The 557,071-nt window shown below is 34.3% G+C and overlaps 80 protein-coding genes, 2 long non-coding RNA genes and 4 pseudogenes across 121 annotated transcripts; 51 read left to right on the top strand and 35 right to left on the bottom strand.

The window, feature by feature from the left end:
- Window positions 1-6,880: 6,880 nt before the first annotated feature.
- Window positions 6,881-16,887, bottom strand: LOC105949319 (ferredoxin-dependent glutamate synthase, chloroplastic). Its single transcript, XM_012972608.2, has 33 exons — window positions 16,131-16,887; window positions 15,343-15,655; window positions 14,501-14,943; window positions 14,291-14,422; window positions 14,097-14,195; window positions 13,898-13,968; window positions 13,706-13,802; window positions 13,513-13,605; window positions 13,182-13,327; window positions 12,938-13,097; window positions 12,692-12,802; window positions 12,386-12,601; window positions 12,116-12,273; window positions 11,901-12,030; window positions 11,716-11,774; window positions 11,501-11,606; window positions 11,289-11,385; window positions 11,075-11,190; window positions 10,743-10,940; window positions 10,521-10,631; window positions 10,207-10,446; window positions 10,005-10,103; window positions 9,757-9,852; window positions 9,452-9,649; window positions 9,270-9,344; window positions 9,059-9,187; window positions 8,862-8,960; window positions 8,635-8,777; window positions 8,351-8,444; window positions 7,834-8,072; window positions 7,648-7,726; window positions 7,455-7,538; window positions 6,881-7,366 (listed from the first exon to the last, which is right to left on the bottom strand). The coding sequence occupies exons 1-33, from the start codon at window positions 16,431-16,433 to the stop codon at window positions 7,205-7,207; spliced, it is 4,896 nt and encodes a 1,631-aa protein (XP_012828062.1). The 5' UTR covers window positions 16,434-16,887; the 3' UTR covers window positions 6,881-7,204.
- A 5,468-nt stretch (window positions 16,888-22,355) lies between these two features.
- LOC105949350 (nonsense-mediated mRNA decay factor SMG7) lies at window positions 22,356-28,609 on the top strand. Of its 4 annotated transcripts, none has more exons than XM_012972648.2 (8): window positions 22,356-22,632; window positions 23,491-23,645; window positions 23,916-24,527; window positions 24,657-24,779; window positions 25,289-25,521; window positions 25,611-27,461; window positions 27,590-27,725; window positions 28,060-28,609. In XM_012972648.2, the coding sequence occupies exons 2-6, from the start codon at window positions 23,574-23,576 to the stop codon at window positions 27,436-27,438; spliced, it is 2,868 nt and encodes a 955-aa protein (XP_012828102.2). In that variant the 5' UTR covers window positions 22,356-22,632; window positions 23,491-23,573; the 3' UTR covers window positions 27,439-27,461; window positions 27,590-27,725; window positions 28,060-28,609. The 4 variants fall into 4 exon arrangements, with proteins under 4 accessions (XP_012828102.2, XP_012828101.2, XP_012828103.2 ...); XM_012972647.2 differs by having other exon boundaries at window positions 22,372-22,632; window positions 23,494-23,645; XM_012972649.2 differs by having other exon boundaries at window positions 22,384-22,626; window positions 23,494-23,645.
- Window positions 28,610-28,753: 144 nt separating this feature from the next.
- On the bottom strand, window positions 28,754-32,640 carry LOC105949349 (phosphatidylinositol 4-phosphate 5-kinase 6). The gene is made up of 8 exons (XM_088824314.1): window positions 30,975-32,640; window positions 30,643-30,810; window positions 30,355-30,520; window positions 30,148-30,255; window positions 29,857-30,050; window positions 29,633-29,760; window positions 29,476-29,551; window positions 28,754-29,381 (listed from the first exon to the last, which is right to left on the bottom strand). Exons 1-8 carry the CDS (start codon window positions 32,201-32,203, stop codon window positions 29,090-29,092), a joined length of 2,361 nt encoding a protein of 786 aa, XP_088680440.1. The 5' UTR covers window positions 32,204-32,640; the 3' UTR covers window positions 28,754-29,089.
- Window positions 32,641-34,689: 2,049 nt separating this feature from the next.
- On the top strand, window positions 34,690-38,721 carry LOC105949430 (Pentatricopeptide repeat (PPR) superfamily protein). The gene is made up of 5 exons (XM_012972740.2): window positions 34,690-36,783; window positions 36,908-36,972; window positions 37,093-37,600; window positions 38,023-38,066; window positions 38,487-38,721. The coding sequence occupies exon 1, from the start codon at window positions 34,839-34,841 to the stop codon at window positions 36,714-36,716; it is 1,878 nt and encodes a 625-aa protein (XP_012828194.2). The 5' UTR covers window positions 34,690-34,838; the 3' UTR covers window positions 36,717-36,783; window positions 36,908-36,972; window positions 37,093-37,600; window positions 38,023-38,066; window positions 38,487-38,721.
- A 1,639-nt stretch (window positions 38,722-40,360) lies between these two features.
- LOC105949448 (nudix hydrolase 16, mitochondrial) lies at window positions 40,361-44,230 on the top strand. The gene is made up of 4 exons (XM_012972761.2): window positions 40,361-40,751; window positions 41,776-41,890; window positions 42,696-42,779; window positions 43,701-44,230. The coding sequence occupies exons 1-4, from the start codon at window positions 40,681-40,683 to the stop codon at window positions 43,971-43,973; spliced, it is 543 nt and encodes a 180-aa protein (XP_012828215.1). The 5' UTR covers window positions 40,361-40,680; the 3' UTR covers window positions 43,974-44,230.
- A 3,040-nt stretch (window positions 44,231-47,270) lies between these two features.
- On the bottom strand, window positions 47,271-48,324 carry LOC148767756 (uncharacterized). Its single transcript, XM_088824312.1, has one exon. It carries the CDS (start codon window positions 48,149-48,151, stop codon window positions 47,651-47,653), a length of 501 nt encoding a protein of 166 aa, XP_088680438.1. The 5' UTR covers window positions 48,152-48,324; the 3' UTR covers window positions 47,271-47,650.
- Window positions 48,325-52,619: 4,295 nt separating this feature from the next.
- LOC105949450 (transcription factor-like protein DPB) lies at window positions 52,620-56,746 on the bottom strand. The gene is made up of 9 exons (XM_012972763.2): window positions 55,858-56,746; window positions 55,361-55,434; window positions 54,302-54,345; window positions 54,005-54,067; window positions 53,772-53,918; window positions 53,591-53,659; window positions 53,367-53,465; window positions 53,193-53,263; window positions 52,620-53,028 (listed from the first exon to the last, which is right to left on the bottom strand). Exons 1-9 carry the CDS (start codon window positions 56,142-56,144, stop codon window positions 52,794-52,796), a joined length of 1,089 nt encoding a protein of 362 aa, XP_012828217.1. The 5' UTR covers window positions 56,145-56,746; the 3' UTR covers window positions 52,620-52,793.
- A 3,004-nt stretch (window positions 56,747-59,750) lies between these two features.
- On the top strand, window positions 59,751-60,369 carry LOC148767755 (uncharacterized). Its single transcript, XM_088824778.1, has 2 exons — window positions 59,751-59,847; window positions 60,043-60,369. Exons 1-2 carry the CDS (start codon window positions 59,751-59,753, stop codon window positions 60,351-60,353), a joined length of 408 nt encoding a protein of 135 aa, XP_088680904.1. The 3' UTR covers window positions 60,354-60,369.
- Window positions 60,370-65,917: 5,548 nt separating this feature from the next.
- Window positions 65,918-70,702, top strand: HRS1 (Histidyl-tRNA synthetase 1). The gene is made up of 11 exons (XM_012972688.2): window positions 65,918-66,270; window positions 66,393-66,488; window positions 67,095-67,183; window positions 67,347-67,476; window positions 67,926-68,018; window positions 68,443-68,517; window positions 68,894-69,011; window positions 69,648-69,790; window positions 69,869-69,997; window positions 70,090-70,253; window positions 70,341-70,702. Exons 1-11 carry the CDS (start codon window positions 65,962-65,964, stop codon window positions 70,477-70,479), a joined length of 1,485 nt encoding a protein of 494 aa, XP_012828142.1. The 5' UTR covers window positions 65,918-65,961; the 3' UTR covers window positions 70,480-70,702.
- A 2,315-nt stretch (window positions 70,703-73,017) lies between these two features.
- Window positions 73,018-77,502, top strand: LOC105949431 (transcription factor TGA2.3). The gene is made up of 10 exons (XM_012972741.2): window positions 73,018-73,604; window positions 74,035-74,141; window positions 74,257-74,327; window positions 74,431-74,610; window positions 74,685-74,738; window positions 74,809-74,868; window positions 74,943-75,072; window positions 75,686-75,957; window positions 76,199-76,450; window positions 77,238-77,502. The coding sequence occupies exons 1-10, from the start codon at window positions 73,504-73,506 to the stop codon at window positions 77,382-77,384; spliced, it is 1,374 nt and encodes a 457-aa protein (XP_012828195.2). The 5' UTR covers window positions 73,018-73,503; the 3' UTR covers window positions 77,385-77,502.
- Window positions 77,503-78,645: 1,143 nt separating this feature from the next.
- Window positions 78,646-80,264, top strand: LOC105949295 (uncharacterized). The gene is made up of 3 exons (XM_012972582.2): window positions 78,646-78,731; window positions 79,242-79,392; window positions 79,849-80,264. Exons 2-3 carry the CDS (start codon window positions 79,270-79,272, stop codon window positions 79,906-79,908), a joined length of 183 nt encoding a protein of 60 aa, XP_012828036.1. The 5' UTR covers window positions 78,646-78,731; window positions 79,242-79,269; the 3' UTR covers window positions 79,909-80,264.
- Window positions 80,265-82,979: 2,715 nt separating this feature from the next.
- Window positions 82,980-88,239, top strand: LOC105949268 (microtubule-associated protein 70-1). The gene is made up of 11 exons (XM_088824285.1): window positions 82,980-83,617; window positions 84,619-84,704; window positions 84,978-85,043; window positions 85,231-85,401; window positions 85,520-85,690; window positions 85,793-85,948; window positions 86,044-86,190; window positions 86,421-86,492; window positions 86,571-87,068; window positions 87,165-87,352; window positions 87,925-88,239. The coding sequence occupies exons 1-11, from the start codon at window positions 83,431-83,433 to the stop codon at window positions 87,941-87,943; spliced, it is 1,761 nt and encodes a 586-aa protein (XP_088680411.1). The 5' UTR covers window positions 82,980-83,430; the 3' UTR covers window positions 87,944-88,239.
- Window positions 88,240-89,660: 1,421 nt separating this feature from the next.
- Window positions 89,661-96,713, top strand: LOC105949360 (DNA gyrase subunit B, chloroplastic/mitochondrial). The gene is made up of 21 exons (XM_012972659.2): window positions 89,661-90,081; window positions 90,919-91,063; window positions 91,160-91,240; window positions 91,330-91,443; window positions 91,859-91,915; window positions 92,456-92,557; window positions 92,780-92,930; window positions 93,059-93,135; window positions 93,218-93,328; window positions 93,467-93,537; window positions 93,932-94,073; window positions 94,165-94,263; window positions 94,346-94,474; window positions 94,575-94,689; window positions 95,079-95,146; window positions 95,239-95,352; window positions 95,437-95,553; window positions 95,697-95,750; window positions 95,850-95,955; window positions 96,052-96,182; window positions 96,317-96,713. The coding sequence occupies exons 1-21, from the start codon at window positions 89,915-89,917 to the stop codon at window positions 96,383-96,385; spliced, it is 2,220 nt and encodes a 739-aa protein (XP_012828113.2). The 5' UTR covers window positions 89,661-89,914; the 3' UTR covers window positions 96,386-96,713.
- Window positions 96,714-97,169: 456 nt separating this feature from the next.
- Window positions 97,170-98,979, bottom strand: LOC105949358 (Ribosomal L18p/L5e family protein). 4 transcript variants are annotated; one of them, XM_012972657.2, is made up of 2 exons: window positions 98,828-98,979; window positions 97,170-97,679 (listed from the first exon to the last, which is right to left on the bottom strand). In XM_012972657.2, the coding sequence occupies exon 2, from the start codon at window positions 97,669-97,671 to the stop codon at window positions 97,318-97,320; it is 354 nt and encodes a 117-aa protein (XP_012828111.1). In that variant the 5' UTR covers window positions 97,672-97,679; window positions 98,828-98,979; the 3' UTR covers window positions 97,170-97,317. The 4 variants fall into 4 exon arrangements, with proteins under 4 accessions (XP_012828111.1, XP_012828112.1, XP_088680436.1 ...); XM_012972658.2 differs by having other exon boundaries at window positions 97,170-97,674; window positions 98,828-98,975; XM_088824310.1 differs by having other exon boundaries at window positions 98,840-98,944.
- A 1,053-nt stretch (window positions 98,980-100,032) lies between these two features.
- On the top strand, window positions 100,033-103,959 carry LOC148767754 (uncharacterized). Its single transcript, XR_016033933.1, has 2 exons — window positions 100,033-100,161; window positions 102,247-103,959. It is a non-coding gene; the product is annotated as an uncharacterized LOC148767754 (long non-coding RNA).
- LOC105949400 (uncharacterized) lies at window positions 100,306-103,842 on the bottom strand. The gene is made up of 8 exons (XM_012972702.2): window positions 102,902-103,842; window positions 102,537-102,669; window positions 102,230-102,445; window positions 101,954-102,109; window positions 101,612-101,864; window positions 101,097-101,497; window positions 100,894-101,010; window positions 100,306-100,791 (listed from the first exon to the last, which is right to left on the bottom strand). The coding sequence occupies exons 1-8, from the start codon at window positions 103,840-103,842 to the stop codon at window positions 100,456-100,458; spliced, it is 2,553 nt and encodes an 850-aa protein (XP_012828156.2). The 3' UTR covers window positions 100,306-100,455.
- Window positions 103,960-105,495: 1,536 nt separating the features above from the next.
- On the bottom strand, window positions 105,496-109,148 carry LOC105949384 (pentatricopeptide repeat-containing protein At1g80270, mitochondrial). Its single transcript, XM_012972684.2, has 3 exons — window positions 108,825-109,148; window positions 107,779-108,355; window positions 105,496-106,962 (listed from the first exon to the last, which is right to left on the bottom strand). Exons 1-3 carry the CDS (start codon window positions 108,857-108,859, stop codon window positions 105,715-105,717), a joined length of 1,860 nt encoding a protein of 619 aa, XP_012828138.2. The 5' UTR covers window positions 108,860-109,148; the 3' UTR covers window positions 105,496-105,714.
- Window positions 109,149-109,247: 99 nt separating this feature from the next.
- LOC105949402 (pre-mRNA-splicing factor) lies at window positions 109,248-112,624 on the top strand. 4 transcript variants are annotated; one of them, XM_012972703.2, is made up of 7 exons: window positions 109,248-109,437; window positions 109,640-109,769; window positions 110,299-111,006; window positions 111,086-111,163; window positions 111,507-111,598; window positions 111,943-112,011; window positions 112,145-112,624. In XM_012972703.2, the coding sequence occupies exons 2-7, from the start codon at window positions 109,646-109,648 to the stop codon at window positions 112,559-112,561; spliced, it is 1,488 nt and encodes a 495-aa protein (XP_012828157.2). In that variant the 5' UTR covers window positions 109,248-109,437; window positions 109,640-109,645; the 3' UTR covers window positions 112,562-112,624. The 4 variants fall into 4 exon arrangements, with proteins under 4 accessions (XP_012828157.2, XP_012828160.2, XP_012828158.2 ...); XM_012972706.2 differs by having other exon boundaries at window positions 112,182-112,489; XM_012972704.2 differs by having other exon boundaries at window positions 109,322-109,437; window positions 109,644-109,769.
- A 1,830-nt stretch (window positions 112,625-114,454) lies between these two features.
- On the top strand, window positions 114,455-117,090 carry LOC105949443 (F-box protein At2g32560). Of its 2 annotated transcripts, none has more exons than XM_012972755.2 (5): window positions 114,455-115,421; window positions 115,516-115,595; window positions 116,005-116,177; window positions 116,411-116,485; window positions 116,865-117,090. In XM_012972755.2, exons 1-5 carry the CDS (start codon window positions 114,786-114,788, stop codon window positions 117,050-117,052), a joined length of 1,152 nt encoding a protein of 383 aa, XP_012828209.2. In that variant the 5' UTR covers window positions 114,455-114,785; the 3' UTR covers window positions 117,053-117,090. The 2 variants fall into 2 exon arrangements, with proteins under 2 accessions (XP_012828209.2, XP_012828208.2); XM_012972754.2 differs by having other exon boundaries at window positions 115,510-115,595.
- Window positions 117,091-123,222: 6,132 nt separating this feature from the next.
- On the top strand, window positions 123,223-128,626 carry LOC105949365 (Ubiquitin-associated (UBA) protein). The gene is made up of 8 exons (XM_088824283.1): window positions 123,223-123,571; window positions 123,670-123,770; window positions 124,808-124,948; window positions 126,016-126,082; window positions 126,784-126,935; window positions 127,084-127,185; window positions 127,732-127,857; window positions 128,060-128,626. Exons 1-8 carry the CDS (start codon window positions 123,547-123,549, stop codon window positions 128,225-128,227), a joined length of 882 nt encoding a protein of 293 aa, XP_088680409.1. The 5' UTR covers window positions 123,223-123,546; the 3' UTR covers window positions 128,228-128,626.
- Window positions 128,627-128,711: 85 nt separating this feature from the next.
- On the bottom strand, window positions 128,712-132,027 carry LOC105949364 (uncharacterized). Of its 2 annotated transcripts, none has more exons than XM_012972664.2 (7): window positions 131,887-132,027; window positions 130,946-131,396; window positions 130,267-130,319; window positions 130,003-130,067; window positions 129,839-129,917; window positions 129,393-129,695; window positions 128,712-129,094 (listed from the first exon to the last, which is right to left on the bottom strand). In XM_012972664.2, exons 1-7 carry the CDS (start codon window positions 131,981-131,983, stop codon window positions 128,940-128,942), a joined length of 1,203 nt encoding a protein of 400 aa, XP_012828118.2. In that variant the 5' UTR covers window positions 131,984-132,027; the 3' UTR covers window positions 128,712-128,939. The 2 variants fall into 2 exon arrangements, with proteins under 2 accessions (XP_012828118.2, XP_088680407.1); XM_088824281.1 differs by having other exon boundaries at window positions 130,946-131,389; window positions 131,887-132,011.
- Window positions 132,028-132,904: 877 nt separating this feature from the next.
- Window positions 132,905-136,715, bottom strand: LOC105949435 (plant/protein). Its single transcript, XM_012972746.2, has 6 exons — window positions 136,313-136,715; window positions 134,929-135,021; window positions 134,447-134,680; window positions 134,024-134,126; window positions 133,493-133,722; window positions 132,905-133,402 (listed from the first exon to the last, which is right to left on the bottom strand). Exons 1-6 carry the CDS (start codon window positions 136,612-136,614, stop codon window positions 133,177-133,179), a joined length of 1,188 nt encoding a protein of 395 aa, XP_012828200.1. The 5' UTR covers window positions 136,615-136,715; the 3' UTR covers window positions 132,905-133,176.
- Window positions 136,716-138,464: 1,749 nt separating this feature from the next.
- Window positions 138,465-143,122, top strand: AMY2 (alpha-amylase-like 2). The gene is made up of 13 exons (XM_088824278.1): window positions 138,465-138,789; window positions 139,552-139,623; window positions 139,791-139,824; window positions 140,237-140,274; window positions 140,638-140,764; window positions 140,849-141,075; window positions 141,198-141,343; window positions 141,495-141,607; window positions 141,841-141,929; window positions 142,116-142,238; window positions 142,398-142,433; window positions 142,600-142,698; window positions 142,793-143,122. Exons 2-13 carry the CDS (start codon window positions 139,606-139,608, stop codon window positions 142,982-142,984), a joined length of 1,242 nt encoding a protein of 413 aa, XP_088680404.1. The 5' UTR covers window positions 138,465-138,789; window positions 139,552-139,605; the 3' UTR covers window positions 142,985-143,122.
- Window positions 143,123-147,610: 4,488 nt separating this feature from the next.
- LOC105949306 (transcription factor bHLH106) lies at window positions 147,611-149,245 on the bottom strand. Its single transcript, XM_012972594.2, has 2 exons — window positions 148,996-149,245; window positions 147,611-148,274 (listed from the first exon to the last, which is right to left on the bottom strand). The coding sequence occupies exons 1-2, from the start codon at window positions 149,188-149,190 to the stop codon at window positions 147,828-147,830; spliced, it is 642 nt and encodes a 213-aa protein (XP_012828048.2). The 5' UTR covers window positions 149,191-149,245; the 3' UTR covers window positions 147,611-147,827.
- Window positions 149,246-151,394: 2,149 nt separating this feature from the next.
- LOC148767753 (putative protein phosphatase 2C 55) lies at window positions 151,395-151,874 on the top strand. Its single transcript, XM_088824777.1, has one exon. The coding sequence runs from the start codon at window positions 151,395-151,397 to the stop codon at window positions 151,872-151,874; it is 480 nt and encodes a 159-aa protein (XP_088680903.1).
- Window positions 151,875-154,926: 3,052 nt separating this feature from the next.
- LOC105949390 (putative auxin efflux carrier component 1b) lies at window positions 154,927-157,967 on the bottom strand. The gene is made up of 6 exons (XM_012972691.2): window positions 156,505-157,967; window positions 155,915-156,146; window positions 155,741-155,826; window positions 155,494-155,651; window positions 155,335-155,411; window positions 154,927-155,247 (listed from the first exon to the last, which is right to left on the bottom strand). The coding sequence occupies exons 1-6, from the start codon at window positions 157,637-157,639 to the stop codon at window positions 155,181-155,183; spliced, it is 1,755 nt and encodes a 584-aa protein (XP_012828145.2). The 5' UTR covers window positions 157,640-157,967; the 3' UTR covers window positions 154,927-155,180.
- A 9,339-nt stretch (window positions 157,968-167,306) lies between these two features.
- LOC105949427 (uncharacterized) lies at window positions 167,307-169,883 on the top strand. The gene is made up of 3 exons (XM_012972738.2): window positions 167,307-167,882; window positions 168,452-168,681; window positions 169,461-169,883. Exons 1-3 carry the CDS (start codon window positions 167,516-167,518, stop codon window positions 169,737-169,739), a joined length of 876 nt encoding a protein of 291 aa, XP_012828192.1. The 5' UTR covers window positions 167,307-167,515; the 3' UTR covers window positions 169,740-169,883.
- A 590-nt stretch (window positions 169,884-170,473) lies between these two features.
- Window positions 170,474-268,437, top strand: LOC105949440 (uncharacterized). Of its 4 annotated transcripts, none has more exons than XR_016033928.1 (11): window positions 170,594-170,730; window positions 170,822-170,978; window positions 171,253-171,406; window positions 171,656-171,835; window positions 172,114-172,194; window positions 172,291-172,454; window positions 172,782-172,918; window positions 172,991-173,106; window positions 173,220-173,518; window positions 173,996-174,329; window positions 268,345-268,437. XR_016033928.1 is itself a non-coding variant. In XM_088824271.1 (9 exons), exons 2-9 carry the CDS (start codon window positions 170,830-170,832, stop codon window positions 173,466-173,468), a joined length of 1,230 nt encoding a protein of 409 aa, XP_088680397.1. In that variant the 5' UTR covers window positions 170,474-170,726; window positions 170,822-170,829; the 3' UTR covers window positions 173,469-173,753. The 4 variants fall into 4 exon arrangements, 2 of the variants coding, with proteins under 2 accessions (XP_088680397.1, XP_088680396.1); XR_016033929.1 differs by having other exon boundaries at window positions 170,612-170,726; XM_088824271.1 differs by lacking the exons at window positions 173,996-174,329; window positions 268,345-268,437 and having other exon boundaries at window positions 170,474-170,726; window positions 173,220-173,753.
- On the top strand, window positions 180,728-182,488 carry LOC105949367 (10 kDa chaperonin, mitochondrial). The gene is made up of 3 exons (XM_012972667.2): window positions 180,728-180,947; window positions 181,508-181,647; window positions 182,219-182,488. Exons 1-3 carry the CDS (start codon window positions 180,843-180,845, stop codon window positions 182,265-182,267), a joined length of 294 nt encoding a protein of 97 aa, XP_012828121.1. The 5' UTR covers window positions 180,728-180,842; the 3' UTR covers window positions 182,268-182,488.
- Window positions 182,535-185,513, bottom strand: LOC105949366 (serine carboxypeptidase-like 45). Its single transcript, XM_012972666.2, has 10 exons — window positions 185,162-185,513; window positions 184,979-185,080; window positions 184,783-184,878; window positions 184,154-184,246; window positions 183,987-184,057; window positions 183,600-183,881; window positions 183,369-183,493; window positions 183,128-183,220; window positions 182,909-183,026; window positions 182,535-182,818 (listed from the first exon to the last, which is right to left on the bottom strand). Exons 1-10 carry the CDS (start codon window positions 185,409-185,411, stop codon window positions 182,630-182,632), a joined length of 1,419 nt encoding a protein of 472 aa, XP_012828120.2. The 5' UTR covers window positions 185,412-185,513; the 3' UTR covers window positions 182,535-182,629.
- LOC148767752 (mitotic-spindle organizing protein 1A-like) lies at window positions 187,807-188,255 on the top strand. Its single transcript, XM_088823986.1, has one exon. It carries the CDS (start codon window positions 187,913-187,915, stop codon window positions 188,132-188,134), a length of 222 nt encoding a protein of 73 aa, XP_088680112.1. The 5' UTR covers window positions 187,807-187,912; the 3' UTR covers window positions 188,135-188,255.
- LOC105949411 (putative mediator of RNA polymerase II transcription subunit 26b) lies at window positions 191,426-195,252 on the top strand. The gene is made up of 9 exons (XM_012972716.2): window positions 191,426-192,858; window positions 192,999-193,067; window positions 193,162-193,244; window positions 193,503-193,555; window positions 193,656-193,774; window positions 193,885-193,912; window positions 194,057-194,352; window positions 194,435-194,525; window positions 194,845-195,252. Exons 1-9 carry the CDS (start codon window positions 192,355-192,357, stop codon window positions 194,967-194,969), a joined length of 1,368 nt encoding a protein of 455 aa, XP_012828170.2. The 5' UTR covers window positions 191,426-192,354; the 3' UTR covers window positions 194,970-195,252.
- LOC105949355 (SsrA-binding protein) lies at window positions 200,721-202,278 on the bottom strand. The gene is made up of 2 exons (XM_012972654.2): window positions 202,097-202,278; window positions 200,721-201,138 (listed from the first exon to the last, which is right to left on the bottom strand). Exons 1-2 carry the CDS (start codon window positions 202,191-202,193, stop codon window positions 201,017-201,019), a joined length of 219 nt encoding a protein of 72 aa, XP_012828108.1. The 5' UTR covers window positions 202,194-202,278; the 3' UTR covers window positions 200,721-201,016.
- Window positions 205,418-208,511, bottom strand: LOC105949354 (tubulin beta-1 chain). Its single transcript, XM_012972653.2, has 4 exons — window positions 208,257-208,511; window positions 207,288-207,686; window positions 206,899-207,168; window positions 205,418-206,367 (listed from the first exon to the last, which is right to left on the bottom strand). The coding sequence occupies exons 2-4, from the start codon at window positions 207,679-207,681 to the stop codon at window positions 205,688-205,690; spliced, it is 1,344 nt and encodes a 447-aa protein (XP_012828107.1). The 5' UTR covers window positions 207,682-207,686; window positions 208,257-208,511; the 3' UTR covers window positions 205,418-205,687.
- LOC105949386 (stomatal closure-related actin-binding protein 2) lies at window positions 216,428-220,340 on the top strand. The gene is made up of 13 exons (XM_012972687.2): window positions 216,428-216,789; window positions 217,310-217,608; window positions 217,786-217,914; window positions 218,016-218,108; window positions 218,217-218,357; window positions 218,470-218,538; window positions 218,662-218,745; window positions 218,843-219,023; window positions 219,140-219,256; window positions 219,382-219,440; window positions 219,540-219,674; window positions 219,791-219,940; window positions 220,054-220,340. Exons 2-13 carry the CDS (start codon window positions 217,339-217,341, stop codon window positions 220,090-220,092), a joined length of 1,467 nt encoding a protein of 488 aa, XP_012828141.2. The 5' UTR covers window positions 216,428-216,789; window positions 217,310-217,338; the 3' UTR covers window positions 220,093-220,340.
- On the top strand, window positions 221,943-224,291 carry LOC105949352 (G2/mitotic-specific cyclin S13-7). Its single transcript, XM_012972651.2, has 6 exons — window positions 221,943-222,105; window positions 222,385-222,532; window positions 222,654-222,711; window positions 222,826-223,047; window positions 223,137-223,855; window positions 223,953-224,291. Exons 1-6 carry the CDS (start codon window positions 222,069-222,071, stop codon window positions 224,119-224,121), a joined length of 1,353 nt encoding a protein of 450 aa, XP_012828105.2. The 5' UTR covers window positions 221,943-222,068; the 3' UTR covers window positions 224,122-224,291.
- Window positions 225,027-231,562, top strand: CIP111 (Cam interacting protein 111). The gene is made up of 11 exons (XM_012972650.2): window positions 225,027-225,418; window positions 225,886-226,041; window positions 226,274-227,115; window positions 227,579-227,783; window positions 228,484-228,691; window positions 228,857-229,293; window positions 229,535-229,961; window positions 230,046-230,126; window positions 230,214-230,404; window positions 230,628-230,818; window positions 231,030-231,562. The coding sequence occupies exons 1-11, from the start codon at window positions 225,104-225,106 to the stop codon at window positions 231,100-231,102; spliced, it is 3,126 nt and encodes a 1,041-aa protein (XP_012828104.2). The 5' UTR covers window positions 225,027-225,103; the 3' UTR covers window positions 231,103-231,562.
- On the top strand, window positions 234,862-237,038 carry LOC105949426 (transcription factor MYBC1). Its single transcript, XM_012972736.2, has one exon. The coding sequence runs from the start codon at window positions 235,459-235,461 to the stop codon at window positions 236,362-236,364; it is 906 nt and encodes a 301-aa protein (XP_012828190.2). The 5' UTR covers window positions 234,862-235,458; the 3' UTR covers window positions 236,365-237,038.
- Window positions 239,189-242,189, bottom strand: LOC105949394 (uncharacterized). Its single transcript, XM_012972696.2, has 4 exons — window positions 241,806-242,189; window positions 240,656-241,217; window positions 240,086-240,368; window positions 239,189-239,410 (listed from the first exon to the last, which is right to left on the bottom strand). Exons 1-4 carry the CDS (start codon window positions 241,960-241,962, stop codon window positions 239,357-239,359), a joined length of 1,056 nt encoding a protein of 351 aa, XP_012828150.2. The 5' UTR covers window positions 241,963-242,189; the 3' UTR covers window positions 239,189-239,356.
- On the top strand, window positions 245,554-248,775 carry LOC105949393 (bZIP transcription factor 17). Its single transcript, XM_012972694.2, has 2 exons — window positions 245,554-247,603; window positions 248,110-248,775. The coding sequence occupies exons 1-2, from the start codon at window positions 245,686-245,688 to the stop codon at window positions 248,556-248,558; spliced, it is 2,367 nt and encodes a 788-aa protein (XP_012828148.2). The 5' UTR covers window positions 245,554-245,685; the 3' UTR covers window positions 248,559-248,775.
- LOC105949315 (protein NRT1/ PTR FAMILY 3.1) lies at window positions 249,554-252,750 on the top strand. Its single transcript, XM_088824258.1, has 4 exons — window positions 249,554-249,747; window positions 250,202-250,419; window positions 251,035-251,594; window positions 251,732-252,750. The coding sequence occupies exons 1-4, from the start codon at window positions 249,639-249,641 to the stop codon at window positions 252,594-252,596; spliced, it is 1,752 nt and encodes a 583-aa protein (XP_088680384.1). The 5' UTR covers window positions 249,554-249,638; the 3' UTR covers window positions 252,597-252,750.
- Window positions 253,321-255,170, bottom strand: CYP94D2 (cytochrome P450, family 94, subfamily D, polypeptide 2). Its single transcript, XM_088824259.1, has one exon. It carries the CDS (start codon window positions 255,002-255,004, stop codon window positions 253,478-253,480), a length of 1,527 nt encoding a protein of 508 aa, XP_088680385.1. The 5' UTR covers window positions 255,005-255,170; the 3' UTR covers window positions 253,321-253,477.
- Window positions 262,512-264,660, top strand: LOC105949417 (WAT1-related protein At5g07050). Its single transcript, XM_012972725.2, has 7 exons — window positions 262,512-262,823; window positions 262,916-262,978; window positions 263,078-263,194; window positions 263,279-263,540; window positions 263,630-263,788; window positions 263,855-264,006; window positions 264,131-264,660. The coding sequence occupies exons 1-7, from the start codon at window positions 262,621-262,623 to the stop codon at window positions 264,426-264,428; spliced, it is 1,254 nt and encodes a 417-aa protein (XP_012828179.2). The 5' UTR covers window positions 262,512-262,620; the 3' UTR covers window positions 264,429-264,660.
- Window positions 268,438-272,188: 3,751 nt separating the features above from the next.
- LOC148767751 (uncharacterized) lies at window positions 272,189-275,149 on the top strand. 7 transcript variants are annotated; one of them, XR_016033926.1, is made up of 4 exons: window positions 272,189-273,957; window positions 274,087-274,136; window positions 274,558-274,708; window positions 274,851-275,149. It is a non-coding gene; the product is annotated as an uncharacterized LOC148767751 (long non-coding RNA). The 7 variants fall into 7 exon arrangements; XR_016033927.1 differs by having other exon boundaries at window positions 274,528-274,708; XR_016033923.1 differs by having other exon boundaries at window positions 272,189-273,978.
- A 2,269-nt stretch (window positions 275,150-277,418) lies between these two features.
- LOC105949334 (cytochrome P450 98A2) lies at window positions 277,419-280,607 on the top strand. Its single transcript, XM_012972625.2, has 3 exons — window positions 277,419-278,074; window positions 278,933-279,330; window positions 279,796-280,607. Exons 1-3 carry the CDS (start codon window positions 277,588-277,590, stop codon window positions 280,441-280,443), a joined length of 1,533 nt encoding a protein of 510 aa, XP_012828079.2. The 5' UTR covers window positions 277,419-277,587; the 3' UTR covers window positions 280,444-280,607.
- A 3,336-nt stretch (window positions 280,608-283,943) lies between these two features.
- Window positions 283,944-285,165, bottom strand: LOC105964897 (uncharacterized). Its single transcript, XM_012989405.2, has 2 exons — window positions 284,291-285,165; window positions 283,944-284,054 (listed from the first exon to the last, which is right to left on the bottom strand). The coding sequence occupies exons 1-2, from the start codon at window positions 285,150-285,152 to the stop codon at window positions 284,017-284,019; spliced, it is 900 nt and encodes a 299-aa protein (XP_012844859.2). The 5' UTR covers window positions 285,153-285,165; the 3' UTR covers window positions 283,944-284,016.
- A 3,232-nt stretch (window positions 285,166-288,397) lies between these two features.
- Window positions 288,398-292,567, top strand: LOC105949335 (cytochrome P450 98A3). The gene is made up of 3 exons (XM_012972626.2): window positions 288,398-289,079; window positions 290,742-291,139; window positions 291,733-292,567. Exons 1-3 carry the CDS (start codon window positions 288,593-288,595, stop codon window positions 292,378-292,380), a joined length of 1,533 nt encoding a protein of 510 aa, XP_012828080.2. The 5' UTR covers window positions 288,398-288,592; the 3' UTR covers window positions 292,381-292,567.
- Window positions 292,568-293,762: 1,195 nt separating this feature from the next.
- On the top strand, window positions 293,763-300,837 carry LOC105949399 (protein kinase family protein / protein phosphatase 2C (PP2C) family protein). The gene is made up of 12 exons (XM_012972701.2): window positions 293,763-294,179; window positions 294,312-294,429; window positions 294,673-294,839; window positions 295,357-295,424; window positions 295,527-295,750; window positions 296,047-296,098; window positions 296,274-296,763; window positions 297,103-297,172; window positions 297,294-297,513; window positions 297,679-297,783; window positions 298,145-298,240; window positions 300,239-300,837. The coding sequence occupies exons 1-12, from the start codon at window positions 294,065-294,067 to the stop codon at window positions 300,431-300,433; spliced, it is 1,920 nt and encodes a 639-aa protein (XP_012828155.2). The 5' UTR covers window positions 293,763-294,064; the 3' UTR covers window positions 300,434-300,837.
- Window positions 300,838-310,381: 9,544 nt separating this feature from the next.
- Window positions 310,382-314,843, top strand: LOC105949317 (uncharacterized). 2 transcript variants are annotated; one of them, XM_088824253.1, is made up of 10 exons: window positions 310,382-310,703; window positions 311,130-311,220; window positions 311,331-311,382; window positions 311,556-311,776; window positions 311,923-312,109; window positions 312,489-312,556; window positions 312,691-313,695; window positions 313,786-314,085; window positions 314,200-314,429; window positions 314,531-314,843. In XM_088824253.1, exons 1-10 carry the CDS (start codon window positions 310,624-310,626, stop codon window positions 314,733-314,735), a joined length of 2,439 nt encoding a protein of 812 aa, XP_088680379.1. In that variant the 5' UTR covers window positions 310,382-310,623; the 3' UTR covers window positions 314,736-314,843. The 2 variants fall into 2 exon arrangements, with proteins under 2 accessions (XP_088680379.1, XP_088680378.1); XM_088824252.1 differs by having other exon boundaries at window positions 312,486-312,556.
- On the bottom strand, window positions 314,758-318,141 carry LOC105949261 (SNF1-related protein kinase catalytic subunit alpha KIN10-like). 2 transcript variants are annotated; one of them, XM_088824255.1, is made up of 11 exons: window positions 318,037-318,141; window positions 317,033-317,212; window positions 316,723-316,910; window positions 316,443-316,625; window positions 316,231-316,362; window positions 315,946-316,134; window positions 315,702-315,791; window positions 315,523-315,603; window positions 315,344-315,424; window positions 315,122-315,268; window positions 314,758-315,037 (listed from the first exon to the last, which is right to left on the bottom strand). In XM_088824255.1, exons 2-11 carry the CDS (start codon window positions 317,202-317,204, stop codon window positions 314,930-314,932), a joined length of 1,371 nt encoding a protein of 456 aa, XP_088680381.1. In that variant the 5' UTR covers window positions 317,205-317,212; window positions 318,037-318,141; the 3' UTR covers window positions 314,758-314,929. The 2 variants fall into 2 exon arrangements, with proteins under 2 accessions (XP_088680381.1, XP_088680380.1); XM_088824254.1 differs by having other exon boundaries at window positions 317,033-317,218; window positions 318,037-318,128.
- Window positions 318,142-320,923: 2,782 nt separating this feature from the next.
- On the top strand, window positions 320,924-323,188 carry LOC105949424 (Tetratricopeptide repeat (TPR)-like superfamily protein). The gene has a single exon (XM_012972734.2). The coding sequence runs from the start codon at window positions 320,987-320,989 to the stop codon at window positions 323,072-323,074; it is 2,088 nt and encodes a 695-aa protein (XP_012828188.2). The 5' UTR covers window positions 320,924-320,986; the 3' UTR covers window positions 323,075-323,188.
- Window positions 323,189-323,421: 233 nt separating this feature from the next.
- On the bottom strand, window positions 323,422-324,060 carry LOC105949316 (3'-5' exonuclease). Its single transcript, XM_012972604.2, has one exon. It carries the CDS (start codon window positions 324,058-324,060, stop codon window positions 323,422-323,424), a length of 639 nt encoding a protein of 212 aa, XP_012828058.2.
- A 604-nt stretch (window positions 324,061-324,664) lies between these two features.
- LOC105949298 (uncharacterized) lies at window positions 324,665-326,016 on the bottom strand. Its single transcript, XM_012972586.2, has one exon. It carries the CDS (start codon window positions 325,364-325,366, stop codon window positions 324,734-324,736), a length of 633 nt encoding a protein of 210 aa, XP_012828040.2. The 5' UTR covers window positions 325,367-326,016; the 3' UTR covers window positions 324,665-324,733.
- Window positions 326,017-326,091: 75 nt separating this feature from the next.
- On the bottom strand, window positions 326,092-329,481 carry LOC105949441 (phosphatidylinositol 4-kinase gamma 8). The gene is made up of 4 exons (XM_012972751.2): window positions 329,330-329,481; window positions 328,583-328,632; window positions 328,428-328,493; window positions 326,092-328,348 (listed from the first exon to the last, which is right to left on the bottom strand). The coding sequence occupies exon 4, from the start codon at window positions 328,207-328,209 to the stop codon at window positions 326,482-326,484; it is 1,728 nt and encodes a 575-aa protein (XP_012828205.2). The 5' UTR covers window positions 328,210-328,348; window positions 328,428-328,493; window positions 328,583-328,632; window positions 329,330-329,481; the 3' UTR covers window positions 326,092-326,481.
- Window positions 329,482-332,223: 2,742 nt separating this feature from the next.
- LOC105949309 (MATH domain and coiled-coil domain-containing protein At3g58410-like) lies at window positions 332,224-334,371 on the top strand. The gene is made up of 6 exons (XM_088824423.1): window positions 332,224-332,537; window positions 332,635-332,761; window positions 333,149-333,318; window positions 333,394-333,667; window positions 333,748-333,920; window positions 334,194-334,371. Exons 1-6 carry the CDS (start codon window positions 332,270-332,272, stop codon window positions 334,328-334,330), a joined length of 1,149 nt encoding a protein of 382 aa, XP_088680549.1. The 5' UTR covers window positions 332,224-332,269; the 3' UTR covers window positions 334,331-334,371.
- Window positions 334,372-335,429: 1,058 nt separating this feature from the next.
- LOC105949258 (uncharacterized) lies at window positions 335,430-337,427 on the top strand. The gene is made up of 6 exons (XM_088824515.1): window positions 335,430-335,728; window positions 335,810-335,942; window positions 336,056-336,225; window positions 336,317-336,590; window positions 336,676-336,857; window positions 337,111-337,427. The coding sequence occupies exons 1-6, from the start codon at window positions 335,575-335,577 to the stop codon at window positions 337,254-337,256; spliced, it is 1,059 nt and encodes a 352-aa protein (XP_088680641.1). The 5' UTR covers window positions 335,430-335,574; the 3' UTR covers window positions 337,257-337,427.
- Window positions 337,428-339,619: 2,192 nt separating this feature from the next.
- LOC105949344 (Ubiquitin carboxyl-terminal hydrolase family protein) lies at window positions 339,620-340,983 on the top strand. Its single transcript, XM_012972641.2, has one exon. The coding sequence runs from the start codon at window positions 339,670-339,672 to the stop codon at window positions 340,915-340,917; it is 1,248 nt and encodes a 415-aa protein (XP_012828095.1). The 5' UTR covers window positions 339,620-339,669; the 3' UTR covers window positions 340,918-340,983.
- A 147-nt stretch (window positions 340,984-341,130) lies between these two features.
- Window positions 341,131-346,011, bottom strand: LOC105949342 (splicing factor). Of its 5 annotated transcripts, none has more exons than XM_012972636.2 (4): window positions 345,788-345,881; window positions 345,611-345,651; window positions 345,397-345,511; window positions 341,131-345,246 (listed from the first exon to the last, which is right to left on the bottom strand). In XM_012972636.2, the coding sequence occupies exon 4, from the start codon at window positions 345,151-345,153 to the stop codon at window positions 341,338-341,340; it is 3,816 nt and encodes a 1,271-aa protein (XP_012828090.1). In that variant the 5' UTR covers window positions 345,154-345,246; window positions 345,397-345,511; window positions 345,611-345,651; window positions 345,788-345,881; the 3' UTR covers window positions 341,131-341,337. The 5 variants fall into 5 exon arrangements, with proteins under 5 accessions (XP_012828090.1, XP_088680373.1, XP_088680372.1 ...); XM_088824247.1 differs by having other exon boundaries at window positions 345,585-345,651; window positions 345,788-345,854; XM_088824246.1 differs by lacking the exon at window positions 345,611-345,651 and having other exon boundaries at window positions 345,788-346,011.
- A 5,305-nt stretch (window positions 346,012-351,316) lies between these two features.
- On the bottom strand, window positions 351,317-352,889 carry LOC105949297 (calmodulin-binding protein 25). The gene has a single exon (XM_012972585.2). The coding sequence runs from the start codon at window positions 352,289-352,291 to the stop codon at window positions 351,617-351,619; it is 675 nt and encodes a 224-aa protein (XP_012828039.2). The 5' UTR covers window positions 352,292-352,889; the 3' UTR covers window positions 351,317-351,616.
- A 14,243-nt stretch (window positions 352,890-367,132) lies between these two features.
- LOC105959960 (transcription elongation factor SPT6 homolog) lies at window positions 367,133-374,475 on the top strand. Of its 2 annotated transcripts, none has more exons than XM_088824236.1 (17): window positions 367,133-367,407; window positions 367,504-367,602; window positions 368,030-368,144; window positions 368,270-368,354; window positions 368,470-368,620; window positions 368,713-368,845; window positions 368,931-369,177; window positions 369,251-369,448; window positions 369,541-369,660; window positions 370,007-370,393; window positions 370,468-370,578; window positions 370,675-371,454; window positions 371,561-371,702; window positions 371,873-373,056; window positions 373,229-373,438; window positions 373,545-373,969; window positions 374,094-374,475. In XM_088824236.1, the coding sequence occupies exons 1-16, from the start codon at window positions 367,371-367,373 to the stop codon at window positions 373,947-373,949; spliced, it is 4,404 nt and encodes a 1,467-aa protein (XP_088680362.1). In that variant the 5' UTR covers window positions 367,133-367,370; the 3' UTR covers window positions 373,950-373,969; window positions 374,094-374,475. The 2 variants fall into 2 exon arrangements, with proteins under 2 accessions (XP_088680362.1, XP_088680363.1); XM_088824237.1 differs by having other exon boundaries at window positions 367,144-367,407; window positions 369,260-369,448.
- A 666-nt stretch (window positions 374,476-375,141) lies between these two features.
- LOC105959959 (S-adenosyl-L-methionine-dependent methyltransferases superfamily protein) lies at window positions 375,142-378,406 on the top strand. 2 transcript variants are annotated; one of them, XR_016033909.1, is made up of 11 exons: window positions 375,142-375,332; window positions 375,434-375,517; window positions 375,970-376,048; window positions 376,391-376,532; window positions 376,648-376,717; window positions 376,803-376,867; window positions 376,972-377,050; window positions 377,438-377,525; window positions 377,662-377,730; window positions 377,879-377,968; window positions 378,104-378,406. XR_016033909.1 is itself a non-coding variant. In XM_012984125.2 (11 exons), exons 1-11 carry the CDS (start codon window positions 375,204-375,206, stop codon window positions 378,206-378,208), a joined length of 996 nt encoding a protein of 331 aa, XP_012839579.2. In that variant the 5' UTR covers window positions 375,142-375,203; the 3' UTR covers window positions 378,209-378,406. The 2 variants fall into 2 exon arrangements, 1 of the variants encoding a protein (XP_012839579.2); XM_012984125.2 differs by having other exon boundaries at window positions 377,666-377,730.
- A 32-nt stretch (window positions 378,407-378,438) lies between these two features.
- Window positions 378,439-381,623, bottom strand: LOC148767750 (putative serine/threonine-protein kinase PBL7). Its single transcript, XM_088824235.1, has 9 exons — window positions 381,434-381,623; window positions 380,926-381,038; window positions 380,725-380,819; window positions 380,468-380,601; window positions 379,596-379,970; window positions 379,358-379,500; window positions 379,058-379,279; window positions 378,822-378,971; window positions 378,439-378,684 (listed from the first exon to the last, which is right to left on the bottom strand). The coding sequence occupies exons 1-9, from the start codon at window positions 381,621-381,623 to the stop codon at window positions 378,610-378,612; spliced, it is 1,497 nt and encodes a 498-aa protein (XP_088680361.1). The 3' UTR covers window positions 378,439-378,609.
- A 1,543-nt stretch (window positions 381,624-383,166) lies between these two features.
- On the top strand, window positions 383,167-394,755 carry LOC105959914 (putative E3 ubiquitin-protein ligase RHC1A). Of its 6 annotated transcripts, none has more exons than XM_088824231.1 (3): window positions 383,167-383,369; window positions 383,709-384,666; window positions 394,705-394,755. In XM_088824231.1, coding segments are annotated over exons 2-3 (843 nt in total). In that variant the 5' UTR covers window positions 383,167-383,369; window positions 383,709-383,824; the 3' UTR covers window positions 394,706-394,755. The 6 variants fall into 6 exon arrangements, with proteins under 6 accessions (XP_088680357.1, XP_088680356.1, XP_012839529.2 ...); XM_088824230.1 differs by lacking the exon at window positions 394,705-394,755 and adding an exon at window positions 385,167-385,184; XM_012984075.2 differs by lacking the exon at window positions 394,705-394,755 and adding an exon at window positions 384,757-384,963.
- LOC105959958 (nascent polypeptide-associated complex subunit alpha-like protein 1) lies at window positions 384,913-386,926 on the bottom strand. Of its 2 annotated transcripts, XM_088824227.1 has the most exons (4): window positions 386,808-386,926; window positions 386,229-386,298; window positions 385,572-385,777; window positions 384,913-385,463 (listed from the first exon to the last, which is right to left on the bottom strand). In XM_088824227.1, the coding sequence occupies exons 1-4, from the start codon at window positions 386,850-386,852 to the stop codon at window positions 385,032-385,034; spliced, it is 753 nt and encodes a 250-aa protein (XP_088680353.1). In that variant the 5' UTR covers window positions 386,853-386,926; the 3' UTR covers window positions 384,913-385,031. The 2 variants fall into 2 exon arrangements, with proteins under 2 accessions (XP_088680353.1, XP_012839577.2); XM_012984123.2 differs by having other exon boundaries at window positions 384,913-385,777.
- Window positions 388,502-390,494, bottom strand: LOC105959957 (nascent polypeptide-associated complex subunit alpha-like protein 1). Its single transcript, XM_088824233.1, has 4 exons — window positions 390,353-390,494; window positions 389,833-389,902; window positions 389,190-389,398; window positions 388,502-389,059 (listed from the first exon to the last, which is right to left on the bottom strand). Exons 1-4 carry the CDS (start codon window positions 390,398-390,400, stop codon window positions 388,607-388,609), a joined length of 780 nt encoding a protein of 259 aa, XP_088680359.1. The 5' UTR covers window positions 390,401-390,494; the 3' UTR covers window positions 388,502-388,606.
- Window positions 392,743-394,644, top strand: LOC148767749 (uncharacterized; annotated as a pseudogene).
- A 106-nt stretch (window positions 394,756-394,861) lies between the features above and the next one.
- On the bottom strand, window positions 394,862-396,318 carry LOC105959913 (nascent polypeptide-associated complex subunit alpha-like protein 5). Its single transcript, XM_012984073.2, has 3 exons — window positions 396,225-396,318; window positions 395,527-395,735; window positions 394,862-395,405 (listed from the first exon to the last, which is right to left on the bottom strand). The coding sequence occupies exons 1-3, from the start codon at window positions 396,316-396,318 to the stop codon at window positions 394,968-394,970; spliced, it is 741 nt and encodes a 246-aa protein (XP_012839527.2). The 3' UTR covers window positions 394,862-394,967.
- Window positions 396,319-399,962: 3,644 nt separating this feature from the next.
- On the bottom strand, window positions 399,963-408,666 carry LOC105959912 (transcription elongation factor SPT6-like). Of its 2 annotated transcripts, none has more exons than XM_012984072.2 (17): window positions 408,380-408,666; window positions 408,195-408,287; window positions 407,401-407,521; window positions 407,190-407,274; window positions 406,925-407,075; window positions 406,700-406,832; window positions 406,368-406,614; window positions 406,086-406,283; window positions 405,884-405,994; window positions 404,973-405,359; window positions 404,782-404,892; window positions 403,906-404,685; window positions 403,648-403,789; window positions 402,351-403,525; window positions 401,809-402,018; window positions 400,934-401,372; window positions 399,963-400,727 (listed from the first exon to the last, which is right to left on the bottom strand). In XM_012984072.2, exons 1-17 carry the CDS (start codon window positions 408,411-408,413, stop codon window positions 400,159-400,161), a joined length of 4,986 nt encoding a protein of 1,661 aa, XP_012839526.2. In that variant the 5' UTR covers window positions 408,414-408,666; the 3' UTR covers window positions 399,963-400,158. The 2 variants fall into 2 exon arrangements, with proteins under 2 accessions (XP_012839526.2, XP_088680350.1); XM_088824224.1 differs by having other exon boundaries at window positions 406,086-406,274.
- Window positions 408,667-411,387: 2,721 nt separating this feature from the next.
- LOC105976776 (uncharacterized) lies at window positions 411,388-414,895 on the top strand (annotated as a pseudogene). Its single transcript, XR_001174498.2, has 4 exons — window positions 411,388-411,441; window positions 411,619-413,832; window positions 413,913-413,977; window positions 414,055-414,895. The product of XR_001174498.2 is annotated as an uncharacterized LOC105976776 (transcript).
- A 3,022-nt stretch (window positions 414,896-417,917) lies between these two features.
- LOC148767748 (glycosyltransferase-like KOBITO 1) lies at window positions 417,918-420,084 on the top strand. The gene is made up of 6 exons (XM_088824415.1): window positions 417,918-417,975; window positions 418,055-418,242; window positions 418,346-418,487; window positions 419,475-419,524; window positions 419,631-419,718; window positions 419,923-420,084. The coding sequence occupies exons 2-6, from the start codon at window positions 418,061-418,063 to the stop codon at window positions 419,953-419,955; spliced, it is 495 nt and encodes a 164-aa protein (XP_088680541.1). The 5' UTR covers window positions 417,918-417,975; window positions 418,055-418,060; the 3' UTR covers window positions 419,956-420,084.
- An 894-nt stretch (window positions 420,085-420,978) lies between these two features.
- Window positions 420,979-429,629, bottom strand: LOC105959923 (uncharacterized). The gene is made up of 12 exons (XM_088824776.1): window positions 429,332-429,629; window positions 429,108-429,234; window positions 427,954-428,123; window positions 427,605-427,878; window positions 427,352-427,524; window positions 426,953-427,084; window positions 422,581-422,793; window positions 422,377-422,509; window positions 422,093-422,262; window positions 421,728-422,001; window positions 421,465-421,643; window positions 420,979-421,231 (listed from the first exon to the last, which is right to left on the bottom strand). The coding sequence occupies exons 1-12, from the start codon at window positions 429,576-429,578 to the stop codon at window positions 421,086-421,088; spliced, it is 2,238 nt and encodes a 745-aa protein (XP_088680902.1). The 5' UTR covers window positions 429,579-429,629; the 3' UTR covers window positions 420,979-421,085.
- A 6,080-nt stretch (window positions 429,630-435,709) lies between these two features.
- Window positions 435,710-438,857, bottom strand: LOC105959909 (uncharacterized). Its single transcript, XM_012984070.2, has 7 exons — window positions 438,218-438,857; window positions 437,736-437,846; window positions 436,758-436,910; window positions 436,442-436,511; window positions 436,270-436,325; window positions 436,110-436,155; window positions 435,710-435,996 (listed from the first exon to the last, which is right to left on the bottom strand). Exons 1-7 carry the CDS (start codon window positions 438,734-438,736, stop codon window positions 435,920-435,922), a joined length of 1,032 nt encoding a protein of 343 aa, XP_012839524.1. The 5' UTR covers window positions 438,737-438,857; the 3' UTR covers window positions 435,710-435,919.
- Window positions 438,858-443,655: 4,798 nt separating this feature from the next.
- Window positions 443,656-445,667, bottom strand: LOC105959925 (MATH domain and coiled-coil domain-containing protein At3g58410-like). The gene is made up of 6 exons (XM_088824431.1): window positions 445,475-445,667; window positions 445,244-445,373; window positions 444,767-444,936; window positions 444,409-444,691; window positions 444,157-444,329; window positions 443,656-443,893 (listed from the first exon to the last, which is right to left on the bottom strand). The coding sequence occupies exons 1-6, from the start codon at window positions 445,629-445,631 to the stop codon at window positions 443,757-443,759; spliced, it is 1,050 nt and encodes a 349-aa protein (XP_088680557.1). The 5' UTR covers window positions 445,632-445,667; the 3' UTR covers window positions 443,656-443,756.
- Window positions 445,668-446,426: 759 nt separating this feature from the next.
- On the bottom strand, window positions 446,427-448,642 carry LOC105959908 (MATH domain and coiled-coil domain-containing protein At3g58410-like). Its single transcript, XM_088824775.1, has 6 exons — window positions 448,323-448,642; window positions 448,107-448,224; window positions 447,444-447,613; window positions 447,084-447,363; window positions 446,831-447,003; window positions 446,427-446,650 (listed from the first exon to the last, which is right to left on the bottom strand). The coding sequence occupies exons 1-6, from the start codon at window positions 448,528-448,530 to the stop codon at window positions 446,514-446,516; spliced, it is 1,086 nt and encodes a 361-aa protein (XP_088680901.1). The 5' UTR covers window positions 448,531-448,642; the 3' UTR covers window positions 446,427-446,513.
- Window positions 448,643-451,108: 2,466 nt separating this feature from the next.
- PSRP5 (plastid-specific 50S ribosomal protein 5) lies at window positions 451,109-452,658 on the top strand. The gene is made up of 2 exons (XM_012984121.2): window positions 451,109-451,391; window positions 452,043-452,658. The coding sequence occupies exons 1-2, from the start codon at window positions 451,313-451,315 to the stop codon at window positions 452,402-452,404; spliced, it is 441 nt and encodes a 146-aa protein (XP_012839575.1). The 5' UTR covers window positions 451,109-451,312; the 3' UTR covers window positions 452,405-452,658.
- A 1,791-nt stretch (window positions 452,659-454,449) lies between these two features.
- Window positions 454,450-457,293, bottom strand: LOC105959955 (E3 ubiquitin protein ligase RIE1). Its single transcript, XM_012984120.2, has 4 exons — window positions 456,578-457,293; window positions 455,429-455,548; window positions 455,041-455,341; window positions 454,450-454,917 (listed from the first exon to the last, which is right to left on the bottom strand). Exons 1-4 carry the CDS (start codon window positions 457,060-457,062, stop codon window positions 454,753-454,755), a joined length of 1,071 nt encoding a protein of 356 aa, XP_012839574.2. The 5' UTR covers window positions 457,063-457,293; the 3' UTR covers window positions 454,450-454,752.
- A 2,236-nt stretch (window positions 457,294-459,529) lies between these two features.
- LOC105959954 (alpha-L-arabinofuranosidase 1) lies at window positions 459,530-465,047 on the bottom strand. The gene is made up of 18 exons (XM_012984119.2): window positions 464,648-465,047; window positions 463,483-463,695; window positions 463,152-463,206; window positions 462,683-462,894; window positions 462,484-462,602; window positions 462,260-462,407; window positions 462,072-462,141; window positions 461,779-461,924; window positions 461,619-461,664; window positions 461,459-461,511; window positions 461,210-461,354; window positions 461,007-461,125; window positions 460,836-460,907; window positions 460,654-460,757; window positions 460,503-460,559; window positions 460,205-460,400; window positions 459,977-460,123; window positions 459,530-459,895 (listed from the first exon to the last, which is right to left on the bottom strand). The coding sequence occupies exons 1-18, from the start codon at window positions 464,819-464,821 to the stop codon at window positions 459,722-459,724; spliced, it is 2,250 nt and encodes a 749-aa protein (XP_012839573.2). The 5' UTR covers window positions 464,822-465,047; the 3' UTR covers window positions 459,530-459,721.
- Window positions 465,048-468,075: 3,028 nt separating this feature from the next.
- On the top strand, window positions 468,076-470,640 carry LOC105959953 (histone-lysine N-methyltransferase, H3 lysine-9 specific SUVH1). 2 transcript variants are annotated; one of them, XM_088824217.1, is made up of 3 exons: window positions 468,076-468,160; window positions 468,384-470,337; window positions 470,425-470,640. In XM_088824217.1, exon 2 carries the CDS (start codon window positions 468,440-468,442, stop codon window positions 470,300-470,302), a length of 1,863 nt encoding a protein of 620 aa, XP_088680343.1. In that variant the 5' UTR covers window positions 468,076-468,160; window positions 468,384-468,439; the 3' UTR covers window positions 470,303-470,337; window positions 470,425-470,640. The 2 variants fall into 2 exon arrangements, with proteins under 2 accessions (XP_088680343.1, XP_088680342.1); XM_088824216.1 differs by having other exon boundaries at window positions 468,384-470,640.
- Window positions 470,641-479,086: 8,446 nt separating this feature from the next.
- LOC148767747 (histone-lysine N-methyltransferase, H3 lysine-9 specific SUVH1-like) lies at window positions 479,087-483,666 on the top strand (annotated as a pseudogene).
- A 1,756-nt stretch (window positions 483,667-485,422) lies between these two features.
- Window positions 485,423-487,868, top strand: LOC148767746 (uncharacterized; annotated as a pseudogene).
- A 14,337-nt stretch (window positions 487,869-502,205) lies between these two features.
- LOC105959907 (putative protein S-acyltransferase 1) lies at window positions 502,206-505,946 on the top strand. Its single transcript, XM_088824202.1, has 6 exons — window positions 502,206-502,652; window positions 502,763-502,942; window positions 503,525-503,830; window positions 504,648-504,869; window positions 505,125-505,591; window positions 505,666-505,946. Exons 1-5 carry the CDS (start codon window positions 502,554-502,556, stop codon window positions 505,584-505,586), a joined length of 1,269 nt encoding a protein of 422 aa, XP_088680328.1. The 5' UTR covers window positions 502,206-502,553; the 3' UTR covers window positions 505,587-505,591; window positions 505,666-505,946.
- Window positions 505,947-511,892: 5,946 nt separating this feature from the next.
- LOC105959921 (putative protein S-acyltransferase 4) lies at window positions 511,893-515,309 on the top strand. Its single transcript, XM_088824201.1, has 6 exons — window positions 511,893-512,333; window positions 512,870-513,070; window positions 513,344-513,652; window positions 513,741-513,962; window positions 514,480-514,910; window positions 514,999-515,309. The coding sequence occupies exons 1-5, from the start codon at window positions 512,274-512,276 to the stop codon at window positions 514,900-514,902; spliced, it is 1,215 nt and encodes a 404-aa protein (XP_088680327.1). The 5' UTR covers window positions 511,893-512,273; the 3' UTR covers window positions 514,903-514,910; window positions 514,999-515,309.
- A 650-nt stretch (window positions 515,310-515,959) lies between these two features.
- Window positions 515,960-517,915, bottom strand: LOC105959919 (putative aquaporin SIP2-1). The gene is made up of 3 exons (XM_012984081.2): window positions 517,397-517,915; window positions 516,476-516,736; window positions 515,960-516,380 (listed from the first exon to the last, which is right to left on the bottom strand). The coding sequence occupies exons 1-3, from the start codon at window positions 517,694-517,696 to the stop codon at window positions 516,189-516,191; spliced, it is 753 nt and encodes a 250-aa protein (XP_012839535.2). The 5' UTR covers window positions 517,697-517,915; the 3' UTR covers window positions 515,960-516,188.
- A 6,493-nt stretch (window positions 517,916-524,408) lies between these two features.
- LOC105959952 (putative cytochrome c oxidase subunit 5C-1) lies at window positions 524,409-526,732 on the top strand. Of its 2 annotated transcripts, XM_012984115.2 has the most exons (3): window positions 524,409-524,484; window positions 524,589-524,638; window positions 526,296-526,732. In XM_012984115.2, the coding sequence occupies exon 3, from the start codon at window positions 526,310-526,312 to the stop codon at window positions 526,502-526,504; it is 195 nt and encodes a 64-aa protein (XP_012839569.2). In that variant the 5' UTR covers window positions 524,409-524,484; window positions 524,589-524,638; window positions 526,296-526,309; the 3' UTR covers window positions 526,505-526,732. The 2 variants fall into 2 exon arrangements, with proteins under 2 accessions (XP_012839569.2, XP_012839568.2); XM_012984114.2 differs by lacking the exon at window positions 524,409-524,484 and having other exon boundaries at window positions 524,500-524,638.
- Window positions 526,733-529,211: 2,479 nt separating this feature from the next.
- Window positions 529,212-533,975, top strand: LOC105959950 (proteasome subunit alpha type-3). Its single transcript, XM_012984113.2, has 9 exons — window positions 529,212-529,588; window positions 529,678-529,761; window positions 531,143-531,216; window positions 531,346-531,432; window positions 531,518-531,602; window positions 531,808-531,854; window positions 532,263-532,328; window positions 532,868-532,958; window positions 533,693-533,975. Exons 1-9 carry the CDS (start codon window positions 529,445-529,447, stop codon window positions 533,762-533,764), a joined length of 750 nt encoding a protein of 249 aa, XP_012839567.1. The 5' UTR covers window positions 529,212-529,444; the 3' UTR covers window positions 533,765-533,975.
- Window positions 533,976-537,707: 3,732 nt separating this feature from the next.
- Window positions 537,708-541,035, top strand: LOC105959949 (ubiquitin-conjugating enzyme E2 22). Of its 2 annotated transcripts, none has more exons than XM_088824197.1 (7): window positions 537,708-537,975; window positions 539,224-539,311; window positions 539,501-539,645; window positions 539,738-539,815; window positions 540,095-540,207; window positions 540,293-540,396; window positions 540,529-541,035. In XM_088824197.1, exons 2-7 carry the CDS (start codon window positions 539,309-539,311, stop codon window positions 540,887-540,889), a joined length of 804 nt encoding a protein of 267 aa, XP_088680323.1. In that variant the 5' UTR covers window positions 537,708-537,975; window positions 539,224-539,308; the 3' UTR covers window positions 540,890-541,035. The 2 variants fall into 2 exon arrangements, with proteins under 2 accessions (XP_088680323.1, XP_088680324.1); XM_088824198.1 differs by having other exon boundaries at window positions 537,975-539,009.
- Window positions 541,036-557,071: the final 16,036 nt, after the last annotated feature.

The following is a 557,071-nucleotide window of genomic DNA, read 5'->3' as shown; positions in this document are numbered from 1 at the left end:
TATTTATTTCAATTTTCATTTGAGGGGGGGCTAGTACCCCTTGAATTAAGAACTAAATTGATTATCTCATCTCCTACATCATCATAAGATGCTGACACGTGGCGTCGACGATTCATACATTTGGCTTTTGCACAACTAATGTACGTGAGAAAGATAATACAAGGGGTTTTATGCTGTGGGCTACAGATTCATCTGTACTTGGACCACTTTTCCGGCGGTGGTTTGCTGACGGCGGTTTTGCCAACAGCGGCGCGTTGATACTACTCCATATATACACACTTGAAATTAATATTTAAAAAAAAAAAAAATTTAATATAATTATTATAATTATTATTATTAGGAGTAGTAAATCTAAGGGGGTTGGAAGTCGTAAAATAATGTTGACCAACACGTACTTATACATAGATCCCACCTGTACGGCTGCATGGGCCCTTGGATTCCTAGCAATACTGCATGTGCACGACTCTCTAGGTTTCTTTTTTTAATTATTTTTTATTAAATAAATGTGGTAGCCCTTTTTTTTTTCTTTTTCTTTTAATTTCTTTTTATTAGAATTATCAATATTTAAATTAGATTTTAATAAATGTAATAAAACAAAATAAGCCCTAATGTAAAGTCAAATTATGAAAAATATCCATTCTTGTTTGGGTAATTATAGTCACCTTCCTCAACTTTGAATTTTCTTATCCGTCGGTGTTAAATTTTGTAGAAACTTCTAAATTATGTGGAACATTCTCCAGTTTGCACCCGTTTTATCCCATTCGAGCTCCATATTTTGAAACAAGATGATCATAAGATGTGTCTCTTGACTTGTAAATATCAGATTATGGTCATCACAAACAATATTTTTGCACAAAATGATTACAAATAGAATTGAACATCCCACAGAATCTAGAAGATTATGTTGAATTTAACATCGGACGTGTAGGAAGATTCATAGTTGATGGGTAAATTGTAATTACTCAAACAAAAATGAGACTTTTGTAATTTGACTTTATCTCAAGGAGTTGACCGTAATTACCCAATAACATACTCCCTCCGTTCCTAAATAATTATCACTTTTCACTTTCCACAAAGATTAAGAAACTCATTAATATATCTTGAATTTAGAAAAATCATATAAAATAACTAAAATAACGTTGATTATTTAATAATGTGATAAGAGATAGTTAATACTTATATTTGAATTAATAAGATTAAAACAGAAAAATGTATTTAATACAATATTGAAAATCTAAAGTGACAGATAATGTGAAACAAAAATATTTTTAAATGAAGGCTATTATAGAACAAGAGTATTAGTTATATATTAGTTATTACTTATTAGTTACATTCAAATCCAGAGCGCAATTTTACACACCAAATAAATTTCAGAAATTCCAAATATACAAGGATACCGTTTAACTGCATATACAATTATATATTAACTAGTATTTCACCCGTGCGTTGCACGGATGTCAGTTTTGAATTGAGACAATAATAATAATACGAAAACAACTATCTCTTTATAAAACACGAATGCAAGTAAAACAAAATGGAAGGAAATAAAAAAAACATAAACTTTATCCCTTAATTTTGAGTTGTAACATGTGAAATTTAATTAAATATTACAAAGAAGAAAACGCGGAGCGCGCAAAACACGATATGAAGATTAAGTGAAATTATTTTAAACAGATGGTATAAATCTATTTCGTGGAATGCAATCTACTACACCATGTCAATCTTCTACAAAATAACTAACTTAACAACAAACACGGTAGCAGAGAAGTAACACAATAGATATTCAAATTAAATAACCTGCAAGTTTATTACAAATGACGTTAAATTAGTGATGCACATTACTCAAACAACAATACAACTTATAAATATTACAAAAGAGATACGATGTATACGTCATTATTGATACCAATGCTGATACCAATACGGATACCAATACTGATACCAATATTGATACTAATATCGATACTAATACTGATACTAATTAATATCGATACTAATACTAATACTAATACAAATAGTAATACTAATACTAATACTAATATACTGATACCAATACTATTACTAATCGTAATCCTACAAATACTAATACGAATACCAATACTAATGATACCAATATTAATATTAATATTAATACTAATGCTAATGTTAATACTAATACTAATACTAATACTAATACTAATACTAATACTAATACTAATATTAATATTAATATTAATACTGATATTGATACTGATATTCGTACTGATACTCGTACTAATACTCATACTTATATTGATACTGATATTAATATTAATAGTAATTCTAATACTAATACTGACACTAAGACTAATATAATACCAATACTCATACCCATACTGATACTACTGCTAATACTAACAATAAGACTAATATTAATATTAATACTAATAATATTTCTAATACTAATACTAATACAAATACTAATACTAATATCAATACTAATGTTAATAATGATACATACTAATATCAATGCTAATGCTAATACTAATACTAATATTGATATTGATACCGATATTCGTACTGATACTCGTACTAATACTCATACTCATACTGTGATATTATACTAATACTAATACTAATACTTATACCCATACTAATACTAATACTAATACTAATACTAATACTAATACTAATACTAATATTAATACTAATATACTAATACTAATACTAATACTAATACTAATACTAATACTAATACTAATACTAATACTAATACTAATACTAATACTAATACTAATACTAATACTAATACTAATACTAATACTATTACTAATACTAATAGTAATACCAATACTAATACTAATACTAATACTAATACTAATACTAATACTAATACTAATACTAATACTAATACTAATACTAATACTAATACTAATATTAATACTAATACCAATACCAATACCAATAATAATACTAATACCAATACCAATAATACTACTAATAATAGTACTAATAATAATACTAATAATAATATTGATACTGATACTGATACTGATACTGATACTGATACTGATATTGATATTAATACTAATACTAATACTAATACTAATACTAATACTAATACTAATACTAATACTAATACTAATACGCATACTAATACTGATACTCCTATTAATATTAATGCTATTACCAATACTATGTTAATATGCTAATCCTAATATTATGATGTATACTAATGCTAATGCTAATATGAATATGATAATCCTAATGCTGATGTTAATCATTATTGTAATCCTAATATTATCCAAATTTTTATCTTATTCATAATCTTATTCCTAACACTAATCATAATTATATCCTTATCCTAATCTTAATTATAATCATAATCTTAATCCTAATACTAATCATAATCCTAATACTAATACTAATAGTAGTACTAATCATAATATTAATACAATCCTATACTAATATTAATCATAATCATAATCTTAATCCTAATACTAATACTAATTCTAATTTTATATTAATCATAATTATAATTTGAATCGGAGTCCTAATATTAATACTAATACAAAAACATATATTCAATATATTAGAAATTAATATTTAATTATGTTATCAAATTGACATTAATATTTTTTTTTCAATATTATCAGTGTATAAGCAAATATTAACACATAGAAAGAACAATAATCTTGGATAAATTGCAAAAATCACCCTAAACTTAGGATAAATTACGAAAAGCCCCCACATGTCGGTAATTACAGAGATCACCCTAATGTTTGTTTATGTCTTACATGATCTCCTTATGGTGTGATTTTTATGGAATCTTTTTTATTCCATGTAATATCCTAGAAAATGTGGATTCTACCCCTGCAACGTGACATTTCTTTTATCCTATTGTTTAAATAAAAAAATTACCCACATGTAGGGGTGAGCAAGTCGAACCCATCAACCCGCTACACCCGTCAAACCCGTGAAAAACCGCCCCGTTGGGACCGGACGGATAGATTCATCCAAAGGATTGGGTCCTAAAATGGTGAAGAACTGTGGGTTTTGGTCTTAGATGGGTTCAATTTTTTTTAATACCCGTGAAACCCGTCCCGCCCCGCCATACAAAACGACGTCGTTTTGCTTACATTTTATAGTATAATAAATTAATAGTATTAATGAATAAATAAAGTATCTCTAGTGTATCAAATACATAAATCAACTAAACTATAATTGTGGAAGTAATAGCTTTAAAGATTAGGCTTTTGAGATCCTACACCGAGTGAAATACACCGGGTAGATCTCTACCATTCATATACACACAAACACACACACACAAACCCACATTGGTATGTGTAGATCAACGGTAAAAAATCACCTGGTGTAACCTTCACCGGGTGTAGGATAGATAAAACCTAAAAATTATGAAAATCCCTAAGAAAATGTTGGAAAAACGATGTATACAACGGTCAACACACGGCAGAAAAAAAAAGGAAGAAAATGGTGTTGAATGGAGCTGAATAGCGTTGGTTATGCTTGAAAAGGCTGTATTTATTTTATTAAATTTTATCTTTTAAGTTATGAATTAGTTACTTTTAGTTTTATAGTATTTTTTTATTTTCTCTTGACATTTACATTATTTATGTTTGGTTTGAATTTAAGATTTTAGGTTATTCATTTTAGTTTCTAATTATTCTCTCAAAAAACTTATAAATTATATATATAAAAAAAAATAGTTTAGACGATAACGGGTTTCGACCCCTGAAGGTTGGGTCCTACTACAAACCCACCATGGACCCGTCTATCGTAAACCCGTTAAAAACCCACAAGTTTGGTTCTTCAAAATTAAGAACCGTTGTTTGACGGGACGAGGGCGGGTTTTGATAGAACCCGCGGGTTTATGTCCCGCGCACACCCCTACCCACATGGGAGGTAATGGTAATACTAAAAAATTGTGAATGTGTTATTTAAGAAGAATAAATATTTCGTGTAAAGTCCCCGAAAAGATAAATATCAAAATTAAATATTAAATATCAAATAAATATTTGCAAACTCATTTTGATACTTTTGGGGATGAAATTGCTCTAAATATGTACCTAATAATATATATCGGTGTTATAGTGGAATATAGTATATAGTACATACGATCATTATATATCTTAAACATACCAATTGATATTTTTAATCTTTGGTATTAAATAAAGCGAATAAACTAATTTAATACCAAAAATTTAGAATAACATTGTTATGTTTTGAAATATATAAAATAGGTTTGTTTATTTGTTATCAGTTGATTAAACTTAACTTTTATTATTCAATTTATTAGTATTATGAGAAGTTTTTTTTTAATTAGTATATAATTAGAAGTGTCAAAACAGTTATAAATTATTACTTTTATTATTCAATTTATTAGTATTGTGAGAAGTTTTTTTTTAATTAGTATATAATTAGAAGTGTCAAATCAGTTATAAAAGTTTTTGTCGGTGCATCAATGAATAGAATAGAAAAATTAAAACATTAACATGAAATTCATTTTCAATATGGTAAAAAAATTGGTAGTTTATTGTACACACCGCGGGAGAAAAAGACAGTGTGGATTACCGTAATATAGTAAATTCAAACATGTATTTTTTTTATATACATATAATACTAATATATAATAAATTAGGAAAAAAGAAAAGACATATTCTTTCATCATGGTCATATATATAAAATATATAAAACCAAATTATTTAACCTACAATATTTTTTAAAATCCATATCCAACTTTATGAATTAACATACAAAATGTCTGTTACAACGCAGTCATGCAATTATAATGACTGCCATTTAAAATTTTAAAATAAATAGACAACGACCATATAAGAAATGTGAATTTAAATTTCACGAATCACAACAGTAATAATGGACACAAATCATGTCATGCAATTCACATAACATTGTTTATATTAATTGTAGATAATTAAATAAGTGTTATATATATATATATATATATATATATATATATATATATATATATATATATATATATATATATATATATATATATATATATATATATATATATATATATATATATAAGTAAACATAAATTTAAGGATTACACTTATATATTCAAATGACGAAAATGACATATTAAAACATCGTTCACTAAAATAAAGTGAAATAAAATAATTCAAAATTAACACAGAATGTTACTATTTATAAATACAAAAGGATACACAAAAATTAAAAACATGTTATGAATCAAATGTGAATGAATGTAAAAACTGAAATTGGAAAAAAATAAGTAAAACAAATTACGATAATCATTAAAAAAAAATTCAAGCAATAGAACAATGAAACGATATAGGTAAGAAAAAGAAAAGAAGCACTCACTCATACATTTATTTTGAATAAAATAGAATAATGTGATGATTGATGGTATTGTACAGTTTATTTATATAGTCCTGTTTGCACGATGAAAAAAGAAACTACAAATTGAATATGGTAATGCTATCAATAACATTAAAAGAAATATATATGGACACATTTTTTAATTTGAAATTATTGGAAAATAATTAAAAATCCGGTGAAAAAAAAAGAGAGGAATAAAATGGAACAAAAAATCCGGAAAATAATATGGTAAATAAAAGTCAATAAAGTCTATTATGAGAAATGGACATATGACTTCCTTATTGGTAAGATTTGATGATCATTTTTATAATTAATGAGAGATGGATTAATGGTAATACTACCTAATTATGTAAATGACGTGGAATGTAAATAATAGAAATTGATGACATGTTTTTTGATATTTATTTCCACCAATCAAATTGACACATAGGATGAAATTGGGGACATGTCACATAATGAAATTGACAAATGTCAATCAATTAGGCATGCAATTCAACTTTTATATATTATATAGATGAATATATAAAAATATAAATTTATAGCAACAAGCCCCCCAACATAAATTGGAGAACCCCCTTTATTTTTCTTGGGGGTCAATTTGAAATTCTTGATATTTCACATCTCCATCAATTCTTGCACTTAAAAATGAAAATCCTGAAAAAAAATAAAATACACCACTCTCATTCTGAGAAACCCTATCACAGCATCTAACAGAATTCTTGCAAACACAATATACAACTTTCGAGACAACCTCGGACTTTTTTAATCCAACGCCGAGGATGAAATTCGTCTCGTCTCTCGGAAACAATTTCGTCCGTCTTCTTTTTCCGTCTTCGTATACCGGATTATTTTTTTTTTTCTATGCAGACTGCAGAGTGACCTGTCCAGAAGTCGTCTCCTCGTAATCGGCACAAGCCTCCGGCGTGTCTTCTTCGCTCGGCGGTACGAGTTGCCAAAAGAGCGGCAAATATGTGTCCCACTCTTTCAGAATTTCTGCTCCTTTGGAGCTACCGGTTTTTTCCTAGACATTGTAACAAAAAAAATCACGGTTAATAAAATTATTTCGTCAGTTAAAATCGTGATTAATTAAAATAATTTCGTTTACTTACAACGTGGGCTTCGATTAGGTTTTTGAGCTGCATTTGTCCGACTGGAGCAACGACTCTCTGGATCTTGACAATTTCCTTGTTCACCTATTGACACCAAATGTTACATACAATGTTAAGAATTTAATATAGTACATTGGTCTTGAATTTATTACATCAAATAAAAAATTAAAAAAAAAAAAAGAAAAAAAAAAACCTTAGGGATAAGCGTATTATCCTCGTCGAGAATATAAGCCAAGCCTCCGGTCATACCAGCTGCCACATTTCGGCCCACCCTATCGACAAAAGAAGCAAAGACAGTCAAAATAGACGGATACAAAAAAAACTTCTAGAAAGTTCTAGAAGCCATTTTCACGAAAAAAAAATTAATGAAAAAACTCACTTCCCGAGGACTACAACGCAACCACCGGTCATGTACTCGCACGAGTGATCTCCGGCGCCTTCCACCACCGCTTCCGCTAGTGAGTTTCTGACGGCAAAACGCTCGCCGGCTTTCCCCCTGACGAAGAGTTGACCGCCAGTTGCTCCGTACAAGCACGTGTTTCCCACTATTGTGGCGTCCTCGGGGGCAAATCCGGGATTTTCCTCCGGAGTCACCACCACTTCTCCTCCCGCCATACCCTTTATTAACCATGGTTAGTTAAAAATCGGGTTTTTTTTTCAAGTATAAATCAAGGGTTTATTGCATTCAGCACCCCCGTATTTTCTCTAATTGCTAAAAACTCCTACGACTGTTTAGGGGGGTGTGTGCTAAAAATATGCAGTACAACGGGATCTTTTAGCAATTAGATATAACACAGTGTAGTAAATACAATAAACTCTAGAAAGTGTAATCCAAAATGGGGATTTTTTTTAGTGAAATCGGAGAAAATAAACGAAAGAAACATTGTTAGATTTACCTTCCCAACATAGTCATTGGCTTCTCCTACTAACCGAATGTTCATGCCAGGTGTCAAGAAACAAGCAAACGATTGGCCAGCGCTTCCCGTGAATCTGCAAATTACAGAAAACACAACACATGATACTTAGTACTATAATAAGGCCATGCTGCGAAAAATACTTGATAATCTATATATATATATATAAATATATATATATATATATATATATATATATATATATATATATATATATATATATATATATATATATTGGATACGAAAATACAATTAGTTATGCATACGTTAGGTTCACTTGTCCAGCAAATCCAGTGTCTCCGTATTTCTTTGCAATTGTGCCAGCAATACGCCCGCAAACTGCCCTGTCCACATTATATATTTTCACCGATTTATTCACAACCGTCTCGTTGTCAATAGCATTCGCCACCTGTACAGAAAAAAAAAATTATTTATTTCATTTCAAATTCTTTCTTCTGAATTTAAAAAAAAAAAATAGCACACTAAATATTACCTCTGGGTCCGAAAGCAATGTATCGTCCAAAACCGGACCGTTACTGTGAACTTCTTGATTTCTTATCACAGTACTGCTCCATTTTGGTAATCCAACATTCTACAACATAAAAAAAACGTAAATTATTTATTACAAGCACAATTATCGCTAAATTATAAGAAATTTTCGGATCGAAAATATAAATCACATATACTTACAGAAAGAATGTAACTAAGATCAAGATGCTGAGTCTTCATCAAAGAAACATCTCTTGGCTTCAATAATTCGGTGTGGCCAATCACATCGTCGAGTTTCTCGTATCCCAATTGAGCCAGCATTCCTCTTACCTAAAAAAAAAGGTTGTCATAAAATCATCGGTGAATTAAAATGTAAATAATAAAAATAAAATCTTGAAAATTTTAATATTACCTCTTCAGCAACATATAAAAAGTAGTTCACAAGGTCACCGGGTACACCAGGAAAACGAGCTCTCAGCTCTTCTCTCTGCAAACAAAAAACAAAAAAGAATTGTCGAAAATGCCCCCAAAAAAGAAAAAAAGTTTGTCTGAAAAAAGACAACATTAAAAGAAAAAAAGATTTTTTTTTGTCACCTGACTAGCAACACCAACAGGGCAATTATTAGTGTGGCAAATACGAGCCATGACACAGCCAGTGGCAATCATTGCAACTGAGCCGAATCCGTATTCGTCGGCACCCATAGCCGCAGCCATTAGAACATCGAATCCACTTTTGAATCCTCCGTCCACTCTGAGAATGACCCTTTCTCTAAGCCCGTTCGAAATGAGTGTCTAAATAAATTAAATCAAAATCAGAATAAACGAATATAAATTAATCAACTCAGTATAAAGAATCATATGGAAAAATAAATAAAAAATCAAGATTCTGTAAAATAAACCTGATGTGATTCTGTAAGGCCGAGTTCCCATGGACCACCAGCATGCTTGATAGAACTTACGGGGCTAGCTCCGGTTCCACCATCATGGCCCGATATCTACAATTTTTGGAAATATTTTCAGATTGGATCGGGAAACGGAATCTCATATGTATTCAGATTTCGTTCCAAAAAATAATCGGAAAAAAAGATCGGAACTTTCGAAATTCGGAATCTCCGTTCCAATTTCGACCCTTATCACTGATGCATACCTGTATAATATCAGCATTACCCTTAGCAACTCCAGAAGCCACTGTACCAATGCCAGCTTCCGCAACTAACTTCACCGATACTTTAGCCCTCGGATTCACCTGTTCATCCAATATACATTTACAAACCCGTATTTACGTAATCACATTTTTTATTTTATTTTTTACTAGAATAAACAAAATATACATATTCCAAAAATCTCACCTGATGAAGGTCGTAAATCAACTGAGCAAGATCCTCAATCGAATAAATATCATGATGTGGCGGCGGAGAAATAAGCGGTACGCCAGGCTTCGAATTCCTCAATCTCGCAATATAAGCACTAACTTTCTTCCCTGGTAATTGGCCGCCTTCCCCTGGTTTAGCACCTTGAGCAATCTTGATTTCTAATTGGTCGGCATTAGCCAAAAATGTCGGCGTGACACCAAATCTCCCCGAAGCTACCTGAAAAGGATCAAAATTAAATATTTTATTACATGACATTAATAATAATAAAAAAAATTGCATGTAATTTAAACCTGCTTTATGGCACTTGTAGCGGTATCACCGTTTTGAAGACCTTTGAGATGTGGCAGTGTCGGAGAGTAACCATCAACGACATCTGTAAGTGGGCTCCATCGAATTGGATCCTGGATTTAAGGTCACGCATTAATATTAATTATAAATTGTTACCAGCAAATTCGACAGTACGTAATCAAGAAAAAGAAGAAAAAAGAAAAAAATAAAAATAAAAGAGTTACCTCACCACCTTCGCCTGAATTGGATTTACCGCCTAATCGATTCATAGCTATGGCAATTGCTTCGTGGGTTTCTCTCGAAATAGCACCGAGCGACATGCCACCTGTACAGAATCGCTTAACGATAGACAAAGCGGGCTCCACTCTTCCAACTGGGATTGGAGCACGATCACTCGTGAACTCGATAAGATCCCTCAGAACCTGCAGAGTAAAAAAATCGGTAAAATTGCAATTTTTTTTAGGATTTTAAAGCCTCGATTTTTAAGTTCTTGAAAGCTAATTAGATGATTTTTTTTTTGTTTTGCATGTTTTGGGATTGCAGAAAAGAAACTCACATTTACGGGTCGATTAGCCAAATGCTGCTGGTAAACCAAATATGCGGTTTCGCTCTTTTGTCGAACGGCTTTGTGGAGCAATTTAGACATCTCGGGATTGTTTCCATGGTACTCACCTTTCATAAGAGTAAAACGAAAAGAGGGTTTAGTACTATTAAATTAAGCAAATGTAAAAATGGTGAAACTGAAACATGATTCATGTAATAAAATCTACCTCCAGGCCTAAATTGTATGAACCCGAAATTCTCGAGTCTTTTAGCAGTGTCTTCGGAGAATGCCTTAACCCAAAACGATAAAGTCTCCCTTGCCAACTGCAAAAAGATCAAAAAAATTAAATGTTAAGGAAACACGCAGTTTATACATCGTAAACACTAAAATCCAGGATGATACGAAAAACGCTTCATTGTAAATTGGATTTTTTATTACCTCGTCCAAGGTTAATCCACCAATGCTCGACACACTCCCACAAAAAGCAAGGTCAACTATATCTTTCCCCAGTCCATAAATTTCGAATATCTGTGCTCCGCAATAACTGAAAGCAAGTATATGCCAGTAAGACTTTCACCAAGAATTAATATGCAACAGAAACGAAAAATCTATTAACTACAAGTTAAAAAGTGACTAGAAAATGGAAAACATACCTGGATAGCAACGAGATTCCCATCTTCGAAAGAATTTTCATAAGGCCGGATCTAACTGACTGGAAAATAAAATTTTAAAAAGATTAAAAAAAAATAAGCACTTCAATGTTCACCATTTTCGACCAAAACATTTTTTTCAAATTAAAAAAAATATTAAAGAGACGCATAGAAATAGTATACAAAACCTTGCAGAAATTCTTCTGAGCTTGTTCAATAGTAACAGTGGGCATTTTTCCGTTTCTCATCAAGTTCACGGTTTTAGTGCTCAACCGCCATTGACGACACGTTTCCAATGCCAAGTATGGACATATAGCGCTGAAAAGTTATGAAAAAAATACTGAATATTTGAAGCACGTAATAAATGCACAAAAAGCAAAACGGAATACAAAAGAAGAGATACCTTGCACCATATCCAATCAAACAAGCAAATTGATGAGTACTGAAGCACTGTGCTGTATCAGCAACAATGGAAGTTTGCATTCTCAGTCCATTCTGAATTAGATGCTGATGAACAGCACCCACAGCTAGAAGTATCGGAATTGCCGGCTTGGTCGCATCCTGATAAAAACAAACATAAATAAATAAATAAATAAATAAATAAATAAATAAATAAATAAATAAATGAGAGAGAGAGAGAGAGAGAGAGAGAGAGAGAGAGAGAGAGACTTACCAGCTCGTCGGACCTATCAGAGAGAACAAGAAGCTGGGCGCCATTTCTAACAGCTTCATCAGCAGCTTCACAAAGCTTGTAAAGCCTTTTCTCAAGTGAGCCTTCGATTCCTTTCCTTATGCTAAAGAAAGTAGGTAAAATTTGGGCTTTCAAGAACGGATCTTTCAGTAACGACTCGAGCTCCCCTTCATTCAGAACAGGGTTCGACAAAATCACCTAGATAAATGAATAATAAGACTTACTATTTCTCAATTGTTCAGAAACTTTGAAGTAATATTCGATTATTAAGGTAATGCAAAAGCGCACCTGCGAGACGTTTTCAGGACCAACTTCTAGAATGTTCCCTCGCTTCCCGAGGTTGACTTCAAGAGACATGACTAATCCTTCTCTAAGAGGGTCGATAGCAGGATTTGTAACCTGGTTCATACACATACAGAAAGACCCGTTGTCTGATTGATATCAGCTCGAAAAAATTCAAGAAATGTATAGTCGTATACTCTATATCGGACTCGTATAAGTCCTGCTCCGGGATTTAATGAAAATAGTACAAACCTGAGCGAATCGTTGCTTGAAATAATCGTACAGCATATGCGGCCTTCTCGATAATACTGCCAATGGAATATCATCCCCCATGCAAAAAGTAGGCTCCTTTCCTTGAGAAGCCATTGATTCGATTACCATTTGAACGTCTTCACTAGAATACCCGTATGCCCTATCAACAAAATAAACGAGATATTGTTTCATTTAAAGAATCTCAATCTCATAATTTAAAATTAAAAAAATTACAGAGACTTACTGTTGACGCTTTAATATTGTTTCGTTGTCCATGACGGTTGATGACAGAAAGTTGACAGCTTTTAACGAGCGGAGATTTTCGCTCACCCATTTTCCGTATGGATTCAACTGTGCAACTCGCTTTTTAACCTCCGTATTTTCAAAAACCTACATAGAAAAAGGAGAGGTACAAAAGGATGTAAGATCGAAAGGTGTGTTTCTTAACAAAAAACGGAGTCTCGAAACGGTACTAACTTTCAGCCATCAGAATAAAAATGAATGTTACATATCGACAGATGCATGAAATGCCTCCGAGAAATCAGTGAAATACGAAGATTACATAGTAAAAATACCTGGCCACTAGATAGGTCGACTGTTATCATCATTCCTGGACCTAAACGCCCTTTCATTACAACTTTCGAGTCTTCGATTGGTAGAACCCCCACCTTTGGAAATTTGAAAAAAAATATTAAATTATAAATAAAAGGTACGTTCTCCAAGAAATACTGGTGCACGACTCATGGAACAAACTTAAAGAAAGCAAACCTCAGATGCAACATAGACAACATTGTCTACTGTACGCCAATATCTAGCTGGACGAAGTCCATTACGGTCAAGACAAGCTCCAACTGTTTTCCCATCACTGACATAATAATTACGTCCCAACAAAAATAAGAATATGAAAATTATTTTGAAAAAGTTAAAATAAAATAAAAAACCTACATTTAGAAATGTCACCTGAATAAGAGTAAAGCAGGTCCATCCCATGGCTCCATTTGACCCTTGTAGTAATCGTAAAAATCAACAACCTGAAATGAAATGTCGGTTTTAGATTGTAATATTTTGAAAATCAAGAATAGGCAATACAATAAAATTCAATTAACCGGGGAAATAAATTTCGGTTCGACAATAAAATATTAGAGAAATAATATTAGACCTCGGGATATTTGATCATTAGTGTTGGGTGATTCTTGTATGCCTCTGGAACAAGAAGCATGAGGGCTTCCTCGGGATTTCGACCACTTCTAATTAACAACTGTATCCAAGAAAAGAGTAAAAACATTAATTTAAACTGTATATATAAAAAAATAATAAATTAATAATAATAATAAAAGGCTTTAAGGCTAATACTTCTGCAGCACTATCAAGATTTGCAGAATCGGAAGCTTTCGAGTTTCCAAAAGGCCGAATTTCATTTTCACGGCCACGCCAAACAGGGGACTTCAATGAAGTCTCTCTCGATTGCATCCAGTTCAAATTCCCCTGAATAAAATTTTCAACTTCAGTATACCCGAAAACATTCCAATTAAACGTGATAAAAAAAAAAAACGAGTATATAACCTGTATGGTATTAATCTCTCCATTGTGACCGAGGAACCTCATTGGTTGAGCAAGAGGCCACCTAGGACTAGTGTTCGTACTGTATCTACGATGATATATAGCAAACGGGGTTTTGTAAACATCGTTTTGCAGATCGAAATAAAACCGACCAAGAATCTCCGACCGAAGCATTCCCTTGTAAACAATAGTTTGGTTCGATAACGAACAAAAGTAGACATCGTTTCCCCATGCCGCTGAGGTGGCAGCTCTTTCGATCAGCTTTCGACAGATGTACAGTTCTCTTTCAATGTCGTCTATGTTTTCTTCTTTGGATATTTGGACAAAGACCTGTTGTATATTCGGCATTGTTTCCTTTGCGTAGAAACCAACCACGGATGCGTCTACTGGCACCGGTCTCCAGCCGAGTACTTCGAGACCCTCTTGTTTAAATATATCCAAAATAGCTGCATGATAAAATAATCGAACTCAGATAATTGATTATAATATACAACATAAATTTAGGATTTTTAGAAAAAAATTGAGATCAATATGCATGTTGATTATACATTTCGGCGTCGTTTAGTTTATAAGATAAGATTAAACAATCTAACGGAAACCCAATTGTATTATTGTACCATGGGAGGTCCAATAAATAACTATGATAAAAAGAAAAATCCAGGTCGACCCGGAAAATTGTTGGGTTTACCAAACATCAAACGAAGTCCAATTATTAAGTTCATGGCTAATCTCCCCAACCAAACGAGGCCTTAGAACATTGTTCATTATGCTCTTGAAATAAACATTCTACTGATTAAAATCAAGAAAAACCGACAAGTTGTTTAATAGCAGAAATACTAACTGACCTTGTTTGGCTTGTTTCATCAAGTCGTCGTCTTTCGGAAGAAAGACCATTCCAACTCCAGTGTGCAACTGGTCGAAGGAGCTCATGCCCTGTTCGTGGGCCCACTTGTTGAAAAGATCCCACGGGATCGAAGTCATTATTCCGGAACCATCTCCCGAATCGTTATCTGCTCCACAACCTCCACGGTGTTCCATGCAGCCGAGTGCTTTAAGGGCATCCTTAACGATTCCATAGGATGCTTTGTTGTCCAAATTAGCTATGAACCCAACCCCGCATTCGCCTTTTTCCGCTAGTATATCCGCCAAGTTTGCAGCCTGAGAAAAAAAAAAGTAGATATTGCATAAATAATCGAACAATCTGTGGAGTCCAAAGTTTAAAATAAGAAATTGCTCGATTTTGATATGCCGACCAACACCAGAAATGCCAATGCATGAGCTTATTGGAATCACTTGGAGTGAGAGAATTCACACAGTTCTTCGAGTATTATCGCGATGAACACATAATAATAATTAGACCGAGTAACGAAAAATCATCGTATCCAAAAGAACAAGAAAACTTTATTAGTTACAAACACATCCCCATATTCCCATTTCAAGAATTTCAAGAAACATCAACAACCATATTTCCCAGAATTCAAACAAGAACACACACACACACACATTCCCATTTCAAGAAACACCAAAAATGAGCTCTCCACTAATTCAAATAAGAACAAAACACACACGCACACACTGACACACACACACACACACAGAGAAAGAAGAGAGAGAAAGAGAGAGTCAACCCCACCTTTGGTTTGAGATCAGAAGACTGTTTGGTTGAGGCATTGGTAACACGTTCAAGATCAAGAACAGACTGAATGGAGGAAGCCCAGTTCTTGTTCGAAGCCGCCAAACCAAGAAAATGATTCCTCCTACTATTTACACTCCCAACCCTCCGGCGGCCGCCGCCGCTGCTCTTCTTGGATTTCTTACCGGCGCAGAGCCCAACGAAATCGACGAAAACCAAGTCCTTCTTACAACTATCGTTAATCGGGTTCCCGGCGAACAGCTTCACAGACTGCACCACGTGGCTCGCTGAGTGTAGAGACATCTTTTCATCAACCTTTCAGACTACGCCGTACGCACGCACAGTTTGTTGTATATACATACGGGTTTCACAGTGTGTGTTCTCTGTGTTCTCTCTGCAGAGAGAGAGAGAGAGAGAGAGAGAGAGAGAGAGAGAGAGAGATAGGGAGAGAGAGGTATTGTGTGTCTGTGGATTGTGGGAGAAGTGTGTGTGGCAATGAGTTGAAATGGGGGAAAATAAATTGGGAAAAAAAATTGGATTTTTTTTGGAGATAAAAGAATCGAACGTTAATAGCCACCCGCCTCCAATTTCAATTCTTGGCGTTTGCTTTTTTTCGATTATGCTGATGATGTTTTTGTTTTCGCCTTTTGTTCTGTGTTTGGGCTCCAATGTGTTGTTATTATGGTGCTCTCTCTCTCTCTCTAACTTTCTCTCTCCTCTCTCTTCTCTCTCTCTCTTAGTTTTGACCTTATGTAGTGACCAAAGGTCATTTTTTATTATATTTTATATGGAAAAAATTGTAGTTTTAATCCCTCAGGTTTGCATTGTTTCCACATTTGGTCCTCCATGTTCACGAAAAAACTCATTTAGTCCATTTAGAAAATTCAACATTGTTAGTCCATTTCGTCAATTCGTGTGCTCATCACTGCCTTAACTGACGGACGAACGATAAACAGACGAAAATGACCAAAACTGTTAAATTATTGAAACATGAGGGACCAAAAGTACTTTTTTGTAAATATTGGGGGACCAAATGCATAATCAGTGCAAAATTGAGGGATGAAAACTGTAATATTTCCTATTTTATATTGTTTTGTTTCATTTTTCATAAATAAAAATCCTTTGGTCTCAAATAAAAAATATTTATTTCTATTGTAACTATGAAAATTCATGCAAGAATTTAAGAGGTTTTAATTATTTTATATTTCATTTTTTTTTTGTTTAATAGTTGTTATATATGTTTGTAGTATTGAAAATAAATGAAGTATTTGAGTGTAATTTGGAATCATATTTGCGAAATACAGTTGAACCTTAATAAATTAATAACTTCACTTAAATAATACATTATTTTTGTCCAAACTTCATAAAAACTTACTAAAATATTAGTTTTATAATTTAATATTTTACTTAATTAGTAGAATTTTATTAATTTCGACTATACTAATTAATAGAAGTTTAACTGTATCATATGTTCTGGTTTGAATATATAGTAATGTAACCTAGTTTTGGAATCTTTGTAGTAGTAAAATATTAAGGTCAAATCTACAAAAAATAGTTAGATGTAACTTACATTTAAATGTATACTATATTATGAACTAGTGTGGATCGTGATATGATATTAGTAATTAAATAATAATAAAATAATAATCAAATAACAACAATAGAAACTTTGTGTTAGGTGGTCGGGCTCGATGGTTTATCCGTATTTATTTAATAATACATGTCTAATGTTAATAGATAAAACAATAATAAATAAATAGTAAATCAATGTTTATATATATTTAATATGGCGGCGGATATATGCAAGCCCATTTTTTTATTAGTTCAAGACCTCCAACATAAAAATACTAATTTATCCTTAATGAAATTCAAAACCAAATAAAAAACAAAAATCATAAATAAAAAAAAAATCGGCGTTACAACGCCGATTTTGACTTGTGAAGTCGGCGTTGTGTCGCCGATTTTGTTAACAAAAATCGGTATTGTGACGCCGATTTTCGTGTACAAAATCGGTCTGGATAAACCGATTTGGGAAAACAATGAAAACACACAAAAAAATCAATTTCAATCTCAATTTTTTTTCCAAAATCGGCTAAAACATTGCAACCCAACAAGAAGTAAGCATAGATTAATGTTCATCCACGTATATTTATCAAGAATCGATGCTCGATTAATATTTTTGAATTGACAAACAAAAGTTTAGTAAAAAAGACTTGTTGATGGTGGTGGGGTGATGGTGATGGTGCGGTGGAGATGGTTTGGTGGTGGTGGCTTGCTGATCGTCGACGGCGGTCTAGTGGTGGTCGTGCGGCAGTCTTGTGCGGTGGTCGTGCAGCGGTCTTCTGCGGTGGTCGTGCGCCTGTCGTATTCTTTTTCCGTATTCTTTTTTCGTATTCTCTTTTTTATTTCTTTTGAGTTTTTTTATTTTTTGGTCTTGTACAAATAAAAAATAGGGTTTATTTGTAGAGTAAAAAGCAGTTTACCCCCTAAATTAATGCCCGTTTTGCACATTGCCCCCCAAACAATTTTTTTTTGCACGTTATTACCTAAACTTGTTTTTTTGTTGCAAGTTGCCAAAAAGTGGTATTTTCAGGCGAAATCCACCAGAAGTGTAAACATGCTGGGGCAAAATTGTCTTTTCCCCTTTATTTATTTATTATTGGGTTTAGTTTAATTTTCCCTTCTCTCTCCCCCATTTTAGTTAATTTTAACACCATTTGCCTTCTTTCCCACTCTCTAGTTCCATCTTCCCCAAATCTTCTTTGGTTTCATTATTGGTGCTATCACAGAGATATGGATTTGCCAAAATCAAAAAATAAATAGCAGGAAGGCGTTGATTCGATAAATTGATTAGGGCACAAACAGAGTCACCTTAAAAATACAAGGAATGAAATTGGAATTAGAACCAATCAAATCATCGTAAGAGAAGAGGGGGGCCAAGAGAAACAAAAAACACGAAATCTTTGACGATGCCTTTGTAGACGAGGACGGGGACGGCGATTCCGAAGATTCCGGCGAGGGCAAGGTTGCGGCGGGTCCACCGGAAATGGTGCTCGAGATTCTCTCTCTTCGTTGCCCATTCCTCGATCCAGTGGTTCTTGCGCATTCTTCGTTGCCCATTCCTCGATCCAATGGTTATAGCTATCTCTAGTTCGAGCTGCCCCAAATCGACGATTGGCAGATCACATTCCTCCACCGATGGAAGCTCCGGCAGGTTCATCTTCTGCGGCGGCGCAATGGCGATCAAGTTGTTGAAGAGATTTTTTTATGTTTTCTCGAACGGTGGGTGAACTTGCCCAAATTAACAGTTAGAACAAGAAAATAAAAACAGAGGTCTGAATGTTAATTTCTCACAAAAATCACCATTGAATTCGAAATTAAAAATCATGTAGAACAAGAAGAGGAGCAAGACAAATCACCACCACAAGAACCACCGTCACAGTCCCATTGATTTTGTTTGCCAGAGAACAGATATAAAAAGAAAATAACGAGAGGGGAAAAATCGAAGAGAAGATGAAAGCTAAATTGGAAGAAGAGGAGCAACACGAAAAATTGATGAGAATTTTTTACTGGGATATGGGATGGCTTTGGGAGGGTGGTGGCCTGGTCTGACGGGATGACAAGTCCTTCCTTTTCTTTTTCTTTTTTCTTTCTTCTTTTCTTTTTTTCTTTTTTTTTTTTTTTTTTTTTATTTTTATTTTTTAATGATTAAAATATAGAATGTAAGTGAAGGGACAAATTTGCCCCTTAAAATCTCATGTGCAACACACGTGTTGTAATATTCCGGTCAAAATTGCCGGAATATTCCTTTTAGGAGGCACCGTGCAATGAATTAACGAGTTCAGGTAAAAACGTGCAAAAAATTTTTGTTTGGGGGGCAAAGTGCAAAACGAGCTATAGTTTAGGGGGCAAACTGCTTTTTACTCTTATTTGTATTTAGGTATTATTTGTGGATAAGGGTATATTCGTCCTCTTTGGTCTTGATGTAATAAAAATAAACTAGTTTAGGGGTTTGAACTAATAAATCTTTTTATGTGGGTTTGAACTAATAAAAAAATGGGCTTGCATATAACGGCCGCCATTTAATATATTTTAATAGAAAGTGGCTATTTATAAAATAAATTGAATAAGTTAATTATATATAAAAAAGAACCAAAGTAAATTAATATTTTTATAAATGTTTTTTTAATGAAATGTCGACTAAACTTTCTAGTCATCATACATAAAAGTATACTCCAAACCCACCAATTTGCAAAATAATTCAATTAATTAGGTGTAATTAATCAAGAAATAATATAAATAATTAGCAACTTGGGGATTTTGTTTTTTTGAAATTAATTAAGTATATAAAATTATAGTTGGCCTGCATCACTTGATGCGTATGCTTATCTAACATTGATGGCAACACATAAGATTCAATCAATTTATTTAATTGTTTAATCAATTATTTAATTATTTAATCAATTATTTAAGATACTCCCAAAAGTTGATTTAGCTTTTATGTCATCAAACTATCAAACAATTGACCTAAAATTAAACTATTTCGATACTAATTAATTTCTGGTTGATTAGAGTTATGACTTTTTGATAGTCATTAATTAGTAATCTCAAAAGGGGAATTTTGATTAGGTAAATGATTTACTTCATTTATTAAAAAAAATTAAAAAGTTGGTCTATTTAATTTCATGATATACTGACATTGATATGATTGGTCAATTGGAAATTTGGAATATTCGGTAGCTGTATGAAAAATCTGTATCTTGTAGTAATTATGATTAGTTGCAAGACTAGTAACTTGTAAATATTAGGGTGAAATAAAAAACACCAATGTACTATGGACTTTGTACAATATACCCCCTGTACTTCACATAAATATAAAACCCATTCTGGTGTTATATTTTTTTCAAAATTTGACGAAAATACCCCTGCTGGCTCCTATAAATATAAGGTTTTGTTTGAGACATTTTACACTATATTTTTTAACATTTTCGGTCAATTTTAATTGGGAATTTTTGATATTTTTATTTTTTCTCCAAAACATTTAATTACTTCGATTTTTTTTTTCTGAATAAAACCTTTTATTTTTGTCATTTTGAATTTCTTCATTTTTTTCTTAAATGACTTCCGGTAGCTTAAATTTGCAACAATCATAGGATTGTAAAGATGTTTGCAATCTTAGGATGTTTGCAATCTTAGGATGTTTGCAATCTTAGGATGTTTGAATTACCGGAGACATTTAAGATGAAAAAAAATGAAGAAACTCAAAATGACAAAAATAAAAGGTTTTATTCAAAAAAATTAAAAAATCTAAGCAATTAGATGTTTTGGAGAAAAAAATATATATACCAAAATTTCCCATGTAAAATTGACTAAAATTGGTAAAATATATAGTGAAAAATGGCTCAAACATATTATATATATGCTTGAGTAGGGGTATTTTCGTCATATTTTGGAAAAAATGTAATATGAGGGGGGTTTTTGTATTTATGTGTAGTACAGGGGGCTATATGATACAAAGTTCATAGTATAGGGGTGTTTTTGTATTTAACCCTAAATATTATGTGTATAATAACTTATAGGCTGAAATATTTATAATAATTTAAATAAGTATTTGGCCCAAGTTCAAACTGCTGGTAAATTGGGCCTTATTCAATTGAGACTGGTTAATTAAAACGAAGAATTTGGCCCAAATTCATACGCGAGCTCGATGGACCGACTCGAAAAAAGCTCGAGTTTTTTTTAGTAGTTTGTGAATTTACGAGTCGGCTCACGAGCATTCATTAAATAAAATATAATTACAGTTCATTATTTATTTTGAATATTTTTTTGATATAATATAAATAATTTTTAATAATAAACAATTAATTAAAAAATATAAAATGAGATTGGGCTCGAAAAAATAAAAAATTCGATGAGCTCGAACTTGGGCTTGGCTCGCTCACACCCATTTGGATATCGGAATGAAAATACGGTTCCATAAACAGAATCCGTCGAACTAAAATCGATGGATTTCGAAAATTCAGTTCCTATTTTCTTCGAATTAAAATTGACCGTACCTTTAAAGGAGGTTTTTTTCTTCTTCTTCTAGTGAATATTTATTGATAATAAATACCTGATTAATTAAACAAACTCAATGAATAAGTAGTTAATAAATTTACGATTGCATGAATTAATTAATAAATACTGAAATAAATATCTGGCCCATAGTTATAGCCGCCTAATATCAATATTTTATATTATTATATATACCAAAAAAGAAAAGAAAAATAAAAGGAAAACCAAAGTCGTCTCTCTCTCTCTCTCTCTCTCTATCTAAAAAATTCACCTCTTTTCCTTTTATTCTTGAATACTAATTGCTCCCAAAAACCCTAACAATTTATCAAAAATCATTGGAGCCTCTCATCGCAATTAAGCCTTTCGTCATCGGCGTGTTCGTGAATTATACAGAAACTTGCTCAATTTGGGGAATTTTGGCCGATCTGGTGGTGAATTTGGGGTGAGGGTAAGTTTCTTTTTGCGAATTCACGCCTTTTTTGTTTTGTTTTGATTATTGTTTATTTTTTACGGACATGGGTGTAATTTAACTCAATTTCGGAATTGGGTTTTCTTTAGGGTTTATAGCTGATTTTAGGGTTTATAACTGATTTTCCGGGATTCATCAATTTAGTTGAGTTTCTGTGTTTTTTTTTCTTCTATTAGTTGGAAGCTATTTGAATGGGTTCTTTCTTATGTTAGGTTTTTGAAGATACATTAATAGGTGACCTTGATTGGTTTTTAGGGATTTGAAATGCTTAAATTTTGGGAAGTTTCTCTCTTTATCCAAGTTCGGTATGATAAGAAGTAAAACCCTCGCATCAATTGTTTTCTTTTGATAAAATCCCATATTTAGAACTGGCGAATTTGTACTATTGGTTTTTTTCAAGGTATAACTGTTTGTTAGTAGACAGTTGTAGTAGTACTCTCTTTATTATGGCCTTTTGCATGACTAACATGTTTCTAAATCAATTTATGGTGTTTACAAATCTATACAAGAGCTCATTAAACCAATCTGCCATATGGCAGAGGTTTAGATTTTCTTCTGTTGTTATGTTATGCTTGTAGTATGTGTGCATTATATCATGCGCTCTGAAGTGAAACTTGAGCTATAAGAATTGCTAGATTGCCGGTATTGAACATTCGGAATTTTTTGATTGGATTATTGATAAGAGCTTTGGCTTCATTCTTTTGACATTTAATTAGCATTTAACAATATTCATTTGTGAGATGGGCCAGATTTGAAGTGTGTTTGTGGCTGGTGTCAAGGGTCGATCTTTGAGAGTTGTAGCCTCAGTTAATAATTTGTAATTACACTTATATGCAGCAGGCAATTGTGGATTTTATGGTGTCTCTCTCTACTGAAGTTGCATATCTCGAACTTACTGTTGGCAATCATTTATTTAATGGATGATGGCCATTCCTATGGAGAATAACAAAGAAAACTCTTCAAAAGAGCTTGCTCAGCGTCTATTCAGTAAGGTATGCATGTGTTGTTGTACCTTTGCCCAAGTTCAGTTTCTGTTGATTGTGTATCTGAATCTTTCTATTACGTAATTTCTATGAAAGACCACTTCTCTGGAACACAACAACACACAATTTATAGGAAATATCTCACTGTAGCTGAATATCTTTTAAAGAACTGCAATTATCTTGTTTAATGTAGTTGCTCATTTTTTAAACGATTAATTTGGCATCTTCTTCAAAATACATGTGTTATGGGTATGACTAACTTCTTGATTTTCACTGCAGAATGTTGAGTTGGAGAACAAGCGAAGGAAAGCTGCACAGGCCAGAATCCCTTCTGATCCTAGTACATGGCAACAGATGCGTGAAAACTATGAAGCAATTGTCCTTGAAGACCACGCCTTCTCTGAGCAACACGAAATAGAATATGCTTTGTGGCAACTGCATTATAGGAGAATTGAGGAGCTTAGGGCTCTCTTCAATGCCTCTTTGGCTTCAGCAAAATCAGCTGCAGCCCAGAATGGGAAAGGTCCAGTTCGTTCTGGACCTGATCGAATCGCAAAGATCCGTTCGCAGCTGAAGACTTTTCTTTCTGAGTCAACTGGATTTTATCACGATTTAATGTTGAAGATAAAAGCTAAGTATGGTTTGCCATTAGGGTATTCTTCTGATGATGCAGATAATCAGATAACCATGTCAAAAGATGGAAGTAAACTCTCTGAGGTGAAAAAATGCTTGATATCCTGTCACCGTTGTTTGATTTATTTGGGGGATCTTGCTCGTTATAAAGGCTTGTATGGGGAAGGAGACTCAAAAGCTCTGGATTTTGCGGCTGCATCTAGTTACTATATGCAAGCTTCTTCATTCTGTTCCTCAAACGGCAATCCACACCATCAGGTGAACTAATATCAATTTTTCGTTTTGGTTTACTCTTTTTCTTAAGTTTTGAGTCCCATATGCCTCCTTTCTGAAGTAATTTATCGCTAATTTCTTATCTAATTTGAAGTTATCATTTGTAACTTTCAGCTTGCTATACTGGCTGGATATTCGAGTGATGAACTGGTGTCTATATATCGCTATTTTCGAAGTCTAGCAATTGATAACCCTTTCGTTACTGCAAGAGACAATTTGGTCCTTGCATTTGAGAAGGTAAGTTGAGTTGCATATAGGTTATTCTTGTATCCTAGAGTATATTATTTTAGCATTTGCGACATAGTTTAACTACCCTGGTTGGTCATAATCACTAGAACCACTTTTGGGTGGTGGTTAGATCCACAAAATTATAGATATAGTATAAATTCAGCAAGTGAAATTTCAAGCTGGTTTTCACAATCTGAAAATAGATTTCATCCTGTCAACTGCAAGTACTCTTTTCATATACGTGTAAACTGCAATAAATACTACTTATTTAAGCAACATTTCCTTCCATTCATACCATTTTGCCGTTTCTTGCTGCAATATATCAATTTTTCAAATACATTCGAATTTTTTAATTCCTAGCAGCCTGCAGCTTGATTTGTTTAAGAAAATAAGCTATAGTATTTGGGAACATAATGTGCAAGGAAGTAGATTCAAAAGCATGGCACCTCTCAATTTGCAATATCTACGTTATCGACAAATTCAGGATTTTTTTCACCGGATTTTTCTTCTATTTGCAGAATCGTGAGAAGTATATCGAACTAGTTGGTGATGGTAGATCTACCGTAGCGAAGACGATATCTCAAAAGGCGCCTGGGAAAGGCAGAGGCAAAGGTGGAGCAAGGACTCCTTCCAAAGATGTTGGACTGGAAAATGTTGCAGTTAAGGAGAGAACTTCAGATCACTCTGAGCTCTTCAAAGCTTTCATAACGCGATTTGTTAGGCTGAATGGCATTCTCTTTACTCGCACAAGGTTTGTTCTGAACTCTCAAGAGTATGCAGTGTAATGTGACTTCAAAAATAATTGTTTAGCTAATACTTGTTTCTTTGCTGTGATCCCAGCCTGGAAACTCTCCCCGACGTGTTTTCAACGGTTAAAAATGATTTATTAGGACTGCTTTCTTCTGGGCAAGACGAGGACTTGAACTTTGGTTCAGATACTTCTGAGTGTAGACTTGCAATTATTAGGATGATTGCGATTCTAATATTTACGGTGCATGATGCGAACGAGAATGGAAACCAATCATATGCTGAAATTGTACAGCGTTCAGTGGTGCTTCAAAATGCTCTTACTAGCACCTTTGAGTTTATGGGCTGCATCCTTGAACGGTGTAACCAGTTAAAAGATCCCTCGTCGAGCTATTTGTTGCCTGGGATTATGGTTTTTGTTGAGTGGTTGGCTTGTCGCCCTGATGTTGCAGTTAACCGTGAACTGGAGGAGAAACAGCAAAATGCAAGATCTTTTTTCTGGAACAAATGTATCTTGTTACTTAATAAGCTCTTATCAAACAGATATATTTTTGTTAATCAGCGTGAAGAGGAGGCATTTTCCTCTAATACGAGCAAGTATGACCAGAGTGAGACCGCTAACCGTCTTGCATTGTCTGAGGACTTCGAATTGAGAGGATTTCTTCCTCTTCTTCCTGCCCAGCTTATCCTTGACTTTTCACGGAAGCATACTTTTGGTGGTGATGGGATTGGAGGCAACAAAGAGAAAATTGCTCGCATGCGGAGAATTATTGCAGCTGGAAAGGCTCTTGCCAATGGCGTCCGACTAGGGCAGGAGGGAGTCTATTTTGACTCGAAGTTGAATAAATTTGTCATCGGCATTGAGCCTCAAATTTCTGATGATTATCTGCTCACCAGTCCTTTGGAGCCCAACTCAAATAGTAGCTCAGTGGGCATTTCAGTTGGGTGTGGTCATGCTATAAAGCAAGAGGTGGGTGTGGGAGCTGATGAAGAGGATGAGGACGAGGTGATTGTTTTTAGGCCGTCGATGAACGAGAGGCATGTGGATGAATTCTCTTCAAATTTGACTTCCGCAGAGGTTCTTCCTACTGTTCGTGTGTCTGGCAAGATTGACAATGTGAAGGGAAATGTGTCCTCTGTTGGGAATGATAGTTTACTCTTTCAGAGCAAAGTAAACGCTAGACCATCGGCAACTGTTGCTAGTGCTACTTCTCAGTATCTGCTTCCAGTCGAACCCAATATGTCAAAGTGGCCAGTAGAACAAGCTCCAAATTTGAATGGTTTGGCTCACTTGAATTTGATGGAAAACGGTTCTTCGCTGAAATCTGAGCTGCAGGACCAGTTTGAAGTTTCTCAGCCTGCTGCTCTTTCTCTGCCATACCCAAAGTTTGTCAACACTTTTTCTGGCTATAATAATTTCTCCAATCATATTTCAGAAGCTTCCGTGTCGTCAAAGTTTGACTCCATTATGTCCTCGAGAGCATCTTCTGATGGCCTGCATGTGAACCCGTCTTCCATCATGCCACCAGGCTTCAAGAAGAATCCAGTGAGCCGACCAGTCAGATACCTGGGCCCACCACCTGGCTTTGGTTCTATTCCTTTAAAGGGTGTGGACGAGTCATCGAAGATGGCCTTTACTCCAGTTCCACAAATGGATAACTACAGCTGGTTAGATGGATATCAGTTGTCATCTTTGAACCAAAGTGTTGGGTTCCGTGATTCCATTAATCAAGTGGGGCCTACATTTTATGATGTGAACAGTAGTAACGGGTCAGTGGGGATAGCAAACTTCCCTTTCCCTGGGAAGCAAATCTCATCGTTGCAAGTCCAAGGTGAAAACCAGAAAGGAAATCAACAACCTGTCGGGCTTCCACTGCAGTATCATGTACAGTCTCCTGGGGAAGGTCGTTTCTTTGTGTGAGATGATTGATGGATTCATAGATGGTGGTAAAACTAGCTTCTCCCTGTTCTTCGTTTTCTTATTGCTCAATTTTAATGTGAGTTGATGATGTCATCTGAATATCTGATCAATCTATTAACCTATTGTTCTTTTTACTTTTTTCGTGGATTAGGTCGTGACCGATTCACCGGTGCAAATTTCTATGGCCGGGAGCTATTATTTCATCCATCAACTTTGCAGAATGGGCAACTTAATGAAGTTCTTTTTTGGACATGGTGAGAGTGTAGCAGGCACATGCTGTTCAACAGGTCTCTCTCTCTCTCTCTCTCTCTCTCTCTCTCTCTCTCTCTATGTATATATATATATATATATACACACACACATGTGGTCTTTGCTATACCAACGACCATAAAACTGCACAATTTATATTTGTTTCAACGATCTAATATGGTCTAAGCTCCAATATCCGACCACAACCATAGCTTATTTTCTGAGGGACACGAATTATTTGTAAAAGTAAATTGAATTTTGATTCCTGCATTGTTTATATACATGTCTGAACAAAGTACCGATATCTGTTTATATAATTTTGGGTTTTAGGTTTCCATCTATTAATTTCTTGTTATGTCTTCCATGGAGCAGCTTGTGTCGAGCTTTCTGGATCGATTAAAAGGAGCTTATTGTATCAATAGGTGAATTACTTGAATATTTTGTCTGGTTGAATCAGTTTGGTGAAGACTTCATGGATACTGGATTTATGGTGGCTGTTGTTTTTGGATGTCTCGGTGGAATTAAAAGAACCTCAAGAAATTCCAGTGGCTGGTGGTGGTATATTTTATCCGATGACGATAAGTTTGAAAGGTCAATGTATTTCGTTTCAGTTTGAAAACGTGAAATGTGTTATGGTGGTGGTTATTTTAATAAGTAGGCGTCTGTGAACGCTTTGTATTTCGACTTTCATGGTTTTGTTTTAGTTTTTCTTTTTCTCCAAAATCGAGACGTTAAATTCGGAGGTTGAATGTTTGGGTCTGTAGTACGTTGGATTTTGTTTGTTATTTGGATTTGCAATTGTGATGATGCTTTGCTTACTCTCTTTCCTTGGTTAAATGTTTGAACTGTATTTCCGCAATTGATGAAGCGGGCTCTTGTTGAATTCGTTTTACGGGAAATAAATATATATAGTTTTAGTCAATTTAGAGCATTCTGGCTGGGAATATCAGATGATTGGTGATCGATTCAATCGTTTAATTCTATTTGCATATCGAATACGGCTTCTTTTACTGCATCATATGTTTCTTTTTAAGTGTCTACCGTAAACGAATCTCGAGAAGAATGATTTCGATTGGGAATAAGATCCGACATTAACAGAGAAACGAAAAAACCGTTGCAAGCTGTGGTATTCGAATGTTTGCAGTTTATTCATCTAGACTGCAAGTTTTTACAAACAGAAAAAAAAAGTGTTGAAAGAAAAATTACAACCCTGAAATCGTGCCCTGTGGCAAAATCTGTAAAACGAAGAAAAAAAGAACGAACAATATATGCATAAAGAACGAAAAGAATTACACACGAGGAAGAGGAAGACCGAATCCTGCCTTAACCTCTGCCAATCAAATCCTCATAATTAAAAAAGAAGCTGTCCAAAAGTATATATATATATATGTATATATATTTTTCATGTATCTTCTGCAAAAGCTTTCAATACATAGTCACGAAAGCGCCTCGAATACTGCTTCGGATCAACGGCCGATATGGAGTTAGGGTCGTATTGTATGGACTTGTACGCATGTTCGAGTTTCTTGGTAATATCGTAATCTTGAAGAATGTCTATTATCCCAAAGAACAATATTACGTCATAGTATTCGCCCGTCGGCTCTCCTACTAACTGAAACTCCGCAGCATCGTTGTTTCTCTCTGTTCTTTCAACTCTCGCCGGCATGTTGATTCCCAATCTTATGCTTGCCCACCTTCATATCAAAAAAAAAAAAATTAAAATATTAGATTTTCGAGAAACGTTGGGGGGCCGTGCCCCCCCCCCCCCCCCCTAACCACTATTCTTACCCTGCAGGGTCTAGAAGCAACTGGTCTACATCGGCTCTGGATAAACGAGGAACTGCTTCGTCTGAGCCACCGTTGTCTGAAAAAAGATGCAACTGTTTTTAAGTTCTTTTTCTTGAAATTTATCGAAATTTTTAATGTTTATTAAGAAATTAATTACCGATAGGCGTTACAGAACCGGACGGGGTAATATCGTCGTTCGATGCTTCCATGAAATGAAGGCCAACCAAAAGGCTGTAGTCCATAATTCTCTCTTGTTCAAGAAACTCACAGTCCCTATCAACTTGTCTGTAATGAAATTAAATAAAAAATAAAAAAAAACATGTGATTATTGTCTGAAAAATGAAATGTAATAACTAGAAAATGTGGAATTATTACAATTACCTTCGAAATTCTTGAAACCATGTCTTTTGAAGTCGGAAAATGAAGTTGAGATCGAGATCTTTGAGTGTTGTATTTGCGTCGATTTCGGATTCTGGTTTGTCGGTTAATCTACCGAAAGTTGATCCTTTCAAATCATATCTTCTGTGGATCATATATTCTGAGCAGAATAGGTTTCCCATGATTATGAACCTCACCTAAAATAAACCCAAAATTAAATTACTTAAATCATTTTGAAAATAATTAATTAAGACACAAAATCCTATGTAAAATTTGATCCATATATATATTTACCTTCTGTCCATTCAACTTAACACAATGAAGTCCATAGTATTTAGTCACTAGAGTGTTCTCGAATGCTCGAACGTGATTGTAGTACGCGTTTAGCATCCTCAGAAGCACCTGAAAACGGGACGAAAAAATGATTTTTTTTTAATTTTTTATTATGACATAGTTAATTTTATGTATCGGCAAAAAAAAATGAAAAAATCGAAATCTCACTTTTACTTCGGCTTTTTTCATGGTCTTGATCATGTAACGGTCATCGTTAGTCAAGTAAAAGAAGCTTCCGCTTTTACCGGGAGACGAAAGTTCTCTTAAAGCATCATTGCCACATATGGACAGCATGTAATCTGCTGCATCAACCTTGAACAACATCCTAAGTGTCCTGCATCGACATTTATTTTTTTCGATTTTCTTTTTCTTTCGAAATTCAAGAAATACGCAATAAAAAAAAAACGAAATCATCGTTAATTTATCGTTGCACGAGAGAGAAAAAAAGGGTCTAACCGGAACACTTTGGGACAGTAGTCCTTCCATTTAAATTCACACGATTGATGAGGTGGAGTGATTTTCGAACCCTCGGGCGGAAATTTCGTCCAAAATTTCTCCTTTGGATCGAAAGCCGACGGCTTTAGATCGAGCGACGGAGGCGGCCCTGGTCTTCCTACCGAATGCCTGTCCGTCCCATGCAGACAACAAAACGAAGATTTCAAGTTTCGATAACAATAAGGCTCCGTTTGGATCGAGCAAAACGCTAAATATATATATATACATATATATATATATATATATATATATATATATATATATATATATATATATATATATAATTAATATACCTAATCCCCAATTGTAAATTGAGCATGAGATCATAATTCCTATGGCCTTTAGAGATAGTCTCCCCTTGCCTCTTAACCATCTTAGGTATCCTCAATGGTGTCCCCCTAAGATTCATCATACCCTCACACTGCAACCCGACGAAAACATCGTCCCCCTCGTTCCCACCGTGCCCCGCCCTGTCGACGGCGCTGACGTTCCAGGGCGAAGGGGCGGCACCGTCAGACAACCGCATGCCGCCCAGATCCTTATCCACACCCGCGTCGATCCTACCATCGACCGACATCCTCCTCGGTCTGACGCTGGGATCCGACCCTTTAGACGACCTCCAGACAGCCAGTTTCTTCTGCGACGGCCAGATCGGAACCTTCTCCGTCGCGCACACTTTGCATTCCTTCAGATCTTTACTGAAAACCTCCTGCGGGTCCCACTCGAGGTTCCCGCCCTCGAGCAGCGACCCCGACGGGTAGTACGTCCCGTTCTGCTCGCCGGGGTCGCTGCTCCAGTGCCCGACGTAGAAGCTACCGTCGGGCCACTTGAAAGTACCGTTCCCCTTCGGGAGGCCGTCCTCCCAGTTACCCTCGTAAACGTTGCCGGTCGTCCAATGCATCGTCCCGTGGCCGGATATCTTACCGTTTTTCCATTCGCCGACGTAATGGTTGCCGTTCTTCCATTGGTACTTGCCTTGCCCCTCCTGGGAGCCGCGGCTCCAGTCGCCCTCGTACGAGTCGCCGTTGACGTACTCCTTCACGCCGTGGCCGTGCTTGAGGTTCATAACCCACGCGCCGCGGTAGGTGCCGCCGATGGCGCCGGTGTAGGTGCCTTCTCCGTCCATGAAGCCGCTCTTGAAATTGCCCTCGTACATTGCGCCGGAAGGCCAGCTGAAGATCCCCCTCCCCATGCTCTTGCCGCGGAACCATTCTCCGACGTACATGCAGCCGTCGGTCCACCAGTATTTACCCTGGCCGTGGGGGAAGTTGTCCGCCCAGTAGCCGGTGTAATAATCTCCGTTCGGGAGAAACCTCTCCGCGTGGTAGACCTCGCCGCTCGCGTGGAACTCGTCTTCCTCGTGGTTCGGGTGGTGGTCGGACTCGTTCTCCTCATCTCCTTCGCCGGCGCCGGCGCCGGCGACTATGTTTGGATCGACGGCGTAGGACGTGCCGAAGATCGTGTTGGCTCGTTTCTTCGCCGCCGCCTGTGTTTTCCGGACCGTCGCCTCCCAAGCCTTCATAATGGGTGGTTGTTGATGATTGGTTGTCGGTTAATAACTACCTTTTGTCGTTTTCTTGCCGTTGACTTTTCTTCTTCTTTGATCTGTATTTGCATAGCTCAGCCATGCAAATTTGTTTTTTTTTTTTTTTGAGGATTCAGAAATGGAAAATGGAGTTAGTGTTACCGATCTTTTTTTTTCTCTCTCTTCTCTTTATTTCTCTCTCTCTCCTCTCCAAATAGAAAACAACCTAAGCCGAACAAAAATAATTTCTTTTTTGGGCATAGTTGTTCCCCGTTTCTCCTACATTTTCTTGGATTAGAAAAACCGAAAAAGACAACAAATGATGAATTTTTTTATTTATTAGGACACGTGGCAAGTAGTGGTCGAAATGGGGAAAGAGAAAATCTGACTGGGATTGTATTCGGACAATGATTGGTTTCTGACAGCAAGAACACAGAGGCTAGTTACCATGCACATGCACGTAATAACCAAAACAAAAATGTGAGGGGCCAAAATGTAATTAGATGAAAGACCTGTTCGTTCGTCTACCGCTTAAACCGCATAATTCATGAGCCATTTTTTTGACATTTGGATAACTATGCGGACTTATGCTCTATACATAGAAAATATACGGTAAATTACGGTGAACTCCTAAAGTAAGGTCAAATTGCGAAACCCCCTCTTATTTATGTAATTACAATCGTCCCTTCAACTTTGAATCTTCTTATGCGTACATCTTATGGTGTCAAATTTAACAAAATTTTCTAAATTTCGTGGAATGTTCTTTAAATTCTACTCGTTTTGTGCAAAAATGCAGTTTCTTATGTGCCACAATCTGATATTTACAAGTCAAGAGACACATCTGATGATCATCTTGTTTCAAAATGTGGAGTTCGAATGAGGTAAAACGAGTACGAATTGGAGAATATTCTACAAAATCTAGAAGATTCCACTAAATTTAACACCGCAAGAATGGACGTGTAATAAAATTAATTGTTGAAGGGGCTGATTGTAATTAACCAAACATTAGAGATTTTTTCATTATAAAAAAAAAGTAAAATTGAAAAAGTCAAAGTCAACATATTGAAAGAAATTGCACTCTCTCTCTCTCTCCAATGGACGTCTTGTTTGGACGGCTTAGTAATTAACATATATGTGGATTCTGAAGACTAGTGTTAGAATTTAATTATGAATTAATATTAGATTAGGATTATAGTTCTAGTAAATAGAATACAATTACGAATTAAATATTAGATTAGGATTCTAATTTTACTAGGTCAACTAATTAATTCTAATTTGGAGTCTTTTTTCATCTCTATATATAAAGACAATTAGATTCTTCAATATTATAACTATATATATATATATATATATATGTATCTAATTGCCGAGCAACTATTGATCTAGGGTTTTGCTATTACAATTTAGAGTTTTCCCCGTTATTTTTCCGTTAATTTTCCGTTACTTGTCTATCGACAATGACATACATTATGTTAATGGCTCTGTGGTTTTATATTTGTCTATCGGTACCATGGCTTTTGGTATTATCGTCGATGTTCTTCCCTAATATGACTATCGGCATCGATCGCAATGATCATCTGACGTTCGAATACGAAGACCGTCGTCCCAATGTACCGTTTGTCGGTGGAGTGCGACTTGTTTGTTTGTTTGTTGCTGGAATGCTGTCCGTCGTCTGTTCGCCGTTGATCTACATGTCTTGTTCCAGCTTGAGGGGGAGTGTTTGAATATTATAAATACGTATATTCGTCTTAGATTAGGTTATCTATTACATTATGTGTATCTTAGGAGATTTTTGTCACGTCTTTGCTAGTTAGGAGTCTTTTCGTATCTCTATATAAAGAGAATGGGTTGGTTACGTTATTCAATAATGTATCTTTTATATATTCATATAATAAAATTGTTTGGCTTTTAGCTAATTGAAACTTAGTTTTTCTTCTATTCTTCTATGGGAAACGGCTAAAACTAATACCGTTTTTTTTCTTAATTCAAAACCACCAATATAAGAAATAGAAAATAAATATATAATGATATTGATACTCTTAATAAAATCAATACCACACAAATTTTGTGTGTGGTGTTGATTTTCATTAAGGTTAATAAAATCATTACCTATTTAAAATGTATTTATTTTTTATTTTTTATGTTGGTGGTATTGAAGTGAGAAAAAAATCGGTATTTGTTTTAGCGGCTCCCTTCTTCTATTATAACAATTACAATAGGGTATAAATTACAATCACCTCCCCCACGAAAGTGAAATTATGAAAAAAAAAAAAAAAAAAAAACACCCCTTAGTTTTGAGAAATTACGCATCCAGTTCACCTACAAAAGTCAGTTAATGTAAGAAACCAACAAACTGTATAGGATGGATGTAATTATGGAAAAATAAGGAGAGGTATTTTCGTAATTTGAGCATACTTCAAGGGGTTGGCCGTAATTTAACCCAAGTGTGTGAATATGGGCTCAGAGTGTGTAGCATTTTAAATGGGCTTAATGAACAGGCCCAATTATCCTCTCTCTCTCTCTCTCTCTCTCTCCCGCTTCTCTCTCTAATCTCTCTCCTCGCCGTACTCGGCGGATAATACCAATTTCTCCGGCGAGTCGCAAAAACAATTTTGCTTTTGCGAACAGAAATATGTTCTCGTCACTAAAACCACGCAAAATCCGTATCTGTTTCCCCCGCAAATTCTCTTCTTCCTCTTCCAAATTGACCCCACTTCTCAATCTCAAATCCTGCACCGCATTACTCCAATCATACGCCAGAAACCAAGAACTTTCACCGGGAAGAAAGCTCCACTCGTTCATGATCGTCACTGGTTATCTCTCTTCCCCTGTTTCCGCTACCAGCCTCATCAACATGTACTCCAAATGCAACTCCGTCGCCGATGCTGTATCCGTTTTCAACTCGTCGACCGATGTACACAATGTGTTTGTTTATAATTCCATTATAGCCGGATTAACTGCTAATGACCTGCCGGCTCAAGCTTTCGAGTTTTACTGTAGAATGCGGTCGTTTGGTGTAGCCCCTGATAAGTTTACTCTTCCTTGTGTGATTAAGGCGTGTTCGAATGTTGCGGATTTGAAAAATATTCATGGGTTGTTGTTTAAGCTTGAGCTGGGTTTGGATTTGTTTATAGGGAGTGCATTGATCCATTCTTACCTAAAATTTGAGCTGATGAACGATGCACTACAAGTGTTTGAGAAATTGCCTATAAGAGATGATATTGTTCTTTGGAATGCTATGATTAATGGTTATGTCCAAATTGGAGATTTTGATAAGGCGTTGTTGATCTATATAAGGATGGCTGAAACTGGGCTCGTTCCGAACAGGTTCACTATTACTGGTGTATTATCAGCTTTAGCATTGGCTGGGGAGCTTTGCAATGGAAAATCGGTTCATGCGTTTACAGTCAAAACAGGATTTGAATCAGGGTTAGCGGTTCTTAATGCACTGATCGATATGTATGGTAAATGCAGGCAACTTAGTGATGCATCAATGGTGTTCGAGAATATGATTGAGAAGGACATGTATTCATGGAACTCAATTATTAGTGTTCACGAACAATGTGGGGACCACGACGGGACTTTGAGGCTTTTGAAGCAGATGTTTATTTCAGGGTTTCAGCCTGATATAGTAACTGTTACTGCCGCACTTCCTGCTTGTTCACATTTAGCTGCATTGATGCACGGTAGAGAAGTCCATGGCTATATGATCACTAGTGGATTAGACAAGGTGGGTAATACTTACACAGTTAACGCAATTATGGACATGTATGCAAAATGTGGGAGTATGAGGGAAGCCCGGTTGGTATTTGATAGGATGAGAAATAAAGATGCAGCTTCGTGGAATATTATGGTAATGGGATATGGTCTGCATGGGCATGGAAACGAGGCGTTGGAACTTTTTTCTCGTATGTGCCAGAGTGGATTGAAGCCTGACGAAATCTCGTTCGTCGGAGCATTAGTAGCGTGTAGCCACGCGGGATTTGTAATAAAAGGCAAAGAACTTCTAGAAGAAATGGAACCGAAATACGGTGTTGCTCCAGCTATCGAACACTACGCATGTGTCATCGACATGCTTGGCAGAGCAGGGCAGCTCGTGGAAGCCTTTGAGTTGATATCGAATATGTCGATCGAGCCTAATCAAGTTGTGTGGAGGGCGTTTTTGTCTTCTTGTCGAATTCACGGGAATGCTGACCTTGCTGAGGTGGCAGCGCGGCGGGTGCTCGAGGTGGGGTCGGATCATTGTGGGAATTATGTTTTGATGTCTAATATTTACGGAGCTGCTGGGAGATATGAAGAGGTGGCTGAGTTGAGACATACGATGAGGCAACAAGATGTGAAGAAATCGCCTGGTTGCAGCTGGATTGAACTTAGTGATGGTATGCATGTTTTTCTTAATGCGGATCGAGGTCATCCTGAAGAAAACGGTGTTTATGATTGGTTAGATTCGCTAACCGCTTGCTTGCGTGGGCGTGGGCATGTCGTAGATGTATTAGAGAGCTGTTTCTAGAAATTGATGGTCATTGATCTTAAGCTTTCACCCTTCTGTGCAAGAAGTTCTTTTTGCTGGTATGGAGGTGAGCAATCAGTATTTTGAATCGGTTTTATTTGAATGTTTCTTAAGTTTCTTTAGTATTGTATTGTGTTCTTTTGGGGGCTTACTGATTAATTGAAGTAAGTGTTCTTTGTTCTCTTCTATAGATGATGTCACGTGCCTCTCAACATCAACACTCATCGCGTAATATAAATAAAGGATTACAGATCTGGTGCGTATTGTCTACTCATGTAAACTTGGTTGGACATTGTCTTCTCCAAGAACCCGTTTCTCGTTTTTTTTCTTCTTTTTCTTGTGCCATAATTTTTACTGTCAATATTTTTGTTTATAGGGATTTTGCTGAGTTCTTGATCAAGATACTCTTTGTGCCGCTGCCTAGAACAGCTCCAAGAAATTACCGCGTGTTTTAGCATGTTGCTGCATAAAAAAAAAAAAGGTGTTGGGAATTAACCTTATCTAAAATTGTCACGAAAAGTTATTTCCATCGATACAAGGCTCAGATTTCCTTTGTTTGGGGTGTAGAATTCCGATTTTAATTTATATATTTTGGATCACCATGACGTTATTCTGTATGCACCTTTTGGTACATTATGATTTTCGTAACGTTATTTTGACTTCGATATGAATAAAATGGAGTTGATAGTGCTTAGAAAAGAAGGAAAGGTGTTCCTTCATCTTGAACAAACCACTCACGGAATGACGGGAATATTGGATTTTTCTTGAGCCATGTTTGGTTGGGGAATGTGTCATGATTAGTGAAATAATGGTTCGGAATTGCATTAACCAAAATCACCCTCTGCTTCGCCATTCACTTCCAACCAGTGGCCTCATAGTTACTCGTAAGTACCGTTTTTTATATAACTTAAATTAACTGCGTGTTCTTTTTTGCATTAAAATTCCTTTAAAGGCATAGTAAGAGTATCCCTTGTCACGTATAGAAGTGTAAACTAATCGAGCTGAGCCGAATGCATGTCCTCGAGTTTTATTTGCAATTTTTCCCCCCCCCCCCCAATTTTAGGTATTGTGTTTGACCTTGGTTTGATAAGCAATCAAATCAAACCGAGCTCGAACAGTCTTTAACCGAGTCGAATGCGAATCGAGCTTGATTTTAACATTTTTATCAGTCGAAGATCCCTCAACCAAACAGTTGGTGAAACAATAAGAGCTGTCACGGTACCGAAGAAGTGAACCGAATTGAGCTTAAAAGGCTGCAGATAAATCACTCAATCTACAAACTGTTCACGATTTTTCTCTTTTGCAGGTCTTGCGATGGCTTTGACTGGTTCCCTTCTAAGTATACTTGTGGTAAGCATATATAGATTTATGTATAATTACTAATTAGTAATCCACTAATTTCTTAATGCGTTTTCGATGAGTGTACATGCAATATCGGATGAATAGACCGATCAACCAATCAGATCGAAAGAAAATCGTTTGTTGGTATCTATTAAGACATCAGAACAGATTTTTCAGACAGAGAAACCACAAAAAGGAATCTAAATCTTGAAATATATATTTTTTTTAAAAGCAAGATTACAATGTTTGGTCCTCTTAGGTAATGATGTTAACCATTAGTGGAAAAACCCTCTTGTCGCGAAAGGTTTCTCCGTTCGATACTTATTTCTCGTTTGACCCTTTTGTCTGTCTGTATTTGCTTCGAAAAAAGAAGTATACACATCGAAATATTGTACGTAAATAATGCGCGTTTATTGCTCTTTGTTTCAGGCAGTTATGGTGCCTGCTTTATGTTTCTTGAAGATTTGGGGGAAGAAAGCAACGAGAACACAGGTAAAAACGACTGTCCCGTTTATTTACATTAGGGATGTAATTCGCACAAACGAGCTAAACCAGCTCATGAGGGGTCCAACAAAAGCTCGAGCACGAGCACACTTCGTGAATATAAGAACGAAAACATTTATCGTAAAACGATTTACGGAAGAAAATAATTTTTATTTATTTATAATGATGTGGAAAAAAATGTATGCGCTTCTCGTGGGGACAAATGTTGCTGTCTTATCATACATTTTCCGAAACAGTTTGTCGAACACTGACTATTACACAATTCAACAAATGAATTTATTAATTAAAATGAAAACGGATTACGATTTTCGGGAATTTATCTGATTCTTCTCTCTTAAATCGATTTTAGGGCTTACAAACATTTTCTTTTTAATCGAATAAATATAAACACCTTGAATTCAAATACGTTATGAATTTGAGGTGGAGGCTTGAGACTTGAGCTAATTAGCTAACCCATAAAAAAAAGATTGAAGTACTTATTTTTGGATTAATCATTTAACACTTTTATAAAATCCAAATATATCATGAACTTTGATTTGAAAACCAAATTAATAATCGGTTTATTTGGCTATTAAATTAGTAATTTTGTCTCAAAATTTCAGTGTCAGCACCTTTCCAGTAATTTATATTAAAAAAAAAAAGTTGTTTTATTTAAATAATTTTGAGGTTTTTTTGTTCGTTTGCAAAATAAATACGTATAAATATTAAATAATGATTTATGGGCAAATTTGATATGTTGGAAGCTCTTTCACTCTATTAGCATGATTTTCCCTAATGTTTGGAACAGTTCAATTCAAAATCTAGAAACAATATTCAAATTCAAGTCCAAATTGTCTACATGCACATATATAATTTAAATAATATCAAGTGGTCTGAGAAAAAAAAAACCATTGAAATTTCATCTCATATATATATATATATATATATATATATATATATATATATAAATCTGCTACTGAAATCAAAGTTGCCATTAAGAACTACTACTGTATTAAATTAGTAGCACATCTCCATCTACAATTAGTTTAATAGGAGTTGATTAAACAAGTAAAAAAACTATTTTATCCTTTAAACTATGTGTTAATCTTATTAAATAAAAAAATTTATAAAAAAATCACGTATAATACCAAAGTTTAACAAATTTAATACAAGATCTAATCACATGAACCGAACATCTTATTAATTAAATTGATCGAGTGACATGTCAATACAAGTCATACAACAACAATCAATCATTTAAATACAATTTTATTTAAGGTCGTTCGTTAAGAGCAATTGTTGGAGTTCGGCTTGTTAATTTAACGAACAAACTTTGAACTCATACCTTTGTTCGATAAACTATGAAGCACGGTTGTTCGAGCTTGATTAATAAAACGATAAAATATGTGTAAATATCAAATTCGATTTGTGTTCGATTCGACCTCGACTTGATTGTTTATCATATTAAATTCAATCACAATTTTAAAAATTGCGTTCGACTTGACTCTATTCGTTTGTATCCATCCAATCATACGTGAGGAAAAATTTCAAATTGGATAAATTATAGAATAAAATTAAAATCTTAAACATAAAAAAGTAATCCAAGTAGGAATGACGTGGCCCCATAAATTTCAAAATAAATGAACCTACTTTCTAAATATGTGGGCGACAAACTCCATGCACGCCACGTCACCATACGAACTTAAATCACGAATGTACCCTTCCTCCAACCCACACTCCTCCACAATTTTGGAAGGGCAAAAACGTCATTAAACAATTAGCAATTTGTATATATATTATATTTTTGATACTCTGTTTTTGTAATTAAGAGGCACCAAAATTGACTGCAGACTCCCCAAAAAAAAAAAAAGAAAAAAAACAAAAATATTATTTCCCCAAAAACATGCTCCGATTCTGTTGCTTTTCTCCCATCGGTTAATTTTCTTTTTACCGATTGCGTGAAAATAATGCGAAGAAATATTTTGCCCATTTTCGGAGTTGTTGTTCTAAGATGGATTATTGCTTCGTTTTCATGAATCGAAAGGGTTTCCGCCTCTGATTCGTGTGTATATATATACACATACACGAAGAGTGAAAAATATTTTCGGAATTTCGTTTAAATTTTGTTTTTTTGGAATAAATGTCTGAATTGGTGGCTCGTACTGGCCGGCATCAGCAGCGCTACGAGGATGGTTACCGCCTCATTGCTGGGTATTTTGTGTATTTATTTATTTCGTTTTTCTCTCTCTGTATAGTTATGCTTACATGCATACGATGCCTGTTGGTTTGCGTTTGGTTGCATGAGGGATTTGTTCCTGATTTTTCTAATGAGGAGAATGTGGGCAAATTAGGAGTTGCTTTTTGGTGATTTTATTGGAATTGTTTGGGGGGGGCTGGATTGCAATTTTTCTCGGTGTTTTCGGTTACAGGGTTTTGTCTAATTAGGAGGAAAATCAGAGGTGTTTTTGGTGAAATTGATTCAATTTGGTGCAAGTTTTTGCTCAAGTTTTTATTCGAGAAAAGGGAAGAAAATGGGTTCCCTTTATTTTCCCATTTTCTGTTTATATTTCTGCTGTTTCTGAAATAATGTTTTGTAGAAGTATTGTCTTTCGGCTAATGATATTGATTCTTTGAAGAACAGATGCTTGGATTTGAATTTATTTGCGTTTCTCACTTGTAGTGTTCCGTTTCGCTCATAGGGAAAATAACGAGAAGATCATAAAAAAGGGTTCTATGTTTTGTTTTTACGTTGTCAACTGGGATACCAGCCCGATAAATCTGAAGAATTATCTCGTTCTTTTATGATTTGTTTAATTGTCCTTTCTCAACCTTAGCAATATATAAGAGTCCTTTCATATGTAAGGCTAATGTGCTTTTTGGCTGTGTCTACAACATAATTCGACGAACTTAAGAGTAAAATTGTGCAAATTATCAGGTTTTACTTGGATCAATTCTGTGTTAGCTGAATCTTTAAGATGCACATGCTTGTTTTTTCAGTTTCTTTCATATCAATAGGCTTTTGTATGTGCTGATTTGGTTGCTTCATGGATGAGTATAAATCTTACCAATGTCTATCGGTTCCTTGAACTGGTACTATACTTGTACTTTGAAGTTTGACTAGGTACAAGAGAAATTTGTCCTGACATTATCCACCTTTGATCCATCGATTATGAGAATCTAATTTATATTAGGATGGATCTTAATTTTAATTCTGACCAGTAGCTTCATATCCCAGGTGTATTCCCTTCAAATATACGTATGTGGAAGATGATGAATGTGGGACATCGGAGAAGATCGTTGAAGTACTAATGATCAATTCAACTAGTGGACCTGGTCTTCTATTTCCTAAGGTAAGACTTGTGACTAGTGATTCTTTTTACATGGTTACAATGCTTTTTTTGTCGATGAAAATATTACATAATATCCGTTCTTACCTTATGGATGAAATTATTCTTGCAAGCACCTCCCAACTTGAATATTGAATCTCACTGTACTGCTCTTAATTTTTGAATCTGCAAACTGAGGGATGAAAAAACATATAAGTAGATTCTTTCCTTAGCCTCATCCTCGGCTGTATCCATGCATTATTCTTATATAATAGTTGGCTGTGTAATGTCTCTCGGATTGATATTTTAGGTTAATGTGTTGTTGAGCTCAGTTGGCCTGAGACTTAAGGGAATGATTGTTGCAGTCATTCTTATGCACTTCAATTGGTTTTCAGGACTGTGTGAAGAATTGTGTCATTGGATTTAGCAGTAGATTGTAAAATATGGATTAGAACGACACACGCTTTTTTTAGATTAATGCATGGCATGTTCAACTTTTTTTTTTTTTTAATTTTATTTTAAAGTAGGATAGTTACTGGTTCCCCAATTACCCTTCTGGTGTCTCGAACTGTATAACATTGATAGGTTTTCGGATGAATTGTGATGTTGCCTTCATTTAAGGGCATGTTTTATTCCCTTTAAAGTTGATTTATACTATTCTATACCCTTCAACTAGGAGGGGTGGGGGGAGGTTCTCAAAGAAGGATAAAGTTGCCGATAAAATTATAGTTTCTTAGTCGAACTGTTGTCAAAGGTTGACTGATGAGGTGGAATATGTGATAAATTTGAAGATTGACTGTGTTCATGCTCTGTTTGTTGATCTATGTAGGGTGGATGGGAGAACGATGAGACAGCTGATGAGGCAGCAGAAAGGGAAGCCATGGAAGAGGCTGGAGTTCGAGGAGATTTGGTGGTAAACCCAATACTGACCTCTTTTTTTTTCTTGCTTTCTCTATTGCTCGGTTTTACGGTCCCTCTGCAAACGTGACTGATTGTTAGTACTTGCCCGCATAAAGAGATTGTACTGAGTTATTGATGTTGTTTGTATTTTGTAATGTAAACTGTGCTATATATTTTTGGAATAACACTGTTAAATGAATTCAAAAAACGCTGTACATCGAGTATATGGCACAACTTTCACAAGTCACAACTAATGTTCTTGATTATTCATAGTTACAATCAAGAATGTGCACATTTCCCTTCATTGTTACACCAGCATGATTAGGATTTTAGACTACCTCTATATTTTAGACTACAGGATTTTTATACTTTTTATTTTTTCCAAAATTTGAGCTGCGTAGACTTTCACATAAGTATGTCTTATCTACGATTTTTACTCTACCTTTCTGGCTTGAAATTTTAAAAATAAAGAGCAAAATCAAATTGGTTCACAAGAAGTTTGCATGGTACGGAATAGTGGTCAAGTAGGATCTCACTGGTATTAGTTGATATACTTCCCGTTTCCTATAGAGAGGTAATTTTATCTTTTATGATGGGGAAGAAAGCACGCTATTGTATAGCTAAGCTAGTTTGGACATCTGTTTTAACGGTTATATCGTACATCTTTTAAATATGATTATGCATTACCATGTATTTAGTGTCATATTACAAACAACATAATTGCGGAAGGGAGTTGTTTTTCGTACTATTCGATTGTCATGGAAGTTTCTGAAAGGTCAAATGACTACTTACGAAAAGCTTTATTATAATGGTTCTTGTGAATGTTTGTAGTTGTACACAATAAGATCCTACTAATTTTTTCGACACGACCATCGAAACCAACCTTGCAACCATTATTGTTATTATATATTTGTTTTTTGTTTTTCCGTTTCAGCATTTCTTGGGATGCTATTCTTTCAAGAGCAAGACACTGCAGGATGAGTACAGCCCAGAAGGTTTATGTAGAGCTGCCATGTATGCTTTGCACGTGAATGAAGAACTCGAGTCGTGGCCTGAAAAAAGCCACAGAGAAAGAAGTTGGCTGAAAATCCCGGAAGCTATTGAATGCTGCCGACACGTCTGGATGAGAGAGGCTCTTGAGAAAGGATTCTCCAATTGGTATAACGATGGTATGGTCACTACTTTGCCCAAAAAGAGGTCCCCTTAATTAGTTCGTCGTATAATTCAGTACTGAGATTTTTTAGAAATTCATCTGGTAATGGTACCGTTTTCTTCGGACATATTTTGGTGCCGTTTCTCTCGGTTTTTTTTTTTTTAGTTGATTAGGAATTGGAAGTAAGATGGAAATCCTTGTGTTGTTTTGGGTGGTTGAAAGTCTTTGGTGGACAAAGACCTACTTTTTAATTGTGAACTTCTCTGTTTTGAAAGAATCACAAGGATGCATATTGCCTGTAGTTTTCTTTACAGCTTATGCTATATATGTAAAGTATATGTATGGGTTGTAAATTGGAAAGATCGGATTGGAATTAGCCCTTTTGGAAAAATTCCGATTTTTTTCGGAAGTGAAAAACTAGTTCCGATTCCGTTCCAAAAAACTCGGAAATCAAAATTTCAGAAATTGCAACGAAAAAAACTTGTTCCAAAAATTGAACATTTTCAAATTGGAATCGGCAGAATTCGGAATATATAACACATTACGATATTTTTCTGAAAAAAAAAACTATAATTGATGAAGTCGACATCTGCGAGAAAATCTATTATATCATAAAATTTAAGATGTATATACAATTAGACGTCACAGATACGAAGATAAATCGATTTTGGGGAAGGCCGGGGGTTGCAAGTTTCCTGAGGTCACCAGATTGCGATCCAAGAAGCCGAGGTCGCGATCCGGGCACATATTCCGAGGCAAGATATTTTAGTTTCAAAGCTTCTTAGGAAGCTTTGGGAACTACTACACAAAATATAAGGGACCTATTCATTTTAGCCTTCTTCTTCGACTTTTCGTCGGGTTTCGACACTAGTTCGGGCCTATTCATTTGAGCGGTCTTCTTCGGCTTTTCGACACATTTTCATCATTATTTGTAATTTAATTGCACTATTATAAAATAATTTCACCAAAATGAGAAACAAGAATTAAATATCACGTGAGTAAAGCTGTATGACAAGCTGCAGGTTGGTTGTACGTATCTAGTATACTGTATGTAACTACATAGTCATATTGTATGGTCCTCGTTTATCTTCTTTTTTTTGTTTTTCTATCTTAATAAATATATATATGACAAATAGCTTTAAATGATATTTGCAGCACGCCCCCCCTAGAGAGAGAAACAAGAGTGAGTCATCGTGTAATTTAATTTCGCCACATAATTTAGGTCTTCAATTATTTTTTTGTCTTTTTTTTTAGGGTTAAATACAAAAACACCCATATACTTCATGTACTACACATAAATACAAAAACTTTCCTACTCTTACATTTTTTTCCCTTCTAAAGCCTAAAAATATAAGGGATTGTTTGAGTCATTTTCCATTATATTTTTTTTAACATTTTCGGTCAATTTTACTTGGGAAATTTTGGTATTTTTATTTTTTTTCCAAAACATCTAATTGCTTAGATTTTTTCTAATTTCTGAATAAAAACTTTTATTTTTATCATTTTAAATTTCTTCATTTTTTTTCTTAAATGTCTTCCGGTAGTTCAAAATTTCAACAATCATAGGATTGTAAAGATGTTTGTAATCTTAGGATATATGTTTGAACTAACCGGAAGACATTAAAGAAAAAAAAAATGAAGAAACTAAAAATGACAAAATTAAAAGGTTTATTCAGCAAATTAAAAAAAAAAATCTAAGCAATTAGATGTTTTGAAGAAAAAAAATATAAATATCAAAATTTCTCCAGTAAAATTGACCGAAAATGGTAAAATATATAGTGGAAACTGACTCAAACAAATCCTTTCATATATATATATATATATGCTATCCCCATCCATACCGGAAGTCAAGAAATCCTAATTTGTGCCAAGAAACTTTCTGGGCATAAAAGGATCGGAGGCCTTCAGTGCATGAAAAAAGACAGGCTCCCATAGACACATATCGAGCGCTCAATTAAGCTCAAGTCTCGAGGCTCCGCTGCGAATTCATAACATATTTGAATTCAAAATGCTTGTAGTTATTAGATTTAAGAAAAAGATTCTAAACCCTTAAATTTAATTAGGAGAAAAGAATCAGGGGAATTACCGAAGATTGTAATCCACATTTCGTTTTGGTTAATTAAATTTATATGTTCTCTATTTTTCTTGTCTCGTATAATATATTTTGCATACATTAGAAATAGAAATATGTGGTTCACATTAATAATATAATGTATGTCCTTTTCTCCTGTTTTGCAATATTTGAAATTATTATAACATATATATTTCAAGAAGATTTACAAACTGATATGGTTGCCAATTCTATCTATATATTTACACAAGACTGAGGTGTGTACAAGTGTGTGTATATATTTATAATTTATATATAGATAGCTAAATTTCCTACATATTTATATATAAATAACTAAATGGGCTTATACTATGCTACACCGGGTGAAATACACCGGGTAGATCTTTACCATTCATATACACACAAACACACACACTCACATTGGTGTGTGTAGATCAACGGTAAAAAATCACCCGGTGTAACCTTCACCGGGTGTAGCATATAAATAACTAAATGGACAAACTGCATGTCGCTCTCTAGAAATTTTCAATTTTTTTAACCTTCTCCCCTTACAAATTTGAAAAACTAGAGATATGTTGCTCTCTTTCAAAATTCTGTTCCGGTCGCATTTTGCCCTAAATTACTATCTCCGGCGTATTTTTCCCCGGAATTGCCATGAATCTGTCCAACTTAATGGCGTTTGCGTCGTTTTAGGGATGTAGCACCGTAATAGCTGCTAACTGAAGATTCTCACAATTTTAAATCGGCACAATTCATTTTGGGAGGAAAAAAACCCTAATATTTTTAAAAATTAGTTAAAAATGGGTTGTATTTTCGTAACGATATTAGAATGTGGACGAATAATGAAACCGACTCAAATGCCCTTGAAGTGGACAGATAAATGGCAATTCCGACGAAAAATACGCCAAGAATTATAAGTTCGGAAAAAGTGCAACTGAAACAAAATTTTAAAGTGCAACCGGATTAGTACTTATTTACCGATTATCGGTTTTAAAATATGATTGAAAAGTGGATCGGTTGACCGACAGATAAAACCAAGAGCTACTCAATTAACCCTTTATATTGAGCATTCTCTCTCTCTCTCTCTCTCTCTCTCTCTCTCTCTCTCTCTCTCTCTATATATATATATATATATATATATATATATATATATATATATATATATATATATATATATATATATATATATATATATATATATATATATCACCTTCAATTTTATATACCAAATTGCATTCTGAAAATATCTGCAAGACCAGGGCTAAACTGCAGATCAGTACTCATATCTGAACCATGAAATACTTAAGCTTGTTAATTAGAACTAATACAACAAAATGCTTAAGATTATTTTAAAAAAAAAAAATTATTATAATAAAATAAAAAAAACTGACCTAATTAGTACTTATATAAAATTTCACCAAATTAATTAACATAATACGTACCTAATTTAATTTTCACATTAATCCATAAAAAAATGAGCATCTTCACGCCACTGCGACGGGTTTCAGTAGATCCTACATCTGGTAAAATACACTGTGCAGTTTTACATCGTCGGTCTAACACATAATAACACATCCATGTGTATGAGTGTTTAGTGGGTAGTTATTTATCTAGATCTACGGTATAAAACTAAACGATGTATTTCACCAGATGCAGGATCTCATAAGCCCCATTGCAGGTAGGAAGACGCCATCAGAGTCGGGTAATTTTCAATCATCTTCACCGTGCAAAATGCGTCGTCCACGTCATCGAGATACGACCCGAACGTCGAAAGTGGATCCGAGCCCGGCCCGTTCCGTTCCACATCATCCGAATTCGTTTGCCCTAATTTCTCCACTCCCTCCACTACTGCATGAGCACTCTCCTCCTTCACCGCCGCCACTTTTGCGGCGGCGGCGGGGGCCACGGCCTCCACTTTGTCCGCCGCCCCCGCCGCCGCGAACCTGGCGGTTTCCGAGAAGTCGGCGTCCTGGCCGGTGAGCTCTTGCACAAGGGCCCGGAATTCCGAGGCGGTGGCGTTGATCTTGATAGGGTTTGTTATGTAGACCACTTTGAGCGGCTGCGGCTGCGGCGGCGGCGGCTGCTGCTTTTTCTTCGTCTTGGTCTGAAATATTTGCTTGTTTGCCCTACTTTTCTGGTTCACAGTGAGCAATTTTTCCATGTTTTTTTTTTCTTAAAATTATTATTTATTTAAAAAAAAAAAAAAAAAAAAAAGGTTTTTTTTAATTTTCCAGGAAAGGAAGCAGACAGAAACTGCGAAGAGATTGAAACTAAGAATAGTTTCTTGATAAAGGTAAGAAAAAAACAATAAATTGAAGGCTACACAAACAATTGGGAAGCGCGTACAGATACGTACATATTCATATATATATATATATATATATATATATATATATATATATATATATATAATATCTGTGTGTGTGTGTGTGTGTGTGTGTGTGAAGAATAGAGGATGCTTTAAATTTGTATGACAGCAACAGATGAGTATTATATTACATGTTGTACGTTTGTTTGTTGGAAAAGTTAAAACATTAATTTTTTTAACTAATTTTTTTCTTTTTTTACTTATATAGCACAGATTTTAGGTTTTTTCTCTACAGTTCCTATATATATATGACCGGTAGACATTCTATTCTATTAGAGTATATTATATTATAATAACTCTCCTAATATTAGGATTCTATTATGATTCAGTTATCTAGATTAGTTAGGATTTAGTTACCTAGTCAAACTCTATTACCTTGGAATATTTCTCTATATATATTCCATGTAATCAACCCATAACACAATGGGGGTTTCTATTACGTATTATTATTTCTCTCTTCTCCTTTTCTATTCTTCCTATATGGTATCAGAGCACCAGGTTTAGGTTTTTTTTTTTTTAACCTAGCCGCCATGGAACTTCTCTTCTCCATGTCGGTGAAAACCTAGCCGCCTTTCTTCTCTATGGCGGCGACCACCCATATTTCTCCCTCCCCGGTGGTGGTACTCTTAATATCTTTTTTCTTCTATCTTTTCCATGAAGACCACCCGAATTTTCTCCCTCCCCCGGTGGTGCATCTTCTATATATTTTTTCTTCTTTTTTTTCTTCCTCTTCTCTTAGCCGCCTTTCTTCTCCATGGCGGTGACCACCCATATTTCTCCCTCCCCCCGGTGGTTCTCTATCTTCTTCCTCTTTTCTTCTCCATGGTCTAAAACCTAGCCGCCACCTCTTCTCTTCCCCGGTGGTGCATCTTCTCTATCTCTTTCTTCTTCTTCTTCCTCTTTTCTTCTCCATGGTCTACAACCTAGCCGCCGCCTCTTCTCTTCTCCATGGCCGGCGAATACCACCCAATCTTCTTCTCCCCTCTCTCATCTTTTCTCTCTATCTCGATCAAAAAAAAAAAAAAAAAAGTTTTCTTATTTTTCTCTCACCCGCCGTTATTATTATTATTATTATTATTATTATTATTATTATTATTATTATTATTATTATTATTATTATTATTATTATTATTATTATTATTATTATTATTATTATTATTATTATTATTATTATTATTATTTTTTTATCAATTGGACAGATATTTCCACAGAGGAATTCTCTAGCAATGTGTTTCGCGGTTTCTGTCCAGTCTTCACGTTTGAAGTTTATTCGTTTTGAAGTTTATTCGTTCCGACTGCGGGAGCGTGTTAGCAAGGGATTGTCCAATCTTCACGTTCGTCACGTTTCGACTGCGGGGGCGTATTAGAGTATATTATATTATAATAACTCTCCTAATATTAGGATTCTATTATGATTCAGTTACCTAGATTAGTTAGGATTTAGTTACCTAGTCAAACTCTATTACCTTGGACTATTTCTCTATATATATATATTCCATGTAATCAACCCATAACACAATGGGGGTTTCTATTACGTATTATTATTTATCTTCAATTCTATTCTTCCTATATATTCTTTAAATAGTAATTGAAAATATCTAGGAAATATTCGGAACATGTTTTAGGAATTTGGTTTTTAAATTAACCAAGAAATTAATTAATGAGAAGAAATGTTCGGTTCTCATTTTTTTTCTCGTTAATGAATTTCAAAATTTATATCTCATCCGACATGATTTGAACTGCTACGGTAAAATATATTTTCACTAAAAAAAATAATTAGTAAAATTGTACAGAAATTGGGGTTAATTTCAGTTTAAATACTAATATATATATATATATAATAAAATAAAACTGAATACCACGCCGAAATAACGGTTCGGTAATCGGCATGTACAAATTTTCATTCGGTTCAATTCGATCGGTTTACCGGCCGAATGAACACCCCAAGCCACTAGATCAATTTGACATCGTAACGATGGACGTGTAAGATAATATATAGTTGAGATAATATATAGTTGAGGGGTGGTTGTAATTATACAAACAAGAGGGATTTTTTTCGTAATTATACCTTACCTCAATGGGTGACTGTAATTTAACCTTACTTCTAAACAAAAATCAATAATGAAATAATTCATGTTCTGAACCCGAACCACGCATAGAGTGGCGCGTGAACTGTATAACTTGATGGGCCCGACGTCATTGACGCGCGTTAAGTGAGTGACGTCATTAGCCTAACGATAGTATCCCGTCACCATGTTACTGGACGGTCGACACGTGTTAACAGTATTAATTTCATTTGTGGCTATTTATTCTAATAAAATAGGATTAAATTACGAATATATCCCCCAACTTAGGCTAAATTACAAACAATACCTCACCTAATCGTAATTATCAAAACCCCGATGACTTTTTTTTTTCCTTTTACACTGACCCCTTTATGGTGTAATTTTTCACAGAATCTTTTTTATTTCAAGTAATATTTCCTGAAAAATGTCAGTTCTACCCCTGCAAACGTGCCATTTTTTTAGGCTACTTTTTAAAGATAAAAATTACCCTCAGAGGGGTAATATAATGGTAATTCTAAAAAGTTGTGAATGTGTTATTAAAGAAGAATAAAAATTCCGTGTAAAGTCCCCTGAGAATAATTTTAATTTAAAAAGTAGGATAAAGAAATGTCACGTCTGTAGAGATATAATCGTCATTTTTCGTGAAATATTCCCTGGAATAATCGTAAACAATTACATAAGGCGTCAGTGTAAGATGGAAACAAACATTAGGGATTTTGGTAATTATGGATAGATGGGGGTATTTTTATAATTTAGTCGAAGTTTGAGGTGGGTTTAGGGTATTTTTCGTAAAACTTAAGAGTATTTTTTTATTTCTAAAAATTCGGGTGTTGGAATGTCCTAAAAAATCAACTTTAAGCAATCAATGTATATTTATAGAACAACTTTTTAATTTAATTTAAGAGAAATAAAGCAAACATATATTAAATTAATTTATTTTCAAGGTAAACCTAAATCAGGTTTATAAGAACATGTCTAATTTGGTATATAAATTGCAAGTACAGTATCATGTTAGTGTTGGTTATTTGGAATCCATCCTAAATGCAAACATGAATTTAATCATTACGAATTAATATATTAATATGGAGAGGAGGGTACACTGATTTGAATTACGTACTTTATTTATTTTTATTTTTCAATTTTAATTATTTACCTGAAACTTGAAAGTTTACCAATATTTATCTGGAATTGTAGAACGTACACTTAGTAAAATACAACATGTGGTTAATTCAATCTCATATAATTTAAATTAATTCGAATGTCCAACGTGGCATTTTCTGGTACAATTCTTGGTAGTTGGCTGGTTTCTTAATTTTTACATGAAAAAAAGAAAAAAGAAGAAAGTTTTTGGGTCCACGTTTTAATTTCATCATAAATTGGTGGTAGGAAAACAATTAATGTGAAAATGCTCTGGTAAGAAAAATATCTTACACTATTATAATAAAATTTATTTGTGATATTTAAAATACAGTAATAATATCAACATTCATACAAATCTGATAATACAAACTCACTCCGCAAAAGATAATATAAACTTAATTGTCAGAAATGAAATGGATCGTTAATGAAATAAAGTGAAATTTAGAGTTTACGATTTAAAATTTTCTTTGACGAAAAACGTAGCCATGATTACTTACAAGGCTAAAATGGTATTTTAATCAAAAAACATAAATAAATAAATAATTATAATAATAAATAAATAAATAAAGTGAATTGGAGATTTAGGTGTGTAGATTTTGAATTGTAATAAAATACAATGTCAGTAAGTTAGTTGTATTAAGGTAGCAGGTCTTAATATCGTAGGCCAACACTGACAAATGCAACATAGTAAAGTCCTTTTCAAGAAATTGTCGTCGACTATTCAACATAAATTCTTCATTTCTTAATTAATTCTCAATAATAATAATAATAATAATAATAATAATTTCTTACATTGATAAGTATAATTTCTTACATCCACAACCCTATAAATGGTGTTAATGTAAGAAATCTACAAATTACTGAGGATGGATGTAATTACTAAAAATGAGAGGGGTTTTGTTAATAGACTTTACCTTAGGGGCGGTTGTAATTTACCCTACAGTTTAACCTATTTATGGATATAAAAATAACGGTTAATAGACACCCGATATAATTCAAAAGGTGAGGTAGTATGAATATGAAATAAGATTAAAAAACCAAAAAAAAAAAAAAACATAAGGAAAATAATATATTATTAAATGCCCGAATATTACCAAATCGATAAACGAAATATTTCCTAAGATAAAAATAGAAGGCTTACAAACAAGCCCGTCTAGTAAATTTTACACAATATACAAATGTAGTTTTACTGAAGAAATTGAAGCCTTTTTTTTTCTATGTAAGAGAAACTAATGTTCGTGCTTAACACGAGCTTTTATAATTCCGGGTAGGGGGGGCGAGGGGGGTGGCCTACCTGAGATATTTGACCTAGAACGATGCGGGTGGTACAATGTGGCCATGCTGGAGCTTGCACCACCACTATCTGCCGGAATATTCCTTCCTGCACCACCACCGACATGTGTTCTCTCACAAAATTTCATTGCCTTGAGAACGTAATTATCGTCGTGTAGCTCGAAAGGAGTGCTGCAAATCAAATCAAAATAATAATAAGCACACAAAAGAATGAATGCATGTAATAATAAAAATTGCTCTGTATATTGATTTTCATTTTTTTTTTTAATAAATCAGATAATAGATACCTTGCAGAAAAACTATTTATATAAAGCTCGTAATATAATTTTCCGTACCTATTGAAATCGAAATGCACCAGCTGCATATCTTCTGATATTTCCACTTCTACGGTTGCGTGAGGACGAGTCTACAGTTTAACACGCATTATTAATTAAATAAAAAAAACACGAAAAAATAAATTTCCAAAAAAAAAATATTAGTATTTTTCAAAATACCGAATTAAATCTTACCTGCACCAAAATAAAAGGCAAAGCCACTCCACCACTTGGAGCATTTCCCGAGCCATATAGTTGCTTGTTTCGCTGTACGAGGGTTTGAAGACCAATGTACTGCAGCAAAACAGCAATGAACAGGGGGGTAAAAACGTCATTTTATCGAGATATAACATGCACATCAAAATTAAGATTTTTTTTTTTTTTGGGATAAATGTAATAATCTCAAGAAGATCTCGTACTTGCTCCTCGAGCTCGTCAAGATAAGCTGCTTTCTTTTCGATTCTACTTCTAAGTCCAATACGCTCAGTCTACAGTTAAATTTTAAATGGCAATAAAAAGTTAATTAGCTGATATAAATCGACAATATTTGGCATATAAAAAAATAAATAAAGGGGATAATATAAGGGAAGCAATTTAAACCTTCAACTCCTCAACGTCGTTCAAGCTTGTATGAGGTAGACCCTTCCACTGTATTTCTTTTTTATCTTTCGAAATAATATCCATCGCCATTAGCACGTTTAAAGCATCATATACCCTTCTACGTATATTTTTTTCATCATATTGTTGCTGCAATATATATATATACACACAATTAAATATAGCTTTACGTATTAGAACAAAAAGTACGCAGAAAAATAAAATGTTTAAAAAACCTGGTCTGGAGATGCAAGATTATTGTTGGGATCTGCAAATTCAGTAACAAGTTCATCCGCCACCTGGACAAACGAAAACTATGTCGAGTTTAGATAGTTAATGCATGAGTTAAATGATCCTAAATATATATATATATATATATATATATATATATATATATATATATATATATATATATATATATATATATATATATATATATATATATATATATATATATATATATATATATATATATATATATATGTGTGTGTGTGTGTGTGTGTATTGTATAAATTCATATAGGAAATTCTGACCTCGTTATATGTAGTTCTCCCTTTGCTTTCGACTTTTTCGCACACTGTCCACAAGAAGACGGAAAGATTAATCATTACGTAATTCATATTAATCATTATGCATTAGTACCTAAAAAAAAGAATGGCATGTGGGGTCCCTCGTTTTTAACCATAATCGACATACATCAATCATCTCAGAAAACGTAAATGTGTACCATATGTTACACAAACACAGCCTAATAAAGGTATAAAACCAACAAACGAAGAATCATTCCAATTAATTTGAAAGATTTTGGAGTGACCACAAGCAGATAAACATCATACAAAACTCAAATCACTCTTTCACGTAAAATTTAGAGGTCTCAAATTTTGAAATTTAATAAATTGCAATGAAACGCCATGTCGTGTCCGGCGGCGTCACATGATGCCTAATTAGGAGAGAGAAAAAGAAACATTAACTATTACTTCGAACTCCGTAAAACGTGTGTCGTGTATCTTACAAGCATTTGGCTGTTTTAGAAGATATTAAATTGCAACACCAAATCCTTCGTAATTAATCCTACTACTACCCACTATCAAACCAATCATACAAAAACCGGGAAAAGATACATTTACATGTAATAGTCACAGCTAATGTAATAGTACGAAATGTGGTTGATATATGGCATGTATGGTGATATAGAGAAAGATACATGAACGAGTTCACCAGTTCAACTCGTTTATGACATGTATTCTGACTACATCTTGTAACTCGGCCATAGAATTAAATAAGGGGTTTTAAACTTCAAAAAGATTCCGGTTCTTATTCTTATTCTGAGTTAAGGTTTCATCTTTAATTCTCTTCATCTAATATCATTTAATGGAGAATTTAACTAATGTTCTCCAAATGTAACTGCGTTAAAGGCATCTCGAGAGAGAGGATAACTTTACAACAATGTGGTCCAATTGCTATTTACTACGATCAACTATCTAGAGAAAATACACCTTAATGAATATTTTCTAACCACAAGAAATTCAATATTTCTAAATCAGAAAAATCGGAATTAAAGAACGAGAAAATGAGAGAGATTAGCAAAAAACCTTTCATACTAAACTGACGAAGCCCTCGGCCATTCTTATCGCCTCCGACTGCACGTTGGCCTCTCTTCTTCTTCCTGTTGCTCGTAAAATTATTATAAATTAGAAACAATACTTTTCGTAGATGATTAATCAAGCTACAACTAGAATCACTACATTCACTCAAAGTACATACGTGCAGTGCGCGATGTATCGATGTCTCTTTTACACCATTCCGACATCTAATTAGAAAGATGTTCTACACATTTAATAAAAAACGGGCATAATCGAATAACCCTTTTTTTTTTCCCGGAATTTACCACACATTCGCATAACATTTAGCAAGTTGTATTCATTCACTCACATACATTAAACTAACAAGGTCAAAGTATTAAACCGACGCAATTCAAAGTATCGTATACCGTCTAGATTGTAGTTTTCCGTATAAGGAACTTAGATTAATCAACAATTACATTTAAGAAAAATTAATAATGAATAAATTAAAAAACACAAAGGCTCACCCAGCAGGCCCTAGAGATCCAGCATCATCCCCTTGGATATCGAGATTGTTTAATCGGATAAATGTGCTGTCGCTCGCCGGAGTCGCTACCGGAGCTTCGCTCCGGCTGGATGGGGAACCCACGCTGCCGCTAGTCGACATAGATTGGCCGGAAACTGTGGTGCCCCATGACCTGGTGGCTCCTCCCCCACCCCCACCACCACCACCGCCGCCGCCTCTGGAGATGGTTGATGGGTTTTTATTCCCTTTCCCCTCTTCTTGATTACTATAGTTATCATCATTCACCATTTTTGGAAAAAAAAATCAAAAATGAAAAACTAAGCGGCAATTCACAAAATTCTGGGAATTTAAAAAAAATATATATAATTGTGAATTGGAAATGCTGGGGGGATTTCAAGATAAACCCAGATGAGATTAATTGGGCATCTTCAAATCCTGGGGTTTTTACAAATGAACCGCCAAACAAAAAATTACCCACCCAAATGAAACCCGAACAAATAATAAATAAATCAAAAATACCCAGGCAAAATTCTTCTCGTGAGAAATCAGATTTCCCCACGGATAAAAAAAAAAAAAAAAAATAAAAAATAAAAAATAAAATCAACGAAGATTACAGTTTCGAAAGAATTCGACTTCGCAATTTAATTTCAGAAAACGACATTTGTAAACACTGCAGCACAAAATGGCTACACACAAAAGGGCACGTCGGTTTGTGAAATTTAGTGCAAAGTTTTTTTTGTCCTTTTTCCCCTCTTTAATTTCCGGTTCTGGTCCCAACGAATATTTTTTTCTGGTTCTAAATGGCGAAGATGATGAAGAAATGGTGAGGGTTTTCGGGCCGGGCCGGGTTTCTTTGATCTGGCTAAAGGGGGAAAAAACAGAGTGTTAGTGAGAAATCAGATTTCGGAGAGGAGGGAAAATAAATAAATCTCGTGTTTTCGAGGGTTTTGATTTCTTTTATTAAATATTTATTTATGGGTAATAATAATTAATTGCAATTGCAGTATAAACTATATATTTTATAATTGTATTTAAGTAATAATGTAAAGGTGAATTTAGAATATAATTTATTAATTTTTGTGTAATATTATTAAAGTGGAAATCTAGTAATTTATTGTGTGGTGAATTACTATAATTAATTTCATGCTTATCTATTATTTTATTTTGTCACCGTTGGATATACCAAATATAAATATTGACTTGAAATTAGTCCATTTTGTGAATTTAAAAATTACATTTTATTTTTTTACTTTTTATGTCATACAATTAAAGTGAAAAAAATCTAGTAATTAATTACATTCTTCTTTGCCGTTGTTATGGGCTATCTCTGGGTTGGATTGTACCCAGCAATCGATCTAATACCGACCATAATTTTACGTGGATAATAAATTTTCAACTGACTCATTGGATTGGGTCGAAAGACCAACCCATTTATAATGGATCAGTTGATAATTTTTAATATTATCAAAATTTGGTTGACCGATAATTTATATTAGTAAAATTATATTATAAAATATAAAATAAATGGTGTAATTTTTTTTTTTAATAAAGTGGGTATGGAATTATCAAAATAGTTAGGGCATCTTCCACCCATCTCCATATCCCATTTTTTTCACCTAATTTAGGTGTTTTTAATCTCCCAACTTAAATCACTAAATCGGCATTACACCTAAAATTATGATGATTTGGGTTTAGTCTCCCATTGTGGTCAAACCACATATCACCATATTACCAAATCCTATATTTTCACCAAATTTTTTGATGAAGAAATTTGCAACTCCCACCCTACCACCATTTTACCATTTCTTTCACCAAATCCTATTTTTTCTATCAAATATAGAAATTAAAATATGATTTGGTGTGAATAACACCATTTTATAATTAGCATATAAAATTAATATATTAACTAATTTCATATAATCACTAATTTATAAACATATTTATAGAAAATATATTAGTGTTAATTAATGAATTAGTATTCAAAAGATAAATACATTTATTATTATTAGTAAATATAAATATGTTAGGCCAAACAAGGTTCTAATGAGACCCCTTTGACCTTCAAAATTAATAATGCAATAATTTGTTTTGACCAAAAAAAATATTGTAATGTTTTTTTAATCGTGTTGTAATATTTATATGCATTTAGTTATGAAATTATTGTTTATGTGTGTTTTATTATATGTATAATAATTTACGTTGATTTTCATTCATGTTTCAGTAGTTTTTTAAAATTTAATATAATTTTAAGATTATATAATCAATAAAATTACTACTTATAATCGAATCTATAATCAATATTTTTAAAATTAGAATAGACTAAAATTATGGTTAACATTAAATTTATAATTTTGTGATATATTTTGTGGAATACCATGGGAGACCAAACCAAATGCTATTCTCTATAAATAGGAAAATTGTGAAATATTATTATTTTATTGTTTAGTTGAAAATTTGTGGAATTGGTGGGATATTAAATACACTATTTCTTCACCAAAAGTAGTGAAATTATAGAATAGTGTGCTAAGGGTGGGAGATAAACCCATTTTTTCACCACAAAAAATAGGATTTGGTGAAAAAATAGTGATTAGGTTGGAAGATGCTCTTAGGATTTTAAATTAAACAAAAAAATCAACAAGGAACAAAAGTTAAATCTTTTAAGAGAAATTGTACGTGCATGTTTGGAATTAGTTTGAATTTCATAATTATATTTTTTATCGAATTGCTATTAACTATTTTGAACTCATGATAAATGATCACGATGAGTGGCACTAGGCAGGATGTGCATATTTTTACTCCAATTTTTTATTTTTTTTAAAGTAAATTAGGTGGCGGATATACTAATCAACCAACTCATTTCTAAACCAAATATTCGGTTGCCAACCATGAACCGACCCACAAAGGTTGGATGGACAATTGTTTTCAAATTTGAGCAAAATTGATTTATCGGTTAAGTCGATTTTTAGGCCGGTAATCGACTGACCTAACCCAGTCCCAACCCTAACTGTTGGATACCTAACACGAATATTGACTCGAAATTAGCCCATTTTGTAAAATACATATAGTTAATATTTATCCATGTTTTCTAATAAAAAGGACCTGATCACTTAAAAATATTCAATTTTAAAAAGAAAATTTATTTTGATTAATTGACTTATATTATAACATGGATGTATTTAATTCCCAATCAATCATGTAATCTTACACCACACATCTACACATATATATACAAAATAATTGAATATATAGTGAGATATGGTGTATTTCATTAGGTGTAACTATTGATAACTTAAATCTATGTCGAACGTGAGTCTTTAAGACTCCTAAAATCAGGTGTGTACTCGTATTTTATGCACACACGACACGACATGACATAGACGACGTTTAGTGTCAAAATCGTTACGACTTTCACTATATACATAAAGTTTATCATCGAATAGTCGAAAAGTCTACGAATAAAACATCATCAATTTGTTAAAAATAGACAAATGTTGAGTACTTGCAAAATGAAAAATCTTCAATAAGCAATCTTAAATCACTATATTGACAAAGTCAAACGTCTTAGAAGATCTGACTCCAATAAGTCAACCACACATTCATCACCATCCCTAGTATATCATAAAACCAGCTGAGGCAGGTTTCACAAATGAATGTTTCAAACTTCAAACATATACATATATATATATACATATATATATATACATGCACATATATGCATGTGTGTGTGTCCAAATTAAACCAATTAATTAATTAATTAAAACCCTCAACCACAAACCACACTTGCATTAACTGCAATATTATCTATACTATAAATTGAGTTGAGGTAAAGTAGTATGAATCCCACATCGAAATTTGAAATATTATCTAGGGTTACTGTTTTATAAGAAATTAAAAATGAAGCCTGCAGTTTTTGTTTTGCTTGGTGCCTTTTTGGCTTTTCTTTTAATCTCCTTTGTCGCAGCTAATGATCCAACTTCAAATCAGATCAAAGGTTTGTAATAACTTTATTAATTAATTTAATGTTTACTAATTAATTAGGGTAATTAATGTTTTATTATTATTACAATTAATTATATTGGCTCGTGTTCTTGTACTGCATGCATGCATGCATGCATGGTTTCGTACGTACGAACACCGTAGAAAATTAATTGTTGATTTAATTTATATGTGTATATATTGGGTGCAGATGATGGAGCAAATGATCGAGTGGTTGATGATCAGAAGCAGCAATATGGTGGTGGTGGTGGAGGAGGATGGGGTGGCTCCGGCGGTGGCGGATGGGGTGGTCGCGGTGGTGGATGGGGTGGAGGAGGTGGTCCCGGTGGTGGATGGGGCGGTCCTGGTGGTGGATGGGGCGGAGGTGGTGGAGGATGGGGAGGAGGTGGCGGTGGATGGGGCGGAGGGCACTGCCGTTGGGGGAGGTGCTGCGGCGGCAACTACTATGGAGGGTGTAGGTGCTGCTATAGTGCTCAAGAAGCACTAGCCAACATGAACTGAAGCCACTAAGCATATATATATATACATGTTTTTTTTTTTGGCGTGATAAATAAAGTGCATGGATATTAGGCACAGTAGTAAAAGTACACTTGTCATAAATATGCTTTTATGAATTTCTTTTTATTTTATTTATTTTCGGTTTTAACTACTTTGTATGTGAGTGATACAAGTATATAGCAATAAATATCACTTTGTTTTTCACTATTTGATTTTTGAGCTTTTAATTTGCACAATTTCATGCAACTCTTTCATATTTATTTTAAATGGAATTTTCAAAATTGTGATGAATTCAACAAATTTTATGGATATTATAATTTCAATTAAACTAGTACTTCACCCGTGCGTTGCACGGATATGAGTTTCAAAATGAGAAAAATAATAATATTTAAACGATTATCTTTTTATAACAACACCAATTGAAGTAAAACAAAATGGAAGGAAATAAAAAAATATCTCTTAATTCAGAGTTGTAACATATAAAATTCAATTAAATATTACAAAGAAAAATACGCGAATGGCGCAAATCACGATATGAAGATTAAGTGAAATAATTTAAAACATATGGTATAACTCTATTTCATGGAATGCAATCTACTACACTATGTGAATCCTCTGCAAAATAACTAACTTAACAACAAACACAGTAGCATAGATGTAGCACAATAGATACTCAAATAACCTGCAAGTTTATCACTAACAACATTCAATTAGTGATGCACATTACTCAAACAACAACACAACTTATAAATATTGCAAAAGAGATAAGATGTATACGCCAATACCAATAATAATACCAATACTGATATCCATATTGATACTAATCTTGATACTAATACTAATACTAATACTAATACTAATACTAATACTAATACTAATACTAATACTAATACTAATACTAATACTAATACTAATACTAATACTAATATTAATACTAATAACAATACTAATAATAATACTAATATTGATAGTAATAATAATAGTACTATTGATATTAATATTGATACTAATACTAATACCGATACTCGTACTAATACGGGTACTCATACTGATACTAATTCTAATCCTAATATCAATACTAATACTAATACTAATACTAATACTAATACTAATACTAATACTAATACTAATACTAATACTAATACTAATGCTAATACTAATACTAATACTAATACTAAGACTAATACTAATACTAATACTAATATTAATACTAATACTACCAATACTAATACTAATACTTACTGATATTGATACTGATACTGATACTGATACTGATAGTGATATTGATACTGACACTGATACTGATACCGATACTGATGTTAATACTGATACTGATGTTGATAGTCATATTGATACTCATGGTAATATTAATATTAATTATAATACTATTACTAATACTGATATTCATACTAATACTGATACTAATATTGTTACTCATACTGATACTGATGCTGATAAAAATACTAATACTAATACTAATACTAATATTATACTAATAATAATGATACTAATATTAATATTGATATTGATACTGAAATTGATATTCATATTGATTTTGATACTGAAACTGATACCGATACTGATATTGATACTGATACTGTATTTTTTTATGATACTGGTACTGATATCGATACTAATACTTATACATATATTTATACTGATATTAATACTAATATTAGTACTAATACTAATACTATTACTAATAGTAATATTAATACTAATATTGATACTAATACTATTACTAATACTAATATAAATGTTAAAACTAATTTTAATGCTAATGATACGTATACATATATTGATACTGATACCGATACTGACTGATACTGATATTGTTATTGTTATTGTTACTGATACTGATACTGATATTAATACTGATACTGATACTGATACTGATATTGATACCGATACTGATACTGATACTGATACTGATACTGATACTGATACTGATATCGATACTAATAATGTACTGATACTGGTACTGACATTGGTACTGATACATGTTGTGGTACTAATACTGATACTTATACTGATACCGAACATAATATTGATACGAATACTTACGCTTATGTTAATACTAATATTTGTACTAATACTAATACTAATACAAATACTAATACTAATACTAATACTAATATTAATACTAATACTAATACTAATACTAATACTAATACTAATACTAATACTAATACTAATACTAATACTAATACCAATACTAATAGTAATACTAATACCAATACTACTACTAATACTAATATTAATACTTTTTTTTTTTGAGTAAAATACTAATATTAATACTAATACTATTATTAATACTATTACTAATACTAATATGTTAATATTGTTCATGTTAATGCTAATACTAATTTTGATGCTAATGCTAATCTAGATATGCTAATTACTATGCTAATGCTAATTATGATTGTAATTCTAACATTATCCAAATCCTTATCGTATTCGTAATTCTATTCATAACACTAATAATAGTTCTAATCGTAATCCTAACCATAATCTTATTCCTAACACTAATCATAAGCCTAATAATTTTAATACTAATAATGTTAATGCTAATCCTAATGTTAATTCTAATTCTAATTTTAATTATAATTCTAATCCCAATCCTAATACTAATGCATGTCACTACTTATCGTACTAAGCATAATCATAATCTTAATTATAATCTAATACTAATATTAATCATAATTCTAATATTATATTAATCCTAATTACAATCTGAAACCTATTTCTAGTATTAATACTAATACTAATTCAAATAATCTTAATTATAATTTATAATACTAATATTAATCACAAATTCTGATTTTGCAACAATTTTTTTTTGCAATGATATATTATTTAGTATAAAAAAAATTATATTCAATCTTGAACCTTTATATCAAATTTCTTAGGTGTGGCAGTTGAACCATAAAAAACACATATGAATATGTTAGAAATTAATATTTAATTATATTATCAAACTGACATTAAAATTATTTAAAATATTATAAGGGTATAAGTAAGCGTTAAGACGTAAAAGAACAATAATCATTGTTAATAAGATAAATTATGAAAATTCTCTTGAACTTAGGTGAAATTACAGAAAACACCCCCACTTATCGGTGATTATACCAAACCCCCCTGATGTTTGTTTCTGTCTTACACGACCCCCTTATGGTGTGATTTTTTTACGGAATCTTTTTTATTCCATGTAATGTCCCAAAAAATATGGAGTCCACCATTGCAGACGTGACATTTCTTTTATAGTACTTTTTAAACTAAAAAGTTACCCTCAGGGTTGTCATGGTAATAATAAAAAATTGTGAAAGTGTTATTTAAGAAGAATAAAGATTTCGTGTAAAGTTCACCTGAGGGTAATTTTTGTCTTTAAAAATTACCATAAAGAAATGTCGTGTGTGCAGGGTATAATAAGCATTATTGGAATATTCCACGTAATAATCCTTGAAAATCATACCATAAGGGGGTCGATGTAAGACGGAAACAAACATTAGGGGAATTATTAATATAAACTATTTACGGCAAGAGCATTCGAGTGGGATTATTAAATAAGCTATCAAAACATTTAACCACTATTTTTATACTCTAAGATAGTAATTTTTAATTCTAATAGAGTTATGAATTGAGGTATTTTGACATTTCATCTTTCAAAATGTAAAAAATACATTATGCAATCATGCAGAATAAAATATCAAACATGAGTTATGAATTTAACCACCTCAGTGTCCATTTAGAAAATAACACTTCGCAATTAGATATATTTAATTAACAACTATTTAATACCTATGGTTGAAGAAAATACATTTAGATAAATATCAAAACAAAATATTAAATAGCACATAAATATTTGCGAACTCATTTTGATACTTTTGGGTTGGACTTGGTGTAGATATTTACTTCATTATATTTATTAGAATTATAATAAAATGCTTATTAGTGGAATACAATATATAATATATACAATCATTATACATTTTAAACAAAACAATTGATATTCTTAATGTTAGCCATTAAATAAAGTGGATAAACAAATTTAATTCCAAAGATTTAGAATTATTATATTTTGAAATATATAAAATCAATTCGTTTTTTTATGAATTGATTAAACTTAACTTAGGTTATTCAATTTATTAGTATAATCATAATAAAATTTGTATTTTAATTAGTATATAATTAAAAAGGTTAAATCAATCGTAAAGTTTATTGTCACTGGAATCAGTGAAGAAAAAATAATTATTTAAATAATAACATGAAATTTATGTATTATAATTTTCAATATGGTAAATAATTGGGAGTACATTACTCTACACATGGAATAACAAATAGTGTCAATTTTCGCAAGATAGTAAATTCAAACATGTATCTTTCTTTTTTACAGATAATATTAATATATAATATTAAATTAGTAAAAAAATACATATTCTCTGGTCATGTTCATGTAAAATGTATAATATCAAATAATTTATTCTGCAATATATTTTTTTAATATAAATCCAATTTTATGAATTAAAATTTAAAAAAATTCGTAACACCGCCAATCATGCAATTATAATAAGGGAAGATTTTAAATCGAATTTAACTAAATTCAAATTAAATTAATTATAAAATTAAATTCAAAAATAAATTTATTTAGGGTTTCCAAGAAAGTTGATATATTTAGAGCATTTTATAAATGGTAGGATATAAATAGATAAATAAAATAATTAAATATATTTAATTACCTTTAATTTTGGAAAATGATGACATGTTTTTTGATGATTTATTTCCACCAATCAATTCGCCACTTGGGATGAAATTGAGGACATGTCATCAATTAAAATTGCCAAATGTCAAGCAATTAGCTATGCAATTCAACTTTTATATATTATATAGATAAAACGAATTCATATCATTTAAAAGTATTTTATAATGGATAATAATAAACAAAAATGATGAATGTAGCAAGAATACATGAATTATAATAAATAAATGAAATATAGTTACCAATTGAAAGTAGTTGGGCCTTGTAATAATTATTATGAATTAGTTCACGAAAGCCCAAGTAAACCCGGGCCATTAATTTCTTTATAGCCCATTGATTTTGATTAATATACAAAAGGGTAAATTACGGCCACTCCCTGGTGAAAGATCAAATTACGAAACCCTCCATGTTTGGGTAATTACAATCGTCCCTTAACTATCAAATTTCTTACGTGTCCACCATTGCGATGTCAAATTTAGTGAAATCTTCTAAATTATGTGGAATATTATATTCTCAAGTTTTTACCTATTTTACCCATTCGAGCTCACATTCTGAAACAAATAATCATAAGATATGTCTCTTGGCTTTTATATATCAGAATGTGGTGCATCAGAAAAGGTTTTTTTACACAAAACGAGAACAAACTAGAGACATTCCACGGAATCTCGAAGATTCTGTTGAATTCGACACCATAAAAATGAATGTGTAAGAAAATTCATAGTTGTGGAGTAATTTGTAATTACCAAACATGAGGGGTCTTTTCGTAATTTAATCTTCCTTTAGGGGTGAAAAAAAAGTTATTAAGAAAATTAAGAAGGAATTTCTGTTCATTTGAGCAAGAGGACTAAAGCAAACATGCGTGCAATTACGAACCCTTCCTCCCTTATCCACCACCACCCCGCCGTCGCGTCGGCGGTCCTCCGCTCCCTCCGCCACCGTTTCGCCACCTTCTCTCCGACTCTCGTCAAAGTCAAAGCTCAGTCCAATTACACCTCCTGTGCTGAACTCGATAACGCCCGAACGGGTCGATCCGGTTCGCTCGCTGCCCCTCCGGTCCAATTCGACGCTACGCAGAAAATCGATGTCAATCCTCCCAAAGGAACCCGAGATTTCCCTCCCGAAGAAATGCGCCTCCGCAGTTGGCTATTCCACAATTTCAGGGAGGTAAAAAAATTCCACACTAGTTTGGCTACTTCTGAATTATTGGTTTCTGGTGGTACTTCGTGCTCAGGGATTTGTACCTAGTTTTTTGGTGATTTACTTTGTGATTCATGTTTTCGTTTCAGGTTTCACACTCGTTTGGCTTTGAAGAGGTTGATTTTCCGGTACTGGAGTCAGAGGCACTGTTTATTAGGAAAGCTGGGGAGGAAATTAGGGATCAGGTTTTTCTGATATTTTCTTTGGGCAATCTTGTCGATTATATCTATTGCTTATTTGTTAGTGTTATCTAGGAAATGCAGTGATAATATCGTTAAAAATTTCGTTCGAATCTAGAATTGAGGGGCGCTTTGATGTTATGTTACTTGGAACAAATTTATTGATGGGTTTTGATCTTGAAGAGTTAAACTCTTAGAGACTGATGTAAAGATGAAATTTATCTTGAACTTGATTTTAAAGTCCGATTGAGCTTTTACTCGGTTAATGCATCTTCCTAATATCCTGCATTTCCAGTCCGCTGTTTTTTTGATAGTTAACAATGTTCGTATTCCACAAAGATGATGAAACTTCATATAATAGTTTTTACCGAGTTAATGTACTTTGTGGTATCCTGCATTTCAAGTAGAACCAGTTGATTTTTAATCACGATATGCATATTGCTTATAGATGTGAAACATCAAATAAAGGTTTCATTTTTTTAATAGAATCCAATACAACCCGGGACTGGAAAAGAACACAGTTGATAGGATTTGCAATGATATAACAGCCAACTGTATACAAGGATATTTTTCAGGTTACTTATAATATTAATTTTTCTTATATGGATGAAGCTTTACTGTTTTGAGGATCGTGGAAACCGTAGAGTTGCATTAAGGCCGGAACTTACCCCTTCCCTGGCAAGGCTAGTGATACAGAAAGGGTAAGTTCTTATCCGTCAGTTAATACATGTCTCTATATTCAGCGATTTACGGACCATTTTTGCGAATACTGATAGTCCCCGCACATCATTTATAAGTTAATCTACGATTCTTGTATCCAGGTACAGATGCCAGATTTTGATCTCCATGTTTTTTCTTGTCCAGAAAATCTGCATCTCTTCCACTGAAATGGTTTGCTATTGGACAGTGCTGGAGGTATGAACGGATGACTAGGGGACGACGGCGCGAACATTACCAATGGAACATGGATATTATTGGTGTACCTGGTGTTACAGTATGTCAAGAGCATTACGTCTTTTTTTCTTCATTTTATGCTAACTAATTTCGTTTAAGTATGCACATATCTGCACTAAATAGAATTTAGGAGCATCATAGAGCAAATTTTAGTTACTCACTCGTCTTGCCATCACTGATGACAGGTCTGCCTATATGCATTTGCTACACATTCTAGTTTACCTATCAACAGTTCATTTAGTATAATTTGCATGTTCTATATTGTATGATGACTTGATTGAAGAGGAAAAATAATAATTTAGAATTGGTAGTCCGGCCCACCCGAATTCATGTCTTTCTTCTAGTGTTTCTGTGCGTGCAGAGTCTATTTAATGGTCATAAACATATTTACAAGTTTTAAAATTCCGTTTGCCTAAGTTAGAGAAGTATGGTATACATAAATATGCATGTTTTTATGGCGAGTGTTCCTAATGATCTATTTCCGTCCAGGCTGAAGCAGAGCTGATTTCTTCTATCATTACCTTTTTCAAGCGCATTGGAATTACAGCATCTGACGTTGGGTTTAAAGTGTCTAGTCGGAAGGTATATAGGTAGATATTATTCAATATTTACAAAATAAATCTCTCAAACCATTGAGTTTGATTGCAAATGTCTTCTGGCTTTGTTTGGTCAATTTGTTGATTTCTACTTGAAAGGTATTCCTTGAGCATTAATGAACATATGGTAGTAGCATTAATTAGTTTAAACATTTTTAACCACAAAAGACTTCCACTGATCCTAAATTGCCTTTAATCAATAAGAATAATATATATAGTGTATATTTAATATTTATGTACATACTGAGAAATATTGCATTCTAAATATTCTATAAAAATATTAATATACACACATGTACTCATATATTCCTATTATATATTTTCAATATATAAATGAATAATGAATATAAGTATTGGTATGCATATGATAAGTATACAATCATATTAATGATTGTTCTCACACTCTACAGGTTTTGCAAGAAGTACTGAGACGATATTCCGTACCAGAAAATTTATTCGGCAGGGTTTGTGTTATAATAGACAAGGTTAGTTTGATGACAGCGTGCCTATAATACGTGCAAGCATTTGATATGGTTTTTCTCTACATTTCTGCATCATATTTTTGTCAATTCGGGTCTCAACTGTTAACATAGAAGAAAAGGAAGAGCATATTATAAGAACTACATGGCACATGAATTTGACTGTAACACACTCAGAGAGTATATCTTATCTGATGCCAATGGTCCTAGAGCTGTGCTTTTAAGTTGTATTATTGTATCAGGAGATGTGTTCATTATTTCATTTAACCGTCGGAAAATAATGTAATTTTTTGCTTTTCTCAATGCTAAGTTTCTATATGAAATTTTCTCTGGTCGGTCCTTTTTCTTGTCCCTAAATATATATCTTTTTTATTCTAAACAGTTGGAAAAGATTCCCATAGATGATATCAAGAAAGAGTTGATGTCCGCTGAATTGTCAGAAGAGGCGGTTGAAGAACTATTGCAAATTCTTTCAATGAAATCATTGACAGAGTTGGAAGGTTTGTGGTCACATATCTGATTCATGAAGTGATTTTTACTGCATAAATGGTATAGAAAGTTTCAGGTGATGAAATTTGGTCATTTCATTTTCGGGCTGTCCGAAAAAAATTGGATATTGAGTTAGGAACTTACACTCAATGCTGGCAATGAAGTAGCTGCGCAGGCCAGTGTAATAATTTGTACTGCTATGTGACGAATCACTTCTTTAATATCTAGGAATCAGTCTTCTTATCTTATTATGGTTGTGCATGTCACCATTTTTAAAGGTTTGGACTAGTGACAAATTACGGGAGAAAAATTAAAATTACGCAAAAACTTCGTTGTCAAGTTTAGAACTGATACCGGAAATAGTCTTTTCAAAATGGAGGTGAGACTGTGAAGCACAGTAGAGTAGGCATACTAATTTTATTTGGCAATTAGAAAGTGTGAATTTCAACTTCTGGTGAGCTTATATACACTTAATGGAGGGGAGAAGATGACTGGAAAACTTAAATGTGAGAATCTTCATTTACGTAATTATATCTAAGCTTTAGAAGTCAAATTATCATTTTCTTGATATGTGGTGTGTGCAAAATAGGTTTCAAATCCTTGAGTTAGTTTCTAACGAATTCTAATTTTCTTATCAACAATTACAGAGAAACTTGGAGATTCAGTAGAAGCACTTGAAGACTTGAAGAAACTATTCTCACTTGCTGAAAAGTACGGTTACTCTGAGTGGATCCAGTTTGATGCATCCATTGTACGTGGCTTAGCCTATTACACTGGAATTGTTTTTGAGGTAATTTTGTTTCATCTTCTTTATATATATACGAAGACTCGTTTTGTTTCAATTAATTACCATGGTTCTCTTTTTCAGGGATTTGATCGAGAAGGGAAACTGAGAGCTATTTGTGGCGGTGGAAGATATGACAGATTACTCTCTACTTTCGGAGGTGATGATATCCCAGCTTGTGGCTTTGGATTTGGTGACGCTGTTATTATAGAAGTGAGTGCAATTTATTCCATCTTTTTTTCTTCAATTAACCCTTTTTCCGAAAATAAATCTCTCATTTCTTTTCTTGAAAATTTGTCGAGTAGCTGCTAAAGGAGAGAGGACTTCTACCGGAACTTAGCCCTCAAATAGAAAACATCGTCTGCTCATTGGATCAGGACCTGCAAGGTGTAGCATCTTTAGTTGCTTCAAGGCTTAGAGAAAAGGGTCAAAGTGTTGACTTGGTTCTTGAAAATAAACCACTTAAATGGTAAAACTTATTTTCATTATATTATACAATTTTTTTGACTCACAAGTGTTATTATTGCATATCGTAAAACCGTTAATTATATTACAGGGTGTTTAAAAGGGCAGCACGAATAAACGCGCAGAAACTGGTAATAGTGGGAAGCGCAGAGTGGCAAAAAGGTATGGTTCGTGTCAAAATTCTTTCGTCTGGTGAACAATATGAGATTAAAGTTGATGAACTTGAATAATAGTTTCGTATGATTTACTCGATATATGACATACCTTAATTTATGACCTCCCAATTTTATTCTATTTACGTTTTTTTTTGTAGTATTCGTGTACAAGTATTATTTGTTTTCTAGCTGTATATTTAGCCATTGCAGTTTATAGACGGGGTTTACTAAATTCGATTTAGCATGGAATAAACCGTTTATTTTCGTTACGATTAATTTAAATTCCGCCATTAAATAATCTTGCTATTTTAGTATTTGACATTTCTGCAAGTTCTTAATCATATATGCATGCACGAAGTAGTAGTAGCCTAGTAGATACCATGGCACATAGGCTTAATTCCACTTTGCACCCTTGAAATATACCATTTTGGCACTTTGCACCCTCGAAATAAATTAATAGCACTTTGCACCCTCGAAATACAATAAATCATGCATAATGCACCCCAAATGATTTTTTAAAGCTAAAAAATATTAATTTAATATTTGTAGTGATATTTTTTTAGGATGCCAAATGTCAAATATTTTTTTTATTCATCAATCATTTTGAAACTATAAAGTTCAAAAATAAAAATACATTCCATCAACATATTTAAAAATTATATTGTTTTATCAAAATAAAATACTTTACGAAAAAAAATCATTCAGCTATTACGTTATCAAGTTATCTGAAAATTCTTTTTTCTTCTAAATATTTTCACCTAATATTTTACAAACAGTGACATAAAAGATCCACAATCGAATAATTTAGTGATAAAAGATTATTTTTTTTATTTTTCTTTTGTAAGATAATGTAGTTTTTTTAAAATAATCCGGTGTAATTTTTATTTTTTCGCACTTTGTCCGCTCGAAATTAGGTTTGAGGTTCAAGAAAACAACAATTTTTTTTATTTTGTACCCCAAAAAGAAAAACACCAATGAAAAATAAAATTGCCTTTATTATTCAACTGAGGGTGCATAGTGAATGATTTATTGTGTTTTGAGGGTGCAAAGTGCTATTATTATTTTTCGAGGGTGCAAAGTGCCAAAATGGTATATTTCAAGGGTGCAAAGTGGAATTAAGCCTGGCACATATGCTCTATTTGACCAGCAAAAAAATAAAATTAAATGTTATTTACGATTATGACCTCTGACTTTTTATTTTATTTTTACTTCTCATAGTTGTTTTACACTTTAAACCCTCCATTAAGAAAAAAATGCCATTATGCCACTACAAGTTACTTGTCGATGTAAACGTCAACGGGAAAAAGGAAAAAAAAAATTACCGATCGCATGTTAAGTTGGGATCATGTTATAACGAGTGAGACACATTGGATAGATCTTTATTGTTCGTCTACACACAAAATAAAATTGTATATAAAGTTGTGTTGGAATGTGTAAATTAACGGTAAAAGAAAATTTGTTTTGTCGATCGTATGTAAAGTTGGGATCCATGTTATAACGAGTGAAACACACTGAATAATAAATAGATCTTTATTATTCGTATGCACAAGAATGTGTAAATTAATGGTAAAAGAAAATCTTATAATATATGTTGCAAAATATAATGTACCACTAGATAAAATATCTACACTACAGCCAAAAAGGGCAAGATGGTAATTTACATAGAAGAACCTTTATGTGTCAACGTTCCTGATTGGCGGCGGAGGAAAAGGAAGCTAGTCTTAATTATTGGATTCATTCCAAGACAAATTTCTGAAATTAGCTGAGAGACCCCTGTAAAATTCCAAAATTTTGGGAAGTACCCACAAACTTCCTTTTATTATTATGTGGCACCCATTTGTATTCTTAAGTATAAATTATAATTGACAATCAGACCAAGTTACTTGACAATTGATACAAAAATAATTATTAAAAGTTTCTTCAATATGAGATGATGTTAGATTTTAGTTTAACTCTACGAATTAAAATATTAAAAAATGTATGATACTTTTTTTTGAATAAAAAAAAAATATTTGAACTCAAATTTGTAAAAAAAATGTATAATATTATATTCAATAAATTTGAATAATTATATATTGTTTTTGAACTCAATTTTGTTTTACGCGTTCCCCATTAAGAGAAAAATGTAATTATTTTTACAGTAGAGATATTAGTAGTATTTATTTATTTTTCAAATATTTTCAATCTGTCTAATTGCATATTTATATTCTTCATTTCGCCACGAGAAATATTATATAGCGGTCTTCGATTTACAAACGAAAAGCTAGAGATATCTAATTCTAAATACTCACAACTAATGTATTCAAGTAGTTATTCGAAATTAAAATTTAATTTTTATTTATTTATATCCAAATATGTGACAATAAAATAAAGTGGAGAATCACTCTCATAGCTCAAGAGCACAAAAGGGAAATTTACACGGGGGAAATTCTAATTTTACAAAACATATGGGGCTCAACTGCAATTACATACAGCTCGAGGGGTGTGTACTTGTTCCACTTCCTCCACCACAATCAGCATTATATAAAACATAAAAAGTTGGTGAAAAAAATTAAAAAAAAAAAAAAAAAAAAAAAGAAAAGCACTAACCCAAATGGGGAAGGCTTTGAAAAGTGGGAAAATATTAAATAAATAAAATAAAATAAAATAAATGCTCCCAGATGAAAATGACGCCCATCTTGGAAGGATCTGAATATCACGTCTCTCTAATTGTTAAAAAAATCATTAAAGAAAGAATCTTTAGCCCCCATTAATGGGGCCCCTTGAAGTTTGTGCTCAGAACAGAGTCTTTGTAACTTGTTGAACACACACAGAGAGAGAGAGAGAGAGAGAGAGAGAGAGAGAGATTTCTTGATGAATCAAATCATATAATACTCAGTACATGGTGGTTCATATACTAATCTCTTTGTTTGTTGATATTATTAGTATCTGGGGTTTTCTTGAAATTTAATTTTTCCCCCATTTTTGGAAGCTTATGTGAAAAGGGTTTATAGGGTTTTGTATTTACAGTGGTTTTTCTTGATTTTTATTTTTTTAATTTAATAAAAAAAAATTATGGGTTTTGAGTGTTTGAGGTGTTGGTTATGGTTATGGTGATTTATGGGTAGCACAACCATCAAATTTGGTGGAGAGGGTAATAATAGAAGTGGGATGCCAAGCTTCATTTCTCAGACACCACCACCTGCAACAAATCATCCCATGTAATAATTTTTTTTTTTTTTGTTTTTTTGTTTTTTGTTTTTGGTAATTATCTGAAAGAAAATTGAGAGTTGTCATTATGAATCCTCCTCCTTGCCTTTTATCTCTCTTGGAGTATATTGAATTTAATTTGTCTCGTAATTGATCGATATGGTTCGAACCGCAAGTTTCGATCGCCGTTTTTCGATTGAGAAACTATGTAATTGTGTTGCTAATCTATGTAGTTATAAAGAATGGAATGATTCAAGAAAGTGGTTAGGAAGTAATTACTTATAGTGGTTGTTACCCGACTAATATTTGCCTCGTTTAATCTAATTCAATAGAACCGATAGTGAAGTAGTTAGTGTTGTCGAAATTTGTTCTTCGCTAGCTCGTTTCTTTTTTCCGTTCTTAATTAATAGCTTATGGGAATTAAAACTTTTGGAGTTGTAGGGGTACGGAAGCAAATGCAATGCAATCTTCTCGAGTTACCGATTATGGGGTTCTTGAGCAATATCTCGGTTTTCGAATGGGAGATCCTTCTAATATGATCAATCGGGGTAATTCTTCCAACTCTTCGTTACGGGTTATTTGTATTGTCATTTTTCTTGAGATAAATAAGTGATTATGATTAATCTAGTTTATCTGAAAAAAGTTGGTCCGATTGTGGTACAGGTCCGGTGTTTAATCCGACGGCGAATAGCCAAATAGTGGGCCCCGATCCTCAGTCCGGCGCGTTCAATAAGGTAACCGAATAACCGCCGCTTCTCAATTAACATTTGATTTTTTTTAATTTTTAATTTTATTTCCAATTGTTGTTAGTTTGTGACATTTTTCGCGTACTTGTAGGCTATTGGTTCGACCAATCCGAATTTTTCGACGTTCCAATTGCAAAAGGGAACACCACAGCCTAATCTCGTTTCTGCATCGGGTGTTCGACAAGAGAACTGGGGAGAATCCAACGTGGCGGAATCCAGTTCTCGAACCGATACTTCAACTGATTTGGACACAGATGACAAAAATCAAAAGGTATTATTTGTTTTTTTTTTTTTTTTTTTTTTTTTTTTGGTCGTTTTTTGAAGGTTGATTCGTTGGTTATGCAGTTTGAAACGGGCCAATCGAGTGATAAATCAAAAGAAAAAGCACTGGACCAAAAGGTTGCACCTTTATCCATTCACTTAATTTCTTGATTTTATTTTATTTGTTAATAATATTTATTTATTTCAGATGCTGCGAAGGCTTGCTCAAAACCGTGAAGCTGCTCGGAAAAGCAGACTGAGGAAGAAAGTAGGTTTCTGTTTCACCTTTTATATTCAATTTCTTTATTCTCGCATTGCTTCGTATTTACTTCTTTTTTTCAGGCCTATGTACAGCAGCTAGAGAATAGCCGGCTCAAGCTGACTCAGCTCGAGCAGGAACTGCAACGAGCACGCCAGCAAGGCGTCTATGTGTCAAGTATAGGAGATCAATCTCACTCCGCGAGTGCCAACGGTTCGATTTCTTTTAACTGCCTAATCTTCCTTTCTATAATGTATCTCATATAGGGCTGGAAGTTGGATTGGAATTTCCGATTTCCGTCTATTCTAATCCGAATTTTTCTGATTTTGGAACAATAGTTTTTATTCAGAAATTTCCAGCTCCGATCTTTCCCAATTTTGTTTTTTGGATCGGAACTGGAATATATACGACATTCCGATTTCCGATCCGGTTTTAATTTGCAAAAATTCCAAAAAAAGAATAAAAAATCTTCCGAAAATTACACCTATAATATCAATATTAGTACGTATTTCATATTATAGATGAATAAAAAATTGGAATTTCCAAATGCTGCTGATTCTGGTTCAATTTTTTTTTGGAACAAGTTTTTTCATTCCTGATTTTTCGGAATTTTTTTGGAACTGGAATTGGAATTAGTTTTTCACTTTCGAAATAAATTGGTTTTTTTTTTCCCCTGAGAGTGCTAATTCCGACCTGATCCGTATGATTTCCGATTTTTTTTGGAACATGATTATAATGCATATTAGATTTCGCTTTTCCGATCCAACTTTCGTCAATGTTTTTTGCCCGAATTATGTTTGAGCATGAATTGTACATTGTGGTGCAGGGGCATTGGCGTTTGATGTGGAATACGGGAGGTGGATGGAAGAGCAGAACAGACAAATAAACGAGCTGAGGGCAGCGGTAAACTCACACGCGGGTGACACAGAACTCCGTTCGGTTGTGGAAACCGTGACAGCTCATTTCAACGACATTTTCAGGCTGAAAGGTAATGCTGCTAAAGCAGATGCATTCCACATGTTATCGGGAATGTGGAAAACACCCGCTGAAAGGTGTTTTATGTGGATCGGTGGTTTTCGCCCGTCGGAACTTCTCAAGGTGATAAATTCGATTCAATTGAGTTAAATTTGATTTTAGGTCAAATTTCATTTACGAATTATTTCTCGAATATACGCACAAAACAAAACACCATTTTTTTTTGTAAAAACGTGATCTTGCTATATATATAAATTACTTTACCTAATAATTTCCTTTAAGAAACTTTATTTAGAAATTCTATTAAATAACATTATCGGAAAAAAAAAAAAAAGAATTGCTAATAAATAATATAATAATGCAGCTTCTCGTAAACCAACTGGAGCCACTTACGGAGCATCAAGTGACGGGGATGTATAATTTACGGGAATCGTCACAGCAAGCAGAGGATGCACTTTCACAAGGTATGGATGCATTACAGCAATCTTTGGCCGAAACATTAGCTAGTGGCTCTGTGGGGCCCACCGAAGGTCCGTCTGGCAATGTGGCTAATTATATGGGACAGATGGCTATGGCTATGGGCAAGTTGGGTACTCTTGAAGGTTTTCTACGACAGGTGATTTTATCTCTTGTTCGTATTGTTTTCGATTTCTTGTGTAGTTTTAAAATTTTTTGATTCAGCGTTGAAAACCGGAATAGAAATTTTGGATTCCTTCGATTCAGATAAAAAAAAAAATGATTTTTGATGCCTTCTTTTTTTTTTGTTTCCGGAAAACTGGTATATATAAAGTTCCAATTTTTTATCTGATTTAATTTTCGAAAAATGAAAATCTGATTTTTTTCTTTTCGAAAATTACATCTGTGATATTAATATTATTATTTTATACCCGAAAATGGGAATTTTGAATCCCATCGACTCCGATTCAAAAAAATTCGAATTAGTAATAATTTTTTGTTTGGGTGAAATTTCAATTAGAGGTGGATAGGATTATAGGAACACATTGTTCGAAATTTTTACCAATTCAGATCCGATTTTTTTCGAATTTGCTGTAAGTTTTCACGTATTCCGATTTCTGGTTTTCGACCCTTTCTTTAATTTTCAAAAACATTTCTGAAAAAATCATTTTCCGAATATTACAATAGATACATTATTAATATTTCTATATTATATCATTATCTATTTTATAATATGATCGAAAATCAAAACGGAATTTCCAGACCAGTTTCCAATACAAGAATGTTCGACTACGTACTAATTATTACCATTCCAATCTCCAAAAAAAATTGTTTCTGATTTCTCTCTTTTTTTTAGGAAATTAACTTTTTTTTCCCTCCAAAAACAGTAATTCGAATTCGATGAGTCCTATTTGTACTGATTTTATTTCTGTTTACTATATATATAGGCTGACAACCTTCGGCAACAAACGCTACAACAAATGCACCGAATACTAACAACCCGACAATCAGCCCGTGCGCTGCTCTTGATAAACGACTACTTCTCCAGGCTCCGAGCCCTCAGTTCCCTTTGGCTTGCTCGTCCACGAGAATGATTTTATATACGCAAAATCATCAATTTCCACGAGAATTATATATTTTATCGTTTTGTAAAATATTTTCACTTGCGAATTCTTTGCTATGATCAATAATGTGATTGTGATTGTGTTTGTATTTGCTAGAGCAACATTTTATATTTATATTTATATTTATATAGGAGGGATTAGTTTTCCTTAGTTGTAGATTTTTTTTTTTAAAATTATGTAAATGTTAAATCAGAATGATATAAGACTTTGGTAACAGGTAAAGAAATATATTTTCAGCTATTTTATGTTTTCATTTATTTTTTTTAGTTTTGCATGATTTGATTTAATTATTTTCAATTGAATCTTGAGGTATTATAGACAATAATTCGATGTTTTTTTAATTAGAAAAATAGTATGTATTTTATTTATACATTTGTGATGTGTCTGTACATGTGTGAATTATTTAGTCTTTTTTTTTTTTCTTTATTTAATCCTCACACACTTTTGACACACACATAAACATACTTACAGTAATTACAAATTGTCACTCATCAAGTAATTACAGAATTATCACTCAACAATAAGAACATAACTTCTACTCATCAAGTATTCAGAGAACTGCCACTCATCAAGTAATTAAAGAACGGCCACTCAACAGTAATTAAAAAACTGCCACGCACCAAGTAATTACATAATTGGTTATACTCATACGTGGGTGTGATGTGATTACTTCGAATTGCATGTCTTCTGAAGGCGAGCCGTCCTATTCTCTGCGAGTTGGGTCAGTTCAAACGACGGGGGCTCGGAGATGTTATCGCCTCCTTTCATATGTCAAGTGTGCATTTCCCCAGTCTCTGTCATACTGCAGGCTTTCCGTCTTTCTCTAGTCGTATTCCAAATGTAGTCATATCCATCGTCTGTCGATACCACGCGGGATGGGCTTTATGGAGTGTAAGTTGGCCATTGTGGAGTGGGTCTGGGCTGCCTTTTCGGCTTTGTTGTAGGATTTCGACTATTTAGACCTTTGGGGCAATCCCGCCCATATCCATCGTATTAATAAAATGAACTCAAACTAATTTTAATCGATCAATCTCGAATCGAATATCGAGTATGTTAGTTTGATCTTTAACCGTAAATCCCTTGTGCATAAAAAATTAAGAATCAACGGTATAAACCTGGCTTATAATTGTGCAAATATAAAGCCCAATAATTATCAATTTATATATTGAAATAGATTAGCCCCAATTTGAAGTGAGCCCAATAAAAGGCCCATATATAATCCTAATCTTTTGGAAGCAAAATACAAAAAAAAAAATTAATAAAAAAGGAAAAGGAAAAAGAGAACCCCTGCCTCACCGCCGGCGTCGTCCGCTTCAGGTAATTCTCTGAAATTCATTTCTCCGATCGGGATTCCACCGCAACCACCGTCGATTCCGCATAACCAATAGATGTAATTCTCTCTATCAGACGATTGTTAACAGTCGGCGAGGTCGAATATTAGGACGGTGGTTTTAGGGCGGCGCGTGTCGCTACTGACCGCCGATTACATTCAACGAAAATCAACTAGTTACATCATGCTTCATTTTTTTTTTCTAGATGCTTAATCAATTCTTCAATTCTGCGTGGAAAAAAAATCGTCTCCGAATTTAGTTAGGGTTTAACTAATTGATGAATGTGACTGTGATCTTACCCGTAATTATGAATGTTTTTGTTTTCATTTTCCAATTAATAGTGCAGAATTGTTGATCAGTTCTTGTAGCAAGTTCAGTGTAAATTGATACTCAAGTTCAATGAAATCGTAATATTTATCTGCATCCTCGATGTATAATTTGATATGCGCCGAGTCCTTAAAACTTCACCAACATTTATTGATCTGTTTGTTCACAGGATATGAGTTTCCATTTGTAAAGAGAAAATGCCGCACAAAACTCGACCGATGGCTGCACTTCTGGTTTTCACTGGGTTGAATGCTGTTTTGGTCTCAACAATTACTCCCGTTTATGATTTCGTGTGCTTCCTTCCGTATTGGGAAAGAAGGGTATGATTCTCAAATCTCGCTTTTGCCATTGCAATAGAATAATCAATTCGAGAATGGAAACGAGTCAAATTAACTTTCTTGATGGCGGAAATTCTGCATAGCTTTACTGGCGTCTTGTTTATTCATTCGGTTGCGTATTTGACACAGTATATGATGATGCACGTGGAATTTTTCTGTAGAATTTTCTGTTAAATATGCGGGGATTTTTCTGATTGGCTGAAAACTAAAGTTTGATTAGTGTTTAACTGTGTTTCGTGCTCTACTCCACATGTTCTTTTATGTAGACATAGTAAAGAAAATGACTTTAATTGCATTGCTGTATCTTTCTATGGCAATGTGCAGTGTCATTAGTAAATTATAAAAAAGCATCTACTGTGCCATTTTGTTACCATATAGTTCGCATTGTTTTCTTTCTATTTTTACCTATTTTAACTTGCTGGTATTGGATTTACACAGAGAGAACGTCTGCGCAAAGAACGTGAAGCTGCCTCTACCAAAGATTTCGCATCGTCGTAAAATCACAAAATCAGGGTTTGTCATACTTTTCGATTTTGTTCGAATTTTTTTACCGTTAGCTTATGTGTACACATAGATGCGAAAAGTATATGTTATAATTAGCAAAAGCTCTCTGGATAATTTGACAACTGTTTTTGAAAGAAATCTGGCGACTTGTCAATGCACTGTAATGGATGATGTAATTCGAAGAAGCTAAGGCCTCGTTTGGTTGGTAAATATTGGACCTTATAAAATGTTTGGTTAGCCCATGAACTTAAAAAATGTGCTCTAATCTTGATTCTCCCAGCCTTGGCAACCAAACGAGGCCTAAATAAATAATTTCCGGGAAATGTTTTGAGTGACTTTCGGATACTTCATTTGGTATTATTACCATTGATATCGTGTATGGTAGGGTTTCTCCACTCTTGAGTAACCTGCTGCGATCGCTTTTCGAATGTCGATGTTTGTGTATTCTATTATTCGATACTGGTTGTTAGCTAGAGCTATCGATTACTAATTTGCACTTTTTTGGATTATTTTTATTTTGTAGTCGATATCAAAAATTTGTCATTATAAGTTAGGGCTTGTGAATTATCTGCGTCGTTATTCAATTGTCTCCTCTAAGTTGAGTCACTGTCATAAAAGGTCCCCATTGAAATTTGCCAGAGTTTTTGTGGGTTGAAAATGATATTCCTATTGAGTAGAGGGGTGTGTGATGTGGATTGCATAATATGCAATAAAGTGAACCATGGGCCTTTGTGTTTTTTCTTGTAGTTTTTATGAAATACAGTATTAATCAATGATGAAAGCTGTTGCAAACTGTATAATATTTCTGCTCAATTCCTTTTTTTTTTTAATTATTATTATTATTATTCTATTATGCTGAATTTTATTGAAATTTGCAACTTTTTTAATTTGCTATTTTTTGGCGGTAATTTGTTCTTGTGAAATGAGTAACACGTTTTTTTAATTTTGGGGATTTTCGAAATTGTAATTAATAAATTAAAATAGTCATATTTGAGAAGGTTTGTTTTAAATATTTTTATTAGTTCGGTTTGAGAATTAAGAGAGTTCGTACCTAGTTTCTACGGATGGCTACTTGATTAGATGTTTAGGGTCCGAATTCTGCTCCCTTCACGCAAGTTACAGTACCAAATATCAAACAAAGTTTTATTATTTAATTTATAATGGCTAATTTTTCCAACCAAATAAGGTCTCTAGGTATTTTATTGGGGACGAAGGAGCAACGAAAATTAGATTATTGTCAAAATTTAATATTTTAATTACACTTTAATTAGATTTTTGTTTTTACAGTGGACCCCACTTTGGAAGAGGCATTAGTGTTTGCAATTAAAGCTTCACCTGAAGTGTTTTCGTGTCTCACTAATCATACAAATTTAGCAGTCTAATCGCCCCCCTCTCCTTCATTAATTAATCCCTTACCTTAATTAATAAAACGTTGTTCTGGGTCCCACCACATACCAAAATACTTAACTATAATTATACTGCTCAATTTGTCATCTTCAACAAACATGAAAATTATTATTATTATTATTATTATTATTATTATTATTATTATTATTAAGGCAACATTAGTTTTTTTAAATAACTAATAATATAGAAAAGAAATCATCGAAAGAAATAGATATTTCGAAACAAATAGAATTATAATAAATAAATATAAATATATATACGTGTGTGTGCATAATGTTTGATGGTGGGGTATTAATTTAGGAGTGCGTGTGGGAGAGGATAAGTAGAGAAATAGGGGATTCGAATTAGGAATTACGCTTTTGTCTTTCCGAGGCCACATCGCATGTGCTCTCCTTACGCTTTCTCTCCCATGTGCGCTTGTCCCTTTTCTTCTTTTCTCTCTCCTCTCTCTCTCTCTCTCTCTCTCTCTCTCTCTATAAATAATACCCTGTGGCGCCCACCCACTCTACTTACCATGTTGCTCTCCTCAACATCATCATCATTATCATCCTCTCTCTTAATTACCAATCACATGCACTTTAAGTACGAGGATTAGCTTTTCGTCTTTGATTAGTGCTTAACAATTGTGATTGATTTATCTTTCTTGTGATGGATTCCCACTTAGTGATGTTTCTTTATCTAATTACCCCCATAATCATTTGTTTTATGTTGACATTTTTGTGGTCAATTGTCTACTTCAAAAGAAATTTAATTTATTTTTTAAATAAAGTAGATGTGACGAGAAAATAAAATAAAATAAATTTAATTTAGTTGGTTCTTATTTCTTAAAAAAAAACATCTAATTTGGTGTATAATTTTTTATATATTTTTTAAAGAAGGAACTCGCAATCAACTATATAGGTTCACTGAGTAAACCTATACTATTTTATTATTTTTCTTATTTTTTTCTGATTAGATTTCAAGGTTTCGGTAATTAATGACTCTTTAAATTAGACGATTTTTAGCAGTACACAATTTTGGTGCACAATAAACTTCATTTATTCTTAGGGGAAAAGAGTTTGATTAGGTAAAGATTCAAATTAAATTTAATAAATTTGCAAGTTTGTTAATTGGATTGTAGGATTAATTTCTTTTTATGTAATTATTTGGCACTTATTATGTAAAGCAAAAGTGTCATTATGCTTTATTATTATTATTATTATTATTATTATTATTATTATTATTATTATTATTATTATTATTATTATTATTATTATTATTATTATTATTATTATTATTATTATTATTATTATTATTATTATTATTATTATTATTATTATTATTATTATTATTATTATTATTATTATTATTATTTAATTTTAGTTTATAGTTGTTGTAATATTGCAACGGTAAAATTGAAGTTAACTTTTGAAAATGGACCACATTAGTTGTGGAATGCGACCGTTCCTAAATGAATGTTGCCGTTTGGATGTCACATTATCACTTTGTCATAACAGATATATTGACTTATAAGTTTACTTTTTGTAAAAGGTAAAGCTAAATAAAGTTGATTTGGCAAAAAAACAATAATAAAGTAAAAAAAAATATAGTTTAATTGATGTTTGGCATGTTTTATAACAAAAATTATTTTCATAAATTTCAAATTACATTGACACTTCTCAAATCAAATTCAACGGACACAACAAACGCTATAGAAGCCTAGAAAATATCAACGGCCGACCTGGAAGCAGGCGCATGATATCGTCTGCGCTGCGACACAGACAATACAAACCCCTCTTAATTAATCATTTTTTAGCCTTTCATTAAAACCCCGCCTAATGTGTTTATATATAAACCCCCATTGTTATAATCTCCTACACTTTCTCTCTCTACACCAAAATTCACAACACACTCACAGTGCCTGCTCTCTCTCTCTCTCTCTCTAGATACATTAATTAATTGGAAACATATATGTAAGATATATATATTCACGATTGTTTTGTACGTTTGTACCGATATAGATACACAAGCCGAAGCAATTATTTTGTAGCGCAATCTCCGATTTTTCGGGAGTTTTTGATTGATTCAATAATAATTGAGATTTGAATCTGTGTTTGTTGCGGGATTTGAATGGGGAGCTATTACAATGGAGAAGCGGAGCCGCAGAAGCTGACGTCATCGGCTTCGTTCAAGGCTCGGAAGAAACCTGCCGCGGCCGTATCCCGGAACGGCTCCGATGTCGATGACTTCATGACTCTGTTGCATGGCTCTGACCCGGTGCGCGTCGAGCTCACTCGCCTCGAGAACGAAGTCCGAGGTTTGTATGTGTTTGGTTACATTTTTTTTCTGAAGGTCATCGTGTTTTGTATGTGTTGTGTTCGTGGAGTTTAATTTTGAAAAAAAAAATCCAGGGGAATACTATTTTCAGTTTTAAATATTCTAATTCGGAAATCTTCTAGGCTTCCATATTGGGATTTTGAGTAATACTTCTGTATTTTCAAGCAATTTCTGCTCGTGTTGACCTAAAATAATTGTCCTCTGCTCCTTCTAAACTGTTGTTTAATTTTTTTTTTTTTGAAGTTACATTTGAATGCTGACCAGCTGCCTGATTTATTCATATAAAGAAATCTAATTTGATAATTTGAAATTCAAAATTTAAAAGGTCCCCATAGATACAGGACAAGTTTAATTTGTAAGATGGATGTGGGATCGACTATTGATTTCCTCTCTCTCTCTCTCTCTCTCTCTCTCTCTCTCTCTCTCTCTCTCTCTCTCTCTGCTTCAGCATGTTGATACATGATATGCTAATGGCCTCAAAAGCTAGATTTTTCTTGAATAATGATTGTGACTGTTGCTAGCACACCTCATAAAAGAAGTAAAATAAAAGGGGGCAGCATGTGGTTGTGTGGGCTGTAGATTGTGACTGCTAATGAGTGCAAGTAGAGCCAATTGTTGAGGCCCCATTACATGAGATTTATCAGAGTGCATCATTTCCCATTTTAATGATTCTGCATTTCATTTTTTTCAAGTCTCCTAGAGCACGATGCGACATATAATATTTGAGTTACTATGGTTAGAAGACTTGAGTTACTATGGTGTCTAACGTACACGACGACAAGTAACTCATTTGAAGTTTATTTTCTGTGTCTTACTTGTCCATATGCATTTCCTGGAGCCTAAAGAAGGAAAGCACCTTTTGATTATAATTATAATCAACGAAAAGCCTCGTTTTATTTTGGATTTTGTGTACTCTTTGGTAAAATAAACATATTTGAGTGTGTTTCGGATTCGTATTGAATGTCATTGCAAAATGTGCAGAGAAAGATAGAGAACTTGGAGAGGCACATGCTGAAATCAAGGCATTAAAGTTCTCAGAACGCCTTAAAGAGAAGGCAGTTGAAGAGGTAAAGTAAAATAATACATTACTTTAATTATGGTACGAACAAATGCTGGAAAAATCATTGGATAAATTATTAGATAAAGGCCATTTAATGAGACATTAATCTTAGCATAATGTATTCACAGTGTTCATATGCTGTGGACAAATTTTGTGAAAGTTAGTTGGCGAGTTTGTAAATGGCTGCTTTATTAGACATTAATCTGAATAAGTACACTGTACCAATTACTGAAAGCGGATTTCCTTTATCTGACTGCTCCTTATATTATGCTCATGTTAGCTTACTGATGAGCTGAAGAAAGTAGATGACAAGTTAAAAGCGACGGAATCTCAACTTGAAGTCAAGGTATGTTCTGATTTTCTTAATTTGCAAGATTTGATTTATTTTTATTTTTATTTTTCTTTTCTTTTTTTCCTAGTTTCCTGCTCATATTATCCATTGTATGTTTGAAGAAGAGAAGAAAATGAGAAGTCCGAAAATTTAAATATTTATTATTTTGAATCTAAGGTTACACTATCTCTTGGAATTTCAGAAACTAGATATTAAGAAAATAAATGAGGAGAAAAAAGCTGCAATGGCTGCACAATTTGCTGCAGAAGCAACACTTCGAAGAGTGCATGCTGCACAGAAAGATGATGAGATGCCTCCAATCGAGGCAATCATCGCACCTTTAGAGGCCGAATTAAAGCTGACAAGAATGGAGGTGCTCAACTTTACCGCATTGAATCTCTTCAGCAATCATTATCCTAAACCTAAGTTCATAGAGACTTTTTTAACTGTCCCGAGATTTGAGTGATAAAAGTTTTTATTGCATTTGTTAGGTAGCGAAGCTACAGGAAGATAACAGAGCACTTGACCGACTCACTAAATCTAAAGAGGCTGCTCTCTTGGAAGCAGAGCGTACAGTTCAGATAGCTCTAGCAAAAGCATCCTTGGTTGATGACTTGCAGAATAAAAACCAAGAGCTGGGAAAACAGATTGAGATATGCCAGGTTTGACTGCATTACATGTATATATGAAATAAAGTAATGTAATTGTCAAGTACCGATCTAGATGTGTAGATTTTTGATAGAACACTTGTGAATTAATGTCAGGAAGAGAATAGAATATTGGACAAAATGCATAGACAAAAGGTTTCTGAGGTTGAAAAGCTTACACAAACTGTTCGTGAGCTTGAGGAGGCTGTTTTGGCTGGGGGTGCTGCAGCTAATGCTGTTCGTGATTATCAGAGAAAAGTGCAAGAAATCAATGTAAAAGGACTAAAAACACCCTGGTCTTCAATTTTTCTTTTTTTTGATAAACTGTGTATTCCTTGAGGGGTTGCTAATTGCAAGAGTTTGAGCAGGAAGAAAAAAGAGTTTTAGACCGTGAACTAGCTCGTGCCAAGGTATCAGCAAATCGTGTAGCTGTTGTTGTTGCAAATGATTGGAAAGATGCAAATGATAAAGTCATGCCGGTAAAGCAATGGCTTGAAGAAAGAAAATTCTATCAGGTTCTTAATTTCCCAATTGTAAATATATGGCACTTAATACAATTTTAAGGATTATGGTAAATAATAGGATTTCGAAACAATTTACTGGATGCTGAACAAATTATTTCATGTTATTTCCTAGCTAATTTCTTAAGTTCAGTATCTAGGACAGAAGGTAATAAATTTCACACTTCACAGTAGTCTAGTATCACATATTATCTAATTTAGGTTTAAATTTTGGGTCAACACAGGGAGAAATGCAACAGCTGAAAGATAAGCTGGCGATTGCAGATCGTGCTGCTAAGGCAGAAGCACAGCTGAAGGTGAGAATGCATAAGATTCTTGTTCTTTCTTCTTCTATTGATATAAATATGATATTGATTCTCTTCATATAATATCAGGAAAAGTACCAGTTGCGTTTTAAAGTTTTGGAGGAAAGACTTAAAGGGTGTCCAAATAGTTTAAATCGTTCTTCATCACAAGGAAGAAGTATGACCAATGGGAATTCTCGTAGACAGTCACACGGAGGATCAGAAAACTTGTCTAGGCCATCCTTAAACGGACTTCTATCCAGAAAAGTAAACTTATCGGGGTCGCCCCGAATTACTAGTGCTGGTTCATTGTTCAACCAGACAAAGAATTTCTCCAGTTCATTTGATAGTGATGGTACAAATGAGAAAGAAAGTGCAGCCATCTATGACAAAGAGACCCCAAATAATGGAGTAATAAATCCATGCGAGAACGGGCATGCTGGTATTATAAAGGAAAAGTCAAAAGGTGAAACCGAAGACTCTGTTTCTGGAGTGCTGTATGATATGCTGCAGAAAGAGGTTATAATACTACAAAAAGCTTGCCATGAGAAAAATCAGAGCCTGAAGGATAAAGATGACGCAATTGAGGTCTCGTGATGCATCCGTTGTTATTTTCATACCCCCCCCCCCCCCCCTCTCTCTCTCTCTCTCATATGTCTGTCGTCTGACATGGAAATTATTCAGATGTTGGCGAAAAAAGTTGAAATGTTGAACAAAGCAATGGAAGTCGAGGCAAAGAAAATGCGGAGAGAAGTAGCTACCATGGAAAAGGAAATTGTTGCCATGCGCAATGGTAACGAGCAAGATCAAAGGAACCGGCGTTCTAGTGCTACCAGAGGATCCGTCATTGCTTCTCATACACATTCCATTAGGTAAATCTCAAAACCAATACTATATAATTGTAGTCGTATCCATAAACAAGTGTTAATCACTTAATTGTCTAGAGTTACTACATATACCAAAACATGGAAATATTTAGGTGCTGAGATTGGTTAATTGATGATGCCTTAAGGATAATTCAATTTTCCAGAGTTCATATTATCGAGTCTTTCTTTGTTTGCATCTTCTAATAAACTAGGGCCCAATACTCGGAACAAGAATGTGAAATTCAATCATGCATCTCTATCAACGGAAACTCAAGATATATTGTCTTAGTAATCAGTATTTGGAAGTCGAAACTCTGCATATTTTCAACATTGAGTCGTATTGGAGCCAATTTAGATTTTTTTATTTATTTTATTTTTTGCTGCGGCAAGATGTACAAATTTATTGGTATCATAACCGAAAGTGAATAAGCACTACCGTATATGGTGACTGTGACTGGTTAAGTGATTAGTTTTGATACCATATATTGGTTCGACTGTTTAGTGATGGGGGCCATGGCCCCCCCATTGCTTCCAAAATAATTACTATTTTAAGTGACGAGTTTTGCTCAATTTTACAGGAACGGGAGGTACCCTTAAGGATGGATTATCGTGCAATAATGAGGATACGTTTGTCCAGCCAAGTGTAGTTTTGCAAGCATAGAACTGAACTTGTAAAGAAATATATATCTATATATATATATATATAGTAATCATTTTTGTATATCTTGTTTAAGCATATTCATAAAGTCAAAATGATCTATATATAAAATTTGTGAGTTTGCATCTGATTTTTAGGAAGGTGAGAAGGTTGTATGTATCTCCGATTGTGAGCTACTTTGCAAGATTAAATTGTAAATGGTGTTATTATAAATTGAAGGTATCTTGAAATGTTATATTTGTCGCATTTCGGCTCGAGTTCGATTATGTACACTCCCGTTTATTTCATGCAGATTCTACAAGATATATATACGTCCATTTCAAATAGACTTATTTAATGGTTTCACGTTGAACTCTCGAGTAACTTTTTATGGGCTAGAATTCTCCGAAAAGCTCGAATTCGTAATTAAGGCTTGTGAATCGGTTTGTGAGTTCGTAAATGCTTGAACAAGTTTAATTCTCTGTTGAAATTTGAAAATGTTATTGTTAATATTATATGAAATGCTATTTGCGGTCACAAAATTGCTATTCGCGATTTATAACAAAATCCCCCAAAACTTTTAAAAATATCTAAAAACCCCCCAAAACTGCAAATAGCAAAAAAAAAAAAAATCGAAAATTCGAAATCAAGCTTGAAGAAGGGTTGGGCTTCGATTTTTTGATGTAATTTCGACTCTTTTATGTGTAATATGCATTGGGTAGATCGATTACGGAACCAATTTCATGTTAAAAAGCCCTACAAATCGATTTGTAGGGCTTTTTTTTTCGCAAAAAAATGGTCGAACGCCCAAGATGGGCGCCCAAGGCGTGTGCGAACGCCCCGGGCGTTCGTATACGCTTTGGGCGCCCATCTTGGGCGTTCGAACATTTAAAAAAAAAAAAAAAAATTTTTTTTTGCACTGGACGCCCAACTCGGGCGCCCAAATACAGCTTGCACGCCCAACTTGGGCGTGCACTGCATGAATGGGCGCCCAAGTTGAGCTTTTACGCGTTTTGGGGGGGTTTTTGGATTTTATTGAGAAGTTTTGGGGTTTTAGTGAAATAAAGTATTTTTTTGGGGGTTTTGTTATAAAACGCAAATAGCAATTTTCAAACCGCAAAAAACAATTCCATAATATTATATATTACTTATATATTTATTTATTTTTTAAAGTTAAATAATTGAACAAATTAAGCGAGCTCAGAGTCGAGAGTTCTCAACTTGAGTCATGACGTGGCTCATTTTTAATTGTTCATGAACTTATGAATCCGCTCGAGATTTTTTTTGGCAAATGACGCCCGTCCCTTAAGGTATGACTAAATTACAAAAAATCCTCTCTTTTTGGATAATCATAGTCACCCCTCATTTGAAATATTTTTACATTATATAATTCGGTTATTTACCGAACTAAATCGTAGATTCAGTTCGGTAAACAATATGAAATGTTGGCGTACCAAAAATTCGGTTCGGTTTTACCGATTTAACATCCCTAAATTTACTTCACGAGGGGGGTATTTTCGTCATTAAGAGGGTGACTGTAATTACTCAAATATGAGGGGATTTTCGTAATTTGACAATACATCAGTGGGTGCCCTTAATTTCCCCCTTTTTTGTGTTAATAAAAATTTAAGAATGGAAAAGAACAATTTAGGAAAATGATTTTCCTTCGTTGAAAATGAAGGGGTGTTTTGGTACTTTACACAGAAGGGTAATAATTTACTATTTAGGGTTTAAAAAGCAGAGAAATTACACCGTGATCCCTTTCCCCCCAACCAAGCCTGTGACTGTGAGGCCTGAGGTTTTATCTTTAAACCTCAAAATCAAAACCCCCCATTTTTCTCTTCTCTCTTCCCATACAACACGACAACAACTATTTTCTAGAGAGAGAAAACCATATATACACACACACACACGTATATATGTATGTCTGAATGGCCCTTCTTGTAAAGCCAAATAGCTCCGTCAAACGAATGGCGTCTCGTTTTTTCATTTACTCGTCTTCTTCCGTACACTCTTTTCACACTCATAGCCAATGTAATCCAACTCCCTCCTCTCCCTTCTCTCTCGCGCGGCCCTCCTTCATACTTCTTAGCAGCAGGTGATTCTTTTTTCTTTTTTTTTTTTTGTTCCCTGTGTTGTGTATTCTGGTTTGGGGGTGTGTTTACTTTCATTCGGCTTTCGTTTTTATTGGGTTTGTCTTGGTAAAGAAGAATTGTATTTAGATATGGGTCTGCTCTATTTTCTTATTAATTCAATTATTTGTTTTTATGGATTTGTGCATGAGTTCAGGATTTAGGGGGAGCAATTTGATTGGTGGGCTTCTGTTAGGATGTGGTGAAAGTTGGGATAAGGGTTTTAATTTTTGTTTGCTTAGTGGCATAGAATGTATGTTTGGCAAAAGATAAAGTTAGAAATCCTCGTTTTCATTTTATCGTTTGATCGGTTTGACTGTATGTAAATTATATAATTCGGAAAGTATAGGAGGTGGGCTCCCGTATTGTTACTTCTTTTCTTCACTTATGTGCCAAAGATAGCGGTTTCTTACAATCTCTATGTATAGAAAGAGATAAAGTATGAGTGTCGTTACATTTACGCAACTTTGTTATACATTCATATTGGTCTTGCTAGCTACTTTGATAGTCGTATTATATGCCGCATTTATAGTAGTTTAACAAGGGATAGTAGTGTTCTGTTTTCTTGATACCGGTTTCTGTTTTGGTCTCAGTAAACAAGAGTCGGGCACTGTATCTTAACTTAGTTTAACAAAAGTGGGTTACTTTTGAATTTTTTGTTTTGGACAAATGTTCAGCTATTTTCACATTTTTATTACTGGTTGGTCCGTGTTGATGCTACAAGGCAAAATTTACACTGGGGACAATGTTTTCTTTCTTCCTTGGTTTTGGTAAAGATTTGCTTACGTTCTTCTTTGTTTCAGAGCGAGTGATAGGTTGAAAAAGGTTTCGAGCAAGCATGTACCATGGAATGCTGTTGTTCCCAGAGCATTTATGTCCTCAAGCATCAGCACCGAGGCTGTTCGTGAAAATAAAGTCTCGAAAGAATATGGGTCGGAGCAGATTCAGGTGAAATGCTTACCTGCCTTACTTAAGGAACATCTGATAAATCTGAATTTTCTTACATCCTAGTAATGGTTTTAAATTTATCTTCCCATCTTTTAGGTATTAGAAGGGTTAGATCCTGTAAGGAAACGTCCCGGCATGTACATTGGAAGCACCGGGTCCCGTGGTCTGCATCATTTGGTATTTACTTACCTACTTCTCGTTGTGCTTTATTTGGCCATTTTTGTAAGTGAGAGAACTTAATCATCTGTTGATTTGCTTCTTTTAAGGTTTATGAAATCTTGGATAACGCCATTGACGAGGCACAAGCTGGTTTTGCTTCAAAAATTGATGTCATTTTACTTGAGGACAATTCAGTGTGCATCACCGATAATGGTCGTGGGGTACGTGTTCTCCCTCACAACTTTATTATACGGATTAGTGAGAAAATGGCTTAGTTTCCACTTTCCGACAAATTAACTAATCTTATTAGAAAATCCTTGTGTGAGCACATAATCAGCAATATCTTGTAAAGATTGAAGTACTCGTTTGATATGCCTCTGAAGCTGTTGATCTTCACTTATTCGGTCATTCCTCATTTTGAAATATCACTGCCATTATATTTGACTGATCCCTCGATCACTTAGCTATCATGTACACGCGCTTGATTTAAATGGGCTGTTATCATTTCTGTAACATCTTTTTTGATATCTTTCGTTTTGAGCAATTGAGTTTTGCAGAATAATCATTGGTTTTCCTGAGTGGTTTCATAATTATTAAAAACGTCGTCCATAATGAATTTCTTTCTGCTTATTACAGATCCCAACCGACATGCATCCGGCAACAAAAAAGTCTGCATTGGAGACTGTCTTAACGGTACTTCCTCGATTTCATAGTATCAATTGTGAATTGTGTAGTGTATTGCTCAAGGTTTAACTATTGACCCTGTACAGAAGTTAAGGCTGATGTTTGCAAAGACCATGGGAAACATAGGAATAGTAATTCAGACAGAGAAGGATCGAATTACATTTACTTTTTGCCTGTTAGAGTAATTTTGTCATACTCAAGGCAGTGTCTTTGATTTCACACCTGAAAATATTTAAGAACGTAGTCATTGGATAGTCCTTTTCTTCTAAATTTAGAGTTAGATGTTCGTAATAGTAAGCTAGAATACCTAGTAGCAGCCTTTCCCCTCTATTACTCGACGAGTTGATTCTCATCACCTGACTTAAAACTTTTTCTTTCGTTGACGAAAAAATGAATTCCGTCTTGGAAATATTTGTAGCATTCCGTATTTCTCTTGGATTGACTAAATTTGATGTATTGGAAAAATAAGATTTGTAATGTTAGATTATGGAATTGTCCCTCTTAGCGGAAGATTGGAGATAATTTATTCTCAAAAGCGTGTCATTGCAGGTTTTGCATGCAGGTGGCAAGTTCGGCGGTTCAAGTAGTGGTTACACTGTATCAGGTGGACTGCATGGTGTCGGTTTATCAGTCGTTAATGCACTTTCAGAGGTGCCACTTCTTGTTCATTACATCTCTTAACTCTTTATTCTCTTTTCTGTTCATTCAATCTAATGTAAGAACATGGTTGTGCTTTCCCACTTGGATCCTCTATATTTATAAAATTCAATAAATTTCAAGATTTAAACATACCGTCATACGTAAGTTCGGCACGGAAACAACATTATTTTATGAAACCTCTCCTAATTTTTTCATTATTGTCCATTATTATAGTCTCTCGAAGTTACAGTGTGGCGAAACGGAAAGGAGTATAAGCAGAAATATTCCCGTGGGAAGCCTGTGACAAAGTTAGTCTCTCGTGAGCTTCGAGCTGATTTGAAGGACTACCAAGGGACTCGTATACATTTTTGGCCAGACACAGAAGGTCAATATATATATTTTTTTTTCATAAATTTCCTTTTGTCGTGTTGAAAATTGCTGATTAATTCCGTGAATCCATTGAATGGGGATCCTTGCAAGATCTGTGTTTGACTATCATTTTTCTTTGTTCAGTATTTACATCAGAAATTGAGTTCGACTACAACACGATATCCGGAAGAATCAGGGAGCTTGCTTTTCTCAATGCTGAGGTAGATCATTAGCTTTTGTTTGTTATTGTTCTGGATTTGTGGACATCTGTTAATTAGGTATTACAATTTATTTTATTTTCAGGTTACAATTACGCTCGAGAAGGAGAACACAGACCCGGAGAAGAGACTGTATACCGAGTACAATTATGCTGGTGGATTAACTGAATACGTGAAGTGGCTTAATGCCGATAAGGTGTGCTCATAGTTTCGTAGCTGATTAATGCCACCGAGAAACCAAGTTCACTAGAGTTTCTCAATCATTGTTGTTTCTTTTGTCTGAAAATCATAAAGCTGTTAGTTTACTGTTGCAATGTGTTCTTTTCTGTTCCAGAATTCTCTTCACGATGTTGTGGGATTTAAAAAAGAAGCAGATGGAGTCTCGATTGACTTGGCACTTCAATGGTAAGTGATTTGGATTTTCTATTTTCTATCTCTCGTTCCTTTCTGTTTCTGTTTGTAAGTTGTAGAGATGTTCTGCAACTCACATGTATCGCTATAACATAAACGGTAAGTGATTTGAACATCGTTCACACGTGACTGACATGAGGATCTAAGTCGGATTGCCCGCCAGATGTGATTTTGAGGTCTAAAAGAAAAAAAAAAGTATATTTCAGATTGCAAATTCAAATTGGATAGAAATAGTTTCGATTTCTAAGTGAAGAAATTGCTATAGTTCGGTTCTTCACCAAAACAGTATAATGCGAAAAAATGTATGTGTTACCTTTGTCTTTCTAAAAGAGAGTTAATTTTTTCGGAAATAAAGAGAGTTAATTTAGCTTAATTGATCGTTCTGCAGGTGTTCAGATTCATATTCAGATACATTATTGGGATACGCAAACAGCATTAGGACAGTTGACGGTGGCACACACATTGATGGTGTGAAAGCCTCGTTAACAAGAACTCTAAACAGCCTAGCCAAGAAGTCTAAAGTTATTAAGGTATCCTGTATCGGAACTCGATCTTCTCTTCTAACTTTTTTCTGTCAATCAATCAATTATCTTCTCTAAACAGCTGTTTCCGATTTAACAGGAGAAGGATATTAGTTTAAGTGGCGAGCATGTAAGAGAGGGACTCACTTGTGTAATCTCCGTCAAAGTTCCAAACCCGGAATTTGAAGGACAGACAAAGGTATATACCCTTACGATACTGGTTTCTGTACTCAAGTTTAAAAAAAATTGTCGACGTAATATTTTGTCTTTGACTTTGAAAGACGAGATTGGGGAACCCAGAAGTACGGAAGGTTGTTGATCAAACGATTCAAGAATATCTTACCGAGTATCTGGAATTGCACCCAGATGTTCTTGATTCAATTCTTTCAAAATCCCTCAATGCCCTCAAGGTATATTCTGCTTCTCTAAATATTTTCAATTTTCGTTTGTCTGTTTTAGGAAATGCTTCATATAATTCCCATATGCTTCGTTTTTTTTGTTTTTTCTTAGGCTGCTTTAGCGGCAAAGAGGGCAAGGGAATTGGTGAGACAAAAGAGTGTATTGAGATCTTCAGCCCTTCCTGGAAAGCTTGCTGATTGTTCAGCTACTAATCCTGAAGTAGCTGGTATGATATATATATATATATATATATATATATATATATATATATATATATATATATATATATATATATATATATATATATATATATATATATATATATATATATATATATTTGTAATTTTTTTTTCGTATAAACTACACAAGAAATCTTGATGAATCAGAATGCAGAAAAAAACTATATTTACATTTTAAAATACTTATCTCACTTATTATATAACAACCAGAAGTGCATTAGTATTATTACAGTCAGCAAACGGGAGTAGAGTCCTTACATATATCCTCGGTTCAGATTGAAGATTATTTTTTCCAGTCATTCATATCTGCATTGTTTTATTCTTTTACATAGACATTTATAGTTACGAGTGTCGTTTATTTTCCAAATTATTTCAGAGATATTCATAGTCGAGGGAGATTCAGCTGGCGGGAGTGCTAAGCAAGGTCGTGATCGGCGGTTTCAGGTGATAATTTAGGTAACATTGCGTGTATTATTTTTTTTTTATATCCACCTATTTTGTTAATGGGTAAAATATCGAACATTGATATCATGCAGGCTGTGCTTCCTTTAAGGGGTAAAATATTGAACATCGAGAGAAGGGATGAAGCTGCCATGTACAAAAACGAAGAGATTCAAAATCTTATTCTCGGTTTGGGACTCGGAGTGAAGGTGTTGATCTTTCAAATAATTATTTTTTAATTATTTTATTTTTTAATTTTATTTATTGAATTTTTAATTATTTTTTATTTTCAGGGTGAGGATTTTCAAAAGGATGCTCTTCGTTATCACAAAATTATAATATTAACCGATGCTGATGTGGACGGTGCTCACATAAGGACATTGCTACTAACCTTCTTCTTTAGATATCAGGTATGCAATGAGAATGTATATATATATATATATATATATATATATATATATATATATATATATATATATATATATATATATATATATATATTATGGGTCGTGTCGGCAAATTTAATTTATACGGAATTGAAATTGTTCTGCAGAGAGCTTTGTTCGATGAAGGTTGTATCTATGTCGGTGTTCCACCTTTGTACAAGGTATATATATATATATATATCTTCAAGATAATTTTCCGAAAATTCTACTTTGATAAATTCTTGTTATATTTTTTTATTTGTCTTTTATTCATTTTTCAGGTTGAGAGGGGGAAGCAAGCACACTACTGTTACGATGAAGCAGAACTTAAAAAACTTCAGAGATCCTTCCCTGCAAACGCATCGTACACCATTCAGAGGTTTAAAGGTGAGTTTTGAATATTTATTTCCATAAATTCTTTATCTGATTTATTTTTTAATATAATATAAATAATTGATCTGATTGTTGTGTTAAAAAATGCAGGTTTGGGAGAAATGATGCCTTTACAGCTTTGGGAAACAACCTTAAATCCAGAAACTCGACTTCTGAAGCAATTAAAAGTAGAAGATGTGGGAGAAACGAATGTTGTTTTCTCGTCTCTCATGGGAGCACGAGTAAGTGGATTGTAAATTCCAATTTAATCTTTACATCGTTTATTCAAGAAAAGCTTGGTTCAATTTTGAGGGTTGTGTTATAAAATTGTTGGAGCCTGCCAAAAAAATAAAAAAATATCTGCTCGTTTTCTCAGGTTGATACAAGGAAGGAACTCATTCAGAAATCTGCAAATGCCGTAAAGATTGATTTACTCGATATATAAATCAGTTATTGGAGTTTTTTGTACGAGAAGCGGAAAAAGAAAAAAACGGTTGATGATGGAAAAAAGCTCGTTAGTTCGTATATCTTGGGGAAAATGCCATAGATGGAGCCTATTCTTGCACGCTCGATTTATTTTGCTTAGGTGTTGTCTATCACTGTCGTATTTGGTATGATATATTTAAGTTGTAGGTAGTAGAGGCCAATGGATTTTTAATTGGTTCCGTAGGATTATAAACATATATTAGTTAGATTTTAGAATGCAGTGGTGTCGATCGAAAACTGTAATCTTAACTTTATCCAACCATCTAATATTCGTGTGTTTTTAGTCATCCTTCCAATTCTTTTTCGTTACACTTTACTTGATAAAAACACGTTCAGAAAATGTTCGACACTTTGATGTGTGTTTTTTATATTACAATGACCTTGGAGTTGAGCAAAAAGAAAACGAACTGGTTAGAATCGTGTCAAGTAACAAACTGCAGGTGTTGGTATTTTAACTATGATTGTAGATAATCTTTTGTGAACTTCTCAACTTTATTCGTATTCGCATTCTTGCTTTCTAGCTTTGAATGTCTTGATTCTGTAGGATACGTAAACAGTAAAAAGCTCGAACATGATCCAAATAAGCCGAAAAACAAACTGAAAAATGAACATATTCGGTTGTCTTAAAAACCCGATACATTTGGTTCACATTTTAGTGGAAAAGAGCATCTACTAGAGGGTAGACTTGTGAAGAAACTTCAATACACGCAAAAGTAATACGATGCAAGAAATAGCATACGGCATAGACGAAAGCGCTAATTATTATAAAAACATCAACACTGACGGTCAGTTCTATTTAAGAATATTCCCAAACGAAACAAAATTCGCCAAAACAAACAACAGATCAGCCCTCGATACTGTCTTAAAAAATAGAACTGCAAAGCAAAAGCTCTATATCAATTTCACTCCTACCGCAGACAACGAATCAATTACCGCTTTAACCTTGCCATGGTATTTCTGATCTTTCTTCAAGAATACCGAAACAGCAGGTATATTTTGGTGCAGAAGTCTTTCGCCGAGTATTTTTCCGATTTTAGCAGCAGCAGCTACATCTCTAGTGTTTTCTTTAGCCTTTTCCATACTCAATCTCAGTGCCTTCTCTTGTGTGCTGGCTGAAGAAGCCACCGTGGCAGTTGGTGTGTGGACAACTTGTGCGTTGACAAACTTGTTCGTAAAGTGCATTCTCAGGACATAAGGTTTGAGAAACTTTGTCACTCTGTCTAGCCTTACTGGAGGAATAACCATTTTCTGTCCTGAAAAAACCAAAAAAATTAGAGAACAAATTAATCAAGTACGTGGTAGTTTTACATGTGTCGAGACTCGAGACAATAATTTCAATGGAACATTGTAAAAATGCGAGTATTACTTTTACTTGAAGAAATGATACAAGTACAATCGGACAAGTTCTACTTCGATCTTGGCCTATTATTCTCGATGAGAATGTTGAATTAAAATCCTTCTGCTACTTCCTTAGCTCGTTTTTTGGGTGAATTAACATCGTTCATTTTAAAAAAAATGAACGAACAGAGCATATCTGTGGTGGCTACTTCCTTTGCTACTTATATCATCCCTCGTCTTAAACCATCTTTTGGAGCAAGACAGAGAGATAGTTCGAAGCAAGTAAAAGACGACTCAGAAAAAAACAATTCGAAACAACATAACATCACATGATTGGAGCGTTCTGCAAACCGGAAGAACATCAGATACATTCGATAAGAATCTCAAATATTTCGAACACTCTCTTATATCACAATTCATAGATACGATGTTAACTTCCAATAAAATTTCCATCGGAAACATTCACCAAAGCCGAAGTAGGCTTACTTAAAATCCCATAGGCATCTTCTTATTGCACTCATCTTCAGAATACATTAAATCTCGAATAGAGGCTACTTACAGCTTGAAAAATCGAACGAACATAATCGCGAACACACAGATTGAATTCCATGAGAAAATGCTTAAACAAGTTACCGAGGACGAAATTTCTCGGGATTATTATAGTTTGATGATTAACATACAAACTCCATCACCACACTAAAAATGTTAGCAGATATGCATAAATATTTCAACACAAAATTAAGGAAAAATTCTTCCGCCATTCTCTCTTGTTCAAACTATCCACCAAAGAAACATAACATATCACACAAATGTTAACATAGAAAACCTAATATTATTCAATTGAATAATCTGCCAAATTTTATCAATTTCAGTGAGGAAAAAGGAAAAAAAAAAATCGAAAAAGAAAGAAGAAAGAAACCCTATCTTCATTTATAAGCAATTATAACAAAAGGACCGGACTTCATTACCGATCGAAAAGTTGATATTTCAAAACCTCATTCACCTAACGTACCAATTCAGTAAACTAAGAGAAGAAATACATTGAAAATTTCAGGTCGCGTACCGATGCCGAAACTGCGGCGGAGATCAGCGGCGGAGAACTGGGTAGGAGAGCGGCGGCGTGATAACAGGGCGGAGCAAAGATGGAGTGGAGATGAAAAGAGACTGAATTCAGTTCTACTCAAACTCGTGTTTTCCTGATATCAAAACTCGCGTTTTAGGGCCTTTGATTTTTATAGGGTAAATTACGAAAAAACCCCTGAACTTAGGCTAAATAACAAAAATACCCCACCTATATGTAATAACCAAAATCCCACTCTGATTAACTGTTGATCGAGTTTTTTAACAGAAAATTTGTACAGTACCTTCTTTTAAAAAAGTGAGGAATAAAAGAAAATATCTGAATTGTGTAAAGTCTATTAATTCGAATAAAAAAAATCCGTGAAAAATCACACTGTATGGAGTTGGTGTGAGATGGAAATAACCTCATGGAGTTTTTGATAATTACAAATACGTGGAGGTGTTTTTTGTTATTTAGCCTAAGTTTAGGGGTTCTCGTAATTTACCCATATTTATATGATTAGTTTAGTGTAACTCATTACATTTTGGCACACATAAATCTTTTTCTAAGAAATAAAAATAATAAAATTATATGTTTATATATACTCTCTCATTCCCATTTTAATTGTCGTTTTAGGTTAATTCACATATATTAAAAAAAATGTGCATTAATTCTTGAAAAATCATAATAAAATGACTAAAAGCCCACTTTCATAAATGTTTTATCATTCCAAGGGTATAACTAGAAAAATACAATAAATACTTAAGTGGAATCTTAATCAATTATTTTGAAAAGAAAAAAAAAATCTCTAGAAAGACAAATAAAATGAGAAGGAGTGAGAAAGACAAAAAAATCTCTAGAAAGACAAAAAAAAATCACTAGAAAGACAATTATTTCAGGGCTAAAAATAAAATTTAATATTGTTGCTAACGCCCTGAAAACAACTAACAAAAACATCTATATTCTTTTATAGCCTTAAAATAATATTAAATTTCATTTTCAGCCCTGAAAAGGTGTTTTTTGTTAGTTGCTAACACCCATGTAACAGAGTGGACGAAAAGTGTATAAAATGGAAACTTGGAGATGAACTTTGTTCACTTTAGAATAAGTGGGACCAAAAGTGGAATTAGGCAAAACATGAGGGACCAAAAGTGTAATTATCCCTCCACGAGAAGGAATATACCAACGCGAGTATTCGAATCAGTTCAAACTTTTTGAACTATTCTTAACAAGAAAAACACAAAAACAACCTCAAAATTAATTTCATCATAAAATCTTCTCCCTAAAACGATGCAAGAATTGTATCTGAAGTTTGTTACTACAGACAGCTTATTGAGGTATGAATTCATTCTTCGGCATTGTTTGTGTCTGATGTTTGTTTATAAGTTGCGTGAAGTGTTAAATTATATTATCTTTGTTTATATGCACACAACCTGTTTGATGTATTGCTTCAGTGGAGTTTGGCTTATTGCTCTATGACATTTCCAGTGAAATTTTGACATACAATTGAATTTTAATGATGCTGTCTATTTATTTATATCTTGATGTTCCATTACATGGAAAAGTTCGAAAACGTGAAACGTAACGAACAAAGACCTTCATTACAACACAATCGATTATATCGATCTGATTCATAGGATGTCGTAAACTTTAAGGTTTCTCAGAAACGTTTCTCCGACTTTGGATCCTTCCTTGACAAAGATAGCCGGATATCCTATTTGAGCTTCGACCCAACTTTCGGAGCCTTGTTTCGGATATATTTTTCCTGTCCAAACATGCTTCCAAGAACATCTCTCGCCTTGTGGGAAGTAAACCTTAACAACTCCCTTTCCTTTGTCAAGAACCGGCACTACTAGTATTTCTGTGCCGACTAGAAACTGCTCGTATGTTAGTGTCTGCACGTATTCATCTTCCGGATAATGAAGGAATAGGTGTCGACAAACAGGCAACCCCTTTTCAGAAGCTTCCTAATAAAAAATAAAAAATAAAAAGTAAAAATACCCGTTTTAGATTGGAGGGTTCTTCATTTAGCATTTATAAATTAGATGATGATAATTATTATTCATTACCTTTACGAGCTCGATTCTGTAAAACTTCCACGCTTTGTATATCTTCGCACACCGTGAAAAGTGAGATAGAGTCCTCTGGTTCGAGTAGAACTGGCTATTGCAAGACGGCTTATTTCCCTAAATCAAGAATGTGAATGTACACTAGCATAAATTTACTAAGTTCTTTATCGTATGTTACGATGCTCGTGTTTTTCAATACTTACTTCGTGTGTTCGAAAAACAGTGGTGAATGCGTTGAGCTCCATCCATCTAAGGAGAAGTTCTTCACTCCTTTGGTACTTGAAAAACGGTAAGCTGACAGAACAATAGCCTCCGATATCGCTATGGTTGAATGCGTAGCCTGAAATTCCACTAGTGAGTAAACCTAAGACAGCACTCTTGATCCCATCGTTGGCTTGCCAGCTAACCATTTGGTCGCCTTCCCAAAATAGACTTGCCCATTTCGGGCTTTCTCGAAAACCGGCCCTCATGAAGAAAACTAGATCCTCTTGTGGATCTTCCTTAGCTTTCCCGATTCGACTGGCTTTCCATTCTTCGACGAATTCTCTGTTTATCTTTGCCCACAGCTCTGGATATCTGTTGTGTGCAGTCATCGGATCTTCTCCTGAAAAATATTTACAAAAGTAACTAGGTAAAATTACATGATAATTTTTTTTTTTTTTTTTTAAGTCTCGTGCTATAAACATACAAAGTTATGAAAACGAAATTCGAGATAAACCTGAATAGAGACAGGCATCGACGGGTAAACCCTCGCCGAAATCAGCCATCCATCCTCTAACTCCATCGTCCACCATTTCTTGCAAAATCTGTTTGAACCAACCTGCCGTTTTCGGATGCGTAAAATCCAACATTCCGACATCGAAAGCTGTATTAGGAACCATGTATATTCCTCCTTCACTGTTCTTCACTAGTATGTCCAATTTCATCGCCTCCTCAAATAGGTTTCTTCTTACATTTCTCTTTTCACCCATCTTCAATAATAAACATTCTAAGTTATTACCATTTTTCAAGATTATGTTGACACATATATATTAGAAGATAACTAAAAAAAGACGCGTACCGGAGTTAAACAAGGATTGCAATACGTCATCACTTTAATATGCCGAGCACTTAGATCTTCGATTAATTGCTTCCATCCCGAATATCTATTCGAATCCACTTCCCAGTTCCACCATAGTTGCGAACCGATAACCGTTGTCCTTTGTCCTACCCAGTCCTGCATGAAAAAAAAAACATCCTTAAAAAAAATGCATTCTTGTTCTGAGTTTTCTTGTTCTTGTTCTTTATTTATTGATGTGGCGATTGCTTTGTTTCTTTTTTTTTTTTAAATAATTACCTGCAACCAAAATGCAGATATTGGAGTATCTTTGGCTCGTAGCTCGTCCAAGATACTTCGTACTTTATCGGTGCCGCCTTGCATGCCCACAACAGCTCCTGAAATTATCCAATCCGGAAGCTTCTCCGGCCTCCCTATGGTTTCTGTGAAGTGTTCGATAAGCTCAACGGGCGAGTTTCCGTTCAGTATTCTACCTTCGATCGTATCTCCGTGTATCTGTAAGTATTTTCACAAGTTGCCATAAAAAAAAATCATTGCATTTTGTTATTTATTTACGCAATAGAAATTAAACCGGTTATTACGTTACCTGTATTTGAACACAATCGTCCTTAGTTAGATCGAAGAGCGAGTAATTGTACCCTTCTAGATAAAGCGATTTCATCTTCGACGTCATGTAAAAGGGCGAAGGAGCATAAGTTGTACTGTCATCACCCCCTGCCCTGCATTTATATTAAAAAACAAAAGAAAGATATACTAATTCTGATTAAATTAGTCTATAAATTAAAAGAGTCGGGACGAACAAAAGTCTATTAATTTAGCGAAATATTAAATTATCGAATTAATAATTCGGTAGGTTTTTACCGAGACGGGACCGGAAGAAACTATTATTTAAACGAGGCTATTAATTTATCGAGTTTCTACTGTATTTATTTTTTATTTTATTTTTTTTACCTGAAGCTAACCAAATTAGCAGCAAAAGTGATAGGTTGATCCCCTCTCCCAATTCCTTGTTCTTGAACGAAAATCGGCACTTTCCTTCCTTTAAAATCCATGTGCGAAAACTGCTCTCCGAATCCAAAGAACCTCTCGTTTTTCTCACTCGAATACGTCACACAAACCCTATTAAAATCGGGCAAAATCGCATTCTTCATTGCGGCATTTTCGTCCTCTTGTGAAACCGATACAACCACCCTCTTCCTCGAAAAACATCCACACCAACCAACCACTCTAACTCTTCGAATCCGACCGACTTTTCGACCAAACCCTTTGTAGCCATAGCTTTTCGGAGACAGCTTCTGCTTCTGCTTCAGCTTCTGTCCGAAAATCGGCTTTCCGAACCGCAACCGAAACCCGACTTGATTACAATTCTTCTGATCAAACACCATCCAATACTTAGCATAACATGCCACCTGTCCTTTCTCAACTACCTCAAAACTTCCACTCTCAAAAGATTCTTGATTCCCTTTTTTCTTCTCTCTCACACTAAAAATCCTTCCTTTGATCAGAAGAGAAGATTCTTGATGTATGATCCTTATCTCTTCAATAGTTTGATGATTGCATAGTAAGTGGATTTCTCCATCCTTGATGAGGAATGATCCTCTGCTCTCCTCCACTTCGGTATCCGCTGCACCTGCGGAAACGAAGGCCCGGCCCGGTACGGTGGACCATATTGATCTTGTGGGATGAGAGTTGTGGTGAATTGAGAGGGACCCACCATTGTCTGATGACCAATTGAGATGAAAATCGAGGCCAATATCGTAAATTCGGTGTGGTGGGAGTGTGTGTGGATCGAAAATCAGAGCTCCTTTGATGAAAGGTAGAGTCTTTGGCTTTGATGGGAAAGGGTTGTTTATGTGTTTATGGTGTTTTTTGGTTGTTTTGAAGGTTGCCATTTTTGTTGACTCTGTTTTTCTTTTTTGGCAAATGAACTGTTTTTTAAAATTTTTTTTTTTAATTTTATTATTCTGCATTACCAGGTTGTTATATATAGACTACAGTTTCTTCTTCTTCTTTTTTTTTTTATTTAATTTTATTTTTTTTTTTTTTATATAAAGATCTTTATATATACATATAAAGATTTGATTTTTTTTTAATTTATAAATACGAGCAAAAAAAATGGATCTTATGATTATCTGTCTTCAAATGAATGAGATAAAACGGGTACAAAATTCAGAATTTTCATATAATCTATAAGATTCCACTAAATTTGACACTATAAAAGTGGACGACTGGACAAGTAAGGAATAAGGAGATTCATAGTTGAGAAGCATAGTTGTAATTATTCAATCATCGAGAATTTTTTGGTAATTTAACTATACGTCGGTGGTGGTTGTAATTTAGCCTAATGGTCAAAATCTATGACCGTTGGATAAACTTGAATAGAAAAATGAAAAGTCTGAATTCTTCAACTTAAAGATATACAAGTCATGGAAAAATAAAATTTAAATGTTTATAAATTAAAATTAATATTTATGGATTTTCTTTTATAAAATATAACATACAGGAAAATTTATTACCAGAAGTTAAATACTCTGTTATAGGGTGGCCCATATGCAGGTTTAAGGTATGTAGACGATTTTGCAGAAAGGTTCATATGCGTGTAACGTTGATATTGCAATAATGCATTAAGTAGTGAATCTGGCCCAGATTCACATAAATATTCATTATATTAGTATTTTGGATGTAAGAATTTGAATTTTAGGGATAACTAACTTAAGGAAAATGGCAAATTACGTCCACCCGGAATTAAGGTCGAACAACCAAAAACTCCCTTATGTTTGGATAATTATACAAAAAAAACTCGTCCTCAGTATGTAAATTTGACCATAGGAATGAATTTGTAAAACTATAGATGATAGTTTATGAGTTATTGTAATTACCCAAATATGAGGGGTGATTTTCGTAATTTGATCTTACCTGCGAGGATGGTCTTTAACAAGTTGGAACCTTGCCAGGATTGGGTCACTATTCTTAGTAAGAATGTATGTAGTCGTTTTCTGAGCCTAGATTCCTATGCATTATAATTCTCCAGGTTCATTGGAGTTCATGTTGACATTGTTTTTCCATAAAATTTACAAAAACTTGTGTCATGATTGTATGAACTACATGACACATAATGTAAACGAATCGAGTCGAGCTGAACACATACCTGCTCAAACTCATTTTCATCAGGCTTTCGAAATTGTATTCGAATTTGTTTTGATAAGCAATTATGTCGAGCTAGAATGAGATTCAATTAAGTCAACATGACTTAATTTTTCTGTTGTACATATCTCATCTTTCTTTCAAATTGAACTCAAGTTCGAGCCAAGCTTCGTAGCTTATTGAACCAAAACAGAAGTTTGGTTCGTTTTAACAAATCGAGCTTAAACAGGATTCAAACAAACAATCTCAAATAGAGTTATAATAAAAGAACGAGTCTTCCGAAGTTTGACGCAGATCTCATAACTACGATAGACAAGAATTACCTAACTGACGTGGATACCTACCGTAAATAGACTAATTTACCTCCTCGTCTAGAGTATATGAACAGAACGGAAGAGAAGTTCGGGAAAAATCGAGAAAATCAAACAAACATCCAGAATCAAGAAACAGTTTCTCAATCCATAATTCCACAATTTTAACTAACTTCAGCCCAAATATACACTTAAAATTCTCTAACAAAGACCATCAATACTACACTACTTTAAAGAAGAACACAAAAAGAAGATTAACACATCTTCATAAAAAATAACAAAACTTCCAACGAAAAAACGGCAGGGGGCTCACTCCAGCAACTCATCCACGGGTGACTTCCTAAACGCATCAACACGCGCCAACTGAGCTGCCAAAGCCTTATTTGGAAACATATTATCAGCCTTCATCCTATCACTGAACCCATAAACCGGCATCTTAGCATTTATGTACGCCTGAAGAAGCGTATGGTACAGCTGGAGCCTCGTAGAATAACCGGCCCGTTTCATCATCAAGAATATACTCTCTGCATTATGCACATCACCTCTCTCTGCATACTTACTCATAACAGCCAGATAAGTCGAAAACATCGGTTTATTCCTACTCTGCTTAACCGCCTTCTCAAGAATCGAACCCGCTTTCACAACTTCATCGGACGCCACATAGAGCTTCACAATAGCATCCCAAGTCAACGGTTCAAAGGTACACCCACTCTCCACCATCCGTTTCACCAGATCTTTCCCCTTATCCAGCATCTTGTGGTTAGTGTAGACCTTCAAAAGGGCGTTGAAGTGCTTCGAAGAGGGCTTTTTTATCTTTTCAACAATTTTATCAAACGCCGCCTCGGCTTTTTCGATATTGCCGAGATGCCCCCAAGCTCCAATGGCTGCCATGGCTTCCACGAACCGTGAGTTGGGCTCGCAGACTTTCCAGATTCTTTCCACTTCGTCTGCTTTTCCGAGGGTTGCGTAAATTGGAATCAACCATTGACAAATCCAACGATTCTTGGATATATCTCCACCTTCCATTTCTATTAAGACGGACTCTGCTTTGTCTTTTAATCCAGCCCAAGCATAGTGCCTAGCTAATGATGCCTGAATTTGAGTGCTAGGTTCCAGCCCTTCGGATTTCATTGTCTCGACGATTTGTTCCATCCCTTTAATATCTTTCGACTGCCCTTTTACGTCGATCAAGACTTGGTAAGTGAAGAGGGATGGTTTGATGTTTTCTTTCTCCATCAAGAGAAGTACGTCGGCGATTTTCTTCTTGTCGGTTTTCTTGTACAGGAGTAGCAATTGGTTGCAGGAGAAGCACGAAGTGTGGAATTTCAAGTCTTTCATTTTGTTGAAAAGCTCCTCGGATTTTTTCACGTTGTTGGCAGTGACGCAATTGGCTAAAAGGGTACGGTAAACTAATTCGTCTCTGAAGGAATCAGGAATCTGCTTAAGGTATTCCTCTGCCTTTGCAATACCACGCAGTTTTGCTATTAAATCAAGACGGGAAGCGTAATGACTCTCAAGGAATTGGAGTTTTTTCGTTGATTGCAACCATTCTAACAGCTGCAAAAGAGGAAGGAAAAAAAAAGGATCAATGCAAAAAGAATGGAGCACTAAGTTTTCTCTTTGATTTTAGCAGTAAACTGTTTGTTCTATTCCAATAAATTCAAGAAATAGCTTCATGAAAGACCTAAGATGAGGGTAACTTAAGAATCTGATGCCATGGAAATAATCCCCAACAAATTTATAAATGATGCAAGAAGATATAAATATAAATGTCACATTTTAATTGAAAGATTGATTAATGCACAATGATTTCAACAGTTAAATACTTGAAGGCAAGAGACACTTGATTACTGGATTCATGATCTAGTAAAGTGTAAGACTCTTGAGTACTAACTTGTATTATGAATAGGGGTGGAAATTGGACGGATCTTTGGAAGGATTTCAATTTTTTTCGGAAGTGGAAAATTAATTCCAATTCCATTAAGAAAAAAAGGGGAAATTGGAAATCAGAATTTCGAAAATTGGAATGAAAAAACTTGTTCCACAATTGAAATTTTTTGGACAGGAATCGGCAGAATTCAAAAATTCCAATCTTTTGGATGCCTATAATACAAAATGCATAATGCTATTCATATTATAAGTGTTATTTTTGGAAGAAAAAAAGTCAGAAATTTTTGGAAATATTTTCAAAATTAAAATTGGATAGGAAATTGGAATCTAATATGTACTCCAATTTCATTCAAAAAAAAAAAGACAGAACTTTGTGAATTCGGAATTTATGTTCCGATTTCCAACCCTAATTGCGAATGCTCATTTAATTGACTAAAGCTTCACCAGAAAAAAAAATCAGATTTATTAATAGTAAATACTCACCTGCAAGGCCTTGACAAACATCCTTCGTCTCCGAAGATGAAGCATTGTTAACGACACCTCTAACTGCGTCACCTCATTTCCTTCTTTAACCCATTTATTCAAAACCGTGTTCACAGACGAGGCAAGAGCAGCTAGGATAGCTTTAGTCATTTCTGAATCAGCTCTAGTTCTTGCTGAACTTTTCCCTCCACCGATTTTTGTTTCCAATACATCCTGTATATCATCCAAAATGCTTTCCTCTTCAGAGAGATCCGATTTAGAGCTTAGATCATCATCGCTCTCACTTCCTTTTCGGGCTGTGTCGAGTGGACTTTCGAGCTCGGAAAAACCATCCTCCAAATCGTCTTTGTCTTCTTCACTGCTATCAGCACCCGCCTGTGACGAGAAAGAGAGAACTGCACCACGCGACTTTAGAGAGCTTGACGATGTGTTGTACGATCTTGTGGAAGATAGCAGTCCACCGATTGACGTTACTTGAGGTTCGATTATTCCAGCATTGCAATTTTCGAAATAACATCTTTCTATCTCTGATTTCCCGACACTAATTCGACCAGTCCCTGAGCTTAATCCTCGATTCCTGTAACACATACAAGATTGATAACAGCAATAGAAGTGGCAGCGAATGAGGGCCACAAATCAGAAAAAAGGAAAGTAAAATATGTCGTTTCAGTCTTCAAATTCACAACTCGTTAACCCATTTACGAATAAAATCGAATGGTAGCGATGAACAGTATTTAGATATGCGATCACACTCCAATAGTAAAGAAAATCTGAGATATATAGTCCTCCCTTTTTTTTCTAATTTTCATTGATAAACAACTCACTGAAATAAACAGCAATTATACAATACTAACCTTCTTAAACTTCAAAAACACACACACACACACACAACACATATCACTATACAGCAGAAGACTACGCAGAATCACGATTGAAATACACAAGCGCTGAGTATTCAGACATAAAACATGAATTACAGCTACATGAATACGGATTCAGAGAAAAAGGTGCGCACATATACAGAGAAATTAAGAAGAACGAATTACCTGAGATGTACGGATGCCCTGCGAATCGCCCACATTGTAATCGTCCGAATCTTCAATTTCGGTAGAAATTTGAAGAGAGTAGTGAGAGAGAGAGAGTGACTGTAAGTGCTAGTGCGAGAGAAGTTTCCTAAACCCTAAAACCCCTTTTGAGAGCGACTCAAAATAGGTTTGTGTAATTTCCGGAATGACCCTTTTACTTTCATGTAATATCATTTAGGCCCCAATAGTTTTTTTTTTCTTTTTTTCTTACTCAAGGGCCTTGTTGTTGCACGAGTCAATAGTGGGATTAATTTGGATTGGATCGTATTAAAAACTTGTTAATACGATTTTTATTTATTTATTTATTTCATTTTAATTTGAAAAAAATCAAAACTTAATAATATGCCGAATTTGAGGATGATGGGCCGTGGGCCCATCATTTAGCATCAATACTATAGCCCGTAGCCCGGTAACCCGGCCCATAAATAAATATCCAAAACAAAAATATCTAGTGCCCTTTTGAACTTTTGTCTTATTCTTAGCTTCATTTGAAAGCACTCTTTCACAAATTAAACGGAACCCTAATTATTCGAATTGAGGCCTGATTTTGAAGGGAAGACTTTCGCAGGGAGAGGTTCGTCCTGAAATTCTACTTCTTCACATATGTTTTGCGGTTTCATATACGTGTTTACGATTTTGTATTGTTGTTTGTTTGTGTAAAATGCATATGTTTTCAGCGGGTTCGTTTGTATCGAACTCAAATTATTGATCAGAAACGCGTCGATTTTGTTTATTTATTTAATTTTAATTTTATTTCCTTGTTGGTATTAAATTAGGTAGTAATGGATTCAAATGCGCGAGTAAGCTTGGAGTCGAAGGCTGAATTTAGGAAGCCTTCGAACGATGCAGCTTCGAGGAAGTACCGGCGTCGATCTCCGGCCGGTGGGTCATCATCTTCGTCTGATGGTGAGTTCGTGTGATATGATTTAGATTCGTTACGAAATTATGTATTTATTGATTTTTTTCTATATGTAGTTTAATGGTTGAATGTTGAAAACTATGCTAGTAGAGAGTGTGCTTGTATTAAATATTTGTGTGGAAATGTTTGTTTTTAGCTTTTTGTGGGGTTTCGAGTGACATTTCCCGGAATAATTCGTTTGTTTCTGTTATGTTAGATGGTGTGTTGAAACATCATCTAGAATGAGTTCTGTATATAGAAGTTTAGTCTAGCATAATTTGTGTGTATGTATTACTTTTTAGGCTGTCTTTGTGTTTGTCAATGTCAAGATATTGTATGTATTTTTTTAGCAATTAAACTTGAAAAATCAAATTCATCTTGAACTGTTTATCCTAAACCCGGAAAACAAAACTGTTCTTCTTGAACTGTCTATCATATGTTGTAGGTTGTACTCTGATTTAATATATGCTTCATTTTCTGTACATTGATTGTAATTAACTATTCTTGTACTCCTATAGCTTTATTACATGTATTCAGGGAGTCTGCACCGTGATCGAAGCTCTAGTCCTCTCCCACTAAAGAAGGACAGTACAAGAGTTGCTGATGATAATCGAAAAACTGAGGATGGTAGGAACCTGTCTGGCCGCAGTGGTGAATCATATAAATATACTGATCGGCATTCATCTAAAAACTACCCTAGACATGATGAACATAGCAGACGTGATAGGCATGTTGATGACTATGACAGAGGCTATTCGAAGTCATCTTATCGTTCTAACCGGGACCAACGAGACAACGGTAACTTTGATCACTCGAGGTCAGATAAAGAGCACAGATCTAGAGATTATGTCAAAGATATCGAGACACACTCTCATGCAAAATCCGATGGTTTGGTGAATAGAAGTAGGGATAAGGAAAAATACGAGAGAGCTGGATCTGGTAGAGGCGACCAATATGTAAAGACAGATCATAGAAAGAGTTTGGGGGATCAAAGTGATTCTTCTTCTCGGAAAGATACCTCTGGGCATCATTTGAAAGAAACTTCCTGGAGAGAGGGGAAGGAATTGAATGCTGAGAAGTATGTAAATGATGAAAAGAGGAAATTTGATAATAGGAGTATATACAAGGAGGAAGGTAATGGAAGAGCAAAGGAGCATTCGGATGATAAATCCATCAAATTTACAGAAACTGTTACTAAGAAGCCGAAGTTTTCTAGCCTGGACAGTAAAGCTCCTGTAACAGATGGTATGATCATTATACCGTCTAGTAACTTGCTATGTAGTCCATTTTGAATGTTTGATATCATTTGGGACTTCTCATACAGGTACTTCTGAGCAGCCTTATGTGACAGATTCTGATATCGATGCTGCAAAAATTGCTGCCATGAAAGCTGCTGAATTAGGTAGGTCAAAGTATTCCCTCTCTGGAGTATGAATGCATGGTAACGTGTATTTTCCACTTGAATGTCGTATAATACTATTATTGTAAAATTAGACAATGTTTTGGTACACCTGCTAAGCGGTCTTTGTTAGACTCCCCATATTTCGTTACTTTCCGATTCTTTTAAAAAAAATTGGCCTTGTGACCTTACAACACACGCACACAGAGGGACCTCTCACCAAACACCAATATGGAGAGACTCCCATACCACTAGGCTAAGCCTTATTTGGGTTGTGAACTATTTATGTTTACATTGGATCGATTGAATTCTTGGAAGTTGATTCTATGTTTGAATGATAATGCAGTGAATAAGAATTTAGTTGGGACTGGGTACATGTCGACTGATCAAAAGAAGAAGCTTTTGTGGGGCAGCAAGAAGAGCACCGCTACAGAAGAGGTACTTATAATATTGCTAGTGTTTCTTTTATACTCTACTCAGGCTGACTCCTTCTCTTTTCCGAACTAATTATGAAACTATATCTTATTTATTTTGAGATCCGCAGTCTATTGAATGTGGTGAGTAAATTTACATTTAAATACTTTTGCTTAACTGTTAAAGAAACTAATTTCGAAGACAATATTTGCTTACAAGTAGGACCATCCCCATATTGACAACTGCAAGAACCGTTTTTGTTATTTTGTAATTATTATTATAGATTTATCATTTTATGGTGTGATTCATTATGGGATTTACCATCTTCTCTTTTCTGCTGTATGGTTTAATACAATGCGTCCATATAGTCTGCTCATCGTTGGGACACAATAACCTTTGGTGATCGTGAACGGCAAGAAAAATTCAACAAACTCATGGTAATTTCCTTACCCGTTTTTTCTGGTTTACTGTTGAATCGTATGGTGCATAAAAATCCCCATATTCATGGATTTATTCTTTTTGATTTTGTAGTTAGAAAAATTTCATTCCAGCATACTAACACTCTTTCAGAATCTGAGGTTGCCTTGGTACCTATTGCCAATTGTAGGGAGTAAAGGCGGACCCTGTGGTTGTGGAGCACAAATCAGACAATCCCGATGTAGAGAAGCAAAGGGAGCAGCTTCAGATGGATTTGGAGAAGCAATACACAGCTGGATTGCGTCGGAGAGATGGTCGAACTGTTGGACTCGGTCTTTAAATTCTCTCTTTAGGTACTCTCGTCATGCTTGTATTATTAGTCAACTTTTCGTGATTATGTTATATTGCTTTACGAAACTGTTCTGTAATATGTTGAAATTCCTTCATGTGGAGATTTTTGTGGTAATTGTTAAGGTTGCTATGCTTTGTCATATTAAATGTGCTTATTTGTTTTGTCTGCGCCTTTTATTACAACGAGGTACGAGGTTTAAATATGTAATCGAGTCGTAAGGGTCTGCTTCAGTTTTTTAGGATCGTATAACCTGTGAGAAACCAACTTACATTTCTTGGAAACTTGTCAGTATTTCCTTGCATTTTAAGTTCATGTTGGTATTGACAGCATAACTAAGGTCGAATATCTAATACGAATACATTATTCAAGATCGATGGATCGCTAAAAGTTCGTTCAGATTTGATTCTTGAACCTCAATCTTACTAACATTTTTTTTTAAATCCCTATGAAGTAAATTTTTTCAAAACACAGTTTTCTAAATGGTGAATTTTGTTAAGAAAAAAATATACTAGGGAGGTTTTTACTAACAAAAATATAAGGGTGTGTTTATTTGCAATTAAATTAAACACAGTAGAGATCAATAATTCGATGTGCATTTTATTCGATTATGTTCAATAATTAATATTAATTATTAGCTTTTCATTTGCTCTTTTCTTGGAATTTACGTTTTGCCTTTTCATATAATTTATTAATATTAGGAGTCAAAACAATCTTCTCCACGTTACCTATGTTTAGTAAATACCTAATTAATTAATTATTGGTCATTAAAAATGGTGACTAGTAACTTATTTCAATTCTATACAAGCAAATTAGGTACCAAGATTGTACCTACATCTATAATTGAGATTAGCTTCTCTACCTTTACTTCTTAGTTCATAAAATCTGTCTTTTACCAGTTTTTTGTGTTTTATTTTACAATTCCAATACTGCATTAGTTACATATTTATCAATCATACCCTTGTTAACTATGCAATACTATTTTACAATTCCAATACTGCATTAGTTACATATTTTTCAATCATACCCTTATTAACTATGCAATACTATTTCTACATTAATTAGTAAACAAAGGTATTTTGGTCTATTAATATTTTTTTTCTTGTAAAATCATTGACATATTTATTGAGATTCTTAAAATTTGTGCCAAGGTGAAAAACGACATAAATTTACAATCGCTTTTATTTTCACATTACAATGTTAAAGTTGCCTCTCCAACAAGATTATCTTTAGAGGTTTACAGGCTAAATCTGCATTCTCGTATAATAGATTACTAATTATAGGAGATAAGTAAATTATACTCGAGTAACCATATGTGACAAGTTTGACCTAGTAGCTATAGTTAAAAGAATTTGAATGTGAATCAATTGACACATAATCACTTGCTCCAACCGATTAAGTTATTTTCATAATTTGAAAGATGGCATCAAAGCTTGGAATTAAATCATTCATAATTAAGAAGAGATAGGTTATATTTGGTTGGTCCCAAAAGTTGGGCAAAATTCAGATGATTTTTCCAGTGACACGTGGCCATAAATAGGTGAGCTGTAGCCACCAACTAAACTGTTTACTTTCTGTAACACCCCATCACTCAAGTAAATGAACAAGTTAGGCACGCAGTTATTCTGATGATATTCAGATAACCCACTTTTAACTTAATTTCCTATAACATATTTTTCCCCTAAATAAAAACAAATAAATAATTAAAAAATAATAATAATTAGACCCTCGTAATTTGTTTTGTTTATGAAAATGATGTCTTAATTAATTATTTGAAGTTAGAACCACAAATGAATACGCAAACACATTGTCATTGTCTTTGTTCCTAGTTTTGTCTCTTGATGTTCATCCATGGACATCCCATATTGTGGCCTAACTTTTTGGTTTTACTCCAAATTTTTACTTATATTTTTATTCCTCAGTTGTAAATATTTTTGAAAAAGAATAAATAAAAAATAAAAAAAATCAGACATTCTTGAAACGCGACGTGTCTTTTTAGAGCTTCTCCTAACAGTTGTAGCAATTCAATGCAATATAGGTGCCACCGCAGCAATAAAAGAGAGAGAGAGGGGCTCTTTAATAAGAACATTGGTTTCTTCTTCTTCTTCTTCGATCTGTGGGAGTTGTAACTCCCAACTATCAAATGAAATTTGTCGGTTTTATTGTTGTCCTCAAATAAATAATTGAAAAAAAAAGTATCATTTTCTTACAGATTATCTTGATTTATGATTATTATATTACCCTCTTGTCTACTCCGCCCCAATTTCTTGTGCTAATAAATGAGTAAATTTACCCTTTTTTGCTTCTTGTTTTTTCATGCATAAATGCAGCATCTCTCTCTCTCTCTCACTCACATAAGTTATAAGCATTTCTTGCTTCAGCAGCAAATCAGCATTTCTTGTCTCTCTCTCTCTCTCTCTCTCTCTCTCATTACAAACAACAAGAATGCTGTTATTCCTAGTATCATGTCTGTCATTCCTGCTGGTTTCACAGTCAATAATCCTCAAACAAAAAAACCCACCTCCAAAATTCAATTCAAGAATGTGGGTTTTCCTCAAATCACCACACAGATTCTTCATACTACTCTCCCGAAAAAGAAAGATTCTCAACAGATTCTTCTTCTTCCCATCAATCAAGAAAATCCAGACCATCAACAACACAACCAATGAGGAAGAAGACCACAGAGAGGAATTCTCTCTACTTGATCTTCCCGATTTACCCCTCGACGCCATCCTCGAAAAGCTCTCGCCTTTCGAACTCTGCAGCATGGCTAGGGTTTGCAGCTCTCTGAAACGGAGCTGCACCAGCGAATATTTATGGCAGAAGCAGATGAAGAAGAAATGGGGTGACGTCATTGGTGACGTGGCACAAAGGGAGTGGCAATCACAGTTAATGACTGCCTCGAAAAGGCCGCATTTTTCACAAGAAAGAAGCGGCAAATTCCAGGTTTTTTTGGATTTTTTCATGGAGAAGAAAAGTGATTCCAAGAAGTACTTATTACAAGAGAATTCAGTTATGTCTTTTTATCTTGCTCTTGAGACTGGAAAGTTTTGGTTCCCAGCTCAGGTTTTTAACCGTCAGGTGATTTTTTTTTTTTAAGGTAAATTTTGTTTAATTTAAGGTAAAATGTTTGTGAAAGATTTGAACTTTATTTTTAATTTTTATGAAGGTGCAGAATGGGCATGTGGGGTTTATGCTTTCATGTTATGATGCTCAACTATGCTATGATTCCACCACAGACAATTTCATTGCTAGGTAATGTATATATCAATTGTGACGAAAAAAGAGATCGCAAATTACAAAAATACCCCTGAACTTAGGTTGAGTTACGAAAAACACCAACATTTCCGTGATTATCAAAATCCCCCGACATTTGTTTCTTTCTTACACCGACCTCCTTGTGGTGTGATTTTTCTCGGAATGCTTTTTATTTCAGGGAATATTTCCCGAAAAATGTCAATTCTACCTCTACGGATATAAGGGGGTCGGTGTAAGAAGGAAAAACATGTTGGGGGATTTGGTAATTACAGATATGTTGGGGTGTTTTTCGTAATTCAGTCTAAGTCCAGGGGTATTTTCGTAATTTACCCAAAATTATAAATAAAAGAAAAAACCCTAGTGTTAAAAATGGAGTCTTGAAATTGTTGTTTCTTGCTGAATGCAGATACAGAGCACAAGGGAGAAGTATGATAGAAGAAGGGATTGAGTGGGATAGGATTAGGGCACCAAGTGTGAACACACCTCCAAATTCTCTACATATCTCTGATTGTTTGGATCAAATTAAACCTGGTGATCATATTGAAATTCAATGGAGAAAGAACAAAGAATTCCCTTTTGGTAATTTTATTTTTTATTTTTATAAATTTATTTTCTTGATTTTTCATCCACTAATTTTGTGTGTGTTGCAAAGAGAGTGAGGAAAAAGCAATAAATTTTGGCCAAAAAAAAAAAAGAAAAAGAAAAGCAGATGATTTCATTTAAGGATCTGAAAATGTTAGATATATCCCAACTGTAATAATTGAATGTAGCAATTAAATATTTTATTTATTTATTTGTGAAAACAATTACAGGTTGGTGGTATGGGGTTGTTGAACATCTGGAATCCTGCAATGGAAATGAATTCAATTGCCATTGTCACATCACTGGTATGAATTCAACTATATATATATATATATATATATATATATATATATATATATATATATATATATATATATATATATATATATATATATATATATATTTACGAGCAATTTAGTAATTTCGAAAAAGTTAGAAACATGTTTAAATATTTTTGTTACTTCCATAATTATTTGATTTAATAATTTATTGCAAATTATTAGTTGATAATAATATTTATTTTGAATATATTTATATAAAAATAATTTATATATAAATAAAAACTTGTGTATGTTATATATAGCATATTTATAAATATATTCCCATACTTTTATTATTTACACATTTTATTATCACTGTTTGTCTGTCCGTGCTACATAAGCTTATATACTATTTGTAAAACAGATGCAGCGTCACTGGAGTTCAAGCAATATTCCCCTGCATCGCGGTGGAGGAGAACGGTGATCAGTAGAAAAGATCATACGGTGATTGGAAATGAGATAGATGGATTCTACGGTGGGATTAGAAAGCTTTGCAATAAACAAGAAATTGCTAAATGGAAACAATTATGGCCAAATTGTACATTGGAATAATTAGTCTGTCAAATGACAATATTGACCTTGATTATTTATTGAGAATTGTACATGAGACTTTTTTTCTTTTTAGGGGCTATTTGACAAACCCCGAATGAAGGCCCCTTTTGTAATAAGTCCGATCTTTTATTCGATATTCGACGTAACCTCATTGGAAACAAATTTACCTAAAATGACCAATTTACTATTACGAAAAAAAAAGACAATAATCTAATTAATGTAAGGGTATAATAGTGAAATCTAATTAATTTTCATTAATTAAAGACATTTTGGATTTATACACGCACGTGACTTTTTTTTTTCAATTTAAAATTTAGGGTAAATTACAAACACCCTCCTGAGGTATGGTCAAATTACAAAAAACCCCCTCTTGTTTGGATAATTACATCTACCCCCCTCAACTATGATTTTTTCTTACCTTAATGGTGCCAAATTCAACATAGTCATCTAGATTCCGTGAAATTTGCTCTAGTTTGTACTCTTTGTGTAAAAAATACAGTTTTCGATGCACCACAAACTGATATATACAAACTAAAAATCACATATTATGGTCATCTTGCTTCATAATGTAGAGTTTGAATGGGATAAAAATGGTACAAAAGTGATAATATTCCATATAATCTCGAAGATTCCACTAAATTTGATGAGTTGAGGGGGGTGGTTGTAATTATCCAAACAAGAGGGGTGTTTTTGTAATTTGGTCATACCTCAGGGGGGTGTTTGTAATTTACCCTAAAATTTAATTAACTATTTGTTATATTTTTATATACTAATGAAATTGGGTGGGCTTCCGAAACCCAATAATACAAATGGATTAGCTACACCGGGCTAAAATTATAATTGTACCCGGCCCAATAACAAATATACACAAAGGCCCTCTACACTTCTATTGATTATTAATAAATCTGAAATGCTAATTGTAGCGGGACTTTTACTGAAATTGGCTTATTTGCAGCGGTAGCTTTTCATTTCAACTTTTCAAACTTTTTGGAAAACTGAAAACGCTCTCAACTAAAAAAAGTCGAGAAGTAAGATTTTCGTGTTTATTCGATAAATCGACTGCCCGACGACAACATATAACACTATGGCCGATTCTGACGAGTTTTACGAGGTAAATCGAAGATAGTAGCGGTTTTTTTTTGTTTTTCGTCGGGTTACCGTGCTGTGTAGCACGAGAATCCCAAAAATTAGGGATTCCCGTGCTGTACAGCACGGGAGAATCAAAAAAAAATAAAAAAAAATAACAATTTCAGGTCCCCGTCTTGGGGAGCACGGGAACATCGTGCTCCCGTGCCTTAGAGAACGGGGGTTTGAGTCTCCCGTGTCCTGGCGGACGGGAGTAGGGCACCACCGTGCCCTACGGCACGGGAGCATTGCACCACCGTGCCCGCCGGGACGGGAACCCGTAGTAAATTTTTTTTTTTTTTTTTTTTTTTTTAATATTGTTACTTATATACTAATTATTACTTGTTATATCTTAATAGGGTACTGAAGGTGATTTTGACGATGAGTTTACAACTAATCGTGACAAAGCGTACAACGAGTACGAGGATCCCGACATGTGTTACGATGTTCCTCAAGACACACCAACAACTTCTGAGGATCACAGTCAACATTTCAATGTAGATCTTGAGTTTGAAACTGGGAAAGAATTAGTGGAATGGGCAAAAAAAATGGCTGCTACTCATGGTCATCGATTGATAGTAACTTCAAGCAAGAAAAACGTGTATGTAGTAATTAGATGTCATTTGTCTGGGGAGGGACGTGAGAAACGAACCGTAGGTGCGATACCACGGAATGTGGGAACAAAAAAATGTGGATGTCCTTTTCGTATATATTGTAGCAAAAGTTCAAACGATGGACTATGGCGAATGAATTTAAAAAGTGGCACTCACACTCACCCGACACTACCGTATCCTACCGGACAAGGACCGGATAGTCGTTTGACACCAGAAGAATACGAGGTAGTGAAATTACATGAATAGCACTATTCATCCAGACACCATCCACTTGGCAGAGCCTGCATATGTTATACCGAAAGGAAGGCCAAAGGATAAACCGACGAAGAGAGATAAATCCGGTTGGGAGTTCCCACCATTCCAGCGGAAGCCGTCTACTGGTGAAGAAAAGGGTAAATCGTCTGCAGGTTCTAAGGGTCGAAAAAATACTTCTACCGGAACCCCACCATCGAATGTAACCGATCCCGGTTCTGGTCGTGGACGGGGGCGGGGTCGAGGGAGTGGTAGATCAAGTGATGAATCCACTGCCAATCAGAATCGTACGCCAATGCCTCGAAAGGAACCGGGCGATGAGCTCAATTTCAGATCTTACATCCCAGGTTTTGTGGCAGGATCTATTGTGTCGTATGTTAATGTTGTAGCAGATGGAAATTGTGGGTACAGATGTGTTGCAGAAGCAGTGTTCCGAGATCAGAACAGATGGAGTCGTGTAAGGAGAGATTTGATTGCCGATATGTACGAGCATTTTGGTACGTACGCATCGCAAAATGGTCAAGATGAAGTCATCCGATGGATAGAAAAATGCGATTGGCAAGAAGGACCGTGCAGTCGGGACAAATGGATGTCATTTCCGGATATGGGAATGTCGATAGCGACGGCTCTGGTTTTATACGCCATTGGCGGAAATATAACCTACTTACCTCTAGTTGGTCCGGGTGAATTATCCCATATGATCCATATGGTGTTGTTAGGAGACCATTTTGTCCTTATCCAGTTACCGGTTAATTGTCCTCTACCACCTATCACTCCACAGTGGCGACATGTTAGAGCCGCAAATCTTGCCCACTTGTCGGAAATGTTCGAAGAACGCCTATACATGTGGCGTCGTTTATCTAGGTTGGGATAGGCATTTTATTTTAGTTGGTATGTATTTGGACCTTGTATTATTTTATTTTAGTTGGTATGTATTTGGACCTTGTATTATTTTATTTTAGTTGGTATGTATTTGGACCTTGTATTATTTTATTTTAGTTGGTATGTATTTTGGACCTTGTATTATTTTATTTTAGTTGGTATGTATTTGGACCTTGTATTATTTTATTTTAGTTTGTATGTTTGGAACTTGTATTATTTTAGATGGAAATACCATAAATAAAATAGTCTAACAAAAATAACATAAATGTCAAACAAATACAAAACATAGCCAAATGTTAGAAAAAACAAATAAATGTCAAACAAATACAAAACATACCCAAATGTCAGAAAAAACAACTAAATGTCAAACAAAAGCCGTCTACTGTCTACCCCTAGACCTCCTCGAAGTGCCACTCGTCCCACCCGGTCGCCGACGCGGTGGTGGCATCTCCATAAAGTCGTCGTCGTCGGAATCTCCAGTGGGGGATAAACCTAGAAAACGTGCATGTGGCTCCACACGAGGCTGTAACTGGACACGTAGATGCTGGGGTATCTCGTGCATGTGCGGATGGATGATACGCACAATGTCATAAAAGTCCGGCTGAATAGGAGGGGGGCGTACGACTGGCGATGGTCCTTCTGGCGCTGGATCCCGGTTGATCACGTACTGATGAGTACGAGGAACGTACCACTCCATGTACCGAGTGGCAGTCTCAGACGGCGGCCAGGCTAATGTCCTACCGTCCATCGTAATCGAGCTGGTAGCCAGGTCCATCCACTCCTGCACTGGAGGATCATACCGTACCTGGTACGTCTGTCCTCCAAGCGGACCACGTAGGCACGGCTCTCTGGACTGGATGTAGCACTGCGGAACGGTCTGTCTGAAGCCAAACTGCCGAAGGACGCGATCCGGTAAATATGGCTCGACAATCTCCATAAACTGTATGCACCCATAATATAATGTACGCGGAACGCGTCTATGTACGTGCGGCCCGTAAGGCATCCAGTCAATCTGGAAAATTATATTAACGTAATAAAAATTACATTTACATAATAATTAATAATAAATAAATTCAACAACTAAAATACATACCTGATCGGCCTGCATATCATCAAGCATCCTTCGGACCGAGAGCAAGTCCGAAATACCCTTGCGTGGTTTCCATTTCAGGAAACGAGGCTGCATCTCCCTATAATCCGAATTAATAGGTGCTCGGAAAGGGCGAAAGTACTCGTAAATCCAGCACTACAAATAAACGAGACTATATTAGATTAATATTATCTTAAATCACAATATATTATATTAAATTAATACTACCTACGTTATACTAATTATAATAATATATTATATTAAAATTTAACTTAAATACCTGGAGCAGTAACGTGCAACCCGCTAACCCCTTCACGTGGGCCCTACTAGCCAAGCCCAACTGTCGGTATAAATGAGCCAATACAGCTGCACCCCAAGCATACTCGCCGACGTGCTCGAGATCGGAAGAATATCTCATCCACGTTGGCTTGAACCTGTCTACACTCCGGTCGGGGAACAAAGCCATACCGATCAAAAACGTCAAATATCCTACCACCTTCTGCCGACAAGTTCGGGACCGACTACGCACACGCTCCACAAACTCCGACCATTTTATCCCACTATTGCCGAGCTTGGCATGCGCCTCGACCATGTCCAAATCAAGAACCTCAGCTAGCAACAACTCACTCATAGGCATCTCCTCAACAGAATCACCGTGCACCGCTAAACCGTCAACACGCAACCCCAAAATCAAATGGACATCATGTAGGGTGATCGTCATCTCACCCCAAGGCATGTGGAAACTGTTCGTTTCCGGCTGCCACCTCTCTATAAATGCCCCCATGAGTCCCTTGTCTACATTTTTAATGTAGAAGTACTCGAGTGAGTCTAGGCCAGATGCCTCCAGTAGCTCTAACTCATCCTGCCCGTAAGGAGCCATGAGTTGCTTCAACTCATGTTTCCTAAAAGCATTAAGCGCAGTAATCCTTGACTCACATCGCCCCACGCTGCGCTCCTGTAGAATTTCTAATTTAATCAGACAAAATATATTAAAATAAATATATTTAAAATATAAAAATAAATATATTTAAACTTACATGTCCTGCCCAAATGTAGTAGGCAATATGACTCTTGAAACTAGGAATCATCCTCCAATCAGTCGGTCCTCCTGGAGCCGGACCATGTAACTCAAGTGGGCCACTGAAAGTGTCAAACTCGTACCGAGACTTCCGTGCGCGCGCGGCCGGGACGGGAACATCATCGTAATCGCTCTCAACATGGTCATGCTCCTCCTCGTGTCCCTCGTAGGGGATACGAGAATCTGCCCCTACAGATCGAATGCTACCCGCCATAGATCTAGAACTCTGATCTATGTGGGGAATCTCGTCCACGACCGGTAAACCAGTGTCGCGCTCCATAACTCTCCTACGACGATGAGATGCAGTCATACGAATGCGCTCCGCTTCCGCCTCGGCTTCCGTCGCGCCTTGCCCGCCGTACCGAAATTTAATCTTCGGAAATTTATCCGAACTCGAAGAAGAACCCATAAGCCCTTTCCCCTTGTCCTGACGTGCCATCTGTAAAAGATTAAAAAACAAATTAAATAAAATAATAAAAAAAAAAAAAAAAAAAAATATTTTGAATTTCCCGTTCTGCAGAACACGGGAACTTGAAGAATCTTCAAGTTCCCGTGTTCTGCAGAACGGGAAATTCAAAAATTTTCAGGCGCCCGTTCTCCCGAACACGGGAAACACAAAATGTTTTTTTTTTTTTCGAAAAATTTAAAATTCATGGAACTCCCGTCTTGTGGAGAACGGGTACGTCAAGCCCCCGTGTTCTGGAGCACGGAGAACTCAAGAACATTGAAGTTCCCGTGCTCTGCAGAACGGAGATCTCAAGATTTCTTGAATTCTCCGTTCTGCAGAGCACGGGAACTTCAATGTTCTTGAGTTCTCCGTGCTCCAGAAAACGGGGGCTTCAATTTTTTTTTTTTTTTTTTTTCGAAATTTGCTAGATCTATTCTTAAACACGTGTTTTTACCTAAATTGGAAATGAAACTAATTAAAAGTAGTAGGAAATCGAAAACTTACCGGAATCGAGCCTCGTTTGTACGGTTTGAATGTCGAAAAAAATTTACGAAATTCAAATTTCTAGAGAGTGTTTGGGAGTAGGAGAGAGAATTTGCAAGTTGGAAAAATTAAAATGAAAAAGCTACCGCTGCAAATAAGCCAATTTCAGTAAAAGTACCGCTGCAAATAGTAATACCCATATTTAAATGATCGAAAAACGGGTAGCGGGTCAGCCCGAACCCGTTTCACCAAGCGCGTAGGTAGATAGACCATTTGAGACGACGACGATTCCGAACTGTAGAAGAAATTAGAAACGATCTAGAGAGAGAAAGAGAGGAGAGAGAGAGAGAATTCCAGAGAGAAAAATTAAACAAAAATATATATATCTAGGGAAAGAAGATCGAAGAAAGGTGTGTATATATACACACTTTTTTATATATATATTATACAGATAGATATATACAACCTCACATAAATATCAGTACCCAGTGATTTTGGAGAGGTGGTTGGTTCGCCTGGAAGATGAACGGCGGCCCATCTGGTTTCAGTACGTTTGATTCTCTCGATTCTGTTGCTTTTTCTAGGTTTAAAATTATTGAATTGATTGGGGGTTTTTTCTGAACTGAAATTGTTGTAAATTGACAGATAATGCGCCGGTAACAAGGATTATAGTAATTGCGAGTGCTCTGTTTACAGTCGTATTTGGGATCCAAGGTCGCTCCAGAAATCTCCCATGGTCTTATCAGGTATTTTTTAACCTTTCGTGGATTTGTTTTTCATTTCCATTTTTTTATTCCTGATTATGATTGGACTATAGATATGCTGTTTGTGCCCTTGATTTTTTTTTTTTAATATATTAAATTTGTTGGGGTTGGTTCTTATTTTATGCTATTGTTGTTTTAGTTGTATATTTTGTTGAATTCACCCAACCTAATGTGTTTGTTTGGATGGAGTAGGAAACAATAACACGTGCATTGATTTTTTTTCGTGATTAGAAGGTGGTTTCGTTTTGGTTGATTTTGTTCAAATATTGGACTTCTTTTTCCTTAATTTTGATTATGCTGGCTGAGAAGGAAATAGTTATGTTTGATTATCGTTTTGCTATATTTATCTTTTACCATTAAGGAGTGAGAGATCGTCACACGAGCTCATTTGTTTACACATGTTACTGAAAATGTCATTGAGCTCTAGATTCCATCCTTTGATTCCTCGTCTGGCCACGTGTAAAGTGGAATTATCCAAGTATCAGTTTTATTTAGAGATTATTTGAATTCATGTGGTTTTTCTGGCACGTAGATAAGGAACTTGCTTTTTTGGCTTCATGGTTTTTTTACCGTTACATAATACATAGATTGTGTTGACTGCAAATGTTCGCTAGATGCTGTTGCCGACTTAATAAGCATAAAAAAATATGGCAATGTAATTAGTTTTGATGCAAATATGCCATGTTGAGAGCTAGCCTGAAGCTTCAGCTGTATATTCATAGGATCTTTGTAGGTTACCTTAATTTATATATACGGTTCTCTTTCTATATAAAATGCTTCCATATTCTCCTTTCAAGCCTTCACTAGATGATGAGTTCTTATCTACTATCTGATTTACTGGCTGATTGTGAATGTCCTATTTTTCTTCTTCTTTTTTTCCAAAAATATTATGAATACTCTGATCTTGTATGCATGTGTTAATAGAGGAGAAGAACAGTCCCCGTTATGGCCTTGCTATTTATGATCGTTTATTGAAAGATATTTATGTTTTCCACTAACTTGGTTTTTGCTCTTGACAGGATATATTTAAGAAACTTCAAATATGGAAGCTCATAGTTACAGTTTTTGGGTTTTCGTCTACACCAGAGCTAGTCTTTGGAATATATCTGCTGTACTACTTCCGCGTGTTTGAGAGGCAAATTGGTTCTAATAAATACACAGTAAGTTCTTGTTCAAGCTCAATTTCTTGCTTGTGTATCTTTTAAGAAGCTGATATTGCAAAATTATAGTTGTAACAATTGGAGAAAGTAATATAAAATCATTGATCTTTCTGCCGACTCGTTTCCTTATATTGGATTTGGCGATGCAGGGAGGGAAGGAAATATAAATATTCAAAATATTTTACTTGGTTAAAATTTTGCTATTAGTTTATTTATGCCATGTCAGATTATACATGGCAAATGAAACATATTCATTAAGCTCACAAAATGGAAATGTAACATAATCTCCTTTTTTAAGAAATCTCCTACAATGTCAGTCTCTTCGGGAAGCTTTACTTGTATGGATTCTTTTGAGCAAGTGGGTGGTTTAAAATTGATTGATTGATAACTATTTATGACAAAATAATGGTATCCTAGGCATCCTATTCTGGTTACTAAGTTCAATTCATAGGGCATTCTTATTTGATTGATTATATTCTTATTTGATGAGTTTTAATTGCTCAGATTGAAGTATTTGCCATTGATCTGAGTATAAGGTCACCTCTAAGATTCTAAGGGTCCGTTTGGATGGAATGATTTGATTTGGGGAAGGGATTTGAAATGACTCCAATTTGGTGTCATTTGAAATCCACCACAATTGCTCCAAAAACAACTAAAAAGGAAGGGTGTGGATTTGAAATTCCTTGGCAAATCCCTCAATCCAAACAAGTCCAAGGGATGTGTTATTATGGATTTGAACCCCCCCCCCAACAAATCCTTCCATCCAAATGGATTCTAAGATTTATACAATTAAGAAAAGTGATGAACCTCTAAACACACTACTGCATTATTAGTGTCAGAAAGGTTTAAATTCCCCTGCTTCAAATTTAAGACGAAGAGAAATCTATTATGCAGTATGCTTGAAAAATATAGCCTCGTACCTTATTCTTTTCCCAGCACTTCACCAATATTTTTTCTAAATTTATTTTCATGGTTTTCGTCATTATAAAATAATATTTTACATGTTAAATCAGTTAAATGAACAACTGATTGAAAACTAACTACCCTTTCTTTATCCTTTCGTGCAGGTATTTATCCTATTTTCTGTCATCACGTCTTTACTGCTTGAAGTCCTTGCGCAGTGGCTACTTAAAGGTGTGATCATTTTATTTGTTTAGGTATCATGTGGAACCACTTTGAAAACTGTCTGGATTTTGAACTTTTTGTGCGTATGAATTTTCTGTTCGAAAGTATATAATTCTTGAATGAGCACATCTTAACGAGGACAGTACGAACCAATCTTAAAGAACTCATACGTTGTACTCTACTGCACCCTGACCATATGACGAAACCCTTTTCCACTTGAGTTTTGCTCTCGTTTTCTTTTCGTACTCTATATTTCTTGGATGAGCAGGAGGGGACTATAGAGAAATTTTGTTTGCCGCTTATTCTTGAGTTACTATTATGGGCCTCTTTGCTTAAGGTTAAGTGGTACTTATACTCATATGAGTTATCATAGGAAGTAGAATCTTGTCTGCAGGTAGCATGACTCGCTTATAGTTGTCAACTTTAGTGGATTATTCGGTTATATGCTATATGATGATTGTATGCTATATTAGTGGCAGTTCTGTGGTAAATTTGTGATCCTTACAGTGTCTTCTAATATGAATCTGAATTTTTAATAATTCCTTCACTCCTGTTTTTTTGGTTCTTAATTATTTTTTCCTTTGTCTATTTAAATTGCTTGCTCATAGAATTCTGTGCTTACGGTATGGAACTTAAGTATCTATTTGAAGTGTATTATGCATTGTTGTTTTCACAAGCCCATGCAGTGACAGTCTTTTTTTTCCTGACAGATCCCTCCTTGAATATACTCACATCTGGACCCTATGGCCTTATATTTGCTTCATTTGTACCCTTCTTTTTCGACATTCCTGTTTCAACAAGGTTCCGTGTGTTTAGGTTCAACTTTTCCGACAAGACCTTTATCTATTTAGCCGGTCTTCAGGTAATTTATGTGTACTGTGGTTATCCCCTTACCCTATATGTATTGCTTTTCATGCTTTTTGACACAGGCATGTAACACTTTGCATTTTTTTTCTGCTTTCTTTTCTTAATGCTTGTTTAGTTTTATGCTCACTATCTGTTTCTTGCAGCTATTCTTGTCATCATGGAGAAGATCCATGCTACCGGGGATTTGTGGTATTCTAGCAGGTTCCTTATATCGCTTGAATGTTTTCCGTGTGCGCAGGGTTAAGGTTAGTTATTTGGTTGTCTTTTATTTTTACATTTACATCGACAAAGCATCACATGTCATCCGTAAAATTCTCTTTCGAAGTTTCTTCGGTAAACAGTTTATTTCGGTAATGTCAATGAAACGGTGACATTTCCTTCATTTACCCGTTCAACTTTTGTGAAATAAATCTGTTTTTTCACATCATTAGATATTGATATCATGATTGTCGAGCCAACTTATACCCCATCCTGAAGCATGCAAAAGTATATGATGTGGGTTTTCTTTGTAGTTAATGTTTCGTCGAGTGTAAGAAGGGAAGCTTTGACCTTAAAACTGATTTACATATATTTCTATTTTCTGTTGCTTTGATAGATACTTTTAGCCTATTATCACCTCGGAAATCCTATATCACGAGCTATTTTGATTGGCCATTCTGGACTTGGAAAGATACATGACAGTTATTCAAGAATTGCTGTTTGAAATTGAAACTCTAATGTTTTTCTCTTACCTATTACCTGGCTGTGATAACTATCATACTGGCTAATTAGGTAGTACTTGTCTATTTCAGTTTCCTGAAGTTATAGCCTCGTTCTTCTCAAGACTGTCTTGGCCATCTACCGGGACCACATCTCCCACCAGATCATCTAGGAATGTTCTAGGAAGCGCACCGACCTATGCCAGTCGAAGAGCGGAGGTATGTTCTTTCTATCGACTATGAATGTGAACAAAATTACCATTTTGCCCAGTAATCAACACTTTCTGCTTTGCTTTTGGTTAATATTGATTGAAGAAGTTGATCGACTAACAGCTATAATTTTTTTCAAGAAAATTTCTTCACCCGTACCCCCTCTCTCTCTCACTCTCTCTCACTTTCTCTTCCTCCTTATTCCGCACAGGCAAATGCTCCAGCTCTATTATCAACCTTGCTAGAACCACCAGAGGAGTCCATTGGCACACTGGTTTCGATGGGGTTTGATAGGAATTCAGCGAGACAAGCACTCATACATGCCAGGAACGACATTAATGCTGCCACCAATATCCTTCTCGAGTCACAGGGACATTGACCGAGCTCTATCTAGTTATGGTGTCGGAAAATATTACGTGCAAATTAAACCGAAGATGCAACTCCATCCAAGTGAACGATGAATTCATGGTTCATTCTAAATCTAATAGTGAGAAGCTTACTCTTGAGAAAATCTTTACCTCGCCCCAAGTTTTATCATTGATATTATTATGTCCTCCTTTCTTTTTCTTTTTTTCTATGTTCACTTCGGCTTTTACCTCTTTTTTTTTTTTTTTTTATCGCAGCTAACTTTCAATGGACTATGAATGAATATGAATAGCTGTAAAAATTTGTATAGTTGCTTATCAAGCGCGTAGGGTTATTGACTGTTGAACTCTTAACTTCATTCTCGATCTTGTTCGGGCGACTATGTTTCCAGTTGCAAGTTTCTGCTGCATCATATATGTATTCAATATGGTATATGGCCAAAGTCTACGACTAGTTTTAAGATGAGAAAAATAGAGGGGAAAAAAAAAGAAAAAACATTCAACCAAGAACAAATGCCACTTTATATTCCAACAAAGAGCACAAAATGGAGTTCTTTTTTTGTTTTACCAATAGTCAGTGAAGTTGCACAAAATAGCTGAAAAAGTTTTAATTTAAACATCCCCAAAAAAACCCTTGTTGTAACAATTGAATACCCTCAAGAAAAAGTGGTCTCAGTATGTTGGATTGTAGTTTGAGAATTATGAAAAAAAAAGCCATAAAAGTGTTTAAATAGTAGAGATGTCGACTCGGCTTTTATGAAGCTGGAAAGCCGGAGTAATCCAACTCCCACAACTGCATTGAATGCCGGACCAGTTGAAGTAACCTAAACGAGCTTCACAGTGTGCACATATCAGCTTACCCTCCAGAGCACCTTCCTCGACTGTAATAAATGTAAACAACAATCAGAAAAACCGGCCTTTTGATACATTATGGTAAACTACACCTACATTGGTGAAATTACAACTAGACCCCCTCGGATTTGGATAGTTGCACGGACTGAGAAACGGTCAAAGTGTTTAGTACCAGACCGAGAAACTCGAATAAAGCCGAGTTGTTTAATTTCGTATAGGCCCCACAAAATAGGTTTTTAGATATGTTTTCGCTCAATTAGCAAAAAATGATATTCCTAATTGGACTGAATCTAATTATTAGCTAAGCACACTGGACATATACTGTACCTTCTTTCATCCAACGAAGAGGCTCGATAAAGATAGACGAACACTCGTTGTCATCAGATTTACCAAAAGGATTTCCACTCCTCCTTTTACGCCACTCGAAGCAAGTCTCTCCTTCTCCTGGAACATGATCCAAAACATTATCCTGCAACGCAACGAGTCTACGGCATTTCTTGCATCTGTATGCACTAGTTTTCGAAGATGCTTCTTTATCAGGTAATGATGATGAAGCTATTTCAGCTGGCAAGCCTGGATCGGGGCCGAATTTAGAACCGTCTATTTTCTCCCCACGATTATAGGAATCACCTGTTATTGCACGTAATACAATGAAAAGCGTAGCATAAAAAAATGAACACGTGGAAAAAAACAACCACAAACACTGCATATACGATGATCTTAAAAAAATAATGATAAAGCGATACTATAAGTTGTTCAGGGAAAATATGGACCTAATACTTTTAATCGGAAGCGTTTGTATATAGGGCTTGCACGGTCAACTTTAAAACCCATTAGCTCGAACATTTTCAACTGCAAAGATGGAAACGGGGCATCAATTACCTAAAAGGAAAACAACCCGAAATAAATAATACAGATAAGCTTGCATTTATGTCACCTGCTCCAAGAAACCATCATTTGGGCACACAGATTCACAGCTCTGTCTCAAAGATTCAATAGCATCTAGTTATCACACAGAAAAACGGGAAAAAATGTTAGAAATAGAAAATAATAAAACGAAAAACAATAGTAATAGAACAAAGAAAGCTCATTAAACATATATAATATATATATATATATATATATATATATATATATATTAACTGCAATTGCAAGTGTAGTGAATCGATTTGAAAATAAAACAAACGTGACAACTCTACACCTTCTTGTGATAGTCGTTCACTTTTCATCAGGTATGCTGAAATAATTGCCGCACTGCAACGAACACAGGCAAAGAAGGGTGTAAACCCTTAGGGCTTGACAAATCAGAGAACAATATCAATTACAACGTATGGCTCGTCTAAATAAAATTCCGATGGTAATTATTAGCAGACAAACGAAGATTTTGCAATCATGTACTATACAGCTGACATTTAAATCTTCATTACGAGAGAAGTATGAAATTCAAGCATGAAGTTGCACGACCAACATGGAAATCGCTGTAAGCCTTACATTTATGGATGCCTTCACCAAATAAAATCAACATTAATAATACCGATATCAAAAGGTACAGACAGGACGAGATACACCGACGAATTAAGTAGGCAATACTATTAAAGTCATGTAATCGAGCCCATTTATCTCAATCTTTTAGAAATATCGGCCGCAAAATTGAAATCCAACAATCATATCTTAAATAATCCAAACAAGCATTTGAATCTTTTACGTAAAATAAAAAATCCAACACTTTAGACATGCATAAACATTTGCCTATTACGAGCACCGTCGCTATAAAGGATGTCAACCAAAAAATTCCAAAATTTCTGCAAATCGAAGATTGAACAAACAAAGTAGATATATTACAAGCAGAGATTTCGAAAGAATCAAAATATAATATGTACCTCCTTGATACACCGGCAAAGCAGTGAACCAAAACAGACCCCTCTTTCCTACTATCCTCGATAAAATCCAAACACGCATCCAAATAGTCGAGCAAATTTTCACTCTCCATATCTCGCAAAGGCACAGCCATCCTCACAAACTTCAAATCCTTACCTGCATTTTCCAGTGAGTATAAGAGCTTATCTGGTGACAGTGAACTCTTCGACCCGTTTTCCGAACCATCCTCCGATCCTGAGCCACCTACGTAGACCTTCCGGATTTCTTTGGTTGGAATAGTGAGTCCACTACGCCACTCCGAGAAGAAGGAAATGGATGCTGAACTGAGAACTGATAGTATATGAGTGATTTCACTGCTTCCGTTTTGAAGAATCTCCGCAGCATCTCCGATGTTGCCGATGAATAGATTCTCCCGTACCAGGTACGGCATTTCAACACGATTCAATCTAGCACCTATTCAAGTCCAATGAAATTAGTGGACTAAAGATTTGAAATTTATAGTAAAACCGGAACAGAAAATCCATCGTTTAAGTTTAACAACGTAATTTTAGGATGATTCGATTTCTACTTTTAAGAAAATGCAACAAAAAACAAAATTAATTCCCTTCCCCGCAGAATTTCTCATTTTTAACAATTGAACACACACACACACACACACACACACACACACCTCTTTTTTACGACGGAGTCCAAAATACTACATGGTAAAACAGAATGAATAGCTGAAACGCATATCCTATCATTCAATAAATAAATTCGAGATTGAAATTGAAATTGAAATTGAAAAAATAAATAAAAATTGAATGAGGAATCCCCACTCATACAAAATCTCCTAAACTAGAAAGGTTTTAGACACAACGAATTCGACAAATCAACTCGTATTTTCCAATATAAAAAAAATCGAATTTATTCCAATAAAAAAATGAAGAATCCTTCGCCGTACCTCTCGTCGGAGTATCAGCCGGAGAGTGATGGCAAGAGGAAAACAGCTCCTTTTTTTTTTTTTTTTTTTTTCGACTGGTTTTATTCCCCTCTCTCATATATTACGCGAGGTTTATTCGAATTTTTATAAGACATTCGCACGTGCGAGGGAATCTTATAAAATACGTGGCACGTGCTAGTTCGTTTTAAAGGAGAAACGTATCTTTCCACCTGTCATTTGTCAAGGCGGAGGGCTATCTGTTGATTTCTTTCTTCCACTAATTTAGTGTTTCGCCCCTCTACTTTTGTTGAGTTTTATTTTACCCTCTATATTCTCAAATTATATCATTTTATTCCTTTTATAAATACAACAAAAAATAAATAAAAAAATCAATCATCCCTACATATTATTTCAAAATCACCTTAACATATTCATAAATCCTACTCATGTTAATATTTTTACTTAGACGAATTAATAAGTTTACTATAAATTCATTTGAAAATTTGTTGTGCTTCAATTTAGTGACTACGTTTTTTATAAACTATTATTTTTAAGCTATTAATTTATTTATTTTTGTATTGTAACTTTAACAAAAAAAAATAGTATAAATTAAAAAATAATAATAATAAAATTTAAAATGGAACCAAATTTCATAGAACACAATATCAAGTATTTGTCAATTAAATTTAAAAAAAAAATAAAACACATACATAAGTCTAACATTTTAGAATATGTTACATTAATTTCACCATAAATACAGTAGAACATTAATAAATTAATAACCTCGTTTAAATTATATCTTTTTCAGTCACATGCTAAAAAGATATTTCAATAAATGAATACAATTTAACTGATCCGAACAATATTATTTTATAGAGGTTTAATTATAATAAACAAAGGCAACGTAGTCATTGTTTCGGAGTATAGGAGATAAATTAAGTTTAAATAACATGAATGGACGACGATATTAAACTGCCTTATACTAGCTCCGCCACTGATTTTCATTAACATAGATCGAAAAAGTTACCAAAACAAAAAATAAAAAAATAAAGCAGAGGAGCCATTTCAGTTTTCAGTTTTAAATACAAATTACATACATATTGTCAGTTCATACTCTCTCTCCAAGTCTAACACCACTCTAAACCAGTTGACTTTCCTTTCACTCACAGGGGCCTCATCTTTCATGTAATTAAGATGTAGTCCCCCCTAATAGTGTGTGTGACAGAAAACTCTTACTCTGCCAAGAGTTTGATTCACAGAGAAAAAGTTTCATCTATAGCATAAATAAAATAAAATATAAAATAAAAAAAATCAGCATTCATCAGTTCCATCCTTGGTTAAAACAGGTATTTGCCACATCTTAGTGTTCTTCTTAGGATCGTCGGTAAGGCTAAGGTCCGTTTCGTCTTCTTTAAACGTTCTAATAAACGTTTTTGCTCCCATCATAATAAGCCTCTCCACCATAAATAATTGATAATTATTCTCGACCAATTGGTCCAATAGACTACTGTAATTCGACGAATACGCCAACTTATACCTGCAAAAATAAGAAACATTTTACAAACAAATGCAATAAGAAACACACATCTCGTTCAGTAACGAGATTTAATTTTCACGATTATAGTACCTTACACCCAAAGGCGAAAAGAAGCCGGGAGATCTTTCGTTCGATGCAATGAAAAGGGTCCGGCCAGGTGGGACCCACTTCGAGATTCTACAGAGCATAAACTCGGCGCGGGTGTCTCTATCAAGATGGGGATGTAAGCTTCGTTCAGTACCGTATCTATCTTTTCTGGTTTTGATCTTATCACCTCGCCGAACATGTATAGCATCGTAATCTCCCAGTTGTGCCTTAATCTATACTCAACATGCATACAATAAAAGTAAAAAATCGAACTTAAAAACTAAAATCAAATCGAACATAGCAAAATAAAAAGTAGCAAAAGAAGCTGAGCTACTAAAAAATTGCGAGTATCTATTTATTTTCCATATTTGTGCCTTCATAATTAATTCGTTATATTTGTTAATTCCATTGTCAAGCAAATCACGGGCCTTTGCTATACTACCAAAGATCTTAATTAGTAATATCAAACGAGGCCTAAGAATAAAGATCCCGTTTATCCGATACATGCTATTAAACAAACGAAACAAATTTTACCTTTTCTGCAGCATCTCTTAGCTTTTTTCCAGCCATTGAAGGAAGGAATGAATATGGCAACATAATCGAACTGCGGTTATTCCGATCCTTGCACTCCATGAACCTGAATGACTACCATGATTAATACCTACACAAAAGCTATCAAGTTTCAAAAACTAATTTAAATACGCAATTCACTACGGACTAAACTTCTTAATCTAAAAGAACACAATTTTGAAAGATAAAGAAACAAATCCAGTATCAATGGAAGCAAGAGCTGAGATTGAAATATTAATTATGCATTTCGTCATCAACTTCACTGCCGAAAGGCGAGATATTACATATAAGGCTAAAGAAATATACTATATAGACATAGACCAAGTGTCGCACAGCACTATTTAATAACAGAAATCTGAAATACGAGGACTAGAAGTTGTAACTCACCACGAAAGAGGGCTCGCAGTTCGATTTATGAGTAAAAGATTTGAATACATATTTTTTTCTTTAAGATCGGCTCGACTAACACCTTGCACATGTGCTATCCCTCTGGACCCCAATTTCATGCTTGTTGTAAGGACATGATGCCAGGTTTTCGAATTATCCAAAATAACAGGTACTGTGTTCGATATGAGATCCAAATCGTACAAAGAATCCATACCACACGAGCTACCTGCCCACCTAGAAATAATATAATCAAATCGAGACATTTAAAAAAACATTAAGAACGACTTTTTAACAATATTTTAATGCCAAGAGCTAAAAGCAAAATAATGTGTTAGATCCTAAGAAAATCGCATTTTTAATCTGAATCTTCTTGCAACACGGGAATAAACATTAAAGACCGAGATCGTGAAGTTCTAGATTAAGTACATTCTGCAATATACAGTTAGCTATTTTTGTTTCTTAACTGCAGAAAACAAACTCACCCTTCGTCAGAAACAACATCGCCAGACTGATGGAGAATCCCTTTTTTATTATGTATAGGATTGATACACATCCTAGAAGGCATTATGAAGGTCCTGCAACCAGAAGAAAGAAGGGTAAGACGGTAATTATGATGATAAAAGACTTTAGATATGTTATCGCGAAGAAGCGTGCTGTGGTGTACAGCACCAAACGGAAATTCGACTTCAAACTTGAAATACTAACATGGATACGCAAGATCTAGTAAATATAATATAAATCATCAGTACGCACTCCAACTTTTCTAGAAACCGATACTCAATATCTTTAATTTTATACAAACCGCAAATCGAAAACTGCCAAAGAATCAAAGAAGGTTACACATCACCAAAACAGAGAAGCATCAGTTTCCGATCGAACTCAACCGAGCCACAATCAGGGGCGAGTCCACCCAAGGGCTAGGGTGGACTCAAGCCCCCCCTCACTTCCAAATTTTTCCCTAATATATATATATATATATATATATATATATATATATATATATATATATATATATATATATATATATAATACTTTTCCTTTTTTTTTTTTTTTAATTTTTTAGCCTACCCAATTACATTATTTTATCCACTTACTTTTACTCCACTTAAGCCCATTTATTCAAAGCCGCCTCACTTCTCAAAGCCCCACTCATGTCTGACTTGTCTTCATCTTCTATTTCCTAACTTCGCTCTCGTTCTTTGAAAAAGAGAAAAAGAAACTTTGTTCTATTGCATAGTCGCACTAATGGCGGTTAAATTGCTATCCAGTGGCGATCGAACGCACACCGGCGATCAATTAACGTTTGACGTCTTTTCTTTCATCTTAATTTTCATAATGAATATTAATTAAAAGTCCATTGTGTAAATTTTATAATCGACTTAATATTCATGTTTCTTAGATTTTTATAGCAATTTAACTTTCGCGATTCGCTTTGGTATTATCTTCTGAAAATGGAGGGAAAAAAAAAAATTCATATCAAAATTTCATCTTAAATTTCTTTGATAGCAAAAAAAATTTCGGGGGCTCTGCCCCCGCACCCCCAATACGTTTAAGCCCCCCCTCACAAATGTTTCTGGCCTCGCCACTGGCCACAATAGAAGCAAAAACCCGCGAACGATGACGAGTATAACAGTCTACAATAAAAGGAAAAAATAAACATGCCTACCACAGCAAATTATCAAACACCTTAGCTGCATTGAGGTGTGTCCAGAATCAAAGATCAACAATGGCTACAAGCGTGAACTTAATGCAACTACTCTAGTATCAACGAAACAGAAAAACTCCCACTTCTTCAAATTACTGAAGATTCAAGATTCACAATAAAAAAATAGCGATCAGCAAAATTAAAAGGGGGCAAAAAAATACCTTCCGAGAAACAAAGCTTCTTCTAGGGCACACCTAAGGCTAGATTCTTGGTGGCCCAAACCCTCGCAAGAATCGCAATGCTTGCCCGGACAGTCAATTCTACCGCCCCAATATAAGTACTTCTCCTGCAAATTGTGACGATTTTGGGGGGTATTTACTAAATTCTGTAAAGTTGTCGGAGTGGAAAATGAGGAAGAAATAAGGTAGAGTAGAGCAACGCATGCGATACAAGCTGTGATTATGATGATTGGAGATCTGGGCTTCGCTGATTTTGCCTTCGGGTAGCCCCTTTGAATTGCCATTGAATTTTTTGAGTTTTCCTTTTTTTTTTTTTTTTTGCAGTGTGGTTTCGCTAAATGGCTGATGAAACAACAGAGAGAGATTTTTCTGCATTTGATTTTTTTTTTTTTTTCTTTTTTAGTTTTATTTTATTTAGTTTTAATTTAATTTTAATTCTTTATGTTTGGCCAATCATTAAATCTACACACTGTTAAACTTACCAATTTTCAATCTTTATCTTGTAATTATAATTTTATTTTATTTTGCAGCCAACCATATTAGGTGCATTGGGTAAACGTACACTCTCGTATGATATTTTGCAAACCATACGAGAGATGTAACCACACTAGGCTAATCATGTGCGACAAGCTTCACCTATCGACCGTTAGTAAGGGAATTTGAACGTGAGTCAATAACCCAAATTCACTTGTATATTTCTAGGTAGGGGAGTCCATTGTCCAGTTTCTTTCGACTTTAAGCCAAAATCGAAAAAGCTAATACAATCGATTTTAGAATTCTTTTTTTAAAAAGAAATCATTTATTTCAGGTTTTTTCCGGTTCGATTTCATTTGATTTCGAGCCTTTTCTTTTTCTTGTCTTCGGTTCAGTTCGATTTTTTTCTTGGTTTAAGAAACGAATTTGTGTTTGATTTACATATACAACGAAATAAATTAAAATTACTTTCACTTAACTAAGGGCCCGTTTGATAGGATTAAGTGCTAAATAATGAGTGCTTGTCTGAATGGTTAAGAGTAATGTATGAATGTTGAACGATTAAATTCATTTGATAACTGAATGTCCGAATAATGTTGTTTTCTTATTATACCCTTTATTTAATGCTGACATTTTATTTTTTAGTTAAATTTGATTAACATGTATGTATACACACAAATTTTAAGCATAATCTACTCTATCAATAAAATAGAAAACAAATCGGACATTAAACATCTTAATATAAAATAAATTTAAAATATTGAACATAGATAAAATATAAATTTAAAATATAAACTTAAAATATAAATTTCAAACAATTAATAAATATAACATTCATTGATAAAAGTAGTCAAAATATGAAAATACATTAAAGTCACTTCGCTAAATTTAACATCAAATATTTAATAAATTATAATTGGTTGCTCAATGTATAATCGAGTTGCTATCTTATCGCGCACATTTGCTAAATACTGCATGTCTTCATCCTTCACCATAGTCCGGTAATTGTACCATCATTCTCATAGTGTTGTCCATTCTCATTCACACCATCAAAAGGACTATATGTCTAGGACTATATGTCTTTGCACATCAAACGAAAAAGAGGCCAATTAGAAGTAATCAAACTGTCCCTAACTAAATGCAATGAAAAAATAAAACTCTAATTGAGTAGGACTTTACATAGTTTAAATAATATTAGAATAAATTACACATACACCCCTAAAGTATGTTAAAATTACTTTAAGGTTCTTGTAGTATCGGTAATTACAATCACTCCCCTGAAACATTGTTAGAAATCCAAACGAAATAACGCATTGGATAATCTATTCCGTTAGAGATCTAATGGACTATTAGTTTCAGGCAGATGTGGAGACAAGATAAAGCTAGGGGGTGACATGGATCCCCCAACATTTCATAAATCATTATTATTTTACATAAGATTTATAAATTTTCGTCTATGGTAGCATTAACAGCCCCGAGGAAAACAAATATAGTGCATACCGGTCTCCAGGGCATGAAATCTTGGCTCCGATAATTGTTTCAGGAATGTGACTGTAATTACCAATACCACAAGAACCTTAAAGTTATTTTAGCATACCTTAGGGGCGTAGGTGTAATTTACCCTTAAATAAATATTATAATCTATTGTCAATTATCCTCTGCGTGCGGGACTAGTCCAATCGGTGCACCTAAGGCATCTTCTTCCCCGCGCTTTCTACTTTTCTTTGAAGACGAAAGAATATGAACACCATTCCGTTCCCACTCATAATCAATCGAAACCCTAATTCTCCGCTCCACTTTGATCGATTGGTCAGTTCATCGAATTCTATTCATTTTTTTTCTGTAAATTCCCACCTTTTGTGATTCTTCCCCCTTTTTTCTCATACGCGGCTGGAAATCAATCAATTCTCTATATATATTGGTTGAAAGATCAACGCCTTTAGTTCGAGCTGCGATCGGTTGATTCAAAAGCCTGCAAATTTGCGGTACGCTTTTTTTTTTTTTTTTTTCACTTGTGCAATTTTATTTACTAGATTTTGATTGTTCCAATAATTCATTTTGTGCATTTTGGTGTTGCATTTAGCTTGCTTTATGATTAGTTTGATCTGACAATGCATGTGGTGTTGGAGTTTCAGAGTCGAAAGGGGGATTGTGTTAGCTTTTTTTTTTTTTTGCATCTAATATTTGCTAACTTGTCGATAATTTGGACTTTAGACGGTGTTTTGGTATCGGGAAACTGCCGTCTGTTCAATTTCTTATGCAGAGTTTTGACGAATACAGTTTCATGAACGAATCTGTGAAATCGAACGCATTTTAGAAATGATGTATACGACTTAGTTGTATCTATATTTTTGTTTTGTGATGGTTGATGTTGGAATAGTGGCAAATTGCATAATATGCTTAAATCGCAGCTTGAAAAAACTATGATTTTTCTTCATGTAGTAAGTTCATTTTTCTTGTAAGAAATTTCTTTAGGGAAGGTCAATGGTGCATATGCAAAGTTAATTAGACACACTAGAACACTTCGATTCGGCTTATTAGTATCTTGATCTTGCTCCTGGTGGAGTGGAGTTGGTCCATTAAAGTTAAAATTCTTGACCTATCAATCCAATTTGTAGATGTATTATGATATTATCCATCAATTTCCATGTTATAGGGTTTAACTGTTATCGTACTCAATTTCTTGATTATAACTTGTGCATTAGCTGTACTGGACCATGACCAATAGCTTTTGTTGTTGTCTGCAGGGGGGCTTCGTTTCATCTGCAACCTGACAGTTAGCAGCTCCGTGGTGATACAACATGGGTTATGTGAGCAATGTAGGCACACCCCAGTTCGATTATTATCTGTTGTTTTTAGTATTTTGCTATATATTGGTGCCGAAAAAATCTCAGAGACATAAATTTTGACTGAGCACTTGTTTCCATTCGATAAGTAGTATTTATATAAGATTTCTCGGCTTATATGACCTTTTCTGCAAATGCAGGAAATTGACCAGGACAATAAGGAGAATGATCCTGGTATGCTTTCCAGTTATAATTTGAATATTGGTTGACATTTTTCGAGTCATTCGATATCTCTTTCCTCCTTATTCTTCTGAAAATTGAAGAGACGCCTAAGAAACTATCTGAATCAAACAATACAAATATTGAAAGAGTGATAAAGTCCTGAGTCATTTATTCTACCCTTTATTCTTTGCCTCTGTTAAATCACTGAGCTGAAAAAAAATACGGTTTCCACGCTATTTTCTTTAAATAATCTATGATGAATTCAAATAAACACCTTTTTTTTTTTTTTTTAAATTTGTTTTGATAAGAATTCAAATAAACACCTAGATTGTTAAGGAAAAGGTACTTGTGTTTAGCAATTCATTAGATTATTATTTTTATAACCGTGATACAATGGTTAATTGTGCTCTTTATATATCTGCAGTTGCTGCAATACGCAACGGGAAAGAAGTTATATTACAGGTGATTTTCTAATGCCATCATTTTTAATCTAGATGATGCCACAAAAGATGCCATGAAGAAATTATTACTACTTCTACCCCAAAATTATTGTCCTAACGTTGTTTTTCATCGGTCAATTTGTTGGTTTAAGAAATGCAATAGAGAAAGTATTAGTTATTTTACTTTAAAAACTATTTCCATAACTGTAAACATTAAAAAAAATATTAAGACTGAAATTATCAATGGATTAGCTCAGAAATTTATTCAATAAAAAATCGTATGTTTGATTTCAGATTCTATGTATGTACCAAACATGGCAATACCTTTGGGGCAGAGGAAGTATATTTATTCAGATAAACTGTATGGTGATAAGTTGCTTTACAGGCCTTCAATTGGGAGTCTCATAAACATGATTGGTGGAGCAACTTAGAGAAAAAGGTCCCCGATATAGCAAAATCTGGTTTTACGTCAGCATGGTTACCCCCAGCTACACAATCATTCGCACCAGAAGGTTCAGACAAAACTATACTTATGACTGTATTTTGTTCGATTTACATATCAATTAACCTAATCAATTAACTCTCTTGACTGCCAGGTTATCTTCCACAGAACTTGTACTCTCTTAACTCTTCATATGGTTCCGAGCATCTGTTAAAAGCTTTACTCAACAAGATGAAAACGCACAAAGTCAGAGCTATGGCTGACATAGTTATAAATCATCGAGTTGGGACGACCCAAGGGCATGGTGGAATGTACAACCGCTATGATGGAATTCCGTTAGCGTGGGATGAGCGTGCTGTGACAGTTTGTACTGGGGGAAAGGTATAGCCATCTTTCTAGATAATAAATAGAATTTTGTGTGGTATGATTTTATACTGTTCATTGTTATATAATTTCTATTTGAGCAGCATATTTACCTGCATTTGTGTTGATTAACAATTAAGGGAAACAAAAGTACTGGGGATAATTTTAACGGGGTCCCGAATATTGATCATACACAAGAATTCGTGAGGAAAGACATTATCGACTGGCTAAGATGGTTGCGGAATACTATCGGTTTCCAGGACTTCCGCTTTGATTTTGCTAGAGGGTATGCACTCCGTATTCAAATTTCAGATTGCTTTCTGAAAAGCTTATACAGTAGTTCCATTTGACAATAATTTATTATTTCGTTTACCTTCTGAAATGCTTATACACTAATTACATTTCAGACTAATTTATCATTTCGTTTACCTATGTAGTTATTCCGCAAAATATGTGAGAGAATATATAGATGGTGTCAAGCCGATATTTTGTGTAGGGGAATACTGGGATTCTTGCAACTATAGAGGCAGCTACCTGGAGTACAACCAAGGTATGAGTTTTCTCTGTTAAAACGTAGGCATCGTGCTAGTCTTGAAAATATGGGTACAATATTTTGCATTTTATCTGAAAATAATAAATCGGAGCTCCGGCCTTTTTTTTTTAAGTTTTGAAAGTATGTGGTGTGCGTTTTCAACATTATCTGATAAGTAAAAATGATTTTGTAATTACGTACATTTGCATCAGCGTCAATTACAGTTGTCTTTGTCCTCAATTCGTTTGCAGATAGTCACAGACAAAGGATCATCAATTGGATTGACGGCACAGGACAACTATCAGCTGCATTTGACTTCACAACAAAAGGGATTCTGCAGGTAGATAGGATTTCACAAAGTTACCAACTCGATGATTATCTCTGATTGATACTAAAGATATTATTTCCTTTCTACTAGTTGCTAAAATTATGATTTTGAATATTCCCATTACGTAAATGAACCACTGAATCAGTTTCTTAAAAGCGTTCTTCATCTCATCTTTATGTGCTATTTCATTGATTACAGGAAGCTGTTAAAGGAGAGCTCTGGCGCCTGCGCGATTCTCAAGGGAAGCCACCTGGCGTCATGGGGTGGTGGCCCTCAAGAACCGTCACGTTTCTTGATAACCATGACACTGGGTCAACTCAGGTACTAATCGTTCATTTCACAATTACAGATATTCCATGATGATCAAAGACAAATATAAGAATCACCACACCATCAACATGTTTAAATACTCTTTCATGTTTAGCAGATAGATTTCGTTATTCAAGTTTAATTACTTACTGGTAATTTGTTTTTCTGCAGGCTCATTGGCCTTTCCCGTCGAGCCATATTATGGAGGTATTGTTTACGAATATTCTTGATTAGTATATCTAGTAATTTTTTATTTTCTTTGACATATTTTAGTTCGACATATGCCAACGTTGCCATATATAACCTCAAAAAATTTGATATTGAAATTTAATATAAAATACATTGCTATGTTTTAACACACGGTACTTCACAGGGATACGCCTACATACTCACACATCCAGGAATACCCTCAGTATTCTACGACCATTTCTACGATTGGGGTAGTCCAATCCACGACGAAATTGTGAAGCTGGTATATATATAAATATTCCATCCAATGATATTACACCACATCATAGCTACTAAATAGATCATATGTTGAAAGCTTTTTTTATATGAATTTGCAGATTGATATTAGGAAGCTTCAAGGAATACACAGTCGATCGCCAATCAATATTCTCGAAGCACAGCCAAATTTGTACGCTGCAAATATTGGCGACAAAATATCGATGAAGATTGGAGATGGTTCGTGGTCTCCTCCCGGAAAAGAATGGACACTCGCAACCAGTGGACATAGATACGCCGTGTGGAAGAAATAGACGCATCACACTTCTTTATATGCTAGTAAGATATACAATATATATGTGTGTGTAATGTGTGTAAGTTTAAAATAAGGTCTCAGTTGACCATAATGGATGCTAAGTTATGATTATTTATAAGAAGATATATTTCAGCTTCCTCATTTTCTTCGATTATTATCTAATTCGCAATTGTTGCGCGGTGAATTAGTTGAAATGGTCTTTCAGTTTTGAGATCAAACTATTCACAGCAGTTTGGTGCAAGGTGACAATGAAGCACTAATTTGACCGAGCCGACTCGACAAAAGTTCCAGTTTTTTTGTGGAGCCAATTTATAGTTGTTCATGACTAGGACTCGAACGTTGGAATATGCCCGGATCTTTAAGGGGTGTGAAGCTTTAAGGGGTGTGTTAATTGTAATTACAATTAATTTCAAGGAGGTAAGTGCAATTTACGAATGTAATTATAAAATGGCGCGAATTTTGAAACATGGATTGAGAAATAGGAGGAGCGTTGGGTAAAAGAAAAGGCGTGAGCGGAGCAGTACGTAATGATTACTACATTTGAAAGAGGCACTCCCCGACAACGGCTCCAGCGCGTGACGGCAATTGTCGGCTTATGCCCCCCACTGCCACCACCCACCCCCTCACCCCATCACCCACCCCACTTTCTCATGCTCATTTACTTTTCCCTATTTCCCTACTAAACTACCATTATCATTTTTAATATAAACTACGAAAATCTCCCTAAACTTAAGCTTAATTATAAAAATCACCGGAAATATTCACTGGAATAAACAAAGATTTCGTGAAAAATCACAACGTAAGGAGGTCGGTGCAACCTGTAAACAAATGTCGTGGGGATTTTGATGGTTACGAATAGATCATAGATGATGGTATTTTCCGTAATTTAACCTAAGTTGACGAGGTTTTTCACTTAAATGGATTTAATTTAGGGATTTTTATGCAAAAGTCCCCAACCAAGCATGTTTATTATTCTAGGTTTAGGGGACATATCTCTTTTACCAATAAGCCCATCCCTTTAATATCTTATATATAAAAGAAAGAAACGCTAGGGCAACCCTAAGAAACCCTAATGTCATATTTGTAATTTTTTTTCAATTTTTATCAAATTTTTATCTCCTTAATATTATTTTAAATATTATTTTTGAATTTTATCATATTTGTATCCCCTAAATATTATTTTAATTATTATTTTTTATTTTTATCAGATTTTTGTCTCCTAAATATTATTTTTTATTTTTATCAAATTTTTATCTCCTAAATATTATTATAAATAATATTTTTTTAATTTTATCAAATTTATATCTCCTAAGTCCTAACTATAATTTTAAATATAATTTTCAACTTTTAGCAGATTTTTATCTCCTAAATATTATTTTCGAATTTTATCAAATTTATATCTCCTAAATAATATTTTAAATATTTTTTTCGAGTTTTATTATGTTTTTATTAGTTTTTTATCTCCTAAATATTATTTTCTTTTTTTATCAGATTATTGTCTCCTAAATATTATTTTCGATTTTTATCAAATTTTTATCTCCTAAATATTATTTTAAATAATAAGTTTGATTTTAATCATATTTTATCTCCTAAATATTATTCTAATTATTATTTTCATATTTTATCAACTTTTATCTCATTAACATTATTTGAAATATTATTTTCGATTTTTTATCAAATTTTTATCTCCTAACTATTAGTTTAAATTTTATTTTTGATTTTTATCTCCTAAATATTATTTTTTGATTTTTTTATCAAATTTTTATCTCCGAAATATTATTTTAAATATTATTATCGATTTTCATCAAATTCTCCTAGATATTATTTCTAATAATCTGATTTTCGATCTACTGGTATTAGCTGATTCAATTTATTTGGAAAATTATTCAACAGTAAAGTTATGTCCTTTTTTTTTTTTGTGTAGTATACTTAATAATGTTCCAGTATAATAGAATTTTGATCATACGATACATCAAACGTTTGTTTATATTCTTACAACATCAAAAGAAGAATGCAATTTGTTGTCCCGTGCATCGCACGGGTACAATTACTAGTTTATTATAACTAAAGGAAACATTCATGTATATCCCAATATTACCCTCAACCATTTATACCCAATTCTTAATTGTAATCCAAATTAATCAATTTTGTCCATAAAAGTTCAATTTTGACCACAAAAATTCAATTTTGACTTTTTTTTGGAGTATAATTTAATATGCTCCAATTTCATCCTTAACTTAATTTAATCTCAATTTGACCCCAAATTTCACAAATTATTAAATTTTGACCCAAAATTTTTTTTTTTCAAAAAATATTTTTTTTTTCAAAAACTTTTTTTTTGCCGCCGGATTCCGGCGTTGACCGGCGGTCAACGCCGGTCTCCGGCGTTGACTTTTTTAATTTTTTTTAATTTTTTTTTTTTTTTTCTTTCTTTCGGATTTTTTCGCCGGTTTCCAGCGTTGACCGGCGGTCAACGCCGGTCTCCGGCGTTGACTTTTTTTTTTTTTTTTTTTTTTTTTTTTTTTTTTTTTTTTTTTTTTCTTTTCTTTTCTTCAGGATTTTTTCGCCGGTTTCCGGCGGTCTCTTTTTTTAGTGTTTTTTTAAGTTTTTTGTTTTGTTTTGTTTGGTTTGTTTTGTTTTTCCACGTCCGCCGCTAAACGTTGACCGTAATTGTGCTGTCAGTGACAGTAAATTAACGTAATTATACTGTCAATGATAGTTAATTAACGTAATTGTACTGCCGTTGACATTACATTTATGTAATTGTGTTGCCGTTGACAGTAAATTAATGCAATATTATATTTTTTTATTTATTATTATTTTTTTTTATTTTTTTTTGATTTGTTGACAAGTCAACGTAATTATATTACTGTCGTTGACAGTAAAATAACTGTAAACACAATAATATTACTGTCAACAACATCAATATTATTATTTTTTTGTGGTGTTTGTATTAATATTACTGTCTATTATTGTAATATTACTGTAAACACAATAATATTACTGTGGTTGACGGTAATATTACTGTTTGTTATAGTAATATTCATGTCAACCACATCAATATTATTCTTTTGTTTGGATATTTTGTTTGTTTGAGTTATTCACGGAGTAACGTAATAATATTACTGTCTACTATTGTAATATTACTGTTGCTATAGTAATATTACTGTCACTCACAGTAATATTAATTCTTTTGGTTTTTTTTATTTTGTTTACATTTGTTGAACGGACAACATAGTAATATTACTTTATTATACAATAATAACGAATTTTGTTGTGTTAATATTAATGTGCTAGAGATTAATATAGCAATATCACTGTGTTAAACTATAGTTTCGTTATTTTTACTGTGTTTAACAGTAATATAGTTAATATTACTGTCATTCAAAGCAATATTGTTGTTTAAACGGAAAAAAAAGTTACAGAAAAAAAAATTTAAAAAAAAAAAATAAAAAAAAGTCAACGCCGGAAAAAAAAAGTTTTTGAAAAAAAAAATTTTGTGAAAAAAAAAAAATTTTGGGTTAAAATTGAATAATTTGTGAAATTTGGGGTCAAATTGAAGTTAAATTAAGTTAAGGATGAAATTGGAGCATATAAAAGTAAGAGGGGTTATTTTAGTCCTTTACATAAATCTGGACCATGTGTGGACTTATTGGTAAAGGAGAATTTGTCTGGATCTCTTTATGAATAAGTTCCCACTGATGGGCTTATTTGTAATATGCCCTTTAATTTAAATGAATATTAAGTTGTAATATTTACATTTATTTATAAAATTATTTCCACGTACGTCATAGGAATCTTCTTAGGTTCTCGAGATAGCACATTTTCTCATGTTATATATATATATATATATATATATATATATATATATATTCAGTTCAGATAAACGTACAAAGAAAAATCCTTCCTTTTCCATGCTTCGAATAATTCTCTCTGAATATAATAACGAAACCAAAAATGCTTTATATATATGTTGCTAATTTAGTGTTTCGATTTTTTTTTTAATTATTTTATTTTGGAGAATGTGTTGCGATTGATTAATTAAATAGAGAAGACAAATGTAATTAATAATAATAGTTATAATTTTTCGGTGGTTTGTGAGATGCTACACCTGGTGTACGTAACACCACCGGGTGGTTTTAAATCGTAGGGTAAATTATGTGCGGCCCACTCGAGGTAATGTCAAATTACGAAAAAAACATCTTCATGTTTGGGTAATTACAACCACTCCTTTTAACTATGAATTTTCTTACACGTCTACCCTTATAGTGTCAAATTCAACAGAATGTTATAGATCCCGTGAAATGTTGTCTAGTTTGTACTTGTTTTATGCAAAAATGCAGTTTATGATGCACAACATTTTGATATTTACAAGCCAATGGACACATCTTATGATCATTTTGTTTTAAAATATGTGGAGCTCGAATGGGTAAAACTGGTACAAACTGGAGAATATTCCACTAAATTTGACATCGTAATGGTGGATGTGTAATAAGATTCATAGTCGAGGGGTGGTTGTAATTACCTAAACATGAGGGGTTTTTCGTAATTTGGCATTACCTCAGGGTGGCCGTGTATATATATATATATATATATATATATATATATTTTTTCTCTCAAAACATAGAAGAGGCATCCATAATTTCATTACATTATAATTAAAATACAACACACTTAATTAAAATTGCTAGTGAAACAATAACAATTACACTCACTATAAATCACACAAATCCACCAAACAAAGCCAAATTACAAAGACATTAAATATTTACAACCAAAAATTAAAAACAAGTGTTAACTAACTTATTTATTCCTCCATAATTTCAAAAAAAATCAATTAATTACCCAATAATCATCCTTTCATCGAACCACCTCCGCCTTTTCGATCTTTCTCCAGAAACGTAATTTGATCGAACGACCAACGTCTTCAAAGCATCTCTAAGCAGCAAAACGGACTCATCGGTTCGATTTTCATCTCCCGCCAAAATCATCACATTCCTAATCCTCCCACCCAAAGTTACCATTTCTGCCCTCAAGGGGCTCAAACGCAGCGACTTTAGTATTTCGATTAAATCCGGTACGAGGTCCGCTCGATCGTCGCAGCAGAGAGACGCCTTCACGACCGATGATGATTTCCCGCCAAAAGAATAATATTCCTCGTGTTTGAAAACCTCGATTTCGTCTGCCTCGGAAGGGAATGTTTGGTCGTGCTGCACGATTTCCGATGTTTGTTGTTTTAGTTCTTTCACACGTTGAACCACCTTTGCTAGCAATGAAGCTTTATCTATCTGCAATAAGATCACATGATAAATTAAATGGTAATTAATAATTAATGGAAATAATTTCATTAAGTAATTAATTAATATATATTCCTTTTATTTTATTTAAGTATCATAACTCATAATCTTTAATTATGTTGTCATTTAAGAGTTTTAAGGTATAAATTAATTTTCTTTTACCAATTTTCCCCTCTCTATATCATTTATTAGCTTTTCTATTAAAATAAATTATTTATTAATAGAATTTTCATTTATTTATTTATTTCTTTTCAAAAAAAGAAAGTAAATAATTTTTATTTATTTCTTTTACCAATTATTGCCCTATATATCATTAATAATAAATATTTATGTGGAGGAAAAATATCATTAATTGTTTTTCTATTAAAATATATGTTATTTATTAGTAGTAATGTTCATTTATATATGGTACGCATCTACTTTAAATAACACTAGTCTACTTCTTATATAAATAAGAAATAATAGATAATAAATTAAAAATTAAAAATTAAAAATTAAGTAAACTAATTACTAATCAATTAAAAATTCTAATGTACATATTACCCAAAAGTAAATTCATTTAATTTTCATTATTTTCTCATCGGAAAAGATGAAAATAAAAATAAAAGAATAAAAATCATTTTGTGTCTAGCTTAGCTTCGTGTGTATATACGTAATATGCTGCATATATATATATATATATATATATATATATAGAGAAGAACTAACTAACTTTAGAATTGCAGAGAAGAAGGGATCTGAGGCGATGAAGATGGCCATTGATTCTCTCTCTACGTTTTCTCTCAGCTTCTTTGTGATTTTCAGAAGCTGCAGTTGCACTCCGATTATCCGATCTCGCCGGAAAACCATAGTTTCCACCCAACAGCTGATCCAGGTAAGAATATTCCGGCGAGTTCTTCGGCTGCATGACGACGCTGTTTTCCTTGTCTGAAAATTATACTTTCGTGTGAACGGATGATGTATATTGTATATATATATATATATATATATATATATATATATATATATATATATATAATGATAATGATTAGTGTTTTGGAGTAATGGTCAAATAAAAAGGCACGCGTGTTTTGCTTTATACTTGTTTCTTGCAAAAAGGTCCTTCGCTTTCTTTAATCTTTTCTTTTTGGTACTTATAACTTATAATGATTAAATTTTTTTTTTTGAAAGATTATAATGATTAATTTAGCACTCTTTTTTTTTTTTTTTTTGATAAGAAAAAGGATGATTAATTTAGCACTCAACTAATTGGAATTATTTTCAATTTATTTTTTGATGGAATATACATCTATTTGATACTCAGATCGTTAAGTTCAAAAGTTGTTTGAGCTCGATTTACTAACATAACTGACCATTATTGAACATAGATTTTCGATATCAAAGCGAGTATACATCGAGTACACTATATTTAATGATCGATGAAATTGAGTAACAGACGAATTAAAAATCGAACTCGAACACTGTAAGAAAATAAAAAATGATAAAAATACAATTAGAGGTCGTTCGAATCTTGATTGGATTAGTGCTTATCAAATCAAGCTCGAACACAGTTATAAAAACTCGATACATATATAAAAATTCAAATACGAGTTATAAATGATTTAGGGAAAACTAATATGATGTCAAATATGGATTTAAATAAAATTATCATAGAAGACATAAATTATAATTATTTCCATAGACCGAGCCGGAGTGTATATATGTTTGGACTAGAACACATTAAGAAAAATACATAATGGGCCAAGAAAAATGAAAGAAGCCCATTTTATTTTTTTTACTCATTTTGGACCTATTTATTTTATATAACTCTTTTATTTTCATTGACTCCTTTTGTTTTTGTCTACATGTTTTTTAAGATTGTACACTATTTTATTGTGTTGATTAGATAAATATAAGCAATGATTAATTTAACACTAATGGAGAAAATATATAAAATGTAATAAATAATACTAACATTAATGTTTTATTTTGTAAAAAAAATTAAAAATCAAAAAATATTAAAAATATTTATATAAATATTTAAAATATTAAAATATTAATATTTAAAGAGAAGACGCCACCACCGGTGGCGTCTTCTACTTGCCGGTGCCGCCGTGGTGGGTGGCCGCCGTGGTGGGTGGCGTCCAACCCCAATTCGGTTACATCCCCAAAACAACCCCATTTTAAAAACTACAATAAAAAACAACACAAAAAAAAAAATTACCCCTGAACAAACTACAAAAATCTAGTAAAAACATAAAAATAAATAAATAAATAAAATCTCTCCATGAAAAAATCTAGTAATCTGATGATGATTGCAGATTCTTTCTACATACCGAAGAATAACAAGGACGCTCACTTTTTTTGCAAGTCGGCGCAGATCATCGGACTCGCCGACGGCGGCAGCGCGTGGGCGAAACTCGCGGGAGAATACGCCAGAGAGCGGACGAGACTAGCCGGCGGAGAATATGCAACATAGCTCATGCGAAACGCGGAATACGAGGTGAGGGACTACAAAAACCCCGACAATGTGGACCCCACTGAAGTCCTCAGAAAAGCTTTCTTCCTCACCGCCGCCGCAAAGGGTTCCTCCACCGCAGGGGCGGAATCATGATGAAAATGTAGGGGGGCTAACTAAATTTTTGGGGTTCGGGGCAGCGCCCCGAAAAAAAATTTAGGTTCACAAAACATTGTAAAAGTAAGTTTATATTACTAATTTTTAATTAAAATATCATATATATTATAATTATATCATATTTTAATCATCACACAAAATTCTAAACTAATTTAAATTATTCTAATAATGTATTGCACTTAATATTTCGGGGATTCATGGCACGATCTCAAGGCATTGATAAAAAAAATTCAAAAATAAGTAATATTCATAAATTTTATTTAAAATAATACAAGTTTTAAGCATCTTATTTTATATTTTATATTAAATATGATATATTTATCTATAATTTATATAAGATTATGAAAAAGAAACAAAAAAAATAATGGATTAAGACACATATTTACAAAAACTTTGGGGGGGGCAAAAGTAATATTCAAAAAATACAATACCAAATACCTAAAAAAAAATTTTTTTTTTTTTTTCTTGGGTGGTCAACAGTCCCCCCTGCCCCTTGCATGTACCGCCCCTGCTCCACCGCCTGCCTGATATCGCTCTCCGGCGACACGCTCCGGGCGGCGAACGTGGGGGACAGCGGGTTCTTGGTGATTAGGGGAGGAAAGACTGTCTACAGATCTCCCGTGCAGCGACACCGTTTTAACTGTCCGGTTCAGTTGCACCGCAACGCCGACCCGGCGGAGGTGGTGGAGGAGTTGGCGGTGGCGGTGGAGAGCGGCGACGTGGTAATCGCCGGCACTAATGGCTTATTCGACAACTTGTATCCCGAGGATATAGAGAGAGTTGTCGATGGCTATTATAATTGCTCGGGCGGCTTGCCGGATTCTCTGTCGATGGCACTAGCTACGGCGGCGCGTGATAAACAGCACATCCGACGTGGCAATGGTGGTGATATTACTATTGTTGTGGCTAACGTGGTGAGTGATGATTGGTCGTACGATGATTTTTTGGAACTTCAGCTTAGGAGTAGCTTTCTTTAATTTGTGGAGATTAATTTTTTTTTTTTTTTTTTTGTAGTTTCAAGAAATTAACTATTTGGGTGACAAATTGGATCAATAGGATCAATAATTATTAAAACCTCTTTAATTAATTCTTTTTTAATGAAAAAAACCTCTTTAATCTTATATATAAAAGAAATAAACGTTGGGCAACCTTAAAAAAACCGTAATGGTATTTCTGTAGTTATTTATTTTTAATATTTTTTCTCTGTTAATTTCTAACTATAATTTTTAACAACTATTAAAATTGAAACTAAATTGTGAAGAATCCTACATTAATGATACTTCTGTAATTATTTATTTTAATATTTTTTATCCATTAATTTTCTAACTATAATTTTCAACAATTATCAATCACCTATTTTTCATCAATAAAGATAGAAATTCAATTTGTTAAATAATAATATATATAGTTGGATTATAAATCTTAATATGTAAGATTTAAAAACACTGTTGTTATATAAAATATGATTAATACTACATTATTAAATTTTACTATGTTAGTGTACTTGTATATTTTCTTATTATTTATTAAATCGATTATTTTTTTCATTTTTGAAATAATATCCCGTGCATCGCACGGGGAAAAAATGCTAATTGTTTAATAATACAAGAACACATATAAAGTTGGGGCCACCTCAAAATCTCGAGCCAAAGTATATTTTTAGTTTTTCATGAGTTCAGGAGGCCGCTTGATTTTTATTTTTTTTAATATAAAAATACTAATTTAAAATAATATTAATAAATAATCATGAAAATATAAAATAGTATTATTTTTTATAATGATATAATTAATAATTTAGAATAATATCAAAGTGTGAAGTAAGCACACCGCATTAATCATGTAATTAGCCAACATATCACATCAAATATGATTTGTGTTCTTTCAAGTACTATGTTGTGGAGAACATGAAAATTAAAGTAAAAAAAGGTAATAAACCACTTGAATTATTAAACAATATTATTATAATCTGAAAAAAAAAGAAAAGCATTTAGTTTGTCTGCTTTGATAGAGATTGATGTCAATTAATTCCCACTTAAAAATCGTTTTCTTTTTGGCTTTACAATAAGATGCTCGTATGATTCATCGAGATTAAATCATTATATTTTTATTTCTTTTTCCTTTTATTTTTCCCTTTTTTCTCATTTAAAAATGATTATTTGGAGAAAAGTTTTACCTGGAAATGGGTTTTGCCTTTTAGTAAGCTGAAAAGATGGAAAAAATTGTTTCTTCTGTCTCCATTAATAAACTTATTAATTAATTAATGACTAAATTCCGGTATTGTACCAGTTAATGTCAAATTACAAAAATTATCATAATGCATGTTTGGATAATTACAAATAATTACAATTACTCCTCAATTATCTTAATTATGAATTTTCTTATACGTCCATCCATCTGCTGTCAAATTTAGCGGAATTTTCTAAATTGTGTGGAATATTCTTCAGTTTGTACCTGTTTTATCCTATTCGAGTTCCACATTTTGAAACAAAATGATCATAATAAGATGTTTCTCTTGGCTTGTAAATATCAGATTGTGGTGCATCAAAAACTGTATTTTCGAACAAAACAAGTACAAATTGGAGAACATTCAACGGTATTTAGAAAATTTTGTTGAATTCAACACTATGAGTGTAAAAAGATTCATATTCGAGAAGTAGTTGTAATTATCCAAATAAGAGGGGTTTGTTCATAATTTGACATTTACTTCAGGAGTGACCGTAATTTATCCTAATTAATTATTCGAGTATTATGGGCTTATCTTTAAAATCACTTTTCGCAATTTCCACTTTGTATTTTTAATTTACTTTTCCACTGCTTAATTTTCGTCTATTTTTATTAAATTATTATCCATTATTTATTTATTTATTTGCTATATTTTCGTCTATTTTAATTAAATAATTATCCATTATTTATTTATTTAATTTTGGCTTTAATTGTAGGCGTTGGGGCAGTATTAGTAATGAAGTGTTGTACCAAGAGAGCAAGTAAGGGAGTCAAATGCAAATACGGAAGATGGGCCAAACGCTGTCGCATTGGAGGCAGCACTGTAATAAATGAACCGACAGGGCCTAAAACCTAGCTCATACAATTTACCTTAATATTTCATTCTGCCCCAAATTCATTTAATTTTACACAAACGGCTACTCAAAGAATATTTAATTTCATGCCCCCACAACCAAAAAAGTGAACTCTGAACCCAAAATTAAATTTATTTTTAATTTTTATGCCTACCACCACAAGCCAACTCTTGCCCTTAACTTTTTCACCTTGAGAAGCACGTTTACTCAGAAAATAAATCATTTCTTTTAATGCTAGAGATTCTTGTTAGGTAAAAATCATTTTGCCACTTTTTTTGTATTAGTCAGAAAAATAGTTATTTTTTCATATAAAATTAAGGTAATTACGAAAAAACCCATAAAGTTAGACTAAATTACGAAAACACACCCCATCTATATTACCAAAATTCGTTCGATGATTGTTTACGTCTTACACCGACCCCTTTACAGTTTACACTGTGATTTTTCACGTGATCTTTCTATTTTTATTCAATATTTCCTCAAAAAGAATGTATATATAGGCAATTTTTGAAACAATGTGCATGACTACGGACTACCTTCAATCCGTCGACGTCTGCATGGTTATATAGGCACTTTTTCGTGGAATATTTCTAGAATAAAAAAGATTACGTAAACAATCACACTTAAGGAAGTCGGATTAAGAGAGAAACAAAGAATCAGAGGAATTTTGATAATTACGGATGATGGGAGCGTTTATTGTAATTTAACCGAAGTTTAGAGGGGTTTTCATAATTTACCAATAAGATTGAACTACGCAGTGTTGGCAAAATCATTAAAAAATATAATTGATGTGTTTACAAAAACTAACTTTTAACAACTTACTATTCTTTGAGTTAATTCTTAAAATTTAAAACTTTAATCTTTTATCACATTCTCAATAGTCAATACACACTTCTTGTTCTTCATGAAAACTAACAAAAGTAATAAGAGAGAAAGAGGGGGGGCAGAATAGTAACTTCACAAAAGAAGCAGTAAAGCACAAAATTAAAATAATTATCTCCTATTACAACTACCACTTAATTAAATACTACCTACCCCTGCAATAATCTCTTTGATTTTTTTAAGATTGCAATTTCTGCTGCTAGATTTTTCTATCTGTTAGAAACCCCCCAAAAAACAATTTACCATAGCAAAATAAAATAAAATAAAATAAATAAAAACACATTAATTTTTTTTTCTTTGGTGATAATTAATTAATTCCCATCTTCAAAGTCCCAGCAAGATGTAGTAGACTAAAGTGATTGGCAGTGCCACTAGCATTCCAAAAATAACCCTGCAACAATTAAAATAAATTCCATCAATAACAAATAATTTAATTAAATTTATTTAATCGTCGGAAAAAAAAAAATCAAATTCTAACCCGGTACTAAGTATATCGGGATGGACATTGTATTCTTTGGCGAAGACGAACGGTACGATACCTTGCGGGAGCGCTGCCTGAAAATTCCGAAATAAAACAAAATTTAAAAAGAAATAATACATTTGAATTTAGTACAGAATGTAATGCAATGTAACAAACCTGAACAATTGCGATATGCAAAAGGACCCCTCGAAGACCAACAGCAATCGAAGCAGCAGCCATAACTGCGGGCCCCGTTAAAAAACGAACAGCCATCGAGAATGCAGCTACCGATTTTCCACACGCAATAATTCTTGGCTGCAATGCCATAAACAGCCCTGCGAAAAAACCCCGTTTATTAAATTATTGCTAATTTATATAATATAATCTCGATTATCAATTCGTTTAAATTAGTTTCCTAAATTACCGAGGCTGAACATTGCCATTCCAAGACCAGCATCGGACAGAATCGATATCGATTTCGCTATAATCGCAGGCATCTCCACATGCCACCTATCAAGAAAATAAATTAAAAAATTTAACGAAGTTTTTTTTCTCGAATTAATTAATTACACGTAAGATGCAATGTGTATGTTTTTACTTGTATGAGACCAAAGACCAAGTGAGGCCGACGAGGCTCGAGTAAGTGTTGGGATTTCTGATCAGTTTCCGCCACACCATGATCAGAATCAGCCTCGTCATCACACTCGCTGGCGGCATGGCAGTGGATTTAGCATCTAAACCCCCGTTCTTGGGGTGGAGCTCCGCGGTGGAGCTGGAACCGAGCTTAGACAGAACCGGCCCGTTTCGATCCGGCCCGAAACCATCGTAATCTGATTAAATCATACGAACAATAATTTTAAATAAAAAATAAATAAATAAATTGAGGCATGTGAGACTATATATAGAAGACAAATAGACCAAGATTTAAGGGGGCTTCTGCAGTTATTGCACCCAATAAATAAATAAACAAATAAAATAATTAATTTCCTCATGAAAATAAGGCAATTGAAAACTCAAAACAAAGAGTTTAGTAATTATAGTAAACACAAAATCCAATCCAATAGTCAACTGTAGTTATAAACATATCAAGAAATCAACATCCCAGATGAACATTTGACCACAATCAAAAGGTCAAAATATTTGAAAAATAAATAAAATAAAATTGATTAATTAATTAATTAATATTACCTTTGGGGTGAGCTCCAACGTTGAGTTCATTACCATAATCACCTCCCCGGAAAACATGAATCCCACCTTCAGAAACCGGCGAAGCACTCGAGCTCCAAACAAACATGTGAAGATCTTTCCCGCCACCTTCATTCCCATTAGGTTTCTTCTTCGCCGCCGCGGCGGCGGCGGGCCCCGCCACCGGAGAGAATATTCCGGCGCTAGCAGGTGCAGGGTACGCCGTATTGATATTCCCCTGCCTCGGCTGATTTCCATAGCCGCCGTTCTCCTCGTCGAAGTTGCCGTAGTTCGATTGCCGCGGGCTGATATTAGTATTACTCGCGTTTTTCCCGTTCACCATTGAATAGAAATCGGTGTGGTTGAAGCTGGAGCCACGTGGAGTTGGGTTCCTCGATGACTGGAGCGAGTAAATCTCGGCGTTGGTTAAGTTGGAGGGGCGCGGGGTTAACGAGACGCCGGAGTTGGGGCCGTGGGACCTTCTGGAGAAGATCTCCGATCTCGAGCTTGTGGATTTCCTCACGGTGACGTGTAGTTTCCCGTCGTCGCCGACTTCGGCCTCCGTCTGGAGAGGCTCCTTCCCGTCGAGCGATAGTATGTCCGAGTCGACTCGGAAGGAGATGATGGACGCGGCGGTGTCGGGGAACTGCTCGGCGATGAGCATACGCGCGCCTCTGTACTCGAATAAAAACAGCATCAGCGTGTACCAGATGATGCACTGCAGCACGACGATCTGCACCATCAGCGTGCCGGAGTTCTCGCCGTACATCCCTTTCAGGAGTGGGATCCCCATCACGAGTGTGTTGGGGAGCGTGGAGAGAGAGAAGAGGGTGATCGACCACTCGAGGGAGCCCCTGGCGCTGGTTCTCGACCAGACGGCGAGCACGGCGAGGACGATGAGTTTCTGGAGCGTGTCGGCGGCGATGAAGCGGTAGTTCATGGCGTAGGGGTTGTTGGAGGAGATGAAGTGGAACGAGAGGAGCGGGACGGCGAATAAGGCGACGAATCTGTTGATGCCGGAGCACTGGTCCGGCGTGAAGATCTTCCACCACTTGACGGAGCCGTACGCGAGTATCATGGCAACGTAGAGTGGGACCACGGCGGTGAGCACGTGGTACAGGTCTGTTAGCGAGATCATCTCTCCTCTCTCTCTTCAATTGAAACGGAAATTGGTTAATTAAAACACTTTTTTGTTTACTTTCTCTCTCTAGGGTTTTAGTTTTCAGTACTTACTCCATTTTTTTTAATGGTGGTTGAAGATAGAGAGAGAGAAACTGGTTATACTACTGTGGTGATGGAAGAAGGCCGGGGAACGGCTTTTTGTGGCCGGATTTTGTGGCTGAATTTGAGAGGAGAGAGAAAGTGGGGGGTTTGTAGAGAGAGAAAGTGTGGGTGAAGGTACATATATAGAGAGAGAGAGGAGTGACAGAGGTTTGTGTGAAATAATTTATTGGGGAATAAATGGCAGACAAAGAAGTAAAAGCTGATAAGCTCTTTTGAGAAACTTTTTTTTATTTTTTTTAATTTAATTTTATTTTATAGTCTTTTGATGGGAAAGAGAGAGAAAAAAGGCCGCCTCTTTGTACAGAGTGACATTTATGCATGCAGTGTACTGTGAGTCTTTGTGTCATGCGTAGAGGGCAAAATTGGAATGCATTTTCAAATATTTTTTATCAATTTCAACCGATTTTTTGGGTAAATTGCACTTATTCCCATGTGGTTTGAGTTTTGTTGACCCCTTGTATTTACAATATAGCGCATGACTCCCTTATATTTTAATATAAACACATAGGTCCCTTGTACTTTCAAAAATTTCACTTCGTGCATATCAACCCCTTATATTTTTAAAATAGTGCATGACTCCCTTATATTTTAATATAAGCACATACATCCTTGGTACTTTCAAAAAATTCCTCTTTCTAATGAACAATTATTTATCAAATGGAATATTATAGGGGGTTATGTGCTTGTATGAAAAGTACATGGGGTCATATGCACAAAGTTTAAACTACATAGGGTCATGTGCTTATATTCAAGATACAGAGGAGTAGTGTGTTGCACTAAGTTCAAACCTCAAAGGGGTTAAGTGCTATTTACCCTTTTTTATTATTATTATTTTCGATGTCTTTCACTAATAATTTTAAAAAACTAAGTGTTTGAATTTTATTGAAATGAAATTGGAAAATATACATCAAATTTCGATTTTCGATCCTTTTTAGTTTTCGAAAATAAATATGTAAAATCCATTTTTATCCAAAATTGCACGTATAGTAAATCCGATTTCCGTCCATGTCAATGCCGGAAAAAAATAAAGAAATCCGAGTTTGCAATAAGTTTTTTTCATTCTAGTTTCTTTTCTTTTTTTTCCTAAAACCGATTGTTTTCACTTCACTTTCGAAACAGAAACTGTTAGTTCTGATTTGATATCTATGATTTGATATGTATAATTTTTCATCGGGAAAGGACTAAAAGTGTTAAACTTTTGAAACATGAAGGACTAAATCTTTTTTCTTTTTTTGAATAAGGAGGACCAAATGTTAATTCAAGGTAAATTTGAGGGACAAAAAGGGATTTTCTTCCATTTTTCATCCTTAGACATATCACATATGCGTGCATAATATCACTAATGAGGTACAAATTAATTTTTGGATATATTACGAAAATCCCCTTTACTTAGGTTAAATTATGAAAACTACTCACACATATCCGTAATATTGAAATCCTCCGACGTTTGTTTTCATTTTACACCAACTCTCTTATACTGTGATTTTTCATGGAATCTTTTTAGTCCAAATAATATTTCCCAAAAAATACCAATTCAATCCCTACAGACGTGACATTTATTTATGCTACTTTTTAAAGGTAAATTGTCCTCCAATAACTTTTACACAAAATATTTACTTGTTCTTAAATAACACACTCACAATTTTTCAGTACACCACTGCACATCTGATGGTAATTTTTATCTTTAAAAAGTAGCACGAAGAAACGAAAGGTTTACAGAGGTAGAATTGACATTTTTTGAGAAATTTTAACTAGAAAAAAAAAAATTCCGAGAAAAATTACACCATAAGGGGGTCAGTGTAAGACGGAAATTTTTTTTTTAATGATTTAAAGAAAAATCAGCCTAAGTTCAAGGAGGTTTTCGTAAATTACCCTTAATTTTAAGTGTAAAAATCAGCTCAAGAAAATTCAAAATTTTAAGTTATTTAAAGAAAAAAGGAAAAAAAAAACATTTAAAAACAATAACAGCTTTCATTTTGCCATGAAAGTGATAGAGCCAAACGGCAGCAGATAAAGAGAGAGAAAGGAGCCTAACAAAAAAGCAATTAAATTGGGAAAAAATTTAAAAATTAAAAAAATATATATATTATATATAATAATAATAATGGAAAAAACATAAAACAGAGGAGTTCAGAAAAATTATGATTTTATTTCATCATTTTAGGATGTACTCATGAGTTATACATAACAAATATTTTTGCCAATTTGATTGCAAAAAATGTGTCTGAGACAAGAGATTTTGTTTGTGGGTCCCACATTCAATAGTTTGTCACTTTTCTCTTTCCTTAATTCATGTGAGAGATAGTGATATTTATGCACAAAGTTTGCCTTTTTTTTGTTTTTCTTTTCATTTGTCAGCTGCAAAAGGGCTTTTTGGGTAGGGCACATTGGTTTATATTATTCTTTACATCGATTACTTTTAGCTTAAATTACATCTACACCCTTGAGGTGTAGTAAAATAATCTTAAGGTCCCTATGTTATTGATAACTACAGCCACACCCGTGAAACAATTCGTTAGGATCTCTAACAATGTTTTAGGGGTTTATTGTAATTAGCAGTATTATAGGGACCTTAAAGTTATTTTAACATACCTCAGGGGCGTAGGTGTAATTTACCCTTATTTTATTATTAATTAGGGTTGGGACTGGGTTGGTTTTTATCCACCAACCGACCCATTACCGACCATATTTTTAGGCGGATAATTAATTTTTAACCGACCCATTGGATCGGGTCGAAAATTTCAACCAACCCATCTATAATGGATCGGTTGGTGGTTTCTAATATTATCAAAAGTTGGTCGACCGATGGTTATCGGTTATCCAACTATACTATTAAAATTTTATTAAATATATAAAATAAAGGCCGTGTTTTCTTAAGAGGTTATTCAAATTATCAAAATAAGTGGTATTTTAAATTTTAAAACAATCAACAAAGGAAAAAAAATTGACTTAAATTGTTATTAATTATTTGGAACTGATAAATGATGATTGCACCGTGGCATTACGCAAAATGTGGATATTTTTACTCTAAAATTTGAATTTTTTTAAGTGAACTAGGTGGCGGGTATAAACGATCAACCGACCCATTTCGGAACCAAATATTCGGTTGCTAACCATCAACCGACCCACAAAGATTGGGTCGGCAATGGTTTTTAAATTTGAGCAAAAATGGTTTGACGGATGGGTCGGTTTTTAGACTGGTAATCGACCGACTCAACCCAGTCCCAACCCTATTATTAATGATGTCTGGGGTTGTAGTCTATTTGGCACTTGGGTATCCATATTTTTCATATAAAATATAAAATACATTATATTATGGAATTAAAAAAATATATCATAAAATTATATCATATATTTTGAGAAATAATTAAAATATCCGTAACTAAAATTGGATCAGAAATAGGAATTTTTGATAATTTTATATCAATTCCAATTCCATTCGAAAAAATAGAAAATAGAAAATCGATTGAAAATACGGTTCCAAATTTGAATATTTTTTAATCAGAGTCGGTTGAATTCGGAAATATCATTTCGATTTCCACCCCTAATCTTGTCAAAACATTGTTATAGAGAGGAAATACATTGAACTGATTTTTTTAGTAATATGTTATGTTGAAATAAAATAACCAAAGGTTGTGATTTTAATATCATATCCTAATTTTGGTATAAAAAAGAACAATTTAAGGGGGCTCAATAAGGCAAAAATAATAAATTAATTGATAATAGGCACTCAAAAGTCTAAAACAAAAGTAAAAGTGAGAAGCAATTATGATGATTCAACATAGTTTGGCTACAATTTTTAGGTGAAGTGTTTAAAGTGTAAGAAAGCAGACAAAGCAGAAAGCAGCACAACATTCTATATATAATGGATTAATGGGGACGAACACAAATTAAACAAATAAAATAAATAATAAAATAATGATAATATGTATAATAATAATGAAATAAACCTTGAGAATGTTGTATTTGTCCATATATGGTCCAAATTTCAATATCATAGCTAGGGGGAATTTTGTGACATTCTTGATCCAAACACTTGCCCTATATATCATCAAATTTTTTCTTCAAATTATTTATCAATTGATTTATGTTAAATTACAAAAAAAATCACTCATATTTGGATAATTATAACATACCCATCAACTATGAATGTTCTTACATGTCAACTCTTGCGGAGTTAAATTTAATGCATCTTGTAGATTATGTGGAATATTCTCCAGTTTGTACTCGTTTTATCCAATTCGAACTCTACATTTTGAAACAACACGATCATAAGATGTGTTATTGGCTTGTAAATATTAGACTGTGGTGCATCAGAAACTGCATTTTTGCACAAAATGAGTATAAACTAGAGAAGATTCCATATAACGTAGAAGATTATGTTGAATTTGACACTAGAAGGGTGGACTTGTAAGAAGATTCATAGTTGAGGGGTTAGTTATAATTACCCAAACATGAAGGATTTTTTTGTGCATCAGAAACTTCATAGTTAAAAGATTCGGCTGAATTTGACATCATAAGGATGGAAGCGTAAGAAGATTCATAGTTGAAGAGGTTGACTGTAATTATCCAAACATGAGGGGTGTTTCGTAATTTTACCTTACCTCAGGGGTGGCCGTAATTTACCTTAGTGTAAAACATCAGATAATATTTCTTTCACACATATTGCAAAAAAACAATTAAGAACCTTTAGTCATTTTATATAACTACTATTCTAATGAAACATAAAATTAATATTTTTCAATTTAGCAACCAAAAAGGAAAATTGCAAAAAAAAATAAATAAAAATAAATAAATAAATAAATAGTACAATACAACATTAATTAAAAGGTTTGAACAAAGACTGATGAATTAAAAATTGAATTGAAAAATTGACAAGAGAAGACTGGTAAAACTATGTGGTGTGGTCCTTTAAAGAATCTGGTAAACAAACACAGACAACACAACACACACACTGTGAATGCCTAAAAAAACCTTTGATCAAAAGAAAAATGATTTGATTGGCTGCTGCTACACAATTTTGTTTCTGTTAATGTCTTATCTATTTCTATGCTTAAAAGGAACTGAAAAAGGGTTTTTAAAAATCCAAGAAAACAATAAAAAAATAATTTAAAAAATAAAAAACATATTTTAAAAAGCATGAAATGAGAGTGACAGGGCAATATTAAAAGGAAGCATGGGAAGAGGAATAAAATCCTGATATTCTGGAATAATTTAGGGGAGTGTTGAGACAATTGCCACGTGTCATGAGCCCATGTAATCATTGGATGGGCACACAAAAAGATTGGGTGCAAACTCTGTAAAATGGATCGAGTCTCAGTCGAGTCGAATCGAATCGAATCGAATCGGAGAGATGATTGTTTGAATTTGTTTGCTTTGATGTACAAATGAATTGAGGTCAAACATACTCTAATTGAATCGAACAAGAATCAAACTCCGGTTTTTTTTTTTTTACGACACGAATCGAACTCAGGCAGCTTGATTTTTGGAATAATCTTGAAGGGTGGTTGAGTTTGGACCAAATAAACTTCATATTATCGATTACTGAAATGTTAAATGTCAATTTTACTAATGTCGTTTTGACTTCGAACCTGATTTTGACATATTTCTATTTTGATTTTGGCAAAATTGGAAACACGAAAACTGTAGTCCTTTGGGTTAGTTTTTTAATCCAATTTAAATCCGCTAGATTGGATGTCGTGTGACAAAGTTATGCATGAATGAGTCACATTTTGAATTTTAGATACTTCAATACATCAAAGTTGTGGGCAATATTCATTGATTCATGTATATCTTTCTCGTCCGACATCCAATTTTGGTGATTCAAGTTGGATTAGAAAACTAACTAAGAATACTACAAATTCTATTTTTCGGGTTTTGCAAAATTTGGAAAAAAAAATGATCAAAATCACGTTTGAAGTCGTAACGGTATTATTAAAGCTCGAACGACATTTATCACATCCCGATTAATTAAGACTGAGCCCATTTTTTTAATTTAAATCTAAACTCAATTATTTCACAAAATTTGGAGTATTTTAATTAATTATCATATTTTTTGTTTGGGTGGGCCGTATGGTAAAATTGGCAATGGGCTAAATAGTTGCAAAATAAAATCAGGCTATCGGGCCCAATAATTCTTAAATTATTCATTTTCTGCACATACCATAAAATATGGGTTTATTATATGGGGTCATTAGCAATACACCCCTCGTATAGGTAATAAATGGTGATATGTCCACCCCTTAAATTTTTCTTTGTGATAACCCCTTAGAAATTGTATTCCCAATTCTACCCTTATATCAATTAGCATAATTAGTCTCAATTATTCCTTTTTTTTATCTTTCCATAACAATAATCTAATTCCTAAAAATCTGCTTCCAAATTCCTATAAATTAGCTACCAAATCAAAAAAATATGATTTTTTTATTTTTTTATTTTTTATTATTTTCGGATTATTTATCCATTTTTTTATTTATTTTTATTTTTTAATATTTTTTTAATAAAAATAGTTTTTAATTTTATTTTTTAAACAAAAAACCGTTTTTTTTTTCTCGACAGGTTTACAACTCCGAATATGACTATAGTTGAATATGACTATATGTGACTATGTAGAGTCGTAGACATATTCTTTCATTATATTACATTTTTTTACATTTTCAACTTAAAAATTCCGATTATATAGTGTGGTATAGTCATGTTTACCAAATTATATAAAACAACGAATATTCCCTATTGTTTACGAAAACAATCCAATAAAAATCCACACAAAAAAAATAACAATTTTGAATCTAGTTATTAGAAGTCAACTTAAAAACGAGAAGATAGAACATATTCGAATATGATTACAGTCATATTCAACAATAGTCATATTCCAATATGACTACAAATTCGAAAAATACATAAATATGACTATAGTCATATTCGAATGTGACTATAGTCATATTGTTGCTGGTGTTCAGATCTGAAAAACAAAAACACAAAAAAAAAAAAAAAAAATCGATAAATACATAAATAAAGATAGAAAAATAACGAAAGAGAGGCATGGGGAGTCGACGATAACGGCGGCGGTGGCGATGGACAAATCAGGAAAAAAAAAAACTGAGAAATCGAGAAAGATAATGAAAATGAGAGAAATAGCCTTACGTGGAAACGAACGGCAATGAGCGGCGACGGTAATGGTGGTGTACAAATCTATGTGGAGACGATGGTGGTGTAAAAAGAGAGAAATCGAGAGAGGCAACGAACACGAGAAAATATTACATCATTAATCGAGTTAATCAACAATAGTCATATTCGAATCAGAGTAGTCACGTTGATGCTGCTGTTTCAGATCTGAAGAGAAAAAAAAAAGAAAAAAATCGAAATAACGAAAGGGATGGAGGGGGAGGCGACGACAACGACGGTGAATGAAAAAGAGAGTGGGGACGTGGCTACGGTGGCGATGGTGAACAAATCTGAAAAAACATAAAAATTTGAGAAATCGAGAGAGAAAGAAAAAGGGAAATCTCCATGTAACCCATCCGACGAAGGGCGGCGACAAGGTGGGGGAGGCACCGCCGCCACCACTTGTACGGAGAAGGGCCTCCTGCATTAGGTTTCGACGGACCGGCGGTTGAAAGGTATTGTTGGCTCCGACGGTGACGAGTGCACGAACAACGGTGACTATGGTGAGCGGATTACGGCGGTGGTGTGAAAAAGATGGAGTGCGCCGGCGGGTATACAGATCTGCAGAAGAAGAAGAAAAAAAAAAAGAGGAGGAAGACGTCAAATTGAGAACGAGAGAGAATAGAGAGAGAGAGAGAGAGAGAGAGAGAGAGAGAGAGAGAGAGAGAGAGCAAAATAAAATTGTATCACGTTAAAAAACCTAATCACATAAGGGCACTTTAGTCTTATTATGACTGATTAGGGGGTCTCACTAATTAAGAATGAAACCTGGGTGTAAGCAAAAGTCTCTAAAAGTCAATTGTGTTTAGTTCAAAATATTTTCCATTTGAGGGGTATTACATATTTCCCCTTATTATATTATATATAGGCTAAATGGCATTTTGGCACCTGTATTTTACCTCATTTTCACACTGCCACCTTAACATTAAAAAATTGAACAGACACGTCCAAACTTGTTGTTTCGAGCCATTTAACCACATAAGTCTAATTTCACGCGAATATTGAAATATTCTAGCGCATGCGCGAGGCACATGGATAGGTCCATGAGTTTTTTCATCTTTTCAACTCAAAATAAGTTATATAATTAATTAAAAAATATTCATGAAAATTACCTTTGGAGAAATTTCTAGCGGCATATCCAATTTGGGAAGAAATTAATCGGATTAAAGAGTGGGCAAGAGCAGAAAAGCTTCTCCAAAGACTCAATTCTCTCCATTTCAACTATGATATTTTGAATCGGAGGAAACAACTGTCCAAATAATGAGTGCCTCGCAGGTCTGCCGAAAATTGAAATATTCATCTGAAAATTAGATAGAGGTTGATAAGTGTCTCAAATTAATAAGTTTGGGCGCGCCCGAACATTTTTTTTAGGGTAAATTCTATTTCCCCCTTGTATTTTGGCTCGATATCACTTTATCCCATTCTACTCTCAATTGCATCGATTAGCCCCTTATACTTTGGTTCGATATCACTTTATCCCCTTCTACTCTCAATTGCATCGATTTGCCCCCATGTACTTGAATTTTTTTCTCATTGTGGCCCTTGCCGTTAGTTTTCACACCTTTGACCTTTTACACCGTTTGATCTAAGTTTGAAAATTATAAAAAAGCCACCCCTCCCAATTTAAATAATTATTAAAAATAAAAAAAAATTGCGGCTGGTGTCGTGCCTATGTTTTCTCGTTGTATTGAATTTTTTATTATTTTATTTTTTGTTTTTTAATTTTTAAACTAGGAGGGGTGACCTTTTAGTAATTTTCAGACTTAGATCAAACGGTGTTAATGTCAAAGATCTGAAAACTAACGATGAGGGTCACATTGAGACAATTTTGCAAGTAAATGTGGGCAAATCGAGGCAATTGAAAGTAGAAGGGGTAAAGTGACATCGAGTCAAAGTTCAAGGGGCTAATCGATGCAATTGAGAGTAGAAGAGGGTTAAGTGACATCGACTCAAAGTACAAGGGCGAAAATCGATGCAATTGAGAGTAGAAGGGGGTAAAGTGATATCAAGCCAAAGTACAAGGGGCAAATTAATGCAATTGAGAGTAGAATGGGGTAAAGTAATATCGAACCAAATTACAAAGGGAAAAGTGGAATTTACACTTATTTATATTAAGGTGGCAATGCAATGCACAAATAGAGCAAAATACAGGTGCCAAAATGCTATTTTCCCAATTATGTATTCGAAAGCCACGAGGGAGTTTATATGCATATATAAATGTTAAAAGATTTCTTTTTCTATTTTTGAGAAGAAATATTAAATAATTCAAACTTCAAATAATCAGCCACCAATTATGTATTAGAAAGCGACAAGGATATTTATACGCATATAGAAATGTTTTAAACATTTCTTTTTCTATTTTTGCGAAGAAATATTAAATAATTCAAACTTCAAATAATCAGCCACCAATTATGTATTCGAAAGCGACGAGGCAATTTATAAATGTTTTAAACATTTCTTTCTCTATTTTTGAGAAGAAATATTAAATAATTCAAACTTCAAATAATCACCCACCTTCTATCTCTTCTCTCTCTCACACTGTCGCACACACACAACACGAACAGAGATGACGGAGAGTAGAAATCACGTGTCCAGCAGCTTGGAGCCGTGGCTTGAGCTGAGAAACAAAGTCGTGATGGTGACCGGCGCGTCATCCGGACTGGGCCGCGACTTCTGCTTGGACTTAGCCAAAGCCGGCTGCAGGATCATAGCCGCCGCTCGGCGAATCGACCGCTTGCAATCACTCTGCGACGAGATTAACAACGGCGCCGCAGGCTCAACGAGGTCCAACGAGCCGAGCCGAGTTCAACCCAGAGCAGTGGCTGTTGAGCTTGACGTCAGCGCCGGTGGAGCCACAATTGAGGCTTCTGTGCAGAAAGCTTGGGACGCCTTTGGAAGAATCGATGCTTTGATCAACAATGCTGGCGTCAGAGGTAAACCCTAATTATTATATTTCAGTTTAATTTATGTGTACGAGCAGTTTTTAGATGATAATTACTTAGTTAGATAAACCCTAATTGATATTCAGATATAGTGAATTCTGCTGCCAATTTGTTTGGGGGTTTATCATTGTTAATACAATTATAATTATTTGGAACCCTAGCTTATTCCAACATCATCCAATTTGGTTGTCATTAATCCTGGTGAAAATTGGATTGATCCACTAATATAATCCCTGAGATTAACTGATTAGAGTTAACATGTTCACTTTTTTCGGATAATTACATTCAATTATCAAGTTGTTGTTGGTTTGTAGTTTCTAAGTTAGTAGTGCTCGAATGTCTTTGGTAAGATCTTCCGTTATGTTTTACGTTCGTGCAACCTTTTCTCGAAATGATATTTTGCTCGTTTTCCAATGATTTGGTTTTGAATATAGATCCGTAATTTCTCGGGACTTTTCTTTTTTTTTCTGGCTTTTATTGGTAATGTCTAATGAAAACGGGCTTGTAGTTAGAGGCGTTTGCTTTGTATGTATCCTGATTTTTTGAAGAGTTTCTTACAGGCAGTGTGCATACACCGTTGAATTTGAGGGAAGATGAGTGGAACGAGATTGTTAGGACAAACCAGACTGGCGCCTGGTTGGTCTCGAAATACGTCTGCAGTCATATGCGTGATGCGAAGCAAGGTGGCTCTGTCGTAAATATATCCTCGATTGCAGGTCTTAATCGTGGGCAACTACCTGGAAGTCTCGCTTATGCTGCTTCAAAGACTGCCGTTAATACCATGACAAAGGTAATTCCGATGACACACTCTTAATATGTGCCCTGTTTGAACCATTGATTAATTTTTTGATTTTAAATATTTCTGCATGATTAAGTCGTAAGAGCACTTCCCATATTACTACTTCCACTAAAAATCGGATGTTCAACTCAGAAGTTAATGACTTACTATGGATCTTCCGAATGAAATATTATCTTGATGTACGATCAAATTGCGAAAAACCCTCTCTTGTTTGAATAATTACATCTACCCTTCAACTATGAATTTTCTTACACCTCCAGCCTTATGGTGTCAAATTCAACATAATCATTTAGATTCCGCGAAATGTTCTGTAGTTTGTACTCGTTCACAATCTGATATATACAAGCCAAAAAACACATCTTATGATCATTTTGCTTCAAAATGTGGAGTTCAAATGGGATAGAATGGGTACAAAATTGAGAATATTCCATATAATCTAGAAGATTCCTCTAAATTTGGAACCGCAAGGGTGGACGTGTAAGAAGATTTATAATTGATGGGTGGTTGTAATTATCCAAACAAGAGGGTTTTTTTTTTTTTTTTTTTTTTTTTTTGTAATTTGACCATACCTCAGGGGGTGGTTGTAATATACCCTTAATTTATTCTAAGAAAATCCAAAGAAACTCGAATCATGCCAGTGTTCTTGCATTAGAGTTTGGATATCTAATTTTGTTGTCACTATTTACTGTTTTGCCATCAAGATCTTTACTGAAATCTGTCACATATATCAAACTTCTACTCCATCTCTTGACAAACTACATTACATACAGATGATGGCGATCGAATTAGGGGTGTACGGAATAAGAGTGAACTCTATATCCCCGGGGCTTTTTAAATCGGAGATAACAGAGAATCTCATGGAAAAAGATTGGCTCAAAAATGTTGCCACGAAGACAGTCCCTTTAAGAACGTACGGTGAATCAGATCCAGCATTGACATCACTTGTGCGTTATTTGATCCATGAATCTTCCGAATATGTGTCTGGAAATGTTTATGTTGTCGAAGCTGGAGCTACTTTACCTGGTGTTCCGATTTTCTCCTCTCTTTAGATACCGTATTTTTGAGATATATACTCTGTTCTTGAATTGTTGTTGTGTGTGTTAGTAAATGGTAAAAGATATATTAAGTACAACACTATAGTGTAATAATTTGTTTCAGAATTTACATCTTCCTGTAAAATCTATTCATGTAAATCGGAGTTGTATAAGTAGTCTTGGCTTATTAGAGCCAAGATTATGAATTTCTAATCCCACCCCAACCTTCCATTTGAAATATATTATCTGAATTTTTAAATAAAAAAATTCTGCAAATGTAAAAATAAATTGCAAGTCTATACAATAACAAATGAGTCTATGAATTTTTTTATGGAAACCAAAAAATAGTTTCTTATATTATATGTTAAAAATTGCATTTTGAAGTATGTGCAGTTTGGCCTCATGGTCGATTAAGAGATATATTCTTAATATATTTATATACAACTTGATGTGGTCAACAATAAATTACTTGAATCACATCGATATATTTTCGAACCTCTAATGAATACTCGAGAACCAAAATAATCATTCGACAATCTTCTTCAATTTGGAGAAATGAGGCGTTTCTACGTAAAAAATACACTTTAGAGGATAACCTAGTAATTGGAGCAAGTGAAAATATGTCAATTGTCACATGTTCGAATCCCGTTCGATTTCCTTTACCAGTGTCAATTGACACAGGTTCGAATCCCGTTTCGATTCCTTTAACAACGATCGTTAGGTGATTCTTTTCAACAAGATTAGTCTAGTATAATTTATATATGTTTACAACTTATAAAGTCTAGATAATAATCTCAAATAGTATGATGACTCAGCATTAGTCATTAATAAATCAAATTTTGTTCTTCTCCCCCTTTCCATCTACTCATTTTACATAAACGCCCTCCAGATTTCTCCAATTTCTCGAAATACCCTTGGCCTCCCTCCACGTGTCTCGTCGTCTTCCTTTGGTCGCACAGTCGCCTCCCCTCTTTCGATTTCCTCAATAATTTCTTCCCCAATGTATGTATGTATATATATCTAATGGTTTGAAGTAAATTTGATACCGTTGTTCATCTTCTACTTTTTTTCCTTACGGATTTTTTTCTCCTCTGCAGCTAATTCGATGTTATTACCAGAGTTTGTAAACAAGTTGTCGAAATTGAGGTCCGTCGGCACCAGAAAATACTTTTCTTCGTTTCCGATTGCGAATGAAATGGAGCGTACAATTACGATCAACGGAGGAGACGATCGGAGTTTCCCCAAACATTTAAAGTAACTCGAATTTAATCGGCCTGCGTTTAATTTTATTTCATTCTACTTTGAAGAATTCGATTTACCCGATTATTTATCCGTTTAGCAAATATATGTTTAATACTTAATTATGCAAAAATTATGGAGAAAGGTTATGTTGAACGTATGATTGGATCTGTTGTGATTTTGTTGATGATCTTATCTTGCTCAAGTGGAATTAAATTACTTATTGCAATTATGTTTAAATGTTGTTCTAATGAAATGATTAGAATGTTTACTGTTGTGGCAAGGGTAGTGGAAAAGAAGCATCTCTATTAAACAAAGAATCAAAGACGACGCCTTACGGTTATTTATTCAATCGAGAGCCTCGATTAGTTGGATTCGGTGTTGCTCGAATGCTAAACCGCCATTACAGCTCCCAGCATCATACAAAAAATGCAGAACATAAGGTAATCTTGCTGTTTACGACCGCTTCCGGAAACGTAAGAAACAAAATTTTACGAGAAAAAGTTTCATGCGTTCTTGTTTCTATAAAATTTACATACTTGCCTTCAATTTACCCCTGGATTATTTGTTTAACCAAAAAGCGAATTGCAAAGGAATCCCACCGTTTGAATTAATCAATTGTGCATAGTTTTGGTATTCTGTTTCTTAATGAGATAATGTAGTTGTGATTGATTTTTGTTTTGATCATGTAGTTGTTGGGTTCTATTCCTAACTATGTGAAGATAGTGGAAGTTGGTCCGAGAGATGGACTGCAAAACGAGAAGGAGATTGTGCCGACAGCTGTGAAGGTGGAGTTAATAAAGATGCTTGCTTCTTCTGGTTTGCCTGTTGTTGAAGCTACTAGTTTCGTCTCACCAAAATGGGTGCCCCAGGTAAAAATGATCTTTCATCAGTCCGATATGAAATTAGCAATTTTCCGACACCGTTTATTTTCTTCTCATTTTAAGATGCCTCTATTTATTTTGTTTTACCACATGTCCTCGTTTTTTTCGTTTGGTCTTCTTGGATTTTGCATGTGCCTTTTTTCTTTTCGTCTTTCTCTCAGTTTTGTGGCTTTGTAACTCCACGAAAGTCATCACAGTTGCTAGTTACCCTCTGGTCTATCGGAGTATTATATTCAGTTTATTGATTATATTAAATACAACTGCAGTTAGCTGATGCGAAAGACGTAATGTCAGCCATTCAGGGCATTGGGCATTCAAGATTCCCAGTTTTGACTCCAAATCTCAAAGTAAGATACCGTTTTCGACATCGACATTACCATTCAACACCCATCGTAAGAATTTTGTTAGGGATATTTTTGTAATCCTTTATGGTTTTGTTCCAGGGTTTTGAGGCAGCTGTTGAAGCTGGAGCAAAAGAAGTGGCTGTTTTTGCTGCTGCTTCAGAGTCCTTTTCTCGATCAAATTTAAATTGCAGCATCGAAGATAGTCTTGCTCGATACCGTGATGTTGCCCTTGCTGCCAAAGACCATGCAATTCCAGTTCGCGGGTATGCCGTAATATGCCTTCTTTGAATTTCTCACACGCTTTACTTTTGATTATAATAAGATTTTATATGCTTACAGTCGAAGACTTTTCAAGTTCCATATTATGCCCTTGCTTGAATTTACCTAGCTTTCCAGCCGATTTGTGCAACACCCGTAATTGAAATGAGAACCAAAGGCCACTTCGCTTTTTCCCTATGAAAGATCCAAGGAATACATGGTCAAAAATAGAATTTACATATCTTAATTCGATTAATAGTTGATCTTTAAATTCTTGGAACAAGTCGAATTATTTTTCATGTTTTAAAAAAGGTGGTGCTCAATTTTGTCAGATATATATCATGCGTTGTGGGTTGTCCGGTCGAAGGAGCAGTGCCTCCATCCAAAGTAGCATATGTTGCCGAAGAGCTCTTTAATATGGGATGCGCCGAGATTTCGCTCGGTGACACAATAGGTGTCGGCACTCCCGGTAATTTCCAAATCTTGACTTATCGATCTTTATCTGCATATCTTGACTTATCCGCTTTGACTATTATTTCAGGTACTGTAATTCCAATGCTCGAAGCCGTTCTTGATGTTGTTCCCGTAGAAAAGCTTGCAGTACATTTTCACGACACTTACGGGCAAGCCCTTTCGAACATTCTCTTATCACTCCAAGTGAGCTGTCGTTGTTCCTAAGAACTAATTTTATTTATTATTTTTATGTATATTTATGCTGTCTTATGAAAAGTTATATTAATTAAGGTTAACAAGTCGGGTTTTTCTTACAGATGGGTATAAGCGTAGTGGACTCTTCTATATCCGGCCTTGGCGGTTGCCCGTATGCCAAAGGTGCTTCCGGAAACGTTGCTACCGAGGATGTTGTCTATATGCTTAATGGTCTGGGCGTTAAGACAAATGTCGATCTTATGAAACTCGTTTTGGCGGGAGATTATATTTGTCAACATTTGGGCCGGTCTTCTGGTTCTAAAGCTGCCATTGCCTTGAGTCGGAGATTGGCTAATGCTTCTAAGCTTTAAGGTTTTCCTGGTTCGCGGAGACTAATTACGTTAATCCTCTCGTCAAGAAGGTAACTGATATCATCTCTCTCTCTCTCTCTCTCTAGTGGAAAACTGACTTGAAATGAAAGCATTTTTACTGCATTTTGATCCATATTTACTGCATTCTTGTTTAAACTAAGACATGTTCTTGTAAAGTCACTGACTAACATTGTCTGGTGCTGATTCATAGTCAGTTTCTGTCTGAAAAAAAATGATTTAATTGAGCTATCAAAATCTCTTATTTAATGATCTGTTTGGATTTCATTTACTGAGTTTTTTTTTTTTGTATGCACTGGGGCCCTCTTTTGTTCAGGAGTCTTTTAACTTGTTTGTAGAGTCAATTCAATCACAGTGAGTTCTTGTTATTTATATATATATATATATATATATATATATATATATATATATATATATATATATATATATATATATATATATATATATATATAGCATACATCACAGTTGACAATTTTCATTTAGCTGCAATTTTTTTCTGAATTTTCCAGTCATATGTGGCGAAATATTAAATTAGCGAATTAACAATTTAGCATGTTGTTACTTAATCGGGGTCGGAAAATATTATTATTTAAGTAGGTTATTAATTTATCGATGTTGTACGGGATTCTTTACATTATTGTGAATCAATGCCGTGCGAATTGGGGAAGTTTGAAAAATGGCAAGGAGAAATAAACAAAGTGAGTGATGATTAGGTCTATTTAATAAAAATCCTTCTGGAAAAGGACTTTTCTATAAATATTTTAAAAAGGGCACCATTGGAAAAACTGGGCATCTATGTCAATTTTAGTACATTTTATAATGCAATATTTTTCAAACTAATAAGTCTCAAAATTAATACAGCCGATAGTGGTAAAATTCTATTAATTTATGTGTGAAATTAAATTATCGAAATAACGATTTAATATGTTTTTACCGAGTTGGGATCGGAAAATTCATCGAGATTCTACTGTATCATGAAAGTAATGGCAATAAAATGATGGCAGCATGACCTACACAATACGTCATTAATTTACAGTCGATGAAATCTTATTCTTTTACCAACAAAATTTTACTTGATAACAACAATTATTAAACCACGAAATTAAAAGTAAAAAGATAGATTTTATTATTTAAAATGAAGTGGTGGGTCTAAATATTTGAAAACAAGACACTGAAATTTCTTACAATGTGTAAACATTAGGGGGAAACATGAACACTGACTCAGATACTCAAGTTTCATTTTCATCTATACTTTATTTACATATACATATACAGAAACGTGTCATGTATAATATTGCATTAGAATAGAAAATTCAAAAATTAATACACTGAGGTATAGAAATGAAATTTCGATTTTCGATCTGATTTTAATTTCATAACATAACTAAAAAACTTCCGATTATTTTCCCCGAAGATTATATGTATAATAAAAATTATTATATTTTTCAATAACATAGCTGAATAAAAATAGATTTTTTGAATTCCGCCGATTTCGAATCGAAAATTTCTAATTTTGGAAATAGTTTTTTTTTTTCAAAATTCCATTTCATTTTCATAATTATTTGGAAGGAATTTAAATTACTTTATTATCACTTGATTTGGAAACTAAATAGAGTGAATGAAAGAAAGAGTAGAGAAGCCTTTCCCAAGTGAAATCCCATCTCTGAGAGGAAACTGCTATACATACATACATTACATACACACATATGTATAATATATATGTATGTATCTATTTACATATATTACCAACAAACCACTGTAATAGGCATTGATTATTGCAAATTATTGCACTGTACATCACTACACATGTGAAGAAAAAGACAACAAATATATATATAATTATGCCTTCTTATTTATGTTTCTGTTTTTTTTTTTCAACCAAACAAAAAATAAAATAAAAAAATAAAAAACATTATCTGCTGAACAAAAATCTCACAACATATACAAAATTAGCTGCATCAAAATCTAAAAAATAATTATTAAAAATAAAAATTATATAGGACATTCTTGAATGAGAAAATCAAGAATAATTATTATTATTTTCTTTTTTCTGCTACAACTACTAAATAATATATATAGATATAGATATAGATATATAAAGCTACTTATCTGTTGTGTAGAGGGTTTGGACCAGTGTATACTCTTCTCTTCTCAGCAACAAAAACATCATCTTCTGGTAGAATACCTTTGTATACATTTCTATGGATTAGTTTGACACGTGTGCTGAATCTTTCATCTGCTGCAATTAAACATGGATTCTCTGACAGTAAAATCATTACCAGAAGAAGAAGAAGAAGATGAAAAGATTCTCTCTTGTAATGAAAAGCAGCCCAACAATTCATGGCATGGAATTTGTAATCTCTGTAGCTAATAGTAGAAACGTCTAGAGAGAGAAAACACCTCCTCTTTCTCTCTCTCTTTCTCTCTCTCTCTCTCTCTCTCTCTCTCTCTCTCTCTCTCTCTCTCTCTCTCTCTCTCTCTCTCTCTCTTACTAAAACAAAGACCGGTTTTAATTAGGTTTGGATTGATGTATATGTGTGTCTTTGTTGATGTTTGAAGAATCAGCCAAGTCAAAATGAAATATATATTATATATATATGAGAGAGAGAGAGAGAGAGAGAGAGAATTTGCATGGAATTTGGTGCTTTCAGAGCTGCACAAATTCACATACAAATAGAGAGAGAAAGGGAAGTGAAGGGGCTATATGGTGAGTGCTGACTTAATTAATTACATGAAAATCTCTCATTTATTTATTTATTTATTTATTATTTTTTTAATATTAATTGACAATCTTTTGGAAAATTGGATCATGTGAGATCCATCATTTTCTTGGCTTTCTTTACTTTATTTGTTGGAGAGTGACTTATTGTTTTGTTCATATGAAACTTTTCTTGGCCGGTGAAAATGTATTATGTCTTTGTGCAAAGTTAGGAGCTATAGTGACCGTTGGTATTGAGATTCGAACTTTGGTCAATTGACACATATTCGATTGTTTCAACCGATAGGCCATCCCTTGCTGGACTAATTTTAACATTAATTTATCACAATTTATTAGAATTAGTGAATAATTAGTTTTGGATTGGAGTATATATTTTTTAAAGACAAATAAAATGGCAAAGCCGGAAATTTTGTCATCCATATATTTCAGATCCCCAAAAAGTTGTTTCCCTTTTCTTTTTTTTTTTTTTTTGGTAATGCAGGAACCCGCAGCCAACCATATAGGTGCACTGGGTAAACCTACACTCTCGTATAATAGCTTGCAAACCATACGAGAGATGTAAACCACACTAGGCTAACCATGTGTGACAAGCTCGACCTAGCGACCGTTGACAAGGGGATTCGAACTTGGGTCAATTGACCCAAGCTCACTTGCTCCAACCGCTAGGCCACCCTTGCGGGTAAAAGTTGTTTCCCTTTTCGTTTGGACATTTGGCCAATATAGTTATAAAATATCAACTGTTGGAGATCTTTTTCGAGGTATTAATAAATGGCATACTAATTAAAGAAATGTTGGCAAACCTACCCACAATTATGACCGCCAATTGAGTCCGGTCTAATCGAAGCCCGATTGCTGGATCCCATTATGTTTGAGTTGAGTCTAACTTTTAGGGAGATGGATCGAGTTTAAGCCATTTAGTTAAAATCGATCCATTTATGAACCGAAGTTGAGGCCACTATGACTCAAACCAAATAAGGTCCTGCTGATTAAGATAATAATTAAACATAAAATATATTTATTATATTAATGATATGAGTCAATATACAAGTTGCAACTAGATTATTTTATTTTGAAAAAAAAAATCAAAAGAAAAGAAATTAAGTGAACTTTGATGCATTTTTTGGTTATAGAATTACTTAAGGGTTTTATCTTATTTATTTTGCTTTTGAGAATACTCTAGATTTTGCTTTTCGGGCTTTCTTTTTTAATACATTTGACTGCAGAATGTGTATTTATATATTGTTCGAAGGTTCGATATAAACCTGAAATTCGAGAAGATACATGACCCGAGCTTAAGTCTTGAGCCACTCCAAAATCGACTCACATGGCTCAATTGCCAACCCTACCCACACTAGCCATAAGGTATGATATGAATATGATAGCAATAATTTTTTTCTTCAAATTACATGTTCATAATTTTTTTGGAGTAATTGTTTTAGAACTTTTTAATACCTAAAAACTTAATAAATATTTTTTTTATATAATAATAAGATATTCTAACTTTATCTAACTAAATTTTTGGAAGCAATGTGTGACAATTATATGTTTGAAGTTTCAATCGTTGTCCAAATTTTGTCCACATGATATCGGCGCTTCTGACACGTCATCAAATGGATTTTGAGATTGTTGCATATGGTATTAGACCAAAGTGTACAATCTATGTAGTACGGAAACTTCAACTAACGTTTTCACGTTTCGGACACATTTTATATCAGTCAATTGAGTACACTGTCGAACGCTTTTATGGGTTATTTTGCAATCTCTAAAAAAATACAAACATGTTTGAGTGACAAATTTTCAAATATTTTGTTGCTTCGCTAATTTTTTTTTAAATTATGAATAATATTATATAAATAAATGAAATATTGATGAATAGTTCATGTAATTTATGAAAATAAATTACAGTTGGCTGGCGTGCACAATCTTGTGCTTTATGCCAATGGAACCCCAACTTTCTGCATTTGGAAAGCAAGCTGTTCCACTGCATTTTGTGAGTACCTATATATATATATATATATATATATATATATATATATATATATATATATATATATATATATATATATGGAGCGAACTGCAATCAATTAGTCAAAAGAGGATGAATAGAATTGTGCTAAACATTAATGGTAGCAATAATTAAATCAAATTTCCCTCATGAAAATTTTGTCATTCAATTGACCATAAAGTTTTAAATTTTGAATGCCAAAATTAGGTTCTCAATTAATTGGGAAAAATAATAGCAAATAAGAAATAAAAGGGGAGCAATAAGATATATAATGATCTTATACATACTACATTCGATAAAATACACACAATCAATCAGTCAATCACGTACAAATTGTCCCGACCTAGCGGTTGGAACAAGTGAGCATACGTTAATTAACTTAGGTTTGAATCGTTTTGCTAACGGTCGATAGGTCGAGTTTGTCGCACATGAGTTAGCCTAGTGTGATCTACGTCTCTCGTATGGTCTACAATCTATTATACGAGGGTGTGTAGGTTCCGATGAAAGTAATTAGATGTAATATCAAATAGATCAAAGATAATTAAGTATATATGGACATATAATCATTTGATAAAAGACTAAGACAATTAGGTTTTTTCAAATGAGGGCCCACAAAGATGGGATAGGCATATAATAAAAATTTGTATAAATGGTGATTCACTTTCTTGATAAAAATCATGTTGTCTCTATACTTCCTTTCTCATGCTTATAAGTAATAGTGCATCAAGGTTCCACCTTCACTTTTTCAAACCTAAAAGTTGTACCTAACTCTCTCTATATATACATACCTCAATAAGTTTATATGAATTAAAATTAATCCCAATTTAAACAATTGGGGTCAAATGTGTAAATATCCTATAAATTTGGGGTTAAAGAGTAATTTTCTCATGACAAGGATGTGCCCATATAATTTTTCTCGAACATTCACGTGAGCTGCACATGTTTTTTTTTCTTTCTATTTACATAATTTACAGTAATAGAAGAGCTAAAAATGGCAACCAAAACAAATTTGTAGTACTAAATTGGTTACTTTATTATGAATTATCGAGTAAAGAGTATAAAATGATAAATTAATAATTATTCCACCTTGAAACTTTAATTAGACATTTTTTAGGATATAATAATTAAAGTTAAGCTCAAGCTGGTGACAACTTTTTCTAGACCTAAATATATTATTGATTTTTATTCTCACTAATACATACTAAAACCTCAACCACCAATTCTTTGTTAATTATGTTGTTTCAATGACTCAAATTACATAATAATGACGTCAATATTATTTCTTAAGGTAATTTCAAGTAATTACTCTAATATTATAAAACCATGTCCACGTCACTTAATTATCTCCCACCATGCACCTACTACTACGTACTCTAGATGGTATATCTTTTTATTAATCTTTGTAAATAATTAAGAGGCAGCCACAATACACACACACACACACACACTCAATTGCAATAATATACATTTGAGACCAATCATACTATAATTTGTATTATAAATGTACACACACAACATATTGCATGTGAGTGAGTATGCAACAATCATTAATATTGTACTACATTTATTTAAATAAATTTGCATTTTGGATATTAATATTAAGTGATACATTTCATTAATAACTTAAATTTTTGGTTGAGGTGGTCATTTAATATGATATCAGAGCGAAATAAAAGATTCTGAATTTGGATCTCACAACAACCATTTCAAATATTTCGAGTGTAAATATAATACTAGATAATACATTTCACTAATAGCTTTTGAGCCACGATGTTTCGAGACCGATAAAATGTACTTATTGAGGTGAAAACAACCAAATAGCAATAAACCTAAAGCTATTTATTTGAATGGGGAAACAAAATCATGAAAGCAAAGGAAATCTATATTGCTCTGCAAGCAACTATAAGGTTTCTCTTTTCTTTGCAATTTGGTCAAAGTCATGGTACTAACATCATTTGAACATCAACTATTACTACATGAAAATTCACATTGTATTTTCTTCAACTCTTGAGTGGCCACCCTTATAATTATTACAATTTTCGCTTACTTTAGCAAATTACGGTCACCACCCCTTTGAGGTAAAGTCAACTTACGAAAAAACTCATAATATTTGGGAAATTATAGTCACTCCTCAACTATGTATTGTTTCACGAGAAAAAAAAAAACCTCTCATTCAATAAGTAAATTTGATACTGTAACAACTAACGTGTAAAACAATACATAGTTGAGAAGGTGATTGTAATTATCGAAATGTGAAGAATTTTTTAATTCGACATTACCTCTGGGGGTTGACCGTAATTTTCCCTCGTTACTCTTGTTAAACTTAGTATAGAGCTAGCTAGCAAGTAAAAAAATTTACTCATACTTTTTCTCATGGGCTTTTCCTACATTATTCAATGGGCCTTGCCTCTCAAAATTTAAGCCACTAAAGAAAACATATGTAAATGTCATTTATGCCCATCTAAATCAGCAAAAAGAATATGCCCAACACGAGGGTCAATTTAGTCATTTCACAAACCTGAAATTTGGAAAAAATGCTTCGCCACTTCTTAAACCCCTTTCCTAATCCCCCAAAACCCTAGAGACTCTACTTCCGCTTCAATTTATTTTCTCTTTCTTCCAGCAAACAAAAATGGCTAAGCGTTTGATCCCTCTTCTCAACCGCGTTTTGGTTCAGAAAATCACTCCGCCGTCTAAAACCACCGCCGGAATCCTCCTCCCTGAAAAAACCAACAAGGTAAATTTAGAATTTTTTTTTTTATAAATTATTTCCGACTGAATCGAATTGATCCCGGTTATGGATTTGGTTTGAAATTTGAGTGATACAAATGAAATGTTAATCTAATCGATAGAGCTAAAAGATCTAGAATTTGCATTTTGTTTTGTTTCTGAATTTGCAGCCTAATGAAATTGTCTTTGTTGAATTCTTCTGGCTGTTTTATTTCTTAGTTCTACTGATTATTCTAATGAGAAAAAAATCAGCGGATCTCGCAGAACTGTTGTTTGTCTTTTAATAGATTTACAGGTTGTCTGCGACTTTGGTGTAAAAAGTGAAATTAGATGAAATATAATGAAAATAGATGAATTATAATGAAATTAGATGAAATAAAACCTTCATTTTCATGAAATTGGGGGTTTTAGTTCTTTGGATATCGAACTTTGAGTCGGAATTTTCTTCGTAGAGCTTAGAATTTATTTTTCTTTTTCTTGATTTGCTCGGTTCTTTAGTTTGATTTGTCGATTTTTTTTTTTTTTTTTTTTCTGGAGCTGAATTTGATTGGTGAACAATGATTTCAGCTGAACTCGGGAAAGGTTGTTGCGGTGGGTCCCGGATCCCATGATCGAGAAGGCAAGCTCGTTCCGGTGAGTGTTAAGGAAGGAGATACCGTTTTGCTGCCTGAATACGGAGGAACTGAAGTGAAGCTCGGTGAAAAAGAGTACGTCTTGTTTCTTAGTTTTGCTCTCTTATTTTTTTATTTTTTTATTTTGTTGTGTATTTTTAATTCTTGAAATAACCTGTTTAGCATTGTTAACTGTCTTATCTGTGCCTAAAATGCCACCCTCATGCTCTACCTAATTTAGTATATGAAAAAAATATTAGGCTCTGTTTGGTTCATGTATTTTGAAATTAAGGAAAATCTAAAATCCAAAAGCAAATGAAAACAAATAATTTGAAATCCTCTAGAATGCTTGTTTCGTTCATAAGGAAAAAATAGTGATGAAATTGATCCAAACAGAGCCTTATACTCTTACTGGTTACCATAATTATCTTCAATTTCGATATACATGAACATAACTATCTTTAATTTGATCATTTCTATGTCTAGCGAAATAATAAAATGGTCATTTTTGCCTTTCAAATATCATTCTCAATGAAGAATGGCAAGGCCTTTCAAATAAAAATGTAAATGCTACCGTTATTTTAAGTTCTATTTTGAATTAACTATGTTTGTTTTACGACACCTTTTTGATGCTAATATGAAAATGCTTTCGTTATTTGATTTTCAGGTACCATCTTTACCGGGATGAGGACATTCTTGGAACGTTGCACGAGTAACTTAGTCTTATTATTCCATGCAAAAAAAAAGATGAAGACATTGTCGAGAATCTTGACCGTTAATGTTTATCAATTAAACGTTTCGACTATGCTTTAGCCTGTCATTTCGAGATTCGAACTCGTTTGCTAGAATCGTATTCAGAAGTATGATTGTTCTTCTCAAATATTTTGTCCATGCCTTTTTCTATCTAATCGTCTGAAATTGTTATTGGGTTGATTAATCTTTATTAATTTGCTAATTATTAATTTTTTTTGGTGAAGAAGAGCTTGTGTTGACTCAATAACTCATTAAATTACAAATCATTGTGTGCATATAAGCACAATTCAATTGCGAAGAACATAATTTATCGTGTAATCACGGATTAAAAAAGCCTAATGAGCGAATCTTTTTGCTTTGTGACGCCATTGGCTCGTGGTAGAGGCTTCCCTTCAACAAACGAACTGAATAAAACGAGCGATCTCTCTGGTTGAGAAAACGGGGCTTCGTGTGAAGCCCCTCTTATGGTTGCGAACGATAGATATTCGTTATAAACTTGTGTCCATCCGGCAACCTGCAAAAAATCAATTCAATTAGTTTTTATTTTATCTTTTTTCACAAAAAAAAAAAAAAAAAAATCATACATAATTATTAAAATTGTGACCTGTTTTCCTTCAAACCAAGCATGGTAACCCACTGTTGTATTCAATCCTAGGTCTTTCGCTAAACCGTTGACCAGTGTTCGAGTTCCGGTAAGTGGCAGAACTGAATCTTGATCACCACTGTACAATATTTCTTTGCATTAACACATAAGTTGTACGAAATTGAAGAAATTTATCGATTTTTATTTATTTATTTGAGGTAAATAATTGTGAGAATTCACCTGTAAACTAATACCCGAATGCCGGATTTAACGAGTGAACCAAGAATGCCGATGGTCGGTATCTCTAGATTTTGCATGTCGTAACGTAGAATCCTGTAAATGAAGCAAAACGCATGTCCGATTAGATATTTTATCTTGTCGGGTTTTACCTTAACATTAACGACGGATTAATAAAGTAATAAAAATAAGATAAAAAGCCATAAAAAGGTAATTTTCTGCAAATCGAAGGACGAAAACTTACTCGCTGCAAATGCTCCAACTCTTAACTCCGATAAGACGAGCGTGTAGCGCCTTCCTCACATCTTCTCTATTCAAATACACAATCGTTTCGTCCTCAACGCATACATTTATTTTCCGTTCCTCTTGCTACCATTGTGTAAAAAGACCAAAATGGACATCGACATTACAAAAACCAACCAAAAATAGTATTAAAGAAAACCCCGTAAAAAAATCGGAAATTTTGAGCACTCACCAATTGATTTAAAACCTCAGATTGAAGTTCAACGGAAGACAAACAAACATCGAGAGTGACGTCATAGCTATCCACGAATCTACTCATCTCCGACGAAACTTGCCTTATCACACCTGAGCAAACCGGTGTCAGAAATCCGGTGGCGGCTTGTCTTCTTATTTGAGAGTAATTGCAAGCGAAAGTGAATTGATTATACGTGGAATCGGATATTAGTCCGTGAGACCATAAAAACTCGGCCCTCGAGTTGAAATCCGTGTTGAATTCCAGAAGTGGATTTCCAATCTAATAATACATAAAAATAAAAAATATATATTTAATAATAAAAAAAAAAAAATAGGAACAAGATTATTACATTTGAATTTGAGGGGTTTTTTTTTTTTAACTTACTGCAATGCCTTTGAGATTGAGCTTTGATTTGGATTTGATTATAAGGTTAGCTAGTTGTGGAACATAATGCCCTGTTAAAAAATTAAAAAGAAGCAAGAATTAATTAATTTTCAGTAATTAAATATATAATAAATTCATTACAGAGATGAAACAATTTACATACATACCACCATAACTTTCTCCTGTGATGTAAAACTCTCTGCCTTTGAATTGTGGGAATTTTTTCAACCAGTTCTCGAGGAAAATAAGGTTGTCTCTAGCTAAAGAAAATGAAACAACACACAAACATTTTTATGTTATTCTTTTATATATATATAAATGTTATGTCACATAGTTATAGGTAAATTACAGCCATCCCCCTAAGGAAAGGTTAAATTACGAAAAAATCCTTCATGGTTGGGTATTTACAACCACCCCTCAACTCTGAATCTTCTTACACGTTCATCCTTATGGTGTCAAATTCAACAGAATCTTCAAGATTCTGTGGGAATCTTCTCTAGTTTGTACTCGTTTTGTGCAGTTTCTGATACACCATAATCTAAAGTCAAAAGCACATCTCATGATCATCTCGTTTCAAAATGTGGAGCTCGAACGGGAATAAACACGTACAAACTGGAAAATATTCCACATAATGTAGAAAAATCCACTAATTTTGACACCATATAAATGGACATGTAAGAAGATTCCTCGTTGAGGGATGGTTATAATTATCCAAACACAAGGGTCTTTTCGTAATTTAACCTTATCTCAAGGGGTTGGCCGTAATTTACGCTAAAATTGTTATCTTATTACTAACCTGTGATGACGTCATCGACAGATTGGTAGAAAGATTTATTAGCAGAGTAGGAGAAACCAACTCCGGCAGGTGATTCCAAGTACAACATGTTCGCCACTGTAATAATAATAATAATAATAATAATAATTTAAATCAAAATTAATCACGCTAATTACATTTTAAGACACTAATCAAAGATTAGGGGTAATTAAATAACCTTTATTCCAACTGTAGTTATTTTTAACCAACACATTCCCACTGGGTTGAAACGGTCCATGCTCCCCGAACGCCCCAGCTCCAATTGATGAACAACCAGGCCCTTCAAATTAAATACAATTAAATTAATTATAAAAAAGAAAAAACGCAGAACACACACTAGATTGGCTTGAAAATACCGTACCTCCATTCAACCAGAGAACAAGAGGCTTGGAAGCAGGGTCGGTTTCAGCTTCGACAAAGTAGTAAAAATACGATCTTTGCTGGTGTTCGTCAATGGCGATGTAGCCTGAGTATTGATTGAAATCGGCATTTGGCTGACCTGGCAAACTCGATATTTTGTCGGATTCGAAGTGGGGTTTCGCTGCGGATATTGTTATTACAATTGCACAGGTTATTACACAGATTGACGACGACCATAGCTTAGCTGCCATGGCGGAACTGTGTGTTTTCTGTGTGTGTGTGCGTGTGTGTGTTTGTGTGTGTTATAGAAATTAAAGGAGATAAGTCATTGTCTACTATGTCTTTTTAATCTTACTTTAATTTTCACCAACTAAATAAATTTATTGTTTAACAATTTCAAGATTTAAATTATGAGAGGGTAAATTACGAAAATATCCCTAAACTTAGGTTAAATAACGAAAAACACCCCACCTATCTGTGATAACCAAAATTCCCTCTGATTAACTGTTGATTGAGTTTTTTTAACATAAAACGTGTGCAGTGTATTATACCTTCTGTTAAATATGTGAAAAATAAAAGAAAATATCTGAAATTGTGTAATGTCACACTGTAAGGGGTTAGTGTAAGACGGAAACGAATTTCAGGGGGTTTTTGGTAATTACGAATAGGTGGGGTTGTTTTTTGTTATTTTGCCTAAGTTCATGGGGGGGTTTGGTAATTTACCCAATCATGAATTGCTTTTTTGTCTGATTAATGGGTTTTTTTAAACTAAATGAATAAATAAATAAAAATGTGGGGTTAAATATGGTAATGGGATTTTGTATTTGAGTACAAGTGACTAAGTGAGTGAAGTAGTGGGCACAAGGCTGTGAAGTTGCTTTGAACTTTCTTGGCACGTGCCGACGTGCGTGCGTGCTGGATTCGAATTTTGAAAATTTTAGTGGCTATGGAAATTATTGAAAATGATGAGAGGGATTATTAATTAATAATTAATAAATTCATGACGAAAGAGACATATTTGTGGTCACATGATGTACAAGATGGTGATATAAGTTAATTTCATTTAGGGTAAATTACAAACATCCATGAGCTATGATCAAATTACGAAAACTCCTCTTTTGTTTGGGTAATTACAACCATCCATGCACTATAAATCTTCTTACACGTCCACCCTTGCGGTTTCAAATCTAGTGAAATCTTCTACATTATATAAAATATTCTCAATTTTGGACCCATTGTATCTCATTCGAGCTTCACATTTTGAAGCTAGATAATCATAAGATGTGTTTTTTGACTTGTATATATCAGATTGTGGTGCATCACAAATTGTATTTTTGAACAACTAAAGAATATTCCATAGAATCTAGATGATTATGTTGAATTTGACACCATAAAGGTGGAGATGTAAGAAGATTCATAATTGAGAGGTAGATGTACTTATCCAAATAGGAGGGGGTTTTCGTAATTTAACCATCCCTCAGATGTGGTTGTAATTTACTCTTTCATAAATAATAAACCAATTCTTCCTTGTCAGCAATGATGTCAGCAGTTCTGTATAATGTTTCCCCTTTTTTTCTAATCCAAATTTCCAATATTTGAATATATATTACACTACATGTGTAAATCAATGATTGGATAGAACTTAATACAATTGGATTTTGCAAAATAGAAAAACTAATCCCAATTTGATGTGGCCTAGAGGGCGGTCCCTAGATAAAGATATGAGATGGGCCTAGAATAGAAGAAGCCCAAAAAAGAAGCCCAAATATCCCGAGAAACCTGCGAAAAAATAGTATTCAGAAAAGACTTTTCGTCGTTAGAACTCCAATGGTTAAGTCACTATGAATCGTGTAGAAATAATACACCAATATTTTCAATTTATGTAACGAGAATAAGGTGTATTTTTCGTACCAGTTATGTCCATTGCTTCTCAATGTTGTATTTATACCTGCTTTAGGATTAGGGTGGTGGGCTCCCCTTTGTCTCTAGTTATACTCACACATGGGTGTGATTAGATTATTCTGATATGCATGTCTGCTGAAGCCGTGTTGTCCTGTTCTTTACGAGCTGGGTCAGTTCAAATGGGGACTCAGGGTGGGTTCCCGGATGTTATCATTGCCTTTTAATGTTAAGTGGGTGTTTCGGTCCATGTTGCATTGCATTGCAGGCTTTCAGTCTATCTTTAGTCACATCCGTCACCTATGGCTACCTTACATGGCCTAGCGGCTGGCTTAGTGGGCTGCGGATGAGTGGGTTCATGTTTATTAGTAGGATTTTGTTGTTTAAGGTTTTTGAGGCAATCCAACCCGTATCACATTTATGTTCGTAATTTTTCTTACAGAAATCGGAAACGAAATTTCAAAACTCAAAAAGAAAAAAACACTAGATTCAAAATCGATTTTTTTTTTTTCTGACCGAAACCCACGGGCTTTGAAAATATTATTTTAGTATTCATCTGCAATACAAAATATATAGTAAAATCGATATTATAAATGTAAATTTTGAAATTTTCAGAAATTGATAAATCGCATATTAATTCATAAAATGATTAATTGGGCCTACTAGCACATCTCTCGCTATTTAGCCCAATGTAATAATTTGTGGGCCTGTAATTTAATTGGGCCTAATTCGCCCAATTAAAGATTGTATACAAAATTTTGAACTTTTTCGTCTTTGTACTTCGAATTTCAAATCTCCGCATCTCCATTGCTCCGCCGCAGCGCCGCCAGTTTAGCTCCATCCTCCGTACAAAATGGATCGGGACACCGCACGAACCGCACGGGATTCACTGGACCTGGCGTTTCACATGTCGAACATTCTAGAAACCGGCCTCGATCGCCACACGCTCTCGATTCTCGTCGCACTCTGCGAAATGGGGATAAATCCGGAATCATTGGCCGCCGTGGTGAAGGAGCTCCGCCGCGAATGGCCGCCTTCTTCTTCCGCCGCGGAAACTGTTGCAATTCCTCCGTAATTCGGTAATTTTGATGAATTGTGTTGTAGGGTATGAAATTTGTGTGGAAATTTGTCTGTTATTTCGTGTTAATTGATTAATCTAATACTTTATTACTAATAATTAATTATTAATTATTAAATTGGTTTTCTGACTGTCTTCTTCATTAATTTACCAAACAATTAAGTATTCGTTAAACTAATCACCCTATATTATCATGAATTTAATTTCGATTTGTAAATTTATTTATTTAAAAAAATAAAAAATCTATAGGCTTGTCCTTGACTTTTAAATAATCAGCGTTAAATTGAATGTGGCAAATTGGGCAGCGGTCTTGACCTTTGAATTTTGAGTCTTTGACCAAATTCCCAACACATTTTTTAATTTTTTGACAGATATTTGTGATGTTTGAATAGTTCACGGCAAAACTTTAATTTGACTAATTACATTTTCTCACACTACATAATTAATTACCGAAAAATATAAATTGTGAAAAATGATTTGACAATTGATGCCGTTATATCATAACGTGTCAAATAACGAAATATTTAATTATTCAGTAAAACTGCATCCAACGGAAAAAAACAAAATTAATTTAGTAAAAAACCCACATTGAAATTAATAATTCGGTTCAGTAAATACTAAATGCTGCAAATTTTCAAAGTATCGAAATTTTCGATTGGTTCGATACGGTAGTAGCGAACAAACACCTACCTCTAGATATATATATGTTTTAACACATTTGTTCGTGTTAAAAAGTGAAAAACAACTATAGGGTAATTTATATATTTATTTAGGAAACTATAGGGTATTTGACTATTTGTTAATGCAATACAACTAGAGAAGGAAGAATATTAAATAAAATGCTATTAAAAATGACAATAGTAGAAGATAAGATGTGGGGTGATGAGTCATCCATTTGGCTGTGCTTTTTTTGTAGGACAAGCGTATTTCAATAAGACACGTCCTACATACAATATTCTTTTTCTTTTTTTTTTTTTGATTACTTGCAAAATGTTTCATTATTTTGTGGCCAATAGCAATTGACCAAATCCAATTTCATTTTATTAATAAAACTAAATTAGACTTTGTTATAGTTGTGAAATATTCCAAAATTAAATTTCTATTTTATTCTATTTTATTGCAAAAGTTGGTGATCATTGTGAGCAAATTATGAAATAAATGATTGATTCGAATTTTTCTTTCTTTTTTTTGGCAATTCGTTGAAAAGGATTTAATAATTTCAAACGAGTTTCAATCGGACAGACACATAACAAATTCGCTAAAGTTCATTTTTATTCAAACTCGAGCAACACTAATCATTTATTTTAGCAACCAAATATATAACAAGTTGAGCTCAAACAACTTTTAGATTTGATTCGTTAAATCAACAAATTGAGCTCAAACAACTTTTACCGATCAATCTCTTAATAAACACATGTATAATAATAATAATAATAATTATAATAATAATAATAATAATAATAATAATAATAATAATAATAATAATAATACCATTTTATGATGAACTATACTAGGCAAATTAATCCACATTAATTCAATTAAGATCCTGTTTGGTTAAGCTTATTTCTTATTTTCAAACATCGTATAAAATTCTACATTGATAAGATGTTTTAGAAGCTATAAGCTAAGCCAAACATGCATAATTAACTTGCATAATTAAAATTTTGATTTTTTGAGTCTCCAATCTAACTTGCATAATTAACTTAAACAAAGAAAATTAAAGTTTTCCTACCAAAATAAAAAAAATAATAAAGTCAAACCATTGCCTTTTAAAATCAAATTATAAACTTACTTTACCAAATTTGATCCTCCTATTTATGCTATTCATTTGGACTTGCCATGATAAATTTACCACAAAATATCATAATTACCCCCCACCAAACTCCACTATCTTTGCAATACACACTAAAATATTCTCATAATGACTTCCATTGATTTCAATATAACAATTATATAAAAATATTTCATAACATGGGATTTAATTAATTGCAGCAAAGTGATGGCAATACACACTTAATTTTGGATAAGCTTAAAGTTTAAATCAATATATTAATGAAAATCAATATTTAATGAAGATTGCAAATTTTTGATTGCATGGTAATCAATTCACTCACTATATTTCAAACTTTATAATCAATTTAATGTTCCATTTAATTTAGTAAGTGTTCAAACCTTTCTCATACACCTATAATTATGAGAAAGAAAAATCTTGAACCACATTCACATTTTTATCATTATAATAATAAAAATTCTTATTTTTTAATTAAAAAAATAAAAATAATCGGTATGAAATAGCACACAATAAAAAATATTAATATAGCCAAAAGTATATTAAAATTATGGTGGAAAATACAATTAATAATATAAAAGAAAAAAAGGAGGGATAAAAACTAAAAAGGGACCACATAATGTGGGTCCCGATGCTTGTAATGGGCATCTTTTGTCGGAATTCCTATTTCAACGTCGCGTGAAGCTGACGCGCTGAGTCACAAAATCGGGTCGCCGAGTATTTCGAAAAGCTCATTTAATAGCGCCCACCCAAACCGGTGACCGCCAACTTGTCTGTACGTAACAGGCGCGTCGCTTTAACAACAAAACACACACACACACACTCATATGAGACGATAACACGTGAATTTCGAGTCTCAATAACATGCCTAAAAAGTCTTGTACACACCCCCTTCTCAACAAACCCAATCCACCCATTTTTCAAATTCCACTATTATTTAAATAAACAACAACAAATTTAATAGAATTGACAAACTAAAAAATATATAAATAGTTGTAATAAAATTCCAATTTAATCATTCTTGCATTAGCCATGAATTCAAGTGTAGATTAATTTGGTGCATTCACTTGATTGTTTGTACAATATTATCTATGTTCAGCACTGCAACGACACATAAACGATAACATTACAGCCAAGTTACGATATTCAAAAAAATGTCATACATTTTGCGCCGCCATTATATTTTTCGATAATTACTTTATTGATTTCTACTCATTTAACTAGCGGCGCAATTACTTCAGTTTAGATTCTCCCTTATCTTGTCGTAAAACGTATTTTATACACTACAAGCTTATTTGAATAAACGTGCTAGCCGCGTGCCAAATGTCATCACCGTTCGTTAACATAATTTCATTTTATTTTCGAATATAATACCCAAATAATCTCAAAATATAGAAATTAAACTATTAAACAATACTCAAGATCACATTCCTTTTTACTATTTTTAGTTCCAAAAAAAAAGGATTCAACAAAATCTAAAGATTTCTTGATTGAAAAAAGGGGAGAGGGGTAAAATAATCAAATCCAACCACTAATAAGCAGCCAACAACAATACAAAATCTTGTTTCTCTCTCCTCACTTTCTCTCTCTACTTTCTCTCTCCTCTTTTTCTCTCTCTGTGAGTAAAAGTAATGCAAAAACCGGGAATGGGATTTTGTTATTAAATGAAAAACGGCTTATTGTAAGCAACAAACAGAGAGTTGAACCTTCTCTGAACCCGTTTCTTTGTGTTGATCACCTGCCCCAATTTTTTTATTTTCCTGGATTTCAATCTTTAATTAATTAATCGGAGTAAAATAATAAATAAATCCGAATAAAGAAAATTAAATTAATTTAATTCCCCTCCCCTTCATCTTCCTCCCTACCAACATCCTCTGTATTGTTATATTCTAGAGAGAGAAACCAAAACCAGAGAGAGAGAGAGATAGAGAGACAGAGAAAATCTCTCATTTACCTTTTTTGACATATTCTTCTCTGAATTTCCGTCAATTGCCTCATCCATAAACCTTTTTTTTTTAATTAAAAAAAAAAGAAATTTGCTAAATTTCTCCATTGATTTTCTGTGGATTGTATCGTAAAACCCAGTTCAGATTTCGTTTTTCTTTTTTTAGCGATTACTCTGAATAAAGGTTTATCGGAATAGATTACAATTTTTTTTTTTAATTTAAATCCAGAAAATCTGGTTCAACTCCATCGGCTGTTCACTGTTGTATTCTTATCTGCTCATCTGAAAAAAGAAAAAAAGATAATTGTTTCTCTCTCTTCTTTATCAGCCCAATTAAAAAAAATTAAATTGGGTTCAAAACTGATAGAAGATAGAGAAACCGAACTTTTTTTTTTTTTGTTTTCGCCAATCAATCAAGATCAAAACACTCGATTTCCTGATCTGGGCGAATTCAATTGAATCGAGTTTGTTCATCAATTGACGATGGCGAACGCTTCCGTAGCGAGTCTGGATAAATGGAGGGAGTATTTCCGGAGTGCGAATTCGAACATCTTCGGAATAATCGAGCATGCAATAATGGTCGCCGCCTCCGATTGCCCCTACGACTTCAAATTGAAGAGGGATCGAATCGCCGAGATGCTGTTCGCCTGCAAAATGACCAAGTGTTTCGGCTGCGACAGAATCGAATTGGCCGTGCCAAACGGCGTCGTTTTGGAGAAGAGCGAGGATGATAAGTACAACAAGAGCGGCGCCGATGCCGGTGGGAGTAAAGACACAAAGGAGAGCAAGGTGAACAGCAGCACTAGAGAAGGAGAAGATGATGATGACGTGGATGATGACGTGGACGGCCGAGAAATGAATGTGAACCATGTTAGTAACTACAGCTATGGCGATGCTGAAGCTTTGACCGATGAGATTGAAGAGGAGTCTCAGTTGTTTGGTGAGGTTTTGAGGATCAAAGAAATCGTCGACAATTACGAAGACGAGGTTTATTTATTACTATTCTTTTGATTAGTGTTTTGATTAATTTGGATTAGAAAAAAGTTTGCGATTCGTTTACTTGATGATGGTGTTTGTTTTCGTCGTCTGGTTTTGATTGTTGCGTTGTTTATTATCTGTTACGGCAGTCTGATTCGACGTTGTTCGAGTCGCTGAGGAGGCTTCAGCTTATGCCCTTTTCTGTCGAAACGCTCAAGGTTCGACTTTCGAGATTTCGAATTAGTGCTGTCTTTGTCGGATGTTTCGATTATGATCGTTGTTGCTTATTTTGTGTCTTTTCGTTTTGATCAGGCGACAGAAATTGGGAAATCTGTTAACGGTTTGCGTAGGCATGGATTGAAGGATATTCGGGATCTTGCTAGGAGATTAATCGAGTATGGATTCTCGTCTACGAGCTTTTTTTGTTGCATTTTATTTTTTGTCGGTTAAAAAAAGTGAAGAATTCTATGTTAAACGTGTCGCGTGGTAATTTGATGGCATTTGATTAGCATTAAAAATCCCTTTTCTTGTTTAGTTCGCCATTTTCATACGAAGATCGATTGATTGATGATAATTCGTCGAGGATTTTTTAAACTAGAAAAAATCTCGTCGCTTTATATGTCGAGCTTATCGGTTTGAATTCTGAAATGCAGGGATTGGAAAGTGATGGTTGATTCTTGGGTTAATGCTACAGCAGCCATTGCAGGTAGTTCGTCTCGATAAAAGTCCTTACAAAAATACGTATTCTTGAAATTGCTTTCTACGGTGTCTCGAGCGAGAAATTTTAACACATTTTATTTGTGCAGCAATTGCGACGGAATCGGTGAAAACATCTACGGTTGAAGAAGAGGAAGAAGGGCTTCCATCTCCGCCACTTGACGAAGGAGCTTTCTTTGCTACTCCTTCTTCAATGGAGCTTTCACAGGTACAATCATATCGCATCGCATCCCGTTTTTTTTTTTCTGATTTTTTTTCAAGACTGATTTTTTTTTTCGGTTTTTTTTTGTTTCTAAATTGGGATGCGGTGAATTTCAGTTCTTTGACGGAATGGATGAAGATGGAAGTGAGTTTCTCCTCTTTATATTGGGCTTTTGTTTGCTAATCGGTTCTTTAGTCGAATTTCCCCACTAAAGAAAAAACGAAAAGAAAAACGAGCGTTGCAATAATTGTTTTTTCTTATTTGGGGAGATGTACATTTTGTTTACAGATCCTCAAAACAATGGGGAATTGAACAAGAACCGAGGAAGCGGCAGAAACCCTAATCTCGTCAAAACCGACGCCCGTAGATCGAGTCTTGACGAGAGAAAGGAAAGGAAAATCGTCGAAGAGAGGAAGGCTCCGGAAGCAATGTTGAAAAGACAACAATGCCCTCCTCCTTCTAGAACAAATAGGCCTCCTCCGAGCAGCGAATCGGGCCCCGGTAGACCGAAGCCCGCTGCTATTAAACCACAGGCTAATAATAACGGCGCAATTCAAAGGAAACCGATGCCTACACAACAGGAGGTCAATATCGTAATTTGAGCTTGCTTTACTTTACTTGTCTAGTTTTTATTTATTTATTTAATTATTATTTTTTGCGTTGCAGAAGTTGAATTCTAACAACGAGCCTTCGGTTCGGATGAAATTAGAGGCTGCTAAAAGGAAACTGCAGGAGCGGTATCAAGAAGCTGAAAACGGTTAGTTTTTGGCCGTAGCTTTTGAAATTCGGATAAATTCAATTTTTTTTTTTTGAGTAAATAAATTCAAATTTCTAATATAGTATGTTATTTAAGGCCTCGTTTGGTTTGCAAGATAAGCCATGATTAATTAATTAGTCAATCTCGACGTACTTCATTTGGTTAGTCTAATAACTTTCAAGATTGCCCGAGTTATTATCTTAGATCATTGTGAAAATTATTTGTGTAATCCGATTCTGATCTTGGCTAATCCTATCTTGACAACCAAACGAGGCGTATTATTTGTGTATTTATTTTTTATTATTTTGTGGTGAAACAGCGAAAAAGCAAAGAACAATACAAGTAGTGGAATTGCGCGATCTACCGAAGCAGAATTTTGGACAGAGGAATCAGCATATGAGGCCGGCCAATCAAAATAGGAACCGACCAAATGTGCGTCGATAGAATTTGTAATTATTGAATATAATAATAAATATATAATTCCGAAATAATACTCGGAAAAGTTTAATTTTCACCTTCGTCGGTGAAAGAAATGTTAGCTAACTGGTTAGACCCCGTTTATTTAGTCGACAAAAAACTGTTTAAAGAATCGGAGAATTTCGAAGCATGAGAGATATATATATAGACATTTTGCCCTAATTCTTTTGAATTATGGGATGTAACATTAGACTTTGTAGTTGGAACATTTTATATACATTTTCAGGAAATAAAATTAAATTTATTTGAACTATCATTAATTTTTTTTTCCAGCTTAATAGTGAGGAAGTTTGAAACTTTAATTGAATTGAATGGAGATTAAAAAAATAAATCACTATTGTCATATTTTTGCAGGGAGTCAACCAAATTCAACATTAACTAACAAGCAATAAATTAATACAGTTTGTAAATTAAAAAAAGAAAACTGATATACAAAATAAATTTTAAAGTCAACTATCATATGTTTAATTTTATATGCATAGTGATTTCTGTAATGGAATTGGAGTAAGTTTGACATTTTGTTAAAGTCCAACGTGGTATTACTTGCACCACATTAATAATCATAAAATGGACGGTATTGTTTTTTTTTTTTTTTTTTTTTAATAATTATTTCATTGAATATTAAATACAAGTATATTCCCCTATTTTATTATCATATATATAATCGAACAATATGTCAGAAAAAAGCTGGTGCTCGAATAAGTATCAAAACCTATAGCTAGATAACAAAGAATTTTTTGTTTGGCGGTGGAGATTCATCTATTCAAGAAATTACCACAAATATTGTTGAAAATGTTCGGCTTTTTTGCAGACGTAATCACGTAGTATTGATTTACACATAATAATATACGTATTTATTTGTATGCGTGCTCAGTGGACAGTTATTTGTATATATTAATAATGCAGGGTCACCCGGTGTAATTCGGAGTATAGTAACGTTGGATATTTGTATAAAAAAGAGAAGAAATTTTACAAAATAATTAGACATACCTAAATCTCACTTATTTTCTATAATATAAAAAAAAAATAATACAAAATCCAACATACTGCACTAGTGTAGGGTCCACCAAGCTCAACCCCTCTACTAAAGTCAACGCGTAAAATTGACCAGTTCTGGTCGTATCTAAGCTGCACACGTTTTATATACATTAATTTTTGCTTTTTTATTAAAAAGAGAAAAAGAAAAAGAAAAAAGAAAAAATTATTTCTACAGAATTGAATTTTGCCTTTTGAGTTGGGCCCTTATATTCATTCTTCTACTTGTCCTTTTAATAAAGGCCTACTTCTTTTGACTCTCCTTATTTCACCCCTTTGTTCTACAATCTTGTCAGAGTTCCTTTTCTACAAAATTATTAATTTCACTTCATATTATTATTATTATTATTATTATTATTATTATTATTATTATTATTATTATTATTATTATTATTAAATAATCTCACTTAACTTGCCCCACTAAAGAACCCTACTTCATATTTGTTCTATGTATGTAGTCTTACTTACATGTGATACTCATCTATAGATATACAGTAGAACCTCGATAAATTAATACCCGATAAATTAATAACCTCGCTTAAATAATAAATTTTCCCGGTCCCGACTCGGGGACAACGTGCTAAATTAATAATTCGCTAAATTTATAAGATAATACACATTCGGAAATTTTAAGAAGCCCCATATAATATATAAATTAATAATGCATAAAAATAATTCTTAAATTACAAGGTAAAATACATATTTTATAGATCTATGAAGGTCTAATGCAATGTAATTTAATTGTCGCTTGTTTCTTGTTGAAGTTCACATTACCATCAATCTCGTCCCTCACTTTTCTTAACATGGTTAGAACTTTCGGTATAATTTTTTCATAACTTAGCATAAAATGGTTTTATACCATTGCTGCATTAAGAGCTTCCGTTTGTGAAACGGACTCTATAATGCATTGAACTAATGGTACAATGAATAATATACACGTAAAAAAAATTAAAAAAAATGCATTTATTGAAAATAATAATAAAAGTAATTTCATAAATTAATAAGTTATTAATTAATGTATAAATTAATAATTATTAATTTATCGATAAGTTAATATTTCGCTAAATTAATGAAATTTTGATGGTCCCAACTGTATTAATTTATAGAGGTTTAACTGTATCAGGAAATCTTTATAAATTAATACACTTTGTAGTAACAAAATTCTATAAATATAGAAAAATATTAAATTATCAAACTACTACTGATTGATTATATGTGTACCGAATTGGGAACGAAGAAATATTATTTAAGCAAGATTTTTTGTTTAACGACTGAAATTATAATATAATATTATATTTCTTTATTATATCATTGATGAGAAATTATGATTAGGGACGAATTTGAGTGTATTCAGATTAGTAAGTATACCATATATTATCTTAATTAAAATAAAAAATAAAATAAAAATTTTATTTTACAAAGAAAAAGTAAGTAGTGGAACCTAAAAATATTTTCTAGCAATATTTAGCTAATTATATATTTCACCAATTATAAAAAAAATATTAGAATTATTGCTATTAAGCTTTTAAAATTTATTATTTAAATTTATCAATTTATAACCAATAACAGCTTTGTATTAAATCCACACACAGTCAACCCACCCACATGGGTTTCTGCGTGTGTGTGTTTTAAGTCAAGATAGCAAAGCTAAAATTCTCTCTTTAAAAAAATTAATTTAAATAAAAGCAATGCTAAAATAACAAAGCGTTGAGCAATCTTCCGTCACCCCAAGTTCCCACCTTTGTTGTCTTCCATTATGAATTAGTAATTAATTCATTCATCATCTTCAAATAAATAACTTTGATACGTAAATCTTACGTTATTGATTGTAACGGCCTAACGGGCAATGTCATAATCTAAAATTAATATACACAAAAATGTGATCGATTCAATTAAACAAGTCCAGCATGATTACTCAAGTTAAAATAGACTCAAGTTAATGTGTCAAGTTCAAGAAAATTCACAATATATACATGATATACCTAAATGGGCCGGCCCAATGGGCCCTCAAATTTATCTATTAATTAGGCCCACTACACGAAAGCCCAAATACCTTCAAAGTAAGGCTTGGGCCCAACAAAGTAAGCCCAACTCAATAACCGATGTATAAATAAGTGTTTTACTCATTTGTAAAGGTACGTTCTGATAATTGACAATTCACCTCGAGTTTTATTCTCTCTACTCTCTCTACTATCCGGACATCTGACTTGAGCGTCGGAGGGGTTTCCGCCGGATCAACCCCCGGCTTAGTTCACGTGTGCTCATTTTGTAGGGACCTCAGGAACATCGAGTTGACTAGCTACTGATCAGCTTTGCTCTCCCTGCTCGTTTTCTATACTACCCTAGGTGAGCTATATTTTAGCATCATCAATACCGTATAAATATCTAATAACTGTCGCAATCTCAAGGTATGCAACTCATGTCTCGATTTCCTATTCTCTAGTTACTCGAAATTGATCTAAGCATCGATAGATTTTTTGTTTCAAACTCCCTAATAGTTGTATGAGCATGTTAGTTAAATGTCTTTTTCTTCTTTGAAATTTCTCAAAGAACTCTGTTTACATATGTAGCAAGATTTATGGTATTTCATGGAGAGTGAATGTTCGACTTGAGGCCCAAATGGTTTGTTATAACCGGGCCAAGCCCACTTCTCCTTGGCATCCCATTTTCTTGGAACCCAATCACCTCTTAAGCTCAGGTTCGTTTATAGTCTGTCTCTCTCATTGCTGCGCCACGGCTTTTCTTCTCCTGTATTCTGTTCCGATCTTTCATCTTCTCCTCTTTGGACGAGGACATAATCCGGAGGACTGAGTCGTTCGTCGAGTCAAAGCCATTAGACTCGTTGGGTTATTCGGTTTGCATTTCATTTATTTTCTTTTCTATTTGAAAGTATAGAATTAGTATGTGTCATTAACACCTTCTTCATATGATTTATTTTTGGTATATTAATTGTATTTGCTATTGGTGTGTACCATTAGTAGTTCGACACGTACTCAACAATGAATAGTGTAGATGCATTCAAACAAAACATCGATTTTATTTCTTGTTCTTCTTACATACTTGATCTTGCTACCTAAAATATATTTTATTTAAAAAAAAAATAAAAAAAAAAAATCATATTGACATTAAAATTGAATGGGCCAAAATTGAGCCATTCCTTGATCCAATCCAGGACCAAAACCAAATTGCAGGCCCAATAAATAAATATTCTGAACATAATCCACGTGGTAAATAGGGAGGTGTTAACCCTCGCAGCATATTCAATGCTTCGAATCGTTACTTTGTTGGCTATATATACTGTTGTTAATGGGAGATATAACGGTAACAACGCACTGTTTTCAAATTCAAGCCACTTTTTGTATTTAATGTTCGTCCTCTTTTAGTAGATTGAATATTTATGAGTTAAATATTGGGTTGATGAGTGATTGAGAGTTTTCTTGTTGACTCTACATGTATTGGTGAGTCAATTCAGTAGTGATCAAATGAGGGTATGTATAGGATTTTCTGAGTCTCGATGAATGTTTTGTGCTCGAAACTTGTTTGTACTGTTTATATTTGTATATTTCGAGCAAATCTAGATTGTGTGTAGGTGGACAAAAAAAAAATCCCTCTTGTTTGGGTATTACAACTACCTCCTTTTTTTAAATATTAATATTTGACGCAAAACGGAAGTACAGTAAAGAATTAATTTACACGAATTAATCCTATAGAACAAAATAACATTCGGAATCCACCGTAAACTCTGGAATCCACTAGAAAAATAGAGAAAACTCTAAATATTTTATTAAAATTCGAAATTCTTCTTAAAATAAAGTCCTAAGCCAGCTATTTATAATAAAAGACTGAAAACTCTAATTAAACTAAGAAAATACTAAAAATTACCAAAAACAGCAAAAACGAGTTAGCAAAAACAAGTTAGCAAAAACGAACTTTTAGGAGTCTAAACGACGTTCGATTGCTGAAATTTGTCGTGATTCATGAGCTTTGCTCATGAGTTTTGTTCCTTGCGCCGTTTCACTTGAGATAGAGTTCGTTTCGTAGTCAAATACAATTTGAGTTCGTAGAAAACCCTTATTTTTTCATAATTTCTTTCGATATTTCCACCAATGCCCATTAATAACTCTTCTCCGAATTGAATATTTATTGTGCAATTCGAATCCAATTTGACGTTCCTTATCAATATTTTTATATAAACTTATGTAATTCGGTTATTTATCGAACCAAATCATATATTCATTTCGGTAAACGGTATGAAATGTTGGCGTACCGAATTTTAGTTAGTTTTACCGATTTAGCATTCCTAAATTTACCTCTGGAGGGGTATTTTCGTAATACAACTACATAATTGAGAAAGGTGACTATAATTTCCCAAACAGGAGGGGGTTTCGTAATTCAACCATAACCCAAGGGTGGCCGTAATTTGTCCTTAAATATTAACAACTCCATGTGTTGGTAAAATGTTTATTTCAAAGTGAGTAGCCAACATTTTGTTATACACCTCAACCCAAAGATGCTACAAAGTACAATCTCTCAAGAATTCGTTCAAACTCGACAAAATCACCGATCAATCAAAATCAAGCTCAAACAAAACAAAACCTTACAAGCTCGATAAAAATTCAAACAAACTTGAACTTATTTGTTAATTTCTCAGACAATTCTTAACAAACACACACACACACACAATTGACACAAAAATGGGACTCATTTCCATAATACCAAAGGATTAGAGACATTAAAAATGTCATCATACATAATCTCAATATTACATAAAACAAAATATAAAATAAACTCACAAATCTCACCATGATTTCTCATAATTTTTATCACAGGGATTCCACCAAACTTGTCTTTGGGCTTCTGATTAATTTATCCAGCCACATAGACAAGAATATTCTGATTCTGATTCTTTTTTTTTTTTTTTTTTTTTTTGTGAATGCAAATATTTACAAAAAAAAAAGTATTAATTAGAAAAATAAAAACTAATTAATAATGCAGTTTCTTGGCTTGGACTTGTCCAAAATAGACCACATGACCTGGACATCTTCATATCCACATGCCATCACTTCTCCCTGCAATGCCATTATTCGATCCTCTTGCTCTTCTGCAATCAATCCCAACCGCACATTTATTTACGATATTTTAGATATTTACATACATAGACTCGTAAATAATATTAAAAAACAATTGTAATAAATATTCATTCGATTTTAATTTTTAATTTTTTTTATTTTTTTGATTCTATATTTTAGTGCATATGGTGGGTGATTTGAGTTTTTTTTTTTTTAAATTGGAAAAATGAAAGAAAGAAATGTATCGTGTTTTCTGCATAATCAAATCCTTCAATCCAAATGTACGTGAGAACCGAAGTAGGTTGTATTTTGACGAAACAAAAATAAAAAGATATTGACTGCTATAATAACTCAAATTGTGAAAAAAATGCATTCTCCATCCCTTTAAGTTTGCAATGATTTCACATTCGGCCCTCCATGTTCATAAGAAAACACATTTGGTCCCTCATGTTTCAAAAATTAAACAATTTTTGTCATTTTCGTTAATTTTTTGTTAAAACTAACCGAATCAACTGTGTGTCCATCACTTCCTTAATTGACGGACTAATGTTAAACTGACGAAAAAGACCAAAAATATTAAATTATTAAAACATAAAGGGACCAAAATATGTTATTTTTGGAACATGGAGGATGAAATGCAAAATTACAAATGCAAATTCGAAGGATGAAAACTGTAATATTTTTCAACTATATGTAACTCCCAAGATCTATTTTTCCAGGACATATGCTATATACATACATACATACATATATGTATATATACACACACACAATGAATCAAGTTTTATGCAGATCTGAAATCTTGAAAACTAAACATCAAACACTTCTAGACACATACATACATCTAGAAATCCAACAGCATTTAATAGCTAAGCTAGAACAATATAATAAAAATATTTTCTTGAAAAAAAAATTGGATTTAAAAAAAAAAAAAAAAAAAAAAAAAAAAAAAAAGAGTACGGTAAGAGAAAGAAAGAAAAGGTACGGTACCTTGTTGGGATTTCTTGTCTCTGTGGGGGTTGTTTGGGTTGAAGAAAGTACGAGCTTTTCTGAATGGAGAAGTGATTGTTCTAACCCAAGAAGCCATTTTTTTTTTCCTTATTCTTTTGTCTTTCTCTCAATACCTCGTTTTTATAGACAACCTTTTTGTATTGCTATAATCCACTGTCAAACTTTTTATGTAACTTTGTAGTAAAAGGACATGTTTTGAGGTATTTTACAAACGACCCCCCTTAGGTATTACTATATTACAAATATCCCCCATTTTTTTTGTTACTGATATTTTTTGTTATATATCCTCTCAGTTTTGTTGTCGTCTATAGATTCACCCTTGTACGTGAATGATGCACGCTTTCGACTTTAAGTCTATACACAATTATAAATGAGCGTAACTATATGGCTCTTTATTTTCGAGAGGATGAGGATCTTTTAGATAAATGTAAATTGTATTATTTTTCAGATGATTTGTAAATACAGTTAACTCTCTATAAATTAATACAGTCGTGACTAATCGAACTAATAATTTAAATATTTTTCCATCTATTCGGAACCGAAAGAAATTATTTTCTTAGCGAAGTTATTCATTTATCGATCTTCTAGTAGTGACAATGACGAAAAAAAATATGTGTTATGTTTGTCAAACTCGACTTCAATTTGTGACAACGGTTACCATATATGGTTAAGAAATATTTGCATGAGCATTTTCTTTTAGAAGCATTTTGGTGTAAAGAATAAAGAATATTTTTTTTCATGGAAAATATAATATATGTTTGGAGGGCTTTTTTTAATAGGTAGGTTAAATGTAATTTAACAAACAAAAGAGAAATTGTATAATTTTGAGATACTTCGAGGGTAATTTACTATCTACTATATATTGAGACGTGTGATTGTTTTTATTAGGGTTTTTAATTGACCGATAATTTGGGTAGACTAATTAAATAAATAAACTTTTTTTTTTTAATAATTTCCGTAATTTAGATATATATATTAATATATAGTTACATAAGTAATGTGTAATTTGCCCTTAAGTGGGAAGGCGAGGGTATTATGTGCCTCAAAGACAAGGCAAGATCCGTAACATGGGCTGTGTTGGGTTTAATCATCGTGTAATAATTAACCTTAATTAATATATATACCCATTATTAATTAATATTTAAAATATAGGGTAAATTACAACCACCCCTGAGGTATGGTCAATTTACGAAAAAACCCCTCTTGTTTGGATAATTACATCTACCCCTCAACTATGTTTTTTCTTACACATCCGCCCTTATAGTGTCAAATTTTGCATAATCATCTAGATTTAATGGAATGTGCTCTAGTTTGTACTCGTTTCGTGCAAAAATACAGTTTCTGATGCACCATAATCTGATATATACAAACCAAAAAACACATCTTACGATCATCTTGCTTCAAATTGTGGAGCTCGAATGGGATAAAACGGGCACAGAAGTAATAATATTCCATATAAACAAGAAGATTCCACTAAATTCGAAACCGCAAAGATGGACGTGTAAGAAAATTTATAGTTGAGGGGGTTGTTGTAATTACCCAAACATGAGGGGGCTTTTAATAATTTTATCATACCTCAGGGAGATGGTTGTAATTTACCCTATAAATATATATATAGTAAGTATGCGTGTCTACAATATATATGTGTTTATGTGAGCGTGTGTCAGTGTGTGTCTTTGCACATGGCGCACGCTTCTCAAATGGCCCGAATTGCATGTGAACGCACCCATACTTTGCTTTCCACTAACGAGACTTCTTATTTTCTTTTAGTCAACTCTCCATTAACACACACAACCCTCGTTTACGCTGCTACACCCGATAAATGTTACATTCGATAAATATTTACTATTCGGATATACACAAATATACGTACATCAGTGTTGGTGTATGTAAATCAACAGTAAAAAAAACAAAAAAACACAAAAAAAAAACCGTTCCGTATAACCTTCAGTGTGTTTAGCATACAAATAACCCGCAACCTTATATATGTAGTTTGGTGTTGTTTGTCAAGTGGGTTCGGGCTCGGGTCGGGCTGCGGGACCATTTCAATTAATTTGTGTCGGCAAGTTCGGCCGAACTTTATGTACTCAAATGGGCCATATTAGGTCCATGGGTTGGTCCAGACTTAGCCCAATTTGGATTTTTTATTTATTTATTTTTCGAAATCGACAGTATAATATGTCTTTACAACAAACGCATCCAAAAGTATAAAAATTGACCGTTAAATTTTGTTCTACCTCAAAGAGAAAAATTGGAGCATTTATGGGCACACTTGTAATAAATTTCATTAAAAAATAAATCATGCATCCTTCGTACAGTGTTCTAGACATGTGGATTGATTTATTTAAAAGAAAACTAAATAAACTTAAACAAGATCAAAATGTTCCTTATTTGCAATACTCTAGATCTAAGATTTCTTTCACAAGCCATATATATTTGGTGAGAGTAAGGTGGTTGTTTGCAAAAGCTTATCAAAAAGCATAAGTTAGTGATTGTGAGAAGTGAGTATTAAGTGCTTATTTTTTAAAAGTTCTGGTTGTTTTAAGATATACCAATAATCCAGTTTAAATAGAAAAACAGGTCTACGGATAGCTTAAAACAACTTATTTTAATAGAAGCAAAAGTAAAAACTGATTTTAAAAGCTCAGAAAGAGTTTCTAAAAGGTTTTGCAATCACCATAATGCCTCAACTACAAAGCAATTGTTGCTTTGATTCGAAAAAAAGGTTTTATATTCTATCTGTCATTTTAAAATTTCAATAACAGACGTTATCCACTGGTTAGCCGACGTATGTGAAGCTTATTGTAATACGGATTCGTTTATTTTTATTTTTTATTGTTATGATTAGTATATAAAAGAAATAGAACGACAGAAGCATGTAACCTTGGGTGAGGTGATAAGAAAACCACATTGTAGCACATGAAAACTCTTATCTGAAAAGCACATGGCTGCCTCTCATTCTGCACAAGAAGATAAACCACATGGGGGACTACTTACATTAATCTACTGACAACACTGGCCCAATCTTAGAGAGAGAGAGAGAAAGATTGCAACTCCAAGATCCAGAGTATATTCATTGAACATTTACTTCAATTTAATTAATTCAATTTTTCAATTAAAAAAATTGAATTTTTTAAACAGTATTTAGATTTGCCTTGTCAATAGTTACTTCATTTACAGTACCGACCAATCGAACATGTCTTATATTCAATTTGTGAAAGCGTGTATACTGATTTTCGTTGTGTATCGAAAGTCGAAACCGAAACCGAAAACCGAGAATCAACAACATTTCACACAGAATAACATGAAGAAAAAGAGATATAACAACACTCAGAAATTGAAATGTGACAAAACAGTAATCAAGACTCTCCCCCCCTACTTCCCTTTTGGCTACACTACTAAAACACGGTCGCGCAGAAAACTGGGCAGTTTTCGGATCTCCAAAACAAGCAGAAATACAAGAAAACATTACACAGAAACAATAATATTTCCGAATTCCGTAATCAAACGAAAACATAGGAAACACAATATTTAAAGCAGGGGGTTTTTTATTTTTTATTTTTAATTTCCTTAAATATCTTCCTCAATGCCCTCTTCATCTTCTTCATACTCACCTTCATCGTCTGCAGTAGCATCCTGGTACTGCTGGTACTCGGAAACAAGATCGTTCATATTACTCTCCGCCTCAGTAAACTCCATTTCGTCCATACCTTCACCTGTATACCAATGCAAAAAAGCCTTTCGCCTGAACATGGCAGTAAACTGTTCGCTCACTCGCCTAAACATTTCTTGAATCGAAGTCGAGTTTCCGATAAAAGTCGAAGCCATTGAAAGCCCTTTCGGTGGAATATCACAAACGCTCGATTTTACGTTGTTTGGAATCCATTCGACAAAGTAAGATGAGTTCTTGTTTTGGACGTTTATCATTTGTTCGTCGACTTCTTTGGTGCTCATTTTACCCCTGAACATGGCGGAGGCGGTTAGGTAACGACCATGGCGGGGGTCGGCAGCACACATCATGTTTTTGGAGTCCCACATTTGTTGAGTCAACTCCGGTACGGTTAGGGCGCGGTACTGCTGGGAGCCTCGGGAGGTGAGAGGGGCGAAACCGACCATGAAAAAGTGGAGACGGGGGAAAGGGATTAAGTTGACTGCGAGCTTTCGGAGATCGGAGTTGAGTTGACCAGGGAAGCGGAGGCAGCATGTGACTCCGCTCATTGTTGCCGAAATTAAGTGGTTAAGATCACCAACTGGACTCGAAAAAACATTGAAAACATTAAGTTTCAATAGTTGCAAGAATTATAACCATAAACTATGGTTACTTAATGAAAACAACAAAATTAGTTCAAACAATTGACTCGTGAATTTACAAAATTGCAAATGTGCATCTAAGTTTTGATATATTTAAGAATTTAACCTTAAACTGTAGCTACTTAATGAAGAAGCAAAGTTCATTCATGAATCACATCATGTGGTCGTGATTTATCATGTTAAATTCCAACAATGAAGTCACGTTAATAACAATATGAAACACACAAATTTCAGCAGAGCCTGTAAGACAATTAGTCACGACGAAAAATTCTTCTACAAAACATGCAAAGTGCAAAGAGAAAAGCAATTGACCTATAGCAGCAAAAGAAATTGATAAATGCAAAGAGAAAAGCACCGCAAAGTGCAAACTTTTTAAAACATATATTTAAAATGTATGTTGAAATTAAGAATAAGAAAACAATCAGCAAAGACAAAGATCAAAATCCAGAAACAGAATAAAATATACTTACAGCTAGGTGTGGTTAGTTTGAGCGTCCTGAAACAAATATCATAAAGAGCCTCGTTATCAAGCACCATACATTCATCTGCATTCTCAACAAGCTGATGAACTGATAGTGTGGCATTATAAGGCTCGACCACAGTATCCGAAACCTTGGGAGACGGGAACACGGAAAACGTCAGCATCATCCTATCGGGATATTCTTCCCTGATCTTCGATATCAACAAAGTCCCCATCCCAGAACCAGTTCCTCCACCAAGAGAGTGACATACTTGGAAACCTAAAATACCATGCAAAAATTTTAGACAATTAGCCAATGTAGTAAAAATTGATACTTTTGCAGTTCAATAGTTAGTCCAAGAATCGGGAAACTACAACATGGTATCGATCCAAATTTACCTTGAAGGCAGTCACAATTCTCAGCCTCCTTCCTCACGACATCAAGAACCGAGTCGATAAGCTCAGCTCCCTCTGTGTAATGCCCTTTAGCCCAGTTATTTCCAGCACCGGACTGACCGAAAACGAAGTTATCTGGCCTGAAAATCTGGCCATATGGACCAGTTCGAACACTGTCCATGGTTCCAGGCTCAAGATCCATGAGGACTGCACGAGGCACAAACCGACCACAAGACGCTTCGTTGTAGTATACATTGACACGCTCCAATTGCAAATCGGAGGTCCCAACGTATCTTCCAGTTTGATCTATACCATGCTCGTCACAGACAACTTCCCAGAACTTCGAACCGATCTGGTTACCGCATTGCCCACCCTGAATATGAAGGATTTCCCTCATTTTTCCTGCAATTCGTGAAAAAAAAAATATTAGGAAATAACACTAAATCATGTATCACATTGCAATTATATGATACTACCGATTTTGCTAATACTTGGTCTAATTACATAAAAAAATTATTGATATTTGCTCAAACTCATCGGCAGATAACTAAATCTAAAGATCTAAGAGAAAACTACAGCCTCGGTTCTTTAATCGAAAGAGTAATAAGTACCGTACATTTACAGATACACAGATCATCAACATAAAGCTTCGAACAACTTGAATTTCTACATATCTTGCAGAACATTAAACAACTGACTCATAATTACATTACTTAATTACTCATTACTATTTCTTACCATATTTTCATCAGATCTACAAATACTCGTTCGGAATATTAAGAATATACAAAAGGCAATGAGATTTTCAACTAAAACTCAGAAACATGCGAAATTATCTCGATATACACGCATTTTCACACCAAACGAACTCGATTTACCGACAATCACAAGTTCGATTGCAGATAAAACTGTGATTAATTCAGAAATCTCAGATGAATTGACGCAAAAACAACAAATTGGATGAAAAATTACCTCTGAAACGCGATTACGAACACGATAAATCGAAGAGATGATCGAGCGAAAACTGTCTGCACGATCGATTAGAGTGAGAGAAGTGAGTAAGAGAGAGTGAGAGAGTGAGGAGTGAGAGAGCGTATTAGCCCTAGAGGGATTTTATATTTGAGAGTGTAGGAAATCGACGGCCAGAATTTTTTCCCTCCTGTTTGTAGTGCTAAATCGAGACCGTACGATTCGTATTCACACCGCTAAGATGCGATCGGACGGTGCAGAAAAAATGGAGCTTGATTTGATTTTTATTTTATTTATTATTTTGAGTGAAATTACTTGACGGATGTGCCCTTTTAGAAAGACTAGACTAACCCTTTGACTAACTACAGTGAAAAAATATTATTTATGGTATAATTTAAAATAAAAACTAAGATTTTGTGATACATTATTATTTGCTATCCTCAATCTCAAGTTTTAAAGTGATAATTATTGTACTAATAATTGACCTCCGAACAATGCGGAAACCTCAAAATATAAATTAGAATGTGGGCCATAGTACCATAAGGAACATAACATATGCTCTCGTAAGGGGCGGACTAACAGTTGGAACTAACGAGCATCTGTCAACTGATTTAGGTTCGAATTAATTTGACAACGATCGCTAGGTGAAGCTTGTCACGTACACATGGTTAACCTAATGTGGTTTATGTCGGCCGTATAATTTTTAAGCTATTATATGAGTATATATACGTTTACCCAATACACATATAAGGTTGATTGATTGCTAATTTCTTCATCACTAGATATGGTGGATAGATATATACTAGATCGATTTCAAATTAATTGTTGCTTTGTATATTTTTTCATACCGTCTATCAATCTAGAATACAGGTAATGTTTGGTAGTATTTTGATTTTGTTTTCATTGATTCCCCAAAACAAAATTGTATTTATTACACTTCTCAAATAATTTTCTCAAAACAATCTCAAAAGTTTTTCTCTCCTTCAGACATGATGTGACTGCTACAGTAAAAAATGTCTTCACTAAAAGACAAATAAATATTACTTTATCTTTCAATTTTTTCTTCTAAAATACTTTTTCTAACACTTTTAAACATGATGTGACTGCTACATTGTATTTTGTGTCCTTCCAAAATACAAACAAACATTACTTTCATTCTCAAATTCTTCCCCCAAAACACATTTCCCCAAAATGAAATCAAAATAAGTTCCAAAACACTTTCAAACATTGCCCTAATGTTGTATTATTTTTCACTTCAGATTTGCCCTTGTTACACTTATAATTATCAAACATTAATTCTTATTTGGAACTTATTATTTTTTCAATCATTAAATTAACCTTAAAATTAATTCACAATCATTGTAAAAGGGAGTGATAATCTTAGTCAATATTGCCCCTTGAGGTATGATTTTTAAGTCAAATATGAGTCGCATGGTTGGGTGCATTTTTGTCATTTCACATGCGAAAAGCTAATTCGATGTCCAAATAGTGAAGGACATAAAAGTAAATAACATTAACAGCCCTCTCCTAAACCTGAGCAATAATTGTATATGTAATTCTTTTTTCCCTGTCAACATATTGAACAAAAATTATGCAATACACGCACCAACAAACGGATTTGAATTCACGCTCCAAATCTATTGGTTGGCGCCGGATATACGCCCACGTGGGAGTCCCTGATTGGTTCTAGGATTGCGAGTGTAAGAAGCAAAACGGTGTCGTAGGAGGAGTAAGACGACAGATAGGGCTGGAAAGAAAGAAACAAAACTGGTACAAAGTATAACAGCAGCTCACATGAAATAAAGTTGTCGGCATGTGCCTGCCAGCCAATCTGAAAATATACATTTCACGCTATATTAAATTAAAAAAATTATATATTTATTTCTATTTACATATATAATTAATTAATTAAACTAATTGACCAAGGTTAGTGTTAATATCGTAATTTTTTCAAAAATTTTTTTTTTTTTCTGTTTTCTTTATGGCTTTGCTTTGTTTGGAATTCAAGCATCATCATTCATCCGATTTGGAAAAGGAATTAGCAACTAATTAATGGGAAATGATGTTTTTAAAAATTAAAATTGATTAACTAATGTAAGTTGGTTCAATTTATTGGTAAAGTGGACAAGGATAGCTTAACCACTAGCAATTAAAAGCGCGTGTTACACACGACTCAGTTTAAACGAGGGATATCTTGCAAGGAATATTCCGTTTTATTTCTGACGTTTCAACATTAATAAAAATAAATAAATAAATAAAATTATTTTACGGCCCAATTGCCTATTCTCTACGGTCCAACGTTGTAATCCATTTATCGAAAGCATTACAAGAGACGTTTGTTTAAAAAGCCCATTTCTAAATTGGGCCATTTAATTTGGGAAAGGATTTCTCTCTCCTTTTTTTCTCTAACTAATGAGACTCGAGTTTTTTTTTTTTTTTTCTTTTAAATATTTTTATGAATAATTGGAGTCGAGTTGTTTTTTTTTTTTTTTAATATTTTTATGAATTATGGGACTCTGAGTTTTTTTTATAATATTTTTTATGAATAATGGGACTCGAGTTTATTACAACTTTTGTTGAATAAAATAGGTGGTCATCTTAATTATTGGTTTAATTTATGGATGGCGAAAAGGAGCATCGGAAAGATCTTAGCTGGTGAATATTTTAGACAATAAAAATAAAAGCGAAAAAAATTGAAAAGGCTACGAATTCCATTGGCTTTCCTTTAATTTACTTAATCGAACAACCGAAAATTGTAGTTATTTCAATTACGTTAAATAATCTTTCAAATCGATCAACACTCTTAAGTTTACGGCCACTTGTTCGATTGAATTTTGCATCACTAATAGAATTACGGTTTGTCTTTGATCGTTATTTACTACAATCTCTCTCCCTTTTAATTATTTTCTTGTTGTTTTTTTGGCCCCCACGTGTGGGGTGGGGGAGGGGGGGCCTGGCGATATAGATTTGCAATATTGATTGTTCAAAATATGTGTCCTAATTCCTGATTATTGAGATTAGGACAATACTGAGAAAATGATGGAAATATATATATATATATATATATATATATATATATATATATATATATATATATATATATATATATATATATATATATATATATATAGGGGCGAGTCCACCCAAGGGCTAGGGTGGACTCAAGCCCCCCCTCACTTCAAAAATTTTCTCTACTATATATATATATATATATATATATATATATATATATATATATATATATATATATATATATATATATATATATATATATATATATATATATATATTTTTTTTTTTATTTATTAGCTACCCAATTATATTATTTTATTCGGTTACTTTTACTCTATTTAAGCAGGACCGGTTCTGAGGGGAGGAGAAGTAGGCGGTCGCCTAGGGCCCCCGAATTTTTGTAAAAATTTAGGGTCCCCAAATTTTTTTATACCCTTTATATATTAGTATTTATTTAAAAAAAATATATATTATATGCATAATTATTGCGAACTCCATGAATAGATATTGATCAACGATTTTTACTATTTCTATAATTCCTCTAATCATGGAGCCCCCAATTATAATAGTGCATTAGCTATTTATCTTTCTATATTTACACTTCTTTTAGTGCCACTTAATGAAAATTATCGTTAAAAAAATTCGGGGGCGCTGCCCCCGAACCCCCAGAAATTTATAGCCTTGCCTCTAGCTATATACCTTACAAAAACGAGTTCACATAGATTTTATCATCTTTTTAGAAAGAGTTCTAACGTAGATTGTAGAAGGGGCCCCGAAATCTCAGGAACACCCCTCTATTTAAGCCAACTTATTCAAAGTCGCCTCACTTCTCAAAGCCCCCTTCATGTCTGACTTGTCTACATTTTTTATTTCCCAACTTCGTTCTCGTTCTTTGGAAAAAGGAAAAAAAAAACTTTGTTTTATCGCATAGTTGCACTAATGGCGGTTAAATAGCTACCCACAGCCGATCGAACGCACACCGACGATCAATTAACGTTTGACGTCTTTTCTTTCATCTTAATTTTCATAATGAATATTAATTAAAAGTCCATTGTGTAAATTTCATAATCGAGTTGATATTCATGTTTCTTAGACTCTTATAGCAATTTAACTTTTGGTATTATCTTCTGAAAATGGAGGAAAAAAAATTCATATCAAATTTTTATCTTAAATTTCTTTGATAGCAAATATATATATATATATATATATAGCCCCACATAATATTTAATTCAATTTCATGACTACTAAAAAAATAATAATACACTACTAGACATATTTTCGCATGGTCACATCAGATTTCCCAAGAAAAATACCTTTGTGCATGTGAATTGTGTTCTTTTATTTTATTTTATTTATATTGTTTATAAAAATTTGGTCATGCGAATGAACAGTGACATGTTTTAGTACTATTTCAATGTTAATATATATTAAATTCAATAATATTTTCTATTATTTAATTAATTAATTTATTTATTTAATTTGTTTTTTATTTATTAACTATTTAAAAATGCAAATACTTATTTATTTAATCATTTTTATAAATCCGAATTTTTTTGACCTTCTAATTTGCAAATAATACGCATTAATTTATTAAAATCCAATTATTTTTGCCAAGATATTTAATTTAATTAATTAGGTCACATTCCATGCAGATGGTAGGAAGTCTCCATCTATGCATGGTGGATATTTATGTACCTATTATAAGTAAACGGATTAAAACCCTGATCCATCACCCATCAAACAAAAGGCCCGAATAAAAAGTTTGGACCCGGGCCCGGGTCCACTAATCTGGTTAGGGCATGATTTTTTATTTGGGCCCCACCATGTGATATGTTCAATGTGAAATCAACCATTTCAAGACTAAGTTGTAATTTAGGCATGGGTCACGAGGTCCATCTCTTCATTCTCACACACACACACACACACATATATACGTAAAAATAAATCAAGTCGAGCTGAAAAGTATAATTGTTCGAGTTTGTTTGGTTTTTTATCGAAGTTTGAATGGTGTATTTTCACTTTACTTTGAAAAGCATAATTGAGTAAAATCGAACGAGTTTTAGATGGTGTTTGCAAAAACGTATTAAAAAGTCAGAAGTTAGTGATTCTGCGTTAAAGTGGATTTTAAGTTCTTATTTCTATAAATTCGTACTGTTAAAGATGCTGGAAAATCAATTTAAATGGGAAAAATAGGTCTACGAGTGCTTTTTAATAAACAACTTAAATCAACTTATTTTACGAAAAGCAAAAGTAAGAGTTGATTTTTGCAAATACTTAAAAACAGATTATAAGCATAAACAACTTATTTCTAAAAATCGTATATATTTCACATGTAATTGGAATTAAAATTGTATTTAAAAAATAAGATATTTGAGTTTTTAATTAGTTATCTTATGTTCATTCATTGATGTGATACTTGATAATTATGTATCTTAGTTTCTTTTACCTTTCAAATAACAACGAAAGAAAGGGACATGTATTAATTAATTAATTAATTAATTAATTAGACGTGTATTATTTAATCTGAAAAGAATTAGTACTAAACTTAGCTTATGGTTCTAATCATATCAGATTCCACCCTAGCTAACTACATTGCTTTAATTTCCAGAGTTCTATATTATAATATCAATATATTATATTATCCCCTGTATATTTTATATCTGTATAGTTTATTAAAATATGTATTGGTTAGTTGACAAAACTTCAACATCCTTATCCTAAATATATAAAATAAAATTAGAGTTTAGGCTAATTTTAATTAATTAATTACTAAAATAACAAATTGATGCACTTTCTTGACGTAACAGCAGTAACAACAAATATTAAAGACAAAATGTTATAAAATAAAAAAAAAATCATTTTTAAATTGAAAGATGTTTATTAATTATTTTTTAATGTAAATTAAAAAAGCCCAACTACTAATTACTATTAGTCCATCATTAAAAGCATTAAGTATTTTGCAATGCCACCTAACAACATCCAAAGTTGTAGGCAATTAACCAAAGTTTATCAATTCTAAACCATCATTAGAACAACACACATTTAGCCCTACCACCTCCTAATTCTCTATTAAATTAAAAAAAAAAAATTAAAAAATCCACGTGGAATGGTTTAATTGGATCATGAATAGACACTAAAACCTTTTATTAATTCGGATTAATCATTGTAGGATGGAACCCAAAGTCATAAAAAGTAGTTGTCTCTAATTTAATTTACATAATTAAAAGGTAAGTTGGTTATAAAATTATGAATGCGACCAAACAATTATAATAATTAATATTGCCTTTTTGTTTTTTTTAATGCAGTAGTTTTTTATAGTGGTTTTACGTTGACATTTCAATTATATCAATAATTTTTATTCTAAATTTTGAAATTAATATAATTCTATTTATTTTTTCTTCGAATTTTTTGGGATCGAAAGTTGAAAATAAACAAGATTCGATTTGTAGTTCCGATTTTAATTTCAGAAATTAATTTGGATATTTTTTTTCCCGAAAATTGTCTTTATAAATTCAATACTACTATATATATATTTTAGGATATTCGATTCAAAATTCCATATTTAGAGCATTTTTTATTCCAATTTATGAAATTCTATTTTCTAAATTTCTAAAATTATTTGTAATGGAATTAATTAAAAACTATTTTTTCACTTATAGATTCTTTTATTTTTATTATTTATAATTTATTTATTTCCCCTAAAAGTGTTAATTTTCAGTTTAAGAAAAGGAACAAAACAAAGCAAAGTAAAAGAAGAAATAAATGATGAAAAATCAAGAGCACGTGTCAAACTCACGTGCCACAGTGGCTTCCGGTTCTGGGAGGAATCAAAACGTTGTCGTTAGGTCACTTGAAGGACAAAACGGTCACATCCAACTTCGGAGGTGGCAATCTCGTAAATAACCCCTAACAAACGTGGTGGAATCCGACGGCGACCTCTACCGTAAAACACGGCACCCGCGCAAAACCTTCGTCGTCGCTTTCACGCGATTAGTCACACGCGCCATCAAACATTACATTATCGATTATTGCGCTCTGCACGCTGTAAAGAAAGGGTATGAAGGCGAGTGGGGACAGCGCGTGGGTTGAGTAAGGAAACTTTTTGGTCTTCGTTTTTTTTTTACTATTCGGGCGATTTGTTCGATGCTACACCCGGTGAAAAACACCGGGTGGGTCTTCTGCTGCCACGTGTCTCTTTTTTTGTATTTTATAATAAATTCCCCGCTAGAGTTTACCTTTAGGGGTTTTAGAAAAATAAAAAAAGAACACGTGGCAGCAGAAGACCCACCCGGTGTTTTTCACCGGGTGTAGCATCGAAGGAACCCGGTTCGGGCCATGATTCTTTTTTGTAACTGAAATTTACCATAATCATGACATCACACAGGAATTCTTTTTGACAGGCTTGCAAGATGAGATTCATATTGTTGGTGGCACTCCAAAAATAGCTTTTGGCACACTCCCTATTTGGTAATTGACAATCTTACCCTTTAATTGTGGGATTTTTTTTTATTTTTTTTTTTCGTTTTTTTCCTTTCTTGTAAGATTTGATCTGCATCAAATGTTCAACACTATTTATGTTTACAACAAAAGTTGCATCAAATTATCATCATCTTTTAGTAGTTCATATGTTCATTCTTTGACCGAAGTGTGTTCAACAAATAATCTATTGTCGCGAGCACACTCGAATTGAACTGACACACTGACACGCAGATTGACCCATCATTTATTCATATGACAATTATATACACAAACGTTCACGTCATTGGATTGTGAGCTGCCCATACCTGGACCTCCCCACGTGGTCAATTGCTGTTAAACTCAGAGTAACATAAGGTCATCCATATAATAAGACAATTTTAGAAAAACAAAATTAATTTAATCAAATTTATAGATTGACAGAGTTTCTGTATAACTAAAATACTACAAGTCCTAAAAATGTTAGATATTAAAATTTTAGATAATTTTACCTTGAATTCTCTTATAAATGTAAAATTATTGCCTAACTAGTGAAAAATAATTTAATTTCTTTCATCAAATGATAGTAGCATGAATACAAAATCTATATTGGTTGCATAAGCATACAAGGCAACTAATTGAATTAAACACTAAGCACAACTTGATGTTGAATTGAATAGCCAAAAGAATTGAGGTCCCATTTGAATAGAAAAAAAGCAGAAGCAAGGACTTTTATGTAATTTCATGGAATTGCCAGGTTGTAAATACAAAAATGAAGAAGAAAGGAATTAAGGAACACAAACAAAGAGAGGCAAGAGAAAGAAGAGTGGTGTCAGTGGAAATGGTGTGGAGAGAAAACTTTTCCTTTTTCAGTTTGCTTTTGTTAAAGGAGACATAAATTTCTCTCTGATTCTTTCTTCTTCTTCTTCTTCTTGTTTACATCACAATTTCTCTCTCTACTTCTCCCAAATTGAGTTTCTTGAGAGAGAAAATAGAATATGAATGTGTGTGCAAGTTTCTTCCTCCTCTTGTAATAATTCTCTGCATTGTCTTGTAATAATAATATTCTGTAAGTGCCCTTCTCCTTCAACCTTTTCATGTTTGATTCTTTGCCCTTTTTTTTTTTTTTTTTGAAGTATAGCAAACTTCCAAAGATCAGTTTTTTATTGATTATTTTTTCCTATTTTCTTTTCTTGTTACTGGAATTTGTTGTTGTAATTAAAAAAATAAATAAAAATGGAGTCTTTTTTTTTTTGTGTGTGTGTGTGTGTGTGTGTGTAAATTGATGAATGTTTGTTGGTTATTTCTTGATATATTCACTTGTGGCATGCATTAAATTATCAGCTTTTTTTTTTTTTGGTGACAGTATGTAATGATTTTATTTATACAAGAAAATGCTGCAATTCAGTTAAATTATCAGCTAATTTTCAATGTAAGAATCTATGTAATTCCATTAATAGAATGAATGAGTTATAAAAATTAAGTCTTTATCATTTGGGGTTACTTTTAGTGCATATATAGTTAGTTATATGTTGTTACATTGTCATCAAGCGCTGATTTTGATCTTGATTTAATGTTCGATTCAACAGAAAAAGAAAAAAAAAGTTGGGCTAAATTAATGACGAGGGTTAGTCCAGAAATCGGAGACGAAGTTTGGACAGTGTCGTCCGATGTTAGCTTTTGGTCGAATCAGTTTCCTAAATACAAATTAGGACCTAATAATGAAATCTTGGAGGAGATCAAAGAAGAAATAAAGGGCCCACCTTTGAAGGAAGTTGTTCTTAACGAAACAAACCAGCTCACCGAACAACATAAACGTCTGTCCGTTCGGGACCTAGCCAGCAAATTCGACAAGAATTTGGCTGCTGCTGCAAAGCTGTCTGAAGAGGTTTTGTTTTTATTTTATTTATTTTTTTATTTTTCAAGAATGAATTTTTTTGCCAAGAAAATCGGTTAATTAAATTTTGTGATGTGTTACTATTTTGTGGGATTTAAGAAATTCCCACTTCGAATAATTGGATGAATTAATCGTTTCGTTTCGTGTTTTGCGGTGGGTTTTTTTCAGGCCAAGATTAAGGAGGTGGCGTCTTTGGATGGACATGTGCTTTTGAAGAAGCTGAGGGATGCGTTGGAATATCTTAAAGGAAGATTGGCTGGTCGAAATAAAGAAGATGTGGAGAGAGCTATTTCCTTGGTCCGTTATTTCTCGTTTTTAGTCAATGTATATTATATATATACATAATGTATATATATTGTGTATTAAATTGTTCATACGTTGGATGCTATGTTATTCAGGTGGAGGCGTTGGCGGTAAAATTGACTCAAAAAGAAGGGGAGTTGATTCAAGAAAAGTTTGAAGTGAAAAAGCTAGTGAATTTTCTTAAGCAGGTTTTCTAATTAATTAATAAATTATATTTTTTTTAACTTGAGATCGTCAAATGTAACGAACCCTTTGTTTGTATTTGAATAATTGAATTTTTTTATTTAATTTTGCAGGCTTCGGAAGATGCGAAGAAATTAGTGAATCAAGAAAAATCTTTTGCTTGTGCCGAAATCGAGAGCGCAAGAGCAGTTGTGCAAAGGATCGGAGAGGCGCTCGACGAACAAGAAAGAAACCAAAGCTCGGGGAAGCAGCAGGTAATTCCGAATATATTTCTATAAAAAAGTTAGTTATTTATTTAAATGTGTACGATGTCTATTTTATTTTGCACAATGCATTTTCGATTACCTTCGAGTTTTCACGATTTAGGAATTGGAGGAACTAGTTGAAGAGGTTCAAGAAGCCAGAAGAATAAGATTAATGCATCAACCTAGGAAGGTTCGTCGACATTATTTAATTATATATATATATATATATATATATATATATATATATATATATATATATATATATATATATATATATATATATAATTTTCGTATTAATTCTATATGTTTGTAGGTGGTAGACATGGAACACGAACTTCGAGAACTGAGACTTCAAATTAGAGAGAAGTGTACAATTTCGGTTAATCTTCAAAATCAGGTTTTCGATTCGTTTATTTCAATTTTTGAAATTTATACCTATTCTCCACATTAAATCTTTTTTTCCCCTCTTAATTATAATCCTCGTATTTTTACAGCTGGCAATGAGCATGAAAGCCGATGAAAATACATCCCGAGTTTATGAGATAAGCGGCTCCGAGTCATTAAGTTCGATTTTACGAATTCAGCCCTGTTCAAATGACGCAATTGACCTCGCAAAATGTTCGATCCAATGGTATCGTCTTTCACCTCAATGCAGCCGAAGGGAACCTATTTTAGGTATCGTTTTTTGTATTTTTTCCCCGTATTATTGGCTTTTAGTTATAAGGAATCTTAATTCTATAAAATTGTATTTGGAATAATGAATCTTTGGTAAATTGATCGGGTTTTGATAGGTGCGCACAAGTGCGTTTATGCTCCCGAGCCGATTGATGTGGGCCGAGTTCTTCAAGCCGATATAACTTCGAACGGGCTAAAAGTCACAATTACAACTAACGGCCCAATTCAACAAGGTTATATAGTGAATTCGATTTTGTATATATAAGAAAATCGTTATTACATCCTCTGCGTTTGTGTTGTTCATCTTATTACACTAGACTTGTGTTTTTTTTTTTTTTTTTTTTTTTTTTTACTACAGCGTCGGAGCTGGCGAGCTATTTGGAGACACTTTTACGAAAACCGAACAACGACTTCAGTGTAAGTAAATAGTAAATTGAATAAGATAAATTATTTTATGAAATAATCAATTCTTGAAATTAGTTCATTTAATTGATCGTAGAAATTCCCGTTTTACAGGTAGTTATTTCACAAATGAATGGACGAAATTATTCGTCGCATTCGGCGCACTTATTTCATATTGGGAAAACAAAGATTAAGCTTAGTAGAGGATGGATCACAAAGGCCAGAGACTCTTACTCTAGGTCCATGCAGGTAATTAATTAATTAATAATTAATTTAATAATAATGAATAAGTGTTTAAATTATTATCACAAGAAAACAGCATTTTTTTCTGACAAAAATCGAGTATTTTTATTTTTATTTTCCAGCTATGTGGATTTAGAGGCGGTGGAAACTCTGCTGCTAAGTCGTTGTTTTGGCAGTCTCGTAAAGGACAATCTTTCGTGCTCGTTTTCGAATCCGAACGAGAAAGAAACGGGGCCCTCGTTCTCGCTAGAAAATATGCTTCTGATTGCAATGTAAGTAGAGAGCTCTCTTTTCTATCTTTTCTTACAACACAACAGGGAGGTGGCCCCCCCAACCACCGTTTGCTATTGTGAAGATCTCTAAACATGAATTGAAAAAATGGCAGGTGTTGCTTGCCGGTCCAGACGACGATGTTTTGCTGTAAAGACTGATCGGACGTTTTAATTTTCGACTAATTGCAGTAGCTATTATTAATTTTTTTTTCGCCCGAAGGTTTTTCGAGTGTGTGTTTTTTTTCCTCCGGTTTGTGTGTGGAGATGATTTGATATTTGCATTTGTTGTCCTAAAATTGGTCTTGTATTTGTAGTTGCATCTGTTTTCTAGGCATTGGTTTTTTTGGTTTTGCCTAAATCATTGGTTGTAACAACATTTTTTTTAATTGATTCCACAAAATTGAATGGGTTTTAGAATATATAATTATTATAATAATTATCAAATGATGGGCAGTGCTGCCACCTTTTTTCTCGTCCAGAATCCACTGACGGTGGCACCAATAACCAAACTCAAAGCAAAGTTCAGTGGAACCCTAGATAAGACCGGAACCACTCAGATCTTGATCAACGCTCTCATCTAGAATCCCCAATCTTACTAGATTTAAACTTTCTTGTATTTCCCTCACAAATTGACCCAACTACCCACCAAAGATTCGTAAGATTGTCTCCATAGTAGAGATCAATAATGGTACAATCATCGTCATAGTCAAATATGGTGTGTTGCCGGACAATGACAAAGATAATTGATTCAATGCGGTGGTACGACGAAAGAAGAGAGTGAGGAAGATAAAAAATTATGGTTTGAGAGAGATGTGGAGGCTAAATACCTCGAATGGGTGGTTTGGATCAAAACGGTGACAACTAATGGTAAGGATTGAAGATCTAGATTGTTCTCAGGGTTTGACCGATCACATGGATCATTTCTTGATATTAAGGATAAGGGTAAATTACAAACACCCCTTGAGGTATGATCAATGTACAAAAAAAACCTTCTTGTTTGGATAATTACATCTACCTCTCAACTATGTTTTTTTCTTACACCCTCCACCTTTATGGTGTCAAATTCAACATAATCATTTAGATTTCGTGGAATGTGCTCTAGTTTGTACTTATTTTGTGTAAAAATACAGTTTCTAATGCACCACAATCTGATATATATACAAGACAAATAACACATAATTATGATCATCTTGCTTCAAAATGTAGAGTTCGAATGGGATAAAACGGGTACAAAAGTGATAATATTGCATATAATCTCGAAGATTCCCTAAATTTGAGGAGTTGATGGGATGGATGTAATTATACAAACAAGAGGGGTGTTTTTCGTAATTTGACCATACCTGAGGGGTGGTTGTAATTTTACCCTAAGGATAAAAATACAGATATACCTCTATAAATTAAGACAGTCGAGAACAACAAAATTTTATAAATGTAGCGAAATATTAAATTATCGAACTAATGTTTAATACGTTTTTATTTAAATAAAGCCATTAATTGATCAAGTATTAGTTATCGACTGTAAATTTAAGCCAATTTTTATTTATAGTCCCTCGTCGTAAAAATTGGTCCCACTTTAGTACCTTAGGTCTCAATTCTCTTATTCTTGTCCTTTGTTTCTATAAAATTTATAAGATGAAGGATCATTAAATAAAATTTCCCTAACATACCCATTTTTATTTGTTAAACTTCAAGGACAAAAATTTCCGAGTGCGCACGATAACAATGGTGTGGATGTTCGCACGAAATCAGGCAGAGAGGATGGTAATATTATTAATTAATTAATAAATAAATATAATACTATACCGGTTTGTTTATTAACCCCAAGACTTGTACCACAACGGTAACTTTTCCGCTGTCTGTCTCAACGGCTAAAAGAAAGCAGAATCGATACAACAACTCAACACAAAATCTAGACCGTCGGATCCACTTTCATCGAACGGCTACTAATTCAAAAAAAAATATGACCGTTGGGAACTGAGGCGCCGCTTGCTTCAGCTTCAAAAGGGCTCCCCCCTTTCTCCCATTTCCTCCATATTCCATGTGATTTTTAGAGAGAGAAAGCGAAGTAGAGAGAGAGAGAGAGAGTTAGAGAGAGAAGTAAGAGAAGATTTCTTGAGAAGTTTCAGCGATGGCATCAAGACACGTTATTCAACATCAAAACGGAGGTATTTCGAAAACCCCTCTTTCAATCTGTTAGCGCGTGCGCGTGTGTGTTTTTGGAATTAATCGATGTTTAATTTGAGTATGATTGATGTGTTTTAATGTTATTGATCTTTCAATTCGAATCAAGAACAATCATTTAAATGGGTTCTTGAAAATCCCACTTTCTTTGAATTATTTAAAAAAAAAAAAATGGATTTAGATTATTTGGATTTTCCGCACAGAATTTGTGGGGTTTGGGTTTCTTGATTATCAAATTCGTTGATCGAATTTATTAATTACAGGAGAGGTTGCCCCTGTGGCCAACAATAAGCAGAAGAACATGGCGGCAGAAAGGAAAACTCGACGCGCACTCGGCGACATCGGAAATCTTGTCACTCTCCGCGGTCCCGACGGCAAACCGCTTCCTCAAGTTTCTCGACCCGTTACGAGGTTTGTAGCGAATCAATTTCTGTCAAATCTTTTAAATTAAATGATAATGATTGGGGTTAGCAATTAATTAGTGTTTTGATTTTTTTTTTTTTTTTTTTTTTTCTTGTTGTAATAATTTCAGGGGTTTCTGTGCTCAATTACTGGCCAATGCACAGGCTGCAGCTGCCGAAAACAACAAGGTTTCGAATCTTGAATATATATATTTTTTAATTTTATAAATAATTCATATGTTTGCATCAAGAACTAGTGTTGATTGTTTTTTTTTCGGGTTTTTCTCTTTGATGTTTGTGCAGATTAGTACAAAAGGAGCCATTGTTGTCGATGGAGCTCTGCCGGAGAGGAAGGCTGCCGCCCTGAAGCCGCCTCAGAAGAAAGCTTCGATCAAACCTAAGCCGGAGGAAATAATCGAGATAAGCCCCGACACCGTTGAAGTTGCAGAGAAAGAGAAGCCTCTCGAAAAATCGGCCAAAAAGAAAGCTCCAACTCTTACATCAACTCTCACTGCAAGAAGCAAGGTCACTATATAAAAACTTTAAATTTATTTCACTAATTTTAAGTGATTTATTACAAATTCGCTTACTCGATTTTTTTTTGATTATTTCAGGCTGCTTGTGGGCTAAGTGATATTATTACACACAAGGAGAAGATAATCGATATCGATGCGGCAGACGTGGACAACGACTTGGCAGTTGTCGAATATATCGAAGATATGTACAAGTTCTACAAATCAGCCGAGCACGAGGGCCGGGCCCACGACTACATGGACTCGCAGCCGGAAATAAACGAGAAAATGAGAGCAATTTTAATCGATTGGCTAGTTCAAGTTCACCAGAAATTCGAGCTATCTCCCGAGACTTTCTACTTAACCGTAAACATAGTCGATCGATACCTCGCTTCGAAGTCGACATCAAGAAGGGAGCTCCAATTGGTTGGGTTGAGCTCGATGCTGATCGCCTCAAAATACGAAGAAATTTGGGCGCCGGAGGTGCACGAGTTGGTCAACATTTCCGACAAGACTTACTCGCACCGACAAATCTTGGTTATGGAAAAGAATATACTCGGAGAATTGGAGTGGAACTTCACCGTTCCGACTCCGTACGTGTTTCTTGCACGTTTCATCAAAGCGTCTCTAACCGACTCGAACCTCGAGAATTTCGTGTATTACTTGGCTGAGCTAGGTATGATGAACTACGAGACGCTAATGTACAGCCCGTCGAAGATTGCCGCCTCGGCAGTCTACGCCGCCAGGTGTACGCTGAACAAGGCCCCGTTCTGGAACGAGACGCTTAAATTGCATACCGGATTTTCCGAACCACAGCTTATGTAAGTGATTTTTTTTTTTTCTGAGTTCTTGATTGTTAAAAGATGTTTGTGGTGTATATTTATTTATTTTAATTTTAATTTTTTTTTTTGGAAATAGGGATTGCGCGAAGCTGTTGGTTTCGTATCACTCGATTGCGGCGGAACATAAGCTAAGGGGGGTTTACAGAAAATACATTACTGCTGAGAAAGGGGGTGTTGCACTTTTATCCCCAGCCAAGTCTCTTTTGTCTGCTGCTGCTGCTGCTAATGATTCTCTGATCAGTTAATTTTCTGATGATGTAATAAAGATTTGATTTTTAGACATCTTTCTCAGATGATCATAGGTTAATTTCATGTTGCTAACAGATGTTGTTTCTGGGATTTTTTGTTTTTTATAATTTTGGATTAATTCTTTGTTCTTTGAAAGCTACTATTGAAAGTGAAAAAATCTTGCCAAGTCTTGATCTTTTTTATTATTTTTTATATGCATATTGTGGATCATTTTGAAATTCAAACATATTAAATTAAAATTATATATATTCATTTAAGGAAAATTACAGTTTATATCCATCTATTTTTGCACCGATTTTACATTTGGTCCTCCATGTTCACAAAAAATACATTTGGTCCTCATTTCCGATAATTTAACACACTTTTGGTCATTTTTCGTCAATTTAACACACTTGACGAAAATAACTAAGAGTGTTGAATTTTTGAAACATAAGGGACAAAATGTCTTTTTTATGAACATATAGGGGAGTAAATGTGAAATCGGTTCAAACTTAAGGGATGTAAACCGTATTTTTACCATTTTCATTCCTTAAGATATAATGAAGAAAAAAAAAGAAAAACATGTTATAAAAAATAAAGATACACTCAAGTTCGCCTCGATTTTGCGGGACTAGAATATACATCGATGATCGAACCAACTAAGCTTTCACTTAGTGGTACCAGGAGCCTCTCCAATAGGGTAGGAGTGGGGGATTCGAATCCCTTTTGAGTGCGTGTGTTGTAAGACCATATTATAAGACGAATTTAAAAATAAATAAATATGTATATGTATATGTATATACAGTACATTAAAATTTCGCCAGCCCATGATTTAAGAAGGGAAAAAAAAAATTTAAAAATAATACACGAGCTGGACAATTTTCAGTGTCATTGACTAAGTTGACCGAAACCCTAATTGACAAATTTCCCAATTATGATTTCTTAAACCTCTCTCTCCATAGGGTTTAAGATCCAAAAGGTTCAAATTAATTCACGAAAATGCCTTCGAAGAAAAAGAGCTCAAAAACACCTTCGAAACCCTCCAACAACTTCGACCACAACGGCGATTATCCCTCTTCCCCCGCCGCCGCCGCTTCTTCTTCTCCGATATCGTCAATTTTCGACCCCACCGACGAACAATTGCTGCTGTCCTTCCTCGATGAAGCTTCAGCTAAATTCCCGTCTCTCATTTCCAGAGGAGCTCTCGTCGGCACAGTGGTGTACGACGCCGTTTCCGAATCCAGAGGCTGCAAAATTTGGCTCTCTGAGTCGGCCATGCTTTCCTCTTCCATCCCCCCCGGCTCCCTTGTCTCGGTACACTTAATTTCTTCACCCGCCGCTCTTATTCAATTTCATTTATGTTTTACAGCTTCGTAATTTTTACTGATTTTGTTTTCTCTCACTTCAATTCACATGGTTGCTTTGTAATTTAATTAAAATTTCATTAATCCATTACATATGTATTTGATTTTGGTTTTCTTATGTGGCAGCTGTTCCAATTTTTATGATGTTGCAAATATTCGATTTCCTCCTATCAGAAAGTTTATGTTTTACAGCTTTGTAATTTTTACTGATTTTTTTTCCACTCTTTGATATTCACATGGTTGCTTTGGGATTTAATTAATTCGTTAATGATTATAGTCACGTATCCTGAATTTACATATGTATTTGATTTTGGTTTTCTTATGTTCCAATTTTTTATGATGTTGCAAATATTCGATTTTCTCGTATCAGAAAGTTTATATTATATATTTAAGATGCAATATCATATATATTGACAGGTCTCCCTTTCTTCTTTGGACAAAACTCTGAGTGGATTTCCTCTGAGTGTGATATCAGATGAATGCGCAAGGCATTTTGGGTTTGACCCGGCAGATAATGTGGGTGAAGAAGCGGGAAATTTCTTTGCCCTGGCAACTGTATTCCCATCTTCGAAGGTCCGTCTTTCTCTGTTCTATACTAATTTGACATGATTTAGACGAGTTTATGCAAGTTTTGTTTGTCAGGATGTAACATCTTATGCAGCGTAGTCTAGCCAGTGGTGATTGACTAATTACTGATAACCAACACCATTACATGTGTCTTTTTTTTTTATAATGAAAACATCTACGTATTTTCATCGCATCTTTATTGTATCTCACTGGAGAATTGATTGCTCTCTATATACAGGTGTTGAAGAACGGGGTCCGCTTTTCTTCGGATCTTTCATATACTCTGGGTTGTCCAGCATCAGGCAGGATTGTTTTTGTTCATCCTGTTAATCGTCAACCTTTGACCGAGAATAGAAATGATAAACAATCTGGCAATGCTGCTAGTTATATCTCATTAGATAGCTGCAAGGATTTTTATCTATCTCCAGTATATTTGAAGGGCAAAATTGATACGGAAGTCGCATATGGTCAAGTCGAACATAACAAAGTTTCATCCCCAAAGACACCATCTCTTTCAGAGTCGAAACTTAGGTCTCCGTGTTCAACAACATCTCGCACATCAAATTACGACAAGTCCACATCAAAGACAAATTATTTGTCTCATGCATCTATTAACATACTTGACGTGGAGGAAGTTTTAGGGGATGATTCTTCAAGGAAGCTTCTAGAGAACTGCACTGCGTCGTGGTTGAGTTCACGAAGTTTACTCCCTGGAAATTTTGTTATCGTCCCAGTACTTTCAGGGCTATGTGTTTTTCGGGTTGCAGCCAAAAGATTGTTGACAAATAATGAGATCTCGAATGGTAATAATCATGATTTCCCTGCTCGAAGTACAGATACAAGACAAGAAACGGTGTCTGCCTTTTCTCTAGATTGGGGAACAAAGATTCATTTTCTGTTACCAGGAAATCCTATGTCTGAAATTTCAGTGAGCAGCACTTCAGCACAACCAGAACTTGCACATCGTTCTACCAAAATTAGTACGGGAATTAACTTTCCTACGTTGGGAGGCCTTTCTAAAGAATATGCACTTCTAAAAGATATTATAATCTCATCAGCATCGCAAGTTACAGTTGCAAGGTGTATATCATGACCTCCATAATCATTTGCTTTAAATATTTAATCTGATTTTGTCAGTTTGCCTTTACGTTATATTCTTAGACTTCATCATGGTAGCTATAGAATGAGGTGCATGGGAAGTTTACAACTGGTATTTTTAGCATTTTGGGTTATTTTCTTCACATGTTATGCGTGCATAAATCTAAGCTCAGGATCGTACATTCATATGTAATAAGATAGTGCTGGAGAATTATGGTCTAGTTCCGTTGAAAGAAGTGCTTTAAGCGAGGTGCGGGACACTGGTCGTTGTGTCACAAGATAATACATATTCAGTTCTTGAGTTGAAGATGAGAAAAACTTTTTCAACTATGTGAAAAAGAAAGTCTTGACTTCATTACCTTTTTAGTAATCTAAGCTAAGGATAAGAAAGTCTTGACTTCATTACCTTTTTCAACTATGTGATTATTGCTCTTACTTCTTTTAGGTTCGGTTTACGGCCTACAAAAGGAGTGCTTCTTCATGGGCCACCAGGAACTGGGAAGACTACTTTGGCTCAAATATGTGCTCATGATGCTGGTATCAGCATGTTTTCCGTAAATGGACCTGAAATTATTAGTCAATACCATGGAGAATCTGAACAAGCGTTGCATGAAGTGTTCGACAATGCCAGTAAGGCTTCACCTGCTGTAGTAAGTTTCTTAGTTGCATCTTTTTACAAAATTATGTTATTTTTGTTTCAAGTTCTAATTCTTCATTTACAGCTCATGATTTTGATTGCTATTTATTTATATTTCCTTGCTTAAGTGGTAAAGATTAATATGGCAATTCTATTAGACATTGTAGGATTAGAGCAAAAACCATCTGTTGGGAGTTGGGACTATAAAAACGTGACACAAAATTCATTTTTTGTGCAAGTGATATCCGTAGTACTTATTAATGCTCACTGGCTGTTTTGATTTCACGGGATCTTGAGATTTCTGATTACTGTCATCAGAACTGGCTAAATAAGCATCTAAAAATGCTATAAGGCAATAATTACCCATAAGAGGGAGGGCATCAAGAATGTTTATGTGTCAAATCAGACAATTCATTATCGCATCAGGAATGTAACACATACTTGATGATCCAAAATCAACAATGTGAGACGATCCCTTCTGCTACTTTTACCCTCTTAAATTTTCACTTCTGCTATTTGATGATCCAAAAATCAACCATATGATTAGGAAAATATTACTCCGGTAAAATATGTATTATCAATTCTTATTTAAGTGGTGGATTTGTATAATGCTGCATCACATCATGGCCTAGTTGTCAAGGTATTTGATGTTCTCATATGTTTGTTTTACTATAAGAGTTGGGTCCGAAATACTTGATATTCTTTATATGTAGATTTTCATAGACGAGTTGGATGCGCTTGCACCTGCACGTAAAGATGGAGGAGATGAACTATCTCAAAGAATGGTCGCTACACTCTTGGATTTGATGGATGGGATTAGTAGAACAGACGGAATACTAATTATTGCCGCAACAAATCGTCCTGACAGTATCGAGCCTGCACTTAGACGCCCTGGTAGACTCGACAGAGAAATTGAAATAGGTACTTCATGATTTATGGGAAATGATATTAATTGCATTCATCGTTAAAATACTCTAGCTACAAGTAATTTTTTCTTCAATGCCTTTACCAGCTTCTATATGCCAATAATCACTTATTTGTTGAATTTTAATCCTTCTGCATTGATGTTCTACAATAAATGTGTAGGTGTTCCATCTCCTCAGCAGCGTCATGAAATATTGCTTGCCCTTCTTCGTGAGATTCAGCATTCACTTACGGACAAGGATATCCAAAATCTCGCAATGGGCACACATGGTTTTGTTGGAGCTGATTTAGCTGCTCTTTGCAACGAGGCAGCCTTAATTCGTCTTCGGGATTATGTTAAATCGAATATCAGTTCAGATTTCAAAGTTTCAACTGTTTCATTTGATTCAGTCTGCCAAACATCAAGTCAGTCACGAGATTTTTACTCGGGCGCTGATGTGGAATCACCTCGAAATTCGGTAGATACTGTGGAAAGTAATTTGGAGGCAGCTTTTTCAGAAACATTAAAAGGGGATTCTGTTCCAAACGACATCTTAAGTGTTAATTCAGATGACTTTGAGAAGGCTAGAGTTAGAATAAGGCCAAGCGCCATGAGAGAGGTAAATATGCAACACCTATGTTTACAGTCCTTAATTCTTTTTCCGTCACGATTCAAACATAACACCTTGCAAAATTTTCAATGTGGTGAATAAGTAGGGGCATGATTAGTGATATTTTGTTAGGACAAATTCATGTTTCTTAGTTCCTTCAGTATTTCTTGTTCTTCGACTTTGGTGTACTTCAGAAAAATGATTCAGCTTATTATAATATAAAATAATCCCTTTTATTTGCTACAATTAGGTAAATCTTGAAATTCCAAAAGTTCGATGGGAAGATGTTGGTGGTCAGGAAGAGGTCAAAATGCAATTGATGGAAGCTGTGGAATGGCCTATAAAGCACAAGGATGCTTTCGAGCGCATTGGAACCCGCCCACCTTCCGGAATATTGCTGTTTGGTCCTCCAGGTTGCAGCAAAACTCTTTTAGCCCGTGCAGTAGCTTCAGAGGCAGGATTGAATTTTCTTGCAGTAAAGGGCCCTGAGCTTTTCAGCAAATGGGTCGGTGAATCTGAAAAGGCAGTGCGTTCCTTGTTCGCCAAGGCGAGGGCAAATGCTCCTTCGATTATATTTTTCGATGAAATTGATGGACTTGCGGTAATTCGTGGGAAAGAAAGTGACGGGGTTTCGGTTGGTGATCGGGTTATCAGTCAGCTACTCGTTGAATTGGATGGTAACCAATCTATATTATCACTCGATATCCATTATCGCCGTTTAAACAGTAAATTCATCGCTTAAGTAATTATCTTTACAACAGGTCTACAACAAAGGGGTAGTGTAACTGTAATTGCTGCTACAAACCGGCCAGATAAGATCGATTCTGCTCTTCTCAGACCGGGTAACCTTCACATCTGTGCCTTTATTTTTATTTTTAAACTTAGGACAGCATTTTAATTTCTGCTAATTGTTGTAAAAAACATGTTAGGGCGTTTTGATCGACTGCTTTATGTGGGACCACCAAACGGAAAAGACCGTGAAGATATATTCCGTGTGCATTTGCATCAAATGCCGTGTAGTTCTGATGTATGTATAATGGAGCTCTCTCTTCTTACTGAAGGCTACACAGGTGCTGATATATCACTTGTCTGTCGTCAAGCAGCCATTACAGCTATGGAAGTACGTAAAACAATTATCTGTAATTTGCAAAAAAATTGTTTGCGATTTGACCTAATTACAAAGAAACCTGGTTAGCTTTCGAAATTACAAAATCCCCTCTTAACTGGGGTTATTTGTAATTTACGAATTTAGCTGGTAGATGGGATTTCTCAAGGGTAGTTTATGTAATTTACCTCGAATTTTATTTGCCATTTTATTCTAAATTGATTTTTTTTCCTACCAGGAGAACATAGATGCCTCGGAAATCACAACGGAACACTTGAAAGTTGGAATTAAACAAGTAAATCCATCTGATGTTGGTACGTATGATGAGCTAACGGAAAAATTTCAGCGACTCGTTCATTCAACTGCTAAGGAAGATCATTTGGCAGCAGAAACTTCCCTCTCAATTCAACCAAGTCATAAATCACTTTGGTGAGTCTCCTCCAATTTTGTTACATTTTTAAGTTATTTAAATTTCTTTTTTAATAATAGGCACTCAAATGGGGAATAACTGAATAAGGGATGTAATTTAAGAGCCGGGGGTTCGATTCTTGGAAGTTTCTTGATACACGTTTTCATTTTTTCACGTAAGATGGTGTTTTTGCAATCAAATTTGTAAGTAAATGTTTTAAATTGTGAGCAGGACCAGAATAGCATCTGCTGTGCCCTCTCCTTTTCGGCTCCCCAGATTTTTTCCGAAATCAGATTTTTCGTGACTACGCCGATAATTTACACACACACACACACATACTGGAACGTGTATTTCATGTATAAATGAACAGTGAATACACACACCTGGTGTACACAAGCAGGTATAGTAGCATTACACTGTACATATAAACATGATTTGCCTATGGGGAAAAAAAAATAAAAAAAAAATAAAAAAGAATTATTACATCCTGGTCTACTGTGTGGGGAGTTTAAGGTTGGTCTATGTTGTAATGATGAAGCAACAAGAAGATTCGTTACAGATGGCAGACTGTGATTGGTACTCATTATTTCCTTGTTGTGGATAAGCAGTGGGGATTGCAAGTGTTGCAAGATGTTGTTTCTCATATGGCAAAAGAGATTGTCAAATGTCAAGTCAGTGTGATTAATTTGGCAACAACTTTTGTCAGATTCACAATTTCAACACACTATTTATTTTCACCCTTTTAATCTATTTATTTATTTTTTAATTCCATTTTGGTTGTCCTTTTTTAAGCTATATCCCAATCTTGTCTAGCCTTCTTTGTATTGGTTTACATGCATCATATCTCTTGATATCACGAGAATAAATAGAAAAAAACTTTTAAGTTGTTAAAAAGAGCTTATAAGCTCATTGGTAATTTAAGATCTTTTTAAAAAAAATACTTCTACCCCATATTTTTATGTAAAATCTTGTTATGAGTAAAAACAACTTATAAGAATATTATTCAAATACTTTAAATATCGATTGTAAAAATAAGAAGTAATAACTTATTAACTTTTGTAAGTGCTTATCAGATATAAGAGCTTATTAGCTGTTGAAAATAAGCTTAGTCAGTCAATCAGGCTCTAAGAAGAATGGTATACTATTTCAACTTCTTTCTATTTAGGCAAGTGATGCTAAAGTTTAAGATTTTTTAGATTTTTTTTTCTACTCTAGATTAGCTCTTTAATTTTTAGGGCTAATTTTTAGATGTCTCCACCATTAAAATTCTTTTATGTAATGTTTTTTTTCCTCGTTGCTATAAATCCATATGTATAGTTGTGGGGTTGCAATCCATTAACTAGGGGTGTAATTGTCGTATCAAAATAAGTACTTTTGGAGAAATTCCAATTTCTTTTAGTCAATGACAAATTAGTTCAATTCTATTTAAAAAAATAATAAATAATAAATAAATAATTGAAAATTGGAATTTTGGTGAAAAAAGTTGTTTCGAAATTAGATTTTTATTTATGTATTTATTTGCATGTATCCTATTAACAAAAGAAGAGTTGCTGGCAAATCCCTCAAACAATTTTTACTGCTTATTTGAATTTTAAAGGTTACTGTTGTAGATATCTTGTATACTATTTTTTAATTGAAGTTACGAATTCAATTTTATAATTATCTTTTTCTTATTTTTCTGGATATTGTTTGTCAACTCCATCCCTCTCAATTTTCAAAATATTGTGATTAGGGGTGAAAGTCGGATAGATCAGATCGGATTAGCCTTTTCGGAAAATTTCCAAAAAAATTTGGAAGTACAAAATCAATTCCAATTCCAAGTCCAAAATTTTCGGAATCTAGAAATTCATTCCACATTCAAAAGGCTCGGAAATTTCGGAATTTTGGAAAAAATCGGAAATCAACATAAGCTTTAAAATTTAAAAATTTAGCCGAAATGTTCTAAAATATTCATAATTTTTCAAAAATAAGAACACCCACGTCGATAAAAGTAAAACTAATAACTACTAAATTTCAGTTCAAAAAAATAAATAAAAATAAACACAACATAACATCCAATAAAACTTCTAACAACAATTCATTACGTCAAAATCCTAAAACAAAACTTATAGGTGCATTTTTCGAAAAATAAGTATTATATTATATATATTATTTATAGGTGTATTTTTTGTAAAAGAATCAATTTTTTTCGGAATTTATTTCGGAATTAAATTGGATTGGAAATCGGAAATTCCAAATTTATTTTATATAATTCCAATTCCAATCCAAAAAAATCGGAAATCGGAATATCGGAAGTCGGAATGAAAAAAGTTGTTCCGAAATCGGAACTTTTCGGATCGGAACCGGCGGAAATTGAAAATTCCGTTCCAACTTGCACCCCTAATTGTGATTAAAATATAATCACAATAATAACATTGACTAATTTGAAATATCTTATAATTCACGTGCATCGCATGGTTGGAATTTCTAGATATAAAAAAAGAAAAGAGTATATTACAATTTTGATGTTATATTGTATATGTCATTTCCAACTATATGCTTTGCTTTTCTTCTCCTTTTATTTATTTAAAATTTTATTTAATAAATAGTTTCTGTATTAATTAAAAATCTTTTGTAAACCCAATCACAGATTAAAAGAAGTAAAATAACAACAACAAAAAAATTGTGAAAACCCTACTTTTTTTTTTTTTTTTTTTTCATTTCACTATTAATTTATTACTCAACTTTAAGATTCCATACCTTTTAATTGGGTGTAATAATTTGTAGACTAGTCACCTAATTGATTAGAAACGTCATTAGCGATAATTAGCTTCTAACCACATCTTCACTAATGTATATTCGAATCAAAAAGTCAATTATCATTACAATCAAACAACCACTAACCACATCGAGCACCCAAATATATTCCCTACTTCTGACACGATTAAATCACTACTGTCTATACACATATTTTCAGTTATAGGTTAATTATTCTTTTACTTAAATCATTCAAGAATATTTTTTTATTTTAATTTTATTTCTCTAACAATATACTAAATATATAACTAATTATGGTATTTGATTATGATAAATGAGATCATTAATTGTAAAAATGAGATTAAAATTAACTTCAAATTGATAGTTATTTAAGTATGTGGCTCATATTTAATTTGTTGTTTGCTCTCCCACATCTTTGTTGCATGATTGATAGATATATTTTAACTTTTTTTTTTTGAAAAAAATATATTTTAAATTCAGTCCTTGATAACATTCTGTTTTGCATTCACCTCCTCTAAGTTACGATTAATTAACAATAAAAAATCAAATATTTAAAATTTTGGCATCTACATCCTAAAAATTACTGCATCCGGCAATTACATGTTTAAAAATATTGATATTCAACTCCCTATAGATAGAGTGAATCCATTTGCTAAAATTATCACAATACATGAAAAAAAAATACATTGAAAATATTATAACTCTAATTTCTAATTTAATTTATTTATTTTTATACTTAATTATATTAAAGATTAGTCAACATCTTAAAAATCCCACTAAAAAGATATAAAATCATTTGATTCTCACATCAACAACACACTTAAAAAGAAGAAAAAAACAACAACAAAGGGACCTAACTTTGCAATTATCTTTACACTTTCCTATCTTCCTCTTTTTTCCACAAACCCCCCATAAAAAAAGACATTAATTATCAAAAAGAACCTTTTCTTTCACTCCAACCGCCATCAACGCGCGTGCATTACAATCGCCTAATTAAATGCATCATAAAATACTAAAATAAATAATTAAATAAATAAAAAAAGAAAATCTATGTTCCATCTCTTGCTTCCTCCTATATTTCTCGACCCAAAAAAATCTATCAGATCTTGACTTTATCTTTTTAAATTCCTATGCAAGAAGATCACATGCCCACCTGATTGATTGTTCTCGGCCAATAGGAGCCCACCGTGTCCCTCACGCGCCAAGACATATCCTGGTTTCTTGTTTTATGGTACATTAGATTGATACGACCAATCTGTATGTATATATATATACATACATCCCTATGTCCAAAAAATTTATTGCAAATGAAAAAAAATAATAAAAACCCTTTTTTAGTAGTGACACAGACTGAGAGAAAACTCTAAAGTATAAAAACATACCCATAAATCATGGAAATAAAAAATAGGACATCAATACACACACTAACACACGCTCTAGAACACACACTGTATCACATAAAAATCATAAGAAAGAAAAAAAAAAAAAAGCATCAATAAACAGTAACCTTAATAACAGCTGAAAAGAAGAAAACAAGATCCACCTCGATCACCCCTCCCCTTCTTCCTCCATACATAAACCCACTTTCTCTCTCTACTCCCTCTCTCTCCTCTCTTTCTCTCTCTAGAATTTTCTTGCTATCTTTCTTGATTGAGAAACCAGAATTTCGTCAGTCCCAGAAAATCACTTTTTTATTTTAATTTAATTATTTTCCCACTCAGTTGGGTTATATATGTCGTTGATTTCTGTGTAAAAAGATCTTGAAATTCTGGAGAAAAGACCAGATTTTTATTTTTATTTTTTTATGTTTTACTATTTATTTAATTATTTATTTCCGAATTCTTTGTTGAATAATATAATCCAAATTGAGGGTGAAGAAAAGGGAAGAAATTAAATAAAGAATATGAGGGAAGAAGATTCGAGTTGGTTTTCCAAATGGGAAGAAGAACTTCCTTCGCCGGAGGAATTGATGCCCTTATCCCAATCCCTAATCACTCCCGATCTTGCACTAGCTTTCAACATTCCCAATCCCCATCACACGCCGCCGCCGCCGCCTGCGGCGGCGGCGCTTCCGCCGCAGTCGACAGCCATCTCCTCCCAACCCAACTCCTCTGCAGAGTTCGACTCCCCGGAGATGAGCGGCGCAGCTGGCGGCGGCGGAGACGAGCCGGCGCGTACGCTCAAGCGCCCCCGCCTGGTGTGGACCCCGCAGCTGCACAAGAGGTTCGTGGACGCCGTGGCCCACTTGGGGATCAAGAACGCCGTCCCGAAGACGATAATGCAGCTGATGAGCGTTGACGGACTCACCAGAGAAAACGTGGCCAGCCATTTGCAGAAGTACCGCCTCTACTTAAAGCGGATGCAGGGCATCTCCAGCAACGGCGGCGGCGCCAGCAACAGCCCGGCCTCTGGCATGGACGCAGCCACAGACCATCTCTTCGCCAGCTCACCCGTCCCGGCCCATTTCCTCCATCCGGGCCGGCCCAATTCCGACCATTACTTACCCTTCGTCCCCGTTGCCGCCGCCGCTGCAATGCAGCAGCACCACCACCACCAGATGGCCGTGGTGGGTCCGGCACCCCACCCCCACCCCCACCACCACCACCCACAGCTCCAGCACCAATTCAGGCATTTCGGGAATTCCCCACCCAACGGGCAATTCGAGCAGCACCCCTTCCTGAGGCAAACGCAGCCGCCGCTGCAGAGGATGGTGGTGCCGCCAACCTACGCCGCCACTGAAGATTTGGAATCGGCAACTCCCGCAAACGGAAAGAAAGTTCTCACCCTCTTCCCCACCGGCGACGATTGAACTACTACTACTCCATTCGGCTAACAAAATCATGTGTATGTTTGGCTTCTCCTTTAGCATTGTGAAAATTAATTAAAATTCGGTATTTTTTTTCAAGGTTGTTTCTTGATTAGTACTATTCTTAACTACTCTGTTTCTTGAGATCATGTCGAACTTAAATTAGTTTGTCTGTAGTAGAAAACTTAATTAGTAGTCGTTCCTTACTTAGGTCGAGTCCGATTGTGTTGTGTCCCCCTAAATCCGGTAGTTAATTACCCCGATTTTTTTCGGGTCCGTATAAGTGTAAGTATATGTGCAAGTAGCATTGTGCTGGCTCTCTATATCAGTTAGTGACTGATATTAAACATGATGTCACTTAGAGAGGCAAACGGTACTCTTGAATATTCTCGGAGGCAAAAAAGAAAAGAAAACGAGTATCTTGCAAATGATCGGAAGTTGGAGAGGGTAATAAGTTCGTAACTATCTTCATTAGAAGGGCGGGCGATGTAGTTTTCGCGGTTCGTGTTTAGTGCTGTAAATGGTGTCGAAAACAATATCGATTTCTAATCTTTATTCTCTTACATTAATATTATGTTAATTTGTGGAAGTTTATTGTTGAAAATCAAGTGATTGAGATGCTACATTATATTGTGATGATCCTTTCTTGAATGTTATGGTTTTTTTGGTGTGATTTATTACAAGTAAATAATTCTTAAATGTTGCCGAATTTGTTTTTCTTTGTTTATATAAAACCAGTTTTCTTTCCCGGTTTTGACCGGTTCGACCACGGGTTTTCCAGTTCCTAACAAGTCTACATGGGGTTTTGCACTTCTCTGGGTTTTACCTTCAATCGGACTGTGCCTGCCACCGGTTTGCAGTTTAACCGATCGGACAACTTTTGAGTTCAATTTTCATTACTCCCAATCTTCCGGGCTGTCCAGTCCGGTTTCCAAAACATTGCAATAATTAAATAAAGAAGCTAACAACTTATTTACAATATTTGGTTGGTCATTTCATTTTCATGTGGACCACCTTTCATGGGATAGGGTCGCCTTTTTTTTTTTTCCCTCTCTCTCCTTGTTATTTTAAATACTTATATTTGAGTCATTGAAATTTCCATAATTCAATATTTATATTTTGATGAAAAAAAAATTTCAATAAAAATTAAAAAAAAAATATGTAAAAAGTTATTTACAACTAGTGATGCTTATCTTCATTATGTTAATTAAAGATTTCTAACCAAGCAATAAGTGGTGGGGTCAATGTTTTATTTTTGATCCAAATAAATATATACACATATTCTTTTTTTTTACTTGCTATTTCTAAGTGCAATAGAAAAAAAAAAAAAAAAAAAAAAATCACTAAAAAAAAGATTCCATAATTGTAGTAGATAGGTCACGTCACAACTCGCAATAATTGTTTTGTAATAAGAATCGTGTGTGTTAAAAAATCCAGCCCTTAACTAATAATATAAAAAGCGTGCTACCCGCCTACACGACCGCGCACGATTCTTGGTCTTCTTAATTTAATTAATTAATTGTCCGAATTCTTTTAATTAATTAATTAATTAATTAATTAATTAATGTCCAATGCAAACAGATCCAATCTGTTAACCCACTTATTACCTCATCAAAAACAAGATAATGTCATATCATATGTACAACATAATCTCATTCGTTAATCAAAACTTTATATTATTAAATAACTAAATAATTAAATAAGTGGATTTTCAAGATTGATTTTGTCGCAAACGAGGGCTTCATTCATTGTTTGACAGTTCACACTCAAGACCACCCAACAAATCTTTAGTTGTATGGTAATCAATAAACAAATCAACCATTATCCATCAACTCTATGATTATTATAACATCAAGAAAAATCATTAAATAATAATATTGTAAATTTAAATAAATTATAATATATGATGATGACAAGCTGGCAATTGAATTATTCTCATGGCATCATCTGCCTTTAATTTGGTTTTTTCTTGTATATATATTATTATATAATATAATACAAACAAAGCATTTGGCTCCCACTTTGAACCATGTGCTTTAAATCCTTATTTTAAGTTTAGTTTTTAAACTAATCTTAAGATTTGTTGAGAAAGTGACACAAAGAGATTTCACTCTCGTGCAATAGCCTATAAATTATACGAGATTTGTAAACTGAACTGAACAAGCTGCATTAATCATATGTAACGAGCTCAATTTAAAATTTACTGACAGCAAAAAATCAAACCTGTATTATTAAACATTGTGCTCTCATATTCGACCTAATAAACCATCCCTTACGGGACCATGGCTTTTAATTTTATATATTCATTTTGGCTTTTAGTTATATGAAATCATCTTGGTTGGCATCTTCTTATTGAAGTAAAGTGCCATTTGTGTTGCCAATAAATTCTTTAATCCAAAAATTTGTGTTAATTTTTTTTTAAGAATTTTAGAACATTGCGGCTTCTACCTAAATAGTATACATTTTTTTGTTATTTCGTAGGATTGTTCCAAATTAGTGAAAAAAAGAGTTGAAAATTTCAACAATTTTTAGCATAACACACATTTTTTGTGATTTTATTTGATTGTTCAAAAAATTAGTTCGAATACGAATTAATAAACATATTTTATACTATATATTTCAGCGTTTTAAAACTATTAATTTTTTTTAACAATAGCTATTTTTAGCTGAAGATGTGTGCTATAGTATACAATTTTTTGTGTGAATTGCCCTCATTGGAGAAGTATTTATAAATTAATGATTTTTTAAAAAAATATCGCACAAGACTTGACAAAAACGAACTTGCTCGAAAAACGATAGAAAATACAAACCACACACGCGAACAATATTAATAATAACAAGTAGCAACGAATTATAAGTATCATAAAAACAAACAGTCCATAAGATCACCTTAATATCAATCAAAAAGGTAAAACAAGCTAAATTTATAAGATCAAATTTAATTGTCTTTAACACACTAATGAATACAGACAATTATCAAAGGACAATACGACTGTTATCGATTATTCTGTGAGTAATCAAAACTTAGAGGCTGCTGATAGAAAGGTGCCTGCGACAAAGCATTAACAAAGTGCGTTAGTTGCGTACTGAAATAAGTGATGCAGAGAAAAGAAACCGTATAATCGAAGATTGTATTATTGCATTAGCAAAACGACAAAATATGTCGACAGGATAACGAGTAAATCACTCAAAACATTGCAAAATCCTGTTCGAATTGGGCACTAAACGACAATTTGGAAACGATGCCACATTTGGAATGACAAAAGGCGAAAGGACAAAACAAAACCCTAAGGCCTCGTTTGGGAATTAGGATAGGACTTGATAGACAATATTACCAATGTTTGTCAAATGTTTGGGGTTTAGGTTTCAAGCCCGCGATAAAAGAAAAACGGGCCCGGATTTCAATCAAGCCCATGAAGGATATTTAGTCCAAACTCAATCCCCCTTCCTACACAATCTCATGGTTCTGTACAGAATCCCATGAAGGTTATTTATTACCTAATATAAGGATTTTATAATCACAAACTTAATTCAATATAGAAAAATTATATATTAAAAAAAAAAAGACCAATTCAATCAATCTTATGAATCCCCGTCAACATTCTAACATTCCCAAACGAGGCCTAAGTAATATCCAAGGACTTAACATTTGCACCTAAATGTATCATCCAGAATTATTTCAATACTAGGAAAAAAAGTACGAGAAAAAGAACCCGGAATTTACCTGAAAATAGGCATGTCTTAGTTGATCATATGATTGAGCGTACATCATGGATTGCGTTGGCCACTGCATATATAAACCATTCCCAGGAGGATTCTGATTCAATCCCATTTCACAGTATGGACTCATTGTCGGGGTCCTGTAGTTAACGGGAGCTTGAGGAGCATGTATCTGATGGCCCAGATGTTGAAAACCGGAATTGTATTGGATAAACGGAGGCGGGAAATTGTGTATACTAAGAGGTTCCATGCCGAAACTTTGAGTGATTGGGAAACTCCTAACATATCTGCATCGTATCAGAAAAGAAAACGAGTCTCAGAATTATTTCCTATATAAAATTCAAGAATGTACACTATTACAGAGGTTTATGCAAATGTACGTATTTTGGTGCTTAGAGGTTATATTTTAAAGACCCTTTTGATCATAGAGCGATTTGGTGCTTAGAGGTTATATTTTAAAGACTCATAAAAAAATAATATAACCCTTTTGATCATAGATCGATCTAATAAGATAGTATGAATTAGAAAATGGAAAATATATAATATTCTATTCTGAATTTATTTGCGCATATACCTGTCGTAACTGCGATCGTAATCAGGGTCGGTGCGATCTTTCTCCCTGTCTCTAATAATTGCGACTTTAGAGGAATTACCAATTTCATTATCGTCTATGCTCGAATTAAATCCATCTGAAGCAGACCGAGACAACCCGTCTTCTGATTCATAATTACCGTTACTGAAAATACGAGCTCGTGCTCTGTCATACTCTTCCTTCCTCTCTTCCACCGTTCTTACGGGACTTCGTTTATTCCCTAGTTCGCTTGCGTCACTAGATGATGATTTTGGTCTTGGTCTAATGACAATCTTCATTTGATCGGGCTTGTCGTTTTCCGATTCTTTTGCTGGGACTTCTGACAAGCAGACAGCTGGAAATTTACTCTCTTGGTTCTTTATAACCAGAATTTGGATGCCTTGACCATCGGGGGCAGTATCTTGAACCATAGTCTGCAGACCGTAGTGTTGAGCAACACGGTGCGCTGCGAGACGAAGATATGAAGTCGGGAAGTGTGGAAATTCAAACTGCTGCAGAGCAGAAGTTTGCAAGAACTTCTGTATATCGAGCTCCATCCGTAGAACTGGAAAAATCGAATAAAAAAGATATGTAAGTCGCCATGGATTACTTAAAATAAAGGAAAATTGAGTATTATTCAGATGTCCACAGCCAAACAAATGAGAAAATATCAACGTTTGCAACAATCGTACTCATTCTTGCGACGATAGAACATTCTTTTCCCGTAAAACAGAAGAGTAAACGGAAACCCTCGATAACCAAGTACATAATCTAGACAACGTATACACGAAAAACTTTTCTCACAAACATGCCGAGTTCATAATTTATAAGATTTACGAAAGCCGAATTTCAACCATAAAATGTACGTGCCTGCTGCAATATTCTCAAATTCATAAAACTCTTGTTCTACAATATTCTGGAAACAAATAACACTCTAAAACGAAACTACAATTCAGCATCACCCATCCAGATCTACATGAACACAGCACCACGGCAAATTAAAATTAAAATTAACGCCCATTCGATAATTCAACTACAAAATTAGAAAAACTAAAATTCCAATTTCCAATCGAACTACAAACCTAGGAACAAAATTCACGAGGGGAAAAAAAGAAAAAAAAAAAACAGAATCGAAGAGAATAAAGGAACTAACTGGTTAAACGATGGCGAGGGTTTTGGAGAGCCTCGATGAGAAACGGATCCACCATCGACAAATCGGGCGGCGGCGGTCGATTATCCTTCACCGTCTGCTCCAAAACGGCGGCGCAGCTCCCGTTAGCCTCAAGAGGTGCTCGACGAGTCAAATCCATGGCGCGCGCACACAAACTGCGTACGTATATAAAAACTATAGATACAGATAAATTGACTCGAGAAGAGGGGAATTGGAGAAAAGGGGAAAAGGGGAACCCTTTTCTCGAATTTCCTTCTGGAGTTATCTCTCTCTACACAGTTCGATTCGAATTTTGGGGAATTTTTGGAATTTGGATTTATACGGCGTTTCTTTGAGATATTATTTTTATTTTATTTTTTTCCTTTTTTCTTTATTTTTTCTGTATTGAATGAAATTTCAAAGACCAAAAAGGACAACAATTAGGAGTCGTTAAAATTCAACCAATCACATTGGAGTTGAAAAACTTAAAAAATATATATACGATTCCATTAAAAAAATATTAAAAAAAAAATATTAATTTCAATTTTTAATTCTGTATGCTTATTATCATCCCTCCAATACTGATTCTAAATAACAATTCTACAATTCGGTTCTTCCATTTACATTTATTACATTTAATGTTGTTGAAATTCGAATTGTTTCTAATTTTTATAATTAGATTAGGGAAAATCATCTAAATTTGAAATTTGCTTGTAGAGTTGTCTTGAAATGGAAAATTAGTATTCTTTTATTCATCCTAAAGATTTGATTTTGTTGGATTAAAATACAAGCTTTAGTCAAAAAAATTGACTTAAGACGATTTATGCCACCATGAAATAAATGAGTTTACGATATGTGCAAGTTCGTTGTCGTTGCGCTTGAGTGAAGTGCGGCTTTGTTGTCCACGCGCACCTACAACAGACACACACAAGTTTGTTGCTTTTGCATCCACGACAGACGGACATACGTAATTATTATCATACATTTGATTCGGATGTAAAAATCGATTTTAGCTCCGTGAAAATCGTCTCACTTTCAAGTGTATTATTTTCAAAATCTAATAAATTCATGCCGTTTATGGCTAATTAATGGTATTTCGATAAAATAATATCGTCGAAAACTTACCAAAAAATATTTTGGGAAAAAAAAAAAAGATAAAGTGGAGTTATATATTAATTTGTAAATTTGTAAAAACTAAAATAAATAAATTAATGGTTGTAATTTTTATGGGACCCACTTTAATTAATTGGTCTTCGGCCTTTTGGGCCAGTGGGATATGGTTTCATACGAAGGCTAAAAATTCCAGTCCAATATACAGATTGTGACTAGCCCACTTATTAATGAATTTTTAAATAACGGAATAAATTCTTCCCATTCATAATTATTGGAATTTAATTAATTACATTAAAAAAAATTGATCCACTAATTTTGGATTTATTACTATTTTTTAATTTTTATTATTCGCATCTTCAGGTAAGCTTTGAACGTGTGTTGCAGTCAATATATACAATTCAATGTTATTCTATATTACCACAATTAAGGTCATATGTTGTACCAGACTTTATTAAACTTTAATTTGTTTTCTTCAATAGGATTTGACTTCCAAAGCAAAGGAAATAAAAAATCAATAACTATTTGTTAATCATTTTTTTTTTGAATTTGCAAACCACACGAAATATGTAAATCGAGATATAATTATTTTATCAAAGTAATTAATTAAAAGAAAAGAGAAGGTTAAGTAGTAGAAGGTAAGCAACCTAAATGTGTATGTAATAATGTAGGAAGCTGATCCAAACAGAAAGGGAAAAGAGGAAAAAAGATAAGAAGATAACAACAATATTTTCTGGTAATAAAAAGCACGTCATCTTTTATTATTAATAAATTAATTAGTTAAATTTTTGAAAGAAAAGGGTAAATTACGATTATCCCCCGAGGTAAGATCATATTATGAAAAAACCCCTCATGTTGGGATAATTACAACTACACTCTCAACTATGAATATTCTTATACATCCACCCTTATGGTGTCAAATTCAACAGAATCTTTTACATTCCGTAGAATGTTCTCTAATTTGTACACATTTTGTGCAAAAATACTGTTTTAATACACCACAATCTGATATTTACTAGCCAAGTGTCACATCTTATGATCATTTTTTCCCAAAATGTGGAGCTCGAATGCGGTAAAACAGGTACAAACTGAAGAATATTCCACATAATTTAGAAGATTCCACTATATTTGACACCGCAAGGGTGAACGATAAGAAAATTCATAGTTGAGAGGTGTAATTGTAATTATTCAAACATGAGAGGTTTTTTCGTAATTTGACATTATCTTAGGGAGTTTGACGTAATTTACCCAAAAAGAAAACATCATGTTGACGTTATGAATAAGGGATAAAAATAGTAGTATAACAAAGAAGTTTCGTGATACCAAGTGGGGAGCGTTCTTAAACCCTATATTAATTATTAAATTAGTCTTTCTTCCCCCATCATCTCACCTTTGAGCGTCTCTCTCTCACGCGCTCATTATTTTTTTTTATTAACAATTATCATAATATTTTTTTTTTATTGGTTGTAAATTGTAACTAGAGGTCGTCATTTGAATGGATTCTGTCGAATTCTATCTGAATATTTTTCGATTTCGGAACAATATTTTCGTCTCGAAACCTAGAAGTTCCAATTTTTCGATATTTTCGAATGGTTTTGTACGAAATTGGAATATATATTACATTCTGATTATTGACTTGATTTTACATTTCAAAAATTCTATTTATAAAATCAATATTATTATGTGTGTTATATTATATGTAATTAAAAAAAAATCGAATTCCGTCGATTCTGATAATAAAATAATCAATTTTGGAGTAATGTTTTATGCTCCAAATTTCTGAAGGTTTCGATTTTCGATTTTTTCCATAAGGTAATTGAATTTTATCAAATTTGAACATCTAAAAGTGGTTGATTTGAATAATTACATGAAATTTCCATATACAAGGTAATATTAAATATTTTTACTTTCAAAAGGCAAATTTCTTTTAGTATAAAATATTATTTCCAACATAATAATAAATTAAGCAATATGTGATTTATGAAATTGTCAAAGGGCAAAATTGACCGCAACGCAGTTTTTATAGTTAGTTATATTTTGACCAAATTGTTATAATATTCGTGTTCTTTAGGAAATATTGTGATTAGATCGTATTAATTGGTATTTTAATTCTGGCAAATAATAATAAAAAAAAGGCAGATTGTATTTAGGATAGTAGATTTTCAAACCAGCCATTTATCATGAATATATAAATATTTATTTAGCAAATATAAAATCTCATTGGATCCTTAGAGATGGATGGTTTATTTAACGCTACACCCGCTGAAATACACTGGATAATTATTAACCGTGGATCTGCATACATAACCACACACAATTCTAATTAGTCAACAATTAATAATTACCTGATATACTTCACCGGATGCAGCATCTCAATAATCGAAATGGTGCTGCTATCAATTCTAAAATTAATCTTTTTCATATATATATAATTTATAATCTTAAATTAATTTGTATAAAAAAATCATAGAAAATTACAATTGAATGATTTTTTCCTTCATTATTAAATAAAAGAAGTAACATCCCATAATTGTTTATTTACAATATAATATTTAGGAAAAGATAATATTTCCGAAATTTGCAAAGGAAATCACACAATCCAATCCACATTGAAAAGTGCGTGTAATCCAATTCCACATTCGGCGCGTGTGATTCATCACTCTAGAATTACAGTCCTTAAAAGAGACCCTCTTCCGTTTTTCCTAAAACCTGAGCAAAGACTTTTCCCCAACAACGTCTTCACAGTTCACACACAACAAACTCGCCGGAGAAAATGGCCGACGCAACGGCGTTCGCCGTAGATCCTCTACCGGCGAATTTAAACGGAGAATTCGATTCCGGCCTCGATACGCCGCCTCTCGATACCAATTTCTTCACCGATCACATGCTCGATATTGTTGGTCAATCAGGCGACGACCAAAACGACGACGTCGTAATCGAAGACCTAGATTTCGATTTCTCCTTCGACGATCTCTGCCTCCCTTCCTCCGACGATCTCGACGACCTCCTCAATTCCACCGGATTGCAGCAATCCGATTTCCAATCCGGAATAGAGGCCAGTTTTCCCCAATTCGAACCGAATTTCGATCAATTGCACGGCGTTTTCAAATCGAATTCCAAGGAATTGCATCATCTTTCCGGGGAAGGTGATTTACCGGCCGATCAGAGCTGGGATGGTTCCGGGGTTCTCAATTCGGCTTCCCCTGGAACGGAGGCACACCAGATTTCGACCTACCTCAACATGCAGTCGCCTGAATCGAACGGATCGAATCCCGGCGGCACTGAAAATTGTGATGTTGGTGAAAAGGAATTGAATTGCCGTTCGCCGGAATCTCAGGGTTCTGGTAATTTCGGGTCTAACGTGTCGGAGGATTCAAATAATTGCACCGTCAGATCGGTAAGTTCTTCCCCAAATTCGAGTAACAGGTCAATTAGAACTGGAGTTGTAGATCAGAATATTAAATTAGAGGAGCCGGGTAATAACAAAAATAGCAGTAATTCTTTGCTGAAACGGAAAAAGGAGGGTGATGATGTGATTGTTGATAATGTCGAATCGAGGATTAATAAGTGTAGGAAATCTAACTGTGACACAGACAATGACAATAGTAGCAACGAAAATGAGGGGGGGTCGATGGAAGAGGATGAGAAAAAGAAGGCAAGGTTGTTGAGGAATCGGGAGAGCGCCCAATTGTCTCGACAGAGGAAGAAACATTACGTAGAGGAGTTAGAGGATAAAGTGAGGAACATGCATTCAACCATTCAAGACTTGAATGCAAAGATCTCATACTTTATGGCCGAAAATGTGACTCTCCGGCAACAAATGGGTGGTGGTGGTGGTGGAGCTCCTGCTGCCGCCGCAGTTCCGCCTCCTCCAATGGTGCCGCCACCTCCCGGAATGTACCCGCATCCTGCCATGATGTATCCATGGATGCCTTGTCCTCCACCTTACATGATGAAACCACAAGGGTCTCATGTTCCTTTGGTTCCGATTCCGAGGTTGAAGCCGCAGCAGCCATCACAGCCCCCAAAGGCAAAGACAAATAAGAAGGTGGAAAGTAAGAAGAAAGAGGGGCCAAAGACCAAGAAGGTTGCAAGCGTTAGTTTTCTCGGTTTGTTGTTTTTCATAATGTTGTTTGGGGGCTTGGTCCCAATGGTTAATGTAAGATATGGAGGAGTTAGGGAAACACTTGCAGGTGGAGAAAGTTATATTAGAGGCGGGTTTAACGAGAAACACCGTGGGAGAGTTTTAATGGTAAATGGTACCGAATATGGTGGTAGAAGAGAATTTAGTAATAGTAATAGTAGTGTACATTGTGGTCAAAGAAGCGATGGTAGCGCGGTGGAGCCAAGTGCAGATGAATCTGGTCAATCGCGCAATGGCAGCGAACCACTTGCGGCGTCTTTGTATGTTCCTAGGAATGATAAGCTTGTTAAGATAGATGGGAATTTGATTATCCATTCAGTGTTGGCAAGTGAGAAAGCTATGGCGTCACATGGCAAGGGAGGTGGTGGGACTGGTCTGGTGGTCCCCGGAGATTTATCTCCGGCGATTTCTGTTTCAGGTGTGGGAAGAAATGGTGCTATACAGCCCCAACTAAGGGCTATTGGTTCTGGTTCTGCAGTCAAGGATAGTGTGAAGTCAACCGCAACTGATGGCAGGCTTCAACAATGGTTCCGTGAAGGGCTTGCTGGTAATTATCTTTGCTTTTTGCATATTATTGATTTGTTTTATACGACTGTTTAACTTAAATTTCGGCCCAAATTTGAACTAATCATGGGTTTTCCTTGGTTGTATGAATGCAAGAACAGAGACACTACTAGCAATTGTAGTTTTTCTGTTAAACGTATTGGATAATAAATGTCCGTGATCTGTTCTTACTTTGCATAGTGTTCTTCGAAGTTTGATGCCCTTCTTGTTTGTTTGTCTTGCTGGCATATTTCTTTGTCTTTTTTGGATCGTCGTTAGAGTTCGCATATTTGGAACGGGTAAATGCATTTAGAAAACTACTCTTTATGAGAAAATATGCTTTTCATAGCATGATATGGATTATCTCTATTTTTCAAAAGAGGGTACTTATAGAAATGACAGAAAATAGAGAAACTTCTGTGGATTAATACGATTCTCAATGTATCGATTCGTTGAATTGGAAGATAATTTATTTTTAATTTTTCTTCGTCTGTCTTGACTTTTTTACAGGCCCAATGTTGAGTGCTGGCATGTGCACCGAAGTTTTCCAGTTTGATGTGTTGGCAGCTTCTCAACCAGTATCCATGGTTCCATCTGCCACCGCTACAAGAAACATATCCGAAGAAACGAACAAAAACTCCACTCATGACCTAAACAAAGGAATGAATAGAAGGTTCCTCCATCCTATTCCACTTCCGGAACCTGTCAGAAACGTCTCCACAGAACATTCCGGAAGAAGTTCGGAGAAAGAGGACTTGAACGGGAACCACAACACATCTTCAATGGTGGTCTCTGTTCTTTTCGATCCTAGAGAAGCGGGTGATGCTGATGTGGACGGTGTGATGGGGGCGAAGTCCCTAACGAGGATATTTGTTGTTGTGTTAATCGACAGTGTTAAGTACGTGACTTACTCGTGCATGCTTCCGTTTAAGGGGTCCGCTCATCTCGTGACGACATGAGATTTGGAGCGATCCAACGGCTAGGAGTGTGAGTCGAAGTTTTGTAGATAGTCAAAGGCGTAATCTTACTGTATAACTTATGTACTCGAATCATATGTAGCTGGAACTATCTTTAACCGTGTTAACTCTTAAAGTTTGAAATTTAGGCTGATGTTTCCATCTTGTAATGTTGTCTATGGACAATTCAGTAATAAACTTATTTTTGCTTTTTATACAATTTTTACTCATTAGTTTTTGTTCGGTTTCGGTTTCGATTTTGATTTTTACTAATTGTACATATCAATTATTTACAATTAATACTACATAAGATAAAAGAAATATTTTGTTTAAGCAAAGTATGTCTTATGACAAATATATATTCAATAAAATTCCAACTGATATATGTAAAAAACAAAATCACAGAAGCCAGTCTAAGTATCTGATAAAACAGACATTAAAAAACACACAATTCTTTGTGTAATAAATAAACAAATATGTAATTCATCATCTCCGGATATTGTTAATAAATATTAGGGCAAATTACGGCTACCTCTCGAGATAAGGTTAAATTACAAAAAAAACCACTCTTGTTTGGGTAATTACAAACACTTCTCAACTATGTAGTGTCTTACACGTCCATCCTTACGGTATCAAATTTACCTACTGAATGAGGGATTTTTTCGTAAGACAATACATAGTTGAGGAGGTGGTTGTAATTACCAAAATATGAGGGGTTGTTTTTTGTAATTAACCTTAACTCTGGGGCGGCCGTAAGTTAACCTAAATGTTATATATTGGGATAAAAAAGTTTCATAGCTTTATTAATGACTGTGATTACTCTCATGATTATCCCAAAATCAAGGATATTAAATAAGTAGTACATCTAAACTTCATTTACAAGATCTACACATATCCACACATAGTTTGTGTGCCTTTTTTTTACCCTTAATTTTCCCAATTATAAATTGGGCAAAAAATAATAATAATACCCAATTATTTTTGTCATTACATTTTCATTTCAGTACTACAAAAATAATAGACAACCTTGAGTTAGAAAATAAGAATATTGATGAAATAAAATAAAATAAAATAAAATTGAATATGGAAAATCTTGAGTTAGAAAATAAGAATATTGATGAAAAGAAACAAGATGTTAGATGCAAGAAGATGAAGAAGATTGGAGGTGTTAGAACAATGCCATTCATTCTTGGTGAGTCAACTCACTGTGTGTTTCTTTGGTGTGTGTGTTTCATATTTTCATGCATGTGTGTAATAAATAAAAAGTTGAGTAAATAGCACAAAACCCCTGTAGTTATAAGCTTTTGCAGATGACATCATTGTGCTCGTAATATCAACATATAACCCCCTTATAGTTTCTGGGGTAGCTTCCGTTAGTTTTCTGTCAAACTTCTAGGAGATCATCTGCAAAAATGAAAGCACAAGGGGGTTATCTACAAAAAAATAAAATACTTTGACGTTCGACACATACGATTAAGTTTGACGGAAAAACTAACGAAAGTTACCCTTATCAACCACGAGGACGTTATGCGCTGATATTATAAGCATAAATGAGTCATCTGCAAAAACTTGTAACCACAGAAGGGGTTAAGTGCTATTATTTACGCTAAAAAGTTTATTAATTAACGAATGTGGAACACGTGCAGCAAATGAAATATGCGATAGATTTGCTGGAGCTGGTTTTCATGCAAACATGATAACGTACCTAACTCAGGTTCTGAACTTGCCTCTAGTAAAGGCATCAAATACAATTTCAAATTTTGGCGGGACTTCAAGTTTTACACCACTTATTGGTGCTTTTATTGCTGACTCATTTGCTGGAAGGTTCTACACAATCACCATTGCTTCTTTCGTCTACTTATTGGTAATTAATTCATTTGCCCTCCCTTCTAATTTCCTTCTCGTTTCAATTTTACTGATATCGTTTTGGATTTCAAACTTGATTTTGACCGTTTTGTAATCTTGTTTTGGTGGAATTCGAAGTATGGAAATTGTAGTCATCTGAGTTATCTTTCTTTCTGATACAGTTTGAATCGGCTGTATTGAATGACGGTGATAAAGTTATGCATGAATGAACTATACGGATTTGAATTGTGTTGATTGATTCGTGTATATTTTTCACACCCGCCATCCAATTTTGATGATTTAGGTTGGATTAAAAAAGTTAATTCAAAAAACCTGCAGATTCCACTTTTTGATTTAGTTCTTGCCAAATTCAAAATACAAAATCATCAAAATCATGTTTGAATTCGAAACGGTATTTGTAAATTGAAGCGACATTTAATTTACAACATTCCTTTGAAATTATTGGTCCTGTAAGTTTGTCCTACCTTGTCCTATTTCAATTATTTTACATTCAATAATAGTTTAAAAAAAAACGAAATTTCCCGCGAAATAGGACGATCTTTTTTTTTTTTTTTTAATTATTCTAAAGAAACTAATTTATTCAACACTTAATTTGGATGAACAAATGTGACAGGGAATGATTACAATCACAATATCCGCCACCCTACCGCAGCTCCGCCCGCCGCCTTGCCTGAACCGAAAAAACTGTCTAGAAGCTTCCAACCACCAGCTATGGATCCTCTACGCGGCCCTAGCCCTAATGTCGTTCGGCACGGGGGGCCTCCGCCCCTGCGTACTCACATTCGCGGCCGATCAATTCGACATGAGCAAACACAACAACAAAAAGAATTGGAATTTCTTCAATTGGTACTATTTTTGCATGGGAATGTCATCTTTGCTTGCCCTAACAATTGTTGTCTATATTCAAGACAACATAAGTTGGGGTTGGGGGCTCGGTGTACCGACTATCGCAATGGGCTTGTCTTTAGTCGCTTTCGTACTCGGTTCGTCTTTGTATAGGAAAATTAAACCCAACGGGAGCCCGTTTGTTAGAGTCGCGCAAGTTGTTTCCGCGGCTTTGAAGAAACGGAAACTGGGCCCACGTCCTATCGATCCACGAGCTTTGTACGAGAATCGTGAGCTCGATGCTGATATCACCACTAAGGGGAGGCTTGTGCATTCGAATCAATTCAAGTAAGCTCACGACGTAAAATCTTTTTAATTCCGTAATTTAGTATTTTCTCGAGGGTTTGTTCGTAATTTACCCTAATTAATAACTTCCACACGGCTAATTTCGTAATTTAAAAAAAAATTGTTTCGACTACCGAAAGGTGGCTCGATCGGGCTGCAATCGTAACCGATTCCGACACGAAAGAACTAAAACCGGACCAAAAACCGAACCTATGGAATCTGGCGACGGTGCACAGAGTCGAAGAGGTCAAAACCATCATCCGAATGCTGCCGATTTCATCCGCATCGATTCTCCTCGTGGCATCGAATTCCCCACTCCAAAGCTTCACAATCCAACAAGCCCGAACGATGGACCGGAATCTAACTCCGGCATTCCAAATCCCACCGGCAACAATGCTAATATTCAGCACCCTAACCGCCCTAACAACCGTCCCTCTCTACGAGCGCCTCTTCGTCCCCTTCGCCCGCCGCTTCACCGGAAACCCATCCGGGATCACGTGCCTCCAGCGAATGGGAATCGGGATCGGAATCAACATCCTCTCCACCATCGCCTCCGCCGTAATCGAGACCAAAAGGAAATCGGTGGCGGCGGAGTACAACCTCCTCGACGAACCGACATCCGTCATCCCGATCAGCGTATTCTGGCTGGTCCCGCAGTACTGCCTGCATGGACTGGCGGAGGTTTTCATGGCGGTCGGGCATATAGAGTTTCTCTACGACCAGTCGCCGGAGAGTATGAGGAGCACCGCGGCGGCGCTGTACTGGATAGCTATAGCGATGGGGAATTACGTGAGCACGGTTATGGTGACGTTGGTTCATAAGTGCAGCGGCGAGACGAGGAACTGGTTGCCTGACCGGAATCTGAACCGGGGCCGGTTGGAGAATTTCTATTGGCTTGTGACAGGTGTACAGGTGGTTAATTTGGCGTACTATGTTGTTTGCGCATGGTTTTATACGTATAAACCGGTGGAGGAGATTGAAGTTAGTGATGATGTGGAGATATAGTGAGAAATTAGACATGATCAAAGATCATGATTTTTAATGTAATTTTAAATAAAATAAAAGAACCGGCGGTTCCCGACACGGGTCGAACCCGAAAGATCGGTAATTTATGACATAATGTATGTTTATGTGAATTGTGAGGAGAGGACTTAATTTTTCCTTTTGTTTTTTTCTTTTTGTCTTAAGAAGATGTCTCCATCCTTAAGGTAAATGATCTTAATCATATCTTTAATCAAGAAGCTTCAAAATAGTATTAATTAGGGTATAAATCGGACGAATTCGATTGAAATTAGCATTTTCGAAAAAAATTCCATTTATTTTTCGAAAGTGAAATACTAATTCCAATTTCGATCAAAACAAATTGGAAAGTCGGATATCGGGAATTGGAATTAAAAAAAATGTATCAAAATCGGGAATTTTTAGATCAGAAACAGCAAAATTCGGAATGTCCAAATAGTTAGTCACCTATAATGCAAAATATGTAATCATGGTGATATTATAAGTGCAATTTTCGGAAGAAAAGAAAATGGATTTTTCAGAAACATATTAAGAAGTTAAAATCGGATCGGAAAGTGAAATCTAATATATATTTTCAATTATGCCAAAAAGAAAAATCCAAAATTGGAAAAATATTGTTCCATAATCAGAAATATTCGAATCAGAATCTATTAGAAAATTCCATTCAAATTTCCTCCCCTACTTTGAATTATCAACCACCTCATAGAAGTTGACACACATAAATATTTTAACTTATAATCATATTTGTACAAAGAGAAAGGCCAAACAACAAACATACAAACATACAAACACAAGTATTTTTATTTAATCACAAGACAACCCATAACATCATAAATATTACCTTAAGAACCCCAACATTACTTTTTTCAGACAATTCGCTCCTTCACTCTAACCGGTAAACCACCCTTCATCCTCAACGTCAAAGACAACAAATGCTCCGGGCACTCGTCTTTCTCCATCAACACTTCCACCGCAAATCTCTCCAAAACCGAGGCCGCAATCAATTTCATTTGTATATACGCCATTTCTTTCCCGAGGCACATCCGCGGGCCCGCATGAAAAACCGGATACTTAAACGGGCTCTCTTGTCTATAAACCCCGTTTTCGATCCATCTTTCGGGCTTGTACTCGCAACAATCCTCCCCCCAGATACTCTCCATTCTACCCATCGCGTACGTGTGGTACGAAATAAACCAATCTTTCCCGATAAAAGTGCCGTCGGGTAACGTGTCGTCCTTTTCGCACGCCTTCGTGTCGATCGGTACGGGTGGATATAGTCTCATTGCTTCGGAAATCGACGCGTGGAGATAGTGCATTTCACGAAGCTCGTCGAAAGTGTAGCTTTCACCGAGTGATTTATCGTTTTTTTTACGGGTAAATTCGAGTTCTTGGAGGATTTTTTGTTCGACTTGTGGTCTTGAAGATAGTAGCCAAAAGAACCAAGAGAGAGCAGACGACGTCGTATCTCTCCCTGCTAGAATGAAATTAATTACAATGTCTCTGAGAAATTGGGGGGAATTATTTTTAGGGTTTTGGATGAATCTCGATAGTAAATCTTCGTCTTTTTTCTCTGTTCTTTCCTGGATTCGTGTTTGAATTATATCGTCGGCGAATTCGTGTACGATTGCGATTGATTTCTGCAGATTTTTCTCGGATCCCAAATTGAGGAATTTTTTGATTAGGTATAGTTTCGGGAGGGCGTACATGAATCTACCTGAGCTGAGAGTGGCGGCTTCCTCGAACGCCGCCATGAATCCGCCGGCGGCGGCGGCGTCTCCGCCGAGGCAGTTCGGATCGACGTTGAATGCCACCTTGCATACGTTATCGAAGGCGAATCGTTCGAGCGTGTCCTGCAAATCGAGTTTTTTTTCTGTTGCGGCGGCGGTTTCGAGGATGGGGATTAATCGTGTGCGGAGCTCTAGGGCGACGTTGTCCATGGCGAAATTGCGGAGGGATTTGGTGTTGAATTCGTGGCTGGCGGATTTGCGCTGGGTTTTCCAGACGCCGGCGTCGCTGTTGAATATTCCGGTGCCGAGGAAGTCCTGCAGTAGGGTTCGGAAGCGGGTGCCTTTTGGGTAATTGTCGAAGTTCGATTTCAGCATGTGCTCCACGATTTGGGGGTTCGCCGTTATGACGCCGTGAACTTTTCCGGGACGGTGGAAGACGGAGGTGTTGGTTGGGCAGCGGGAGAGGATTTCGGTGCTCCAGTCGAGGAAGCGGTGGCGGTTGCGGAGGAAATCCGGGAGGGTTCCGACGAGTGGGTAGATTTTGAAGCCGTGGGTGGGGGGATCATTTTTCTTGGGTTTTGCGTAGAGAGAGAAGATGTAGAGGAGGAGGAGAGAGAAAATGGGGACGAAGATGAGGGTTTGGAGAGAGAAAACGGCGAACTCCATTTTTTCAGGCGGAGTTGTGTTTGTGTTGCAGTGGAAGTGATAAGATTACGTACACAATGGAAACCAATAGCCAATCAATTAATTCCAAAAATATTTTTATTTACATTTTACTTGAGAAATCAATTTATTTAAATTTGTATATAAATATATTTAGAAATTTATGAAAAACCCCTGAACTTAGACTAAATAACGAAAAACACTTCCGCATGTACGTAATAACCAAAATCCCCATCTGATTAACTGTTGATCCAGTTTTTTAATAGAAAATGTGTATGTTAAATAGGTGAGAAGTAAAAGAATATATATGAAATTGTGTAAAGTCTTATTCCCTGGAATCAAAAAAATCCGTGAAAATTTACATTGTAAGGGAGTTGGTGTAAGATGGAAACAAACCTCATGATTTTTTTGATAATTACGAATAGATGGAAGTGGCTTTTGTAATTTAATCTAAATTTAGGGGAGTTTTCATAATTTATCTGATCATAACAAGTTGGACTCTTGATCGCTACTTGAACTTATATCTCATAAATCTATTATACAGTAGAATCTCGATAAACTAATACTCGACAAATTAATAGTTTTATTTGAATAATAATGTTATTCAGTTCCGGCTCGATGACAACGTGTTTTCAAATATTTATTCAATAATTCCATGACAAGAATCGTCCCGCTTAAAATAATAGTTCGATGGTTTTATTTATAACTCTTTTTTAATAACAGAATCGTCCCGCTTAATCTTTTGTTTTATTAACAGGCCCTCGGAGGTTGGGCCTTTGACCCAATACTTATTTTTGGGTATTACGTTATAGGCATTAATTTTATAAGACTTTTGGATATTACTAAATATTTAATGTGTAGCCCAAATAGATTTCCAAGTAGCAAAAAACATTTTTTAAAAACAATATTTTTTAACCCCTTTACAATTAAATATTTATAATAAATTTTTATCATTTAAAAAGTCAGTTGGTCGGTGTAATATCGGCCAACTGATTTCTAAGTAAAATTGCAACCGTTGACCGGTCTATTTATACGTGAGTCGGTTAAAATTATCGGCCCGACTATGTGAATTGGTTAATTATCAATTATTTGTCAAGAAAAATGAGTCAAAAGTGGGTCGACTGGTCGATAAAACCAATCCATGCCTAGCCATAATTTCGTAACGTGTGAGTTCTAAAGATTCAATTTCAATTTGAAAACTATCAAGTATAGATAGCATCATCTTCTTTTTTTTTTCTTTTTTTGGGGCCTTTGCGTAGTCATCTTGCTAGGTTTCAATAAGACAAACGAACAAAAGAGAAAAAATAATTATGCCATAGAATTATTATTCATATATACATCGAAAAAAGGAAAAAAAATATAAATAAATAAACAAAAGTAATAGATAAAGACCTGCATGAACTTTACAAATAAATGTAAAATATTCATTTTAATTTGGTTTATCTAATTGTCATTTTCTTATCTAATAAGTTGTGATTATTTTTTCTATTCAAAGTTTCATTTGTTCAAGTTCTTATGATGGATGGTCTTTTTCATATTCTATTTTAATTTATTATTTTTTTTAATTCCTAAATTATTATGAGGGACACATTTTGAAATGAAATGAACCTCAACGCATAAAATAAGTCTCGATGCCTTTGCGTGAAGGTATATGAACGAGACAAATGGCCTAAAAGGAGAAAAAAAAAAGATAGGGAAAAAGACTTAGTTCATTCAACTATTATTCATTCATATAAATAAATAAATAAGGATCAAAAGTGATAGATAAAGACTTGTCTGAATATTCTACAAATATAGAGAGAGCCATTTTTCAATGCAAAGAACTAAATTATTGAAAGGGGAAAAAAAATACAAACTGAATTACACTAGAACATCGATAAATTTATAATTTCACTTAATTAATAATTTCTGGTCCCGACTTGGTAAAAATGCATTATATTATTAGTTCGATAATTTAATATTCCGCTAAATTAAAAGAATTTTATTAGTTCGGATTATATTAATTTATAGAGATTTAACTGTATAAGACTAAACTTACAGGATTAAAATTATAAAATCTTAAAAACAGAAAATGTTATGTATGTGTTTGTGCATCATTTTTTAATATATATTTAAAGAAACATTTGACGCATTATTGCAAGTAACAATTACTAATTTCACAAATATATATATATATATATATATATATATATATATATATATATATATATATATATATATATATATATATATATATATATATATATATATATATATATATATATATATATATATATATATATATATATATATATATATATAACATTATGAGTTTCAAATTTAATAAACTTTTTCAGAAAAAAAAAACGTTGTAACGATAACATTAATATTGTTTAGCTTTTCTAGAAAGTGATTATGGTCTCTTATTTAATTTCTTAATGGTGTTTGATTTAATTTTTAGGGTTTTAGAAGATGATTAGTTAGAAAAATCATAAGAAATTAATTAAAGTTGTAAAGCCGAGGATAGCTTTAATTAATGGATGCATGATTGAAATAAAGATGAAGACCATGGTCTCACGTAAATTGAATCTTTGACCATGACTTTTTCTAACAAGCAATAATTCAACACTTCAATTCATATAAGTTAGCAAAATGTATAAGAATCGCACTCGTGGATCAATAAAAGAAAGAAAGAAAAAAAAAGTACAATGAAAGAAACATCAACTTATGTATGGTTTATTTCATTCAATAAAATTAGGACAATTGGCCGATCAATCAATCCATTATGCGAAAGGTAGTGCTGATCAGATTGGATTGGGTCGGTCGATTATCGACCTAAAAACTAACAAGTCAATTTTACTCGAATTTGAAAATTATTGTTGACTCAAGTCGGTTGATGCTTCCGAAATAGGTTGGTTGATGGGTATATCCGTCACCTAATTTACTTACAAAAAAAATAAATCAATATTTGGTGTAAAAATATGCACATTCTTCTGCCTAGTGTCACTGCTCTATCATCATTTATCAGTTCAAAATAGGTAGCAGCAATTCCGAAAAAATATATAATTCTGAAATTCAAACCAATTCCAAACATGCACCGTCCAAAGTTCTTGTGAAAGGATTTACGCCAACTTTTTTTTCTTTCTTGATTATTTTATTTATATAATTTAAAATGCTAACTATTTTGATAATTCCTATACCCACTTAAAAAACACACCCTTTGTTTCATATATTTTTAATAAAATATTATTAATAACGTTGGTTGATCGATAATCAACCAAATTTTGATAATATTAGAACCAACAACCGAACCACTATAAATAGATTGGTTCAAATTTTCGACCTGATTAAACGTGGGTCAATTAAAAATTATTGATACACCTGAAAATATGGTTGGTAATGGAACTATTACTGAATTAAAAAAAAACACAAAATAAAAGACATAAGTCTCACCCTTTAATAATTCCTTAGTTTTTCAAAACAAGAAGCCATAAAGAAAGGTGCATGGGATAACGTACACATAGTTCATATTCGTTTTAAAAGGCACAACTTTTCTTTTCTTTTTTCTTCATATAAATTAAAATACATTATTTGAAAAATGATTTTGCTTGCAATAATTGAAAAGAACGAAGGAGCATGCATTCTCCAAAACGATTTGGTGATGAAAAAGTTTGTTGTATAATGCATGGACGGTTTATATATCTTCTAGGTATTATTTAATTTAATACATGCTTTCATATTGACTTATGTAATTAAATGAATTTTAAATGTTGAGTGAGACAAATGTTATACGTGGTGCAGCACATCGCAACTATAAAGTTCTATTAATTTAGTGAATATTTAATAATTAATAAATTAGTAAATTTTAATTTATGTATTGTAACGACCTATTAATTTATGAAATTTTTAGTGAATATATTGATCGATTTAAGATTCGTTATCGTCGTTAATCTTGATCAATTTTTTAGTGAATACATTGATCAATTTAAGACTCGTATTAGAAAGGTTGTGAAATAGGTGAACCCGGTCCAAAGAAATAACTGTTTTAAATTGGATGAAATAAATCTTGCAATTTCAGCTCGGACAATAGGTGTTCCGTGTTCATGCTAATACATGTATATATAAGTTGTTTTCGTCGTTATAAATTTCAATCACCCGATACCATGACTTTCTTCATTATATAATTTGGAGCAACATAAAAACAAATAAAAATAGAGTCTCGTTCGCGAAAGAAAACTCTTAAAGCAACAATAATATTTTATAATTTTTTTTGTTGAACTATGACAAAACTACACCGAAAAAGGTAAATTACGGACACCCCTAAAGTAAGACGAAATAAATTACCGATCCTTGTAATATTGCTAATTACAAATATTCCCCTAAACTATTTCTTCGTCTTACAACTACACCCTTACGGAGTTATGAGTAACGGAATCTGGCAAAATATGGAATATTCGTTATGAATTTTCAAATCTACCCTCGTGGGTTAATTCAATATACACACAAGGAGGTAGCTGTAATATTTTTTCTTACTTCACGAGTAGGCGTAATTTACCCATAGTTTGTTTGTTTACCGAATAAATAATTTTGGATTCCAACTTAAAATGAATAGATTCGAACACATTGTACACTTTACCGAATTATAATTTTGGATTATTAATTAATTTTTATATCATGTCGACGTTTTACCTGCCACAATTTTATTTGAAAAAAATCAGACACGAGTGAAATTAAATCACAGTTGTCTCCAATAATTTTGTTAGTGGAATATCACGTACTCTGCTAAAGACAAAAAACTAACTAAAGATTCATTAGAAAGATTGATTTATAATTATATAATTAAATTAAATAAAATAAAAATAAATAAATAAAAATAAAAACTGAACAGACAAATTAATAGATATGACCCGTTGCTCCCATTTACTTTTCACAATGTAATAGAAACCTAATTCATGTACTCCATTTGCATGCTAGCTAGGGCACCCCCATTTCAACCTGCTTCCATTTAATTAATTTTCCTTATTATCTATATATAATTGATCAAGCATTTATATTTTTTTTTTTTTTCAATATTTAATTTGATCCCTCCAAGAAAAATTGAAATGATTTTGTGCACAAAATAGAGTAGACAATGGGTTCATTGCTCGGAACCAACTGTCGATCGAATTCTTTCTTTTTTTTCGTTCGACAAAATATGATTGAGTGTGAATAGATGCCCATTTTCAGTGTGCTCCCACTCCAGTACATTTTGTCTGCAGATCGACGTACCACTTGGTCTCTCTATACATACATATATCTCATGTTTCGTTAATATTATTTTCACGTTTTTATTTATTTCCTTATTCGTTGTCATTACATTTATTCGAAATATGATTGAGTTAGGCCTGATATAGATATTGTCGCATCTGTCTCGCTAAGTGCTTGCATTGTGTCTCTATACATGTAACACGTACGCATGTGTGCGCGCGCGCGTGCGTGTGATTTATTGAACTCCAAATTCATGATTCTTGAATGTAATTTAAAATAAAATAAATAAATAAAAATCTAGAAATTAAATGGCAGAAAGATAAGAGAATAAATGGGAAGATATTAGTTGATAAAAGATAAGGTGTGTGAAAATCAGCTGATAAGTGAAAGTTAAAGCATATATATATATATATATATATATATATATATATATATATATATATATATATATATATATATATATATATATATATATATATATATATATATATATATATATGATTAGACTATGCATATCAGATGGGATATATGCATAATGTGTAATAATCCAAATTGAAATTATATTTGATACCAAAGGAATTTAATTCCTATTCTTGGAATCGATCTAGAAATTGATATTCCAATTGTAATCCAATTGTGTAATCAGTCACTTCCAATGATCTTGGTGCCAAGGAATCAAATTAAGCATCTTCAGCTAACACATTTAATTGAGAATATTAATGTATACAATTAAATCAATTATATTCAGATTTCAGAAGCAGATATTTATTATATACATATATATTCTATCCAGATAATTTATTTAGGGGAAATACGTCATACACCAACGTTAAAGAAGACAACCTATTTAAATGGCAAATTCTTGCAAGAATATATTCATGCTCCATTACTATGTTTACATGTGAATCTATTAGATTGGGTCGAATCGTCAATTGCTCCATAAATTAAAGTCAACGTGTACGTTTTTTCCACCACATATAAATAATTTTTATTTTTATTATTATTATTTTTACTATCTATAATTAGTTGTAATTAAATTCGAGAAAATTAATAGAACCCTTAGATTGCAAATTAAATGTGTGTGTATATGTATATAGCATTAATCAGGTGAAATGCACAGGAAGAAAACACACAGTACACGCAGTGATATATGACATATTCTCCAATATAATATATATAAGGGCAAATTACGGCCACCCCTGATGTATGGTTAAATTACGAAAAAACCCCTCCTGTTTGGGTAATTACAGCCACCCCCCTCCTTTTAAATATTTTTACGTAAAATTTTTGTAATTCGGTTATTTACCGAACCAAATCGTATATTTTGTTCGGTAAACGGTATGAAATGTTGGCGTACCTAAATTTTGGTCCGGTTTTACCGAATTAACATCCCTAAATTTACCTATGGAGGGGTCTTTTCGTAAGATAAATACATAGTTGAGGGGGGTGGCTGTAATTACCCAAACAGGAGGGGGGTTTTCGTAATTTGACCATAGCTCAGGGGTGGCCGTAATTTGCCCCATATATAATTCAGAAAATAAGAAATGAAAAATTCCAACTTTTTGAAGTGGCCATTGTGCCATTAAACTAACATATATTAAAGTTAAGATAGTACTCTTGCATGCAAATTAGTGGTGCCTACCCAAAGATGGAATAATCACAGAAACGAAACCGAATATTATTTTATTAATTAATAAAAAGAACCTCCTAATAATTAATTTATTAATTAATAACCCTTTTGATATATGTTGCAAAATTATCCAAAAAATTGAAGCAATTTAATTTTCATAGAGCAATTAATAAAATAAATACGGCCATATTCAAAAAATTCTTATTAGTAGTAATTAATTATGTCTCGTTTGTTCATGATTAACTAAATAATTAGATTATGTCGTCGCTCGGCGGCTACATCGGGACTGGTTGCATGTGGACCCCACATCCACCCCCCACCCCCCACCCCTCACCCCCACCCCCACCCCCCCAACTCCCTAATGGCATCAGCCAGCACTAAAACTCACATCAAATCGATAACTTGGCCACTATACCACCAAGGAAAGAAAAAAGGGAAAAAAATGAAATAAAAAAATTAAATGGAATCCACCCAGGTTTTGATTATCCCAGATGACGCCACGTGGAGCTCACATCACCCGTCTATGGATATATGCACAAGCAAAAATCAGAATATTCAATTAGATGCACCTGATATCAATAGGAACCCTAAATACCCAAAATACCCCCACCATAGTGCTTATAAATACCTTAGTTTCAATCTTCATTTTTCCTTAGGACAAACACAAATCTCTTCTTCTTCTTCAAGTGTTATCCTCTCTCTCTCTCTCTCTCTCTCTCTCTATCTTTCTCTCTCTACAGCCATTCTCAAAGAGAAAAAAACAATGGAAGGAAATGGAAAGATAGGGAATTGGTTTGAGAGTGCAAAACCCTACATAGCAATGATTTCGCTGCAATTCGGTTACGCCGGGATGAATATTATCACAAAAGTTTCGCTCAACCGAGGTATGAGCCACTACGTTCTCGTCGTCTACCGACACGCTTTCGCCACCGCCGTCATCGCTCCCTTCGCTATTCTCCTCGAAAGGTACATACTTTATATTTATTTACTTTAATCTTTTATTCCACCAAAATCATCCATTTTTCTTAAATTTATTTTCTCGATTTATCGTCACGCAGGAAAGTTAGGCCGAAGATTACGTTCAAAATTTTCATGCAGCTCTTCGTTTTAGGACTTCTCGGGTAATTAGTACTATCTCAAGAGTCCTTTTTTTTTTTTCCTTCTTTTTAGTATTTATAAAAAATAATTAATATTTGAAATTTCGTTGAATAAATCGACAGGCCGGTGATCGATCAGAATTTCTACTACGCCGGTCTGAAATTCACTTCCCCGACTTTTTCATGTGCCATGAGCAACATGCTACCTGCCATGACTTTTGTAATGGCAGTTCTCTGCAGGTATATATATGTATATCTATATCTATATAGATACAAAAGCATTCGAAAAAAAAAAATTGAGTTTGATTGGTGTTTAAAATATAGGATGGAGAAGTTGAATATGAAGAAGGTGATGTGTCAAGCAAAGGTGGCGGGAACAATAGTAACAGTGGGAGGAGCGATGCTGATGACAGTATACAGAGGTCACGTGATAAACATGTTTTGGTCAAGTTTTATCCATCCTAAGCAATCCTATGTTCCGACAACTTCTAATCATGCTGACTCATCCGCCGACAAGGATTGGCTCAAGGGCTCTATTCTCCTCATCATTGCCACTCTCGCCTGGGCTTCCTTCTTCATCCTTCAGGTACTATATTCATACTCCATTTTTTTTCAAGAAAATTATTTTTCTTTTATTTATTTATATTTAAAAAAAAAAAAAAAAATTTTACGCAGGCGATTACGATGAGGAAATACACGGCGCATCTGTCATTAACAGCACTTGTGTGCTTTATGGGAACACTTCAATCTATCGCTGTCACTTTTGTGATGGAGCACAAGCCAAATGCTTGGGTTATTGGTTTTGACATGAACCTTCTTGCTGCTGCCTATGCTGTAAGAACTCTCTCTCTCTCTCTCTCTCTCTCTCTCTCTATCTAACGTCAAATAATAATTTTGCAGGGAATTGTGTCATCAAGCATAGCATATTATGTGCAAGGACTAGTGATGCAGAAGCGTGGGCCGGTGTTCGTGACTGCCTTCAGCCCGTTAATGATGATTATAGTGGCGATCATGGGCTCATTCATCTTGGCTGAGAAAATATATGTTGGAGGGTAATTCATTATATATTTCTCTATTTATTTAGTATTATTATTAAAAAAATCGAATAAACTAAAATTCGTGACGACTAATTAATTAATTTTAATTTTTTTTCGGTTTCTTGAATTGAAAAATTAGGGTTCTTGGAGCAGTGTTGATTGTGATTGGACTCTACTCAGTGTTGTGGGGCAAATACAAAGAGTACAAGGAGATGGAAGCAGAGCAGATTCTTGAACCAGTGAAAATTGGGAATATTAATAATAATAATAATAATAATAATATTAATAATAATAATAATTTAAATATAGGTGATATTGAGGCAAATAATAATAATAATAATATTGCAGTGGAAAATAGAATGTATGTTCCTGCAATAGCAATTAGTGGACCAATGCCACAGCCTCCCATGTTGGCTTTGGAGGCTCCTAAACCATAATTAATTTATAAATAAATAATAAAAAAATATATTAAATTGCCACAATAAAAAATTGGCAAAAGAAAAAGAAAGGGTAAATGGCATTTTGGTCATTTTGTATCTTTACTGCTTTTTGGTGTTTGCCTGTTTGGTTTTTGACTTTGTTGAGTAAATTAGGGAGCTTGTAACTTTTCTTTTCACTTGGGGTGAAAATTTGTGGAAGAGAATTTAATGAAAAGAATTTCTTTTTTAATTAATTTTGTATTAGTGCTTTTCAATATATGTGTCCACTTTGATTATTCTGTCGATTTATTCATACAATTTGCTGACGCATGATTCAGATTCCCACTTCAGAATTTGATGTGATTTCTATAATAAATAGTTATATTTAAATTATTTGATGATTCTAAAGTTAAATGAATGTATAATGTTCGTATCATTAGCAGAGTCAAAATTTTAAGTTTGAGGAGAACGAATATTTAAAAAAAATCTGAGGAAAAACTGTTAATTTTATAAATTTATATAAATTACTAGATATTTAAGAAATATTGGGGGCCATGGTCCCCTGACTCTGTGCTGGTTCTACCACTAATACATATGCAATCCTCAAGCCGATTGTCTTGATCGATTCTGAAAGCACAAATTCATCCTAATCCTTATTTATTACATATAGGATTCAAAAGTGTTGCAAGTGCTACATCAGGTAGAATATCACCCCATATTTGCTACATAATTATTATTCCACATATTAATTGTTCCAAATTTAAGAAGGTCCAAATCAATTGATTCAAATTGACCTAAGATTAATCCAAGAAAAAAACAATAAAAAATATCATATTTGTACAAATCATCTAATCAATATTCAATAATCATCACCTATAAATATCTATCATTATCTTCATATTGTGAGGTACATGATTTAGGTGGTGTACATTTGCCAAAAAAATATATATGTATGGATTTTTTTTCTCCTTTTGGGTTCACAATTTGCTAATAATTAATATTTACAAATGCAAATATTGCCTTTTCTTCTCTTATATAATTTGTTTTAACTTATAATCTCAAAAGTATATTCAGAACAACCTTATTTTGGCTTGCACTTGTAATTTTATCTAATTTCCACATTACTTATACGGACATTTGAGATATTTTAACACAATTAAGCTCAGAATTAAAGTTTATTTTGCAAACACATCAATCACGAATATAGCATCTATATAGATCTAGATTCGAGGAATCCATTATTTCACCAAAATCATATGCTTACATCACCATATATAATATGCCTCTAATTAAATTGTGATCCAAAATAAAGAATAATGGTTGGAATCAAGTGAACAAAGTATATGTGTAAGCACAAATATTTGTGCAATTAGGCCAACATTAGTTATTCCTTTTTTCTTTTACAACTTTAACAAATTCCCTTGTCACTTTAATTTGATATCTCCCAAATTATACCTAAGTCTTATCTAAATTCAATGAACTCACAATCTTGATTCTATTACAAGTTTCATTGCCTTCTTTAAGGTCTCAATAATTAGCTCTTTCTAGATGGCCAAATATATACATATAGGGGCTTCTATTTCTATTATTATTATTTTATTTTTTATTTTTTGCTCATAATGAAATTAGGGTTTTCTCTAATCGGATACAACATGAATGATTATTTTCTTATGGTATAATTATGTTATATGTTGCATAAATGGATCAAATATGAGTCACGAGTTTCACAAAATCTATCCAATAAGCACTTTTTAAAAATAAAAAAAAAATCCAATAAACACTAAATTCTATGATGTTAATTATTACCACTTTATAGCAAAGCCTCCAATTTTGATCAATTGAAAGGGAATTCACTCACAACAAACAAAATTAATAATACATGAATATATAATTAATACTACATACATAAATAATAAATATTATGGAGAGAGAAGCAAGTGGGAAACACAAATTATTGTTTAATTAATGCAAATCTAGCTCACCCAACATACACATACTCAATACACTACCTACATTAATTAAATAAAGACAATATTAATCACGAAACTTTAAGACAATAATAGTTTTTGTTGCCACCTTAATAATTTTTACAAAATTCAATTTCATAAAATTGAGTGTTAATTTATCAGATTATTGATTTTTTTTTTGACCAGCAGAATGACAACACGTACATATATAGTTATCGATCGAGTCATTGGAAGTACTCTAGAACATACTTGTATAATTTGACTATTTAATTGTATTAAGAATTTGTATACTAATTTAATAATTTAATATTTCGCCAGAACGATATAATTTTGTTACTTCTACTTCTGACTGTATTAATTTATAAAAATTTAATTTTGAATACATGTTGTTCATGAGGTAGAAAAGAACAAATTTAATTGCGAAATGTGGATTAATTAGTGAAGTGGTCCACCATAATAGAAGAAGAAAAATTGTGGTTAATCTGCATGGAAGTCACTAACTATAATATATATAATAATATAATATATAATAAATATACACCCGACCATTAATTATGCAGCATCGATTCTCCACATAACTTTGTTATATACATTTGAAATATTTGGTTCACACGCACTCTTAAAAGATACTTTGTCATGTTGCTTGGAAACACTCATCCACTAATAATAAACATAAAATCTAAAATTGAATCTCTCCTCCCCTTTATTTTAATCAATTTAATCATTTCTTTATTCATATGTTTATCTTCATTTTCATATTAAATGCATTTTTTTTTTCTGTTTTAATTTATTGATTCACTCTAAGTATTAACTATTTCTTATTACATCACTAAATAATCAAGGTTATTTTAGTCATTACTGTATTTTTTCTTCTAAAATCAAGAAACATCTGTTGAGATTCTTAACACTTGTCCTTCATTTTCATATCAAATGCATTTTTTTTCTGTTTTAATTTATTAATTTACTCTAAGTATTGACTATCTCTTATTACATCACTAAATAATTAAGGTTATTTTACTCACTGTACTGTATTTTCTCTTCTAAAATCAAGAAACATTTGTTGAGATCCTTAACACTTGTCCAAAGCTGAAAAATGATAATTAATTAGAAACGAAGGGTGTATTTATATTGTTTTCATAATATTTATCGTAAGAAGTAATTAATTATTTATATTCTGAATAAACCCTTGATGGAAATAAACTTTGGCTACCCGAAAGTGTAAAAATCTTGTACGAATTTGACTTTAGTTAAACCAATTTAAAGTTTGGGTGCCATTATTAATTATAGAAAAAATCAAATTAAAATAATTTAATATTTCAAATTAATCTACATACAATGTAAAAGTTAAGAGTTATGGCATTAAAATAAAGTGGTGCTGAAAGAAGATACGCGTTCTTTCTTCTTCCACTAAAGTATATATCCAAGTGGAAGAAAAAAAATGATTATTATATATATTATTAATTAAAAAGAGAGTTTCTTCCATTAATTTCATAAAGCGTTACAAAAGCTTACCAATATATATAAATATATATATCATATTAAAAATAGGTGCAAAAAGTAATTTAATAATTAAATATATGAAAAGGCAAAGATGATGTAATCTGAAAATAGAAATTCCGAATATATGATCAGCATTTTTGCACAATGATTACTGTTATAGGGGTCGTCACCTGCAACAGTTGTAAACACTTGAAAATGTTTTTCAACCTTAGCTTTAATTTGTAATAATTTATATTGTCTGATTAATACATCAAAAACCTAGATTATATTTCATGCGGCCATGATCAGTCACTACTCACAACGTCATATGGGTGATTTTTTTTAATTTTTTTTAGAAGCATGGACACGGAAATGGCGATACGGGGAACGGCATTTTTCGAAAATGGGGATACGTAAACTTAGGGGAAATGTGTAAATATTAAAAATATAAGGGTGTATTTATAAATCTACTATATAAACATATACAGTTAAACCTCTGTAAATTAATACAGTTCGGACTAGCAAAATTCTATTAATTTAGCGAAATATTAATTAAATTATCGAATTAGTCATTTAATACATTTTTACCAACTCGATCGGGACCGGAAGAAATTATTATTTCAGCGAAGTTATTAATTTATCTAGTATTAATTTATGGAGGTTCTACTATATAAGTTTTTAATTAGGGTAAACTACAACCACCCCCTGAGGTGTGGTCAAATTACGAAAATCCCCTCCTGTTTGGATAATTATAACCACCCCCCTCAATTATAAATCTTCTTACACGTCCATCCTTGCGGTTTCAAATTTAGTGGAATTTTCGAGATTATATGAAATATTATCACTTTTGTACTCGTTTTATCCTATTCAAACTCAATATATTTTGAAACAAGATGATCATAATATATGTTTTTTGGCTTGTATATATAAGATTGTGGTGCATCAGAAACTGTATTTTTACACAAAACGAGTACAAATTAGAGCACATTCAATGGAATCTAGATGATTATGTTGAATTTGACACCACAAGGATGGAGGTGTAAGAAAAAATCATAATTGAAGGGGTAGATGTAATTATCCAAACAAGAGGAGTTTTTTTTGTAAATTGACCATACCTTAGGAGTGGTTGTAATTTACCCTTTTACTTATTTATATATAAATTATTTTTTATATATTTTTATACAAATATATTGAAAATAAATTTTACTATCAACTATTTGAGAATTAATTTGCAGCTGATCATTAAATCCTGTAAATAATTTGAGAAACAACAAAAATATTAGAAAATTTGCTATTTAAACATGTTTCTAACTTTATGAAATTTCCAAAATCGCCCATAAGGTGTCCGGCAAGTGTCTTCGAGTTTCCGACACCAAACGTTTCCGAAAATTGGAAACGTTGAGAAATTGAAGTTTCCGTGAAACAGATCAACATTAGTTTTTTTCAGAAAATTTACAAGTTTTGTCCAAGATACATAATCAATTCTAATTACAGTTTCAATTCTAGATTTTCGGAAACTAAAAATTCATTCAAATTCCAACAATACTCCTGGAAATTTCTAAAATTTTGGAATTATCTGGGCCTAGATATATATATCGGCCATAATTAAAACTTTCTAATGGGCCTAAGACTAAAATTAATCAATGGGCCCAAACTATTTTAGAACAAGACACGTGCGTATATTTTAGAACAAGATTAGTGAATATTTTATTGGGCTTTCTTCAGCTTAGTAAACCGAAAATTACAAATATACAAATGGGGGCCCTAAATATATATATTTTGCGTGAATTATTTTTATGTAGAGGGTAGGAAAGTCAATTTAACCAGTCTCATTGGGTACCTGCTCCGCCCCAAATTTATCGGGCAATCCCTACCCCATTAGTAAATCAGGCGGATAGGGGTTATTAAATTTTCTGAAATGCTAATTGTAGCTGGACTTTTACTGAAATTGGCTTATTTACAGCGGTAGTCTTATTTGTCAATTTTCTAACTTTCGAAAAAAACCGAAACGCTCTCCACTAAAAAAAATCGAAAACTTAGAATTTGAAGCTCGTTCGACAAATTAAAAAACAACGATTTCTTCAATTGCTGGTCCGAATAACTTTTAAATGGTAAAAAGAAAGAAAAAAAAAAAAATTAAAAGTCTGTTTAATCGTGCTATACAGCACGAGAAGTTTCAAAAAAGGGGAAAAGATTGAGTTACCCGTGCTGTACAGCACGAGAACTTGGGTTTCAATTTTTTTTTTTTTTTTTTTTGTATTATTAATTTTCATATTCCTTTATATTATTAATTTTTATAATTTGGTAGGGTGATTTTGACGAAAAATTTGACGATGAATGTACAAACGAGTGCAATAATCCGAATATGTGTTATCATGTTCCTTAAATAATTAGAAAATTCGATATTTAAAAAAAAATATTAAAAAAAAATAAAAAAATATTAAAACTTTAATCTCCCGTGTTGTAGAACACGGGAACTTGAATAATCTTCAAGTTCCCGTGTTCTGCAGAACGGGAACCTCATGTTTTTTGAGTTCTCCGTTCTGTAGAACACGGGAACATGAAGATTATTCAAGCTCTCGTGTTCTACAACACGGGAGATTCATATCTAAATATTTTTAATTTTTTTTCCGAAAATAAAAATTCAAAAAACAGTTTGAAGGTCCCGTTTTCTGGAGCACGAAAAATTGAATCTCCCATTTTCTGGAGCACGGAAACTCGAAGAAAATTCAAGTTCCCGTGCTCTGTAGAACGGAGGATTCAAGCCGTTTGAATCTCCCGTTCTGCAGAGCACAGAAACTTGAATTTTCTTCGAGTTTCCGTGCTCCAGAAAACGGGAGATTCAATTTTTTTTACGAAATTCGAATTTCTAGAGAGTGTTTGGAATAGGAGAGAGAAATTGAAAAAAAAAATTTAATGAAAAAGGTACCGCTGCAAATAAGCCAATTTCAGTAAAAGTCCCGCTGCAAATAGCAAAACCCTTAAATTTTTTACCCATAGCGGGTATATGTTTTGAATATATGCACCCTTACCCGTCTCGTATCCAAACCGTTTATAGTTTGTTACTAATTTTATATATTTTTGCATTATAAAATACTAATATTTTGAAATATTTTACTTTAATAAATAATAAATAAATAAATAAATCATATTTTTTTAAGAGTATTGTTAGGGTGGGTGCGGAGCTTGTTTTTTACTGGGTGGGGGCAAGTTTTGCAAAATCACACCCGTAATAGGTACGAAATAGGTATGCGCTAGACCTGACCATCGGTTCGGATAGAACCAGAACCGGAACCGGAACCGAACCGGGGTCAACGATTTTAGACCGAATCGGAACCGGTTTGACCGGAACAGGAACCGGAACCGAAAAAACCGGTTCGGTTCCGGTTCCTCATTTTCGGAACCGAGAACCGACTGTTAAACCGCGGTTCTAACCGTGTGAACCGGTTTTAAAAAAAAAATAATAATAATTTCCTCTCTCTCTCTCTCTCTATATATATATATATATATATATATATATATATATATATATATATATATATATATATATTATGAAAAATATTTTCAACGGTTAAATTAAACAAAAAATATTTTACGTATTTAAAAAAAATTTAAGTTTTTAAATATACTTTCCACTTTAAAAAAAGAACTATTTTTAAAAGTTTTTTTTTTAAATTATATGTATATATATATATATATATATAAAATAATAATAATAATAATAATAATAATAATAATAATAATAATTTTTTTATTAAGAACCGAACGGTTCTACGAACCGAACCGGGAACCGAACCGTAACCGGTTAGGAACCGAACTGAAAGGAACCGGATTTTTTTGGTTCGGTTCCGGTTCATCCAAAATCGGAACCAGAACCGGAATCGAACCGAACCGTGGTCAAGTGTAAATATGCGCGGAGAATTTTACTACTGTGGCGCATGTGCGAGTTTTTTTAAAATCCGCCCCATAGCCGCCCATGGCCATCCCTAGTAGAGGGCATATATGTAATATTTCCTCCATATTTTCCATTTCTCTTGACTCCCTCCAAGTCATTGACTTCAAAATATAGAAGTAATATTAAATAATATATAAATTTGGTGCAGACATTTTGTGTACTAAAAGAATAAAAACCATTTGAAAATACGAGAAGGGTTTTCGGACGAAGTTGGTAGGTGAGATTAAATTATAAAAAAAAAGAAGAAAATCTATACCTACCATTCAAGATTTAAGACCAACTTACTTCTTCTGGGGTTGAATATACAAGATTAAAAAATTGAGGGGAAGAGAACATAAAGAAATATATATATATATATATATATTATTAAGTATATATATATGTCTATGGCCCCCAAATTCCCGCCCCCCTATTTTCTGGGCTTTTCTTTTTGCCCTTTTAATGATGAAACGTCGTCGTTTCGATTGATTCAGCCAATCACTCCTCTTCTTTCTTTTCTTTTCTCTTTTCTTTCCGCAGATGCACGATCGACGTGCCTGCTTCTTCTTTTTTATTTTCTTTTCTCCTTCTCTTTCTTCCACCGCCGCAATTGATGACCGCCACACCACCACCGGCGCTTTTCCCAATTTCCCTGGGCCCCATGGTCGGTTTTTGCGGTATTTGAGGACGCCCAAATAATTTTTTAGTAAACCAGCATCCGTCACTTCTTCCATAAAAGTTGGCACAAATTCTGCTCGAATTGATCTCCTTCTATACAAAGCATCTTTGTGCTAAAGTGTTATTCTATTTGGTTTATTTTTCCAGTTTCTATTTTTGTGGATTTTTTTTATAGCTGTGACAGGGGCAGGGATTGGAAGCTATGGCAGACCGGAGCCGGCCAAACCGGCGGTGACGCGCGCCAGGCCCCTCACCTTTTCGCCCCGTGTAGATGCATACGGGTTCGACTTTCACTTTTTAGTGCCAATTCATAAAAACGAAGAATCGATGCATGTTTATTGTTTTTTGTGGTTTATAGAAGAAGTTCATAATTTGTTTGTGTTTACCTTTTCATTTGTCAGAAGTTGCTGCTTAAGTTTGGGCCCTTTTTTAGTTCCTTGGGTTTTTTATTGCAATTTTTGGCTGATATACAATTGATCTTTGGATGTCTGACTTGTATTGAAATACTATGTTGAAATGTTTGAACCCTTTTTTCCCCTCATTTGATGTCAAACGCACTAGAGGAAAAGAGAGGCAGCAAGAAAGCGCGGGTATCTAATACATCTTTTACTGCATTATGTTATTTTATTTTTCTATTTTATTTGATTCTTGTTGTTCTTTCATTACATTTGTGCAGCCTATTATTTAGGATCGCCCTATTCGCCTAGACGGATTGGTATGCCGTTAGTGCCCCATCTGTTTTTATAATTATGCACTTTCTTTATCATATTAGTTTTCTTTCCACCGGTGGAATGGTTAACTTGTTCAATTTGATGTAAGTGCTTTTGTTTGTTGTCTTTAAATTACTCGGTATATTTATCATATCAAGTTCAATTAAATCTATTTTAGTAAGCGTTTGCCAAATTCCGATCTTTTCTGTGTGTACTGCAAAAAAACCATCGGCTAATGGGGAGAAGAAACCTGAGGTTGTGCTTGTCCAGGAAGCAGGAACGAAGTAAGTTACAAGTTACATTCGCACTAGGTGAACTAATATCAGTTCTCATTTTATTAGTTTCATTAATTAATAATCCTTACGAGTTCTTAAGACACGCTAAAGAATGAGCGTAGGTAGAATTTTCTGACAGTTACATTATCACAACCTACGCTTATTTATATCTGTCCTTTTTTTTTTTTAAGATTCCACTTTAAAAAGGTTAACTCAGTATGTATCATCGAAAATATACCACCTTTTTAGCAGGTATGTTTGGTAAATTGTATCTCAGTTTTGAACTATTGATGTTTTTTTTAGATTTTTTTATTTAATTTTTATGTATGTTGGCAACGTGTAGAGCGCTTGTTTTGTTTGTTTTTTTTAAGGAGAACTTCCAAAAAAACCTACGGTCTTATTGGAGATGTGGGAGGTATTCTACTAAATTCAGGTTGAGTATCACTTGAATTGGGTTAGAAGCGAGCTTTGTACACACCCTCTGAGAGCGCCGCAGTTTATGTTGTCTGAACTCTCACCCTCTCGGTTAATTCTCTTTGATCATTTGTGAATACCATTTGCTTGACTTAAAAAAATTTAATCTACTACCCGAATTTATATATTTATCTATTTTTTACTTGATTTTTCTTGCAGGTGCATGAATTGATTTTTCTTGCAAGCCTTTGGGAATTACGTTTCTTTAGGTAATAATACTAATCGGTTCCTATATTTACCATTTAATTCGATTATTTTTCCATGTGTTTCCCTGTAATTTTTCTTCAATATTGATGCGGCTGATATCGGTTTCTGTTTAGGTTGATTTGACATTGTTCTTCTTGCTGCTATGCATTCGTTTTCTAATATGCGCTCCTACCTGAATTACCCTGTATTGTTTTCACTTTTACCTTTACTATATGTTTGCATCTCCTTTGATTTTTTTTCTGCTGCTTACTGTACATTACATAGAATTGTTGACATATCTGCTCTTGCGATGGAGCTGTAATAATATTTTTTCCCTTTTCTCTTCTCTTCTGGAAAACGCTCGATCGGCTGCTGTTTCTTTTGGGTTTTCTTTCATCGTTCTCTACCCACAAGCCTGTTTTTTTTCCTTCCTTGATTTCGAAGATCCTCCTTCGACGGCGACAACCCCTTCCAGCCATATATATGAAGCTACAAGTTTCGACAGATCAGTGTATGTTTCTTGGTTTATGCAGCTTCAAGGTGGTGATTTGGCTTTTATCGATAACCAATGGCACCTAATTTTTTGACAATTCAAGTATGTACACTTCTCCCCTTTTCTGTGTGTGTTAAAGGTTTTATTCTTCTGCGCCTCTTCCATTTTATTCCTTCAAATTTTGTTATGTTCATCCTGATTCTATGTATATTGGTGTCCATTGAAGTAGATATTTCAACTGCAGATTGATAAAAATAAATGGAATTTCTTGGCAGACTACTAAGGAGCTTTGAGATTTTCATGTTTGAGATGTGCTAATTTTTTGGGTAATGCATACTGCACTCATGACTTGGAGATATATTATGTTGGAGGAATTCCTCTTCTTTTAATGCCCAAAGGGGATTGAATTTTTTAACGACAATAGTTATGTTGGATTCAAATACGCATTCGTAAATAATTTGCAAGAATTACTTCTACATTATCTTGGTTATGAGGAGTATTTACATTCCAATTAATAAGTTATTGAGGCTCATTTTCTTCCAATTGTTTCATAGTTTTGGGTACTAAAGTATTACATTGCACATTCGCAACATCAACCCCGTCAAAATAACCTCGACTCGTGCAGATATGACGGCTGGGCACCGCGCCTTGCGCGGTGCTCCCCACCTAGTATATATATATATATATATATATATATGAAGGGTAAATTACAACCACCCCTGAGTAATGGTCAATTTACAAAAAAATCCCTCAACTATGATTTTTCTTACACCTTCCTCTTATGGTGTCAAATTCAACATAATCATCTAGATTTCGTGGAATATGCTATAGTTTGTACTCGTTTTGTGTAAAAATGCAGTTTTTTATGCACCACAATCTGTTATATACAAGCCAAAAAATACATATTATGATCATCTTGCTTCATAATGTGGAGTTCGAATGGGATAAAACGGGTACAAAAGTGATAATATTCCATATAATCTCGAAAATTCCACTAAATTTGAAACCGCAATGGTGGACGTGTAAAAAGATTTATAATAAAGAGATAGTTGTACTTACCCAAATAAGAAGGGAATTTTCGTAATTTGACCATACCTCTCGGGGTAGTTGTAATTTACCCATAAAAGAAGTAGTGTTTGCATCGAAAATAACCCACATATCACACTAGACACGTGCGTTCAAAAATATCAATTTTAATTCGATAATTCAATTTCACCCTTATTTACATATTCCCCACTGTGCAATCATTTCAAAATTTTCTGAAGAAAATCAATCAATATCTGACTTAAAAGTTGTTGAATCGTGTGTATGCTTAGATATAATCACATTTTTTTTTATTTTTTGTCTGTGCTTAGATATTATGGTAAATTATTAAAAATCCCCTATACTTGGATTGAATTACAAAAAACTGTCCCTATTTATTCGTAATTATGAAAACCCCCGAAGTTTGTTGTGTCTTACCCATTTTTTATGGAATAATTTTCTTTCCAAGGAATATTCCCCAAAAATTCGATTTTACCCCTAAGAACAGTCTCTTAAATGTAATTGGCCTTGGTATACATTTTACAGTAACATCATTTTCTTTAACATCACATTGCAATATCACTAAATTTCTCGGATTGCTAATATGAACCTTATAGCATATATAAACAAATATTTAAACATATGTGCATGACTATCTTCAATCTGTTCCACTTACACAGGGGTAAAATTGGCCTTTTTTGGGAATATTCCCTGAAATCAAAAAAGTTTCCGTAAAATTTACACTGTAAGAGGGTCGATGTAAGACATAAACAAATGTGATCTCAAATAAGAATATATTATTTTGTATTTTTAATGGAAATAAGACCATAGATTAATGATAGTTATATACCTAACCCAACTCAAAATTTAATAAATTCCAAATGTGTTTTCCTTACTCGCCACCTACCCCAATAATCATTAATCAAATCAATCATTTATTGTAGCAAATAGCAATAAAAATGTGCATACATCCATGTAAAATTTAATGTTTAAAAAATACTTTCTTATTAAAAAAAAACAATGGTTTAAAAATAAGATTGATTTGCCCGGGTAATATCCGACGAACTTATTATCTAATAATTACTTTGTCACCCCAGAATTATTTAATACCAATATTTTTTCCCGGTGCAATGCAGGAATAACACTTTAAAAGTAAAAAAAAAAACGATTAACTTAATACATGACAATAAGAATTATAATAAAAAAATGAATGATTACAATTATATTTTATTATAATAGTGTAATATATATTTTATTGTAATTGTTATTGTCATGTACTAAAAAATACATAATTAGTAAAGAAGAGAGCAAAAAAAAAAATTTACAAAATTGCCATTAGAATTTCTTAAGTTACCTAGTCGTTAACTCATTTTATATAAGATTACAGAATTTCAAAAGCATTTTTTTAGGATAAATTACGAAAAAAACCATCACCTATCCGTAATAACCAAAATCCTTCTCTGATTTAACTGTTGATCGAGTTTTTTAACAGAAAATGTGTACAATTTGTTATTATCTTCTGATAAATAGGTGACGAATAAAATAAATTATCTGAAATTGTGTAAAGTCTATTCCCTGAAATAAAAAAAATCCTTGAAAAGTCACGCTGTAAAGGGTTGGTGTAACACGGAAACAAACCTCAGGGAGTTTTTGGTAATTACGAATAGATGGAGGTGGTTTTTGTAATTTAATCTAAGTTTATGGGATTTTCGTAATTTACCCTTTTTTTTTAAAAATGGATTTATGCACCGTTACTATTTTCAATTAATTCAAGTGAAGTACCAAAATTAGTGGACACTACTAAATTAGACCATTTATTAAACAAAAGTCAAATAAAAACACACACAAACACACACTCCAACTAACCACATTTCACCACCACAATATATATACATATATATTCCACCTATACATACACACAGATACTTTCAGCAGCCCCCCTCCACCCACCGTCAACAATGGCCGCCGCAGCACTCATCGGCGCCTGCATCCTCGCCATCTTCATCGCATACAAACTGTACCAGCGCTTCCGCTACAAGCTGCCCCCCGGCCCCCGCCCCCTGCCCTACTTCGGCAACCTCTACGATCTGAAACCCCTCCTCGTCCGTTGCTTCACCGACTGGTCCCAAATCTACGGCCCGATCTTCTCCGTCTACTTCGGCTCCCACCTCGGCATCGTGGTCAACTCGCCGGAGCTCGCGAAGGAAGTATTGAAGGACAAGGACCAACTCCTGGCCAATCGGAGCCGGACACATCAGATCAACAAGGTCAGCAAAAATGGCATGGATTTGATCTGGTCCGACTATGGGCCCCACTATGTGAAGGTGAGGAAATTGTGTACTCTCGAGCTTTTCTCGGCGAAGAGAATCGAGGCGCTCCGGCCAATTAGAGAAGATGAAGTTACTTACATGGTGGAATCCATGTTCAACGACTGCGTTAAGCCTGGTAATTTCTGTAAATTTCAGATCTTGTTCTAATTTTTTGAAATTATGCTGTTGATTTTTTTTTTTGTTTAGATTAGGGTTTGTTTTCGAGGTCGATTGATGAATGAATTAATTTAGTTGCAAGGAATTAAATTGATCTGAAATCTTCCTTTTTTTTCCCCTGTTTATATATGCTGCATTTCAGAATAAACAAACCTGAGGGGTTTTTTGGTAATTACGAATAGGTGGGGTGTTTTTCATTATTTAGTCTAAGTTTAGGGGGTTTTTGGTCATTACGAATAGGTGGGGTGTTTTTCGTTATTTAGCATAAGTTTAGGGTTTTTTTGTGATTTACTCTTTTATATATCCATAGAGGGTAAATTACACCTACACCCCTAAGGTATGCTAAAATAACTTAAATGTCATTGTGGTATTAGTAATTACAGTCGTACCCCTAAAAAAATTACCGAACTAACATTTCATGTCCTGGGATCGATGCGCACGATATGTGTTTTCCAAGGGGCCGTTAATGCTACCGTAGATGAAAATATATAAATCTTATATAAAATAATAAGGATTTTAGAAATGTTAGGAGAGCCATGTTACCACTAGCTCTATGTTGTCTCCACCCTGCCTGAAACTAATAGTCCGTTAGAACCCTTATGGAATAACTTATCCAATACATTATTCCCTTAGGGTTTCTAACAATGTTTCAGGAGGTGAACTGTAATTACCAATATTACAGGACCTTAAAGTTAATTTAGTATACCTCGTGGATGTAGGTGTAATTTACCCTATGAGTAATCTGTTATGCGTATATACGCACACATTCGAAGTTAGTTCAACTGCTAATTTAAAACGATTTTTTTTTCGGAATCAGAAAACAAGGGGAAAGCGTTGGTTCTACGCAAGCACTTGGAAATGATGGCGTTCCTTCACATAACAAGGTTGAGTTTCGGAAAGAGGTTCATGGACTCAAAAGGAGTGGTCGACGCGCAGGGAGAAGAGCTGAAGGACATTCTAAACAGCTCGATTAAACTAAGCAGCAAGAAATCGATCGCGGAGTTTATTCCGTGGCTGCTGTATTTGTTCAAGGCCGAAAGCGAGGCACTAGCCAAGAACAATACTCGTTCGGATGACTTCACGAAGAAAATCATGGAGGAGCACAATCTCGCACGCCAGAAAACGGGCAACACGAAAAGCCATTTCTTCGATGCTTTGCTTACTTTGCAAAAGGAGTATGACCTCGTCGAGGACACCGTTATTGGCCTCCTTTGGGTAAGTATAATATAATCGACTGTTTTAAATAATTCATATTCTCCTTAAACCGATTTTTCTTTTCAAGAAAGAACGTGGAAATCGATATTTTCCTTTTTAAGTTGCATTTGGATGGAAAGATTTGAATTCATACTAACGAATTCATTGTGCTTGTTCGCATTGATTCACTTGACAATGGATTTCGAATCCTTAATTCTCAATTGCAATTAATTCTTGCGTTATTGTGGTGGATTTCGAATTTATTGACGTTGTTTGGATCGAGTCATTTTTAGTTTTGATTTATTTCAAATCGTCCCTATTTGGACACACGTCAAATCCAATTTTTCAAATCCCTCAATCCAAACAGGGGGCATTAAGTTTATTTAGCCTCGGCGATCCTACTTTTGCAGGACAACGAATCGAGTTACTCGACAAGAAATTTAAAATTCAAAAGCTATATTTAATTTTTTTTTTTTTTTTTTGCAGGACATGATATCAGCTGGGATGGACACAACCACGATAGTAGTCGAATGGGGTATGGCGGAGATGGTGCGAAACCCTAGGGTGCAACAAAAAGTACAAGAGGAGCTCGATCGTGTGGTCGGAAAAGACCGAATCATGACCGAATCCGACATCCCCAATCTGCCGTACCTGCAGTGCATGGTAAAGGAGTGCTTCCGGATGCACCCCCCGACCCCACTAATGCTCCCCCACAAGGCGGGCACGGACGTCAAAATCGGGGGCTACGATATCCCGCAGGGCGCCACGGTGAGGGTTAACGTGTGGTCCCTCGCGAGGGACCCCAAGTTGTGGGATGCGCCCCTCGAGTTCAGGCCCGAGCGGTTCCAGGAAGAGGATATAGATATTAAGGGGACGGATTATCGGTTCCTTCCATTTGGTTCCGGAAGGAGAATATGCCCCGGAGCACAGCTGGCGATTAATTTGGTGACTTCGACTTTAGGGCATATGTTGCACCACTTCGAGCTGGCCCCACCGAATGGAGTTAGGGTTGAAGATATCGACATGATGGAACAACCTGGTACGGTTACTTACATGCGAACTCCGTTGGAAGCCGTGCTTACGCCGAGGTTGCCTGCTGACCTGTACAAGCGCGTGGCTGTGGGGAATATTTGAGAGGCTTATGATATATTTATGCATGTTTATTTCTTGTTGTATCAACATTTTTCACGTTTTTTTTTTCTTTTTCTATTTGGATGTTTTCTTTTTTTTCTTTCTGGGTGACAATCTTTTGTCCTAAAGTGTATCAAAACTTTGAGGAAAAAAATTAGTTTAATAAATTACCAAAGTGTGGCAAGAGAACTAAATTAGCTTAGATCACAATTCTCAACTGTATAATTGTTAGTTTAAGTACAAGTATTTATTGGCAAGGTACAAAATGATGAAGTATATATAAAATGGCAAATTACAGTCAGTCACTTCTGTGTATGAAAAAATTCCTCATATTTGAATAATTAGAACCACCCACTCACCTATGAATCGTCTTACGAGAAAATACATAACTAAGGGGTGATTGTAATTATCCACATATGATGATTTTTTCGTAATTTGACCTTACTTCAGGGCTAGTGTATATTTGTTTTCTGCCTTAGGAAACTCATACTATAGGAGAAATATATTTGGAGAAAAGAGAGAATGATATCTCTTACGTATATTAATCATATATATAGTTACATGTAGGAAACCCTAACCTACTACACAAGGTAACCTAATATACAAGGAAACCTAATATACAAGGTAACCTAATAAATAAGAATAATAATAGGAATAATATATATAATATAGATAGATACGTAGATACGCTAATACACCCCCGCAGTCGAAACGGGAAAGGAGAGGACGTGGAGACTGGAGACAAACTGTTGGAACAGTTGAGTAGGGAGTCCTTTCGTGAAGATATCGGCAAACTGGTAGGCGGATGGGACGTGAAGGACTCGAACGTGTCCCAAAGCAACTTTGTCTCGGACAAAATGGATATCGATCTCCACATGTTTCGTACGAGAGTGTTGAATAGGATTGCTCGATAGGTAGACGGCACTGACGTTGTCACAGTAGACAATAGTGGCTTTCGAAAGCGGGCAGAGCAACTCAGAAAGTAGGTTGCGTAACCAAGTCGTTTCGGCGACGGCATTTGCGACAGCTCGGTATTCGGCCTCCGCACTCGACCGAGAGGTAGTGACCTGTCGTTTGGAGGACCAAGAGATGAGGTTATTGCCTAGGAAAACACAATAGCCCGATGTCGAACGACGAGTGTCAGGGCAGCCACCCCAATCGGCGTCGGAGTAAGCGATAAGGGAGAGGTCCGGATTGGGGGAGAGCTGAAGGCCGTGATCGAGAGTCCCACGAATGTAGCGAATGATACGCTTGAGAGCAGCCATATGAGGTTCCCTCGGATCATGCATGAATAGACATATTTGTTGCACAGCATAGCAGATGTCAGGACGAGTAAACGTGAGGTATTGCAGTGCACCGGCAAGGCTGCGATAAAGAGTAGGGTCAGCAACGGGGGGTCCAGTGGTCGAAGACAACTTGCTCTTTGTGTCAGCCGGCGTAAGACAAGGGTTGCAGGAAGCCATGTGTGCACGCTCTAGGATCTCGTCGGCGTACTTGCGTTGAGAGAGAAATAGCCCATTCGACGAGCGAGTGACTGAGATGCCGAGAAAGTAGTGAAGATCGCCAAGATCCTTCATTGCGAACTCTTGATTAAGGGCAGCGATGATAGAGCGGAGCAATTCTGGTGTGGAGGCCGTAAGTACAATGTCATCGACATACAACAGAAGGTAGGCGCATGAACTGTTGCGACAGTCGCGTGAACTGCTGCGACAGTCGCGTGAACTGTTGCGACAGTACACAAAGAGTGAAGTGTCGGACTTGCATTCTCTGAACCCCATGGTAGTAATGTGAGATGCAAAACGCTTGTACCAAGCACGTGGTGCCTGCTTGAGGCCGTAGAGTGCTTTGTTGAGACGACACACGTGAGTGGGGCAAGATGGATCGACGAATCCGGGAGGTTGCTCGCAGTAGACAGTTTCAGAGAGATTGCCATGTAAGAAGGCATTTTTCACGTCAAGCTGGTGGATTGGCCATGATCGCGAGAGAGCAATACTGAGGACTGTTCGAACAGTGGCTGGTTTGACAACTGGGCTGAAAGTCTCGTCAAAGTCGATGCCAGCCTGCTGGTGAAACCCACGAACAACCCACCGTGCTTTATATCGCTCAAGGGAGCCATCAGACTTGAGTTTCTGTTTGTATATCCACTTACCAGAAATAACATTAGTAGACGGGGGGCGGGGCACAACATTCCAAGTATTGTTTTTAATTAAAGCAGTATATTCCTCAATCATGGCGTTTCGCCAATTTTGGTCAAGAAGAGCTTGGCGATAGTTGGTGGGAATGGGAGAGGTAGAGGATGCAACGAGAGAGAAGGGGACTTTGGGTTTGTGGATGCCCACTTTACTGCGAGTCACCATAGGATGAGCAAGGGGAGGTGGGGGAGGTGGGGGAGTAGGAGAAGGGGTTGTGAGCTGGTTGTGGTCGACAGGTGGTGCTGCAGGAGAAATAGGTGTTGGCTGTGTTATGGGACTGTTGGACGGACTGTTGGAACATGATGGTTCACTATTGGAGCAGTTGGAGGAACTGTTGCAACAGTTAGACGAAGTCTGAGAGAGGAGGAACAAGGAGGGTGTGTTTTCGTCCAAGGCAGAAGGGGGAAGTGTGTTTTTGGGGGGAGTGGACTCAGCAAAAGGAAAGTTAGTTTCGTCGAAGATAACATGACGAGAAATTATGATTCGGCCAGTGGACCTATCAAGGCAACGATAGCCTTTGTGAGAGGAAGGGTGACCGAGATAGACACAAGGAGTAGAACGGGGGGCGAGTTTATGTGGTGTGGTGGCGGTGAGGTTGGGATAACAGAGACAGCCGAATACTCGAAGATGAGAGTATGTAGGTTTGATGAGGTAAAGGGCTTCGTGAGGAGTCCGGTTTTGTGTGGTTTTGGTAGGTAAGATATTGAGTAGGTGTGTGGCCATATGAAGGGCTTCGACCCAATAAGTAGGAGGAAGATGGGCTTGAAAGATGAGGGATCGAATCATGTTAGTTATAGTGCGAATCATCCGTTCTGCGTGTCCGTTTTGAGGGGAGGTGTGGGGACACGAAAAACGATTTAGGATGCCGTGTTTAGTGAAGTAGTTTTGAAAATCCGCATTTTTGAATTCACGACCATTATCACTTTGTAAGGCTTTCAGGGGATGTTGGAATTGAGTTTTGAGAAGTGTATGAAAATTGACAAAGGTTGTAAAAACGTCAGATTTATTTCGAAGGGGAAAAGTCCATAAATAATGGGTAAAATCATCAACTAACACAAGATAATATTTGAAACCCGTAAAACTAGAAACAGGAGAAGTCCATAAATCAGCATGAATAATTTGAAATGGAGCAACAGTAGTAGATTTTTGAGAAAAAAATGGTAGACGAAAATGCTTGCCTAATTGACAGGCATTACAAAGAGACTCCCTAGGGTCTTTATTATGAGAAAGAAAAGTGCTAGAAAATAAACGAGACATGACGTGTTTGCCGGGATGGCCTAGACGCCGATGCCAAAGAGTGCGAGACGAAGGTGTTGCGACAGTGAGGAAAGCAGCAGGAGGTGAGGTGGGGGGAGGGACGCTAAACGGATATAGGTCACCGGAGCTATTGCACCTGAAAATCTCGACTCGACTCCGAAGATCCTTCACAGAAAAACCAAATGGATCAAATTCAACCGAACATGAGTTATCACGGGTGAACTTTCTAACAGATATAAGGTGTTTGACGATATTGGGTGTGACATAGACATTTGTGAGGCGAAAATGAGTGGTGGGAAGAATTGTGTGGCCTATGTGGGTTATGGGGAGGGTGGAACCATTACCGACGACGACATGTTTGGGGAATTTACTGCTAGGATTAAAAACAAAATTGAAATTACCTGAGTGTGGTGCCATATGAGAGGTCGCCCCGCTGTCCATGAACCACTGTGACTCGGTAGGCTGCTGAAGTGTCACCGTATTCAAACGGTTTGCGAGATCCGCCACGCTGGCACTGTTGCAGGAACTGTTGCAACTGTTGATGGAACTGCTGGAGCTGTGGCACGGTTGCTGCTGCGGATGAGCCTGAGTAGGAGCCGAGTGACCGGTGTAGGGTTCAGGTGGCCCAGTAAAGTAGGCTTGGGCCGCTGGGTGGCCCGATGTATTTTGAGCGGATCCCAGAATTGACTGTTGTCGGTAAGGTGCGCGCCAAAGTTGAGATGCGCCATGAGCACTATGATAGCCGTAGTGCTGCATGGGGTGACGGTTAGTGTTGCGACCTCCGCGACGGTTGGATCGGCCACCCCCGCGCTGATAGCGCGAAGAACTACCTCCGCGGGAACTGTTGCAGGAACTGTTGCAACTGTTGGATGGACAGTTCGCGTTGGAGGCGTAGAAAACAGCAGCGGTCTGCTCCGGTTCAGAAATTCTTGTTTCTTCCATCTGAAGGAGCGAACGAGTCTGTAGAAAGGTGGGAAGGGGATTTTGAAAGGAGATGAGATTGGCGACGGTCCCGTAATTTTTCGGAAGGCCGTGTAGGGTTTGTAGAACGAGTTGTTTGTCGGAGATTGGATTTCCGACATCGGCCAAGCTGTCCGCCGTGGTCTTGATTATTTGACAGTAATCGTGAATGGAGAGAGCGCCTTTCTTGAGGGACTTGAATTTTTCTTCAAGTTGAATGGCTCGATAGTCTTTGTTATCGGTGAAGAGAGAAGAGATGGCGTTCCATAGATCACTGGCGTTGGAGGTTTTTGAGAGAACCATGCTGGATAGATCGTCGGAGAGGGTGCCGTAGATCCAAGATTGGAGGAGATAGTCGGCTCGCTGCCATTCGTCGGTGGAAATCGAATCCGGTCGGGGTTTGCCATGGAGAAGATCGGAGAGGCAGAAACGACCGACGGTAATCGTGAAAAAGTGGCTCCACTTTTGATAATTAGGATTTTTTAGATCTAGAGTAACGGGGATAAGGGATTTGATATTAGAGATGGCATGAGCAAGGTGTAAAGGATTGAGAGGGGCGGTAGAGGGAGAAGAAGATGAAGATTCGCCGGCCATGGAGAAGAAGGGGTAGGGCACGGCTATTTAGAAAAAGAGAAAAAGCGGCTAGGTTAACCTAGTGTCTGATACCATATAGGAGAAATATATTTGGAGAAAAGAGAGAATGATATCTCTTACGTATATTAATCATATATATAGTTACATGTAGGAAACCCTAACCTACTACACAAGGTAACCTAATATACAAGGAAACCTAATATACAAGGTAACCTAATAAATAAGAATAATAATAGGAATAATATATATAATATAGATAGATACGTAGATACGCTAATACATACCACCTAATACCACCTAATTTAGTATAATAAATTTAGGGAATTGCTTTTTGCGGTTTGAAAATTGCTATTTGCGGTTTTTAATAAAACCCCCCAAAAAATACTTTATTTCACTAAAACCCCAAAACTTTCCAAAAAAATCCAAAAACCCCCCTAAAACGCGTAAAAGCTCAACTTGGGCGCCCATTTATGCAGTGCACGCCCAAGTTGGGCGTGCAAGCTGCATTTGGGCGCCCGAGTTGGGCGTCCAGTGCAAATTTTTTTTTTTTTTAAATGGTCGAACGCCCAAGATGGGCGCCCAAGGCGTGTACGAACGCCCGGAACGGGCGTTCGTACATGCCTTGGGCGCCCATCTTGGGCGTTCGATCATTTTTTTACGAAAAAAAAAGCCCTACAAATCGATTTGTAGGGCTTTTAAACATGAAATTGGTTCCGTAATCGACCTACCCAATGCATATTACACATAAAAGAGTCAAAATTACATCAAAAAATCGAAGCCCAACCCTTCTTCAAGCTTGATTTCGAATTTTCGAAATTTTTTTTTTTCTCTTTTTTTGCTATTTGCAATTTTGGGGGGTTTTTTTTTGATATTTTTAAAAGTTTTGGGGGGTTTTGTTAGAAACCGCGAATAGCAATTTTGTTATCCTTTAATATATTGCAAGTTCACAAAAATATAATTTATGTTTTTATTTTTTTAAGTAATTCTACAACTAGTTGTTGGGGTTTTAGTTGGTGACAATTATGGTGTACAACTCATGGACAATTTCCTTTTTTATTATTCAAATATAAATTCAGTAGTTGTTGGGGTTTTAGTTGGTGACAAATTAAATGACAAAATAATGGTCTAAATCAAAATTGTGAATGCATGCATACAAGTAATATTTATAAGCAATGTTTTATGCACTTTAACTCTAAATATTACTAAGAGATGACATACATCCCTAGTTAATTAGCAAAAGAAGTAGCTATACAAAGTTTATTTTAAAGTTTAAACAGCTGATAAATTCTTATGTCGGATAAATTGTTTTAAAGACCGATAAGTTATTATGTTTTATTTTTAAAATTAATTTTTAAGATGCTTTGATATGAGATTATCTGTTATGTTTATTTATTCTAAGATTTTAAATAAAAAAATGGGGTATAAGTATTTTTTAATTAATTAGAAGATGGATGGCCATTAATACAAATATGATTTAAATTTCATATGTATTTCTTTACCTTGACTTTCCTCCTAACCGTTGACCACCACACTAGGAATATAAGAATAATAATATAAAGTTTGAACTTTGATGCAGACGTTCCCACGTGCCAAAAATCATTAGATAATACGAGGAAATTAGGTTACAAATTTTAAAATTAGCAAAAAAAGGAATATATAAAAAGAAAAAAATCTAACCTACCATTCAAGATTGAAGACCATAAGTGGGAGTTGGTGAATTAGTTGTATTCCCAAGTAAATAAGAAATCTTGGACCATTACAAGTTTTATTGATCGTGTCAGTCCTCGATATAAGATCAAATTACAAACAAATTCATCATGTTTGGATATTTGTAATTATCTCCTCAACTATATCTTGTCTTACACGTCCATTCTTACAGTGTCAGATTTACCTATTGAAAAAGGGTTTTTCTGTAAGATAATATATAATTGATGTGTAATTATAGTTATCCAGACATGAGGTTTTTTTTTTTGTAATTTAGTATTACCTCAAGAGGGTGGCCGTAATTTGCCTAACAAAATGTAAGACCAAATTTTTACCCTCAACCTTTATCTTTCCTTAGCAGTTATCAATTAAAAAAATATTTGATAATTTCACCCTTATTATCATTTATCCAAATTGTACTTTATTAGGTCGATTTAAACATTTAACCCAAATAGGCTAAAAGAAGTTTAAAATTTATTTGCAAACATATCAATTTCTAAATCAGATACTTCAAGTTGATTTTTTCCAGTTATTTTCAAACACCTGCAAATTTTAAAAATAAATAATTATTTCAAATTATATCAATAATCACCATTAATTTTGCAAACACCACCTTAACATTCCCTCTAGTTAAACTCTAAAAATACAAAAAGAGTCCCCACAATTACCATTTATTACAAACCGCACCCATAAAGTCTTTGCATCAACCAATAGAAAAAATTGGTGGATGCAAAATAGAAAAGGGTAAATTACGAAAATCCCCTGAACTTTGGCCAAATAATTAAAAACACCCCAACCTATTCCTAATAACCAAAATCTCCCTCTGATTAACGGTATATTTACAGAAAATGTGTACAATCTATTATACCTTATGTTAAATAGGTGAGAAATAAAAGAAAATATATGAAATTGCGTAAAGTCTACACCCTAGAATTAAAAAAATCTAACACTGTAAGGGGTTTGTGTAAGACGGAAACAAACTTCCAGGGGTTTCGGTAATTATGAATAGGTGGAGGTGATTTCTGTATGTAATCCAAGTTTAGGTTGGTTTTCGTAATAAACACAATAGAAAAACACCACCTTAAGATTCCTTGAGTTAAGCTCTAAAAATAGTAAAAGAGTCCCCACAATTACCATTTATTACAAATCGCACCCAAAATTGCTTCCAAGTTCCACCAATAAAAAATTATTGGTGGATGCAAAATAGAAAAACACCACCTTAAGATTCCTTGAGTTAAGCTCTAAAATATACAAAAAGAATCCCCACAATTACCATTTATTACAAATCGCACCCAAAAAGTCTGCGCTTCCACCAAACACACACACACACACCAAAGTATCCAACTAACCACATTTCACCACCACAGTATATATTATATTCCACCTGTTCGATCCACAATTAAAGACACCCACTTCTTTTTCACAGCCGACGAAGGTCGTCAACAATGGCCGCCGCCGTACTCTTCGCCGTCTCAATCCTCACCATCTTCATCGCGTACAAGCTTTTCCAGCGCCTCCGGTACAAGCTCCCGCCGGGGCCGCGGCCGCTGCCCATCGTCGGAAACCTGTACGACCTGAAACCGGTCCTCGTCCGGTGCTTCACCGAGTGGGCCCAAATCTACGGCCCGATCTTCTCGGTCTACCTGGGGTCCCACCTCAACGTGGTGGTGAACTCGCCGGAGCTGGCGAAGGAAGTCCTGAAAGACAACGACCAGCAGCTGGCCAATAGGAACAGGACACGTATGATTAACATGTTCAGCAAGAACGGGATGGATCTGGTGTGGTCGGACTATGGGCCCCACTACGTGAAGGTGAGGAAATTGTGTACTCTGGAGCTTTTCTCGGCGAAAAGGATCGAGGCGCTCCGGCCAATCAGAGAAGATGAAGTTACTGCCATGGTGGAAAACGTTTTCAACGACTGCGTTAAACCTGGTAATTTTAATTTAATTTATTACATCTCTTTTTTTTTTTCTGAATTAAATGAATTATTAATTTGATGAAGGACTTAAAAGTTAATAATTAGGAAAATGGAGCTGCTGAGATCTCTGCTTATGTTTCGTTTTTAGGTGTACTTTGGTAGTGAAATTTAATTATAGGGGAGGTTTTGCTAATATGTATAACATTGTGGGTCTTTTAGCAGTTTCGTTTAACACAGGGTACTAAAATTTGCAATAAATCCCTATGATGCATTTTTGGGAAAATTACAGTTTAGACCCCTAAAGTTTGCACTGATTTCACATTTGGTCCCATGTTCATAGAAAAACACATTTGGTCCCTCGTATTACAATATTTTAACATTGTTGGTCATTTCCGTCAGTTCGTCAGTTAAGGCAGTGAAGGGCACAAGCTTGATTCCATTAGAACTAACGTAAAATTGACGAAAAGGACTAAAAGTGTTGAATTTATGAAATATGAGGGATCAAATGTGATTTTTAGGAACATTGAGGACCAAATGTGAAATCTGTGCAAACTTGAGGGATGAAAACTGTATTTTTCCTATGCATTTTTGTAGCACTCGATCCTCTAAGTAGTTCGTTTTTAGGTGTAGTTTGTTAATTGTATTTCACGGTAAATTACAACCACCTTCTTCAGGTAAAGTGTAATTACAAAATAAAATCCCTTCATTTTGAGAAATTACATCTAGCTTCCTGCAGTTTGTAAATTCCTAACATCCACCCCCTACTAAAGAGTGTTGATGTAAGAAATCTACAAATTACAAGGGATGGATGTAATTATGGAAAATGAGGGGTTGTTTCGTAAATAGACCTTACCTCAGGGGGCGATTGTAGTTTACCCTTCAATTTACTTATAGGGGAGATTTTGCTAATATCTATTACACGATGGGTTTTTTAGCAATTTGGTATAACATAGGGTACTAAAATGCAATAAATCCCTGAATTTTTTTTTTCTTCGCTTTTTCGTACTTCTTAAGATAAACTGTCATTGATTATTTGAGTGTTGTGGCTGATTTCCGATGTTATGTTTTACTCTATGTGGAGTTTATGAGGTGCTTCTTTGAAATCTAAGACATGCTCGGTATTCGGTAAATCGGTAATATCGAGTGAATTAATCCAATCATAGTTTAGAAAATTGCCAATTAAGGTGGCTAGTTTCATAATCTCGTAAAGGTTTTATTGCAATTAGTACCCCGGTCTTATATCGAATTGATAGAAAGCCTACCCTATGTTATTTTATTGGCAAGAACCCCTGTATAATTCAATTTCTTTAGCACACAACCCACTTAACAGGGGTACTAATTACTAAACCATTTCAATCATAGAGTTTTTTTTGCTACTAAAATAACATGGGGTAAATTGTGGCAATTCGATATAACACAGGGGTACAAATTGCAATAAAGTCAACTCCTAAATGATAAATCCATAGTGTGTTTTTGTGTGTGTGTGTGTGTGTGTGTGCTCGTGTTTATGAACGAAAAACGTATAACGGAATTTGATATTGCAAAAAGAATAGCAATTTCATTACTCACATACATATACATATATAATGCATATATATATATATTTGAATTTTCGAGTAATTATAGTTCAACAACTGCTGATCTTGTCTGTTTCGCGTTAATCAAAATGGGCTCAGAAAACAAGGGCAAAGCTCTAGTGATGCGCGATTACCTAGGAATGATGGCGTTCCTTCACATAACAAGGCTGAGTTTCGGTAAGAGATTCATGGACTCGAACGGTGTGGTTGACTCAGAGGGGGAAGAGTTGAAGGCTATTCTCGACGGTGCTATTCAAATCGGGTCGAGGAAATCCTTTGCCGAGTTCCTCCCGTGGCTCCCGTTTCTCTTCAAGGCCGAAAACGAAGCGCTAGCGAAGCACGACTCCCGTGCGGATAACTTCACCAAGAAGATAATGGAAGAACACACGCTTGCGCGGAAGAGAACCGGGAATACCAAGAACCATTTCATCGACGCGATGCTTAGTCTTCAGAAGGATTACGACATTAGCGACGACACGATTATTGGACTCCTTTGGGTAAGTACGACAACCGAAAGTACTACTTTTCTGCATTTTTACATGTCAAAACATTCTTTATAGGGTAAATTAAACTTACCTCAGACTCCCCTGAGATTAGGTCAAATTGCATTTAGACCCCCTTACGTTTGGAAAATTGACAATTTTATCCTCACTAGAATTTTGTTTTTAAATTTATTTTAAAAGAAGTAGAAAAACTATGGTCATTATTTTCCTTCGCACGAACAATTGAATTTCAATTTTTATTTTTTTAGAGGTCGTATTTTTCGAGTAAAAAGTACGTCAAAGCCCTTATTTTTTATTTTAATAAAATGTTAAAGGGTCTAAATGGTGATAAAAATAATTACAAAATCTTTGGTTGGAAAAAAGAAAAGAATCCGAATCAATTTTTTTTGATGACGTCATCATTATTTGGTTAGTCAATGACTTAGATGTGATAAATTGTTGACTGGAACCAAACCTCAAGGGATGTATATGTAATTTTCCAAACCTGAGGGGTCTAGGTGCAATTTACCCTTATTTATATGTTCCTCTAATGAAATTTATAAACAGAAAAATGAATTTAATCAAATTTTTTTTTTTTATTGTATCAGGATATGATATCAGCTGGTATGGACACCACAATCATAACCGTCGAGTGGGCGTTAGCGGAGATGGTAAGAAACCCTCACGTGCAGCAAAAGGTACAAGAGGAGCTCGATCGTGTGGTCGGAAAAGACCGCGTGATGACCGAAGCCGACATCCCGAATCTGCCGTACCTGCAGTGCGTGACAAAGGAATGCTTTAGGGTGCACCCTCCGACACCCTTACTCCTCCCCCACAAGGCCGTCACTGACGTCAAAGTCGGCGGCTACGACATCCCGAAGGACTCCACGGTGAGCGTCAACGTGTGGGCCCTCGCGCGGGACCCGTCCGTGTGGAAGAATCCGCTAGAGTTCAGGCCGGAGAGATTCCAAGAAGAGGATATAGATATGAAGGGGACGGATTACAGGCTGCTTCCGTTTGGTTCCGGGAGGAGAATATGCCCCGGCGCACAGCTGGCGATTAATTTGGTGACTTCGATGTTGGGGCATATGGTGCACCATTTTACGATGACGCCACCGGATGGGGTTCGGGTCGAGGATATTGATATGATGGAGCAAGCCGGTTTGACTACTTATATGAGAACCCCGGTTCGAATCGTTCCTACTCCGAGGTTGTCTGCTGATTTGTTCAAGCGCGTGGCTGTCGGCAGCGTATGAATGTGGCTGTTGTGATTGAATCGAGTTTCTTGATCTATATATGAATGTCTCAAATTTTTTTTTCCACTTATTAATTGTTAGTTTGATTTTTTTTTTTTTTTTTTTTTTTTCGTTTTGTGTTGTTTTCGGATGTTCGTCGCAGGGTTATAATTTTGTCAAGTAATATATGAACAAAACTTTGAGATTTTTTTTTTCCAGTTTTATAGGAATCGAAATTGGTAATCATGATAAAGTGTATCGACTTTTTATATGGTCGAATATTCCGTAACTGTGATTGCATTCGAATTTATGTGGATAATGAGTTTTTTTATTTATATGCTACAACAGGTGAATGTTATAATGAATTTCGACCGTTTACATGCACACGCACCAATGCGGATGTGTGTTAGTTTGTAAATAAATGGTAAAGATTGATCGGGAGAAACATTTTTAATAATTAGTTGAAGGCCTCGTTATTAGAAAGATATATCTTCATGCCATGTTGTAGAAATTAGATTAGTTAGATTGGAATTCTAGCAATTTTGAAGAATTTCAATTTTATGTGAAATTGAAAAATTAATTATAGTTTCGTTTGAGAAATATTCAAAAAAAATAAAAAATAAAATTTGGAATTAGGAAGAAAAACCTAAATATAAAAAAGAAATTACAGTTTGTACCGATTTTATATTTGGTCCTCTATGTTTACAAAAAACACATTTGGTTCCTCATGTTCCAATAATATAATGCTTTTGGTCCTTTCCATCAATTTCCCGTTTGTTCGTTAGTTAAGGCAGTGATGGCCACACGCTTGATTTTCGTTAGGTTTACGGGAAATTAACGGAAATGACTAAAAGTGTTGAATTTTTGAAACATAAGGGACCAAATATGTTTTTTGTGAACATAGAGGACCCAATGTGAAATCGGTGCAAACTTGAGGGACAAAAACTTTATTTTTCCCATTATATTTTTTATTCACTTGTAATATAAAATATTTAATAATGTTGAGATTATAAATGTAATTTTCAGAAAGAAAAAATATAATATTTGAAAGAAAAGAATTGGATCCAAAATTACAATTTAAAAATGTTAGTTCCAGAAAGTTTTGTTAGAGAACATGCAAACCAACATGTAATAACTTATTATATAGTAGATCAGAAAGCTGGCCAAGGCTATATTATATTACCAATTAAGCAATTTAATAACTTGTTACTTGTTTATTTTATTATTCAAGGACAAATTAAATACATGTTGAAAATTAGGTAACAACTGCAAATAATTCTTGAATAAATATTACATATTAAAATAATTAGTTTTTTTTTTGTTTTTTTTACGTATAAGTAAGAATGCAATCCAAAATGCACCGTAAGAGATAACCTAGTAGTCGGAAGAAGTGAATTTGTGTCAATTTATCAATGCTCGAATCTCCTTGCCAACGGCCACTATACGAGTATCAAAATATCTTAATAATTTATTATTAATTTAAAATAGAGAATTGAGATCGAATATTTATAATTTTGAAATTAAAGTGCTCAATGAAGTTGAATAAAATTAGAAAAAAAAGGGAAAATAGAAATAAATGAATAAAAATGTATCAAACCCAAAACGACGTCGCACAACATCCATTTTCATCCTCTAAAAAAGCACATGAACAACAGTATGTGCAAAACAAAAGATTGAAGAAAAAAATCAGAGAAATTGAAGAAAAATGGTTCTGGAAATCATGGAACCAAACACATGTGTACGAGGTTGTTGCCACAGCCAAACAATCCCTCTCCATCTCCACCCTTCTTCTTACTCCCTTTCTTCCCCAATCGCCAGAGGTATGTAACCTAATAATCAAACCCTTAAATTTATGTTTTCATAACTGCTTTATTAATAATTAACTGCATAAATATGAATTGTGTTTAATTAATTAATTTAATTAATTAATTATTATTTATGTATAAATGCAGGTGCAGAGAGTGTGGTGTATGAAGCAATTCTCGACGGTAGAAAAGTCGCCGTAAAAAAACCAGTTATTTCTACTTCCGATGACCTAAATAAGTTCCACAAAGAGTTGCAATTACTCAGGTTATTTAATTATTTATTTAATATTTTTTTTAATGAGATGGGGAGCAATTATTTATTTATTATTAATTTTATTATTATTATTATTATTTGGATTTGATGTTAGAACTTAGAACCCTTTTTGTTTTTTGATTTTTCATGTTGAATTGTTTTCTCTTTATTGTGTAATTTAAATTTGTACATTCTTTAGTATTTTTTTTCGGAGCATCCTTTGAAATTTGATCTATGTTTAAATTTACTTTGAAGCAAATTGGATCACCCGGGAATACTAAAGCTAGTGGCGGCGCATGCTAAGCCGCCAAATTACATGTTTTTCTTCGATTTCTACGAAATCGGAAACCTTGCTCAGAAGCTGCACGTGGAAGAATGGAGTCCGAGTATTGGTCAAGTGATTGAAATCACTTCTCAGTTAGGTATGTGCATGCAGCTTCGACGTATCTATATACGTAATGACTAATGTACCCTTACGTGTTGAAGATTAATTCAATATGTATCTAACATTGTGATATTTCTTGGTTGTGAATAATTGAATGCTTTCTATATGTAATTGAATTCTTTCTATTGTTCTCATGTATTCGATAATAAGTCAATTGTTGATAAAATCTACGCTGGATTAAGTTTTGCTATTTCTCGGTCGTACAAAATATGTCTAGTAGATAAAAAATACATAAATATTTGGATATTTCATACGAGTCGAAACAAAAACTCAATTAAAAGATGGATATAATACTTCAAGGTGTAGGTTTCGTTGTCGATTAATTTTCTTGAAACTGCAAACTTTTTTCGATTTTAGTAATATAATCTACCTTGATCTTTTCGTAAAATAAGGATCATACTTTCGTTGTATATTTAATTTTATTCACCACTTTCTTCTCTAATCTCATCGTTCCAAATATCTTACGATTAATTTCTCATGCTTTCTGTTTGCAGCAAAATCTCTGCTATATCTGCATAACCTTGGCATATTACATAGGGACGTGAAACCGGCAAATATTCTCGTAAAGTCTTCTATATATTATATAGTATATACATATAATATAAATTATAAATGCATCTAAATTCGAACGGAATCTGATATTTCACTAATGGATTTGATACAGCTAAACGAGAATCTCGATCCACATCTAGCAGACTTTGGTTTGGCAGAATACAAGAAAGATCTAGAACAAGTTTCCGTTAAGAACTGGAAATCCTCTGGCAAACCAACCGGCGGTTTCCATAAAAAGAATATGGTCGGCACACTTATTTATATGGCGCCCGAAGTGCTCACAAAAGAGATTCAAACGGAAAAGTCGGATGTCTATAGTTTTGGAATCACTGTTAAGTAAGGACTGGCCGCAAACTGGTTGGTATATTCCATAATAAATATGTAATGTTGAGAAATTAATTCTCGAGTCACGGCTTACTAATTACAATCAATCGATATTTGGAGCGAGTTTAATTGAAAAAGATATGCATTTGACCATTGAATTTAATGAACGTTGTATAAGTCATTAAGAATCGAGATAGCTTCTTCTTTAGTGTTCTTAGCCTACTTTCTTGTTTTGGGCTGATAATAAATGTAAGTTAGCTCGATTAATGACTACATTGATTATAAATTTCGATTTGTGCGTATTGCAGTGAACTTCTTACTGGTGTAGTGCCATATACTGATCTTCGAGCAGAAGCACAGGTTACTCTTTCTTCCGTTTGCTCCTTTTGTTTCACTACATTTAAGGCTAGGATGTAATTATCGAACTTCACGTTTTTTTTATCCTTTTATAAATATAGAACCCGTATTCTGATTCTGAAAAGTTCATTATGAAATACCCTTTTACTAATTATTTATAATATATACGAATCTGCAGGCTCACACAGTCTTGGAAATGAACTACACCGAACAACAACTCACTGCAGCTGTGGTTTCCGAAAAATTACGACCTGTTCTTGCGGGCCTCGATTCTGGTGCATCTACCGATTTTCTCTCTTTAATACAGAGATGTTGGGATTCCAATCCTCAAAATCGACCCACTTTCGATGACATCGTTTTGGAGCTCGATTCAATGCTCGAATGTGGAGAAAAAGCAGACGAAAAGTTGGATTTTTCGACTAGTATTCGAAATTTTCAAGAACCTATAAATTGGTATAGCCACGGCCTGGATTTTTCAGAGACAGCTCATATTTCATTTGAGAATCCCGTTTCCACAAATGATGCTAGGGTTTATTGTCCGGTTCTTTCTTGGGGTTCGTTCTCAACTTGTGGGAGAAGAGAAACAATGGAGGACACACACTTTATGAAACCTAATTTTGGTAATGAAAAGGATATCCATTTCTTCGGGATTTTGGATGGTCATCGAGGTATGTGTAGTTTTCTATGGAGAGTTTATTGCATTTAGTACCCCTGTATTATATTCATTTGCCAAAAAGTCCCCATGTTTTTAATCACTCAACTCCCTAAATGGTAATGCTATAGTTATAGGGGTAGTTTCGTAATATTAATGATACAAGGATTTTGTTTAACAAATAGAGTAAAAATAGGGGTGCTGTATGCAATAAACCCTTTCTATGGGTGCAAAATTGGAATTACAGTATTACACTCTTCTTTTTCTAGAAGATTGTGATTTTATTTCACTGGACTTGGTGTTTGTAACAATAAATATGAAAATATAAAATATAAATTCCTCGTATTATGTACAGGTGCTGCAGCCGCCGAGTTTTCAGCTGGAGCTCTACCTGGATTTTTACGAACTCTTGTTTCAAAAAGCAGGTAAAAAACTGACGATTATTTTTGTCAATTTTTTGTTTCTTTTGCATGTGGATAAAATTAACTGAATATTAACGAAGCACTTTTTTAAATATTTAATTTTATTTTTTTCAAACGTGTGCAGTCCATCTCAAGCACTGGTCGAAGCGTTTGTCGAGACTGATATTGCATTTAGGAACGAACTAAATTCTCGTCGCAAATCGAAGGGAGTTATTCAAAAGGACTGGCACCCTGGCTGTACTGCAATGACTGCTCTCGTAATTAAAGACAAACTATTTGTTGCTAATGCCGGTGATTGCAGAACGATTATTTGTCGTGCAGGAAATCCTTTTGCTTTAACGAGGGTGAGCTTGGGATTTTTCTTTATGATTTTTTTATTATTTTTTGAAAAAAAGGATTTAAAAAAAAATATTTTGTATCTATAAAGAGTAGCTTATTTTGAGTTCTCTTTCATATTCAGTTTTTCTCGATTTTTCATTTTAACCTAATGAATGAGATCAATGTACTAGGATCATGTGGCTAGTTGTCTTGAGGAGAGAGAACGCGTTATAGGTGCAGGCGGACAAGTCAAATGGCAAGTCGACACATGGAGGATCGGTCCTGCTGCTCTCCAGGTTATTATTTTATTTTATTTTATTTATTTATTTTTATTTCATTTTTTTGCTCTCCGGGTTATTATTCTATTGTGGAAACTTTCACTTGAAAAGTTATTTATTTATTGAAATTTTGAAACCACGAGCACTCTGGTCTCGAATCCCCAATAGATTAATTTTTCGGTATTTTAGTCCATTATTGTAAATCATAATGGACCAATTTCCATTCTGGAATAAAAGGTTTTATTTAAAAATAAATAAATTTTTGATAAATTTCCTTACACGTATTTTTTGATAACTACGGCATGCAAGTACGTGCAACTTGATGATATTAATGGTTATTATCGTAATTTGTACTTTGGTAAATATTTTATCCACATAGGTTACGAGATCAATTGGTGACGATGATTTAAAGCCATTTGTAACTGCGGAACCCGAGATTACCGAAACTTTGCTATCAGCTGAAGATGAATATATAGTAAGTTTTCCATCAACATATATTCCTCTTGGGTCAGCTATAAATGCTCAAAATGCCCTTTTCTTTTACTCCATGGCATCAAGTGCAAATAGATGGACAGTCGAGGGGCGTAATCAGGGGCGAGTCCACCCAAGGGCTAGGGTGGACTCAAGCCCCCCCTCACTTCCCAAATTTTTACTATTATATATATATATATATATATATATATATATATATATATTCTATTTAATTTTTTAGTCAATTCAATTATATTATGGGTAAATTATAAACACCCCCTGAGGTATGGTCAAATTACAAAAACACCCCTCTTGTTTGGATAATTACAATCAACCCCTCAACTCCTCAAATTTAGTGGAATCTTTGAGATTATATGGAATATTATCACTTTTGTACTCGTTTTATCCCATTCGAACTCTACATTTTGAAGCAAGATGATCATAATATGTGATTTTTAGCTTGTATATATCAGTTTGTGGTGTATCGGAAACTGTATTTTTACACAAAACGAGTACAAACTAGAGCACATTTTACGGAACCTAGATGATTATGTTGAATTTGGCACCATAAGGGTGGAGGTGTAAGAAAAAATCATAGTTGAGGGGGTAGATGTAATTATCCAAACAAGAAGGGGATTTTTGTAATTTGACCATACCTCAGGGGGTGTTTGTAATTTACCCTTATATTATTTAAGCCCACTTATTTTTAGTCCACTTATTCAAAGCCCCCCATGTATATTCTATTTATTTTTTTAGTCTATTTAATTAATCCTATATATATATCCTATTTTTCTTTTAGTCTGTTCAATTATATTTTATATATATATACATATATATTCTATTTAATTTTTAGTCTATTTAATTATATTATTTATGCCCACTTATTTTTAGACTACTTACTCAAAACCCTCCATCACCTTATGTATGACTTGCTCTCATCTTCTATTTCTCAAGTTCATTACGTTTCTTGAAAAAAAAAAATTTGTTCTCTCTCACAGTCACACTAATAGCGGTTAAATTGCCATCCACCGACGATCATTTTAGCATTTGACAACTTCTCTGTGTCAATTTGATAATCGACTTGATATTCATGTTTCTTAAATTTTCATAGCAATTTAGCTTTCGCGGTTTTGGTATTATCTTCTGAAAGTGAAGGAAAAAAAATTCATATCGAATTTTCATCTCAAATTTCTTTCGTAGCAAAATTTTTTTCGGGGGCGCTGCCCCCGAACCCCCGTGTGTTTAAGCCCCCCCTCACCAAACTTTCTGGCCTCGCCATTGGGCGTAATAGTCATTTACGTTCATTACATTAACGAAAGCTCACAATCGTTACCCCTTGAAAAGCAAACAGGGGTTATGACATTAAATTTATACTACGGAAGAGTTTTCTGCAAACAGTCAAACCACAAGGGGCTTTTGTGCAATTTTACCCTGCATATAATTCTTAATTGGTTGATTATTTTTTTCTGCATGTGTAGAATTCTTAGCCTCATTAATAGTAAATAGTTTCCATGTTCATTATGAACTCGAGAAAAACTACCCGAAAAAGCATAGGAATGAAATTACGCTACATATATATTTATTTTTCGGGGAAATTACTATTTTTGCACTGATTTCACATTTGGTCCCCCATGTTCACAAAAAAACACATTTGGTCCCTCATGTTTCAATAATTTAATATTTTTGGTCATTTCCGTCAATTTACTGATAGTTCGTCAGTTAAGGCAATGATGGGCACATATTTGATTCCGTTAGTATTAACGGAAAATCGACGAAAATGACTAAAAATGTCGAATTTTTGAAACACGAGGGACCAAATGTGGTTTTTGTGAACACGAGGAACTAAACGTGAAATCGGTAACTTGAGGGATGAAAACTTTATTTTTCCCTTTCTTTTTCCGTAAAAGCTGATACTAATGTGTGTGTGTGTGTGTGTGTGTGTCTATATATATATATATATATATATATATATATATATATATATATTTTTTTTTTTTTTCAGGTGATGGCGAGTGATGGGCTATGGGATGTTATGAGAAACGAAGATGTTGTAAGTATAATAAGAGACACAGTAAAAGAGGCAGGAATGTGTTCAAAGAGATTGGCGACTGAAGCTGCCGAACGAGGCAGCAAAGATAATATCACGGTTATCGTAGTCTTTTTACGTCCCGTTTCTACAGCAGAGAGGATTTACTAGCTTTCGTAAACTACGGTTTCATTACCTAAAACTGGACGCAATTGGAGAGGATGAAAAGGAGGGAAAGAAAAAGCTTGAATTCTTCTGTGCAGTTGAATTTGATTTATTTAAGTACTTTATTATTGATTGCTTTTTTGGGTAATTTACAAGAAAGCCCCTTTACTTAAGTCTATTTACAGAAAAACCCCCTCCCATGTTTATAATTACCAAGAGACCCTAAAGTCTGTTGCATTCGTACACTGTATGTGAATTTGAAGGAATCTTTTTGATTCCGTTGAATATTCCTCAAAAGATACCATTTTTATTCTTGGGGATGATTGAAAATTTGTAATAATATTGTTTCATGAGGGCGTAACTTGTAAATATATTTGTTCGGAATAATTAAGCATGACCGTTTTGTACTAGTTGTTGTGTACGAGGGGTTTTATTGTAATGTTTTTTTTTTTATTTTCATCACTTAGGTGGTGTTTGCAAATGTTTTTTGAAAGTGATTATGCGGTTTTTTTTGCTTATAATCTGTTTTTAGGTGTTTGCAAAATCAACTTTTGCTTTTGCTTCTCTTAAAATAATTTGCTTTAAGCTATTTTTTTAAAAGCACCCCTAACCCTGCTTTTTCAATTTTAGTTCATTTTCCGAAATATTTGCAAACACCCCCAACTTTTAGAAATAAGCACTTAAAACTAACTTAAATCACAATCACTAACTTCTGCTTTTAAATAATCATTTGCAAACACCACCTTAATCTTGCATTTGTTAGTTATTTCTTTTATTTCTATGTCTTCTCCTACTAGCTCTTCTAGAATTAGTGTGTTAAAACGGGTGAAATAATCCACGTATTCAATTTTTTTTGGAAGTGAATAACTAATTCTAATTTTGTTCCAAAATAAATTCCGATAATTTGAAATTCAACAGTTGTTCTAGGATCGGAAATTTTGGATTGAAATCGATAAATTAAAAATTTTAATTTTAATTTACATAGATATAATACATATGATATTATAAATATCACAAATAAATCGCCCAAAAGTTGTCGAAATTTCACTGGAAAGTCGTAAGAGATGTCACTCAAAAATTCGCCAAAGCAAAACTATATATGTCAAAGATTGACGGTCAAAGATTACGTTCACCCCTCTGAAGGTAAAGTCAAATTACGAACCCCCCCTCAAATTTGGGTAATTACTACTAATCTCCTCAACTATGAATCTTCTTACACATTCATTCTTGCGGTGTCAAATTTAGTCGAATCTTTTAGATTGTGTGAAATATTCTCCTGTTTGTACTCGTTTCAAAATGTGGAATTCGAATGGGGTAAAACGGGTACAAATTGGAGAATATTCCACATAATCTAAAAGATTCCACTAATTTGACACCACAAAGGTCAACGTGTTAAAAGATTCATAGTTGAGGTGTGGTTGTAATTACCCAAACAAGAGAGGTTTTTTCATAATTTGACCTTACCTCGGGGTGCCCTAATTTATAACTATATTTATTTACTAATTCTATTAGGGACTATTAGTGAGAACCCCCTCTATCATTTTTTTAATAAAGCTGGGTCCAAGTGATCCAACCCCTTTTCTTTTATTAGTGATAGATTCAACTTTTTTTACTGTCAAATTTACCCTTCATTCCTTATTATTCACTCTCAACTACTTTAATGCCTATTTAATTTTTTTAAATTATAATATTCGATTTTAATTTTGATTTTTTTTTTTCAGTTTTTTATTTGAAATCGATTATAATTTTTGAAAATAATTATATATTTTTTTTAAAATCAATTATTTCTGAAATCAACTATTTCCGAAATCAACTATTTCCATAATCAACTATAAATTACTGAAAAAATTACTTTTTTTGTTCGTTTATTTCCCTAATCAAATATAATATTTCCGTAATCAACTACATTATTTGCAAAATCAACTATTACTTTTTCAATTTTTCTAATTCATTTTTTCGGTTTTTTTTCCAGCTTTGATTTACCAAATCGACAAATTACTACATATTATTGAAAACAATTATAAAAATTGAAATCAACTAAAAAACATCGAAAACAACTAAAAATAAATGAAGTACAATTTTTTTTTTCATTTTTTGAATTCAATTTTTTTCGATTTTATATTTCCATATCAGATCATATGATTGAAAAAAACAATAAAAAAATTAAAATCAACTACCAAAAAATCAAAAATCAACTAAAAATGTCGAAAACAACTAAAAACTCTCGAAAACAACTATAAACAAAAAGCAGAATAACGAAAACAATTATACTGTTGTGTAACATACCCAACATAAAAAATAGTCAAATAAAAAATTCAGAAAATTGCTCCTCAATTAACAAGATCCAAGCATTAGAGGAAGACGAATCATTGCCGCAAAATCAATTAGAATGGCCCTCCTCACATCATCCTTGGAACTCGAGAATGGGAGAGAAATCCTAGAACGAATAAAAAAACAAAATATAGATTGCCACAACCTGTTAATCCAATCTTCAACCAAACGAAACCCTAAAATCGCAGGCATGGAAGATATGAGATGACAGCGACGATGCAGATCAGAATTGGAGTGGAAGTCAGGCGGAGGTGTAATGGAGGAGTGGCGGCCGCAGTGCGGTTGTGGGGTTCTTCCCTCATCGTTGTCGAGATGTGGTGCCGCCTTCATCCTCTCATTGCCACCGCCTCCGACGCTGCAGATTTCTAGTTAGAGAAGAAGAGAAGAAGAGATGGAGATAATATTTGACGATACAACGGCTGTTGGGTAAAAAAGATGTGGCTAGGGTTTTATGTGTTAATTAGGGATAATATAGGTATAACACCTAATAATTATATAAATATTGATTTAATTAAACAATTATGGGGGTTTCACTATTATTGAAAAAAGGAGCGGATCCATCATAATATATCCTAATGTATTGGGGGTTTCTCACTAATAATCCCATTCTATTAATCATAGATAAATATTTTATGTTTGAAGAGGGACTAGGAAAAAAGTTATAAATTAAATGAATATAAATCCTATTTTTATAATATAAAATTAAATATAGCAATATCTCAAGTGTGTAATAATTCAGTTTCTATATGTTTGACTAAAGTCGTTGTCTTATAATATCTGAAATATTTTGTTATATTATATAAATTTACTGGTCATTAAAATTAATTAGTTTGAAGTATTGATAACAAAAATCAAAAATCAAAAATCCAATTTTCTCCTTTTGATTTTGAATGAGTTAAATAAAATTTTGTTGATTATTTATAAAATAAAGTGCGAGGAGAAAGTACACATACCAATTACGATTTTGAATGCTATACATTAAATTATAGAAATAAATAAAAAAGAATTATGTAAATTTATCGGTAATCAAAATTAATTATTTTGATGTATCCAATTCTTCTCTTTGATTTTGTATGAATTGAACAAAATTTTGTTGATTATTTATAAAATAAAAGTACAAGGAGAAGTGCAATTAGATGCTATACATTAAAATAAAAAATAAAAAAAATCGACACGCGTAGTAAAATCGATTAAGTTGATTTATATTAATTTAAACATGGTACGGATATTAATATAGAGGTATGGTTCGAAATAAAGTTATCGAGATAATATCCGTACTAAATCAAATTGTACGTAAAATTACAATGAGAAGTACACGATATTAGATGATATGCACGACATAATAAACAAAACTACTAAAAGTTTTAGACACGCGTAATATAAACGATTAAGTTAGTTTTTAGTAATTCGGGTAAAAAAAACTATGAAATATTATAACGATATCTTACTTCTCGACCATATAAATAAATAAAATGCAATGAGAAGTACGGATATTTATAATGGTACTGGATGCTACGCACGACATAATCAATTAAACATATGACCAAAAGTTTTCGACACGCATAATATAAACGATTAAATCCGTTTGTAGTAATTCGGGTAAACATAACTATGACATATTATAACGATATCCTAATTCTCGACCATATAAATAAATAAAGTGCAATGAGAAGTTCGGATATTTATAAAGATACTAGATGCTATGCACGACATAATAGAACAAAACTACAACAAGTTTTCGACAAGCGTAATATAAACAATTAAGTCAGTTTTTAGTAATTCGGGTAAAACAACTATGAAATATTATAATGATATCTTACTTCTCGACCGTATAAATAAATAATTAAAGTGCAACGATAAGTACGGATAATTATAATGATACTAGATGCTATGCACGGCATAATAAAAAAAACTACTAAAAGTTTTCGACACGCGTAATATAAACTATTAAGTGTTTTTGTAATAATTCGGGTAAATATTATAACGATATCCTACTTTTCGACCGGATAAATAAATATAGTGTAATGAGAAGTACGGATATTTACAATGATACTAGATGCTATACACGACATAATAAAACAAAACTACTCACAGTTTTCGACACGCGTAATATAAACGATTAAGTCAGTTTTTAGTAATTCGGGTAAACAAAACTATGAAATATTATAACGATATCCTACTTCTCGACCGTATAAATAAATAAATAAAGTGCAATGAGAAGTACGAATATTTATAATGATAGTAGATGCTATGCACGACATAATCAAACAAAACTATGACATAACCAAACAAAACTACTAAAAGTTTTCGACACGCGTAATATAAACGATTAAGCCAGTTTGTAGTAATTCGGGTTAACAAAACTATGAAATATTATAACGATACCCTACTTCTCTACCGTATAAATAAATAAAGTGCAATGATGAGTACGGATATTTATAATGATACTAGATGCTATGCACGACATAATAAAACAAAACTACTAAAAGTTTTCGACACGCGTAATATAAACGATTAAGTTAATTTTTAGTAATTCGGGTAAACAACTATGAAATATTAAAATGATATCCTACTTCTCGACCGAATAAATAAATAAATAAAGCGCAATGAGAAGTACGGATATTTATAATGATACTATATGATATGTACGACATAATAGAACAAAACTACTAAAAGTTTTCAACACACGTAGTATAACCAATTAAGTCCGTTTTTAGTAATTCGGGTAAACAAAACTATGAAATATTGTAATGATATCCTACTTCTCGACGGAATAAATAAACAAATAAAGTGCAATGAGAAGTACGGATATTTATAATGATACTGGATGATATGCACGGCATAATAGAACAAAACTACTAAAAGTTTTCGACACGCGTAATATAAACAATTAAGTCAGTTTTTAGTAATTCGGGTAAAACAACTATGAAATATTATAACGATATCCTACTTCTCGACCGTATAAATAAATAAATAAAGTGCAATGAGAAGTACGGATATTTATAATGGTACTAGATGCGATACACGACTTAATTAAACAAAAGTATTTAAAACAATTCTGACACGCGTAAAATAAGCAGTTAAATTAGGTCTAAAGTAAACCGACCCCGACCGTACATATCATGAATATTATAACCGTATCGTACGAACAAATACGAACATTATCACGGTACGAATATATAATTAAAGTTAGTTTTACTTATACTTCCACAACATTATTTCACATATAATTCAAGATTTAACCCTAGAAAAGAAGCCCTTCAAATGTATCAATAAAATTGAATGCTGTATGTACAATCTACATCTCTTTCCTGATGTCATAATTTCAAATTGCATCACACAAATTGAACACATCCAATCTAATTAATGGTGCCACTTTAATTCCCAGCATACAATAGATAATTAGTGTAATACAATATTGCTAACGAGATGGCATCAATTCCCCCACTTGCAAAAATAACAATAATCATTTATGACGTCATTTATTACGTTACACACATGACTTTCATTTTGAAAATAAAAATAAATAAAGAAAAATCAGAGAATCTAATTTCGAGTCAGCTGTCAATCTCTAAGTATGATGCCATGCAATTCTTCCACAACCACTGCTTCGTCGACTTGTACCTTAAGGTACAACCCTAAAAAATGTTGTAAATTTTGAAATATTGAGGCAATTTTTTTTATTTTTTTTAATTTTTAGTTTCTTGTAATATTAATTAAATTTGCAAGTGGTGGAGTGTGGCTGAGGGCGTATTTAAAAAATTTCCATGTTAGCACCATGCAATCTGATATTGCACATCACACATGAAAAACACACACACACACACACACTCTCCAACTATAAATGCAGGGTTTCTTGTCCTTGTTTAGACCACCTCAGTTTTTCTCTTTCAACAATAAGAAAAGGAAAAAACATTAAAAACCTCTAGTAATCTCTCTCCCCTCCCTTTTCCTCTCTCTCTCTCTCTCTCTCCAATGGATTCCTCCTCCTCTCCCACCCGAAACCCCAAACGGCCCCTCGACGACTCGAAAGTCAACCCTTCGAGCCCCGAGGAAGCTGTTGTTGCTAATGTTGCTAATGCTATTGTTGTTGCTGCTCCTGCTGCTCCTGCGGCCCCCGCCCCAGCGGCGGCGGCCGCAGATGCGAATCCTCCAGAGGCTCCGGTTCAGGTTCTGATACCGCAGCCTCAGGACGACCGCGAGTATGGTTGCAAATACTGCGACAAGAAATTTAGCAACAAGCAGGCGTTGGGTGGACATCAGAACGCCCATAAGATGGAGCGGGCCATGGAGAAGAACCCGATCGTCCGGCAGGAGAACCCTTTCGCCTACACCGTAGGCGGTGCGGGCCCCTCCGGCGCCGGCGATCCGGCGACCTTCACCGGGTTGATGATGATGATGAGTAATCCGTCCGGTAGTACTAACCCCAATTTTCTTGGATCTTCTTTCAATAGATCTCATGATTTTATGAACAGGTCCATAGTTAACTGGCCGTACACTTCGCCACATCAGCAACAGCAGCAGCAGCGCCAACAGCAGCAGCAGCAGCAACAGCAGCAGCAGCAGCAGCAGCAGCAAAATGCATTTCAACAGCAAAATGCATTTCAAATGCGGTACAACAATCCGCCGGGCTTTGTTCCTGCGCGCCCATTGCCGGGGTATAACAATGTTTATAACCCCGGATGGCCGACGGCGGCCCCCGCCCCACTCCAGGCCCGGCCCGGCCCGCCTGCTCCTAGGGTTAATAATCCTTATAATTATTACCAGGGGCAACCGTCCTCCTATATGCAGCAGCAGCAGAACCATCATCAGGCTCAGGTTTTGAATAACAATCATCTCCGTCTCCCTCCGGCGACTGGAGGTGGTGGTGGTGCAATGATGAGGCCCGTTTTCAATCCGGGCTTGTCGTTGGGCATCGGTGGTGGGCCGAGAATCAGGCCCGGTAACATGAACCCCGGTGGAGGAAACAGGAACCTGCAGTTGGTCGTCGCGAATGAGCGTGCTGATGAACAAGATGAAGATTCTGAGATGGATTTGTCTCTCAGACTCTGATCTGTTCATCCTATGTTATAAGTTTGTTTTCGTTTTTTATTTCAGTCGTCAGTATCAGTGTGTCAGTGTCAGCGTCAGAGTCAGAGTCAGTCTCCATTGTTGTGTTCTTTTAATTTTCGTGTTTTTCGTTTTTGAAGTGTCATGTTGTGTCTGAGTTGTAAGAGGTCCAGGATTTATGATCCTATGTTTGTTTTTTTTTATTTCAATTCAATAATGAATAAATTACTATTTGTTCTTTTATTTTGTTTTCTCTTACGATTTTATGTTATATTATATTACATAGAATTATCTATGTTTCTTCATTCTTCTTACTCTAGTAATGAATTGTTACAAACTCCAAAAAGTAAACTAATGCACATCTCCAAGAAAACTTTATAGTAAATGGACTAATATTTATGTTTCTCTTTAGGTATATGTAATATAAAATATATTTAAAACATATTTAATTTGAGTGTAATTCTTTTCTTAATTCCCTCAATTTTATATTTCATTTTGTTTCGGAGATTTAACCCACAAACGAAACAACTACATGAACAGAACCTTGATAAATTAATAACCTCGCTTGTTAAATAATTTCTTTCAGTCCCGATTCGGTAAAAACACACTAAATTATTAATTCGATAATTTAATATTTCGCTAAATGATTTTTTTCTGCCTGTATATGTTTTTTTGACCAAAAAAAATTATGGGTTTGGAGAAAAATGATTTAGTTCGCACGTGCGGTATAATTAACTTACTAAGTAAATAGAAAAAAGAAACACCATATGAAAGAAGAGTGAGAAATCAATTCAAGAAATCCTACTTAAAAATGGTGGTAATAAGGAGAAAAAGAAGTCAACGAAACCTAGGATTTTCTCATTGACAGCTGCTTGACTTTATCTATGTATTTATTTAAACGATCCATGTAATATTTACAGCATTTGCAAATTAATGACGTGTTAATTTTCCAACTGTAATCTGATGTGTATTTTTTCGTTTTGAAAGTCTCCCTAAATTGAAAGTCTAATTGTTATAATATTTATTGTCCTAAAAAAGAAATTAGGATGAAACTTTCAATCATGTAATGAATGTTTAAAGCCTGATTATCTAGCTCAGTATCTAATGTTATTATGTTTTGTAATCTATTTAAATATTTTATTTTATGATTTTATGTATTGTTTATTGCATCTTTTTATTGCATTAACCTGTTATAAATTTATTAAAGTAAATTTATTAAAATACATGCAAGAAATCTCTAATACCGCGTGTTAATAATGTGTGTTACTATATATTGAGTATTGAGTATAATAATCCAAAGGGTTGATTACAATAGGTCAATTTACAAAAAAATCGTTATATTTTTCATAATTACATTCACCCAACAATTTGTTGATTTTTTGTATTAATACATTTTTATAGGGGTGGAAGTAAGAAATTTACAAAATGTAGGGGTTAGGTGTAATTTTTAGAAAATAAGGGTTTTATTTTGTAATTACACTTTACCTCATGGAAGTGGTTGTAATTTACCCTAATCCAAAACATCTTAGCAGTAATAATTTGGGTACCGAAATAAAATTTTAAATTATAAAATTTGAAGTAAAGATTTATTTCTTTGCACATCGATGGTCATATATAGAAAATTGGAATAAAGTTCCGAATTCCGACGATTTCGATCGGATTTTATTTATTTATTTTAGGGCAATATTTTTCATTTCTTATCTCGAAAATGTTGATTTTCGACTTTTAGGGAATTGGAATATTTTCAATTTTATTTTTTGTGGAAAATTACATTTACAATATCATGATTATTATGTACTTTTTTTATCTGACTAAAAAAATGAAAACTCTGAATTCCTTCAATTTTCGCAAAAAAATATTAGATTTTTGTATCAACTTTTTTAATTCCAACTATTGAAATTCTGATTTACATTTATTCAATAACTAATTTTAATTTTTTTTTTCTTTTTGAAAATTTTAATTCTAATCTAATCCATCTAATTTCCACAGTCAAATCATATTTTAGTTAAGCCTAAATACTAGTTTGAGCCCTAAAATAGATTGACCTAGTTTAATAGATACTTTAGACAAGTCCAAACAACTATCTTAATCTCGAAAATATATATATGACCCAAATAAATAAATTTCAACACATAAAAATAATTTCACATTATAACATCAGTAAATATTGAAAATGCTACTTATCAATCCGATTATTTATTTTTTAATATTCCTCAAATTTTATATGATTGGAGCAAAATTCTGAGGCCTATGCCACCCAAAAGGTAACGGAGGCGTGCAAACGTTTCCTCGGCTCGGACGTAGACTAACATAATTTCCGAAAGTTAAAAAAATCCTAAAATTTCCAAAACCAAAATAAAATTTCAATTTCCTATATATTTTTTTTATTGGAATCAACTTTTTACTAAACAGAAAAAAAAAAAAAAAAAAAAAAAAACAAAAACAAAACAAAAAAAAGTTTTTTCTTCTCCGGGCCCGGCCCGGCCCGATTTGAAACCATAGCCCCAATACTTTAACGCGTCCGTTTTCAACTTTCCATACTTAAAACCATGGCCATTTTTCTCCTCGGTCTCTCAATACATTACCCCAATATATTAAAATTCAGATTCTTTAATTAATAGTATATCCAAGAAATTAAATACCATATATATTTTTCTTTCTGCTCCTTGGCTTTCTTTCCGTTACTCTGAACTTTTCTTTTTTCTCTCTTCTCTTATTATAATATTGTAAACTCCACTGGAAATTAAGATCGAATCTTTTGTGGGTTGAGAGAGAAAAATTAAATAAAAAAATTAAATAAAGTTTGATGATCTGATATGGATAAAGGAAAACAAGAATTTTCAGATATTCAAGAATGGATTACACACCTCTTGCCTGATAATTCTGCCGATTTTGGGTAATTAATTTTAATCTTTGTTTCTGTATACTCTCTCTTTTCTTTTTATTGTTTTTTTTTTTTTTTTTTTTAATAATCGGATTAGGTCTAAAATTCATATCCTGGTAAAAAAGTCCTGATTTTTCCAGAAGGGTTTTTTTTTATTAATATTTTTTCTCAATTATTTCTTATTTAAATTAAAAAAATTGAAAAAAAAATCCCAACTTTTTGCATCTTGATTTTGTTCGTTTTGAGTTCTAGGGTTTTGGTACAGTAACATTGCATGCAATTAGGTATATCCTTTTTTTTTTTGTAATTTATTTTATGCGTAAAATAAAAGTATTACTATGTGAAATTTCTTGATTTTATCTCATTTTTTTTTTCAAAATCTATTAATTAATAATTATCTATGATGAGATAATTGAACTGAAAATTAACCACGTGCAGAATAGTTAAAGAAGAAGGAGTTTCTCTGCCTTCATCTAGTCTGAGTAATCCTAACCCTAATCAACAGAATAAGCCCTTTCCTGCAAATACAGTAAGTTGCTTCCTTTGTGTATATATACTTTAGTTGCAATAATTATTTAATTTATTGATTAATAAGATTGAGAATTTATTGATTTTAAGTTTGCGATTTATCGTTTACAGACGAACATTAATCCTAACATGTGGCAGCAGCACTCGGTGCGCCGTAATTTAGGTAACTATTATACCCGATTTTTTTTTCGTGATGTTAGATTACATTTCGTAGATGATCACAAAAATCTTTTTCGTGATGCTAGATTATATTTCGTAAATGATCACGAATATATTTCGTGATGTTAGATTATATTTCGTAAATGATCACGAATATATTTTTCGTAATGTTTACAGAAAACCCTAATCATAGTTCAGGCAGACAGAATATAGGAACTAGTAATAATTTACAAGGATTCTCGCATAATCAGAGTTCGGCAAACGCGGTTTCGGATTTACACCAGCAGCAGCAGCAGCATCAACTATTGCAAAATCGAGGACAGAATATATTTCAATTACCGATGCAGTCGAATAATAATTATCCGTCTTACGCTAGACAACAACATAAGCAAGTGCAGGTATAATATATAATTCTGCAGTAGTTGTATTTAAACGTCTTCTCTCTCGTTCGGTTTTTTGAAATATCTTGCGACGCAGTTAATTCTTATATTGTACACAAGAAATTTCTTAATTTAATTAATTAATTTTTTTTTGGAATAACTAGGTTTCTCCGATGGTGAAGCATCATCATCAAGAAACGTATAATGTTCTTCAGCACAATAATAACCAAACGACGTTTCTGAAAAGTTTGGATAGACAAAGTGGTTTTCATCTTCCTCAGAATTTTACGATGAATGATCAATTGAAGCTTGGAAATCATTCGCAAAACGCCCGTCTTACCCCTTTCCAAGGTACGTATTTCGTTTTTCCCTTTTTTTTTTTTTTTTTTGAGAAACTAAAGTTATATCATGTATGCAAATTTATTTACATGTTGCTTCTTTAAGAAAAAAATCGATTCTTTCGAACTAAAGAAAGATCAAAACGGTAATAGAAATTACGTTAGTTTTTTTTTCGAGTGCAACAAATGCTTCGGATAGTTGATTCAGCGCCAGCTGTCAATAAATAAAATTCGAGACTGGTGTTTAATTATTTTCAGAGTAATAATGATCCTATTCAGTTCGATTGTAGGTTTCTCGTTTTTTCGTCATTTTTCTATCGGTACACTAATTTCTCCCGAATATTCATTAACGTTTTCTTCTTGATATATTTTTTTATTGTCTTCCAAAGCAGTACCCGAATCGACTCCTCAGATGATGTCAACAAATACCGTTGATTGGGTAGATCAAGCATGCCACAAGGTATCTATATATATACATATATATAATTTTCGATTATTTTCGCATTCGACTTTTTTAACCTAACTCGATTTATTCGATCGGCCATTTATAAAAATAAAAAAAAATAAAAAATTCTTTGGAATATTCCACCGCAGATTCTTCAGATGAAAGAGCACTATTTAGCCGAGGTGACCAAGATATACCACAAATCAACAGAAGCGATCCGCCACGCAACCACGACGGAGCAACTCAGCAAAGGGCAGTACGCGAAAGAATCCTCGCAAAGAATGATTAAATTCCTACATTGTACGAGGTTGGACATTTCACGTTTGCCGAAGGAAAAGGTGTGTAATTACATCAGCCGGTGCGTAAAGTTTATCAACACGGCTAGAGCTTGGTTCCCCGAAGCAACCCCCCACATGCAGCAAAGACTTAACCCGGAAACCCCGATTCTGAATCCCTCGTCGTCGACGATGGTCAACTCGGTTCAGTACAGCCCGATGAGGTCCGCTCCTCCTCAGATGTGGGCCCCACACGGGAATAATCTTTCCAAGATGCTCCATTCTTCGAACAACAACAACAGCAGCAATAATAATAATAATAATTTGGCGATTGCTTCACAGAAGATTGCCATGAGGAACATGTGCAACTCGTTGGATTACTCCGTCGGCGCGACGAACATGCAGCAAGATTTATCTTCGTCGGCCGCGAGAATGAAGACGAAGCAGCCGATGCAGCAGCTGAGGCGTTTCGTGGGGTTGAATCAAAAAACCGTTTCTCCTCAGAATTCGCAGAGTTCGTCGAAGCTCTCGATTTCCGCAACCCCTTCGACGTGCTCGTCGCCACTTGCGATTCCTTCTCCCCTGAGTACTCCGTTAATGGCAGATTCGGGAAAGAGTCCGTTTTCCGTTGAGGAGAGCAGCAAATTTCCCGACGTCTCTCCTACGCCGGTAGTCGAGCCGCCATTGCCAAATAATAATAATAATATTATTAATAATAATAATAATAATAACAATAATAATATAACCAAGCTTGATATTACTACTGAGGCATTAGGGTTAGCGAAGTCAAAATGCGTCGAGAGAGAATCTACTTGCCTATCCGAGGAAAAAGAATCGCGCCGCGATGAAAAAGAACCGATGAAGCACTTAATCGACGTGGTTCGTTTTTTTTTTCTTTTTCTTTTTTTCGGTATGAAATTTTTTTACGTGGTTTTTATCGAAATTTTTCATTTCAATTGCATGTTGTAGCTGAAGTCGGTTTCGACCGGAGCGTTGACTGCTGCATTGTCTGAAATAAAAGGAGTCGTCGCTTTAAACGACGCTATAGGCGGACAACTTGTTCTTGGTCAACCGATGAAAGTCATTTTCCACGACTTGGGCGATGACATCAGCAATTTCGTCAATGGGAATTCGAGACTTGTTGATAAAACTTGCACGGAGTACTCGAAGATGAAGCGTAAACTGGATGGCGTGGCATCAAATGAAATGCCGAACGAAACGGGATTTTTCTCGAGCGAGAATAGGATGATAAAGCGACAGCGAAAAGAGGTAATCTTTTACTATTAATTAATAAGCAATTATTATTGAATATTCTTCTTGCAAAAAAAAAGAATATTCTCGATTCGAAATCGAATATAATTAATGCGTGTTTTAATTATATAGCTTGTTATGGATGTGCTGATGGAAGAGAAAAACGAGATCCATCAAACGCTTATTGAAATGGTGGTGGATGTGAAGAACGCGGGCGACGAAGGTGGGGCCCACGTTAGGTTTTCGTATACTCCCGTTGGATTCTCGAGGAATATTCCTCATCTGCTTCTGGATTTGATTGTGACTGCTGATTATCCCAACTCGTCTCCTACTGTATCGGAATCGATGCCTATTGGTTGTGGGTGAGAAATTTAAACAACATTTATCCGTCGTTTTTTTTTTACATTAATCTCGAAAGATACAAATTATTAATTTGATGCGTACCGAATCTTTTGATGTGCAGTGATGAATGTATGTGGAAGAAGGCGAAGTCGAACTTCGGTTTATCGATTAAGAAAATATCCGAGCCGGTATCAATTAAAGAAATGGCTCGAGCGTGGGATTTTTGTGCTCGGGAAGTATTTCACGAATTTGCGAAGACAACGGGAGGAGGTAACTTCAGTTCAAAATACGGTAATTGGGAAAATTGTGCAGTTGCTGCGGTATGATGTACATTTTTTGCGATAATTTTAAATGCCGGACGAGACAATTAATTTTTTTTTTTTAATAGTTATACAAGACATTGAAGATTCGAATAAAACGAGAGTTTACGTTTATACATTTAGTTTTTTTCGATACATCCTTAAATCGTTAAATCGGTACTAGGAGAGATAATTGTAGGGTATTAATAGTTTAATTAATACTACACCACAAGAGCGCGAAAAGATGCGCATATATTAAGGAAGAGAAACGGAGATCCGCTTAGTTGTTGCAAGTCCACTACGTAGAATTCTTCGGTTGCTTTGTAGAGCTGAGAAAATAAAATTGATTTAAAAAATCACGACAGTTGATATTTGAAACGAATATAAATAAAAAGAAAGTACGACTCGATCACCTGAATTTCGAACTTGATGGCGTCGTTAGATCTGAGAGGTAACCACAGGCATTTCAAATTATAGTTATCTATTCTCTTCCATCTTACATTCAAGCTGTGGAAAATATTTAGAACATCCAACATTGTCTGATGTGGCGATGCCTGCGACTGAATATCGAGATCGAATAAATAAATAAAAAGAAAACCGACAAAAAAAAAATCGAATCTTGCGACATTTATTACCTTAAAGCCGAGTGTCCAATTATTGTTCTGGTGATCAGGACAAATTGATTGTGTACATGTCTGAACATTATCCATGTGTTCCTGCATGTATTCGGAGAATCGGAAAATCGGCTTAGCGAATATTTTTTCCCCGTAATTACCGTATTTATATAAATAAAATAATAATAATAATAGTTTACTTGAGTTTCTCGATTACAACCATACGCATCGACATGGCGTTGAGAGCGGGCATGGCGTAAGATAGAGTACGTAACTGTAGCCTGGATTACCGAAAAGATAATATTCGATTTAGGAATAATTAATTAATTAATTATAAATGAGAAAAATGAAATTAAATATAGTGAAAAAGCTTCGCCACCTCGTTTTGCAGACGATTCTGAACTGATCCAACGACTTCACGGGCATCAAATCCCATTTCCACCATTTTTTTCACGGCCTCAACATCGATCTTTTTTTTTTTTGCATAAAATAAAATAAAATCGAGGAATGTACGTAAATAAATAAACTTGTACATGTTACGAGCAGAAGTCGAAACAATTATATCTACGTGCAAAATATGTCGGAAAACTTTTCGATAAGTGTAGCATGAAATTTGTACTTACCTTATTATCTCTTGTACTAAAACCACCAAGTGATGAAATGGCAATGTACGGCGGAAGATTCTTCCGGAACCATGGATGACTACGTATTTCGGGAATCGATATACGTTTCATCGGATCAACCACAAGTATTCTTGAAATTAAATCACGTGCATTTTCCGACAAATGATTCGGAATAGAATATACTCCAATCTACTCTCCCCGAAAAAAATTAAAAAAAATTACTACTTAAACGAGATGAAGTTAAAATTAGCTGGATAAATCGACATTATTTAATTTTCTAATCACTTTTATTTTAGAATATAAACTAGGGAGATTATCATCATCAAAGGGAAGCCTTCCACACAGAAGCGCGTATAAGATCACGCCGCAACTCCACACGTCGACCTCGGGACCCGCGTACAGTTTTCTGCTTAGAAGCTACCGAAAATATAAAATTTTTGTTTAGATCGAAATTTATATATGCTAATAAATATTTAAAAATTTATGTGTTATTAGACCTCAGGAGCAGCATAATTTGGGCTTCCGCAGCATGTTTTAAGAAAATGCCCGTCACGCGTAATATTTCCTAAACCAAAATCGGCGATTTTGACATTATTTTCCGAGTCCATGAGTAGATTTTCTGGCTTGAGGTCACGGTGAACAACCAAGTGTCGATGGCAATATTCGACGCCTGCGATTATCTAAATCGCAATTTAAAAAATTGAATCAGAAACTAAATTTTGTGTAACAAAATTCGATTCATTAGTAGTGTTGGATTATATATATAAATATATATACTTGTTGAAAAAGGCGGCGAGATTCATCGTCGTCTAGTCGACCTCCGTTATCGATAAGATAATAAAATAATTCGCCGGAATTTAAATACTCCATGACCACGTAAACCTTTGACGGTGTTTCGATAACCTCAAACAGGCGAACTACGTTCGGATGGGAAAGTCGTCTCATTATATTGATCTCTCTTCTCACTGAAACAACACGAACAATAAAAGATGTCATTAATTTAAAAATTACTGAAAATATTAACTGAAATAACCGAAATTTAATTTAAATTTTTTTAAATTTAATTTTAAAAAAATGACCGTTGTACCTTTTTCTGCTTCACAATTATTGATTGAACGGCGATCGAGTATCTTAATTGCAACCTTAATCCCGGTCAATGAATGAACAGCTAATTTCACTTTACCAAATGTCCCGATACCGAGTCTCTTTTCAATTTTGTACCGCGATAGAATGTTTCGACTCGAATCACCTCCGTCCATTTCGGAATCTGGCACTAGGATAATTGAGTGATTAAAAAAGAGAGACACATAATGAAAAATTATGAAACAAAAATGAGTAATGGAAGCTAGAATAACTTTAAATCGAATATTCTCTATCATGGGAATCTTGATTAGCGTTGTAAAATTTGAGTTTGAATACAACTATGACTATATAGCACGAAAACTTTAACTTCTTAACGTATAAGCATTTTTGACACGTTTCGTGTTCGACATTCGAGGATACTTGCCGGACAACTTATGGGTCATTTTGTAATTTCTGAAAAGTTAGAAACATGCTTGAATAGCAAATTTTCAAATATTTTTGCTGCTTCACAAATTATTTACATAATTTAATGATCAACTGCAGATTGATAGTTGATTATAATATTTATTTGAATATATTTGTAACAAAATATATAAAAAAAAAAATTATATATATAAATAAAAACTTACATGTTTATATAGCATATTTATAAATATACTCCTATACTTTTAATATTTACACGTTCCCCCAGATTCTTGTATCCCCATTTTTGGGACATGTCGTTTTCCGTGTATGTTTCCCCATTTTCCCGTATTGCTGTTTCCGTGTCCGTGTTACATAGAAGTATGATCATCAAGAATCAAATGAATCAAATGTGCAGTTCACAAACTATATCAACTATAATATTTCCAGAACAATCAAATCATTAATTATAATATCATCAGTGAGAAGATCAATTTCAAGAACTAAAAAAGACCACCTTCACCAAGAAACAAATCATCAAATCAGACAAGAGTAACCAAAAAAAAAAAAAATACATACACGTGTGTTTACATATTACATGCATACCGAATTGAGGGGGTGAAAAACTGCAGCAGGGGGGCAGAGGAGCTTGATGAAAATGTTGTAGAGTGTAGTTTGTCTGTACAATTTGTTATTGGTGTACGTTTTGCTGACTCAGACAAGCAATAAACTATATATGTATTCCTTTGTTTTCAACGTTGACAGCTAAAAGCAAACAAAACAATGTGCGTGTGTGATGTGGGGCCCACCAAGTAAGGGTTTTAACGAAAATGGGCTAGAAGGTCGCTTAAGAAGAGCCCAATAGTACGAGGCTCACGAACGAATAGTTCGCACAAGGCGGATGTTGGCTATGGTTCGAGCTGCGTGAGAACTGAGAAGGAATAAACGGGGTAGGTGGCGAGCTGACCAATAAGCCGTTAGAAGGACGAGTTTGATGATAAAGATAAGGGAAATATATAAATTGGGGACGATCGTAGTAAAATCAGCATAAAACTTTTACAAATATATAATTCGTTAAATTGGAAAGATACATCCATAAAATTCATATTTAAACAAGTGTAAGAAACTCTATTAGGGGGTTTTGTTTGCAAAATAAAACAAGGAATAATACTCATTTTTTTCTCAAATTCGCTCTTACTATTTATTTTCCGTTCATTGTTTCAACTGCAGTCGGCCCTAGATCCGACTTCCGGTAAGCTCTCCGACGGTCAAATGTAGTAGGGTCTTGCACCATCAAGGTGTGTGTGTGTGTCAAAGATAATGGGGCCCATGGAATTAGAGTAGTGGTGCAAATATGAGTGGGAATCGGACGATTCCGAGTATTTTTGGAAAAAAAAAATAAGTGAAGCTAATTCTAATTTCATTTAAAAATAATTAAAAAAATCACAAATCGTGATTTCAGAAATTTGAATGAAAACACTTGTTCAAAAAATTGGAATATTTTTTATAAGAACCGGAGGAAATTGGAATCCGATTTTTGTATTCACTTATAATATAAATTTTTGTATTCACTTATAATATAAAATGTAATTAAAAAAACGATACTATATGTGTAATCTTCGATATTTTTTGGAATTCTTGGAGTTAATTAAAATAAGGGTAAATAGCATTAAACCACCTGAACTTTTTCAGTTTTTGCACATCACCACCTGAATAAAAAAAATTTGCAGTAATTCATCTGTACTCAATTAATTATGTCACTTTGCCCTTTTTTACCAGTTTCCAGGTCAAAATGACCGGTAGTCACCCCACGTGCGTTTCACATGATAAATACAAGGATATTCATGTCTTTTCCATTCCTAAAATACTCAGCCCCAATTCCCATTAACATTCACATATTCTCACACATTTTATATCATCCACCCTTATCTTTTGTTAGGAAAAATGAAATCACAGTATTTCCAAAATCACATGGCTGTTTGGTTCAGAAGAAAATGAAATCAAAGTAATTTCAATTCCTTTAGTTCGATTTGGTAATCAGAAGAAATGAGAAAATAAATTATTGTTGGATAATTTTTCATAAAATAATTAAACCCAAAACAAAAGCACTTTCAGACCCTACCCCCTACCAAAACCCACCCATACACCTATCCACCCAAAAACAGAAATTGAAACGGCGTCATATGCAGGGGATGGACTTGCCGTTAAATTCAAGTCATGAAGGGATGGACTTGCTGCCAAATTCAAGTGGTGAAGGGGCGGAATTGGGTGAAGCAGTGTGGGGATTGTGATTAGAGCAACGATAGGCTTATTACCTTCGTGTTTGCTTTCTCCGGTGCGACAGTGGTTGGGCTGGTGGTGGTTGTTGCAGCAGCCGCATGCTAATCCTCTTTCGGTTTCTCCTATGGAGTCATGAGGCAGCGTCGTCGCGGAGCGGCGATTGGGAACTACCACCGGGGGTGGTTGGGCTGATGGTTGTTGCAGCAGCCACCGTCGTAGGCTAATCCTTTGTTGGTTCCTCCTATGGAGTGAGGCGGCATCGACAGAGGGCGGCGATAGCTAACTATAGCACCGCCAAAGAAAAGAATAAGAAGAGAGGAAATACAATGTTCTTTGCGGAATAGAGAAATGAATTAAAGGGGAGAATGAGAGACAAATTAAAGAAATAAAGGAGAAAAAAAGAGAAAATTGGAGGGAAAATAATGGAGATAACATGGAAATTGAGGGAAAATTGAAGTAATTAGAGTTTTTTACAAGGAAAAGACAACAATACCCTTGGAGTTCGCATGTGCAACGCGAGTGGGTTCAGAACCGGTCATTTTGACCTGAAAACGGGCAAAAAATGGCAAAGTGGCACAATTAATTGAGTACAGGTGAACTCGTGCAAAAAAAAATTGTTCAGGTGGTGATCCGCAAAAACTTAAAAAGTTTAGGTGGTTTAATGCTATTTACCCTTAAAATAAATAAAAAATCAGAATCTCGTACGTATTCCAGTTCCAAACCCCAAGAAAATGGAAAAGAAAAGACACATCAGATTTTGGAGTGAAAAATATTATTTCTAAAAAAAGAAAATTTCACACCCAAATAGCTAGTAGAGATAACCACGGGCCTGTTCGACCCGTGAAATACTAGTCGGTTGTTGTTTAGATACCCTCAAACCGAAAACTCGCAGTTCTAACCGTCGATGTAAGCGAAAAATATCGTATAACTAAAGATTAAACCGTTGAACCAACTTTTCAAAACATTAGTTTCTATTTTTTGTTTTTATTCTTAAAGAAAATCGGTGAATCAGTCGGGACCGCGGAATCGGTCGTTTAATGAAGTGCCAATTCTCCTAGCCGATGACAAGTCAATATATTTTCAACTCGCAACTGTGGTCACGTCTAATCGACGAAATTCGGATATTTCGTTTCAATTTTCACCACACGACAAGAGTAAACAAAAAAAAAAAAAGACTATTTAGACTGGGGTCCTTGAAATATGGATCATTTGCATTAGTTTCCCATTCGATTTTTCTTCAGCTAATTTTCCCCTCCTAGAAAAGTTTCTCCTGCATATGGACAACATCGCAACAAGACTATTTTCTCTCTCAAAATCCTGCGCAAACACAAAATCGCTGAAACAAATTCAATCACTTCATCAAAAATCAATCTCTCTCGGCCTACAGAACAACATAGCATTGTCCAAAAACCTCATCAATTTATACTTCTCGTGCGACGCATATCAATCTGCGCACTCAGTTTTCCGAAATGTAGACAACCCATTAGACATCACGTTATGGAACGGGTTATTGTCGGCGTACGCAAAGAATCGAATGTTTTCTGCGGCTCTGTTGCTCTACGATAGTTTGCTGCAGTTCCCTTATTTGAAACCCGACAGCTACACGTATCCGAGTTTGTTGAAGGCGTGCGGCGGGCTGAAGAGAGTGGACTATGGGGAAAAGATTCATACCCATTTGATGAAAGATGGGTTTCTGTCTGATATTGTGATTGCGAGCTCTTTGATCGGCGTGTATGCAAAGTGTGGTCTTTTCGCTTCAGCTGTGAAGGTGTTCGACGAAATGCCGGAACGAGACTTGGCGTGTTGGAACAATGTGATTTCTTGCTACTATCAAAGTGGGCAGTGGGAGAAGGCCTTGGAGTACTTTGAGAAAATGGGGAGCGCTGGGCTGAGGCCCGACTCGGTTTCGTATACAACGTCGGTCTCGTCGTGCGCAAGGCTGCTGGATTTGGAGAGAGGGAAGAGAATTCATGACGAAATAGTGAGAAACGGGCTTGTGATGGATGCTTATGTTAGCGCTACCCTTGTTGATCTGTACGGAAAATGTGGCTGCTTAGAGAGGGCTAAGGAGGTTTTTGACGAAATCGAGAACAAGAGCTTGGTTTCTTGGAATTCGATGATCGGAGGTTACTGTCAGATTGGGGACAGCTTGTCGTGCATTGAACTATTAGCTAGGATGAATAAAGATAAAGTGGCACCAAGTTCGACAACCATAAGCACATTGCTAGTGGCTTGTGCAAAATCGGCACAATTGCATCACGGAAGATTCGTGCACGGTTACATCATAAGAAACAACGTATTCAGTGACATCTTCGTCGAAAGTGCCCTAGTCGATTTCTATTTCAAGTGTGGGAGTGTTGAAGTAGCTGAAAGGGTCTTCAAAACAATGCCGAAATCGAATGTAGTTTCTTGGAATGTGGTGATTTCTGGTTACGTATCTGCAGGGTGTTACTTTGAAGCACTCGGCGTATACGACGAAATGAGAGCAGCGAATGTAAAACCCGACGCAATTACCCTTACCAGTACTTTAGCAGCTTGTTCCCAATTGGCTGCCTTGGAGAGAGGCAGAGAGTTCCACAAGCACGTAATCGAGGCTAAGTTGAATTCCAACGAAGTGGTAATGGGAGCACTTCTCGATATGTACGCCAAATGCGGTGCGGTGAAAGAAGCCGAGGCTGTATTTAATCAGCTGCCCACAAAAGATTTAGTTTCGTGGACTTCAATGATGGTTGCCTACGGTTCTCACGGGCAAGCGTTCGAAGCAACGAAACTGTTCGACGAAATGCTCCAGAGACATATCAGACCGGATAGAGTCACCTTTCTTGCGGTGATTTCTGCTTGCAGCCACGCGGGATTGGTTGATGAGGGAAGAAAATACTTCAACTCAATGGTGAATGATTATAAAATACGGCCCACCACTGCAGAGTACTCGTGTCTGATCGATCTTTTGGGGCGTGCTGGAAAGTTGCACGAAGCACACGAGATTCTGCAGAGTAATTCCGATACTGAAGGGGATGTTGAATTGTTGAGCACATTATTTTCCGCATGCAGTTTGCACGGCGAAATTGATTTAGGGGAGAGAATTGCGAAGCTCCTTATCGAGAAGGTTCCGGAAGCTTCTTCGACTTACGTTGTTCTTGAAAAGATGTATGCTGCGAACAAGAACTGGGAGGGGGCGCGTGGGGTTCGATTCAAGATGAAAGAAATGGGGTTGAGAAAAAACCCGGGTTGTAGTTGGATCGAAGTTGATAAGAGAATCGAATCGTTTGTGGCTGGAGACAAGACATTGGCACAAGCAGAATCTGTTTATGGATGCTTGGCTTCGATTTACGGCCACATGGAGAAGGATGAAATTGTAGCCTAAAACGTCGATTTTTACGCAATTCTTTTTTTATTTAATTTTAATAAATTTTTTTTTTTTAATTGTCCAAACATGAAAAATCCCATTCGATTTAATGAGAGTTTTTTTTTTTTTTTTTTTTTTTTTGTCGATTCAGAAAACTACATTAGCAGTAATTAGAATCTAATTATAAAGAGCACTGAAAAAACATGAAATCTAATTATAAAGAGAATACTGAAAAAACATAGAATCTAATTATAAAGAGAATATTGAAAACACAGAAAATCTAATTATAAAGATAATCACTATGTAATCTACTATACTAAAAACTAATCAAATCTAAACAGTCCCTTAAAACTCATGGTCGATATCTAATACCACGAACTCAATAGCCTCGCGATCTCGAACGAGAAATAAGCATCGAGACAAGCATACGAAACCTGACCACGTGAAAGCACACGATTATCCCACCGACTCATCGTAATTCTCTTCGGCTTCTCCATATCTTTTCCAACAACTAGATTGACCAATGTTTTCAACCCAGCATAACGAAGTTCCTTCGCCTCGAGCTCTTTCGCAGCCCATGTGCGCAGGTCACGAACCTTCGTCACCTTGAGATCGTAATCGCCCAACAGCTTCTCTACATCTTTATTAACTCCAACTCCAACGAACGTGTAATCGGGGTTTTCGAGAAAACTTACTAAGTCATGAGGAATTTCTTCGGCGTGGAGGATTTGGTAAACGAGGCAGGATTTGCCCACGCATAATTGAAGTACGGACACAGTTTGAACGCGGCCTTCGACGACGATCGAGCGCCACTCGGTGTCGAGGCCCACGAGTAGGCGGTGGAGACGGGGCCGGTTTAGGATCTCGGTATTGTTGATCCACATGCAGACCATGGTTGGGTCGTGGGTAACTAGGGTTTCGATCACCTCCTTGTCGTCGATAATGACATTGTATAGTTTGTGGGTATTGAAAGGGAGTTTGAATTCTTCGATCTTTACGTTCATTGTCATAATTGATTTGAAGTAGCCACAAGTTTCTATGAAAAAAAAAAAAAAAAAAAAAGCTCGATAAGTATGCAATACTTTGTGGAGGGGAAGATCTATTTATAAACAAAATTTTAGGTTTGGGTAATTAGAGTTCTAAAAGGAATATGTCTTATTTTGGATAGATGTTAATCACTTCTAATTAGGTTAGGAAATTAGTATTCTAGGAATATGGGTCAATTTTGTAAATTTTTTTAAATTTTACAATTAAATTAATATTAAAATATTGTATTCATGTACGTATAAAAAATTATATTGACCTTTGCGCCAAAAAAATATTATTATTATTATTATTATTATTATTAGCATTTTTTCCCCGTGCATCTATTATTTCGAAAGTGAAAATAAAAAATCAATTTAATACATAATAAGAAAATATAGTACATTAACATAGTAAAATTTAACATTAATTTTTTTAAATTTTACATATTATGTTATAATTCAAATATATAGGTTTAGATTTAACAAATCGAATTTCTCTCTTTATTTATTAAGATTTGTGATATATTGATGAAAAATAAGAAATTGATAATTGTTGAAAATTAACACACAAAAAAATAATCAATTCCTTAATAATAATAATAATAATAATTAAAAAATAAATATATTAACAAAAAATCTCCGATAATAATATTTACACAAAAGCACAAGCATTCAAAACCCTGCCAATTTCAAAGCTAACAAAAGCATCAACACAAGCATACTTGATTTGATCCGCCGTGAGCCACCGATTATCCCAATTACTCATCGTCACCGATTTAGGTTTATCCATCTCTTTTCCGATCACAATTTTCGCTAGCCCCTTCAATCCGGCGCACTTCAGATCCTTCCTCCGGTACACCTCCGCCGCCACACCCCTCAGATCCACCGCCCTCGCGTTGTACCCAATTTTGTAGTCCCGCTCGAGTTTCTCCAGATCGGATTTCACCTCCACTCCGACGAACGTGTGGCGGGAGAACGAGAGGAATCGGGTGAGCTGGATCGGCAGGTACGGCGAGTGGATGAGCTGGTAGACGAGGCAGCAGCGGCCGACGCAGAGCTGGAGCGTGGCGGCGGGGTTTTGCTGGCCGCGCGTGGTGTTCGGGAGCCACTCGATGTCGAGTCCGACGATCAGGGGGAGGTGGCCGTACAGGGAGGTGATGTGTTCGATCCATTTCGAGACGGTGGCGGGATCGTGTGTCACGGTGGTGTGGACTACGTCGGCGTGGAAGACCACGCTGAAGGTGGCGTAAGGGAGTTGGTGGTGGTGGTGGATTTGCGTCGCCATTTTCGGTTTGACTTTTTTCGCTGGTTATTTTTTTTTTGTGTGATTTATATTTTAATTTGGGGAATCGATTATTTGCATCCACATTTATAAGTTTTGGATATTTGGTGAAATTATTTTTTATATATTTTACCCCCTTATACTTTCAATATCTATCGCTTTGCCCCTTGTACTTGCTCGATTGTGTGTCGATACTGGGTTTACGTCAATTGTTCGTTAGTTAAATTTAACACCGTTAGCTTTAGGTGTGAAACGACTTAAATGCCCATACTAATCACTAAGATGATTTCCTCCAATTTTGAAAATCCTAGTTATGCCTCTCGTTATAGTATCTCCCCAAAATCGAGTTGATTGGGAACGAACAACTTCACATCTTCAGCACTCAAATTTAACACCGTTAGCTTTAGGATGAAATGACTTAAATGCCCATAATAACCACTTATATGATTTCCTCCAATGTTGAAAATCCTAGTTATGCCTCTCTTTATAGTATCTACCCAAAATCGAGTTGATTGGGAACGAACAACTTCACATTTTCGATGGTTTCTTGATGATGATTTATATGCCTCAAATTTACGAATCTTCTTCTCTTGATGATGATTTATATGCCTTAAAATTAAAATTATTATTCTAAAATACATTTTTCCTCTTGTATTATAAACAAACATTAGAGCTTATTCCCTGAAAATATATTTCCCTAAAATAAAATGAAAATAACTCCCAAAACGAATCCAAACATTACTTCTCACAATTTGCTTTACAGTACAATAATTACAAATTTTCCAAAATATAAATATCCACAGTACTATACAGTTTGTGCAGTCCAAAAACAACATAAAAAAATTGTCTTAAAACAACAGAGAAAAAATACCACATTGTAGAAAATGCAAAATGTAATAAAAAATAAAAAAAAAATCATCTACAAAGACTACTAGTGAAAGGATGGCTTTTCTTAAGCCTATCTCTTTTCCTCCCCTACTACTTTTTTTTTTTATTTTTTTTTTATTTTTTATAATCTACATCCTATGCAAATCATCTAGAAGAGTTAGTTAATGTGTGTATACACAGTTTTTATTCGAAATTTTAATGCAAATTTTAATTATTAATTGCATTTTTTTTCAAAACTCACACGAAGATCCCAGCCTCTGCTTCGACAAGCCCATCGATTTCCGTTCCTCAAAGGCCTCTGGCAAAAGCTTCTCGAAATTCTCCAAGAACAACCGCCACTCCTCCTCGTTCATTTCCCCTAGACAAACGCATTGACCGTCTCGACTGTAATTTTGAATCGAGTAACTCATACTCCTCATCATTCCACCTCCCTTCATACCGTCATCGTCTTCATCAACACAATTATTATTATTATTATTATTATTATTATTATTATTATTATTATTATCCGATAATGTCTTCGTAGCGCAATCGTTAATCAAACATTTCTCGTTCTTACTCAACGGAGAAGCTCCCGCTCCCGAACCGTCCAACACGCTCATCGAAGAATATCTCGGGATTTTTGACGGCTTACCTTTCGTGGGGGAGTTTTCCGTAGTTTCTTGATTTGTAAGGTCGTCATCGAATTGGAACATTTCGTCCTCAACTTCCACAAGCTGAGTCTCGTTGTCACTATCGTCGTTTTTCAAGAACGCCGCCTTGGCGTTGTTGCACAAACTCTCCAACGTACTCCAATTTTCTTCTCCCCCGTGAAATTCCCTAGTCATCATTTCGCCTATGTCGGCAAGGCACAACCCGTACGAAGTTGCTTCCTTCAAAAAAATCGTGCATAGTACGAGAACCCTAACGGAGGGCTCCCCTAACGAAGGGAGCTCGCTCCTCAACAGCTCGGCATCTTTAAAAGGATCAAGACACAATATGTAATCAACTTCTGATTCCGAAAACGGAATCGAAGCTTGAGGCCAATGCAGCCACTCGAAATACGGATCTTCGAGCGACTCAGGCAAGCAAAACCCGTGATCGATCGGCACCAGCTCGGCCGTGCCCCCACCGTAACTCCCTACACCCTGCCTCACGAGAATATTCCCCGCATGCCTATCGAGATTCATCAGCCGCACGTCAAGTATACCTATGTGGTGCACGGAGGTGACCGAAAAGCTCGAAGGGCCCAAATCGCCCGCATCGGAGTCGTGCTTGACGAACCGCTGAAGGGAGGCGACCTTGTAAACCGAACCCGACTCCGAACCTGAACTGTTATTATTATTATTTAAATTGAATTTCACGTGGGAGAATCTAACGAGTGCGGTTGGAGGTACGCCGGCGAAATTATCGTGGTCTAGGAAATACGCGGCCGATTCGCGTAGGCCCGTTTCGCCTATTCGAATCGAGCACTTCATGCCAGGCTGGCCGAAGTTACGTCCAGCTAAGCCCTTAGGGTTGTTGAAGGCAAGCGGCTCCTCGTCTATCGGCTTAGCCACGGCTATAGTGTCCCCGTTTTGGGCCCGGAGGAAGTAGGCCCCACCGAGCCCGCTCGAGGCCGGCTCGGGGTCCGCACCGGCGGCCATGGCGATGGCGACTTCCACCACAAGAGCACGCACCCTCGGGGCGGAGCGCCCGACTATGATTTCGATTTTTCTCGATTTCGTCTCGTAGTGGTCGTGTTCGTCCTTTTTGGCTTGGGAAGAGCGGGAGAGGCATGGGGTGGAGAAGCTCTTGTGAATGTTGTTGGTGTTGTTGTTGTTTCCGGAATGTTCTAGAGATTGCGGCGGGAGCTTGGATTGTTGAGTGAAGTCGAGCATTTTGTGTTCATCGAGTTGAGTGAAGGAGGGGAGCTTGCATCGTGGCGGGCGGGCGAATGGCTTGAACCCATGACCTAATTGATCAACGGCTACAGCCATCTTCTCGTTCAAGAGACGCGTGCACCAGAGTACGGGTGTTATACATGCTAAGTGAATATGCTTCTTTTTTTTTTCTTTTTTTTTTCTTTACGGGGTTTCTTGAGTGTTAGTCTTCTCGAGGAGATTAGACATCATATAACTGCAACCAAAATTCACAAAACAATTTAAAGAATCGGATGAATTGGCATCAAAGAATATCCCATAAATGTGATTCTTACTTGAAATTCGCATAAAAAAGGCTGCAAAGATCAACGAATAGAACCATGGTGCTAATCTCCGTACACCTGCAAAACATCAAACACTACATTCATCGTTCATTACACATGTCGGTAGAAACTGAATTTCTGAATTAAAATATATCGACGAGGCCTACCGTCTTATTATTAGACCCTCGCTCCTCTGCTTCAAAATTACCAGAATGGACTGCACAAGAAAAAAAAAATCGTTCGTTGATGAACTAATGGAATTACGAGAATATCATCATCTTTGATTGATTACACGAGATTTTCGAGGCGTATAGAATGCACGAGATTTTCGAGGCGTATAGAATGAAGTTGCGCTTATCTAACACGATGCATTTTACCTCAAAAAATATGTCATTCCCATCATCGTTAATCGTTCTTCATTTAATAATATCGATGAAATATAGGATAGCAACAAATAATCCAATCGATCAAATAGGAGATGCAAAATCGTAAAATAAGAGATTCAATCCACAAAATGCAACTGCAGATAAACCTCTTTAAATTAATACAGTCGGTACTAGCGAAAATCTATTGCTTTAGCGAAATATTAAATTATCGAACTAATAATTTAATATCTTTTTCAAAAAACCCGAATAACACAACAAAAAATGGATCATAAGCATCCATTGGAATGCTGCCAACAACAAAAAAATAACTCCGATTCATTAATCAAAATATGGAATCGAACCGAGTTCACATTACATAATAATTAGCTAAATCCATTTCACGAAAAAAAAATTGCAAAAAAAAAGTATAAATAACAACGCACATTTTCCACATGCTAAATAAAAAAAGATAAATTCGTCATGCCAGATGAACATGAGAGAGAGAGAGAGTTAGAGAGAGAAAGAGTTTTAGAGAGAGAGAGAGAGTACCCTGAACACTGGTGAGGCATTCAGGGCGACGAAACGGCAACGGGAGAGCGCGAGAGCGAATTATTCCGTCACCGTAAAAGAGAAAAAACTCCTAACAGAAAAAAACAAATCTCTTTATTAAATTTTTCAGATTACCAAATTGCGTTGAATTATTATTTCCTTTATAAACAAAATTTGTTTCTCTCCTTTTTTTCCTCACTCAAAACTGGTCCTACGCAAACACCGCATCCCCTATGTTTATGCGCTCACCGCTTTCTTTATTCATGGCTGCACTTTTTTTATTCTATTAATTTAATTAATTGGGTAAATTACAGCCTCCTCCTTGAGGCAAAATGTTAATTTACGAAAAGACCCCATATTGTTAGAAATTATATTCAGACCTCTGTAGTTTGTATATTTCTTACATACACCCCTACAAAAGGGTGTTAAATGTAAGAAATTTACTAATATCAAGGGGTTGATGTAATTATGTACAAAATAGGGTTTTTTCATAAATATATTTTACCTCATAGCTACGGTTGTAATTTACCCATAATTTAATTTTTTGAAAATATAGATTTTCTTTTAGTTAAATTAAATTTAAACAATAAATTTATATATATATAATTTTAATTTTTACATGTATCCTATAATTTTAGATATGCCGTTTTCGTATTCATGCTACATAGCTTATTAGTTAATTTTTTTGCGCAAATGACACATACCTTCCAAGAGGTTAGGTCAAATTACATCTGGACTCCTATAGTTAGAAAAAAAAATTAGATATTTTTCTTCAGATATGGTTTTAATTAGGAGTGAAAGTGGGATGGATAAGATCGAAAACTAGCCTTTCGAGAATTTTTTTTTCAGAAATCAAATAGAACTTTCTCATCCAATTCCGAAATCTTCGGAAATCAACATTATTTTCCGATTATGGAAATTTTGGTATTATCGGAAAATCGGAAATTACAAAAGAATCACAATTGCGACAAATTATTGAAAATTTACTCAAATTCTTCGGAATTAAACGGTAATTCTCGGAAATTTCAAATATATTGTGTTTTTGTCGGATAATTAAGTTAAATAAAAACTAATATAGTCCCACTTATTAGTTATTAACAATATACAATATGCAAATTATAACATAAAATAATTATGGGTTATTTTACATACCCCTAGCCACCAAATAAACTAGGGATAAACCCAAGCCCAAATCATCCTTTGACATACCCCCTGGAGAAGCGAAAGTACCATACTACCCTTATGTTCAATTTTCGGCCAAACTACATTCAGCATTTATGGTCCTGCATTTATCATTTTCGCTGATTTATTTATTATTATTTTCTTTTCTTTTTTTTTTATAAATCTGTTTGTTATATATATATATATATATATATATATATATATATATATATATATATATATATATATATATATATATATATTTTTTTTTTATTTTTTTTTTTTAATTTTTTTTTAAATTAAAAAAAAAAAAAAATTTTTATTATTTTTTTTTTATTTTTATAATTTTCAAAACAATATGTTTACAGTTCTGAAAATAACTACATGTAAAACTATGGTACCTATAGTAATTTATAGTTATGTTCGTTTTTTTTCCCCATATTTTTAGTCGATCAATTGTATACACGCACGAATACTGACTTATACAAAATAAATTCATAAACCCCAACAAAAATTACAAATTTAAATATTTTTATTATAAATCACATCAGAACCAATAAAATACAAATCGAAAATACACAAATATACGCATATGTAACTACATGTTACTATAGTAATGTATACAGTCTGTTGAATAGATCAGATGTAACTTCAAAAAAAAACTAATTGACACTTTCAAGGAAAGGATCAATGGCCTTCATTAAGCTGCAATTGCCAAATCAAAACAAAAAGAAATTACTTTAGTGCAAATCAACAAAATTTGAAGAAAAACATCAAAACACTCAAAAATCAACAAATACTAATAGATCGAGAGATAGAAAGAGAGGTTATTGCTGGGAAATGCTACAGATTTCTCACCCCCCTCACCTCCTACCAAAACCCTAGACGCCGCTAATAACCACCAACGGTTCCGCGCGCCCACAAATGCAAAAAAATATAGAAATCTGAAAACATAAAAATAAACGAAATTACCATCAAAATATAGATTCCGACGAGAGGAATCCAACGGTGGGCGACCCGTCAAATTTCGACGGGTGGAACATAAAATAAAGCTCCGGCAAGACCACCGTCCTCGAATGAAAAAAAAAATTGCAGAAACAAATCAGCGCTTGAAACTGAATGAAATCGCCACCAAAAGAAAGAGCTCGACGAGAGGAATCCAATGGTAGTTAAACCATCGAATTTCGACCACCGGAGAGAGAGTTATGGCTCCGGGAAGCAATTTCGCAGGTGGGAGGTTTGTGGAGACGGGATTTTGAATTTGGGAGAGAAGAAGAGAGAGACCGTGAGTGGCTAGGGTTTAAAACTGATTTTAGAAGGGTATTATAGGAACTTCAGGGTAGCCCAGGGGATATGTCAAAATATTTTCGAAATGAGGGGGATTTCCCCTAGAGTGTAATCCACTTGGTAGTTAGTTCTATATAATTTGAAAATGAGGGGTCTACAAAATAATCCCAATAATTATTTCATGAAAATCTCAAAATAATAGGAAATATCGGAATTATTTTTTAATATCAAAATTGTATCAAAAATTAATATGGTGGTATTGAATACTAGGTCTAGATGCCCTTACTCAAAATAAAAATTAAAAAAAAAATAAAAAAAAAAAATAAAAAATACTAGATGCCCAACCGGCTGCCCTGACCCTACAAAGTATTAAAACTTAAAAGACAAATTTATAATATGGAAATTCTAGGGTATTTTATTTTGTGACTATTGGGGTTTTTGGTGTCTGTACGTATTAGGGTTTTAGGGCTACTTTAACATATTGCGACAAAAATGAAGAAAGCGATGGTGGTTTCTTCGGCGGGACTTTGTATAGGTTATTGCCTGGGTTTGTTACTCAACGAATCTCCGAAGGAAAAACATGTTTTAATAAGAAGCTTAAAATCTGTTTCAAGATGGATTTGGTGCAACTCAATCGACTACTACAATGCACTAATAATAAACCCCGTTCAATGTTCAACGGCCGATCAAGACGCCGTTCCATGTTCAACGGCCGATCAAGACGACTCTTCTTCGCCAAAAATGCCAGATGGCGACAATGGTTTGCTACCAAAATATACACTATGTAGTTTTTATTTATGTTTATACGAATTCGCGTATCAAATTTTTATGTGTTTGCATTGTTTTCCTTTTTCCAGAATTTGCCGCGGAAACAAGACACGTTTCGCCTCACTTCCTAACCAAAATCGAATCATTTTCCTTACTTTCCGAGTATGGAATTGAAAAGTACGAAACAAGAGTATTCGAATCCGGAGATTACAAATGGTATGTCGTTTTACTGAAACCTTTAAGTCTCGTTTCGTGCATATTTAGTACTATAGGCAACGGTCATAACAATTAATAAAATAAATAAATACTATTTTGCCTTTGGTGCAAACCCTATGATTTTATGAATTGTGTTAGTTGTGTGACGAGTGTAAATGAAGCACGATGACCCGGTTAGACAAAAGCTCGATCTTGAAGTTTGCCCAAAGTTTCTATATTAGTCCAACTCGTCCCATATTGGTCCGACTCTTCACCTTTTCGTCATAAATTTAAAAAATAAAAATAAAGTAATGATAATAATAATGATATTGGATGAAGTTGTTAATTTCAACTCAATAAATATATGTGATGTGTGAAGCATTTTTTCATAATGGTGCATTTGTTCAGGAGACTCATAATCTATCCCGATGGGAACGAGAGCCAAGATAAAGGCAATCATGTTTCCGTATACCTAGCCATGGCCGACACTAGCTCATTACCCGTAGATTGGGAAATTGATGCGATCTTCACCATCTTTCTCTACAATCAGATCTCAGACAAATATCTGTGTTATCGAGGTATACACGAACAAATTTATTTCTTATTTTCGGCTCTATGCTTTCTAACGCTTTCTCTTTTATGAACTTGGCCAGTAAGTTTCAATGAAACAAAGTTTAAGTGGGGATTTCCCAAATTAATCTCTAAGAAAAAACTGAGAGATCAATCAAATGGATATCTCGTTCATGACACCTTGGTTCTTGGGGCTGAAGTATTTGTCTGCAAAAGACAACAACGAGTCACTGAGAGTGTAACTCTGCATAGACCTACAAAATCGCCACAAAAACGTGAATGGAAGATTCAAGGGTTCTCTAAATTGGGAAATGATCCTTGGTTTTCTGAAGAATTCACCATAAGAAGTCTCGATTGGTATAGTTCTCTTTCAATTTTTTTCGTCAAGTTTACTTGTCTTCATATTCTTATTTTGAGTTTATCTTCTTCCAATTCAGGAAGATGAGGCTATACCCAAATGGATATCAGAGTTCAAAAGGTCGTGCAATGTCAATGTTTTTGACATGTGTTAGTGCCAAACATTTTGATGCTCATACAAAAGTGAAGGTACGGTTTATCGTGAGTGTAAAAGGCGGGTCCAATTCTGATGCTCGCTACAACACTGAAAACTGTAAGTTGTATATACCTCCACAGTTGCACTTGTTTGTAAACCATTTATGTGTTTTTTTTTTCCTTTCTAATTGATTACTTATATTTTCATCTATAACTAGATATTTCAAAAAATATGATATTCTTGAAAACCCTAATAATTTTAAAAAAAGCATAAACTATGTTTGATCTTGCAAAATGCATGTCGGTTAATTGTACAAACAAAGATGGATGAATTAGAAGAATTTATTTGTAATTGTAATATTAATATTGATAAATGGTTTCCTTGTTGCAGTGAATGAATGGTTTACATCTTCGAATAGGAGTTGGGGACAATTGGAATTCATTGAACATGATGAATTGCAGGGTTTCATTGTTGACGATTGCTTCACTCTAGAAGTAAATATTTGTGTGCAACTTATTGTGCTATAAACTATGTCGCAAGATCGATTTGGTTCAACTACAAGTGAGAAATTAGGCAACAATTTATATATGCTTACCCCCAAGTATTTCCCCTTTTATATATATATATATATATATATGCTTATTTCAATTAACTAAAGTTCATCTAGCCAAAGTTTAATTTTCTACAAGTCTTTTGACTCTATATCTTTTAATTAATAATGGTGTGAATACCTTAACCTTGGTTTAATCCTGTATAACTGAAGTGATAATCAAACTCTTTTTTGAAGCAAAACAATGAATTTTAAAGTACTCGATCGTGATACACGTCTTAGAAATTCCACAGGGGCAATTTTTGCAGTTTACTCAGAAGAGAATTTATGAATTCGGTACAATCGGCCGAATGGGGAGGTAAAAGAGGGCCCTCCAAAGTCCAAAGAGTCATCAAAAGTTATAGAAGCAAGCGAATGAACAAAAGGTGATTACCCTGTCTCTTAGCAAACGAAAAATTGACGAGAACGAAAAAACGAAACCAAAAGAGTCGGTCGACAACTGCCATCTCGCCGCCTACTGGAACCTGCATTAATATCCGAGCCACATACACCGGCCAGAATACGGAGAGTTCAACAACTCAAACATTCCAAGTGCCCTACCTAGGACCTTCCATGGTACCTCCTTCCTCAGATTTTTACTAAAATAAATAAAAAACCAATACAAATATTATTTGTTAATTAATGATTCAATCCAAACAAGTTCAACGACTGATCTGTAACTTTTAAAAATTGGTACCAAAGTGGCGTCCATTCATTCGATTTTTATAAAAATGAAGATCAATATTCAATACAAATATATTTAGAAATATTAAGTGAACTGATTGTAGATACAAACATGTTAACATAAATTACAATTTGAAGGTTTATTTATTCTTTTACTAGTAATAAACAATATTTTTTACATAATATTAAAAGACAAATTTATAATATTTTTAGCTAGCGGCCTGCTAAAGTATAGGAACCGTATGAAGATAGGTTTTTTAGGGAAACAAAAAGGGTTGTATTGCGTGCCAAGGCAGATTATATATACGGTTCTATTTATAAATTCTACAGGTATTTTCTGTATTAGGGTTTTTTTTTTCTTTTCTTTTTCTTTTGAGTAAATTCAAGTCCTTTACAAGGTGAAGTAGAGGAAAAAACTCGAACCCTAGACCGTTTACCCTAAATTGTCTGTATTAGGGTTAGGCAAAACGAACAAGGCAAATATTAGGGTTAGGCAAAATGATGAAGACTGTGTTGATGGTTTCTTTGGCCTCTCCGCTGCTTTATGGTGTAGGTTCGTTTTTAACAAGATCAAAATCCGTCGCAAGTTCGATTTGGTCCGACTACTTCAAGCCGCCGCTAAACCCCGTTTCATGTTCAACAGATGGCCACGGTCCGTAATTTTACTTCTTTGTTTACAATTATATATACCCATCCTTCATTTACTCATTTGTTCTTTTCTTTTTTTTTCCAGAATTTATTATGTTGGAAACGAGAGATGCTCCACCTGCACACTTCCTCACCAAAATTGAATCTTTTTCCTTACTTTCTGAGTATCGTATTTCAAAATACGAATCAAAAGTATTTGAAGTTGATGGTTACAAATGGTACCTTAGCTATTCAAACATATATTAATTATGTAGCTAGTTAATTATTGAATAACGAAACTTTTAATTTCAACACAACTAACATATATATGATTCATGTTGAATTTCTTCAGGAGACTCGTAATTTATCCTAACGGGGATGAGGGTCAAATTAAGGGCAACAATGTTTCCGTATATTTAGCCATGGCTGACACTAGTTCGTTGCCTGTAGATTGGGAGATATATGCCGATTTCACCATCTTTCTCTATGATCAGTTTTCGGATAATTATTTATGTTTTAGAGGTAATTACTATGGACCTAGACAAATGTTGTTTTCTTCTAATTAAAAGTAATTAGACAGTTTCTTATTGTTGTTTTTAATCTTGTTGGCCAGGAAATGTGAGGCGCTTTCACGCAACTAAATCCAAATGGGGATTTCCCAAATTTATGTCTAAGAAAAGTTTGAGAGATCAATCGAGCGGATACCTTGTTAAGGATAACCTTGTGCTTGGAGCTGAAGTTTTTGTCATGAAAAAACAACGAATCGTTGAGAGCGTGACTGTGCTTAAACCAATGTATACGAGATTACGTGATTGGAAGATTGTTGAATTCTCTAAATTGGAAGATGTTTGGGTTTCTGAAGAATTTGATATGAGAGGTGTTGAGTGGTACTTTCTCTTCCATTCTATTATTTTATCTAGCTACTTCTCTCTCATTTCGATTAAAAAAAATTATTGTTTTGTAAAACCATAGGAAGTTGAAGCTATATCCAAATGGAGATTTCAATTCAAATGGAGATTTGAGTTCAAAGGGTAATGCCGTGTCAATGAGTTTGGTATGTGTTAGCGCTGAAAAATTTACGGTTCATCAAAAAGTCAAGGCAGAGTTTCACATGCGCCTTAAAGGCTGGTCCTCCGATCACGACTCTGGAAAACGTAAGTTATAAGTATTGGATTTTTGTTAACCTAGTAATTTGTTGGTATAAGAATTGACATATTAACTAGTAAAGGAATTACTACTAGTCTTATAAGTTCAAAAGTTGTTGTAAAATTCTTTTTGTAGTTTCGATCGTCTTTTCGTTTGATTTTTCTTTTGTGGTTAAGTCAAACGGATGGAAAACCAACTTTTATTGTTTGAATAAATATGTTGAAATTCACTATTTTGCTCATGAATTTTTCCGTGTTGCAGTTTCACATTGGTTTACGTCTTCGAGTACATGTTGTGGACAAAGTGCATTCATAAGTCTCGCTAAACTGCGCGATCCGGAAAATGGCTTCCTTGTCGATGATTGTTGCACCGTACAGGTTGAGATTTTTGTTCAACTTGTCTCGTAGTAGACTAAAGTATTGATTTTATTGGAAATTTTTGGACCTTGAATAGGTAATTTATTTTATAAATTTGAGCTTCGATGCTTGAATGCATTTTATTTTCATTATTTATAATTTATATGAATATTTGGCTTCATTATTGTAGTAAAAGTTTTACAGGATAAAGTTTGGATTTGCTGGATTTTCTTATACTTTCTTTCTGTATAAACTAAATGATGTTTTCCTATTTCCTTTTTTCTTTGTTTTTTTTCATGATAGGGTAAATTATAAATGCCTCTTGATGTAAGGTCGATTTAGTAAAAACACCCTCACGTTTTCATAATTACATCCACCCCTGGATATTGTAGATTTCTTACATTAACACCCTTTTAGGGTTAGATGTAAGAAATTTACAAACTATAGGAGGCTATATATAATTTCTCAAAATTAAGGAGTTTTTTGTAATTAAACTTTACCTTAGGGAGGTAGTTGTATTTTATGAAAGTCCATGGTATATTTATGAGGCAATTTGTTACAATGAACTATAATATACGCAAGTCTACAAGAACTGCAATTCGGCAGTTTATTTCATTTTCTAAGGTCTGTTGAAGAACAGTTTGATGGACAAATAATAGGGATGGCAATCGGTCCGTTTTGGGGTGGGTTTGCCTAAATATGAGCATTTAGCTACTAAAAGTATATAAAATTCAGACCTATTCCAACCTATTTTAGCTTAGAGTCACATATCTGCCCTAATCCATACCCCAAATTAAACGGTTTTAACCCGCTAAACCTGTTAACATCAAACAAAAGTTTAATATTTTTTGCTTGTATATTATGATAAAAGAATCTCAAAATTAAAATTAAATATTTTAAAAACCACTACAAGTGAAATTAGGGGGGCAATTGCAACGAAACTTCTACAAGTAAATATTTTTTTTTAATTTTGGGAACAATATTTTTCATTTTGAATCCCGGTTTATGATTTTTCTGACTTTTAGGAATAAGAATATATGCATGATCCAATTTTCGATCCGACTTTAATTTTACGAAAATTCTTCGATTTTTTTCATGTTATATAACATGTGTGAACAGAAAACAGAATTTTCGGTGTTTCTTCGATTTACATGAGTTCTCAACTTCGGAACACATTTTGTTCCAATTTGAAGTTGATTTTTCACTTCCGTAAATATTGGAATTTTAATATGTCCGATCACCACCACCTCATTTGCAATATTGGGTAAATTATACTCAAATGTCAAATTACGAAAAACTCCTTCATGTTTAGGTAATTACAATCACTCCCATCAATTATAAATCTTCTAGATTACATGAATGTTCTCTAGTTTGTACTCGTTTTGTGCAAAAAGGCAATTTCTGATGCACCACAATTTGATATTTACAAGCCTAAGAGGCACATTTTATGATCATCTTGTTTATAAAATGTGGAGCTCCAACGTGATCAAACGTGATCAAACGGGTACAACTGAAAAAATATTCCACATAATTTAGAAGATTCCACTAAATTCGACATCACAATAGCGAACGTGTAAAAAGATTCATAGTTGAGGGGTGATTGTAATTACCAAAACATAAAAGGATTTTTTCATAATATGACTTTGTCTCATGAGGGTGCGTGTAATTTACCCTTGCAATATTTGTTCTACTACAATGTAAATTAATTGTCATTATCATATTCTTCCACCGAATTTTGAGTTGATAATTTTTGAGGAAGTGTATATATACAAACAATACATAATCATTTAATTATCAAAAAAAAAACAATACATAATCATTTAATGTCTAATATATAAGAGGTTTGCTTAGAATGAAGGGTAAATTCCAATTTTTTTTTTTTTTTTTACTTTGGTTTGGTATTACTTTACCCCTTTCTACTCTCGATTACATCGATTTGCTCCCTACACTTAAAAAATTGTCTCAATGTGACCATCGTTGTTAGTTGTCACCTTAACATCGTTTGACATAAGCTCCGAAATTACAAAAACGTCACATCTCCTAGTTTAAATAATTATTAAAAAAATGAGAAAAAATTAATAATAATAAATTCAAGACAACGAGAAAACATAGTTCACGACGCCAGCCACAATTTATTTTTAGTTTTTTTAATAATTATTTAAACTAAGAGTTGTGGTTTTTTTGAAATTTTCAGATTTATATCAAAAGATGTTAAGGTCAAAGGTCTGAAAACTAATGGCGAGGTTCACATTGAGACAATTGTTCAAGTAAATGGGGCAAATTGATGCAATCGAGAGTAGAAGGGGGTAAAGTGATATCGAGCCAAAGTACAAGGGGAAAAGTGAAATTTACCCTAGAATGATTAAAGTAAGTCGCGTTTCCACTTTTAAGTTGCAATAATAATATAAGCGAAAACCCGTTTTCAGAAATGTAAATCGAAACAAGGGTGTCTTCTCCGGCGACAATGAGAATCTTACACAGATTCACCACCCAATTCACGCGCGGCCCATTCACCGCCGCAACCCAAACCCGTTTCAAGAAACCCGCCAACACCGCCCAGACCCGCCTCGAGACCCGCACCCGCGACCTCAAACTCGACCTCCTCGCCTTCCACCACCGCCGCCTCGCCCTCGTCCTCAGCCTCCACACCCTCGTCTCCGCCAAGAAACGCGGCCCCTTCATCTCCCTCAACCTCCTCTCCCGGTGGGCCCCCCACGCCGGCCTCAAAACCCTCACCGCCGGCGAATTCCTCCGCAAATACCCACACGTCTTCGAGGTGTTCACCGACCCCGTCAGAAGAAACCAATGCTGCAAATTCACCCCCAATTTCGTCCAATTGATAAACCTCGAAAACGAAACCCTAACCCTAACGGAACACACCAACGTCGTCAAAATCAAGAAAATCCTCTCCATGTCGGTCACCAGAAGAATCCACCTCCACGCAATCAGACTCATCAGACGTGAATTAGGGCTACCCGAAAACTTCCGCGATTCGATAATCAAGAAACACCACGACACGTTCCGAATGATAGATGCCGAGACATTCGAACTAATCGAACCGAACGAAAACGAAGAAGCCCCGGTTGTTTTCTCGGCAGAGGTCGAAAAATGGAGGGAAAACGAGTTCGAACAGAAGTGGCTAAGCGAATTCGAGACGAAATACGCGTTCCCGATTAATTTCCCAACAGGGTTCAAGATCGTCCGAGGGTTTAAGGAGAAATTAAAGAATTGGCAGAGGCTTTCGTACGTGAAGCCATACGAAAAAATCGAAAAAGTTCGAGTCCGTACATGTGGAGGGGTGGATAGGTACGAGAAACGGGCGGTGGGAGTTATACACGAGCTTTTGTGCTTGACGGTGGAGAAAATGGTGGAGGTGGAGAGGTTGGTTCATTTTAAGAAGGATTTAGGTTTGGAAGTTGTTAATTTGCGCGAGCTTATTTTGAAGCATCCCGGGATTTTTTACATTTCGACGAGAGGGAGCTATCAGTTTGTTTTTTTGAGGGAGAAATATTGTAGGGGTTGTTTGGTCGAAACGGATGCGGTTTTCGATGTTCGGAGGAAGATGTTGGAGCTTATGTTGTTGGGTTGTCGGAATACTAGAATCTTGAAAGAGCAACAAGACGACGGAAGATGTGTAGCCAATGAAGAAACTGTCACAAGAAGGGATGGTGATTTTGTTCTTCCAATTTTAGAGTGTCAATTTAGAAAATAATCATGGTTGTGATGTCAAAGACTATGGTGATTAATCCAAATTAGAGCTCGATTCGCTTCGTTATTAGTACTTATTACACGTAAAACGTGTACGAATCTAACTATGTAGCACAAAGCAATGCAAACCAAACCTGAAATATTACAAGCATTTATTGATGTAATGCAAACCAACAATCCTTAATCTAACAAATAAGAAGGTCAATCGAAATATGCCTGATCCGACGAAAATATCCAAATATATAGATCAAAACCAACGGAGAAAAAAAAAACAGTTAGGTTGTATCAAAATACAAATACGAACAAGAGAACGACAAATGCCACTTGAGAACCAACTAGCCTCTCTATCGAATTCACGTCTCACTAATGCAAACCAACAATCCTTAAATCTAACATATAAAAAACAAGTGTTTAAATACCAAAATCAGACAAACATATGCAACTCGGGCCTACAGAAGACATTGCTCTCTTCATCCTCCAGCACAGGATAAGCAGCCACGAGTGCATCCTGAGCGCCGATATAGAGCGAATTATAGATCTTCCAGTACACTTCTCTAACCTTCCTCGCCGGATGAAACAGCCCCTGCAGACAGTAGTTCAGCACAACTGCCGCCCCCAAAGCCACCCTCATCCCTTCAATAGCTTCAGTCACAGCGTTTATTACATGTGGTGATGTCTCGAAAATGTTGGGCCAGACAAAATTCATAAGATGGACCAAAGCATCCTCGCACCCGAGACCAGCTACACCCAATGCCATGTGCTTCACAGCTGAAGCAGCGGTTTGCCTGTGAACCAAATCTCTGTCCATTAGAGCATCCTCTAGTAATGGAGTTACTGCATATATGTAATCTTTTCCCATCTCCCCAATATACTCGAACAGGAAAGAGAGCGATTTTAAAACACCGTTCTGAACATTAAGCTCCGGCACACGGTACTCATTCATTAAAGCGGGCAGAACCGTAAAAGGCGAGCAAGTTTCCGCGACGATTGCTATTGCCACTGTTGTGCAGACACGGTTCTGACGTTCTTGCACCTTAAGGTTGTTCAACAATGTTGCAAGAACGTCTTGTGGGCCAATAGCTTTTGCAATGTAGCCAAAAGTGTTCACGGTAGCTCTACGAATACCCTTCTTGTGCGCTTTGAGCATCTCCAAAAGCTCGAAGCATATCCTCATCCACTCACGTGCAGGCACAAACTCGGGCCCACGATCGGCAATTCTTCCTACAAGATCGATGCAGTTCTCTTGGACCTTCTCGTGCCTATTTTTCAAGATTGGAGTCAGTCGGGGAAGTAAATCTTTGATTGGCGGTGTCATCTTTGTCATACCGATAACATTGACAATAGACTTGAGAGCACCCAATATCGAACCCAAAACTTCTGGATATTCCTCCCCCAAATACTCGTACAATACGACACCAAGATGGCCCATCAATTGTTCTTCTGCACACTGTTTCATAACAACTGCAATCCTAGATATAAGATCTGCTGCTTGTTGTCTGACTTTGGCGCTCTTATTGTTGAGCCTCCATTTTATGGTACCACATATCTGAGGAAGATATGGCTTCACTCTCTGACCAAGGGAGTTCACAACAGCACCAAACCCGTTAAGCATGACATTGGCATCATCACTCGTCTGCTCTTGGAATGCATAGAGAATTCCATCGATTAACAGTTCTTCTAAACGAGCATCAATATCTGATGAACCCAGGTCTGCAACCACTTTCTCGATTGTCTCCATAACCATCCTTCTATAGGGCTCGCTTTCGTCTTTCAGGTCTTCAACAATTCTGCCAACTATATCGGCCACACCAACTTTGTTAGCTATCTCCACAGTTGTTTCAACAAGCTGCTTGTAGTTTCTCCTATCCAGAGCCATTCTCCGTACCCAGAAATTACGGAAGAACTCTGGAAGAATATCGTTTCTGATGTAATCCGGCTCCACACCTTCAGTACTCACACACTGCTTCACCACTTTTAAAACAATCTTCTTCATCTCTTCATCCGGTGACTGGAATTCACGGATTAGAATAACCATAACTTCCTTGGTGTAGTAGCTGGCATATATTGCATCCATGAGTGGTATGATAAAACCAATGGCCTTCAAAAACGCAGCCAACACTTTCCCACGATGGGACCTGATACCCTTCCATAAAGGCTTCAACACTGAGTCAAAGCTTTCAATACCATAAGGGGCAGCAGCTTCAGCCAGAGCCGCCAAAGACAAGGCTGTAATGGTCCTAACTTTCTGATTTTCATCATTAAGCCCGTGCTCGATAATTTCAACGAGGGACCTCAAGTGCGGAAGAACAGCACACCCAATCAAAATTGCAATCTGCTGAACAATCTTGATACCCGTGTGACGAGCTTGCCATGATTTCTTACTCTGACAGACAGCTTTCAGAAACGGCAGCAATGCAGGAATACCAAGGGCAGAGGCAACAACACTAAAAGCTCTAGCTGTGGTGTTCCTAACATATTCATCGATGTTATCGATGTCCGGACGCATTGCAGCAATCATAGTGGCCAATCCAGCAGCCTTGCTCAGATTTGAGATGATCTCTCTACCTTCGACACGAGCATAGTAATCCTCATCGATCAACAGAGGCTCGATAACCACCAAAATTTTGTGGACATATGGACGAACCAACTCATCCAACTTATAGAGCACCCTGTCAATAACTTTCACCAACAAGTGCCTCTCCTGGTCTTCGAGCGTGGGCTGCATAAGCAGTGGCAGAATACGGTTAAACAGTGGCCCAGCACCAAATTCTCTTGCCTTATCCGTGAGCTGTCTCAAAGCAGTTTTTCTCTGTGGAGGAGTGCCATTTTTCACTTTCAGCAAGAGTTTCATAATCTTTCGCTCTTTCTGCTCGTCTGGAGATAACTCCTCCTCCTCGTCTTCATTTAGCAGCGAACCGAAGTACTGATAATCTTCAGGTTTCATAAACGGCAAACCACCAGGTAACTCTTTAGGCACATCAAACTGCTGGCCTCGATTTTCTTCCGGAATGTTATAAAGAGGTGTCCCCATTGGAGTGGGTGTAGCCAGAAGTTTCCGAGCCGGAGTTCGGATAGGAACATACGAGGAAGGAGGGTCCAAAACCTTGTACCCATCTTCTGGAAACATTGAATCAAGCTCCTCATCAGTTAATGGCCTATTCCTTTCCTCGATATCCTTCTCCCACCTCAATAAGTTATACTGCTCGGGGGTCATCGCGCTTCGCATTATAGCATTCGGTGTAGGGGTAGCCATATCAGCACCACCAAAAGGAGTGACGCCGGGGGTGTGAGCTACAGCAGGTGTTGCACCAGGTGTAGCACTGCCCATAGTTGCCGGAGTTTCATCCCACCTCGACCTTTGCTTCTTGGGAGTTGGAGTAGCAAGTCCTCCCAGCTTTGGTGTAGCATCCCAAGTCATACCCGCAGGCGTTGCTCCAGGTGTCACCCCTCCAGCAGGGGTTGCATCGGAGTCATTCACTCGCCCTGGAGTTGGAGTTTCGTCCCATCTATTCCTTCTAGAAACCGACGGTGTTGCGTCGCCGATTCTGCCAGGTGTCGGCGTTGCATCCCACCTCCCCATTCCAGGTGCCGATTCAGGCATATCCTCCCATTCGGAACCTGACTTGGCCTTCTTTCCAGCGGCATTCTCATCTTGCGGCATATCCCATCTATTCCTTTTCTTCGGCTTTTCTGTTTCTTTGTCCTTGCCCTTCTCCTTTTCTGCGTTTTTGTCCTTGCCCTTCTCCTTCGGCGCCTCCGCCTCTTCCTTCAACTTCTTTGCTACCTCTCTCTTCACCAGATCCTCTTTCCGCTTCAACATTTCTTCATTCATCACATCACCATAAGTTCTCACATCAGGTCCCGGAGTTTTGTCCAAGAATGGATCGCTCCTCTCCGGAGATAAAACCCTATTTAATCGCCTCCTCCTATAGTCATCTTCCCGGTCGATAATCTTGCCAGGCTGCTTGAACCCTGACATATGGTCATCTTCGCCACTTCTTAAGGGCTCCTTGAAAAACTGTTTTGGTGCAGTGTAAGATGCCATTCTCCGAGCAATCTCGTTCTCCGTTGTATCCGTGTTATCCTCTTCCTCATTCACAGGGATGGATCGCTCATAGCCCTCGAACCTGTTTGAGCTATAGAGATCCTGGTCAAACGTAAGAGTGCCCAGTTCAGCAATTTGCTTCTCCATTTTTTCCCTCTCTTCTCTGGCCTTCTGAATCTCTTTGTCCGAATCCATTGCCGTTCAGTTGGAACTAAAAAAATACAAACCCTTAAATTCGAACACCAGCAGACAATAATCAAAACCAGCAAGTGCTTCAAGAGAAACCGCCTGCAAATCCAATAACCGGAAAATCAGTAAAATTAAAGAACAGAAAGAAAACTAATCTGGATAGGATACTTATATCAAACGACACCGAGACACCGAATTACGATGAGAAGGAGAAAAAAAAACTAAAGTTCCTACTCTTTTATCAATTACCTACAAGTCCCAAGCCCTAATTAAGCACTAATCACCCACCAAATACGCAAAGGCCCTGAATTGTACTACCGGCAGACAAAAATCAAAACCAGCACGAAATTGAAGAGAAACCCACCTGCAAATCCAAAAACAGTCAAGATAAAAAAGAGGGAAAAAAATCTTAATTGGATTATTGCATCAAACTATACCAAATTACGATGGGAAAAGCTCTTACTCTTCTATGAATTACGGACATGTTGCAAACCCTAGTAAACCCTAATCACCCACCAATTACGCAGAAAAAAAAACATATATTACACCACTAATAGATACAAAAGCATGCAGCATAAACTGGAGTACTAATTAATCTGTAAACGTAAAACAGTTTGAAGAATTGGGGAATTCAACTGACCTAGGGATTTTCTTCTGTGGTGTTGAATCGTGATTGGGAGAGAGAGAGAGAGAGAGAGAGAGAGAAAAGATCGGTGTTTAAATTGGAACCCTACCGACTAAATGGGGCGGGCAACCCACTTTGTCGGTTTGTACTTTCGGGTTTTGATTTTCAACCCGACCCGCTTACATATGTATGGGCCGGGTTTAGTTATGTGTTTGATAAGAGTGCTCTAGTTGTATTCCAATTAATGTTTTGTATCCACTAATTTCAATTGGGCCAATTTGATATAAGAGCCTCTATTTTCCCTAGCCTTACATTGGTACCACACATAAGATTAATTAAAATTGGAAATAAATTAATTAATAATTATGTAAATAGTACTAATTGCGTATTAAAAAATTGAAAATAATAATAATAATAATTTTATAAAGTATTAGTAAATGTACAAATTAATAACTATTAATTTATCGACACTTTAATATTCAGTAAAATTAATAGAATTTTGATGGTCCCAATTATTAATTTATTGAGGTTTAACTGATTAAAAATATATAAAAGTCATTTAATTTTTTTTTTTTTTTTTTGATATACCAAAAACATAATAAATTTCAAACTACATGCAAGTCCTTTTCCATTGAAGTATTGTTGTGGTGTTTTCTAGTTTGTCCATTTATGGAGGACTTAGTGGGAAGGTCAAATTGGTTTATTTTATTATCTAAGAAGAAAGCATAATGGAAAGTAAAAAATAAATTTATATAATTTATTGCTTTTAGACCAAGTCATCCATATTATTAACTCTAACCTTTTATGAATCAATAGTTGGAGCAGTTATGTAGTATTTGTCAGCCTCATATAATTAAGAGAAAAAAGAAAAGGATAGAATTCAAATATCAAAATTAAGAGAAAGAAAAAAGTAAAGATATAAAGTTATTATTAAGAGGGTTTTGATTAAGCTATACACTGTTAAAAAGAGTTTATTAGACATTTAAGAATATAAGTTCTTTCAAAGTGTTTGGTAATTAAAAAAAATCTTAAAAATTCAAAAAGGCCCGTTTGGTTAAGCTTATTTAAAATAGCTGATAAACGCTTATATTTGATAAGTTATTATAAGAGCTGATAAGTTGTTATATCTTATTTTTAGAATTAATTCTTAAAGTGTTTGGGAGATGAACTTATAAACTATTTTTAAAAAAATGTGTTGTGGATTTATTTTTTAGAAAAGATCTTAATTGTTCTCCACCAACTTATTTGTTGAATTTTTAAGATTTTTTTTTTAAATTATCAAACACTATAAAAGAGCTTATAAATTTACCTAAACATCATCTTAATTGACCCGAAAATATTTATTATAACATCATATATCGATGTCAAGTTTGACTGGGGTTTGCCCGCATGGGTGTAGCTCAACTGGTTCCGGAGGTGGTAAGTTGGTGCAAGGTCTTAGGATCGAATCCAAGCAGCCGCAGTGTGGGAATTTCAACTCCAAATGAGGGTTGGTTCCTTGTGGGCACCAGGTCCGGGTCCGCTACCTTAACGGGCCGTTGAGTTACCATGATTTACATCCTCCATCAATCCTTGTCGGGCCAAGGGATGGGGGCCCTGGGGGCGAGGGATTCGCCTTTTTGGTGCAAGTTTGACTGGGGTTTTGTACGTATACTCGAGTCTTGCTTGACATTATATTATACCATACATCAGAATTATAATTGTTTGTTTACTTTTTTTCCTTTTGTGATATGTACACATACCAAAACAAATTTTGGATATATTATTAGTGGCTACAAATAAAATTATTTAATTGAAATTGGATTATGAAAGTGATACACTAAGATTTACTATGCTTGGTTCGATTTCCATCTCATTTTATTATTTCCCGAATATGAATTTAATCATTTATGTTTGCTAAGATTTTATTTTATTAAATTCCACAAAAAATTCTAAAAATTTATATCCACTCCATCAATTGTTAGACTGCTATAGTAAAAACATTGGACTGCTACACAAAAAAAAACATCATCTAAGTACTTCACAAAATTATAAAATTAAAACTTAATATTTGATGTGAAAACATTGAGAGGGTGTTTGGCTAAGCTTATAAGATGTTAAAATGAGCTTATAAGAGGTTTTAGAGCTTATAAGCTCTTCCAAAGTGTTTGGCAAATTTTTAAAAAACATCTTATTTTTTTATAAAATAAGTTGTTGGAGAGCAAATAAGATCTTTTTAGAAAAGTACATTTGTCCTACATGTTTATTTAAGATCTTATAAGGAGTAAAAATATGCTCATTATCCAAACACTCTAAAAATTAATCATAAAAATAAAATGTAACAGTTTATCAACTCTTAAAATATCTTATCAGACGTAAAAGCTTATCAGCTTTTAAAATAAGCTTAGCCAAACACACCCTCTGAGTCATGACTCATGAGTCATCCCATAATTCTTTCTTGAAGTAATAAATAGATATCTTATTCTTACCAAGAATTAGGTGGACTTATTCAACGTGTGGACTCCCACATGTACACATACAAGCAACTTTCAATCAGGAAAAGTCAACATTCAACAATAGCCGTCTGATTATAGGTTGGGAGTATTGGACGGCGGATGTGGCCGTACCGAGTGGACACGCGTCATCACAGCTGGATTTGTCATTAAATGTGGTATGGGCCAATTGATTAATTGTAAAAAAATTGAAGGGCCACTTTGTGGTGATTTGTTACGTAGAAATTGTAGTCATTAATTGGGCCAAAAGTAAAAGGGCAATATTACTTAATCAGCCCCTTCATTTTGGACATTATTTCATACTAGTCCCATAAATTTCAATTTCAATACATTCAAGTTTTAACAAGATGCCTCAATTTTTTTTTCCTAGCTTGCAATATTCAATTAAACTATCAAATAATTTAGTAGTGGCACAAATATTTGTTATATATTAGGTGAACTAAATTGGGAGTACATATTCGAACATCTAGATTGTAGAGGCTAATAACATGTTTGGTTGATAAATTCGTATTAACTCATCAAACACTACAAAAATTAAAAATACTATTATTTAATTAAACTAATAGCACCCATTCCCCTGAGCTTAATTTTATGCCGAGTGATATATCACTAGAGGAAAAAACTACTTTATCCTTCAAATTGCATGTTAATTTTGTTAAATAAAATGTTTTTTTATAAACAAATCACATATTATACTAGAATTTAACTGATTTAATACAAGATCTGATTTAATGAACCGAATCTCTTACATTTTTACTAACTAAATAATCAATGAGTCAATAAAAAAATAAATTACCATCTAACGTTAACTAACCCGATATAAGTAATCGAGCGAGCCCTATAGATTGTAATAATTAATTGACTTTAATCCCACTTTGTACCTTATAAAAGGAAGGAGTTTATACGGTGAAAGTGAAGTTTAGGGTGTGAATTTGAGATATTTCTAAAAGATAAGGGTCTATTTATTTTGCCAACAAGAAAACAAAGAAATTGTAGTCAAGTCAATTGGAAAGGGACAAGGTAGTACAATCAAGTACAGCATCCGTTATTTGACTCGATGAACTATTCAACTCGATGAACTCATCTTTTTACCATTACCTACAAGATGCAAAAATCGAAACAATACAAAAATAAATAAATGTATATAATTTTCAAGTTTGGTTAGTCTTTTTTTTTTTTCCTTTCACTTTGTACATTCATTTTCTTTTTTAATATCGCCCCCCACCCCCAAAAGAATACAAATAGAAAGACAAAAATGTTTTTATTAAGGGTAAATTACGGACACCCATGAGTTATAGTTAAATTACAAAATTCCCCTTATGTTTGGGTAATTAAAGTCACCCCTCAATTATGTATTATCTTACGAAAATACTCTTCCATAGGTAAATTTAGGGGTGTTAAATCAGTAAAATCGAATCGAAATTTCGGTACGCCAACATCGTTTACCGAACTGAATATGCGATTTGGTTCGATAATACCGAATTATATAAATTTTATGTAAAAATATTCAAAAGGATGGGGTGGCTGTAAATATCCAAACAAGAAAGGTTTTTTTTTTTAATTTGGCCATAACTCAGGGGGTTGGCTATAATTTGCCATTTTATTAATTTTCGGGCAAATTACAGCCACCTATCAGGTAAGTTCAAATTACGAAAAAAATTATCTTGTTTGGGTAACTACAACCAAACCCCTCAACTAAGTATTGCCTCACGAAAAAAACCTCAATTTCAGTACATAAATTTGACACCGTAAGAATCGACGGGAAATTAAAAAATTACATAGTTGAGGAAAGTGTTTGTAATTACTCAAACAATAAATGTTTTTTTTCGTAATTTGGCCTTATCTCAATGGATGCCCGTAATTTGCTCTTAATTTTCACAAACTCAAATTGAGGTACATTATGAATGACATATTATTTTTCGAAAGTAACAAATGTGATTATTATTTTATTTTATTTTTAGAATGTAAAATTGATCTAAACCTGAATATTAACAACCCTAAAAGAAAATTTTGGAACGGTGGTACTATGTTTTCTATTTAGAATTTAAATCATTTATGCATGATCAATTTCATGGTTATTTATTTAATTAATTTAAATATTCTTTTTATATGTCAACTATATGCCATGCTTAGGTCTTTTACTAGTAAACATTGGGCTGCACTATGGGATTTACATATGTTGACCCTGGTTACGTTATCACCTGCATTATATAACAAATATAAGTCGTATAATTAATTAATTAATTAATAAATACACCAAAATGTATTGTTTTTTAACAATATATAATATAATATAGGTCAATTTGAATTAATTGATATAATATAATGCTGAAATGATACATGGATTCACGAGCTTCACCAATTTATATTTATACAGGACAAAATCGTGACCCAAGTCAACCTAATGCTGTTACCTAACATGTTATAATGTTTATTTTATATATTCTGATGATACTTTTGACTTCAGCTACCATTTGAATGAGTATATATATTTTTTTAATTCACTGCATTTTTTGAAAATTAAAAAAAAATTAAACGAAAAAAACAAATTAAAAAATAAAAAGGAATTTGATTTCAAACGGCATGATTGTGAGAAGACACATCAATGAATTTATTAAGTTTGGTATAACAATCTGGACTAGTTAATTTCTTCATCATAGGTTTGAAAAAATGGTCGAATAATCCTACCGGCTATTGCAGCCAGTTTTCCGAGGCGGCCGATTATTCGATTACCGAAATGAAAACAGTCCAATACTTTTACGATTTTGGCGTAGATATTTAAAAAATCGTTCAGTTGCAAGTAGTTTGAGGCAGTCCGAGCAATCAAATATTAGCTAAAGAGATGAAAAATTAGCATTTCTCAATCCATATATACCAAACATATTACTATATATATATATATATATATATATATCAAAAAGCAATGAGGATAATTTAGTGTATATATATCAGCTGCTTATATAATTGAGAATCTAAATCATTCGCCTGTGATCCAATAGAACGTCACCTTTAATGTAACAATTAATAATTTAATACTCAATTATGCATCAAGTTTATGAAGAAAGGCAATAAATTACAGCAATTCATGTAAATAACACATCATTAATTAAAGATACTCCATCATCATATCATAATGGAAAAAAAAAAAAAAAAAAAGAAATAACAAAATTAAAAAACAGAGTTACATCCTTACACGCCGAGATGACCTACCGCTATTCCCCCCACCCCACCCCACCCCCACCCCAAGATATTAACAGATCTTTCCCTTTTTACCCCTCGCTAAGTTTTCTGCAGGCTAAATGGGAACCAACAAAATAGGGAACCAAAATTACAATTTACTCCTCGTAACAAACTACATGACTTTCCACGACTCGAGAGTGGGAAAGCTACAAAAGGAGTCAAAGTCAATCCCACTCGCGCTTCCGCCGCCGTAGGCGGAGGCGGTGAGCGGCTGCGCCGCCAGTGACGAGGCGGAGCCGTCCAGGAAAAAAGCTGACGTGTCAAACGTCGTCGGCAAGCCGATGTCCGGATAAAGCCGGTTCTGGTTCGCGACCCTGTGTGGCTCGGGCTTCAGCACCGGGGCGACCGGCAGCTGCCCGTTCAAGGCGGCGAATCTCACGCCGGTCACCTGCTGCACCATCTGCCTGAAATTCGCCGGATCCGCGTTGATAAACGTCGTCGTCGCTCGCTTCGACGCCCGCGACTTCCGCTTCGCGACCCTGCCGCCGCTCGGCGGCAGACTGCGCCGCCGCTTAGATACTACGGCGTCGTTCTCCGATCCGCCGGAAGCCGTCGGAGTCTGAATCGGCGCCACCTCCGGTTTGGCGTAGAGAGACTCGACCATTTCAGCCGAGAATGCGCCGCCGCCGCCGTCGGAGGAGGTGGTGGTGGTGTCGAATGACTTTTGCATAGCCTTCGTCAGCGTATCCGTTTCCTTCGTGAAGATATCGGAGATCCAAGCGTCGGCGAATGTAGGGCGGAACGACCACGGCTGCTCCATCGTCATCAAATTATCGTAGGACGCCATTTTTTCCGATCAAAAGCAAAATTGAAGCAGCAAAACCAAACAACAATGATACAAAATCAGAATTCCTTCTCACTCAAAAATTGAAGAGGGGAGAGCTAATTTGGTGTGTACTGATACTATACTGATATAAAATGTTTTTGTTTGATGAGAGAGAAAATGAGGAAGAGAGAGAAAGGGGGATGTATGAGGAGAGTAGAAATGGGGGCGATGGGGGTCAATAAATAGGGCGGTGGTGTGAGGAAGGAACCGCGTCTCTTGGGACACGCGGCAGTTAACATGTACGGAAATTAAACCATGGTTTAAAACTTGTGATTTATTAAATTATATTACTATTTTTTTTAAAGGGAAGGATATTTTGACTGTGGAGAGAGTGTAATCTGCAAGAGCTAATTAAGTAGCTACAGTGCTTAACAGTGGAGCCGGTCCTATCGGCGCGGTAGCAGTTGCTGTTGCTGTTGCTGTTGCCGTTGCCGTTATCTAACTGCCCGTTTAAGTGTAAATTGTTTATTTTGCATATTTTTTTTTGGGTAAATTTCAGATTCCCCAGTTGTACTTTGGTTTGGTATCACTTTATCCCTTTCTACTCTCAATTGTATTGATTTGCCCCCATGTAATTGAAAATTTGTTGTTATGTGGCTCTTGACGTTAGTTGTCAGACATTTGATCTTAACACCGTTTAATCTAAGCTCTGAAATTACAAAAATGTCACCCCTCCCAATTTAAATAATTATTAAAAAAACAAATAACAAAATCATCTTAGAAAAAAAAACCCTTATTATTTCATAACTAATTCCCCTGCAGTTTGTAGATTAAATTAACACCCTTTTATCGAAGATGGATGTGAGAAATTTATACGTAAGGGGCCCAAATATAATTTGTTTACAATTTTTTTTTTTATAATTACACTTTACTAGCGGTGATCTTAATTTACCCATAAATATGTCATATTAATCTAAACACTTTTGGCGAAAGATAAAAAAAAAAAAAAAAAAAAAAAAATTGTAATGATAATTTCATCCTTTATAGTAAATCCTACAATAATGAAAATGAAATATTGGAATCTATAGATAAATATAATCCTATACATAGAGCATGGTGTTAGGCCCCATGTGATGTTCCCTTTCACTCTTTATTTGTATCCATTCTATTTCCGTGTGGGTCCTAGAGAATCTTTCTGAATTAATACTACACTTTCAGCCGTAAAATATTATATTGCAATTTTTGACAAAATAAAATTAAAATTTATATTGTGCAAGTTAGGGCTGGCATGGACCGAGTCAGAGTAAAAATACGAACAATCGATTTTGCTGAATATTGAAAATCATTATTGGCACAACCGTCGTAGGCCGGATAGTAGTTAGGAACCGTTTATATTAGATAAAAAATGGTCGGTTAATTCATATTATCGGCCATCTAATTTTTTTTTTTTTTATGATGTAATCTTAAAATTAGATTCATTTTCTATATTTATTGGTACTTATAAATAAATGTAAAGATTAATACTATATTGATTATACAATTACTATTACCAACATCTTATTCTATAATTATTCAAATGATATCTCCACATCTTAAAATTATATTATTCTACAGTAGAACATCGATAAATTAATAATTTCGTTTAAATAATGAAAGTTTTCCTCGGTATCAAATCAAGTACAATAGGTTTAAAAAAATATTCGTTAAAACCAATATTTCACTAAATTTATAAAATTTAGTTGTCCATACTGAGTATATATATAATTATTTTCACTATAATTAATTAATATTTTATACATTCATCAATTATAGAATAAAGTAAATAATAAATTCATAATAGTAGCAAAAATAGTAGAGTCAATTAAATTCTAGAAGGAATATCACCTCCATAATTTTGGATTTTAATTAGTATATAATTAAAAAATTAAATCAATCATAAAATTTATTGTCACTGGATTCGGTGAAGAAAAAAGAAAAGTTAAAACAATAACATGAAATTCATGTAGTATAATTTTCAATATGGTAAATAATTGGATAATATTACTGCACACATGGCAGGAAAAAAAATAGTGTCAATTTCCGCAATATAGTAAATTCGAACATGTATCTTTATTTTATACAGATAATGTTAATATATAATATTAAATTAATACAAAAAAACATATTCTCTGGTTATGTTCATGTAAAATGTATATATATTAATATTAAATAATTTATTCTGCATATTGTTTTAATATAAATTCAAATTTATTAATTAAAATACAAAATATCCGTAACATCACCCATCATGCAACAATAATAAGAGAAGCCTTTAAATTGAATTTAACTATATTTAAATTAAATTAATTACTTTTAAAATTCAATTAAAAAATAAATCTATTTATAGTTTCCAAGAAAGTTGATATATTTAGAGATTTTATAAATGGCAGAATATAAATATATTAATAAAATAATAAAATATATTTAATTATTTTTAATTTTGGAAATGATGACTTGTTTTTTGATGATTTATTTTTACCAAACAATTTGCCACATGGGATGAAATTGAATACATGTCACCAATTGAAATTGACAAATGTCAATCAATTAGGTGTGTAATTCAACTTTTATATATTATATAGATTCTACAGTAGAACCTCGATAAATTAATAATCTCGTTTGTATAATAGTTTCTTCGGTATCGAATCAAGGACAATGGGTTAAAAAAATATTCGTTAAACCAATATTTCACTAAATTAATAAAATTTAGTTGTCCATAGTGACTATGTATATATATATATATATATATATATATATATATATATATATATATATATATATATATATATATATATATATATATATATATATATATATATATATATATATATATAATTAGTTTCACTATAATTAATTAATATTTTATACATTCATCAATTGTAGAATAAAGTAAATAATAAATTCATGATAGTAACAAAAATAGTAGAGTCAATTAAATTCTAGAAGGAATATCACCTCCATAATTTTCAGATTAAAAATGGAATGACGCCAGCTATGACGTCAGTATGACTCTAGCATGACGGGGGTGTGACGTGTGTAAAATTTTGTGTTAAACAGATAGGATTGACTAGATATTAGCTTACACCGAAAGATTGTTTATTATTCCCGATACACGGACAGGCTTGTAGCCCAAGACTCTTCAGGCTTATCCGGCTCAGCTCATTTCGGCTAAGCCGACAATATTTTTTTTGCCTTCATCTTTTTATCACTGTCATAACGGCGTTATACCTTTTTAAACATGTGTGAATTCCAATTGCCCCTTGTACTTTGGTTCAGTATCACTTTACCCTTTTCTACTTTCGATTGTATTGATTTGTTCTCTGTACTTGAAAAATTGTCTCAATGTGACACTCGTTGTTCATTGTCAGAGATTCGACCTTAATACCGTTTGGTATAAATTCTGAAATTACAAAACACCATCTCTCCCAGTTTAAATAATTATTAAAAAAAACAAAAATAATAATAAAAAAAACTCAAGACAACGAGAAAACATAGACCACGACGCCAACCACAATTTATTTTAATTTTCTTTTAATTTTTTTAATAATTATTTAAACTGGGAGGTGTGGCGTTTTTGTAATTTTCATACTTAGATCAAACGTGGTCAAATGTCTGAAAACTAACGACGGAGGCCAACATTGTGACAACGTTTCAAGTATAGGGGGAAAATTGATGCAATTAAGAGTAGAAGGAGTTAAAGTGATATCGAACCAAAGTATAAAGGAGAAAAGTATAATTTACCCTTTAAATCTGTATGGGTAGTCTCTAGTTGATTAAATATTTAAATTTATTCATTTGTTATTGTAAATTTTATTATCAACTATCAATTTGCAATTGCTAATTAAATCATTAAATAATTAGGGAAATAATAAGAATATTTGATAATTTGCTATTCAGTTTTTAACTTTTTAAAAATCGTAAAATGGTCCCATAAGATGTTCGGCAGGTGTCCTAAAGTGTTGGAACGTAACGTGTCCGACACTGATCGTTAAAAAGTTGAAGGTAGGAAGTATTAAATACGAAATGTGTCCGACACCGATCGTTAAGAAGTTAAAATTTTCGTGTTACATGACTCGAATGAGATATGATTAAGATAACTCCTATTTGTGTAGACTGTGGTCCTTTTTAAGAGTGATTGATTGAATTTATTTAGTATTAACAATATCCATATATCAATCATAGAAATGGACCTATCCAATCTCACATATGACTATATTAGCAGTGTTACTTAATAATAACTAGGTAATACCTATAATATGCCGATTAAAATATAGGTTAAACCCGTAAGGGTGGCCTAGCGGTTGGAACAAGAGAGCTTGGGTCAATTGACCCAAGTTCGAATCCCCTTGCCAACGGTCGCTAGGTCGAGCTTGTCACACATGGTTAGCCTAGTGTGGTTTACATCTCTCGTATGGTTTGCAAGCTATTATACGAGAGTGTAGGTTTACCCAGTGCACCTATATGGTTGGCTGCGGGTTCCTGCATTAAAAAAAAAAAAAAAAAAAAAAATATATAGGTTAATAGCCCCTATATTAGCTTTTAAGGGTTTGAAATAGTAATAATCAATAATCATAACTTTATACTATAACTAATTTAATTAATTATTTGATCGTGTATCAATTTATAGAATATTTGATGGACCACCATTGATTTTGATCATTGTAATTAGGGGTATTCACAAACCGATCAACTGTACTGGATCGAAAATTCGGTGTGTGTCAAATACCGAACCGAAAATTTGGCATGTGCCGGTATCGAACTGAAAATTCGGTTCTTTATTATTTGGTAATTTTGTTTTGAATTACGGTATACGGTTTTGATGCCCGGTATACTATACCGTACCGAATACCGAAATACGGTATTTGAATCATTTAATATTAATATCACGTGCCGGTATCGAACTGAAAATTCGGTTCTTTATTATTTGGTAATTTTTTTTTTGAATGGTATACTATACCGTACCGAATACCGAAATACGGTATTTGAATCATTTAATATTAATATCACGTGCCGGTATTGAACTGAAAATTCGGTTCTTTATTATTTGGTAATTTTTTTTGAATTACGGTATACGGTTTTGATGCCCGATATACTATGCCGTACCAAATATTGAAATATAGTATTTGAATCATTTAATATTAATATCTCCAATACGCCCCCACAAGTGCAGACGAATTACATTTGAAATCTTGCACTTGAAATATTTTTAAATGGGTGGTTGTGGGATTCGAACTCAGGACCTTTCATTTGGCCTGTCTCTGATATCATGTTGAATGACCATCTCAATTAAAAGTTTAAACTGTTAGTGAAATGTTTCATTTAATATTAATATCTTCGAGATTATATGAAATATTATCACGTTTGTACCCGTTGTATCCCATTCGAACTCCACATTTTGAAGCAAGATGATCATACTATGTGTTTTTTGGCTTGTATTATCAGATTGCGATGCATCAGTAACTGTATTTTTACATAAAACGAGTACAAACTAGGATACATTCCACGAAATCTAAATGATTATATTGAATTTTTTACAGCATAAAGATAGATATGTAAGAAAAATTATAGTTGAAGAGTAGATGTAATAATCAAAACAAGAAGTGTTTTTTCATAAATTAACATTCCTTAGGGTGGTTTTAATTTACCCCAATAGTTAATAACAAAATTGCTTGAACTTTGAAGCTGAAACTAAAAACGCGTTACAATTATTCTTTTTTTTTCTTTTTTTTGTTTGTATCGAATGAAACTTTTTCAGGCGGTCTGCTTGTCTGCTACTGAAATATTCCTTAATAAGTATGAAAGCGTGCTTCACAAAAAAACTTCTCTTTATTTACTGCAGCAGTAAATATTGACCCAAAAACAATCAAATAATTGATTATTGCACGCTCTGCTCTGACCAGATTGCAATTTCATTTGAATGATTACACCATGGAGAAAAATAATTGCTTTGCAGTAATTTTTTTTCTTCTAATTATTACATCATGCATGTGATTTTCTATTAATACTTTAATCAACATTATATTATAATAAAAACAAAATATTATGAAAATCCATTTTTTCATACTAGCTTAGGGTAGAAATCGGACAATACGGACTAGAAATGTCGTTTTCGGAAAAAGAAAAAAACATTTTTTCTCGGAAGGAAAAAATGGATCCCAATTTATGTTCCAAAAAAACCGGGATGCAAAAATTCATTCTCATTTCGGAATACCTCGAAATCGGTAGAATATCGGAAATTACATTACTTTTATAATCTCTTGTTCCAAATTCGAATATAATGGAAATTTTCACAATATTTTTCTATCTTGTTCGATTTTTTGCAGGAAATTGCAAAAAATCCAAAAGAGAATTCGTTGTCAAATAAAATATAACATAAGCTATAATATGGAATTACAAAATATATCATAAAATTATAGTATATATTTTGAAAAACAATCGAAATATTCGAAACTAAAATCTTGTCGAAAATCGAAAAAATCTGGTAATTTTATATACAATTCCTATTTCATTCCAAATAAATTCTAAAAAGTAGGAAACCAAAACTTCAGAAATCGAAATAAAAAATACGATTCCAAATTCAGATATTTTCCGATCAGAATTGGCGGAGTTTGGAAATTCATTCCGGTATTCACCCTAATACGTACATAGCTTGCAATGCAAATAACTAGGTCAAAAAAATCACCAAAAATGCAATTAATTAATAAATTAGTATGACTTGGTGTTATAAGCAAAGGTGGTCCAAGTCATGTGGGAGAAAAGACTTGCTAAGTGGACTCATGTTTATAAAATCACCTTTAATAATTAATTAATTTCTTCTATATATAGTTATATCTATACATAAATGAATTAATCCATAACAAATGAAACATTTTATGTTCACATTGATTTGACCTAGTCCTAATCTTCTAACCCTACAAGATTGTTGAAAGCTCACTTAGTCTTATACAATTCGTCGTTACACTGATTCGATTCATATCCAATTCGATTACAATAGACAATTCCTTCGAGTATGACTCGACCTATTAAACTCAAACTTAATCATAATAACAAAACTCGATAAAAGTGACCAAATCAATCTGATAACTCATTAGTAGTGGCAATTCATGCTATCTGTATAAAATCGAAAAACTGTCCTTTTTTTTTTATCATAAAAAAACGCAATTACATCGTCTCTTCCACGCGGCCACAATTCAGTATAGCAAAAGAGGCCGGTCACTCACACGTGCATGAGTTGCTTTATTAACTTTAATTAAAGCTAATCATAGTCTAATTAATAATTAATATAACTGCACTTTTGTGCCTTTAATTTGGCCTCCCATGCATTGTAGGCCATCGTAACACAGTTGATAAAGTTTTTAAAATTTGATTTAAAAAGCTAACATTTTAAGAAGGTGAAAATATGATATTGCCTCTTTTTTTTTTTTTTTTTTCTTCATTATAGTGAAATCGTGGCATAAGTGTAGTCAGTGGTGGAGTCAGCATATGGGTAGATCGCAACACGGCTCTCCAACATTTCTCAAAATTCTTTTATCTTATATTAAATTTAAAAGAATTCGTGTGTAAAAGCATTATCGCCCCCCTTCATAATTCTTTTAATACAATCGACCAGCTCTCTTGCTTAAAATTCTGACTCTAGTAACGCTAACGACTATTAGACATGGCCACGGGCCGGGTCGGACCCGGACCCGACCCGGACCCGACCCGGCGACCGCCCCGCCCCGCCCCGGCCCCGCCCCGTTGACCATGGACCCGGACCCGGACCCGAAAATGTATGGGTCGGTTTCGGGTCCCGATATTTAGGACCCGAGACCCGACGGGTCCACCCGGCGGGTGGACCCGATGACCCGGACCCGAGGACCCGACCCGAGGACCCGTCGGGTCCACCCGAATAAAAAAATATTTTTTTTTTCAAAATTTTAAAAATGCACCGGCTATAAACCGGACCCGAACCGGACCCGGCCCGGACCCGGTCCGGGAATTCAATTTTTTTTTTTTTTTTTTTAAATTACAACGGCTATAAACTCGGGTCCACCCGGACCCGACCCGGACCCGACCCGGACCCGAACCGGACCCGACCCGAAAATTTCAATTTTTTTTTTTTTTTTTAATTTCAACGGCTATAAACTCGGGTCCACCCGGACCCGACCCGGACCCGAACCGGACCCGACCCGGAAATTCAATTAAAAAATTCAAGAACCGGTTTGGACCCGGACCCGGACGGACCCGAGTGGACCCGACCCGGACCCGGACCCATGCGGGTCGGTTTCGGGTCCCGAAAAAGTAGGACCCGGACCCGGCGGGTCCGACCCGGACCCGGACCCGACCCGACCCGGGGCCGTGTCTAACGACTATATTATCATATTAATTTTATGACAATTTTGTTTTGTACTTTATGGTTAATGAAGAAATGTTGAAACTCTTAGAGTGTGTTTAATTTAGGTGATAAAATATGTCTAATTTTGCCAAAAACAATTCCTTTTAGTTGCCACCAAATATTTTTATTATCATAATTATATTGAATAATAATATTTTTATTATCATAATTATAGAAAAATAGCATTGGGATTAGAGAAAAGAAGAGTGATGATGCTAATTACTTAGATCACCTCGGGTAGTGTAGAAAATGAACTGGGAGAGCAAAGCGGATCAGTAGCTTGACAACTTGATGATACTGAGGTACCTGCGATCATAGAACACGTGAACTAGGCCGGGGGTTGATCCGGCGGAAACCCCTCCGACGCTCAAGTCAGACGTGCTGATAGTGGAAATAGTCCAGAGAATACAGTTAATAGTATTGCTCAGTTAATAGGACGTACCTTAAGGAATGAGTTCAAAGGTGTATTTATAGCTTAGTCGAGATTGTCGGGCCCCGAACCTTGCTTGAAGGTGATTGGGCCTCGGTGATAGTGGTCTTCGATATTGGGCTCGTGGCCCAGTAGGTAAATAAATTGTAGGCCCATTGGGTTGGCCCAATTAGGCATATCATTAAGCCCCCCACTCTCGAGTCGATGTGGGGGCCATGTCGAAATGGGTTCTCAATCGTGTCGAGAGTAAAAATTGTAGTGTTCGTTCTTTGGCATATGGCCTGATGGTGTGCGAAAATATATTGGAGCGTGTGTCGGAGGGGCGTGAATGCGCGTTGGCGCATAGCGCGACCAAGTTGTCGCGATGTAAGTTAATTGAGTCGTCGGTTTTGTCCCGGACGCTGTAGTAGCGAATTATCTCCTCGTGGGAGTTGTCTCGTCGCGGGGTAATAGTGTTGATCGAGTTATCTCCTCGTAGGAGTTGTCTCGCGATAATGTAGTAGCACGGATCAAGTAATCTCCCCGTGGGAGTTGTTATTTATTGAGCGACCAAGTTGTCACGATGTAAGTTACTTGAGTCGTCGGTGTTGTCTAGCGACGATGTAGTAGCGAATTATCTCCTCGTGGGAGTTGTCTCGCGTTAATGTAGTAGCACGGAGCTAGTATTCTCCTCGTGGGAGTTGTTATTTTTCGACATTTTCAATGTTTTGACGCGTTGCTTGTATGTGTTTACATATAGCCTTCTGCGTGATGTACTTGAGGAGGGGATCAGGCTCTCAAGATTTTTATATGGGGATCGTGCCCTTTGTTAGACCTCGTGGGTCGTAAGTATGTTTGGACCGTGGCCACGTTTTAGTGAAGGACCCATCGAAAACAAGTAGATAAATTTGAGTAATCAAGCTGGCCAGGCTATGTAGATTCCCATAATATTTCTAAGTGTTTCTAGGGTCGTAATCGTGCTATCTTGAGCTTGCGATTATATATTGAATTTCGGGCGAGTTGTCTCCTCATGGGAGTTGCCTCGCAACGGGTTGTAGGATTGAGCGAGTGCACTCCTCGTGGGAGTTATCTCGCTGTAGTTTTGAGGCTAGAGAAGGTTAGCTCCTCGTGGGAGTTGTCCCACAACGGGCTATAGGACGGAGCGAATGGTTTCCTCGTGGGAGTTATCTCATTGTGGTTTTGAGACCAGAGAGGGTTAGCTCCTCGTGGGAGTTGTCCCACAACGGGCTATAGGACGGAGCGAATGGTCTCCTCGTGGGAGTTATCTCGCTGTGGTTTTGAGACCCGAGGGAGTTGGCTCCTCATGGGAGTTGCCTCGCAACGGGTTATAGGACGGAGCGAGTAGTCTCCTCGTGGGAGTTATCTCGCTATGGTTTCGTAGACCTGAGGGAGTTGGCTCCTCGTAGGAGTGGTCTTGAGCGAAGTTGTAGGAGCATTGGATGATGCGCGATTTAGGCGCGTGTGGATTGAGGTTGCTCTGAGCGAATTGTCTCCTCGTGGGAGTTATCTCGAAACGGGTTGTATGGCCGAGCGAGTTGTATTACTGAGCGAGTTGGCTCCTCGTGGGAGTTGCCTCGCTGCGGGTTATATGACTGAGCGAGCTATCTCCTCGTGGGAGTTGTCTCGCTGTGTGTTGTAGGACAGAGCGAGTTGTCTCCTCGTGGGAGTTATCTCGCTGTGTGTTGTAGGACAGAACGAGTTGTCTCCTCGTGGGAGTTGTCTCGCTGTGTGTTGTAGGATAGAGCGAGCTGTCTCCTCGTGGGAGTTATCTCGCAACAGGTTAGAGGACGGAGCGAGTGGTCTCCTCGTGGGAGTTATCTCGCTATGGTTTCGTAGACCCGAGGGAGTTGGCTCCTCGTGGGAGTTGTCTCGCTGCGGGTTGTAGTATTGAGCGAGTTGGCTCCTCGTGGGAGTTGTCTCGCAAGCCCCCCACTCTCGAGACGATGTGGGAGCCAAGTAGAAAGGAGTACCGGATCGTATTGAGAGTAGATCTATGCTGTAGTCTTGCGTTAATCGTTGGCATGGCGTGGAGAAATAATTTTTTTTTTTATTTATCCGTTTGATAGCGAGCGCGATTTGGTAGGCGCGTTGAAGAGTTCGCGCGATTTGGTGGAGCGCGTTGAAATTCTCGCGCGATTTGGTGAAGCGAGGTGAAATCTAAGCGCAATTTGGTGGAGAGTACCAAAAGTTGTGCCCAATTAGGTGGGAGCGCGCGCTCCAAGGTGGCCTTGGGAGGCGCGCGCGCGTGCATAGGAGGGCGCGCGCGCGTGTGATTTTTTTTTTTTTTTTTTTTTTTTTTTTTTTTTTTTTTTTTTTGAAGGAACCGCGCGGCTTGGCTCGGGCGCGCGCGCGGCTCGGCTCGGGCGCGCGCGCGCGCGGCTCGGCTTGGCTGCACCTTCCTCTTTTTTTTTTTTTTTTTTTTTTTTTTTTTTTTTTTTTTTTGTGAGCCGCGCGGCTTGGCTCGGGCGCGCGCGCGGCTCGGCTCGGGCGCGCGCGCGGCTCGGCTCTGGCGCGCGCGCGGCTCGGCTTCGCTGCAATTTTTTTTTTTTTTTTTTTTTTTTTTTTTTTTTTTTTTTTTTTTTTTTTTTCTAATTCTTCCTTTTTCTCCCTCTTCTTTATTTTTCTTCTTCTTCTTTTTCTTTTTTCTTCAACTTCTTCTTTTTTTCTTCTTCTTCTTTTTCTTGTTTCTTTTTTCTTCAACTTCTTCTTCTTCTTTTTTTCTTCTTCGTTTTTTGTATCTTCTTCTTTTTTCATCTTTTTTCTTCTCTCTTTTTTTTTTTTTTTTTTTTTTTTTTTTGTTGATATTCACCCCCTTGGGGATGTTCTATTTTTTGAGTAGGGAGATTATCCTCGTTCCTTGAGATGGGATGTGCACCCCCTTGGGGATGTTCTATTTTTTGAGTAGGGAGATTATCCTCGTTCCTTGAGATGAGATGTGCACCCCCTTGGGGATGTTCTATTTTTTGAGTAGGGAGACTCTACTCGTGTCTTGAGATGCGATGTGAACCCACTTAGGGTTGAAAGGTAAGGGTCATGCCCTACCTTAGGATGGAGATAACTGCCCACTGTAGGATGAGGCGATCACGAACCACTTGGGTGAGATGTCCAAACTTAACGATATATGGTGCCACTGATTCAGTGGCAGCACGAGTTGAATCTTCCGTGATCATACGTTGAAGGTCTTCTTCGGTTATCTGAACCGTTCGAGAAGTAAATAGACCCCCAGAGAGTCGATGACCCATGGCGAATGAAATGTTTTGGGGGCACTGTGAACCCCCAGGGAGTCGATAACCCTTGGCGAACAAAATATTTTGGGGGCGATGTAAACCCCCAGGGAGTCGATAACCCTTGGCGAGCGAATATTTTGGGGGCGACGTAAACCCCCAGGGAGTCGATAACCCTTGGCGAACAAAATATTTTGGGGGCGATGTAAACCCCCAGGGAGTCGATAACCCTTGGCGAGCAAAATATTTTGGGGGCGATGTAAACCCCCAGGGAGTCGATAACCCTTGGCGAACGAAATATTTTGGGGGCGATGTAAGCTCCAGGGAGTCGATAACCCTTGGCGAGCGAATATTTTGGGGGCAGCTGTAAGCCCCCAGGGAGTCGATGGCGGTGGTGCCATAGGTGGCTCCACATGTGGAGCAGGTGCTGGTATCGCGTCGGGAGCATTTGCTCCCATCGTGGCGATATATTGGGTCACGGCCTCTGTGGCAGTGCGAGTTGAAGCTTCTGCTATCATGCGTCGAAGCGCATCCTCGGTTATTTGAACCATTCGAGGAGCAGGGAATGGTGGATCGGCAAGTGGTGGGTCCCGAGGGGGGATCACCTGAACCTCGCGAGGCGGATCCATGGGACGTGGAGGAGGTGGCAAGCCAGAGCCTCCACGAGGTGGGAGGTCGTTAGCTGTGTCATTTTCTCTCCGAGCAGACACCTCAGGAGGATCTTGTTGGCTACGTGATCTGGTTTGCATCGTTCCCACAGACGGCGCCAAAATGGCGATGCTAATTACTTAGATCACCTCGGGTAGTGTAGAAAATGAACTGGGAGAGCAAAGCGGATCAGTAGCTTGACAACTTGATGATACTGAGGTACCTGCGATCATAGAACACGTGAACTAGGCCGGGGGTTGATCCGGCGGAAACCCCTCCGACGCTCAAGTCAGACGTGCTGATAGTGGAAATAGTCCAGAGAATACAGTTAATAGTATTGCTCAGTTAATAGGACGTACCTTAAGGAATGAGTTCAAAGGTGTATTTATAGCTTAGTCGAGATTGTCGGGCCCCGAACCTTGCTTGAAGGTGATTGGGCCTCGGTGATAGTGGTCTTCGATATTGGGCTCGTGGCCCAGTAGGTAAATAAATTGTAGGCCCATTGGGTTGGCCCAATTAGGCATATCAAAGAGGAATACTTTCATATCAAGAAAAGGATAAAGCAAAAAACAAATGCACGAAAAAGAGTAGTCTATCCACCTTACTTTTTTTTTCCTTATCCCCCCCTTAACTTTTTCGAACATTCTTCTAATTCCCTTTTTATTTTTTATTTATTTTTTATTCTTTTAATGAATTTAGTGGGATCAAATTTGATTTTGTCATTACTTTTGAAGCAAAAGATAGATTTTGATGATGAACGCACGAATGGTGTTGAGAGGATTCTTTGCTTTTGTTTTATTTATTTTTCTTTTTTCATTTTACGACTGGAAAGAAGGAAAATAAAAATATTAAATATCACCAGTTTCGATTTGAAAGTTATATTGGAAACAATTTTTTTCGTTTCGAAATTCCAAAATTTTGATATTTGTTCGTTTGTTTTCTTGGATTGGATTTCAATAATATACAAAAGATTGGAATTCCGATTTCTGTTCCAATTTTAATTCCCGAAAGTAAATCCAGAAAACAATAATTTCTTTTTCTTCTTCGAAGGTTCATCTATAAATAATATTTATTTATTTTACTTAGTGCAAACATTTTTAATTTATAAACCATATTGCAAAGTCAAAATTATATCTTACAACATTTTCTCTTTTAATTTGTTGTTTCTCATTGTCCAAGTCTTCAAAATTTCCAAAACTTCTTAGAAATTGTATGGTTTCCAAACTTTTTTTGTAATTATAATAAATTTCTAGGTTTCTAAATTTTAGAATTGGATTTAAAAGTGGTTTTGTGCTTTCAAGAAAAAGATAGTAATGTTTAAAAATTACTGATTACAATCCGTTTCGTCCGATTTTCAACCTCAAATACTAAGGCTGTGTTTAGTAAGCTTTTGGGCTTCCATTTCCATTTTATTTTGGGGAAAGATGTTTTGGGAGAAGAATTTGAAAATTAAATAAAGTTTGTTTGTGTTTTGGGAGGAGACAATTTGTAGTGTAGCAAGTCAAATCATGTCTGAAAGGTGTTGGAAAAAGGTATTTTGGAAGAAGAATTTAAAAGATAAAGTGATTTGATTTTGTATTTTAGTGAAGACAGTTTTCACTGTAGCGGTCAAATCATGTTTGTTAGAGAGAGAAATATTTGAATTTGTTTTGGGCAAAGTTTTTGAAAATAGTGTAGAAAGATAATTTTCATTTTGGGGAAAGTGTGGAAAGAATTTGGAAACGGTAACAAACATAGCCTAAATATTTCATTCTTTGCATAATTTAATTTTGAATATTGGCAAGGAGAATTGAACTTGAGTCAATTGACACAAAGTAACATGTTCCAACCGCTAAAGCATTCATGGGCCCGTAATTTTATTTTTTGGTACTAATTGGAGTTGAAATTCTCAAACTACGGCTGCCAGGATTCGATCATAGGACCATGTACCAACTTACTACCTCCGGAACTAGTTGAGCTATACTCATGCGGCCCGTAATTTTTTTTTTACCATGATGCATGGTTGATGTTTTGTATAGTTTGATTTTTTCACCGCGTCTAATTTTCTTATAATTTAAATTTCTTACGTAAAAATAAAAATAAAATTAAATAAAATTAAAAAGAATAAACATTTAATTAATTGGCTTTATTTGTTGATTTTAAGAATTAGGCCCAAATTAATCAAACCTTAAATCCTATAGCCCAAATTAATGGCCCAACCAATTATTCCCTTCTCCTTCATGTTGGAATCACCGAGCGAAGAACACAACCGGAGAAAACTGATTTCAGGGAATGTGATAATTATTAGTTTGTATATTTGTTTATACGTTTATATAAATTAGTAAATCTCTTTCTAGGGTTTTTTTTCCCCTTTGTCGCTGAAATCAATTTCGCAATTCCACGGCAATGGCTCGCGAAACTGTGATCTACGATGATGACGAAGGTAAAATTTTCACCAGATTCAGCGAATTATTAAAAATATACACTAATTTGTGCTGAAAAAATCGGTATTTATTTTCGTGGCAATCTCTTTTCACAGATGAGATTGGAGGTGAAGAAGAAGAGAGAGATGAAGAAGAGCCCTATTATGGAGACAAAGTTGATGAACGCGAAAACGAAGAAGATGATGAAGAAGATGGTCAGTAAATGTCAATTCTTTTCGTGTCAATTCTTTGCATGTATAATTCGTGTCAATTCTTTGCATGTATAATTCGTTTCACTTTTTTTTTTGTTGCCTTTGTGTGTTAGGGTTCTGTTGTGGATTTGCTTTTATGTTTAGGGAAAAGAAAATATTTCTGGAATAAATGTAATTTGTTTTAGGATAGGGCTGGTGACGAATTGTGTTTTATGGCTTACTTTGTGTGATAATTCATTCTTAAGATCTATAGCAAGAATGGGGTATGGGATCTATTGTATTGGAATAATTTCCTCAATCGAATTTTTTTACTTTTTAATAACATTGTAGAAAACTAAACTCGTTGCATTTTGGTGTATGAAATCACTTACATATATTTCTATTTATGTTTTCTTTTTCTGTTATTGATGGGAACGACTGGTTTGAGTAGAAGGACAAGATGAATACGAGAAAGATGGTTTTATCGTGGACGATGAAGACGAGGAGGAAGAAGATAGGCTTGACAGCGATGATGAGAGGCAGAAGAAAAAGAAAAGGAAGAAAAGGTATTTACTTGTATTCTCACTTGTCAGGATCTTTTGTTAGTTGGCAATTTCATGTTAATAAAACTTTATTCAATGTAGAACAATGTGATATATGTCCTCATAATGATTGATTTTATGAACTATAGAGAGTCAGAGAGGAACTATGTCCTTGACGAGGATGATTATGAACTCCTCCAGGAAAGCAACATCTCTGTTCGTCGTCCGACAGCTGTAAGTTTCTACACTTACTCTGTGCTTTGTCATTTTTTGTAGCATTTACACTTCTTTTAGTTGAGTATTCCAATTGATTAACCATTGATGCCTCTTGGCCTGTGATATATATTAGGAAAGCAAGAAGTTTAAGCGACTGAAAAAGGGTCGGGGTGATACAGAAGAAGGGCCTTCTGGACTTTCAGATGATGAGAAGTTTGATGGAAGTGGAAAAGGCGGGCGTACAGATGAGGAGAAGCTTAAGCGCACCTTATTTGATGATGATGGTAAGTTCTGTTGAATTTTCTTCTCAAAGTCACGGGATGTGAAATAGTCGTTTTCTCGTTAATGGTCATGGGTTTTCCTTAAACTAATGTAGGGCAACAGCTCGAGGATATTGCGGAGGAGGATGAACAGTTGGAAGAAGAGGATACATACGTCAACGAAGATGATGACATGGCAGATTTTATTGTTGACGAAGAAGAAGTCGATGAACATGGAGCTCCTGTGAGGTATATCTTACACACAAATGTCTGAGATCTGTAGCTCTTGTTTTAGTATTGTAAAGTAAATATGCATCGATGTTTCTGTATCCAGGAGGAAGAAACCTAAGAAGAGCAGGCAACGACCAGGAATTTCTTCATCTGCACTTCAGGAGGCACACGAAATATTTGGTGATGTTGAAGACCTCTTGAGGCTACGCAAGTTGGAAGTTAGGGACAAGTTTGATGAAACTCATGAAGGGAGCCTTGAAGATCAGTTTGATCCTAGCATACTTTCTGAGAAGTATATGACGGAAAAGGATAACGAGATTCGGAAATTAGATGTTCCTGAAAGAATGCAGGTTTGTCGACCATCTTGTTGAAATTTTTGTCATCTTCAATACAGAGGTTGTAATTGTTTATCCTTTGTTTTAGAAATGGCAGGAAAGTTCTAGCCACCTCCTGACGGATGAGATTAGTATCAAAACGGAGACGGAGTGGATACACAACCAGCTCGTAAATGGTACGGTACCTTGTTTCAACAAGAGCAGTGCCATGACCGAAGAAGGAGATGATGAAATGAAGCGCCACATAGCGAGATTTCTTGAGTTAATGCATGTTCAAAAGTTAGATGTATGTTTTTGTTTCTCATTAATTGGTTCTCCATGTCATGATATGTAGAGGAACTTTCCTATTTGATATTTAAACTGTTATCTATGTCCCAGGTTCCATTCATTGCTATGTACCGGAAAGAGGAGATCTTGAGCCTATTAAAGAATCCAAATGAGCCTGAAGCTGATATTGAAAACGATCCTAACCAGAAACGTACGCTTAAGTGGCACAAGGTAGTCTTTTTTAATTGAATTTTGCATGACGTGTAACTATGTTGGGAATTTTGTTTGTTACACTACTTTCCATCCTTGTTTCAGTGGTAGTAAACTATTTCTAGTCAAATGAGTTTTTTCATTTATTTTGTAAAACTTGTTGAACTGAGTATGTTGAGAATTTTATTTTTACAGTACTTCCACCTGTGTTTATGTGGTAGTAAATTCTTCCAGTAAAAGGATTTTTTGCTCTTATTGTGTAAAAACGAAGAACCTGTGAAGGTTGAGGGTTCCTTCTTATGGTACTTTTAGCTTAAAATAGTAGAAGTTACGAAAAGTTCGATTTGAAAGGAGTGTTGTTTTGCAGGTGCTTTGGGCAATCCAGGACCTGGATCAGAAGTGGCTTCTTCTTCAGAAAAGAAAGAGTGCACTCCGGTCATACTATAAGCAGTTTAAACAAAATTCCGAGAAAGTAAATAATCGGGAGATACACCCCAGTTTAAATCAACAGCTTTTTCAATCTATCATTAAGTCGCTCAAAGCTGCTGATTCAGAACGAGAAGTTGATGATGTTGAATTGAAATTTAATTTGCACTGCCCCCCGGGCGAAGTTGTTCTAGGCGGAGGGCAGTATAAGAGGCCAAAGAGGAAATCGCATTACAGCATTTGCAGTAAAGCTGGACTAGGGGAGGTTGCAAGCAAATTTGGCTACAGCTCCGAACAATTTGGGTTGCAGATTTCTCTAGAGAAAATGGTGGATTTAATTTACTTTAGTTTCTAACTGGCCTTGTTTTAAGATTTAGATTAACTGAGTTGTGTTTTTCGCAGAGGATGGATGAATTGGAGGATGCGAAGGAAACACCAGAGGAAATGGCTTCCAATTTCACCTGTGCAATGTTCGAGACACCTGAAGCTGTGTTGAACGGTGCGAGGCACATGGTATGTGAAAGTTACTGACTCATTCTTGTACTTTGGATATTTTAATATGGTGTTCAATTGTACGGGCTAACTTTATAAAATCAATAATAAATCCAGGCATCAGTTGAGATCAGTTGTGAACCATGTGTTCGGAAGCATGTCCGGAGTATCTTTATGGATAATGCCGTGTTGTCAACTAGTCCCACACCTGATGGAAACACAGCTATTGATTCCTTTCACCAGTTTGCTGGAGTGAAGTGGTTGCGGGAAAAACCACTTTCCAGATTTGAGGACGCACAATGGCTTCTAATCCAGAAAGCAGAAGAGGAGAAGCTCTTGCAGGTTACAATCAAGCTGCCGGAAGTAGTCCTTGATAAGTTAATAAACGATTCGAAAGATTATTATTTGAGTGACGGTGTTAGTAAATCCGCTCAATTATGGAACGAGCAGAGAACTCTGATACTTCGTGATGCGTTCGACAAATTTCTTCTGCCTTCAATGACAAAGGAAGCGAGATCATTGTTGAATAGTAGGGCAAAATCGTGGTTGCTCTTGGATTACGGAAAGCTGTTGTGGGATAAAGTGTCTGTTGCACCATACCAGCGGAAAGAAACTGATGTCAGTTCAGATGAAGAAACTGCACCCAGGGTTATGGCTTGCTGTTGGGGCCCTGGCAAGCCAGCTACTACTTTCGTAATGTTGGATTCATCTGGAGAAGTATTAGATATACTTCATGCTGGTTCGCTCAGTCTTCGTGGTCAGAGTGTTGATGAACAGCAACGGAAGAAAAATGATCAGCAGCGAGTGCAAAAATTTATGATGGACCACCAGCCACACGTGGTCGTTCTAGGAGCAGCTAATTTGTCTTGTAGGCGGCTGAAGGAGAATATTTATGAGGTATTCATAATTAAATTTTATCTCTTTTACATATTGTTTCCACTACTATGTCTTCTTGGATGTGATATTTGAGACTTCGTATTCTTGTGTCCACATCCTTTATCAGATAATCTTCAAGATGGTGGAAAAATGTCCTAGAGATGTTAGCGACGAGATGGATAACTTGAATATTGTCTATGGTGATGAGTCTCTCCCACATCTGTATGAAAATTCTCGCATATCAGTTGATCAACTTCCTTCTCAAGAAGGTATGTCATATATTTATTTACATAATTCTATGCGATAAAGTTGGAGAAAAATCTATTCTTTATTTTATGCTATCCCTAATTCCTTGTTTCCTATTGTTTGTCCCCGAAATTTTATTTAGATGTTTTTTATGCAATATAACCGTGGTGTTTTATATTTGTTTTGATTTTAGGCATAACTAGGCGTGCTGTGGCTCTTGGACGATATCTTCAGAATCCACTATCCATGGTTGCCACATTGTGTGGACCAGGAAGGGAGATATTATCTTGGAAACTTAATCCGTTGGACAACTTTCTTACTCCAGATGAGAAGTATGGGATGGTTGAACAAGTTATGGTGGATGTAACGAACCAAGTAGGTCTTGATCTTAATTTGGCTTCCAGTCACGAATGGTTGTATGCACCTCTTCAATTTATTTCTGGGCTTGGGCCAAGAAAAGCAGCTTTTCTACAAAGGTCTCTAGTAAAAGCAGGACCCATTTTCACTAGGAAAGACTTGTTAACATCCCATGGTCTAGGTAAAAAGGTTTTCATCAATGCTGTTGGATTCGTTCGAGTCCGACGGAGCGGATTGACTTCCAGTAGTAGTCAATACATTGATTTGCTAGACGACACACGAATACATCCAGAATCTTACAGCCTTGCAAAAGATTTGGCTAAGGATATTTACTGTGAAGATGGGAACGGTGATGCAAATGATGATGATGATGAGGATATGCTGGAAATGGCAATCGAGCATGTAAGAGAGAAGCCTCACTTATTGAGGGCTGTGGATGTTCGTGAATATGCTGGACAGAAAAATCGCCTGAACAAAAAAGAAACCCTTAATGATATAAAATTGGAGTTGATAAAAGGCTTTCAGGATAGGCGGAGACCGTACGTAGGTCTGAGTGAGGACGAAGAGTTTTACATGATCTTAGGAGAGACTGAAGAAGCAGTTTCCGAGGGAAGAGTTGTGCAAGCGACGGTGCACAAGGTGCAACCTCATGAAGCGACTTGCGTCCTTGAATATGGATTGATTGGCATGCTTAGGAAGGAAGATTACGCAGATGATTGGAGGGATGTCAATAAATTGACCGATAAGCTGCATGAAGGTGATACGTTGACTTGCAGAATCAAATCAATTCAGAAGAATCGCTATTTGGCGTTTTTGACTTGTAGAGAAAGTGAAATGAGGAATATCCGTTTCCAGAAGCAGCAGATTATGGATCCTTACTATCGTGAAGAATGGAGCACCTCACACATTGCACAAGAAAAAGCTCGGAAAGTGAAGGAGCTAGCGAAGAAGAAGCATTTTAAGGCGAGGATGATTGTTCACCCTCGCTTTCAAAATTTTACAGCTGATGAAGCAATAGAGGTAAATTGTTCTTCTACTAGATTCTGGTGTCTGCATGCATGTCCTTTTTTTATTTATCTTTTTTGTTTTTTTTATATATATATTTTTTTTGCACAAGATATATAAATATATTATATATAACTCAAATATAGAGGTTGTTCATGCTCGTATATTTTGGATGCTCTGTTTACAGTTTCTATCAGACAAGGATCCTGGTGAAAGTGTCATCCGACCGAGTTCTCGTGGACTTTCACATTTGACTTTGACTCTGAAAGTTTATGATGGTGTATATGCTGACAAGGACATAGTTGAAGGTGGCAAGGAAAACAAGAACATCACAAGCTTGCTTCGAATAGGGAAAACACTGAAAATCGGAGAGGATACATTTGAAGATCTTGATGAGGTAATTGAATATAGATCATCTGCATGGATATATAAATAAATGCCAGATTGATGATACATAAATAAATTGCGAGAATCTAAGTAGTAACCCCTTTGACTTAATTCAGGTAATGGATCGTTATGTAGATCCGTTGGTAGCTCGTTTGAAGGCAATGTTGAACTACCGCAAGTTCAGGAGGGGTTCCAAGAACGAAGTTGAAGAGCTCCTCAAGAAGGAAAAATCCGAGAATCCTAAGATAGTCGTGTACTGCTTTCGAATATGTTACGAGCATCCCGGTACATTTTTATTGACCCACATACAAAACACCAATCCGTATGAAGAGTACGTAAGTGTGTACCCCAAGGGGTTTAAGTTCAGGAAACAGATGTTTAAGGATATAGACCGCCTCGTGGCTCATTTCCAGAGGCATATTGACGATCCGTTTCGTCGTGCGCATTCGATTGGTTCAGTTGCTGCTACGGTCCCTATGAGGAGTCCTGCAACTGGTAGTGGTGGTAATAATCGGAGATAGGAGTTGTGGTTCTAGAGCAGGTGCGCACTTGAAATGCTTCAATTCAATCAGTTTTGAAATGTATTCAAAATGTTATTATCTCGAGTGCACACTGTGATTTCGGTTTAAACTAAACTTGTGTGTCTAATTTGGTTCTTGTTACAGGGAGAGGTGACACGACATAAACAAACTTGGGCATTCCGATGGTGCACCTATATTTTTTAGGGATTGAGCTGGTGCATCTATATTTTTCTATTATTTTATAACTTCATTCTTTTTTTCTTTTCGTGATTTATTTTCTCAAAATCACTAAAGTTACTTGCGTGGCATATAATTAGTTTTCGTTTTTCTCCGAAAAATCAAACTCGTAGTGCATTTTCTTGAGTTGTATAAAAACGCACACTTGTATATAGAGCTGTTATACTCGATTCTATTCTCTGTGGTTCGGCGCCTAGGTGTCAGAAGCCGAGTTCCTTAACAACCCATTCTCTGTAATCCATAAAGACAAATGAGAATAATTCAAGTTCAACAATTTTACTATTGCAAATGATAATTTCTGTGGTCTCCATACCAACAACTACGTCGTTCACGGGAGATGAGATATTTTTATCGAGTGTTGTTGGTGTCTAATTTCCGCGGCCATATGTTTTCTTTAATCACATACACGTATGGGCTTGTTAGGCATGTTTTGCCGAACGAGTATGAGGGCAAAATAGTTGCTATCAGCCATGGACTTGTATTGGAAGGCAATTCCCGTTACACAGTTTTGCATTTACCATTCTCAGGGCGATATATGCGATGATGAATGGTCGGTAATCGAGATCATTCATGATCCTTTTCCACTCAGAGAAAATGGGATACATTGGAGATGTTTGGTTATGTTTCTAATGGAATTTTCTAGTTTTTGTTTTTATTTTTTTAATAATTATTTAAAATGGAAGGGGTGGCGTTTTTGTAATTTCCAGACTTAGAACAATCGGTGTTAAGGTTAAATGTCTGAAAACTAACGTCGAGGGTCATATTGATACAATTTTTCGGGGGAAAGTAAAATTTACTCTAATAATAATAAAAAAACAGAAAAAATTAATTCGTGGGCTCGAAGAATTAATCAACCTTAAATCTTATAACGAATTTTAGCCCAAAACAAATGGCCCAACCAATTATTCCTTGGGAATCACCGAAAGTGAACACTACCGGAAAAGAAAAAAGAAAAAAAAAAAAAGCCTGATTTCAGAATCGGCAGACAGAGAATTATTTTCCGGGAGAATTTGGAAAATGGGAGCTGGCGGAGAGATATGGCGGAGAGGGGTAAGAAGTGCAATGCGTGGAAGCAGTATTCGGTTTTTCTGTACGGAACAAAGCTCTAGAGTCAAGATCTTTGACCGCAATCTCAAGCGCAAACAAGTTCTCATCTCCTTTTTTCCTGCTACATTTTCTTATAATTTATGCATTTTTTTTGTTTTACTGTTTTTATTTCTTCAATTAATTTCGTGTTTTTTTTACAGCGGGATAGAGCTGCGTGGTTAATGCGCCGCCCTGAGGATTCTTTGCTGGATGCAGTTTCTGAAAATCTATTGGATCGATTGGAGGTCAAATCAAACCCTTTTTTTTTTTTTTTAATTTTTTTTGGGCATTTGATCTTCAGCAAATAAAAATGTTGAGCAAATGATGTTTTGAGTTTGACTAAGATTTAAATTGTCATTGTTTTTGGAGGCTGGCCTTAGTGTATAAAGTAATCAAAAAGATACTACTTTTGAATTTCAATCAAAATATTTTTGAATTTCATAGTATGATAGTGTAGCTAATTCAATCAAAATATTTTTGAATTTCAGTTTCTGTTAAGTAGAACAACAGAAATCGAATTTGATAGAAGAAATTCATTGAAAAAAAATTAGATGACCCTAATAATAATTGTATTGGTTATTGGACGAATATAAAACAGATTCTCGAACTGATCGCGCCTGGTGTCAGTAAACTGACTGTATATGTATCATGGTTCCAGTATATTCGTTGACCATTGTTGTGTTTTCTTACATTGTAGGATTGTAAGAAAACATTTCCTACAGCATTATGTATGGGTGGTTCTTTGGCAGCAATTAGGCGTCTCTTGAACGGACGCGGTGAGTGTCGAAATCTGTCGCTCTCGTTCCATCTTTAGTTGTCGGTGCGATTACCTTATATTTGGGTTCACTCAAACTTCATTTAACTATATCAACTAGATTCTGTTATTGTAACTATAAAGAGATTTATGTCGCAGTACTGCTCGGAAAGTTCATCCATACGACTGAATAATGTTGACTACAAACTTACTGTTAACTATCTGATTAATGAACTAATGAATAGGGAGTACTAAAACAAAGCTAATTTGGCAAACCCCGTCTTGCAATACAAAGGAATGTAAAGAAAAATGAGAACTCTTACGTTTAGAATTACGACTTTCGAATGACCAGAATCCTTTTCAGGTGGCATTGAAAAGCTTATAATGATGGATACTTCACACGACATGGTGGAATTATGCAAACAGACCGAACAAAATTCGCCAAACGAAAACGTCGAAACGTCTTTCGTTGTCGCCGATGAAGAGTTCTTGCCCGTGAAGGAAAGGTATTTGCCTAAATGCGAATTAGGTTTCTGCATCTTGTAGTTCTTATTACCTCTGTGCTTTCGTGGTAATTAAAAGCATGGCGATTTTGTAAATGTTTGTTGCGTGCTTGTGTAGCTCTCTAGACCTGGTTATTAGTTGCTTAGGACTTCATTGGACAAACGATCTTCCTGGAGCCATGATACAGGTTTATTCTTGCTCTTTTGAAATGGATTTTTTTTTTAATGGAAAGATATATAATATCATTTGTTTTATTATTCTTATTATGGCAGAGTAGATTGGCCCTGAAGCCCGATGGCCTATTTTTGGGAGCTATTCTTGGAGGAGAAACTTTAAGGTTACAAGCTTCGATTTTTTTTTTTTAAATCTTTTTTATCACCTAGTTCGATTTCGTTGCAGTTTTATGAGAAGCTTAACTGGATATATCCATTTGTGTTTCAGGGAGCTGAGAATAGCGTGTACTGTAGCCCAAATGGAACGCGAAGGAGGCATCAGTCCTAGGTTGTCACCTTTGGCACAGGTATTTCTAAACCAACTGCATGCTCTACTTATATTGCTGTCGTGGATTATTTAAACTTTTCGACAAAGTGTTGCTTAGGACAACCTCGTACGGTGATCCATTAATATTTGAAACTCAACAAGAATCATCAAATCAAAGAAATTCCCGTATATTAAATCAAATATCATTCCTCTTCTGGCAAGTAAAAAGGGATTATGAGAATCAATGGCAATGAACTGCAAAAATACAAACTCGTTATTTTTCTGAGAAACATTTTTGTTTACCCGTAAAGGAGATTTCTAGAAGATAGTCGTAACTAGGGTAGTGTTTCATGATGGAGTTATCCGATAAAATAAAAAAAGTTATGTGAGTGCCTATTTGCATGTAAAGCTGGCTTTTCTCTTATAGGTACGTGATGCAGGGAATCTGTTAACTAGGGCAGGCTTCTCTCTTCCTGGAGTTGACGTCGATGAATATACCGTGAGATATAACAGCGGTACGTCACATGTTTTAACCTTGCCATACAAGTCGGTCTTTCTCGGGATTTGGAGCTCAATTTATATCGATTCTAATTTGTCTGTATTTTTTGTTCTTGACGAATTATAATATCCCGTCTACTATTTTCTCTTAAGGTAGCTTTGGAGCTGATTGAACATCTTCGCACTATGGGCGAAACTAATGCTCTACTACAAAGGGGCAAAGTAAGACGCATTTGTTGTCACGCTCGTCTTTTCTTGAACTTATCTTAAAATTAAAATAAATAAATAAATAAATAAATAAATATTCCACTTTCAGATTTTTTATATAGTTTCTCACGCACTCAATTTTTTTTTTCCAAATCGGGATCAGATTTTGACGAGAGATACTGCGCTGGCTACGGCAGCTGTTTACGAGTCTATGTTTGCTGCAGAAGATGGCACCATCCCAGCTACCTTCCAGGTCAGCATTATACTGAGCCGATTGTTTGAATATTTTCATCTTTCACGTCTTTTAAATTAAACCCCTAAAAAAATTTTTTTTTCGTATCTATTAATTTTTTCGTGGACGCGATTTTTACTACCCCTTTTTTTGCAGGTGATATATATGACTGGATGGAGAGAGCACTCGTCTCATCAGAGAGCGAAAAGAAGAGGATCTGCTACAGTATCTTTCAACGACATTCAAAAGCAGTTTGGTTAAGTGATTCTGCAAATTAGAAGCTTTCTTTTTTTCATTCATTTTATATTTGTTTTCACTCACAAGAATGTATTTTTATGGTTTTCGCTTTTGTGTAATTTTATGAAATTTTCGTATATATTAACTACAATTACTAATTACTACTTGTGGATTCGAAAAACAAAAAAAAGAAATGGTCTATCGACATATCTAATTTGCAAATTTGCTAGCTTAACTGTATATTTAGGGGCAAGGATTGAAGTTTTAAATTTCCGCAGATTTCTGATTTTTAATCAAGTCCCACAACATAGATTTAAAAAAAAAAAAAAAAATCTATCTATACAAACTTCCATCATCAAGAAAACCGAATACTCGAAAATGACTGAATAAAATGAACTCATAAATTTGCTCCCGTTATTCGAAAATCACAGTTCCGATTCAGTGGGAGAGAAATCCTCGACCCCGCAACGATTGATAATGTCCGATAGATCCGTCACGACCTGTTTTCCAAGTCGTAATACGAAAGAAAAAAAATTAATCAGCAATTTTGTCGTAATTTTTTTTTTCATTTTTTCTTTTTAATATGCTTTCGTACGCGTAATCGAGTTCTCGATATAAAGATACGATAATTAATTACCTTCCGCATAGAGTATCTCTTTTTCGGATCCCAACTTAGGCATTTATCCGCCACACGAACTAACCAATACAGTTGATAAACATCCACACTATCTTGTACCAAAGGGTCTATCAATTCACTGTATTTTTTTTCTCTTAAGAGTGGTCTTGCCTGCGAAGATTTATTCGTACGTATAAATATCTTCGACCTCGTAAATATTAAAAAAATAAAAATAATAATAATAATAAAAAAAATACCCATCTCAAGAAACTTTGCCCATGTGTATCTTCTTTCGTCTTTCTGCCGGTGATGAGTTCTAGAAGAACAACCCCAAACGAGTACACGTCAGCTTTGCTCAAATCAATCCCCGTTTCTTCGTATTCCGGTGCTAAATATTCAAAAGTCCTTATTACACTGCTCTCCGAGGACTGTCCTAACGCCTCGTATCGGTTAACACTTATAAGCCCGTAGTATGAAATCTGATTTTTTACGCCACATGCACGTTAGTTTATTATAAATAAAAATAAATAAAACGATCATATGTTTATGCATCTTACGAGCGGCTGAAAATCGTGAGTGAGGAGAACGTTGCATGGCCGCATGCTCCCGTAAATTCTTTCGCCATGCAAATATTCTAAACCTTTAGCTGCTCCATATGCTATACTTAGTCTTACATCCCATGTCAGCTTCTTGCTTCTGTCTGTAATAAAATCATATGACTAATTAAATCGAGAAGAAAAATATTTCGAAAGTTAAAAATAAGATCGAGAAGTCGATGATCAGCTTCTTAATTACCCGATAGATGTTTGTTTAATGAACCATCGCAAACGTATTCGTACACAAGACACGCTTGGGGTCCATCTAAACAATGTCCGATGAAAAACGCTACGTTTTCGTGTTTTACGCCCTCGAGAATCGCGATCTCTCTCTTGAAATCCTCGTCTTTTATCGTGCCTGAAGGGGTTTTCCTGATCGTAGCTTTTCTCTGATCGTTTAGTAAACCGAAATATATTTTTCTTCCGTGATCGTGCATTAGGTTTTGCGCGCAAAAACCGTTAGTTGCCAGCTGTAATTCAGCGTAAGTGAATTTCTTATTCAGTCCAGTATGTGGACTTCTGTTCATGCATATTGAACATGTGTGATTGATGGATGCATTTGTCCACTCCTCCCCTGTCAATTTCTTTTTTTGTCAAATATAGTTCAAATTTAATTGCACGTCACCCCCTATAAATTTCTAGTTTTCGCATTTTACCCCCTCTAAATTTTAAAAAGTGAGTGTCCCCCTCAAAATGTTATTCTTGTTGCACATTGTCCATATACCAAAATTCCGATGGATTATTTTTTCGGAATTGAGTGTTTTTGTTGCACGTTACCTGTTCAAAATATTATTCTTCCGCACATTGCTCCTTTAAAATGTTATTTTTGGTGCACCATGTCCACTAGTAATTGACTTTTGGAGCAAAGTGAACCAAAACAATATTTCGAAGGGGGGTGGATCCCTTTTTTTTAATTTAGGGGGGAAAAGTGCATTATGTTCATATATATATATATATATGTATATATATATATATATATATATATATATATATATATATATATATATATATATATATATATATATATATATATATATACACGAAACTTCGTCTGAACTGATCATAACTTACTTGTTTCTGTGTATGCTAAGCATACTTCGTTGGCCTGAGATGGTCTTACAATCTTGATGCTCTTGTCGAATTTCATCCTCGATATTCCGCAAGAAAGATTCTCCGTGAAGTACTTCATTTCTTTCTTAACTTGCCTGTAAGTATATATATATATATATATATATCAGGTTTGTAAATATTAAATATGGAATCGGTAATATCGAATTTTTTTTTTTTTCTAGATTCCAGATACGGGTGAGATTAATTATTACAAGTACCTGTGTAGTATCACGTGCGTAGCTTGAAAGCTCTTTGCGTATTCGACAGCAACTTCTTTCAGCAAACCTGCTTCGACTGCCATTTCAAATTCGACCTATTTTACAGGATACATTAGAACTCAATTCATTCGGTATGTGCAAGAAAAATATGTACGTCGATCATGTAATAAATGAAAGTTTATTCGGAAGTAACTAAATCACCTGTAAGGCTTCGGCAATTCTAATTTTCGAGTATCTTTGCGCAGTCTTCCGAGTTTCCTCTTTGATGTCTTCCTTGTGCTTGTGAATCGTTCGACTAGAATGCGTTTTGTTTTCTACATAAATAATTACAACACAATAAAAAATATTACAAAGTTGCGAAAATATTGTTTATATATATAGGTGATATAATTAGGAACAAAATGCACTTCATCCCCCTAAAAATTTTCCATTTGCCCCCCCCCCCCCCCCCCCCCAAATTCAGAAAAGAGATAACCTTCTCTTCGAAATATTGTTTTGGTTGCACTTTGCCTGAAAAGCTAATTTTCGATTGCATCGTTCAACAAAAACAACATTTTAAAGTGGCAGTGTGTAGAAAATAATATTTTTAAGGGGCAACGTGCAGCATTAAATTTTTTTAAGGGGGTAAAGTGCAAAAATAAAAAAAATTATAGGGGATGACATGCAATTTGCCCTATAATTAATTATGAAAAGAGAAAGGATGTCTTACTTAGTAATACTCCACATCCCTTAGGAATAAAACCATTATTCTTCTTTGTAAAAGCTTGAATTATTCCAAGAAACCTGATTTTGTCGCCACGTTTAAGTGAAAATTCGCGTAAAACGTGCTTTACGGAAATTGCGCAGAGCTCCTTCGAAGCATCTTGGACAATAAGTACTCTTTGAGTGTTCATCTCCATAAATATTTCTTGTTGAAGTTGTAATGTATATGCTGCACTTAAACACAAAGATTTAGCGTGTAATTAGTGTTCTATTAATGGAAAATCGAAACGAAATCTAGTACTACGTGACAAAGTTGTGACTTTGTTTTGTGAATATAACAAAGCAAATGTTCTTTGGTAGGATTGAATTTTTTTTGTTTGGTTCCTACGACTTGGTGTTGTCGTTTTATCTCGTTTTCATCTATGCATTAGTTTTGTAAACATGTTCGAGGAAGACGAAGAAAAAAAATCCGAGGTTGAGGCGCCGCGTTTCGATGGAAACATGTTGTCCTTTTTGGGGAATTATTTATTTATTTTCTTTCTTGATTCTTGTTATTGTCTTCAATGGTGGATGGAAGTGAGTTTGAAATATTCAATCACCACCACTCTTTGTTTTGCATGTGACGGTTCAAAGTGGTTAATCATTCAAGAAGAGAGAGCCCCAAAAAAGAAAAGGTTAAAATAAAACGGTAATTACAAAACCCTCTTCAATGTAGGCTGAATTATAAAAAATGCCACCACCTATCCATAATTATCAATACTCTCCTATGTTTGTTCCATCTTATACCAACCCTCTTATGATGTTATTTTTCACGGAATCTTTTTAATTCCAGGGGATATTCTATAAAAATGCCGATTCTACCCCTACAGACGTGATATTTATTTATGTATACTACTTTTTAAAGGAAGAACTTGCCCTGGGGGCCTTTACATAATATTTATTTTTCTTAAATAACATTTCACTAACTTTAAAATATTACCATTATCCCCTCGAGAGATAACTTTTGCCTTTAATAATTGCATCTTCTTCACTTTGAGAAATACACAACCAAAAAAATAAAATAATAATAATAATAATAAATAAATAAATAAGCAATTGGGCTAATTCGTCATTAAAATTTTCAATATTGGGATGTGTAAATAAGCCCATTTGAGGAGCCACGTGCAGCCCAATCCCACCCAACATAAGTGACAGCTAGAGACAGCACTCTCACTCTTATCGTTCTCTGTTTTTATTTTCTTAATTTTTTATTAGGGAAAATTGCACATCACCTCCTGTAAATTTCTAATTTTTGCACTTTACCCCCTCAATTTTTTTAAAAGTGAATGTCGTCTTCAAAATATTACTATTGTTTCACATTGCCCGATATCAAAATTCCGATGGATTATTCATCATAATCAAGTATTTTTGTTGCACGTTGCTCCTTAAAATATTATTTTTATTGCACATTATCCCTTAAAAACATTACTTTTTTGTACATTGTCCCTCTAAAATGTTATTTTTATTGCATATTGCCCCTTAAAAATATTACTTTTTTGCACATTGGCCCATCTAAAATGTTATTTTTGTTGCACAATGTCCTCAAAAAATCGACTTACGAGGCAAAATGCAATCAATATAATATTTCGAAGAGGGTATATCCATTTTTTTAATTTTTAGGGCGGAAAGTGAGAAAAACAAATTTATAAGGGGGCAAAGTGCATTTTGTCCCTTTTTAATAACTAATAACAAAAAACACACACTCGAGTGTGTTTCCACACACAACACACACTTTTTGCAGTCTTTCACAAATCTCCAATCTCAACGAAATGCTTTCTCCATTTTTAAATGCTTTTCTTTTCCTTTACAAAATGATGCGTGGTAATTAAGTTTGTATTATGTGCAATAAACTCCATGTGAGCCTCCTCTCTGTTCTTGTCGGTTCTCTATCCTCTGAATCAAAGGTATCAACTCTCTCTCTCTCTAGCTTATCATTTTCTCTCTCTTCTTTTTTTTTTTTTAAAGTTTTAATTTTTATCCTAATTGCACATTATCAATGGAATCGTGTGATCTGTTCATCTGCATTTCTGTCAATTCTCGCTCTCTTGTTGTTGTTGTTGTTGTGTTTGTTGGAGTTAATTTGTGTTGTCGGTGCTGTAATTGTCTGAACTTCCGCATTTATTTATTTTGGAATTTAATTAATTGATCAAAATTAAAATTAATGTGAATTGGAATAGGTGATTCTGCGAAATTAATGAAATGGGTAATTGATTTTAGTAATTCAGTTCTTGCCATTTAAATAGGTCTTTGCTGAAGAAGAACCTTCCACTGCTTGGATGTAGTAAGTAACCTCTGAAGAGAGAGAGAGAGAGAGAGAGAGAGAGAGAGAGAGAGAGAGAGAGAGAGAGAGAGTTAAAAGATGTCGTCAAACAATCGGAGCAACTCACATTGGTGTTACAATTGTCGAGAACCCGTTACCCTCGATGCAGAAAACCCCGTTAGCTGCCCCAACTGCCAGGGGGGGTTCGTTCAAGAACTCGACGACGCAAGCACCACCGTTGACCAGAGTCAACAGAGACCGAGTTTCTTGGACTCTGTTTCCAACTTCCTAAGACAGCAAATCTCCGCCGCAAGAATGCCCGATCAAGCCCCTCTCCACGGCAACTCGTTCCTCATTTTCAGCGGAGACGTGCCGCCAGCTAGGATGACGCCAGCTGGCGGCGGCGGCATAAACGGACTTTTCGAGTTCCTCAATGAAAACCTCGGATTCCGACGAGAAAACGGGGCCCGCGACTATTTCATCGGACCGGGCGTCGAAGAATTTCTTGAACAAGTCGACAATCATCAAAATAATGTTCCTCCACCAGCTTCGAGATCTTTAATCGAAAACTTGCCTATGACAAAGATTTCGAAAAAACACGTGCGTGGAGATTCCACATGTGCTGTGTGTAAAGAGAGATTCGAGTTGGGAACCAGAGTGAGAAAACTGCCATGCGGGCATTTGTACCACTCGGATTGTATCGTGCCTTGGTTGGAACAGAGAAGCTCTTGCCCCGTTTGCAGGCAAGAGCTGCCGACCAATCAGGGATCGACAGCTGGCAAACGGGATCAAAGGAGGAGGCGTTGGTCCTTCTTGCGGCAGTTTTTTTGTTCGTCTGGTTCGAATAATGCTAGCCGTGACGAAAGGGTTGTAATGAGTCCGGTTCCTCAGCATCGAGATAACCAGTTCGATGAACACTCGTATTGGCCTTTCGAATATTAGTAAGCTCTCGCTCGATTTTCTCGGTTGGTTCTGATATTTTATTGTCCTTGTATGTGAACAAATAAAGAAAAAAAACGTGTTTTTTGCAGGCGAATCATCAAGCCTTTATCTTTGTGATTGTCGTTAGTGAACTATTTATGTTTATTGTCTCGGTAGTTGGATTAGATCTTGTTTACGGGTTTGCTTCGTGCACCGTATTTCCGTAATTGTACTTAAGAGAGCCAAATATTTGTACAAGGTAAGCCTGATGAAAGTGTGTGTATATAAGGGAAAAAAGAGTTGGTTACTGTGTTTAATGCCTTTGTTCGGATAAATCGAGTCGAGTAAAAAAAAATATAAACTTTTTTCGGAAGTTAAAAAAAAACTAATTTGAGTTGAGCTCCATAATAGCAGTGACAATATCTCCATCGAATTCCTTGAGAGCTTTAGCAGCTTTACGTTTCGAAACCCCAGTGTGATTCGTAACCAGCTTTATATCCTCTTGTTCCGACCAACTCAGGTTCTCGTACCAACTCAGGTTCTCCCCATCTTCTTCTGACCCGCTCTCGTCCACGTCATCTGACGACCCGCTCTCGTCCACATCATCTGATGACCCGCTCTCGTCCACGTCATCATCTGATGACCCGCTCTCATCTGACTCAGACTCACTCTCCGCCACATCATTACTCGCTTTACGAACCATAGGCTGCTGCAACAACGAACTCAAATTTCCGGTCTGTGCATCATTCCCTAAGATAACGTACGTGTCTGAATTCAGGACCTTGAAAACAGTTGGATTCGATATGACAACCTTCGTCTGAGAGAAAGAAAAAAAAATGCCCGTGTTGGAAGAATAGAAAAAAAAAAAGGAACAAACGGAGTGAGGGATTAATTTGTGGTGAAAAACGGAACGAAAAAAACCTACATCTTTGGTTTTCTTGATGGTGACTTGGCTGACACATGGCACGGGCTTCATATCAAGATTCTGCATTGCCATTTCAAGATTCAGGAGATCCACGAGTTGTCTGACACGGATCATTTCTTCGGCGCTCGGCTCCTCATCTGGCATGGACTCCAGTTTAATCATTGATGGCTCGATTCGAGTTTGGATCCATTCGCCATCTTCAAACACTGCCAAACGATATTATGATTTATTTGATTTAGTTACTTCAGAGAGCCTAGTGTTTTTTCATGATTTACACTATTTACTTCACTACAAACATGCATGCTAAAGAAACTACCGAACATATATATATATATATATATATATATATATCACGTATTTGCATTTTAGTGAAATTCACAAAATCGACAACGTTTTCGAGCTGTATATCCCACAGAGAGTTCGTGATATACAGCCTCCTAAATCGAACGGCTTGAGTGAGTTAAAGAAAGCAACACTAATCGGATCCAATTTGATGATTGCTAAACTAAAACATATAAAAAAAAAAAAAAAAAAAAACTAATTTCGGTTTTGCACACTTGGAAAAAAAAATCATAAATCAGTTTCGGAACTCGAAAGAAATATCGGTTAAATAGTTTTATTTTAAATACAAGGTCCTAAATCGGGTGGTAGTTATACCTTCTTCAGCTAAGAAGATATTTCCATCTTCATCACCATCCTCGACACCATTAGCGTACTCGGGCTCCTCCTGCATGCAAACAACAAAACTCATCAAATCACCATTTAACCGTACACCGATTTTTTTTTTTTTTTTTTTTGTAGTCCCAACATAAAATTAATGCCATTGGATTCTTTAAATTTACAAATAAAAACAGTCGTAACATAGGCTTAAAAATTTGTCGACAAGGACAAGTTTGATATTGAATTTGGAATTCATTTAGGTAGTCTCGAAAACCTCGTGACGGTGTATTTAAATTACAAACTCTCACATTCATTAAAATCAGTAACACCATCATCAATAATCATAGAGTAGAATTGCAGATAAAAATAAAAAAAATAAAAAATTCAAAGTAATACGTAACAAAAAAAAAACAAAGTATCTCATAATTCATGGTACCGCAATTCCTCACATAATATACATGTGTGTGTGTGTGTGTGTGTGTGAGAGAGAGAGAGAGAGAGAGAGAGAGAGAGAGAGAGAGAGAGAGAGAGAGAGAGAGAGAGAGAGAGAGAGAGAGAGAGAGAGAGATTATTTACACGAAACTTTTGTTGGTCGACGAGGGTTTTTCCTGTTTGAGACATGATTGAATCTTGGAGGAGAAAGCGAAGAAGAGAGAGAAGCTTTTAAAACCTAATAAGTAAATAAGATGAAAGTAGGTTTTGAAACACAAATATATATAACAATAGAGACGTACGAACATGGGACTCGTAGTCCTAATCCTAATAGTAATACTAATAGTTTTGGGTTTTTCTTTGGAACAATATTTTTAATTTAGAAAAAAGAATTGCTGATTTTTAAAATTTTATGGATTGGAACTGAATTAGATATAATATTTCAATTTTCGATCCGATTTTACTATTAAAAATTAATTCAAAAAATATTTAGCTTCTTCCCATAAATCCCATAAATTTCTAATTGTCACGGCCTCCGATTCCTTTTTTGTTTGGAACCAATGTTTTCATTCCATGTTTCAAATTCCAATTTATTTTTCTCCATTTTTTTAAAGGCGGGATTCATGAAATTATTTTTTCACTTCCAATACGAAATATTAATTTTCGAAAATGCTAATTCCAATTCAAAATATATTAGTAGTATTTTGATATTTCATTTCTTTGTATCTAAAAAATACTTCATGCAGATTGAGTTATAAAAAAAATAACTATGTAATCATCCGTTCGCAAATTGACATCTGCCAATTACAAATAAAATTACCGGAATTTTTTTATTTGATAACCGTAATTAGAGTAGATGAGCTTTAAATGAAAATTAAAGTATCACCTCAAATATCAAATTTGATAACACAATTATAATATATATATATATATATATATATATATATATATATATATATATATATATATATATATATATATATATATATATATATATATATATATATATACCATTGGAGTTGCTCTAACCAAGCAAATGGGCGGAGGCATAAACGGACTTTTCGAGTTCCTCAATGAAAACCTCGGATTCCGACGAGAAAACGGGCCCGCGACTATTTTATCGGACCGGGCGTCGAAGAGTTTCTTGAACAAGTCGACAATCATCAAGATAATGTCCCTCCACCAGCTTCGAGATCTTTAATCAAAAACTTGCCTACGACAAAGATTTCGAAAAAACACGTGCGTGCAGATTCCACATGCGCTGTGTGTAAAGAGAGATTCGAGTTCAGATCTAGAGTGAGAAAACTGCCATGCGGGCATTTATTTGTACCACTCGGATTGTATCGTGCCTTGGTTGTAACAGAGAAGCTCTTGCCCCGTTTGCAGGCAAGAGCTGCCGACCAATCAGGGATCGACACCTGGCAAAAGGGATCATAGGGGAGCGTTGGTCTTTCTTGCGTCAGTTTTTTTGTTCGTCCGGTTCGAATAATGCTAGCCGTGACGAAAGGGTTGTAATGAGTCCGGTTCCTCAGCATCGAGTAACCAGTTCGATGAACACTCGTATTGGCCTTTCGAGTATTAGTAAGCTCTCGCTCGATTTTCTCGGTTGGTTCTGAGATTTTATTGTCCTTGTATGATGTGAGAACAAATAAAGAAAAAAAAAAAACGTGTTTTTTTTGCAGGCAATTTATCAAGCCTTTATCTTTGTGAGTGTCGTTCGTGAACTATTTATTTTTATTGTCGTTTACGGTTTTTCGGTTCGTGCACCGTATTTCCGTAATTGTACTTAAGAGAGACAAATGGTTGTACAGGGTAAGCCTGATGAAAGTGTGTGTATATAAGGAAAAATAAAAGAGTTGGTTACTGTGTTTAATGCCTTTGTTCGGATAAATCAAGTCGAGTAAAAAAAACTATAAACTTTTTTCGGAAGTAAAAAAAAAAAACTAATTTGAGTTGATCTCCATAATAGCAGTGACAATATCTCCATCGAATTCCTTGAGAGCTTTAGAAGCTTTACGTTTCGAAACCCCAGTGTGATTCGCAACCAGCTTTATATCCTCTTGTTCCGACCAACTCAGGTTCTCGTACCAACTCAGGTTCTCCCCATCTTCTTCTGACTCGCTCTTGTCCACGTCATCTGATGACCCGCTCTCGTCCACGTCATCTTCTTCTGAACCACTCTCGTCCACTTCGTCTGACTCGCTATTCGCCACATCATCTTCTTCTTCTTCTTCTGACCCGCTATCTTCGTCTGACTCACTCTCATCTGACTCAGACTCACTAGGTTGCTGCAACAGCGAACTCAAATTTCCGGTCTGTGCATCATTCCCTAAGATAATGTACGTGTCTGAATTCGGGACCTTGAAAACAGTTGGATTCGATATGACAACCTTCGTCTGAGAGAAAGAAAAAAAAATGCCCGTGTTGGAAGAATAGAAAAAAAAAAAAAAGGAACAAAAGAGTGAGGGATTAATTTGTGGTGAAAAACGGAGTTTTTTTTTTTTTAACGGGACGAAAAAAACGTACATCTTTGATTTTCTTGATGGTGACTTGGCTGACACATGGCATGGGTTTCTTATCAAGATTCTGCATTGCCCTTTCAAGATTCAGGAGATCCCTGAGTTGTGCGACACGGATCATTTCTTCGAGGCTCGGCTGCCCATCTCGCATGGACTCCATTTTAAGCATTGGTATCTGCTCGATTCGAGTTTGGATCGATTCGCCATCTTCAGACACTGCCAAACGATATTATATGATTTATACGATTTAGTTACTTCAGAGAGCCGAGTGTTTTTTTATGATTTACACTATTTACTTCACTACAAACATGCATGCTAAAGAAACTACCGAACATATACATATATATATATATATATAGTCCATATCACGTATTTACATTTTAATCGACAACGTTTTCGAGCTGTATATCCAGCAGAGAGTTCGTGATATACAGCCCCGAGTGAGTTAAAGAAAGCAACACTAATCGGATCCAATTTGATGATTGCTAAACTAAAACATATAAAAAAAAAAAAACTAATTTCGATTTTGCACACTTGGAAAAAAAGAAAAAAAAATCATAAATCAGTTTCGGAACTCGAAAGAAAGATCGGTTAAATAGTTTTATTTAAAATACAAGCCTACAAGGTCCTAAATCGGGTGGTAGTTATACCTTCTTCATCTAAGACAATTTTTTCATCTTCATCACCATCCTCGACACCATAAGCGTACACGGGCTCCTCCTGCATGAAAACAACAAAACTCATCAAATCACCATTTAACCGTACACCGATTTTTAATTTTTTTTTTTGGTAGTCCCAAGATAAAATTAATACCATTGGATTCTTTAAATTTACAAATAAAAACAGTCGTAACATAGACGTAAAAATTTGTCGACAAGGACAAAAATTTGAAATTGAATTTGGATTCATTTAGATAGTTTCGAAAACCTCGTCACGGTGTATTTAAAATTACAAACTCACATTCATTAAAATCAGTAAAACCGTCATCAATAATCATAGAGTAGAATTGCATATTAAAAAAAATAAAAATTCAAAGTAATACCTAACGAAAAAAAAAGTATCTCATAATTCATAGTACCGCAATTCCTCACAAAATATACATGTGTGTGTGTGTGTGAGAGAGAGGGAGAGAGAGAGAGAGAGAGAGAGAGAGAGAGAGAGATTATTTACATAAAACTTTTCCTGTTGGTCGACGAGGGTTTTTCCTGTTTCAGACATGGTTGAATCTTGGAGGAGAAAGCGAAGAAGAGAGAGAGAAGCTTTTAAAACCTAATAAATAAATAAGATGAAAGTAGGTTTTGAAACACTAATATATATATAACAATAGAGACGTACGTACATAGGACTCGTAGTCCTAACTCCTAATACTAATACTAATAGTCTTTGGGTTTGTTGACCCGTTTGACTTGGGATTGGAATATTATTATTATATTTTTTCTTTGGAACAATATTTTTATAAGGTGTTTTGCTAAGTTTATTTTAAACATCTGATAAGTTCTTACGTCTGATAAGATGTTTTTAGAGCTGATAAGTTATTATATCTTATTTTTATGATTAATTTTTAGAGTGTTTGAATAATGAGCTTATTTTCTATTTTTACTAAAAAAAGTGGGATAAATGTATTTTTTTAAAAAGATCTTATTTGCTGTCCAACAGCTTATTTTTAAAAAAAATAAGATTTTCTTTTAAAATTTACCAAACACTTTGGGAGAGCTTATAAGCTCTAAAACATCTTATTGCCGATTTTTAAAAAAATTATGGATTGGAACTGTATTAGATATGATATTTCAATTTTCAATCCAATTTTACTATTACAAATTAGGGAAAATTAGAAAAAACGCCCCACCTATGAAATATAATTAAGGAAACACCCCTCCCAAAAATAATTAGAGAAAATCCCCTTAGCTAATGTCCACCCATGTGATATTTTCATAATTCCAAAACTACCCTTAATTGTCTATTATACTCTTTCAAAACCCTAATCTCATTTTTAATTTTTCATCCGCCGTTTTCAACGTTCCAGCTTTTCTCTTCTTCTCGGGATAATTACAGTTTTGGTTCGCTAAGTTTGCACGTTTTTCACTTTTGGTCTCCCATTTACCGTCATCAACAACACACACTAATGTTGTCACATTTTAACACATTTAGTCCCTCCGTCTGTTTGACCTTTAAGAAGTAACGGTCAATGGTTGAATTATGGTTGAATTTGGTTCTTTGAGAAATTACAATAAGACCCATGCATTGTTTCAAAATATTCTAAAAACCCCTAAAATTTTATCCAACCATATTTTAACCCCTATTTCATCAATCAACCAATTTTAACCAATGACCCCGATTTTCAAAATCGGGTAATCTAACGTTGACTTTCTTTTTAACTCGGTTGACTCTTTTTTCGATTGATTTTTTTTTACCGTTGTTGACTAATGTTGAATGTCGGGTTAACAATGTTGACATTTTTTTCTCTTGATTGTTATTTAAATTGTTGAGTAGTGGAAAAATATCATTTAAAAAAAAATTAAAGATGATAACCGACGAGAAAATAATATCATAAAAGAAATCAAAATAAAAGAAAAAACAAAAAAGTCAATGTCACTCAATGTCGGCAAAAGTTTAAGAAAAAAAAAAGATAAAAATTAACGGCTGGTGTTAGCCCCAAAAACCGTTGTACTAGAGTGGTATCTCATTTCCAAATTGCTATGCACTTGCCTAATTTATCTTCTTCATATTTTTTTTGGAAGAAATTTGAGATGCACCGGCGGTTCCACGAAAAAAAAAATTGAGGGGAAGAAATTAAGGATTTTAGAATATTTTTTAAAATTGTATTTAGGCCCTAGAATTTTAGATACAAACTTTGTTAGAAGTTTATAATTTTAATATTACGATCCTGGATATTAATATAGTATTATTTTTGTGTTATACAGTAATAATATTGTGTTGATCGAAAGAAAAAAAAGTCACAGGAAAAAGTTCAAAAACAATCAACAAAAAATAAAAAAAAAGTCAACATTGTTAAACGAGAATACAATGACGGTGAACAACATAAAAACAGTATTAAAAAAAAAATCAATACCGAAAGAAAAAGTAAAAAAAGAAAAATCAACGGCGGTCAACGGTCAATGGTGATGGTGGTAAAAGTCGGGGTCGTTTGTCAAAATTGATTAAATGATGTAATTGGGGTTAAATTAGGGTTGAATAATATTTTAGGGATTTTTAGAATATTTTAAAAGAATGCAGGGGTCTGAGTGCAATTTTCTCAATGAAAAATCCTAAAGTCAGCCCTAATTCAACAGTTAACCATTACTTTTTAACGGTCAAACAGACGAATGGAGTAAATGTGTTAAATTGTGACAACATTAGTGTGTATTTTGTTGATCATGGTAAATGGAGGACCAAAAGTGAAAACGTGCAAACTTGGGGAACCAAAACTGTAGTTATCCCCTTCTCTCTTTTTTCTTCTTCTTTGTTTTTTTTTTTTCTCTGTTTTCTCCGGCAATCTTCTCCACCGCCGCCGCCAGAAGATGGAGAAAGAAAGAAGAGGAAGCACCCATCAAACATTATAAATGATTTTGATAGCGATTCTGAATTCGAATGCCAGGATTGCTACATTGGAGGTGAAAAGAGGTAAGATTGTCGTTTTGTTGCCGGGATCGGATTTTGATGGGTGGTGGTTCTGCTTTGGCTGGTGGTGCGAGTTGTGATTTTATTTATTTATTTGTAATAAAAAAACCGTCATAACGTCAAAGTAAGGTGGTGATGGTGTGTTGTGACGTTCGATGGGCAGGCAGATTTAGGGTTTTTTTGTGGATTGAGCGGATGACGGTGCCTGTAGAGAATTTCGTGCAGGCTGATACCTTAATCGATTATGTACATGTTCATAGTTGATTAAGCTAATCGACTATGCTCTGGTAGTTGATTAAGGTTCATCGATTCCAATTTTTTTTAATTATTTTTGAATTTTTTGTTTATCGATTCCAATTGTATAAATCAATTATAATGTTTATATATTGTTTGTTTTTGTAAAATATAGTTGAGTGTGCATTTTTGTAGTTTTGATTTGTTATTTTTAGTAGCCGGTTCCTTAATCGACTATAGTTCATCATAGTCGATTTAATATGCTCCATAGTCGATTAACATACCTAATTGAGAAAAAAAAGTTAAAAAACGAAAAAAATATAAAATTAATAATAAAAAAAATTAAAAATTAAAAAATTAAAAAATAAATTAATAATAATATAAAAAAAACAAGAGAGAGACACAGCTGGGTCATGGAAATATATAAGGTGGAGGGACATAAATGGAAAAATGAGTGGCTAAAATTTGGAGTGAGTTTTTTCAAATGGTGCAAAATAGTTTGAGTTTTTCTCTATTAAAAGAAGTATTGAGGGGTATATCGAAGAGTCCCTAAAATTAATTCAAAAAATATTTAGCTTCTTCTCATAAATCCCAATCCCATAAATTTCTAATTGTCACGGCATCCGATTCCTTTTTTGTTTGGAACTAATGTTTTCATTCCATGTTACAAATTCCAATTTATTTTTCTCCATTTTTTTAAAGGAGGGATTCATGAAATTAATTTTTTACTTTCAATACGAAATATTAATTTTGGAAAATGCTAATTCCAATTCAAAATGAATTAGTAGTATTTTGATATTTATCTCTTTGAAAAATACTTCATGCAAATTGAGCTATTAAAAAAATAACTACGTAATTATCCGTTCGCAAATTGACATCTGCCAATTACAAATAAAATTATCGGAAATTTTTTATTTGATAACCATAATTAGAGTAGATGAGCTTTAAATGAAAATTAAAGTATCATCTCAAATATAAATTTGAAAACACCATTATAATATATATCATTGGAGTTGCTCTAACCAAGCAAATGCGGCGGACGCATAAACGGACTTTTCGAGTTCCTCAACGAAAACCTCGGTTCCGACGAGAAAACGGGGCCCGCGACTATTTCATCGGACCGGGCGTCGAAGAATTTCTCGAACAAGTCGACAATCATCAAAATAATGTTCCTCCACCAGCTTCGAGATCTTTAATCGAAAACTTGCCTATGACGAAGATTTCGAAAAAACACGTGCGTGCAGATTCCACATGCGCTGTGTGTAAAGAGAGATTCGAGTTGGGATCTAGAGTGAGAAAACTGCCATGCGGGCATTTGTACCACTCGGATTGTATCGTGCCTTGGTTGGAACAGAGAAGCTTTTGCCCCGTTTGCAGGCAAGAGCTGCCGACCAATCAGGGATCGACAGCTGGCAAACGGGATCATAGGAGGAGGCGTTGGTCTTTCTTACGGCAGTTTTTTTGTTCGTCCGGTTCGAATAATGCTAACCGTGATGAAATGGTCGAAATGAGTTGGGTTCCTCAGCATCGAGATAACCAGTTCGATGAACACTCATATTGGCCTTTCGAATATTAGTAAGCTCTCGCTCGATTTTCTCGGATGGTTCTTAGATTTTATTGGTCATTCTATGTGAACAAATAAAGAAAAAAACACTGTGTTTTTTTTGCAGGCGAATTATCAAGCCTTTATCTTTGTGAGTGTCGTTCGTGAACTATTTATGTTTATTGCCGTTTACGGTTTTTCGGTTCGTGCACCGTATTTCCGTAATTGTACTTAAGAGAGACAAATGGTTGTACAGGGTAAGCCTTGATGAAAGTGTGTGTATATAAGGAAAAAAAAGAGTTGGTTACTGTGTTTAATGCCTTTGTTCGGATAAATCGAGTCGAGTAAAAAGAAAAATATATTAACTTTTTTCGGAAGTAAAAAAAAAAACTAATTCGAGTCGAGCTCCATAATAGCAGTCACAATATCTCCATCGAATTCCTTGAGAGCTTTAGAAGCTTTACGTTTCGAAACCCCAGTGAGATTCGTAACCATCTTTATATCCGCTTGTTCCGACCAACTCAGGTTCTCGTACCAACTCTCGTCCACGTCATCTTCTTCTTCTGACCCGCTCTCGTCCACGTCATCTTCTTCTGAACCGCTCTCGTCCACATCATCTGACTCGCTCTCGTCCACGTCATCTTCGTCTGACCCGCTCTCGTCTGACTCAGACTCACTCTCCGTCACATCATTACTCGCATTACGACGAACCATAGGCTGCTGCAACAGCGAACTCAAATTTTCGATTTGTGCATCATTCCCTAAGATAACGTACGTGTCTGAATTCGGGACCTTGTAAACAGTTGGATTCGATATGACAACCTTCGTCTGAGAGAAAGAAAAAAAAATGCCCGTGTTGGAAGAATAGAAAAGAAAAAAAAAAAAAGGAACAAATGAGTGAGGGATTAATTTGTGGTGAAAAACGGAGTGGAACGAAAAAATAACGTACATCTTTGATTCTCTTGATGGTGACTTGGCTGACACATGGCATGGGCTTCATATCAAGATTGTGCATTGCCATTTCAAGATTCAGGAGATCCGTGAGTTGTCTGACACGGATCATTTCTTCGAGTCTCGGCTGCCCACCTGACATGGACTCCATTTTAAGCATTGATATCTGCTCGATTCGAGTTTGGATCGATTCGCCATCTTCAGACACTGCCAAACGATATTATATGATTTATACGACTTAGTTACTTCAGAGAGCCGAGTGTTTTTTTTATGATTTACACTATTTACTTCACTACAAACATGCATGCTAAAGAAACTACCGAACATATACATATATATATATATATAGTCCATATCACGTATTTACATTATCGACAACGTTTTCGAGCTGTATATCCCGCAGAGAGTTCGTGATATACAACCTCCTAAATCGAAAGGCTTGAGTGAGTTAAAGAAAGCAACACTAATCAGATCCAATTTGATGATTGCTAAACTAAAACATATAAAAAAAAAAAAGAAAAAAAAAAAAAGAAACACAAACTAATTTCGATTTTGCACACTTGGAAAAAAAAATCATAATCATTTTCGGAACTCAAAGAAAGATCGGTTAAATAGTTTGATTATAAATACAAGCTACTAAATCGGTTAAATAGTTTGATTATAAATACAAGCTACTAAATCGGGTGGTAGTTATACCTTCTTCATCTGAGAAGATATTCCCATCTTCATCAACATCCTTGACACCATAAGCGTACACGGGCTCCTCCTGCATGCAAACAACAGAACTCATCAAATCACCATTTAACCGTACACCGATTTTTAATTTTTTTTTTGGTAGTCCCAAGATAAATTTAATGCCATTGGATTCTTTAAATTTACAAATAAAAACAGTCGTAACATAGACGTAAAAATTTGTCGACAAGGACAAGTTTGATATTGAATTTGGAATTCATTTAGATAGTCTCGAAAACCTCGTGACGGTGTATTTAAATTACAAACTCACATTCAGTAAAATCAGTAAAACCATCATCAATAATCATAGAGTACAATAAAAGATAAAAAATTAAAAAAATTCAAAGTAATACGTAACGAAAAAAAATGTTCCTCACAAAATATACATGTGTGTGTGTGTGTGTGAGAGAGAGAGAGAGAGAGAGAGAGAGAGAGAGAGAGAGAGAGAGAGAGAGAGAGAGAGAGAGAGAGAGAGAGAGAGAGAGAGAGAGAGAGAGAGAGAGAGAGATTACTTACATAAAACTTTTCCTGTTGGTCGACGAGGGTTTTTCCTGTTTCAGACATGGTTGAATCTTGGAGGAGAAAGAGAAGAAGAGAGAGAGAAGCTTTTAAAACCCTAATAAGTAAATAATATGAAAGTAGGTTTTGAAACACTAATATATATAACAATAGAGACGTACGTACGCAAGACTCCTACGTTCTTTTTAAAGTCCTAATACTAATACTACTAGTGTTGGGATTTGTTGACCCGTTTGACTTGAGATTGGAATAGGTTGGTCGATTATTATTATTATTTTATTTTTATTTTTTTTAGAATAATATTTTTTAGGATAAATTACAACCACTCCTGAGGTATTGTCAGATTACGAAAACCTCCTTCTTGTTTGGGTAATTACAACCACTCACTCAACTATAAATCTTCTTACACGTCCACCCTTGCGATTTCAAATTTAGTGGAGTCTTCGAGATTATATGGAATATTATCACCTTTGTACCCGTTTTATCACATTCGAACTCTACGTTTTGAAGCAACTTATTCTCTAAAACAAGATGAGGGGGTAGATGTAATTATCGAAACAAGATGGTTTTTTTCGTAAATTGACCATACCTCATGGGTTGTTGTAATTTACCCTATTTTTTATTTAGACAAAAAAAATTGCTGATTTTTAAAATTTTATGGATTGGAACTGGATTAGATATGATATTTCAATTTTCGATCCAATTTTACTATTAAAAGTTAGGACAAATGGCAAAAATGGCCATCACATGGACTTAAATGCATTTTAGTCCACAAAAAAAACAGTCTCTCAATTAAGCCCATCCCCATGTCTTTAGTCTAAAATACCCTCAATAATATAATTCTTAACAATTCCACCCATTATGCTCTAACTTCCTTAATATTACACATTGACCCCGGATTTAAACAAATATCTCACATTAACCCCCAAAACTTTTTTTTTTCAGAAAATAATTTTTTTTCTGAAATGTTTTTTTTCCGGCCAGATTCCGGCGTTGACCGCCGGTCTCCGGCGTTGACTTTTTCTTTTTTTTTTTTTTTGAAATTTTTTTTTTCCTAAATTTTTTTTCCGGCCGGTCAACCACCGTTGACCGCCGGTCTCCAGCGTTGACTTTTTTTTTTTTTTTTTGAATTGTTTTTTCTTAGAAAAAAAATATTTTAATTAATATTACTGTCTTGACTACTAAATTACTGTCTCAGACAGTAATATTACTGTTTGGGACAGTAATATTATGAATATTATTTTTCCGAACAGTAATATTATTAATATTATTGTCTAAGACAGTTAAATTACTGTTGGAGACAATAATTTAACATCCAAGACAGTAAAAGTAATTAAAATAAATTTTTTTGTAAGGAAAAAAAAAAAAAAAATCAATTAACTGTTAAATTACTGTCTTCGACAGTTAAATAACTGCTGGAGACAGTAATTTAGCAACGAATACAGTAATATTAATTAAAAAGATTTTTTTAAGAATAAAAAAGTCAATTAACAGTTATATTACTGTCTCCGACAGTTAAATATCTGCTGGAGACAGTAATTTAGCAACGAATACAATAATATTAATTAAAAATATTTTTTTTAAGAATAAAAAAGTCAATTAACAGTTAAATTACTGTCTCTGACAGTTAAATAACTGCTGGAGACAGAAATTTAGCAACGAATACAGTAATATTAATTAAAAATATTTTTTTTAAGAATAAAAAAAGTCAATTAACAGTTAAATTACTGTCTCCGACAGTTAAATAACTGCTGGAGACAGTAATTTAGCAACGAATACAGTAATATTAATTAAAATATTTTTGAAGAAAAAAAAAAAAACAGTCAATTAACAGTTAAATTACTGTCTCCGACAGTTAAATAGTTGTCGGAGACAGTAATTTAGCAGCCAAGACAGTAAAATTAATTAAAATATTTTTTTAAGAAAAAACAAAATTATTTAAAAAAAAAAAAAAAAAAAGTCAACGCCGGAGACCGGCAGTCTCCGACGGTCAACGCCAGAATCTGGCCGAAAAAAAATATTTCAGAAAAAAAATTTATTTTCTGAAAAAAAAAAAAAGTTTTGGGGGTTAATGTGATATATTTGTTTAAATCCGGGGTCAATGTGTAATATTTAAGAAGTTAGAGCATAATGGGTGGAATTGATAAGAATTAGGGTTAAAATTGGGGTCAAAATTGAAATTAGGGTTAAAATTGGTTAATTGATGAAATTGGGCTAAATTGGGGTGTAAATCATGAAATTGGAGTTGAATTGGGTTTCAATGAATTGAGATAATTTTGGTATATATAAAATTTTGGAGGCGTTGGTCTTTCTTACGGCAGTTTTTTTGTTCGTACGGTTCGAATAATGCTAACCGTGATGAAAGGGTCGAAATGAGTTCGGTTCCTCAGCGTCGAGATAACCAGTGCGTATTGGCCTTTTGAACATTGAAAGTACTAATTTCGATTCAGTATATCCGATTTTTCGCACTTACGTTGAAATAAATGGAGAGCTAAGTAGAGATAATGAATATTTATCTTTTCAATCACGTTATATTTAAATCCTATTGAATATGCATTGTTTAGCACGACATGTTTCACTTTTTTGGTCTCAATATTTTTATCCCATAAATTGTTTATCATTACTCTATCATGATTCAGAAAATTAAAAATATATTCAATTTAATTGTGCATTTGTGCTACGTAGTACGTACTATCTTAATATGAAAACATGATTAGTTTTAGGGCAAATTACCATCAACCCTTAAGGTAAATGCCAAACTACCGAGAGAAAAAAAAAAAAAAAAAAAAAAAAAAAAAAACTCCTACTAATGAAGAGTGTTTACGTAAGAAAATCGATAATTGAAGGAGTTGATTGTAATTACCCAAACAAAGAGAGTTTCATAATTTGACATTACCTTTTGAGGTATTTGTAATGATAATTTAACCGTACCCTATCTCAGGGGATAGCCGCAATTTGCCGTAGTTTTAATTTGAAATTGATCAATATGGTGTATTTGCACAATATAGTCGCATTTCAGATCAGCTAAAAAGATAGTGTTTTCCTACTCATATTAGATTTTGGCTTATTTAGTATCATTCATTAATATAATTGTATACTAACTAGTGAATATACAATTATCATATCATATGTGAGCGAGCATAAAAACAAACCTCCCTCGAAAAAAATGAAACACAATAATCATGGTCCCAAATTAACTTCAACAAAATAACTTAAACAGCCTCGTTAGCCTTAATCAGTATTATCGACACCAAAAACAGGTTACGATAAAATATTCATTCATAGCACCGTACTGATATAGTATAAATTCGAAATCAGGGTTCGATACACGGAAATATGTGATTTAGTAGAGCATTCAGTTTCCAACAAAAGTTACAAATCACCAACCTCCACCACCCCCGCCATCATCAGCCTTCTTGCTACCACCACCACCACCGCCACCCCAACCTGAATTTCCAGCATCCACACCTTTATCAGAAGCATTACCACCGTCCACCTCTGCCCCCCACTTACCCCAACCACTGCCACTGCCGCCACCACCACCACCACCACTACCGCCGCCACCCCCCCTCTTGCTAGCGCCGCCACCACCTCCACCACCCCAATCTGAATTTCCAGCATCGGCAACTTTATCAGAAGCATCACCACCGTCCACCTGTCCCCCCCACTTACCCCAACCACTGCTGCCACCGCCACCGCCACCGCCACCATTAGTACCGTTGCCATTACCATCACCACTCCAATTACCGGGGAATATGTCCCTACCCGGTGAATTCTGAACTTTAGCTCCAGGAAAGCTCCCCCATCCTCCTCCATTATCGTCATCTTTTTGGCCCCACTTTTGCGAACCGCGTTCCGAGTCCTGCCTGTCCCCCCGTCCTCTTCCACGCCCACGTCCACGCCCCCTACCACCAGAGTTGCCATCATCGTTTCTGTAGTCACCTCTCCCTGTAACAAGCACCATATTAGACTCATAGTTCAACTAAAACTGAAATCACTATCCAATCAAGAATACATTTGTATAAGCTCAGATGTCAGCTTCTTAATCGGATATTCTAAACAAGTCGAGTTCTCTAATTAGAAAAGAAAAATTAAACTGTTACAGTACCAAGAAAAAAGAAAAAAAAAAAAAAAAAAAAAAGGCAAGCAAGCACCTGCTCTAGGACCAGAACTCCTATCTCTGTCGTTGGATGAACCACCCCAGCCACCGCCACCAGGTGCAGGACTCCTCATTGGCACCATAGCAGCAACTGAACGAATCGACGGTGCAGAATCGAATGGATCATCAATATGCCTCTGAAAATAAGCCACAAGGCGGTCTATATCCTCAAACATTCGTTTTCGGAACTTCAATCCCTTTGGGTACAGACCTATGTACTCGTGATGTGGATTAGAGCTTCGTATGTAAGTCAGGATAAATGTTCCAGGATGTTCGTGACATATTCCAAAGCAGTACACGATTCTCATCGGATTCTCAGCTTTTTCAATCTTGAGAAGCTCATCAACTTCAGTCTTTGAACCCTTCCTGAACTTGCGGTAATTAAGCATTCCCTTCAAATGAGTTACCAGTGGATCTATATAACGATCCATTACCTGAATACGGAAAATGGGATGGTTTAGATTCTCATCAGGCAATGGGAAACAATTCTTCCTTTTTTTTTAGATGAGATCAAAATTTACACACTGATGTAACAGTATATTTAAAGAGACGACAATAATTCTATTTTCAAGATTCAATTGCGGTATGAATATATAATTGGCTTATCGAGAGCAAGACACCACATCAGAAACATGGACACATAATTATCTCAAACAAGAACAGTCGCACATTTTGAGATAGAACAAGATATGCAGGAAATCAAAGCTTTTTTATTTTTTTCATTTTCCTGCCTTTTGTAAGAGTCAACAATGAAGAGTCGGTTTACCAAATTAATAACTTTTTGCAAGTTCAAAGCCATCCAGAGTTAAATGTCTAAACAACAAAGAGTCGGTTCACCAAATTAAAAGCTATATGCATCTATCCAATTACCTCATCAAGGTCTTCAAATGTATCCTCTCCAATTTTCAGTGTTTTCCCTATTCGAAGCAAGCTTGTGATGTCCTTGTGTTCTTTCCCACCTTCAACTATGTCCTTGTTAGCATATACACCATCATAAACTTTCAATGTCAATGTCAAAAATGAAGGTCCACGAGAACTCGGTCGGATGACACTTTCACCAGGATCCTTGTCCGACAAAAACTGTAAACAAACAAAAAAAAAAAAGAACGAGCATGAATAACCTAAATTCGAATTATATATCTTTTGCAAAAAAAAGTATCGAGGTCCAGATGGGATCCACTGCTTAGTTTTCCAGATGAAAAGAAGCATCGAATAAGAAAATATAAGTGACATGCGGAGGTCTTCAAACAACAATAGAAGTGTGATTTAGTGTATAGCATAATTCAGGGCATAATCAACTTTCTCCAGCCTATGGAAAAAACAATCATGCATCCAATCAAATATCAACATTCAAAAACATGCAGACCTCACAAGTGAATGACAATAGAACCGAGTAAAAGATGAGAACAAACCTCTATTGCTTCATCAACTGTAAAATTCCGGAAGCGAGGGTGAACAATCATCCTCGGCTTAAAATGCTTCTTTGCTAGCTCCTTCTCTTTCCTAGCTTTTTCTTGTGCAGTGGGTAAGGCGCTCCGTTCTTCATGATAGTAAGGATCTATACTCCGGTAGTTCTGGGAACGGTTGTTCCTCATTTCACTTTCTCTACAGGTCAAAAACACCTGATAGCGATTCTTCTGAATCGATTTGATTTTGCAAGTCAAAGTATCACCTTCACGCAGCTTATCAGTCAATTCATTGATATCCCTCCAATCATCTGTGTAATCTTCCTTACTAAGCATGCCAGTCAATCCAGATTCAAGGACACAAATCGCTCTCTGAGGTTGCACCCTGCGTACTGTTGCTTGCACAATTCTTCCATCGGAAACTGCTTCTTCAGTCTCTCCTGAAATCATGTAAAATTCATCGTCTTGACTTGGTTCAATGTATGGTCTCCGCCTATCCTGAAAGCCTTCCATCAACTCCAATCTTATATCATTAAGGGTTTCCTTTTTGTTCAGGCGGTTTTTCTGCCCAGCATATTCACGAACATCCACAGCTTTTAATAAGTGAGGCTTCTCTCTGACATGCTCAATAGCCATTTCCAGCACATCCTCGTCGTCATTTGCATCATCATTTCCATCCTCCCAGTAAATATCCTTAGCCAAATCTTTTGCAAGGCTGTACGATTCTGGATGTATTCGTGTGTCGTCTAGCAAATCAATAAATTGACTACTACTTGAAGTCAATCCGCTCCGTCGGACTCGCAAGAATCCAACAGCATTGATAAACACCTTTTTACCTAGACCATGGGATGTTAACAAGTCTTTCCTAGTGAAAATGGTTCCTATTCTTACTAGAGACCTTTGTAAAAAAGCTGCTTTCCTTGGTCCAAGCCCAGAGATAAACTGGAGAGGTGCGAACAACCATTCATGACTGGAAGCCAAATTAAGATCAAGACCTACTTGGTTCGTTACATCCACCATAACTTGTTCAACCATCCCATACTTTTCATCGGGAGTGAGAAAGTTCTCCAAAGGATTAAGTTTCCAAGATAATATCTCCCTTCCTGGTCCACACAATGTGGCAACCATGGATAGTGGATTCTGAAGATATCGTCCAAGGGCCACAGCACGCCTAATTATCCCTAAAATAAATCACCACAGTTATATTGCATAAAATATATCTAAATACATTTCGTGGAAAAAAAATAGCATACAGGGAATTATGGATAGCAGAAAATATAGAATAGATGAATACAGGACATACCTTCTTGAGAAGGAAGTTGATCAACTGATATGCGAGAATTTTCATATAGATGTGGGAGAGATTCATCACCATAGACAATATTCAAGTTATCCATCTCATGGCCAACATCTCTAGGATTATCTTCCACCATCTTGAAGATGATCTGATGAAGGATGTGGATAGAAGAACAAAAAGTCACATAAAATTTCATGCTTACAGTGCAAGAAGACATAGTAGTTCAAGAAATATGTAAAAGAGATTTTATTTATTTATTAATACCTCGTAAATATCCTCCTTCAGCCGCGTACAAGACAAATTAGCTGCTCCTAGAACGACGATATGTGGCTGGTGGTCCATCATAAATTTTTGCACTCGCTGCTGATCATTTTTCTTCCGTTGCTGTTCATCAACACTTTGACCACGAAGACTGAGCGAACCAGCATGAAGTACATCTAATACTTCTCCAGATGAATCCAACATTACGAAAGTAGTAGCTGGCTTGCCAGGGCCCCAACAGCAAGCCATAACCCTGGGTGCAGTTTCTTCATCTGAACTGACATCAGTTTCTTTCCTCTGGTATGGTGCAACAGACACTTTATCCCACAACAGCTTTCCGTAATCCAAGAGTAACCACGATTTTGCCCTACTATTCAACAATGATCTCGCTTCCTTTGTCATTGAAGGCAGAAGGAATTTGTCGAATGCATCACGAAGTATCAGAGTTCTCTGCTCGTTCCACAATTGAGCGGATTTACTAACACCGTCACTCAAATAATAATCTTTCGAATCGTTTATTAACTTATCAAGGACTACTTCCGGCAGCTTGATTGTAACCTGCAAGAGCTTCTCCTCTTCTGCTTTCTGGATTAGAAGCCATTGTGCGTCCTCAAATCTGGAAAGTGGTTTTTCCCGCAACCACTTCACTCCAGCAAACTGGTGAAAAGAATCAATAGCTGTGTTTCCATCAGGTGTGGGACTAGTTGACACCACGGCATTATCCATAAAGATACTTCGGACATGCTTCCGAACACATGGTTCACAACTGATCTCAACTGATGCCTGGATTTATTATTGATTTTATAAAGTTAGCCAGTACAATTGAACACCATATTAAAATATCCAAAGTACAAGAATGAGTCAGTAACTTTCACATACCATGTGCCTCGCACCGTTCAACACAGCTTCAGGTGTCTCGAACATTGCACAAGTGAAATTGGAAGCCATTTCCTCTGGTGTTTCCTTCGCATCCTCCAATTCATCCATCCTCTGCGAAAAACACAACTCCAACTCGGTTAATCTAAATCTTATAACAAGGCCAGTTAGAAACTAAAGTAAATTAAATCTACCATTTTCTCTAGAGAAATCTGCAACCCAAATTGTTCGGAGCTGTAGCCAAATTTGCTTGCAACCTCTCCTAATCCAGCTTTACTGCAAATGCTGTAATGAGATTTCCTCTTTGGCCTCTTATACTGCCCTCCGCCTAGAACAACTTCGCCCGGGGGGCAGTGCAAATTAAATTTCAATTCAACATCATCAACTTCTCGTTCTGAATCAGCAGCTTTGAGCGACTTAATGATAGATTGAAATAGCTGTTGATTTAAACTGCGGTGTGTCTCCCAGTCATTTACTTTCTCAGACTCTTCTTTGAACTGCTTATAGTATGACTGGAGTGCACTCTTTCTTTTCTGAAGAAGAAGCCACTTCTGATCCAAGTCCTGGATTGTCCAAAGCACCTGCAAAACAACCCTCCTTTCAATATGGATTCTCCTCAGTCACCTTGAGCCAGATAAGTCAATATAAGGTTTTCAAATCAAACTTTTCCTAAGTTAGACTACTTTAAGCTAAACATTTAGCTATATGGTACCATAAGAAGGAAATCTCTACCTTCACAAGTTCTTCACAGCAAACAAGCAACTCAGTTAAACAACTTTTACACAATAGAAGAAAAAAAATCATTTGACTGGAAGATTTTACTACCACAGAAACACCGATGGAAGAACTGTAAAAACAAAGTTCGCAACATAGTTGCACATAAAGCAGAATCCAATTCAAAAGACCACCTTCTGCCACTTAAGCTTGGGTTTCTGGTTAGGATGGAAGTACAATTTTAAGCTAAAATTTAGTTATATGGTAATGCAGCAAGGAATGCTCAGTTGACTAGAAATAATATACCACTGAAAAACGAATGGAAAATAGTGTAAAAAACAAAATTCCGAATATAGTTAAACGCACGCAGAATTCAATTTAAAAAGACCACCTTGTGCCACTTAAGCGTAGGCTTCTGGTTAGGATCGTCAGCTTCAGGCTCATTTGGATTCTTTAATAGGCTCAAGATCTCCTCTTTCCGGTACATAGCAATGAATGGAACCTGGGACATAGATAACAGTTTAATATCAAATAGGGAAGTTCCTTTACACATCATGACATAGAGAACCAATTTATGAGAAACAAAAACATACATCTAACTTCTGAACATGCATTAAGTCAAGAAATCTTGCTATGTGGTGCTTCATTTCATCATCTCCTTCTTCGGTCATGGCACTGCTCTTGTTAAACCAAGGTACTGTACCAGTTACGAGCTGGTTGTATATCCACTCCGTCTCCATTTTGATACTAATCTCATCCGTCAGGAGGTGGCTAGAACTTTCCTGCGATGTCTAAAACAAAGGGTAAACAATAAATAAACAATTACAACCTATGTATTGAAGATGACAAAAATTTCAACAAGATGCACGACAAACCTGCATTCTTTCAGGAACATCTAATTTCCGAATCTCGTTATCCTTTTCCGTCATATACTTCTCAGAAAGTATGCTAGGATCAAACTGATCTTCAAGGTTCCCTTCATGAGTTTCATCAAACTTGTCCCTAACTTCCAACTTGCGTAGCCTCAAGAGGTCTTCAACATCACCAAATATTTCGTGTGCCTCCTGAAGTGCAGATGAAGAAATTCCTGGTCGTTGCCTGCTCTTCTTAGGTTTCTTCCTCCTGGATACAGAAACATCGATGCATATTTACATTACAACACTAAAACAAGATCTACATATCTCAGGCATTGATGTGTAAGATATACCTCACAGGAGCTCCATGCTCATCGACTTCTTCTTCGTCAACAATAAAATCTGCCATGTCATCATCTTCGTTGACGTATGTATCCTCTTCTTCCAACTGTTCATCCTCCTCCGCAATATCCTCGAGCTGTTGCCCTACATTAGTTTAAGGAAAACCCATGACCATTAACGAGAAAACGACTATTTCACATCCTGTGACTTGAGAAGAAAATTCCAACAGAACTTACCATCATCATCAAATAAGGTGCGCTTAAGCTTCTCCTCATCTGTACGCCCGCCTTTTCCACTTCCATCAAACTTCTCATCATCTGAAAGTCCAGAAGGCCCTTCTTCTGTATCACCCCGACCCTTTTTCAGTCGCTTAAACTTCTTGCTTTCCTAATACATATCACAGGCCAACAGACATCAATGGTCAATCAAATGCCAAACTCAACTAAAAGAAGTGCAAATGCCACAAAAATGACAGAACACAGGATAAGTGTAGAAACTTACAGCTTTCGGACGATGAACAGAGATGTTGCTTTCCTGAAGGAGTTCATAATCATCCTCGTCCAGGACATAGTTCCTCTCTGACTCTCTATAGTTCATAAAATCAATCATTATGAGGACATGTATCATATTTTTCTACATTAATTGAAGTTTTATTAACATGAAAAAAGCCAAGCAACAAAAGATCATGACAAGTGAGAATATAAGGAAAAACCTTTTTTTCCTTTTCTTTTTCTTCTGCTTCTCATCGTCACTATCAAGTCTATCTTCTTCCTCCTCGTCTTCTTCTTCATCCACGATAAAACCATCCTTCTCATATTCATCTTGTCCTTCTTCTACTCAAACCAGCAGTTCCCATCAATCACAGAAGAAAAAAAACAAATAGAAATGAAAACAAGTGATTTTATATGCCAAAATGCAATTAACTAAGTTCTCTACAATGTACATAAAAAGTACAACTGTCTGCTTGAGGAAAATATTCCAAGACAATAGAACTCATAACCCATTTTTGCTATAGATCTTAAGCATGAATTATCACAATTAGAAAAGTCATCAATACTCCAGTGGGCTACATAAAGACTCCAGTATGCATAGAAACAAAAAGAACATACACACAAACTTGACAACAAATAAATCCATTGTATAGTAAAATAAATATACAGCCCAAATAGACAAGAGGAAGGTGTCGGGTTGATAAACACGGTGGTCATATGTTTAAACCAGCTCGAGAAGAGTTGGAGAACCATATCCTTTTCAGACACAGAAAAACATAAAGCTCAATGCGGTAAAGTTTATCGCATGCACTAGAATACCACAATTTGTCTCCCACCGCAGACTGAAACAAATCGCATTTCTTCCGGAGATAATTTTCTCCTAAACATAAAAGCGAAGACAAAAAAGAAGCCTAAAATACTAGAAGCCCTTAACAATAAACACACATAAAAAATCAACATCAAAATAAATCAAATTACACATGCAATTTTTCGGGCAGTCAAAAATTGTACTGACCATCTTCTTCTTCGTCTTCTTCGTCCCCGCGTTCATCGGTTTGGTCTCCATAGGGCTCTTCGTCTCTCTCTTCTTCTTCACCTCCAATCTCATCTGTGAAAAGAGATTGCCACAAATACACCCGATTTTCAGCACAAAATAGTGTAAATTTGAAATTATTCGCTGCATTTGGGTGAAAATTTTACCTTCGTCGTCGGAGATCACGTTTTTGCCAGCCATTGTTGTGAAATTGCGAAAATGACTACGGCGAGAAAAGGAAAAAAAAAAAAACCCTAGAAAGAGATTAACTGATATAAAATATATATATACAATTTACAAATTAATAATCCTCCTTGCGAACCCTAGAATGGCGAAACCCTCTGATTTTCACTCGATACACATAGAACAAGTGCGTTCCTCACACATACATTGTGTGTATGTATATGCCTAAATGAAAGTATACTCCTTATTTTCGGAAGAAGGCAATAAAGCATAAGGAGGGTATGATCTTGTGCAGCCAGTATTTGTAAACCGCTGATAGAACTGGACACGTGTCAATTTATTATTGGCCTCTAGCTGCTTCATCTTTCTAGAGTTGTCTGCATTTTTTCTTGGGTAAATTATGAAAACCCCCCTAAACTTATATTAAATTACAAAAACCACCTCCACCTATTCGTAGTTACCAAGAAATCCCTGAGATTTATTTCGTCTTACAACCCCTTACTATGTGACTTTTTACGGATTTTTTTTTATTCCAGGGAACAGAATTTACACGGATATTTTCTTTTATTTTTCACCTATTTAACAGAAGGTATAATAGAATGTACACATTTTTTGTTAAAAAACTCAACCACCAGTTAATCAGAGGAGTTTTAGTTTTTATGGATAGGTGGGGGTATTTTTCGTTATTAGCCTAAGTTCAACTTAGGCTCATAATTTACCTTTTTTATATAGTCTATATACATAAGTATGGACAAAATATTTAATATATAATATAATAAATTAATAACATAAAAATAAAATAATATTAATAATATAAGGGTAAATTACAACCACCCCTGAGGTATGGTCAAATTACGAAAATCCCCTCCTGTTTGGGTAATTACAACCACCCCTCAACTATAAATCCTCTTACACGTCCACCCTTGGGGTTTCAAATTTAGTGGAATCTTTAAGATTATATGGAATATTCTTTGGATCCGTTTTATCCCAATCGAGCTCCACATTTTGAAGTTAGATGATCATAAGATGTGTTTTTTGGCTTGTATATATCAAATTGTGGTGTATAAAACGAGTACAAACTAGACAACATTCAAGGGAATCTAGATGATTATGTTGAATTTGACACCATAAAGGTGGAGATGTAAGAAAATTCATAGTTGAGGGAATAGATATAATTATCCAAACAGGAGAGATTTTTTTCGTAATTTGACCATACATTAGGGGTGGTTGTAATTTTTTACCCATAAAATAATAAATTAATAACAGCCTTTTTATGTTATACACAAAATGAATAATTAATTGGATATATAAATAAGGTTGAAAGTCGAATTAAACTACTTGATACACAATTTGTGATCGTTTATTAAAAAAATAACTTGTTTCAGTTTGATTTGTTAACATAACGAAACAAACTCGAACGAGTATTTTGTTCATAATCCGTGAGGTTGGGCTTAAACCCGATTAAAAATATATACATATGTATATATGTACTAAGAAACAAGCTACTATCGATTCGTGTTCATCTCGATTAAAGTTCACTTTAGCTCGTGTGTGTGTGTGTGTGTGTGTGTGTGTGTGTGTGTGTGTGTGTGTGTGTGTATAACTCATTTGATCTCGGCTCAATTGCCTATCAAATAAGCTTAGACACAACTTTAAAAGATCGATAACAATTCAAATAAGATTGAATAATCATGTGTTCGGCTTGACTCGACTCGTTTAGACCTCTATTGGAGGGGTGAAGACCAAACGGATCAAATCGAAATCAGTACTTTATGAAAAATATATTTTTTGCCAAAGTAAAAAACTAATTCTAATTTCGTACAAAAAAATCGAAATTCCAAGAAATATTCAAATCGAAATCGTCGTTGTTCGAAAATTCTAATTTTCAGTCACCTAAAATATAAAAGGGTAAATTGCACTTTACCGCCTTGTGGTTTCAACTTGTTGCACTTCAATTTAGACATTTTACCGGACCCCTTGGGGTTTTCACAATATAACACCTGTCAGTCTACCCGTTATAAGTTAACGGGAAATAACTAATGTCTAAATTACCCTTCTAATTTCTTAGAAGGGTTCACATGTCAAAACTACGACCCTCTTTAGTCTTTATTCTAATAAAGTGTTTCCCCAAAATTCACATAACTCACCCGAACTTAGGGAAGTAAAGTGCCTAGTAAGGGACAAACTGCTTCTTTACTCTTGTTAATACTTGATGATTTTAGATACAAAGAGAAAAAGGAGAACAATTAATTTGGTAAAAATTGGATTATTTATTTATTTACTTTATTTTGTGAGTGAAAAAATAAGATGAAAGAGTGTGAATGTTTTTTTTTCGGGATAATTACATTTTTCGTCCCTCATGTTTGGACCGATTCCACTTTTGGTCCCCCTTGTTTCAAAGTGAACAAAGTTCACCACAATGTTTCATTTTTAAACAGATTTGGTCCACTCCGTCACATGGACGTTAACAATTAACGGAGGAAGTCACGTGCGCCGCACGTGACACTGAATTAGGTCTGAAAAACGGGAAAAAAAAAAACCCAATTGACATTCCCAACATCAGACTTCTCAATTCCCAAATTTTTCGAAGAACCCTAAATCGTATTCACTTTTCTCAAAAAATCGATCACTTTCACCAAAAATCTTCCCACTAACTGCGATACAGAGGAGTGGTCAAGTCGCCATTTTTATCAAGAAGGTTATACGAATCTCGGATTTGCTCCATGTCGCGAAGAAGTTTGCACGCATCAGGATTTACTCCAAATTATGGTAAATGTTCACTAAACTGAACAAGTGTGTGATTTTGAATCACTTATGCACTTTAATTTGTAAACTTCAACTAATTTTTTTTAATTGTTTGCTTTCAGCAATTCTTGGTGAAAAGTTAGGGTGTACTGTTAAATTGTATTATGGAGGGGTAATGAAGCATAGTCCTCAAATGCATTATGTAGGTGGGAATATATAGTACTTTGATTTTGCAAATGCTGGTAGGATGGGGATGCTTGATCTGTGGGGATATGCAGGGGAATTAGGTTACTTTGATACAGTAAGTTACAAATTTTGGCATAAATATGGAGAAAGTTTGAGTGTGGGCCATTATTTGAAAACTGATGCAGATTTTTCATTTATAAGAAAACACTTACCTGATAACCATGAAGTTGAGATATTCATGGAATAATTGGGTTTGCAAACTGGTGACATAATACCTATTGTGCAAAGCCAGATAGCATCATCAGTTATCCTTGATGAGCCTGTAAATGCAAACAAAAGGAAAAGATTGCATAAGCTTGTAGATGAGAGTGACAACGATGAAGAGGATGATGACTTTTATGACAGTGAATATGACTTTGAAGAAGATGATCAGCTGTTTGATGAATTTGTTGACCCTGAAGCTGAATTTAATGCCTCTACAAGTAAGGGTAAGTCTACTTATGTGTCTGATGATGTTTATGCTAAAATGTTGTGTGAAGATGGTGATGATGATTGTGCTGCTAGTGATGTTGGTTCTGATGAAGAACATTCCATTAAGTACCCTAAATTTAATCCTAAAACTGATATGAAAAATCCTGATTTGGTTTTGGGGATGGTTTTTAGTAGCAAAAAAGAAGCAAAATTTGCAATTAAAACTCACTGTTTAAGAAGATGGATGAGTGTTAGATTTGGGAAGAATGACAAGGTTAGGCTCAGAGCAACTTGTAGAAATGAGGGGTGTGGGTGGGCAGTCCAGGTTTCACCAATGCAGAATGATTATACTTGGCAAATCAGAAGCTATGTGTCTGAACATAAGAACTGTTATTGAAATTACAATAACAGTAGCCTTAAGTCAAATTGGATAGGTAAAACATTTGTCAAAAAGTTCAAAGATAATCCTAAGTTGGGTACAAATGAGTTCAGAACTGAATTGTGCACTACACTCAAAGCAAATGTGTCTAGATCACAAGCCTATAGGGCTAAACAACAGGCACTTAAAGAAATTCAGGGTATTGTGGAAGAGCAATTCAAATCAATGAGGAATTACTGTGAAGAATTGAAAAGGGTAGACCCCAGTGCCACTGTAATTTTGAAGTTAACAGAGGATGAAGAAGGTCCAAGGTTCCAAAGGCTCTATATTTGTTTTTCAGCACTTAAATAAGGGTTTAAAGCTGCATGTAGGCCTGTTGTGGGGGTTGATGGTTGTTTTCTGAAAGGGCAGAATGGGGGTCAATTGTTAGCTGCAGTTGGTCTGGATCCAAACAACAACATTTATCCAATCTCTTATGCCATTGTTGAGGGTGAAACAAAGGATACTTGGCTGTGGTTTTTAAAGTTGTTGAACAGTGACTTAGAAATTGAGCAAAATCAGCATACATGGACATTTATGTCTGATAAACAAAAAGTCTTATACCAGCCTTTGAGGAATTATTTCCACACGCTGATAATAGATTCTGTGTAAGGCACCTGCACAGTAACATGAAGAAAGATGGATTTGGAGGGTTAGCTATCAAACATGCTTTTGTGGGCAGCAGCAAAAACAACCAGGGTGGAGGAGTTCAATAGAAGGATGGAGGAGCTAAAGGAGATTGATGAAAGGGCTTACATTTGGTTGGCAAAAAAATCCCCACAGCACTGGACCAGGTCACACTTCAATGCATATCCCAAATGTGACATACTGTTAAACAACATGTGTGAATGTTTTAACAGTTTCATACTTGATGCTAGGGAAAGACCAATGATACCATTGCTTGAGACCATTAGGAATTTGTTGATGACCAGAATGGTATTGAATAGAGATAAGGTAGAAAAATGGGATTCTGCAATCTGCCCTAAAATCAGAAATGTGTTGGTGAAAAATATGAAGGATGCTGGTGAGTGTATTCCAATGAGAGCAGATGATTGGCACTACCAAATCATGGGGCCATTTGACCAGCATACAGTGGATATGCAGTTGAGGACTTGCAGTTGCAAGAAGTGGGACTTAAATGGAATTCCATGCAAGCATGCCATATGTGTCATCTGGTGCAAAAAGGATGATCCTGAAAGATATGTGCACAAATATTACAGTGTTGAGACATACAAAAAGGCATATGAGAAGTCCATCAAGCCAATCACCAGTGCAGAATTATGGCCTCAATGCAGTCTTCAACCATCATTGCTACCAATATACAAAGAGAAGAAGGGCAGACCACAAAAATTAAGAAGAAGAGAACCAGATGAGCCCCCTGCTCCAGGTCAGACAAAATTGAAGAAAAGTTGCAGAACCAATAAATGTAGAAGATGTGGACAAACATGACACAATGTGAGGAGATGTGGACAGAGTGGAGGGACACATGAAAGTAGAGCTGAGGAGAATGTTATGGAACCTCCAACCAATCCATATGACCCTCAACCAACCACTCAAACTCAACCACAACCTCAATCAACCACACAACCTCAGCCTAACAAAAGGGGGAAACATGAGGTTAAATAAAAAAAAATTCTTCTGATATCTATTTATTGTTATATCATATTTATCTTCTAATATTGTATTTGTTTTTGCAGGCCAGAAGACCAAGTAATGTTGGAATAAATAAGGACATATGTCCAATGCAACTACTTCAGTGACTGTAAGTTTTTACACTTTTTAAAGTTTAAATTATTTATTGTGAGTCTCATGTATTAATAAACTTTATATTTTATATAGATCAATCAAGGTTCAGCAACAAATATTCTGGTGAAGGGAGGGGTGAACTACATCACATTGTCCAATTTAAAAGCTTCAGTTGGGAATCAAGACAAAGGAGCATCAACCTCTACTCCTCATTCAATGAGACCACCACTCACAAAGACTCCCCCTTCAAGGACTGCACCTGGATCTTTGTCTGCTCTAAGGACAAGATCAACTCCCACCCCAAATCCTACAAGGACATCTACAAAAGAAGATGGCACCTCATCAAAGACTAGATCTGATGCTTCCAGTCTTTAGATCAATTTCATGTTATTTTTGTGTTTTTTGTTTGAACTGTCTGTTTGGTGGTTGTTTTTGCAATTTCTGAACTTATGTAACATAAAGATTTGTTGTGTTTCTGTTACAAGTGTTTGTTGGTTTCAAGTATGTGTTTTGTGCACTGTTTGTTGCTTTGAACTCTGTTGCATTATTTTGTGCACTGTTGTGTTGGTTTGTGTTACTGTGTTGCTTTCTGATGAATTTATGTGATGAAAAAGATTTTTGTTAATTGATGTTTGTTGCTTTAATGGTTGTTTAAACATTTCAATTGTTTATCAAATTCTTTATTTCTGTTCTTTTAATTTCTGCACAAATGCATTACAAATTCTGGTTAAATTTATGCACAAACTCAATCTCATTACTAATACACATTGTATTAAGATAATCAAAAGAGCATCCATTACGAAATATTTCGGCAAATTTTGCAAAATATCCAATATCCAAAATAGAACATAACAACAAGCATAAGCTTTACACCAGTTCTGCAAATTTCTTCTCATATTTGGGCATGCACATGAGTTGGATTGTTATAAATAGAAGTAAAATAACAAGATATGCCATCATCTTCATCTTCCTTTGTGTCTTCTTGTACAGTTCAAGCTCAACTTGTATTTTTTTTTTCTTTCTCCAGTTTCATTTTCTCTTCCAATTTGTCCAGTTTTTTCAACAATCCAGAAATGATGTTCTTGCATCTTCGACAAACTTCTTCGTCCACCCACTTAAAATAGCCACAACATGATGGGCTCTAGAAAAAAAAAATCAATTAAAGAGCAAAAAGAAAAGTAGAAAATATGTAAGAAGAAAATCAATTTTTTTTTTTTTGGAAATCAACTCACCATATAATTTGGGCATGCCCGGAATTTTCTCCCCGGGTTCTTTTCCGACCATGAAGTAAGGGTTGAAAGCTCAAAACCACAACGACAAGTAACAGTTTCGAGTGGGAGGGACCACCCATTTCGTGAGCCAATATTGCTTCGATTGTGTGAGCTTCCACTTGAATTTGTCGATCGGCTTCCCATGATGGAGATGAATTTTGAATTTCGGTGAAGATGATCACCAAATATGTTGGTTTGGGGGAAATTATGGAGATAATTAGGGCATTTGATTTTTAAAGAATTGGGGAAGAAAGTGAAAATTGTTGGGAATGTCAATTGGGGTTTTTTTTCCCGTTTTTCAGACCTAATTCAGGGTCACGTGCGGCGCACGTGACTTCCTCCGTTAATTGCTAACGTCCATGTGACGGAGTGGACCAAATCTGTTTAAAAATGAAACATTGTGGTGAACTTTGTTCACTTTGAAACAAGGGGGACCAAAAGTGGAATCGGTCCAAACATGAGGGACCAAAAATGTAATTATCCCATTTTTTTCATTTAGAGATGAAAGAGAAGTGTGACCGTTTAACCCTTTTAATTCAAGTAAAATACCTTTTTATCTGGCAAAATTTAGCCACCTGGGTGGATTATGCCAAACAAATTTTAATTGAAGGATGTTATCAGCTAAATTTTCAATTCTAGGGAGCAAAGTGTAGAACAAGATTAATTAGAGGGTGCAAAATGCAGTTACCCCTAACTATAGTAATTAGAGGGTATTTGTAGGGTAATTGGCATTTTGCACCTTGCAATTATGCTCATTTGACACCTTGCACCTTTAAATTAAAAATATGGGAGATAGTACCCTCAAATTAAGATTTGCTAGGCACATTACACACCAAGACACTTTTCTGCTACAATTCGCCTCCGAAAAAATGAGTTTACCATAATTCAATGGGCAAAATGGTCAATTATTGTTAATTACTTCTGTGAACGAGGAAGGATATGAATATTTTTTGTAATTAAAAATGTTGGTAGTGAATTTATTTACAAATTTACCCTTTCAGTTCTCCCGATATCCTTTTATTCTACTACTTTTAGGTAATGAGGTGTACTATGCCAAGTAAATCTTAATTTCAGGGTGCAATCTGTCATACTTTTAATTTAAGGGTGCAAAATGCCAAATGAGCATAATTGCAGGGTGCAAAATGCCAATTACCCGTATTTGTACCATTTTTTTTCAATAGTAAGCCTTTTTTTCAATTGTAAGCAGAACGAATTGGCGCCATTTTCTTTCTCCCCCTTCCCCCTCCCCTCTCTCTCTCTCTCTCTCTCTCTCTCTCTCTCTCAGACACACGCACGCACACAGAGACACACTCTTCTCCATGTAAAAAACATAGACCCACTCTAAAATGGCGGGTCTATTCGGAGCTCTCCGAAGACCCAGTTTGATCCTCTTCGTTTCTCTATTGTTGCTCGCATTTCTTCTCCAATTGCTCGTACCATTAACCAAGAGCTCTTCAATTTCTTACAACAGGGAGTGGAGGTTCAATTTCGGGTCATTTCTAAATTTCTGTGTAGTGTGTATTTATGCCATATGTTTTTGTACGAGTAAATTGGGTGTGACATATTCTTTTGGGCTTTTTATGCATCTCGTTAATTTTTTTTTCTCGTTTCAGCTGTAATTGTTATGAATCAAGCACCGAAATTAGAAATTGACCAAAAAAAAAATAGGAAATTGGAATTGAGTTCATAAGAAATACTCGATTCTCGGAATTACAGTTCAAAATTAAATATCTGTAAAACAAGACAAGAGGTAGTGAGCTGAATTTACTTTGAAAAAGTCTTTATCGCGTGTCGATTTGTTGCAATCTTACCATCACTATTGGAGTATTTATTATATATGTTCTTATTGTAATTTTATATTAAAACTTGTAAAGTCGATACTAGCCGTTTTACAGCTCAGCATGTTGCAGCCTATGCCTCCAGTTTTCCTTTTTGTTTTGTTATGTACTTCGGTTTCAATATGGGGATTGGGGATTGAGGCACCGCTAACGGAAATTCCATTTAATTTATCGTGTTGAATTAATTTTGTCTTGATTTCTGTTTTTTATATTCGTCGATTGAAACTCTATTTCAGATATGCATTATTTCTACTACTTCTGCTGGGCTGGATCAGACTTTACCATGGATATTTTATCACAAGGTTATTTGAGTTAGAGATTTTTTACTATTTGTGGAGGGCAAAGCTGCATTACATGGATCTTTTGATGTCCTAGAATCGATCCCCGTAAGTAGCTCCATTTCATCTCGATTTTCTTAACCTCTACTCTTATTCTTCTTCGTATAGTCAAATATTTCCACTTCGGTCAAACAGGCCAACAGGTAAATGTGTTTGTGTTTGTGTGTGGATGTGAGCAATTTACTGTTTTTTTGTTATTGGGTAAAAATAATGCAGTTTGTCTCTAAGTTTATATGTTGCAACTAATCAGTTTAATTGATTTTAACCAATACGCTAGGGCCCCGTTTGGTTGGCAAGATAAAATTAGCCAAGATAAGATTAAATAATCTAATGAAATCCAATTATTTTATTGGAGCTCCGAAAATATCTGTTAGATACGCCTGGAGATGTTGATATGGTGGTTTTTCCAAATTACGTTAGTACCTATCACTATAATCGTGGTCGTTATTTTTTATTTATTTGCACAAGAGTAACTAATGATTTACCTGTTTAATGAATGACAACCGATTACGGTTTCCTCAGGCGAGTGCTGTAGAGAGAGATGACATTAAAGAACCATTCAGCGAGGTACTTTCTTTGAATGTGATCGATCAAATTGACTTCTCATCGGAAAAAAAAATCAAATTAATTTCATGTTGTTTTTAAGGTGACAATGTTCAAGAAGAATCTTCAACATCTTTCAGCTGAGACTTATTTCATCTATCACAAGGAAGTGTGTAAGGGTAACCCCTCCTATTTTATAGCTTATGGAAATGGGAAATCGGCTGCTCGTATTCAAGCTCATTTACGCCCAAACGGTGCTCACAGATGGCATTATTATATGAAGATTCCCAAGTATATATCACTATTTTACACTCGTGTATATATATATATATATATATATATATATATATATATATATATATATATATATATGTATTCTTGTTTTCTTTTGTAGTGAGATCATATCCGAAGATGCTGCGGTTTTGCACTATACCTATACGAAGTTCTCGGACCTGACTTCGAGGCGCGACAGGTGTCGTTGTAAGCTAACAAGAGAAGATATCGAAAGATGCTTCATGTTAGACTTTGATCGGATTGTGAGTTTCTCGAAAACCCATTAAATTTAGAGAAATTCCTTTTTTCGATCTTCGTTGTGAAGCTTTTCTTTTATACCTCTATGTTTTGTTTCCCCATTTCGAAAAAAACAGAATTAAATTTAGGGTAAATAGCGTTAAGTCACTTAAACTTTGCCCTTTTTTGTAGATTACCACCTCAACAAAAAAAAAAAAGAACCCGATCCCACCCGAACTTTATAAGTTGTGCCACGTTGCCCATTTTCTCATTTTCAGGCCAAAATGGCCGGAATTAGACACACATGCGATTCGGAAGGGCCTTTTTGTCATTTTGAAATCAAAATCCTTAATTCCTCATTTTGTGGAAGGCTTCGAAGCACATTTCAGAAGCTATCCTTGTGTGATAATTTGGTTTTAGGCAACAACAGTTTTGTGGGCGATGTGGCTGAATGGATTGGGAAAATGAAGCCTTGAGAATCTCTCGATCTTTCGGAAAATAGCCTAGCGGCCAGTTCCAGATGGAAGCTTGCCTGAGTCCATGAGCAATTGTACAGATCTTCTGTCATTTAATATTAGTCATAATTCTCTGATGGCCAATCTGTTCTGTTTTCGGACAATGGATTAACAGGGGTATTATTGGTAATGCGTTTGGTTAGTCGAATGAGAACTCGTTGAACAAGGTTTTGATTTTGGAAATTCCGTCTTCTTTGGGGGATTTCGGTAGCTTGCAGTTGTTGAATATGGCGAGGAGGAGGAAGAAGATGAAGAAGAGAAATTGCGGGAAAATTGGAGGAATTGAAGGGATTAGGGATTTTGATTTTGAAAAAAACGAAAAAGCCCTTCCAAATCGCATGTGTGTCTAATTCCGGCCATTTTGGCCTGAAAATGAGATAAAAAAAAAAGCACAAAAAGGGGCAAAGTTTATGCGGTTTAATGCTATTTACCCTTAAATTTAATTATCATAATATTCATTTTTTTCCCCAGGAAATAATTTGTTGACATAAACTGCAGGCTTTCGTGATTGCTTCATCGGGAACAACAGAGGAAGAAATGCTCCAATGGTATCATCTTTTTTTTTTTTTCGTAATCCAAATATAAGAGTTATATTCTAATATCTACGAAGATAAACAATTAGCGCCTGCGCCCAATTGCAACCCTCTTCCGCAGGTACCATAAGCACGTAGTCTGGACAGATAAGGAGCTGAACACGAAACTGTTTAAGGCAGGAGTCTTTACACGAATTTATACACCAATGGTATGTGCAAATGTCGGATAAATTACTCTACTATATAAGGCAAGAAAATGGATCTGGCTAAATTTATACACGAATTTTTTGAACTTTTTTGCATTCTCTCATATAGGTCATTATCCAAAGTTTGTGGGAATCGGGCGTCTTCAGCAATGCCATTTCATCATCACATAATACTTCGTGAGTTTTTGTTTTTGTTTTTTTTTCCAGGATATATATTCGAAGAAGAAAGCTTCTGAATAAACAATCGAAGGTCAAACGAAAATACTTCATGTGAATCAATTGTCAATATTTCTCACATACCATATATTCCTTTTTCTGACTGTATATTCCTTTTCTCCTTTGAGTTTGATGAAATATAAAGCAAGTTTTTGTAACCTCTTTTTCTGTATCTGAAACTCATACCATATCTAAATACTAACAATTAAATATGAAAATAATTCAAAAGGTACATTTTTTTATATTAAATCTGTTAGATACAATCGAATCAATACCAACAAGTACAGTAAAACCTCAATCGGTTCTTAAAACAATAGTTAAAAAATAAATAAATAAATAAAAACGAATTATGATCGCAATTAAATTCTTTTGAAGTACCCCTATATAACACATGATCATAATATGAACACTTCCCATCAATAGTTGTGCACAATTGTTCTCCAATTTTCACATACATGGTATTATTTGGAATGAAAAGCACTATTTCAAATGTGTAAATTTTCGAATTGGAATGAAAGATAATCAGAAATTTCATTTTGATTTCCACTATTGGGCATAACATTGAAATAAAATGAAATACATTATATATGCATATACAAAATCAAATAGGAATATGATTTAATTTCTGATATGAAATTTTCAGCAGATAAAGCAAGCATAGAGATGATTAGTTCATAGAAGGGACGAAAAAGCTAAAAGGGACTAAATAAATCTTTAACTGTATACAGTATGCAAGAAAATACAAACTTGTTGATATTTAAGTTCATTGTAACAAATTGCCTTATAAATATACCATGGGCTTTCATCCTAACTGCTTATTATCATGGATAAATTACAACTACCTCCGTGAGGTAAAGTGTAATTACAAAAGATCCCTTAATTTTGAGATATTACATCTAGCTCCCCTACAGTTTGTAAATTCCATATATCTAAGGGTGTTAATATAAGAAATCTACAATATCTAGGGGTGCATATAATTATGGTAAAATGAAGCCAAAGATTCATATAAATTATAAGAAATCCAGCAAATGAAGCCAAAGATTCATATAAATTATAAATAATGAAAATAAAATGCATTCAAGCATCCAAGCTCAAATTTATAACTAAATTACCTATTCAAGGTTTTCCAATAAAATAAATACTTTAGTCGCTTACTATGCGATAAGTTGAACAAAAATCTCTACCTGTACGTTGCAACAATCATCGACAAGGAAGCCATTTTCCGGATCCCGCAGTTTAGCAAGACTTATGAATGCACTTTGTCCACAACATGTACTCGAATATGTAAACCAATGTGAAACTGCAGCACGGAAAAATTATGAGCAAAATAGTGAATTTCAACATATTTATTTAAACAATAAAAGTTGGCTTCCATCCGTTTGACTTAACGGAAAACGTAAACGAAACTAAAAGAAGAATCTTACAACAACTTTTGAACTTATAAGACTAGTAGTAATTTCTTTACTAGTTAATATGTCAATTCTTATACCAACAAATTACTAGGTTAACAAAAATCCAAGACTTATAACTTACGTTTTCCAGAGTCGTGGTCGAATCTGCCTTTTAGGCGCATGTGAAACTCTGCCTTGACTTTTTGATGAACCGTAAATTTTTCAGCGCTAACACATACCAAACTCATCGACACGGCATTGCCCTTTGAACTCAAATCTCCATTTGAATCCAAATCTCCATTTGGATATAGCTTCAACTTCCTACGGTTTTACGAAATAATAATTTTTTTAATCGAATTGAGAGAGAAGTAGCTAGATAAAACAATGGAATGGAAGAGAAAGTACCATTCAACATCTCTCATGTTGAATTCTTCAGAAACCCAAACACCTTCCAATTTAGAGAATTCAACAATCTTCCAATCACGTAATCTCGTATACATCGGTTTAAGCACAGTCACACTCTCAACGATTCGTTGTTTTTTCATGACAAAAACTTCAGCTCCAAGCACAATGTTATCCTTAACAAGGTATCCGCTTGATTGATCTCTCAAACTTTTCTTAGACATAAATTTGGGAAATCCCCATTTGGATTTAGTTGCGTGAAACCGCCTCACATTTCCTGGCCAACAAGATTAAAAACAACAATAAGAAACTGTGTAATTACTTTTAATTAGAAGAAAACAACATTTGTGTAGGTCCATAGTAATTACCTCTAAAACATAAATAATTGTCTGAAAACTGATCATAGAGAAAGATGGTGAAGTCGGCATATAACTCCCAATCTACGGGCAACGAACTAGTGTCAGCCATGGCTAAGTATACGGAAACATTGTTGCCCTTAATTTGACCCTCACCCCCATTAGGATAAATTACGAGTCTCCTAAAGAAATTCAACACGAATCATATGTTAGTTGTGTTGAAATTAAAAGTTTCATTATTCAATAATTAACTAGCTACATAATTACTATTATGTTTGTTTAGCTAGCTAAGGTACCATTTGTAACCATCAACTTCAAATACTTTTGATTCGTATTTTGAAACACGATACTCAGAAAGTAAGGAAAAAGATTCAATTTTGGTGAGGAAGTGTGCAGGTGGAGCATCTCTCGTTTCCAAGATAATAAATTCTGGAAAAGAAAAGAAACAAATGAGTAAAAAAAGAATGGATTCCTATAAACAAAGAAGTAAAATTACGGACCGTGGCCATCGGTTGAACATGAAACGGGGTTTTGCGGCGGCTTGAAGTTGAAGTAGTCGAACCAAATCGATCTTGCGACGGATTTTGATCTTGTTAAAAACGAACCTACACCATAAAGCAACGGAGAGGCCAAAGAAACCATCAACACAGTCTTCATCATTTTGCCTTGTTCGTTTTTGGCACAAGATAAAATAAAATATAACCCTAATATTACTGACACACACGTAACCCTAATATAAGACACGTGAAAATATTAAAAAACTATCTTCATCCTATACTTTAGCGGGCCTAGGTAAAAAAATAACACTTGGGTTCTCCATATTATAAATACTAGATTTTTGGCCCGTGCGATGCACGGGATTGAAGTAAAATTAATACTAAAGTAGAGATCAATTTAATCGACAAAATTGAAGTTTCAATTCATGTTGTTGTTTTGCTATATGTATTGATGATATTTTTCCATCCATAAGCCATATTTATTAATTTAATTTTATGGTTTTTATGTCATATGGTTGTATATTTTTATTACCTCAGTTAAGGTAGAAGTTTGACGCTGCTCCGCCACTGCCGTTCGCCCTGCGCCGCTGCTCAGCCACCGCTTTGCTCCGCTACTCAGCCACCGCTGCTCCACCACCGACGTTCGCCGCTTCTCCACCACCGCCATTCGCCTATGCTTAGCCGCCGCCTTGCGCCGTCGGTCGCTGCTCCTCCCACCGCCTCTGTGGAAATAACTGCGATCTATGCTCTCATTATTCATACCATAAATTCTCGTCGTTCGGGTAGTTTCAGATACCCAAGATTCGTGCTAGAGGTGGAATGCCAGTTGCATTTGTAGATTTTGAGGTGAAATTTACTATGTTTTTTAAGATATGTGAGCAATTAATATTAAAAAAAAATCTTTGGATTAATTTAATTTTTTATTTTGTTTGATTCGTATTTTGTTCATTTTAGTTATATATCATATGTCTTTATTCTTTGTATACTATAATCATTTGTAGTCGATTACAGTACAGTAAATTTATCAACAAAAAAAAATTCATGTTTTTTTTTTTTTGTATTTTTCATATAATCTAACTCGCATGTTCCATTTTGCTCTTTAACTTGTATTTTTTTGTCACAGGTTTTGCTTTGTATAATATTATGAGATGCTAAGAATAAGGCGCAGAGAAGTGCCATGTGAAATTGCATTCATGCTATAGTACTCCAAACTTATGGCACTTATATAACTAGAGATAACTATAGTCATGTGTAGTAACATATAGTTATATGTATGCTATGCATTTTTTAATGTATAGTAATGCGTGTTCATGCTTTTATGATTATATTCACGTGATTGTGAATTTTGTTGTTGGTGTAGATTAATTTTGGGGTAAAAAGACATAACACGATTAGATTTAACTATACTCGACTGTCCTAAACTATAGTTAGGTGAATACTAGAGTCATGTATAGTCAATTTCAGTACAGTAAATTTATCAAAATAAATAAAAAAAATTAAAAAATTAAAAATTAAAAATTAAATAAAAAATAAAAAAAATTAAAAAAGTAAAAAATTAAAAAAAATTAAAAAAGGTAAAAAATTAAAAAATACAAAAATACAAAAGAGGATATGTATAAAAAATAATAATAAAATAAACATTTATATTTTTTTATTTAAAAAAATCTATAGAAATGATAAATGCAGGCCAAACATGCTAAATGCAGTTGGGCATTATGCTGAATGCAGGGGCGAAAATTCTAATGTAGTTGGGCAAAAATTGCAAGGGCACAATAGTACTTTTGCCTCTTCAGGAGTATCTCAAAGGAAGAATTTTAGGGGTGGACTTATCCCTATATATTTTCCATATGAGGGGTGTATTATATCTAATGGACCCATACATCTAATTGTTGTTATAACCTTGATTTAATTAGTAACAATGTCAAATTATTATACGTTTATATGATATGTGAAAATATTGTGGGAGTTTCATAATGTAAGTAGTTATGAACTAAGGGAAAATGCTGCGGAAAATATTAAACTTGAGGAATAACATTTGGTAAAAACAATTTCAAGATGATAAATATAAGCACCATATATATATATATATATATATATATATATATATATATATATATATATATATATATATATATATATATAATATATATATATATATATATATATATATATATATATATATATATATATATATATATATATATATATATATATATATTTGTGGTAAATTAATGGAGCAAAACTAATTAATTTAGTTACAGTGTTAATTGTTAAATAATTATTTGTTTATAATATATGAAAATATACATTTCAATTTTTTGAAATGATAAATGTCGTTTTAATTTTACTAATGTCGTTTTGACTTCGAAAGTGATTTTGACTATTTTCTATTTTGAATTTGGCAAAGTTCAAAAGACGGAAACTGTAGTCCTTTGAGATAGCTTTCTAATCCAACATGAATGACCTGGATTGGATGTCGGGTGACAAAGTTATGCATGAATGAGTTACGTTTTAAATTTTACATAATTTAAAACATCAAAGTTGTGGGCAGTGTTCATTAATTCATGCATAACTTTCTCAACCGACATCCAATCTTGGCGATTCAAATTAGATTAGAATGCTAACTCAAAGAATTACAAATTCCATGTTCTGAATTTTGCCAAATTCAAACTCGAAAATGGTCAAAATCACGTTTGAAGTCAAAACGACATTATGAAAACTGAAACAACATTTATCACCTCCCTTCAATTTCTCATTGCAAACTTAAACCGTTCATCCAAACAATATATATGTACATTATCAAAGCTAAAACATTTTTTCGAAAAAAATGGCGGATTAAGTAAAATTTTATAAACATACTGTACAATTTTGTAAATAAATGTCAATTTTATAAAATTGACTGTTATTATCAAAGTTACTTTTACTATTTCAAAAAATGAATGGAGCTAAATTGAAAAGTACAAATTACATAAAAGACTTTGAATTTTTACCATCTTCTTTTGAAAAAAATATGGGGAGAAGGTGAAAAACGAAAGATATAAATGAGATCTGAAAATTTTGCAGACCCTGAAAAAAAATGTTGAATTCGCCGTTGGATTCTCCACTGTAATTTGTACATTCAGAAACCAAAATCATACATTATAAAATATATGGAGATAAAGAACGATGAATCTTATATATAAAAGTAAGGGGCTTATATTTATGATACAGGTCTCTAGTATTCTGGCCGGTGGATGTGGCTCGGATATTATTGCAGGTTCCAGTAGGTGGCGGGATGGCAGTTGCCGACCGACTCTTTTGGCAATTCACCTCACTGGTTAAGTTTTCGGGTGCGGCGCACTTGCTATATATCATCTTATTCTCAAACATCGTAGACCTACTTCCTCCACGGGAATTTCATAGTGGGGCGTCGGATTGGGATTGGCGGTTCATCTGGAAGTTGGAAGTCCCTTTGAAATTTAGGTTTTTTCTTCAAGCTCTTTTAGGGTTTTTCTTCAAGCTCTTTTGGTGGCCCGGTCTAAAGAATGGTTCAATATCATGGTGGAGAGCGACTGCCTCAAAATTAACGAGTGGCTTCAGAAGAAATCTAGTTCTCTCCACGCATTTGGAGCAATTACCGATCAGTGTTTGTCTTTAATTTCATTTTTTCATTCTTGTCATTTTTCGTTTGCTAAGAGACAGGGTAATCGCCTTGTTCATTCGCTTGCTTCTATTCCTATTGATGACTGTTTGGAGGGCCCTCTTTTACCTCCCCATTCGGCCGATTGTACCTAATTCATAAGTTCCATTCGAGTAAACTGCAAAAGTACCCCTGTAATTTCTAAGACGTACGTGTATCACGATCGAGTACTTCACAGTTCCTTGTTTTGCTTAAAAAAAGAGTAAGATTATCACTTCGGTTATATAGGATTAAACAAGGTTAAGGTATTCACACCATTATTAAAAGATATAGAGTCAAAAGACTTGTAGAAAATTAAACTTTGGCTACATGAACTTTAGTTAATTGAAATAAGCATATATATAATGGCAAATACATTGGGGGGGTGGGTGGGGGGGGGGGGGGGGGGGGGGGGGGGGGGGGGGGGGGGGGGGGGGGGGGGGGGGGCTGGGTTAATTTTTGGATGCATATTGTGAGAATTTGATGCACTAAACTTGTTTGGATTCACAATGTCTTTTTTGTTTTTTGTTTTTAATTTGAAAAATAGATTATAAAGGATTAAACCAAGGTTAAGGTATTGTAGAAAATTAAACTTTGGCTAGACGAACTTTAGTTAATTGAAATAAGCATATATATAATGGCAAATACTTGGGGGTACGTTGTTGGCTAACTTTCCACTTGTAGTCGAACCAAATCGATCTTGCGACATAGTTTATAGCACAATAAGTTGCACACAAATATTTACTTCTAGAGTGAAGCAATCATCAACAATGAAACCCTGCAATTCATCATGTTCAATGAATTCCAATTGTCCCCAACTCCTATTCGAAGATGTAAACCATTCAGTCACTGCAACAAGGAAACCATTTATCAATAATATTACAATTACAAATACATTCTTCTAATTCATCCATCTTTGTTGCACAACTAACCGACATGCATTTTGCAAGATCAAACATAGTTTATCCATTTTTTAAAATTATTAGGGTTTTCAAGAACATCATATTTTTTGAAATATCTAGTTATAGATGAAAATATAAGTAATCAATTAGAAAGAAAAAAAAACACAGAAATGATTTACAAACAAGTGCAACTGTGGAGGTATATACAACTTACTGTTTTCAGTGTTGTAGCGAGCATCAGAATTGGACCCGCCTTTTACGCTCACGATAAACCCTACCTGCACTTTTGTATGAGCATCAAAATGTTTGGCACTAACACATGTCAAAAACATTGACATTGCACGACCTTTTGAACTCTGATATCCATTTGGGTATAGCCTCATCTTCCTGAATTGGAAGAAGATGAACTCAAAATAAGAATATGAAGACAAGTAAACTTGACGAAAATAATTGAAAGAGAACTATACCAATCGAGACTTCTTATGGTGAATTCTTCAGAAAACCAAGGATCATTTCCCAATTTAGAGAACCCTTGAATCTTCCATTCACGTTTTTGTGGCGATTTTGTAGGTCTGTGCAGAGTTACACTCTCAGTGACTCGTTGTTGTCTTTTGCAGACAAATACTTCAGCCCCAAGAACCAAGGTGTCATGAACAAGATATCCATTTGATTGATCTCTCAGTTTTTTCTTAGAGATTAATTTGGGAAATCCCCACATAAACTTTGTTTCATTGAAACTTACTGGCCAAGTTCATAAAAGATAAAGCGTTAGAAAGCATAGAGCCGAAAATAAGAAATAAATATGTTCGTGTATACCTCGATAACATAGATATTTGTCTGAGATCTGATTGTAGAGAAAGATGGAGAAGATAGCATCAATCTCCCAATCTACGGGTAATGAGCTAGTGTCGGCCATGGCTAGGTATACGGAAACATGATTGCCTTTATCTTGGCTCTCGTTCCCATCGGGATAGATTATGAGTCTCCTGAAAAATGCACCATGATGAAAAAATGCTTCACATATCACATATTTATCGAGTTGAAATTAACAACTTCATCCAATATTATTATTATTATTATTATTATTATTATTATTATTATTATTATTATTATTATTATTATTATTATTATTATTATTATTATTATTACTTTATTTTTATTTTTCTAATTTATGACGAAAAGGTGAAGAGTCGGACTAATATGGGAACGAGTTGGACTAATATAGAAACATTGGGCAAACTTCAAGATCGAGCTTTTGTCTAACCGGGTCATCATGCTTCATTTACACTCTTCACACAACAAACACAATTCATAAAAATCATAGGGTTTGCACCAAAGACGAAATAGTCTTTATTTATTTTATTAATTGTTATGACCGTTGCCTATAGTGCTAAATATGCTTAACGAAATGCTATTGATTATATACAGAGGATGATCTACTAAAAGGAAAGTGGGCCGTTGTTTTTCTCGAAAGTTTCAATGCGCTTTTCTTCTTAATTTGTGATAGTCAGTAACAATTATCACATTTGTTCAGTAAACATAAAGAAGAACATAAAGATGTTGTGGAACGGAGGGAAAAAAAGAACCGCCTGGAATTGAAAGATTTACGTTCGTAGCATGATGAAAACACACGGTATATAATCGATGTTATGTTGTATCAAACATACATTCAAAATCTGCATAAGAAAAACGTACTCGTATCAAAATTTCCAATTTCGATTTTTATAACACTATATATATAGTTTATTTTGAAGATTAGATATAGTGTTGAGTCAAATAAAAGAAAAGGGAACCATGTGGAGAAGAAAGAATTAAGTCGGATGAGGTGAATAATAACAAAAAAGAATGGGACATACCATTTGTAAGAATTAAGTCGGATGAGGTGAATAATAACAAAAAAGAATGGGACATACCATTTGTAAGAATTAAATCGGATGAGGTGAATAATAACAAAAAAGAATGGGACATACCATTTGTAATCTCCGGATTCGAATACTCTTGTTTCGTACTTTTCAATCCCGTACTCGGAAAGTAAGGAGAACGATTCAATTTTGGTCAGGAAGTGAGGCGAAACGTGTCTCGTTTCCGCGGTAAATTCTGGAAAAAGGAAAACAATGCAAACACACAAAAGTTTGATACGCGAATTCGTATAAACATAAATAAAAACTACATAGTGTATATTTTGGTAGCAAACCATCGTCGCCATCTGGCATATTTGGCGAAGAAGAGTCGTCTTGATCGGCCGTTGAACATGGAACGGCGTCTTGATCGGCCGTTGAACATGGAACGGGGTTTATTAGTTCGATTGAGTTGCACCAAATCCGTTTTAAAAACTGTTTTTCAGCTGCGATTACTTTTCTTTTCTGAGATTCGTCGAGTAACAAACTCAGGCAATAACCTATACCAAGTACCACCGAAGAAACCACCATTAATTTCTTCATCTTTGTCGCCAATATATTAAAGTAGCCCTAAAACCCTAATACAGACAACAAAAACCCTAATAGTCACAAAATAAAATACCCTAGAATTTTCATATTATAAATTTGTCTTTTAATACTGTGTAGGGTCAGGGCAGCCGGTTGGGCATCTAGTATTTTTTATTTTTTTATTTTTTTTAAGTAACGGCATCTAGTATTCAATACCACCATATTAATTTTTGATACAATTTTGATATTAAAAAAATAATTCCGATAGTTCCTATTATTTTGAGATTTTCACTAAATTATTCTTTTAAGTTATAATTTGCATATTGTATATTGTTAATAAGTGGGACTATATTAGTTTTTATTCAACTTAATTATCAAACAAAAACACAATATATTTGAAATTTCCGAGAATTACCGTTTAATTTTGAATAATTTGAGGTAAACTTTCAAAAATTGTCGCAATTGTGATTCTTTTGTAATTTCCGATTTTCCAATATTACCAAAAATTCCATAATTGGAAAATAATTTTGAATTCCAAAATTTTCGGAATTGGATCAAAAAGTTCTATTTGATTTCTGAAATTTTTTTTCTCAGAAAGGCTAGTTTTCGATCTTATTCATCCGACTTTCACTCATAATCGAAACCATATCAGAAGAGAAATAACTATTTTTTTTTCTAACTATAGGAGTCTAGATGTAATTTGACCTACTTGGAAGATATCTGTCATTTGCGCAAAAAAAAATAACTATTAAGTTATGTAGCGCGGATACGGAAACGGTGATATGGGGAAACGGCATATCTAAAAAAATAGGATACATGAGCTTAGAGGGAACATGTATATATTAAAATTATATATATATATATATATATATATATATATATATATATATATATATATATATATATATATATATATATATATATGAATAAACCCTATTTTTTACATAATTACATCTACCCCTTGATATTTATAAATTTCTTACATTAACCCCCTTTTGACGGAGACAGTAATTTAACTGTTAATTGACTTTGTTTTTTTGAAATTCTTTTTTCCAAAAAAAGATTATTTTAATTAATATTAATGTATTGACTGCTAAATTACTGTCTCCAACAGTAATTTAACTGTCTCAGACAGTATTGTTAATAATATTAGTATATTACTCTTCGGGAAAATAATATTTATAATATTACTGTCCCAAACAGTAATATTACTGTCTGAGACAGTAATTTAGTGGCCAAGACAGTAATATTATTTAAAAATATTTTTTCTAAGAAAAAAAAATTCGAAAAAAGAAAAAAAAAAAAGTCAATGCCGGAGACCGGCGGTCCACGGTGGTTGACGGGCTGGAAAAAAAATTCAGAAAAAAATAAAATTTCAAAAAAAAAATGAAAAAACAAAACAAAAAAAAGTCAACGCTAGAGACCAGCGGTCAACGCCGGAATCTAGCCGGAAAAAAAAATTCAGAAAAAAAAAATTCAAAAAATTATTATTTTGAGGGTTAATGTGATATATTTGTTTAAATCCGGGGTCAATGTGTAATATTAAGAAAGTTAGAGCATAATGGATGGAATTGATAAGAATTATATTATGGAGGGTACTTTAGACAAAAGACATGGGGATGAGTTTATTTGAACGAGTGTTTTTTTTGTGGAACAATGTGCATTTAAGTCTCATGTGATTGACCTATTTGCCATTCGCCCTTTAATATTATAGTAGCATTCTTCCAAGTGCAATGCACGGGATAACATTTTAAAAGTGAAAAAAAAAAGAATTAATACGTGACAATAACAAATATAATAAAATATATATTATACCAAAATAACAAAATTTATTAGTGATATTTAAACTACAATAACAACATTAGCATTCATACAAATCTGATAATACAAACTGATCGGTATAGATTCATGGTGGATTATTTTAAAGAGCTGGGCTGGCCTGATCTTGGGCCTGGATCCGTGAATGAACCTACAAAAAAGAGGAAATATGGACTTAGGTCGGAGTTAGCACTCCGACGACGGCCAAGTCAGTAGCTTATTGAGGAAGAAATTGTATGTGAATATATTGAGTGTGTATATGGTATCATTATTGTTTTTGTTCTATTAAGTCCCCCTATTTATACTAAAAGGGACGGACCCCAAAAACTCCTCCAATCCAATTTACCTGTCCAATCGCTGTAATAAAATATTACGGATTTCAAATGACCTTCAATACCATTTGATCAGTCATTTCGTTACCGGCTGCATCTGTAAAAAGAAGGGAGACATTCCTCTGTGCCTGTCAGGAGATTAGACGTACATTAATTACCCCCACATGCAGCTAGTAGTGATTCAGCGAGTGGAGTCATACGGCTGGCGAAAGGCCTAGCGAGAGGAGCCGCACCTTCCCTGTGGCTCTTTCAGTCTCTCGTCAAAAGAGGTGCTAGCCATCTAGGCCTTCCTTCCTTAGTGGGCTTTCGGAGTCCCCTAGTTTAAATTGGACCATTTGGGCTAGAATTTTGACCTTGAACAACTCATATTATAAACATGTGTTGTTTAATTTAATGATTCTAACATATGTGCCTTATTGTGCAGGTAATTAATTAGATCAACCAAGTTTCATGTGAAGTGTTCGTTGGCTTTGTTGCGTGCACGTGGTTAATCTTATTATAGAAGACTTTTTATTAATCCAGTTTAATTTCATCTTTAATTTGGTTTAAAAACTTTTGACTGTTATGGATGTTATCTTATGTTTATGCTTATGCCAAACTATCGATGCGGGTTGTTATTTAGATTAATGTTATGGATCATTTATTTCTTCTTTTTTTTTCTTTTTGCATTTTGCAAAACTTTAATATAAGAACTATACTTTGGATAATGAAAATGTTGTTATCCATGTTGTATCGATCATAATCCATAATATATAACACATTGATATTCCATTATAAGGAAATTAATTATAATAAAAATAGAGATAATTATGAATGAGAAATAGAGAGAATCTGGCGGGAGATTCAGGAGAGAGAAACTATAATGAGAATAGTATTTGTGTTTCTTTCTAGATTGATTTGTGTAATGGTAAGGGTGAAAGTCGGATGGATCGGATTGAAATTAGCCTTTTTGGAAAATTTCCAAAAAGTTTCGGAAGTACAAAATCAATTCTAATTCCAATTTTAAAATTTTCGGAATCTAAAAATTCATTCCAATTCCAAAAGGCCCGGAAATTTCGGAATTTCGGAAAAAAATCGGAAATCAGACATAAGGTTAAAAATTTCAAAACTTAGCGAAAATTTTCTAAAATGTTCATAATTTTCTAAAAATAAGAACATCCACGTCGATAAAAGTAAAACTAATAACTACTAAATTTCAGTTCAAAAAATAAATAAAAATAAACACAACATAATATCTAATAAAACTTCTAACAACAATTCATTATGTCAAAATCCTAAAAAAAAAATTATAGGTATATTTTTCGGAAAAATAAATATTATATAATATTTATTATTTATAGGTGTGTATTTAGAAAAAAAATTGGAAATTTTCGGAATTAATTTCAGAAATCAAATCAGATCGAAAATCGGAAATTCCAATTTTATTTTATATAATTCCAATTCCAATCCAAAAAAATCGGAAAAATTCAGAAATCATAATTTCGGAAGTCAGAATGAAAAAAGTTGTTCAAAAATCGGAACTTTTCGGATCGGAACCGCCGGAAATTGGAATTTCCGTTCCAACTTACACCCCTAGTTAATGGACTTATTTGAGTTATTTCTGTCTTCTCTGTCCTTTAACATAGGCATAATTTGTCAGTCAAATGTTATATGTCCCATAGCAGCCCTAACATTTCCGGGGATCACAGAGCGATTGAAATGAACAAAGCGGCGAGGGAAAGGTTCCAGCGGACAGTGGCCGTACGTGAAAGCTTTGAAATTATGATTCTGAAAAAGACGGATAACATTTTTTAATTTATTGTTTAGTCCTTTGATTTATAAAAATTTGGAATTTTGGTCCTATTTAGTATTTGATAATATGATTGATTGGTTATAAATTACTGTTGGAAACAGTAATTTAGCAGCCAAGACAGTGATATTAATTAAAATAATTTGTTTATGAAAAAAAATAAGTCAATTAATAGTTCAATTACTGTCGAAAACAGTAATTTAGCAATCAACAGTATTAAAATATTTTTTTTAAGGGAAAAAAAAGTCAACGCCGAAGATCCAGCGGTCAACAACGGTTGACCTACAGAAAAAGAAGTTTTCAAAAAAAAAAAAAAAAGTCAATGTTGGAGAAACTTGTGGTCAAAATTGGTTAATTGGTGAAATTGACTAAATTGAGATGTAAATCATGAAATTGAAGTTGAATTGGGTTTCAAGAATTGAGGGTAACTTTGGTATATATAAAACGGTTTTCCTTATTTGCAAATAATTTTGAATGAGCTAAAAATATTTGAAAGACAAAAAGTTTGATGTCAATTTTGTAAGGGTTAAATACAAAAACACCCATGTACTATGCACTTTGTATCATTTACCCCCTGTACTACACATAAATACAAAAACCCCCCTCACATTGCATTTTTTCCAAAATATGATGAAAATACCCCTACTCAAGCACATATATATATATATATATATATATATATATATATATATATATATATATATATATATATATATATATATATATATATATATATATATATTGAGCCATTTTCCACTATATATTTTACCATTTTCAGTCAAATTTACGTTGAAAATTTTGGTGTTTATACTTTTTTCTCCAAAACATCTAATTGCTTACATTTTTTTATTTTCTAAATACAACCTTTTATTTTTGCCATTTTGAGTTTCTTCATTTTTTTTTCTTAAATGTCTTCCGGTAGTTCAAACATCCTAAGATTACAAACATCTTTACAATCCTATTATTGTTGATAATTTGAACTACCGGAAGACATTTAAGAAAAACATAAATAAATTCAAAATGACAAAAATAAAAGGTTTTTATTCAGAAAATTTAAAAAAGAAATCTAAGTAATTAAATGTTTTGAAGGAAAAAATAAAAAAAGAAAATTTCCCAAGTAAAATTGACCGAAAATGTTAAAAAAGTATAGTGGAAAATAGCTCAAACAAACACTTATATTTATAGGTTTAGCAGGGGTATTTTCGTCATATTTTGAAAAAAATATAATAGTAGGGGGTTTTTGTATTTATGTGTAGTACATGGGGTAAATGATACAAAGTCCATAGTACATGGGTATTTTTGTATTTAACCCATTTTTTAATTATGAGCCCTTGTCATGAACCTCTTTGCCATTAATTAACCAATAAAATAAATTATATATATTTGCTAATTATTTTAACACAAATGTTTTATGGCAATTAGAAATTTTATGTGCTATTAACTCATATTTGTATTTTCCTATCAAAAAAAACTCATATTTGTATTGGTTTTTATTATTTTAATAAAAATCTGAGGATTAAGGAACGGCTATATATCATCAAAAACGAATTAAGTTGCCCTTTCTCATATCGCATGGTGTCAGATCTTTTGCAGCATGAATCTCGCGCTTGGAATGTTGAGTTGTTGAACTCTCCGTATTCTAACAATAAATCGTTTAATGTGATTAAGAAAGTTAATATGCGAACGTAAAGACAGTTAAATCATTCTAATTTTATTTTTTTTGATAAATTAAATCATTTTAAATCATCTTAATGTAAAGATTATTTTATTTAAAACTCTAGAAATAGTAGCTCAGGCCTACAAGGCTACTACAACTGCAGATGTAATCATCACAATCCTCGTGACTTATTATGCAATAAAATAAACAATTAATCCAGATATTTTAATTTACCCCAAACTAAAATTTTCATTCAATGCTATATTAGTCATGCCATGTCAACAGTATAGCTAGTAATTAGTATAAGTACCACTTATGTAAAGATTAACTTTATTACTATAAATAAAAAAAGAGAATTTACTAATTAAAATATAAAATACCGGAATTACCATGAATACTAACAAATCATTCGAGGCCTCAACAATGTCGAATCAAAAAAAATAAGACGTGTCACAATTCATTGTTTTGCTTGAAAAAAAGATTATAAAGGATTAAACCAAGGTTAAGGTATTCCCACCATTATTAATTAAAAGATGTAGAGTCAAAAGACTTGTAGAAAATTAAACTTTGGCTAGATTATAAAGGTTCAGAATATTTGCATGGAGAAAGAATTTACGGGAGCATGCGGCCATGCAGCGTTCTCCTCACTCACTATTTTCAGCCGCTCGTAAGATTAATAAACACATATATGATCGTTTTATTTAGTTTTATTTATAATAGACTAACGTTGCGCATGCGACGTAAAAAAACAGATTTCATACTACGTTATAAGCGTTAACCGATACGAGGCGTTAGGACACAAAGAAGGTTGGATGCTGGAAGTGGAAGTGCCAACTCCTGATAGATAATATTACAAAAAGAGAGGAAAAAAAAAAGACCGTTAGAGAAAAATAGAAAATTTCAAATAAGCAAAAATTGAGGGAAAATATCAAAATTTATGTACACAGTACCTTTGTTGAACAACCATACAGGTTCTGCCTCCAAATCCTGAGCAATCTGAACAAGTGATTACGAAATGGAAAGTAAATAAATATATATATGTATAAATAATATAACAAACACTAGTAATCTTTATATATTTTATAAATATAATTAAAAAAAAAAAAAAACCTGGAGAAACTCGAAATTCCAAATAACATCACGAGCTGACGTCTCTTCCCATGGCCCTAACGTATAGAAGTTGATATTGAGTATGACAAGCATATAATGCAGTCTCCCATTTCTACACTTAAAGAAAAGATACGAAAAACTGAAAAGTCTCGTGAATATTGTTAAGTGATACCTGGAAATCTAATAAATCCTGGTTTCAATATTTTCACCATCTCAAAAGGATCTCTGCGGAAAACATGTCCCTGTCATCAAGAGAATAGCATCTGAGACATTTGGATATATATATATATATATATATATATATATATATATATATATATATATATATATATATATATATATATATATATGTTTTAAGTAATAATAAAAAAAAAAAATAATCGGCTAATCAAAGATTACGGTCTATGGCATATCTCTTGCAAGAGACTACTAGCAGCTTGATGGTTATAATCTTTGGCATAAATAATAAATGTACGAGTGGAAAGTACCGTTGTGATAAGATATTTATCTTGATCAAGATGGTCATCGGTGAAGTTGAAGGCCGCCACTTCAACGTGAGGAGGGATATTATTACCAAGTGGTTCAAGAGATGAAGATATAGTCATGCCTTTTGGCAGCAAAGCCAGCAAAGCCTCCAAAACCTGCAAAGAATGCAATACGCATTATGTCTATGTACGTACGTAAATACACTATAGATACACACAACGTACACCAACGTAACATATATTTTCCTTTGCATTAATTCATGTTCATTTCTCTATAGATAGCAGTAGGAGATATGGTTTCAGTAAGAGGAAAACAGAACACTCATCAAATTCCAAGTCAAAAAGCACTACTAAGCTAAAAAAACGAAAGCAGATCGATCAAGTGAAATACCTCGTTGAGTTGCCAATAATCATAAAACAAAGTTCATTTGTATCTCACAATTTCAAAAGCTAAGAGGAAAACAGAACACTCATCAAATTCCAAGTCAAAAAGCATACTGAGCTAAAAAAACGAAAGCAGATCGATCAAATGAAATACCTCGTGGAGTTGCCAATAATCATGAAACAAAGTTCATTTGTATCTCACAATTTCAAAAGCTAAGAGGAAAACAGAACACTCACCAAATTCCAAGTCAAAAAGCACTACTGAGCTAAAAAAACGAAAGCAGATCGATCAAGTGAAATACCTCGTTGAGTTGCCAATAATCATAAACAAAGTTCATTTGTATCTCACAATTGGAAAAGCTAAGAGGAAAACGGAACACTCACCAAATTCCAAGTCAAAAAGCACTACCGAGCTAAAAAAACGAAAGCAGATCGATCAAGTGAAATACCTCGTTGAGTTGCCAATAATCATAAAATAAAGTTCATTTGTATCTCACAATTTCAAAAGCTAAGAGGAAAACAGAACACTCACCAAATTCCAAGTCAAAAAGCACTATCGAGCTAAAAAAACGAAAGCAGATCGATCAAGTGAAATACCTCGTTGAGTTGCCAATAATCATAATACAAAGTCAATTTGCATATCACACTTTCAAAAGCGAATGTCGTCCTCAACCTCTTACGCTGGTCACGGTATTGTTTGGCAGCTGCCTGAAAAACAGAATCAAAATACAAGATATGATGATACCTATTTAATTTGCAGCATACATTAACTGAAAGAAGATACCAGATCTATATCAATCAATTAATGTAGGTGCAACCCTTGATCATCATCTAAGAATTGAGAAAGTTAATTTGATTCAGTTGAATACCACTTTTCGTTCAAGTATCCAAAACCTCTACAAACTAGAAATGCAACCAAAAGCCCTAGAAAACAACTAAGATCTGAATTCATTCACACAAACAGGAATTTGTATCAGATTTCAAACACAAACGTATAATATTTGACAACATTTACTGGAAAATTTAACTAGCTTCACATATAAGCAAACATAATAATCATATAAAATAAATGCTATTACCAATTGTTGGAGAGTTGCAAAATATTTCTTCGCTGCAGCCAAAGGATCGTATGCCGGAAGCGGAGGCGGCGGAGGCGACGGCGGCGGCGGTGGTGGTCCTGCCGGTGGCGGAGAAGGCGCTCCGGCGAAATAACTCGTCGGAGGCTCTGCGATCGTAGTCCTAGGTTGTCCCACCGGGAGCTGTTCCTGCTGGTGAGCGTTGTGCTCGGGATATGCTAACCACAGGTAGCCGCCGACGGACAGGAGTAGTAAACCGACCACCATTGAAGCTACGTACACCCACACGGAGATTCTGATCGACGGCGCCGTCTCCGACACCGTCTGGATTGCCGGAGCCTCCGTCTCCAACACCGTCGAAACGGCCGACTCCGTTTCCGACGCCATATCCGTCGCCGTCTCCGGCAACGGCGCCTCAGATGGCGGCGGCGTACGGAATCTCCTCCACCATTCACTCAGATGAGGATTAATAACCGGGGATGTAAAAATGGTGGTGCCGCCGCTCCCAATTCGACCCCACATTTGAATTGCAGAAGAAGAAATGAAACGAGGAAGAAGGAAATGAAGTGAAGACTGAAGAAGACGAAGTGCAAAAAGTGTGTGCGTACGGAATGAATGGCAATTACACTTATACCCTTTTCAATGGGACTTATTATTGCATAATTGCATTTCTTGTAGAACGAGAACTAATAGCCTTTAATCTAGACCATTAATCTATTATTATTATTATTATTATTATTATTATTATTATTATTATTATTATTATTATTATTATTATTATTATTATTATTATTATTATTATTATTATTATTATTATTATTATTATTATTATTATTATTATTATTATTATTATTATTATTATTATTATTATTATTATTATTATTATTATTATTATTATTATTATTATTATTATTATTATTATTATTATTATTATTATTATTATTATTATTATTATTATTATTATTATTATTATTATTATTATTATTATTATTATTATTATTATTATTATTATTATTATTATTATTATTATTATTATTATTATTATTATTATTATTATTATTATTATTATTATTATTATTATTATTATTATTATTATTATTATTATTATTATTATTATTATTATTATTATTATTATTATTATTATTATTATTATTATTATTATTATTATTATTATTATTATTATTATTATTATTATTATTATTATTATTATTATTATTATTATTATTATTATTATTATTATTATTATTATTATTATTATTATTATTATTATTATTATTATTATTATTATTATTATTATTATTATTATTATTATTATTATTATTATTATTATTATTATTATTATTATTATTATTATTATTATTATTATTATTATTATTATTATTTTCATCTCTAGTCAATTTACCTAATATTTCTTTTTTTAAAAGGTAAATTTTCTGTATTAAAGAAGCATTGCAATGAGTGTTGAGCTAAATCCATAAGTTTAGCTTGCCATTCAGCCATAAATATATAGTTGTACTAATTGTATTTTAGTAAATATTACTTTCGGGGTCTCCATATTATATTTTTTTCTTTTAATACTATGTAAAAACTATGTGAACAATTCATCAAAGACGAATTAAGTTACGTTGGTCAAAAAATATATATTTAAATAGACAGAAGACATAGTTTAATGAAGTCCAAAACCACTTAAATCTAAATCGGTCAAAATAGCTAAGAGCAACTTCAGCGGATAATCAAACATGATATTCAAATCTTTAACCATCATTTACATACTAAAAAATAGATTTTTTTTACTCAAATGGGATTAGCAAATTAAGGTTTTATTTTGATAATTCTATTCTTGGGATGTAAATATACAATCTGAAAATTGAGTTATAAAAAATGTAATTATCTAAACATCCAACAAGTTAACATGTGGCAATTACAAATAAAATTACCCATAAACATTCAATTAGTAATTAATTTGATAACCATGGTTGGAGTAGATAAATTTTAATTAATATTAAAATATTATCTCAAATATCAAATAAATATTTGATAGTTCACTTTTAATATTTACCATTGGAGTTGCTCTAAAATTGATTAATGTTCCACTGTGTTAAATTCAAAAACAAAAGTATAATTACTAAAATCTTTTTTATTTGTATGTTACATGGATTAAGATGTTATTTTAAATGTGTTTTTGTCCATAAGTCCCCAACCAAGCATCTTTATTATTTTAAGTTTAGGTGCTATATCTCTTTCACCAATAAGCCCATCCCATTAATATTTATTATAAATAAAGGAAACATTCATGTATAAGATTTTACCCTCAACCCTTTATACCCAATTTTATAATGGTAACCCCAACTTAATCAATTTTATCCACAAAAATCCAATTTTGACCACAAAAATTCAATTTTGACTTTTTTAAGGATACTTTAATATGCTCCAATTTCATCCTTAACTTAATTTATTCTCAATTTGACTCCAAATTTCGCAAATTATTCAATTTGGACCCAAAACTTTTTTTTTCAATTTTTTTTTCAAAAATAAAATTTTTGCCGCTGGATTCGGCGTTGAGTTTTCAATTTTTTTTTTCGCCGGTTTTCGGCGTTGACTTTTTTTTTTCTTTTTTTTTTCTTTTCTTCCGGATTTTTTCGCCGGTTTCCGGCGGTCTTCGGCGTTGACTTTTTTTAGTGTTTTTTTAAGGTTTTTTTTTTTTTTTGTTTTTTTTTTAAGTCCGCCGCTAAACGTTGACCGTAATTGTGTTGTCACTGACAGTAAATTAACGTAATTATACTGTCAATGACAGTTAATGAACGTAATTGTACTGCCATTGACAATACATTTATGTAATTGTTCTGCCGTTGACAGTAAATTACCGCAATATTATTATTTTTTGTTATTTTTTAATTTTTTTTGATTTGTTGACAAGTCAACGTAATTATATTACTGTCATTGACAGTAAAATAACTGTAAACACAATAATATTACTGTCAACAACATCAATATTATTATTTTTTTGGATTTTTTGTTTTGTTTAGAGTTATTCACGGACTAACGTAATAATATTACTGTCTATTATTGTAATATTACTGTAAACACAATAATATTACTGTAGTTGACGGTAATATTACTGTTGTTATAGTAATATTGTTGTCAACCACATCAATATTATTATTTTGTTTGGATTTTTTTGTTTGTTTGAGTTATTCACGGAGTAACGTAATAATATTGCTGTCTATTATTGTAATATTACTGTGGTTGACGGTAATATTACTGTTGTTATAGTAATATTACTGTCACTCACAGTAATATTAATTCTTTTGACTTTTTATTGTGTTTACATTTGTTAAACGGTCAACATAGTAATATTACTCTATTACACAATAATAATGAGTTTTGTTGTGTTAATTACTGTGCTAGAGATTAATATAGCAATATTACTGTGTTAAACTGTAGTTTAGTTAATTTTACTGTGTTTAACAGTAATATAATTGATATTACTGTCAATCACAGTAATATTGTTGTTTAAACGAAAAAAAAAGTTACAGAAAGAAGGAAAAGAAAAAAAAATCGAAATAGTCAACGCCGGAATCCGGCGGGAAAAATAAATTTTGAATTTTTTTTTTTTTTTTGAAAAAAAAAGTTTTGGGTCAAAATTGAAAAATTTGGGGTCAAATTGAGGTTAATGATGAAATTGGAGCATATTAAAGTATGATGGGTTATTTTAGTCCTTTACAAAAATCTGAACCACGTGTGAACTTATTGGTAAAGGAAATTTTTGTCTGGATCTCTTTATGAATAAGTACGGGCTTATTTGTAATAACCCCTATTTTCAAATCTGGATCAGCGTGGCATCACTAATAAAATAAATCATTAACCAAGTTGCCTGGCCCATCAGTTAAATAGTGCAACAGTGCACTCGGCTGCATTGGATTTGTGCCCCCAGAGCTGAGGATCTTCGTCCATTCTGGACTTGGGGTGTACTCCATCATTACCCACCGTAAGATGAAAATCGGAAACTGCCACCGTTGGATTATAACCCGAGATTTGGTGGGTCACAAAACGGGTTACGGCAGCCGGTTGGGCATCTAAGTATTCAGTACGTTCCACCATATTAAATTTGATATTAAAAAATAATTCTGATAGTTCCTATTACTTTGAGATTTTCATTAAATAATTCTTTTGTTGTAATTTGCATATTGTATATTGCTAATAAGTTGGACTATATTAGTTTTTATTCAACTTATCAAACAAAAACACAATATATATGAAATTTCCGAGGATTACCATTAATTCCGAATAATTTCAGGTACATTTTCAAAAAAAAAATCGCAATTGTAATTCTTTTGTAATTTCCGATTTTCCGATATTACCAAAATTTCCATAATTGGAAAAGTAATTTCGAATTCCAAAAATTATAGAACTGGAATAGAAAGTTCTATTTGATTTATGAAAAAAAAAAATCTCGAAAGACTAGTTTTCGATTTTATCCATCCGACTTTCACTGTTACACGAAACCATATCTGAAGAGAAACATCTATTTTTTTTCTAACTATAGGAGTCTAGATGTAATTTGATCTAACCTCTTGGAAGGTATATGTCATTTGCGCAAAAAAAAAAAAAAAAAAAAAAAAAAAAAAAAAAAAAAAAAATTTTAAGCTATGTAGCAAGGATACGAAAACAACATATCCAAAAAAAATTAAACTCTTACGCTATGTAGCACAAACATGGAAAACCGATTATATGGGAAAACAAATAATGGGGAAACGATAAATCTAAACAATTGGGATACTGGAGCTTAGAGAGAACATGTGAATATTAAAATTATAGATGTATATTTTTAAATATGATATTATATATATATATATATATATATATATATATATATATATATATATATATATATATATATATATATATATATATATATATATAAAGTTTTTATTTATATATAATTTTTTTTTTTTGTATATTTTCATACAAACATATTCAAAATAAATTTTACTATCAACTATCAATTTGCAATTTGATCACTGAATAGTGTAAATACTTGGGGAAGCAACAAAAATATTTGAAAATTTGCTATTCAAGTATGTTTTTAACTTTTTAGAAATTGCAAAATGGCCCATAAAGTGTCCATGTGTCCTCAAATGTATGACACAAAACGTGTTCGAAATGCAAAACCATTAGAAAATTGAAATTTTCGTGCTACGTATCTCTTAAATCATTCGAGCATCATCCCTGAACAAATAAATTTTGGAATTTAATTAAAAAAAATGAAATTCGTCGATTTTGAAAACTAATATACGAAAGTATGATAAAATCCATCTTGAAATAAAAGGAGAAAATGTTGCCTAATATGGTACACGTATGATGTATCGTATAGGTGCTACTTCTAATTTACAAATTTTGTTATTAATTCTCAAGAAATATTAAAAATTAAAAAAAAAAAAAAAAAAAACTGATGATTTAATATTTTGTAGAATAGTTTTACAAGGTTTGCCTGCAACAGAACTACTTCAACGACATGTACCTAGTATATATGAGACATAGTTTATCGCACAACAAGTTGCACCCAAATATTTAATTCTAGAGTGAAGCAATCATCAACAATGAAACCCTGCAAGTCATCAAGTGTAATGAATTCCAATTGTCCCCAAGTCCCGGTCGAAGATGTAAACCATTCAGTCACTGCAACAAGGAAACCAATTATCAATGTTAATATTACAATTACACATACATACTTCTAATTCATCCATCTTTGTTTGTATAACGAACCGACATGCATTTTGCAAGATCAACAAAGTTTATGCATTTTCTAAAATTATTAGGGTTTTCAAGAATATCATCTTTTTTGAAATATTTAGTTATAGATGAAAATTTAAGTAATCATCAATTAGAAAGTAATAGGAACACAAAAATGATTTACAAACAAGTGCAAATATACAACTTACACTTTTCAGTGTTGTGGCAAGCATCAGAATCGGACCTGCCTTTTATGCTCACGTTAAACCATACCTTCACTTGTGTAAGATCATCAAAATTTTTGGCACTATCACATGACAAAAATACTGACATTGCACGACCTTTTGAACTACGATATCCATTTGGATATAGCATAATCTTCCTGAGTTGGAAGAAGATAAACTTAAATAAGAATAGAAAGGCAAGTAAACCTGACGAAAATAATTGAAAGATAACTATACCAATCGAAACTTCTTATGGTGAATTCTTCAGAAAACCAAGGATCATTTCCCAATTTAGAGAACCCTTCAATCTTCCATTCACGTTTTTGTGGCGATTTTGTAGGTCTATGCAGAGTTATACTCTCAGTGACTCGTTGTTGTCTTTTGCAGACAAATACTTCAGCCCCAAGAACCAAGATGTCATGAACGAGATATCCATTTGATTGATCTCTCAGTTTTTTCTTACAGATTAATTTGGGAAATCCCCACTTAGTCTGTGTTTCATTGAAACGTCGCCAATTTACTGGCCATGTTCATAAAAAAGAAAGCGTTAGAAAGCATAGAGCCGAAAATAAGAAATAAATATGTTCGTGTATACCTCGATAACCTAGATATTTGTCCGAGATCTGATTGTAGAGAAAGATGGTGAAGATTGCATCAATCTCCCAATCTACAGGTAATGAGCTAGTGTCAGCCATGGCTAGGTATACGGAAACATGATTGCCTTTATCTTGGCTCTCGTTCCCATCGGGATAGATTATGAGTCTCCTGAACAAATGCACCATGATAAAAAAATGCTTCACACATCACATATTTATTGAGTTGAAATTAACAACTTCATCCGATATTATTATTATTATTATTATTTTTATTTTTTAAATTTATGACGAAAAGGTGAAGAGTCGGACTAATACGAGAATGAGTTGGACTATATAATAACATTGGGCAAACTTCAAGATCGAACTTTTATCTAACCGGGTCATTGTATGCTTCATTTACACTCTTCACACAACAAACACAATTCATAAAATCATAGGGTTTGCACCAAAGACAAAATAGTCTTCATTTATTTTACCATTTGTAATCTCCGGATTCGAATACTCTTGTTTCGTACTTTTCAATCCCGTACTCGGAAAGCAAGGAGAATGATTCGATTTTGGTCAGGAAGTGAGGCGAAATGTGTTGTCTTGTTTCCGCGGTAAATTCTGGAAAAAGGAAAACAATCACACAAAAGTTTGATGCGCAAAAAAATCGTATAAACATAAATAAAAACTACATAGTGTATATTTTGGTAGCAAACCCTCACCACCATCCGAAGAGTCTTGATCGTAGTCGATTGAGTTGCACCAAATCCATTTTAAAACCTGTTTTTTAGCTGCGATTAATTTTCTTTTCTGAGAGTTACCGAGTAAGAAGTAACCTATACAAAGTCCCACCGAAGAAACCACCATTAATTTCTTCATTTTTTCGCCGCAAGAAATTAAAAGTAGCCCTAAAACCCTAATACAGACCCCAAAAACCCTAATAGTAGAACCGTATTATATAACCTGCCTTGGCACGCAATACAACTCGATTTCTTTCCCTACTCGGATATTGTAAATTTGTCTTTTAATACTATGTAAAAATTATGTTGAAATATGTGAACAATTTATAAAAAAAACAAATTAACTTGGTCAGAAATATATTTAAATATATAAAAAGACATTTTAATGAGCCAAAACTATTTAAATCGGTCCTCTCAAAGGAAAAAAAAAAATAAAAAATATTTAAGTCAGCCAAAAATCAAAATAGGTAATTTTTTTTTTTTTTTAAAACAATGTTAATTTGGGCAAAAGAATGGGTCAAATCAGTCATGAGTAGAAGATAATTGGTTATAGAAAAATCCATCTTCAGTCGTTTAAAATCATTTCCAGTTGAGTTCATTTAAAATCCATTCACTTCAAATGCGACCTCAAAGTATATGATATTTTTTATGTTGATTTTATTTTAAAAAAAGATTTACTTATTATGTTCATTGTACTATTTTTTTTTTTTTTTTAAAGAAGTAAATTGTCTTTGAAGGTCAAAACTCAAATTTGTAATTATGCTCAAATGTTATTCAATTGGGGTGCAATCGAATGTTAGAATTTCAAATTCATAATAACAAATCAGTTGAACTTATTTGGATCGAGTCATTTAACAAATAATTTAAAATCCATAGGTCTCATTTTTTAGTTAATTTTTGAAATATTTTCTACAAGAACTATTTCAAATTCTCGATCAATAAAATTCCCAATTTAAGGTTTGAAGCTCCGTATTTCTACAATCTAAAAAAAATTCCAAGTAAAAGAAACAAAGTATATAACTTATTGCACAACAAGTTGCACAAAAATGTCCACTTCTAGAGTTAAGCAATCATCAACAAGGAGGCCCCGTAAGTCATCAAGTGCCACGAATTCCAATTGTCCCCAACTCTTAGTCGAAGATGTAAACCATTCCGACACTACAATAAGGTAACAAAATCCAATTTGCAACATCAAAGAAAGTATTAGGGTTTTCAAGAAAATCAATTTTGAATTCTTTAGTTATAGATGAAAATTGAAGTAATAAATTAGAAGAAAAATAAAATTTTATAAACAAGTGCAAATATGTGGAGGCACCACCGTATATATATACAACTTACTTTTGCTAGAGTTGTGGCGAGCATCAGAATCGGACATGCCTTTTACGCTTACGGTATACTCAGCCTTTACCTTTTGATGAGCATCAAAACTTTTGGCACTAACACATGACAAAAACATTGACATTGCACGACCTTTTGACGTGGAATATCCATTTGGATATAGCACCATTTTCCTAAGTTGGAAGAAGATAAACTTAAATCAGAATTAGGAAGAGAAGTAGATTTGACGAAAATGATCGAAATAGCACGATACCAATTGACATCTCTAATGGCGAATTCTTCGGAATACCAAGGATCATTTCCCAATTTAGAGAACCCTTGAATCTCCCATTCATGTTTTTGTGGAGATTCTGTAGGTTTATGTAGAGTTACACTCTCAATGACTCGTTGTCTTTTGCAGACAAATACTTCAGCTCCAAGAACCAAGTTGTCATGAACGAGATATCCATTTGATTGATCTCTCAGTTTTTTCTTAGAGATTAATTTGGGAAATCCCCACTTGGACTTTGTTTCATTGAATCGACGCCCATTTACTGGCCAAGTTCATAAAGAGAAAGCGTTAATTAGAAAGCATATGTAGAGCCAAAAATAAGAAATAAATTTGTTCGTGTACCTTTATAACATAGATATTTGTCTGAGATCTGATTGTAGAGAAAGATGGTGAATATCGCATCAATCTCCCAATCTACAGGCAACGTGCTAGTGTCAGCCATGGCTAAGTATACGGAAACATAGCTACCTTTATCTTGGCTCTCGTTTCCATCAGGATATATTATGAGTCTCCTGAATAAAATGCAACGTGATGAAAATGCACTTCAAACACAACATGTTTATTGAGTTGAAATTAACAACTTCATCCAATATTTGATTACATGATTTATTTAACTGATTGATTAATTAATATTATTATTATATTTCATTTTTCGGCAAAACGAAAAGATATGGAATTGAACTAAAATAGAAAAATTGGGCAATACTCACCGAAACCAAAAATAATTCCTCACTACATGTCATCGAGTCACGAACAAAAAACAGACAACGGTGACATAGACAATATTTAAGCATCAAATTATGACAAGAAAGAAATAATTGATCATAGACAATACTTGAGCATGAAATTATGACAAGGAATAAATAATTGATCAATTAGTAAACTATGTTAAGAAACTTAATCATATATAACAGTTTGTCTAACCTTAATTTGTACTAGTCAATAACAATTATTATATGTTTGTTCAGTAATACGACATATGAACCATGATAATTAACAACATACCATTTGTAATCCCCGGATTCAAATACTCTTGTTTCGTACTTTTCAATCCCGTACTTAGAAAGTAAGGAGAAACATTCAATTTTGGTCAGGAAGTGAGGCGAAACGTGTCTAAATTCTTCTGGAAAAAAAAGTAAAGGCAAAACAAACACACAAGATCAGTTGATGCGGATTGTATTCGTATAAACACTACATAGTATATATATATTGGTAACAAACCCTCGGCATCCGAAGAGTCTTGATCGGCCGTTGACCATGGAACGGGGTTTATTAGTGCCTTGAAGCAGTCGATTGAGTTGCACCAAATCCGTTTTAAAAACTGTTTTTCAGCTGCGATTACTTTTCTTTTCTGAGATTCGTCGAGTGACAAACTCAGGCAATAACCTATACCAAGTACCACCGAAGAAACCACCATTAATTTCTTCATTTTTTGCCACAAGAAATTCAAAGTAGCCCTAAAACCCTAATACGTACATACACCAAAAACCCTAATAGTCACAAAATAAAATACCCTAGAATTTCCCTATATAAGATATAAACTACTCGATTTCTTTTACTCGCACTAAAAACTTATCTTATCTTGATATTAGCTTTTTAAAAATTTATACATGATTTGTTGTGTTTTGAGAATGCAAAGTGTTATTAATTTTTTTCGAGCGTGAAAAGTGTAAAACAACAAATAATATATTTCAAGGGTGCGAAGTGGAAATAACCCATATAAGATTAGCATAACATCACTGATTAAATAAATAATTAATTAAGTTGTGGGCTAAAAAGGCCCTCTATAATCTTTCAAAATGGGCCCACTCAATATTAAAAAAAAAAATCTGGCATATTAGCAAAACAGGCCCAAGAAACTTCACCGACTTATGATTGCAACAATGCACTCGGCTGCATTGGATTTGCGCCCCCAGAGCTGAGGATCTTCGTCCATTTTCATCTAAATACTACACGTGGCTTAGCAGTAGTGGAATCCGATTACGTGTTTTAGACGGATTAAAATCACAACCTATGCATTAGCAATGGGGTACGGGTTTGCCGGGTTTTAAACCCGGAACCGATCGGTTTGTGACTCCTTTGGGTCGGGTAATGAGTGAGTTTAATTATCTAGAATTAGATGGTTCTGGGTCGGGTTACGTGCACTAGCGAAACCAGAATTTTAAGTTTGTGGGGATCAATACATTAAAAAATTTATAAGAGGGGGATAATGCTAATTATATACGATTTTTTTTAGATCCTTACATCAAAAAATAGGGATTCGAGAACTCTTTGGGGGCCATTACCCTCTCTGGTACTATGTTGGCTCCGCCATGTTGAATGACCATCTCAACCAAAAGCTTTTGGGGGCCATTACCCTCTCTGGTACTATGTTGGCTCCGCCATGTTGAATGACCATCTCAACCAAAAGCTTAAGATGTTAGTGAAATGTATCATTTAATATTAATATCTCCAATATGCCCCCTCAAGTGCAGGGGAATTACATTTGAAGCCTTGCACTTGAAATATGTTTAAATGGGTGGCTGTGGGATTCGAACTCAGGACTTTTCATTTGGCCTGGCTCTGATACCATGTTGAATGACCATCTCAACCAAAAGCTTAAGCTGTTAGTGAAATGTATCATTTAATATTAATATCTCCAATACGCCACTGGTTACGTGTCTTATTAGCATTGAAATATAATGCACTTTCTAGAAGTGTATCCACATACATGTATAATGTATGATATGATACATGAAATAGGTAAGTACGTGAATCCTCAGATACATATATAACTGCGATTCATGATGAGTATTATTTATTATGATGCATGTACTACTTATGCCTAGATTAGATTAAATATGAAGAAAGAGATACATACTCCTCAAGTATTTCCTTGTTGATCGTGTTCACTTATTTTCCCCAAAATATTCAACAATTAGAACCGATCGAGAACCAACAAGTATATATATAAATGATTCTGATTTGATTTATTAAACTTTCAATTTCCATAATGTCTATTCTCATTTATCGACCTTACACCGTTTCATTTTTTCAAATCTCATTTCTCGCAAGTCGTATCTATCGCTTTTCGACCACAGTTAGTCGTCTTACCTCTAAACCTTTATTTATTATAAAAGTTAAATGTAATTAATTATAGGGTAAATTACAACCACCCTTGAGGTATGGTCAAATTACAAAAACCCCCTTCTATTTTGGGTAATTACAACCATCCCCTCAACTATAATTTTTTTTTACACGTCCACCTTTGCGGTTTCAAATTTAGTGGAATCTTCTAAATTATATGAAATATTCTCAACGTTGTACCTGTTTTATCCCATTCGAACTTCATATTTTGAAGTTAGATGATCATAAGATATGGTTTTTGGCTTGTATAATATCAGGTTGTGGTGCAACATAAACTGTATTTATGCACAAAACAAGTACAAACTAGAAAAAATTACACGTAAACTAGAGGATTATGTTGAATTTGACACATAAGGATGTATATGTAATTATTCAAACATGAGGAAGTTTTTCGTAATTTAACCATACATCAATGGGTGGTCGTAATTTAACCTTAATTATGTATTTTAATTATTCACTTTAGACTAGGGCTGGGACTGGGTTGGGTCGGTCGATTACCAGCCTAAAAACCGACCAATCCGTCAAACCATTTTTGCTAAAATTTGAAAACCGTTGCCGACCCAACCTTTGTGGGTCGGTTGATGGTTGACAACCGAATATTTGGTTTCGGAATGGGTCGGTTGATGGTTTATACCCGCAACCTAGTCCACTTAAAAAAATCAAATTTTGGAGTAAAAATATCTGCATTCTGCATAATGCCACGGTGGAATCATCATTTATCAGTTCAAAATAATTAATAACACTTTAACGAAAAATAGAATCAGAAAATTCAAAGTAGTTTCAAAAACCAACCCAGTCCCAGCCCTACTTTAGACATAATAGAATTTGAGCAAATGAAAACACGGGGGCTTTCATAAAATAAAATAAAGGGGTTAAAACGCAATGTAGTATAATTGAAGGGGGGAGAAAGTACATAAAACCCTGTAAACATTTTATCTTCTTTGTCACCACACGAACGCTGAGTTCTTTCTTCTTCTTCCCAATTCCCTTTTTAATGTTTTCGATTATTCGGAAATAATAGTAAGAAAAAAAGAAAAAAAAAAGGCTTATCCATATTATCTTGAAGAAAAAAGAACACTGTAGAAATGGCGCTCCTCTTCACTTCTCCTCTCTCTTCTCTCTCTTCACCTTCATCAACCACTTCTGGGCTCGTTACTCACCCTTGTAAGTAAATACATTGTTTGGGGGATTTTGATTTAGCAGATTTGTTTCTTTCAGCATTTTGTTGTTCTTAGTTTTGGGTGTCTTGAAATTGACCTTTTCGTTAGTTTTAAGGATATGGTTTTTTAACTTGTATTTGCATCTCTGGGTGGCTTTTTTTCAGTTTTTATTTGATTTTTTGAACTGGGTTTTTCAGGAAAGATGAACACTTTGTGTTTTTTTACTTGAATTTATTAGTACACTGTACACTAGCAATTGCTTTGGATGGAATTACTGCTGTACTTTTGGGGGTATGTTCTTTGAGGCATTTCAGCAAACATGTGGTCTGCCTCTTGATTATGGATGTGCATTTCTTGATTTTAGTGTTCCAATTCTTAAGAAAATCTGAGAATCATATAAAACCAACTCGTTTAGTTGTTTTAACCCACGATCCTCATTCTTGATAATGAATTAATCTTTCCGAAGCTGCTACCTCTTTGAGGTATTTCAGCAAACATGTGGCGTGCTTGTGTTGTGTCTTTGAGGTATTTCAGCAAACATGTGGTCTGCTCTTGATTATGGATGTGCATTTCTTGATTCTTATGTGCTATCTCTTCCAATGGATTTGTAGATTTTTTCCGGGTTCCATTTGCAAATGAATCTTTTGTTATTTAGTCCTCAGGTTGTGCAACAAATCCGTTACTTTCCATCCGAAATCGGACTTTGGAGCAAGAATCGGAGCACCATTTGTCCTAAAAAACAGAGGTGCATTGATTGTTAAGGCATCTTTAGATGTTGACGGCGCAGGTTCCACACCTTCAGAGCCTCCTACCGTACCCTCAGACAACAAAGAGGTAAGTGTATCAGTCGAGAACCTTCCGTTGGAATCAAAGGCTCAGCTAATGCTTGAGCAGAAAACGAGGATGAAATTGGCCAAGAAACTTAGGCTCAGGAGAAAGAGGCTCGTGAGGAAACGTCACTTGAGGAAGAAGGGGCGATGGCCCCCTTCCAAAATGAAGAAGAACAAGAATGTTTGAACAACGTACCTACCTTCTAGAATATCTCGCAGGTTACTCTGCTGACTCGTTTTTTTTCTTCTTTTCTTTTTTCCTTACGGTGTATTGCAAGTTCCCTATCTTTTGACATCATAATTTGTTTTCGTTATTATGTAAATGCGACCTTGCTATATATTTCTTCGGTGTTATTTCAAATTGCTATTTTGATGAACAAAGCAAATAGGGATCTCTTCATTTTGTATGAGGCAGTATTGGTGATCTTGTTATCATTGAAATCAGCTCGGGCTTTATCGATTTTTTATTTAATTTTTTTATTTTATTGCATTAAAAATGGGGATAAGTAAAACTTGTGAGTAAGAATAATGGTGTTCTAAAACAATGTTGGGGTTGTTTAGGGTCCGAGAGGGGTTGTACTTCTCGGACCTAAACGATTGAATCTGGGACGTACAAAATGTTTAAATGTTGATCTCATCCATTGATTTTTTGGTACGAACTCAGTAAAAATACATCGTACACCATCGTACACTCATCGTACTCTTTGTAAATTACTATCTTAACCTTATAAATAATATAAGAAAATAATATTTCCACACAATTTTTTATTAATCCATTATGATTGTAAAACAAAATCAAAATTCATCAATTATTTTCAAAGAAATCTCTTTTCTTTCGTCGAACAAAACCTTTCATCTCCTCTATTCATGGAGACACTGTATGGCGTATGCCATGGTTCAATCTCCATCGGGATTGTAAAGCCAGATTTGAAAATCTCTTTTTCATCTTTTTCTCATATTGTTTTTATTGTTGAGAATTATGGTGGTGGAAGAGAAATCAACAATAGTGGTGTATCTTTAGAGTATTTTAGTTTCTTGAATTGAATTGAAAACACAAGTCACCGAACATTTTATGCTTATGAAGTTATGTTCTTCTAGTATTAACTTGAATTGTTTCTCAAGATTCCCACCTCGTTTGAACATTTTATTTCAAATTATTATGTTGATGAGGTTCCTCCGAAGAAATTATTATGTTGATGAGGAGAAGACGATGGATTTTTTTTTTTAGTTTTTAATCGAAGAAGACGATGGAGAGAAAACGTTTTTAATGAAACGCAATTGTCATATTTTACTTATTAATTTTGTATATTTTGTTTTTTGAAAAGTCATTATTTAATTAAGTTTTAGTTTTAAGGGTATTTATGTAATTTCATTAGTAATCCATGTTTCGTACTTTTTTAATGGGGTTCGTACTAATCATACGTGTCACATTTTTATTGGTTGATCTTCAATCGTTTAGGTCCGAGAAGTACAACTCCTCTCGGACCCTAGACAACCCCAACAATGTTTGGGTGTATTTTGTTTGAAGTGTAGGGTGAATGCACTAAGGATGGTGTATATTGAAAATGGCAAATTACGACCACCCCTGAGGTATAGTCAAATTACAAAAAAACCCCTTTTGTTTGAGTAATTACAGCCACCCTCCTTTTAAATATTTTTACATAAATTTTATGTAATTCGGTTATTTACCGAATCAAATCGTATATACTACTCGGAAAACGGTATGAAATGTTGGTGAATTGAAATTTCAGTTCGATTTTACCGATTTAACATCCATAAATATACCTCTGGAAGGGTTTTTTTGTAAGATAATACATAGTTGAGGGGTGCCTGTAATTACCCAAACATGAGGGGGGTTTCGTAATTTGACCATAACTCAGGGGTGGCCGGAATTTGCCCTATTGAAAATACAACGTACCTACCTCGACAAATTAATAGCATCGCTTAAATAATACTTTCTTCCGATCCCGACTCGGTAAAACACACTAATTTATTAATTTTATAATTTAATAATTCGATAAATTAATAAAATTTTACTAGATCCAACAGTATTGATTTATAGAGGTTTAAATGTACTTTCTGAAATTTTTTGTTGTCAACTTTTGACATTATGTGTAATTACAACATCAAACACTAAAAAAAAGTCAATAATGATGTGTGCTAACTGCTAACATTGCAATTTGACCAAATTTAAACCACTAATCACACTTAGTGGACCACTAAACTATGTGCTAAGACGAATGTCCACTTGTATTCAATCTCACTGATTTCTTTTACTATTATAATTAATGACTAAAACACCCCTTACAATATAACCACAATCAAAGCTACAAATTATTAAAGTCAAATATGCAGAGAGTGTTCTTACATCAAAGAAACCTCAATCCAAGACTACCTTATAAACAACTCAACTGCTCTTCGGATTTGCCGATTTTCGCCACTGTACATTAGCAAGAAAAAACGAGGGCGCGCGCGCGTATTCTTTTTTTTTTTTTTCCTCTCTCTCTCTATGTATATTAGTTGGGATCGAACGGTTTAAACCAACATGTCGCCGCCTCTGAGAATGTTGAATTTGCAAAGCGGACAGGTGGCGTTTATACGGAGCCACTTCGTAATGCATTTATGGTGGAAATGGTGGTTGCACGGAAGTGCACAGAGCTCGGCTCCATCTACATATTTGTAGAGGCATATACAACATTCCTGCAAGATAATAATTAAAAAAACGAAACGAAAAAAAAAAAACCCAGAAAAAAAAAAAGGTCGAACATTAGATTATTTTACTCCCGGGAGTTTCTAGAAACAATAAATACGATAGATACTTACAGAATCATCTGGATGAAGAACGAGCTCGGGTTTGGAATTGCTATTGGCAGGAACTGCGCTTGAAATGAATTCTTCTTTTTTGTTGTTATTATGGAACGAGGGTAGAGTATTTTGGTGCCGGTAGAAATATTTTGGGAGGAGTCGTATATCGTTTTCGGAGGCTCCATCTTTAATAGTCATGGCGTAGGCAACTGTAGCTAAGATTGGGAAACAGCAGAACAGTAGGAAGAAAACAACGCACGCCATTGCAATGCAGAAGATCATGAAAAATACGTCGAACGCTAGAAAGACCACCGATAACCTGCCGTTAAGAGGAATCCCGTTTTTTAGAGAGAGAGAGAGAGATTAATTTTCTTTCGTTTTTGGAATGACGAAGCACAGAATATACCAGTAAAGACGAGGAGATTCTTGAAGAAGAGGTTGGCCGCCGATGACTACCCAATAAAATCCGAAAACCCACCACACCGATGAAACGATACTATTAATCGACTCCAACTTCTTGATTATGCTGAAAATGGGATCACAAAAAAAAAAAGACGAGATAGAATCAACGGTTTCGAACACTAGTTTCCGATCTTTCAACATGCCATGTTCAGTGATACGAAATTCATTAATCCGAAAACACCGGAAAAAAATTCTTAACATATACAATTTTATCTAGGCGTCTTTTAGTAGCTCGTCGTTCAACCTCGTATTAATTCAGTTTCTTTGTTCTATAACAGCTAATCACAATCCGATTTTACAAACTCACAGTTTCTACTCTTATCGAAAGGTTAACTATCGATATTACTCTTAGCAAATATACTAACACCGATAAATTCTGCTTCTTCATCAAATAAAGAATCAATAACAAATAAGTAACATTTCTTCAATCATTTAGAACCTATTCCTATAAATTAATTGATAGAACATAAATTAAGGGAAAATATTAGAAGTCAACACTTTGCAGATTTCGCCAATATGTCATTTTCTACCTAATAAACGCCGGATAGCAACATTATTTAATAAAAAATGGTAAATTACAGCCACCCTAAGGTAAGGTGAAATTACGGAAAAACCCCTCATGTTTGTGTAATCATAACCACCTCTCTCAACTACGAATCTTCTTACACATTAACCCACATCAACTCTTATGATGTCAAATTCAACAGATTATGCGGAATGGTCTCTAGTTTGTACTTGTTTGTGAAAAAATGCACCGTAATCTGATATTTACAAGCCAAGAGACACATCTTATGATTATCTTATTACAAAATCATGTGGAGCTCGAATGGGGTAAAACATGAACAAATTGGAGAATATTACAGATAAACCTAGAAGATTTTACTCTAGAAGATTTTACTAAATTTGACACCAAAAAAATGAACGTGTAAGAAGATTCATAGTTGATGGATGATTATAATTACCCAAACACGAGGGACTTTTTTGTAATTTTAACCTCAGGGCTGGCCGGCCGGAACTTACCCTTTTGAAAAAGAGATTCAAAACCACAAAATTTCACCAACCAATCTAAAAAAAAGTACAAAAAAATTATTACCTTTTCTGAAAGAGGCCTGAAAATGAAGACACCCTTTGAAAATGAAAATCTTGACCACCACCACCGCCGCTATCATCTTCATCGTCGTCGTCGGCGTATTCGTCGAGATTCCGGGTTTGATACTCATCCCACACAAATCCAACATGCAGAAGAGACTGCAAAGCATAGCCACAAACCCACAGCCGAAGAGGAGTGAGAGGCCTTTCTTCAACAGTTACCAACAGCACAAAAACAGAAACCACAACGAACGCCAAGTTCCAAATCATGTCTAGAAACAAAAACGGCCTCGAGTAGCCGCAGTCCCTGCTCACCGGAGCTTCCGAATCATCTCCGCCGCCGCCGCTGCCGTCTGTCAAGATTCTCCGGCGGTCGGAGTTGGTGGATATTCCGGCAAAAGGGTTGGCGAAAAAGGTGGTTATGGAGTTTCCGGTGGAACCCACGTCGGCGCCGCCGAGTAAAGGCCGGCAGGGGAATTCTTGATTCATCGTTTTCTAGTGAGAAGAAAAAAAAAAAACAAGATTATTTCAGAGTTGGGTTCTTGGCTCGAGAGAGTGAAGAGTGGTGGAGGAACTTGTTGGGAACGGAGGAAGAAATTGGAAATGGTTTAGTGGTGGGTCCCACTTGGAGGGGGGGTGGGTAGAGGGTGGGTGGGGGTGGGGTGTGTGTGTAATTGTTCACACAATTTACAAAGGGGTTTGACTACAAGACATGTAGACAAACCTAAATCCTCGTACACATAAATACTGATTACAAATCTTCTTTCGAAGGAGGGAAATTTAAAGAAAGAATGAATTATATTAATGGGAAAATGATAATTTAAATTTTTTTCCTTTTCTATTTTATGCACTTTTTTTTTTGAATTTGGATTCTATTATAAAATTGGCTTTATTTTTTAGTTATGTTTTTAATAACAATCGGGTAAATTACGGTCAATCCTTTGAGGTAAAGTAAATGACGATAATACCCCTATTGTTTCGGTAATTGTAACCGTCATTCAATTAAGTAAAGTAAATGACGATAATACCCCTATTGTTTCGATAATTGTAACCGTTATTCAATTATGAAGTTTCTTATGCGTCCACTTTATGATGTCAAATTAAATAGAATCTTCTAGATTACGTGAAATGTTCTCTAATTTGTATTCGTTTTGTGCAAAAATGCAGTTTCTGATGCACCACAATCTGATATTTACAAGCCAAGAGACACGTGTAATGATCATCTTGTTTCCAAATGTGGATGTCGAGTGGGGTAAAACGGGTACAAACTGGAGAATATTGCCCATGATCTAGAAGATTGGACTAAATTTGACATCGTAAGAATAAACGTGTACGAAAATTCATGGTTGATGAGTGTATTACAATTATCCAAATATAAAGGTTTTTTCGTAATTTGATCTTAATTACTTCAAGGGGTCGACCGTAATTTTCCCATAACAATTCTCGTGAAGAGAGCACATTTGAAAAAAGACAATTTGCTGAATTAAATGAAGTGATAAAATTAGGTCATAAAGCAAATATCTTTCTACCACTTGAAAAAGAATGGCAAGATAGAAAGAGAATAAGATGCTTTCACAAGGTTAAAGTGGTAAAAATCCACAACCACACAATTCATAAATGTAGATGATATTCATATTAGATTTATTTTTATTTAGATTTTCTTTAATTATACATGTAATATTTTACCATAGCTCTTTTAAATAATTATTAAAATATTTTTCAAAAATAAATAAATAAAATATAGCTAGCTAAGAATACAACAATAGAAGTTTTTCTTTAAAGGGCTTTGACCCAATTATTGGCCCAATAAGTAAGCTAGTTACGGCCTACTACAATAGCTTTGAAATTAGCCTACAATAATAATTTCGGCAAATTACGGTCAACACCTGAGATAAAGTGAAATTACTAAAAAATCCATATTGTTTGAGTAATTACAATTATTCTCTCAACCATGTATTCTCTTATGAAAGAATCTTTATTTAATAGGTAAATTTGACACCGTAATGATAAACATGTAAGACAATACATAGTTGATGGGACGATTGTAATTATTCAAACATGAGGTGGTTTTTTGTGATTTGACTTTACCTTAGGAGTTGCCGGAATTTTTCCTAATGATTTATGAGTTGATTGATTTTCGTCTGTATTTTGTTCGTCTACTAATATTGTATTTAAATTTGATAATGGAACGAAGAACGATCCATAATCACTGTTCATATAGTAATTAAAACACTAAGGAATCCACCAACACCACTCGTTCGCTCAGATTTACTCACTCACTCAAACCAGAACCATTCTCCTAACTTACTCACTCTCTCTCTCTCAGATTTACTCGGAAACCTACAAAGGAAGCACAAATTCAATCGCACGAGCTCAATACTCACCAAACAATCTCGAATCTCGCACAAAAGAAGGATTTTGAATTTTAGGTCGAGTTTAGCTTATTTATACGTGTCTTAACCGCCACCACTCTATTCTCCTCGTACATATCGGACTCAATCCAATGGTAGCCGGTGAAGGTACCATCAGAGGGTTAAAGTCAACTGTGAATGTCGGCATTTGACCACAGTACGCAGAGTCTCAAAGCAGTACAAAGGAAAAAGATTTCAAAAACAAAATCGAAGAGTAGTAAAAAAGGAATAAACAACAAATATAAAATCAAAGGTTGGAAAATTTACAGTTTTCATCCCTCAAATTTTCACTAATTTCATATTTGGTCCCCAATGTTCACAAAAACCACATTTAGTCCCTCATGTTTCAACAATTGAACACTTTTGGTCATTTCCGTCAATTTACCATTAATTCGTCAGTTAATGCAGTGACGGGCACATGCGTGATTCCATTAGAACTAACGAAAAATTAACGTAAAGGACTAAAATTGTTGAATTTTTGAAACACGAAGAATGAAATATGTTTTTTTATGAACATGAGAGACCACGTGTGAAATCAGCACAAATTTGAAGGATTAAAACTATATTTTTCCCATCAGAGATTATTTATCACAACCATAGATTCAAAGTTATCAGTAGTGACATGTTTGTTTAACGGCTAGCAGCCCTGTACATAATTACATAGAACTATGTATATATATATATATATATTATATACATATATATATTCCCCCATTTTATTAAAAACAGATTAGTTTCTAATACATTTTTATATCCTTATAGTAGGAGGATTTATCAACATAAGAAGCAGGTCCAACAAGCCCGACATTGTTCGAGTTTATTAACAAGTCAATCGACGTAAACGAATGAGGCGAAAGCACAACGTCCATTTCCTCACCAACATCGTCCAGCTCACTACTCACCGGGACCACCTAGGTAAACAAAAAAAATTAATTAATTAATTAATTCAAAAAAAAAGAGTATATTTTTTTCGATTATAAATGGAGAGTTACCTTATTGGGAACTTGGAAAGAGTTTTCGTCCATGACATCAGCGGATGTCAACTCGATCTTTTTCGACCCGAACGATTGTAACGAGTTGACTTCCAACCCTTGGATAGATAGTTGAAGAGCCACACTACTGCTCCCGAAATTCACCACCTGGCGATATTCATTAAAAAAAATGTGTTTATAAATTATAATATTACGATTATTATGTTAAAGAAGTTCGAAAAAATTTACCTTTATTTTCAGGTGGTTTTTGTTGTCTGTATCTTTCCAAGAAATAGCAGAAGCAATTAGAGAATTAGACGGGTTCGATTGAAGGGTTGCATTAAGTAGCGTTGCACCGTTCGACTCTTTAAAGAAATGCTGCATCCAATAACTTGGAGTTCCGTACATTTGTGAAGAGTCGAATACAATCGCATCTGGATTCCACCTGTAAAAAGAATACTATTTGAGAGAGAGAGAGAGAGAGAGAGAGAGAGAGAGAGAGAGAGAGAGAGAGAGAGAGAGAGAGAGAGGGGGGGGTTATACGTACGTTCTGTCATTCGTATTCACAAACAAAGGTGCGTAACTTGCCATCTCGACTGCGTCGCTGTTCAAATAAGAAGGATTAAAATAAAAAAATAAAACTTGAAAAATATATCATACAGTAAATAAAAAAAATAATAATAATATCGGAAAAATACCAGTTCTTTTCGAGCCCGATAAGAAATCCAGCTTCGGCGAGAGCTGCTAAAAGACTACCTGTACCAGCATCACTTCCATGGACAGCATATTCACTCACAAAAGCCTGCACCATTTTTATTTACTCTTTTATTTTTATTTCTAATTTTATTATTATTTTTGTAAGCGACTGTACATAGCAAACCTTTGGACCAGTTCGCGATGCTCGGTCGAATTTTTGGGCCGCTGCAAACACATTATTTGCGCTGCTATAAATCTAGTAGTAGCATGAAGACAAAACTAATTAATTATTACACGATATTAGATATCATGCAAGTATAAAAAAGTACTTTATTAAGAGAATTAAACTTCTTACATGATAATCATAAATGTGAGCTGGATGATCCAACGGTCGAGAAGAACCGTCACAATTTGATATTAATTTGATGTCTGGATATTCACGTTGTATAGCAGAGTAGAACTCGAGGTAGTTCCCTAGATCATCACAGAGTAACAAAATGTCACAAAAGGTTATGAAAATAAATACCTCAATTAAAATAAAATAAAAAAGTCTCGTACCGAGATAATATTTCTTTCCACAATCCTCGTTTCCGACAGCAACATATTTCAAATCAAAGGGTTCTGGGTGGCCCATTGCCGCTCGAACGGAACCCCATTTTGACTTAGCATCGCCTCTCGCAAATTCAATACCATCCAAAGCTTCCTGCAATAATATAAAATGAAATAAAATAAAATCGTGGTATTTGGCATAAGTTAGATATGTGCAGCATTGGCTGCAATAAAATAAAATAATATTTAACCAAGTACTTGTACGAAAGGTTGGATGCTGGAAGTGTCGACTTCATCATTGTGGCTGACTCCTGAAAAAAATTAAAATTAATAAGACCGTCACAAAAACGAGCGAAAATCAATAAGCAAATATCGAGGGAATATATCGAAAAAATAAGATAGGATAAAAAAACAGTACCGTTGTTGAACACCCATATAGGTTCTGCCTCCAAATCCTCAGCAAGCTGAATAAGTGATTACAAAATGGAAAAATATAAATAAATAGATACAATAACGAACCCTAGTACTCTTTATATATTTTCTATATATATATAAAAAAATAAAAATAAAAATAAAACCTGAAGAAACTCAAAATGACCGAGTCCATCATCGGTCCAATAATGCCAAACATCACCAAAATGACCTGGCCTCTCTTCCCACGGCCCGACAGTTTCTTTCCATCGAAACGCGTTTCTTAACCATTCCCCTTCCACGAAACAACCACCTGACATCACCGATGACATCATCCATGCATGCATGTTAGATTAAGTGTTTAATATTATATTAAAAAAATTCAAGAATATTACTCGAATGCAAATAGTCGAATCTTTGCCACCAAAATTATGTTCACATCTAATTTTGTTAGTCGTACCTGGAAATCTAATAAATCCCGGTTTCAAATTCTTCACCATCTCAAAAAGATCTTTGCGGAACCCGTGTCCCTGTCCCAAGAGAATAGCATTTGATATACTTTAAAATACTTATATATATATATATTCTTTATTACATTAAAACTTCTATGCATGTAATATAAAAAATCAAATATCAATTCACATTTACCTTGTATGTATCTGTGGGCATTAACGACACTTGATCGAACCATACGACACCTTTTCTAGTCGTCGTCAGTTGAAGTTTCGAGTTTGCGTCAGTTCCTTTTGCTTGCAGAGTTAGCTCAATCTTAGTCCAGTTCGAAACATCAGACTCTCTGTAATAACAACATACGTTAGTCTAAAATTTGATTTTTTTTTTTAATATGTAAATTATGTGTTATCGATTGTTACACGATGTTAGCAGTAGCCAGTGTCGATCCAGTTGATCCAGTCAGGGAAACAGACACATTGATCGGCCCTAGTGAACGAGCATAGAGAACCAATTTATAGGTCTTTCCTTGTTCGATATTCTGCAAGACAAATAATCAACTAAAAATTCACTCTTTGTTAAGTAATATTACAATAACTAATCAGTTAAATAAAATTTTACCATTCCCCAGAAGCCGGGGTTATAAATACCAACACCGCCAGGTGGACACATGTTGCTCCCTTCGTGATCGCAAAGCACGTCCATTCGTAATGCAATTTTATTTCGATCGAAGCGCGAAGAACGTTCGGTTGATATGATTAAAGATGATTCATTTCCGATTACGGACCAAGGAGCGATATTCGAAGGTGTATTGGGACCCCCTGCTTCAAAACCTGCATTTAAAAATTCATATTAATTTCATTTTAAAAATTCGGATTTAAGACTCGGAAAAAAGTCGAAGAAAGATGAACTTGAGCGATGTCAAACTTTAAAAAGACTCGGATTTTACAGGTTGCAATTTTAATTGTGGGAAGGATCATTTCAATAGATTATAATTTCTGTAACTCTTGTAGAAAGGTGAATTATGAGTATTTATTGAAAAACTAAGACACGTATTCTCTAAGGAAAATAGGAGAATATTCCAGCGAACCTCGGTTGTCGACAAGCTCTGCCCATAATCCTCCAGCTCCAGCATGATTAATCTCCTGCAGATATCTCAAAGATTTTCATATGGTAGGCTTAATATATATGTGTGTGTGTGTGTGTGTGTGTGTGTGTGTGTGTGTGTGTGTGTGTGTGTGTGAGAGAGAGAGAGAGAGAGAGAGAGAGAGAGAGAGAGAGAGAGAGAGAGAGAGAGAGAGAGAGAGAGAGAGAAGCAGAGAGGGTAGCCAAAAAGTACGACGATTCTAGTGCTACGAGAAGTAAAAAATGACATGGATGAAATTTTGAAAGAGAAACTCATCGTCTTTAACTAATCTCACCTCGAAAAACACACCAAACAAGGTTTTCGGTATATATTTCGCCGATGCTTCAGATGCGTTAATGACAAGCGAAACGGTCTGGTTTGCTTCAACCCCAGTAGCAGAAGAAGATTGAAACGCAGCATTCAGCACAACGAAGAAGAAAAGCAGAACCCTCTTCGACAGAGTAATTGCACCCATTTTTTCCCGTAACGTATCCACTGTTTGTGCAGCCTATTTAACAACATACGGAAAACGCTAATTCAGTTATCTTTTGTCAGTAAACGGAAGATGACAAAAAAAAAAATCTATCTTTTACAACAACTTAATCTTATCGTAAGACTTTGTTGACTACAGCAAGAACATAAGCACTCATCTCCGACTACATTTACCAATTGCGATTACTAATTTATACGAAATCGTTATTTACAACCGATCGAAGTATAATTCTTTGTCTGAAAGCAATCTCATCTTTTTAACCATTAAGAGATCAATACTTGCAAACATTTGATCGGTTGTTATGTGATGTAATGACTTATCGACACGTGGACCGTCCCGAAAGATTTCAAAGAATAAAAGTTGCGATAAATAAATTAACGAAGCTAGATCTTTTCACCGGAGTTTTCCAATAAACTAACATTCTTGAAAATTTGCATGTCTCCGAAAAAAAATATAGATTCTCGAACTTCGTGTTCGGTTTCGGTTTCGGTTTCGTGTGCAATAAATCAGTTTCATTGCAAAACAAGAATGAACCGAAAGGCGAAAAATTGATCATCTCTTTAAGTCATCGCATTCATGTATGACGTCATCCAACGGCATTCGACAATCTTATCCATTTTTCGATTTTTCGAGGGGATTTTTTTTTAATTTTAATCAATGGGATGTTTTTTTATTCTTTCACACTGTATCCATCCATCTATAATTTCTCATATGTTCAAGGAAAAAAAAACATATAAAAAATAAATAAATTTAACAGCTCAATTAAGCAGTTGTTAATTAGGGCTGAAAAATTAAAATATTTACCAAAAATATTAACAGCACAAAATCTGGTGGTAAATGCTCAACGATTAACCCCCCATTGCAAATTGCAGTAAAAATATGAATAACAGAGAAAAAAAGATGAAAACTTTATTCAGTAAATAAAATAAAGATTCTTTTTTTTCTTAGAAGGGCAACAGTAATTCACCTGAAAATGGGCTCCCCCAATTTTTGGGTATTTTACTCTGTGTGTGAAGTGTGTGAGAGAGAAAGCAGCACTCGCGCAGTCTTGTAGAGAGATTTGGTCATGTGATGAGAGAGAGAGAGAGAGAGAGGGGCAGTTATATAGTGAGATCAGAGTGTGGTTGCTTCTGCTTATCATTAATCACTTTTTCACAATTTAAAATTTGTTGGCAAACACAATCAATTGTGTGTGTGTGAGAGAGAGAGAGTGTGTGTGTGTGTGTGTTTATTGCTTGAAGGCACAAACACTGAGAGGCAAAAGAGGGTCCAAGATTTTGATCTTATCTTTGCCTTAACGTAAACAGCTTTTTTTTTGTGCTGCTTTTGGCTTTTCTACAAGCTCTTTGCCTTTGGGGATAAGTTGCAAAATCAGATTGTAATTAGGGCTGAAAGTTAAAATCAATTTTACTCGATTTCAAGATTATTCTTTAAAATCTCGATTACGAAAAAGAATTGTTCGAAAACAGACTACTCAATCTGGATTCGCGTTCGATTTGTTTAAAGTTGGTTTGTGCTCGACTCAATTATTTATCAGACCAAAGTTACATATACATCGCACGGGGAAAATTACTAGCTGGTCATAATTTAAGTATTGTGTTGCGTTGATTATGATGTTGAAAAAAAAGTATCTAACCAATACAAGTTTTAATTAATACAAACTATTCTAAACATTAAATATAAAATTCTCATTTATGAATAAAGGAGTTTTATATCTATATTCTAAGATGGATATATTCAATAATTAATGTAGGTGTCAATTTTCCTCGTTTTCTTTCATTTAAGTCAAGTTCCATCTTTATCATTTATGATAAAAGCATAAAACTAATACAAAGCCACAAGAAATGTACATACATAGAACTCTTCTGCTGCAAGAAAAATAATTATAAAAATTCAGAAAATTTATGTCTCGTTTGGCTAAACTTATTTTTAACATCTTATAAGCTCCTACATTTAATTAAAATGTTTTAAGAGCTGATAAGTTGTTATGTCTTATTTTTAATAATTTTTAAAGTGTTTCGATAATGAGCTTATAAACTATTTTTTACTTATTATAAGATCTTAAATAAAAAAGGTGGACTAAACGTATTTTTAAAAAATATTTTATTTCCTAGCGAGTAGCTTACTTTTTGAAATTTTAATATTTTTTAAAGAAACAATTACCGAATACTTTAGAAGAGCTTATACGCTCTTAAATATCTTATAAGTTTTTTTGACAGCCTATAAGTTTGGCCAAACACACGCTTAAAGTCTCAATAGAAAAGAATTGTGCTAGTGTTGGTGTTGTTCTAAAATTTTAAATTTCGGAATCCGGCGATTTTGATCCAAATATTTTCTATTCTAAATCAAAATTTTCTATTTCAAATTTCAATTCCAAGAATGGTTGTTCCAAGAATTTCAAATGGTTCGAAAAAGGCGGCGGTTATATGCAAGCCCATTTTTTTATTACTTCAAAACCACATAAATGAGTTTATTAGTTCAAACTCGTAAATTTATCTAATTTTATTTCATCAAAGATCAGAGATGACAAATATACCCTTATCCACAAATAATACTCAAATACAAAACAAATCCTATTTTTTATTTTTTCAAGACCAAAAGTCATAAAAAAAAAATAATAATATCACGACCGCCGCGACGCCGACTGACGAGTCCTTTTTACTAAACTTTTGTTTGTAAATTCGAAAACATTAATCGAGCATCGATGTCCTTTTTACTAAATTTTTATTTGTAAATTCGAAAACATTAATCGAACATCGATTCTTGATAAATATGTATGAATGAACATTAATCTATGCTTATTTCTTGTTGGGTTGCAATGATTTGGCCGATTTTGGAAAAAAAATTGAGATTGAAATTGGTTTTTTTTTTCGTTGGTTTCCCAAATCGGTTTACCCAGACCGATTTTGTACACGAAAATCGGCGTCATAATGCCGATTTTTGTTAACCAAATCGGCGACACAACGTCGACTTTACAAGTCAAAATCGGCGTTCTAATGTCGATTATTGAGTACAAAGTTTTCGGATACCGACATTTTTCGGATTTTTTTAAATAATACATTATATATTTGGTTAATATATATTTTTTAAATATTTGAAACGAAAATGTTTATCACCATTCGGTGGCGTCTACCAACTCCTTTAACCCAACCGAGTAGAGCTTTCCGTGTCTCAAATATTTATTCGTTAGATAATTCATTTGAATAGTCCTCTATCAATCCCCTAGGTTGTTCCACGAAAGTATGAGAAAACGGTCTTAAAAAAACACAGATAATAAATCGGTACTTAAAAACCGATTTTTGTAGTACAAGTCGGCATGACAATACCGATAATACAAAAACAAATCGGTGTTGTCATGCCGATTTTTATTACAAAAATCGGTTTTTAAGTACTGATTTTTATTAAAATAATCGGAATGTGGTTACCGACTTTAGTATCAAAAATCGGTATTTGCAGACCGATTTTTGGTATCGTCGAATTTTTTTTCCAACAAAAAAAAAAACGACCCAAAAGTAAAAATAAACGGTTAAAACATATTTCATTGTGTTCTCCACCCTCGTAAACTACCATATCATTGTTCCTGGTTCCATCGTGAATGTTTGGTATGCATTTGATAATTTTGGTGTGTAAGATTTCTTGGTGGGTTTGTGAAGAATAAGGAAAAGAAGGAGGAGGAGATTTTTTCGTGAAATAAGGAAGAGGGGTTTCTGGATTTATGTATTTTATTTGGTCTTGCACAAAGAAAATGATTTTATTTTTTAATGTTTTGTATTTTTTATTTGATTTTAAATTTCATTAAGGGTAAATTAGTATTTTTATATTGGAGGTCTTGAACTAATAAAAAAAATGGACTTGCATATAACCGCCGCCTTCGAAAAATTACACTTAATAATATAAATTTTACTATGCATTTTATATTGTAGGCGAATAAGAAAACGAAAATTCTGATCATCCCTAAACTTTGATTTTGGAACAAGTTTTTTCAACTTCAATTTCCGATTTCCAATTTTTTTGGACATAATCGAAATTAGTTATTCACTTTCAGATTTTTTTTCGTTTCTTTTTCGAAAGTGTTAATTCCGACTCGATGCGTCCGATCTTGCATTCCACTCGTGATATCAATGTTAATTTGTATTTTACTCGATCAAGTCTCGAGGGTTGTTGGTCGAGTAAAATAGTAATATACAAATTAACATTGATATCACAAGTGTAATGCAAGATCGGACGCATCGAATCGGAATTAACACTTTCAGAGAAGAAACGAAAAAAAAAATCATACTATTTAAATTCGGATATTATTAGTCATAATTCATAAACCATACTATTAAATAATGTCAAAGGAGATTAGGAGACACTATATTAAATATTGAAATAATGTAAAAAAAAAAACATAAAAAAAAAAAAATTGACAACCTCGTACGTTGTACTTTCGAAACACCATTGTCGCAAACTCATAGGAAAGCCTCCATCAATCTAGGAGGTACTTTTACACCTGAAATTCTGTTTGTTTCTTATTCTTGAAGTTTTGCCATACTGCAATATGCTGAAGATTTGTTTTTTTTTTTTTGTTTTTTTAATTTATTAATTTATAAATATTTTTCATCAATTTCATTAACGGGTTCTTAGTTCCTACCTTTTTGTAGCGTTGCATGTGTGTTTATTTCAAATTTACTTCGGTTTTCCAATCAATTTTTTTCAATTAGGGTTTTTAGGGCTCAACCAAGATTTAGGGATCTGCTGATAATTTCTGTACAGTTCAATGGAGCAAGGTTTGGGTTTCAATTCAAATTCAAATACTCCTTTTGATTCAATTGATAAATCTAGGGTTTTGGATGTGAAGCCATTGAAATTTATTGTCCCAATTTTCCCAAATTCACCACCGTTTCCACCCGAAGTCGGACCGTTTTACCCCTTTCTAGCTCCAAACACGACTCAAAAATCCACAGTTATTGCCCAAACACCCCAACCCAATGGGGGCAACGGCCCCCTTAAGGATGCCGTTAGTAATTCGGGCAAGCGTAGGGGTCGTCCACCTAGGGAAAAACCCGAGAATGTCGAAGATGATTTTGGTGTCGATGCGGTTATTAACACCTTCTTGAAACCGTTCAACCTTCACGATTTCGAAGAATTCAAAAGGCGCAACAACGACAGGGGTATAGTCGCAACCGTACTCTTTGTGTACGATTCGATTCGCCGACATCTCACCCAACTCGAAGAATCGAAGCACTTGTCACTCAGACGCCCCGACTTGAAAGCCGGTGCTGCTTTAATTTCCAAAGGAGTCCGAGCGAATAGCACAAAGAGAATCGGGAATATTCCGGGGGTTGAAGTTGGGGATATATTCTTCTTTCGAATGGAGCTGTGTATTGTCGGACTGCACGCTCACACTATGGGAGGTATAGATTACACTACGGCAGTGAACGAAGAATCTTTGGCAGTGAGTATAGTCTCTTCCGGAGGGTACGATGACAACGATAACGACAATGAAGATGTGTTGATTTACACGGGGCAGGGCGGTGTGCAAAGAAGGGACGGTCAAGTGTTCGATCAAAAGCTCGAGGGAGGAAACCTAGCTCTCGTAAATAGCTTCCATCGAGGCAATGAAGTGAGAGTTATAAGGGGCGTAAAAGATAAAACCGATGGCTCGAACGGTAAGATTTACGTTTACGATGGCTTGTACCAAATTCAAGATTCGTGGACTGAAAAAATTAAATCTGGATTCAGTGTTTTCAAGTATAAGCTTGTGAGGGTGCCTGGTCAGCCGGAGGGTTTCTCCTTGTGGAAATCGATTCGGAAAAAAGATGGAAATGCCCTCCGGGCTGGTCTCGTCGGCGAGTGCCAGCCTGTCTCTTTGGTGAACGACGTTGACGGTGAAATGGGCCCCGCACATTTCACGTACGTTCGTAGCCTTAGATATGCTAAACCTTTTCAGACATCGAAACCTTATTCGGGATGTCGTTGCTTGGGGGGGTGTCAGCCAGGTGATGCCAGCTGTCCTTGCAATCGAAAAAATGACGGTTTTGCCCCTTATTCGTCGATTGGGGTTCTTCTGAACCCGCCGAACAAATGGTTGATACACGAGTGTGGATTCACTTGTTCGTGTCCTCCAAACTGTAGGAATCGTATGTCGCAGATAGGTGTGAAGGTTCGTTTTGAGGTATTTAAGACGAAGAATAAAGGTTGGGGTCTTAGGTCTTTAGATCCGATTCGCGCGGGAGGGTTTATATGTGAATATGCAGGGGATGTTATTCAGGGGTTTACGGAAAACGGTTTCGGGAATGAAATTGATGACGATTATATTTTCGACGCTACTCGTGTGCGTGGTGATGGTTCCGGTGGTTCCGGAAAAGACCCTTTTGCCCTTGTTATCAGTGCCAAAGAGAATGGGAATGAAGCTCGTTTCTTGAACCATAGTTGTTGTCCGAATGTGATGTGGCGGCCTGTTTTACGTGAGAGCAACAGCGATTCTTATGTGCATGTTGCCTTTTTTGCTATTAGACATATCCCTCCCATGCAGGAGTTGACGTATGATTATGAGATGGTTCGGCATGAGAAACAACGAGACGAAAGAAAGAAGAAGTGCCTGTGTGGATCGACAAAGTGCAGAGGGCACTTCTATTGATCGTGCCGAGAAATTATTAGGGAAGATAGTATCAGGTAACTCTTTTTGTGTATTTTTCTTTTTTACCGCACGAATTTAACGAGCGAAATTAATTTTCACGTTGTTTTTCTTTTGTGCATTAGAAGTTGAAGCCTGAAGTTACGCAAAAGCAGAGCATTAAGACCGATAAAATTGTTAACCATATCGATCTCTGCCTTCTAATATTCGGGAAATAAACTTAGTCGATTAGTTGATGCTACACGTGATCAAATATGCCCGACAATTGTGCACATTTGATCAATACAATTACACATATATACATTTACATTTATATACAGGTGAATAATATTTTTCATTTCGAATTCTGAAAGTTCCGGTTTTCAAATTTTCCATTTTTTTTTTGGTAATGGGATTGGAGTACCTATTAGATTCTATTTTTTTTCACGAAGTTAGGATACACATTAGATTCCGGTCTCGTTCCAGTTTTAATTTACGAAAATTCTGGTTTCTTCCAAAAATTATACATATAAAACCAATATTATTATGTATTATATATTATATGGAACTAAAGAAATGAAATTTCGAATTCATTCGATTCCGGTCCGAAAAATTTCGAATTTGGAACATTTTTTTTTTTCACATTCCAATTTTCAATTGCTTTCTTTCGTTGGAACACAATTGGGATTAGTTTTTAAGTTCGACAAAAAAACCAGCTTTTAATTCTAAAATTGTTAACTCCGATCTGCTATTTGGGAAAATTATTATATCGAATTGTTGAAAAGATGCCCTTGTGATTGATATTAGCAAATTAAAAACCATCTTATATTGCATTTTTTTTACCGCACACCCCCTAAATGGTGAAGTTGTAGGGGTCAGTTTGATAAAAAAAAGTTATATAATAGGGATTTTTTGCTAATATTAATAAGGGTTAACTGCAAAAAATCCCCTAAACTTTGGACGTTTTTGCGCTTTACCCCTGAACGGAAAAAAGTTGCACGGGCATACCTGAACTTCACTTTTTTTAGCACCGGCAGCCAAAATTTACCGGAATTCAAATCACGTGCCTCACACGTGAATATAGTTGGGTAAATTAGTCTTTTCCTTTTACTCCCATTTTCTTTTTAATAAATATAAATAAAATGAAAAAACTAAAAAGAAAATGAAAAGAAAGAAAAAAGAAAAAAGAAAAAAAAAAAAGACTGCATCAGTGCACACCCATCGTCTTCGACCCACCTCCATACACAAATCAGAAGACCATAATCTCTACAAATCAAACACCACCCACCGGCCACCACAACCTCTGATCCGCCGTCGCACCACCACCACCGAACCAATTTCAATCCATTCCCCATTCACCATCACAAGGCAAAGAAATTGGGGTTTTTCGCTGGTGCTCGGTCTCAAAATTTGACCGCCGGCTGGTGGCTCTTTCTTTGCCGCAATCAATCAACGGATGGAGGCGACGGCGAATTCCAGCGGTAGAAGAACCCAATTTGGTGGAAATATGACACGGTAGCAAGGGATAAACCTTCCACCATTGAAACCTCTGGCGGCGGTGCATTAATTTCAGCCCCAGACCAATTTTTTTTCTTCTTTGAACCAGAGTTTGATTCCGCCGAGGAATTTGAGTTTTTGGAATCAAAGTTTAATCAACAATACAGTCCTCAATTTGGTGTTTTTTTTCGGGAGAGAGAAAGATTGATTAATATGATGTTCTGGTGTGATGTGCTTTCGAGTTGCGAAGCAAAGCGGCGGAGGGCGGCGGGGGGAGGTGAAGCAGCGGCGGGTGAGGGCTGAAGTGGTTGAAGAGCAGTTTGGTTGGGGCTGGTGGCGACGGGAAGAATGGTTGGGGATGATGGTGACGGGAGAAGATTTTTTTTTTTTCTTTTTAAGATTTATTTATATTTATTAAAAAGAAAAGGAAGAAAATGGGTGTAAAATAGAAATGACCAATTTACCCCCACGTGATTTGGATTCCGGTCAATTTTGGCCAAAAATAGACATTTTGGATGCCGGTGCTAAGAAAAGTGAAGTTCAGGTATGCCCGTGCAACTTTTTTACGTTCAGGGTGTAAAGCGCAAAAACGTCCAAAGTTTAGGGGATTTTTTGCAGTTAACTCTATTAATAACACAGGTCTTTTTTTATCAATTAGAGTAAACACAAGGGTGTTGAAGGCAAAAAATCTTTATATATATCACAAATTTATTGTATTTGGCACCCAATGTGTTCTAATTGTTAAAAAACTCCCCATGCTATTTTATTACCTAGCTAAAATTTTCATATCCCGGCTTTCTTAAATTACAAGACACTTAAATATTTTTGTTATATTTATTTTATTTTACAACATTTGACAAAATACTTATGTATCTTGTTATTGCTTAATTATTCTACAAGACACCGTGAAACATTCTTTATATTTAATATATTCTACAATATGCATAAACGTTTTGTAGTATGTTCTGATAATAACATGCAAAACGCATGTGAAATATATAACATGCATTTAGTATGTTAGACCTACAACAACATGCATTTAGTGCATTTTGTCAAATATATAATATCAGAACATGCTTTAGCCATTTTTAAAAATCATTTCTATTGTAGTGTGCATAGTGTCACGGTCCGCTAGTTTTGGCCCAACCCCTTGCCAGTCCCCCTTGGGTTGGGAGGTTAAGAAGCCCAAGATTTAGTCCAAATAGGGTTAGGCCCAAGTTGGCCCAAATGTATAGAAGAGTAGAGATTCTTGGAGGATTCTAGAAAATATTCTAGAACCCTCCCTTGTAGATATTTTGTAGGAATTCTTTGGAGTGTTCTAGTGAACCACTCCCAACCGTTTGATCAAATAGATCTCCACCGCCCATTAAGGTGGTAGTCTAGTATAAATAGAGGTAGGGTCCTCATTTGCATCCAAGAAATCCAACAAGCACAAGCACTAAAGTAATTTCCTACAAACTCTCTTATCTTCTTAAGTTATTCTTTCGTTTTCCATCACTTAGCATTCGCAACACTTTCGGGAGAGACTGACTTAGCTATCGCCCCTTGAAATTTATGTGAAAATATAAAAAAATGTGATGATCTTTGAACAAAATTAAATGAAAAAAAAAACTACTAATTATCATAATCTTCATTATCGGCCAAATATTGGAGGAGGTGCCTACGGGCATAGGCGGCGGCCCCACCGCCAAAACCATCGTAAACACCTATGAAACAACTTTCATTAGACCATTCTATTTCCAACTCAGAAGATTTCAGCGTCGAAGGATTCCTGCAAATGCAGATCGACAAGGCCCGACGATAAATTGTCCAAATGTCTACTGTTCTCCGTCTTGGCTTAAACGGGGACATTGTCCTTCCGATGGGTTACCACCTTTTTCAATTTTCTGCACTTTCAACCATATGTTCTTAATGGAATCTATGAAGTTCTACTTCGTCCGTAGTCTGGCAGTTTTACCAACCTCCGACACTACAGCTCTTGCCAACTCCGGCATGCCAACTTTAGTCACCGCCACTCTAGCCACCCCATCGCGGCGGCCATCTTTGAACGACGTTCAAGAAAAGGAAAGAGGGAGTGAAGGGTTTCAAGAAAAAGAGACAGCGGCGGCCATCTTTGAACGATGTTCAAGAAAAGGAAAGAGGGAGTGACGGGTTTCAAGAAAAAGAGACAGCGGCGGCCATCTTTGAACGATGTTCAAGAAAATGAAAGAGCGAGTGAAGGGTTTCAAGAAAAAGAGACAAAAAGGAAAGAGGGAACAAAGGATTTCAATAAAAAGAGACAAAAAAGGAAGAGTTCAACAAATAGAGAGAGAAAGAAAGGAAGAGTGGGAAAGAAACTGAAAACTGAGCAGTTTGAAGTTTGAACATAGTAATGCTGAAATGACTAATTGAGCTTTTTTTTTTTTATTTATGTGAGTGAGCACATAAAACTCGCCTCACTCGACTCATCAATTTAGCATATTTATTAGTTATTAAAAATAAAATGGAAAAAAAAAGTTGCATATTTATTATTTAGTAGAAGATTTATCAAATATTAAGAATTATATGACTTGATTTTACCACTAAAATATTTACTTATTGTTAAATCCTTTATAATCTACCCATTCGTTTTTTTTTACAAAAGAAATCAAGGTTATGTAAGGACATCTCCAATTAGGTGTGTGCACGGCTCGGTTCGGCTCGGTTCGGTTCGGTTTTTGGCTAAAACCGAATATGAACCGAATATATCGGTTTTTGTAAAATTAAAAACCGTGTATGTCGGTTTTTTATCGGTTCGTTTTTTTTCGGTTTCGGTTTTTTTCGGTTCGGTTTTGGTTTTTTTTTCAGTTCAAGAGTAACTATATACTCAAGTTGTACAAACAAAAGAATACAATTACAATTAATTTCAACTTACTAATGCAATGAAAATATAAAATCTTTAATTTCATAGGACTTAACGTAATTTAGATGATGTATTATGCTTTATTGATTTTCCTACTTTCATCTACCACATTATTAAAACCATGAACTCAAGTAAATTTTTAATTACTAAATAAATAAAATACAATGTCTCAATTTATGAACAAATGCTTAGAGTGAGACAAGTAATTGAAAGATATAAAATAAAAAATAGGGTAAAATAATACATTTATTATATAAAATGAAGTCCTTTTATAGTTTCCGTTCGGTTCGGTTATTTACCTTTCCACCATACCGAACCGAATAATTCGGTATTTCAAAAATAAAAAAACCGTACATGCGGTTTGCTATTCGGTACGGTTTGAAACGGCTCGGTTTTTTAGTTTTTCGGTTCGGTTTTTCAGTTTTTTTGCTCACCCCTATCTCCAATGGAGTCAAAACTCATGAGGCTCCATATTTTAAAAACTTTAGTAAAAAAAACTCAACACTAACAGATGTTCTAAATTATCTCTAAAATAAAGTCTATACCTAAAGTTTCTAAATATTTTCCTTTATTTGAGATTTATTTGAGATTGCATATAGAGACTCTAGCTTAAAATTGTCTAACCGTAAATTAATATAAAAATTAAGATAATGCAAATGAAAACTAACTATCGAAAATTTAATATACAAAATTAAGATATAATCTAATTATAAAATAATTTATAAACGAATACATTAAATTAATTTTATAGAACTCACTGGAGATGAATTTTTTTTTAGAAACTCAGGGGATGTTTGGTTATGTTTCCAATGGGAATTTCTAGTTTTCAAAATTTCTGATGGAAAAAGTAGTTTATTGGTTTTTGTGTAGAAAATGAGAATATGTTTGGATGAAGAGGTATTTTTAGTTTGATGTAGGTGTAGAAATGAGAATATGTTTGGTTGTGGTGAATTTTCTCTACGAATGTACGTGGAAAAGTAGAATATAATGATTGCGGATGATGATAGTGATGATGATTATTATTATTATTATTATTATTATTATTATTATTATTATTATTATTATTATTATTATTATTATTATTATTATTATTATTATTATTATTATTATTATTATTATTATTATTATTATAATAATAATAATAATAATAATAATAATAATAATAATAATAATAATAATAATAATAATAATAATAATAATAATAATAATAATAATAATAATAATAACAATAATAATAACAACAACAATAATAATAATAATAATAATAATAATAATAATAATAATAATAATAATAATAATAATAATAATAATAATAATAATAATGATAATAATAATAATAATAAATATAATAATAATAATAATAATAATAATAATAATAATTATAATAATTATAATAATAATAATAATAATAATAATAATAATAATAATAATAATAATAATAATAATAATAATAATAATAATGATAATAACAATGATAATAATAATAATAATAATAATAATAATAATAATAATAATAATAATAATAATAATAATAATAATAATAATAATAATAATAATAATAATAATAATAATAATAATAATAATAATAATAATATATTATTATTATTATTATTATTATTATTATTATTATTATTATTATTATTATTATTATTATTATTATTATTATTATTATTATTATTATTATTATTATTATTATTATTATTATTATTATTATTATTATTATTATTATTATTATTATTATTATTATTATTATTATTATTATTATTATTATAAAAGAAAGAAACGCTACGGCAACCCTAAGAAACCCTAATGTCATATTTGTAATTTTTTTTCAATTTTTATCAAATTTTTATCTCCTTAATATTATTTTAAATATTATTTTCGAATTTTATCATATTTGTATCCCCTAAATATTATTTTAAATATTATTTTTTATTTTTATCAGATTTTTGTCTCCTAAATATTATTTTTTATTTTTATCAAATTTTTATCTCCTAAATATTATTATAAATCATATTTTTTTTTAATTTTATCAAATTTATATCTCCTAACTATAATTTTAAATATAATTTTCAACTTTTTTCTGAGACACCTAACTTAATCAAACTATTAATTGGAAAGGATCTTATAATATGTGCTAAAGATTATTTATGTAGAAACATACCTAAACATCTTTATAATACAATTCATCAGTTTGGTCAATATACGCTTGAAGCAATCAAGGAAACCTATATGGTTCAATATAATACCGAGGAGTGGTATGAATGTGGAATTGGAGTTATTACGGAATTATTTTAATCATATTTTATCTCCTAAATATTATTCTAATTATTATTTTCATATTTTATCAACTTTTATCTCATTAACATTATTTGAAATATTATTTTCGATTTTTTATCAAATTTTTATCTCCTAACTATTATTTTAAATTTTATTTTCGATTTTTATCAGATTTTTATCTCCTAAATATTATTTTTTGATTTTTTTTTATCAAATTTTTATCTCCTAAATATTATTTTAAATATTATTATCGATTTTCATCAAATTCTCCTATATATTATTTATAATAATCTGATTTTCGATTCAGAAAAGGGTAAATAAATCTGATTTTCATCCCTAGCGGATTTTGTGACATCGTTTTACAGAATGTCTGCAACATTTGAATTTTATTTCTTCCCTACCTAAGGCTTCTTCTTTTGGTAACCCGAGTTTAGATTTTGTTTCTTATCTTCTTCTTCATCCTATTGACTGTGTGGCAATTAGTTTACATCTTTTTCCATCATGGCTTATAGGTAATTTCATTTTGTTAAATTATGTGTTCATTAATTTATACCAAAGTTTTCAAATTTTATGTATAACAATTATTTCATTTTATATGTTATTGGACATGTTATTAAAAGGGATGATTTGAGAAAATTAACCAAAAATGGGCGGAGCCACAAGCTATTGGAAGTCGACCTTCAAGACTTATTGTTTGTATGCGATATTTAATTTATTGTTTGTATTTATTTTTGTTTCTTAATTTTCCAATTGTTAATTCCAGTGGCAAAACAGCCTTAAAATGAGGCAGTGGAGAAGGGCTTAGTTCCGATGCAAGATGTATAGATGGCCTTTTACGATGGTATGTTGTCGATAGTTTAGTTTTGATTATGTTAACTTAGTTATTAAATCTAATTACTTTTAAGCTCAACATGAAAGACATAATTGATGATTTTTTTCCTGGTTTAAATTTTCAATCTACTGGTATTAGCTGATTCAATTCATTTAGAAAATTATTCAACAGTAAAGTTATGTCTTTTTTTTTTGTGTGTAGTATACTTAACAATGTTCCAGTATAATAGAATTTTGATCATACGATACATCAAACGTTTGTTTATATTCTTACAACATCAAAACAATGCAATTTGTTGTCCCGTGCATCGCACGGGTACAATTACTAGTTATTAGTAGTAGTAGTAGTAGTAGTAGATAGAGAAATTGAGAGGAAAGAAAGTGTAGATATTAATGTGGAGAGAGAGTGTGAATATTGATGAGGAGAGAGAAATGAGTTGATGGAATAAAATATATAGGTTAGTAGTAGGTTTTAGTAGGTTTGAAAATTGGAAAAAATATGAATAGTGTATTTTCAATAGAAATTTGATAAGAAAAAATGAGATTTTCTGGATAAAATTGTGAAACAAACATGATCTCGGTTTTATGAATAGTATAGAACTGGAAATTGGTTTTGGAAATGAAACCAAACATCCCCTCAGTCTCTAACTGAATCTCTAAAATGAAATTTAAAAACTCGTTTTACTTTCTCCGTTGGAGATGCCCCAGGTACACGGAATAAAAATCGCAAATTCCGGGAAAATAGACCTCATCAACGGGACCAGACCACCGGCAATTAAGTGCCAAGTTTCATATTTTTCATTTTATTTATTTATTTTTATTTTTTTTGAAAAATCAACGATAATGATTGTTTTTACTGTGGAGAGCAATGGTCAAATTTTAAATTTCGAACCGGCGGGTGGAAGCGTGCATGAGTTACCCTCGATTTGGTTGGAATTTTTTGAAAATTTTCAAACAATAAAAATAATAAATAGATAAATTTGAAAAAAAAAAACAATTTAAAAAAATTAAAAAAGAAATGATATTGAACCCATATTTTGGAGGCTTACTATTCATAGTGCATTGTTTTTTCATTTCAGTCGCAGTGTGCTTTAATTCATTTATTGAAAAACTCTTTAGCATTTTTTTCAAATTCTCTCAACCTACAAATTCTAGAATTTTTTAAATCGTGAATTTTTTTTTTGATAATATAATATTTAAACACAGCAATTATCAATATTGTCGAAACTGATTCTGGTTCTATTCTAATTATAAGATAAAAGAAATACGATTTTGTCGAATTTCAACGTTTTCTATGCATTTCGTGTTGGGTTAACAAAATGCAACACTGCACTGCATTTCGTGTAACACAACACGGAATGCATGATATTTCTTATGTTGGTCCATTTCTTGTAGAATAACACGAAATACAAACATGCATTTCGTGTAGAATAACAATGACAATGACAATGGAGACGTGTTGATTTACACAGGGCAGGGCGGTGTACAGAGAAAAGATGGGCAAGTGTTCGATCAAAAGCTCGAGAGAGAGAGGAAACCTAGGTCTTGAAAATAGCCTCCACCAAGGCAATGAAGTGAGAGTTACAAGGGGCTTAAAGGATACTACTGATGCCTCGAATGATAATAATTACGTTTACATGGCTTGTACCAAATTCGAGATTTGTGGGCTGAAAAAATAAATCTGGATTCAGTGTGTTCAAGAGGGTGCCTGGCCAGCCGGAGGGCCCTCCGGGCTAGTCTTGTTGGTCGGGATGTCGTTGCTCGGGGGTGTTAGCCAGGTGATGCCAGCTGTCCTTGCAATAAAAAAAATGACGGTTTTGTCCCTTATTCGTCGGTTGGGGTTCTTCTGAATCCGCCGAACAAATGGTTGATACACGAGTGTGGATTCACTTGCTCGTGTCCTCCGAACTGTAGGAATATTCGTATGTCACAAATAAGTGTAAAGGTTCGTTTTGAGGTATTTAAGACAGAGATTAAAGGTTGGGGTTTTAAGTCTTTGGATCCGATTCCTGCAGGAGGGTTTATATGTGAATATGCAGGGGATGTTATTGAGGGATTTACGGGAAACGGCTTTGGGAATGAAATTGATGACGATTACATTTTCGACGCTACTCGTGTGCGTGGTGATGGTGGTTCCGGTGGTTTGGGAAAAGACCCTTTTGCCCTTGTTATTAGTGCCAAAGAGAATGGGAATGTGGCTCGTTTCTGAACCATAGTTGTTGTCCAAATGTGATGTGGCGGCCCTTTTTACGAGAAAGTAACAACGATTCGTATGTACACATTGCTTTTTTTGCTATCAGACATATTTCTCCCATGCGGGAGTTGACGTATGATTATGGGATGGTTCGGCATGACAAACAACGAGACGAAAGAAAGAAGAAGTGCCTGTGTGGATCGACAAAGTGCAGAGGGCACTTCTTTTGATCGTGCCGATCAATAGCAAATTAAAAACCCTCTTATATTGCATTTTTTTTACCACACACCCCCTAAATGGTGAAGTTGTAGGGGTCAGTTTGCTAAAAAAAGTTATATAATAGGGATTTTTTGCTAATATTAATAACACGGGTCTTTTTTATCAATTAGAATAAACACAAGGGTATTGAATGCAATAAATTCTTTATATATATCACAGTTTTATTGTATTTGTCACCCCAGTGTTTGTTCTAATTATTAAAAAACTCCCCATGCTATTTTATTAGCTAAAATTTTCATATCCCGCCTTTCTTAAATTACAAGACACTTAAATATTTTTGTTATATTTATTTTATTTTACAAATTTATATTACAATATTTGACAAGGTACTTATGTATCTTGTTATTGCTTAATTATTCTACAAGACATCGTGAAACATTCGTTATATATTTAATTATGTTCTACAACATGCATAAACGTTTTGTAGTATGTTCTGTTAATAACATGCAAAACCGGAATGTTGTGAAATATATAACATGCATTAAGTATGCTAGAGACTTACAACAAAATGCATTTAATGCATTTGTCAAATTTATAATATCACAACATGCTTTAGCTGTTATCAAAAATCATTTTCTGTGAATAGGCATTCGTAATTTCATCGGACACCGGCCAAGGAAAAGAGAATGAAGAAGAGAGTTCAGAAACGTTCCACAAACCCTTGAAATGAAAAAGGAAAACTACTAATTAACAACTAATTAACATAATCTTTAAATAGAGAGAGAAATCTTCCACAATCCCTTGAAATGAAAAAAAACCCTACTATTCATTTCACAATCCCTTGAAATGAAAAAAAAACTACTAATTAACATAATCTTCATTACCGGCCAAGAAAAAGAGAACGAAGAAGAGAATTCAGGAAATACAGAGAGAAATAAGCCAAAAAAAAAGAGAATGAATAAGAGAGTTCGGGAAATAGAGAGAGAAATAAACTGAAAACTTTATGTTGGACATCTCTCTTCCACAATCACTTGAAATGAAATAAAAAAACTACTATTCATTACCGGCCAAGGAGAAAACTACTAATTAACATAATCTTCATTACCGGCTAAGAAAAAGAGAATGAAGAAGAGAGTTCAGGAAATATATAGAGAAATAAGCCAAGAAAAAAAGAATGAAGAAGAGAAGTCAGGAAATAGAGAGAGAAATAGAAAAAAAGAATGAAGAAGAGAAGTCAGGAAATAGAGAGAGAAATAAACTGAAAACTGAGAACTTTGAATATAATAATACTGAAAATCACTAATTCGGATTTTTACACGTGAGTGAGCATATAAAACTTGCCTTACTTAACTCATCAACTTAGCATCTTTATTAGTTATTAAAAAAAAAAAAAAAAAAAAGAGTTAGCATATTTATTATTTAGTAGAAGATTTATCAAATATTAAGAACCTGATTTTATCACTAAAATATTTACTTGTTGTTAAATCGTTTATAATCTATTTATTCACTTTTTTTGACAAAAAACTCATGAGGCTCCATATTTTTTGAACTTTGGTAAAAAAACTCAACACCAATGGAGGTTCTAAATTATCTCTAAAATAGAGATCATAGTCACTATACTTAAAGTTTTTAAATATTTCCTTTAGTTGGGATTGCATGCAGAGACTCTAACTTAAAGTTATCTAACAGTAAATTAATATAAAAATTAAGATAATGCAAATGAAAACTAACTATGGAAAATTTAATGTACAAAACTAAGCTATAATCTAGTGACTAGTTATAATAAGAAATAATTTATAAATGAATACATTAAATTATTTTTATAGAACTCTTCACTGGAGATGGACTTTTTTTTTATAGACCCGAGTCTCTAACTGAATCTCTAAAATAAAATTTAGAAACTCGTTTTACTTTCTTTATTGGAGATGCCCCAAGTGCACTGAATAAAAATACGCTTTTGTCGAATTTCAACATTTTCTATGCATTTCGTGTTGGGTTACACAAAACCAACACTGCACTGCAATTTGTGTAACACAACACGAAATGCATAATATTTCTTATGTTGGTCCATTTCGTGTAGAATAACAATGACAATGACAATGGAAACGTGTTGATTTACACGGGGCAGGGCAGTGTACAGAGAAAAGATGGGCAAGTGTTCGATCACAAGAGAGAGAGAGAGAGAGAGAGAGAGAGAGAGAGAGAGAGAGAGAGAGAGAGAGAGAGAGAGAGAGAGAAACCTAGGTCTTAAAAATAGCCCCCCACCAAGGCAATGAAGTGAGAGTTATAAGGGGCTTAAAGGATACTACTGACGGCTCGAATGATAAGATTTACGTTTACGATGGCTTGTACCAAATTCAATATTTGTGGGCTGAAAAAAATAAATCTGGATTCAGTGCTTTCAAGTACTATAAGCTTGTGAGGGTGCCTGGCCAGCCGGAGGGTTTCTCCTTGTGGGAATCGATTCGGAAAAAAGACGGAAATGCCCTCCGGGCTAGTCTCGTCGGTGAACGCGATGTTGACTGCGAAATGGGCCCTGCACATTGTACGTACGTTCATAGCCTTAGATACGCTAAACCTTTTCAGACATCGAAACCTTATTCGGGATGTCGTTGCTCGGGGGGGTGTCAGCCAGGAGATGCCAGCTGTCCTTGCAATAAAAAAAAATGACGGTTTTGCCCCTTATTCGTCGATTGGGGTTCTTCTGAACCCGCTGAACAAATGGTTGATACACGAGTGTGGATTCACTTGTTCGTGTCCTCCAAACTGTAGGAATCGTATGTCGCAAATAGGTGTAAAGGTTCGTTTTGAGGTATTTAAGACGAAGGATAAAGGTTGGGGTCTTAGGTCTTTAGATCCGATTCGCGCGGGAGGGTTTATATGTGAATATGCAGGGGATGTTATCGAGGGGTTTACGGAAAACGGTTTCGCGAATGAAATTGATGACGATTATATTTTCGACGCTACTCGTGTGCGTGGTGATGGTTCCGGTGGTTTGGGAAAAGACCCTTTTGCCCTTGTTATCAGTGCCAAAGAGAATGGGAATGTGGCTCGTTTCTTGAACCATAGTTGTTGTCCGAATGTGATGTGGCGGCCTGTTTTACGTGAGAGCAACAGCGATTCTTATGTGCATGTTGCCTTTTTTGCTATTAGACATATCCCTCCCATGCAGGAGTTGACGTATGATTATGAGATGGTTCAGCATGAGAAACAACGAGACGAAAGAAAGAAGAAGTGCCTGTGTGGATCGACAAAGTGCAGAGGGCACTTCTATTGATCGTGCCGAGAAATTATTAGGGAAGATAGTACCAGGTAACTCTTTTAGTGTATTTTTCTTTTTTACCGCACGAATTTAACGAGCGAAAATAATTTTCACGTTGTTTTTCTTTTGTGCGTTAGAAGTTGAAGCCTGAAGTTACACAAAAGCAGAGCATTAAGACCAATATGGATCTACCTTCTAATATTGAGGAAATGGACTTTGTCGATTAGTCGATGCTACACGTGATAAAATATGCCGGACAATTATGCACATTTGATCAATACAATTACACATATATACATACATTTACATATATAAATGCAAGTGAATGTGCGTGTAATATGTATGACAGGATGTAATCCGGCGACGTTCATGAGGTGTAGCATAGAACAAATTTGAGAAAAGTTGCCGTCTATTTACAAGGATGTATAGTGTGTGATGCATTAGGGTTAAAATTGGAACGAAATTTCCAAATTCCGTTGATTCACATTCGGGAATAATATTTTTATTTCGAATTTTGAATGTTCCGGTTTTCAAATTTTCCATTTTTTTTGGTAATGGGATTGGAGTACCTATTAGATTCTATTTTTGATTTTTCTATTTTTTTTTCACGAAGTTAGGATACACATTAGATTCCGGTCTCGGTCCAATTTGAAGTTACGAAAATTCTGGTTTCTTCCAAAAATTATACATATAAAACCAATATTATTATGTATTATATATTATATGGAACTAAAGAAATGAAATTTCGAATTCATTCGATTCCGGTCCGAGAAATTTCGAATTTGGAACATTTTTTTACCCATTCCAATTTTCAATTGCTTTTCTTTCTTTGGAACACAATTGGGGGATAATTACATTTTTGGTCCCCCAAGTTTGCCCGTTTTTTAGTTTTGGTCCCCCATTTACCGCAGTCAACAAAATACACTCTCGTTTTACCACATTTTAACACATTTGGTCCTGCCGTTTGGTTGACCGTCTCACTTAACAGTCAACCGTCACGTGCCACGCACGTGACTTCAAATTAGGGCTTAACTCGTGATTTTTCCCCAAAATCAACATCTCTCTCTCTCTCTCTCTATCTCTCTCTCTCTCTCTCTCTCTCCACGCTCTCTCTCTCTCTCTCAAACAAATTCCCCAAATACTCTGCCGACTCAACGCAACCCTAAGTTGTTGTTGGCGATTAATTTCTGGGTTGAAGAAGAAACAACAAGAAAAGAAGAATTTTTCGAAGGCCATGTCGCGAAGAAGCAAATTCCCTGGTGGATTTGCGCCAAATTATGGTATTTTGAACTCAACTTGAACCCTAATGTACTGTTCTTGTCATTTACAATGTGCTGATATATTTTTATTTTTTTTCCTTTCTTGTGGCAAAAAAACATTTTCAGAAAGAATTGGGATAAGTACTTGGTGTACTGTTAAAGTGTATTATGGGGGGGTACTGAAACATGGTCCAGAAACGAGGTACATAGGTGGTGGGAGTGAGGAGTTTTTTGATTTTTCAAAACCTGCTGAGATGAGGATGCTTGATATATGGATAATGTCACGGGAGTTGGGGTATTCGGATAGGAAAAAAAATTAAATTTTGGTACAAATTTGCGGCAAATCTGAATATGGGTAGGTACTTGGAAACTGATACCGATGTTGCTTATATGAAACCTATTAACTATGAAGTTGAAATATACTTAGAACAGTTGGGGTTAGAAGAAACTGTGAGTGTGGTACCTACCTTGCAAAGTCAAGTTGTATCATCAGTCATTACTGATGAGCAAGCTGACAATGTTTTACCTGAATTACCCAATGTTGAACCTGAATTAAGCAATGAGAGTGACGGTGAGGAAGATGGTGACGAGTTTTATGATAGTGATTGTGACTTTGAAGAAGATGACAAGTTGTTTGAAGCCTATGTAGATCCAGATGCTGAGTTTGGTGGGGTTAAATCAAAGGGTAAAGATAAGGTCTCTGAATTTGTCTCACATGATATGTATATTAGGATGCTTAATGAAGAAGGTGATGATGATTGTGTTAATAGTGACTCAATGGGCAGTGACTGTGGCTCTGATGATGAACATAGGGTTAAATTCCTCAAGTTTAATCCTAAAACTGACAATAAAAATCCTGAGTTAAAGCTTGCGTTGGTTTTTTCTTCAAAAAAAGAAGAAAAATTTGCTATAGATAGCCACTGCCTCAGGAGGGGGATGATGATCAAGTTTTACAAGAATGACAGTAGAAGACTGAGGGCCTGTTGTAAGAATGATGGTTGCAAATGGTCAATACATGTTTCTCCAATGCAAAATGACAAGACTTGGCAAATCAAAACTTATGTGCTGACCATAACAACTGTTATTGGAACTACAACAATAGCAGCCTCAAGTCAAACTGGATTGGTAAAACTTTCATGAAAAAATTCAAAGAAAATCCTAAGTTAGGCATAAATGAGTTCAGAAATGAAGTGTGCACAACTTTGAAAGCAAGTGTCTCCAAATCTCAAGCCTATAGAGCAAAGCAAAAGGCACTAAAGGCTATTCAAGGTTCAGAAGAAGAAAAGTTTCAAAAAATAAGATCTTACTGTGAAGAACTCAAAAGAACAAACACAAATGCCACTGTTGTTTTAAAATTGACAGATGACACAGAAGGTTTGAGGTTTCAAAGATTGTACATTTGCTTTTCAGCTTGCAAAGAGGGGTTCAAGAATGCTTGTAGACCTGTCATAGGAGTGGATGGGTGTTTTTTGAAAGGGTAGAGGGGTGGACAATTATTGGCTGCAATTGGGTTGGATCCAAACAATAACATATACCCAATTTGTTATGCTATTGTTGAGGGTGAAACTAAGGAAACCTGGATGTGGTTCCTTCAGTTGTTAGATGAAGACATTGGCTTTGAGGAACAACACAAGTGGATATTTATGTCTGACAAACAAAATGGACTTATCCCTGCTTTTGAAACTCTATTCCCAGGTGCAGAAAACAGATTATGTGTAAGGCACTTACACAGTAATATGAAGAATGATGGGTTTGGGGGTATGGCAATTAAGAGTGCACTGTGGGCAGCTGCAAAAGCCACTAGAATTGAAGAGTTCAGGAGGAGAATGGAAGAACTGAGGGCTATAGATGAAGGTGCATACAATTGGTTAGTGAAGAAGCCTCCTCAGAATTGAACCAGGTCTCATTTCAATCCATTTCCAAAATGTGATATCTTGTTGAACAATATGTGTGAGTGCTTTATTTTTTTCATCCTTGATGCAAGAGAGAAACCAATAATACCAATGCTTGAATGTATAAGAAATCTGTTGATGGCTAGAATGGTGTTGAATAGGGAAAAATCTCTAAAATGGGATACAAACATTTGTCCCAAGATCAGAACTGTCTTGATAAAGAATATGAAAGAGGCAGGTGAGTGCATCCCAATGAAATCAGATGAGTGGAATTTTCAGATAATGGGAATGTCTGGTCAGCATACTGTTAACATAAGAGCAAAGAGTTGCAGCTGTAGAAGATGGGATTTGACAGGTACCCCTTGCAAACATGCCGTTTCTGCCATTCGGTGTAGGCATAAAGACCCCGAGCAATATGTTCATCACTGTTACAGTGTTGACTCATATAAAAGAGCATATGAAAACTCCATTTCACCAATAAATGGACCAGAATTTTGGCCTCAATGCACTTTGCAGCCTCCGTTGCCACCAATGTATAAAGAAAAAAGTTGGTAGACCACAAAAACTGTGAAGAAGAGAGCCAGATGAGCCACCTTCTGTTGGGGGAACAAAGTTAAAAGGGGTTCCAAGAATTAATAAGTGCAGAAAGTGTGGGCAAACAGGGCATAATGCTAGGAAATGTGGAGGAAAAAGAAAGACTGTGAAGAAGCAAATGCAGTTGATCAAGGTGTGCAAAAATCTAGGCAAGAACCTGATCAAGGTGGGCAAGAATTTAGGTAAGAACCTGTTACACAACAAAGCACTGCTACAATGAATGTTTCTCAAATAGGAGAAACACAAGTTCCACGGAGGAAGATGCATGTAACTTTATTCATTTTTTATTCAATGTTCTTCATTGTTTATTCTTATTTTAGTTTATTATATCACTGTTGTAGGTAAGAAGGCCAACAAAAAGGCAAGTGAATATGACAGGAACTTCAAATACTACCTCTACAATCAATGCAAGTGTTTATATTGTAATTTGATTGTTTAATGTACTTAATGGTTTGTTTACTGAACCTTTTTTTCTTTTTGTTGATGTAGATGCAGATCAATGAAGGTTCAAGTGTAAGCACTCCTGTCATTGTCAAGGGAGGAGTTAATTTCATCACAATGTCCAACCTCAAATCTGCTTTTGGTATCCAAGGCTCTACAAGTTTTGCAAATCCATTCACTGCACCAAGGCCATCCAAAAAGCCAATACATTTAAAGAATGGATCAAAGAAGACCACATAACTTCATGTTTTTCCTGTGTCTGAATTGTTGTTGCAATGACTTTTGGAGTACTTTATGGACATGTACTTTATTTTGCTTGTTTTGTCATCCATTGGAATGATGTTACTTTACTTTTGGTTGTTTTGTTTGTTTGCTGTTGTTATGTTCATTTGGAATGTTGTTTAAATTGGAATGTTGTTCATTTGGAATGTTGTTCATTTGGAATTATGGATTTGTTCAGTTGAAATGTTTTTCAATTGAAATTTTTCTGGGATTTGGAATCCTTCATGCTTGTAATTTTAGTTGTTATATTGATCTGCATTTGTTGGTCACCATCACACAGTAGCACACATTAACCATCACTATCTTGTTGCATTTGCATTCAAAACATCAATAGTCTAACCATTACATTCAAAATATGCATTACAAGAGTCTATATAAGAGGAACATTACATCAATTGAACTTCAACATCAGACAACATTACATCAATAGAGCTTCAAAATCATATGCATTGCTATAAACAAAAACAAAACAAGAATCACAACCATCAACTTCTTTACTTTCTTCTTGTATAATTCAAGTTGAATCAACATCTTCCTTTGGTTTTCTTTCTCTTCTTTCATGTCATCTTCCAATTTGTTCAATTTCTTCAACAGTCCGGGAATAATTTGTTTTGACCTTCCACACATTTCTGGACCACCCACTCAAAATAATTGCAATGTGATACTTTCTGTGACAAAAAAAAAAATGAAATTCATAACAGGAACAAATGGCACCCCTTAATTTCAGATATTTAGTCACCATGTAATTCGCACATGCAAGAAATCGTCGCCCAGGGTTTTTATCAGTCCACGAAGTGTTTATTGGAAGCTCAGTTCCACATTTACATGTATGAGCTTCGATTGGAAATGGTCTTGCACTCCAATCCCCAGAATCACTGCCAGTTTGCTGTTTTCGACTTGATGTGGTTGATCTACTACTCATATTTTCAAGTGGGGGAGGGAGAATTTCGTGATTTGGTGTTTGCATTGTAGAAATCGGAATTTCTTCCAAAAATTAGGGTTTTTGTAAAAATCCCCAATTTGAGAGAGAGAGAGAGAGCGTGGAGAGAGAGAGAGAAATGTTGATTTTGGGGAAAAATCACGAGTTAAGCCCTAATTTGAAGTCACGTGCGTGGCACGTGACGGTTGACTGTTAAGTGAGACGGTCAACCAAACGGCATGACCAAATGTGTTAAAATGTGGTAAAACGAGAGTATATTTTGTTGACTGCGGTAAATGGGGGACCAAAACTGAAAAACGGACAAACTTGGGGGACCAAAAATGTAATTATCCCCACAATTGGGATTAGTTTTTAGTTCGACGAAAAAAACAGCTTTTAATTCTAAAATTGTTAACTCCGATATGATATTCGGGATAATTATTATATCGAATTGTTGAAAATATGCCCTTGTGATTGATATTAGCAAATTAAAAACCATCTTATATTGCATTTTTTTTACCACACACCCCACCCCCTAGGCCCCTAAAGGGTGAAGTTGTAGGGTCAGTTTGATAAAAAAAAAAGTTATATAATAGGGATTTTTTTGCTAATATTAATAACACAGGTCTTTTTTTTATCAATTAGAGTAAACACAAGGGTGTTGAAGTAGACACGGCCACGGGCCGGTTTTGGGCCCGGAACCGGCCCGTTGACGAACCGGCCCAACCCGTTGACCGGTGAACAGGACCGGGACCCGTGAACCGGCCCGTCGTCCTCGGGACAGGCCCGGTTCTATGAATCGGTGAACCGTGAACCGCCGAGCCGGCCCGGCGGTTCACCCAAATTTTAAAAAAAAACAAAAAAAATCAAAAAAAAATCAAAAAAAGCAAAAAACGGCCGGTGTACCGGCCCAGTGAACCGGCCATTATTTGCTATTTTTTGAATTCCACCCCCCCCCCTCATTTTTCTTATAAATACCCTTACACCCCATTTTTTCCTATAAAATTAAGTTAAATTCATTTTATTTATTTCCTTTTGTTTTTTTTTCTATTTAAAAGTATTATTTTAATTTATTTATCCATTAAGTATTTTTTTTTAAATATATATATATATATATAAATCAAATTTTAAGGGCCGACCCGTGAACCGGCCCGGATAGGCCCGGAACGGGATTGAACCGGCGGGGCGGGCCGACCCGGCCCGCCGAACCGTGCATATTACGGGCCGGTTCCGGTTCCGAAAAAATTGAACCGTGAACCGGTATGAACCGGCCCGAACCGACCCGTGGCCGTGTCTGTTGAAGGCTATAAATTCTTTATATATCACAAATTTATTGTATTTGGCACCCAGTGTGTTCTAATTGTTAAAAAACTCCCCATGCTATTTTATTAGCTAGCTAAAATTTTCATTTCCTGCCTTTCTTAAATTACAAGACACTTAAATATTTTTGTTATATTTATCTTATTTTACAAATTTATATTACAATATTTGACAACATACTTATGTATCTTGTTATTGCTTAATTATTCTACAAGACATCGTGAAACATTCGTTATATTTAATATGTTCTACAAAATGCATAAACGTATTGTAGTATGTTCTGTTATATAACATGCATTTAGTATGTTAGAGACTTACAACAACATGCATTTAGTGCATTTTGTCAAATATATAATATCACAACATGCTTTAGCCATTTTTAAAAATCATTTCTCTTGTAGTGTGAATAGGCATCCCTAATAATTTCTTCGGACATCTCCCTTCCATGATCCCTTGAAATTTCTGTGAAAATATAAAAAAAATGTGATGATCTTTGAACAAAATTAAATGAAAAAAAAACTACTAATTATTATAATCTTCATTATCGGCCAAATATTGGAGGAGGTGCTCTCTCCAACTTCCACATCCTAGCATTTTACAACTCTATGGTTACTTTTATGATTAGATATTGCCGACAAGCTCAGATGGATTTCGAACAATCACAACGACGTAGAATCGAAGAATCGTAGTCGGACTTGAAATCTACGAACAAATCGGATTAGCCGAGTTGAATTTTATTTATGTTGTTTTCTGCTGATTTCGTCGGCCATTATGTTTGACGAAGGGGTGAGAGCATGCTATCTAGAAGCAATACCTTGGTCCGAAGCGGAGGAGAAGAACGTAATTTCACATCTCAACGAACTCAATATTTCGAAATTGTGTACATCAACCGATCGCTTCTAATGACGAAAGAATCATAAACAAACTTCAATTGTTAAAAAAAAAAAAAAAAAAACACCTATGAAACAACTTTCGTTAGACCATTCTCTTTTCAACTTAGAAGATTTCAGCGTCGAATGATTCCTGCAAATGCAGGCCGACAAGGCCTGACGATTCATCCACCAAAATTGTTTTTTTTCTTTCGAAAGAAACTAGACGTGAACCCAACCGAAATGTTGTGTCCAAATGTCTAATGTTCTCCGTCTTGGCTTTAAACTTCAATGAGACATCGTCCTTCCGATGGGTTACCACCTTTTTCAATTTTCTGCACTTTTGACTATATGTTCTTAATGGAATCTATGAAGTTCCACTTCGTCCGTAGTCTGGCAGTTTTACCAACCGCCGACACTACAGCTCTTGCCAACTCCGGCATGCCAACTTCAGCCACCGCCACTCTAGCCGCCCCATCGCGGCGGCCATCTTTGAACGATGTTCAAGAAAAGGAAAGAGGGAGCGAAGAGTTTCAAGAAAAAGAGACAAAAAGAAAAGAGGGAACGAAAGGAAATAGGGAGCGAAGGGTTTCAAGAAAAAGAGACAAAAAGGAAAGAGGGAACGAAGGATTTCAAGAAAAAGACACAGAAAAAGGAAGAGAGAAAATAGAGGAGAGAGTTCAACAAATAGAGACAGAAACTGAAAACTGAACAGTTTGAACATAGTAATGCTGAAATGACAAAGTCGGCTTTTTTTATGTGAGTGAGCACATAAAACTCGTCTGACTCGACTCATCAACTTAGGATATTTATTAGTTATTAAAAAGAAAAAGGAAAAAAAAATTCGCATTTTTATTATTTAATAGAAGATTTATCAAATATTAAGAATTATTTGACTTGATTTTACCACTAAAATATTTACTTGTTGTTAAATCCTATATAATCTAGCTATTCATTTTTTTTTACAAAAGAAATCAAGGTTATGTAAGGACATCTCCAATTAGGGGTGTGCACGGCTCGGTTCGGTTCGGTTTTTGGCTAAAACCGAACATGAACCGAATATATCGGTTTTTGTAAAATTAAAAACCGTGTATGTCGGGTTTTTATCGGTTCGGTTTCTTTCGGTTTCGGTTCGGTTTCGGTTATTTTTCAGTTCAAGAGTAACTATATATTCAAGTTGTACAAACAAAAGAATACAGTTACAATTACTTTCAACTTACTAATACAATGAAAATATAAAATCTTTAATTCCATAGGACTTAACGTAATTTAGATGATGTATTATGATTTATTGAGTTTCCTACTTTCATGTACCACATTATTAAAACCATGAACTCAAGTAAATTTTTAATTACTAAATTAATAAAATAAAATGTCTCAGTTTATGAATAAATGCTTAGAATGAGACAAGTAATTGAAAGATAGAAAATAAAAAAATAGGGTAAAATAATGCATTTATTATATAAAATGAAGTCCTTTTATAGTTTCCGTTCGGTTCGGTTATTTACCTTTCCACCATACCGAACTGAAGAATTCAGTATTTCAAAAATAAAAAAACAGTACATGCGGTTTGCTATTCGGTACAGTTTGAAACGGCTTGGTTTTTCAGTTTTTTGGTTCGGTTTTTCGGTTTTTTTGCTCACACCTATCTCCAATAGAGTCCTTAAAACTCATGAGGCTCCATATATTAAAAACTTTGGTAAAAAATACTCAACACTAACAGATGATCTAAATTATCTCTAAAATAGAGACTATACCTATAGTTTCTAAATATTTTCTTTTATTTAGGATTGTATATAGAGACTCTAGCTTAAAATTGTCTAACCATAAATTAATATAAAAATTAAGATAATGCAAATGAAAACTAACTATCGAAAATTTAATATACAAAACTAAGCTATAATCTAGTTATAAAATAATTTATAAATGAATACATTAAATTAATTTAATAGAACTTACTGGAGATGAACATTTTTTTTTTTGAAACTCAGTCTCTAACTGGATTTCTAAAATGAAATTTAGAAACTCGTTTTACTTTCTCCGTTGGAGATGCCCCAGGTACACGGAATAAAAATCGTGTGCAAATTCCGGGAAAATAGACCTGATCAACGGGACCAGACCACCGGCAGTTAAGCGCCAAGTTTCATATTTATCATTTTATTTAGGGAAAATGAGGGATAACCCCCTCAATACACAAAATAATAGAGTCCAGGCCCATTTTAATATTTACTATTTGTAAAGAAATCTAAAATTAACATTAGAAATTGTGAGACCCCCCTCACGTGTTTATTATTCCAATTTTGTCCTTTCTTCCTCCACTCTTTCTCTCTCTCCCCCCCCCCCCCCCCCCCCCCCCCCCCCCCCCCCCCCCCCCCCTCTTCTCAACCGTCCTTTTTGACGTGTTGTTCATTTATTATTTTTCTTCTCTCTCCTCTCTCCTCTCTTCTCTCTCTTCCACAATTTCCTCTCTTCTCTCTTCTCTCTCCTATCTTCTCTCTATTCTTTCTCTTCCACAATTTCCTCTATTCTTTCTCCTCTCTCTCTCTTCTCTCTCTCTCCTTTCTCTACCCTCATTTCCTCTGTTCTCGTCTGTTTCATTTTTTCTCTTTAGTTTCTCTATATCTTCTCAATACTTTATCTTTTCTTCTACATCTCATCTCATTTTATAACACCATAGTATCTTAAATTGAAATATAATATAGTGAATTAATGGAAAACTATAGTTGACTACCAATTTTTTATAGTTGACATCGGAACAATTGTAGTTGACTATCCAATTTTTGTAGAACTTTGGCAACAAATTAGTTAACTACCATTTTTTTATAGTTGACATCGTAAAAATTATATTTAACTATCTAATTTTTATAGTTGACTCTGGAAAAAATATAGTGAACTATCCGATTTTATAGTTGACTCTGGCAACAATATAGTTAACTACCAATTTTTTATAGTTGACATCGTAAAAATTATAGTTAACTATCTAATTTTTATAGTTGACTCTGGAAAAAATATAGTGAACTATCCGATTTTATAGTTAACTCTGAGTGTATATGACCGTAATTTTTTAAGTTTTTCGACAACAATGATCTCTTCTTTGTTGTGGACTCTGATAAAACAAATTTCATACGAAACAAATATTTATGAGTCAACAAATAGTGCGACCATAGATATGTAGATCTAAAAACAAGCTTGTTTACAAACTCCATTTTTGAATAATCAACCATGGAAGAATTCCGAACCGTCGCATATGGTCGTCGCGTACTACAAGTTAGTATAATCTTTAAAATATAAATATACTGCAAATTAGTTTAATAGTTCACTATAATCTTGAAAGTTTACTACAAGTTTACAAGTTACTATTATAGTTCACTATAATCTTTGAATGTTACTGCAAAAAATTCATCCATAGTTGCCTGTAAAATTGAAGTTGACTAAAAATTTCGTAGTTCACTATAATCTTCGTAGTTCACTTCAACCCTTGCTCAAAGTTTTGTCAGGGACTTCAATGGTCTTCATAGCCGCTGAAGTGAACTACAAAGATTATAGTGAACTACGAAGTTTTTAGTCAACTTTAATTTTACAGGCAACTATGGATGAATATTTGTAGTCTTCATAGTCGCTGAAATTGAAAACAAAAAAAAATGGAAATATGTCGTATTATGACATAAAACAGAGAAATCTAATTATATGTTGTAGGAAAAACGGATTTCATAGCAGCCTACCTTTATTCGATTTTTTTGATTTCACCATGTTTTTGTGTCTGCTTCTCCTCGATTCACACGTTTGTGAATTTTTTTCCAACAAATGAAGAAAACTAGGGTTCCACCGAAGGCCATAGATCATGGGCAGGTTTTAGCGAATTATTGGGATGATATTCTACATATTGCCGTGATTTAGGGGGAGAGATTTTTTTTCCCATGAATATTTAATATGAATTCCGTAGTTCAGGTAGAGATGGTGAGGGGGCTGATTTCTAATACAAAATGTGAGGATAGTATTGGTATGACACTAATGGAGGGGGTTTAACTTATTAAAAATAATGAGAGGTGATTAGTTCTAATATTTTTCTTAATGAGGGGGTTTTGTCTCATTAACCCTTTTATTTATTTATTTTTATTTTTTTGAAAAATCAACTATAATGATTGTTTTTACTGTGGAGAGCAATGGTCAAATTTTAAATTTTGAACCGGTGAGTCGAAGCGTGTAACTAGACATGGCCACGGGGAGGGTCGGGTCCGGGTCGGACCAGCCGGGTCCGGGTCCGACTTTTAGGGGACCCGAAACCGACCCGCGGGAAGCTGGGTCCAGGTCCGGGGCGGGTCCACTCGGGTCCATTCGGGTCCGGGTCAGGTCCGGGTCCACCCCAGTTTTTCAATTTTTTTTTTTAAACTTAAAAAACTTATATTGAAACTTGAAAAAACATGAGATTAACTTTAAATTCAAAATTAAAAAATAATTGAATTTAACATTAAACAATTTTAGAAAAAAATGAAACGATTAAGACCTTGAGACATAAACTAAATAAAATGAAAGTCGTGAAAATTCGATTATGGGTATTTATAAGTGAAAATAATAATTGAGAAATTTTTCAAAATTTCAAAAATCAATATTCTATCTTTCTTTTAAATTAAAGGGTAAATAGCACTTGACCCCTATGTGGTTTCACAATTTTGCACTTAACCCCCATGTGGTATCAATATAGGGGGTTAACCCCCATGTGGTTTATAATAAGTAGCTTTCACCAAATATTTTGTTAGAGTTAACTTTAAGTGTATTGCACTCGCCCAATTCGCAAGTGGCCGAGTGTTTCCACCCTATAAATTTCTGAAATTATCCATATTGCCCTTCTTATATGAATATCACACCCATTTTAATTTCTTTAAATTATTAGCAAATTGCACGCATTTATTTACTTCAAAAATATATGCATTAGCAAAATACCAAAAATACATAAATTACTTAGGGATAGACACACACACACACACACACAAACAAGCAAACATTTTTGAAGCACAAGCACACGTTCAATGGCAAACAAATACACGACCTTTTATATTGGGATTGCTTTCAATAATAAAAAATCTTGTTTTTATTCATTTTTTATACATGTTGATATAACATATGCTTTTAAATTTTGAATATCACAAAATATTACGAGTAAAAAACTCGAACGAAACAAACACATTGTGCATAATCGAAGGCAAATGAAGAATTACATGAACAATATCTACATGTAAACGCTAGCAAACGATTATATCAAAACTGTAAAATTCTCAAAATTGTAAAATGTATATTATATAAGAATGGAGTTAAGAAAACCCATGTTTTGCATGGATATATCTTCCGCAATCACACTACATGGAACTCTTGTTCATCTGTTCTTTCCGTAGCAACCAAATATTGTGACCCCTAATTTTTTGTCAAGTTAAGAAAACCCAAATATTTTGTCAAGTTAAGAAAACCCTATTTTTTGTCAATTGAAATAAAGTTCTTGACTGTATTTTAACAATCACGAATAACAGAGATTAGAAAAGTAAAAGGACATAAGAGACATTTACTTTTCTCGTTACTTAATTTGACGGCAGCTACTCTTAATAAACCACATGGGGGTTAACCGTCTATATTGATACCACATGGGGATTAAGTGCAAAATAGTGAAACCACGTAGGGGTCAAGTGCTATTTACCCTAAATTAAATAGTATTTTTTTATATTTTTCAAAATTAAATATATATGCATTTGTTATTAGTCGGAATTTTTGATATTAATAATAGTCAACATGACAATTAATAATTTATAAAACATTAGTTATACAATTATTATAATCATTTGATAGTATTATTTATATTATTATATTTATAGTTAGGATTATTATAACAAGGAATATATATAACATAAACAAAAGGTGTAAAATGATTATGATAAATAATGTTAAATAGGTTATTAATTATCATATTCATTATTATTAAATAATTTAATTAAATTATTAACAAATATAATATAATACAAAAATAAAAAAAATGAATGGACTTGAGCTTAATCCATTTGAATCTTATGATTCGATTCTAATATTTGAATAAAATGTAAATGTAAAAAAAATATTAAATCATATGATGTACGATTTAATTCTTACGATTTTTACAAACTAAACCAATTATTAAAAGAGAAATCACATCATAATATTTTGATTATACTAGTCGTATATAATGTTATTTTTAAAGTAAGAATATTAATTGAAATGATATATAATCTATTTTTGTTAAAATAAATTATCTTATGATAAAATCCTCAACAATATTAATAAGTTCTTGTCAATAATTGAGGTCAATCGATTTAAATTAATTGAAATGATTTATAATCTATTTTTTTAAATAAATATATTATTTTATTTTTCTTTCGATTTTTTCACACTATCGATTTTAATAACATAAGTGAATTGATTCAATACTTTATATTTTTCAGTAGTGGAGATTATATTGATATATTAATTAATAATAGATGTTTTGAAGTATTGAACCGTGATTGTATATATTTTTCTTATATTGCATTTGTTAATTATTTAATTAAAATTAATATGAAAATTATTAATTTATTTAACATATTTATCATTTACACTATAGTTGTATACTATATATATTTATTGTCTATTTTTTATCAAGTAAGTTGGTTGGCCCAGTGACAAAGAGCTGTGCATTCTTCTCCACTGCCCCGAGTCCGAACCCCAAAATGAGAATTTTTGGGCTTACTATTCATAATGGATTGTTTTTTCTAGTAATATGCAAAAAGTACCCCTGAGTAAATCGTATCAGCCAAAAACCTCCCAATGATAAACAAATAGCAAAAAACCCCTGTGTAAAAATTTAAACAGCGCATTGACTGAACGTAAGAAGACCCACTATAATCTTAGGCATTGACTGAACGTAAGAAGACAAAGATACCCTCCCTCCAATAAAATACAGTAAGACCAGATTAACTTAAGGTAGGGGGCAAAAGTACAATTTTGCTAAACATGTAAACTTAAATTAGGGGATTGAATTGCAATTTTCCCAAAAATTCAATAAAACCAGTCTTCTTCTCCGCCACCTCTTCACAAAATCCGTCGCTCAAGTTTGAACATTATTTTTTGTTCTTAATGAGACAGAGAGGGAGAGGACCTGGTATATATATATATATATATATATATATATATATATATATATATATATATATATATATATTATTTTATTCTATTTTCAATCCCAAATTTGTAGCACCAAAATTGGGTGATTACTACGAGGAGGCAATGATTGCACAAAAATACAGAGAGATTGTGTTCTTCAATTCTATTTGGTAATCAGAGATATCTTGGAGTTTGATGATGGATATGTGTGTTCTATTTGTGCAGAAGAAGAGTTTTTCTTCTTCGAAGAGAGAGAAAAGGGAGTGAAGAGAGATGATGGTGGTGGTTTGGGGGGCAGTTATGTCATTTTCATAAGCAAAAATGAACAAAAAATCACACAAGGGATGAGTGTAACACACGTTCTAGTACAAAGGGGTTTTTTGCCTTTGACTTTTTTACACGGGGAAGTTTTTACTAGTTTTTTTTATTACATGGGGGTTTTTGGCAGATAAGAATTACCCAGGGGTACTTTTTGCACGTTACTCTTGTTTTTTCATCTCCAGTAATTCATTTATTGAAAAACTCTTTAGCATTTTTTTCAAATTTTCTCAACCTCCAAATTCTAGAATCTACTTTTTAAATCGTGAACTTTTTTTTCTTTTTAATAATATAATATTTAAACACAACAATTATAAATATTGTCGAAACCGATTCTGGTTCTATTCTGATTATAAAATTAAAAAAAAAAAAATACGATTTTGTCGAATTTCAACGTTTTCTATGCATTTCGTGTTGGGTTAACAAAATGCAACACTGCACTGCATTTCGTGTAACACAACACGGAATGCATGATATTTCTTATGTTGGTCCATTTCGTGTAGAATAACACGAAATGCAAACATGCATTTCGTGTAGAATTACAATGACAATGACAATGGAGACGTGTTGATTTACACAGGGCAGGGCGGTGTACAGAGAAAAGATGGGCAAGTGTTCGATCAAGAGGAGAGAGAGAGAGAGAGAGAGAGAGAGAGAGAGGAAACCTAGGTCTTGAAAATAGCCTCCACCAAGGCAATGAGGTGAGAGTTATAAGGGGATTAAAGGATACTACTGATGGCTCGAATGATAAGATTTACGTTTACGATGGCTTGTACCAAATTCGAGATTTGAGGGCTGAAAATATTAAATCTGGATTTAGTGTTTTCAAGTATAAGCTTGTGAGGGTGCCTGGCCAGCCGGAGGGTCTCTCCTTGAGGGAATCGATTCGGAAAAAAGACGGAAATGCCCTCCAGGCTAGTCTCGTCGGTGAACGATGTTGACGGCGAAATGGGGCCCGCACATTTCACGTACGTTCATAGCCTTAGATACGCTAAACCTTTTCAGACATCGAAACCTTATTCGGGATGTCGTTGCTCGGGGGGGGAGGGGTGGTCAATCAGGTGATGCCAGCTGTCCTTGCAATCGAAAAAATGACGGTTTTGTATGTCCCTTATTCATCGATTGGAGTTCTTCAAACAAATGGTTGATACACGAGTGTGGATTCACTTGTTCGTGTCCTCCAAACTGTAGGAATCGCATGTCACAAATAGGTGTAATGGTTCGTTTTGAGGTATTTAAGACGAAGAATAAAGGTTGGGGTTTTAGGTCTTTAGATTTGATTCGTGCGGGAGGGTTTATATGTGAATATGAGGGATTTACGGAAAACGGTTTTGGGAATGAAATTGATAACGATTTAATTTTCGACGCTACTCGTGTGCGTGATGATGGTTCTGGTGGATGCATATGGAGGTGAATGTGTGTGTGTAATATGTATGAATTTGTATATGACGGGATGTAATTCGGCGAGGTTCATTAGGTGTAGCATAGAACAAATTTGAGAAAAGTTGCTGTCTATTTACAAACATGTATAGTGTGTGATGCATTAGTGTTAAAATTGGAACGAAATTTCCGAATTCCGCTGATTCCATTCGAGAGTAATATATTTTTCATTCCGAATTTTGAAAGTTCCGGTTTTTCGATTTTTCAATTTTTTTTGTAATGGGATTGGAGTCACTATTAGATTCTATTTTTAAATTTTCTATTTTTTTTAACGAAGTTAGGTTACACGTTAGACTCCAGTCTTGTTCCAATTTTAATTTCCGAAAATTCTGGTTTTTTCCAAAAATTATACATATAACACCAAATATTATTATGTATGATATATTATATGGGAATAGAGATGAAAATTTCGAATTCATTCATTTCATGTCCGAGAATTTTCAATTTTGGAACATTGTTTTTTTCATTCCAATTTCCAATTGCTTTTTATTTTTTTGAAACACAATTGGAATTAGTTTTTTAGTTCAACAAAAGACCGGTTTTTTTTCTAAATTTGTTAACTCCGATCTGATCCGTCCGATTTCCACTCCTAGTGATGCATGAATACTATTTTACATTTTTTTTGGGATTATTTTGTAGACCCCCTTCATTTCCAAATTATATAGAACTAACTACCAAGTGGATAACACTTTAGAGGAACCCCCCTCATTTCGTAAATATTTTGACATACCCCTAAACCACCCTGAAGTCCCTATAATACACTTTTAAAATCAGTTTTAAACCCTAGCCCAACACATTTCGGTCTATCTCTTCCTCTCCCAGATTTAAAATCCCGCCTCCACAAACCTTCCACAGGTAAAATTGTTTCCCGGAGCCATAATTCTCTCTCTGGTGGTCGGAATTCGATGGTTTAACTACCGTTGGATTCCTCTCGTCGAGATCTTTCTTTTGGTGGTGATTTCGTTCAATTTGGAGCGCTGATCTGTTTCTGCAATTTTTTTTCATTCGACGACGGTGTTCTTGCCGGAGGTGTTCTTTGTGTTCCACCAGTTGAAATTTGACGGGCTACCCACCGTTGGATTCTTCTCGTCGAGATCTATATTTTGATGGTAATTTTGTTTCGTTTTATGTTTTCAGATTTATTTCTATATTATTTTTGCATTTGTGAGCGCACGGAACCGTGGGTGGTTATTAGCGGTGGCTAGGATTTTGGTAGGAGGCGAGGGGGTGAGGAGTCACTGTCTGTTTGATTTAAAATTTGTAGCATTTCCCAACAATAACCTCTCTCTCTATCTCTCGATCTCCTAGTGTTTGTTGATTTTTTAGTGTTCTGATGTTTCTTCAAATTTTGTTGATTTGCACTAAAGTAATTTTTTTTTTGTTTTGGTTTTGCAATTGCAACTTAATGAAAGTCATTGATCCACTCCTTAAAGGTGTCAAAAATTTGGTTGAAGTTACACCTGTTTCAAGTTACAGTGTTCAAAAGACTGTATACGTTACTATATATTACTATACATTACTATACATATAGTAACATGTAGTTATATATGCATATATTTGTGTATTTTTGATTTGTATTTTATTGGTTCTGAGGTGATTTATAATAAAAATATTGAAATTTGTAAATTTTTGTTGGTGTTTATGAATTTCTTTTATAAATTTGTAAAAATATGGGTTAACAAAACGAATATAACTACGAATTACTATAGATACTATAGTTATATGTAGATATTTTCAGTACAATAAACATATTGTTTTGAAAATTAAAAAAAAAATTAAAAATTAAAAAAAAAAATATATATATATATATATATATATATATATATATATATATATATATAACAAAAAGGTTTATTATGAAAAAAATAATAATAATAATAATAATAATAATAATAATAATAATAAATTAATCAACGAAAATGATAAATGCAGGAGCAGAAATGGTGAATATAATGCGGTTTGACCGAAAATTGAATATAAGGGTGGCATAGTACTTTCTCTTCTCTAGGGATATGTCAAATGATGATTTGAGTTTGAGTTTATTCCTAGTTTATTTATTTGGTGGCTAGGTGGTATGTAAAATAAAAACTTTATTTTTTGACAAGGCATACTATTTTACATAAGCTGAATTAAAATAAATATATTCTAATTTTCATGAGTTTGAATAATGAATTAAAATAATTAATAAATGTGATATACTCCAATTGAAGATGTTGGCGCGAAAAATCCGCTTGAATTTGGATACCCTGAAAGCCAACCGTTGTCACATCCAATAAATAAAATAGAAAAAAAAATAAAAATAGTCACTTTGTGAGAGAAAATACACAACCAAAGAGAGAGAGAGGAAGCAAAGAAATCAGTGGGGAAAATTATGTTTAGGGAGAGAGAGGATGTAGATCAAAAATAAAGAAAAAAAAAATTTAAAAAGAAAGAAAAAAAAAACAGAGATTTTTTTTTTCTTACAGATTTCTTCCTCTCCATGCCTGAAACTGCTGCCCCCCTCTGAAATTTCTTGATCTTGTTCTCTCACCCATTAATGGATATTACCGTTTTACGTACGTAATAAAAAAAAAAATAAAGAAAAAAAAAACGATTGAGAAACAGTTATCTCTCTCTTTGATGGGTGGGTCCGGAAATCAAGTTTCTGACCCGCCCGCCATTTCCATGGATCCTCCCAGATTGAAGGCACGCCTTTATCAAGTCTGGAAGGGTCGCAATGTAAGTTTCTTAATTAATTCTATCTATTTTTTTTTTCCCCTAATTTAATTTTGATTTCATTACGTACTAGATCACCACGAATAATTAAACGATGTTCCGTTTTTTTTTAGAAATTTGTATGTGGAGGAAGATTGGTGTTTGGTCCCGATGCATCGTCGGTTCTTCTATCGACCTTTCTAATTGGAGCACCCGCGTTAGTATTCTGCATGGATACACTATTGGGCATTTCCGAAGCCAACTACTTATACGGGCACGTCGTATTAATAGTCGGGCTTCTCCTCACGGTTTTGGTTAGCAAATTCTTTCACATTTCAAGAAAACAATATTGTACAAATCATTTTTATTACATTCGGTACCCCTGTATTGTATCGGATTGCTAAAAAAGGTAACAATGTAATTGATATTATTATTAGCAAATTACAAACCCTCCTAAAATGCATTTTTTTTTATTACACACACCTCCAAATGGTGAAGTTCTTGGGGGTAGTTTTGCTAGAAAAGTTGAATTGGAGGGTTTTGTTTTGTTAATATTAATAACACGAGATTTTTTTAACGATTAGAGTAAACACATGTGTGCTGAAAGCAGTAAACATTTTTTTTGGCACCCATGTTTTTGTTCTAATTGTTACAAAAAAACTTTCAATGTTATATTATTATAAAACTCCCCGTGATTCAACTTTTTTTTAGCAAAATACCCCCTAAAAACTCACATTTTAGGGGGTCGTGTGCCATAAAAAAACATTATAATGAGATTTTTGCTAATATTTGTAAGACGGGGAATTTTTCGCAATTAGATACAATACACGAGTACTAGCTAAATGCAAAAAACTCTATATATATCACTGTGATTATTTAATTTTGTTAATTCACAGGATTTGATTTTTCTATACATGACGGCCGCAAGAAATCCCGGGATAGTACCTAGGAACACGAGGCCGCCAGAAGCGGAGAGCGTATCGAGTTCTCTTACATCAATGGAGTGGGTCAATAGTGCAACCCCCGATTTGAAGTTACCTAGGACTAAGGATGTCTTTGTCAACGGCTACACCATACGAGTGAAGTACTGCGACACTTGTCTTTTGTACCGCCCACCGCGCGCTTCTCATTGCTCCATATGCAATAATTGCGTCCAGAGATTCGATCACCACTGCCCCTGGGTGGGACAGTGTATTGGAGTCGTAAGTTTGCTTATCCGTATACTTTTACTGTTGGAGATATAAATATTAAATGATTCATCTCACTAACAGCTTAAACTCAGGGCCCGTCCTGGGTGATTGGAGGCCCTGGGCAAGACTTAAAATCGATGCCCTAAATTCCGAATTATATATATATATATATATATATATATATATATATAGCGTGTGTGTAAGATATAGATGTATTAAATAAAAATGGGTATTAGAAAAAAAAAATTAATTTAACAAAAGTATTTTACTTTTGAGAAATAAAAACACCAATAACATGGAAAAAACAACTAAGATTAAATTGTAGCAACTAACAATAGAGAAATATATAGGAGTGCAAGAAAAATTAAATTAGAGTAAAACAATGTAAATGAGAGATAAGGGGTAAGAGGACAACAGAGATTGGGTGAAAAAAAAATAGAGAGAGATAAATGACAAAATGAATTGGGTCAAAAAAATTAATATGGAAAGTGGGTGTTGAAAAATTAAGAGATGGAGAGAATAGGGGCTGAAAGAAGAGAAAAGATAAATAATTATAAAATAATAATAAAAAATATAATATTTTTAGAGTCCCACTGGAAAGTGGGCCCTGGGCCTGGGCCCTGCTCGCCCTGGGCCAGGGCCGCACCTGCTTAAACTTTTGGCTAATGAATAATAATATTTTTTTTGCTAATATTAATAATACGGGGAGTTTTTTAGCAGTTCGAGATAACACAGAAATACTAAATGCAATAAACTTGTTATTCTTTTTGTTAGGTAAGTCGACGAGTATTCGTATAATTTATCTTCTTTGGTGTTGATTTTGGTGCAGAGAAATTACCGGACTTTCATCTTATTTGTGTCGACGTCAACGCTCTTGTGCTTGTACGTTTTCACGTTTTCTTTGTTGGACCTCCTTAAAGAACCGGGCCCTGTATTGAGAACTATGTCCGAGGATGTCATATCGGTTATCCTAGTATTTTACTGCTTCATTTCGGTTTGGTTCGTCGGCGGGCTTAGCGTCTTCCATTTATATCTTATGTGCACTAATCAGGTAATTAGCAACCTTAATTCTCTTCCTAAGACTTCTCAAAATTTTAATAATTTTTTTCTTCTAATACAAAAATTAAATCTTTTTCACTAATCATACTAAGAGATCTCAATAAAAACTTGACCATTAAGTATACATACATGATATTTGTAAACCATTTACAAATATATATTCAGTGACGGAGCCAGCATGGGGGCCATAACCCCCACCACTAATCATTTTATATAAATATTTATTTATTTTTCAATATTTGGACAGACGACGTACGAGAACTTCCGATACCGTTACGACAAGAAGGAAAATCCGTACAATCGAGGGATGGTAAAGAACCTCAAGGAAATATTTTTCTCCAAGACGGTGCCTTCCTTGGTCAACTTCCGCGAGTGGGTGACGGAAGAAGACGATTTGTTTGCGGAATCGATAACTAGAAAATTCGGGGGTGAAATCATCAAACCGAACGGGAAGATAATCGACCTAGAGCTCGGTTTACATGGCAAGGATGGAAAGGCGGTTCCGAATATTCTGCAGAATTTGGATTATAGTGGGATTGATGAAAGCTTGAAGAAAGATAAAGGTGGCAAAATTAGTAGTGATCCTTATTTCTTTCATTCCGACGACAAAGAAGGCAAGTATGGTGTCGAAGATAGTGTCGTAGATGATGATGACTGTGGGACCGACGTCGGTTCTCAGCGAACATCGTCTGCAGTTCTTCGGAGATAATTAAGGTAATTAGTTAATTAATTAATTAATTTTAATTATATGTGTGTGTTTTGATTTGTGATGTTGATTGTTTTTGTAGAGTAAAAAGGTTTGGAGATTTGGCTAAGGAATGAATTTTGCTGTGAATATTGAAACATTGTATGTAAATTACTTCTTATATGTGGCATGATAGATTTTTTTATTTTTACTTTTCTTTTCTTTTTTATTGTTATTGTTTTTTTTTTTTTTAATTTTATTCCATTTTTCTTTTATTTTTGGAGTATTAGAATTAAATATTTATTTTGGAACAGCAGGAAAATATGATGAAGGATTAGTGATGAGTTATTTCTTTGAATTACTGAAAAGATTGTCTTCTAACAATTAAGTCTTCTTTATTTATTTATTTTTTCTGGTGTTTTGTTTAATAATATAATTCATATTATATTCATGTTGTTAATGATAGTGAATTTACAGTTAAGCAAATTTTACTTACTGATTAGTGATGGGCCAAATTAAGCTAAAAAGCCCAAAATTTAGAAGTCAATAAACGCCCCAAACCTGTGGGTTTAATCTTATTTTCGTAAATAGCACTTAACCCCCTTTCGTTACAAGTTTTTGTAGATGACACGCGGTTAAGTTTGACAGAAAAATTAACAGAGCCTACCCCATGTAAACCACAAGGGGATTATGTGCCGATATTACAAGGGGCTCATCTACAAAAGCTTGTAACCACATAGTGGTTAAGGACTATTTACCCATCTTATTTACTAAAGGAAATTACAACCACCTCTTAAATGTAATTAAAAAAAAACAAAAACTATTCTTGTGAAAAATTACATCCATCCACTTCCAGTTTGTAAATTTCTTACATTCACCCCCTATAATAGGGTGTTAATGTAAGAAGTCTACAAACTATAGGAGATGGATGTAATTACGAAAAAATAAGGGGTTCTTTCGTAATAGATCTTACCTCAGGGAGAATTTTTACATAGTCTTTCAATTCAATTTTGATTTTTTTTTTGGGTACCCAAATACTTTAAAACTAGATTGAAACTTTGAGAATTACTAATTTTGTAGATGCTAGCTATACTTAAAAATAACACCGCGTGATCTTACACTACCGATATACACGTAATAATACAAAAACTCATATTTGGTTATTTATGTAGATCTATAATGCAAACCACCCGATGTATTAAATTTTGACGGTATAATTATTTTTTTGTGTGATGGAATTAGCATATAAATGGTGTCTATGTATATTGAAATCTGAAATGCTAAATCCCACACTATTTTTATCAAAATCTTCTCTTCTCTTTTCCCACCATTTTTCCCTAATTTTTTTCACAAAATTACACATTAAAAACATCCCTAGCATTCCAAGTTCGAATTTGACAAAAATCTTCACATGTTCAAAACTAAAATAAAGTTGGAATTTAAGAAAAATATTCGAAGTGATATGAATTTGAATATTTAAAAAGGTTTAATGAAATTGAATAAATATTAAATAAAACGGAGCTCATTTTTTATGATTATTCACGTAAAAAATTAATGAATTTTGAGTAAGTTGGATAAAATCATTTTAGAGAAAATTTGAGTTGAGAGAGAATTTTTTTTCTAATTTATGTTTGGGATTTAGTAAATTTTAGTGTGGGATTTAGCATGCCCCTATTGAAATACCATATAGGTCAAAATATTGTGACATTTATTGGGAACTGGTCTTGTGCAAAGATTTTAGGGGCAATGTTTTGAAAACCGGACCGGACCGGCCGGTCGAACCGGTTTAACCGGGAACCGGCGAGGGGTCCGGTCTGGTTCAACACATAAACCCGTAAGATGCAAAAACCCGGTTGAACAGCAAAAACCCGGTGAAATCCACGGTTGAACCGAGAAAACCCGGAACCGGCCAAAACCGGGTTTTTGTAAATAAAAGGAAGGAGAGGCTGATTTTTACGGTGTGGTCAGGGAGAAGAACAGAAAACTAGAAAAATGTGGGCAAGAGTTTTCGGATCTACTGAATCTGAGGATTGAGAGAAAATTTTGTATGCCAATCAATTAAAAGAAGAAAATATAAGAAGAATAAACAAAAGAAATGAGAGTAAGGGGGCTTGAGTAGGACTTTGGTAATACTGAGTAAGAACAAAGAATTGTTGGCGGCTGTATGTGGGTAGAGTTGGGATGGGAAGTATGAGAAAGAAAGAGAGAGGATAGAGAGATAGAGAGAGAAGTAGGGTTAAGTGGTGGAGGAAAATGAAACGTAAAATAATGAAAAGGTATTAGTGAAAGTAAAATTAAAATAATATATATATTACTTTTGTAAATTTCTAAATTATGACTCTGTATATATGATATTAGGTACATTGATTTAAATTTTATGTTTAAAATTTATTTGTTAAACTTTTAGGTTGATTATCAAAGGATTGTATTTTCAATTGATATTTTATAATATAATTATATTTTAAACTATATGAAAATAATAAATAAAATAAAAAATACAAAAACCCGGTTGGACCCCGGTTGAACCGGTTCAACCGTGACCCGGTAGCTTGGCCGGGTTGATGTCCGGTCCGGTTTTCAAAACATTGTTTAGGGGTTTTTGTGATAAAGTCTCCAACCAAGCATGTTTATTATTCTAGGTTTAGGGGTTATATCTCTTTCACCAATAAGTCCACCCCTTTAATATTTATTATAAATAAAGGAAACACTCATGTATATCCCAATATTACCCTCAACCATTTATACCCAATTCTTAATTGTAACCCCAATTTAATCAATTTTGTCCACAAAAATCCAATTTTGACCACAAAAAATTCAATTTTGACTTTTTTTTGGAGCATACTTTAATACGCTCCAATTTCATCCTTTAACTTAATTTAATCTCAATTTGAACCCAAATTCACAAATTATTCAATTTTGACCCAAAACTTTTTTTTTCAAAAAAAAAAAATTCAAAAACTTTTTTTTTCCCGCCGGATTCCGGCGTTGACTTTTCAAAAAAAAATTTGTTTTTTTTTTCTTTCGGATTTTTTCGCCGGTTTCCGGTGTTGACTTTTTTTTTTTTTTTTTGCTTTTTTCTTTTCTTTTCTTCCGGATTTTTTCGCCGGTTTCCGGCGGTCTCCGGCGTTGACTTTTTTTAGTGTTTTTTTGAGTTTTTTTTTGGTTTTTTTTTTTTTTTTTTACGTCCGCCGCTAAACGTTGACCGTAATTGTGCTGTCACTGACAGTAAATTAACGTAATTATACTGTCAGTGACAGTAAATTAACGTAATTGTACTGCCGTTGACAATACATTTATGTAATTGTGCTGTCGTTGACAGTAAATTAATGTAATATTATTATTTATTTTATTGTTTTTTTGTTTTTTTTTTTGTTTGATTTGTTGACAAGTCAACGTAATTATATTACTGTCGTTGACAGTAAAATAACTGTAAACACAATAATATTACTGTCAACAACATCAATATTATTATTTTCTTGGGTTTTTTGTTTTGTTTAAGTTATTCACGGAGTAACGTAATAATATTACTGTCTATTATTGTAATATTACTGTAAACACAATAATATTACTGTAGTTGACGGTAATATTACTGTTGTTATAGTAATATTGCTGTCAACCACATCAATATTATTATTTTGTTTGGATTTTTTGTTTGTTTGTGTTATTCATGGAGTAACGTAATAATATTATTGTCTATTATTGTAGTATTACTGTGGTTGACGGTAATATTATGTTGTTATAGTAATATTACTGTCACTCACAGTAATATTAATCCTTTTGGTTTTTTATTATGTTTACATTTGTTGAACGGTCAACATAGTAATATTACTCTATTACACATTAATAATGAGTTTTGTTGTGTTAATATTACTGTGCTAGAGATTAATATAACAATATTACTGTGTTAAACAGTAGTTTAGTTTAATTTTACTGTGTTTAACAGTAATATAGTTAATATTACTGTCAATCACAGCAATATTGTTGTTTAAACGAAAAAAAAGTTATAGAAAGAAAGAAAAAAAAAATCGAAAAAGTCAACGCCGGAAACCGTCGAAATTTTTTTTTTTTGAAAAGTCAACGCCGGAATCCGGCGGGAAAAAAAATTTGAAAAAAAAAAATTGGGTCAAAATTGAATAACTTGTGAAATTTGGGGTCAAATTGAGGTTAAATAAAGTTAAGGATGAAATTGGAGCATATTAAAGTATGAGGGGTTATTTTAATCCTTTACAAAAATCTGGACCATGTGTGGACTTATTGATAAATGAGTTTTTTGTCTTGACCTCTTTATAAATAAGTATACATTGATGGATTTATTTGTAAAAATCCCAACATTTTATAGTTAACTGCCAACATGTGACAGATGTCATCCGCTCATATTATTATTAATAATCCGGAATATATTTATTATTCGACAAGTAACATCGTGCTAACTTGTCAAGGTGCTACTAATTCAACAATCACTACCTAATAACTTATTATTCATTTAATTTAAAAAAAAATTAACTATTAAAGTAAAACAATTTTTTGCCACTTCAATTTTAAACCAAGCAGACACAAATGTTTGCTTGTCTCTCTATCTTTCTGTACTCAACTATACAATATGTCCAGGGGTTTTCAAACTATATATATATTTTTTTTAATTTTACATATTTTTAAATTATAGAGTTTTATGAAATCATTCACAAATTTCCGTCCCAAAATTTCATACTTCTTCTTGAAATCTCACTAATTTTGATTTTTTTTTTCTGCAATGAAGATTGTCAAGTTGAAGCTACTCAATCGAATATTTTGATTTCGTATGTTAAAAATTAAATATTAGTTAATGCTAACGAACTGCGAAATACTTTCAAAAAATGGGACTACATCGAAAAATAGTCTAAACTTCAACATTATATTCTTGTTACAATTTTTTCCTCATTCTTATCTGTTTATTATATTAAATTGAATATTGAAGTTATGAATTAATTCCAATATTCAATAAATTTGACTTGCAACCAAAATAGCCTAACATGCTGACAAAATAAAAGCATGCACGAGCAAGCATCCGTGTGTATGTATATTCCTGTTATATATATATATATATATATATATATATATATATATATATATATATATATATATATATATATATATATATATATATATATATATATATATATATATGATTTGCTCCAAAATTGTTGAGATGATGACTTGTCTTCTTTGGACGATATTTTAATGATAGCTTGCCGGAAATTCCGCCGGCGGTGTACCTGCAACACCGGGAGGGGTTTCCCGGCGTAGAAGCTCCGACGATCAAGTCAGTGTTTATAGAGAGATAATCGAGTGTGATATGTAAGAGAGAGCATAGAAGTAATGAGTTGAGAATAACTCCCTCTTTATAGGTGAGGATACTTGATGAGCAAGAAATAAGCAAACTTGCCCTAACTCTTCTTCTTGGGCCTGATATGATTTTGGGCCAAATCCCAGTGAAGATTCAATCCACAGCCCAATAAATGATTAGGAAACCCCCTGAGGACAATTTAGTCCGTATCAATATATATATATATATATATATATATATATATATATATATATATATATATATATATATATATATATATATATATATATATATATATATATATAATGTTGAAATAATGAGAATAGAGAAAAATACTAAAGAAGGTATCAATTTCGTATATTCATATTTTGAACTTCATTCGCATTTAAATAAAATTATAAATGGTATTTAATTTACTATAAATATAATAATGAAAGTGTATATTTTATTAGCAAAGAAGAAAATGAATTAATGTTGTGCCTGCACGTTACATAAAGGCCAACAACTAAGTCTAAAATATCATATAGTAATTCAAAAAATGATTCTAATTTTAAATAATGTCATATTGGCAATTTATTAATTTAATTTGACTTTTAAACTATTCGAGCGGAATGGAACTCCCCACGTAATTAATTAAGCCAAATTCTCCGCGTTATTTTTGTCTAGAAATGATAGACTTAATTTCATTTTGCACCCTTGAAATATAGCATTTTGACACTTTACACCTTTGAAAATTTTTAATAGCATTTTGCACCCTTAAACATTTTTTAATCATTTTTTAAGTCGCTTTATTACAAAATTATTTTGAAATTATTCCCCGAAATTATCAGAAGTTGGAAGATCCGCCAGCAGTTGACAGAAAGATATGAAATCAATTTAATTTTTTATTACAGGAAAAAAAATATACATTGATAATCAGACAGACAGATATATACAGAAAGCAAAAATTAATATATATAATATATATTTAAATAAAATAGATACAGAACAAAATATTCCCCCTAAAAGAACCCGTCTTTGAGAGAGCAAATGGCAGCTGTTTCTTGATCATCTCAATTAATCTCTCTCTCTCTCTCTCTCTCTCTCTCTCTCTCTCTCTCTCTCTCTCTCTCTCTCTCTCTTAATAGCCAAAACCCACATAGCCGATTTCTTGAAATTCGAACCAGAGTCATAAAAACTCTTTATGCATGTTTCTGCATGAAATGATCAAGAATGGTGAAAAGTGATATCTTTTTGTATTTGGGCTGTTGTGAAAGAACAAAGAGAAGGAGAATAAACCTGGATTTTCTGTTACTGATTATCTGAATTCGGGTTTTGGGTTTTTAGGGTTTTCTTCCCCCACTTTTTTTTTTTTTATTTTTCTACAATTTAATTAAGCTTTATTCATTATGGATATAGACAAACCCCAAAAACCTAAGAGGCTTTATCAAGTCTGGAGAGGAAGTAATGTAAGAACCCTTTTTCTTTATGATTATTTTCTTGATTTTTGTTGTGTCTGAAGAGGATTTTTTGATTCTAAAACAAAGGAACTATTATTATTTATTTTATTTATTTTTTTTCAGTTTTCATTCCAGATTGAATTTAAATTTGCTAAAAGCAAAATTCAAGAAATACTTCATGTATGTTGTTTATAGTAGTTGTTTTTCAATTTTTACTACTCAGGTTTGGATTTAAACTTGTTATGTAGTTCACATCCAAAAGTTTATTCTTCTGTTTAAAATGTTTTTTTTTTAATTTATTTTTTATTATTTTTAATCTCTAGTAAATTCAGAAATTTACTTTTTATTATTTATTTTTTTTTTTAATTTATTTATTATTATTTTGATGCGTGCACTTCTTTTTGTTTGTATGTATGTATGTATGTATGTATATATATGTGGCCATGTCCTTTCTCTTGAATTTTTTTTCTTATTTCGACAGCGTTTCAATCGACTAATACTTATTCGTATGATCTGGTCTAATTTTTATGTTTCTGAATTGACAGAGATTCTTTTTGGGAGGAAGGTTGATATTTGGTCCCGACGTAAGTTCATTATTCCTGTCGACATTCCTAATTGTCGGTCCCTCGATTGCATTTTGTATAAAGATCTTGTTTGTAATCAAACACCACCTCAAAGAAAACAAAAACGACGAAGTTGTCCCGTGGTACCCTGTTCTTGCAGTGGCTATAGTACTAACCATTTTGGTGAGTAAAAATGCAATCTTTTAATATACTTTTTACTTTTTATATAAATCTCTTACTCGTGTCGAGAATATCGAAATTATACCATAAAAAAGGTGAACTAGAAACACAAATTTAACGTAATTAAACGTGTTGAACTAGAAGATGTGTTGTGTTAAGCATGCGTTTATTTCCATTTTCTTGCCATCAAGAATATTTTCTTGGTAATTAAAGTGGATTAGTGGACTAATTTTTACGTACAAATTTTCTCGATTTTCTTGTTTTTTTTTTTTGCAGGATATATTCTTTCTCTTTCTTACATCAAGTAGAGATCCCGGAATCGTACCTAGGAATACGAAACCACCCGAATGCGACGAGGCGTTCGATATAAACACTCCTTCGATGGAATGGGTCAATGGCAGAACTCCTCATCTAAAACTCCCGCGGACGAAGGACGTTTCGGTAAATGGACACACAGTGAAGGTGAAATTCTGCGACACGTGTCTGCTCTACCGGCCGCCACGCGCATCTCATTGCTCCATATGCAATAACTGCGTGCAGAGATTCGATCATCATTGCCCGTGGGTTGGTCAATGCATCGGTATAGTGAGTATTACTATAAAAAGATTCAATTTTTTTACGAGTTTCGAAAGAAAATATAATTTTTTTTCGAATCTTTATTTTGCGTGTGCAGCGTAACTATAGGTTCTTCTACATGTTTATATCCACTTCGATGACGCTGTGCTTGTACATATTTGTCGTCTCGTGGTACAATATTGTTCACCAAAAGGGCAGTGTGTGGAAAGCTATGTCGTGCGATTATTTGTCGGATATTCTGATTGTGTACTGCTTCGTTTCTTTCTGGTTTGTCGGCGGCTTAACGATTTTCCACTTCTACTTGATTAGCACTAATCAGGTGATTCTTCTTCCAAATATTTGCGCAGATTAGATAATTAATCATGATTCGTGATATAACTGCATTTTTCGATTGATTCTTGATATAACTGCATTTTCGATGATTCTTGATTTAATTGCATTTTTCGATGATTCTTGATTTAACTGCATTTTTCGATGATTCTTGATGTTTGGATTTTATTTTTATTTTATTTTTCGTTTTTCGATGTCAAGAAATTTACCCGTCATGTAATACATAAGCCCATTTGTTCGCTTTCTAACATTTCGATTAATTTGAAGGTTTTTATTTAAGTTCATTTACTAATATTCTGATAAAAACATCATCGTTCAAGACGAACAATTAATGTATATTGTAGCAAGATTTAGTTATGGTTCACATGAGCTAACGCCAATCTAGTTTCGTTGCGTAAATTACATGATCGAAATGAACGAACTTTATATAATCACCGATGACTACTAAAATCGGATTTTACCTTATTATTTGTAGATATTGATGCAATTTTTATTTTTTAATGCAGACTACGTACGAGAACTTCCGATACCGATACGACAAGAAGGAGAATCCGTATAACAGAGGAATGATTAACAATTTCAAAGAAATATTCTTCTCGAGAATTCCGCCTTCGATGATCGATTTCCGAGCTTTTGTTGAGGAAGATGAAGGTACGGTTGTGGAGCCCACTAATCATAATTTCATGGGAGGTATCATCGCAAGCTCGAAAGAGAAAATCGACATCGAAATGGGATCGAAAAACAACGGCCTTTCACTTCCTGATATTCTCCGTAATTTGGAGTACGATGAAATTGAGGAGAGTATGAAATACAATGAAGGAAGTGAAAAATCCGATTCTAATCGGTATATAATTCAAGTGGACGAAAATGAAGAGGAGAAATGTGATGGTATAATATCGGAGCGAACTAAAGAAACGAGTCGAGCCTAAATTTAAAGGTAAAATCTAATTCGAACGTCGATTTGACAGGCTTAGTGTAAAATAGTACTAATCTTTTTCTTTCTGCTTACGACAATCTTGATGCAGATATGCGAAAGGCATTTTCTTACAAAAATTACGGTGCCTAAGCAAAGCTTTTCGAGCTTCTTGCAAGAGAAACGAGGAAGAATTTGTCGTATATCTTAAAATATTTTGTCCTCGATTCGTTTTTATACTTATATTTCTTGTGAATCTTCAAAAAGGCACTTTGCTGTTAGAAGAATTTGTTGTGTGTATTTGTATACATACTTTAAATCGACAAACATTATTCTTTTCAACGGACGGTCGTTGTTGTTCGGTAACAAGAATGTACGCTCGTTCTTTTTCGATGTGATTATATAAAATGCGGTTGTGTTCGATATGTATTCCATGTATTACAAATGATTGTTACCTATAGTTGTATTTAGTAGCATGTACTAAAACTTATGATAGCTAAATTACAGACACCCCCTGAGATACTATCAAATTACGAAAACTCCCTCATTCTTTTGGAAATTACAACCCCTCAATTATGTATTGTCTTACGAATAAACATTCATAATTGTGAAAAAATATTGGGTAAATTACGACCACCCCATAAGGTAAGGTCAAAGTACGAAAAATATTATGTCTGGGTAATTGCAACCACCCCTCAACTATGAATCTTCTTACACGCCCAACCTTACAATGTCAAATTTAGCAAAATCTTTCTAGATTATGTGCAATATTCTCTAATTTGTGCCAGTTTTACCCCGGGCTCCGTATTTTGAAACAAGATGATTATAAAATGCGTCGCTTGATTTGTAAATATTAGATTATAGTGCATCAAAAATTGCATTTTTGTGCAAAATGAGTACAAACTGAAGAACAGTTCACGGAATCTTGAAGATTATGTTGAATTTGACACCATTATGGTGGACTTGTAAAAAGATTAATAGCTGACACAGTGGTTGTAATTAGCCAAATAAGTGGGTTTTTTTTTCGTAATTCGACCTTACCTCAGGGACTGTCCGTAAATTACCCAAAAATATTTGAACAAATTTTCATACTACTCAAACTTCAGTCTGAAGATTACAACTTTGAACATTTTTCATCAATAGCTGAGTTTAAATTTACAAGTTAATTCAAACATAAATAGCAAATACAATGACTAAAAAAGAACCATTTCTCAACAATAGTTGATGAATTTACAAGTTCATAAACTCAAATTAATATTCTTGCAAACAACTACTATACAACAAAAAAAGTCAACTATTCATTCACTCCGATTTTTCAGACTTCATCGGTCGGGCATCGACTTTCTTAGCAGCCGGAGCTTCATCCTTCTTAGGCCTAGTCAGCATTCCGGCCACCCAAACTGCCGCCAGTGTCGCCTTCACCGGAGCAAGCCAATAAACAATTAAATGCTCTTTCGTTATATGCTCTCCATGAGCAAATGCCCACCCCATCACCTACAAAAAAAAAAAAGACCATTTTTTTATTTATTTTTATGCTTTCGATAAAATAGAGTTCAAGGCAATAATAGAGATCGAAAATAAACACTTACAGAAGCTGGATTCATACATCCACCGGTTAAATCGGAGCCAAGAATATGAAGAGACAGCTTCGAGACACTAGAGATCCAAGTTTTCATGAAGAAACTATTACCGATATTTTTAGATAGGCAAATCGAGATTATTACAATTGCGAATGTTAGAAAACCTTCGGTTAGTGCTCCCTTTGTTATGTCAACGTTCAAGCGGGGCCCACGCCCTATTTCGGGAAATGCGGCCATTACGAACCTCACGCCGTAAACCGATCCAACTACCTTAACAAGAGGAAAAAAAAAAACCGACATAAACAAGAGTAAGGCTTCGAGTAAAACAAATTAAATCCATGTGTAAGAATAACCAAATTCAACCCATTCCCCTTATTTTTCTAATTTGTAATCGGATTCTCAATTTTATTTCACTAATGCAAATCAACATAACCAAATTACACCACAATCGAGGTTATATCAAACACGAAAACACTAATCGAAAATCAATATAAACCAAATTACCCTACAATTTGAAGCTCATTACTCCAACAATCTAACACATAAGATTGCATAACCATCAAAGAACTTCAAAGATTGCATTTTTTTTCGCACTAATCGAAAATCAATATAAACCCAATTCTTGAAGCTCGTTATTCAAACAATCAAACACATAAGAGAAGGTAAATAATAACACCAACATAATTCATTGCATAACCACCAAAGAACTTCAAAGATTGCATTTTTAATTTTTTTTTTTTTTTGCACAATAATTAGGGCTGAAAATCAAATCAAGATACTCGATATACAACCAAAATTGAACACATACTTTCGTTCGATAAGCTACGTAGAATCTCAATTCGAGCTCGATTAGAAGAAAGAAAAGAAAAAATGTACGAGAAAAATCAAGAAATTCAGACAAGCATGAACAAACATAGGGGATAGAGAAACCTGTGCAGGAATTCTGGCGCCAAGTGTGAAAAGGAAATTGGAGAAGTCGCCGGAAATGGCGGAGGATAAAACGGTGAGGGGGTTGTAGGCCCCACCGTTGGTGAGCTTAGACAAGAAGGCGAAGAAGAACATGTTGAGAATGGAGACGGAGTATCTGATTAATTCGCCCTCGAATTGATGAGCGCCGTACCCCAATATTCTGTGCACGAAGATCTTGAGGAGGACGCCGGACCAGATCCACATGAAAGACATCGCGAAATCCGCCGCCAGGAGCCGCCGCCGCCGCCCGCCGCCGGACATTTTCGGTGCTCTCGTGAGAATTAACAAACAAAAAAAAAACAGAGGAACACACAACTCAGATGGGTCTGAGAAAGTCGTCCGTCGGAAAAGAAAAGAGGAAAAAAGCACGTTTCGTGGGAATCTCTGCGTTGAATCAGACAGCCTCGTAAGTTTGTTATTGTTTGGACAAAGCCTCCATTTTTGTCGGGTTCTTGTATTTTTAATTGTGGTGCTTATGATTTATTTATTTTTATCTTATTTTCTTCTTTAATTTGGAGTGAGTAGGGAATCGGAATAAGTTAGGTTTGAAAAAAAAAAAAAATTGAAGTAAAAGAACTAGTTCCAATTACGTTCAAAAAAAAAGAATTGGAATGAAAATATTTGTTCCAAAATCGCAAAATTTTGAATTGAAATCGGCAGAATTCAGAAATTTCTATTTTTTTGTCACCTAAAATATAATGTACACAATATAATATCGGTATTTTAAGTGAAATATTCGGAAAAAAATCGGAGTTTTCAGAACATAAAATCAGATTGAAAAATCAAAATCTCATATATATATATATATATTCCAATTTCAATCCAAATAATTTCGGAACTCGAAACTTTAGAATTTATATTGAAAATATTGTTCCATAATTAGAAAAATTCGGATTGTAATCGACGAAAATCGAAAATTACGTTCCAATTTCCACCCTCAGGGATGAGTGATAGGGATGGGGATCGAATTATGTACACATCGTCCCGCAAGAGATGATCTAACGGTTGGAGCATTTAAACATGTGTCAGTTAGGGCTGAGACTGGGTTGGTTTTTATCCACCAACCGACCTATTACTGACCATATTTTTAGGCGGATAATCAATTTTTAACAGACTCATTGGATTGGGTAAAAAATTTCAACCAACCCATCTATAATGGTTCGGTTGGTGGTTTATAATATTATCAAAAGTTGGTTGGCCGATAATTATTGGTTATCCAACTATACTATTAAAATTTTATTAAAAATATAAATAAATGTCGTATTTTCTTAAGTGGTTATTGAAATTATCAAAATAATTAGTATTTTAAAGTTTAAAACAATCAACAATGGAAAAAAATTTGACCTAAATCTTCAACTAGTTTCTTTATGCACAAGCTTAAACAAAAATTCCACAAAACTCCACTAAACCTCTTGTGCATGTTTGAAATTACTTTGAATTTCCTAATTATATTTTTTCGTTAAATTGTTATTACTTATTTTGAACTGATAAATGATGATTGTACCGTGACATTATGCAAAATGTGGATATTTTTACTCTAAAATTTGAATTTTTTTAAGTGAACTAGATGGCGGGTATAAACCATCAACCGACCCATTCCAGAACCAAATATTCGGTTAACAACTATCAACCGACCCACAAAGGTTGGATCGGCAACAGTTTTCAAATTTGAGCAAAAATGGTTTGACGGATGAGTCGATTTTTAGGCTGGTAATCGACCGACCAATCCAGTCCCAGCCCTAGTTGATCCATGTTCGAATTCATTATCAACGATCACTAGATGAAGTTTGTCACATATGATTAGTTCCGCATGATTTACGTCTCTAGTATGATTTGCAAGTTATTATATGAAAGCGCATGTGTTCCCACTGTATAGTGTGCGCCTGTTCCTTCATTAAAAAAAGAAAAGTGTGCACACATTTTATTATTGATAATTTTTTTTTATTAGTCTTTTCATGCTTAAATTATGCATTATCTTAAAATTTCAATAATCTATTTATTATATTGTTTCTCAATTTTGTTCCTTTTGTTCGTAATTTGTTCCAATAATCTTTATATATAAAAGAAAGGTTTTGCCCGAAACCCTAATTCCAATTTTGTGAAATATTTGTAACCCTAGGGTTATTTTTGTCAGTTTACTTGCAAGTCAATATATTTTCTTTTGTTTTTCTCACGTCAGTTTTGTACATGTTCCCACGTTTAAGAAGAAACCGTTATTATAACTCCTCAAGAAAACTTCTTTCTTCCCCCTTTTCTCGATTCCATATTCCATGATGATCTGTTTATAAGTTCATAGTCGCTTTGATTCTTCCATAAATATTTGTGAAATTCTTCCCACTATTTATGGATTCTTACCATCGCTACCGTAAAACATTCATATATTCATAGTGATTTCCCTTCCGTGTATTGATAATTTGTTTTTTGCAATGCCTGCTATACGCCTCATGTATATCTATGGTATATTTTGGTAAATTTTGAATCATCTAATTTTTTAATTTGATGTATGAATTTATGCACTGAATTATTGGGTTTTTGTTGTTTCGATGTATTACAGTCCTCTTGAAAGTTTACTTTTTTTTCTCTCTGAATACCACAATATTTTTTCAATTGTTAGAAAGTAAAAAAAAAAATCACTGTGAAATGAGGATTGGGTAAAAGATATTTTTTCACTATGTTTTCTATAATTTGTTCATTCCATGTTTATGGAAAATTTGATTCCATTGTGTTTCCTTTCATGTGGAATTTCAGTTTGATTTTGAAACCTCTTTTGAGAACGATATTCCAAAATCTAATGGCGAGAAGGTGCAACCCCTATGCGTCTGCATACATCTTGCAAGGAATCCAAGATCAGATGGTCAAATTGTCAAAGTGAAACTCTTAATAGCCGACAATTAGAATTGCCAAAGTATCATTTTTTTTTTTAATTTAGAAGTCATACCTACAAAACTATCATTTCGTCGTTTGTTCTCATCATCTGATGTTCATCATCTTATTTGATTCTATCATGCACGTGTTCAACAAGAATTTAAATTTTCACATATGAAGGTGCTTAATAGAGGCAAAAAGGTCTACTGAAGGGAGTCATATGGATTTTTTGGTTTTGAATTTGGTTTTTTATGTTCTTTTTGTTTTTCTTTCTTTGTAAAAAAAAATTCGTAAATGTTTGTATGTATAATCTGAGTTTTCTTCTTCTACAGAGGGTGTGACAAATTCTTGGGATATTTTTGGATTTGAGGAGATATATGGTTGGCTATACGGATTCCTTTATTACCAAAAAAAAAAAAAAAAAAAAAAAAAAAAAAAAAAAGATTTTAAGAACGGTATTTTCATCTGATATTGCAAAATGTCGGTATTGTGCCTTGAACTTACTTGATTGTCTGCTTTTCTGTAATTTGTGTTTTTTGACTCAATGAGGACACCAACTATGATGAGTTGTAAACTAGAGAATTGGTGAGTTCGTTGTTTGCTTTGTTTAAAGACGTTCAACAAAAAGAGTTCCGGTGAACAACCAAGTTATTTGAGGTTTTAAGTTTTGAACAAGTTTTTATTTTTGGAATATGTTACAGTTGTTTCGTTTGCATATGTTTCTTCAAGTAAGGTGTGATCCTTAGTGTCACATCACTCTCTATTTTACATTTCGTAATAAGCAATGACAAATATAACAACTAAGTTGTATTTGCCTTTTCATGTGTTATGCTTTAGTTAACCAAATGAGTATAATTCTTTCGTTTTTATGTTAAATAAAAAATTGGAGGATCTTTATTTACTCTTTAAGATGTATATGAAAGTATAAGCATTTAATTATGGAGTAATTAATCTGTTTCTTTTGGGTGCAAAAAATAATTGCGTTGAAGAAGAGACATACATGAAAGAGGAGAAGCGCAGTGAGTAGTCCTTTGGTGAAATTTTTCGAACTGTATATCACTTTTTTTATAGATTTGTATTCCTTGATAAATTATTTATATCTGCAGATACTATGCATAGAGTGGGTTCTTTTAGTTACATGTGTTTAGTGTTATTATGATTTTGTACCACATAATGTGTTTTTTTTCCTTGCATTGTATATCATTTGCTTCAAATGTAAAGATATCTTTATGGTAAAATATTTTTATCAATTATGTATGCATGCTTAATGACTGACAACATCCAAATGGAACCATGTTCATACAAGAAAAAGAAAGTTTTTCTTTTTTATATTTAGAAAGTAAATCAGTTTTCAAGTTATATTTATCAAGGTTCTAAAATGCGGTTATCGGGTACGTGGCGGTTTGGGACCGACACACGATAAATCGGTGCGGCAGGGATTTATCGGAGATAAATCGGAAATATATCGGTTTTTAATGTAGTGTAATATATTTCTAAAAATTATTTGTAAATACTCAAAATATATATAAAAGAATATTTAAACATAATTCTATCCTATCATTCATATGTTATTATATAATTATAATTACTCAATAAATAACAAAACTTTAAAAATAATAAGATCATAATATAATAAAAGATCATAATTATATAATTATAATTACTCAATAAATAACAAAACTTTAAAAATAATAAGATCATAATACAACAAAGCATAAATTGCGGGGTAGTACTTAGTTTGGTTTTGGAAGTTGAAAAATTTGGAGAAAAACAAAAAATCAAAACATATTTTCATTTTAATTTAAATTAAAAAAAAAAAAAAAAAACCGATTTGTTGACCGATATATCGGTTTGACCCGCCAAAAAACCGCCGCAAACGGCCTCGCCGTAAAGAAACGATATTCCAAACCGCCTCTACAAAATCGTAAAGGTTTATAACCGATACCGATATGGCGGCCGATATATCGACCGTCACGACCGATATTTAGAACACTGATATTTATTATTGGGATTTTTATGCATAAGTCCCTAACCAAGTATATTTATTATTCTAGGCTTAGGAGTTATATCTCTTTCACCGATAAGCATTTTTAATATTTATTATAAATAAAGGAAACATTCATATATATCTCAATATTACCATCAACCATTTATACCAAATTCTTAATTGTAACCCCAATTTAATCAATTTTGACCACAAAAATTCAATTTTGACTTTTTTTTTGGAGCATACTTTAATATGCTCCAATTTCATCATTAACTTAATTTAATCTCAATTTGACCACAAATTTCACAAATTTTTCAATTTTGACCCAAATTTAAAAAAAAAAAAAAACAATTTTTGCCGCCGGTTTCCGGCGTTGATTTTTTTATTTATTTATTTTTTCTTTTTTCTTTTCTTTTCTTCCAGATTTTTTCGCTGATTTCCATGTTGACTTTTTTTAGTTTTTTTTAAGTTTTTTTTTTACGTCCGCCGCTTAATGTTGACCGTAGTTGTGCTGTCATTGACAATAAATTAAGGGGTAATTATACTGTCAATGACAGTTAATTAACGCAATTGTACTGCAATTGACAATACATTTATGTAATTGTTATGCCGTTGACAGTAAATTAACGTGATATTATTATTTTTTATTGTTAGTTATTTTTATTTTTTTATTTTTTTGATTTGTTGACAAGTCAACGTAATTATATTACTGTCGTTGACAGTAAAATAACTGTAAACACAATAATATTACTTCAACAACATCAATATTATTATTTTTTTGGGTTTTTTAGTTTTGTTTGAGTTATTCACGGAATAAAGTAATAATATTACTGTCTATTATTGTAATATTACTGTAAACACAATAATATTACTGTGGTTGACGGTAATATTAATGTTGTTATAGTAATATTGTTGTCAACCACATCAATATTATTATTTTGTTTGGAATTTTTTGTTTGTTTGAGTTATTCACGGAGTAACGTAATAATATTAATGTCTATTATTGTAATGCTACTGTGGTTGACGGTAATATTACTGTTGTTATAGTAATATTACTGTCACTCACAGTAATATTAATTCTTTTGGCTTTTTATTATGTTTACATTTGTTGAACGGTCAACATAGTAATATTTCTTTATTACACAATAATAATGGGTTTTGTTGTGTTAACATTACTGTGCTAAAGATTAATATAGCAATATTACTGTGTTAACCTATAGTTTAGTTAATTTTACTATGTTTAACAGTAATATAGTTAATATTACTGTCAATCACAGCAATATTGTTGTTTAAACGAGAAAAAAAAGTTACAGAAAGAAACAAAAGTAAAAAAAAATCAAAGCCGGTCAACGCCGGAAACCGGCGAAAAAATCCGTAAGAAAAAAAATATGAAAAAGTCAACGCCGGAATCCGGCAGGAGAAAGAATTGAAAAAAATATTTTTTTTTGAAAAAAAAAAAGTTTTTAGTCAAAATTGAATAATTTGTGAAATTTGGGTCAAATTGAGATTAAATTAAAGATTAAGGATGGAATTGGAGCATATTAAAGTATGAGGGGTTATTTTAGTCATTTACAAAAATCTGGACCATGTGTGGATTTATTGATAAATGAATTTTTTATTTGGATCACTTTATGAATAAGTACCAATTGATGGGCTTATTTGAAAGACCCCTTTATTATTTAATATTTTGGTGATGGTCCATCGAATTTTCTATGCGTCTTTCATCTCGATAGGAGAAATTTGTGTTCATATGGTTCAAGTTTGTGTGTTTCAAGGCTCTTCTAAATGTTTATTACTTTGAGGATGTATTATCGTATTTGTAGTCATGTTAAGCTTTTATTGTAATTTAAAAATTCACGAATATATTTTATTATATTGTATAATACAACTATATTATATTTTTTATTATGATGTATTACACTAATAATTTTTTTTTATATATTCACCGTGCAACGCACGGGGCAAAATACTAGTTAATAATAAAAAAATAGTCATTTTATCTTTTTTTTCTTCCCTCTTATAATCCAACCATTATCAAGTTGATTAAGATATCAATTGAATTAAACTTTAATTAAAACATATTTAATAAATAAAATCGTTAAGCCGCTCCATTTACCCGGTACGAGTAACGGGTCAAAATGCATAACATGAGCCAACCCTCGCTTCGCACAAAATTCATTACGCTAAAATCCCTAGGGTAAGTTTCTCTCTCTCCTCTCTCTCTCACACACACACACACACAAATTCAATCGGACTAGTAAAACTCTGTGCAACAATTTCTCATTTTCCAGTTCTTTGCAGGTTCTTCGGATCGGAAGTGGCCGCAGATTTCGATTAATTTCTTCATCGAGGTACGAGGTTCTATTTTTGATTCCGGATTTTGTTTCATTCATGTCTGAATTCTAACCCGTACCTTTGGACGTTTAAATTACGATGGTGTTTGATTGCGATGCTGATTTTTTTTGGATTTTCCCCCTGTTAAAATATGCATGTAATCAATCTAGAGTATTTAGGGTTTCACATCAGTTGCAAACTGCGGATCCGATTGCGGCTCTGGATTTTCATTTTTCCCCATATTGATGTTTGACTTCATCATCTTTAATTCCCTTTGATGTTTATCTCTTGGTCAAATTTTGGCTAAATGTTTGTAATTTCGTTTGGAAAATTTAGCAAAACTCGAAGTTTATGCGTAATCGAAATGACAGGCGTGGTTTATATGCTGTTAATGAATACGAAACCTGCTATAGAAATAGTGTGATCTAGCACCTTCCAGCAAAAATCGAAGTTGACTGAAAGGGGCTTTTTTCGATGTTTTGCAAGACATTAAACATAGGTGGTGTTTGCAAAAGCTTATTTAAAAGCATAAGTTAGTGTTTGTGAGTTAAGTTGGAATTAAGTGCTTGTGTTTACAAATTAGCTGGAAAATCAACTAAAATAGAAAAAGTAGGTACATGGGTGCTTTTAAAATTATAGCTTAAAACAGCTTATTTGACGAGAAGCTAAAGCAAAAGTTTGTTTTGCAAACACCTAAAAACAGATTATATACAGAAAAAAGCTCAAAATCTATTTTTAAAAGCTTTTGCAAACACCACCATAGTAATTTCTGGATAAACTAGAGAAGCCCCCTTGTTATATCTTCATCATGTTTTCGGTCCAGCTGGTGTACTTGTCTTTATTTGGTATAGTTTTCTTGATTGTTAAATGAATTACCGTTAGTCGTCCCTAAGTATTTCAAAACCAACAATTCTGTTAGATGTTTATGTTGATGTATGAGTTACTGATGCATAAAGTGTGACCATAAATATTGCGGTGTGGTTGACTGGTTGCTCCTATTATAGCAAACTTGGTGTTGTATTTTATGTTTCTGACCAAATGCTTAAGCTTAAGTTTTTTTCTCAAACAATGAAATTGAGAATTTTTTATTTGAAACCTCTGCTTAACGTCAAATTTTCACATTATTCAAATACGATCCAAGTAAAGCAGTCATGTGCTTCTAAGTTCTGGAAATAATGACTTCGAACTGGTAGTTACTATAGTTTTGTGTTCCCTATTTTTATGAGTCTGCTTGCTTCTTTTTTGTTCACTGTGTCGTTAAACTTTTGCAACTATTGTTTTAAACTGCTTATTTATTCACTCGAGTCATTGAAATCCTCTTAATTCCTTGGTTGACAAGTGTACTTAGTTGGCTCTGGACCATCTAACTAAAAAATTGATCTTTGTAGTTCAATACTCTATTCGTTAATAGCGATGAATTCAGTCGATTTAACTGCAATTAGCAGTTTAACGACTATTAGTGGTCAAGTCACGTCAGACGGGTGTAGTAGTAAACTATGTTATCACAATCTCGTGGAAGTATTTTTGGATTACATTTCACGTCAAGTTATTTAGTCTTACTGTAACTTGATAATATAAGTGCATCACAATTTACTCCGAGCAAATATTAGATCATTGATTAATTAACATTTGTTTTATCTGATTATCTATTTTCTTGGCAACTGTTAATTGCAGGAACTGTAATTAAAATGACTGCTGGTAGGGTTGCTCATGTCACTTTGAAAGGACCGAGTGTGGTGAAGGAGCTACTGATCGGAATTGCACTCGGAGTCGCTGCAGGTAGTGTATGGAAGATGCACCACTGGAACGAGCAGCGAAAGGTTAGGTCGTTCTACGACATGCTTGACAAAGGTGAAATTACAGTGGTTGCTGCTGAAGAGTAAAATGTTCCGTTATTTTTTCTTGATTATTGTTATTATTGAAGTCCTTAATTGACGTGTGTGGTGGTGATTTTTCATCCCCCATCGTTTGGCTCGTGAATTGGACATGAGCTTTTTCTTTTTTTTTTTCGACTTGAAATTTTAGTGAAATAAGAGTTGTATGGATTTATTGAACCAACAATCGCCATGTTTGCAAAATGTTAAAGCTCTCGGGTTTCCTGGCTTTTGACATTTTTTGCTGCATTTCTTGACCAACTTCTGATGTTATAGTAATGTTGTCTATTCTTGGTTGTCTATTCTTAGGGCAAATTACGGCCACCCCTGGTAAGGCTAAATTACGAGAAAAAAAACCCTCTTGTTTAGGCAATTATAGCCAACCCCTCCTTTTAAATATTTGTACATAAAATTTATGTAATTTGGTTATTTACCGAACCAAATCATATATTCAGTTTGGTAAATGGTATGAAATGTTGGCGTACCAAAATTTCAGTTTGGTTTCACTGATTTAACATCCCTAAATTTACCTTTGGAGGGGTATTTTTGTAAGATAATACATAGTTGAGGGGGAGTCTGTAATTACACAAACAAGAGGGGGTTTTCGTAATATAACCATATCTCAGGGGTGGGGTAATTTGCCTTTATAATTATTGGTGATATTATTATTATATAATGTGAGAGTGGGGGGGTGAATAATAAAAAATCCTGTGTCACCACTTGCCCCTGAAAATGATGAACATTAATAAAGATTTAGGACCACATCTAACGTTTAGTCCTAAGATAAGGAGATTTATTTATTTATTTTTTTTTTATTTTTTTTTTTTTTTACTTTTATAAACAAAAGAAGAAATCCTCCGACAAAGATCGGAGGTTCCCCTACAACTCACACGAGGAATTTATTGAGGCCTTCGCCTCTTACTATAACTAAGATAAGTAGAGTTTAGCATAACTCTCAAGCCATATTTTTGTGTATGTGTGGAACCACACCGAATGTGGGGGCTCACATACAAGCCCGGCGGTATCTAGTCGATCAAGCTGCTGCACGAATTTATAACCACTTCACAAGAAATCCTGATGACGACGATGTTGTCTTGTGACGACAGCTGTCTTATGGGCCCACATAGCGTAATCTCGTTTGACCTGGACCAATCCATTTCGACAGAGCTTGAGCCGCTTGAACCGGGAAAACAGTCACTTCTGAGCAAAAAATAATTTTGCGTTGGAACCAATGTCCGATCCGTCATAACCGCGCAACTCGCCCGACCAAATAGATATCGTTTGGTTGTAAGCTATGCACTCAGTTGAAGAAAGGAATACGGGTTTCAAACGTAAGATAGGTCTGGAAATATCGCGGTTAGATCTTAGGTTAAGCCTAATAATTTCTCACTCGATACCTTAAATTTTTTGGATCACTCGGAAATGGGTGGCCAACTCCGGATCAACGGTAATAAACCAAACAGTTAATGAAACCCGCGAAGTGACTGAGTTTATTCATCGTACGAATGAGTCTTTGCCTTTTAATGCAGCCACAATGTAGTACTAGGTGTGGGTAGGTGGGGTGGTAGTTGGACCGGGTTTTAGACCGCATCCATATACCATATTAATTTTTTTTTATTATTATTATTATTATTAGTGTAAATTACAATCATTCCCTGAGGTATGGTCAAATTACGAAAAAATCCATTCTGTTTAGATAATTGCATCTACACTCCTGAACTATGAATCTTCTTATACCTCCACCCTTATGCTGTCAAATTCAATATAATCTTCTAGATTCGGTGGAATGTTCTTTAGTTTGTACTCGTTTTGTGCAAAATTATATTTTCTGATGCACCACAATCTGATATATATACGAGCCATAACACACATCTTATGAGATCATTTTGCTTCAAAAATGTTGAGCTTGAATAGGATAGAACGGTTACAAAATTGAGAATATTCCATATAATCTAGAAAATTCCACTAAATTTGAAACCGCAAGGGTGAACGTGTAAGAAAATTAATAGTTGAGGGTATAGTTGTAATTACCCAAATAAGAGGGGATTTTCGTAATTTGATCATACCTCATGAGGTGGTTATACTTTACCCTTATTATTATTAGGACTTATAAATCTAATGATTCATTAGTTGTATTTTTATGTTTTTTTTAATTGTACTCTTTATCATTCTTAATTAATTCAAGGTTGACTACGGATATTTTTGTAATTCTTTGGGATTTTTGCTAAAATCCATATGTATTTATTGATTTCTTTAATATGTGTATATATAAGAGGAGTCAAAATTTTAAGTCGGGGAACCAAATGCATTAAGCTTTTCACAAGGAGGGTCGATAATGTTTTTATATACGATTTATTTTTTATAATTTTTACATAAAATAATAGAGATTTGAGAAATGTCGGGAGGCCACGACCCCCTAATTTTTAACGGTCAACAAAGTCATTTTTCCTCGAAAATACATTAGCAATTTGCACTCTGAAGAAAAATTCAATTGAAATAGACAAAAATGATCATATGTTGATGATCATAAAATAAGTAAACAATAGAAAATTATGTCCAGAAAATAGACTAGGGTACACTTTGAATAATTGAACATGTTTTGAATGTGCAAAGTGCCACAAGTCATTTTTAAGGGTGCTAAGTACAAAAAAATGTATATTTCAAGGGTGCAATTAAGCAAAATAAAAAAAAAATAAAACTGTGGTCTTTTTAGCCAGGGTGTTTCTTGTAATTTCTCAATTTCAGTCGTTTCCTTTTTTTTCTTTTTCTCATTTTCTTTTTTCTCTATCTGTCTTGTGAACAAAGAAAACTCTGAATTGGGGTTTCTGAAATAAAAACAAAATCCCTAAATTAAACAGAAAGAAAGTAAGAACACAGTGACACAGAGTAAGCGGAATCCGGCAGCAAGAAACTAGAGCAACAGTTTTAGAGAGAGAAAGAAAGGAAAAAATGAGCAGCATAGGAACAGGCTACGATCTATCGGTGACAACATTCTCGCCGGACGGCCGCGTTTTCCAGATCGAATACGCCGCCAAAGCTGTTGATAACAGCGGCACTGTGGTTGCCATCAAATGCAAAGACGGCGTTGTTATGGTACGCATCCGAATTTCCGCTTATTTGATTTTTATTTATTTATTTATTAGGGTTATTATTAGGGTTTTTGATTTCATTTGCTGTTGTAGGGAGTGGAAAAATTGATTGCCTCGAAGATGATGTTGCCCGGTTCTAACAGGAGAATCCACGCCGTTCACCGCCATTCCGGCATGGTACGAATGTTACAGAGTTTGGCTAATAATCTGTATGGAATATTTGAATGGAGGACTTCATATTAGGTTAATAATTTTAGAGAAGGGGGAATTTTTGTTATGCATTACGCAGAATCACGTAACTCGGTGCAATTGTTTTGCTACTTGAAACTCTGCTGGGATTTTCGTGATATCTGCTTAATTTTAGCTATATGCGATGAAGAAAGCAAATTTTCTGCGAATTTGTAGTTTTCTGAAAATGAGAAGCTAAATAGGTGCTTAAAAGAGGTTATAAAGATTCACATTTTCATGATTTAAGATACTGGAAAGTATTTACAGGTAGAGGCTTCCCATGATGTGATCATAGAAACATATTTATTTGTCGGGATGATTGGTTTTTGATACGATTTGATTTTTTAGTTTATTGAGTTCCGGCAGCAGGAAATTCCTGAGAGATCATTTTCTAAGTGTAATTCCATCGATTTATTTGGATTTTGTGCTTGAATTTCCATCAGTTGTGTAAGGGGCAGTTTAGGTGAGTCTACGTAGAGCTATTAGACAAAACGATTGAAGTGTCTGAAACCGCCTTACTAAAAAACAAGAAACTTCTTCAACTATCAATCAAATTACATGCCAACCATTTTATTTTTCGGCTTGATTATTTGTAAACGAGGTCAAAGCTTATAATCTAAGTTCGTAAGTGTATTCCTCTTTTTTCATTTGAGTATTCCACATACTAGGAAATTTCGCACAGATCTTCTGCTTTATTATCTTGCTCTTAATCAATAAAAGCCAAATTTGTATATTTTTTGGTCTTAGGTTGTCACACAGAACTCTAAGATAGTTTTCTTAAGGATTTACTATCCGTATCATGCTTAGAATTGCATGTGCTTCCTATCTCCATACCGTGCAGACTTCCCCCATATTATTATAAAGTGTGTTCCTCAGCAAATTTAAGAAAATTGGACAGTCTCTAGCTAAGAATTCGAGTGGGTATTGTCTGGGAAGTAGTACTGGTTAAGGTCAAAGTGGAAGGTGATTCAGTTCAATATACTTTACGGGAATAAGTTGCTAAAACCGCGGTGGAGGATTGGGGCCATTGACCCATTCAATAAATTTGTAAAAGAAAGAGAGTGTAATAAATTGGTTAATCGAGAGTTGAATGAAGTGGTAATGTTGGTCTAATGTATTACATTTGGTGTAATGATGATTTCTTACCGACTGAGCGCAGTTCTTGATGACATACAAGCTGATGAATGTGCAAAAAGAAACGGGTAGCAATTATTTAACACAACAAAAATTTTGTATTGTTAATATATCCATCCATTTACATTAGCAGTTACTTGTTAACTACTTAAAACATTCTTTTACTAGCCACTGTTGCTGATGTTCTTTTTTGCAGGCTGTTGCTGGGCTTGCTGCAGATGGCAGGCAAATTGTGACACGGGCAAAATCTGAAGCAACTAACTATGAGAGGTTCTTTTGTTTTTTCCTACGTGCTTCATTCATCTACTAAATAGAAGGATTCTTTTATTATGATTATACGCTTCTGTTGAGATATCAAGTGTGGGTGTTTGGTTTCATATCTATGATTCTGATTTGCAGTGTGTACGGCGAACCAATTCCCGTAAAAGAACTTGCAGCACGTGTAGCCAGTTATGTGCATTTGTGCACACTCTATTGGTGGCTCAGGTTTGATAGTACATATGTTGTCAATTTATTGAGTTACTTACATTAATCTTCTATCTGCATTTAAACACAACGTAAAATTTGACAGGCCGTTTGGATGTGGAGTGATTTTGGGAGGTTATGATAGAGATGGGCCGCAGTTGTACATGGTTGAACCATCTGGAATTTCCCATGTGAGTTGTTCTTCTCATCAGCTACGAATGATGGCTACTGAATTTAATCTCGGGAGTTCCTTTTGTATTGCATTAATAGTATAGCATTTATAGGCAGTATATTCTTATATCTTCTATTAAAATTTCTTTGTTCTACTTATTAGATCACTTGTCTTTTTGTTCTTATTGTAAACTGTCTTTCATTTTTGCTTTCTCATTGCTGCAGAGATACTTCGGTGCTGCCATTGGGAAGGGCAGGCAGGCTGCTAAAACGTAAGTAATTTGTTTGCTTATTGATCAATAGAAACCTAGAATTGGTAAGACTTATGACAAAGATCCAGAATTTGCAGTACCCTCTTTTTCTACAATTCTTAGAGGTCTGGTCTAATTACGAAAAAACATAACTATGACTTTCAGAGATACCCACTCGTTTTGTTTTTCTTACAAACATCACTCCCTCAAGTAGTTGCAATTTGTAAATAGTTGAAACAAATGTCAAGAACTTATTTGTGCTTACAGACTTAACTCGATTTTTTGTTGATAAGCCAAACCGCAAGACTAGTCTTTGAGATGACCTTAATTTTGTATTATGGTTTTTTATATTCAATACTTTTTTTTATGCAATCTTATCATCTCAGTTTGTGTTCAACAAGCTGTATTGACAAACTTTTATCTTGACAGAGAGATTGAAAAACTAAAGCTTTCTGAAATGACATGCCGACAAGGAGTTGTCGAGGTTGCCAAGATGTGAGTTTTTTCTTAAAACTATATTTTAATGCTTGCATAATAGTTATCTATAGGTTGGTTAATAGTAATCACTACAAAATTCAAATCAAGAACTTTACAGTTTCTCTTGTGTTTTATTCATGCATCATTACGTACTCTAATTATAGGGCTTTCACTGATCTTCTGAACAAGTATTCGTGGAGGTATAGTAAAACAACTTTGGGAAAAGTACAGAATCTGAAAAGTTTCTGCTATTATATATTGTGCCCGATCAAAAGATCAAAGGATAATAATTTTGGTATCAAGTGTTTAAAAGATCAAAATATCAAAATTTCTGATATTTGCTACATGAATGAGTTTCGAGAATCTTACACTAGAAGTTTAAATGTGAACTTATGGTACATAACTGCATTTATCGTTGTTCATTCTCAAGATATGTACTAAATTAGCTGCTAAGTTATATTTTTGCAATATAAACTTTCCTTCCCATTTTTGCATTTTGCTTTCTATTTGTTATTGACCGTCTTAGTCGTTTGGTGCACTGTCTTTTTGATAAACAGTATTTATGGAGTACATGACGAGGCAAAGGACAAGGCCTTTGAATTGGAAATGAGTTGGGTTTGTGATGAGTCAAACCGTCAGCATCAAAAGGTAAATTAACAAGTGTTTACATACCTTTTAACAGTATATATACATTGCAATTTCTCTTTCTTTTGACTGTACTATTACCTGATAAAAAAAATCTACTATGAACTAACAAACTTGAAGCCCCAAATATGTTCAGTACCAATTGTTAGCGGCACAAACTTATAAGCCAAGTGAATAACGACCTTGTTGTTATTACGTTATACCACATCCACTTTTTCCTCTTATGAAAAGCCAATTCTAATTATCAATTTAATACCTTGGCTCTACAAACAAACAAAGATATTTTTTTTGTCTATGTGGACCGGATTTGTTTTTACTTCATTGACTTGGCATCATAGATTAAATTTTTGGCATTGGAGTTTTTTTTTTTTTTTGTTTTTTTTTTTCATGCATAATGTTATTGATGGTATACCCATAGATTATTTGATGACATTATATTGGTCGGTCTTTATTAGTAACAAAGTTCAGACTGTATGATAATCGATATTTTATTGATCTCTTTTTAAACAAAGTAGCTCTACTGTGTGCCGAATATTATTAAGTATTAACAGCCACCTGCCAATAAGTTTTGGGGTTGTGATTTAAAATGGTTAAAATTAGCTGTAATTCATGAATAACGTCTTGTTTCTACGAAGATGCTTCGAAAGTTATATAATGCCTGATTTATTGGTTTATTTGATCTAGAAATGTTTATGAATGGATATTGATTTTTGATTCGATTTCTCGTACTCATTCAGGTTCCGGAGGATCTACTAGAGGAAGCCAAATCTGCAGCTAAAGCTGCACTTGAAGAAATGGATGCAGATTAGTGGCTGTGATCATCCCCTCTTGCTATTTTTGCTTTTATTTCTCCTCCGAACAATTTTCTTAAAACTGGCAATGTTATGCTATGGGGTTACGTTAATTGTTGTCGTTTTACCTGTATGAATTTCGTTCCTGAATTAATTTTTAAGGCAGTTTGAAAAATCCATGTTAAAAGGATTATTTGAACTTTATACTATAAACCATCCATTTTCATTATCTTCCCCTCTTATTTCATCGACAATATGTTTATTTTCTAGCCTGAGGTAAGGTTGACTCAAATTACGAAAAATCCTCTCATGTTTGAGTAATAACAACCATCCTCCTTAACTATGAATCTTCATACACGTCCACTTTTACTGTGTCGAATTAGTGGAATCTTCTAGATTATGTGAAATACTCTTTAGTTTGTACTCGGTTTACCCCATTCGAGCTTCATATTTTGAAACAAGATGATCATAAGATGTGTCTCTGGCTTATAAATATGAGATTGTGGTGCATTAGAAACTGCATCTTTGTACAAAACGAGTACAAATCGGAGAACATTATACGGAATCTAGAAGATTCTGTTGAACTTGGCATCATAAGGGTAAATGTGTAAGGAAGTTCATAGTTGAGGGGATGATTGTAATTATCCAAATTGGAGGAGTTTTTTCTTAATTTGACCTTATCTCGTATGGGTGCCCGTAATTTATCCTATATTTTATTAAGTGCTTGTGAGAAGTTTGTGACCAATTAGCCAATAGCAATCATTTTGCCATTCCACTAATAATAGCAAAATAAGAAAATATTATAATGTTGAATCCGAGTGTCCATTTAGATTCTAAAACATCTTTAGCTTATTTTTTCACCAGAAACTTTTGCAAATGATTGAAAAAGTTGTTCTCAATTAATCATATTTTAATCTTTAAATATTGAAAAAACAAACAAATAAGATAGTCAAATCCCAACTCTTATTTGGTAAAGAGAATCGGTAGTTGCGTAATGCTTTATCCAAATACTTGAATAATGAACATCAACCTCTATGTTTGATATTTATTTTTTAAATACAGAACAATTTATTTATTTATTTATGCAAATTATGAAAATTTCATGAAAAAAATATGTTGAACGGATGGTTCAGATTACTCTAAGCTAAGGGATGATCAAAGGCTTTGAATAATGCTAAAAAAAATCGCCATTGTTGACATTTTTATGAGCTCTAGTAGAGTCGATTTCTTGGTAGTTATATTGTAATTCTAATATCCGATCGAACCACTATAAATCCCGTGTTCATCTACTGTTTCTAGATTATGGTTTTGCATGATCTTTTTTTTTGTATTTTGGTTTGTTTTTCACACGTAAAATCTCAACAAAATATATATCGAAATTTGTAATATAGAATTATCAGAAGAAATAGACCTTTTTGTTTAAGATTAATAAATTTGACTTCATATTGAAATGATCATATTAAATTGATTACTAGAAAATAACAACATTAATAATAAGAACAATGCTTACAATAATCATCTTCAAAAAAAAATGAATTTATTAATTCTTTATTTTACAATAATTTATTAATTAATTTATAAAGCATGACAGTCAACTTAAATTGGAATATTAATATTTTATTTTCCTCATTAAAATTTTGCAGCTGGCAGCGGATAACGGCTATATGGGGAATCGATGCTTCAACGGTCACAAAGGCGTCGGCAAGTTTGAATTTTAGTAGCACGTGGGCCCACTTCTCGACAACTTTCGGGCCTTAAGCCCAACTAATTAATTATTAAAGAAGAAACATATGAAGACAAAAATAAACTTAAATAAATAAAATAATTACTTGTTATATTAAAGACTTCATTAAATAAAATTTTAATGATCGATTTTGAATCAATATCTTGATTATATATTTATTAAATAAAAAAAAAAACACAAATGTTAGAATATTTGAAAAAATATCGTGATTAATTTGATTTGAGCATTTTTCTTTAATATATGTACCCTATTTATAAATAACTCACAATTTAAATATAAATCTATAATAATAATCATAATTATAATAACATCCTCCTCAAACTCAGGGTGGTTGATATACCAACATGAAGTTGTTAACTAAATCATAATGACTGTCTTTTCAGATGAGCCGCGTAGCGTTAGAGAGTCGCGGCGCTTGAAGGTGTGCAAAATTTCTGATGGATCCAATGATCGTCTGGTTTCTATCGATTGAATAGATCGGCTAACAACGATCTTGGTGATACCTCAATCAAAATGTTAATTGGAACGTTGTGCACGACAATGAATGTAGGACAACAACGATTTACGGTGTTTTTTTTTTCTCTTAACGATCTAAGCGCAATAAAGAAGAAGAAACATAAAAAAAAGAAAAAGACTGCGTAAAAAAACAATGATTTATGGTGTTTTCAGTCTCGGTAAAACCTAGCGAAAGATGTGAATTACTAAAAATAAAACTGCAAATAAAAATAATTTATGATGTTTTCCTCTACGACAGAAGCGCGAGGTATAAGAAGAAGCACCACATACAAAATTACAATAACAAAACGGAAAGAAGTGTTTGTTTACAGCGTTTTCCATCTCGATAGAACCGATCCACAAATGAAGAAACACCAAAAAACAAGCAATATGCCTCTAATACCATGTTAGAATATTTTTAAAAATATCATAATTAATTTTATTTGTTCATTATTCTTTCATAGAGCCTATTTGTGTATTATTATTTCATAGAAATACTAAATTAATATTGTCATTTAATTATTTAAACCAATACATTACAAATGTAATTGTGACGAATTCTCCGACCATATACAGCTATACATTTCTAATTTCTAATGATCGTCATAAATGTGATATTACTGTCAACCTTTTATTTATTTATTTATGATAGTTCATTTTTTATTTGCTATGAATTATTTTGATAAATTTATCATGGGAGAGAGTGAGAGTGTGTCTCACATCCATGATGGCGCGTGAGTGATGCAATCCAACATTATATCAGTATCTATCTCATCCGCCAACACGTCGTCCCCCACATTATAAATCTGCATCTATATTTTTAATTCATTTAGGAAAAAAAAGATAATAAAAGAAAATAATTGATGGGCCCACTAAAAATAATTGTGGTGCAACTTGCACACCAAATTATACTTCTACCACTTTTTATTCTCTAACTTATATGTATTATATTTTTATATTTAATCCTATTTATTGAATTAAATAACCATTTGGGGTTCACTTATTTAGTATACAATTAAGATTTAACTTAATAAGTGAGAGTTGAAAACTAAAGACGGTGATCCTCTGAGATAATGTCAAATTACGAAAAACCCTCTTATGTTTGGATAAATTACAACCACCTCTCAAATATGAATTTTTTCACACGTCCACCCTTACGATATCAAATTCAATAGAATCTTCTAGATCCCGTGAAATATTCTGTAGTTTGTACTCGGCGCAAAAAAATAGTTTATGATGTACCACAATTTAATATATACATGCCAATAGACACAACTTATGATCATCTTGTTTCAAAATGTAGAGCTCGAATGCGGTAAAACGGGTACAAATTAAAAAATATATTACACAATCTAGAAGATTCCACTAAATTTGACACTGCATGAATGAAAAGATGATTCATAATTGATGGAGTTTTTGTAATTAGTAATTACCACAACACGAGGAGTACTTTTGTAATTTAATCGTAACTCAGAGGGGTGACCGTAATTTACCCAAAACTAAATAACAAATAATACAATCATTGATTAATTAGTAGTTTTGACTAAAAAAATGAATAAATATTATATTTATTTAAGGAAGAAAAAAAAAGTTGAAAAATACAAAATTTGAAAATGGTTGCAGCTGTATGGCGGCTGTCTCGTAACGGTACAATACAAAGAGTGGCCATAGCACAATTTGGTGTGTCGATATTAAATTTCCATACCTACGCTGTTTATCTGCGTGTATATATATTATTTATATTAATTAATTTATTTATTTATACACACACACACACTCTCTCTCTCTCTCTCTCTAATCTCTATCTCTCTCTTCTGGTGCATGCCCAAAATCAATTCATCAATCATTTTAACAAGGGAGAGATCGCTATCCCAATTCCATTTATGACATTCGCAAAGTCTTGATTATATACCCAAGAAAGCGAAAGCCAAGAAAAACTCTCTCTCTCTCTCTAAGATTTCTATTCCCATCTCTCTCTCTCTGCTCGAAGGTACTAATTTTCATCTGGGTTCTTTTAATTTTCTCATTTCAACCACTGTATTTGAAATTCTTGAATTCTTGATTCTTTAATTTTTCCGATTTTGTTTCTGTAATTGCTTTTCTTGAAGTGTTTTATTTTAATTTTGACTGTTAATTGAGGTGGCTTCTTCTTGAGTGGTTCTATTTTAGGTCTTATGATTTTTTTTTGATGAATTTAGGTCTTATGCTTTGCTTACTCTGATTCGGATAAAAAAATTTAGCCTTTTCAGTTTTTATTTTTTGCTTTTAATATGTGAAATTCTTTTCTTTCTGCCAAGGTTAATGTCAATGAATTTTATATGGTATGAACTTTACTTGAAAGATGAGATTTTTCGTTATGCCAATACTAGAATCTCTGGGTTTATTTTATTTTATTATATAATCTTTTTAAAAAGTTAAATAATTCAAAAAAATTGAACCTTGTGTGTAATTTCAAAAATTTGGGGACCTAGGGCACAATCTATGTAGAATGGGAATCGATACAGCTTTGGTTCAAGAGTTTGACATTGCCATTATCCCTTTTCAGTTCTCTCTCTCTCTCTCTCTCTCTCTCTCTCGTATTCTTTTAGGTTTGTGAATTGGGGCTTTTGTTTTGCTGTATATATCTGTGGTACTATTTGACTCGTTTCGATTACAAATTAGTGGACCCATTTTTCTGGTTTAATGGGTTTAGTGGAATTTCTGCCCTGCCCTGTTTTAGATAATGGAGGTGGAAAGTTTAGGAGCAAGAAGTCGGAAATGATTTCGATTGAGAAAATTAGAAAGGACAAACTATCCGGAAATCTAGTAGCTGAAACGATTACTTGTTTGTCGAAATTTCCGTTCAAGAAAATCAATTACGAGTTTCTGCTAAGTGGCTGATAGATTTGTTTTACTGATCTTAAACAAATAGTTCGTGTTGTTGTTTCTAGCTTAAATGGGAACATGCTAATTTGACGATTCGGATTGCGACAAAATTGCTTGCAATTGTCTCTTTACGTTTTCTGGGGAGGGTAGTCAGTACTTGTAAGCATACTATTGGTCGTTGAATCTAGTTTTGCTGCGCTTTTTGTTGTTATTTTTTTCTTATTGATTGGCAGTAATTATTGCTATTGGTCAAGCATTTTTCAACGAATCTCGGGTTCCATTTTTTCTGATTACATATTTTCTTTCCGAATTTACGTCTCCCCTGTTATAAAACATATATATTATGTTAATGATTATCCCGTCGTCACTGCAGGATTCTCTGGGCCCAAACTTGTACTTAAGCAGCTGCTAAGAAAGCCCGTTTTTATCAAGAGTTAACCTTCGGTGAACAATCTGCTATGGTAATGTCAAATTTCATCCAAATATTACATCTTTTGATTTACGAGAAACACTAATCTGGATAAAGATCAAACTTTTGAAGTTCATAAAAACTCGTTAGGCTGATTGCTTGTCATGGGGTGTTCCGTTTTGCATTTTCAAAGCGAGGTTTTACAATTACTAACTCGTCGTTTTGTACATATTGGTTATAGGCAACAAACGAGAATCTACCGCCAAACGTAATAAAACAGCTGGCAAAGGAGCTAAAGAATCTCGATGAAACCCCACCAGAAGGCATCAAAGTTGGTGTCAACGATGATAATTTCTCGATTATATTTGCTGACATTGAAGGCCCAGGTACTTCTACTTCTACGATTTACCTTTTTTTTTTTTTTATAATCAGAAATCGTTTCCTATTTTTTACGATTTTTAATCTGTTGATTTTACAGCTGGAACACCATACGAAAACGGCACTTTTCGCATGAAGTTGATTTTGTCTCACGATTTCCCACATTCCCCTCCAAAAGGTCTGTAATATACATACGACTTGGTAATATAAATATTTTGTCAGAATCGTATTTCAAGGACCAATTGCTGCAAATCTTTAGTGGAGATTTTTGTATTTCTCGTTGATTTAGTTATGGGTCGACAGATGTGAATTATATCTTTAGAAAATACATATTCCATTTCTATAGATTTTTGTATTTCTCGTTGATTTAGTTATGGGTCGATAAATGTGAATTATATTATCTGTAGAAAATGCATATATTCCATTTCTAAGTGATCGGTTTTATATTTACTCTCAGGCTATTTTCTGACTAAGATATTCCATCCGAATATTGCAAGCAATGGCGAGATTTGTGTTAATGCGTTGAAGAAAGATTGGAGCCCAAGTCTCGGCTTACGTCACGTTTTAATTGTGAGTTCTACAATTTTCATTTTCGATCAATGTTAAATATTAACTGCTTTTTTTATTACATTCTCATACTCCGATTAATCGACAGGTCATCAGATGTTTATTGATCGAACCATTTCCAGAATCTGCTCTAAATGAACAGGCTGGCAAAATGCTGCTCGAAAATTACGACGAGTACGCCAGACATGCAAGGTCAGTCGTTATAATATCGCTTCGGTTTTTTTCGTTCATTTTTCTTTTAATTTAGTTGCTCAACACGCTTCTTGATATTATATTCAAGAATTGGTAATCAATAATATTATGTTTTATGAAATTATCGATCAGGCTTTACACTGGAATACATGCACTAAGGCCAAAGCCGAAGCTCAAAACTGCATCGATTTCCGAGCCGACCACCACCACCGCTACAACAACAGCAACCCTAAATGTGGACCCCACAAATTCATCTGCAAAATGCGTCGACCAGAAAAATAATAATAATGCTGCACCACAGATATTACCTTCTCCGTTAGCGCCAAAGCCCGAAAACGGACAATGCTACCCCTCCGCTATGGCTTCGGCCGGAGTTGGCGGATCGACGGCGGCAACAGCGGCGGCACTGAAGAAGGAAGGTGGCCTGAATAAAGTTCCGGCGGTGGACAAAAAGAAGATAGATGCTAGAAAGAAAAGCTTGAAGAGATTATGAATTTTATCCTCTTGTGTTTGATCAATGTTTTTTTTACTTTCTTAATTTCTCAAGAATCAATGCATGGATGAATTTGTATTATTATTCCTTTGAGATACTAAATTGGATTCAGATTATATAAATACCTTTTTTTTTTTTTTTTTTAATTGGTGGCTTGCTTGTACCAAAAGACGAAATTCCCACGTGTGGTTTGCTTGCACCAAAAGGCGAAATCCCTCGCCCTCAGGGTCCTCATCCCTTGGCCCGACAAGGATTGATGGAGGAATGTAAATCATGGTAACTCAACGGCCCGTTAAGGTAGCGGACCCGGACCTGGTAGGGAGTGTGGCCTTGAGAAATGGTTCGTGCTAACTTATATTTGCCAATGCACGTGCTTCTCACGCGTGCAATCCCTTATACAAACTGTTAATCAAGTTGAGGAAATTGATATGCGAATATATGCAACTACTTGAAGTGCATTTAATGTAGACTCCTTCCTAGTACAATAGCTCGTAAAATACGAGAGAGATAAATCACATAAGATTAACCATGTGTGACAATTTTGATTTAAAAATGTTGGTGCAAAAGAATTCGAAATCAGATCGAACGATACAATACTCTTTTGAACTCCACCAACTAGACCATTTCTTACAGCCAAATTAGATTAGTTTTACTAGTTATTATGTGTTTATAGAGCAACCAAACCCTGAAAGTACCCCTATATATATATTATATTCTCCTTAAAAATAATTCAAACTAAATGAGAAGTTAGGAACAAATACATTAAAATTAAATGAACATGCATGCAAAATGTATTAAATGAACATGCATGCAAAATGTATTTTCTCCTTCCATTTTGGAGAGCACATTTTTTTTTGCAACAAATGTACGATCTATTTGTGAATTATATACCACTGCATAAGGTAGCGGACTCGGACCTGGTGTCCACAAGGAACCAATCCTCATTGGAGTTGAAATTCCTACACTGCGGCTGTCAGGATTTGATCCTAGGACTTTGTACCAACTTATCACCTCCTGAACCAGTTGAACTACACCCATGCAGGCGATTCAATTATAAATAACTTGAATGCGTACGTACGTGGTTGTGGTATATATACTAGAGCTTGTTGCATGCATGCATACTTTTGAGGGTGGCCCAATGTGTTTGGGCCTGTAGTCCAATTTCTCACTTAAATACGGACACACTTACTAAATAAATGGTCCAACAGTGAATAAGTCCATTTGTGGGAATATAATTTGCTGGAAGGTTTAAAATCTGCCCTTGGACTAAGCCATTTAATCCTGGCCATTGATTCTTTCTGACTCTCTCTCTCCCCTTGTACTCCCCTTTCTCGTTTTGTGCCTTAGACATTCTCTGTTCTCCGTCTTTGTCCTCTTATTCTCTTTACTCCTTTTGCTCCAACAACCATGGGCCAAACGCCGCCGCCATCCTTGGCCGTGCTTGTCCCAGTGGTGGTCCCTTCAACGTTTACCTTTGACTGGAGCTCCTATTTAATGCGGGGAGTGGAGTGGCAGAGGATAAGACCTAGAGAAAAACCCTAGTTTCAAATGCCTTGCCCCTCTCTTCTGTGAGTTGGGTCTATGGTGAGTGGGTGAGTTGTTGAGTGCTTCGTTTCCTTGGTCTTACCTTTGATCTGGGTGGGTTAGGGTTTGTGAGAGAGAAATATGTTCTCTGTTGGTGCAATCTTAGTCTGTGTGTGTAAGATTTGAGACCTCTGTGGATCTATGATGTGTATCGGTTTGAAAGACTGAGCAGTGATTTATTCAATATTACTTTTTAGTCTTTCTTCTTTATTCATATCTATTTATTTATGTTTGAATCTTCTAACATTTCTCTGAGTTTCTGTAAGATTTTTCAAGTGGAAACACAAACATACTCAGCTGGCGGGAGCAAAAATAAAATTATATTCGTTTTTTAGATCTTGTTATTTATATACAAATATATTAAAAAAATCGTGTATAATTTTTAAATTTTTTAATACATTCAACACTCGCTTACTTGAAATACTGGCTCCGCCAGTGTGCATACTACATGCGCTTGAATCGGAGGAAATTGGTTTTACCACAATCGACTTATTTTTCCCCATAAATTCTATTCGTTTATCAATCATTAATATATAGATACACTGAAATCGAGTCGATAATTACCAGTTTTCTAGTTCGAGTTAAACCAGGCATTATATGAATGACACAATTGAATTTAATTTGGCTACTCCAATGATAATTGTACGGATTTCGCCCTTTAAATATTAGGGGAAGGTCGGTGAACTTCATCTGGTATATTCTACCGTACACGTATATAATTTACACATATTTTACATACATCCCCATGTATATTTTCGTAATTATGTGTAAATAAAAATGTGCAAAATACATCTGTGGCCGCAGTCCTAAGTATTCTCAATGTCTAATTATTACTGTAATAAAAATCGAATACGGAGTTTGAATTTCAAGTTGGGCCACTTGATAAACTTTGTGTATTCCCAGTTTCACATCTCAAATTAAAAGGTAATTGGCATTTTGGACCCTTGTATTAGATATTATTGGCAATTTGCACCCTTAAATAAAAAAAAAAAAATAGTATTTTGCACCCTTCAATTACGTATTTACTATGTATATTAATACCATAAATTTCAAAATTATGTAATTTTCAAATATATTGAACCCCAAATTCTTATATATATGTTTGCGAGCATGGTTCGCCGGTATGGCGCCGGAACGGTCGGAACGGAATGGGAACGGTGCCCTCTATTCCGGAAACCATAACCAAACCGTTCCACAACGAGAAACGTTGCCAGACGGGCAAAAAATGGCCGGAACACGGGACATGACAATAAATCGCATGGTCGCGGCTGTCATGCGTACTGGAACAGCCGGAACGGGATTGGAACGACATGAATCATCATAATTTACTTCTTCAGGTATTCAACGACGATTTAAGGATCTCAAACTAGAATTTTCACTTTTAATTAAAAGTTTTGAAAAATTACAATTAGCTCCAACACTTTACATATAGTTTGATTTGGGTCTAGGGAATGACGTGTCATGATTATGAGTAGGTTTTTTATGTTTTCAAAATTTACAATTTAGTCCTAACTGCTTTTTATTTCTCTTAAAGTAAAGAGATAATTTCATAACTTACATTTTTCACCCTTAATTCTACTTCTCAAGGTTTTAAAAATTGTTCTAAAATTATAATTAGAGTTTTACTGATAGTTTGTATATTATTCTACTCTAATATTAAGATTAAAAACTTATTTGACAATAATTCTAGTTTTTCGCATTCTAATAGAATTTGTCCGCTCCGGCTGCGACGTTGCAATGGAACTGGAACGGCGGTGTCTGCGACGATCGATTGCGATTTTCCGGCAAACCATGTTTGTGAGTGACACAATCCCTAATTAATATTAGATAATTTTTTTTTTCAAGAAAATATTTAATTTGGAATTAATGAATACAATTAAGTTGATGATGAAAATGCATGCAGAAAAGTACGTACGTTAGTTTTATAGAGCAACCAAACCCTAAAACCCCGTACTTGAAAGTAAACTTTGCAAAAGTTTCACCCATGCACTTTGTTGTATAAATAGAGCTCCTTATCAACTTTTTTCGACACAACAAATTAAATAAAAAAACACCAAACCCCCTCGAATATGGCAGCTTATAATACTTATAGCAATGGTGCCACCGCGCTTTTCCTCATCGCCCTCCTCTTTGCCGCCACCAACCCGCTGGCCCACGGCCATTTGGCGCTCGGCCTCAGTGTCAGCGGCTCACTCTGCTGCACCCCCACCGGAAACTGCCCCGGCCGAGGTGTTTCCGGAGTAACCGTAAGCCTGGACTGCACCGTTCTTGGTGTCGGTGCCACCGTGCTTGGCCGAGGAATCACTGATGTGAACGGAATCTTTAACATATACGTTCGGGCAATGGGAGGTCTCACACTTGGCTTGCCTATTATTCCATGTGTTGCCACCGTGCAGCTTCCACTGAGCACTCTGGTGTGCCCGGTGCTCAGCACCGCCACCGGAGTTCTTACTTCGGCTCTTATTCCTGTCGGCACGGTGGTTAATGCCACATCGCTGGTTCAGAATGCTGGGTTAATCGGATTTATCAAATCTAATTAGGATTTAATAATATATATATGAACTCTTCGTTCTCCTCCACCTCAAATCTCTGCTGCTGCTGGTTATATATATATATATATATATATATATATATATATATATATATATATATATATATATATATATATATATATATATGTGTGTAGTGTAGTATATGAATAAGCATGATTTGGTGATTGTTGATTGATGCACATACTGTTGCTCCCGATACATAAAAGGGGTAGTGAATTTAGTAAATTGGTTGAACAAATTAATTAATTGTTGGAAATCTGCTATGAACGAGAATTTTGCCGAGGCGAGTTGTCTCTGTCCTTAAGACGAAATTTCCCCGCAACGGTGCTAACGGATTAAATGGAAATCGTCTCCCAAGATACAACGACAAAACTTGGAATAGGAGCACTCCAAATCCCAAGTACGACGAACTGTACTTTGTGTAGAACTTTTCGAGAGAATTTGTGAAGGGTAGGCTTAATATGTAGTAGGCTTGTTTTGGATTGAAGTGAGGAATTTTGGGAAAGTTATGGTCTATTTATAAGGTTCGAAAAGTAGTGTCCTTTGGAGCAAAAAGGTACCTTTTGTTTTGAATGGTTGCACCATTTCGAGTTGAGCCAATTGGGAGTGGTTGCACCATTTCGAGTTGAGCCGAATGGTTTACATTGGTTCGGCCGCACCAATTCAGACCAATCAGACCAATCGAGATGGGCTTCGAGTAATAAGGGCCCAATGGGTTAAAAACCCATGACCTAATGTTTTTGGCCCGTCCCAATATTTTGATATCTATACAGCTCAGTACTTCTCTACTTTTCCAATGTGGGATAACTCAAATCCCACTTTCCTTATATTTTGGACTAGTATTTTTTTCATTCACCACAAAATTGGTTATAATCCAAAATTCATTTATATACTCAATTAGACCGTACAATAACATTGATAAAAAATTGTTCATGACTCAATTTTTAACCAATTTTCCCAACAATCCCCCACATGAATGAAAACAAGGGCGTCGATTCTCTCTAGAGTTCCCGCGAATAGTATTGCATCGGGATAGGTAGCATATAGCTTTGAACCTTCCGTAGTGGAGTTACATCGGATTTACTAGGCTGAGTAGTGAACGCGATGTCTTGAACTGTCAGCCGTTCGTGTAAACCAAGACAATGCAACCCACACAATACTATTCTCACATTTCCTTAGTTCTCATGATTGTGTCCGTTTTGGCCATGGACACACATCTTGGATTCATAAGTGTTTGTCAAGTTTTTGAAGCGGCCCTCACTTCATACACTTACATAGGTGATTTCCTATTAAAGGTATCCTGCCAATACCTCACCTTTTGTTATAAGGTTTTGGAATCATTAAAAGCTTTCGCTTATCCTTTACCCTCTCTGCAGGCAGCACTAATGTCTATCACGGGAATGAGTTGGAAATATATTATTCCATAGGAATATATACTCCTTAGTGCATCACTGAACTTTCTTAGCTTAGTTGTCCCTTTTGAACCAGTTCTTGGGATCTCCAGTCAGCATGGTTGGGTTACCACCAAGATTGTCCTTAATTTATGGGTTTTAATCTCACTCCCCTAGACAGGCAATATGTTTGATCTCTTTAGTTGACTTTTAGTCGCGGATCCGCTATTAACCATTGATTTTCATAATCAATGTTATATTATTTCTTTTGAGATCAATTGCCTAATGGTCTTATGTGTACGAGTGTATCGATACTTGCCATTATACATGTCGTTTGTGCCCTTAACGTAACCGATTGGTTATCACAATTTATTCATAATTGTAGACACCGACTTAGTCCAACACGGAACATCCTCCAATAATTTTATGAAGTTTATTCAACTTCTTTTATAACCTTATCTCAAGTTATACATTCGAATTCGACCATGAATCGAGCTATTCAATTTTGTTTGAGGATTTCCAAGATACATAATCTTAGTGGACTCATATATCCAATGTACTTTCCTAATACAATAAGATATTTTCTTTAATGTAATCCATTTAAAGGCTATACTTAGATTACCTAAGAACCCTTATAATATCATTGAATGATTATTATTTTTGGAATTACATATTTACTAGTTTGCAATTCATTATGCTGCCAAACTATCCAAAAATACTTGTAATTGAACCATTGTTCATCATTATTTTTGGCAAGGTAAACCCTTGGTCTTTAGATAAGTAGATCAATTTTCTAGTAGTGTCTCAACATGAGACTTTCAATAAGACTATCTTTGTCTTAGTGATTTTAATCTGTAAGATTACATCGTCTAGACCCTCGTCTTTTGACATCAAAATTTTATTTTTACTTTTCCAATATTTTCTCAACGTTCAAAATAGTATCATGATCACTATCTCATGATTATAATGTCGTCTATAGACATATACTTCCATGTGCTTTTAATATAAACACACTGGCCACACTCGTTATTACTAACACAATTTTATCAAATATTACTTTAGAATATTTCCATAGCTATTTAATTTAGCTTGATATTACAATGTTATAAATAATCAAGATTTTTCCATAGCTATATAATTTAGCTTTATTGGACCACCCTTAATCATTCCTTTGAATAGTCCATCGAAACCTTAATGGTTTACTAATTGGAAGAAGACAAACTAACTTCCACGTACATTCTTCCAATGTAGACAATATTTCAATAATTGTCCTTTGTTCATTTTATAACTCATAAATTATAAAATCAAATCAAAATCAAACATATTGATTTTCTTTGTCATCTTGTTGTATCTTGGTTGTTCATCACTTTGATGATTTACCAATCACACATATTTTAACTTGGTTATTCATCACTTTGATGATTTACCACTTAGACATTTATTAGTTCTCTTATTTAGAACTTATTTATTTTCTTATTTTACAAGAAAAATATAATGTAATTTGCATCAAGAATGACTATCTTATGCACAATCATTATTTGCATATTCAATGAATATGCTTAAGTATTTTATCCACTTAACTATACTAGGCATTGTATATTAACTTAGGTATTTTTTTACCTTTGCCTAAACACCCCCACATTTCTAAATATTTATGTGGTTAGCTCGGGATAAAGACCCCCACATTTCTAAATATTAATGTGGTTAGCTCGAGATATCTAATTTCCCCCACAAATTCTAGAGTATATATTCTAGAATTTATCAATATAATATTCATAAACTTTTTCCAAAAGTTTTGGTTCTCATTTTTCATTCATTTGTCAAAGTTGGCCCTTTCCAACTTTCATTCACATAACATTTAAATGCTTTGAAATCCTTATTTTTATTTTATTAATAAGGATACAATGTAACAAAATACATTTCTTCTTTAGTTAGAAAAATATTTTGGATCACCAATAAGATTTAATTACAAAGTATTGTTTTTCTTTCTCTCAAGAAAGCACAACAAGAAAAATCTTCTCAAGATACTTAAATCTTGTCAACAATTAAGATAATCAGATTTCTTCTTTTTCCTCAAAAGAGAAACTCGTCAAGATACTTAAATCTTGTCAATAAACAAGAGAATATTAATCTCTTCAAATGGTGGTTGATCTCCACTATTCAACATTAAAGTTAGAATATATAAATTCTAATCTTAATCATTCATAATTTAGGATTGCATGTCCTAAACATGCTGTTCAAAATTCAGTCAAATCCAACGATTTAATTCTACAAAACGAGCTCTTAAGTAAACTGCTCGAATTTTATTTCAACAAAACATCCATTGTTGTTAACAACTATTTCGGATTTTTGAAAAATCAAAATCCGATCTCATCCATTCACATTGTAGATCATCATTTTGCAAATGTGATATCAAATCAAATCAAACCAACGATTCGATCTTCTTTTATGTTCTTGAGACAAGAACTACTCATGTGTTATCATGAATTGAGCTTCTCTTTCTTTCAATTTTATTTCAAATCATGCTTTTAATTAAACCGTAGTATGATTCATATGTACATCAATATTATAATAAACATAATATTTGACATGTGAGCACGTCTTTCATACTAGTTGATCATAGAAAGAAACAATATATCAAGCATATTATATCAACATATACATAGTATACGCACGAGTATATAATAACATCAAATTTGAACATAATATTTCATGGCATAAATAAATTCATGTCCAATATAATGAATCGATAAAAATTCTATATCACGTAATCAATGCATGTCAATGCAATAACACAATTCTAAGGAATTAGTATGGCTTACGCAAAAAATAATATGTATAATAATATTCCTCTTACTAAGTAACTCATACTTAATATATGAGACAAGTCTAATCGATCATGACAATAATAAAAACGTTAATAAGATCACGTACTCACATATTCGAAAATCAATCAACCGGACAGTTCCACATCAAATTGGGAGAAAGTTAATCCCATATCAAACTATAAGCAATTTATGCAAATAAATATTGCATTTCCATGAGAAATGTCATTAGTATAGCACTTATCATGCGGTTTATGATAAACTTATTCAAATAATTAGCACATACGCTATCACTTTATTTTATTTAGGATAAAAATATTTCTATTATTAATGTACATACACAAACATCGTGAATATTCATTAAGCATATATATTGTATATGGTTTACCATGCTTCCACATAGAAAATTAAACTATCATGCAATAATCCACCATTATATCATATAGCATTATCAATATATTTCACAAATAGATTCTTATAATTAAAAAGCGTACCCGATAAATTATATGTTCGTCAATTCAAAATTTGTGGGTAGCACCAAATCGTGTCAATATTATGGCAGTGCTGAATGATTTATTCATATCTCTTCCATCCCAAGTCCGATTTTGTTGATTCAATATGATCCGAACAGCCAACAAACTTTTCTACAACTTTTATCTTTTATGTTTTCTGAGATTCGGACCGGATCATGATCAAAAGAAGCCTCGAAGTCGGAATAGGTGTGCTGTAAATTTGCACCTACAATGGAACCAGAAAAAAAAATATTAAATAATATTCATGAATCAAAAATAATATAAAACCTCATTATTGATCTTCGATTCAGTTTTCTTTCACCAAAATTTCGTGCATTGGACATTGGTGATGCGTTAATATGCGACGAGTTGCATTGGTCACGAACGGTTTGTATTTTTCATGAAAAAGTGCATTGGCAGTTCTGCCACCCTTTCGTATTTTCATCATAACTTCCTCGTACAATCTCCGATTGTGACGATCTAACATGTTCTGGAAAGCTAACTTGATTATCTACAACTTCTGTGAAATGTTAATTTGCCATATTCGGACTTTAACACCTTCGAAAATGGGCAAGAATGTGGACTTCATGTTCTGTCCGAAAATAAACTTTCTCCAATTGTATTTTGTAACTTCTTGATTTTTTGCAGACTATCTTCTTCTCCATCTCGTTTACCAAAGTGTGCAGAAAACACAATTTACTAAATCAAAAAGCTTTCGTCTTAAGATTGTTGCTCCCGATACATAAAAGGGGTAGTGAATTTAGTAAATTGGTTGAACAAATTAATTAATTGTTGGAAATCTGCTATGAACGAGAATTTTGCCGAGGCGAGTTGTCTCTGTCCTTAAGACGAAATTTCCCCGCAACGGTGCTAACGGATTAAATGGAAATCGTCTCCCAAGATACAACGGCAAAACTTGGAATAGGAGCACTCCAAATCCCAAGTACGACGAATTGTACTTTGTGTAGAACTTTTCGAGAGAATTTGTGAAGGGTAGGCTTAATATGTAGTAGGCTTGTTTTGGATTGAAGTGAGGAATTTTGGGAAAGTTAGGGTCTATTTATAAGGTTCGAAAAGTAGTGTCCTTTGGAGCAAAAAGGTACCTTTTGTTTTGAATGGTTGCACCATTTCGAGTTGAGCCAATTGGGAGTGGTTGCACCATTTCGAGTTGAGCCGAATGGTTTACATTGGTTCGGCCGCACCAATTCAGACCAATCAGACCAATCGAGATGGGCTTCGAGTAATAAGGGCCCAATGGGTTAAAAACCCATGACCTAATGTTTTTGGCCCGTCCCAATATTTTGATATCTATACAGCTCAGTACTTCTCTACTTTTCCAATGTGGGATAACTCAAATCCCACTTTCCTTATATTTTGGACTATTATTTTTTTTCATTCACCACAAAATTGGTTATAATCCAAAATTCATTTATATACTCAATTAGACCGTACAATAACATTGATAAAAAATTGTTCATGACTCAATTTTTAACCAATTTTCCCAACACATACATCAACAATATATAATATGATCATGTAATCTTTTTTGTTTATGTTCTTAAATAAATGGTGAGAAGGATATGTTCGATTTTAATCTAATGAAAATGCGTATTTATCTGTTTTTTGTGTTTAATTTCTTTTGAAGTAATTAATTAGTTGTTTGTATACAGCATAATTATACTCTACTCGGATATATGTAGTAACCATATACCTAATGAATTATTTCTTAGATAAATAGCACTTAATAAGCCCCCGTGGTTACATGCTTTTGCAGAAGACCACTTGTGCTTGTAATACCAACACATAACCCTCTTATAGTTTATGGGATAGCTTCCGTTAATTTGTCCGTCAAATTTAACTGCTTGTGCTTGTGTCAAACTTCAGTTAGTATGAATACACACATATTACAATTAATTATGAAAAGCTGAACTATATATAGGGTCCGTCTCATACACCCCTAAACTATACAAAATGTATAAGAGAGTACTCATGAACACTTTTCTAGTCAACCATTAAATAAACAATGAAACATTTTTAACTTTTAGATGCAATTAATTACATTTGTTACCTAATGAGTGTAACATATATTACAATGACATTAAATTTTGAGCGGATCAGCCGATATTTAATATAAATTGGATTTCATTAATTTTTTGACATGTGGTAATCTTAAATCTTAAATCTTAATAAATCACGCTGATTATAATTAGGGTTAGAGGGGTTATGGGTTATGCTGGGTTTTTTTCTTCTTCTTTTCTTTTCAATTTTTAGAATTCTAATTATATTTTTACTTAAACTATCAACGTGTCAATAATCCTATGACATCCGATTTCCCTATTAAAACAAGTCATCCGATCTAAATTTGCACCATATTACTATTTGTGCGTGTAACGTATGCATTTGTCTTCTTAGTCGTCCCAAACTTGTTATCTTCCCCTTTATTTTATGTTCATAAGTCTCTAAAAATATTTCGGGCACTGCCACCGAATCCCTATAATCTCTTAGTACATCATTTTAATTTATCAAATGTTATTTATACTTTTTTTAATATATTCAGTTTCATCTTTGAATAGGGGAGCCCCGTTTTGCGTCGTTATTCTCGTCTAATACTCCTGAATTCTCAGGAACGGTCCCCCTACTTCTTAGTTGTCCCGAACTAGTGTTCTTCCCCTTTACTCATACAGCTGAGAAAACAATTGGTGCCGTATTGGTTCCTACGTACTCTAATTTTCTAATTCAAGAAAATATATGACAACAATGTTCAATATTTGCAACTGTAATAAGAATTATGGTTTATATATACCTCGTTAATTATTTGATTAAATTCACCAAAAAAATATTACTTGGATAATATTTACCATCATTAGTCTTAGTGCTCGTTTGGTTACCGCAATAAGGTACTAATAATTAAATAGTAGGGGCTAGTGACACGTTCCGTTGGCAAAATTGACATGTTTTCAAACTCACTACTAAAATCAGGGTCCGTTGTTAAATGGTACTATTTTATTAAATTATTAACACTCCTCCCTCTAAAGTTAATTTAATAGTGTTTGACTCAACCAGTAAAAAAATATTTTACCCTTCAAACTATATATATTAATTTTATTAAATAAAAGGTTTTATTGACAAATCACACATATAATACAATAATTTAACAGATTTAAATACAAGATCTAATCTTACAAAATTTAACTTCCTTCTCGATCCATTATTTATTTAGAACATATATAAAATGTTTGCATGCATGAGATCATATTAAATTACTGTTGATGCAGAAATCAACAATCACATAAAAAATGCTTATTCATACTATATATACATACATGCATACATTCATACATAAATACATACATATAGAACAATATAATTAGGTCATCCCGATATATATTGACAAACCCTAAAGTGGGAGTAGTACCCAAAGGGCCAATCTGAATAGGCGAGACGAGAATTCCGGTGGTGTTGAGCATCGGGCACCCTGCAGTGCTGTCCAGTGGAAGCTGCACAGAGGCGACGGTGGTTCGTGGAAAGAGGCTATTAATAATAGGCGCGAAGGGGATTCTAATTTGTGGAAAAGCGCTAGCAATAGGCCCTGGAAAACTTATGCGAAACTTTCCGTTTGTATCGGTGGTGCCACTGCCGCCAACCACGGCTGAACCACCATCCAGAACGTTGCCGATGATAGTTACGGTAACCCCCGGAATGGGTTGGCCGCCTGGGCAGTTTCCGGTGGGGGTGCAGCAAAGTGAGCCCCCAACGGAGTAGCAGTTTTCCTTGGCCGTGGGCTAGTGGGTTCGCGGCGGCAGAGGCGAAGAGAAGGGCGACGAGGATAAGGCGGGCAGAGTACTCAGTAGGGTTATAAGCCATTTTTTCAAGATTAATTTCTGGTCACTGCTAAATATCTAATTATCGTTTACTTATGTGTATATGTTTATACGTGTTTATTCTCCCTCTATATATATATATTATTCAAAACGTTGCTTTCTTTTTTCAACATTAATTTCCTTTATATGTTTGGTTACCATAAGTCTCAAGTAGGGTTTTAGGCTTGGGTTACTCTAATATATAAATCAATTTTCGGATTATTTTTTTTAATATATATTTGTTCCATGATATTATATTGTGTTAGCGTGACAGATGATTGTTTTGCAGCTATTTGAAATAATTTTCAGTTACGACCAGGGGCGGCAGTCCTATGTAGAGGCCGGTGGCTGTGGTCCTGTGGATCCCCTAATTATCTAAAAAAAAATAATATTTTAAGTATTTTGTAATTATAATTTTTGAACATTAATTTTGGCCTCCTCAAAATTTTCGTAAATATGTTAATTAATCCTTTATTTTAATATTTTTTCTCCAAATATTGTACTATAAATTATAGGTATAAAATCATATTTAATATAACAAAATAAAATAAAATGTTTCAAACTTTTGCTATATGTTAAGTAAAATTTATGAATATTTTTACTTATTATTTATATTTTTTTATGAATATCTCTAAAAAAATAATATAGGGCGATGCCTTGAATCCCTGAAATACATTTATTATAACTATTTGAATTATGTGCAAAGCGTGTGCGTTTAATTCCTGCTATTTTGGCTTAAAACTGTTAAAATAAAAAAGACAACGTGGCTCAATTTATTGAGTTAGGGTAAAATTGGATTTTCTTTTTTTGGTCGAGGGGGCTTATCCGCGAAAAAATGGCAAGATTAGGCGGTTTAATACTATTTATTCTGAAAATTTCCTAAATTTATTTAGAATTGTATCAGATAAGGGTACTAATGTCAAACTATATTTTCTTTTAAATTTTCTTTTACATCAATTGGGCGGGGGTAAACAATACTATTCAATATTACTCTATTTTATCATCATGTTTTAATCAATACATACTTTTAGGTGGAAGGATAATTTCGTAACTCCCAAAGTTTGTGGTAATTAATTAGTATCTCACACGAGGGTTTGTTTGATGCTACAAGCCTACACCCGGTGAAATACAACGAGACATGATATCAAAACTAGGGGTATCTCGTCCCTCATGGGATGGCCTAGCGGTTGGAGCAAGAGAGCTTGTGTCAATTGACCCAAGTTCGAATCCCATCGGAGAAGGAAAACTCATACATGGAACAGTAATATTAGGTAGTCCTGACATTGACAAATCCCATTAAGGCGCCATGGTTCTGCTGGAACGAACCGAAAGCGGGATTAAACGAAAGAGCCGAAACAAGAATTCCGGTGGTGTTGAGCAACGGGCACACCACAGAGCTGACCAGCGGAATTCCGTTCACATTGGTCGTGCCTCTGCCGATCACCTGTGAACCACCACCTAGGGCTAGAATATTGCAGGTGACATTTATGGTAACCCCCGGCAGGGGCGTACCTACGCCTAAGGCTGGGGTGGCCCCCGCCCCCCCAAGATTTTTTTTTTAAGCTGTTTTTTTTTTTTTTTTTTTTTTTTTTGGGTATTTATGTATTAGTTTATACACTTTTGCCCCCCCAAACTTTTAATTTTGTACACTTTAGTCCCTAAAAACAAAAAAAAAATTCTCTCTTAAATTACCCCTATATTTCCGCCCCCCCAAGAAAACCCCCCTGGGTCCGCCCCTGACCCCCGGAATGGGTTGGCCGCCGGGGCAGTTTCCGGTGCCGGTGCAGCAAAGTGAGCCGCCAATGGGGCGGATGGGCGGAAGAGTGACCACTTGGCCGTGGGTTTAAGGTGGCGGTGGCAAAGAGGAAAGCGGCCGTGAGGGCAAGGGCATATCTGGCACTAGGGTTATTATAAGCCATTTTTTCAGGTATTAATACTTATCGTGTGCACCGATATATCAAATACAAGTAAAGTTAAACAAACGCCCTATTTAAGTATGTATTCATGCATGTTTATTTTCTCCTCCATTATTAATCTTGCCTTGTTTATTCAACATTTTGCTTGAAAGTCTTGGTTAGCATAAGTCTTAATAATTTAGGGTTAGGTTTCTCTATTAATTACTTAAATATTAATTTCCATCGTGTTTATAAGTCTGAAATTAATACCTTTCAGTCGTCGTTACGAGTACTGTACATATTTCAAATTCTCCTGTACCTCGCTACCTAGCTCCTTTTCGTGATCTATGTTATCAATTTGTAAGATATATATATATATATATATATATATATATATAGAGCAGCCAAACCCTAAACCCCTTTTTAACTTCAACGTTCAAACATGGCGGCTATAATTAAGATACCTCTAATAACTAATAAATAAAATGTTGTAAAAGTTTTCAACATAAATAAATTTATTATATTATTAAAACATGCATGTATAAATAAGGGTAATATTCCATGTATTTGAAGTACATATAAACATCAAAACTAACCCCCAAATGGCTTATAATAACAAGATCAATAACCGTATCCCTACCATTTGCCTGATTTCTCTCCTCCTCTTTGCCGCCGCCTCAACACCACCGACCCACAGCCAAACTATCACCCTGCGCGGCCTTAGTGTAAGCGGCTCACTCTGCTGCACCCCCACCGGAAACTGCCCGGGACGAGGTATTCCCGGTGTACCCGTAAGCCTGAACTGCACCATCGTCGGTGTAGGCGCCCGAGTGCTCGGCAGAAACACGACAAATGTGAACGGAACCTTTAACATAACTGTTCCGGCAATAACAGGTCTTATTCTTGGCCTGCCTATGCTTCCATGTGTGGCAATTGTTCAGCTTCCACTCAACTCTACGGTCTGCCCGGCGCTTTCAACCATCAACGGTGTTCTCGCCGGTTCTTACCCGAATTACCAGAATACTGTCCTAATTTTCCCGCCGGTTTTTGTACCCATTCTACGTTGGTTCGTAATACCATCTAGATAATTTAGCATGGGACTTAATTTTGTCATTGTGATTGTGGGGTTAGCCTAATAAGCTCAGTTTCCTGCTGTGGATTTCTGAAACAACTAAACTTGTAATCTTAATTATATACGTACGTATATGTATATCTCGTTCTCAAATAATCGAAAATAAAGCAAAGTTATATTTAATGTAAGGCTCGTAATTCATAAATGTCTGTCACTAATTGGGGATGCATGGGCCATGCACGTTGTTCAGTTATTATAACTGAGTGTTATTTATATTATTAAAACGCTCAGAATTAATTGCAAATTGCTATAATAATATTAATAATGTTCCCTTAAATAAAACTACCACTCCTAAATTACAATCTTATCGGTCCAATCGCAGATCATAATCAGGGGCGAGTCCACCCTTGAGCAAGAGTGGACTCAAGTCCACCCTCCTTTTTTTAATTTGCCCCTTATATTATACCATATTTTTATTTAGCCCACCCAAA

The sequence above is a fragment of the Erythranthe guttata genome, chromosome 10 (assembly GCF_056151865.1).
Source record: "Erythranthe guttata isolate IM_541 chromosome 10, IM_541, whole genome shotgun sequence".
Taxonomy (NCBI): Eukaryota; Viridiplantae; Streptophyta; class Magnoliopsida; order Lamiales; family Phrymaceae; genus Erythranthe; species Erythranthe guttata.
The sequence above is the reverse complement of the archived record's forward strand: the minus strand, read 5'-3'. Positions and strand labels throughout refer to the sequence as shown.

What these genes read in the sequence shown, in the direction of transcription:
- LOC105949319 (XM_012972608.2), bottom strand. Translation starts at nt 16,433, where the DNA reads ATGTCTCTACACTCAGCGAGCCACGTGGTGCAGTCTGTGAAGCTGTTC. An exon ending in ATCTTAGTTACATTCTTTCT is followed by an intron (nt 8,961 to 9,058) that starts GTAAGTATATGT and finishes TTTATGTTGTAG; the next exon opens with AATGTTGGATTACCAAAATG. An exon ending in CCAATGACTATGTTGGGAAG is followed by an intron (nt 8,073 to 8,350) that starts GTAAATCTAACA and finishes TGGTTAATAAAG; the next exon opens with GGTATGGCGGGAGGAGAAGT.
- LOC105949350 (XM_012972648.2), top strand. Translation starts at nt 23,574, where the DNA reads ATGATGGCCATTCCTATGGAGAATAACAAAGAAAACTCTTCAAAAGAG. An exon ending in TGGTCCTTGCATTTGAGAAG is followed by an intron (nt 24,780 to 25,288) that starts GTAAGTTGAGTT and finishes TTCTATTTGCAG; the next exon opens with AATCGTGAGAAGTATATCGA. An exon ending in ATTCTCTTTACTCGCACAAG is followed by an intron (nt 25,522 to 25,610) that starts GTTTGTTCTGAA and finishes CTGTGATCCCAG; the next exon opens with CCTGGAAACTCTCCCCGACG.
- LOC105949349 (XM_088824314.1), bottom strand. Translation starts at nt 32,203, where the DNA reads ATGAAGGCTTGGGAGGCGACGGTCCGGAAAACACAGGCGGCGGCGAAG. An exon ending in AATTTACAATTGGGGATTAG is followed by an intron (nt 30,811 to 30,974) that starts GTATATTAATTA and finishes TGGGACGGACAG; the next exon opens with GCATTCGGTAGGAAGACCAG. An exon ending in TGAAAAAAGCCGAAGTAAAA is followed by an intron (nt 30,256 to 30,354) that starts GTGAGATTTCGA and finishes TCCCGTTTTCAG; the next exon opens with GTGCTTCTGAGGATGCTAAA.
- LOC105949430 (XM_012972740.2), top strand. Translation starts at nt 34,839, where the DNA reads ATGTTCTCGTCACTAAAACCACGCAAAATCCGTATCTGTTTCCCCCGC.
- LOC105949448 (XM_012972761.2), top strand. Translation starts at nt 40,681, where the DNA reads ATGTCTGAATTGGTGGCTCGTACTGGCCGGCATCAGCAGCGCTACGAG. An exon ending in GGTTACCGCCTCATTGCTGG is followed by an intron (nt 40,752 to 41,775) that starts GTATTTTGTGTA and finishes TTCATATCCCAG; the next exon opens with GTGTATTCCCTTCAAATATA. An exon ending in GAGTTCGAGGAGATTTGGTG is followed by an intron (nt 42,780 to 43,700) that starts GTAAACCCAATA and finishes TTTCCGTTTCAG; the next exon opens with CATTTCTTGGGATGCTATTC.
- LOC148767756 (XM_088824312.1), bottom strand. Translation starts at nt 48,151, where the DNA reads ATGGAAAAATTGCTCACTGTGAACCAGAAAAGTAGGGCAAACAAGCAA.
- LOC105949450 (XM_012972763.2), bottom strand. Translation starts at nt 56,144, where the DNA reads ATGGTGAATGATGATAACTATAGTAATCAAGAAGAGGGGAAAGGGAAT. An exon ending in TTGACGAGCTCGAGGAGCAA is followed by an intron (nt 53,466 to 53,590) that starts GTACGAGATCTT and finishes GTTTTGCTGCAG; the next exon opens with TACATTGGTCTTCAAACCCT. An exon ending in GTGCATTTCGATTTCAATAG is followed by an intron (nt 53,029 to 53,192) that starts GTACGGAAAATT and finishes TTTGATTTGCAG; the next exon opens with CACTCCTTTCGAGCTACACG.
- LOC148767755 (XM_088824778.1), top strand. Translation starts at nt 59,751, where the DNA reads ATGAAGCCTGCAGTTTTTGTTTTGCTTGGTGCCTTTTTGGCTTTTCTT. An exon ending in AACTTCAAATCAGATCAAAG is followed by an intron (nt 59,848 to 60,042) that starts GTTTGTAATAAC and finishes TATTGGGTGCAG; the next exon opens with ATGATGGAGCAAATGATCGA.
- HRS1 (XM_012972688.2), top strand. Translation starts at nt 65,962, where the DNA reads ATGCGTGCAATTACGAACCCTTCCTCCCTTATCCACCACCACCCCGCC. An exon ending in TATTCCACAATTTCAGGGAG is followed by an intron (nt 66,271 to 66,392) that starts GTAAAAAAATTC and finishes TTTTCGTTTCAG; the next exon opens with GTTTCACACTCGTTTGGCTT. An exon ending in GGGAGGAAATTAGGGATCAG is followed by an intron (nt 66,489 to 67,094) that starts GTTTTTCTGATA and finishes ATATGGATGAAG; the next exon opens with CTTTACTGTTTTGAGGATCG.
- LOC105949431 (XM_012972741.2), top strand. Translation starts at nt 73,504, where the DNA reads ATGGGTAGCACAACCATCAAATTTGGTGGAGAGGGTAATAATAGAAGT. An exon ending in AGTCCGGCGCGTTCAATAAG is followed by an intron (nt 74,328 to 74,430) that starts GTAACCGAATAA and finishes GCGTACTTGTAG; the next exon opens with GCTATTGGTTCGACCAATCC. An exon ending in TCACTCCGCGAGTGCCAACG is followed by an intron (nt 75,073 to 75,685) that starts GTTCGATTTCTT and finishes ATTGTGGTGCAG; the next exon opens with GGGCATTGGCGTTTGATGTG.
- LOC105949295 (XM_012972582.2), top strand. Translation starts at nt 79,270, where the DNA reads ATGCCGCACAAAACTCGACCGATGGCTGCACTTCTGGTTTTCACTGGG. An exon ending in TTCCGTATTGGGAAAGAAGG is followed by an intron (nt 79,393 to 79,848) that starts GTATGATTCTCA and finishes GGATTTACACAG; the next exon opens with AGAGAACGTCTGCGCAAAGA.
- LOC105949268 (XM_088824285.1), top strand. Translation starts at nt 83,431, where the DNA reads ATGGGGAGCTATTACAATGGAGAAGCGGAGCCGCAGAAGCTGACGTCA. An exon ending in GAAAAGTGCAAGAAATCAAT is followed by an intron (nt 85,949 to 86,043) that starts GTAAAAGGACTA and finishes GAGTTTGAGCAG; the next exon opens with GAAGAAAAAAGAGTTTTAGA. An exon ending in ATAAAGATGACGCAATTGAG is followed by an intron (nt 87,069 to 87,164) that starts GTCTCGTGATGC and finishes GAAATTATTCAG; the next exon opens with ATGTTGGCGAAAAAAGTTGA.
- LOC105949360 (XM_012972659.2), top strand. Translation starts at nt 89,915, where the DNA reads ATGGCCCTTCTTGTAAAGCCAAATAGCTCCGTCAAACGAATGGCGTCT. An exon ending in TTCATACTTCTTAGCAGCAG is followed by an intron (nt 90,082 to 90,918) that starts GTGATTCTTTTT and finishes TCTTTGTTTCAG; the next exon opens with AGCGAGTGATAGGTTGAAAA. An exon ending in ATTGACTTGGCACTTCAATG is followed by an intron (nt 93,538 to 93,931) that starts GTAAGTGATTTG and finishes ATCGTTCTGCAG; the next exon opens with GTGTTCAGATTCATATTCAG.
- LOC105949358 (XM_012972657.2), bottom strand. Translation starts at nt 97,671, where the DNA reads ATGGTTATTCCTCCAGTAAGGCTAGACAGAGTGACAAAGTTTCTCAAA.
- LOC105949400 (XM_012972702.2), bottom strand. Translation starts at nt 103,842, where the DNA reads ATGGCAACCTTCAAAACAACCAAAAAACACCATAAACACATAAACAAC. An exon ending in CGATGCCTGTCTCTATTCAG is followed by an intron (nt 101,498 to 101,611) that starts GTTTATCTCGAA and finishes AATATTTTTCAG; the next exon opens with GAGAAGATCCGATGACTGCA. An exon ending in CTGTTTTTCGAACACACGAA is followed by an intron (nt 101,011 to 101,096) that starts GTAAGTATTGAA and finishes TTCTTGATTTAG; the next exon opens with GGAAATAAGCCGTCTTGCAA.
- LOC105949384 (XM_012972684.2), bottom strand. Translation starts at nt 108,859, where the DNA reads ATGTGGGCGATTCGCAGGGCATCCGTACATCTCAG. An exon ending in AGGGCATCCGTACATCTCAG is followed by an intron (nt 108,356 to 108,824) that starts GTAATTCGTTCT and finishes TATGTGTTACAG; the next exon opens with GAATCGAGGATTAAGCTCAG. An exon ending in TGTTTGTCAAGGCCTTGCAG is followed by an intron (nt 106,963 to 107,778) that starts GTGAGTATTTAC and finishes CCTCTTTTGCAG; the next exon opens with CTGTTAGAATGGTTGCAATC.
- LOC105949402 (XM_012972703.2), top strand. Translation starts at nt 109,646, where the DNA reads ATGGATTCAAATGCGCGAGTAAGCTTGGAGTCGAAGGCTGAATTTAGG. An exon ending in TAAAGCTCCTGTAACAGATG is followed by an intron (nt 111,007 to 111,085) that starts GTATGATCATTA and finishes CTTCTCATACAG; the next exon opens with GTACTTCTGAGCAGCCTTAT. An exon ending in AAAAATTCAACAAACTCATG is followed by an intron (nt 112,012 to 112,144) that starts GTAATTTCCTTA and finishes ACACTCTTTCAG; the next exon opens with AATCTGAGGTTGCCTTGGTA.
- LOC105949443 (XM_012972754.2), top strand. Translation starts at nt 114,786, where the DNA reads ATGCTGTTATTCCTAGTATCATGTCTGTCATTCCTGCTGGTTTCACAG. An exon ending in CTCAGGTTTTTAACCGTCAG is followed by an intron (nt 115,422 to 115,509) that starts GTGATTTTTTTT and finishes ATTTTTATGAAG; the next exon opens with GTGCAGAATGGGCATGTGGG. An exon ending in GAACAAAGAATTCCCTTTTG is followed by an intron (nt 116,178 to 116,410) that starts GTAATTTTATTT and finishes AAACAATTACAG; the next exon opens with GTTGGTGGTATGGGGTTGTT.
- LOC105949365 (XM_088824283.1), top strand. Translation starts at nt 123,547, where the DNA reads ATGAACGGCGGCCCATCTGGTTTCA. An exon ending in TTGGTTCTAATAAATACACA is followed by an intron (nt 124,949 to 126,015) that starts GTAAGTTCTTGT and finishes CCTTTCGTGCAG; the next exon opens with GTATTTATCCTATTTTCTGT. An exon ending in TGCGCAGTGGCTACTTAAAG is followed by an intron (nt 126,083 to 126,783) that starts GTGTGATCATTT and finishes TTTTCCTGACAG; the next exon opens with ATCCCTCCTTGAATATACTC.
- LOC105949364 (XM_012972664.2), bottom strand. Translation starts at nt 131,983, where the DNA reads ATGAGAGAGGGGAATAAAACCAGTCGAAAAAAAAAAAAAAAAAAAAAG. An exon ending in GGCTGATACTCCGACGAGAG is followed by an intron (nt 131,397 to 131,886) that starts GTACGGCGAAGG and finishes GGACTTGAATAG; the next exon opens with GTGCTAGATTGAATCGTGTT. An exon ending in TGAACGACTATCACAAGAAG is followed by an intron (nt 130,068 to 130,266) that starts GTGTAGAGTTGT and finishes TGTGATAACTAG; the next exon opens with ATGCTATTGAATCTTTGAGA.
- LOC105949435 (XM_012972746.2), bottom strand. Translation starts at nt 136,614, where the DNA reads ATGGCAATTCAAAGGGGCTACCCGAAGGCAAAATCAGCGAAGCCCAGA. An exon ending in GATGTTGTTTCTGACGAAGG is followed by an intron (nt 134,681 to 134,928) that starts GTGAGTTTGTTT and finishes TATTATTTCTAG; the next exon opens with GTGGGCAGGTAGCTCGTGTG. An exon ending in TAAGAGATGCTGCAGAAAAG is followed by an intron (nt 133,723 to 134,023) that starts GTAAAATTTGTT and finishes TGTTGAGTATAG; the next exon opens with ATTAAGGCACAACTGGGAGA.
- AMY2 (XM_088824278.1), top strand. An exon ending in GGAAAGAAGTTATATTACAG is followed by an intron (nt 140,275 to 140,637) that starts GTGATTTTCTAA and finishes GTTGCTTTACAG; the next exon opens with GCCTTCAATTGGGAGTCTCA. An exon ending in CAGTTTGTACTGGGGGAAAG is followed by an intron (nt 141,076 to 141,197) that starts GTATAGCCATCT and finishes TTAACAATTAAG; the next exon opens with GGAAACAAAAGTACTGGGGA.
- LOC105949306 (XM_012972594.2), bottom strand. Translation starts at nt 149,190, where the DNA reads ATGCAGCCGAAGAACTCGCCGGAATATTCTTACCTGGATCAGCTGTTG. An exon ending in TTCTTCTCTGCAATTCTAAA is followed by an intron (nt 148,275 to 148,995) that starts GTTAGTTAGTTC and finishes ATCTTATTGCAG; the next exon opens with ATAGATAAAGCTTCATTGCT.
- LOC148767753 (XM_088824777.1), top strand. Translation starts at nt 151,395, where the DNA reads ATGTACCGCCCCTGCTCCACCGCCTGCCTGATATCGCTCTCCGGCGAC.
- LOC105949390 (XM_012972691.2), bottom strand. Translation starts at nt 157,639, where the DNA reads ATGATCTCGCTAACAGACCTGTACCACGTGCTCACCGCCGTGGTCCCA. An exon ending in CGTTGGAGCTCACCCCAAAG is followed by an intron (nt 156,147 to 156,504) that starts GTAATATTAATT and finishes TGATTTAATCAG; the next exon opens with ATTACGATGGTTTCGGGCCG. An exon ending in TGCATATCGCAATTGTTCAG is followed by an intron (nt 155,412 to 155,493) that starts GTTTGTTACATT and finishes CGGAATTTTCAG; the next exon opens with GCAGCGCTCCCGCAAGGTAT.
- LOC105949427 (XM_012972738.2), top strand. Translation starts at nt 167,516, where the DNA reads ATGACGGAGAGTAGAAATCACGTGTCCAGCAGCTTGGAGCCGTGGCTT. An exon ending in CAACAATGCTGGCGTCAGAG is followed by an intron (nt 167,883 to 168,451) that starts GTAAACCCTAAT and finishes AGTTTCTTACAG; the next exon opens with GCAGTGTGCATACACCGTTG. An exon ending in CCGTTAATACCATGACAAAG is followed by an intron (nt 168,682 to 169,460) that starts GTAATTCCGATG and finishes CATTACATACAG; the next exon opens with ATGATGGCGATCGAATTAGG.
- LOC105949440 (XM_088824271.1), top strand. Translation starts at nt 170,830, where the DNA reads ATGTTATTACCAGAGTTTGTAAACAAGTTGTCGAAATTGAGGTCCGTC. An exon ending in CAAAAAATGCAGAACATAAG is followed by an intron (nt 171,407 to 171,655) that starts GTAATCTTGCTG and finishes TTGATCATGTAG; the next exon opens with TTGTTGGGTTCTATTCCTAA. An exon ending in CACCAAAATGGGTGCCCCAG is followed by an intron (nt 171,836 to 172,113) that starts GTAAAAATGATC and finishes ATACAACTGCAG; the next exon opens with TTAGCTGATGCGAAAGACGT.
- LOC105949367 (XM_012972667.2), top strand. Translation starts at nt 180,843, where the DNA reads ATGGCTAAGCGTTTGATCCCTCTTCTCAACCGCGTTTTGGTTCAGAAA. An exon ending in TCCCTGAAAAAACCAACAAG is followed by an intron (nt 180,948 to 181,507) that starts GTAAATTTAGAA and finishes CAATGATTTCAG; the next exon opens with CTGAACTCGGGAAAGGTTGT. An exon ending in GTGAAGCTCGGTGAAAAAGA is followed by an intron (nt 181,648 to 182,218) that starts GTACGTCTTGTT and finishes TTTGATTTTCAG; the next exon opens with GTACCATCTTTACCGGGATG.
- LOC105949366 (XM_012972666.2), bottom strand. Translation starts at nt 185,411, where the DNA reads ATGGCAGCTAAGCTATGGTCGTCGTCAATCTGTGTAATAACCTGTGCA. An exon ending in TAACTACAGTTGGAATAAAG is followed by an intron (nt 184,879 to 184,978) that starts GTTATTTAATTA and finishes TTATTATTACAG; the next exon opens with TGGCGAACATGTTGTACTTG. An exon ending in CTTGGTTTGAAGGAAAACAG is followed by an intron (nt 182,819 to 182,908) that starts GTCACAATTTTA and finishes GATTTTTTGCAG; the next exon opens with GTTGCCGGATGGACACAAGT.
- LOC148767752 (XM_088823986.1), top strand. Translation starts at nt 187,913, where the DNA reads ATGGATCGGGACACCGCACGAACCGCACGGGATTCACTGGACCTGGCG.
- LOC105949411 (XM_012972716.2), top strand. Translation starts at nt 192,355, where the DNA reads ATGGCGAACGCTTCCGTAGCGAGTCTGGATAAATGGAGGGAGTATTTC. An exon ending in TCGACAATTACGAAGACGAG is followed by an intron (nt 192,859 to 192,998) that starts GTTTATTTATTA and finishes CTGTTACGGCAG; the next exon opens with TCTGATTCGACGTTGTTCGA. An exon ending in CTTCAATGGAGCTTTCACAG is followed by an intron (nt 193,775 to 193,884) that starts GTACAATCATAT and finishes GGTGAATTTCAG; the next exon opens with TTCTTTGACGGAATGGATGA.
- LOC105949355 (XM_012972654.2), bottom strand. Translation starts at nt 202,193, where the DNA reads ATGGCTTCTTGGGTTAGAACAATCACTTCTCCATTCAGAAAAGCTCGT. An exon ending in AGACAAGAAATCCCAACAAG is followed by an intron (nt 201,139 to 202,096) that starts GTACCGTACCTT and finishes GATTGATTGCAG; the next exon opens with AAGAGCAAGAGGATCGAATA.
- LOC105949354 (XM_012972653.2), bottom strand. Translation starts at nt 207,681, where the DNA reads ATGAGGGAAATCCTTCATATTCAGGGTGGGCAATGCGGTAACCAGATC. An exon ending in GAATTGTGACTGCCTTCAAG is followed by an intron (nt 207,169 to 207,287) that starts GTAAATTTGGAT and finishes ATGGTATTTTAG; the next exon opens with GTTTCCAAGTATGTCACTCT. An exon ending in CAAACTAACCACACCTAGCT is followed by an intron (nt 206,368 to 206,898) that starts GTAAGTATATTT and finishes TTTCGAGTCCAG; the next exon opens with TTGGTGATCTTAACCACTTA.
- LOC105949386 (XM_012972687.2), top strand. Translation starts at nt 217,339, where the DNA reads ATGACGAGGGTTAGTCCAGAAATCGGAGACGAAGTTTGGACAGTGTCG. An exon ending in TAACGGCCCAATTCAACAAG is followed by an intron (nt 219,257 to 219,381) that starts GTTATATAGTGA and finishes TTTTTACTACAG; the next exon opens with CGTCGGAGCTGGCGAGCTAT. An exon ending in CTTACTCTAGGTCCATGCAG is followed by an intron (nt 219,675 to 219,790) that starts GTAATTAATTAA and finishes TTTATTTTCCAG; the next exon opens with CTATGTGGATTTAGAGGCGG.
- LOC105949352 (XM_012972651.2), top strand. Translation starts at nt 222,069, where the DNA reads ATGGCATCAAGACACGTTATTCAACATCAAAACGGAG. An exon ending in TATTCAACATCAAAACGGAG is followed by an intron (nt 222,106 to 222,384) that starts GTATTTCGAAAA and finishes TATTAATTACAG; the next exon opens with GAGAGGTTGCCCCTGTGGCC. An exon ending in TTTTCCGAACCACAGCTTAT is followed by an intron (nt 223,856 to 223,952) that starts GTAAGTGATTTT and finishes TTTTGGAAATAG; the next exon opens with GGATTGCGCGAAGCTGTTGG.
- CIP111 (XM_012972650.2), top strand. Translation starts at nt 225,104, where the DNA reads ATGCCTTCGAAGAAAAAGAGCTCAAAAACACCTTCGAAACCCTCCAAC. An exon ending in CTGTATTCCCATCTTCGAAG is followed by an intron (nt 226,042 to 226,273) that starts GTCCGTCTTTCT and finishes CTCTATATACAG; the next exon opens with GTGTTGAAGAACGGGGTCCG. An exon ending in CCAAGTCATAAATCACTTTG is followed by an intron (nt 230,819 to 231,029) that starts GTGAGTCTCCTC and finishes AATTGTGAGCAG; the next exon opens with GACCAGAATAGCATCTGCTG.
- LOC105949426 (XM_012972736.2), top strand. Translation starts at nt 235,459, where the DNA reads ATGAGGGAAGAAGATTCGAGTTGGTTTTCCAAATGGGAAGAAGAACTT.
- LOC105949394 (XM_012972696.2), bottom strand. Translation starts at nt 241,962, where the DNA reads ATGGATTTGACTCGTCGAGCACCTCTTGAGGCTAACGGGAGCTGCGCC. An exon ending in CCCTCGCCATCGTTTAACCA is followed by an intron (nt 241,218 to 241,805) that starts GTTAGTTCCTTT and finishes CGATTTTTCCAG; the next exon opens with TTCTACGGATGGAGCTCGAT. An exon ending in TACGATCGCAGTTACGACAG is followed by an intron (nt 240,369 to 240,655) that starts GTATATGCGCAA and finishes GATACGATGCAG; the next exon opens with ATATGTTAGGAGTTTCCCAA.
- LOC105949393 (XM_012972694.2), top strand. Translation starts at nt 245,686, where the DNA reads ATGGCCGACGCAACGGCGTTCGCCGTAGATCCTCTACCGGCGAATTTA. An exon ending in GTTCCGTGAAGGGCTTGCTG is followed by an intron (nt 247,604 to 248,109) that starts GTAATTATCTTT and finishes ACTTTTTTACAG; the next exon opens with GCCCAATGTTGAGTGCTGGC.
- LOC105949315 (XM_088824258.1), top strand. Translation starts at nt 249,639, where the DNA reads ATGGAAAATCTTGAGTTAGAAAATAAGAATATTGATGAAAAGAAACAA. An exon ending in AACAATGCCATTCATTCTTG is followed by an intron (nt 249,748 to 250,201) that starts GTGAGTCAACTC and finishes GAACACGTGCAG; the next exon opens with CAAATGAAATATGCGATAGA. An exon ending in CTTCTTTCGTCTACTTATTG is followed by an intron (nt 250,420 to 251,034) that starts GTAATTAATTCA and finishes CAAATGTGACAG; the next exon opens with GGAATGATTACAATCACAAT.
- CYP94D2 (XM_088824259.1), bottom strand. Translation starts at nt 255,004, where the DNA reads ATGGAGTTCGCCGTTTTCTCTCTCCAAACCCTCATCTTCGTCCCCATT.
- LOC105949417 (XM_012972725.2), top strand. Translation starts at nt 262,621, where the DNA reads ATGGAAGGAAATGGAAAGATAGGGAATTGGTTTGAGAGTGCAAAACCC. An exon ending in TTCGTTTTAGGACTTCTCGG is followed by an intron (nt 262,979 to 263,077) that starts GTAATTAGTACT and finishes ATAAATCGACAG; the next exon opens with GCCGGTGATCGATCAGAATT. An exon ending in CTTCCTTCTTCATCCTTCAG is followed by an intron (nt 263,541 to 263,629) that starts GTACTATATTCA and finishes AATTTTACGCAG; the next exon opens with GCGATTACGATGAGGAAATA.
- LOC105949334 (XM_012972625.2), top strand. Translation starts at nt 277,588, where the DNA reads ATGGCCGCCGCAGCACTCATCGGCGCCTGCATCCTCGCCATCTTCATC. An exon ending in CAACGACTGCGTTAAGCCTG is followed by an intron (nt 278,075 to 278,932) that starts GTAATTTCTGTA and finishes TTTCGGAATCAG; the next exon opens with AAAACAAGGGGAAAGCGTTG. An exon ending in CCGTTATTGGCCTCCTTTGG is followed by an intron (nt 279,331 to 279,795) that starts GTAAGTATAATA and finishes TTTTTTTTGCAG; the next exon opens with GACATGATATCAGCTGGGAT.
- LOC105964897 (XM_012989405.2), bottom strand. Translation starts at nt 285,152, where the DNA reads ATGGTTCTCTCAAAAACCTCCAACGCCAGTGATCTATGGAACGCCATC. An exon ending in TCATATGGCACCACACTCAG is followed by an intron (nt 284,055 to 284,290) that starts GTAATTTCAATT and finishes TTTTCTGTGAAG; the next exon opens with GATCTTCGGAGTCGAGTCGA.
- LOC105949335 (XM_012972626.2), top strand. Translation starts at nt 288,593, where the DNA reads ATGGCCGCCGCCGTACTCTTCGCCGTCTCAATCCTCACCATCTTCATC. An exon ending in CAACGACTGCGTTAAACCTG is followed by an intron (nt 289,080 to 290,741) that starts GTAATTTTAATT and finishes AAATGGGCTCAG; the next exon opens with AAAACAAGGGCAAAGCTCTA. An exon ending in CGATTATTGGACTCCTTTGG is followed by an intron (nt 291,140 to 291,732) that starts GTAAGTACGACA and finishes TTATTGTATCAG; the next exon opens with GATATGATATCAGCTGGTAT.
- LOC105949399 (XM_012972701.2), top strand. Translation starts at nt 294,065, where the DNA reads ATGGTTCTGGAAATCATGGAACCAAACACATGTGTACGAGGTTGTTGC. An exon ending in GATTTTGGATGGTCATCGAG is followed by an intron (nt 296,764 to 297,102) that starts GTATGTGTAGTT and finishes TATTATGTACAG; the next exon opens with GTGCTGCAGCCGCCGAGTTT. An exon ending in CAGCTGAAGATGAATATATA is followed by an intron (nt 298,241 to 300,238) that starts GTAAGTTTTCCA and finishes TTTTTTTTTCAG; the next exon opens with GTGATGGCGAGTGATGGGCT.
- LOC105949317 (XM_088824252.1), top strand. Translation starts at nt 310,624, where the DNA reads ATGGATAAAGGAAAACAAGAATTTTCAGATATTCAAGAATGGATTACA. An exon ending in CCGTCTTACCCCTTTCCAAG is followed by an intron (nt 312,110 to 312,485) that starts GTACGTATTTCG and finishes TGTCTTCCAAAG; the next exon opens with CAGTACCCGAATCGACTCCT. An exon ending in TCGATGCCTATTGGTTGTGG is followed by an intron (nt 314,430 to 314,530) that starts GTGAGAAATTTA and finishes TTTGATGTGCAG; the next exon opens with TGATGAATGTATGTGGAAGA.
- LOC105949261 (XM_088824255.1), bottom strand. Translation starts at nt 317,204, where the DNA reads ATGGACGGAGGTGATTCGAGTCGAAACATTCTATCGCGGTACAAAATT. An exon ending in CTCGCCGCCTTTTTCAACAA is followed by an intron (nt 316,626 to 316,722) that starts GTATATATATTT and finishes ATTGCGATTTAG; the next exon opens with ATAATCGCAGGCGTCGAATA. An exon ending in AGAATCGTCTGCAAAACGAG is followed by an intron (nt 315,604 to 315,701) that starts GTGGCGAAGCTT and finishes TCGGTAATCCAG; the next exon opens with GCTACAGTTACGTACTCTAT.
- LOC105949424 (XM_012972734.2), top strand. Translation starts at nt 320,987, where the DNA reads ATGGACAACATCGCAACAAGACTATTTTCTCTCTCAAAATCCTGCGCA.
- LOC105949316 (XM_012972604.2), bottom strand. Translation starts at nt 324,060, where the DNA reads ATGAACGTAAAGATCGAAGAATTCAAACTCCCTTTCAATACCCACAAA.
- LOC105949298 (XM_012972586.2), bottom strand. Translation starts at nt 325,366, where the DNA reads ATGGCGACGCAAATCCACCACCACCACCAACTCCCTTACGCCACCTTC.
- LOC105949441 (XM_012972751.2), bottom strand. Translation starts at nt 328,209, where the DNA reads ATGGCTGTAGCCGTTGATCAATTAGGTCATGGGTTCAAGCCATTCGCC.
- LOC105949309 (XM_088824423.1), top strand. Translation starts at nt 332,270, where the DNA reads ATGAAGAAAGCGATGGTGGTTTCTTCGGCGGGACTTTGTATAGGTTAT. An exon ending in AATGCCAGATGGCGACAATG is followed by an intron (nt 332,538 to 332,634) that starts GTTTGCTACCAA and finishes TCCTTTTTCCAG; the next exon opens with AATTTGCCGCGGAAACAAGA. An exon ending in GAATCCGGAGATTACAAATG is followed by an intron (nt 332,762 to 333,148) that starts GTATGTCGTTTT and finishes GCATTTGTTCAG; the next exon opens with GAGACTCATAATCTATCCCG.
- LOC105949258 (XM_088824515.1), top strand. Translation starts at nt 335,575, where the DNA reads ATGATGAAGACTGTGTTGATGGTTTCTTTGGCCTCTCCGCTGCTTTAT. An exon ending in TAATTATTTATGTTTTAGAG is followed by an intron (nt 336,226 to 336,316) that starts GTAATTACTATG and finishes CTTGTTGGCCAG; the next exon opens with GAAATGTGAGGCGCTTTCAC. An exon ending in GATATGAGAGGTGTTGAGTG is followed by an intron (nt 336,591 to 336,675) that starts GTACTTTCTCTT and finishes GTAAAACCATAG; the next exon opens with GAAGTTGAAGCTATATCCAA.
- LOC105949344 (XM_012972641.2), top strand. Translation starts at nt 339,670, where the DNA reads ATGAGAATCTTACACAGATTCACCACCCAATTCACGCGCGGCCCATTC.
- LOC105949342 (XM_088824246.1), bottom strand. Translation starts at nt 345,153, where the DNA reads ATGGATTCGGACAAAGAGATTCAGAAGGCCAGAGAAGAGAGGGAAAAA.
- LOC105949297 (XM_012972585.2), bottom strand. Translation starts at nt 352,291, where the DNA reads ATGGCGTCCTACGATAATTTGATGACGATGGAGCAGCCGTGGTCGTTC.
- LOC105959960 (XM_088824236.1), top strand. Translation starts at nt 367,371, where the DNA reads ATGGCTCGCGAAACTGTGATCTACGATGATGACGAAG. An exon ending in AGAAGATGATGAAGAAGATG is followed by an intron (nt 367,603 to 368,029) that starts GTCAGTAAATGT and finishes TGGTTTGAGTAG; the next exon opens with AAGGACAAGATGAATACGAG. An exon ending in AGATTTCTCTAGAGAAAATG is followed by an intron (nt 370,394 to 370,467) that starts GTGGATTTAATT and finishes TGTTTTTCGCAG; the next exon opens with AGGATGGATGAATTGGAGGA.
- LOC105959959 (XM_012984125.2), top strand. Translation starts at nt 375,204, where the DNA reads ATGGGAGCTGGCGGAGAGATATGGCGGAGAGGGGTAAGAAGTGCAATG. An exon ending in GCAATCTCAAGCGCAAACAA is followed by an intron (nt 375,333 to 375,433) that starts GTTCTCATCTCC and finishes TTTTTTTTACAG; the next exon opens with CGGGATAGAGCTGCGTGGTT. An exon ending in TACCGTGAGATATAACAGCG is followed by an intron (nt 377,526 to 377,665) that starts GTACGTCACATG and finishes CTCTTAAGGTAG; the next exon opens with CTTTGGAGCTGATTGAACAT.
- LOC148767750 (XM_088824235.1), bottom strand. Translation starts at nt 381,623, where the DNA reads ATGGAGATGAACACTCAAAGAGTACTTATTGTCCAAGATGCTTCGAAG. An exon ending in ACGCACGTGATACTACACAG is followed by an intron (nt 380,602 to 380,724) that starts GTACTTGTAATA and finishes ATATACTTACAG; the next exon opens with GCAAGTTAAGAAAGAAATGA. An exon ending in CTTAGCATACACAGAAACAA is followed by an intron (nt 379,971 to 380,467) that starts GTAAGTTATGAT and finishes AGAAATTGACAG; the next exon opens with GGGAGGAGTGGACAAATGCA.
- LOC105959914 (XM_088824231.1), top strand. Translation starts at nt 383,825, where the DNA reads ATGTCGTCAAACAATCGGAGCAACTCACATTGGTGTTACAATTGTCGA.
- LOC105959958 (XM_012984123.2), bottom strand. Translation starts at nt 386,852, where the DNA reads ATGTCTCAAACAGGAAAAACCCTCGTCGACCAACAAAAGTTTCGT. An exon ending in TCGACCAACAAAAGTTTCGT is followed by an intron (nt 386,299 to 386,807) that starts GTAAATAATCTC and finishes GTTTGCATGCAG; the next exon opens with GAGGAGCCCGAGTACGCTAA. An exon ending in TATCTTCTTAGCTGAAGAAG is followed by an intron (nt 385,778 to 386,228) that starts GTATAACTACCA and finishes ATCGTTTGGCAG; the next exon opens with TGTTTGAAGATGGCGAATGG.
- LOC105959957 (XM_088824233.1), bottom strand. Translation starts at nt 390,400, where the DNA reads ATGTCTGAAACAGGAAAAACCCTCGTCGACCAACAGGAAAAGTTTTAT. An exon ending in AATTGTCTTAGATGAAGAAG is followed by an intron (nt 389,399 to 389,832) that starts GTATAACTACCA and finishes ATCGTTTGGCAG; the next exon opens with TGTCTGAAGATGGCGAATCG. An exon ending in CCATCAAGAAAATCAAAGAT is followed by an intron (nt 389,060 to 389,189) that starts GTACGTTTTTTT and finishes TCTTTCTCTCAG; the next exon opens with ACGAAGGTTGTCATATCGAA.
- LOC105959913 (XM_012984073.2), bottom strand. Translation starts at nt 396,318, where the DNA reads ATGAGTTCTGTTGTTTGCATGCAGGAGGAGCCCGTGTACGCTTATGGT. An exon ending in TATCTTCTCAGATGAAGAAG is followed by an intron (nt 395,736 to 396,224) that starts GTATAACTACCA and finishes ATCGTTTGGCAG; the next exon opens with TGTCTGAAGATGGCGAATCG. An exon ending in CCATCAAGAGAATCAAAGAT is followed by an intron (nt 395,406 to 395,526) that starts GTACGTTATTTT and finishes TCTTTCTCTCAG; the next exon opens with ACGAAGGTTGTCATATCGAA.
- LOC105959912 (XM_012984072.2), bottom strand. Translation starts at nt 408,413, where the DNA reads ATGGCTGGCAAAAACGTGATCTCCGACGACGAAG. An exon ending in TGCATGTTCAGAAGTTAGAT is followed by an intron (nt 405,995 to 406,085) that starts GTATGTTTTTGT and finishes TCTATGTCCCAG; the next exon opens with GTTCCATTCATTGCTATGTA. An exon ending in TCAACTTCCTTCTCAAGAAG is followed by an intron (nt 403,526 to 403,647) that starts GTATGTCCTGTA and finishes GATTTATTTTAG; the next exon opens with GGATAATTAGGCGTGCTGTG.
- LOC148767748 (XM_088824415.1), top strand. Translation starts at nt 418,061, where the DNA reads ATGTTCAAGAAGAATCTTCAACATCTTTCAGCTGAGACTTATTTCATC. An exon ending in GAGGAAGAAATGCTCCAATG is followed by an intron (nt 419,525 to 419,630) that starts GTATCATCTTTT and finishes CCTCTTCCGCAG; the next exon opens with GTACCATAAGCACGTAGTCT. An exon ending in CACGAATTTATACACCAATG is followed by an intron (nt 419,719 to 419,922) that starts GTATGTGCAAAT and finishes TTTTTTTTCCAG; the next exon opens with GATATATATTCGAAGAAGAA.
- LOC105959923 (XM_088824776.1), bottom strand. Translation starts at nt 429,578, where the DNA reads ATGAAGAAATTAATGGTGGTTTCTTCGGTGGTACTTGGTATAGGTTAT. An exon ending in ATGTTCAACCGATGGCCACG is followed by an intron (nt 422,510 to 422,580) that starts GTCCGTAATTTT and finishes TTTCTTTTCCAG; the next exon opens with AATTTATTATCTTGGAAACG. An exon ending in GAAGTTGATGGTTACAAATG is followed by an intron (nt 422,263 to 422,376) that starts GTACCTTAGCTA and finishes GAATTTCTTTAG; the next exon opens with GAGACTCGTAATTTATCCTA.
- LOC105959909 (XM_012984070.2), bottom strand. Translation starts at nt 438,736, where the DNA reads ATGTGGGGTCGAATTGGGAGCGGCGGCACCACCATTTTTACATCCCCG. An exon ending in TTGCAACTCTCCAACAATTG is followed by an intron (nt 437,847 to 438,217) that starts GTAATAGCATTT and finishes TCTGTTTTTCAG; the next exon opens with GCAGCTGCCAAACAATACCG. An exon ending in ATTATTGGCAACTCAACGAG is followed by an intron (nt 436,911 to 437,735) that starts GTATTTCACTTG and finishes CATTCTTTGCAG; the next exon opens with GTTTTGGAGGCTTTGCTGGC.
- LOC105959925 (XM_088824431.1), bottom strand. Translation starts at nt 445,631, where the DNA reads ATGAAGAAATTAATGGTGGTTTCTTCGGTGGGACTTTGTATAGGTTAC. An exon ending in GAATCCGGAGATTACAAATG is followed by an intron (nt 444,937 to 445,243) that starts GTAAAATAAATG and finishes GCATTTGTTCAG; the next exon opens with GAGACTCATAATCTATCCCG. An exon ending in ACCATAAGAAGTTTCGATTG is followed by an intron (nt 444,330 to 444,408) that starts GTATAGTTATCT and finishes CTTCCAACTCAG; the next exon opens with GAAGATTATGCTATATCCAA.
- LOC105959908 (XM_088824775.1), bottom strand. Translation starts at nt 448,530, where the DNA reads ATGAAGAAATTAATGGTGGTTTCTTCGGTGGTACTTGGTATAGGTTAT. An exon ending in AGACTCTTCGGATGCCGAGG is followed by an intron (nt 448,225 to 448,322) that starts GTTTGTTACCAA and finishes TTTTTTTTCCAG; the next exon opens with AAGAATTTAGACACGTTTCG. An exon ending in CAAATATCTATGTTATAAAG is followed by an intron (nt 447,364 to 447,443) that starts GTACACGAACAA and finishes GAACTTGGCCAG; the next exon opens with TAAATGGGCGTCGATTCAAT.
- PSRP5 (XM_012984121.2), top strand. Translation starts at nt 451,313, where the DNA reads ATGGCGCTCCTCTTCACTTCTCCTCTCTCTTCTCTCTCTTCACCTTCA. An exon ending in TGGGCTCGTTACTCACCCTT is followed by an intron (nt 451,392 to 452,042) that starts GTAAGTAAATAC and finishes TTTGTTATTTAG; the next exon opens with TCCTCAGGTTGTGCAACAAA.
- LOC105959955 (XM_012984120.2), bottom strand. Translation starts at nt 457,062, where the DNA reads ATGAATCAAGAATTCCCCTGCCGGCCTTTACTCGGCGGCGCCGACGTG. An exon ending in TCAGGCCTCTTTCAGAAAAG is followed by an intron (nt 455,549 to 456,577) that starts GTAATAATTTTT and finishes TCCCATTTTCAG; the next exon opens with CATAATCAAGAAGTTGGAGT. An exon ending in TTCTTCATCCAGATGATTCT is followed by an intron (nt 454,918 to 455,040) that starts GTAAGTATCTAT and finishes ATTATCTTGCAG; the next exon opens with GAATGTTGTATATGCCTCTA.
- LOC105959954 (XM_012984119.2), bottom strand. Translation starts at nt 464,821, where the DNA reads ATGATAAGCAGAAGCAACCACACTCTGATCTCACTATATAACTGCCCC. An exon ending in GCATCCAACCTTTCGTACAA is followed by an intron (nt 461,355 to 461,458) that starts GTACTTGGTTAA and finishes ATATTATTGCAG; the next exon opens with GAAGCTTTGGATGGTATTGA. An exon ending in GTGAATACGAATGACAGAAC is followed by an intron (nt 460,401 to 460,502) that starts GTACGTATAACC and finishes TTCTTTTTACAG; the next exon opens with GTGGAATCCAGATGCGATTG.
- LOC105959953 (XM_088824217.1), top strand. Translation starts at nt 468,440, where the DNA reads ATGGAGCAAGGTTTGGGTTTCAATTCAAATTCAAATACTCCTTTTGAT.
- LOC105959907 (XM_088824202.1), top strand. Translation starts at nt 502,554, where the DNA reads ATGGGTGGGTCCGGAAATCAAGTTTCTGACCCGCCCGCCATTTCCATG. An exon ending in GGCTTCTCCTCACGGTTTTG is followed by an intron (nt 502,943 to 503,524) that starts GTTAGCAAATTC and finishes GTTAATTCACAG; the next exon opens with GATTTGATTTTTCTATACAT. An exon ending in ATCTTATGTGCACTAATCAG is followed by an intron (nt 504,870 to 505,124) that starts GTAATTAGCAAC and finishes ATATTTGGACAG; the next exon opens with ACGACGTACGAGAACTTCCG.
- LOC105959921 (XM_088824201.1), top strand. Translation starts at nt 512,274, where the DNA reads ATGGATATAGACAAACCCCAAAAACCTAAGAGGCTTTATCAAGTCTGG. An exon ending in AAGTCTGGAGAGGAAGTAAT is followed by an intron (nt 512,334 to 512,869) that starts GTAAGAACCCTT and finishes CTGAATTGACAG; the next exon opens with AGATTCTTTTTGGGAGGAAG. An exon ending in CTATAGTACTAACCATTTTG is followed by an intron (nt 513,071 to 513,343) that starts GTGAGTAAAAAT and finishes TTTTTTTTGCAG; the next exon opens with GATATATTCTTTCTCTTTCT.
- LOC105959919 (XM_012984081.2), bottom strand. Translation starts at nt 517,696, where the DNA reads ATGTCCGGCGGCGGGCGGCGGCGGCGGCTCCTGGCGGCGGATTTCGCG. An exon ending in GCGCCAGAATTCCTGCACAG is followed by an intron (nt 516,737 to 517,396) that starts GTTTCTCTATCC and finishes CCTCTTGTTAAG; the next exon opens with GTAGTTGGATCGGTTTACGG. An exon ending in GATGTATGAATCCAGCTTCT is followed by an intron (nt 516,381 to 516,475) that starts GTAAGTGTTTAT and finishes TTTTTTTTGTAG; the next exon opens with GTGATGGGGTGGGCATTTGC.
- LOC105959952 (XM_012984115.2), top strand. Translation starts at nt 526,310, where the DNA reads ATGACTGCTGGTAGGGTTGCTCATGTCACTTTGAAAGGACCGAGTGTG.
- LOC105959950 (XM_012984113.2), top strand. Translation starts at nt 529,445, where the DNA reads ATGAGCAGCATAGGAACAGGCTACGATCTATCGGTGACAACATTCTCG. An exon ending in ACACTCTATTGGTGGCTCAG is followed by an intron (nt 531,433 to 531,517) that starts GTTTGATAGTAC and finishes AAAATTTGACAG; the next exon opens with GCCGTTTGGATGTGGAGTGA. An exon ending in AACCATCTGGAATTTCCCAT is followed by an intron (nt 531,603 to 531,807) that starts GTGAGTTGTTCT and finishes TCATTGCTGCAG; the next exon opens with AGATACTTCGGTGCTGCCAT.
- LOC105959949 (XM_088824197.1), top strand. An exon ending in GCTTACGTCACGTTTTAATT is followed by an intron (nt 540,208 to 540,292) that starts GTGAGTTCTACA and finishes ATTAATCGACAG; the next exon opens with GTCATCAGATGTTTATTGAT. An exon ending in GAGTACGCCAGACATGCAAG is followed by an intron (nt 540,397 to 540,528) that starts GTCAGTCGTTAT and finishes ATTATCGATCAG; the next exon opens with GCTTTACACTGGAATACATG.